Source organism: Leptopilina heterotoma, unplaced genomic scaffold, assembly GCF_015476425.1.
Source record: "Leptopilina heterotoma isolate Lh14 unplaced genomic scaffold, ASM1547642v1 Lhet_131, whole genome shotgun sequence".
NCBI lineage: Eukaryota > Metazoa > Arthropoda > Insecta > Hymenoptera > Figitidae > Leptopilina > Leptopilina heterotoma.
This window is the reverse complement of record NW_025110850.1, coordinates 32,144-608,859: the sequence shown is the minus strand read 5'-3', so window position 1 is coordinate 608,859 and position 576,716 is coordinate 32,144. Positions and strand designations below refer to the sequence as shown.

Here is a 576,716-nt window from a genome sequence, read left to right as displayed (position 1 = left end):
GCGAATGCTAATGTGTACGTTGATAATAATGGCGTTTTCTTAAATTTTGTCCAAATTTTCCCCTCTTCTGTTAAATTATTCATTTTTTCAAGTACTGGCATATTAGAAAGAGCTGTATAATTTGGAAAATGTTGAATATTAATTTCGAATTTTGCTTTCAATGCCGGCTCATCCCAACATGGAAACACTTGACGAGCAAAAGTCGGTTCAAAATGTGTTAAAGCGTAAAATCTGTAAATTTTAAGAAGCATTTAAATTATTTCCTTTAATTTAATTTTTCTTGATTTAAATATTAATGACTTACATTTTTTGTTTTCTTTCATCATTATACGAACTTCTAAAAAATCCATATAATTGATGATCATGTATATATCCTTTAAATTTTAAATTAAGTTCATAAGCTCCTGGATTCAAATCGTCTATAAAATTAATTATTAAAAATTCAGTAGATAGAACCATTCGTTGACTTATTGGTAAAAACTCATCTATTCCATTTTTTAGAGTTGTATGTGCAATGTCAACTGTCAAATTTGATGCGTGAAGTGTAATATTGTTAGTTGTACTTAAAACATCTATTTTAATAGACACATTTCCATTAAATGTTCCAACTTTAGCAGTTATATCAGGATTTAAAAATAATTTATAACTTTGAGGTATTACATTGTCAGGCAAACGATATCTATTTGCTTGTGCAAATATTATTAAATTGAAAGTCAGAAATAAATAGAAAGTATAAAAATTTCTTGGCAACATATTTCAAAAATAATTAAAAAAATTCTCGTTGCTTTTGACTATCGAAATCTTTTAAATATAATATATAGCCAAATTTACAGTTTACTTAAAAATGTGTTATCACTGTAACATAATTTTACACTAAGACTTTATAATTAAAATGATCTTCAATAGTTGAAGCCTAGGCGAAACTAATAGAAATACCAATTTTCCAAAGTATTTAAATTTCTTAAGTTAAATGTAGTCTGAGTTATGAGCAACATGTTAGGTAAATAAAAATGTGACCTTCAATTTATTCGGCGCGTGCAGTATAAATTTTGAATCTACCAAATGCTCAAAATTTATTATCACTTGTGACAACAAATTATTATTTAGATTACATTGACATAAAAAAAATTATTTTACTCTGAAATGGATGAATGCCCTTAATTTACTTCAATGATAAAAAATGTAGTACATATTGTTCAAAAATTGTTATTTAAAGTATCAACGTTGATATTTTTCCGTCCAACTTATATTTATTTAAGACTGACGAATTTAAAAACTTTACACTCTTTTTACTCACGGTGCAAAAGTTTTGTGTTCTTGATGATGAATTTGATGTCTGATTTTAAACTTGATATTGTCGAGTAACAAAATTTATGGAGATTTTTATTACCGTTTGTTTCTATCATTAGATATTAATTTATTGTTAAATATGTCAGTTACCATATTTTTGTCCCAAGAAAGCAGAAATGAAAATGGTAAAAAGTCAAGAAAAGTCAGGGAATTTTTTTCTCAATCCTTTTAAGACATCCTAAAAAACCCAAAATGATTTTGCATGAACTACGTACACGGAAAGAAATATGTTACGAATAACGCTAGAGACATTTTGGTTCGCTTTTCGCATAGACGTCCGCACCTAATTTTGCAAAGGCCGGTGCTAACTTTGCACAGCTTTTTTCCACTTGTGCCACATTTGCTCAAATCCATGAAAAATCAGCATGGATTTCTTGCAACTTACGCATGGTGGTGTGTATGCACTTTTAGTACGGCCTGCTCATGCGCTAAGAGCAACAGATTTCTCTCCGTGTAGTTATAGTGAACTACGTAGGATTTTTAAGAAATATCAATTAAAAAAACTGGCGTCAATATTAAAAAGAAATACGATAAAAAAATTGCTTGAAAATTAATCACATAATTGGAAAATTTTAATTTATCTAAAAAATCCTACGTAGTTGACTAGCTTTAGCATCTTCATTTAAAATCATTTTGGTTTTTTGTTCCAGATTTTAAATTACGACTTGTAGTAAATCGCCCATGCAAGATCCTCGGAGAATAGTATATTAAGTAACAAGAGGATAAAGCCAGCCATTTTTATAAAAAAGAAATGTTTAAATATATTGTTACACACTTTAAGATATGGATTTTTATATGTAAATACCCAAACATTATTAAATTTTATTTCTCTTTTACAAAAAATTAAAATTACTCTACTTTTATTGCACACACTTAAAAAAATTAAAAAATATGGAGCACAGCGAAAAGCTTGAATTTTAGCAAAAAGAAAATAATATTTGCGACTAAATGAGTTTTGGGCTACTATAAAATATTTTTGGATGAAATTGAAAATGGAGAGAAAGTAAAGCTCACTTGAGAAAAAATGTCTTTTATAATTTTAAAAATTTTTCATTATGCTTTCTGAGATTAATATTTAGAAAATAAAAATGTCATAAATAATAAGAAACTCGCACATGTTCAATCATTCTAAAAATTGATAAACATTTTTTTTAATTTTTTAAAATCAATTGACACGTGGATAGCTCTATTTTATTAAATCAAAATTATCGCAGAGTCGATTAAACGAACGGTTGTCTAGATATTAAATTTTATTTGACAAACATTACACAACTGAACAAAGCTAAATGTTCTAGAGTATGAAGTTTAGTCATTCTGAGATATTTGATTTGGATTACTTTTATTACTAAAGCAGAAAACTGCGTCCACAAATCAAGTTACGCTTAAGTAACTTAAGTTTCACTTAAGGCGACTCGTGATACCGAAAAATCTAATAAAATAAATTTGGGTCTTTCTGAAGAATCATAGGGTGAGCTAATTAACTGAACTCGACTTCATATCTAGTGAGTCGCGGAATAGACCTCCTGTTCTAAATGGGTGAGTCAAATTTGCGAAAAAATGAAATAAAGGTAAGTAACTAATTTCCAGCTTCTTTCCAGGTAGGTTGCGGCATGGGTAAGTTCGCGGCGTAAAAACTAAAAAGGTAATTAACTAAACTTGGTATCATTACAGGTAAGTCGCGGAGTGGTGGTCCAGTTTCTTTAACAGGTAAGTTCACTTCGCGGAAAATGGGAAAAGGCGTGTGACTAAATCCCTGCTTTTCATCCAGGTAAGTCACAGCGTAAAAAATAAAAATATAATTAACAAAACTTTGAATTATTTCAGGTAAGTCGCGGAGTGAAACTTCAGTTTCTTAACAGATAAGCTCACTGTGCGAAAAATGGTGAGAAGTTGAGTATCGGTCCGAATATGTCAAAGATCGCGAAAATTTAGGCTGTAGGCAATTTGTCGTTTTGAAGGTGCTTATACCGACGGATGTGAAGAAAGCGATCGTCGGGGGATTCTTTTTCACCGACGGTCACGTTAATTGTACGCGTGGGAAAACATTTGAGAAATAAACGAGGGGCTTCTCACTCATGAAATTGCGCAATATTCTGATTCAGATCTTGTCGGATTTTGTGAGAGTCTGTCAGAGTCTGTCGAATTTTGTCACTGAACGCATGCGCAATGAACTAAGTAAAAACGCTCAACTTCGCAAGATTTTGTAAGAATCTATCAGAATCTGTCAAGCAATGTTTAAATAAATCTAACGGAATCTTAAGTGAGAAGCCATTAAGAAATAAATTCTCTTCTATCTCGGATTCTCACGCTTAAAAAAAACTTTACTTAGTTACACTTTGTAAAACTTAGTTAAAGTACTTTTTTTACACTTTTTTTTAGTTACACTTTACTTAGTTTTTTTACATTAGACTTTACTCTTTTTCTTTTAAGAACATGGTAAACAACCATCAATTTTAACACTGTGGGAATTATCGTTCTACTATCTACGCAAAAATTTAAAAATCTCCCGGTTCACTCTTTCTGCCACGTTGATCTAGGGGCGTTGGATTAAGGTTAAAATATAGACAATATTCTCCTTAGCCAGTTTTTTTTCTTTTACACATTCGAATTGATCATTTTAATAAAAGTTTTTTGGTTTCCCGTGCTCATCCCCTTGAGTGTCCCGACGGATGGCACGGGCGTGTTTTTATTTTTCCGGTCTTTGTGTTGATTGCTGATTCGGTGGCTCTTCGACTTTCTCTTCGTCCATTCCATCAGACACAGCTAGCGTCCTTATAGTCATGGTATTAGACTAGGAGTGCTTGTCTTTTGTTCCACAGTTTTCCTCTCTCTTTTGGCCACCTGATCTCTCGTTCTCCGTCTTGTTTTGGCGACTACGCCAGTTCTTAATTTTCGCTTCCTCTAAGGCAGCTTCCTATTAAGTAAGCGGTTTCTTCCTGGCTCGGGATCACTGCATTCCAATAATCCTTCAGCTCATTCACGAACTTCATCGGCGAGTGATTCTCTCCGAAAGAAGCGCCTTTGGACACATTCTCGATGCCACACTCCTAGTAGGAGGTTCGACCCCCTGCCTCCTTCAATTGGCTATCTTCTCATCTGTTTCCGCTTGTTGCGCCCGTAGGTTTTTCATTTCTTGTAGGTTCTTTTCTGTTGCTTTTTCACATAAATTCACCGCTCGAACGTTTGAATGAATCATCTCCTCGGTCGCCTGGTTTAACCTGGTTTCCAGACTCTTATGATTTTTGTTGTTCAAGTCTCTGAAGCTTTTTATCACGTGCGTAATTTCAGATCTTAACTTAATCTCCGTATCCTCCAAGTTCTCCTCGACATCTACTACCTGCTGTTCTAGGTGAATCAGGTCTGCTTTAACCTCTCTATATTCCCGTCGCATCCTTTCACAATCACTCCGTACCTGCGCAAACTGAGCCAACAGTTTACTTGAATCTTTTTCCCAGTCTGCCTCTAACGCCTTTGGATCTGCGCGGCTCACCGGTGCCGCCTGTTTCTAAATGGGTCCCTCTGATGCGACGTCCAGGAACTCTCCAAACTCTCGCGATTTCTCCATTAGGCTCTTCCGATGATTATTTCTTGCAGTTTCACGAGCAGTACCAACGTTAAAAAACCCTTGAGGCAAGTTATAATCTTCCTGATGTCTACGTGGGGTTAAGGACTCTTCTCTGAATTTGCTAGACCGATCATGCAAGGACCCATGGCTTTGGTCCATTCTTATATTCTTCTTAGGTCTGACTCGTCTACGCGACATTTCTGTAGATCTTTCGACACTTCGGGCCCCACGTTGGGCGCCAATGTAACGGTTCGTAACTGTTTTTAATCCTTATTGGAAGGAAGTAATAATCAGGATAACCCGGGGTGAAGAATGACACAGTTGATTAATCAAATTAATAATGTTTTTATTAATTAATCTTTTTGGCGACGATCCTAGCACTTATAAAAATAAACATAAAACGACAGTTTTGGTGAATCACTTGGTACGCGTGGGGAAAAACTTGAAAAATAAATACTCTTCTATCACGGATTCTCACGCTTAAAAAAAAAACACTCGCGGTTCGTAACACTCGCACACTAATTAAAGAGTTCGTTCGCGGTTAACTAGGGTCAATTCGCGATTTAGTTTTAAGGAATGGCGGCCGAAGTGGCGCTGACCATGGTAAAGAGGATTTCTTCCCAACAGACGAGGCGGCGTTCGCTGAGAGTAGATCGAAAGGATGCTAGGTTGGGATGAGAGTGGAGAGAGTAACTGGACAGCTTTCCCAACGCCAAGGCGGCGGACTTGAGAGAGACTGTTCTACGTACCAACTGCTTCTACAGGAACACCTGGGATAACAACCTGGCGGCGACCTTCAACCGTGGAGCACCACTAACGATGGTCTCTGATAGTTTTAACAGCACCGCGTTGTCGCTTGTGCAAAAGCATTCCACCTATGTGCCACGTTCGCACCACTTGGCCAACTACTGGCCCGGTACAATACTGACTTTTACTAGTGACATTACCGACTAAGGGTCACTTATTATGTAAAATGCGAAAAAATAAATAAACCTTTGATTTCTGATTTTGATAATTTATTTACATCCTATATCCTTGGTTTAGACCATTACAACATGTTATGCCTGTGATAGCATAAACCACCAAGACCATTTAATTTATTTATTTTTATTTATTTTTTTAAGAATAACAAAGTTCCTAAGGCTAATAAGCCCTTCAAGGAACAGATACATCGAAATTAAATTTGGTTACTTATTCAAGTTAAATGTTTACAATAATTATAAAAACAATACTGAGAAGCAAAATACAAAAAGAAGATAACAATATTAAAAAAAAATTAAATATAAAGAATGTAACAACTTTACTAAATATATGAAAACCAACTAAAAGATTTAGAAAATAAATGCCAATAAAAAGAAATCCTACCAATATGTAATAATAAATGTTCCATGGTTTTCTCTAAATAATAATTCAAAAAACAGTTTTTTAAACGCTAATAGATTAGGTGCATCTCTTAACGCTGGATCCAATTTATTCCACAGTCTTGCACCCCTAACAATAAAAGAGCGTTGCATTAAGCAAGTTCGATGCGGAGAAATTATTAATATCGATTTCCTTTCTCTAAGCCTGTAGTAATTTTCTTCAGAAATTTTATTAAACTCAAAGAAATCAAATAAATAAAGCGGAACTTTAGTTTCAAATAATAAAAAAATTAAATTACCCATAAAAAATTTACGTCGCGTAGCAACATTTAATAAGCCAGACCTAACTCTATACTGCGTAATATGTTCAAACTTAGGAATATCATAAATGAAACGAATGCAAGTATTTAAGGATCTTTCAAGTTTTTGATTTAATTCATTGCTGATATCATCATAAACAATGCAACAATAATCAAACAAAGGAAGAATCAAAGATTTAACCAGCACCAAATGAGTTGATGTGGGAAGCGAGTCTTTATTTCTATTTAGCTGTTGTAATGTACTAAATGTTTTGCGCGATATGTCGGATACTTGCTCCTTCCAAGACAATGTTCTATTTATTATCAACCCAAGATCCTTCACTGTCTCCTTGAATACAATAGGTTTACCCCCCAGCAAAAGTGAAGGCAAAGTTGACAACGCCACATACGAAGGTTGTCCCGATGCCGAAATTATAATTGCCTGAGTCTTATCTGAATTAAGAACAAGTCCATTATCACTTGCTCATTGCTCAACGTAATTAATATCTACTTGTATCATTCGAAGTAAGTCTGGTAAAGATGATAATGGACTTGAAAGATAAAATTTGAAATCATCAGCATACTTATGATACTTACAATGCCTCAGATGACTTCCCAGGTCCAAAATAAATAAATTAAAGAGAACAGAAGACAGTGAAGCACCTTGAGGAACACCGCATTCAAGCCTATTCCATTCTGATTCGATGCCATTTCCATCAATAACCCTTTGAAACCTAAAATTAATGTATGATTCGAACCAATCACACACAGATTTCGACAATTGAAATGAAGAAAGTTTACGTATTAAAAGATTGTGATAAACTGATGGAAATGCCCTCGGAAAGTAAAAAAAACTACAATGGTAATGAGTTTCATATCCATTGTAAGTTTAACATTACTAGTAAATTTTAAAGATGCCGTACATGTACTGTGATTACCGCGAAAACCAGACTATAGAGGCTCAAGGAAATTATTATCCCTTAGAAAACTTGTAAGCTGTTTACACGCAATTTTCTCCAAAGGTTTAGATAGAGTACAAATTAATGAAATTTCTCTAAAATCTGTAATTTTTTTCGGATTACACACCTTTGGAATAGGCTTAATATTGCTCATCTTCTATATTTCAGGAAAGACTCCCGTCTGAAGAGAGAAATTAAAAATGTGCAGCAAAACCGGAAATATAATAGGTAAAGCCAATTTAATCATTTTAATAGATATACAATCGGGTCCCGCTGCATTCGAATGCATTTATTAAAGGTAAGTGAAATAACAGGATACTGCTCAAAAGTGAAAGAGGGCACAGGTGGAGGAGCGTGCGTAACAATGTCAAGAAACTCATGTGCCCGAAAAGCGGAATCATTAGCTTTCTTCTTTTGGGGCAGAATATTCAAATTTCTCAAAATATGCCAAACATTTGCTGATTTACTTTTATTTCGGATAATGTTAAAGTTATATTTATTACGAGCATCTCTAATTTTAGTCTTTACTAAATTGCAAATTTTTTTGAATTTATCATGATCAGCAATCGGTTTAGTTCGTTTAGCAATTCGACAAAGTGTGTTTCTCTGTTTAATAAGTGACCTCAATTCACCAGTCATCCATGGAGCGAATCTTTTTCTAATATTAGGTACATGAAGAGGTGCAAACTGATCAAAAGCTGATGTCAAATAAGCTGTAAGCTTATATACTTTAATATTTATATCAGATGCAGAGTATACACTTGCCCAATCATAAGTTGAAAGATGAGCAAGAAAATCAGTCTCATGAATATTATGTAAATTACGTATATAAAAAGAATTATTAGCAGTTTGGGACCAATCTTCTCCAAACTCAAATTTAATATTAATCAAATCATGATTTGGCAAAAATGAAACTGGATGCTGACCAATGGAGAGCACTTTATCCAAATCATCAACCAACATCACATCAATCCTAGTACTAGAATTGTTTATGTGATGGGTAGAATCGTGAAGTACTACTGATAGTCCAGCCGAATATACCATAGAAACCAAATAATTAGTATGAGGTGAAGAAGTATTTAAATTACAATTAAAATCGCCTATTATTAAAATATTATTAAAAAATTGAACTAAAGAAAAAATTTGATTCTCTAAGTCATTGCCAAATGAAGAATTTGGCGGTTTATAGACTACCCCAAGCAAAGCACTATCATGTTCAGAATGGATTTTCAAAAACAAAAATTCAGCAGATGGATGAGAACTTTCAACACTCATAGATACTAAGAAACATCTATTGTAAGATTCCTGTGTACATATAAACACCATTTAAGAGCCCTGTTATGACGTTCGTTGCCTTTCTACTAAAATTGCTGAATTACACTTTTCTCCTGCGATTTATATTAGTTTGTCTACAGACCCTCGTCTCCTGCCAATCCTTTTGGTGCTCTGCTGTCAGCCACTGTTTGAATTCCAGGTCCAAGCATTTGTCAGAAACCCCAATTTCTCACCCAGGCTTAATGAATTGAACCCTAGCACCTACCTTGGCCAGTTCATCGTCTCTATCATTTCTTATGAATCCACTGTTAGCTGGTCTTCTGGAGGCTCTCGAGAGAGACTTCTCGTCAAGTCGTGTCGTTTACGGTTTACGTGAACTATTTAACGGTGGTTGTGTCAGGAGATTCCAGAAGGGAACTACAGGATAGTGTACAGGAGGTAGTCGAGACAGTCTTCCGAAGATGTCAAATTAATGGCCTTCATGGCAGACTAGCTCTGACGGATAAATGCCTCGCTCGGCGGACGCTGTAGGCCAAGGGTACTTGGTTCGCGCCCGTTAGCCTGGAATTTTTCCGGCACGTGAGGTAATCTGAGCAGGCTACGGACCGCAAATAGAGGGAATGTGGGGAAATTTGGAGAATGTACAAGAGGTTTTCAAATATGTAAAAACCAGAACAGGTTATATATGAAGAACAATAAAGAAAAAAATAATTTACATTATAATATTTTTTTATTAATGTCTTTTAAACTTACAAAAAATATTTCTACATAAATCTTGTTTTGTCAAACAATATTCTAGAAAAAGTACATTTGATGCACCCTTTATGACATCATAAGTATCTATATCGTGTTTTACATTCTTCAATGCTATCCTTACAAGATTTTTGTATATATCCTAAAATGTAAATTTATTTTTAAAATCATATAATTTATTGGAAAGTAATATTGGTAAATTCGAATTTATACATGTTGCAAAACAAAAATGTTATTGATAACTTACTAGTATATTATGATCCGTATAAAGTACAATACTGAGAATAATATCCATTAAATTTCTCCAAATAAAAAGATCCCTTTCTCGTTTGACATACGAAAGAAAATTACAAAACGTTTGAATTGACATTATTCCTTTAATTGTAAAAAACCTAGCATCCTCCAAAAGCTTCAATCTATTTCTCACATGAATATTCGTAAACTTTTCTGAATTCATGTAGTCTGATATTTGTTGCCAAGTCACATTGTCATAGTTAACTCTATAATAGCCTGCAAAAATTTTAATTTAAAATTAGAAGTGATTACTAAATACTTGTAAAGAGTTTAGTAAAAAATTTAATTATGTTTAGGAACAAAATGCTTTATACGTATATTTATAGTTACCGATTGATTGTATATTTAAAATAACCCAATCCTTTGGTTTGACCTTTATAATTAATTCTCTATTCGAAGGAAGAAGAAAATTTATAGTTTGTTGTAATTGAAAATTAAGAGACGATTGTGTTGTAAACGTTATTGGAACTGTCCATTTAAGATTAGTAGAATTTTTGTCCTTGCATACAACACATTCTTGAGTTAATTTTACTCTTTTAGTTTCATTATTTCGGATAACATTGATAACTGGATAGCCGACTTGAGTAAGGTAAGGCATCAAGAATGCTTTTACATCAAATTCTCCGTACATTTCAGGAAAAATGGAAATATCTATTGACTGTTGGATTAATTCTAAGAACTGATCCATTGTTATCGTTTGGTATTGACTGTAACGAAGAAATTAATTATTTATGATAAAATAATTTTGTCTCTTAAATGTTTAATACTTTAAATCATAACTGAATTTTTAATAAACATTGCAGGAGGCATAGGTTATTTTTGTAAAGGTTATCTAACAGAACAAAAACTTTTAGACATTCTTGTTAATGAAACATATATATATTTAAAATCAATTGTGTTCAAACATATTCTTTTGACGGTTTAAGAAAATTGTTGATGTTGAACGCATGAAGTCGCCATCACAATTAGTAACTCTCTTGGGTCAGACTGTATTAGGACTTTCAGTTTAATTTTTTCTTCGGTAATTATTCTAATGTTGTCAATATTAGTAAGATGTTATAGACCTCTTAGGTAAAGAAGAATCTTAGTGAATAGGGGGGCGTCCTACCGGTATTTCAACATAATAATTTGGGATTGACTAAGGTGTTTAACAACCTTCACCCCAGGAAGGAAGAAGAAGTAGAGAAGGAAGGCTATGAGAGATCCTAACAAGAGGAAATAATTTCCCTCCACAAATGATAGTATAAGTAAGATAGACTCTGTCCAGAATGCAAGAAGACTGGTCCCCGATGAAACGAAGAAGCAGTTAGTAGTACTCGGATTAACTATTTTTTACCGATTAAAAACAGTCCGGCAGTTAATAAGTCTCATTCAAATCGACGACATTATAAGCAGACGTTCAAATTTGGGTACTTCTGGATCGTTAGGTCCGTCGTATGAACACACGTTCAATCGACTGAGGAGTTAAATTAATAGTAGACTCTCTAAAGCGAGTCCAGACGAAAGATAAAAAGTACCCAGAATGCAAGAAGACTGGTGCCCAATGAAATGGAAAATCAGTAAGTTGAATTCGTATCGAATCGACGACACCAAAAGCAGGCGTTCAAACTCAGGTACCCCAGGTTCGTTAGGCTTGTCGGATGAAATCACGTTCACCTACCTGAGTAGTCAAATCAATCTTAGACTTGCAGGACCAACACAATGCCTTGCCTTCCAGCAAGGCTACTATAAGCAACCTCCAGGAGAATGAACGTTATCTTCCTACGAACCTAAAACACCCGTGGTACCTGAGCTTGAACGCCTGCCTTCGTGTCGCTTAGTTCAAACACTTTGTGTAATTAATTATTCCATCGCTTTCCATAAAAGACATGTGTGAAATAAATAATAATAATAGAAATTAATTCAGTTTCTCTAAAACATATAACATAACTTACAAATTTTTCACCATGTTCTTGACTGCTCTGTGAAGAACCTGTTTAGTTAGAATGTTAGACAACATATTGATAATAACAGGTGCTGTAAAACAATTGAAATTTAGCAAAATGGGTAATTTTTTCTCCTCCACATGTTAATGAATTGATAAATAATTATTCTATTTTATAATGTTAAAGTTAATGCGATTAAATAAATATAATTAGTTACTTACATTTCATATATAATTGTGTAACGCTATCAAATACATTAGATGCATCACTTATGTTTCGATAAATAGGTAGATCTGTTAAAAGGTCTTCTTCATTGAAACTTTTCCACATGTTTGAGTACAGAGACTGTGACAAAGCGTTAGAACTTCCATCTACAGAAATCTGATAATAAAAATATTTTTTTGATTATTTTTAGTAGAATATTATAATTACTAACAATACTATTTTCGTCCCCACTTACCTTTCTATTTATAGAACTTTCAAAATAGGACGGTAAACCTTCGGTTATCCATACATCAGACCACCATGCAGGAGAAACTAGGTTTCCTATCCATTGATGAATTATTTCATGACATACAATTCTACCAACTTTATCTAAAATTTCTTGTCGTGTCGTATTGTACGTCAAAAAACTTCTTTGTCTACAAAAAAAATTTCTCAGTTAGCTGAATTTATTTAAATATTTAATTACATAAGCACAATAATATGAAAAGAAAATTATTCTACTTTATAATAATTAATCCATAATTTTCCATTCCATTCACTTCGAATTCCAGTGCAAGGAAGATATCTATTTTTGGAAGGGAATACGGAATACCGAAATCTGTTTCCATAGCATTAAATGCTTTCAAGCCAACATTAAAACCATATTCAATACTTTTGTCAGGAACAGTTCGACTTGCCCAAACCGTATAGTTTCCAAATTTGTTTGTAACATTTTTAAAATCAGAAATTGCGAATGCTAATGTATACGTTGATAATAATGGCGTTTTCTTAAATTTTGTCCAAATTTTTCCCTCTTCTGTTAAATTATTCATTCTTTCAAGTACTGGCATATTAGAAAGAGCTGTATAATTTGGAAAATGTTGAATATTAATTTCGAACTTTGCTTTAAATGCCGGCTCGTCCCAACATGGAAACACTTGACGAGCAAAAGTCGGTTCAAAATGTGTTAAAGCGTAAAATCTGTAAATTTTATGAAGCATTTGAATTATTCCCCTTAATTTAATTTCTCTTGACATTAATGACTTACATTTTTAGATCTCGTTCATTAGTATATGAACTTCTAAACAATCCATATAATTGATGATCATGTATATATCCTTTAAATTTTAAATTTAGTTCATAAACTCCTGGAAGCAAATCGTCTATAAAATTAATTATTAAAAATTCAGTAGATAGAACCATTCGTTGACTTATTGGTAAAAACTCATCTATTCCATTTTTTAGAGTTGTATGTGCAATGTCAACTATCAAATTTGATGCGTGAAGTGTAATATTGTTAGTTGTACTTAAAACATCTATTCTAATAGACACATTTCCATTAAATGTTCCAACTTTAGCAGTTATATCAGGATTTAAAAATAATTTATAACTTTTAGGTATTACATTTTCAGGCAAACGATATCTATCAGCTTGTGCAAATATTATTAAATTGAAAATAATAAATAAATAAAAAGTATAAAAATTTCTTCTCAACATATTTCAAAAATGATTTAAAAATTATTCGTTGCTTTTGAGTATCAAAATCTTTTAAATATAATACATAGTCAAATTTACAGTTTACTTTAAAATGTGTTATTACTGTAACTATAATTTTACGCTAAGACTTAATAATTAAGATGAACTTCAATAGTTGAAGCCTAAGCGAAACTAATATAATTATCAATTTTTTAAAGTATTTATATTTTTTAAGTTAAATGTAGTGTGCATTATGAGCAACATGTTAGGTAAATAAAAATGTGACCTTCTATTTAAACGGCTCGTACAGTATAAATTCAGTACCTACTAAGTGCTCAAAATTTAGTATCACTTGTGACAATAATTTATCATTTGAATTATATTGACATAAAAAAATTATTTTACTCTGAAATAGAAGAATACCCTCGAAATTTTCTTCAATGATAAAAAATTTAGTACATATTGTTCAAAAATTGATATTTAAAATATTAACGTTGATATTTTTCCTTCTAACTCATATTTATTTAAGAACCGATGGTAAATTACGGTGGCGAGACTCCGTTGGCTTTCGATCATCGAGGTTAAGCAACGTCCAGTGCGGATAATACTTGGATGGGTACTTGCGCTTCGACTTTCGCTATAGCCCGGTATTTTCTCACTACTTTCGTAATTTATCAAGCGGCCAAGTCTCATGACAACCTTTGCCGTTACTGCTTTAATTGTAATGTGCAAGGATTCTAGCCCCAGAAGGGCACCAAGTTGCAACAGTGGGCGTTGTGGGCACCGCACCCGTAATAATTCTCAGTACCATCCCTCTTAGTGTTTTCAATTCTGTTCTTAATAATTTTAATTCGACTCTACCCCGACAGACCACACAAGCAAAGATCAACCTATAGAGCAGAATCGCTTTAAAGATCAACAATAGTGTATCCGGTTTAAAACCCCAGTTGTCCCCTCTATGGCTCTTCTACATTGACAAAGAGCAACAGCTCTTCTATGTTCATAAAAATACCTACTGCGAAACCATGGTTTTACACTTGTCCATCAATGAGATTAACCACATTAGCCAAGATTGTTAACGTAGATCATTCCGCTCGATAGGTATATTGATCTATGTGTAGGTAGAGCGTGCCCGCTTTAAGATCTCAGTGTGAATATATCTATCCACTAGTCTTTCTACTTATTTTATAATAAAAGATGTGATGCTAATAGGACGAGAATAATTTGGTGAATTGTATCCTTTTGTCCGCCTTTGTACAACCTTTGTACGCCTCTATACTTTTGAACCATATCCCAGAGTTGGACTCGCCCTAGCATTTATCACTAACGGACCCACTGCATCATCTAACGTCCTTTCTAAAAGGACAGGAAAGACGACGTCTGAACTTGGAAACTTATAAGGTCTAAAATATTCCACGGTCTATCTGACCTTATCAGCCTTTACGATCCTGTTTGCCAATTGACTTTGAGACCGACAATCGGCCTGCAGAAGGTTAATCAGAGGTCCAGGATTGGGACTGACCCTCACTGACTTCGAGAAGCCTGGGAAGTGTGTCTGAACCAGATAAGCCAAGGGCTCATCGTCCAACTCACAATCAGCAAAGCTCCTAACAAGTAACCTCATGGTGCCCAAAATTGCAGCAGGGTTCTTAGCTATCAACTTATCTAATCTAGCTTCTTCCTTTCGTTTTTCGATGCTGGAACAGAAAACATTCTTAATATTTTGTTTTACTTTCCTTAATTTATTTCTATAGCTGTCCCTCATTTTAGTAAAATCAGTCCAACCACTAGTCGTGCGTCGCTGCTTATCACACTTAAATACCCTCCTGGTTTATTTTCCCGAAAATACTTTTGATGGTTTATAAAGATATTGCCATAGGCTGTTATGATGGTCCAATCCGTTTTCCTGGGATTGTGAATCCACTTGGCTTCCAAACATACCGCAATCTCCAGTTCAAAGACTATATGTGAATGATCAGAATGGGAAGGTTTAATAGAAACTTTCCATCTTCTTACCTTATTTACAATGCTCTCAGAACACAGAGTGATATCAATCACTTCCTGCTTGATTGTACTGATAAAAATAGGGGTCGGGCACGTATTAAGAATATCCAACTCCGTTCCAATTAGATATTCAATTTGTCCTCTCTGGGTTGTTCTTTGAGCTTCCCCATACTGTATGTTGTGAGTTTGCATCACAGCCAAGCAACAGAGGAAGCCCATTTTCCATGCTGTACTCCACCAACCTGCAAACGTCAATTGGCGGATTATTCTTACTATCACTTACACTCGAGATCCGCGACCTTGATTGACTTACTCAAGAAGCAGAGGTCCAACTTTGTCAATTCCACTTTTAACTATTGACGTAGGATAATCCCAGGGATTAGAGAAAATTGTATTTGTGACAAAGATGGAGCGCCGCTCTTGACGCTAAAAGTCTTGTGACAGTTCTAAGGGTAGGTAAAGGGCTTCCAAAAAAGAGTTACGGGTTTTAGTGAGTCGGAGTTGGCAGTAAGTTGCCAGCTATTTAAGTTGAAATGTTTATTTATGTGACGGACGCACTTAAAAATAATAGACATTAATTAATAATGACGACTACTTCTTGTTTAAACATACTTTGATTATAGAAATGACTAAAATCGACGGACATTATTAGACCTTACTGTGCCCACCTAGACTCAACTACACGACTTTTGGTCCTTACAGTACCTACGTAGAGACTAGAAGATGTACCGAAAATACGCAGGTATTGACAACACCACGACTGCGGGGGGCTTAACCTCGATGATCGCAAGCCACGGAGTCTCACCACCGTAATATACCATCGGTTAATTTCAAGATTAATGCGATTCGATTGAAATTCGTGTCTAGGAATTTTGGGGTAGCTGAATTCGAATTTGATGTTCCTTTTTCAATAAAATAAAATTGGCAGATCCAGTATGGCGACCTATTTTTTTAAAAGTAGATGAATTTGTCTAAAAATAGTCTGAGAAAAGGGACCTTATGACCAAAAAAATCGATTTTCAGATTTAGGTGGTTTATTACACTTTATGGTCCTTAAAATGTAATGCAATTAGTCCCATGTTAAAAAAAAATTTTTGTAATTGTTAAACTTATTTAAAAAAAAAACTTTTTTTAGTTCAACAAAATTTTTCAATTAAAATATACTTCTTTTTACACCGAAAAAAAATATTCTTGTTTTAAAAGGACAATTCCTCTTCTAAAATCCTCTTACATTTTATTCTTGAATTAAGAATATTACTCTTCATTAGAGACTATTCCTCTACTTTTAAGAGGAATTACTCTTAAGTGGAGAATAATCCTCTTAAAATAAGAGGACGTTTTTTGAGCCATATACAAGAGGAAAATATGCATTGAATTAAGAGGAATCCTTTTAAAACAAGAATATTTTTTTCAGTGTATGACGAAAATTATTATAGGTATTTTAACTTAAAATCAGAAATTTGAATGAAAAACTTGAAACGCAACGAAAAGTTGAGTTTGGGCATAAGGTTCCTTTTCTCAGACGCGGTCACATACGGCCGCAGACGGAAAGGTGACACGACTTTTTGTGGTCATTTATGGGCCATGGACTGTCAAGAAGTTAATTATTAAAATTATTTTTTTTTCAGATCCTTCTCATTTGATCGTTAATAGTTTTGAAGACAAATTGAACTTGAATGAAGAAAAATTCTTCTAAGATTGTCTTAAACTTAAACGAAAAATATCAAGAGTTAAAAATATATTTATTCATATTATTTTCTTAACAGTAATTAAAATTTTAAATACAGTATCAATAAATTTGGAAATAATCTTGTGTATATACACATACCAATTGGGACATGTAAATACATGTGCAATGTACGCGTAAAACATAAAAAAATTATCACACGTGTAAAAATTTTTCTCCTGTATTTACACATAATGTATATTTACATGTGTAATCTATACGTGTAAATATGTGTGATTATTTTGACTAGAGATTTAAATAAACTATCTCTTATGTATAATTTATATTTATTATTTAATGTTGAAAATATTTTTATATATTATTTAAGAAAATATGTTATTACAAAAATTTTAACGAATAAAATAAACCAACTATTTTTACTACAGTTATGTAATTAACAAAAAAGTCTGTCTTTTATTTACGACACATTTTTTCTAATATTATTAAAATGTATGTATGTTAATGTTATTCAAACATAAGAGCGAAATTGATTATGAAAATTTTTTACTATTACGCTGTATACTTAATATTTAATATAATAATATATTAACCCAAAAAGAAATTTTTTTGAGTAAACTGTGATATACTTTAATTTTAAGTAACAATTTAAATGAGAAATATAGAAGATGTGTAAACCATTGTATTTGTTTAATTAAAAATTTTTAAAATACAATCATAATGGAAAAATGTACAAAATAATATATTGAATATAACAATTATTTACATCGGATTTCAACAGTTTCTTAATGGTGACAAAGTTCAGAACGATTTTTTGGTTTCAAAGAAACGGAAATTTTTCTATTTGGAAAAAATATTCCGTCTCCATGACCCTTAGTACGATAAGCGAGCATACTTTGCAAAAGGTTAAATAACCCGAATAATAAATCATATTCTTGACTGTCGAAATAGCCTCTTTTGATTAATTGGATACTGCAAAAACAGAGAACGTAACTCATACTTCAAAGCTTCCAGGCGAACGCATAATGGCAAAAAAAGAAGAAGATCACTGTTCAAGTAACCAAACACTGTATCCATCATAAGGAGAATTCTAATTGAATAAGAAGAATTGAACAGGCGTTAGTTACGAGTGGTCATCTACCCTTTCGTGAATCCCTTTAAAACATTACATTTCAGATTTATTACTTTCTTCTGTTCTTCTTCTTTATTTAATTGATCTTTTTCTAATAGATGCAAAAAATTAATTTGCAATTTTACTCAGTTATTATTGTATTTAAAAAAACAAAGAATTGTATCCTCCTGCGCATAGAGCCGAATATATTCGTTTAAAATAAACTGTTACCATATGCACGAGGACAAATATATTCGTCCAAACATTTTTATTAATAACTTTTCTTCAAATTAACATAAATACATCGGTTAAATAACAAATTGTAACTGCCGATTCAAAAATTATGAATCAATTACTTAAAATTTTGGAAATTTTTTATTTATTAATAAATAGTGTCTTTAACCCTTTCACGCATGGGACATATACAACTCACCTACAAAAACCTCAATATCTTTGAAGAAAATTAATATTTTTGAGTCAAATTTAGTGCATTCTCTTCAATTGGCGGATCCAATATGGCGGACGATTTTTTTAAAATTGTTTAGTTTCACCTGAAACTTGTCACTCGGGGTTTTTTTGGATCGCTGATGACGAATCTGATGTTAGTTTTTAAAAATTCGAAATGGTGGATCTAATATGGTAGATTATAAATGTAAAAATTTATTGAATTGTCACGAAACTTGTTACTCCGAAGTTCTTGTAGTCGCTGATTACAAATATTAAGTCTATTTTTAAATTTAGATTGTGGATTTTCAAAAAATTGTCTGCCATAATGAAACCGCCATTTTGAATTTTTAAAAACTAATATCATATTCGTAATCAGCGACCACAAATACCCCTAAATAACAAGCTTCATGATAATCCGATTATTTTTTACATTTGTCGTCAGCCATCTTGGATCCGCCATTTTGAATTTTGAAATTTTGACACCGGATTCGTAATCATCGACCCCGAAAACCTCCGAGTAACGAATTTCAGGTAAAACTAAACGATTTAAAAATATTTTCCGCCATCTTGGATCCGCCATTTTGAATTTTTAAAATTTTGAAAATCTGACGTTAGATTCGTAATCATCGACCCCGAAAACTATGAAAAACGTTACACATATGTTTTTTTAGCCGGACTGTTTAGCCTGGGTGTGAAAGGGTTAAAATATTATAAAAAAGGTAAAAAGTGTTATAAAAATCGTTACCTCTCGGGCAAATAAATTCTTTTAAAATTATTTAATATTTTTCCAAATTGGTATGTAAAAGTTTTTGGAGTCGCTGATTGCGAATCTTAAGTCAGTTTTTGAAAACTCAAAATGGCGGATGATTTTTTTTTAGAAATTGTTGGATTTTTATAAAACTTGGTATCTAGGGGTTTTTGGGGTCGATGATTAAGAATCTGAAGTCATTTTTTAAATATTCAAAATAGCGGATCCAATATGGCGTACGATTTTTAAAAAATTGTTGGATTTTCATAAAATTTAGTATTTAAGGGTTTTTGGGGTAGCTGATTATGAATCTAAAATTTAGTATTTATTTTTTCTCCACTTTTCTGCATTTTTTAAGCACTATTTCATTTGTTTCAATGACAAAAAGCATGCTACTTGTATTTGAGGATCATGTCTATAGACAGTTTTTAGGGTTTTTGTTTTGAATTACAGTGCCGCTCCGGGTTTGGTAGCGTCCAAGTATTTTTTTAACCATCTAGAGTAGGATCCTCTCTGTTTTGAAACACATGAATAGAATGCTTGCTTATGACTAATAAATTCGAAAACAATTGTGAAATAGTGTTCATTCATAAAAAGTGAAGAATCTTTGGTTTAAAAAGAGGGGCACAAGGGATAATATGAGTTTGTATATAATAGAAAAGTCAACTGTTTTCTGAGCATCAACAAAACATTGAGGTTGATTCGATCCGCATTTGTGTCCATCCTTCTATATCATTGTTAGAATAATTTTTTTCTCCTGCCTTTCCAACTCTCTTTCTGTGGAACCGCGACTTTCAAGTCAGTGACTTCAATTTACGATAGTTTCTTAGGAACGACCGTGAAAACAACAGCGTTTCGCAGACTAAGGACCTGATTTCCGTGCAGCGGTTTCCTTCAAGAATAAAAACAGTCAATTCGATAATGCATCGTTCCCTCTCACTTCATTTTTTTCTAATCGACGATTTACTCTCACACAATGATCAAACTCGATTTCAATATCACGTTGTTGACAGAATTTTTTTCAAAAATTTTTTATTTTATGTTGCTCATGAACTGTTGGATATTGTTGAAGGACGAGATGTCCTTTTTCAAAAATTCAAAATGGCGGATTCAATATGGCTGCCGGAAATCAATTATTTAATCAGATTTGCTTAAAAACTATGGCCTTTTTGATCTTATTCATCAAACCATAGACAACAAGAAAAATAATTTAAGACCTTTTAAATAAATTTTAATAAAAAATGATTAACTTTTCCTTTCTTGAAATAAAATAATGAACATTCAATAAATATTTTGGTACTTTATTTCATACTTTTCTAACTAGAATGAGAGATTGTGACCTTGACGATATTTCCAGACCTTAAACAATTCTTCGAGTAATTGACCTCCATTAGTCTGTACTATTAACGTAACCTTGCTTGCTGGACTCTAAACGACTTATCTGACAATATATTCCTCTTGCTGTCTCGTTTCAGGTTTTATATCTTTCGAAAAATATATGTATATTGAAAGTAAAATGCCTATCTTGCGATTAATAACTCGCCAACTGAAGATAATTATTCTTAATTAGTGATTAAGAAACTTTAATTTAACGTACAGAAAATTTTAAGAGAGTTGCAGTAATAAAAAATTTTTTTATTGATAAATCCTCCATTACATTAATTTGCGTCTTTGCAAAAATTTTTTTTTATTTTATTCTTTTTTTTGAACTTGTATATAATGTTTTGTAGAACTGTATCGTTATACTGTTCTGTAAACTGTATTTTTATTTCATTGCAATGTAGCATTACAGTAACGAACTGAAATTTTACTATTTTATTAGTGGAATTTTTATTTTTTCAAACGGAAGTTGAAATATTTTATTTGTACTCTTTTTTGTTTGTGGAAAAAAATAAATATTAGTGAAACCTTCTTTGATGACTTTTCATCATTTCAAACGAATTCGATCAATTTAAAATAAATCTTCTGCCATATTGAATCCGCCATTTTGAATTTTGAAAAACTGACATTGGATTGTCACCAACGACCCCAAAAACCCCTAAAGTAACAAGTTTCAAGTGATTCCGATCAATTTTTTAGAAATTCGTCCACGATATTAGATCCATCATTTTGAATTTTGAAAAACTGACATCGGATTTGTAATCAGCGACCCCAAAAACCCCCGAGTAACAATTTTCAAATGAATCCGATCAGTTTTTAAAAATTTGGCCGCCATATTGGATCCGACATTTTGAATTTTTAAAATGAACTTCAGATTTGCCAACTTTTTGTGTATTTGGGACAATTGTGGCGATTTTCGCTGGACTGACCGTTTTACATAATTGTAATTTTTTATTTACAAAAAAAAAACAGTGTGATTATAAAAGTCCCTTGGCTTAGGGCAATCTCAGAACTACTATTATCGTCTACTTTTATTTTCTTGATTCAGGTATTTAATTTTACCTAGGGGGTTTCTTTTTGTTTCTTCTATTTTTTTCAATTGCTCCGATACAATCGCTTCCGCGCAATGTCGTGACCCTTGAGGCAGAACCGTTTTCACCCGACTTTTCAAGAAATCGCGTCTCCACAAGGATCAATTCATAAAAAGTTAATATTTCGCTTCAAGCTCACTTGTTAACATTGTACAAAAAAAAATGTTTTTCCATGACAAAAAAATCCTTTACTTTATATGCAAAAAATCATTTTAATTACTGTTTGTTTTATTTTTATATTGTTAAAAAAAATATTATTATGTTTTTTGCGAAAAATATTTTTTTTTTAAATTTAAAATTCATATTTTTTATAACTTCTTGTGGTTATTGAGTAAGAGTTTTTTTGAAAATGTCAACTCGAAAGACAAGAGGGATTTATTTAATAATTGCAATTTTTCGATATATTGAGGTCTGAGAAAACGTGATGTGATCTTTCACTGACACGCATACTTTACGACCATCGATCAATATCGATAATTTTTGCACATGATATTATATTCTGAACACGATTGAATCGTGACTTGAACGCGAATCAAGAACTTTTAAAGTATACCACATTCGGTGAAAACATTTTAAATTGTAATTTTTTTTATTTATTATTTATTATGAATTACAATTATGAAAATTATTTTTTATCATGAAGAATTTTTCGTCTGCAGGATATGACATTAAAACAATGATTTTATTACGATCGGAAAAAATTATCTTTTCAAAAATTTATTATACAAGTTAAGTTCTAATATAAAATTGAAAGCATTATAGTGTTTTATACATTCATTTTGTTAAGGGTATTTAAAGTTACCTTGTCAAAAAATATTTCACTATTTAAATTAAATAGTCAAATATTTTTTGATTTTTTATCTTCGCGATTTAAAGGTGATTCATTTAGAAATATATATTTATTGGTGATTTATGAAGTGTGGAGCTAAACGTAGTCGAATTTTTTATGAAGACGAGAGACAAAAATAAAAATGAAGTGTCACGTACGTGCAATTTATAAACAGCTTGGTATGAGCAAATGTCCAAAAACATTCAAGCATTCAAGTTTTCATCAGTCTCTTGAGAATCGTGGGTTGAATTAATAAGCTACCGAATAACTTACGGTTTATTGTTAAAGCACAAGACAACGAATATAATAAGCCGGTTTTTACAAATTATCTGCATATGTGCACAAAATTCAACTGTAACAATAAATTTTCTGTTTCTTTACAGTATCCGAATTATTAAGGTTCTGTACTTTTAAGGTACCAGTTCCGTAAAATTATAATCTGTAATTGTTACCGTTACTTTATCGTCATTATTGTATTATTTTCGCACCTATAACAATTTTTTCTTGTAATTCAATATTTCCTTAAAAAATAATGTTCCATTAGCTTTACGTCCCAAATATTATAAACAAGTATTATTTACATAAGTTTTTGAACATTAATCAGGAATTCACTTTTTTTTCTAAATCAGTATATCCATTAACTCGCTGGCAAGCTATTGATTTCAATTGTATATTTATGTACGAAAAGCGACTCGCTACTTTATTACACATAAATTTTCAATGTAGAAACTTTAAGTGTTGTCAGGTGAAATCACAAACCTTGAGAGATATTCTTTTCAGTAAATTGTTTCTAAATTACAATCCTGCAACTACTATTTTCATGCTTTTACGTATTTAATATTATATGACCAGAAAACGTTTAATGCATGTTAAGGTGTTGAATGACATATTATTAAAATAAGTCAAACGGTTAGAAAACATACGTTTTCTTTAATAAAAGAAAAGTCGTAAAATACACTTTTAGGTGATTTTCGTAGAATATTATAGTAATTTAACCCATTAAGTCCCATGAAGAAACCAGCCATTGTATTAAAAAACTAACAATTGGATTCATAGGCAAATAAAAAAAAAGATATACCTGTTTTTTTGTTTTTAATTTCTAATTGTTTAACAACAATTGTTTAAACAAATTAATAAAAATAATTTTTTTTTTGAAAACTGTTAACGCCAATCGATTCTACGTGAAAAATTAAGAAAGTTTTGTATAGGTTATTTTCTTTTCCAAGTCGTATTTTGTTTATAAAATTGTTATAAACAAATTAAGCTCGGTAATGGGTGTTTCATCCCAAGCATAAACAAATGGATTTTAAGTAAAACTAACAATTGGATTCATAGGCAAATGGAAGAAATGATATAATCATCACAAAACATTCTTATTTTTCAAAGTAGAATCGATTGGCGTTAACAGTTTTCAAAAATTTAAAATTTTTATTAATTTGTTTAAACAATTGTTGTTAAAAAATTAGAAATTAAAAACAAAAAACAGGTATATCTTTTTTCTCCATTTGCCTATGAATCCAATTGTTAGTTTTACTTAAAATGCATTTGTTTATGCTTGGGATGAAACACCCTTTACCCAGCTTAATTTGTTTATAACAATTTTGTAAACAAAATACGACTTGGAGATAAAAAATGACTTTTACAAAACATTCTTATGTTTTCACATAGAATCGATTGGCGTTAACAGTTTTCAAAAAATTTTAAATTTTTATTAATTTGTTTAAACAATTGTTGTTAAACAATTGAAAATTAAAAACAGAAAAAACAGGTATTTTCTTCCATTTGCCTATGAATCCAATTGTTAATTTTTTAATACAATGGCTGGTTTCTTCATGGGACTTAATGGGTTAAAGATACTTTTAATTTTTAATATTTAATATAAACTGAACATTACATTGCATGTGTCAGTACTGCAATAAAACACTACTGCGCATATGTAACTATAAAAAAAAACTTCTGCGCATGTGTACATATGATAAAACACTAATGCGCATGTGTGATTGCAATAAAACACTACTGCGCATGTGTAAGTACTAAAAAACACTTCTGCGCATGTATAGATACGATACAATTCTAATGCGCATGTGTAACCACTACTTGACGCTACTGCGCATGTGTAAGTACTAAAAAACACTTCTGCGCATGTATAGATATGATAGAATTCTAATGCGCATGTGTAACCACTATTTGATACTAATGCGCATGTACAAATATGATAGAACACTAATGCGCATGTGTGACTACAATAAAACACTATTGTTGATCAATAGTACCTAGCACTTATTTTAAGACTAATTTTCAATTTTAAGGATTGAACCAAATCGATATTGTTGCATTACTAGTATAGAGAGTTGAAAAGTTTTACAGTGTCTTCAAAACAAATGTCATAGAGAGTATAGCATTAATCGAGGGCTGAACAAAAAACATCTAAAGGACGAGGTCAAAGGCTATACTAGTCTTTATTTGGTGGTACTAACTTTCACCTTAGTTCTGGATGCTGGTAGTCGTGCTTGAGGGAATGTGCACGCCATGGTGCTTAACCTATGACTGTAGTGGAGGAGAATCTTCTCTCTTCCTTCTGTGAAGATTGCTCGTGTGCGACGACTTTGACGATAACAATGACGACAACGACGATGCCCGTGAAGTAACGCTATCAGTCTTGTATGCACCACGACTATATGGAAGGAAGGCGTATTTTACATGCTCACGCGATCTTTCACCTTACGGTGTGAATTAGATGCCCATGAATGTGCTGCCGTATGCTCTTTTCACGTCTCCCTAACACAAGGAATTTGCGTCAAGTGCATTTTGTTGCAATACAACGAATGATGGTATCCGTTTACTTTTCCCGAGGAAAGCAAAATGACCTTTCACCCTATCATATTGTAGTTGCTGTGTATACCGCGTGAAAACTTCACGTTCCATCGTAGCCATCTTTGTCTGCTAGCGGGACCAGTTCGCGTATACTGACCTCAGACACCTGAGCTGATTCCTGAATCGACAAAAGTCATGCACGGGACTTACGCAGCGGATGCAAATGTTCCCGCGGTATTACATGGTGAATGTAGAAAATATTGTCTATAGAAATTGAGAAAAAATTAATTTGATGACACAAAATAATAACTCATTAATTGCGCATCCTAAAATACGCTGTTGATATTATTTCACTAGGACCTAATGACTCTTAGTACCATCTCCCTTACCTTTTCCATTTCTGTTCTTGATGTTTTTAATTCGACTCTACCCCATTAGACCACACAAACATGGGTCAGTTTAGGGAGCAGAATCGCTTCATAGATCCACAATAGTGTATCCTGTTAAAGACCCCAGCTGACACCTATGTCCCTTATACATTGTCAGAGATCAGCTGTAAGTTTCTTGCATTTCTCCTCAAATTGATTTTTCCAAAGCAGCTACTATCCAGGATAACCTCTAGATATTTTGCCTGTTCTGTCCAGACAGCTTAAGTTGCTATGGACCACAGTCGTTAGGAAAATCGTCCTTAAAGTCACTGTTAGCCCAATATTGTTGCTCTATTTATTGAAACCCTATTGGACCGACTTTTGTCTCTTATCATCACCCTAGAAATTCAAAGATTATTTCCGGCTTTTTGATGTTCCCTTCTCAACCGTTTATTTTCAGAATCGATGACCCAGGTCCCAGGACCATGACACCATCAGCCCCCGAAGGGACCGACGGGACAGCCGCTGGAAGAGACTGACCTAATGTCTCGGGATTTGAGGTCGTCGCACGATCCACGAACTTTAGGGAATTGAAAAGTAAGGTCGACAGGGTCCTGGATCCGCCGTTCAAGGCACCTTCATTCCCGCCGCGCCGAACATTCCGTCCGTTCGATAATCGGAACACTAGACCGCTCCCCAGAGCTTTACAAGTTTGCTGATCGACCAGTGATTTGGTAACTCTAGATCCACTCATCCGTCGTCACAGCAGAAACATCTTGGATTAGGGGCCGTTTCTAGATCGAAGCCTCACAGACAGACACTCCTCCGCTTCCAGTGGTTGTCATTTCATCACACCAAAGTTTGCTTCCTTACCATTCCCACACCTTTATTCCGTACGGAGCTGATATTCCAAGACGTGGGACTGGGTCCAGAGTTACTTTCCAGTTGGGCCCCTAAGTAACCCCAGCAATGGCAGGGTCCTACGATCCCTAGGGGTAGGTCTATGCCAATTGTTAATAAAAATCTTAAATCAATTGTAAAATTGGACAAAGACGAAACCAAAAAATGTCAAGAAACGAATGTTGTTTACAAATTCTATTGTAAGAGTTACCCTGCAAATTATATTGGAGTCAGACAAAGGTCAGACAAAGCGCTTATTGAACACACGTATCAATGAACATAAAAACAATAAAATCTATAAATCTGTAGTACGTGTACATCAACTAAATTTCAAACATGACTTTGATTGGAAGAATACCATTATACTTGATCGTGAACCAAATTATAAAAAACGTTTCACTTTAGAAATAATTCATATTTTGAGTAACGATTCTACAATTAAGGAAGATATTCGTTTTCTTAATAAAACGTATCTGTGCTATTATTAAAGCTGCGCAATAAATGTAAATTGTTTCTGAAAATTCTCAATTCAGATAGAATGTACTTAAAATTAATCAATAAAAAAAGTTTTTAAAAACAAAAAATATTTATTTTCTCGTCACATTTTGAAATGGCGAATATATTGCTTTTAGTTTACGCGCACGACCTTGGTCGATTTGTAAGTAACGAGACGACAGAAAACTTGCAATTTGGAAACTCTTATGGATATACCATTCCGTGAATGTCTGATGGTGAATTTAATAAATGTAAAATGTATTTATAGATGCAATCGAACAGTCTCCATATTGCAGACGCTCATGGACGTTCATTGTCAATCGCAAAAGAAAGTCGAGGAAGTTGTCATTGTGTGGAAATGATTAGCTTGAAGCAGAGCGATCACTTTGTACGTCTTTCGACTGTCATATATTTTCTCTGTACCTTCGTATTCTATATAATATAAATGCATTCAAGAGGTGGAGTCAATCCACATGTCCTTCGCAATCCCCAACGCGAAGGATTAGTGGTTCACGGTTAATTGACCGTCGTGCCTAATTAATTAAGTGCTATCGTTCGCGATACGATATTTGCTTAATTGCACCAGATATATCGGTTAATGAATTCTTTGAATTTTAATACACTTCGCAACATTGATACATAAATCATAAATTATCATTTTCTTGACTACAGATTACAATGTACGGATGCGCATCAATTATTATTATTCATTTTAATGACTTTAATTTTTTTTTTACATTAGCATTTTATTAGAAATAATGATCATTTAATTGTGGTGATAAATTTCAGAAATCCATTACTTGAAAATCGAATAAATTTAATTTTTTTAAATTACACAATAAATGTTTTAAAGTTTTCAAATATATTACCACAAAGTTTCTGTGCGGATATATAGTAGATTACTGACTTCTGTAAAGTAGCGAAATATTTTTCAGATAACTGCAAAGCGTGACTGAGTTTCATAAATAAAATGCGTAATAGGTCTTTAAATTCTTTGAAACGATATAAGAAATAGAAGATATTTTGTTTATAAAACTGTAAAGTAAATTTATCTTCTCTATAGTTGCGCAATGGATGTTTGACTTCTATAAAGTTGAGCAGTATGTAGCGTCCAGCGACTTTCTTATCATCAAAATCTAATTAACTATTTGGATATTTCTATAATTAACAAAAATAATAAAATTACTTATAACTGGTACCAAAAACCATCTTCCTGTGGACTAGGCACAAGGACCTAGATTAAATCAATAGAAAAAACTGACCCAGAAAATAATTAAAGTGGGTGGCGTTAACATTTTGTTCCATTGGATGGAATTGTATAAAAGGTGACATCCTCGCCAAATTCGACAGTCTAGGAAACAACTTCAAGTTAACTAGTGCAGAAATCGCCGTCTGATCAGATACCTGTGTTCTTTGTGTCAGTCTAGCAACCGCCACCAAGTTGACTAGTTGTGTACTGTCATCAAGTTTTTTCTTCGATTCCAGTCTGGAAATCCTCTTCAAGTACCAACTGCTTTCCTCGAGTCTCGTCTTAGTCAAATTCATTCAAGGAGATAAATTCTAATACGAGAAATATTTCTATTTCTCTACGGACTGCATTACCTCGACATCAACGTCAAATAAATAATTCGGTCACTCCAAGGCTGAGGGGTGATAAAATTAATTTACATCGACATCTAGACTCCGTACCTTTAACTTTGGCTGGCCCGAAAACAATTTGAGGGAAATCTACTGCATTCTCTGTTTCTGCTAGTCAAAGTGTTTTTCTCGACCTCATATTCTAGGAGGTATTGTTTCAGTCTGCCTGAAGACATCTGGATCTACTCTTTCTCTCTGATTCTAATTGTAAAGGATTCAAATAAAAACTTTGATAAAAAAAACCTGTCCCTTAAGATCAGAGCGGATCAGAGCCTTCTGCTTTGTGAATAAATCAGGTTTGGATGACCGAACAATTTAAATATATAATTTGGGATATGTTTAGTTTCCTTCTAAGCAATAACACATATAATCTTTCTAATATTTACAATAAATGTTCATCTTCAAAGTTCTGCGATAAAACCCAAATTTTTCTCTACTTACTGAATACAATTCCAACATTCAAAGAGCTATGCTATAGATCATTCAAGTTACAGTATAATTATACTTTTTGAATACCTATATCTTTTCAATAAATCGAAAAGAGTTTTGTTTGTTGGCATTCTTGATCGTTTTCTTGATGATTCGCAAAACATGATCTTTGCATGGTCACAGTTACTTGGCATATCGTTTTAAGAGCGAGGGATCCCATATTTCATCGATTTCACGGTTAAATACACTGAAGCGTGTACTCAACGTTACGATCATGCTTACTACCGATCGACCAGTGAGAATGAACAGGATGGAATGTGGTAGAAAGCAAATAAGAGACGCGATCAGACAGGGAGTTGGAACAAGTAAAAGAAAATGACCAAGGTCATAGAAGTTAAGATCAAAGTTAATTACCGTCGTCGAACTACCGCAGTTAGCCACGGTCGCATTTTCAGGTCTCAGCGTTGTTACACGGCTTTCAATAATCTCACCATGATACTCGACACTAATAATAATAAAAATAATAATCATCATTATCATCATCATCGTCTTCATCATCATCATCATCATTATCATCATCATCATCATTATCATCATTATCATTATCATTCAATCCATTGTCTTTCTTAAAACTCACATTTATTTGCAAAAGAAAATAATTAAAATATTTCCAGTAAAAAAAATGATTGAAAATATAATATCTTATTCGCGAGTTTCTGAATCTGCATTCTGTGACCGTGTATCGTGATCTCTTATTACGTAACATCTCTTGTAAATAGTCCCACTTTCAGCAGTCATACAACTTTCTCCATTTTCTATATCCTCAACGATACACACGACATAACGAGATCAATAAACGATGTGGATCATGTTACAAATTATCGTTTTGTTTCCAATATCAATATTAAGCTACTGTCGATATATCAGTGACTATCATTGTATATAACTGTCATTAACACATGTCAAGGTAGATTTTCAGAAAGATATTAAGCACTTGAACTAATATTTGACTCTTTTATACTCCCAAGTAACAAGTTTCAAGTGAATCCGATAAATTTTTAGAAATTCGTCCGCCATATTGGATCCGCCATTTTGAATTTTGAAAAACTGATTTTGTATTATCGTAATCAGCGGCCGATCAGTTTTTAAACAATTCGTCCGCCATTTTGAATTTTTGAACACCGACATCGGATTTGAAATCAGTGACACAAAAAATCGCGAAATATAAAAGATGACTAATATTGCAATTTTCGAAAAAAAAGTCGGGGGTTAAAGGGTTAAAGAAATTAATATTGTTTATTTGCAACTTTTTATCTAATAGAGCCTACTAATAGGTCTGTGGAAAATGAATTACAATTTCGTCTAGAGTTAGTCAGAAATTTTAACTAAATAACGAATGAAAGTACTAATACATTTTAAAACAGAATGGTGAAATAAATTATAGTTTTTCAAAACTCAGCTTCAAGACATAATGTGTAAACTTTCAACAAAATTCCCATCTCACCGCACTAGTACCTTTATTCAACCGTTTATAACAAACATTCTAATTACAAGAACTCTCATTTTTTACATCTGTCATTATTCTATTCATTCGGTTCATTGTGTTCATAAATACATTGTATATCTATTCATAAAATAATACTTATAATTCAAATACGTATTTCACATTGTATATCTATGTTCTATAATCTCGTTGTGAAATTTTACGCATCTTTTAATTGCGAAGAATATTTTTAACGTATATATCTATATAAAAGAAAAAGGATATGATAGAAAAAAATTGTTTTGTCAAATTATATACATTTATTGTTATTTGATCTTTATTATTGAATATCCCAAAATGATTAAGTACATTCTTCATTTTCTATAATGATGTTATGTAATTTCGTGTTTATAATATTGACGAGAGAAAGAGAGACAGTGAGAGAGAAAGATGGGGGGAAACAAATTGCGAAGAAAATTAGTAATTAGACATGGTAATCGAACGATTACATTATATTATATACCAAGAGCGTGATCATTGGTAACAGTAAAATTCTCTTCCTCGATGTAACCTTTATATTAACTACATATATAGAGTTACTTACGCTTGTCCAAAGTGCGAGGTACCAATGATTTACATTCTTTCAATGATATCCATGTCCTTTCTCTCCAGTTTTATCTATGGTCATCAAACTTGATCGATTTTATTATCAACTGAAATGAAAGTAAAAAAAAAAATAAATTAAAATAATAATAAAAACAACAAAAATAATTATTACAATAAAGATACTGATGGGTAATCGATTTTCCTATTTTTAAAGTTCATGAAAACTTTAACTGCGCATAGTATCTTTTTAATTCTAAAAATACTCAGTAGATCCTTATGATTACTTTAGCTGCGCACTAGATCTTAGATTAAAATAAAATTGTCAATTGTTCAACTTTTTAGGATAAAATTATATTATTACCGCGGTAATAAACCGCGGTTCTAGTTCAGTAATTTTTTTTGCGATAATTGAGAATTTTTAAAATCATTTTTGCAATTTTTTAAGAACAATAGATCTACTGCGCAGCTTTAAAGAGTTTATATGTAGGTCCAAAACGCAATTCTTTAAAAGCCAAATATTTTCTAAACCACCAGAATGTCTTGAAATTTATTGCGCACCTTTACAAACATAAATGTTTTAATACGAATGATTAAAGATCTACTGCGCGCCTTGCTTAAATCTCAAAAATCTTTTGAAAATGTGAAACAATCTGGAATTGTGTTGCGCAGCTTTACAAAAATTAAATTTAAGGCTAAGCAAACTTCACGAAAAATTAGAAAATTCTAGTAAACCTGGGGGTCGATTGCGCAATTTCATTTTCACTTTCGCTTTGACAAATTTTCATTTTCACTTTTATTTTCTATTTCATTTTCGCTTTCACGTTAACATATTTTTATTTTCACTTTCATATTCACTTTAATAGGATATTATTCTTACTTTTATTTACACTTTCGAATTGAGTTTGAGAGATATTTATTTTCAATGTCATTTTCACAATTTTAAATTTTTTTTTCACTCTTACAATGATAGATTTTTTTAAACTTTCATCTTAGTTTGACAGATTTTCGTTTTATTCTCAGGGGGTCGATTGTGAAATTTTATTTCTTTTTCACTTTGATAGATTTACATGTATTTTCACTTTCTATCAAAATGAAAGTGAAAATAAAAATCTATTTAAGTGACAGTGAAAATAAAAGGAAAAAAATCTATGAAAGTGAAAGTAAAAATAAAAGTAAAACTAAAAATGAAAATTTGTCAAAGTGAGAGTAAAAGTGAAATTAAAAGTGAAAATAAAAAAGCGTCAAAGTGAAAGTGAAAATTAAAGTGAAAAAAAAATCTGTCAAAGTGCATTTATATGAAAATGAAAATAAAAATCGATTAAAGTAAAAGTGAAAATTTGTGTACTGAAAAGTCGAAGTAAAAATAAATGTGAAAGTAAGAGAGATAATAAAATCTGTGAAAGTGAAAATAATAGTGAAGATGAAAATCTGTCATAGTGACAGTGAAAGTGAAAATAAAATGAAAATAAAAATCTGTGAAAGTAAAAGTGGAGTCTTTTAAAGGAGGCGCATGAAAACTCTCCAGTTTTAATTTTCCGAATCTTTATTTTATCGAAATTCTTTTTATCTAATAAGAATTAATAATAATTTCTTTTAATCGAAAGAATAATTGTGAAAAACATTATTTTTTTGAATGAATAATTAACACAATGTTTAATACTGCAAAAGAAAATTTTTAATAATATTCAAATAACCGAATTCTCATTTCTAAAAATTATTATTTTTTGTATTTCTTATTTAAATTCTCTAATTTATTATTTTCCTAACCTATAAATGTCATAATAAGAATTGCACCGAATAGTTATTTCACCTACAAAATATACGGTTTCGACGTTTCCCATCTCTGAAGAATATGGCGCCAAATTTGAAGAAAGTATATTATTTTATTATTTAAAAATTATTAATTATTACAAACATTGTTTAAACCAATTAACTACGCTAAATATCATTAGGGAAATTGTTTTAAACAATATTTGTAATAATTAATAATTGTTATATAATAAAATAATAAACTTTTTTCAAATTTGGCGCCATATTCTTCAGAGATGGGAAACGTCGAAACCGTATATTCTGTAGGTGAAATAACTATTCGGTGCAATTCTTATTATGACTTTATAGATTAGGAAAATAATAAATCAGAAAATTTAAATCTTAGCAAAAATGTATGTTATGTAAAATACGAATTAGGAAATATAAAATTTATGAAAAAGAATTATTTGGAAAAATGAATATTAGGAAAAATAAAAAATCGATTAAAAAAAATTATTTAAAATAATTATAATTTCGGTAAGAAAAAAATTATACGAAATAATTATTCGAATAAAATAAAATTATAAAAACTGGTTATTATACAATAAAAAAATTTGTATAAAAAATTATTAGATATTATAAAAATTTTGAAAAATAATATTTCGATGTAATAATAATTATGAGAAGTGACAATTCGGTAAAGTTATAGTTAGAAGAAATACATGTTAGAAAATATAGTAATTATATAGAAGAATGATTAGGAGTAAAAAAAATTATGAGTAATGTTAATTCGAAAAAGTTAAAATTATTTTGAAAAACATTTATAAGAAAAAAGTTTTATAACAAATGATATTTCGATAAAATAAAATATAGAGACTTTAGAATTTAGAACATTTACACATTATAAAAAAATATTATTAGGAACAATAAATTTTTTAAGAATTGGTAATTCGGTAATATTTGAATTATATTGAATAATAATTCAGGAATATAATTATTATAATTAGTAAGAAATCTATAAAATAATATTTATCAAAATTGACATTTCGAAAATGAAAACATTAGTGTAAATAAGAAATATAAAAAATAATAATTTTTAGAAATGATAATTCAGTTATTTGAAGATTATAAAAAATTTTCTTTCGCAGTATTAAACATTCTGTTAATTAGTCATTCAAAAAAATAATGTTTTTGACAATTATTTTTTCGATTAAAAGAAATTATAATTAATTCTTATTAGATAAAGAGAATTTCGATAAAATATAAAGATTCGGAAAATAAAAATTGGAGAGTTTTCATGCGTCTCTTTTAAAGTCTTTTAAAATTAAATCAGTGCGAACGGATTGGAAAAAGATTTCTTATATTGTGGAGGAAAGCTATACAGATTTTCTTACACAAGATTATGAGAATATGACTCCTAGTAACAAGTATGAATTTTTTATCCACAAAATAACTAATTCTCAAAAGTAGCACACCAAAAAAAATATATTTAAAAAAAGTAAATTTAAAAATCCAGTTTTATAGTGGGATGAGGAATGCAATAAAGTTCAAAGACTATAATTGAAGGAAGTGAATTTATCATTCGGTGATTAAATATTAAATTTGAAGAAGTTAACAGTTTTCCCGAATCAATCTACACAAATAAATTAAATATCTTAAATAAATCTCTTTAAGCAGGTTTCTGCATTAGGGCAGCTGTGCTGTCGTTACATATGAAGCCCATGAGCTTATCGAGATTTATTTAAGATATTTAATTTATTTGTGTAGATTGATTCGGGAAAATTGTTAACTTCTTTAAATTTAATTTTTAAAAGACTATAGTTATAAGAAATAGGAAATATCACAAGATATGTACGATCTTATAGAATATAAAAAAATGTCTGCACTTGCCAAGAAAATTTTCAAACAAAAATGGTTTTAGGGATTTTGCAGCAAGTATTAATTTACGGACAGATTCTAAACCTGTGTGAAACAGATGTAAAATTTTTAAAAATAAATGGGTTAATATTGTTCCTTTACATACTTCGTAAAATTTGCAAATGAAAAGTAAAGTCCTTTTTTGAAAATTAAAAATCTTCTACTGGCTATTTGTTAATACAAAAGGCCATTTAAACAGAAGAAGAAGAAAAATCTTTAAGAATATTTGGATCTACTGCGCAATAAAACTATTTATGGATAAAACGCTATAACATTGCGTTATGGCATAAAATTAAAAAATAATTCTTTACCTGAACATTGACCAATAAGCCATAAATTAAAGTAAACATTCGAACAAAATTCGAAGAGAAAGATAAACCGACAATCACACTAGTACCTCAATTAGTTAAATATTAAAGAATTGAATAATTTTCATTAGTCAATTAAAATCTTTTTTTGTCGGTCACACACAAAACAATATATAATTTCTTTTTAATTATAAATCTCTTAATTGGATCGTGACGAAATAAAACGAAGACAGATGAACGATAATGATAAGAGGTGAAAATGGAAATTATCAGAAGCGATTCTTTGCATAAATGACCATTAGTATTATATAATCGTGTCGATCGCGATTAGTTTAAAAGGGAGTTTGAATATCCCGCCGCGTTGATGTTTTCTTAGGATCTGCGCGGACCTGCATGCGCGCTCTCACGTCCAGGTGGTCTTTTATATAAATAAAATACAGTACAACAATTAATACCAAACGACTTCTCGTCGTAATATCGTGAACTTGTATACACGCAAAGACTATATCTAGATTCTAGGTGTATATATACACGTGTATATATGTATATATAGATGCGAATACTGTAACACGATAACGAGCTCTTCTCTATTTAAAATAATTACAATATATTAAAATACCGCACACATTATCTTCAGTCGTTTAATTTAATTATGAAATGAAACTCTTGTTTCTTGTTTCATAATTTTAATGCTAACATATCGAATTTATATTTGATTTTTGTTCTCTTTGTAAAATATGGTTATAAAAGTAAGATATTTTTTTCTGAATATTGGGAATAAATATTTTTTGAAGGAAATATTGTTGAACATTCCGAAACATTTTTTTTAGAAATAATTTATGTTTCTTGTTAGTCTTTCCTATTTATGTTCACTTCTGGTTCTTCTTTCTTCGGTGTTCTTCTCTCTAATTATTATTTTTTGCTTCGTATTACTCTATTATTTTTACTTTTCTCATCTCTCCGTTTCCTTTTTTTATATATATATGTCTTCCTCTATTTTTTAACACAACTAATATTCATTCCCCTAACTCGAAATATTGAATAACTTTTACTTCCCCTTTCTTTCCGGCTTGGTCCCGTTCATTAAAAAATAAATAAATTTTCAATATCATCAAAACATTCTTCACATTCACGCAAAAATTTTCACTTTTACTCAGAAAATTTTCACTTTAACCCACAAAATTTCCACCTACATTTAAAAAATTTTCAATTTCATCCAAACTGTTTTTATTTTCACCAAAAAAACTGTTAACTATTAGTAATATTTACAAAATTTTCAATTACAATTTCACCCAAAGAATTTTCGCTTCTAAAAGATTTTTACTTTCATTTTTGCAAACAAATTTTCAATTTCAATTTCACAAAAATTATTTTTTTCTTTCAGTTTCAGAAAACACATTTTTTACTTTGAATCAAAAATCAATTTCACCAAAAATGTTTTCGATTTCACTCAAAAAGTTTTAACCTTCAATTTCACGCAAAATATTTTCATTCTCCCTCAAAATATTTTAACTTTTATTTCTATAAAAAAATTTCCACTTACAATTTCACCCAAAATATTTTTATTGAAAGTGAAAATTTTTTTTTAAACTAAAAATATTTAGGGTGTAATACAATGTAAAAATTCTGTTGGAGAAATTAAAAGTGGAAATTTTGTTAGTGAAATTTAGAGTGAAAATTTTTTGGGTAAAATTAAAATTTACACTTCCATTTCGACTTTTGATTTCACTTTAATTTTCACTTTCTTTTCCACTTTTAATACCAATTTTTTTACCACTTTAATTAATTTTCATTTTCTTTTAAAATTATACTGAAATTACAGAATAGCACCCCAAAGCGAAAGTGAATTTTACTTTGGATAAAAGTTTAAATAATTATCACTTTCCTTACCAATTTAATTAATTTACACTTCTAGTTGAAATTCTACTTTAAATAATTTTCACATTAATTGCCAATTGAATTTTCACTTCTCCTTCACTTTGATTAGACTTTTATTAATTTTCACATATATGTAAATCCATTTTCACCCATTTTTAGGTTTTCAAAAATTTCAAGAGTAGAAATGAAAGTGAAAAAGAAAGTGTAAATTATTTAAAGTGAAAGCAAAAGTGAAAGTGAAAATAGAAAGAAATAAGGAAACTAATTGACAGGGTCGCTGATTAAGAATCTGAAATCGGATTTTTCATATTTTCAAAATTCAAAATGGCGGATCTAATATGGCGGAAATTTTTTTAAATAATGAACGAAATAGCTTGAAACTTGTTATTCAGGGGTTTTTGGGGTCGTTGATAACGGATATGAAGTTAGATTTACAAAATTCAAAATATATTAATATACATATAAGAATTTGCAATTAGAGGTACCAAAAAATCCACTGATACCAAGATTCATATAAATCAAATAAATTTTGAAGAATATGTCGTCTAAAATGCATCAGACATTTTATGTTTTTAAAAACTGACTTATTTTTTAAAATTGCTCAAATTCACTTGAAAATTGTTATTCGGGAGTTTTTGGGGTCGCTAAATACAAGTCTGGAATCAGATTTTTAAATTTCAAAATTGCCATTTCGAATTTTGAAAATTGGACTCCAGATTCGTGATCAGCGACACCTAAAAACCCCCGAGTAACAAATTTTAAGCTAATCTAATAAGTTCTTAAAAATTAGTCGGCCATATTGGATCTGACATTTTGAATTTTTAAAAACTGACCCCAGATTCATAATAAGCGACCTCAAAAACTGTCCAGACATGATCCTTGAAGTATTTTACATTGTTGGTTAGACACAATTACATTTATTGTAAAAAAACGCTTTTTTAAGTTTATTTATTAATAACATATTTACTTTATCAACAAAAACAATAAATAACATAATTTAAAGTGTAAATTTTTTAATTTTTTAAAAATTATGAGTTTTGACTTAGAATTGACAATCTTAAAACAATTTTAGGTCGTTAGAAAATATAAAATTTTTAATTTTTTATAAATAATTAATTGGATGTTATTAGTTTAACATTTCTTAGAGAAAGTAGATCTATTTGACAGTAAATTTACGAAAAAGTTTTTTCTCATACAAAATACTTGTTAAAATTCATGACCTTGCACAAAAGGGTCGATTTACAAATTTTATAAAAATATTTGGTTCGGAGGGTTTTCGGGTCTGATTATAAATGTAAACTCTATTTTTCGAAATTCAAAATGGAGGCTACAATATGGCGGATTTTTGTGAAGTTTACAATTCTTGCTTAAAACTCAACGCTCGTGGGGTTTTCGAGGTCGCTGACTACAAATCCGTTCTCAAATATAAAAAATTTTAAATATAGATTCAAAATGTGACTTGCCGGAAGTGAATTATTTTCAGTAAAAATTTTAAAAATTAGTTAGTAATTATGAAAATCATAATAAATTATAAATTAAATACTATAATTAATTAATTGATAAAACCAATTAATGTTTCCATACGACGGCAATTAATTTAATAATTTAATTGAACAATTTATTCAATTAATAAATTGTCAATATTATTGGCATTTTTTATATTTGCACATCAATATAATTTAAATTGATTGCTGAAAATGGAAAAAGAAGCAAATAGACAAGTATAAAACCTTGTCGCAGTTGTACATGTATAGTGTTTGTGTATGTGTGCTTCGTCTCAACGCTTTTCACGTTCGTGCAGGTAATGATCATTGACTGCTATAGAGAGAGATTCACTTACGCTGTAATGCCACTCTCGTTACATAATTTGTGCCTCCTATATAACGACAAATTATTATCCTTTTTCCAATGTTAGATAAACAAAGAATCCAGGACGAATCTCCACGACTCGTCTCTCTCGATGATGTAAACGTAATTAATGTCGACTATTGCTCAATATTCTCCTTCCATTTTTTTTTCTCAAGTGTAGAAAATTTATCACATACGAAGCATAGCAATTAACATCAAACTCTTATAAGTACTTTACATCGTCTTTCATATATGTGCGTTTTCGTTCAGATAAAATTATTTCAGAAAAAATTAAAAAAAAAATTTTTTTAATGTATTTTTTATTTTCTATAAAAAATACCTATATTTATGTTTATTTTGTTTTTGTATTTATTTTTCTCTTGACGAATAAAGAAAGAGGAAAACAAATAAAAATAATACAAAAACCAAAGAACATAATCACTTTTCGTTACCAGAATTCGAAACCATTTATCTGCCAAGGATTAATTGTTACTTGACGCCTCCTCGAGAGACAAGATCAAAGATCTGAATACGATCTCCCGATGCAAATCAGTTTCAGCAATTGCCCAATCGAGGGACTTGTCAGCTCAGACACATTCGAAACATTATCCCCATATGCTTAACGTAGCAGTCACACACACGGGCACCTACATCAGTTGTCCCATGAAACGATTCCCCAATGTCTTTTGGCGCCAGCACGATTTCACTTTAAATTTAAACTTGACAGACCTGGCGCTTAATCGTCAAGTGTATGAAAAAAAAGACTAACAAACTCACAGTCTGCAAGAAGGATTAAAATATTTCATTATACTTCTTTGGTCTTGATTTTTAAATGGCAAGTTTTGGAATGACAACTTGCAGGACATACATAATCAAAGAGAAGTTCCAACTGCCTTACATATTGTTTTTATATTCTACATTACAATATTTTTCGAGTTATAAAAGATATTTTGTAAGATTTAGGATCTATTGCGCAGCTTTAGAAAATTTAAGGATCTACTGCGCATCTTTGTAAAATTAAAGGATCTACTGCGCATCTTTGGGAAATTAAAAAGTCTACTGCGCATCTTTAGATAATTAAAGGATCTACTGCGCATCTTTGCAAAATTAAAGGATCTACTGTGCATCTTTGGGAAATTAAAAAATCTACTGCGCAGCTTTAGAGAATTAAAGGATCTACTGCGCATCTTTAGGAAATTAAAAAATCTACTGTGCAGCTTTAGATAATTAAAAGATCTACTGCGCATCATTGCAAAATTAAAGGATCTACTGCGTATCTTTGCAAAAGTAAAGGATCTACTGCGTAGCTTTAGATAATTAAAGGATCTACTGCGCATCATTGCAAAATTGAAGGATCTCTTGCGCAGCTTTAGAAAATTATAGGATCTACTGCGTATCTTTGCAAAAGTAAATGATCTACTGGGCAGCTTTAGAAAAATAAAGGATCTACTGCGCAGTTTTAGATAATTAATGGATCTACTGCGCATCATTGCAAAACTAAAGGATCTCTTGCGCAGCTTTAGAAAATTAAAGGATCTACTGCGCAGCTTTGGGAAATTAAAAAATCTACTGAGCAGATTTAAAGAATTAAAGGATCTACTGTGTATCTTTGCAAAAGTAAAGGATCTACTGCGCAGTTTTAGATAATTAATGGATCTACTGCGCATCATTGCAAAACTAAAGGATCTCTTGCGCAGCTTTAGAAAATTAAAGGATCTACTGCGCAGTTTTGGGAAATTAAAAAATCTACTGAGCAGATTTAGAGAATTAAAGGATCTACTGCGTATCTTTGCAAAAGTAAAGGATCTACTGCGCATCTTTGGAAAATTAAAAGATCTAATGCGCATCTTTGGGAAATTAAAAAATCTACTGCGCATCTTTGCAAAATTAAAGGATCTACTGCGCAGCTTTGGGGAATTAAAAAAATCTACTGCGCATCTTTAGAGAATTAAAGGATCTACTGCGTATCTTTGCAAAAGTAAAGGATCTTCTGCGCAGCTTTAGAATAATAAAGGATCTATTGCGTATATTTGGAAAATTAAAGGATCTACTGCGCATCTTTGCAAAATTAAAGGATCTACTGCGCATCTTTGGGAAATTAAAAATTCTACTGTGCACCTTTAGATAATTAAAGGATCTACTGTGCATCTTTGGGAAATTAAAGGATCCACTGCGCAGCTTTAGTAAATTATAGGATCTATTGCGTACTCCACGAAAAATCATCAAACTGTTGCATGGATCTATTTGATATTTTTACTCTACTGCACTATTTTGAACCAAAAAAAGATCTACTGAGCAGTTTTAATATGTTGTACAATCAAATGCACCCTTCTAGGAAATACTCCGCAGCATTTAAACATTTGACATTTAAATATTTAATTTTTTTAATAAAAATACTAAAAGTGGGGCTCTAAATATAAATCACTGACTTTTATGCGTAAATCTTCTTTGCATCTAAAATATTTAATAAAAACTAAGTTCAGTTTTACAAAATTAAACAGAACCTTTTAATTAAGGTAAAAATAATGGAAACATAACCTTAAAATTATATGCTTCTTAGGTAACTTTCTTTGGTTAGTGAATTTTGATTGAATATTGAATTACTTATAGACATTAAACTGTAATTTTTTCTTTGAATAAACAGGTCTATAAGTAATTCTTATTCTGCAGAAAATGACCTTTAAAATAAGCATAAGATGATTAAAAAGCGTTCATTATTATAAAGGTTATTCAAATTTTTGTAAAATATTCTAAATATTGAATTCGACAATTTGAATTTTTAAAATTGGACTTCAGATTCATAACCAAGTTTTATACAAATCCATATTATAATATTTTAAAAAGTTGTCCGCCATTTTGAATTTTTTAAATCGGACTTTAGATTTTTATTACGCACATTTCAAAAATTAAAAAATATTTCGCAAATCATTAGAAAATAGTTAATTCTACAGCGCAACTTTTAAAAAATAAAAATAACTTTCACTCAATTATAAAAAGTTTAATGTTGCATTATTTATTGCGTTTCGTCCCCTTTTAAAAAATAATAATTCTCAAGAAAGTAACGGAGCATTGGATGCTTACCGAAAACCATAAATGGATAAATTTTCAACGTACTTTCAAATCGACTTTAATGCCCCCCACCCCCTCGTATATATCTCTTTACAGATCAACATGATCATCAAAATAATTATTATTCAACTAAAACCACTTAATTTGCAATTCTGACAAGTTTCTTTTTTTGGAAAAGGATGTTACGAGTGAAAAATTTTTATTGCTTCCAATAAAGGGTAGCGGAGTAATCAAAATGGAGAATTCAATGAAGAAGTTGATTTTGGCGTTGCAGTTGTAAAAATAGCAGTTCGATAACCTTGTCACAATCGCATCCCAATCAGGATTATATACGAATCTCTTATTTGATTGTATTGGTTAGTGCTGAGGTCATTGGACCAAGGCCGGTTCTATACCTGGCGCGTGTAGTATACCTGTCGCATGTACACAGGTAGATCACTAAAACCTTGTCATCACCTATCATTGTGAAAGGAAATCCCTTTGTTGTTGCGAGCACAATAGTTTTAAAGACCGATTTGGGGTCGTATTGAATCAGTCTCTTATTCTACAGGTGGCTGAATGACACTGAAATGTGTATCAAAACATTTATATTTATTTTCTTTAACGATAATCTGACGATTTCACCGCAGAAGTCCGTTTTTTCTCCTTTACACTGAAAAAAAAATTTTATGATTCAAATAACCGATTAATTGACTATTATCAAGTAAATATTTACTTGAATCAAATAATATTTATTAGAGTCAATTGAATGTTATTTGAACCAATAATTTCAGTATTTGAAACAATTACCATTTAATTGATTCTTATAAATATTATTTTATTAAATTAAACATTTAATTTCATAATAGTCAATTAATCGGTTATTTGAATCAAATAAATTTTTTTTCAGTGTACATTTGTACTTACCATTTTCAAATATTAGACGATGGGCTAAAAAAATTTACACATAGTGTTTCTTATGTATTTTTTGTCCTCTTTCAAAATTTGCAAGAAATTTTCACTTTTGACTTAAGGATTAACAGTTATGATTATTTAAACAAAAATAACACAAAATTTTTTGGTTTTTTTCATTAAAACTATATTTTTGATTGGAAATCACTTCAGGAAAATTTTAGAATAAAAAAATATCGCGTCCAAATGTATGACCTTTCACTTAGGCGTTATTAGAAATTTTAATTGTTTCGAAATTCAAAATGGTGGCCAAAATATTAAAAATTTCAAATAGGTAGAAAAACAAAGTGCAATACATTTTTTCATCACACATAACTCAAATGAGTATAAAACTGACATCTATGACTAAAACAATATTTTTAACAATTTTTATAAACAAATTGTATTGTGTGTTGTTATAAACATATTATTAATAAAAACATTTGTTTTTTGAAAGACACAAATATTGAACAAAAATGTTTGTTTCCATATGGCTCTTATTTTTATAGTTGCAATGAACGTTGAGAATAAGAATTGTTTCACATTATTATTTAACAATGTTATTAACAATTTTATAAACAAATTTAGAATTTACAACAATTGAAGCTGAAAAATAGTATAAATATACCGACTTTTTTACTATTCTCTTAATAAATCTTTGAGATAAAAATTATTGACCACAATTATTCAACAACTTTATAAACAATTGTTATGAACAAATTCTAAATTAGCAACAATTGAAATATCGTATCGAGTTTAATACACCCTTAATTGTTTATAAAATTTTTTTTTTAAATCACCCATATTTAAAAATAAAATATACAATTTCTTTCTCAAAAATTGAAATTTTTTCGGGACTCTTACACCCTAAATTCTAGGGTAATTCTATTTTAGAATTTATATTTTATTATTTATATTATATTATATTATATTTTATTATTTATATTTTATATTTTATTTCTATTATTATAATTCTATTTCGATTGGTATATACAAAGTATAAATTGTATAAGAATTTATAGAGTTAATCACAATTAAAGCTGAAAAATTCGCATTTTTATCAAAAAATGAGTTGTTTCCGCAAAATTATGTTGCTGTATAAGAAAATCTTACTCATTTATTTCTAAAATCTTATTCTTTGCACCAAGACGGATCGATTGGTATATATAAATTATATATTGTATTTAAATTAATAGAATTAAAACCAATTATAGGCAAAATATTGCACTTTTAAAAAAAAATTTTTTTTTTTTAATCTTGTTTCTGTACAATAAAATTTTATTATTTATTGAAAAATAATTTATTTATTTATTCGAAGAATAATTTTTAAAAATTTCAAAATTATGAAAAATACAGGTTTCTTTGTACAATCTGTAAAAAGTTAGTTATTAAAATACAATAATTTGTTTAAAATTTATTTAAAAATTATTATTCAATTTATTTGTTTAAAAATAATTTTCTGAGACGAAATATTTCATAAATTGTTAGTAAACAATGAACAATTACTAAAAAATTCATTAAATTCATGAATTTATTTTTCTCAGAAATATAATATTTTGAAAATTAAAAAAAAAATTAAACCTCTTAAGAGAGATTGGGGAATTGTGGGACTCAATAACTTAGCTCAATAAATAACATTAAAAAAATGTTTCATTCAGAATAGAGTCGAAGAAGTATTTTTATTTTCACATTCATTCTCACTTTCATTTTCGCTTTCATTTTGACACATTTTTGTTTTCACTTTCAGATTTTTTTATCACTTTCATTTTTACTTTGACAGATTTATATTTTCCCATTTACTATGACAAATTTTAATTTTCAACTTTTAATATCATTTTCATTTTCACAGATTTTTATAATTTCTCTTATTTTTACTTTCATTTTCACTTTAACATCCAATAGACCGATTTTCACTTTCAGTTTGGCAGATTTTTATTTTCACTTTCATTTTCACTTTGACAGATTATTCTCACTTTAATTTTCACTTTTACTTTAAAAGATTTTTATTTTCATTTTCACATTCACTTTAATAATATAATTTTCTTCTTACTTTTATTTTCACTTTGCTTTGAGTTTGACAGATATTTTTTTTCATTATCATTTCCATTTCATTAAATTTTTTTCACTTTCACTCTGATTTTATTTTTTTTATTTTGATAGACTTTTATTTTTACTTGCATTTTTACTTGCACCTGAATAATTTTTTTCCTTTTATTTTAATTTTGACAGATTTCTATTTTCACTTTCATTTTCACATTCATTTTGACATATTTTTATTTGCACTTTCACTTTGATAGATTTTTATTTTCACTCTCACTATGACAGATCTATATTATCAATTTCATTGTCACTTTCATTTTAGCAGATTTTTATTTTTACTTTACTTCCACTTTGATAAATTTTTATTCTCATTTCTAATTTTACTATGACAGATTTATATTTTCCCTTTCATTTTCACTGTCACTTTCAGATATTTATATTCTTACTTTCATTTTCACTTTTACTTTGACAGACATCTGTTAAAGGCGAAATACTTTAGTGAAAATGAAAGTGAGAATAAAAGTGAAAATAAGTTTATTATTAGAAAAATCAAAGTAAAAGTAAAAATTTGACAAAGATGAGTAGTATGAGTATGAAAATAAATATCTATCAAATTGAAAGTAAAAAAGAAAATGCAAAATAAAATCTGTTAAATGGAAAGTGAAAATATAAATTATAAGTATAAATATAAATATCATAGTGGAAATGAAAGTGAAAATGAAAGTTAAAATAGAAATCTTCCAAAGTGGAAGTGAAAATAAATATTTGTCAAAGTGAAAGTGAAAATAGAAATGTTTCAAAGTGAAAGTGAAAATGACGGTTAGAATGAATGTGAAAGTGAATTTGACGCTTTGATTTAATGTGAAAGTAAAAATGAATTTACGTAAGATACAACTTTAATTTTTGGGCATGGATTGACCTAAATATAAGATTTATTTTATGCAGAATTCATTTGTGTACTGTACTAATTAATATTTTGTATCAAAAGAAGTAACAAATATCCTCATTCATTTGAATGTTTATAACTTTAGAAACATTGATTCATATTAGAAATCAGTGAGTCCGAATTCCATATGTTTACTTGTCAGTTGTTTTACGTATATATAAATAATAAAAGAAAATTCGTGAAAAACATCTTTTTAGTCGAAATGAACCTTCTGAAGAATGTTTTCTAAATATTTTTAAATGAAAAAATCTTTTTATTTTCACTGGAAAGTCCTACTGTACTTAAAGTCCTACAGAAGACTTGTTTCTATAGAAATCGCGTTTTACACGCGATCATTCATTACGGTATTTTTATTCAAATAAAGCACGAAGTAGAGAAGAAATTGAGATTATAAAAATACAAGAAATCAATTGTTAAAGTGATTATCCGAAAATTGTAAATCGACATCAATTGTTCACGAAACAATGATTTATTTAAAATCCCTTTGAGAAAAATTTCATGAATTGCATTTATTTTACTAAGCGTTGCGCATTCCTTATATAGGATCATCAACATATCTCACTCACAATGTAAAATATACGTTTTAATGGAGAAAGAAACCGTACCTACTCGACTTTAAAAGCCGCATTTATTAATTGATTCTTCTTGTTTTTGTTTGTCTTCTCGATATAAACGGTTGATTTTTTTTTTATTTTGAAAATTCGGCTGCAACATACGCGCGCGCGTCGATAATAGAAGTTTGTTCGAATCCTCACTCTCTCTGTGGCATTGCTTAATTGGTCCTGGAGGTTTAGCATAACTCTCAACTTAAGCCGACCTAGGCATCGCGTGTTCGAAAAAAGAGAAGTTTAAAAAGACATGAATCCTTTCACCGAGACATGCCTCTATTTCAAGATTATCCCTGATTCACTGCTCTTCGAGGATTCTTAATTCACAGATCATAGTTGAGATAAGGCGTGGCTCGTATTCCTAATTGGGAGCACAATTACTAGTCTTAAAATTGAAATTCTTTGCTGATCTTGCGAGTGGAAAATAAGACACTATAGCTTTTTATCGTCACCCGTATTACCATCATCAGAGTTATATTTAAAATCGTCTTCCACAATATTACTTTTGCTGCGCACACGATTAATGTGTTGTTAAAATGCAAGTCTGCATATATATAGGAACATTTAAAAGATTTATAAAAATAGCTCCAATGATCCATTACATAACTTTAATATCAGATCAAGAGAATTTTTAAAGTTTCTAAGATCTAAAGAGAGCCATAGCTCTAATGTATTTAAAAATCTATTGCAAATTTATTTAAAAGTCACAAATCTTTTGCAAAACTAAAAACATTTTATTACTGCGCAATTTTTTAACAATAAAATGTTAGAAATTTTGTGAGCCCAATAAAAAATTTCTTACATCTTGTTTATTCTACATTCAAATTTTGAACCACTATTTTATTTTATTTTATTCAGATTTATCAAAAAAATTACGTTGATCACGCAATTTTGTTTTTACTTTCACATTCATTCGCACTTTTATTGTTAGCTTCACTTTGACACATTTCTATTTTCATTTTCATTTTCACAGATTTTTATTATCTTTCTTATTCTCACTTACACTTTCACTTTGACATTCAAAATATATATTTTTACTTTTACTTTCACGTTGACAGATTTATATTTTCACTTTCTATCAAAATGAAAGTGAAGAAAAATCTATTTAAGTGACAGTGAAAATAAAAAGGAAAGAATTTATCAAAGTAAAAATGAAAATAAAATGAAAAAAAAATTATTACAGTAAAAGTAGAAATGAAAGTAAAAATAAAAATCTGTTAAAGTGAAAGTGACAGTGAAAATCTGTGTATTAAAAGTCAAAGTTAAAATAAAAGATAATGAAAATCTGTGAGAGTGAAAATGAACGTAGAAATTTACCATAGTGAAAGATTTCTAGTTTCACTTTCATTTTCACTTTTACTTTAACCGATTTTTTATTTTCTTTTATTTTTACATTCACTCTCACTATGACGGATTTTCATTTTCACTTTTACTTTCACAGATTTTTATTATCTCTCTTTTTTTCACTTTCAGATTCACTTTGAGAAATTCTAATTTTCACTTTTAATTTTTATTTTATTTTTGCTTTCATATTAACAGATTTTTATTTTCACTTTCACATTCACATCAATAGATTTTTATTCTTACTTTTATTTCCACTTTCGATTTGAGTTTTAAAGATACTTATTCTCAATTTCATTTTCACTTTGTTAAATTTTTTTCACTTTCACTATGAGACATTTCCATTTTCATTTTTACTTTTACATGGACATATTTTTATTTTCACTTTCGTCGAATATGAAATTTCATTTTCACTTTCACATACATTCTCACTTTAATTTTCACATTAACTTTGACTCATTAGGTACTATTTTCACATTCATTTTCACTTTCACAATCATGGATTTTCATTTTCACTTTTAATTTCTCTTTCACAGATTTTTATTATCTTTCTTATCTTTACTTTCATTTTCACTTTGACATTTAAAAGACAGAGTTTCACTTTAACTTTGTCAGATTGCTATTTTCACTTTCATTTCTCTTTGCAAGATTTTTATTCTCACATTTATTTTCACTTTCACTTTGACACTTTTTCATTTTCACTTATATTTTTATTTTTACTTTAACTTTGACAGATTTTTACTATCTCTTTTATTTTCACATTCTGTTTCACTTCGACAGATTTTTATTTTCACTTTCACTTTGACAGATTTTTACTATCTCTTTTATTTTCTATTTCTCTTTTGCTTTCACATTGACATATTTCTATTTTCACATTCACATTCATTGGAATAGATTTTTATTTCATTTTCGAGAAATCAATTATATATTTTTATTTTACTTTCATTTTCACTTTCAGTTTTGCTTTCATTTTGAGTTTTTTATTTTCGCTTCTACTTTCACTGTAATAGATTTTTATTTTCACTTTTCACTTTTACTTTGACAGAATGTCATTTTCATTTTTACTTTGACGTATATTTTTATTTACATTTACTATCACCGTAATAAATCTTTAAATTAAATTAAATTTTATTTTTATCTTTAAAAAGAAAATGAATCTAAAAAAATTATCAAGGTGAAAATAAAAATGTTTAAAGTGTAAATGTAAGTAATAAAAAGAATTCATCAGAGTCATAGTAAAAATAAAAGTAAAAATGAAAGTGAAAGTACAAATAAAATTGCGTTATCGACCCCCGGGGGGGATGATTTTTTCTTCACTTTCATTTTCATTTTAACAAATTTACAATTTCACTTTCTATCGAAGTGAAAGTAAAAATAAAAATCTTTCAAAGTGAAAATAAAAGTGGAAATCAAAATAAAATTCTATCAAAGTGAAAATGAAAATGTAAATCTGTCAAAGTAAAAATAAAATTGTATCAAAGTAAAAATGAAAATATAAATCTGTCAAAGTGAAAATGAAAGTGAAAATAAAAGAGATATTAAAAATCTGTGAAAGTGATAATAAAAATGAAAATAGAAATTTATCAATGTGAAAATGAAAGTGTTAGTGAAAATATAAATCTTTTAAAGTGAAAGAGAAAATAGAAATTCGTCAAAGTGAAAGTGAAAATAAAAGTGAGAATGAATGTGAAAGTGAACTTATTTCGATTTTTATAGTCTTAAAAACAACTATAGACAAATCTTTGAAAATTATATTTTTGAATTATTTTCATTACGATAATTAAATTTTGAAAATATACGTATATAATTAAAATTTTAGAAAAAAATTAGAATAATTAAAATGTTGTAAAATTTAATTGAAAATAATTTATTTTTTTAAGAATTATTTTATGTTACAACTTTGGTTACAGTTACAATTTTATTATAGAAAATAAATTTTTATATTCCAATAATTGAATTCTCGAAAAACTTTTGTAAAATTATTAAAAATAATTGATTTCGAGATGAAGTTTAGTTCAAAATTGGAGAATATAATTGAATTTTGAATCGGTTGTATTTTTAATTTTTAAAAATTATTAAATTTCAGAAAGGTTTTAAATTAAAATTATTTTATAATGAAAAAACAAATAAGAAGCATTTAAATATTTATTCAACAAAGTTATTAAAGTTTTGAATAATTGCATTTGTAAATCGGAGAAAAGTCAGGGAAATAAAAAATAAAATTTTGTGACAACACTGAATTAAATAAACGACTTTTTCGACTCTTCTTTATTTTTAATCTACTAAAGATACTTTTTTTGCACCTTAAAGACGATCCAAGGCTTGTAGTACGAAACATTAAGATATTTTGAAATATCGTATATATTTTTTTATTAATTTATTTACCTACATAAAATAAAAAACCTTTTTTACAGTTAAAAGTTTTCAAATTCTATCAAAAATACAAATTATTCTTACCAAAAAATATTCACGTGAACAGTTTCTTGAAAATATGCATACATTTTTATCTACAAGATAGTCTAGAGAGGAAAAAAATTTACTCTGCAACTATAAAACATTTAATATTCAATTAAGTTCAAATCTCGACTTTTAGCGAATCGCTTTTAAAAGAATTCGTTTTCTTCTCGAGTGTACTTAACCTAAATTTCGAAAGCAATTCCTCGCAATATCAAGATCACTAGAAACTAGAGTTCGTGATGATACTGATGTCATCATCATCACCATCATTAGTAAGTTGTTTAGAATTAATTTCAACTTTCACCAAACTTTAATGCTAAAAATATACCTACTTTAAAAGCATCAGCAATGCTTGAAAAAAAATATTGAAGCAGAAATTTTTCAAATTTCTAATGAACATCTGGATCAGTGCGATGAAGAAAAATTACCTATTTTCTTTCTGGTCCAGTATTTATTGATCAATTAACGCTAATGGAAATTGTAATTAATGTAAATTACTCTATACGAAATAGTGTAATTTCATGAGAATGCTTTAGCAGTCGCCGCATAACTTTAACTAAAGAAAACAAAAAATAAAATGTACTTATTCTGAATCATATATCTTATTTTAATTTTTCATCGTATCTTTTTAAATATGAATACAATATCTGAGGATCTAGGGAATACTTTTTGAGAATTCTTCGTAGAATTTTGAATTTTTAGAAAATTTGTCAGAACTAGTGCGTAGTATTTGAAAAATAAATGATCAAGTTCCCAGCTTGACACTACTTTACAATTTACTGCTCACTTCTTGAAAATTAAGAAGACTGTTGCAAATGTATAGAAAATGTATAGATATTATAAGCAGCTTTTAAGCAATAAAATATATACTGCGCAGGTTTAGAACATTTTAGGATCTACTGCGGAACATTCGAAAAGTAACAGATCTGCTATATACAGTATTACATTACAGGATCTATTGCGCACTATTCGAAAATTCAGATAAGTTTTAAAATTGTGAATCTAAAAAAGTTTTCTGATCTACTGCGCAGCATTTTAACAGTAACAGATCAACTATCCAACTTTGGATTACTTTATGATCTACTGTGCATTTTTCCAAAAAATAGATAACTATAAAATCTTTGGTCTTAAAAGAGTTGCCAGATCTACTGCGCAGCTTTTAAACCAAAACAGATCTACTACACAGTTTTAGATTACTTTAGGATCTACTGCGCACATTTCACAAATTCAGATAACTTTCAAAATTTTTTATCTTAAAAAAGTTGCCAGATCTACTGCGCAGCTTTTAACCTTCGTGCTACTAAATATTTTTGTATACGCGGACTACCGATTTGCCGAACGCAGTTTTTATTTTTATGTTCCAAAAACGATTAAAATTCATCAAAGTTGTTCTATATAAAAATATATTGCATTTGTTTAAACAATTTATTATTGCAAAAGCATATAATTTTCAAATAAACAAAGAGATTAGAAAATTTTTGACAACTTTTCGTTTTTAGCTTTACTTAGTATTAAATCAATAAATTTAAGACAATATTTACTTAAACGAGTCATAAGTATTATTAAAAAATTATTTAAACAAATGATTGTCGTTATTTACCAACTTTTTACAGAATGCACCTAGAAAGATGCAGTTTTTTCCTAATTTTGCAATTTACTAAACCTTATATGAATATAGATAAAGAGTAAAAATTGAATTATTATTATTTAAACAATTTTTAAACAAATTATTGTTACTACTAGCAACAATTCACGAGCTAAAGCGCGCGGCTAACTTCTTACTACCTTTTTTAAAATAAAATGAGCAATTTTAAAAATTATAGAATTTAAAAATTTTCTAATAATATTTTTTGTTGAAAACACTAAAAAAATTAAATTTTGAAGAAATTACAAATAATTGCAGAAATTCAATTATTTTCAAAAAAAAAAATTCTTTTTATAAAATTCAACTATGTTCAAAACTTGAAAAAAATTCTCGTAAAAATCCCAATTATCTTTATAAATAAAAAAATTCTTCTCCAAAGTTCAATTATTTTATTTATTTATTTATTTAATTAGATCAAGTTCCTAGGGCTCGGAGCCCACTAAGGAACTATGTACACAAATTTACAACTAAGTAAATATTTACAAAATTCTTAAAATTATATAACAAAAATGTAGAACTTAAAACTAAAATATATATTAAAAGAAAATAACAATTCTAAAGCAATTATAACTTTTTTCATAAATGTAAAAAAAATTCTTGTCCTAATTTTAATTATTTTCAAAAATAAAATGCATTTTTCTAATTTCAATGATTTTCCATTCTACTATTTTAATAAAATTTTCCAAAAAGAAATCAATTATTTAAAAAAAATTTTAATAAAACTATGCAAACAATTAATTATTTTCATAAATAATAAAAATTTCACAGGAATTTAATTATTTTTATAAATAATACAATTTTTTTTAAGGAATTCAATCATTATTTTTATAAAAAATAATTTAAAATTCTAGAAAATAATAATTGAATTAAAATGAAGAAAATAATTTTGAAGAAGTTACAGTAACAATATTCTTATATAATATAAAATAATGATTTTATCTCTCGGTCATCTTTAATTATTATAAAAACATTAAGAAATCGATCACTCCGAGTCTTCGGCTCGGAGCAATCGATATCTTCATGTTTTAAAACAATACTTTTTTAAATTGTTTAAAAAATTTAAAAAAGCGTTGAATTTGAAATTTTTGAATTTCTTAATTCCTGTGGAAAATCCTGTTCCAACAATAAGATTAAAACTAGAAATTGTGCAAATATTTTTCTTCTTTTTCTAAAACAAAATACTAATTTTGTTAAAAAAATTGTGATTCATAAACAAAATAAATAAATTTTCTATTTCTTAATCACAGTTGTCTAACAATTTTTTAGTTTTGTTTAGAAATAAAGAACAAAAATCTGCATAATTTCAATTTCGACAAAACATAATATTTATCAAAATTTTAGTCTTTTATTGAAAAAAAGTGAAAAAAATTCTGATGATTTCTATTTATCATTACAATTTTGAATTAATTATAAAATAAAACTAATTTTAACATAATAATATAATATACGCAATTTATCTAAAATTAACAAAAAACAAAAGTATAAACAAAAGGCAACTTCAGAGTGTGAGGGACAAAAAAAGTGAATGAATGAAAGAACATTTATAATTATTATTATATGTAATTAATTTACCAACTTTTTACAGAATACACCTATAGAAAGTTGCAGTTTTTTTCCTAATTTTGCAATTTACTAAACTCCATATGATTACAGATAAACAATAAAAGTTGAATTATTATTATTTAAACAATTCTTAAATTAATTAATAATTTGTTTATAAATTGTAATCTGTAATCATATAAGGTTTAGTAAATTGCAAAAAAATTAGGAAAAAACTGCAACTTTCTAGGTGCATTCTGTAAAAATATGGTAAATAACAACCATAATTTGTTTAAAAATTGTTTAAACAATAGTTCAATTTTTATTCTTTATCTGTAATCATATAAGATTTAGTCAATTGCAAAATTAGGAAAAAACTGCAACTTTCTAGGTGCATTCTGTAAAAAGTTGGTAAATAACAACAATAATTTGTTTAAACAAATAAAAAATGTATTGTAACATCAAAATATATTGTATTTATTGATATAAAATAATTTTACTGTATAAGTTTAATGATTTTATTTTTCTGCAATATACAATTTTCACTCAGTACTCTCGTACATACCTTTATAATTGTTATAAATAAACAAGGAGAAATGTAAAAAAAAATTTTTTTTAATTTTTCGAAAGTAGACAAAATTTTGTTCAGTGACTTAAAATCGCAATTCGATTGATGCAAAAGTCAAAAATTGTTTAAAAAATAATTTGTTTATAAAAATTGTTATAAACAAATGGAGAAAATTTATAAAATTCTAAAAACTAATAGCGCCATTCAATTATACGGGAAATATTACTAAAGGAACATGTATGACTTTTTAAAATTTTTTTTTCTATTTGTTGTAAATAAATAATTTATAAACAAATAATGCACTCTCATGAACCTATTGAAGCCCATCATTTGAAAAATGAAAATTTCAACAAAATTATTATTGAAAACAGGACTTTAGTATAATTTTTCCCGTAGAATCAAATAGCGGTATTAGTTTTAAAAATATTAATTTTCTCAATTTGTTTATAACAATTTTTATAAACAAATTATTTTTTAAACAAATTTTTGACGTTAAAAGTCATCATTTGATCCGCAGTTCTGTTTACAATAATAATTTTGTTGAAATTTTCATTTTTCAAATGATGGGCTTTAATAGGTTCATGAGAGTGCATTATTTGTTTATAAATTATTTATTTACAACAAATAGAGAAATTTTTTTTAAAAAGTCATACAGGTTCCTTTAGTAATTTTTCCCGTAGAATCAAATAGCGGTATTAGTTTTAAAAATATTAATTTTCTCAATTTGTCTATAACAATTTTTATAAACAAATTATTTTTTAAACAAATGTTTGACGTTAAAAGTCATCATTTGATCCGCAGTCCTGTTTTCAATAATGATTTTGATGAAAGGGCTTAGGGGGTTAAGTGTGCAAAAACTGCCCCCGCATCTATTTTTCTCAAATTTGGCCCATATATTACTATCCATATGACTATAACTTTCTGCAATTTTGAACTCAAAATTCGCTTTTTTGGGGGAGTTATGGAGGGGGAAAGCAAAATCAAAAAACTAATTTTTCTCGAAAACTACTGAACCGATTTTAATGAAATTTTAAGAAGTTGTAAATATAAATAAGACGATTTTAGAAAAAAAAAATCAAAATTTTTTTTTCAAAAAAAATTATTGAAAAAAATTTTTGAAATTTTCAAAATTTTTTTTTAGGGTTATTTTTTTAAGTGACCACTTTCTATTTTGTTGTAAAAAGTTCCTTATAATGTCCCCTTTAACATATATTTTTTCCAAATTTTTTAAAAATATAGTTTTTGAGTAAAATGTCAAAAACCATGGTCATGCTATTTGCCACGTACGGTAATGCACATATATGGGCAATTTCATGTGATAGGGTATAGCCAAATAAGTATGGAAAAAGTGACCCGAATATATTTTTCCCATTCATTCCTACCCACTTAAAAATAACTTTTTGAAATTTTTAACTCAAAATTTTGAGTTTTTTGGAACTTATGGAGAGGAAAAAAATCGAAAAACGCATTATTCTCAAAAACTACTGTATGCATTTTAATCAGCTTTGAATATGTTGAAAAGACAATTAAAGAGATTCCAAAAAAAAATTTCAAATTTTTTTTCAGATAATTTTAAAAATCTTTTTTTTTTGAAAATTTTAAAATGAAAATTTTTTGAAATTTTCAAAAAAAAATTTTCTAGTTCTATTAAAGTGACATTTTTATGTATTTTCTCATTTCATTCTCTTATGTGATCTACTTAATAAAAAAATTTTGTCCGACATGATTTTAGGGTGTGTCACGGTAAATAACTCAAAAACATACCCGGTACATTTTTATATTGTATGTAAATGGTTAATTAATTAATTATTTATTTAATTACAAATTAATACTTAGGGGTTTTCTGAATACAAATCTGTAATCGATGTTAAAAAAAATTATTTCCAAAGAAAAATCCAAAAAATTTTATTTTGATTGGGCATTTAAAATTTTTTTTCTTTTTGACCGTTGAAGCGGTAGATCACACTTTTTTATTTAACTTTTTTAACAGTCTTACTTTTTAAAAAATAATGGCGATATTGAGATATTTAGAGTGTAACACGGTAAAAAAAACTCAAAAAATCCTAAAATTTGATTTTAAAATTTTCCAAATTTTTTTGTTTGTCTAAAAATATTTTTTTATATCAACTTCAGATTTGTATTTAGCAACCTCAATAACCCACTAGTAATAAGTTGCAAAAATATTTGACAGGTTTTTTAAAATTAATCATTTACATACAACATAAAAATGTACCGGGTATGTTTTTGAGTTATTTACCGTGACACCCTGAAATCATGTCGGACAAAATTTTTTTATTAAGTAGATCACATAAGAGAATGAAATGAGAAAATACATAAAAATGTCACTTTAATAGAACTAGAAAATTTTTTTTTGAAAATTTCAAAAAATTTTCATTTTAAAATTTTCAAAAAAAAAAGATTTTTAAAATTATCTGAAAAAAAATTTGAAATTTTTTTTTGGAATCTCTTTAATTGTCTTTTCAACATATTCAAAGCTGATTAAAATGCATACAGTAGTTTTTGAGAATAATGCGTTTTTCGATTTTTTTCCTCTCCATAAGTTCCAAAAAACTCAAAATTTTGAGTTAAAAATTTCAAAAAGTTATTTTTAAGTGGGTAGGAATGAATGGGAAAAATATATTCGGGTCACTTTTTCCATACTTATTTGGCTATACCCTATCACATGAAATTGCCCATATATGTGCATTACCGTACGTGGCAAATAGCATGACCATGGTTTTTGACATTTTACTCAAAAACTATATTTTTAAAAAATTTGGAAAAAATATATGTTAAAGGGGACATTATAAGGAACTTTTTACAACAAAATAGAAAGTGGTCACTTAAAAAAATAACCCTAAAAAAAAATTTTGAAAATTTCAAAAATTTTTTTCAATAATTTTTTTTGAAAAAAAAATTTTGATTTTTTTTTTCTAAAATCGTCTTATTTATATTTACAACTTCTTAAAATTTCATTAAAATCGGTTCAGTAGTTTTCGAGAAAAATTAGTTTTTTGATTTTGCTTTCCCCCTCCATAACTCCCCCAAAAAAGCGAATTTTGAGTTCAAAATTGCAGAAAGTTATAGTCATATGGATAGTAATATATGGGCCAAATTTGAGAAAAATAGATGCGGGGGCAGTTTTTGCACACTTAACCCCCTAAGCCCTTTATGTTTTTCTTATGATGGGCTCTAATAGGTATACATGAGAGTGTATTATTTGTTTATAAATTATTTATTTGCAACAAATGGAGAAAAAAATTTTAAAAAGTGATACATGTTCCGTTAGTAATTTTTCGCGTAGAGTCGAATGGCGCTATTAGTTTTTTAAATTTTATCAATTTTCTCTATTTTGTTTATAACAATTTTTATAATTAAATTATTTTTTAAAAAATTTTTCACGTTACAAGTTATTTGATCCGCAGTCCTGTTTCCAATAATAATTATTTGATGATATTTTAATTTGTCTAATCTACTGCCCCCTTCTTAAAAATTAAGATAACTTTTAAAGTTTTAAACTGTAAGTTGGATCTACTGGGCAGTTTTTAAACTGTAAAAATACTACTTACTTTTAAATTGTATAAAAAATCTCCTTCGTTTTTATGGATTGCGCAATGGATCTAAACTGATATCTTGACTGTAAGAAAGCAATTGATAGTTTTTGTTTTCAAGATTGTCCAATGGATCACTGTTTACATTAAGGATGCGCAGTAGATCTCTATTGTCTTTAAAATACTATTCTTTGGCTGATTCTTTCTTCGAATGCTGCGCAATAGATCACTATTTACTGTTAACTTCTGGATAACGCCGGGAATTTTAAAAACGCACAATAGTTTTTTTATTACTAAAGTATAATAGTCCCATATTTATTTTACGTATAGTATAGTAAAAAAAATTTACAAATGAACTCCATTCATTTTAAAATACAAATTTGCGGATCTTAGAATAATTAGAATAAAAATAATTAATAATATTAATAATAATAATAATAAATAATAATAATAATAATAATAATAATAATAATAATAATAATAATAATAATAATAATTAGAATAATTCTAAAGATGCTTAATAGATCTCAAAGTCCGTTTCGAGCATTAAAATTCTATTGCTTTCTGAAAAGTTTTCCTATAAAAGATTTTTGGAAAATAAGTCGCGTATGAAATATTATTCAAGCAGACATAGGTTTAAAAAAAAATTGTTTCTGAATGTTTCAATTTGCAATCATAAATGTATATATTGTACTTTATATCTTGTTAAGTTTCTATAATAATAATACAGCTGTTGCAGCTTCTTCTTCTTCTTGAATCTAAATGATTTGTATTATAAATATAAATTTATTGCTTCTTCGTTTCTTGTTTCTATATATGCGCAGTGTATAGTGTTGATAATATAATATATATATATGAAGATCTAAAAGAAATTTTTCATCAGTTAAGAATCGACGATTCGCGCAGAGTTTTCATATTTGCACTACGGAAATGTATTTTCAGATATGAGATGACGATGAGCGTGCGCGTTCCGTTTTATTCTCTTCCTGGTGTGTGTCGATAAGACCTGCGGTTGTTTTCTATTTTAAAACCATTACGCCATCTCAGGCGACACCTTAACGTGGCACTCCTTGCTCACCTGCTTCTGCATCAACAGTCCAAAGGTACGCAAAACGTGCCTACTTATCGCGATTTCAGATCTTAAGAACCTTTCCTCTCTTGATCCAGATCGCAAATCCTATACTGGTATTTTAGTTTCATAATGTATTCGACATTACTTCCAATGTACATATTAGATCTCAATCCATTAACGTCGTTTTCTTTTATAAAATAAGCAATTCGTAAGCCTTTTGCAAATTAGTTTATCGTAAATTATAGAATTTCATATATACAGATGTTGAAAACATATACATTTATCTCAGGATTCTGAAGAGAACAAATTTAAAAAAAAAAATTTTTTAATTAGTTTCAAATTGATAGAAATTCACAGAAGCTAAATAGTATATAAGTTTTTAAATATAATATAAATGGATTGTGGATCTTCAGAATTTATATAACTTATTTGTAACTATTTTCTAAATTTTAAAGAAGTAGGCAAACAAATCGTACATCGACCCAAGGGGTCATTCATATACCACGCGGACAATTTTTTTGTCAATTTTTTACCCCCCCCCAATAGTGGACTTTTGACAACTCCCCCTCCCCCTAACTTTCCATGTGGACATTTTTTTATGAGAAATTAATATTTTTGGTAGAATATGAAAACTTATAACTATAAAGATGGTTTCTTATTTTATGATAGTAAAAAAATTGATAATATTCCAGTTCAAAATGTCAAAAAAATCGATTTTTTTTATTTTCGGATTTCCTATACTGTCCAGAATACTTTCCTAAAATATTATTGCAAAATTCGAAGTAAAACAAAAGTTATACATCCTTATTCTTCGTCATGTCAAAGATGTTTTTGTATGCGGATAAGCAATCGAATAATTTAAATGTTTTCTCATTTGAATTTTTTAAAAAAGATAAACAAAAATGTATTTGGTGTTGCTAATCACAAATTAGATATCAAATTTTCAAAATTCAAAATGGCGGATCCAATATGGCGGAAAAGAAAATTCAAAATCAAGTGGATTTGCTTGAAAATTGTTACTCGGGAGTTTTTGGGGTCGCTGATTACGAATATGGTATCAGATTTTTAAAATTCAAAATGGCGGATCCAATATGGAGGACATTTTTTTTAAATCATCGGATTTGTTTAAAAATTGTTACTGGGGGGTTTTTAGGGTCGCTGATTACGAAACTGACATCAGTTTTCCAAAATTCAAAATGGCGAATGCAATATAGCGGACGACAAAATTTTTTTATTTTAATATACTTTTTTGAGGTTCCACACCTAAAGAAATATCTAACGAAGAGAATGTCACTTCGTTTTTGGTTTTATCTGTTTTAGAAAGTTTGGAATCGATCTTACCACTGAAAATGGACATTTTCGAAAATGGCGTATATCGCCGCCATTTTGAAGTAAAGATGAAAAAAAATTTTTTACAAATTCTTAAATAAGTTATTTATTACTTGTAAAAGAAATTTTTTAAATAAATGTCATAGTTATTTTAATAATATATACTAAAAAAGCCTTATTTTTTCCTGTTTTAAACTGGAATGTCCCCTTAATGAAAAAGATGTTCACGATATTTCAAAATATCTTAGTTTTATATTATACAGGTCTCGAATCGACAGCACAAACAAAGTATCTTTAGTCGAATAAAAATAAAGAGTCGAAAATGTCGTTTATTTAATTCAGTGTTGTTACAAAAATTCTCGTAAAAATTTTACAGTATATTTCTCTGATCTTTCAATGATTTCTTAATTCAATTTATTTAGAACTGGAATAATTTTGTTAAATAATTTAAATAATTCTTATTTGTTTTTCCATTAAAAGAATTTTAATTTAAAACGTAAAGAATTTAATAATTTTTAAAAATTACAACATAACCCTTCTAAAATTCAATTATTTTCTACAATTTTTAATTAAACTTCATCTCTAAACCTGTTTTTTTAAAAATAATTTTCCGAAAGTTCTTTGAGAATTTAATTATTTAAATACAAAAATTCAATTTTTTATAATAATTGCAACCGTAACTGTCCTTTTTTAAAGATATTAAAGTATAATATTTTCAAAAAATTATAATAAAGAAAATCTTAAAATAATTTTTTAAAAATATTTTCAAACAATTTTTGAAAGATAATAGTTTTCCGTTTATATTACAATTAAAAAATTTTCCAAATAATTAAAATTTTGGTAAAACCTTTTACAAATGATTGAATTTTTGAAAAATTGTAAAATATAAAAGAAAATATTAAATTTTTTTGAAAAATTTTAAACATGATTGTTTTCTCCAAAATGTTAAAAATGATTCTCAAAAATTGTAATGTTATTATTTTTTGTATGTATATTTGAATTTTCGGAAATATACATTATATGTCATTGAAAATATTAATGATAATTCAATTTAAAAAAATTAAAATGAATTCAATAATTTTCAAAATTTCCAATTAAAATTGTTCAATAGTTGATTTTCAAAACTAGAAATAAAATTTAAAAAAAAATATTTTTAATTATATTTTACAAAATTTTAATCACTCTACAATTTTTTAATTATACGTATCTATATTTTTAAAATTAAATTATCGTAAAAAAATTATTTAAAAATATAATTCTAAAGATTTGTCACTATAGTTATTTTTAACACTATAAAAATTGAAATAAGTAGCATTTTGTACTAAAAATGTGGTATTTTGTTGCAATATTTCTAAAAAAATCGAAAAAGTCGTAATTTTTAAAAATGAGTCGAAAAAATTTGCATTTTTTGAAAAATGTCGATTAAGTCATAGTATTCGAGGCCTTCTTACTTTTATTTTCACCAAAAAAATTTCACTTTTACCTTTACCCAAAAAATTTACACTCTCACTTTCATCAAAAAGATTTTCACTTTCACTCAACAAATTTTCATTTTCACTCTCTATTTAATCAAAAAAATGTCCACTCTCGCTCAAAAAATTTTTACTTTCAATTTCACCCAAAAATTTCTTGTAAATAATAAGTCGTTGATTACGAATATGAAATCCAATTTGTAAAATTCAAAATGGCGGATCCAATATGTCGGACAAAAATATTTGAAAATTAATAAAATTGCATGAAATTACTTACTTGGGTGTTTCTGGGGTAATTACGAATATAAAGTCGAATTTGAAGAATTCAAAATGGCGCATCCAATATGGCGGAAGTAAAAATTTGAAAATCGATAAAATATGCATGAAATTACTGACTGAGGGGTTTTTTGGGTCGTTGATTAAAATTACTATATTTATATAAATATGTAAAAAATTACAATTCTATTAAATTTAATAATAAATATGATAATATCTTTTCGCAATTTACGTGTGTTGGAAAAATATTGAAATATTGAAAATTTTTTATTGATCATATAATGCAAAAAATAATGGTCTAAGTTTAGATTCTTCTAATGGATAAAGGTCATTGACCCTCATCGCTTGAATTAACATCAGTATGAATTCCCGCGAGATCTCAGTGCCTATCGGCATTGCCTCAGCAAGAATAAATCTGCAGCGCTATAAAACAGTCAACAGGCTGTCCCTGCGTCATGGATTTGTTATCTTTATTCACCAATTCATGTCGGCGATAGAAAATATGAAAGAATATTTTCATCGAGACTCTCTAGCGCCGTGCGTTAATTGCCTTTTGAAATGAAAGCTTCGCGTAGACATTTTAAAATGTCACGATCTATGTTAATTCTTGTGTCCCACTAATGTTGAAGCTTGAAGGAATCTTGCACTTTAATGGTCACTAAAATAATTTCAAAGTGAATAATAGTTTTGAATACTTGTGAAATGGAAAATAATTGGAAAATATTTGTTTTGTTGTGAAAAAGTTTTGAGAAAAATTGATCTCATTTCGATTTTTAAAAATACAACATGTCTACTGCGTAGCTTGAAATTATTTTAAGATCTACTGCACACTGTTCTAAGAGTTTAGATTCTTTTACAAAACTTTAAAAGAATTATAAGATCGACTGCGAGGCTTTTTACCAATAAAAGGAAATTTCATGCAGTTTTATAGATTTTTAAGTTTTTCTTCCGCCATTTTAAATTTTGAAAAATTCAACTTCTCTTTCCTAATCAGCAATTTCGAAAAACCCCGAGTATGTAATTTCATGAGTTTTTATTAATTTTCAAATATTTTTGTCCGGCATATTGGATACGCCATTTTGAATTTTGAAAATTAGATTACATATTCGTAATCAGCGATCCCTAAAACTTCCAAGAAATCATTTTCAGATAATTTTAATCAATTTTGAAGATTGTTGATGAATTTGCTACTTATAAATTAATTAGCACTGACTTTTCTGCCATTTTGGATCCGCCATCTTGAATTCTTAAGTTCTTAAGTACAACATTTCAATTATCTTTATAAATAGCAAAATTCTTTGCTGAAATTCAATTATATTTAGGAATTTTTACAAAATTCATTGTAAAATTCAATTATTTTCACAAATCACAATATTCATCACACGAATTCAATTATTTTCAAAATTACTAAAATTCTTCGCAGAAATTCAATTATTTTCAAAAAATCTTTAAAAAATTGTCGTCAACACTTTACTTACCTTTATAAATGAATAGCAAAATTCTTCGACAAAATTAAATTATTTTCAGGAATTTTTATAAAATTCATTGAAAAATTCAATTATTTTTAAAAATTTTAATAAAATTCATGACAAAATTTCAATTATTTTGGAAAATTTTTTGTTATTCAATGACTTTTAATATTCTACTATTTTAATAAAATATCCCAAAAGAATTCAATTAATTAACTAAACAAAATTTTTTATAATATTCTACACGACCATTCAATTATTTTTCAAAGAAATAAAAATTTTCCAGGAATTCAATTATTTAAAAATAGAGTTTGCATAAATTTTTTAGAAAAAATCAAATGTTTTGAAATTTTTGCATTAAATTCATAGCAATAATTCAATTCTTTTCATAAATAATCAAATTTATCGGAGAATTTATTTCAATTATTTTTAATACAATTTTAATCGAATTCCTCAAAAAATGTAACTATTCTTAAAAATTTTATTAAAATTCGTCAAAAGAATTTAATTATTTAAAAATTTGTTAAAAAAATTCTTTATAAGAATTAAATTTCAAGAAACATTCAATTATTTAATAAATAATTTATTTTTCTATCCAAATAATTGAATTCTCGTAAAATTTTCTAATAAAAATTGATTTAAAAATGAATTTTAGTTGAAATTTTAGATAATAATTTATTTATTTATTAATATACATTCCCGCAGTCCAATAATTGAATATGAAAATAATTTTGAAGAAGTTACAGTAACAATATCCTTATAGTATAAAATAATTATTTTATCTCTCGAACATCTTTAATTATTATAAAAAAATAAAGAAATTTCGATCATCTTCATGTTTTTTATAAATATTTTTAAAGTTGTAGAATTTTATAAAGGTTTGAATTTGAAATTTTTGAAAATCCTAATTCCTATGGAAAAATAATAATAATTAAATATTTATTTAAAAGAAAAGTTATTGTTGTTTTCGAATAATTTTAAAGAAATTTGTAAATAAATGTAAGAGAACATTTCTTTGAGTAAAATTTTTTTCTTTATTTTCTAAAAATTCAAAAATTTTCAAATTCATTTTCAATTATAATTTGTAATTGACAAATGGTTATATTTTTTATTTGTTAATCATAATTTTTTTTAATTTTCTAATTTCTAATACTATTTTATTATGAATCGTGAAAAAGTACCTGTACATTTTCGATTTGTCAAACAATATTTAAAAAAAAAACAAAAAAACAAAAGCATAAACAAAAACTGACTTTAAACTGCGGACAGAATAAATGAAAGAATATGAAGATTAATATAATTATATATAAATAATTATGCTACATAATTTTTCTATTCTACTATTTTCTGTGTTGTTATCTCGGAAATTTAGAAAATTGATGAAATTCCAAAGTCGATGTTGAAAAACAATTTGAAAGTAAATAAATTCAAATTTTTGGCTGGAAAACAATTTTTTGTTTTATTTTCAAAAAAGTTTTGAAAACAAATTAATCTCACATTCTTTTTTTCTGCAGAAAATATAAAAGGAAAAGAATAAGTTTCGTGTGGAATTTTTTGTCTGGAAAATATTTTTGAATTTTTAAGGACGGACCAGTGTCATAATTCAAGCTAAAAGGTTAATGTGAATCGGGCAATTAAATTAGATCCGGATTTATGTCTAAGTGGTCACATGAATGCAGTAATTTTTGCATAATCTAAATGTCACTGAAGCTTGACCGAGGATCTTGATTATGTGGAGAGTTTTATATATATATATATATATATATATATATATATAGAATCGTGTGCGATTGAGCACGGTCCTTGATCCTGGTGGATCGAGATCTTAGTCGACTAGGGAGGCATTTGCATTTTCACCGTGTGCATTCTAGACGCCGAGCTCTTGCATCTGGCACGTGGTTGCATAACACGCCAGGCATATGATGGATTATGCAACTCTGGTGTTGTATGTTCTGTACGCGATGTACCTACATGTGAATAACGCTAGTGTCACAGTCAATAACCATCGTTACTTCCATTTCCTGGCAAAAAAAAAACCATTACGGAAAGTTTCTTTCGTTTGGGGACAAGGAAAAAAAAATTACACGTCCCCTTGTTACAAACGTAGAAACAATTCATCGGTCCATAATAAATTCGTAATTTCTTACGTTCAACAACAGGTTCATTAATAATTTATGAGTTAAACATCTCTCTTGTTTTCTCTCCCAAGAGTACATGGCCAAGTACGCAGCAGTTGATTTTTTCCCCTCGCGTATGTATTAGAAAATAGAGAATTTAATTTTCAACACGCGCTTTTAATGTTATTTTTGTTCTTTCACTTCTTTGTTGATTTTTCATACTTTTTCTTCATAGAAAATATTTTCTTTTCAGAGAGAGAGCAGCTTTGCATACATCATAGATTTATTGCGCAGCTTTAAAATAATTGGAGATCTATTGCGAAGCTTTCTATCAGGGATCTACTGCGCAGCTTTAATATGTTCAGTGATCTATTGCGCAACTTTAATATACTTAGAGATCCATTGCGCAGCTTTTTTATTTATCATAGATCTATTGCGCAGCTTTAATATATTCAAAGATCTATTATGCAGCTTATTATTTATCAGAGATCTATTGCGCAACTTTAATATAATTATAAATCTATTGCGAAGCTTTCTATCTATCAGAGATCTACAGCGCAGCTTTAATATATTCAGAGATCTATTGCGCAGCTCTTTATCTGTTTTCATAAGAAAATTCTGAATTTTTGTGTCTTTTTCTTTGCCTTACAAACTATAAAATTACTACGAGTTCTAAAAAAAATTCAATTTTTTCTATTTCTGACAATTTATTTTTAATAACTAAGTTAATAATAATTCTATTGAAAAACTGCCATAAAGTTGTTTTTTAAAAATATTTAATGAAGTATTTTTTAGAATAATTTTAATTTCAATTTTGTTGAAATTAGTTTTAATTTTAAAAATTTTAACGTAATTCTTTGATATGAAAGAATTCAATTATCTTAATAAATATTAAAATTCTTTCCTTAAATTCAATTATTTTCAAAATTTTTTTTTAAATTCTCGTTCAATTATCTTTATAAATATAGCAAAATTCTTTGCCAAAATTCAATTATATTTAGGAATTTTTACAAAATTCAATTATTTTCACAAATAACAATATTCATCACAAGATTATCTTCGATAAAATTCAATTATTTTTAGGAATTTTTATAAAATTCATTGAAAAATTCAATTATTTTCATAAATACAAATAGTATTCATCACAAAAATGCAATTATTTTCAAAAATTTTAATGAAATTCATGACAAAATTTCAATTATTTTTGGAAATTTTTTTTTATTCAATGACTTTTAATATCAAAGAATTCAATTATTAAACAAAAAATTTTATAATATTTTACACTCCCATTCAATTATTTTTCAAAGAAATAAAAATTTCCCAGGAATTCAATTATTTAAAATAGAATTTGCATAAATTTTTTCGAAAAAATCAAGTGTTTTAAAAATTCCTCGCAGTTATTCAATTATTCTCATAAATTTTAAAATAATTTTCAGGGATTTAATTATTTTTAAAAATAAGAAAATCATTCGGAGGGAGTCAATTATTTTCATAAATAACAATATTTATCACAAGAATTCAATTATTTTTAAAAGTTTTCTTAATTCAATAATTTGCATATCTATTATTTTAATAAAATTTTCCAAAAGAATTTAATTAGGTATTTAAAAACAATTTTGACAAAGTTCTACACGAATATTCAATTATTTTCTGAAATATTAAAAATTTCACAGGAATTCAATTATTAAAAATAGAATTCGCATAAATTTCTTCGAAAAGAATCAATTGTTTGAAACTTTTTATAAAATTCTTCGCAATGCAATAATTCAATTATTTTCATAAATAATAAAATTGAATTTTGTAAAGGTTTCAAATTGAAATTTTTTGAAAATCTGAGTTTCTCATACTTTTAATTAAAAATTCTATATGGAACTAATTTTTTTCAAAAAGCTTGATGGAAATTTTTTAAAATACATTATTTCAAGTTTTTATTTTCTAATGTATGTTTAATTAAAGAATTTACGAATAATCGAAATTTCACGTTAAATTGAATTGTAAATAACAAATGGATTTAAAAATTTTCAAAGATGAACTTTTTCAAAAATTAATAAAAATAATTGATTTAAAGAAGAATTTTATTTAAAAATTGTACAAAATAATATTTGAATTGAAATGATGAAAATAAAAAAAATTTTAAAATGAAGTAATTGGTGTTTTTGAATAATTTTACAATTGACAATTGAGGAAATTCGTTAATAATAAGTGTAATAGAATATTTTTTTGATTTCTAATTATTTTTAGTGTGAATCAGAATATTCTTTAGGGTCAGGGAAAAGGTCAAATTTTTGTCTGGAAATTAGTGAATAGTAAAGGAAAAACAAAATTAAATTTTTGTGGCAACCCTGGTTATGCTGCGCAATGGATCTCTAACTTTTCTTAAGCTGCGCAATAAATTCTGACTGTTTCAGAAGTTACCTCACACTATTTTTTTTAAGTTATGCAATAATTAACTGATGACTTTAAGTTTAAAGTGCATAATAGCTAAGTTGATTAAAAATGCGCAATAGATCCTTAATTTTTTTGTTGGTTTTCTGTCATTTACTGGTCTAAATTCTTTAGACCTATAGATCTCGTTAAAAATTTCGAAACTACAACTATTCAGTTGTGCAGTAAGTCTCTGATTTTTAGCAATCTTTTTCAAAGAGGCAGAATTCTGTGATGTATCTAAAGCTGCGCAATAGATCAAAAAAAAAATTCTCGTAAATTGGGCAAGGAGTGAAATTGGAATTTTGCAATTTATTATGGACAAGCGATGAAGTGCAGCTCATAGCTGCGCAATAGATCCTTCAGTTTTCAATACATGATCAGTAGATCCCAATGTGTCCAATACCTGCGCAGTAGATCCTACAGTTTTCAATATATGCGCAGTAGATCCTAATGTTTTGAATACCTGCGCAGTAAATCTTCGAGGAGACTTGATATATTTTCGCATAATTTTATTTTCTTTATAAGACATAAAATTTTTAATGGACTTGAGAACTATTTAAAATGTCAAAAGTTCATCGTTGGCAATTAAGAAAATTGTAGCTGTAGCTGGAAGATAAAAGCCTCTTGTAGGATGATTGTTCTTTGAGCATGATCATCGAGTGAAATAGAGCGCTACCGCACAATGTAATACGCCACTGACCCTGATAGAAGAATTCGAGGTCCACGAAGACGGAAGTCGGGTGCGCGCGACCAAGATCGGGATAATGTTTATCGTCGTGTATAGGGACGCGTGTACACGAGTGTTATCGCGGCAGGATCTTCTTGGTGCATTACGTACGTGCAATGCACCTCTCGGATAAAGCGTTACGTCAGAATGCATTCAGGAAGAGTTCGCCAAGTGTTGCGCAACCGAGCGTTGCAGAACGCTTCATGCGTTACGAGCTGGGAAACGCGCGTGAGCTGTACGAAAGGGGATAAATATAAAATAAATGCGTGTGTCTGCGCGCGGCGTGAACCAAACTATTGCGGCACATATATATATGCATACACGCATATGCACGCACGCACCGTTCACCGTTAAAACCCTCCGATGTATGTGCGCAAGCATGCCGAGGGTATTATGTTTACCAACAAACCTGGGTCAAGTGCGACGACACGTGCTATGATTGAGTAACGTGAGAATTTATTATTTTTACCCCAAAAAATTTTCTCGCCTCCAAGGTATAAATGAAGAAAACGCTTCTTTGACGATTCATATATATATACACAAGCGCGAACAGACCACGTCATTTTGTATAAACTATTGCCGGATAATAATTATCGTTCGTTTGAATTTATTCGAAAATATCTTTGCGTATATTTCCAATCTTATAGCAAGAAAGAAAGAGAGGAAGAGGGAGGGAGAAGGAGAACTGTTCGTGGGAAATGCTATGAATCAATGCTGCGAAAGATGCACTCTCAGATATAGTATAACGTCAGGTAATATACACTAGACTATTTCTTTAGCTTAATTACTGTTTCAAGAATTTAAAAAGAAAACTCTTCTGGTATTCGCCACGTGTTACCGCTTGAAGTGAATCTATTTTCGCAACTTAAGTATCATTAAACATTTTTTTTAAAATCTTGTTTAATAATAAACAAGCAGGAACTACTGCGCAGACTAAAAAATAAAATGAGATCTACTGCGCATCTTAGCAATAATGGTCAATTTATATATATTTGGAATAAAATTTCATTGCATTCGTTCTCCATTGGTTCTAAATGATTATTATTATTACCAATCACTGGAATTAATACGAGATCTATTGCGCAGATTTGCAAGAAAGATCATTTTAATAAATAAAGATCTATTGCGCAGATTTGCAATAAAGATCATTTTAATAAATAAGGATCTATTGCAAAAGCTTGGAACTAATGGATATTTATTGCATAGTATTTGTGTAAACGTATATAATTAGAAGTAACTATGGTCTACTGGTGAATTTTAGAAGCAATGTAGATCTACTGCGCATCAATAAGACACATTCTGCAAATATAGAAAAATAGAGAATTAATTCGACAACATTGGAAGTGATAAAGTTGTATTTTGCAGAATTAGAAGAATTAAAAATCATTCCACTAAACTAGAATCTTTTTGTGCTGGCTTGGTGCAAATGAACAATTTCAGACCAGAATTTAGGGCAAAAGAGATCTATAATAAGATAATAAGAGATCTATAATTGAAATCAAGAAAAAAGTTGGAATTTTAAAATCAATGAAGATCTTTTACACACCTCTAGGAATAATAGATGACTTATTGCGCAGACTTGGAAAAATAAAAGAACTATTACGCAGTATTGAAAATAATAAAAGTCTTCAGTGACTATGGAATCGGAAATGATCTACTGCGCATACATTATTATTTTACATAATTGTTATTGCTTAGAGATCCATTGCACAGATTTGTAATAAAAATCGCTTAAGATAAATAAGGATCTATTGCGCAAGCTTGAAATTTATGGATATTTATTTCAAAATATTAGTGTAAACATTTATAATTAGAAATTATCAAAATCTATGTTGGTAAGTTTTAGATGCGCAGATTTAAAATAATCGAGGACTATTGCGCAGCTTTCGAGGTAATAAAATAAATTAGAGATGTATTGAGCAGCATTTGGGAATAAATGAATTAAAAAATCAATAAAGCTCTACTGCGCACCTCTAGGAATAATAGAAGACATATTGCACAGACTCGAAAAAGTAAAAGATCTATTGCGCAGCTTTCGAGGTAATAAAATAAATTAGAGATGTATTGAGCAGCATTTGGGAATAAATGAATTAAAAAATCAATAAAGCTCTACTGCGCACCTCTAGGAATAATAGAAGACATATTGCACAGACTCGAAAAAGTAAAAGATCTATTGCGCAGCTTTCAAAGTAATAAACAATTATAGTCTATAGAAACAATGAGGATCTACTGCGCATATATTTTACTATAAAACGTTATTGCAATTACTTAGAGATCTATTAAGAGCATTCGAGAATGAATTAATTTTAAAATCAGTAAAGATCTATTACACACCACTAGAAATAATAGAAGAAATAATGCGCAGATTTGGAAAATTAAAGGATCTATTGCGCATCTTTCAAAGTAATAAAATCATTCGGAGATCTACTGGGCATCATTTGGGAATAACTGAATTATAAAATCAATAAAGAACTACTGCGCACCTCTAGAAATAATAGAAGACATAATGCACAGACTTGAAAAAGTAAAAGATCTACTGCGCAGCTTTCGAAGTAATAAAAAATTATAGTCTATAGAACCAATGAGGATCTACTGCGCATATATTTTACTATAAAACGTTATTGCAAGCACTTAGAAATCTATTAAGAGCATTGGTTAATGAATGAGTTACTAAATCAGTAAAGATCTATTACGCACTTCTAGAAATAATAGTATAGGTACATTACATAGACTTGGAAAAGTAAAGAATCTATTGCGCATCTTTCGAAGTAATAAGTACTTGAAAATCTACTGGGTAGCATTTGGGAATGACTGAATTATAAAATCAATAATGATCTATTGCGCATCTCTAGGAATAATTGAATATGCATTACGTAGAATTGGACAAGTAAAGGATCTATTGCGCATCTTTCGAAGTAATAAAATCATTTAAAGATCTACTGGGCAGCATTTAGGAATAAATAAATTATAAAATCAATAAAGATCTATTGCGCACTTCTAGAAATAATTGTAATAATATCATATCGAAGTAATAATATCACTTAGAGATCTACTGCGCAGAATTTGAGAATAAATGTATTATAAAATCAACAAAGATCTATTGCGCATCTTTAGGAATAATAGAAGAAACATTGTGTAGACTTGGAAAAATTAAAGATCTATTGCGCAGCTTTCGAAGTAATAATAAAAAATTGTAGACTATGGAACCAATGAGTAATTACTGCGCATATATATTACTATATTTAACTCCATTGCAATCACTTGAAGATCTATTGAGCAGCATTGGAGAATAAATAAATTATAAAATTAATAAAGATCTATTGCGCATCTCTAAAAACAGTGCAATTGTGCAGCTTTTAAAGTTATAATTCCAACCAATTAGGATCTACTGTGCAGCATTTATACAACAGAAGTTTAATTACAATCAATAAAATAAAGAACTATCAAGCATTTTTAAAATTGTTTAGGAAATACTTAAAACTTTTTTAAAAAATTTATATTCATAAAGCTAATTTATCTTTTTTAAATTCTTGCTTTTTTTGTAAAGATAGCAAACTAAGAAAGTGGTCAAATTCATGTCTATACCGTAACAAAAAACCGTTTTGTATTACCAGGTCTGAATACAATTTACAAAGTTGTAAGAAACTATCTAATATTTTTTTTTCTAAAACAGTTATATCACATTGTAATTCAACTTCTAATATACAATGTTGAATAATAATTTTGCTGATGTAAGTGAGAGGGCACGTAATTGTCATTACAATGTCTTTTATGTTCATAATATGTTTGCATGACAATATTTACATTCTTAGCATTGTTAACTAAATATCGCACTCATGACAATAGAATACCTGCTCCTCCTCTGTCTTCCTTCTATTTTTTTTCTCTCACGCCGCAGTGTGTTTCCATCAATACAAAACGTTTTATTATTTAATAATCATCATTTTCAACGCAGTGAGCATCAAGAAGCACCAAACAATGGCTAAATTTTTGGGCAGTTTTTTTTATCCATTATATGCTAAGTATGAAAGCAAGGTTCGCTTAACCGGAAATGTATAACGTTCAACCTATTCATAGTTACGTCATTTAACATGGATATACCTGAATCTTATCTAACAGGATCTAATTGAATTCAGAGAATCTTTACAATACAGAATGAATACAACTTTATCTGACGAGTCATAGTCAATCTTGTGAGATCTGGATTAATGTGTAAAAATTATACATTTTTTTTTATAAAGAATCAAGTTTAGAAAGTCGTTGTTTCTGCATCTAGTAACGGAAATAATTTTTATAATTTACTTTTCAAGGAATATAATTCTAAAGTATTGGTTAGTAAAAATCTTTCCGCTCCAATAACCAATAGCCATCAATTGCGCATATTTAGAACCAAATGAGACTAACTGCGCATAGCTTTAATCCCATACATGCTTAGAAGATCTACTGCGCACATTTAGCTTTTAAAGCATGCGCAGTAGATCTAAATGACTATTTTTCTGCGCAGTAGATCCTAATTGGTTTCTCTGTTCAAAAAATCATATATAGCTATTTTAAATCATCTCACAGTGAATTCAAATTAATTAAATCTTCATTTTTACAATTTTCAGTGCCCAGGGGTAGTAAAATGACCAAAAAAAAATAGTTTCTTTTCATGCAAAGATAATTCGTCACACTTGTCGATCGTTGAAATTGCAACCTTATAGTTTCTCTCTGCTGGAAAACGAAGCGAGAATAAGAGACTTGAAATAAAGCCCTGAAAGATTATTATTAGGGTGGAATCGATTTTTTGAAAAATTGAGTTTGAAAAGTGATGTTGCGCATGCGGGTTTTGCATACCGACATTATAAGGGGCACGCATGTGGGCGTTATCGATCGAGCCCTCAGGTACTTTCTTGACTCAGGTTACTTTTTCCATCTCGGCCATTACTCGATGCACATATATATTCCTCGACATATTTAGACTGTCGTTGATAAACGATACAGTTATTTTAATGTCACACCTCTTAAAGATGACTACAATGAAATAAATCGAGTTTTCTTTTATTTTACAGTTAAATCATAATGGTGAAAAAAAATTAACTTCGTAAGAATTAAAAGAAAACTTAACGTGTAAAGAAAAAAAAAACATTACATCAGGTGACATCAATCTTTATTTGTGAGAGATGAGGCGTCTTGCTAGAGAAGTCATAAGTGTGCGAACTCTTACATAATTATAATAGAGAGGTGTGGAATGTTTAAGAATAGATCGTTGGAGATTATTCATTCCCATAATACTTCCTTTTAACTTTTATAAATCGTATCGATTAAAGCTTGATGTCTTCATTAAGTTAAATTATTTAATTATCTCTAGTCATTTTCTATTAATTTTTTCCTTCTTTTTTTAACTTATCTGAAGAAACCTTTAATTTTGTCTCGATTTTAGATGTTTCCTATCAAAACGATATATTTTGAATTTTAATAAAAAATAATAATAATAATGACATTTACTGTAGTAAAATATTTGTCGAGATAACAGTCATCTTTGGTTACGCTTATTTTCTTTAACATTAACATATCTGAGTTAGCATACTCTCTCTCTCTCTTTCTCTCTCTCGCTTTCGATATGAAACTAACCGCAGTACGTAACACCGAAGAGCGATTAGTTTACTTAGCACTTGTAGTCTCCTGGCAGTCGTTACGATCCACGCGTAAAACTGCTCAATGCAATCTAATCGCACTTGAGGTTAACTCACCAAGTGCTCAGTACATATAAATCCCAGGATACGTAAATGGTTTATGCGGGCGAAGATGTTTTCAAGTGAACTTCAATATAGCACACAGTTCACTAAAGACAACATCAAAGTCGCGCGTCCTTATAATGATTTTTCAAAATAAAGAACAAAAAATTACTCTTCAACAAATGTTAAACTTAGAAAAGTTATAAATATGTGGAGAATTATCTTGCTGTTATCAATTTTCAGTAAACATTATTTTTCTTATTTCTAAAACTGCGAAATAGATCATCCTAAACTCTAAAATATGCGCAGTTGATCAACATTTATGATAAAGATGCTTAATAGATTACTGTTTGCCTTTAAATCGACGTCTTTCCCAAAGCTGCGCAATAGATCACCATTTTTCTCTTACATTGCGCAGTAGTTCAGTGGCAGCTATGAAGCATTTCAAGAAATCATTATTAATTCAAAAGGTGCGTAACAAGTCGTCATTAAAACTAGAACTGCGCAATAGATCGCTGTGTACTTTAAAATCTCCGTTTTCCCCAAAACTGTGCAATAGATCATCACTAACTCTGAAGCTGCGCAGTATATCAATATTTGTAAATTAAGCTGAGTAATAAACTGCTGTGTACATTAAAACCGCCATCATCTTTAAACCTGCGCAATGGATCATCCTTAACTCTGAAGCTGCGCAGTAGATCACCATTTATGATAAAGTTCACTAAAACTGCACAATAGATCACAGTGGCTTATGGTTCTTTTTAATTGCGCAGTAGTCCAGTGGTAACTTTAAGGCTTTTTAAGAAATCATTATTAATTCAAAAAGGGTGCAACAAATGATATTTAACAATAAATATGCGCAGTAGATCGTTATGTACTTTAAAATCTCCGTCTTGTCAAAAAATGGCTAATACATCATCACTAACTCTGAAACTGCGCAGTAGATCATCATTTATGAATAAGCTGAGTAATAAACTGCTGTATACTTTAAAATCGTTATCATTTTTAAACCTGCGCAATGGATCACCATTTATGATAAAGCTGCGCTGTAGATCACTATCTATGATAAAGTTCACTGAAACACTTCAAAACTGCGCAATAGATCGCAGTGCATTTTAAAACTGCCGTCATATTTAAACCTGCGCCGTAGATCACCAATAAATTAAATATTGCGCAGTAGATCACCATTTATGATAAAGTTGCGCAGTAGATCACTGTATACTTTAAAATTAATTAATAGATCCGTGGTAATATTAAAGTTTTTTAATGAACCGTTATTGATTTAAAAGGAGCGTAACAAAACTGCGCAATAGATCCTGTTTACTTTTAAATCGCCGTCTTCTTCAATACTGCGGCATAGATCACCATTTTTTAAAATGCTAAGTAGTTCAGTGGTAACTTCAAAGCTTTTTAAGAAATTATTATTAATTCCAAAGGTGCGTACCAAGTGATCTTCAACAATAAAACTGCGCAATAGATCGCTGTGCACTTTAACATCTCCGTCGTCTTCAGAAATATACAATAGGTCATCAGTAATTCTAAAACTGCGTAGTAAATCACCATTTATGATTAAGCTGAATAATAGACTGCTGTAAACTTTAAAACCGCCTTCATCTCTAAACCTGCACTGTAGATCACCACTAACTTTAAAATTGAGCAGTTGATCACCATTTATGATAAAGCTGCGCAGTAGATCACTGTATACTTTAAAATTGATAAATAAATATGTGGTAAGTTAAAAGATTTTTAAGGAACGATTATTGATTTAAAAGGTCCGTAATAAAACTGCGCAATAGATCCCGTGTACTTTTAAACCGCCGTCATCTTCAAAATTGCGCAAAAGATAAATAACTCTAAAACTACGCAGTAGATCATCATTTATGATTAAGCTGAGAAATATACTGCTGTGTACTTTAAAACCGTATTGGTAAGTTCAAAGTTCTTTAAGAAACCGTAATTGATTTAAAAGTCCGTATGAAAGGTGCGCAATAGATCGCATTGTATTTGAAAATCTCCGTCATCTCTAAACCTGCGCCATAGATGGCTATTAACTTTAAAATTGCGCAGTAGATCACAATTGACGATAAAGCTGTGCAGTAGTTCACTATTTATTTTTAAATTTCTTAATAGATCCGTGGTAAGTTCAAAGTTTTTCAAGGAACCCTTATTAATTTAAAAGGTGCGTAATAAAACTGCGCAATAGATCCTGTATAACTTTTAACCACCGTTTTCTCCAAAACGGCGCAACAAATCACAATTTTTCTCTTTATTTGCGTAGTAGTCCAGTGGTAACTTTAAGGCTTTTTAAGAAATCATTATTAATTCAAAAAGGGCGTAACAAATGATATTTAACAATAAATCTGCGCAGTAGATCGCTATCTTGTCAAAAACTGTCCGATAGATCATCACTAACTCTGAAACTGCGCAGTGGATCATCATTTATGACTGAGCTGAGTAATAGACTGCTGTGTTCTTTAAAACTGCCGTCATCTTTAAATCTGCGCAATGGATCACTATTTATGATAAAGCTGCGCAATAGATCGCTGTAGGTATATTTTAAAATTGCTTAATAGATCGGTGATAACTTCAAAGTTTTTCAAGGAACCGATATTGATTTAAAAGGTGAGTAACAAATTACCTTTAACACTGAAATTGCGCAATAGATCACAGTGCACTTTAAAATCTTGCTTCTTCTCCTAAACTGTTCAATAGATCAATACGAACTCTAAAATTGCGCAGTAGATCACGATTTATGATTAGACTGAGTAATAGACGGTTGTGTAGTACTTTAAAAATCACCGTCACTCTAAAACCGCTCAATAGATCACCATTAACGCTAAAACTGCGCAGTAGATCACTGTCAATTTTAAAGCTGCGCTTAAAAGACTACTATTTACTAAAAAATTGCGCAATAAAACGGAGTATACTTTAAATTCACTAATCGATAATAATTGATAACTTTAAAATTCAGCAATAACTCGTTATTAAAAAAGATGCTACGTAATAGATCTCTTTTAATTTAAAAATCGCTTTTAATTTTATAGTTAAACTAAATCTTTACTAAATTCTCGTTATTCTTAATTCTTGTTAATTGTGCGATAGATTGTCAATATATATATATAATTATATAAAGCTGTGCAGTAAATTATTCCTAATATCTAATTTCGCAAAAGATCAGATTCATTCTAAAGCTGCGCAGTAAATCATAGTTAACCTTGAAGTTGCGCATTTGATTATTATTAATTATAAAGCTGCGCAGTAGACCCTTTTTTAAATCACATTATTTTTACAGAAACAAACTTTAAACATCTGTTACTCTTTCAACTATTCCTTTAGTCTTGTCTACTATCACATTTCACCTAATTTATTCTCATTAAAAAGAAGTATAATTTTTTAGATTTTTATCACTCTAATCATTGTGTGCTTTAAACATATTAAGGTTTGTAAATTGAATTTATAAACGCGGGAATTGGGTTTTAGGTCAAACTAAATAATACAGCAGTTAATACGGCATACATTACTCACGTTCAAATATACTTTTAAAATTTGTAAAGAATAAATTGTCAGAAAAAAAGATAAAAAATGTGAGATTTTATTGTAACAAGTATCATATAATATATAATGTGGATGGTAAAAATTTTGCCCTCATTGACTCACTTATTAACCAAGTTATTGTTTGTCCATTAAGATTATATCGGTTGACAATAAACTTTCGCCAATATGTTTAATGTATAAATGACAAAAGTCACGTAAACTATTCATTGGAAATTCATGTCCTCATTTAAATATGATTAACAATAATAATTTAGAATTGATAAAAAAATTTTTAGACAACTTGTCTCATTATTATTTGATATTTGCTTTTAATGTCACTGGAATTTTTGTAGTGACATATTTCTGGAATATTTTTCGAACTTATTTTTATGTGTCAAATACATACAAAATTTAAGAAGCGGATTGTTTTTAAATATGAGCAATATGTATATAATTTTTGACTCTATAAAGTTACGTAGTTTTAGGGCTTCAAACATTTTGTTACTTTTCCAGTCATTTCATTTCAATTTTATGAAACTTGGTACCTAGGGGTTTTCGGGGCCGCTAATTACGAATCTGATGCCAGATTTTCAAATTTCAAAATGGCGGATCCAATATGGCGGTTCAAAATTTTTAAATTTGTTGGATTTTTATACAACTTGGTGTCTAGAGATTTTCGGGGTCGATGATTATGAATCTAAGACTAGATTTTCAAATTTCAAAATGGCGGATCCAATATGGCGGACCGAAATTTTTAATAAAATTTTTATAAAACCTAATATCTAGATTACGAATCTGATGTTAGATTTTTATTATGCAAAATGGACCTAGATATTAAGTTTTATAAAAATATAACAAGTTTAAAAATTTCGGTCCGCCATATTGGATCCACCATTTTGAAATTTAAAAATCTTGCCTTAGATTCGTAATCATCGACCTCGAAAATCCCTTGGCACCAAGTTGTATAAAAATCCAACAAATTCAAAATTTTTGAACCGCCATATTGGATCCGCCATTTTGGAATTTGAAAATATGGCATCAGATGGCCGCTAATTACGAATCTGATGCCAGATTTTCAAATTTCAAAATGGCGGATCCAATATGGCGGTTCAAAATTTTTAAATTTGTTGGATTTTTATACAACTTGGTGCCTAGAGATTTTCGGGGTCGATGATTATGAATCTAAGACTAGATTTTCAAATTTCAAAATGGCGGATCCAATATGGCGGACCGAAATTTTTAATAAAATTTTTATAAAACCTAATATCTAGATTACGAATCTGATGTTAGATTTTTATTATGCAAAATGGACCTAGATATTAAGTTTTATAAAAATATAACAAGTTTAAAAATTTCGGTCCGCCATATTGGATCCACCATTTTGAAATTTAAAAATCTTGCCTTAGATTCGTAATCATCGACCTCGAAAATCCCTTGGCACCAAGTTGTATAAAAATCCAACAAATTCAAAATTTTTGAACCGCCATATTGGATCCGCCATTTTGGAATTTGAAAATATGGCATCAGATTCGTAATTATCCACTCTGGATTGCAAATTTTTTTTTTAAATTGAAGCTGAGATGTTACAGCAATAAGCAATAAGGATTTAAAAAAAGCAAAAATGTTTAAGTTGAACAAAAATGAGTGAAAAGTGACCCAAGTAAACCCGGTCTTCCCTATGCGCAATAGATCATTACAAACACTAAAGATGCGCAGTAAGATAGCTATTAAATTGAAAGCTGTAAACAAACAATTTTAGATTCCCCAGCAAATTTTCTCTTCATTTTTTAATCACTATATTTTATTTTTAAAAAAAATTTCCTTTATGCAAAAATCTCTGTTACTTTCGTTAATGGGTTAATTTCCTCGTGGAAAAATGATTGAAAGAATGACTTGTAGCACGAAGCGTGACCCTTTGCGTGATGGGATAATGAGTGTTTCCAACTGAACGAACTTTTCGTGATGACGTTCGTGAGAAGTCTGATACTGACACAGTGGCTAGGCAAGCGTCAAAATAAAAGAAAGAAAAATAGAAATGAAAGAAAAAACCATTATTATATGGGTATAGCACATGAAATAATATTCCCGCTAATGTTTCATGAAATAAGCATGTTCGTAACCTAGAGTCAAGGTCATTTACTAACGTGCGTGCACTTCTTTTATATATATGCGTGTGTTTGCACTCGGTATCTATAAGTTCAAAGCACCTGTTTTGCCGGCAGTCCTTCTAAGAAGTCACTTAGCAATAAGACTCGATTGTATTTGCCCTCATTGTACACAACATTCTTTGCGCTCCAACTCGCAGAGTACAATTATGGGGTTTTCTATTTGTCGCCCTCGACTTAGGTCGAAGGAAGAGTGCACTTAACCTTTTAAAGTTAAAGTCAGTTTTAGCGCGTGTCCCTGATTACGGTTTTACTCTATCGACGTTCCCCTTGTGTGCCCCGATTGGCTCACGGTCGCGTTCCACTACGAGGGGAATGTTTCTACCTGTCCAGGAAGTGCTTGTTTGTATGCTTTCTAGTCGTGAAAGCAAACCCTTATTATTATCCTTGTCCTTGTCTTTATTCCTCACTCGTTCACAAGAAACAACGTGTTCTTATCCAAGTCCTGTTATATTTCTTTTCAAGGTCCCTTTCTCCCCACTACTTTCTGTATTCCACAATGGAATTTTATTGCACGTTGATCTCAATTCTCGAAAATCTCCCTATGATTGACTTGTTTCTATTTGTTGTCCTACCCCTTTTAGGGCTGTTTGCCCTCACTCACTTACTCTTTCTAAACAGAGAAATTATATTGTTATTCATAGTTCATGATTTATTCATAGTTCTAAATGATCATCTACTACCTCCGTTTTCAGAAGGGGTAATTCAATTGTTTGATGAAAGTCGGTCATTGACATAAGAGATTAAATGACATGGTTTTAACTTCTTGGTGCTCGGTGAACCTTTAATTATATAATAAATTAATTAAAACGTATAGCATATCCGATCTACTGCGCATGCTTGGAAGCATATAGGATCTATTGCGCATGTTTAGAACCATACAAGATCTATTGCGCATGCTTGCAAGCATTTATGATCTACTGCACATGCTTGGAATCACTTAGGATCTACCGCGCATTTTTCGAATTTTTTAGAATCCCCTGACTAAAACTTTGTCATTTAGAATACATTGCGCATGATTAGAAGCATTTAGGATCTACTGCGCATGTTTGGAAGCATATAGGATCTATTGCGCGATATTCCATACCTGGAAGCATATAAATCTATTGTGCATTCCTAGAAACATATCGGATCTACTGCGCATGCTTGGAAGCATATACGATCTATTGCGCATGGTTAGAAGCATATAGGATTTATTGCGCATGTTTGGAACCATATGGGATCTATTGCACATGTTTAGAACCATATAAGATCTATTGCGCATGCTTGGAATCATTTAGGATCGAATGCGCATTTTTCGAATTTGTTTAGAATCCCCTGACTAAAACTTTGTCATTTAGAATACATTGCGCATGATTAGAAGCATTTAAGATCTACTGCGCAATTCTAGAACTATTAGAATACTTTGAGTACAGTTTAATTTATTTAGAACACATCGAACAATTCTAAAAATCTTCGTATCGAACAATTTTCCACAAAAGTTAAGAATTTTTTTTTTGAAATTTCAAATTTCCCAGAAATCCTTCTGAATGGGAAATTAAAAATTATTTCATAAAAATTTCTCATGTTCATAGAAACATGTGTGATTGACTGCATGTTATTGAGGATCCACTGCGCATGTATAGAAGCATTTAATATCTACTACACATTTCTAGAATTATTTAGAATCCTTTGACAGTACTTAGAAATATTAAGTATTCTGCATGCGTAGAAGCATTTAGGATCTATTGCGCATTTCTAGAATTAATTAGATCCATTGCGCATTCTTACAAGTATTTAGAATCTATTGCGCATGTGTAAAATCATTTAGAACTCATTGAATGTATTTAGAAACATTTAGTACTCATTGGGCTTAGAATCTGATTAGAAGCATTTAGGATCTACTGCGCATTTCCAGAATTATTCAGAATCTGTCAAGCATTCGCCATGTATTTGTGATAAATTGCGCATGCTTAGAAACAATTTGGATCTACTGCGCATTTCTAGAATTATTCCATATCCGTTGAGAATTCGCCATATATTTAGGATAAACTGCGCATGCTGAGAAAAAGTTAGATCTACTGCGCATTTCCAGAATTATTCAGAATTCTTTTAGAGTTTAGCAGAATTATTTAAGATCCATTATGCATTCTTACAAACATTAAGAATTTTTCGCGCATGCTTGGAATCGTTTAAAATCGTTTAAATATACTTAGAATCAGTAAATACTCATTGGGCGTACTTAGAAGAATTTAGGATCTACTGCGCATCTTTGGAAATATTAAGGATTTATATCTTAGAAGCATTTAAAATCTTCTGTCCAACAGTAAATTTATTCATAAAATCATCTGCGTACAACGTCTTCTGAACTAAATCAAGAAATCCGAATTTACTTTAAAGTAAAATAAATATTTTAGAAACGCTTTAAAAAAATAAGTAAGTGTGTTTTATATATTTTTATCATTCATCGAGTCCTCTAAAATCTTTTGTCAGCTTTCAGAATAAAATATGATCTTCTTGGCTATTGTCGGTGTTTTGTGATCTAAAAGGTATCTTTATAATCACTTGAGATCTATTGCGCATCTTTATCTATTTCGTTCTTTTAAGAGTCTGTTAAGATCTAGTTTGCATGTTAAAAACCATTTATGATCTATTGAGATTCGCCGAAATTATTTATTACTTCTTCTTGGAATGAAATAAGATTAATTGCTTATTGCTAGTGTCTCATATGATCTTCTGCGCATCTTTAAAATCATTTAGGATCTATTGCGCATTTTTAAGAGTATTGTCATATAAAGGCTAAAAAAATATTTTTACCTTCTATCTATTTCTATTTTGACAAAGAAATTTACTCATTCACTAAATACCATCTGGTCTATATCTAATTATTCATAATTACCAAAATTCAACCTTCAATCTCTATTATTATAAATCATCTGCTTCAAGTGCGCACACATGTTTCTAAACTTAAATTAAATTTGTCAATTGTTTCAGATCTTTGAAATTTTCGTTATACTTCCAATTCATTAACAAATAAATTATCTTTTGTTTACTATTCCTAAAGAAAAACAGTGTATAATTGGGATCGTAGTTTTTGAAGTTAATTGGATAAATAACAGGTTAAAAGAGTTAAAAGTTTCCTGAAACGAAGAACGAGGAAGACGAAACGTCGCCTGAAGGTTCGTATTTTATTAATGATTGAATCGATCATCACCTCCATTTTGTATGAGGATATTAACTTGAACGGATAATTATTTAGTTCTCTACGCCAATTAACGTCAATACTTTTCCTTGTTATTATAGTATCATAAAAGTGATTCATATCCTGTTCTTGTAGATTTATTTCCATGGAAAAGTCCCAAGACTGTCTAAATCAACTTGCATTTGAATTGAATTCTCTTTTTCCTCAATGTTGAGCACTTTCTGATGAGAAATTGCGAATAAGGAAGCGAGGGAGGCATCTAGTTTGTGCAAATCTCCTTAACGGGACAGGGAGACATGGTTGGAGCGAGAATGAAAGGTGCTCATTTAAACGACTGTTTCTGTCTAAAAAAAAAACAATCCCTAATTACATGTCTCGTTAACCGCGTTAAATTGTAATAATTACACACAACCTCCTTGTAACTACAGCCGCTGTACTTTTACGCTCAAAAAGGACAATTAAAGTAAAGTCGTGAACTTTCAAAACTTTCCTAAACAAACCTTTTGGCTTTTAAATGTTAATTTTCCCTGAATTGCGCAACAGGAAATTACTGTTTATTTTTCATTAAATTTTAACTGCTTTTTTGTTAATAAAAATTAAAAGAAAAAATTATTTTACTTTACGTAACTACATACAATCACTGTACTATAGTGAAATTGACTAATAGACATTGATAGAGTCTGTTATCCTTTATTAGGTTTAAATTTCGATTCAAAATCATAAACTTTTGTTATAAACTTCGAAATTTGCCAAAAAAGTATAATTATTTAACCCTTTTGTATCCCTGTGAAACACAGCTATTGGATTTTGTTGGAAATTATTACTGGGAGGCTTGTGGAATCGCTGATTACGAATCTGAAGCCAGATTTTCATAATTCAAAATGGCGGTTCCAATATGGCAGACATTTTTTTTAAATTGCTTAAATTAGCTTGAAACTTGTTACTCGAGGGTTTTCAGAGCCGCTGATTACGAATCTGAAGTCAGATTTTCAAAATTCAAAATGTCGATAGCAAAACCTCTGAGTAACAAGTTTGAAGCGAATTTAAGCAATTTAAAAAAAATGTCTGACATATTGGACCCACCATTTTAAATTTTGAAAATTTATCTTTAGATTTGCGTGATCAGCAATCCTGAAAACTTTTGAGTAAGAAGTTTGAAGCGAATTGAGCAAATTTTAAAAAATTAATTAATTTTATTTTTTTTTATCAATATTCTACTTATTCATCAAAATTTGTTAGCAATATTGTACTTTAAAAATTTTTTAACTTTCTTGTGATTTTATTTTCACTGCCATTTTTACTGACACTTTCACTTTGACATTTTATATTCATTATCGATTTCACTTTCATTTTTTCATTTATTTTGATATATTTTTGTTCTCACTTTTAATTTCACTTTCATTTTCATAGAATTTCATTTACACTTTCACATTCATTTTCACATTCACTTTAATAGAATGTTATTTTCACTCTTATTTTCATTTTAATTTATTTTTAACTCCACTCTAGTTTTAACTTTGATAAATTTTCATTCTTTCCTTCATTTACACTTTGACATTTTACTTTTACTATCAATTTCACTTTCATTTTTTCACTTATTTTGATAGATTTTTATTTTTGCATTCATTTTTACTTTCACTTTGACAGGAATTGAAAATAAAAATCTGTCAAAGTGAAAATGAAAGTAAACAATGAAAATATAATTAAGTGAAAATAAAACTTTATTAAATGGAATGTAAAAATATAATATTGCCAATTCAAAGTGTTTGTAAAAAAGGAAAAAATAAAATTCCATCAAAATAAATGAAAGTGTAAATAAATTTTCCTCAAAGTGAAAGTGAAAATAAAAAATTTTGACTTGGATATTTACTTTTTGACTTTGACTTTCAGAGTCAAAGTGAAAATAAGATGTTATAGTTAGAGCTAAAGCGAGGATAATGTTGAATCAAAATTCAAAGTCAAAAACAAAATTACGTCGATTATACGTAATATCATTTCTATTTTCACTTTCATTATCACTTTCATTCTCACTTTCATTTTTACTTTTATTTTCACTTTCGCTTTGATAGATTATTACATTCATTTTCATTTTGCCAGAATTTTATTTTTACTTGCATTTTTACTTTCACTTTAATAAATTTTTTTGCTTTTATTTTTATTTTCATTTTCACTTTGATATAAATTTATTTTTAACTTTTATTTCTACTTTCACTTTGATAAATTTTTATTCCTTATATTTTCTTTTTTACTTTGATAGGATTTTATTTTTACTTTCACTTTGATACATTTCATAACTTTCATTTACACTTTGAGAAATTTTCATTTTCACCTTGATGATTTTCTTCAGACTCTCATTTTCTTTTTGAAAATGAAAATAAAATTTAATTAAAAGTCTTCACTTTTAATTTATCACAGTGAAAGTAAACGTAAATAAAAATATACGTCAAAGTAAAAATGAAAGTGAAAGTGAAATAAAAATTCTGTCAATTAAAAATGAACATGAAAAAATGAAATTCTGTTAAAGTAAAAGTGAAAATGAAAATAAAAATCTATCAAAGTGAAAATGAAAATATGTCAAAATGAAAGTGAAATGTAAAAATGTAAAAGTGAAAATGAAAACCCGTCAAAGTGAGAGTAAAAGTGAAAATAAAAGTGTAAATGTGTCAAAGTGTCAGGAAAATTTAAGTGAGAATAAAAATTTTTTAAAGTGAAAATAAGAGAAATAATAAAAATCTGTGAAAGTGAAAATGAAAATCCATCATAGTGAGAATGAAAGAGAAAATAAATTGAAAATAAAAATCTGTCAAGGTGAAAGTGAAAATACAAATATGTCAAGGTGAAAGTGAAAATGAAAGTAAGAATGAATGTGAAAGTGAAAATGAAATTACGTAATCGACTCCTTGCACTTGCCTTTTAATGTCAAGAATTAAATTTTAAAATTATCGAATCTGACGACTGCAGTTGATTTTTGTAATTTAATAGCCACAGGCAGTTACTTTATCACATCTAGTCACAATTGTTACCTGCAGGCGAAATTTGACATTAGAACTTATTTTATCACCTGCAATCACATTTCTAGTCACGACAGTATTTCCACAACCGTTTTCTTATCACCAATACAGTTAATTTTCTTTCTTTAAAAAATTACACATTTCCTTTGGCGAAATCTATTCCTAAAACATATTTAACAGGAAACTAAGAAGAAAATTATTACTGAAAATGGTGATTTTACCAGCATCGTAAATTAAAATTGTTTTTTTAATATTAAATGCAAAACCCGCTCTAAAGATGGTCTATTTATGATAATTTCTCCTCGTTCCAGATATTATCATCGTCCCCCGAAGGCAAACTACATTGACTCATAAATTGAACAGTGCTATAAATCATTTGCAGTTTTGGTGAGATTTACTGATTTAGCAGGCTGATACTTAAGAGGATTAAATTCGTCAGAGATGCGGCCGCGTGATTATTCAGATCAATTTGTGCCATTATGAATAGGTCGAAACCTCATATTCACTTTCGCAGACAACATAAAAAAAGTAGACCCCTGGTTCTATAATAAAATTAAATAAAAACAGCAAATAATGCTAAAAAACAGAATTTTTTTTCTTTCTTTTTTTGATTTTTTTATTCTTTGCACCCATATCGTTTCACTTGTCTTTTTATACAGCTCGATACATCGTCTTTTGTGAATAGGATTCCATTGCAAAATATGTGATTTTAATCTTTAGGATGACAAAAAATCAGAAGGAATAAATAAATAAAAAATACCTCTGAATATTAAATTCTACATTGAAGATTTTAAATAATTTTTCAAGGATTTTCTATTCATGAGAATTTTTTTTTAAATTCCTTCATTTATATTTCTCAGTTTGTTTTTATTTTTTAAAATAATGTTTTGGTTTAAAGAAAGTGACGATTGAGAATCACGGTTTAGTGTTGAGCAAAAATTCCTCTTTAAGGGCCAGGATCAGCCTTCTTTTTAGTTGAAAGGCGGCGGTGTCTGGCCCTTCAGGCTATTCTACCCTAGTTAGACCCTTGAAAATATCCTATGGACTCATGAATTCTTCCATCTTCGATGTAACAGGGACGAACTATTCTTATGTATATATAGTTTTTCGAGCCTCGAGGATTTTTCTCTTGAGGCAGAAAAACATGGTAGGTGATCGGACGATTATAAAATTACTTACGCTCATAAATAGGCATACCCACTGAGGAATTCTAATAAAATTATTCTCTACTTCAAATAATAACGGGAAGTAATTGTTTTATTGCCTTTAATCTTTATTCATTACTATCGATGAATATATTTTTTTTTATTAAATTTTCATTATTTATGCTATTTTTATTATATAATAATAAAATAATCGGCAATAATTTTTTCATTTACAAAAATATTGTTCAGTCGGAAGATACTTTATAAATCGATAACAAATAATTATTTTATATTAAATTATAAAGATTAAATCTACTGCGAATTTCTAGAAGCAATAGAGATCTATTTTAGACTTTGAAAGCTAATTAAAGATCTATTGCATATCCTTAGATATATTTAGGTTCTTTTGATCTTTTTCTTCTTCTTTCTTTTTTTAAGAAATTAATTATGGAATTTCAATGTCAATTTGTATAAAGAATTAAAATAGATCTACTGCGCATTCATTTAATAATTAAGGATCTATTGCGCAGGTCTAAAATCAATTTATATATTCTGCGCATGCTTAGATGCATAAAGGATCTTTTGCGCATGCCTAGAAGCATATCGGATCTATTGCGCAAGCTAATTAAAGATCTATTGCCTACCTTTAGAGATAATTAAGATCTTTTCAGCTTTTTCTTTCTGTTTTAAGAAGTCAATTATAAAATTCCAATGTCAATTTGTATAAAGAATTAAAATTGATCTACTGCGCATTTATTTAATCATTAAGGATCTATTGCGCAGCTCTAAAATCAATTTATATCTACTGCACATGTTTAGATGCATAAATGATCTATTGCGCATGTCTAGAAGCATATCGGATCTATTGCGCATGCTTAGATGCATAAAGGATCTATTGCGCAAGCTAATTAAATATCTATTGCCTACCTTTAAAGATAATTAAGATCTTTTAACCTTTTTTTTCTGTTTTAAGAAGTCAATTATGGAATTCCAATGTCAATTTGTATCACAAGTTAAGACAGACCTACTGCACATTCATTTAATCATTATGGATCTATTGCGCAGAACGAAAATCAATATAGATCTACTGCGCACTCTTAAAATTATTTATCTATTACTCGTAGTTTTAAAGCAAACGAGAATAATATGCTTCCCAAGAATCAAAGAAAACCTTAACGCAGATTTAGCATCTAGAAATTTATTGTCTATTTGTAGTCATTTTGGATCTATTGCGCAGTTACAAAAGTATAGAGATCTGCTGCACATGTTACATTCATTTTACGTTAACGTATTTCCAAAGTCATTTAGGATTGATTGTGTCATGTCATTTCGACGTATTTATATTTGGATCCTCCTCTTCTTGTAACAGAAACAACATTGATCAAATAGTCTTACACTTTGGGAATAGATTTCAAATATGGTTGTCAACGTTTTGTCACCCTCCTATAGGGTCACTCACCTACCAAATACAGAATCTTATTATACACGCCTAAATTAAATCAATAGAAAAAAACTGACCCAGAGAGCAATAAAAGTGGGTGGTATGAAGCTGTCGGTTGTGGTCACCAACCCAGAAGAAGCGGACAGTCTAGAGAAATTGGAACACATGAAAATTGATTTTATCTATTGCCCAATTAAGAAAAGAATAATACTCGTCCGGTGTCATCGATGCCAGGGATAGGGCCATATTGGAACGAATTATGTTCCATACCAACTGCACATAAATATGGATTTTGGAATCCAAGGTATCTTTAAGCAGATTTCCCAAAAGGTTGGTCATCTCTTTCGCCATTGCCTCCGGAAAGATCATGGATTTCAAGTCCACAAAGATGACATTTGTGAACAACTGGTGAATCTTTATCGTTGTCAATGACGTTGTCATATTTTACATTTTCTAATTCCTGATCTTCAATGTTTTCAGTGTTAAGTAACAGCTCAAGCTCTTCTTCGGTTTCAATAGAAGTGTAAACTTCTTCTGACAATGGCGAATCTCCTAATCCAATTTTTTGTGGACAACCACTTATATATTTGTCATTTTATAGTGATTGATACAACTGCTGAATATCTACTAATTAAAATAAATAATAGATGCGTATTACAAAGACAAAGTCTTTGAATCATAAAGCTATGAAACGACAGAGAAAGAAAAGAGGGAGATGACGTGCTGCACCAAACCAAATATTTAATACAACGGGTTTTGTCCTGGTCAAAAATGCTACACTTATAGTTTTGGTCAGTGCAGTATGCTAATTCTACTTTTGAGCATTTTAAAACCCAATGGTCGAAATGGACCGGCTAAAACTAGTTTTGGTTGAACAGCAGTTGCCAAAACTAGGTTTGGCTTATTTTTCCGTCCATTGTCCGTTTTCGGCTTTTGAACCTAACATTGAGCCTAACATATACATTGACAGGTGTGCATTATAATCATTAGTTTTAGTAACATTAAACGAATCTTTGACTGAATGTCTTCGTTTTTCTGTCATATTATTAAAACCACTCGGACTTTAAAGACTTTTACTATAATAAAACTATCAATTTTTTTTTCAAAAAACATCAATATTGACAAGTTGAAATGACAACAACATGTCGTTTAACAAATCTGTTATTGACATCCGGAAACTAATTTCGATTCATGTGACATGCCTTCTACAAATTTTATAGGCAAGACTTTGCACTCTGGCGTGCTTAGAAAATTAGCGTGGATACCGGTCTCGTAAGGACGCGATTCGTTATACTACGTTGGCTCCGAGGACACATCTCATACCGCTCGCATTAACATACGCAAAATTACATGGGAAGAGACACGGATGTCCATTCTACAACACGACAGCGCTAAGGCATTTCAGACGCGACTAATTTCCGCAGTTAACCGACAAACGGTAATATTCATAGGACGTTGAATGCGTCTAGTATTAATCACAGCTGGATTACAAATATTATATGTATGAGCTAGAAAATCAGTGTGTATAGAACGATAAAGAAATGCTTCATTTGCTGTGACAATAATTTATGTTTAATAAATAATATTAAAGCTGTGTTGACTTGTTGATTAGATTGGAACTAATTCTTTTTTAACACATATCAAAATAAATTTATTAGATTATCATTGATGTTAAAGTTACAGTATAAATCTTCATTTATTTCAGCACTCTTGGATTTAGCTAAAGATTTATAGTGCTAGTAATAAAGCTGCGCAGTAGATCCTAATTTGTTATAAGCCTGCGCACTAGATCCTAACTCTTAAACAACGCAAGTAATAATTTCCATTATAAAAGCTGCGCAAGGAACGCAAATCTTTTTATAAAATTGCGCAGTAGATCCGCATTATAATACAACGGAATAATTTGCATTTCGGAAATTGAGAAATAGATCTTTTATTATAAAATTGCGCGTTAGATCCTGACTCTAATAACGAAACGAGGAAATTTCAAAAGCTGCGCAATAGATCTCAGATCATTACAAAGAGTATTAAGGTTGTATTCATAGTTTCTAAAAATTCAAAAAGTGAGAAATAGAAATTGAATTATTTCTTATCTGCAAATTAAAACCCGATTGTTATTAAAGCTGCACAATAAATCCCAATTCATTTTAATCATGCGCAATTATATGCACATTGTAAGAAATATTAACAATAAAAATGATCTAAAATCCCCATGGATTATAATTTTGAGCAGTAGGTCCTTATTGTTGCAGAGGATGCGCAGTAGATCTCAACTACGGGACAGTGTCACTAATCATTTTTATACTAAACCTACGCAATAGATCTCAAATTATGTAAAAGTTGTAGATGAACATTGATTCCAAAAATGCGCAGTAGATCTAAATTCATTAGAAGAGCAGTATTTTTTACACTAAAGCTGCGCAATCGATTTTAATTAATTTTGATGATAAATAACTATGATTATAGAATTGCGCAGTAAATGAAAACGTAAATGAAATTTCCGTAAGGGATTCTGACTAATTTTGGTCATGAGAAACTGTAATTTGGCGATGCGCAGTAGATCAAAACGTATTTGAAATCGTGCGCTAATGATTCTAAACTCATATTTAAATAAAACTAAATAAAAATTATCTCATTAACGCCCAAGCGGACGAAAAATTACCATTGACTTTGATCATTCTGCTTGATACGAAAATACTATCAGAAAAAAATTGCATATAACATTTCTAAATGTGTATCGCTCTTTCAGATACTGTGGTTATAATTTGTTTGTTATAAACATGAAAAAAGTTATAAACAATTTTTTTCAAAAAAACACGAATTGGCGGCTAATTTTCAAAAAATGTATATAATGTGGTACCAAAATTTTTGAAAAGTGCTAAAATCGGTTTGAAATCATTACTTGGAGGTTTTCGAGGTCGATGATTACGAATTTAATGTTAGTTTTTCAAAATTCAAAATGGCGGATCCAATATGGCGGACGAATTTTTAAAAAATCTTCGAATTAACTTAAAACTCATTATTGGGGGGTTTTCAGGGTCCCTGATTACGAATCTGGGGTCAGTTTTTAAAGATTCAAAATGGTGGATCCAATATGGTGGACATGAAAATTAAAAATCGACTGAATTCATTTGAAAATAGTTACTCGGGGGTTTTTGGGGTCGCTGAAAACGAATCTGAGGTCAGTTTTAAAAAATTCAAAATGGCGGATCCAATATGGCGACCATGAAAATTTAAAATTCACTGAATTCACTTGAAAATAGTTACTCGGGGGTTTTTGGGGTCGCTGATTACGAATTTGATGTTAGTTTTTGAAAATTCAAAATGGCGGATCCAATATGGCGAACGAATTTTTCAAATATCGTCGTACTAACTTAAAACTCATTACTCGAGGGTTTTCAGGGTCGCTGATTACAAATTTGATGTAAGTTTTTGAAAATTTAAAATGCAGGACGATACAATATTTGTCCGTTAGCCGCCAATTTAGTTGTAAAACTCATAAAAATTTTTACCTATCAGCTAGGCATCAACATGGAACATTATTAGCAATAATTTGAAAATAACTTGTAATAATTAACTGCAACTGAAGAGTTGTAAGTTTAAGTTAGAGACGAATACATTCAACAAGGAAGTGTTAATTTATATTTTTTTCTGCAACTAGTGAAGAAAAGACGTTAATTTTTGCAAACTGTGAATCTATTGAAATGTTCTGTTGTCTGTGGCGTGACTTGGCTTATTTCTTTCTATTGTGCGTACGGTCATTCGTGACCTTGACTCAATGTCGCATATGCTCGAAGAATGATTTATGCGGGGAGACTTTCTGTGTTACACGATTGTGACCTTTGTGTATACGCACGTCCAAGTTCACGCAACACGTCTTCCATAAATATTATGTATATGTTTATATATACCTATATATATTTATATATTAAAGCGTCACTGAACGGTTTCAAGACCACTTGAAAGTAGAAAGAGATACGATTGCTTGTCTGATACCAATCGGAATGGCATTGAGAAAGTACGGAAATGAAGAGAAATATCAAGAATTGAATGTTTTTACTGTTGTTGCCAATAAATGCAGCATTCAACGAGACTTGGAGGCAACTCAATACAAGTTTAATCGACTTTCCAATAGTCCAATCAGACTTAAGTAAATGTCAATGAAAATTTTTTTTTATTGAACTAGACCTTCGTGAACTTTGAAAGCTATTCCTTTTTTTTAGTTAATTTTTTACGATTGTTGTCTCTTAGGTGATTCTTCAGAACCGGAAAAGTCTACTCATTGTAATTAAGAATAGCATTCGTGTACATGCAAACTTTTTTTAGGGAGGTGGAGGGAAAAATTGTTATTAGTATTTATTTTGCACTTTATATGTTTTGTTAAGTTTAAAACTAATTGTAATTTAAGAGACGTGCACTGTATCTATTTGCCAATGACATTGGCAATCGATAGATATAGTCTCATTTGTTGTCCTCTGGAGGTGGGAGCCATTGTTCTATGGCTGTACTTTTATTACATCCGCCTGAATGAGTATCAGGTGTCGCTTCTCCGTTAGCATGTGATCGGCATATTACAATCCTTTGTTTCTTAAATGAATGGACCCCATTGTTCTTTTCTACTTGGGCATTAAAGTTCTAATTACTTCTCCTCCCATTGTCCTACTATCATATTGCCCTTTGCCATCTCACCTGAATTTTCCAATATTTATAATAGTGATAGTGATAATAATAGTTGGAAGATATTTTTAACTATTTTTAGATAATTGAAAAAAATTTATGTTTCCTTTAACTGCACCATAGATCATTATACACGGAGAGAGATTTTGTATTAATATTTGTTAAAATTGGCAATAGAATTTAATATATTCTTTTTCAATTTAGGGAAATCGTGTTTTATATTAAAAATTAATATTGTGCATATTAGTAGGCAGCCCTTGATATATTTTACAAAAATTAATAAAATTGTAATACAATTTAATAAAAGAATTATAATTTTTAAAAATGACTATATTAAAATCGCAGTCCGTGAAAGTATCGAAAGAATAAGAAAAATTGAAATAGTTCTTTTAAATTTTAGAATAAAATACATATTTCAATCTTTAATATAGTCAATACTAAAAATTATGAGTGAGTCGAAAAGGACAGGAAATAAAAAGACGTAGGAAGGAGGAGGATAGAATTATCGTTTCGAAAGTATTTCGCACACACACCAATGAGCTAACGCAAGCATCATACTATACATCATACTATACAAACACAAACTATATACAATTTCGGAGATCTATGTTAAAACCTATAAACGCATACATATAAACTTAACTTAAATACAAATAAACGCAATAACGCACGCACGCTGTACATTGGGAGATACAGTTCTCAACTTCCTTATATACTAAACTCGAGAAATTTTCTGAACTTGTGAGAAAGTGATATTTTCTCCATATTTTGTTTAAAAAAGTTCTTAATTTATTTTACATTATAAATACATACTTTTGTATGCTGGGTCAAAATTTTATTCAGAAATGTTTATCATAATACTGTTTTTAAAATTGTTTGTTTCTGGAAAATGATTTCTATTGAAATTATATCCAATTTTTCGTTATATAAAAAAACCCATCATTTAATTTATTGGCATAAGAAAATGCAGCATATCTTAAATCATTTTTTTTAAATACCTTCCAATGTCCTAATTCATTTTCGTACACGGAAAAAAATTAATATCTAAACTTGAAATAATATTAATTTGAAATCCAATGGAATGTAAGTATGTCTAAAATAGACATTATAGTCACAATTAAATTCACATCTCTGATTTAGAGATTTGTTAATTTCACAACTTATCTGATGTGAATTACATTGCGTTTTAAGTTCATCATTGTCAAAGAATATTTAAACCATTTTAATTATTTAAGTATTAATTTTATATTTTAAATGCAGTTTCATTCCCAGTTTTCACTTTCCATATTTTACGAATGTTTTTCGCGTTATCACGTGTGGGACATATTTTTATTTATTAGTATTTTCAGGTTAAACTTTCGTTTGACACTTGAAAACCTAACCTATATTGAAAGTTGTACCAAACCATGTTTTTTTATTAAGAAATAGAAAAAGAATGTTTATATTGTGTGATGTTGAGATAATTTGATTCAAATAAAGAAATGAAATAATAAAAAATTCATATTATCTTCAAAAAATGTCCAATTTTTTATAATTGTCAATGGATTTGTTTATAAGTTCATACTAAAAGAAAAATATACATTCTTTGAATAATTCTCACTCTAAATTGTGATAAATCATAAAATTTGAGATTTCTAATATCATTTTCAGGCATAAAAATACGGATTCTTCACACTGATAATATATGCGGATTAGATATAACTCTAAATTTAAGTTTTAGAGATCTGTTCAAATCACACATCCGATTCCAGTGATAGTTTATGCCTAAATCTCATATTAAATCTCTAATTTAGAGATTAATTTTTTTCCGTGTAAATTTTGAATGCTCTCAAATGCTCATTTAAAAGACAATGGACTATGCCTTTTACTACAGTTAGGAAATCTTCATTGTCGATTAAAATTATTGAATGAACAAAATAAAATTGTTCACCCAATTCCGACACATTTTGACACATCAAATTAAAATATTTTGGGGTAAACACAACGTGCACATGTTGCCACGAGGTTTGACTCGGATAATTTCGGAACTGCTCGACTGAAATATTCGGCTAATCTCGGACAGCTTCGTAACCGCTCTACGTCATCCTGACGTCAGCCCATAGCCTGCTATGGCCTGCTACTAGGCTGGTCATAATTTTTATTATAGTCGATAATACTATTCATAACTAAATTAACAACTTATGTAATTCTTCGATAGTATTTAGTATAATCATCTGGTAATACTTTTTACTATTGCATACTTTCTTACTTATAATATTACAACTTCTTATTGACTATTTCAATTTCTATTACTTCAGAATAATACAAAGTAATAATTTGATTATAAACTTTCTTAAAAATGGTAATATTAATTCATAAATGTACATGATTTCCCCAAATTGCAATCGGTTTTACTAAATACTAATATAATAATACGAAATATTAAAACAGAATCTCTCTCCGTGTAACATTAATAATAATTAATCACAACATTTTTATGGACACTATAGCTGCGCAATAGATCCTTTTAATTTCAAACATATTTGGTAGAACCAAATGATTTTCATTTATCTGCGCAATTTATTTGCAGTTTATTTATCTTCATCTGCGCAATAGATCATTTTTTGAACCAATAATCAGCCATACATTTCTTATCGATACTAGAGCTGCGCAATATATCTTTATAAAACCAATAATCAGCCATAACTTTATTATTAATATTACAGCTGCGCAATAGATCTTTTTAATTCTACAAATAATGCGTAATAGATCACTAAAAATCCGTTAATCAGTCACAACTTTCTTACGCGTACTAAAGCTGCGCAATAGATCCTTTAATTCCAAATATACTTGGTAGAACAGCATGATCACTTTATCTGCGCAATAGATCGTTTTAAAAACCAATATTCAGCCACAACTATCTTGAGAATACTACAGCTGCGCAATGGATCATTTAATTTTATAAACACTCAGTAGACCCTTATTATTACTTTATTTGCGCAATAGATCATTTTAATTCTTAAAATATTCAATAGATCTTTATGGTTACTTTATTTGCGCAGTAGATCATTCTGAAAGAATGAATCTGTCACAATTTTCTTGTTTGTACTAGAGTTGCGCAATAGATCCTTTTCCTTCTAAAATGTATGTATATAAAGCTGCGCAGTAGATTCTTATTATTATAGAAGAATTGAATAATTGTCTCCTTACAATAATACCAAAGAATTTTTGTAGAAAATTCAGAGTGTTATAAAATCTGCGCTGAAGATCCTTTTAATAATGATGAGTAGAATTTTCCTGAAAGTTGCTAAATCTGCGCAGTAGATCCTTTTGATATAAAAATTAGAGGTTCGTTCTTAATAAATGATTATTTGTAAACTATTAGAAAATCTATGAAATTATTGCCCTGATTTTTAAGAATAAAAGTTTTAATACACATCATTAAAAATCTACTGTGTTCGTTAATTTTTTCTAACCTCAAAAAACTTATTTTTTAGGTTCTTTTTAAGATATAATGTAAGAATGCGAGCTATTTTCAAAGTACAACTGTAAATTCTACTTCAAAAGGTGAAATGAAATGGCATTTGACAACATTTTTCAAAATGAAAATTTCTAATTGAATATAACAGATCAAAAATGGCCGATATTTTAAAAGTTGAATTAATTTACTTGAAACTTGGTACTCAGAGGTTTTCAGGATTTTCTGATTTGCAAATATATTGTTAGTTTTTAAAAATTAAAAATGGAAGACCCAATATGTTGGCCCAAGTTTAAAATCTAATTAGATTTGCTTGAAATTTACTACTTAAGGTAAAGTGAGATAGCTGATTACAAAAAAGGCAGATTTTTATTTTTAATTTTTATTTTTCATTTTATTTATTTTTTTTATTTTCCTTTTTACATTGACAAATTTTTATTTTCAATTTCAGATTCACTTTATAGATTTTTATTTTATTTTATTTTATTTAAACTTTTGCTTTGAGTTTGGAAGATATTTTTTCTCAATTTCATTTTCACTTTGTTAAATTTTTTTTCACATTCACTCTGATAGATTTTTTAACTTTCATTTCAATTTGACAAATTGAAATTATTATTATTTTCACTTTCACATTCACTTTAATAGACTTTTATTTTCATTTTCACTTTTACTTTGCCAGAATTTCAATTTTTCATGTTCATTTTCAATTGACAGGATTTTTATTTCACTTACACATTCATTCTCACTGTCATATTCACTTTCATTCTAATGCATTTCTAATTTCACCTTCATTTTCACTTTTAATTTTACTTTCAAAGATTTTTATTATCTCTGTTATTTTAACTTTCACTTTGACATTCAATAGAAAGATTTTCACTTTCACTTTGACAGGCTTCTATTTTTATTTTCACTTTCATTTTGTCATATTTTCAATTTCACTTTTGTTTTCACTTTCACTTTGACAGATTTTCATTTCCACTTTTATTTTCACATTCATTTTCATTTTCACTTTGACAGAATTTTTATTATCTCTTTCATTCTCACTTTCTGTTTTACTTTGACAGTTTTTATTTACAATTTTATGTTCACTTTCACATTCACTTTAATAGATTTTTATTTTCATTGTCACTTTTACTTTAACATTAAACGTCAAAGTGAAAATGAAAGTGAAAATCTGTCTTAGTGAGAGCGAAAGTAAAATGAAAAAAATTTGTCAAAATGAAAATGAAAGAGAAAATAGACATTTCTTAAAATGAAGGTAAGAGTAAATGTGGAAGTGAAAATGAAAGTGAATGTGATAGTGAAAATGAAATTGCGGAATCGATTCCCAGAGGATTGATTACGTTATTTCATTTTTACAAATCTAGTGTGAGTTTTTAAAAATCCAAAATGGCAGATCCAATATAGCGAACAAAAGTGTATTTTTTGATGTTAGAATAAAAAATAAATAACGAACCAACTTTTGAATTCTGTCACCGAATTCGGATTCAGCGATCCAAAAATACGTGAAAAAATGACGATTCTGGTTCGTCGGACAAAAAATTTTTGTTTTTTTGTGGTGCTGTGTAATTAAAGAATAAATTGTTTTTTCTACAAATAAAGAAGAAGATAAAAACATTTTAAATAATTTATTTTGAATTTTTACTCAAAATTAACAAAAAATTTATTTCAGGTTTTTAAATGTATTTACATAAGATTTGTTTTCTTAGAGTAAAGATGAAAGGAGTTTGGGAAAAAGAATTGAGAGATGAAACAAGATGTTCCTATAGAAGAAATAATTAGCTAGTTCCTCTCTATAATGGCGTTTTTGACCTTGGCTTACCCATTGTGAACTTAGATGCTTCCTAATTGGTCACCAATGATCTATAGTTTTTAAGTTGTGGTATCGGAATCTTGCGAATGTCTAATGAAGGACCAAAGCTAGCCAATTTAAGGTTTCCGAACCCCTAACCCTATTTAGGGTTTTTGGCAATTTATAGCTCCCTAGTTCTCTTATTGTTACGGGCGCGTAATGTTGGACTCTGCGAGAGAGAAGCTGGGGACTATTATCTTCGAAATCGTGCGAGGACTCCCGTAAAAAAAACCTTTAATGTATGCTCACGACTAATGATGTATTGTTTGCAGAAGAGCGCGGGCATAAACTGACAGAATTATTTAGTGAGCAAATAAAGAATTTCAAATCTTATTAAATTGCCCCACAATTTTTTTTCTCTTTCTCATTCCTTAATTTTATATATCAGAAAACAAGTTTTTATTATAACACTATACTCTTTTTCTTGGAAATATATATTTAGAAAGGGATAAAAATGGGAAATTGATCAGAAAAAAGGGAATGTAGAAAATAATTAGTAATTAAATGATTAGATGAATTAGAAGATAAGTGAAAAATTTGCAGTTTCGTTGAAAATTGATGGGGGTTAAGGAATGTTATCAGTTTGAAATTATGAAGGAAAAATGAACCTGAGGTGAATAATTCATTTTCATTTGAAAAGCCCGCTGATTGTGCATTTAACAAAAGATATTTCTTGGTACGAAATTTATCAAATCGTGAGAACCTGGTTGTCGATAAGTTCACGAGGAGACTACGAATCATATTAATAGGTGGTATCTATAGTCAATCTCAACAGCAGCCCACGCAATTCTGTCTCGCATCAAGAGTCGAACATTAACGCTTCCAGAATCAGATTTCAGAGTTTACTTCCAATTTACGATCGATTGCGCCTGTTTATTATGATTCTCTCTCCCACAAGAGCCCGAAACAAAGGAAACAAAGTTCAATTTTTATTTCGAGCAGTTTATACAAATTGAAAATTATCATTATATATTGAAATCTATTTAAGAAAAAATGAAAATTCATATTTCGGACTGAGCATAAAATAATAATTTGTTTAATTTCCATTGTCGTTGGAAAAACTGTTAAATTTTAGGATTTCTATCCCTCTGTTCGACAACTGTTCCGATGTCCATCAGATGCTATATTTCTATGATTCATAAGATATTCTGGAGATACACTTTTTCTACTAGTTTTTCTGTAAATCGTTAGCTATACGAATAAAGTTTATGAAACAACCTGAGAGCAAAAATTTTTATCCGCAGTATATAAATATATTTAAATAAAAATTAAAAGCATAGGGGTCGGGCTGGACCCAAGTGTCCGATGGAGGGTTAAAATTACCATCTTATGTCAAATTAATTCCTATTAAATTAATTTATTATTTGTGACAGGAAAAATTAAAAGGGAAAAAAAGATTTCGAGAAAAACGACTTTGAAGTTTACCAAGTTGATTTTTATACTTCTGAACGTTTTAATGGATTGAAACTTGTTACTCGGGGATTTTCGGTGTCGCTAATTACGAATCTGCTATCAGATTATCAAACTTCAAAATGGCGGATCCAATATGGCGGATGACTTTTTTGAATGATGCCGGATGACTGATTATGAATCCGATATTAGTTTTTTAAAATTCAAAATGGCGGAAGCGAATCAGAACAATTGTTTAATTTCGTCCGCCATATTAGATCCGCTTTTTTGAATTTTGAAAAACTTATATCAAATTCGTAATCAGCGACCCCAAAAACCCCCGAGTAACGAATTTCAAGCGAATCCAATGAATTTTAATAAAATTTATCCGACATATTGGATCCGACATTTTGAATTTTGGAAATCTGATAGCAGATCCAGCTCTTGGGTTCATCAGACGCTTTTTCCAAATTTTTCAAAGTTCTCTTTTCCTTTTTTTATTTGAACTTTTAACATAGTTTTAATTTTTTTTAGTGTGAGTTTTTGCCATCTCACTGTGCAGATTTTTTCTCCTGTCGAGTATTGTAAGTCTAAAAATTGTAACTTAAAAATGTTTTATTGAAATATAAAATTTAAATTTTGATTCAGCCGGCCTTGTGGCTGAACAAGAGACCTATATTTAGTTTACCTCGTTTTCTAATATTTTATTTTAAGTCCTTATTATGGTTAAAATAATTTTCCTTTTGAATTTTATTAATTATTTATTTTATTTAATATAACATAATTACTTTTTTACAATGTCTCTTGTTCAACCACATATTGCCTTTTGTTACCTGTTTCCCCCTTTTGAATTCTAAATTTTTATAATAAATTCTTTCTTAAAGGCCGTAGCAGTATAAGCATGTAAAAAGTGCCCCCTCTTGGATTGGGTCCATATTTAGGGAATAATTTTAACCTATTATGAGACTTATTTTCACCAAGTTTCAACTCGAAAAAAAATTTTGTTTTTGAGTTATACAATTTTTTTGAAAAATTCAAAAAAATTCAAAAATTTTTTTTCCCTCCAAAATGGTTAAACCGATTTTCATGAAAAAAATTTTTTTGTACAATACAATATTAACAGTTAATAAAAAAAAAATTTTCGACCAAATTCTAACAAAGAAAGTCAGTAAAAAGTCAGTAAAAAAAAATTTTTTTTTTATTTTTTTTTAAAAAACATTTTTTTTTATTGAAATTTTTTTTGAACCACCGCCATTTTTTTTTCTATAAAATAATAGTCATTTCAAGAGTAACATATATTTTTTGCAAGATGATTGAAAGGGTACTTCATACTTTAAAAAATAAAAAACCGATTTTTTGCCCCTAAATAGTACAGTTTTCTATATAAACGAGGGGCCAACATTTTTTAAAATTACATTAAAAATTAATTAATACTTAAATTAAATTTCTAAAAAAGTTAATAATATATGCCTGTTTATTGTAAATATTGATTTTTTAGTATGTACAAGGTTAATTAAAAAAGTAAATGTACGTACATTACCGTCGGGAATTACCGGTACGGCTGCACGCGCACGGCCCAAAAACATGTCAATCACTTAGAAAACGATTTATTTGATTCAAAAAATTTTTTTTTAAATCAAACTTAAAATATCTTTGCTATACAGTCAAACAAATTTCAGTTTAATTCAAACATATTTTTTGGTTCATTTATAGAAATAATATATTCAATTCAAACAAAATTTATGGTTGATTTTAAATTATTTTTAATCTACATTTAAGTTTGGATCAAACATAACATTTTTAAACATATTCTTTGTTTAAACCAAAACAGAAAATATATTTGAATTAAACACAATTATTCAAACAAATATTATTTTTGAATCAAAGCAGTAGATATTTTCTATATATATTGGGATCTCACAAACCGATTAAGATTTTAAAACTCTTTTGGTCTTAAGTTAAGGATAAAACTTAAACCTATGTAAATTTCAAATTTTTTCTACAATTATTAAAAAATATGCCAAAGTTGAAAAAACTTCAAAAAAATTTTTTTTTTTGTAAATTTTTTTGAAAAGTTGACTAACAAATCAATATTTACAATAAACAGGCATATATTATTAACTTTTTTAGAAATTTAATTTAAGTATTAATTAATTTTTAATGTAATTTTAAAAAATGTTGGCCCCTCGTTTATATAGAAAACTGTACTATTTAGGGGCCAAAAATCGGTTTTTTATTTTTTAAAGTATGAAGTACCCTTTCAATCATCTTGCAAAAAATATATGTTACTCTTGAAATGACTATTATTTTATAGAAAAAAAATGGCGGTGGTGCAAAAAAAATTTCAATAAAAAAAAAATGTTTTTTAAAAAAAATAAAAAAAAAATTTTTTTTTACTGACTTTTTACTGACTTTCTTTGTTAGAATTTGGTCGAAAATTTTTTTTTATTAACTGTTCATATTGTATTGTACAAAAAAATTTTTTTCATGAAAATCGGTTCAACCATTTTGGAGGGAAAAAAAATTTTTGAATTTTTTTGAATTTTTCAAAAAAATTGTATAACTCAAAAACAAAATTTTTTTTCGAGTTGAAACTTGGTAAAAATAAGTCTCATAATAGGTCAAAATTATTCCCTAAATATGGACCCAATCCAAGAGGGGGCACTTTTTACATGCTTATACTGCTACGGCCTTTCTGGGATTGATAATTACGAATATGATGTCAATTTATCAAAATTCAAAATGGAGGATCCAATATATAGAAAAAGTAGACTAGTTTAGGAATGTCATCTAAATTACTTATACTAAAATCAAAAATTTTAATCGAATTCCTCTACGATTATGTGAAAAAGAATCTGTATTTTTTTTACAAATGGGTAAATTTTTACTTTTGGAATGTTCATAGATATTTCTTCACATGATTGAATCTAAGTTTTATGTGTATTTCTAAAAAGAATTCAAAATGGCATCTCATCGCTCGGGACTTAATCTTTAAAAAAAAATGATTTCCACGGAATGGAATTGCAGATTGAGAGGAGGATGAGTAAATCCTTAACGTTTGCGCCGGTTGTTCGTTTGCCATTCTCCGAAACCAATAAACGCTTTTATTGAGCTCTTTATGCATTCAATACGAGTATCGCTCATGGGTCTTGGCGAAGTCAATTGCAAAGGCTGAAACGCTTCCTCGATTATCCAAGGAAGAGTCATTGCGATTAAATCGGATTGCAACAATTAATTGCCCTCTCGCACTATGTATCGAGTACTTTAGGGTTGAATGCTGTCAGTGTATCCATTATCGATCTTCTGCCGCGCCCGTCCATTTGCATGGTGGAGAAATAATTGCATTGTTGAAGAAAAGGAAAAAATGCAAAAGATTCAATTGTTTTTTTTGTAAAAAATATATTCAAAAATTATTGAAATAATTTTTCTAGAAGCACAAAAAGAAATATGCTGATGTGGTTCGTTTGTTTCTTTTAAATCTCGACTGGATTCTTTAATTACTATTGTTCCTGGGGTTCAATTATGTAAATCGTAAACGTCTTCTATTTCGTCTTCTATTGTTTTCACCCAGAAACTTCAAAAATGTCAATTTGTCGTTTCTTACGTTTAATTTTTTAGGTACATATCCAATTCACTGACATGAGAACTGACCATTTAAAACATTGGAAAATATAATTAAATATGTAAACAATTGCTAAGAAATTGGAAATTAAAAGATATGGGTAAAAACTAAAAATTAGTTGTGGGAATACAACAAGTGAAATAGGAAAATTAGGATATAATATAAGTTTATTTACTCTCCCTGCAATAGGCAGGGTTCGAGATTCCCAGATACATTTACAAGTCAACTTATTCTATATGTACAAAATTTCTTAACCTATAACGTCGCTCCTATTCCACATCAACAACTTAACCAACACGCAACTTAACCTATTCTCATCACACTCATCCACTCAAAATTCGCCAGTGCCAGGGCTTCCGTTTCCAGTTCCCTTTGTCCATACTGACTGATTCCCCATTAACGCCCCACCCCTTTAAATCCTTAACCTCCATCTTCATTTCTCCCCATTCACCCGATCATCTATTCCAACCTCAAGCACTCGTCCATTACATTCTCTCACGCACCATTTTATCCCATCCACCCACACACATTCCCTACCCATTCTTACTTCTCTTCCATTCCTTCTTTCGATCCACGCCTTCTCTCCCAGTAACCATCTTATTCTTCTTTCCCTCCACGTTCTATCCTCATCTATTCTCTCAACACATCCTTTCAACCTTCCTTTCATCCTCATAACCTCCTCTCTCTCCTCCTCACTTCCCAGTTCTACTAACCACAACCTCGGAATTCCATTCGCATCCATACTCATCGCTTTCATCTGCCTAATATTAATTTTCACCCCTATCCTTTCAGCCAGTCTCCCCACCTCTCTTCTTCCTTCACTTAAACCTGCAGTCATACCCCTAATCATTATATTTCTTTTTCTTTTATCCTTTTCCATCCATTCCACTCTTCTTTCCAGCTCATTCACCTTTTGTTCATAAAATACACTTTCACTCTCCTCACTACACATTTTCACCCCCTTTTTTAACATAACCTCCATTTTCTTATCCTCATCCTTCTTCTCTAATATAAATTTCTCCAAATCATCCACTCTTTCTCTCATACCTTCCAACTCACTCGCCCACCTTTTCCACTTTTCCTGCATCCTTTCCATTTCCTCATCTAATTCATCAATCTCTTTACCCCTCTCATCACCTAATTCACATACCGTTACAAAATTCTTCCTCACTCTCACCAAACGCTCTTCCATTGCCTCATTCAACATTTCCACTAACTCCATCAAGTCCATACAGTCTTCACACGTCATCACCTTTCCATTCTTCCCAATCCCTCTTTTAAATATTCGCGCCTTTTTCTCACTCTCTCGCACACTACTTGAATCAAATTCAGCCATTCCAGAAATCTACCTTATCCTTCAATATTTCCCACTGTCTCTCTCTCTTTTCTCTCACTTCAAGCAACCTAACCTCACAACATTCACTTCTCTTTTTTACCTTTTTTATCACTCACACTTACCCACTCGCACACATACACTCTTTCTACTTTCACCACCACTATTTCCTTTGTTATCTCAAACACTACACTACCCACCCTTCAATAAAATACTCAAAATTTTGCCAAAAACTCTTAACCCTTTACAAACGCGTGCACAACTCAACGGTACCGGAAACGGAAGCCGAAAATTAGGATATAATTATGGATAATAAGATAAAGAAAGTAAAATATAGAAAATAGGGAGAAGGATGTGAATAATAGAATACGGGAAGTAAATTGTACAAAGTTGAAAGTGAGAAGGGACAAAAGTGAAACGAAGTTAACTGGAAATAGACGGCGGATAATAAAAAGTAGAATGCGGAATGTGAAAAGTGAAAAAATTTACGCAACCGATTATTCCGTAGAAGAAATAAAATACATAGCGGAATAAGATTATAAATATATAATTTTAAAATAGTAATGTGAACACTGTGCTTCCGTCTAATGAATAAATTCATTTCTAAATTCTATTTTTCTAGCCTCAGTCGACATATAATTTTAGAAGTAGAGATGCAATGTTAAATTCGAAAAAAGTACACAAATATTCACCAAAATTGTTTTTTATATACAAAAAGGATCGTTTAGTATATTTAGTTATAAGGTAATGTCACCTTGAATGGACCCCCTAAGCTTTCTTTTCGAAAAAAATTCTTTATGAAAACAAAAAATTTACTAAAAAAAATCTAATTTTTAAGGAATGAAAAAAATGTAACCTTGATTGAATGTGCAATCCGGAATATGAAATGTGGAATTCAGAATGTAGAATCCGGAATAAGATATGTAATCGACCGACTGGTTACGAATAACCACCGAATTAATAAGAACCAGTTCGCGAATAACCACCGAATAAACAAGTAAGAACTAGTCTGTGAACAACTACTGAATTAAGAAGAACGTAATTCGTGTACAGCCAAGGAGTCACCAATGTCACGTCATCGCGACGTATTTGATATTTATAAAATAATATTTTGTGAAGTTAGAATCTGAATCCTCCCTTTTTCTTGTACCCTAAACACATCAATTCAAATATGTATCATCTTGGACAGACTTTTCTATATATGTATATGGTCATCCACGATTGTCACCCTTCTATATAAGGTTACTGAATTATCTAAAACAGTGAGCAATCAACGCAATATTGATCCGAAGAAGTCTTTCTCTGATTAGCGAATGCCAAATATGGTCATGTCTATCTTGTCATTTTTCCTATTGGTTCCCCACTTACACCTGATACAATTTTTATCACTTTAACCCTAAGGTAATAAAAATTAGTGGTAAAACATAAAATTCCCCTTGTGGAAGGAAACTATATAAGGAGCCACCTTCGCCGAATTCAGCAGTCCAGAAATCGCCACCAAGTTAACAAGTCGTGTATCACCCCCCAAGTATATTCGTCCAGAAGTCACCCTTGAATCAGAAACACGCGTTCTTCGTATAAGTCCGGGAAGAGTCTTCAACTTAACTAGACACAAGTCACCACTTCGCGTCTTCTTCGTATCAGTCCAGAAATCGCCACCAAGTTAACAATTCGTGTACTACCCCTAAGCGTATTCTTCGTGTCAGTCCAAAATCTCTTCAAGTACCAACTGGATTCTTCAAGTCTCAGTCAAGCTCATTCAAGAAGAATTTAATCAAGGAGATAATTTCTAATACGAGCCACATTTCTATTTGCTAAGGACTGCATTATTTCGACTTCAACATCAAATCAATAATTCGACACCTGGACTCCGGACCTTCCACTTTGGCTGGCCCGAAAACAATTTGAGGGAAATCTACTACATTCTCTGTTTCCGCTAGACAACGTCATTGCTTCGACCTCACACTGAAGGAGGTATCGTCTGTTGGGTCTACGACTCTAAAAATAATATTAAAAAGTAAGTAACATTAGTTAAAATTAGTCCCCATCTAAATTCTCGATTGATTCTACAAAGTCCGTATTTGTTTCAGTATCCCTGAAGACATGACATTTAGATCTACTCTTTCTCTCTTACTCTAATTGTAAAGGATTTAAATAAAAACTTTAGTTATTTAACTTTAATTAAACAGTCACTCTTTCTTAAAACCTCTCCCTTGAAATCAAAGTGTTCGACTCTGTGAATAAATCAGGTATGAATCACCGATTCCGGACAAGTTAAATATATAAATTATTATTATGTTTAGTTTCATTTCTGAGACATAACACCAAGAACTAGTTCACGAACAACTGCCAAATAGTAGTCTACGACAATCTATTTAGCTGAAAAGTTCAGTCTAAGAATCTTCATCAAATCAAGAACTTAAGTCTGTAAACAATCAGTAGATTGAGTGCAACTTAGTTCGTGAACCTAACAAGCATTTTATCACTCGTGAAACTTCCTCTATCCAAAAAGAACATAGTTTGCAAATCAATGAAGCTAAGAACTCATTATCATCACCGACCCTATTAGAAATCATCCTGCAAAATTTCTACCTGAGTTCCATCGAGAGTTACGCCAGTTGTCGGTGTCATCCTTTAATTTAAACGCGGACTCCGGACCTTCCACAACGTTTGTCCCTTCAACCTTCAAATACACCCACGTGAAAAAGTTCCTGGAAATGAGACCGAGAAATTCCCGGCAGTCACTCCAGAGAAATTGGCCGGAATCTCCCGGCAGTGGAAAAACTAATGAATACAAAATTTTTTTTTCCACTCTCGGGAATTTCTCGGTTTAATTCTCGGAAACTTTTCCACATGGTAAAGGTCACTCGCCATTAACTTATTAATTCTACCTCTCAACTAACGAGGAATTCCTATGAATTTTTGGGGTGCATCTAAACTCACTTTCCTTAATTAAAAGGTAAAAACTATTCTTAATTTAATATTTCCTTTGTCATCAACTTTCTATAAATGAACTATACCTTTTGTTGCAGAAGGATTAGTTTTAGTCAATCCAGATTTTTGGAACATCCTCAACTTATGTAAAGAGTTCAAATAAATATCTTAATAAGCTCTGAGTCTTCGGTCCCGTAATTAAAACAGGACAATACCGTCGATGCAGACAACAAAAAATATAATTATTGTATGGAGCAAAAGCATATGGACTTCCAAAAATACACAAAGAAAATGTTCCACTTCGTCCAATTGTATGTCTAATAAACAGTCCAACACATTTTCTTGCAAAAATATTGTATAATTCATTAAAAAAATGTATTACTCTATCTCGTTCACATATTAATAATAGTTTAGAACTTAAAAATAAACTAAGCAATCTTATTATGGACGATAACTATACTTTTATTTCTCTCGACGTAAGTTCTATGTTCACAAACGTTTCTTGTGAACTGATCATTCAGAGTTTAGATCGACGTATTCATTCTATAAGACAGAAATGTAAGATTCCTTTCTTAGATATTATCGACTGTACTAAATTTGTATTTAACAACACCTATTTTTCTCTTGGTGAAAAATTTTATCGAAAAATTTATGGTACACCGATGGGTTCCCAATTTCAGCTTTCGTCTCAGACATTGTCATGGATGATCTGGAAACTGATTGTTTAACAAAATTAAAGGAGGAGTACAATTGTGTTCCCCTTTTTTATTTTAGATATGTTGATGACACAATATTAGCTGTAAAAGAAGAACATGTCAACTTAGTCATCAATACTTTTAATGTCTACAATCAAAAATTACAATTTACAATAGAGAAAGAAAAGGATAACCCAATTAATTTTCTTGACTTAAAACTTACTAGAAAAAACAACAAAATTGTCACAAATTGGTATCAAAAGCCGACTTCATCGGATGGACTCATTAATTATTTTTTCGGCTCATCCAATCCAACAAAAAAAGAATATTGTATACAATCTGGTTGATAGAGCGATTTCATTGTCCAACAAAGAGTTTCATTTTGATAACTTGAAGAAGATAAGATCCATCTTAAAAAATAATAACTATCCTTTGAATTTTATTGATAAACATATAAAAATTTGTACAAACCATATAAAATTTTTTCATGTTAATAATAATAATAATAACAATAATCCAAATAAAATTAGTATTTACAGTCAAATCCCGAAGGTTTGTTTACCTTTCAATGAAAAATGTTTCTTTAAGTTGTCAAATATTCTCAAAGAATTTTATTGTACTGCAATTCCACTTATTAATAAAAACTCCAATTCTATAATTAGACTTGGTAAAGATGCATCTAAAAAATGGGACAGAACAAATGTTGTATACAAGTTTGACTGTAAAGATTGTCCTGCAACATACATAGGTGAAACAAAACGGTCATTGATAACTCGCATAAATGAACATAAAAAAGTAAATGATAACTCTGTAGTTTACCGCCATCGAATTAATTATAATCATGACTTCGATTGGGAAAATGCAAAAATTTTGGACAATGAACCAAATTTTATAAAACGACGAATATCTGAAACGATCAATACAAAAAGAAATCACTCTAAAAGTCTAAACAGAACTTTCTTTCCTCTTCTCAGATGTTTAGACTCTTGTCTATAATGACATAACAATAACACAACTTGCCCCCTCTATGATAAAACTGTGTTTACATTCCAGTTCATTGACTTTTCCTATATCTTGATTCTTTTGACTTTCTCGAAAAAGCAAATTTTAATTTATTTCAGTTGACACTGAACTAGTGTGCTGAAATGTCTTCCTTTTATATAAAAAAAATTTTATTTCCAATTTTGATGTATGTGGAAAGTGTTACAATTTTTTCAATGAAATCTTCTTTATATTGACGAGTTAGAACGCAATTTTTATGTTTTAACGAATCTGGTAGGATGTTCTTAAACATATTTTCAGTATAGTGTATAATATTGTTTTCAGACCTTTATAAATATTAAAGTGTTATTCTGTTTAAATAAATTTAGCCTGATGAGGTTGGCAAACATTAGCCAACGAAACGTCACAATTTTGACGATACATTAAATTTTTCATTTCATTACCTTCCCATGATCATTTATTTTACTACTAACATAATTATTGTAAGTTTAGTTTTTTTTGAGACATAATAAATGCCTGGACAATCTGCCTAATTTCTTTTTAAATATTTCCTCAAATATTTTCATGGGGTTTGGAATTAGAAAACTTCGTTTCATAAACTTGAAATACATGAGTATTTTAATCTACTTCCTAATAATAATTTATTATAAATAGCTTTAATCATTAAATAAATTTCTTATAAAATTATATTTGAAATAAATAGAACTTGTTACAAGTTACATGTTTGCTTTTCATTTGAATAATATTTATATGGACATGTCTTTCTCTTTCTGGCGTCATATATACCGACCTCGCCCGAGTTTCACGTCTGTGACTCGTTTTCTGCCTTTCAATAGCAATTTACTGTTAATGGAGAAAAAGCCAATCTGGATTTATATATATATATATATAGATTGGATAACTTATTGTTAATTGAAATGCAGGCAATCAATTCGCGCGAGTGTAACTGGTATCCCGATTATAATAAGGCACCCTGCAAATTGGCAATTTATAAGCAGTTCGACCTTTGCTCCTGTATTAAATAAATCCCAAGGACGCATGAAATCACGTTTACTTTGAAAATATACTGAGGTGCCTAGACTTGACTTGCCTCGTTTATTTCAGTACGTCAACTATATGCTAATGTCGCGTCCAAATATGGCAATTTACACACAGACACCAAAAATCGAAATGATGTACGACCTCTTGAGAAAACATGATTTCACGATTTAGTGTAAATTCACACGCAAACATTGAAACAACACTTCATTGAAAATCACTCTCAGCAGGGAATATAATTTTGTTTAAAATAAACAATTTTTATTATTACTTAAATTAAAAAACTTAAATCATTCGTTCAAATACATTCCCCGTATTAACTTTTATTTACAATTGTAATTTAGTTTTCTATTATGTTTTCACTTTCTCCCTTTTCTCAAAATTATTTTCAACTAGTTTACAATTCATGTAAATGACGATCATTGAATTTTAAAATTCCGTGGGAAAATATTGGACATTGTCAATTGTTTGTAATTTGTGTGTTAATTGAGAACTGTGCAAATGAAAACGATTATATGATGACTTTACATGAAAATTCAATGAGAGAGTCAATGAAATAAAAAGTGAAAAGACCTCGAGGCTTTTTTTTCATTCTTTTTCAAGTCTCGGGAAGTCATAAAAAGTGAGAAAAGCTGGATGTCACGAGCAGCTGGTGGAAGTTAGATAACAAGTTGATTATTGCTGGAGTCACTCGAGATGACGTCTATACTCTCACGATTGGCATCCAACAAAGTGAAAGTTCCCGATTCCACGTCTCTTCTCTCATCTTTTCCTCATGGCAGCGAATCACAAACAGAGTCACGTGGATATAGTCATAAGATTTATCGAGATAAAACTTTATATGTGAAAGGATGAGGTTTCCCATCAAATTTATCATGATAATTTAATTGAATGCAAAGTACAGGAAGTATAGATACAGGAACAATGTTAACTTTCCCATTCCAAATTTGGAAATTCCTCTATTATTTTAAAATAAATATTTACAATTTTTAGTTCTAGACAAGGGGGACCAACATTATTTATTGCTGGAAGTGACTAATTTTAATAGAAGAAAGTTCATTCTCTCCAGAATTGAAGAGAAATATAAGTAAACGATAAAAAACAAAATGGCGGATTCAATATGTCGGACAAAATGTCAATTTAAAAATCCATTATATATGCCAGTGCAGGTGAGAGGCAAGAAAAAAAATTAAATAAAAATAAATAATTTACACAAGCAAATTTGTCTAAAATTTCCATTAAATACAAAGGTGTCAGAATGCTTTAGGGGGCAGAGATGGTAGCTGACGTTTCGAGAGAATTATAATTGATTCTCATCTGAAATCAAATTTATGTTGGTGTGCAATTTCTGTGGTTGCCTCCGGGATAAACGATTTACACCCATGCCTGGGTGCTTCCTTCTTGTTAAGCTCTCGCGAGTACTTAACTTGAACCGACGACGATTATTTTGCGACAAAGCAGCAACGCACAACTGTGTGAATGGTGCGTATTCACGCAGTTATTTTATTGGACACAGTTTGTTTCCACTCTACATATTAAAAAGACCAGTTTGCAACAAACTAATATGCCGGTCAGTGCGCGCAGTAAAATTGTAATTATACCAAACGGTGCACCGCGTGGGTAGAATGTATATGACCTTTACTGGCCCTTGAATGATCGTTAGACTCTAATAATAGGCGTATTATCTTTAAACTCACCACTGTCTGTAGGTTTCTATTCACATGATGAAGCAATTGCAGGATATTTTATTTGTTTGGTCAGATTAAGGGCTGCAATAGTGGTTTTTCAAATTGGCCTGTTAGTGAATCATTAATGGGCATGGTTTAAAAATGTTTTCTTATGAGGGAAAAAAATATATGTTAACAACTATTTTTGGGAGTCGAAGTTGCACTTGTGTTACGCCTTGAAATTAGGACATTAAACGCCTTAATTAGGACAATTAACAAAGACGTTCAAAATTGAACATTCAAGAGAAAAAAAAATACTTAAATTTTAATCTGCTATTCCAACACCATACAGCAACTTCTGAAAAGTTTTTCCATCATCTCCATAATACTGTTATGTCTCAGAAATGAAACTAAACATAATCATAATTCATATATTTAATTTGTACGGCATCGGTGATTCATACCTGATTTATTCACAGAGTTGAACACTCTGATTTCAAGGAACAGGTTTTAAGAGAGAGTAACTGTTTAATTTAAGAAATATTATTAAAGTTTTTATTTGAATCCTTTACAATTGGAATGAGAGAGAAAGAGTAGATCCAAATGTCATGTCTTCAGGGATACTGGAACAAATAAGGACTTTGTAGAATCAATCGAAAATTTAGATGCGGACTAATCTTAAAAGTATTAGTTACTTACTTTTAAAAATTATTATTAGAGTCGTAGACCCAACAGGCGATACATCCTTCAGTGTGAGGTCGAAGCAATGACGTTGTCTAGCGGAAACAGAGAATGCAGTAGATTTCCCTCAAATTGTTTTCGGGCTAGCCAAAGTGGAAGGTCCGGAGTCCAGGTGTCGAATTATTGATTTGATGTTGAAGTCGAATTAATGCAGTCCTCGGAAAAATAGAGATGTGCGTCGTATTAGAAATTATCTCCTTGATTAAATTCTTCTTGAATGCACTTGACTGAGACTTGAAGAATGCACTTGGTACTTGAAGAGATTTCCTTCCACAAGGGGAATTTTATGTTTTAACACCCAGTTTTATTACAAATAAGTGGGGGACGAATAGGAAAAATGACAAGATAGACATGACCATATTTGGCGTTCGGTAATCAGAGAAAGACTTTTTTGGATCAATACTGCGTTGATACCTTATAGAAGGGTGACAATCGTGGATGACCATATATAGAGAAGTCTGTCCAAGATGATACACATTTGAATTGATGTGTTTAGGGTACAAGAAAAAGGGAGGATTCAGATTCTAACTTCACAAAATATTATTTTATAAATATCAAATACGTCGCGATGACGTGACAATACCAGTAGAACGTGACAATTACAGTTGAAAAATAGGAATTTTTTTAACGGACTCACAAGTGTGACGATAATGAATACTTGCTCAATATTTAGAACAACGAGTAAACTTCATTCTGTTCGAAAATGAATGATTTATGGTAAAAAATATGATTACCGAAGGATCTAGCTTAATGACGGTACTGTCACTAACGCGAACGCATTTATGACTTAGTATAGAAGAAAACTTACCAATGACAAGAAATTTTCATTGGGTTTTATAGTAGCAAGAATCTTCTCTAGTAGGTGAGAAAATCCCCCATCTCTAAGTTTGACTCCTAGGTCATCCCAAGAATTGAAGCACTTCTTGGAGCTTAATGAACATCTGCATCACATATAGTATATCGTGAGTATCACTGTTCCAATGGATTGTATAGTAAACATTCCCATCAGCAAAACTAAGCTGGCGCCTCACAACATAATTGTATGAATCAACTTAACTCATAATATGTATGAAATATTATTTATAATTCTATGATAGGGTATCAGCCACTTTTTGAATTCTAAGGCTGAGAATTTATTAGAAACACGAATATTGGAGGTTTAGGTCCGGAAAATTTTTCCCTAGATTCTGTTGTAGCTAATTCGATCACTATATCGCTAGAATGAATTTACAATGACCAGGGGGTCGATTTTGTAACATTCCCACCCCCACTTTCCACCATCCACTTTCCACTCTTACTTCCCACCTTCAACTCTGACTTCCCACTTTCCACTATCACTTCCTACCTTCTACTCCCACTTTTCACTCTCACTTCCCACCTTCCACTCTTACTACCACTCCCACTTCCCACCTTCCACATTCCACTCTCACTTCCCACTTTCCAACCTCACTATCCATTTTTAACTTTTCACTCTCACTTCCCACCTTCTACTCTCACTTTCCCACCTCCTACTTCCACTCTCACTTCAACCTTCCACTTTTCACTCTCACTTTCTACTTTCACTACCCATCACTACTTCCCACTCTCACCTTCCACTGTCCACTTTCGACTCTCACTTCACACTTTCCACTCTCACTACCCACTCCCACATCTACTTCCTACTTTCCAATCTCACTTCCCACCTTCAACTTCCTACACCCTCTTCCCACCTTCCACTTTCTACTCTTACTACCCATCCCTACTTCCGACCTTCCACTCTCACTTCTATTTCCCACTTCAACTTCCCACCTTCCACTCTCACATATTATCTTCCACTTTCACTTCCTAACTTCTATTTTTTACATCTTCTTTTCACTTTTACGCTTCATCTTCCATTTTTCACTTTTCTTTGCACTCCCACTTACTTCTCTCACTTTCTACATGTAATCTTAATCGTTAATCAGGTAGTTTTATTTAAAAGTGGGAGTGGTGTGTGAGAGTGGAAGGGGGAATTGAAAGTGTAAAATTTGGAGTGAAAAGTGAGAGTAGATGAGTGTGAAAGTTAAAAGTAGAAAGTGGAATGTGGGTAGTCAAAGTGGGAGTAGAAAGTGGAATGTGGTAAGTGGGAGTTGAAAGTGGAATGTGAGAAGTAAAAGGTGGGAAGCAGAAGTGGGAAATAGAAGTAAGAGTGGAAGGTTGGAAGTGGAAAGTAGGGATGAGTAGTAAAAGTAGGAAGTGGAAAGTGGGAGTGGAAGGTAGAAAGTGAGAGTGGAAGTGAAAGGTGGGAAGTGAGAGTGGAAAGTGGGAGTTGAAGGTGGGAAGTAAGTGGAAAATGTTTGGTGAGAGTGGAAAGTGGGAAAGTTCAGAATCGATCCCTACACTTTTCCACATCTCACTCTCACTTCCCTCTTTCCACTCCCACTCTCCAATCTCACATCCAACCTTCTACTTTCTACTTGCGCTTCCCACTTACCACTCTCACTTCCACTCCCAATTTCTATTTCTAATTTATCACTTTCTACCTTTCAATCCTATTTTCCACTCCCAATTGTAAGAAAGTGGGAATGGGAAGTGGAAGGAAGGAAGGAAGGAAGTGAGAGTGGAAAGTAAAAGGTGTGAAGTGGGTGTGGAAATTGGTAAATGAAAAATGGAAGTAGAATGTTAAGGGTGGAAGTGGGAAATGAGAGTGAAAAGTAGGATTAGAAAGTGAGTGTGGAAAGTAGGGTGTGAGATCGGAAAGTAGGAATGGGAAGTGAATGCGGGAAGAGAGAGTGGGAGTGGAAAGTGAGAGTCGGAAGTGCGAGTGGGAAGTTGTAGGTGGGAAGTGGAAAAATTCAAGAGTCGACTCTCACTTTCCACTCCCACTTCCCACCGTCATTTTTCCAACGTCTACTTTGCACTGCTCACATTCACTTCCCACTTTCCCCTCCTAATGGTGAGAAAGTGATAAGTAGGAAGTAAGAGTGAATAGTTGAAGGTGGGAAGTGAATATAGGAGTAAAAGGTGGGAAAAGAGAGTGGAAGGTGGGAAGGGAGAGTGGAAAGTGGGAGTACAAATTGGAAGGTTGGAAGTGAATGTGGGCAGTAAAAGTGAATGTGGAAAGTGGGAAGTGGAAGATAGGAAGTCAAAGTGGAAGTAGGAAGTGAGAGTGGAAAGTGGAAGGTAGGAAGGGAGAGTGGAAAGTAGGAGTAGAAAGTAGAAGGTGGGAAGTGAACGTAGGCAGTGGAAAGTGAAAGGGAAGTGAGTATAGAAGGTGGGAAGTGAACGTAGGCAGTGGAAAGTGATAGGGAAGTGAGTATGGAATGTGAGAGCATAAAGTGGAAGGTGGGAAGTGAATGTGGGAGTAGAAGGTGGGAAGGGATAGTGGAAAGTGGGAGTAGAAAGTAGAAGGTGGGAAGTAAATGTGGGCAGTGGAAAGTAGAAAGTGAATGTGGGAAGTGGAAGATAGGATGTGGGAATGGAAAGTGGGAATGGGAAATAGGAAATGGAATAGTTACAGAATCAACTCCCAGGGATCCAAAGAAGACTAACGTGGTAAATTCCAGCTAGTCCATTGAGAGCCTTATGACATTCAGCTGTGATATTGTTACAAACCGTTCTAGGGCAATATCGCTGCCTCGTTGTCTCTATACCTCGGCAAATTTCTAGGGTCTCAACAGCATCATAGAATATCGCCATGATTTCGAATTGTAACACAGTAAAAGTGGAACCTAACTTATACGAGTGGCCTACTTGAAACGTTACGTGATACACTGTTGCACCGGATCCACTTTCGCTTTTTAATCCGTCTGTATTCCAGACATCACTATATACGGGTTGGTTCATTTTGACAGTCCTTTCTGGTAGATATATTAATATTATACTTTTTATCAAAGAGGTCGAATGGGACAGTTCTATGTCTGATCATATTGAGAAGAGATCTCCTCAATAAGTTCTTAGGAAGTCATTATCTGTCCACTTTGAAACCTTGGCCAACAACTAATACAATATTGCTTATGGCCGTTTCCGAAACTACAAATTAATATGTACCGCTGCTAAAATCTAGCAACCATGGTTGAAGACAAAATAGATATTTTTTTAAAGTCTGGCATATGGAATTCACTATTTTAAATTTTTGTTTTCACTTTAGAACTATGTTTCAGTAATTCAAAAATAATTTATTATACTTACAAGAACTAAATTAAATTTCACGTAATTGTAGTTATTTCTTCTACTTTATTTTTAGAATACCACTATTGAATCTTTTAATATCATCTTTTCTCAACTTAGTTCTTTTATCTCTATTTCTCATTTATGCTCATTATATTTTTAATGCTCATTTTTATTCTATTTCTTTCATGATGACTACATCTTTCTGTTCCTGTTTAGGTTTTTTTTTCTTCTGTGTACGCTTGTGTGGTCGCGTAAGAATATTACTTTTTTTCTTGCTCTCATGGTTGTCAAGTGTTTAATCAACGCTCTCACATGATGATGTTTTCAATTATTCCCATACAATAGAACCCACAACAGTGTAATTTTGACCAACTCAGAAAATTCACCAGACAGATTATAGGTAGATTAGAAAACTCTCTGTCATAATTGGCAACAAAATAATAATAATAATAACTACCGACTAGTAAGCATCTTATAGAAACATAGTCTGCGGGATGCCATTGGCAAAATTGACCGCTCTCCATTCTTCTCTTCAAATCACAAACCAGAAACCGCATTAATAATTCCCTCTAACAATGTAATCACACCCTTCATATCGAATTCAAAGACATTCGTATCGAAATTAATCGATCATCCTTTAAATAGATTTAGTGAATGAGGCGATAAATATTTTTTTTACTCGAAAAACAGATTACCGTTGTTTAATCTATTCTTGTTAATCACATATTGGAAACTATTATTTTCTATTGACCATTGTTGTGATTCTTCCATTCACACGTCTTTATTATTAATTCCAATATGTACTTGAGGAAGTTTACGATTGTATTTATTTTTAAAAGGAATGGAAAAAATATTGTTTTAATTTCAAGACACTTTTAAAGTGGATACAATAAATTATGGAATGCTAAGGTGATCTCTAAAACTCGTAAAAGCAAAAACAGGTTTTCAAGTCTTACAATGTATGTTGTACATTTTTATAAGAAAAAAAGAGGAAACAAACAGAACGAAGGAGGAAAAAAAATGTTTGCCCCTGCCACCCCAAAGGCCATTAACTCGGTCGGACTCATAATAATTTTCATTTGACTTTACGCACGCGCGTGCGCAGAACTTGAAAATGAAGTTTGCGCAGGCGTGTGTGTTTAAATATGGTTTGTGTGCGTGTACTGTGGGAGCTCGTTAATGGAATGCCCATTAGTTCTGGATAACTGGGTTAATTGCAAGCGAGGTTCGAGGTATGGCAGCATTTTACGCTTCTTGACTACCGAAAGGGAAAGGTATCGTACTGGCGGGTATAGTTGGGGGCATTAGGCTCTCTTCCATCACTCTCGCTTATCGTGTCGAGTAATTCATTAATATTTTCACGCGTACTTGACACTTGGATTAGTTGATGTCACTCCACTGCTAATTCACGTTTAATTTAATTTTCACATGTGGTGAATTTTATTTCATTTTATTTTCCACTCCCTCTGTATAATTAACATTTAAACTTTCAACTTTGCCTTCAGTTTTGATTGCGAAAATTTATTCTCATCTCGACATTTATTCCTTTACGGTCATAAACTTTGTCACGTCATCGCGACATATTTTATATTTATAGAATAATATTTTGTCAAGTTAGAATCTGAATAATTATTTTCTTGTTATCAAAGCAATATTGATCCGAAGTCTTTGTCTGGATTGACCAAAAGGTGATGAAAGTGGGTGCTATGACGTAGTTCCCTTTCGCGTCTTCTTCGTGTCAGTCCATCAATCGCCACCAAGTTAACTAGTTGTGTACTGTCATCGAGTTTGTTTTTCGACTCCAGTCCAGAAAATCTTTTCAAGAACAAAGTGCTTTCTTCGACTCTCGTCCTAGTCAAATTCATTCAAGGAGATAATTTCTACTGCGAGGCACATTTCAGTTTTTCTAAGGACTGCATTACCTTGACATCAACGTCAAATCAATAATTCTGTCACTGATAGGCTAAGGGGTGTTTTATTTAATTTACATCGACACCTGGACTCTGGACCTTTCACTTTGGCTGGCCCGAAAACAATTTGAGGAAAATCTACTGCATTCTCTGTTTCCGCTAGGAGGTATCGCTTGTTGGGTCTACAACTCTAAGAATAATTTTTAACTAATACATTTAAATTTTGTTCCCATTTAAATTCTAGATTGATTCCACAAAGTTCTAATTTTGTTTCAGCGTCCCTGAATGGATCTACTTTTTCTTTCTGATTCTAATTGTAAAGGATTCAAATAAAAACTTTACTAATTTAATTTCAATTTTAACAGTTCCTCTTTCTTAAAACCTGTCCCTTAATATCAGAGCCTTCCACTCTGTGAATAAATCAGGTTTGAAACACCAATGCCGGACAATTTAAATAAATAATTTGGAATATGTTGGTTTTGTTCTGAGACATAACAACTTAATTACAAACAAAATTGTGTTACAAATGAAAGAAGCGATAACAATTGAAAAGTTCCATCAAATCCAGTTTTAATTGACAAAGTCTTCCCAGAAGCGCTCGTAGATTATCGGAGAAACTTAACCTGTCTAGAACTGGATACCTTTATTTTCAAACTGTTTCCACTATCGCAGTGTCTGCGGTTAAGTTAGTCATTTAAAAGATCGATTTGCATTTCTTGGTAAGTTTCGTCGGGCTCTCTTTAGCGCGCAACTCGTTCATATATTGGAATTTGTCCAGCAATGAGCAAAAAAGAAAAAATTCTCTTGCAATCAAATTGATTCAAACGTTCGAAAGGAAGTCTTGAGGCTCTCTTTCGATTTACCATTAAAGATGAATGTATGAGATAAATACCTTAGAGTGAGGAATAACAGATTAAGGATTCTCGCTAAGAGTTCGTTTCCAATTACTTTATTTGTATAAGCAAATGATTAATGAAAAGGTGAAGTTAATCGATCCCATCAACCAATCACAATATTTTCCCCTTGAAACCAAGTGTGAGATTGTCTATGAATATTCACAGTTATTAAACTTTTGCTAAATGAAGCAATAAAATTTGAAATCAGAGATTATCACGAGAGTTGTCAGTGATAGAGTTGATCACTATATTTCCTTGGTCGGCCGTGGCCACTGTCACTTTCAATTCAAAACTCGTAATTGAGCACCTCGTGGAATCAAGTCCTGTTATTTGCATAAGCGCAACCGCAGGATTTAAAACGAAAAAAAAATTATTTCACTTCCACTCACTTTACGCAATTTTTCTCTTTCATAATTTCCTGACGAGGAAGAAAAAAAAAGAATCTTAACTACCAAACGTCGATTATATTCATGCAAAGGAATTTATTTTCAAAAGTGACTGTAACAAAAAAAATTTGTTTCGAGAGGAAAAAAAATGTTTCAAAATTAGCAGATCCATCGTATTATTTCAAAAGAGAAGGACGTGTAAAAATCAAGAAAGATATTTCAGTCCGATCGTAAGCGTCTGGCAGACAGAACTCTTGCATCTCGAGAGTCAATTCGATTTACATGGAAATTGGTCCGACCTCTCTTTGCCATCTTGAGAGATGAGATAAAAATCTCTCGACTCACATCGTTACGTAACTTTAATCACAGGACACAAATTAATATCCCAACTAAAGTATCAAAAGAAGGAACACTCAAAGTGTTGCAAAAACCATAACAATGAATTTTATCTCAAAAAATCAAATCCTTATTTGAACAATGACAACAGATAAAAAAAATACTCTCTAGATAAGTGTTAAGATTAAATTTCAAATAACTCTTGTTTTCTAATTTGTTTCCTTATTCTTTTTTTTTGTTAAATTAACGGACTAGAACATGGAGAAATTTTTAAAACGATTCTCTTCCCATAGATAAACAGTTTCACTGAAAAAGAAAATAGTTTTCGCGCACACGTTCCGGAGCAATAATCACACATCTGCATTTAAGACAAAATGGTTTTTTGTTGCCCTGTCTTATCTCCTTTGGTGTGGGAAAATTGAAGTGAAAATTGTACATTTCGATTGGTGGAATTTCAAATAAGCATTTCGGTAGAATAGGAACGATACAGTAAATAAGCCGTCAAGTCAGGCGTGAAGATTAAAACAACGTTTCCCACTTTCCGAAACTAATTTAAGTTCGATGATAAAAACTATTAGCCAATGTTGTGTTCTATAATTCTATAGCATCAGCACGTATGAATAACATGGATTTTTAAATAGACCTTGAACGTACATTAACTGGACACTTACCATAAAGAAGACGATGAGAAATACCGACTATAGTCGGAAATAGAAATTCTCACCTAGAGACCTTAATTTTTGTGTTTAGTCATTAGATTAAGTATTATAGAGGGATATTTTACAGGGCAATAATTGCCGACGAACGGCGGAAATTTATAATCACGGACACTTTAATTAGAAGGATTTTGCATAGACATTTTAATTAACGTCGTGTCAACTTAGAGTGAATGATGTTGGATAATCTGTGCTTCTAACACAAATGTACGGGAGATTTGTTCTTCATTGTGAAAGGGAAACATTTTTCTTGGAAATTACTCTTGAAATTATTGCGGGATCTCAAAAGACACATTTATTTCTTTATTAATTCTAATTTTACATATCTTGTACCATCTTCCAAACCTTATCATTTTTCAAAAAAATTGGTTTCTCCTTCTTTCTAACTAAGTACTTTACATAATATTAAGAAACATTTTCTTGGAGTTAAACTCATACACAGGGGGGTATTCTCTCATGTAGAGAGAATCTAAATAAAAACCCGAGAGCGAAAAGATATTCCTACAAAGAAATAAACAAACAGGATGAGAGAAGAGCAAAAGAAAAATTAAATTGCAAGTACAAACAAAAAGAAATTTTCAATATACAAAATGCAGACGAATAAGAATTTGATATACTTGACGGATATTTAAAAAAAGGGCAAAGGCCTGCATAACGAACGAAAAAGAAAAACGGTATTTGCTGCCATTGGCGCGATAGGATGCGCAAGTTCAGGAACAATACGAGACCAATAAAAATGTGAATACCCCATGTCCAGCGGCAGTGATTCATGATCCTTAAAAAACGCTACTTCCTCGTGCACCGTGTGCATGAATATATACAGTATATGAGGCTATGATGGTTTTTTGCAATAAGGACGAGAGCGCGCCAATTAAGGGCCGCGGAAGAGGTTTCTCGTTCAAGAGTTATCTTGAAGGCAACTTATGGCATGTAAACACCCTCTATGAATGTATTTAGATCGACGTCGATCTCTTAACGTGGCGTCCCCTGCAGTCCAGATTTATTATCTGCCGTGGTAGGCAGATCGCCCACCAGACCTGCGAGCCTTCCCACGCATCCCTCATTCCCCGATACCTACTTAGTCGCGTAGGTTATGTTGGGTAAGGTATGACTAGCGTAAACCCAGCCTGTTTCTAAATCGCAATGTATATATATATATATATAAATATATATATATAGAAACGTGTTTTTGTCGGGAGGGTTCATACAAAGTCGCGCATCAAGGCGTGTGGCGATTGTGAATCTCGAATAATATCGGGAATAAGTTCCAACGTCTGAGTCATTGCACGATAACTAAATGGATGAATCGGTTTTCGTGAGTTATTTATCCTGACTGGAAACTTTAACTGTATCTTTCGATTCAAGAACCATTGCCACAAGGGAAATGATTTATCGACAACATTTAATCCGTACGATTTTATTTTCAGTTTGATCGAATTTCCAACTGTAATGTCTCTTCCGTTTCCCACTGCTGAACAGAAATTTTTCTCTCTCAGAATTTTGTGCATATTGTTTTCATTGTAAAATAGAACATGATCTCTGGACAATTAAAATGAGTTCAGAAAGATGACTCAAACAGATGGTCCAACAACAATGGTTTTCAAAAAACAAATGGTTTGATACACAGATCAAAATTTTTTCATCATGGCTTATGTAATACATAGTGCGCTAGTCATTCAGAGTTTAGATCGACGCATTCATCCTATAAATCAGAAATGTAAAATTCCTTTCGCTGATATTATTGATGATACTAAATTTGTTTTTAATAACACATATTTTTCATTTGATGGAAAATTCTACAGACAAGTTTATGGCACACCGGTTCTCTAATCTCAGCTTTCGTCTCGGATATTGTTATGGATGATCTGGAAACTGAATGTTTAAAAAATTATAAGATAAATACAATTGTGTTCCTATGTTCTATTTTAGATATGTGGATGACACAATATTAGCTGTACTTAATCAATCTCACGATTAAATTAAATCGTGAAAAGTAGGGAAGTAAAATGTGGTTAGTTAAGGTGAACAAAACAATGAAATGCAGACAATAAAAAAATTAGAGGTTAATAGGAAACAAAGAGCAAAGTTTAAAGACGGATTAGAAATAAACATGTGGGACCTCCAGTATTGCTAAACATCTTCAATTGTTCTAAAAATAAAGCACAGACTACAAAAAACAGATCATGAATATTATTCGACTAGTTACAATAAATAATCATTCCAAGAAGTTATAAATTGGTACGATCTTCAAGATAGAAGAAATTGCATGAAAAGGGAGTAAATAACGAAAGATTAATATAAGGTACTCGTCTGGTAATTGTTGCACTATCTTATGATTAATTACGATCATCTCTCGTGCATCACCTCTTCTAAATACAAGACGTCTCCTATGAATAAAATTAAAATTATCCTTAACCGGATAGAGTAGAAAAAGATGGATGGGGGAGGAAGAAGAGGAACAGAGAAAGAAGAAGAAGAACTACTTGGAGGGGAATAGTTAACGCACTGTGACTTGAAACGTTGCTGTGGGTCTAGTTGATTTAAATCGTCAGTAGCGGAGGGTTATTGCGATCGTTAATCGGCGTTTGGAAATTTTATGCAATTAAATTGGAAGGGGCGACCAATCTGGGCGAGGGACGCATTAACTCACACGATGTGCATCGCATAATCGTAATAATTATCAATGATGACGGATAGCTCGGTCGCCTCGCTAATTACTGGCAATGCAAGTCAAGCCGCGATGTATTTACTTACAACAACCGTGTCCCGTGCGTGTAAATGGATTTTTGTCGGGTCGTCGAGCACGTAATGTAGCGTTACCTTGCATTGGCATGGCAAGTTAAGCCAGCGGCTGTATTTAGAACTGCCTACCGTTTAGCACACACAAGAACGTTCCTTGCTTGTCAGCTACCATCTTTACTACATACACACGCTAATTCTACATATATACATCGTTTATATGTATATAACACTTGACAACTAATCCAATATTTTTTCAAGACCGATGACAGCATCGCCCACTGCTGTCGCAGAATCCTGTAACGCGTCTCTTCTCCCAGGCGTAATGTGAGTATATCTTTTCAGCTTCTTATTAAGAGCCTGAAAACAAACCCACATATGTCGAGACGGTGTCAGGCAATGGGCGTTATCTAGAAACTTCTTCACAAATATTTCCACTTAACTTGAGTGAGAAAAAAATTCACATTTTTAGCAGCAGCACTCTGAATATAGTTTTTCAAATTACAAAAATAAAATTTCGAGCAATAATTACTTTTATATTCGAAACCTTTATCAACATACAGACATATTTTTCTTTTGATGGAAAATTCTATAGGCAAATTTGTGGTACACCGAGGGGTTTCGCCAATCTGTCTTCTCAAATATTGTTATGGATTATTTGAAAACTGATTGTTTAAAAAAATTAAAAGCTAATTTAGCTGTTCAGTATTGTGAACCTCACAGATTAAAGTTTATTACTGTTTTTTAGGATTTTTGTAAATTGTTATAATCTTTTTTCCAGACACAAGTAGGACCTCAAGGTTTAATGAATCAGATATCAGTGGAACACTCATGGGTTGTGGTCGTGGCAGACTTTATGGTAGTTAGCTTAAACCTACCACATTTGCTGTTGGCAAGTCCATAGCAAAGGCTTTTGAGGAACCGGTTGTATTCTGAAGAGGCACTTCTCATTTTCTGTTAACGGATAAGAGAAAAGAATTCAATGACAAGAAACTTAAACCAGGTATAAAGGAAAATGGTATCAAACATTTGACAACGCCGCCATACCACCCCCTAATGAACCCAGTGGAATGGAACAATTCATTCCAGTTTATGAATTGGGTTCGGAAAACCCTTAGATAAATTTTTAATTGAGTGCAATCACATTGAACAGTTTAAACCTAGTTTACATTAATCAAACTGCTGCTAAAAAGTTGGTTAGGTCAAGGAATAAGAATAAGATTAGGAATGATAAGGAAGTGAAAAGCTTAATGTTCGTTGAGGAATGGGAAGGGTAAATTGAAATGTCGGGAGTTAGTTGCAGGAAATTCAAATGAAAAGTTCAAGTGGTACATGGGAAATGGGATATGGAATATTTACAAGTTCAAAAGACGGAATTGTAAGCTGCAAATCAGGAAATGAAGACGTACAAAAATACAGTTACATGATCAAGGAATCGTAATACATGTAAAGAGTAAGAATCTATAAGTAGTGCAAGCAAATAATGTCGAATGAGTTCCGACATGTAGAACAAGGCTAAAACGATTAAAGTTTATACCAAGAAACCAAGAAGAGTCTAAGGATTGTATAATACTTGATGACGCACATATTTCCACAAGGCAAAGAAATGCCCTTATGGTCAGATAAATTTTCTTAAAATTGATTGAAAAATATTATTATTCAAAGTTTATATGTATAAAGAGAGCACGTGATCGATTATATAGTGAATAATAATTGGCTCTGAGTTTAGAAGAGGAAGGGAGGGAAAGACGCGTTCGGAATAGACGTGTTTAGTAGATTGAAAAAGTACGATAAAGCCATTACCCGAGTGGTCGATGCGATCGGTGAGCAAATATTACATGCAAGCGTATACTAAGTAAGAATAATTCCCCTGAGAAAACTCTTCTCCTAGATGAGAGGAAAAGAGAGATAGAGAGAGGAGAGGAAAGAGTTAGGCATAGGCATACGAAGCATCTGGCCTTAAAGCGTTAACGATTCCCTCAGTATTATATGCCCTTATACACCATTGAACGGGGCAATTACGATCTTAAGGTACCCTATAGGTTGATCCCGCGATCAGCGATGGTAGAAAAGTTACGCAAGCACGCCGATAGCGTCCGAGAAGAATGTAAATCACTGTCGTTGATTAAACGATTTGTTTTATCCGGCTTCTAATTGGATCGATGCGTTATAACGTCAGCCAATTAAAGGTAAATGTTTGATTATATCTAACAAATGCTCAGCATATCAAAACACATCAAAATACGTTTTGCAACATTGCTCGACAACATCAAACGAAAATTAAGGTATCTAAATGGTTGGTGAACCTGACTATGTCAAAATAGATGGATTAACGTTACATATTCATTTATATATTTATGACATAACTTCAGTGTTGGGTAGTAACTTGTTACAAGCATGGAAGTATGAAGTTGTAACTTCTAACTCCACATTTATTTTCCCAATTCCCTCCGCTTTAAATTTCGACTGAATCTGTTCACCATCGGGATCGAGAGTGGTAGTTAGGTCGTCAGATATATAAATTGTAAAGTTTTACTTATTTTCTTGATTTAGCCTTTGAAAATACTTTTATTGATCTTTATGTCCAGGGCCCTTCATTTATCCCTGAAATTTTCCAATCTATACTTTTCTCTCTATTTTCCAATTCTTTATTCACATATCAAATTGCATCATTATATTTTTTCCCACAACCTAATTCCATTTTTTAGAATAAATCAGAAATAACAAGAATCCAAAGGATTAAAATAAAATAGTCTTAGTATAGTAAATGATCTAGGAAGAATATAAATTCAATTATACGAGAAGAAAACATTAGCGATTGATTATTGGGATATATTAAGTAATAGTGTCGTATATTCCATTGAAATTGATATATTTATAATCAAAATAGAATGATAAATACAATATCCAAAGAAAAAAACGACTTATCGCAAAATTGAATCCAAATCACAATAAGAATTTTCCCTCAACCACAAATGGAATCAAGAAACTGTTATAAAGACTTGATAGGATCGTATCAAAGTATTTTAAGATCGTGTGGCATTAAATATAAACTTTAAAGTAATAAATGAATGACTTTTAATGTTTAATTTTATGGAAAATTCCATTGGCTATGGGTTTTTCAAGTTCACATTCTTAAAAGTATTGCCGGCTGGTAACTGCGCGAGAGCATATAAAACTAATCTACATTCCAATCTTGGCTTAGTGGGAACTAAGGAACACATCAGTAGATTTATTTAAATTTTTTTTTCCCTCCTCTTCCACCAAGATCTAGCTTTGGAGTGGAAAAAAAAAGAATTATATGGAAAATTACATGATGCGTGTCGGATGGAAAAGGAGTAAAAGCAAAACAGTTCCTGCTTTTAATTATGCGCGGAGGCTTGGCTTCCGTCGATAGAGAAATTAATGATGTTGCTCGTCGGAAGGAATTGAGTGCGGACTCTTGTTAATTAGGGATAAAATCTCAATGTTTTTCATGAATGAATCAACCTTTTGCGCTTGACCGTGGTGGTGTGGTGATTCCACGGCCGGTGAAGAATGAATCGCGTGAGTTCTCTGAAATGAAAACCGCTGCTCGCCCACGCTCCTCTACATTCATTCAACTTCTGCCATCTCCTCTTGTCTTTCTCTCTCTCTCTCTCTTTCTTTCTCTCATATCCCAACCCTCCTCTCGTCTCCCGTATTCTCACTCCTTTTATCTTTCTTTCTCGCGCACTCTTGAAACAAACCCCCTCACCCATCTTCTCGAAGTCGTTTGCCGTCGTCCAAGTGTACAGTGAGTCCAAACAGGTGACGTCATCTCGATTCCAACATTTATCCGCGAGCGTTCGTACTTCTCAGCCTCTGGCATAAAAGAGGCGGCCATTAATAAAGTTTATTACGCCGAGGCATCGCGTTTCAAGTCGCGATGCGGGTCCTTGTTTTGTAACAATGTGACCCTTGGCTGTGCTTCAGGAAGCGTCGACATTTTTCACGAGCTCTCGTTCACATTTGTTATGGTAGCGAGGAATAACAAGTGTGTTTTGACAGCTTGTGGATGTGCGTCTCGCCACCATAAAAACGTACAATATGTGTTTTTGTTGTTTCCGAATGTTTTTGTATGAAGAAAATCCACTACATGGTTTACATTAATGTACAATTCCTCTATTTTCTGATATTAGATATGATAATAAATTATCTTTGGCAAAGATCTATTGTCAATATTTATGCAAATTGTATGTTGTGCAAGAAGGAATTAGAAATTATTTTCTTACATGAAAGGTCAAAATTAACAGGAGCCACTACTTTTAAAACATATACCAATTTCAAAATACACAGTCCCAAGTGCTAAATGTCAGAGACTATCAAAATAACTCACTAGAGGTAATGTAATGTAATTACTAGAGTAATGTCTGAGCGACCCTTCTGAATTAATTAAATACAGTGAAGAATGCAGCATTTCAGAAACAATTCCAAGACAAAGACATTTTTATTCCCACTTGATATTGAAGAGGACAAAGATAAATGCCCACACCTCTTGATAGGAATAATAAAAAAATCACTAATTAAGAATCTGCATTCAGTTATTACCATGCAAAGCAGGACTAGCAATAAAAAATAATAAAGGCACTAGTCTTGAGTAGACGCGTCGGATTCTGGTTTCAGAGGAAGTAATTGGAAGATATCAGCTCGTATGTAGTTGGCTCGCAACTCATGCCTTCCTCTCCTTTTCTCTCTTTCTCCCTCTCGTTCTCTCTTTCGTAAAATAACTCCAATTCCAGGGTTGGACATTGACGAATCATCGATTCCCGGGCATCATTAACTAGTAGACTACCTATGTGGAGGGACCTTCCCAACCGCGACGGTTTATTGCTGTCCGACTAATATTTTTTTTTCTATTTCTTCCTATCTAGCCAGTGTTTCAAGACACCTAAGTAATGCACACTAATGTCTGTAGTTTATATTATCAGTATTCAGAACATGGGATTCTAACAAATTACACAGCGGGAAATTATTTAGAATCATGATGCTTTTTATCACTTGCATTAGAATCCACTTTCACAATTAAAAATTCAAATTCTCATTTAAAGATGAAGAATTTGCAAAAAAAAATGAACAATTCCGGATGGAATGGATTCGGAGAAATTAGAAATTCTTTACCGTCTGTAATTACAGATGTGCTGTACATCATTTTTAGCAGTGTGGAGTAATAAATTTTTTGTTCAATTTCTCAACTACATTAAGTTACGAGGTTTTTTCTTTTCTATTAGTTTCTTATCTCGGATTATTTCTGAAAGTTGGAATTGAATAAGATTTCCTGTTCTCGTCATTTGCGTTATTTTTAACGAACTAATCGATTTGAGTGATCTTAGTAAAAGAACGGAGAGAACCGACATTGTTCTCGGAAATTGCTAATTAATATTTGATATTGTCACCGAAGCAATATTGATCCAGTAGTCTTTACCTAGATAGCAGATAGCAAATATGGTCACCCCTCTATTGGTTCCACACTTGTCTGATACAGGAGTTAGAAATTTAATCAATAGAAGGAAACTGGCCCAAAAAACAATAAAAGTGGGTGGCCTGACGCAGTATTCCCTTGCAAAAGGAACCTATAAAAGTGCTTTCAAGTTTCAAGTGCTTTCAAGTTAATTAGTCCAGAAGTCAGCACCGAATCAACTTCGCGTCTTCTTCGTGTTAGTCCAGCAACAGCCACCAAGTTAACTAGTTGTGTTCTGACATCGAGTTTGTTCTTCGACTCCAGTCCAGAAAATCTCTTCAAGTACCAAGTGCCTTCTTCGACTCTCGTCTTAATCAAATTCATTCCAGAAGATAAATTCTACTACGAGACACTTTTCTATTTTTCTGAGGACTGCATTTACCTTGACAGCAACGTCAAATAAATAATTCGATCACTCCTAGGCTGAGGGGTGTTTAAACTAATTTACATCGACATCTGGACTCCGGACCTTTCACTTTGGCTGGCCCGAAAACAATTTAAGGGAAATCTACTGTATTCTCCGTTTTTGCTAGAAAAGGTAGTTACTTTGACCCAACATTGAAGGAGGTATCGCTTGCTGAGTTTACGATTCTAACAATAATTAGAAATAACTGATACACTTAAATTTTGTCCCCATGTAAATCTTTTTTGATTCCATATAGTTCTAATTTTGTTTCAGTGTCCCTGAAGACATCTGGATCTACTCTTTGTCTCTCATTCTAATTGTAAAGAATTCAAATAAAAACTTTCATAATTTAATTTCAATTTGAACAGTTTCTCTTTCTTAAAACCTGTCCCTTAAGATCAGAACCTTCCCTGATGGGCACGGAAACTTCTTAGTTCTAGAAACGTTCCTAAATTGTTTGTAGAACGTTTCACATCCTCCACATAACGTCTTAAAAACGTTATATGTTCTAAAAACGTTTTTATAACATTGGACGTTCTTAAGCCGTTATATAGCGAACATAAAACGTTCTAAAAAAGTTTTAGGAACGTTTCTAGGACAAAGACGTTTCCGTACTCCGAGAGATTCCGTTCTGTGAATAAATCATAGGTATGAAACCACCGTTGCCGGACAATTTAATTAACTATATTAATTTGAATGTTCTTTCATTCAATTTTTCTGTCCCTCACACTCTGAAGTTGTCTTTTGTTTATACTTTTGTTTTTTGTTAACTTAAGATAGAAAATAGAAATCATCAGAATTTTTTCACTTCTTTTCATTAAAAGACTAAAATTTTGTTAAATATTATGTTTTTTGTCAAATTGAAATTATTTTTGTTCTTTACATCTAAAAAAAATGAGAAAATTATTAAACAACTGTGATTAAGAAATAGAAAATTTATTTATTTTCCATTATTTTCTTTTTGAATCACAATTTTTTTAAGAAAATTATTATTTTGTTTTAGAAAAAGAAGAAAAATATTTGCACATTTTATATTTTAATCTTATCTTTAGAACAGGATTTTCGACAGGCATTAAGACATTCAAAAATTCAAACCTTTTTTAAATTAAACAACTTATAAAAGTATTGTTTATAAAACATGAAGATATCAATTGCTCCGAGTCGAAGACTTGGAGTGATCGATTTCTTCATGTTTTATAATAAATTAAAGATGACCGAGAGATAAAATCATTATTTTACATTACTAGCTCCTCCGACGGCCGTAAGCGGCCGTCTACGGTGCTAGTTTTTATATGTCCATTGTCCAAGTCCATTATTTCATTAATAATAATATTCAAATTTTTTCAGTTAATAATTTGCTTATTTATATTTAAAATGTTGACGTTTTTTTTGACAATGCAAAATAAGATTTATTATGAGTACTTTCTCTTAACAAAAATAAAATTTATATATTCGCGCTCTTTTTAAATAACATACGACTGCAGCGCCACCTCCACATGTACAAACAATTTTAAAAACACCCTTCTATTAAGATTTTACATTCTCATTGCCCATTCTTTACTTCGATACTTTTCGATACATTCGACCTTTCCACTCCATGTCTTTTTTAAGAAAGGATAAGAATATTGTTACTGTAACTTCATCAAAATTATTTTTATCATTTTAATTAAATTATTATTTTCTAGAATTTTAAATTATTTTTTATGAAAATAATAATTCAATTCCTTAAAAAATTTTATTATTTATGAAAATAATTGAATTCCTTGTGAAATTTTAATTATTTTATGAATATAATTAAATGTTTGCGCAGAATTTCAATAAAATTTTTTATAATTAAATTCTTTTGAAAAATTTTAGTAGATATTATAAAAATCATTGAATTGAGGAAAATGTTTGAAAATAATTGAAATTTTTGCCGAGAATTTTTTCAAAATTTTTTAAAATCATTGAATTGATTCGAAGAATTTTATCAAACTTTTTTAAAATAATTGAATTATTGCGAAAAAATTTATAAAACATTTGCAAATGATTGAATTCTTGCAACAAATTTTATCAAAAAATTTGATAATAATTGAATTTCTTCGAAGAATTTTATTGTTTATGAAAATAATTGAATTTAGGAAGAATTTTATTAAAATTTTACATATTCTTAATTAAATTCGTTTGAAGAATTTCTTTAAGTTTCTTTAAAATAATGGACTTTCTTTAATCATTTTAATTACAAGTTTTCAAAGTATTTGAATTCTATATGAATAATTTCTTTCAAGTTTTTATAATAATCCTCTTTCTTAATAATTAAAATTAAGCATTTAATTCTTGAATTTTATTTAAAATTTTTGGAAAATAATTGAATTTTTTTGAAAAATTTCTTTAATTTATTGAATACAATCGAATTTTTTATTAATTGTATTGAAAATAATTGAATACCTCAGAAGAATTTTATTATTTATGAAAAATACTTTAATTCTTGCGATGAATTTTAATAATATTAAATAATATTAATAAATAATTGAATTCTTTTGTGAATTTTTATTGAAAAATTGAATTTTGATATTATTGAAATTAATTTAATTCTACGAAGAATTTAATTCAAATTATTTTGAAAAAAAATCAAATTGTTAAAAATTATTTCATTAAAATCTTTGAAAATTAATTTTAATAAAAATTTTAAGAATAATTACATTTTTCGAGAAATTCTATTAACATTGTACCAAAAATAATTGAAATTCTGCGATGATTTTTATTATTTATGAAAATAATTGAAAACCTACATTTCTATAGAATTTTATTATTTATGAAAATAATTGAATTCCTGGTTGAAAAAATGTTATTCTTCCTGAAAATAATTGAATTATTGCGAAAAAATTTATAAAAAATTTGTAAATAATAGAATTCCTCTGAAATTTTTATTATTTAATTCATTCATTTAAAATTGTCATTTTCTAAAATTTCAAATTAAAATTTTTTTGAAATAATTAAATTCGTTTTGGGAAATATTTTATTATAATCATAGATATTGAAAATCATTAAAATTAGAAAAATTTCTGAAAATAATTGAACTTTGGAGAAGAATTTTGTTATTTATAAAGATAATTGGGATTTTTACGAGAATTTTTTTCAAGATTTGAACATAGTTGAATTTAATAAGAAGAATTTTATTTTTTTTTTTAAAGAATTTTTGCAATTATTTTTAAATTCTACAAAATTGAATTTTTTTTAGTATTTTCAACAAAAATTTAAATTAGAAAATTTTCAAATTTTATTATTTTTTAAATTTGCTAATTTTATTTAAAAAAGGTAGTAAGAAGTTAGCCGCGCGATTTGTTATATTTAATTTGGGATATGTTTAGTTTCCTTCTGAGACATAACAATATTGCGTAAAGTGTAATAATTGTGTAGATTGATTGGGAGTTAATTAATAAAGTGTTGAATACGAAAACCGAGTTGTAGTTCCTATGAGAGAATTATGTTTTCAGTAACCTCTTGGGTAATTTGATTCATAATTATTATTCTCTCTGTCTCATCGTCGCGTCGTAGCATCAACGGTTGTCTTGGGGGAAAGTTTCCCCACCTCAATGATTCTAGTTTTAGTTATGAATTAAATAAAAATACGGTCGCAAATTTGAGAAAATAAAAAAATCGTTTTTTGTAAAGTTGCAAATGTACTTCTTCTAAGAGTGAGGGTATACGAAAAATATTTCCTGTTAAGTGCGTGCAATTGTCAAGCATAGCTACGCAGTAGCGTTTACGAGAATATTCAGCTGCGCTGTGATTTTCTCAACTAAAATAAAGACTATCGATGTTACTCAGAGATATAGACAGCACCATAAAATTGACTTATGTAACATCATATTGTATAATTCAACGTAACTCCGGATAAAGTCGTGTATCGGAAGTTGATTTTTCTCCCAACACCTGTCTTATCGATCGGACACGAATCTATCGCACAAGTCCTAACGTTGCTGAGAGATGATCTCTATGATCTATGGTCTCGCTAGTGAAATGCATGTGTCCCTGGGGGTATAACTGTTTACTATAGAGATTAGATGCACCGTTGCACGGTTGCATCAGTGAACAATGCAACTTAATAGCACACTATTTTCCATGCAAGTGTAGTACTTGACTCACTTGTCTATCACACAATATAAGCATAGGATACGCACGACGCAATCACGCAAACGTAGTAGACAATCTAACGCAACGTGAGTCCCGTTCTCATAATAAGGGGGCTTCCCAAACCGTTGGAATGTCTGCCTCTTGACTGATAGTAGAACGCAAAGTACAAATTTTATCCGCATACAAACTTATAATTTTCCTTTTGGGAATTACAGAAAATTATCACTGTTGTAATATCCCCATTTATATACATACTCAATTTGCCAACTTTCATTTCTTATACGCGGGTGAATCTCTCAAAGAGAACAAATGCAGAATTCAGATTAAATAAAAAAAGGTTTCCAAAATCACTTCTATGACTTGTATGTGTAAAATTAAGGACTTAAATAAATAGCATCAATTATAGAATTTGCTTAAAACTTGTCACTCAGGATTTTTTGGAATTAATATTTACAAATCTGGCATTACATAATATTGAACAACGTTCTCTCTTGTATTCTTAAATCTTTAGGAGAAATTTTTAAATAAAAAATAATGTTATTTTCCATTTAGATGATAATTAAAAGTAATTACATACCTACCAGTTATAAGACTATAAATACAGGTAATTACAACAATAGCATTGTACATCCCCATTTTTATTTTAACTTAGATACATTCTGATTGTAATAAAAAAATTTGGCATTATATACCAGTGCGAATTTTATATTTAGACTAGAATATATTCTAGTTAACAACTTCAGAAGAGAATAAACATAATTTTATTTAAATATTTTTTATTATATTTATCTATTATATTTTAATAATACTAAAAATTAAACTATGTTAAATATTTACGTTCTCGTTTCTTTGTATGGATGTGGCTTATCTATTAAAATTTACTTGTGGGTCAGTTCATTGACTTTTGTCTGAAAGTCGTTGCGATCATATTTAATAAAATTCTTTTCAGGAATTCAATTATTTTTGAAAATTTTAATATATATATAGTTTATTTACTCTCCCTACAATAGGTAGGGTTCGAGACTCCCAAGTACATACATAACAATCTTAACCTATATTTACAAAAATCCTTACAACTAAACATTCTCTTCATACAACTTAACCTAAAAAACGCAACTCTCTCCACGCTCTCTACCTTACGCTCTTAACCTATCGCCAGTGCCGGGCTTCCGTTTCCAGTTCCTTCTATGCCCATGCTGGCTTCAACCCAATTCGCCCACCCTTTTTTCAAAAACCTGCTTTCTCACCTCCCTTACACGCTCCAGTCATCCACTTTTATCCATCCATCCATCCATCCAAGCAAAATCTTCTCACCTTGAAAATTTTAATAAAATTCTTTTCAGGAATTTAATTATTTTTGAAAATTTTAATAAAATTCTTAGCAACTATTCAATTATTTTCATAAATAATGAGATTCATCGCAGAATTTAAATTATTTTTAATACAATTTTACAGAAATTGCTCAAAAAATGTAATTTATTCTTAAAAATTTAATTTCAATTCCACGAAAAAATCAATTGGGTAAAAAAATATTTTTTAAAATTTTTTGAAAGAATTCATTTATTTACAAAAATATTAGAATTTTTCACAGAAATTTAATTATTTTCAAATATTTTAATAAAATTGTTCAAAAAAATTTATTATTTTAAATACAATATTAATTAAATTTTTTTCAAATATTCAATTATTCTACATACAAGATTTTAATAAAATACTTTCCAAGAATTCATTTATTTACATAATTAATTGAATTCATGAGAATTCAATTATTTCGATAAATAACAAAATTATTCCCGAAAAGTCAATTATTTTGAGATATTTTAATAAAAATTTTTGCAAAATTCAATTATTTCCATAAATAACAAGAATTCAATTATTTTTAAAACTAATAAATCTCTTCTTGAAAATTTAATTATTTTAGAAAATTTTAATAAAATCGTTCGTAAGAATTCAATTATTTTCATAAATAATAAAATACTTTTTAAGAATTCAATTATTTTTGAAAATTTAAAAAAAATTCTTAGCAACTATTCAATTATTATCAAAAATAATAAGATTATTTGCAGGATTTCAATTATTACTTTAATACAATTTTATAGGAATTGATAAAAAAAAATGTAACTACACTTAAAAATTTAATTTCAATTCCTCGAAAAAATAAATTATTTAAAAAAATGTATTTTAAAATTATTTGAAAGAATTTAATTATTTACAATAATATTAGAATTTTTCACAGAAATTCAATTATTTTTAAATATTCAATTATTCTATAAGATTTTAATAAAATAATTCCCAAGAATTCAATTATTTACATAAATAATTCTTCGAAAGAATTTAATTATGACGATAAATAACAAAATTATTTCCAAAAATTCAATTATTTTGAGGCATTTTAATAAAATTCTTTGCAAAATTCAATTATTTTCATGAATATCAAGAATTCAATTATTTTCGTTAATAATAAAATACTTTTTAGGAATTCAATTATTTTCAAAAAAAAAAATTAATAAAATACCACACAGATATTCAACTATTGGCAAAAATTTTAATAAAATTCTTTGTAAAATTTGATTATTTTTAAAAACGCAATTCAATGATTTTCAATATTTATCTATTTTTAAAAAATTTCCAAACAGAATTCAATTATTTAAAAAATTTTTTGTAAAAATCTTCGTAGGAATTCAATTTTTTTCATGAATAAAAATTTCTCAGGAATTCAATTATTTATAATTGAATTGTTGTATTAGAATTTGCATAAAATTAGTCGAAAGAAATCAATTATTTAAAAAAGTTTTATAAAATTCTTGTCAAGAATTCAATTATTTTGATAAATATTTAAATTCTTTCATGAGCTATAAAATTCGTTGCAGGAATTCAATTTATTAGCAGGATAAGAAGGAAGTAAATATTTTTGATGAAAATTAGGAAAAAGTCAGGAAAATAAAATAAAGAATGGAATTTTTGTCAGTTTTGTGAAGTTTCTAAAACGATTTTTTTTGTCAAGTTTAATTTTTCGATTGTTACTATTTTACTACTTTTTTTAGTTTGAAAGCTATACTTTTTTAAAATTAATTATCGAGTGCGAAGTCTGAAATTGTTTAATTTCTAATGAAATAAATTTTTTTGACGATAATGCCATAAGGTTCACAGCATCATTGCGTAACATTGTATTAAATAAAAACTGATATTTCTCACTTACAACAAAGTGTCATTTTAGATTTAAGTCAACTAAATTTATTGTTTTTATTAGATTTAGGAGTACTTTTGTACAAAAGGGCATGTTCCGTTATGTTCTTAAATAAATAAATAAATTATATTATGTTACTGTTTGGGATAAAAAATTTCAAAATTCGAGGTACAAAAAAGGGGAATTTTTTTGGAAACTCTTTTAGAATTCAGTTTTTTTATTTTCTTTTATTCGGAAAAGTTTGATTTCGAAATTTAATAATTTCTAAAAGGTTTAGAAGCAATTTTTTCGTAAAAATTACTGGTACTCTTTCAGATAATATTCACATAATTTAAAATTATAATAATATAATTTTTACAAAATTTGATAAAAATGATGTTTACCCGTCAAAAAAAAAGAAGAATCTTGATTTTAGATGTATCAACAGTCACTTTTTATGTATTTGAAATATCTTACTTTAAAATGTTGGAAATATCTTCGTATAACTTTACTTTATATATTTTCATGCTATTTTTGAGAGAAAAAGTTTTCAGGTTAATTATGGGAAAATATGTCAAGCACTTTATGCATTTAATATTTTAGTAACTTTGCATTTTGACACATCTTACGATTCACAAGTATCTTATCACTAAACATCTTATGATGCTAGAAACATCTCAATCTATGATACTTTAAAACACTTGCTAAAGTATCTTACATTTCTAGAATGGAGGAAACATTTTAATCTCTGTTTAAATACCTAAAGTATTTTAGATATCAAGAAGATGCTTTATAAAACATTTTATACTATTTTTTAAATATTTTTCTGTCTAGCAATTTTATTATAAGATACCAAATAAATCACATATTTTTGCATAATACTATCGTATGGGGCCGGAATAATTTTTATTAAATTTAAATATTTTATAAGAAAAAATAGAATCACTTTTCCTTTTTTAGAGAATAACCCAAACATAAGAACTATAAGATGAAATTAATTAAAAATTCCCGATGAAATTATAAATTAAAATATCGAGAAAAAATAAAATTATTCGAAATAAATATTTAGTCAGTTATGTGTTACCAGTTTCTCGTACCTGTTTATAAAAAAAATATTGGGAAAAAAAGACAAATTCAGTGGTTGACTTGAAGATAGAAATATTCTCTATCTGCCATCTTCGAAACCACTACTTTATTATGGAGAAATTCATTGGAATATCTTCACAACCTTTTTATAAACATTTATCTTCAATAGAAACATGTTTGCCAATTTATCATAACCAGGAAAATTTTTTCTTTTTCAATTTGAAAAACATAAAGTATATAGTTTCATGAATCGAATTAATTACAGGTTGACACTTTAGACTAATTTATTCTCTATATAGAAAGAGTTTGAAAATTATTGCAATATATACAATTAAGAGAGGCAATTTTAAAAAAATTAAAATATTGATTTGAATCGATATTGATTTGAAAAGTGTGAATTAATAATTCTTCTTTTTCACCATTCGCGTTTGGAATTTGTTGTACATTATTCGATATTGTAGAAATCGACTTTAAAGAAATAAACTGGTTGATGTCACTCATTATCCTTTAAATAGTTATTATATGAGATGTTAGCGCCACGCTGATCGTTCGCGTTAGATAATGCCCTCTCGCTTGTAACTTATTTGCAATCATGTCTCCAGGATTTTCTTAACCTGGAGTTGTGGGCATCCCTAGATGTTGTGTAGCCTGTGCGTATCTCAACCAATCATTGTACATATGTATATATATATATATATTGAAAGCGGTCCAACGTTGGTAATAGTTACACTAAATTATTCCAGTTCCCGTGCAGGAGCGTGTTGCGCATTTCCAAGTGGGGCGCGCGAGAGTAACATTGCATAGATGGAAAAAAAGGGGGGGGGGCCCGCTGAGTAATGGCGGGGCCCGTGACTCGGTCCATTATCGACTATTATCATCGATCAACCGCGAAGAAATTAATACAGCCAACTTCCTACGAGACCGGTTGCCAACGACTCTCTGTATCCGGTACCTCATAATTAATTCCGATTTTTAAAATTCAATCTTTATCTAAACATCGAATGACATTCTTCAAGGGCTTCGCTATATTTTTGTCATTTTATCACTACGTTATTTTTGCGCAGTTGTATTAGGTTAAAAATGCTTCTGCGCATCACTCGATAATAACTTAGAAAGAGGCAATTGCGCAGCTTTTGATGTTCACTGAAATCAGTGCGCAGCTACAATTCTTCTGCGCATATGGTAGAGTGATCTACTGCGCAATTACAAAAATAATTTAAACCCTCGTCACTACGTAACCATTGTATCAAAAACGTTCAAAATTTTTTTAAATTCTTAATCTGAAGTCAGATTTTTCATATTTTCAAAATTCAAAATGGCGGACTTATTCTTAAAAATTGTTCAAATTCACTTGAAACTTGTTACTCGGGGGTTTTTTGGGGTCGCTGATTACGAATATGAAGTCAGATTTTCAAAATTCAAAATAGCGGATTTATTTTTTAAAATTGACCAAATTCACTTAAAACTTGTTACTTAGGGGTTATTTTGGGTTCGTTGATTACTTAATAAATTAAATATTTGATTACATTTATTGGATTTATTACTGAAGAAAAAATTAATTTCTACTCCTCTGTATCTTATTCTTAAAAACAGAATATAGAATTTTAACCTTATAAAATTTCAAAAAAAAAAAATTTACTGTTAAACTATTTGCAGGTTGAGAATTTTTTTTAAAAATGCAGTGCCAATTAACGTGAATGGTTATTTAGAAGAATAAAAGGGGGTTGTGCTTGTCGCCGGAGGGAGGGAGGGGGGAACGATGGTTCCCGAATGGGCAAAATTTATCCATCCATAAAAAATTGTTAGGTCGTCAAAAGCTGACCATTCGCTGCGGAGACTCTGTCAAATAAATTTCTGGCACCGGCAACGATAAAATTCTCAAAGGCGTTACGTATCTTCCCCCACTCCTCCCTTAATTGCCTTCCACAATAAAACCCAAAAACCGACCCTTAAAGGACCGGTCCTGACGGAGGCGTTTTAATCGACACAATAACATATTCTGAGACAGCTAAACCCCTTGTAAATGAGGGAAACTAATAAAAAAAAATCCCATTACCTTTAACATTAATGACCCAATAAATATCGCTTTTATATTTCTTTCTTTTTTTAAAATAAGAAGAAATTCTCGACAATTCCCTCTTATTTCCTATCGGATTTTCCTCAATTAAAATGTTTTGGAATCAAGAAATGTTTGAATATCAGCAGCCTTGACGCTCTCAGGCATATCCATTAGAATCATGGTTCTGCGTATATATATATATATAGAGGTGAAGAGAACAGAGAAGAGACAAGGAACGGAGTATAAAAAAAAATTTTTTTGACGTGGTGTTTCGCTTGCCTCTGGTTGGTTTTGCCTAGACGTTCATAAATACGCAACCGCGTTCTTTCATCTCGCGTATTCGTAACCCATAGAGTTACCTGTCCAGAATTTTAACTAGTACCTTAAGGCCAACCATGCGATCTTATCTTGTACGCTAACCTTCTCGACGGCGGCTTATGTCATATTGTATTTTAACTTGACTGCATTCTTCATCAACTAGCTTAGAATTCATTTTCTGAATTTTTTTAATGCAAAATTATATTTATAATTTCAATATTTCAGTTTTCTTCAGTTGATAAATTTTTTTCTCCCGATAAGACAATTCACTAATTAAAATATAGAAAATTTACTAAAAAAAATCCAACGTTCTGAATGCAATAGATTTGAAGAAAACAGGATTTAAATATATTCATTATGCCTTGATTAGTGATGCGCAGTAGATCATTTTCAGTATGCGCAGATGTACTGGAATGCGTAATTGCGATTACTAACTTCTTTTTGACATTAAAGTGTGTCTTAAATTTTAAAGATGCGCCTTGTATTAGATAATATGACTTTGTAATGATTAATTTCAAAATATTTCAATTTCCTTTAGTTAAGAAATTTTTTTCTCCTGATAAGACAATTCACTAATTAAAATAGAGAATTTAGCAAAAAAAAATCTAACATTCTAGATGCAGTAGATTTGGAGAAAAAAGGATTTAAAGATATTCATTGTACCTTGACTAGTGATGCGCAGTAGATCATTTTCAGCATGCGCAGAAGCACTGGAATGGGTAATTGATTACTAACTTCTTTTTGGCATTAAAGTATGTCTTTGAATTAAAAGATGCGCCTTGTATTCAATAATATGACTTTGTAATGAATAATTTCAAAATATTTCAGTTTCCTTCAGTTAAGAAATTTTTTTCTCCTAATAATACAATCAACTATATATTATTCATCATATTCTTTCATTCATTCTTCATTCTTTAAAAAATTTTTAAATTCTTTAAAAAATATTATTTGAGAAATCGAAAATATGCAGGTATTTTTTCATGATTTATAATAAAATAATATTACAAATTAACGAATTAGAATTTCATTTGACTGATCTAAATTATTATGCAAATTATTCTTCTTTTCATTTATAAAAATACTAGGAAATTGTAAATTGTAAAAAAAAATTTTGATTAAGAAGTAAGAAATATACTAATAACAATATTGTTTACAAACTCATTTTTTTAGGGAAAAAACATTAGATATTCCCATGTCTTAATATTTAATTAAAAACGAAACTGAAAATTTCTGAATTTTTAGAAAATAAAGGAAAAAATTGTTCTGTTAAATTTATTTACGAATATTTTTAATTGTAGAATTATTCGAAAACAATAATTTCTTTTTTTAAATATTTTAAATATTTTAAATATTTAATTACACAGGGCCACAACATTTTTTTTTGAAGGAAGTATTGACCGGACCATGTTTTTTAAATGTTTTTTGGATCATTGAATTCGAATCCAAACTCAGTTTCTTACCATCATGTCAAGTTTTCAAGAACTTACTTGAAATTTGTCACTTGGGGGGTTTTGGGGTCGCTGAATACGTATTTCACTTTAGTTTTTCAAAATTCAAAATGGCGGATCCAATATGGCTAACGGATTTTTTAAAAATTTATTAGACTTTGAATTTTTGAAAACTATGGTGAAATTCGTATTCAGCGACCCCAAAAACCCCCGAGTAACAACTTTCAGGCGAATTTGGTGAATTTTAAAAAAATTGACGCCATATTGGATTCGCCATCTTAAATTTTGAATATTTACGAGTATTTTTGATTATTTAACATTATATAATATTTTTCAAGTGCGTTAAAGTTGTTTTTTATAGATTCTTCTGCTTATTTTTATTTATATTTTGTTTACAGTCAGTTTCTAGGGAATTTTATTAATTTGTGAAGAAACTTGACGTGATATGGCGGTGATTATTATTTTTAAAAATAATTAAATTTTTAAGAAGAATTTTTATTTATTTATAAAGATAATAATTGGGATTTTGTCGAAATTTTTTTGTAAATTTTGAACATAGGTAATTGAATTTTGTAATAAGAATTTTATTACAACTTTTGAAAATAATTGAATTTCTGCAATCATTTGTAACTTCTTCCAAATTCAATTTTTTTTGTGTTTTTAACTAAAATTCTTCTATAAATCCCTTATTTTTAATTTTAATTAAATATATATTAACAAATTTAACTAATTTAAGAAGATTTTTATTAAAGTTTTTTAAAAATATAAATTAAAAATTAAAGTTCATTAAAATTTCTAATTAAATTAAGTCTACATTGAAATTTTATACAAATTGAAACCGTTTGAAGTTCATTTAATTATGAAAATTGTAACCGCAACTCTTTTAAAATTGAATTAATTTAGAAATATTTAAGTAAAATTATTAATTAAATAATTTATTTATTTTATGATAGTTGTTCAAGGTTTAAGTTCTTTGAAAAGAGATTTTTGTCAGAAATTGAAAAAATCGAAGGTTTTGTATTAGAATTCGTGGTAATTTTATAGTTTATGAGTCAAACAAAAAAGACACAAAAATTCAGAATTTTTTTCTTATGAATTCTAAAAATTTAATTTTTTTCAGTACTTTTAATAAAAATTCCTGACTTTTTCCTGAATTCCCTATGTCAGAATATATGTGACACGGACAGTTAAAAGGGACTTGGGGGTTTTCGGGGTCGCTGATTACGAATATGATGTTAGTTTTAAAAAATTCAAAATGGCGGATCCAATATGGCGGATTACTTTTTTAAAAATTGATCGGATTCGTTTGAAATTCGTTACTCGGGGGTTTTTGGGGTTGCTGATTACGAATCCGATGTTAGTTTTTAAAAATTCAAAATGGCGGATCTAATATGGCGGACGAGTTATTTACAAATTATACGGATTTGCTTTTCAGAATTTTTAAATGTATGATTTTAATACAAATATGTATATGGTCTTTTAAATGAACAAACAGAATATTCATAACTTTATTATTTATTTTACAAATTTACTTTAATAAAGAACACAATAACTAAAAAGACGTGAGACAAAGAAAAACACCATAAAGAACTTAAGATTAAGGCTATGTCCAAGTTGTGAAATGTAAACAAACCATAAGGTCACTACACCAGCACTAAAAACGCAATTTTGTGACATCCAATTCTCCCACAAAAAATAACATTTTTACACTTTCTTTACGAAAATGGTAAATTAGAGTATCAAAGTTTCCAAAAAAATTATTTTTGACTATGAGCAATAAAAAGCAATTAGTAAAATAACTAATTAAAATTACCTGTAAAAGAGCATTTTTGACGCGTCGCGAAAAATAAACTGTTTGAGTATATCAACCGCACGGATGATGAAGAAGTTCCATGTCAGCGATTGGACCTTCAACATGTGGAAGGGTAAATTTTTCCCTTTCCTCCTTGAAATTACAAGAGAAAGGGTAAAAACTTCTTCATCGTCCGTGCGGTTGATATAGTCAAACAGTTTAATTTTTCGCGACGTGAACTCTGTTGCTCGCTGCGCGTGCGCAGACCGTACCAAGGTCGCAATGACATTGCCATGCAAAAAGGCACATTTTTTTTTTTGACTGAATTTCAGTGGTTTTCTTATTTTTTCAGTTATTCAAAGTTTAGTTATCAAATTCGATACTTTAGTTCACCATTTCTATAAAGAAAATGTGAATTTATCTTTATTTACGCAAATGGGAACCGCGAAAAAATGCTTCACTATTCGGTCTATAATGGGGCATTTTTTCGCTGTTCGCATTTGCGTAAATCAATATAAATTCACATTTTCTTTATGGAAATGGCGAACTAAAGTATCGAATTTGGTAACTACACCTTGCATAGCTGAAAAAATGAGAAAACCACTGAGTATCATTCAAAACCAAAACTAAGAATGCATTGACAGCACCATGCGAAAATGCACATTTTGTTTTCTACTGAAACTGAGTTATTTTCTCATTTTTTTCAGCTATGCAAGGTGTAGTTACCAAATTCGATACTTTATTTCGCCATTTCCATAAAGAAAATGTGAATTTATATTGATTTACACATATGCGAACAGCGAAAAAATGCCCCATTATAGACCGAATAGTGAAGCATTTTTTCGCTGTTCCCATTTGCGTAAATAAAGATAAATTCACATTTTCTTTATAGAAATGGTGAACTAACGTATCGAATTTGGTTACTAAACTTTGAATAACCGAAAAAATTAGAATACCACTGAGTTTCAGTCAAAAAGAGAATGTGCCTTTTTGCATGGTGATGTCATTGCGACCTTGGTACGGTCTGCGCACGCGCAGCGAGCAACAGAGTTCACGTCGCGAAAAATTAAACTGTTTGACTATATCAACCGCACGGACGATGAAGAAGTTTTTACCCTTTCTCTTGTAATTTTAAGGAGGAAAGGGAAAAATTTCCCTTTCCACATGTTGAAGGTCCAATCGCTGACATGGAACTTCTTCATCGTCAGTGCGGTTGATATACTCAAACAGTTTATTTTTCGCGACGCGTCAAAAATGCTGTTTTACAGGTAATTTTAATTAGTTATTTTACTAATTGCTTTTTATTGCTCATAGTCAAAAATGATTTTTTTGGAAACTTTGATACTCTAATTTACCATTTTCGTAAAGAAAGTGTAAAAATGTTATTTTTTGTGGGAGAATTGGATGTCACAAAATTGCGTTTTTAGTGCTGGTGTAGTGACCTTTTGGTTTGTTTACATTTCACAACTTGGACATAGCCTTAAGAATTTAAAAGATTATAATCTTAAAAAATTCACAAATTTAGAATGATTAAAAACTTTGTTTTTTAAAATTAATTCTGCTTCTTACATATTTTTTTCTTGGATTTAACTTTTGTATCTGATATATCAGTTTTTCTTTTCTTTGTCACGGTAACCAAACTCTTTTCTTTTATTTACGCGCAGTAAACATAAGCTAATACTTCAGTTCTGACACTTATGACAAAATGTTAACTTTGTCCCACCACCGATGGGGTTTTGTTACATAATAAATTAATAAATGCATCCTTTGAAGCTACTGCATTAAGAAAAATGCTTGGAATAAAATAACTACAAGAACAAAATAACTATGACATTGGTAAGAACAATTAAACACATCATTAATACAAATAAATACTAATTTACATAGAGATCCAGAAACCCATCTGTTTCCTAATCATCGACCCCAAAGTACCCCTAAAGTATAAATTAATATGTGAATCCAAACATTTTTTTAAACTACGTCCACTATATTAAATCCGACATTTTGAATTTCGAAAAACGAACATCGGGTTCTTAATCAGTGACCTCGTTTTCGGTGTCAACGAAATTTTTTAGTTTTACACGAATTTGAACAAATTTTAAATATTGTCCTCCATATTGGAACCGACATTTTGAATTTTGAAAAACGAACATCGGATTTATAATCAGCGACCCCAAAAACCCCCGAGTAATGATTTTCAAGCGAATCCGATCAATCTTTAAAAAAGTCATCCGCCATATTGGATCCGCCATTTTGAATTTTTAAAAACTAACATCGGATTCGTAATCAGCGACCCCAAAAACCCCCGAGTAACGATTTTCAAGCGAATCCGATCAATCTTTAAAAAAGTCATTCGCCATATTGGATCCGCCATTTTGAATTTTTAAAAACTAACATCGGATTCGTAATCAGCGACCTCAATAACCCCCGAGTAACGAGTTTCAATTCATTAATACGTTCACAAGTATCAAAATCAACTTGCTAAACTTCAAAGTAGTTTTTCTCGAAATCTGTTTTTCGGATCGTAGGTCCCTTTTAACTGTCCGTGTCACTTATGATTATTATAAATTTAATAATATTAAAGTGTATATATATATATATATATATATATATATATAATTAATAATTAAAAACAATTGATTCATAGAAAATTTTAGTTAAAAACACTTAAAAAATTCATTTTTGAAGAAGTTACATTAGTAATTTCAGAAATTTAATTATTTTCAAAAGTAATAAAATTCTTCGCAGAAATTCAATTATTATGTTCAAAAATGTTAAAAAACTTTTCAAAATTTCAAATATCTTTCTAAATAATAGAATTCTTTCTCGAAATTCAATCATTTTCAAAAGTTTTCCTCAATTCAATGATTTTCATTATCTACTGTTTTAATAAAATTTTCCAAAAGTTCAATTATTTACAAACTTTTTATAAATTTCTTTGCAATAATTTTGTTATTTTCATGAATAATAATTCTTTTTTTTTAAATGAATTTTAATCAAACTTTTAGATAATAATTGAATATTAGAAGCATTATATAGCATAAATTTTTAGAAATAATAATTGAATTATGAAAGGGCTTCAAATTAAAATCTTTGAAAACTTGAATTTTTCTATCTTTTAACTAACATTTTTGTAGAATTCACCTTTTAAAAAAGTTTAATTAAATTTTTTAATATTATTTAAAGTTTTTATTTTTTAATATTATTTAATTGAAAAATTTACGAATATTCAAAAATTTCATAAAATTGAATTGTAAAGAAATGAATATGAAAATTTTTAAAGAACCTTTTTAAAAATTATTTAAAATAATGTGATTAAAGATGAATTTTAATTAAACTTTTAAAAAAATTACAGTCAAAATATTTTTATAAGTTTATGTATTTCAAAAGTTTTTAATTAGAAATATTTAAAAATCCTAATTCTACTTGAAAATAATACAATTTTTTTTATAAATATCAAAATTCTTCCCAGAAATTCAATTATTTTCAAGAATTTTAATAAAATTCTTTGCAAAATTGAATTATTTTTATAAATAACAATATTAATTACAAAAATTCAATTATTTTCAAAACTAATAAAATTCTTTGCTGAAATTCAATTATTTTGAAAAGTTTAGTTTTAAATCCTCAAGATTTCAATTATCTTTGTAAATAGCGAAATTGTAGACAAAATTTAATTATTTTCAAAAATTTAATTACAATAATTGAATAAATTTTTACGTCCTAGTTGTTTTTTATAATTGAAATAATAGGTATAAAATAGTAGATATTCGTGTAAAAAACTTTTTACCTACTATTCCAATTAATTACAATTCTTGTCAAAATTTCAATTCTTATTATCAAACAATCTTCTCAATTAAATGATTTTCAATATCTACTATTTTAAAAAATTTCCCTAACGAATTCAATTATTTAAAATAGAATATTTTTAATACAATTTCAATTCATATTGTGCTGTCATTTTGTTTGGATTTATAATTTCAATTTAATTCCTCGAAAAATGTAATTGTTATTAAATTTTTTTATTAAAATTCGTCAAAAGAATTTAATTATTTAAAAATTTGTTAATAAAATTCTTTATAAGAAATTAATTTTAAGAAACATTTAATTATTTACTAAAATATTTAATTTTTAAAAATAAACAAATGGATTTGAAAATTAACAAAGAACTTTTTCAAAAATTATTAAAAATAATTGATTTAAAGAAGTATTTAGTTAAAAATACTAAAAAATAATAATTGAATTGAAATGATGAAATAATTTTAAAGAAGTTACAGTAACAATATTCGAATGTTAGAATTTTATATACGAATATTCATATAAGTTGTTAATTTCAAAAGGTTTGAATTTGAAATTTTTGAAAATCTTAATTCCTATTAAAAAGTAATAATGATTAAATATTTATTTTAAAAAAAAGTTACTTATGCTTTGGAATAATTTTGTAATTAAAGATATTCGTAAATAAATGTAATAGAACTTTTTTTTGAGTATCTAATCATTTTTAGAGTGAATCAAAAATATTTCTTAGGGTTAGGGAGAAATTTTAAATTTTGTCTGCAATTCAGGGAAAAGATAGTAAAAATTAAAATTAAATTTTCGTGGCAACCCTGCTTTCTGCGCATATATTTATTATGCGCGGAAAAATACTGCGCATACATTTAAGATCTATTGCGCATGTAAAATGCATAAATTGATATACCCCGCATATTTAACAAATTTAGTCGAATTTTCAAAAATTATCACTCTCCATTTGCATGTTCAGTTTTAACACAAATAATAAAGATCTACAGCGCAATATTTATTTTTAAAAACTCTAAATTCACTTTTCTCCGAAGCGACCAGTTCTTCAAAAGACTTAAAATTTTTCTTTCTTTTTGCAATATTTTGAAAGAAAAAAATTGTCCACAGGATTCATATGTAAATTTTTTCTGTTCATTGTCACCTACTATAAGATTATGAGCAGTGTATTTGTTTGAAATTTTTTGAATACGATACGGTATAAATTTTTAATTCCAGTTTTAAGGTCATTAATCCTTCGCAGAAGATTCCACCTACTCTTAAATCGCAAAGTAAACTTTTATGCATGTATACGTTTATATATTTATAATATCGTCTGGACTAGCGAAATAAAAATTGGCACAATACACCCACGCGCTCAAGTGATTGAAGAACACTTTATATATATATGTACATTGATCGATTAACGTGACTGGACTCTTGTCATCGAACTTAATTCTGCAATGACAATCACTTTTTTAAAAATGCGTCTAGGAATAATTTTAATCTATTATTTGAATTCAAGAAGAATTTTGATGAATTTAATTAATTTAATTATTTTTATTTTAGAATTACCGCGTAGGTAAATAAACCTAAGCAGATAATTTATAAAATGTTGAAGGCCATTTAAGATTTAGTTTTTTTAGGGAAAAGAATTTTTTAAATTACATTCTATTAAGTTCCTGTGTAAAAAAAAATGTTTTTTAAGTTAATTTGTGGATTTTAAAGGCGAACTGAAATGGTCATCAACATTTTATGCGTGGTTATTCTACCCAGAGGGTCTACTGCGCACACGTTAAATGATCTACTGCGCATCAATCATTTATCGACTGTAAAAATTGTCATTTCTTCTTTATATGTTTATTTTATATTCTAGTTTATAAATTAATAAAAAATGCAATTTCTACTTTCTATATTCCGTAACTTTAGAGTTAGTTTAGAATTGAATATACGTAGTCCGGTTTTTTTTGGAAAAATCAGGTCTGATTCATTCGGCCTACCTGTTTCCTTAAGAAACTAGCTTACAATTTCTGCGAGTAAACTCACGTTTATAAATAGAACATTTATTTTATATTTAAAACGATTAAGAGGAAAACGAAAATGTACTCACAGAATTCCCCATTTGAACACTCGAAACGGTTAACAATATTTAATAATTTCATTACGAATTTGTATTATCCAATTCAATGGTACATTTTTTTATTCTAAGAAACTTTTTACTACCTGAAACAATCTTTGGTATCGATTGAGCATTAATATTTTTATTTCAGTACTTCTGCGCATCTAGTGAACAACTGCGCATATTGAAAATGATCTACTGCGCATCACTAGGCTAGGTACAATGAAAATCTTTAAATCCTGTCTTCTCCGAATCTATTGCAGTTAGAAAGTTGGATTTTTTTTGGTAAATTCATTATTTTAATTAGTGAACTAGCAACAATTCGAGCGCGGCTGACTTCTCACTCACTTTTTTAAATAAAATTAGCAATTTTAAAAATAAAAGAAAGTAAAAATTTTTAATTCAAAGTTTTTTTTATAAAATTAAAATATGAATTGGAATATATATATATATATATTTAAAAATTTAACTAAGTTCATGGGAATTGGAATTATTAGAAGTTTTCAAAAATCTAAGTTCTTTTTTTAATGAAATTCGATCATTATTATTCATTATCATTATTATTATTATTATTTATTATTTTCGATCATATAGAATATAAAATTAAAACCTTTTGAAGTTAATCTATTTATGAAAATGGTAAATGCAACTCCTTTAAAATTCAATTAACTTTGAAATATTTTAGTAAAATTATTCATTAAATAATTTATAAGTTATAATTTTATGATAGTTCAACTTCAAGAATTAAGTTTTTTAACCACTTGGCTGTCAACCAGATTTCCACTGTTTGGGCCAAAAGTGTGTTAAAAAAATTTTTAATGGATTTTTATGAAACTTGATTCCCTAAGGTTTCTGGGGTCGCTGATTACCAATCTGACATCAGTTTTTTGAAATTCAAAATGGCGGATCCAAGATGGCGAAAATTTTTTCAAAATTTGTCGAATTTGCTTGAAACTTAATTACTCGGGGTTTTAAGATTCGCTGATTACGAATCTAACATTAGTTTTCTGTTTCGATTTGCATTTAGTTTAATACAAAATTATTTAAAGTGAAAGAAGAAATTGGTAATGAAAAATAAATAAACACTTGAATTTATATTTTCATTATAATAGTAAATATTAATACGTTTATTAAAAAGACGTAGAATTATAAGTTGTTACATAGAATTTTTGTTTTTTGCTAGTTGGAGGGTTAGACAGTAACTGACTCTAGATTTTTGCAACACACAAGAAATGGATTTTGTAGTTAGTTAGTGGGGATGGTTTACAATAATGAGGGCGGAGATAGTTTTTAGAAAATATGGAAGGGGAAAAGGTACTAATTTTCAATATATTGAAGAGGCTGAAGCAAGGTAAGAGTCATAAAAGACTTAGGACAGCAGTTTTCAATATGTATAGATGTGCTATTAAAAAAGGTCGAGATTTACAATGTTGTTTTTTGCAGCATTCAATTTAAAGATAATAACTAAGGATCAGAATTGTAAAATGTTGTAAAACGTGTCACAACTCGAAAATTCTCAATACACAATATATCCTTTTTTTGTTATATGAAAGAGAATGTTTTTGAACTTGGATTTTTCCCATTTTATGTTAAAACAAATTTTATAATTTAATAAAACATTGCGATTGTTAATACAAACGCAACATTTTCCAAAATTCAAAATGGCGGATCCAATATGGCGGACAACGAAATAAAAAATTGATCAGATTGGCGTGAAACTGAATAGTTGGAGATTTTCAGGGTCGCTGATTACAAATATGAAATCAGTTTTTCAAAATTCAAAATATCTGGTTCAATATGGCGGAAAATTTTTTCAAATTTATTGAATTTGTTTGAAACTGGTTAATCTGACATCAGTATGATAATTTTTGGTAAAATCAAATTTCGTTAAATACCCGGAAAAACTAATGTCAGATTCGTAATCAGCGACCCTAAAAACGCCCGAGTATTTAGTTTCAAGCCATCATAATTAATTTTTTATTTTGTCGTCCGCCATATTGGATCCGCCATATTGAATTTTGGAAAACTAATGTCAGATTCGTAATCAGCGACCCTTAAAACCCCCGAGTAACAAGTTTCAAGCAAATTCGACGAATTCTGAAAAAATTTCCGCCATCTTGGATCCGCCATTTTGAATTTCGAAAAACTGATGTCAAATTCGTAATCAGCGACCTCGAAAACCGCCGAGTAACTGGTTTCAGAAACATTTAAGAAGTTTTTAATCACCTTTTTTGAATTGCGCCAAAATGCGTCATGAACACTTTTGGTCACTTTAGTTTTGCGCATATATGCGTCAGCGACAGTCAACTGGTTAAAAAGAAATTATTGTCAGAAATAGAAAAAGTTGAACGTTTTGTATTAGGATTCGTGGTAATTTCATAGTTTATGAGGCAAACAGAAAAATCACAAAAATTCAGAATTTTCTTAGAAATTCTAAAAATTTAATTTTTTCCAGTACTTTTAATAAAAATTTTCCACTTTTCCCTGACCAATTCTATTTACCGTGACTTTACCCAGAATTACCTGACTTGTGGTAACTCTGAGAAAGTGTCTGCTTATTATACAAATGCGCAGTAGATCTTAGAGTGTCTTGAACAAGCGCAATAGATCTTAAATATGCGCAGAGTGTGTCTGCTTATTATACAAATGCGCAGTAGATCTTAGAGTGTTTTGAACATGCGCAGTAGATCTTGGTATGCGTTGGACATGCGCAGTCAAAGTGTATACATGCGCAGTCGAAATTTAAACATGCGCAGTAGATCCTGGTATACCTTGGACATGCGCAGTAGATCTTAGTATGTGTTGGACATGCGCAGTCGAAGTTTATACCTGCGCAGTAGATCTTGGCATGTCTTGAACATACGCAGTCGATGTTTAATCATCATGAAGAAGCGTAATGTTACAAAATAACAAGAAAAATGCCAAAAAATGTTGATAGACAACTAATCAAGAGTGAAAGCAAACAAATATATGGTGGAAAATTTTTTTATCACATAATGACCCAGCCTTCCATTAAGATTTTTAGTCCTCGATTGTGTTTTTAACTATAAAGAAACGACTATTTGAAATTGTCGCTGCCTGATATTTGAAGAATGTTCATTATGAAGTTGGTATTCGAATCAATGGTGGGGGCAAGTAGTTTGCGGAATCTTGGAATTCCCGCCATTTCAAAAGATTCCATAGTGTGTGCATTGATCGGATGGTGTAACGTTGGGCTCTCGATCCCAGTGAGAGAGAGGAAAAGAGAGAGAGAGAGAGAGAGAGATAGAGAGTAAACTTGAACTGGAGGAAAACGACTTCCACGAGGATCGGATCGTTTGCGGACCGCTTACACCGACAGATGGGATTATCTGATCTTGAATCTAGCCGGGATGGCTCCACGCGTATAATTACCATCGCCAAGAAGCGAACCGGCGCGCGGAGAGCCTAGTGAGGCTAGAACGGAGGAGAGACCCCTTTGGTTCGTTCCATCGGTGAAGAGTCAAGGCTGTGAACTGGGAATGTGCGTGCAACTATGCACTACTGGTCAGCGTGCGCAGCGCAAACGTTGTCCCCTCTCTCTCTCAGTTCCTGTGTAGCTTCACCATTGCCATCTAGTAGTGCATCCATATGAATCTACGCGCTGTGGTGATAACGATCACCACTGAACGATTCGCACTTTTAAAGAACCCCCTTGGCATCTGTCCACCCAAGTAGATAATAACGCCGCGGCGAATCCTGCTTGCTTGCCTGCCTGACTGCCACCAACGTTCCTCTACTGCCTTCCCCTTCCTCCCTCTCAAACTCCCCATTTCACAGGGAGTTCTTGATGCTACTTCCAAGAACCTTGTTTCTTTCGCTTTTCCACTGCCTAGATTATCTGAAATCAATTTCAACATTTCTTCAACGGCGGCATTTCTTCTTCTTCTTCTTTTTATTTCATCCTCCTTCTCTTCTTCTTCTTCTTTTTTTTTCCTTTTTCTCTATCTTCTTCTTTTTCTATTAAAAATCTCCAAGTTTTCTGTTTACAGTCTTCAATCAAGAGTCCGAAATAATTTTTCTATTCAAACCCCCTTTTTTTTCTTCTTCCTTATGGGATGAAGGAGGATAATGTGTGGAGAGAAAATTTCTCTTCGTGCTGAAGGAATGCACGCATCGACAGTGAAATTATTTGTGTATTTGTACACACGCAGCCTTCAGCAAGTCGAACAGCTATTAGCTGCCGTTTATGCCTATGCAGTCGTAACGCACTGGCGCCGTGAAAATTTTTTTTTTTCTCCTTTCTCGAGAAGTATTAATTGGTCGGCATTATGTAACTGGGTACCGAAATCCCATAAACCAGCTCGTAATTCCGTAACTTCAGCACTTTTTTCACTTATGCTTTTAGCTCTACTTCGAATTTCTTTGAGTTTCATTTTTTTTTCTTATCCTTCCCGAGTATAATTGAAATTATTTATTTTAAGAGAAATTAATTTTTTAAATTATAATTTAAATTCAAATCTATAATTTTCCTGTAGTTATTTTTTGAATAAAGATTTTCTTCTTTTGCAAAAGTTTTTAAAAATGCGTATTATTATAATTCTAAGTTATTTTTTAAAACTGCACAATAGATCCGAATTCTTTTAATACTGATGGGCAGTAGATCAATACGATTTCTAAATACGCGAAATTAATCTATCACTTAATTTTAATGGATAGATTGTACACCACTTCTTAATTCGAAAGCTGTACATTAACTGCAGATTATTTTTAAGTATGCGCAGTAGATCCAAATTATTTGTATGAATGCGCAGTAGATCCGAAATATTTGTATAAATGCGCAATAGATCCAAATTATTTAAATGAATGCGCAGTAGATCCAAATTATTCACATGAATGCGCAGTAGATCCCAATTATTTAAATGAATGCGCAGTAGATCCAAATTATTTATATGAATGCGCAGTAGATCCCGATTATTTGTATGAATGCGCAGTAGATCCAAATTATTTGTATCAATGCGCAATAAATCTTGATGATTCTGTGACTACGAAATTAATATTTATTATTTCTAATACTCTGATAGTAGATTTTATATTGATCCTCCAGGCGTGCAATAGACCTCCATTTATTGCAAGGATGCGCACTAGATCTCTCTTAATTTTAACTGAAATATTAAAAATTATATAATTATTTTAAAAGTGCGCTATAGATTTTGAATATTGAAAACTTGTCTTTTAATAATAAATAGAAAATTTTACTTGATATTTCAAAATCTGCACAATAAATCCGAACATAATTTATAGTTGCGCAGTAAATCCTTTTGAATTCTAATATTTTAAAAAATCTTTCTATTCATTCTTTAACATCGATTTTAAATCTCATATGAATCTTGAAATTCCGTGATATACCTAAATTATTTTTATGGATAAACTACTGTGTTTCCATAAAAGTAATTAGTTTCAATTAATTCTGTAATGTAGAGCACATTTCCAATATAAATTCTAAAATTGAGCAAAAGATCCGAATTACTTTTTAAGAATGAGCACTAGATCTGTATTAAATCTGACAGATTAATAGTAATTATTACATTGATTTAAAAGTTGCACTATAGTTTTAAAAAATAAATGTTTTATGGATGCGCAGTAGATCCAAATCTACTGATCTAATTATAAAACGTTCAAGTTCTAAAAAATTAATTTTAAAACACAGATTCAACAATAATCTTAAAGTTGCGCAGTAGATATGAAATATTTTATAGATGCGCAGTAGATCCCAATCGGTTCCAAGGCTGCGCAATAAATTATTATCAATTCTAACACAAGACTGTTACAGCAAATTTAATAAATTGCAAAGGAACTTAAAGATGCGCAGTAGATCCGGTTTGGTTTTCCTAATGCGCAGTAGAGCAATACAATTTTTAATCATCCGAAATTAATTAAAATTATTAGATAGTAGAACATTGCTGTTGATATTCATTTTAATTCTAAATAATTTAAATCCTAATAAATTAATTTTAAAACACAGATCCAATGTTAATCTTAAAGCTGCGCAGTAGATCTGAAACATTTTAAGGATGCGCAGTAGATCCTTATTTGCTTTTGAGTCTGTCAATTGATATTCATTTTAATTCTAAATAATTTAAATCCTAATAAATTAATTTTAAAACACAGATCCAATATTAATCTTAAAGCTGCGCAGTAGATCTGAAACATTTTAAAATTCTAAGAAATTTATTCTAAAACACAGATCCAATATTAATCTTAAAGCTGCGCAGTAGATCTGAAACAGTTTAAAGATGTGCAGTAGATCCTTATATGATTTGAAGACTTTGCAATTGAAATTCACTTTAATTCTAAATCATTCAAATTCTAAGAAATTTATTCTAAAACACAGATCCAATATTAATCTTAAAGCTGCGCAGTAGATCCTTATATTCTTTTAAGACTTTGTAACTGAAATTAATTTAATTTTTGAAGCATTCAAATTCTAAAAAATCAATTCTCAAACACAGATCCAACATTAAAAAAAAAAAAAAAAAAAAATATTATAGTAAATATGAAATATTTTTAAGGATGCGCAGTAGATCTGAAATATGTTAAGGATGCGCAGTTGGTCCTTGTTTGCTTTTAAGACTTTGCAATTGATATTGGTTTTAATTCTAAGACGTTCAGATTCTAAAAAATAATTCTAAAACACAAATTCAACATTATAATTTTAAAGGTGCGCAATAGATCTGAATTTTCTTTAAGAATGCGCAGTAGATCCCTATTTGCTTTTAAGATTTCGCAATCAATCTTTATCAATTCTACAACATCGATCACAAGATTAACAGTAATTTAAACTCTGCAAAAACACAAATTATTTTTGAAATTGCAAACTAGATCTACGAGATATACATTATGGACAATAATGTACGTTTTGCTGACGATTCAAGAAAATTTTTTAAATCCACTAGATAGTTGGTTTATTGCGAAGAATGTTGCTGGGACATCAGCAATTTCTTGAAATAACTTCCTCGATGACGGTGTTTCCTGTGTTGTTTTTCAGGTCGGAGCATAACATGAATCATTCAAAAGGGTAAGAACTGAGAAGCGCATTGTCACTGTATGTCAAATCGAAATTAGTTTTTATATACAATATATATGCGAGACCAATGCTATATATATGCGTATACATATGGTGGAAGATTTATTAAGGTTAGTTATACAACGGTCATTTTCAAGGCAGTAATGTAGATGTGGCCTCCATTTCTACAGTACATATAAAATTCATCACGACGTTGTAACGTCGAGCAAAATGATCGACATCTGACCTTCTTTTATTTGTGCTCGTCCATTAGACCATGAAGATTCACTTTCATGTACTATGCACAATAATTAAGTCTCGCCAAACCGTTAATAAATAGAACACATCAAAAAAATGCTCATTTCATTTGCGTACTGCTAAAATGGATCATGGGAAATTTAATACATTTAAAAAAATTAATTGACATCGATTATAATTGAACCATATGTTTAATATGTAATTTGTGACTTAAAAATAATTATTCTTTGCTGTTATAAAGAAAAAAGGTCTGAAGTTATTTGCAAAATGCTTCTGCGCATCGTAAATATGCGCAGTAGATCTCTTCATACCACACATGCACAGTAGGTCCCTAGAGATTTTCAGGGTTGCCACAGGTCAGGAAAATAAGCGAAAAGTCAGAGATTTTTATTAAAAGTATTAAAAAAAATTAAATGTTTAGAATTTATATGAAAATTAAGAATTTTTGTGTTTTTTGGTTTGCCTCATAAACTATGAAATTACCACAAATTCTAAAAAAAGGTCATGTTATTCAGTATTGTGTATTCTTATAGTAAAATATATGGGGCACGAGACCACTGAATAACATGACATTAAATTTCTATTTCAGACCGTAATTTATTTTAAATAACTTAATTCTATTGAAGAAGTGCCATAAAGTTATTACTTATAAATCATTAGAAATATAAAATAATGAACTGAACGATAATTTAATGAATTATTTTTTTTTAATTTTAATTTCAATTCTGTTGAAATTAGTTTCAATTTTAAAAATTTTAACGCAATTATTTGAAAGAATTCAACTATATCTATAACAATATTCATCATAAGAATTCAATTATTTGCAAAAGTAATAAAATTCTTTGCTGAAATTCAATTATTTAAAAATTTTTTTAATTGAATTCAATCTGTAAAATTCAATTCTTGCAAAATTCATAGACAAAATTCAATTATTTTCAGGAATTTTAATAAAATTCATTGCAAAATTCAATTATTTTCATAAATAATTTAGTATTCATCACAAGGATGCAATTATTTTCAAAAGTAATAAAATTCAATTATTTTCAAAAAAATTTAATAAATTTCATAACCAAATTTCAATCATTTTCAAAAAAATTTTTAAATGCAATGATTTTTAAAATTCTACTCTTTTAGTAAAATTTTCAAAAAAAGAATTCAATTATTAAACAAAAATTTTGATAATATTCTACGTGAATCTTCAATTATTTTCAAATATTTAAAAAAAATTCTCGTCAACATTTTAATTATTTTTATAAATAGCAAAATTCTTTGCCGAAATTCAATTATATTTAGGAATTTTTATAAAATTCAATTATTTTCATAAATAACAATATTCATCACAAGAATTCAATTATTTTCAAAATTAATAAAATTCTTCGCAGAAATTCAATTATTTTCAAAAATTTTTTTAAAAAATGGTTAAAATTTCATTATCTTTATAAAAATATAAATGAATAGCAAAATTCATCGACAAAAATCAATTATTTTCAGGAATTTTTATAAAATTCATTACAAAATTCAATTATTTTCCTAAATAATAGTATTTCTCATAAGAATTCAATTATTTTCAAAAGTAATAAAATTCAATTATTTTTAAAAATTTGTCTTCAATGATTTTCAAAATTCTACTATTTTAATAAAATTTCCTAAAAGAATTTAATTACTAAACAAAAATTTTGATATTATCCTACACAAACACTGAATTATTTCCAAAAAAATAAAAAATTTCACGGAAATTCGAAAAAATCAAATGTTTTATAATGCAATTATTTTCATAATTTAAAAATTTTTTTCGGTTATTTAATTATTTTTATAAATAATAAAATTATTCAGAGAAAGATTATTATTTTTATAAATAACAATATTTATTACAAGAATTCAATTATTTCAAAAATAATAAATTTTAATTTTTTTCAAAAATTTTTCTTTTTTGGAACTTGCATATTTTATTTCGAAAAATATCAATTCTTTGAAAGTTTTTTTAATACAATTTTAATCGAATTCCTCGAAAAATGTAATTATTCTTAAAAATATTATTAACAGTTGACAAAAAAATTCAATTATTTAAAAATTTATTCATAAAATTATGTATAAGAATTGAATTTTAAGAAACATTCATAATTATTCAATTAATTATCCATATTTGCATTTAAATAGTTGAATTCTCGTAGAATTTTTCAATAAAAATTGAATTAAAAACCGCTGTCAAGTTGTATATTTTTTTATAATTTTGGTGCTAATTTCATGAACACTTTACTTCCTCATGGAGATAAAAATAATAGAAATATATGAATAACTTTTTATAAATATGGTAAAAGTGATTGAATTTTGAGTCAATCAATGTATTTTTAAATACCCTACAAGATAGTTACAATAATTTAATAGTTAAATAAAAATTTTCAAACAAAAAAGTTGAGAAAATGTCATTTTTCACAATGTTTGGTTTTTAAAATACCAATAATTTCGAAATTCATTATCGAATTAGGTTCAAAAATAGGTTAATCGAAGCGTTTTTCAATGCTTTACAAGTTGATAACGATAATTTTAAAGTTACTTCTACGTTTTTCAACAAAATTTTCAAAAAAGTCTTATTTTCCAAAATTTTTTATTTTTAAAAGTTTAATAACTCCGGTTAATATAAACGAAAAATGTTCAATTAGGGCTCAAAAGATGCGTCTAAAAAAACGCTACAAAATTATGGAAAAACATTTATAGGTGTCCTAATATTTTTTTAAAGTTATGGGCAAAAAACGTTTTTTTGCAAAATTAATAATCAAAAAAAAATTTAGTTAAACTTTATTAATATATCAGAAAGTACTCTCACTTTATGTCCGCAGGTGAGATCTACAATTTAAAAAAAAATTCAACCCAAAATCTCTTCATGATTTTGAGATATTTATGAAAATGTGATGTTTACACACACATACACACACACATACGGAATGACATTTTTTAAAAATGTCATTTTTGAACTCCTGAGGTCAAATAACATAAAGATATGTCAAAAAATCGAACTCAAAAAATTTTTGTATTACAATACTTCTTCTATGAGGAAGTAAAATTAATTTCAGTTAAAGTTTTAGTTAAGAATTTAATTTTAGAGAAGTTGTTAATAATTGTAATTTTTAGAAATAATTGAATTTTGTAAAATTGAATTACAAACAAATGGATTTAAAAATTCTCAAAGAAGAACTTTTTCAAAAATTATTAAAGATAATTGATTTAAAGAAGAATTTTATTTTGAAATTGTAGCAAATAATAATTGAATTGAAATGATGAAAATAATTTTGAAGAAGTTACAGTAACAATATTCTTATAATATAATATAAAATATTTGATTTTATCACTCGGTCTCCTTTAAGTACACAGGACCACAAAATTTTTTTTAAAGTAAGTATTGACCGGACCGTATTTTTTATTTATTTTTTAGGTCGCTGAATTCGAATCCGAACTGAGTTTTCCGCCATCACGTCAAGTTTCTTCAAAATGACGGATCCAATATGGCTGACGAATTTAAAAAAAATTTATCAGATTTACTTGAAACTTGTTATTTGGGGGTTTTTGGGGTCGCTGAAAACGAATTTCACATTAGTTTAAAAAATACAAAAAGGCGGATTCAATATGGCTAAAGAATTTTTAAAAAATTTATCAGATTTTGAATTTTTGAAAGCTAAGAAGAAATTCGTATTCAGCGACCCCAAAAACCCCCGAGTGACAAGTTACAGACGAATTGGGTGCATTTAAAAAAATTGACGCCATATTGGATCCGCCATCTTAAATTTTGAATATTTACGAGTTTTTTTTTATTTTTTAACATTATATAATATTTTTTCAGTAAATAAATGTAATAGAACATTGTTTTGAGTATCTAATAATTTTTAGAGTGAATCAGAATATTCTTTAGGGTCAGGGAAAAAGTCAAAATTTTGTCTGTAAATCGGAAAAAAAGTACAAAATTAAATTTTTGTGGCAACCCTGATTTTATTCATATGCACCATATTCGAAAAAATTTATTTAATTTTTACTAATAATTGAGAATATTTTAAATGATTGATAATATTAGAGTTAAAAAAATGAAAGACACTTGACGAGTTCAATGGATAAATGTGTGAATGTTGTTTTACGTCATTCTAGCGCCGATTACGACGACCTGTTTCTCCATTGCGAACTGCTTTGTCCATCTGCCATCCGAGGTGCCAGCTGAGTTGAGAGAAAGGTCTCACCAGTTGAAGACTAAAAGGAAATGGAAAGGAAACAGAGACGATGGAAGTAAAAACAATAAAACAAACAAGTGCGATGCTCGACAGAAAAGAAAGAAAGAAAAAAAAAAGTGGAGAGAAAAAATCACCTCACCTTCTTGGGGTACGTGTGGACAAGGTTCGATGCCAGGGTAGAGCTTTCCCTTATCTCTTCATTAGCCGCGTACTCGTCGACCTTGTGCTCCACTTTCGAACCTCAAGAAACGCCTCTCGAATTTTTATAAATGTGAAATACAGCATTTCGAACTCGAAACCAGAAAATGAAAGGAAAAGGAGAATATATACATACATCGATGAGAGAAAAAGCGAAATAAGTAAGAATCCAAAGGAAAAAAAAAGAGAAACAAAAAAAAAAGAAAAAAGAAAAAGTTGTCAAAAGTACAGATCAATGCTACATAAAATAGTCACGACAATTATTTTCCCCTTAAAATGATTTTATCAATTTTGCTTATTACTTCTTCAAAGTTGAAAACTAATTTTATTCCCAAGGGAATTTAGCTTTAAAGCTGATCATATTTTCATAAAGTGCTTTGCTACTTCTCGTGATTATAATGTGCGTAGTAGGGATAAGATGAAGCAATCAAAAAATAAACAAAAAAAAAACTTAAAGAATTTATCATCCGGTATTAAAACCTGAAAATCAATTTTTCTTTGTTTTTTTAAATTCACAGCAATAAAGATAAACAGTAAGTTAATGGCGAAAATAAGAACAAAATTAAATGACAATTTAATATTATGTCATTCTTTTATGAAAATCATAAATAAACGCAATAAAGCAACAAGACAAAGTTGTATTAATATCGTAAATTTAGCAAGTTTACAAAATAAATTTCAAACTATCGTCTGCGTGTGTTTGTATATGTATGAGAGAGTGAAACAAACGATTTTTAACCTGTATATATAAGAGCTCCCCAGGACCACTTTCGTTTTTCATCCCAGTCTGCTTTTATGTATCTCGATTGGAATATTATCATTCCCGACAACCCTGAATTGCTTTTCGTAAATTTATGTGGATTTTAAAGGAAGGAAGGAGATCGAGAAAGTGTCATATATATATATATATATATATATATATATATATATATATATATATATATATATATATATAGTGGTATAAGTGACTCCAGTGAAAGTGAACATACACAACTTGAATCACCTTCCGGGTCTGATTATCACGTTACATTGATGACAGGCAAAATCAAAATGAACGAAAAAAAATTAAGATATACTTTTTTCAGGGTTTCTTTTTCTATACGGAATAGATCGAAACTATTTCTATGATAGCGAATAAACTACGAAATTTTAATTTAATTTAATTTTTAATCTATTATTTCTAATATAAAGATCGCAGTTTTCATAACTATCCCCAAGTTGCGCAATAGATCTTTATTAATTGTCCAGATGCGCAGTAGATCTATAAGAGGAAAATCTAAAATATCACAAATATTATAAATCTGTGCTTCATGTCCTAAAAGTTAATTCCTCTGCATTAATTTCATTAAATATTCATACTTTAGTTTTTTTATTTTTCAGTTTAATTTTTAGATTTTATCCGCCATATTGAATCTACCATTTTAAATTTTAAAAATATTATGCCAGATTCATAATCACCAATCCCAAAAATCCTCGAGGAACAAGTATCAAATAAATCTGATAAGCTTGTAAAATGTTTCATGCAAATCTATTTATTTCTTAGATGTTTTTTGGCGCCATATTGGATCCGCCATTTTGAATTTTGGAAATCTGATGTCAAATTCGTAATCAGCGACTACAAAAACTCCCGTGTAAGGAGTTTCAAGCCATTTTAATGTGCAGAAGCATGAATGTTGACTTGTTAACTTTAAGAACGTTTTTCTCGAAAACTTGATTTTGTGCGTAAGGACCTTTTTAACTCACCAGATCACATATTACTCCCGAATAGCACAAATTTTTATAATTTTTTGATCAAATTTGAAAAATTCAGAATTACGGTTCCAATATGGCGACTATTTTTAAAAAATCTCAAAAATTAATTGGATTCAATTAAAACATGTTACTCGGGGGTTTTTGAGGTCACTGAATCCGAATTTAATATTAGATTTCAAAAATTCAAATATGGCAGATCCAATATGACGACTACTTTATCGAAAATTGGCAAAAATTAATTTGATTTAATTAAAACCATTTACGCAGGGGTTTTTGAGATCGCTAATTACGAATTTGAAGTGAAATTTATAAATAAAGGTTAAAATGACGGTTCCAGTGTGGCAACTAATGTTTGAGAAATTGTCAAAAATTAATTGTAATTAATTAAAACCTATTAGGTACTTAGGGGAATTTTGAAATATTAGGCTATCATATTGGATCATTCATTATACTTTTTCTACTATCAAAATTTGGATCCAATCTTCGTGCTTTTTATAAATTTGACATCAAATTTGTCTTCAATGACACGTAAAACCTCCAAAAAATATTTCTCAAGCGAATCTGTTAAATTTTAAAAAATTTTCGTCACCATATTGGATCCATATTGCTCATGACTCAAGACTCAAGACTCAAGGCTTGGTTATGGCTCAAGTCTTTCTTTTAACTCAAAGCTCAATTATGGCTCAAGGCTTAGTTATGGCTCCAGGCTCGACTATGGCTCAAGCTTAATTATGACTCAAGGCTCGACTATGTCTCTAGGCTTAATTATTGCTCATGGCTCGATTATCGCTCTAAACTTGATTATGGCTCAATGCTGGATTATGAGTCTGCTTGATTATTGCTGCAGGCTTGATTATGGCGCAAACCTTGATTGTGACCAGAAGGTATGTAAAGTTATGCGTAACTCAAGGTTTTCAACGTAATGTTATATGTATGTTTTATATTATAATTTACGTATAATACCCACACTATCGAGAAATGCATACACGGAAAAACCTTTGAGAAGTCTGCCTTCCCACTGTCACAAAATTTCGCTTCTCACTGCATGGAAAGTCTGATCGCCCGCCACTGGGTGCGTAGCATTACCGTTTTCGATAGACAAACTTCCCAAAAAGTTTAGAAAATTACAACTGGGTACGTTGGTCACCCAGTTTGGAAGTGCAGATGAACAAGTTTAGTGGTGGCGCTGACGCATAAGTTTCGGGTGAGCGCAGACTGCTTAAAGGTTTTTCCGTGTAGATGCAACGTAACATATAGTAAAAAACCCTAGAAAAATACTCCAGATATGTTAGCAGCCAACTCTTTCTGAGTGCTCTATTAACTACTGAGCCATCAAGCAGACATGAGCTATAATTGAGCCTTCAGCTATAATAAAGCCTTGAGTCATGATCAAAGTTTGAGCCATCATTAAACCTTAAGCCATAATCAAGCCAGGAACCTTAATCAAGCCTTGAATGATAATTAAGCCTTAAGCCATAATCAAGCAATGAGCTATGATCAAGCCTTGAGCCATAACCAAGCTTTGAGCCATAGTCGAGCCTGGAGCCATAACCAAGCCTTGAGCCATAACCGAGCCTTGATCCATAACTAAGCTTTGAGACACAGTCGAGCCTGGAGCCATAACTAAGCTTTGAGCCATAACCAATCCATGGTCCATAACTAAGCTTTGAGCTCTAATCAAGGTTGGAGTCATAACCAAGCTTTGATCCATAATCAAGCTTTGAGCCATAGTCGTGCCTGGAGCCATGATCAAGCCTTGAGCCATAACCAAGCCTTGAGCCATAGTCGAGCCTGGAGCCATTACCAAACCTTGATCCATAATCAAGCTTTGAGCCATAGTCGAGCCTGGAGCCATAACCAAACCTTGAGCCATAATCAAGCATTGAGCTATGACCAAGCCTTGAGTCCTAACCAAACCTTGAGCCATAGTCGAGCCTTAAGCCATAGTCGAACTAGGAGACATAACCAATCCTTGATCCATAATTAAGCTTTGAGCTATGATCAAGACTTGAGACACAGTCAAGCCTTGAGCCATAGTCGAGCCTGGATCCATAATTAAGCCTTGAGCCATAATCAAGCAATGAGCTATGATCAAGCCTTAAGCCATAACCAAGCTTTAAGCCATAGTCGAGCCTGGAGCCACAACCAAGCCTTGAGCCATAACCGAGCCTTGATCCATAACTAAGCTTTGAGCCATAGTCGAGCCTGGAGCCATAACCAAGCTTTGAGCCATAGTCGAGCCTGGAGCCATAATTAAGCTTTGAGCTATGATCAAGCCTTGAGCCATAACCAATCCTTGATCCATATCCAAGCCTTGACCCATAATCGAGCCTTGAGACACAGTCGAGCCTTAAGCAATAGTCGAGCCTGGAGCCATAACTAAGCTTTGAGCCATAACCAATCCTTGGTCCATAATTAAGCTTTGAGCTATGATCAAGGTTTGAGTCATAACCAAGCTTTGATCCATAATCAAGCTTTGAGCTATGATTAAGGTTTGAGTCATAACCAAGCTTTGATCCATAATCAAGCTTTGAGCCATAGTCGTGCCTGGAGCCATAACCAAGCCTTGAGCCATAATCGAGCCTTGAGACACAGCCGAGTCTTGGGCCATAACTAAGCTTTGAGCCATAACCAATCCTGGATCCATAATTAAGCCTTGAGCCATAATCAAGCCATGAGCTATAATCAAGCCTTGAGGCTTGAGCAAACTTTGGTATTTTGGACCCATTTTTTAAGGCTCAACAGGATGTAGCTAAAAAAATATTGATTTTTGGGAGTTTTGCCATTAGCATTTTTAATTCAGGAGATTATCAGATACAAAACTACGAAGTGTAAACAAATTTGACCGAAACTTTAATGAAAAAATGAAAATTTTTTTGTGTTTTGTGAAATTTTTTTGTTTTTTGTGAAATTGAAACCGCTATATTTAATTTTCGGTTGAACAAAATTCCTTCTTCATACCGAAATCAAAAAGAGCACACTCAAAACATATAATAATTGAATTTAAAAAAATTAGAATAAACATTTTTTTAAAAATTTGCAAATAAAATTATTATTTGTACAAATACAATTTCTTTGAATTAAGTAAAAACTATTTCACGTAGGTAAATACTATTTTGATAATTTACAACTAAATTTTAACAATAGATCAGCATTATTGTTCGAATGCGCAATAGATCTCTCTTAATTCTAATTGATTTATGGATGCGCAGTAGATGTTTATTGATTTTAAAATAGCAAAATAGACATTTAGTAAATAAATTATAAAAGTAAACATATTATGTATTATTCCTATAAAGTTGCACTCAGGTTCACAATATTCTCAAGAAAGCGCAGTAGATGAATTTTTTATCGTAATAGACAAATAGCTAATTTCACATTAATCCTAAAGATACGCAGTAGTAAATATTATCCATTTTAAAACTTAATTATAATTATATTAAATCTTTCCACTCATGTACAAGACGTAGATTAATTTTGTAACTTCGAACACGACTTGTTTTTTCTTCTCTCCGTTTTGGTTTATATTTTTATATTCTTTTTTTTCTTTAATAAAAGGTAAATTTTTTGTAAACCCGTTTATATTAACTAAATAAATAAATAACAAAAATACGATAATAATAAAATAATTTTAAAACTTCCGTTATTTTCCATTTATATTACAGTAAATTTACATAATTATATATTACAGTAATTAAAAGAGAATATTCCTTAATGATTAATTGATTTTAAAATTTTGTCCATTCCAAAATGTCCCATATGCGATTATAAACTGAAATGGAGAATCAGGTATATTATTCAAATTAAGTGTAGATTGTTATCTCGAGATGTAATTCTAGTGTGAACATGTATTTCAGTCCTGTTGTCCAAGCAACACTTAATTTGTTCAGGTATACTTAAACTCTCTACGGGATTCCTGGATTTATACCTATTTATGTGTGATCTTCCTCATATTAACAGGTGCAAAATTATGCTGTTAATTTGACCACAAATTAATAAATCAAAATTAATAATACATTTGTATAATATTTTGACACTTTCGAATTAGAAATATCAAATTAGTTTTCTTCTATTTGCTTCAAAAGATTATGAAAAAGAAATTTAGCACAATTATGTTGCGCATGTTTCTGGTGCGTATAAATATACTGCGCATAATTAAGAGAAATAGAGATCTACTGCGCATTTCTATGATGCGCAGAAACTTATCGCGCATGACTAAAATACACAGAGATCTACTGCGCATTTTTATGATTCGCAGAAGCTTACTACGATTATATCTAAGTTACTTTAATATTTATAATCGATATTTTTGCCTAAAAATGTATTTAAATAATGGGGTCGTTAATATACCAAGTGAATATTTTTGGGGGAAGGTGGGGAGTTCGTCAAAAATCCACAATTGTTAATTTTTTTATTAACTTTTTTAGACTTTAATTTATCTAACATTCCAAAGAAAATATATGAAAAATTCCATGGAAATACCCCCTGGAAATTATGCAAGTTTTATATTTTAAAAATATTTTAATATTTCCAGGGTTGTCATAGGTCAGAGAAATTAGGAAAAAGTCAGAAATTTTTATTAAAGTACTGGGAAAAATTAAATTTACAAGAAGTTACAAATGATTTCAGAAATTTAATTTATTTTCAAAAGTAATAAAATTTCACGCAGAAATTCAATGTTAAAAAATTTTTAAAAATGACACTTCAAAATTTCAATTATCTTTAACAATGATAAAATTCTTCTCCAAAATTCAATTATTTTTTAAAAAATTTTAATAAAATTCTTGGACACAGTTTCAATTATTTTCAAAAATTTTCCTCAATTCAATTATTTTTAATATCTATTATTTTATAATAAAATTTTTTAAAAGATTTCAATTATTTGAAAAAAGTGTTGATAAAATTTAAAACAAAACATTAAATTATTTTCATAAATAATAAATTTTTGACTGAGATTCAATTATTTTCGTGAATAATAAAATTCATCAATAGAATTTCAATTATTTTTAATACAATTTTAATCGTATTCCTCGAAAAATGTAATTATTCTTGGAAAATTTTATTAAAATTCGTCGAAAAAATTCAATTATTTAAAACTTTTTTAATAAAATTCTTTATGAGGGTACAATTTTAAAAAACATTCATTTATTTAATAAATTATTTATTTTTGTAATTAAATAATTGAATTCTCGTAGAATTTTCAAATAAAAATGAATTTAAAAATGAATTTCAGTTAACATTTTTGCACAATAATTGAATATTAAAAGCATAATAGCATGAATTTTCAAAAATTATTGAATTTTGAATATTTTTAAAAATAATTCCTTTTTTCGAAGAATTTACTTAAAATTATATTAAAAATAATTGAAATCCTGTGAAGAATTTTATTACTTAAGAGAATAAGTGAATTCTTTTAAAGAATTTTTATTGATAAGAGTATTTTATTAAATTTTTATTAAATTTTTATTTAAATAATTGAAATCCTGTAAAGATTTGAATAATTTATGAAAATAATTAAACTCCTACAAAATAAAATGTTATTACATTTTTTTAAAAGTAATTGAATTCTTTTGAGAAATTTTATTAAAATAGTAGATTTTGAAAATATTTGAATTTTAGCTGAAAATTTCATTATTTGTGAAATGTAATTGCATTCTTGCAAAAAAAATTTTGAAAATAATTACATTTCTCGTGGGATTTATTTAAAATTATATTTAAAAATAATTCAAATCCTATGAAAAATTTTATTATTTATAAAAACAATTGAATTCTTAAAACGAATTCTATTACATTTTTTTAAATAATTGAATTCATGTGAAATATTTTATTACTTGTGAATATAATTGCATCTTGAATTTCGAAAAGGGGTCAACTCGGATTTTTTTCAAATTTCACTTTTTGTATTTTTTGCATTATTATACATATTTAGAGTAAAAGAGGTATTAAAGTGATTTTTCATTTGACTTATAACCTAAGGATGTTTGTTTTCTAACCTAATGTTGAATTGTTTTTAAGTTAAAAAAAAATTTAATATCTACACTTTAAAATTAAATAAATAAATAAATTGTCTCTCGATAGTAAAACATTTTGTTAATGTAGTTTTATGATTAAAACGATTAACATTTTTTCATGAATTTCGAAAAGGGCTCAACTCTGAAAACTATAATATCAAATTTTCTCCGACTCACTGTTATTAAGGACAATTCTTTTATCATTTTCTCATATAAAATAGCATCTAAATACTATGAAAAGAAGCTCTACTCTTTTAATTAAAGCTGTTTGAAATAAACATTTTTTTTCTTTCCTGTAAAATTTCAAAAAACCGAATTGAACCCTTTTCGAAATTCACGATTCAATTGAATTCTTGGGAAGGATTTTATTAAAATTTTTGTAAATAATTTAATTTTTTTACAATTAAAAAAATTCGTAATTAAATGTAATAGTTTTTGAGTATCTAATCATTTTTAGAGTGAATCGCAGAATATTCTTTAGGGTCAGGGAAAAATTTAAAATTTTGTCTGGAAATCAGTGAAAAATCAGGGATATTCTGTAAGTTTAATAATATTTTACCATTTCTATTATATGATTAGGGTCTAATAATAAGCTTTGTTGCAATTTATTTGCCAAATGCGTATTTCATTTAAGTTTTGCAAATAAATTGAAACAACAATTATTAGACTCTAGTCCCTAATAGAAATGTTAAAATAATATTAAAATATAAAACTTGCAGAACTTCTAAGGAAATTCCATGGAATTTTTCGACGTCGGAAATAGTACGGAGATAAAATTGTAATAGTTTAATGAGTATAATTATGAATATTCGTATTATTATTTTCATTATTTTATTTGTTGAAAAGTCAGGCAAAGACATTATTAGAAATTATCGAAACAATTTGATCTATAAAACGAAGTGTATTCCATGAAAATTGAACAATATCTCGAGATGTTACAAGTTAAATATCAAAAGAGAAATGTTGGAAGAGAAATTGAACGATTCAGTTAGATCTTGATGATGCAAAGTAGGCTTTGATGGGTTTGCGATGTGAATATCCTGAGTTAGGATGATGGGTTAGGAAGAAGAGGTTTCATGTTGTTATGTACATGGAATACCTTTTCTCTTATATATAGATAGCTCTTTAAAGGTCTTCTGACTCGGATTCTCCTTTCTCCTCTGATACACGTCACGATTTCTTACCGGTTTTGTTATACTCCGTCCTACTCCCGCACTAATTTTTCTTGTCTTCATTATTTTTTCGCAAAAGTAAGTTTTGAATCCAACCCAACAGAGAAAGAAGAATATAATTTGAAAAAAACGAATCTCCTCTCATCATCAAGTGGACAATTTTGCCTTTAATTGTCCCCCCAAGCTTTATACAATATAAAATTCCTCGCTAACAATTAAACGTTCCCGGCCGTGTTTACAGTGTTTTCCTCACATTATTGTAAGTTTTGAGTGCCAAGGACGCAATTCTCTCTTCCCATTTTCCACGTAATGCATCATCTATTTTATTAATGGACATTCCTCGCTTCCTTTTTCAATCCATCTTCGGTCTTGATTTCTTCCACACACTTGAATGTTTGAAAATCGCGTTCAATGGGAAGAAGCTACTCATTGAAGAAATGAGTTTTCATTCACTCACTTGCAGAAGCAAGATACATTAAATTACTTGCTTTGTAAAAGAAATTATCTGCACAACTTGAAGAGATGGAGAGTATATGAGGACCAAATATGGATCTATCACTTCCTCTCCTCTTGCAATGAGAATCGTGAGAAACTTCTTTCAATAAAAGAAGCATACCATTTTTTTATTTCTAAATAATTTTTCTAATTATAAAAAAAATAATTTTTATTTTTGATAATTCGATATTAGAAATTTGTTGATGAATAAAATATGAATTATTTACCAGCTTGGAAACGAAAAAATGGCAAATTCTAGCTAAATATGGGGACAAAGACTTTAGCCAAAGTAAACAAGCTCTGAGCCATACTTTAAACCATTGGCCAACAACTAAAACATCGTTTCTTATGAACGTTCCCCAAACTACATAATAATATATTTCATTGCTAAACTAACTCTAACTTTGAAGTGCTCCCATTTACGTAAAAAAAATTTTTTTCAAAACGGCTATGTCACTCTGTTCAAAATTTATCACTTTGTAGAAAAAAATGCTTTTTACTTGTTTCAGATCAAAATTGAAATGACAATCATGCCCACCATCAAGGAATTTTGCATAAACCAAGATAATTTTTTTTCACATTTATTCCATTCAAGTGGATATGACATGAATATGATACATTTACATGTTAATATAGCAGTGTTTCCTTGAAATTCGACAAATCCATGTAAGGGCAATATTACGCTTTAGCCGTGTAAAAAAGTCATCGCCTGGTCTCACTTTCAATCCAGTTTGTTCAAGCAGTGGTTCAATCAAACGTAAAATAAATTTCTAAAAAATTTTTAAATTACCAGTTTATAATGTGAAATTATTAGTTCTTAGTTATTTTCTAACAGCAAATAATAGTTGACCGTTTTTACCTTATTTTCGGGAGTTCTTCCTTGAAACCGAAAAATAAAGAAAAATATTATTTCAGCTTTCTTCCATGGAATAAGGTCATCTTCTCGAACTAAGTATGATGTTAAATTGAATAACAAATTTTTATCAAGTTTTTCATTCTTCGCAAAGTAATAGGCATCGTCTAATAGCTTTGCACGATTTAGAACGTGAATATTCTTGAAATTTGGCGTATTCATATAATCTATTATTCTCTTCCAATTCTCTGTGTCGTAGTTAACTCTATAGAAACCTGGTAATTTTTTTTAAGATCATAAATTATTGATAGTTTTTTTTTTGTTTTAAAATTTTATTTAATTTCTTAAAGTCTTTTTTTAATTGTCCATAAAAGTATTTTGCTACTCTCATTTTTTGCGTGCGCTGTTCGTCAAGAGTGGGGGAAAGACATTTCTCAGAAGTCGCTTCTCCCACTCTACACATTGTGCGCGCGCAACGAGCAAAGAGTGGGGGGAAGACATTTCCTAGAAATCGCTTCTCTCACTGTACACATTGTAAGCGCGCAACACGCAAAGAGTGGGGACAGTCAAGCGGTCAAACTAACATTACTAATTATTTATCATACTTGTTAATATTATTTGAATAATATATTCTAAGAAAATAATTACCAACGCTCTTTTTATTAATAATGTACCAATCAAGAGAGTCTACTCCATCAATAATTAATTCCTTTTCTTCAGGGCCCATCCAATAGGTGGCAGCGCTTGACGAAAAGTTTTGAAGTGACATTGTTGCCAAATTTATTGGAACCCACCATCTCTGTGATTCAATCTGTTTGCAATCGAAATAATCACAATCTTTTTCTATCGACGTCTGTATCAATTTTATTGCTCCACTTTCGTAATTTCTCTCAACATTAATTATGGGATAACCAACTTGTGATATATAACAATCCAGACGTGATTTTATGTTAAAATTATTATATGGCAGTTTTGATTCTTCCATTGCTTCTTGCATTGAATTCCAAAAGTTGTCGGTTGATATTATTCCATATTTACTAAAATTAAAATTTTTTGTTTTTAAATTATTTTAACTATTAGAATTATTAGTCAAAATTTAGATTTATTTTTACTTATAATGTAAGTAAATCAAAATTTTGACTGAAGAATAAATTTGTAGTATTATTCTCACTATGTTTGCAGCATCTTCTTAATTCCTGCATGAAACACTTCTTTTGACAATAAACCGCTTATCATGTGCATTACTGTTGCGGCTATAAAAGTAATTGGAAAATTTATTTAAAAATTTTTTATGAAAAACTAGGGGTCAATTACGGATTTTTATTTGTACTTTCACTTTGATAGATTTTTATTTTTACTTTCCTTTTCATTTTCACCTTTAATTTTACTTAGATTATTATTTTAATTTTTATTTTCATAGATCTTTGTTTTCAGTTTTACTTTTTAGTGAAAATTTTAGTGAAAGTGAGAATGAAAGTTAAAATGAAAGTAAAAATCTATCAAAGTGTGAAATTATTTAATAATAATCCAAATAATCTGTTCTCACGTGAAGTTAGTGTTTTTTGATTCCAATTTTTTGTTTTATAGTTCGAATTGTTTTGTCAAAAGTTTGACAGTTAATTTGTAAATAAGTATTTAATATTTAATTAAGTATTTAATTTATTTAATAATAAAATAAGAGAAGAAAGAAAATTTAACCCAAATTTGTAAAACTCAATAAAAAGGAGCAGTTGCAATTTGTAAAATTAATTAATAATAATTTAATTCTCTTGAAATAAATAAATTTCAAAAATTTTTTAAATTGAAATCTTCGAAATTCTTATTGCCGTAAAAGTATAATAATATTTAAATATAAAAAATTATTAATTTGTTAGCTTCTTTAAAAATTATTAATAATATTATTTAAAAATTCTAAAAAATAAATGAATTTTAAAAGACTTGCAGTTCAAATTTTTATAGAATATTTTCAAATGGTTTTAAATTGAAAGTATTTTGTAATTTTAAGCAAATAAAGAAAACAATAAGTATTTAAATCCTTATTTTACAAAAATGATTGAAATATGAAAGATTTAATTTGGAAATTCTGAAAAAATTAGGTTTTTAAAAAATAGGTATTAAATTTTTTTTAAGATTATACTTGACTTCCCGACAATAATTTCGAAAAAATTGAAACAATTCCAATTATTTCAATTTTTTTGAAATTATTATCAGATACAAATTATTTAACTTTCTAAAATTTTATTAAAATAAATTTTATTTTTTCAACTTTAAAAATGATTTATAAATATAATTGTATTTTTGAAAACCTATTTCATGAATTTACAAAAATTATTCTATTTAATTAATTTAATTTTCGCAGTTAAATTCTGATAAGAATTGATTTAAAACGAATTTCAATTAAAATTTTAGAAAATTGAATTTTGAATTGAATTGAAATGAATTTTACAAAACTATAAAATATTTAAATTTTTACTTAAAAAAATTATTAATTACATTATTTTTCTTGAAAAATTCTTAAAGTTTTGAATAATTTTATTTTAAAGTTCTGAAAAAATAATTGAATTTTGAAAGAATTACAGTTGCAATTTTTAGATACCTATAATTAAATTTCAAAATGTTTTTAATTATTTGAAATTGTAATTCCTGCGAAAAAATAGATAAGAATAAGTTTTAAAATTTTTGAACTTTTGAATAATTTAATTTAGAAATTCCGAAAAAATTTTCTTCTTGAAAAAGTGTAATTAAAATTTTTTAAAAATAATTTTATTTCCAAAAATAATTTTAAATAATTGAAACAATTGAAAATTTTGTCAAATTTCATTGAAATTTTATATTTTAATGAATTTTTTTTCTTTTCATTTAGAAATAATATTAAATGTAATCTTATTATCAGGATTGTTCCAGTGGTACTCTCGAAAATTCAATTATTTTATCAAAAATATGTTACATTCAAGTTGTTTTTAGAACTATCTAGGCGATTTCTACAAGAGTTCGAATAATATTTAACTTTTTCTTCAATTTAAAGAAAAACTGTTAGAGAAATTATATTTTTTAAAAAATAAAGAATTTTCATTGAATTTCAAAAAGAAAATCTTTTAAAGTAACAACGGCAATGAAAATTTAAGAATGGCTAGTTAGAATTTAAAGTGGAAACGAAAGTGAAAATGAAAAGTTTTCAAAATTAAAGTTAAACTGAAAACGAAAGTGAAAATAAAAATTTATCAAAATGAAAGTTAAACTGAAAACAAATGTAAAGATAAAAATTTTTCAAATGGAGTTAAAAAGAAAGGCTATCAAAGTAAATGTAAAAATAAAAGACAAAGTAGAAACTAAACTAACTATAGTCGACAATTTACAGAATCTTTAATAGTTTAATAAAAAGCAATACAATCATACCTTTATCATGAACCGTCGACAAATGTGCAATAGATTCCTTTGGACTGGTAATATTTCGATAGATCGCTTTTTTTCCATAATAAGTCTCAAAGGAGTAAACTCTAAAATTATTAGTCACCACAAAAAAATCCATAATCCTTGGATAGTTCATCACCTTTTTAACAGAGGATTATTATTATGTTAACAATAATTGTAAAATTATTATTTTTTTAATAAAAATGTTGCCAATAGATCATACAAACTGTTACAAATTTACTGTAATTATTTTTTAATTTCAGAAGTGAATTTTGTTGTAAAATTATTATCTATCAATTTTTGGTAAATGGAAAAGATTTCTAAAAAAGTGCTTCCTGAAAATTCCATTCAAAGTTCTGATTCCCACTGGAGTTTTATCGGAACTCTAATGACGGAATTCAAAGGGAATCTTCAGAGACCACTTTTTGAGGAATCATTTTATGTAGGCAATACTTTGGAGAGTATGAAATAGTGCATATAGGTTGCAAGTCCTTCGGTAATCCAAACATCCTCCCACCAAGCTGGCGATACTATATTTCCAAACCATTGATGTGCTATTTCATGAACTATTATTGTAGATGTGGTGAATTTATCCATGTCCGTGGAATGATTGTAAGTTAGAAGATGATATTCCCTGAAAATAAAATTTTACTTCACATCCTGCATTCCCTAGGTTAAAAAAAGTCAGAATGAAATTGAAATTCTGTCTAATTGTAAGTAAAAATGAAAGTGAACATAAAGTACAATGATAATGAAATGAGTAAAAATGAAAGTACCTAAATGAAATTGAAAATCAAAATCTATCAAAGTGAAAGTAAAAATTATAAATTGATAATGAAAGTGAAAATAAAAGTGAAAAAAATTCTATCAAAATCAAAATGAAAGAGAAAATGAAAATCTATCAAAGTGAAAATCAAAGTAAATTATTATAACTCTTTTGTGCTTTTCGCTTAAAACTTCTTATTCAGGGGTTTCCATGATCGCTGATTACGAATCTAAAGTCAGATTTTCAAAATTTTTAAAATTCAAAATGGCGGACATTTTTTTTAAATAAAATAAAATAATTATAAATCATCATTTTCTTTGAAAAATAATGATAAATTATTATTTTCTGCAAAACATTACAAGGTCCCATTCTGATTTTTACATGGCTCATAGGAAAAAAGGTAAGCTTTCCATTGGGAAAGGTTAGAAAAAAATAAAAAAAAAACGATTTTGAGATATATTGAAATTAAGAATTTGACCTTGAATTTCAAGGTCAAATTGAAAGAAAATAATTATTTTTTATTACCAGCTTGTAGCTCGTGAAAAACCCTTTAAAAATCACTATTCACATTTTGAATTTGATTAATTTTACTTATCAATATATTACATCGAAAAAACTCCAAAAATATTTTATCAAATTCAATAATGACGGTAAAAAATATTAAAATGATTGTATCTTTCATGCAACTGCCTATATATAATATAATGATTCTTTTTGTCCCCAATTCCGGATTAAATGTTCTTTGAAATATGAAATAATTTAAATTCTCTGAAAGGTGAAAATGTCAGTTGTAATAAATATTTACTTAATTTTTCAAGACCAACGTTTTTTCTTTGTAAAATTTTGTTGTATATTGTAAAGAAAAACAAACAATAATTTTAATACTCTTTAAAACGCGGGACCCCGATAAATTCTGTTGGAAAATAATTGTTAGACTTCTAGAAAGTAACAGAAAAAAATCGAGAGGAAAAAAAACGCTGGTGTTTTTGATTAGAGTGGTATTTTAATAGTATGTGATATCAATAACATACATTACGATAATTAATCCCCAATTTTCCATAGCGCCAAATGAAAGTCCAGGTACGCCAATAACGTCCATTTTCGGCATATTGTATCCAATTCCCGTGTATTCTTCTAAAATGGGAAAAGTCTTCATTCCTATTTCATAGGAATGTGATAAATATTGTAATGTCTCTTTATGAGACCAAAGAGAAAAATTTCCATAAGAATTGGAAACATTTTCAAAATTCGAAATTGTAAATGACACCAAATATGACGAGATTTGAGGTGTTCTTTCAAATGTTGACCACACCATCCCATCAATATCCGTGTCTTTAACAATTTCTTTAATTGGCATATTCGATAATGCTGTATAATTTGCCAAATGTTTAATCGAAATATCAAATGTTGCCTTTATTGCCGGCTCATCCCAACAGGGAAATGCCAGTCTTGCAAATGTCGTTTCAAACTGTGTCGCCGCCAACAAACTGAAATATTTTTTAAAAAAAATTTTTTATTATACAAAATTTCGAAAGAAACAAATTTTGCAAAATTTAAATTATTTTTAAAATTAACTTACATTTGTTTATTATTGTCATCAACATAATAGTCCCTGAAGAATCCCATTGGTTTGCTATTTAATTCTCCTTCATATTTTAAATAAAGAAAGTAGAGACCCGGTTCGATGTGTTCGTGAAAATTAAGAATCAAAAATTCTGATTCATCGTCCAAAATGTGTCGACTAGGTTTAAAAACTTCATCGCCAATTAATTTTGTACTTTCCTCGTAATATTGGAGTTTTAGAGAATTTAACGTTATATTAATAGTGGGTTTAAAAACTTCGAGAAAAATTTTCGATTCTCCATCAAATGATAAGTCTTCTGTTGTCATGTGTGGCATTAATTGTATCTGATAACGATATGGCAACGAATCGTTTGGTAGTCGATAATTATTAATTGACTGATAAGAAAAGGGCACAAGAATAAGGACTAAAATTAAACTGTAGCACCACATCCTAAATAAATTTACAAATAAAAAAAGATATTTATTTGATGAAGGAAAATAATGAGAAAATAATATTTTTTTATCTAAAATCTGAAAACAAACTAACCTGAATAGTTCCGACTTCATCCTATTAATTATAATTAGAAAAGTGATTGAAAATAAGTAAAGAATTTTGACTGAACGATTCAATTCCGTATTGAGATATTTAAATAGGAAAATTCATATCAAGTGCTTCCTTTTCATTTTACAATCAATAGATTCTAGTTTACAGGCGATAAAAAGTTAACTTGGTTACATTGTGGGAATAGATTATTAATCATAAGGGAAGTAGCAATAGTGAAATCAAGTTGAAGGATGTTTATAGATTGAAACACAAATATAAATTTCACATTGATATTTTCATTGGTTCTCTCATATTATTTGAAATTTTATTAAGAGATTTTTGTATAAAGAATCATTTTTAGAATATTGTATTACTTCATCATAAAAATATTATTTTATTCGAAAATTTTTTAATTTATATTTTTCCTTATATTAGGAAGGTAGACTTATAGAAACTTTTCAAATTTTCACATAAGGAAATAATTACTTATAAATAATCTGTAAAAAATATATTGAAAGTGATTGAATATAGGGTAAACCAGATAGTAGTCGGTTTTTGAAAGCTTTTTTGAGTGGCGGATTACTGTCGATTTAGGTAACCGATTACTTTTGCATTCTTATTTGCTTTTTTAATGAATAAAAACTTTTTTTTCATAAACATGATTGGTTTAATAGCTTTGTGAGACTATAAGGAACAATCACACGTGGTAGGAATTTTAAAGAAATATTAATTGCAATTTTTAAACAGTATTCATTAAAAAGATTTTCTTAAGTGGCCAACAACTGTCTGGTTTACCCTACTTGTGGTCATGGATTGCTTGATTTTCGCAGTGGTACATATTAGTTTGTAGTATGGGAATCGGTCATTGGCCTTATTAAAAATTTTTAATAAAAAAACAATAAATTTAACATAATTGAAGAATTTTTATTTTCTTTATTTGTTTTCTAAATTGCCTGCAGTTTATAAAATGTAAAAATTTGTATTAAAAAGATCAAAAATACTTCATGAAAGTAAAAAATTTATTTTTTCCATTATTCAAGTGTCTTTGTACACCTGCAATTTGCAATGAGAAAAAAGGCTTTTTTAAATTATTAAATATTTAAAATTTAATGTCTATAAATCTTTTCGGCTGTTTGCACCTTATTTTATGATTAATTATAACTTAAAAACTTAATTTGAAAAGTGATAAAAAGTTAAAATGCAAAATGAAATTGTGAAAAATAAAAAATTAAAAGCAAAGCAAACTGTGAATAAATAAATTTTATTATACATAAACCAAGATTTTTTTTCATATTTATTCCCTTCAAGTGGATATGTCATGATCCACATGATACATTCACATGTCAATAAGATCGCAATATTTCCTTGAAATTTTACAAAACCATGAAATGGCAATATTTCGCTTTAGCCTTGTAAAAAAGTCATCGCCTGGTCTCACTTTCAATCCAGTTTGTTCAATCAGTGGTTGAATCAAACGTAAAATAAATTCCTAAAAAATTTTGAAATTAAAATTTTATGTAAAAGAGAATTATTATTTCTTTATTATTCTCGAACAGCAAATAATATTTCACCATTTTTACCTTATTTTCGGCAGTTCTTCCTTGAGTTCGAATGAGGTAGAAAAATATTGCTCCAGCTCTCTTCCATGGTATAAGATCATCTTCTCGAACTAAGTATGATGTTAAATTAAATAACAAATTTGGATCTAATTTACTATTCATTGTAAAGTAATAGGCATCGTCTAAAAGTTTAACACGATTTAGAACGTGAATATTCTTGAAATTTGGCGTATTCATATAATCTATTATTCTCTTCCAATTCTCCGTGTCGTAGTTCACTCTATAGAAACCTGGTAATTTTTTTAAGATTATAAATTATTGATAGTTTTTTTATTAAAAATTTTTTTTAATTTCTTAAAGTCTTTTTTAATTGTCCATAAAAGTATTTTGCTTTTCTCACTTTTTGCGTGCGCTGTTCGTCAAGAGTGGGAGAAAGACATTTCTTAGAAGTCGCTTCTCCCACTCTACACATTGTGCGCGCGCAACGAGCAAAGAGTGGGGGGAAGATATTTCCTAGAAATCGCTTCTCCCACTTTACACATTGTGCGCGCGCAACACGCAAAGAGTGGGGAAAGTCAAGCGGTCAAACTAACATTACCAATTATTTATCATACTTGTTAATATTATTTAAATAATATATTCTAAGAAAATAATTACCAACGCTCTTTTTATTAATAATGTACCAATCAAGAGAGTCTACTCCATCAATAATTAATTCATTTTCTTCAGGGCCTATCCAATAGGTGGCAGCGCTTGACGAAAAGTTTTGAAGTGACATTGTTGCCAAATTTATTGGAACCCACCATCTCTGTGATTCAAACTGTTTGCAATCGAAATATTTACAATCTTTTTCTATCGACGTCTGTATCAATTTTATTGCTCCACTTTCGTAATTTCTCTCAACATTAATTATGGGATAACCAGCTTGCGATATATAACAATCCAGACGTGATTTTATGTTAAAATTATTATATGGCAGTTTTGATTCTTCCATTGCTTCTTGCATTGAATTCCAAAAGTTGTCGGTTGTTATTGTTCCATATTTACTGAAATTAAAATTTTTTGTATTTAAATTACTTTAACTATTAGAATTATTATTAGTCAAAATTTTCATTTATTTGTACTTATAATGTAAGTAAATCAAAATTTTGACTGAAGAATAATTTATAGAATTAATCTCACTATGTTTGCAGCATCTTCTTAATTCCTGCATGAAACACTTCTTCTGACAATAGACCGCTTATCATGTGCATTATTGTTGCGGCTATAAAAGTAATTGAAAATTTTTTTTTGAAAAAATGGGGGTCAATTCATTTCTACTTCCACTTTGATAGATTTTTATTTTTACTTTCATTTTCACCTTTAATTTTACTTAGATTATTATTTTAACTTTCATTTTCATAGATTTTTGTTTTTAGTTATACTATTTAATTAAAGTTTTAGTGAAAGTGAGAATGAAAGTTAAAATGAAAGTAAAAATCTATCAAAGTGTGAAATTATTTAATGATAATCCAAATAATCTGTCTTCACGAGAAGATAATGTTTTTTGATTCCAATTTTTTGTTTTATAGTTCGAATTGTTTTGTCAAAAGTTTGACAGTTAATTTGTAAATAAGTATTTAATATTTAATTAAGAATTTAATTTATTTAATAATAAAATAAGTGAAGTAAGAAAATTTAACCCAAATTTAAAAAACTTCAAAAAGAGGAACAGTTGCAATTTTTAAAACTAATTAATTATTTTATCAATTATTTATGTTCGTATTTAAATAGATGAATTCACGTAGTTGAATTCTAACATGAATTGATTTTAAAAAAATTTCAGTTAAAATTTTAGAAAATAATTAAATATTTAAATCCCTATAAGAGAGGTTTCAGGAATTAATTAAATTTTAAAATATTTTTAAATTAAATTCTTTTGAAAATTTAAAGGAAGTTGTTGTTAGAATCATCTTGGTGATTTCTACACGAGTCGTTCAAATAATTTCAAATTTTTTCTTAACTTTAAAGAAAAACTGTTATAACAGTTTTTTGAAAAGTATCAAATTGATAGTATATTGCAGATCAAATTGTAGCAACGTTTTGATACTGTATAATGTATCAAGTTGATACGAATATAAGTATCGTTTTTAAGAATGATAGTCAATACAGTATCATTTTTTAATACGTGTATTTGTATCAATGTAAGGGTACGGTCCCATGTTGAGCAGAAAACACAATGCTTTGCATTCTGTTTTCTGCTCAGCATATGGGACTGCACCCTTACACTGTCATGGCCGGTTCGCATTAACTGGAAATTTAACTAATCAATTTATTTAGTTTTATATGCCTACTCTTTAAGTATTAAAAATTGTTTTATTTTACATATTAACAGTGAGAAATGTGAGAAATTATATAAAATGAGCACATTATTTAGAAAAAACTTGTATTGAAATACACTAACCTCAATTCACGTGGTTATGACATTTCGATTAAAGGTAACTTTACAATTTCTGGAGATTTTTGGCTCAAGGTATAGTGAAATATTTAAGGGTGCGTTCATTCCGTTTTTAATAGTAAGTATTTAGAATTTGATTATTACTATTGTTGATGAATTCGATGTTATTTAATATCAAATGGTAAATAATTATAATTTATGTTATATATGTATATAATAATAGTGGTTTTCGTTATTTAATGTTTAATAATTTTTTAAATATTTTACTATGTAGGTCGATATTTTTAGAAAAAATATCAGTAAAAGTGACAAAATATAGTTTCCAGTGAATATAGGGTGTTTTATAAATGGAATATTTAGTGAATAAAAAAAGGAAAAATTAGGAAAACTTATTATATTTGACAAAAGTAATCATTAAAGCATTTATTTATTACATATTTAGGGCAAATTAATGTTTACTTATTGAATAATTTATGTTTAAAGTTGGAGATGTCAGTTCTACTGTGAGATGTATGCATGTGTGTGTAAAGCGATAATAATATACTACTGATATATCGCCGCGCATTTGTCACGACAGATGGCGGGCCTAGCATTCGAACTGCTTTCTGTTTTATCACATTCCCCAGTAAAAAAAAAACTAATTCAAATGAATTGAAACGAATTAACATTTTTGGTAGGCTCCAATTCGTATTTGTCACAAAGCGGGATTCACTCAAGCTCTTTGTATATTCAATTGAATTTAATTCAATATGTACTAATTTGTCCAAACGAATTCGCATTCGAAAGAAATGGCCAAGGAATGCATTGAATTCGTGCTAACGAATTGAAAAAAATTAAAGGCTCAAAACTTGTCCAGTGAATTGGTACGGATAGAAGGTTCGGAAGTTCAATACAGTTTCACGAATTCAGGAAAATTGCAACATAGCTCCAATTCGGATTTGTCACAAAGCGGGATTCACGAAAGCTCCTTGTGAATTCTTTTTAATTCATTTCAATTAGTTTTCGTTTACTGGGTCAAAACAAGAAATAGGAAAACCAACTTTTCAAGATGAATGTTATTTAAATCAATTGTAGAAATTGATATTGAAATTAACCTTTTTTTAATTTAATCGTTTACAAAGACAATTATTAGTATATTTAATAAAATATGATAAATAAAAACGCAGAAATAAATGAATAATTATACTAAGAAAGATAAAATAGGCAATTTTTTCCCGTTTTTTTAAAGTTATTAGAAAATCTACTTTTTAGACCAATTAAAATAAGATTCTAACTCCTCCTACTTGAAAGCAATTTTTTTATTCGTTGGTTCAATATTACAAAAAGGGAGTGAATATTTAATTTTTAAAAAGTTACATTTGGTCTTGACCCATTAAGAAAAAAAGACTTCTGGCCAATAAAAATAAACTCCTCCTATTTTCAAAATGCAATTTTTTATTTGTTACTTGAGTAAAACAAAATGGAAAAAATAATTAATATTTAAAAAATAAAACATATAATACCAACCCCCAAAGAAAAAATAAATGATTTAGACCAATAAGAATTATAAACAAATTCCTCCCATTTTCAAAATCAATTTTTCTATTTGTTGGTTGAGTTAAACAAAATGGAAAAAAAATTAATATTTAAAAAATAAATGATATTATTCCAATCGCCAAAAGGAAAAATGGATGATTTAGACCAATTAAATAAAATTTAAACTCCTCCTTCTTAAAAAAACCTTTTTTATTTGTTGCTTCAATAGAACAAAATGGAGAAAATATTAATATTTAAAAATATAAAGTTTAGTCCCAACCCCTAAAAGATAAAATGGATGTTTAAGACCAATTAAATTAACATTTAAACTCCTCCCTCTTAATAAAAGCTTTTTTTTATTCGTGGGTTCAATAGAACAAAATGGAGAAAATATTAAACTTCAAAAAATATAAAATTAAGTCTCAAACCCTCAGAAAAAAATGACTGCTATTAGCCAATAAAAAAAGATTCAAACTCCTCCTATTTTCAAAATCAACTTTTCTATTACACTGAAAAAAAAAGTTCATTGAATGAAGTAAATGCATTTTCTTGACCTGATTTACTTGAAACAAACCCATATTTTCTTATTGGAAGAAATTTATTTTCTTGTGTCAAGTAATTTTGAGCATTGATCAAAGTTATTGGAATAAGAAAATATGGGTTTGACATAAGTAAATATCTTACTGTTTCAAACGAACTGTTTTACATGCGCCAAGTCTCGAAAAAGTATTGAATCAAGAATATCATGTTCTCACGTCAAGTAATTTACCTTGAGTCATTTGGTATCTTGAGTCAAATAATTTTTTTATTTCCTTTAAAGCAACTATTTATTTCATCCAACACCCATAGTCTTGAGCCAAGAAAATGGGAAGATTAATACAAGTTAATAATTGTTTCAACTCAATTAAAAATTATTTTGTTTCAAAGAAATATTAATTAATCTAAGCATTTCTTTTACTTGAAGCATTTCTATATTCTCATGTTTCAAAATCATTAATTTCTTGCGAGAATGTTATATTTTCTGGAATGAAATATTTTATTTATTCAATTCAATTAAGTGTAAGATCTTAATATAAGTAAATATTTGTTTCAAGTCGATTAAAAATTATATTCAATTAATCCCATATTTATTTGAAGAAAGAAATTCATTTTCTTGTGTCAAGTAATTATTAGCATTGAACAGAATTCTTGAATTAAGAATGTAGTATTTGGCGGAACTAAATATGTAATTATTTCAACCAAATATTTTACTTTTCCGAAGTACCAAAAAGTATTGAATCTAGAATATATGTTCTTAAGCGAAATAATAAAGTATTGTCTGGAGAATTCATGTTTCTTGAATCGAATCATTTTATTTATTTGCTTTGAAACTTTTTTTTACTTAACACAATGCCGGTGTTCTTGATCCAAGAAAATATTTTTCTTCAAATGTATATGCAACTTAAATATCAGTTTTTGAAAACTGTCCATTGAGGCTAGGATGGCATAGTGGTAGCGTGACGGCTTCTGGTGCGTGCAACCCGAGTTCAATTCCTCCGACCGTGGAAAATTTTCTTTCAAGGTATATTTGTTGTATTTGTGTTAAGTAATAATTAAATGTAAATATATGTGTAAAATAATAATTATTTAATTATTTAAATAAAAAATATAAATGTTAATTAATTAAATAATAAAAATGTTTGACCTAAGTATTAGAAAAGATGGGATGGAGGTAAGGGGGGGGGGGTAATTTAAGTAAATAATTTACTTGTATTGAGAAAGTATTTTTTTGATTGAAAACTATAAATTTTCTCAAATCAAGAAAATATTTTCTCGGACAGAGAACATACTTTCTTGATTTGATACATAAATGATTTTGAATTAATATATTCTGCATTTCTTACATGCTACTTAATTTCTTGGTAGAATTCCATATTTTCTTGGATCAAGAATATCTGTTCTTCTCACAAAATAAATGTTTTCTTCATTTAATCTTGAATTACTTGAACGAACGTTACAAAACATTGAATGAATCGAATAAAATAATTCAATCATCTATATATATTCTTAGAACAAGAAAATATTTTATTCATTTAATACATTTTATATTTCGTATAAGAAGATTAACTTCTTGGTCGAATTCCATATTTTCTTGGATCAAGAATATATGTTCTTCTCCCAAATATCCTATGTCAAGAAAATCGTTTTCTTGAATCAATACTTTAATAGTCTTGGCCGTATTCAATCCCACGATTTGCTTCAACCAAGAAAAATTTTCTTGGTTCAATACTTTTTTTTTTTCTATTTGTTGGTTGAGTTAAACAAAATGGAGAAAAAATTAATATTTGAAAAATAAAACGTATAATTCCAACCTCCAAAAGAAAAATAAAGTCTACTGAACAATAAAAAATTAAATTAAAACTCCTCCTATTTTTTCGGAAAGGTTTGTGGTTAAATTTTATGTTTTTAAAATTATAAATATTCTTCCATATTTTCAACTGAACCAACAAATAAAAAATAGCTTTCTTTAAGAAGGAGGAGCTTAAATAATTTTTTTTGTTCTAAAACATCCATTTTTTCTTTTAGGGGGTTGGAATTATATGTTCTATTTCTTAAAATATTAATTTTTTCTCCATTTTGTTTAACTTAACCAACAAATAGAAAAGTTGATTTTGAAAATAAGAGGAGTTTAAGGCTATGTCCAAGTTGTGAAATGTAAACAATAGTAATAATCAAATTCTAAATACTTACTATTAAGAACGGAATGAGCGCACCCTTAAATATTTCACTATACCTTAAGCCAAAAATCTCCAGAAATTGTAAAGTTACCTTTAATCGAAATGTCATAACAACGTGAATTGAGGTTAGTGTATTTCAATACAAGTTTTTTCTAAATAATGTGCTCATTTTATATAATTTCTCACATTTCTCACTGTTAATATGTAAAATAAAACAATTTTTAATACTTAAGAGTATATAAAACTAAATAAATTGATTAGTTTCCCGGCCATGACAGTGTTACATTGATACAAATATGTACACGTATTAAAAAATGATACTGTATTGACTATCATTCTTAAAAAAGATACTAATATTCGTGTCAACTTGATACATTATACAGTATCAAAACGTTGCCAAATAAAATGATACTTTCCAGAAAACTGTGTAGATTCTTAAAATTTTTAGAAATTTTTTTAAAAATGTAGAATTTTTATTAAATTTTAAAAATAAAATCTTTTAAAGTAGCAACGACAATGCAAATTGAACAACGGCTACTTAAAAGTTAAAATGAAAACGAAAGTGAAAATAAAAATTTGTCAAAATAAAAGTTAAAGTGAAATCAACAGTTTAATAAAAAAACAACGTTTTTCTTACCTTTATCATGAACCGTCGACAAATGTTCAACAGATTCCTTTGGACTGCTAATATTTCGATAGATTGCTGTTGTTCCATAATGATTCTCCCAGGAGTAAACTCTATAATTATTAGTCACCACAAAAAAATCCATAATCCTTGGATAGTTCATCACCTTTTTAACAGAGGATTATTATTATGTTAACAATAATTGTAAAATTATTATTTTTTTAATAAAAATGTTGCCAATAGATCATACAAACTGTTACAAATTTACTGTAATTATTTTTTAATTTCAGAAGTGAATTTTGTTGTAAAATTATTATCTATCAATTTTTGGTAAATGGAAAAGATTTCTAAAAAAGTGCTTCCTGAAAATTCCATTCAAAGTTTGTAACGATTGTTAATTTCATGGGTGCGGATTAGCTCGTCGAACCAGAGTTCGTTAAAAATATAGGAAGTTAAATAAGTAGTGCAATTCGGGAATTTAAATTTGACTATGGTTTATTAAGTGATAAAAAGACGTGAAAAATACATATTGTACGGAAAACGAAAGATACGGAACGTGGACGTAAAATTACGGGCGAAAACTAATAAACAGCGTTCGAAAAACGGATTACGGTACATTACGGGCGACGATTACGACGAAAAACGTAGCGTGTGAAACACGTACTTTGAGAGGTTAATTCCATCTCATGGCGGTTATTCCGACCGTTGTCTCCGGGTAATACCTCGGAGAGAGAGAGTCTTGGTGGTGATTCCAACCATCTCCGGGTGATCCCTCAGAGAGTGACTCCAGGCGGTAATACCGGCCGTCGTCTCCGCTGGCTCGCTGCCGCGCGCCAGCTTATATACCTGTACGAGGTGCGGCGACGCGTGCGCACTTCGTAGAGGACGAACTACAGTGCCGTAACAAAAATATTTCACCCCTGCTCTTAAAATAAATTTCTAAATTCAAAATAAATACGGTGATCGTCACAAGTTCTGATTCCCACTGGAGTTTTATCGGAACTCTAATGACGGAATTCAAAGGGAATCTTCAGAGACCACTTTTTGAGGAATCATTTTATGTAGGCAATACTTTGGAGAGTATGAAATAGTGCATATAGGTTGCAAGTCCTTCGGTAATCCAAACATCCTCCCACCAAGCTGGCGATACTATATTTCCAAACCATTGATGTGCTATTTCATGAACCATTATTGTAGATGTGGTGAATTTTTCGGCGTCTGTAGTATGATTGTAAGTCAGAAGATGATATTCCCTGAAAATAAAATTTTATTTCACACTTTAGATTCGTAAATAGCGTCATTAAAAACCCCCGAGTGACAAGTTTCAAGCGTATTTGAGCAATTTTAAAAAAAATCGGCCATTTAGGATCCGACATTTTGAATTTTGCAAATCTGACTTTAAATTCGTAATCAGTGACACCAAAAACTCTCGTGTAACAATCATCAACAAAAATTACTGTAATAAAATTAAATCACTAACATATAGAATTCAATTGGATTTCCGATTAGAATTTTGAAAAAATTATATTTGGAACGGAATTCCAAAGAAAATTACTAATAGCACTTATTTTTAGGGATTACAGTGGTTTATTAAACGTCGAACATCAATATCATACATTACGATAATTAGTCCCCAATTTTCCATGGCGCCAAATGAAAGTCCCGGTACGCCAATAACGTCCATTTTCGGCATATTGTATCCAATTCCCGTGTATTCTTCCAAAATAGGAAAAGTCTTAATTCCAATTTCATAGGAATGTGATAAATATTGTAATGTCTCTTTATGAGACCAAAGAGAAAAATTTCCATAAGAGTTGGAAACATTTTCAAAATTCGAAATTGTGAATGACACCAAATATGACGACATTTGAGGTGTTCTTTCAAATGTTGACCACACCATCCCATCAATATCCGTGTCTTTAACAATTTCTTTAATTGGCATATTCGATAATGCTGTATAATTTGCCAAATGTTTAATCGAAATATCAAATGTTGCCTTTATTGCCGGCTCATCCCAACAGGGAAATGCCAGTCTTGCAAATGTCGTTTCAAACTGTGTCGCCGCCAACAAACTGAAATATTTTTTTAAAAAAAATTTTTATTATGCAAAATTTCTAATGAAACTAGTTTTTTAATAAATTTAAATTATTCTTAAAATTAACTTACATTTGTTTATTATTGTCATCAACATAATAGTCCTTGAAGAATCCCATTGGTCTTCTATTTAATTCTCCTTTATATTTTAAATAAAGAAAGTAGAGACCCGGTTCGATGTGTTCGTGAAAATTAAGAATCAAAAATTCTGATTCATCGTCCAAAATGTGTCGACGAGGTTTAAAAACTTCATCGCCAATTAATTTTGTACTTTCCTCATGATATTTAAGTTTTAGAGAATTTAACGTTATATTAATAATAGGTTTGAAGACTTCGAGAAAAATTTTCGATTCTCCATCAAATGATAAGTCTTCTGTTGTCATGTGTGGCATTAATTGTATCTGATAACGATATGGCAACGAATCGTTTGGTAGTCGATAATTATTAACAGACTGATGGGAAAAGGGCACAAGAATAAGGACTAAAATTAAACTGTAGCACCACATCCTAAATAAATTTACAAATAAAAAAAGATATTTATTTGATGAAGGAAAAATGATGAGAAAATAAAATTTTTTTTTATCTAAAATCTGAAAACAAACTAACCTGAATAGTTTCGACTTCATCCTATTAAATATAATTAGAAAAATGATTGAAAATAAGTTAAGAATTTTGACTGAACGATTCAATTCCGTATTGAGATATTTAAATAGGAAAATTCATATCAAGTGCTTCCTTTTTCATTTTACAATCAATAGATTCTATTTTATAGGCGATAAAAAGTTAACTTGGTTACATTGTGAGAATAGATTATGAACCATAAGGGAAGTAGCGATAATGAAATCAAGTAACCAGTTAAAGGATGTTTATAGATAGAAACGCAAATATAAATTCCACATTAATATTTTCATTAGTTCTCTCATATTATTTGAAATTTTATTAAGAGATTTTTATATAAAGAATCATTTTTACAATATTGTATTTCTTCATCATAAAAATATTATTTTATCGAAACATTTTTTCATTTATATTTTTCCCTATATTAGGAAGCTACATTTATACAAACTTTTTAAATTTTCACATAAGGAAATAATTACAAATAATGTTTAAAAAATTATTTAAAGTGATTCAATATATTAATTTCCCGTAATACTCCCCCAAAAAATTGATATTTAACCTAATTGATGAATTAAATATTTTTCAGCTCCTATCCTATCCTATAAGCATTTCCTGGTTGTTTTAAAATTGAAGACGATGATCAATAACCCCTTGAAAATCATACCAAATAACCACCCCTTTACGGTGAAAGTTTTTGTAAATGATTAAAAAAATCTATATATTAAAATTGCTTCTAAATTATAAACAATTTTTAAAAAAATTAGTCAAATATGGATAATAATAAACTCACCCCCTGTCCTTGAAACCCACCCCTAATTCATAACTTTTCTGAGTTTCGAGCAAATCAAAAAAATAATTTTCACTGATTCTATATTTTTTAAAAATATGAAAATCTATTTCTATAATAATTTTCTAAGTATTGATATTAAATATAAAAACAACCCTGAAGTCAAATAACCACTCCTTAATGATAAAAGTTTTTGTGTATGAATAAAAAAAATTAAATGGATTCTAAGTGCTTCTGAATTGTAAAATAGTATTTCAAAGTTTCACAGACATGGATAATTATATAATAATAAAATCATCTACCTTTAAAACCCAGCCCTAATTTATAACTTATTAGATACTGACTTTAGTTTTCAACAATGAAAAAAATATTTTTCACTAATTATTATCATATTATCATCTACTCAATGCACTCCCACCCACAACGTCGTGGAGGGGATCTTTTTAACTACCATCAGCGCTAAGTAGGCACACAGATGTCACCTAGGTAGAAAATATATTACTCTATCCTAAAAGTTCTTAAAAAAAATTGTAATTTTCATTTTCCTATTAATTTACTAACAGGCACAAAAAGCTAAAAAAGTAATGGGTAATATTGACCCCAACATTTCAAAATTTTGAAAAATGACATCATATTCGTAATCAGAGACCCCGAAAACCCCCGTGTGACAAGTTTCACGCGAATTTAGTGAATTTTTATCATTCTCTGTCGCCATACTGGATTCGCCATTTTGAATTTTTAAAAACTGGCATTATGTTCATAATCAGCGACCCCAAAAACCCCTGAGAAAGAAGTTTCACGCGAATCTGGTGAATTTTTATAATTGTAGGTCGCCATATTGGATCCGCCATTTTGAATTTTTTAAAACTGACATCGGATTCGTACTCAACGACCTTGACAACCCCCGAGTAAAAAGTTTCAGGCAAATCTGATAAATTTTCAATTTATCGTCCGCCATATTGGATCCGACATTTTAAATTTTTGAAAACTGACATCGGATTCGTAATCAACGACCCCGAAAATACCCGAGTAACAAATTTTAGGCGAATTTGGTAGATTTTAAATTGTTTGGTTTTTTGGGGGATAGTTTAAATTAATTATTTTTACTCTGTGGTAAATTTTTGTTATTAATTTTGTTTACAAAGTTTACAATATTTTCAAATATAATTATGTTACTGTGAAAGCCGAAAAATAATTTTTTTCTTAAATTTATACATGTTTTTTAACCCTTTAATGGCCAGTGTTACACATACGTACCACCTACTATTGACAGTATGTAAGAATAATTATGAAATAGGGGTGGGTTCCAAGGGGGTGACCTATATTTGTGTCACTTAGAAACATTTTTTTATAATTTAGATGCATTTAGGACATATATTTTTTTTAAATATTCACAAAAACTATTATCGTCAAGGGGTGGCTATTTGACTTTAAGGGTGGTGTTCAAGTAGTTATTTATAATTATTTTTGAACAGCCAGAGAATATTTATAAATAATTATAAAGCAGACAGGAGCTAAAAACTATTTAATTTATCACTTAGATTAATTATCAATTTTTTTGGGTAGTAATATACGTTAAGGGTGGTTTTAAGGGTTGGAACATATTAAAAAAAATGTTTTTCTTATATTGAATAATAGAATAATCGAATTTACTAAACATTATACATTTATAATAACGGCAAAAAACTCGGCTATTAAAGGGTTAATTTTTGTCATTTTTTGCGTTTTCTTGAAGGGGTGTATTTCAAAAAGGGTAGTTTTTTGGAAAATGACATGAATATGTATTTGTTACTGTTGCTCATTCCTTCAAAATAAGACCTTAGCGGAGTTGATCCGTTAAATTTTAAGAAAGTTATGATTTTTTGAAGTAAGTGGTACGTATGTGTACCACTGGCCATTAAAGGGTTAGTTTTCTATGTCATTTTATAGCAAAAGTCCTGTACAATAAAATAAAAAAATTATATTAAAGCCCCAAAGTCTCACATTAACAATAGTTTTGACCTCATCAAAAAACATCATTATCTAACTATGATGATTACATTCTGATGTCTCTTGATGTGCAGTCACTGCGTTTACTGAAGGCCTTGAGGGGAGATTCACAACTTTATCAAATTGTAAAATGCCTTTCCACAAAATTGAAAAATGTACTAAATTTATTTTTAATAACACCTTAACTTTGTTTTTAATGGAAAATATTATAAACAAATTGATGGCACACTGATGAGTTCCCCATTCCACAATGTTTCCCTGACATTCTGATGGATGATTTCGAATGTGTTTGTCCGAAACACTTTAAAAAATAAACACAATTGTCTTCCATTGTTTTACTATGGATATGTTGTCGACACGATCATTTGCGAAAATAAGGATCATGTTGATTTAGCTATGAACACTTCTAGCTAATAGTAATTTACAATTTGCAACGAACTTCAAATAGACAATGAAATTAATTTCTTAAACGTCACCTTACTTGTTAATGTTATATGTCTCAGAAGGAAACTAAACATAACCCAAATTAAATATATTTAAATTGTCCGGAATTGATGATTCAAACCTGATTTATTCACAGAGCAGAAGGTTCTGATAGTAAGGGACATGTTTTAAGAAAGAGTAACTGTTAAATTGAAGTTAAATTATTAAAGTTTTTATTTGAATCCTATACAATTAGAATCAGAGAGAAAGAGTAGATCCAGGTGTCTTCAGGGACGCTGAAACAGAATTAGAACTTCGTGGGATCAATCGTGAATTTAAATGGGGACAAATTTTTATAGTATTAGTAACTTACCTTTTAAAATTATTTTCAGAGTTGCAGACCCAACAAGCGATATTTCCTTCAGTGTGAGGTCGAAGAAATGACGTTGTCTAGCGAAAACAGAGAGTGCAGTAGATGTCCCTCAAATTGTTTTTGGGCCAGCCAAAGTTCAGGCCCGGAGTCCAGGTGTTGATGTAAATTAGATAAAACACCCCTTAGCCTAGGAGTGACCGAATTATTGATTTCAGGTTGAAGTCGAAGTAATGCAGTCCTTAAAAAATAGAAATATGCCTCGCAGTAGAAATTATCTCCTTGAATGAAGTTGACTAAGACGAGACTCGAAGAATGCACTTGGTGCTTGAAGAGATTTTTTGGACTGGAGTCGAAGAATAAATTCGATGACAGTGCACAACTAGTTAACTTGATCGCGGTTTCTGGACTGACACGAAGAAGACGCGAAGTTGATTCGGTGGTGACTTATGGACTAGTTAAGTTGAAGGCGTTTCCTAGACTGACTAATTCGGCAAGGGTGGCACCTTTCAATGGGTTCCTTTTGCCACTCACTACGTGGGAACCTTTTGCCACTTTGTCATACCACCCACTTCCATCAACTTTAGGTCGATGTAATGAAAATCTTATTACATGTAAGTGGGGAACCAATAGAAGAATTATAAAATACAGATGACCATATTTGGCATCTGCTATCCAGACAAAAAATCCAGAATGAAGATGAGGAATCTCCGCCCCAAAATTATGTAGTAGCTTAAAGCATATTCTACGATAGCTTAATAAAATCCAGTAGCTCTAGACTTCTCACCATTTCACCAACTTCTTAAAAAAAGAAGATAAATCATACCCACTTGTTATCGATTTCGTTTTTGGAATATTCAGTCAAAATTGAGTTAGTAATGGTTCCACACTGGTTAGTGTAATGACATTGATGATAATGACCATAATGATAAGTTAAAGCCCCGAGAAGAAATTCGAACATCTAAATCTAAGATTTCGTGTCGCAAAATCAAAGAAAATTAGTAAGTGTTGACGTGTGCGTGTTTTGAGTAATATGCCTGAAGGGGAATTCAAGTAGGTATATTTGTGGTTGGCGAAGTAGACGAAATTGCAGATTTGGATGGTCTTCAGGAGAGAAGCAATTTTTTGCCACTTTGAATACATCCTTTGGGTGTATATAACTGACGCGAATAGTGAGAGTTCGTGGAGGGCCCCGCCAACTAAGAGTGAGAGTGAAATAGGGGGAGAGAGGGCATATAGTCTCAATATTACCAGAGAAGCATGCTGAGTGAGATATTATACCGGCCGTCACAACCTCTAATAACCACAACCAAGAGAGCCCTTTATAACAGCTCTAGTATCTTATTGTAAGCTCCCTTGTCTTATAGTAATCCGCATATTACAAGTAAGATCTTTACTTGCGTAAAAGGTGCGAGGGCAAATCGAGCCCCTCGGAAATCGGCGTGAAATCGATTCAAGAATCTGGTGGATGAAAGGATTTAATTAGGCCCTAATGTCTAGTTGTAAGAGGTGTTTCGACCGCACATTTTAGTACCACGCATCTTATAATTTATATTTAGTGATCGTGCTTGGGGTTTCACTGTCTTTTTTTTCTTTCGTTTGTGTTTTTTCTCCTTCTCATGTTTTGCATTCTGCAACAGGTTTCCGAGCCACTTTTCTCATGTGCGATGCCTAATAAGCTCTTCTGGCCTCGTAGCCTACATTCCATATCATATCGAGTCGTTTCCAACCTTCTTTCATTTAAAACTTATTGTTTTTTTTAAATGTATCAATTTAAATTAACGTCTCGCATCTGCCAGAATATTCCTCGAAGAGTTACTTAAAGCTCGCAATGGATGATAACAACTAACACGATAAGGAGGTTTCTGAATAAGATAAAAGCCACATCTGTTCTACCAGAGTAGTCTTTACCAGAGTAGTCTATTTAGCTTCAATTATTATTTTTCTGCAAATTCATCAACCAGTAATCGTCGGTTGGTCTGAAGCGGATATTTATTTTTGTTTTTGGTGTATCATTGAACGGTCGATACAATTAATTAATTAGGTTAAAGCTAGCTGAACCGCTCATGATTCGTCCGTTACTAAGTTGACACCTAAAAATGGTCTAACATCTAAAGTGTCCATGAACTTGATTATCAGTATTAGCAATTTTTATTAAGTACTATACGTAAATTTAATGAAGACCTAAATATTCCTTGGAATTCACTTCACCATGTTAAAAATGTTTCTTAGGCCATATACTAGAGTCAAATGAAGATACCTTCGGATTCCTGGATAATTAATCTCAAAGTTTTCGCATGTGAGTGTTTAATGGCGGTAAAGGGGAACATTCGAAAAAAGAAGTCATAAAATGTGAATAACGCTGGATTTCTATATACTGTTTTACCTCCTGATGATGTGAGTTTCTTCGACATTAGGTTGAAGACAACAATGACGTGTCTCATCATCATTGGGCGAAGAAGATTTCCGAACGCCTTCTCCACAAGTAGGAGAAATTAACTCTTGATTGTCGTTCCGGCGTGGATTCCGTAACCAGTCTTTTTAATTATCCATCTCTAAGAAGGTGAAATACTCGCACTGATGCCTGTATAACAAACCCTTTCTCTCTCTCTCTCTTTCTTTGTTTCCGAGACTCATATATGCTTTGGACGATGAACATAGATAGTGACATTCGTCGGCTCGTTTGAAATGAATCCTTGTGGGGAGTTTCGATCTAGTCAAACCCTTCTGAATATAAAAGTCATGACTACAAATGGCAGCTGCAGATGTATTTGTGAGAACGACCACGTGAAAGACATGATAGCTAGCGAGGAAAACGGAATGCGTACACATGGGGTTCACAAGTAGAAAAGGTATGCCATGAGCTCGACATGTAACTGCTGAACTTTTTGTTTTACATGCGAGTTACTGCTACAAGAAAATAACATCATTACACCAATAAGACTAGGGACTCACCTGTTCTACAAACATTTCCAAGACGAACTTTGTTCTTTGATAGTAGTTTTTTTTCGGAGGGAAATTTTATTACGCTGTGATTCGTAGCTAAGAGTAGATTTACACTTTCATGGGTTATTGATTGTAGCTCCTCAATTCTTGGGTGTTTTGCAATTCATTACATGGCAAACATTCAACATAGGTCAAATGTTAATTGGTGTGCCTACTACCCAGGAACAAAAAATATTGCCCGAAAAATTAGTATTTAGTTCAATACTGATTGCAAGCATCGTTTATACAAGTTTATAATAATGGTAAGTAATTTTAAAGTACACATTTCTATCCAAATGTTTCTTGTATACAAACCGTACTGTTTTCAGATTTATCCGGACTAATTCCGGATGCCAAGAACATAATTCTTAAAAAAAAGAAGTTATAACTGTATTTTTAAATATCTTAAATTTTCAACTCCACATGTCATTTATAGTAAAAATGAATTCCATGTTTTCAATTAATCAATTATTATTGATTTCGTTATTTATTCGCGCACGTCAAGTTAATACAGTCATCGAGAGAAATGATAAAAATCTCTCTCGCATAACAAACATTCTTTTAGGAACCTTAAATTTTTATCTTCTCAATCGACAATATTGACACCTCTTTATTTTAATGTGGCATAATTTTATCTTTATCAAAATTATGTTCATTATGATTTATTGCTCTTCAAGTTTGCTTCGACATATTTCATATGGACATTCCTATTTTTCTAACACGTCACGTACTCGTCGTTTAAAGTCTTCATACTGTTATACGTGTTCTTTTCATTTCTTTTTTTTATTGACGTACATCCATTTTAAAAGGGCAAACCTTATGTTAAATTTTCAACACGGGTCAAGTCATTTTAGTTTTATGACTGGTAGTCGCAACATATTCTGGATATATTTACAACTGTTCCGTTAGATTTTACCAATATATATAATGTTTTTAACCCAGTTTCAAAAATTTTTTTTTTTAATTTTTATAAAAACTTTATAAACTTTTATAACTTTTATTTTTATACAAAGCTACTTTTTGCGAGAAGTTTTTTAATTTTAAGAAAACATCGAATTTTGCTAAATAATGATTATAAATAAATAATATGTTTAATGATATCTTGAAGTTTAAAAAAAATAATGTTTGAATACTCTCGACTTTAATATATCGTATAGTTTTGATAAAAGTTTAGAAGTGATTTATAAAGATCAGATTTGAATCTATAGAAAAAAAATCTCAAGACATTATATTTTACATCTATTTTATCTCCATCTGGTTAATTATCATGTTTAAAAATAAATTTGTCATAAAGCAGAGAATCGACTTGCAGGTATTGGATAAAAAAATCACAGGATCAAGTTTCCAAACACCTTTATCTTCAAGAGATGAATAAAAAAAATTAAAATTCCAGTGACCGTTTAATCGAATACCTAACACGAAAATAACGATTCGCCAACACTTAATTATGCGAAACCGAAATTGAATTCGTATTTATGGTTTAATATAATATACATATAATATTCCGGTTTTGGGTATTTTGAAAGTCCACACACGCGGCTATCGAGCGGTGACTATATCCATGTCCAGTCCCAAAGAGGCGATCTTCAGAAATCCATTAAGACCTTTAAAATAGAACAAAAACAAATTTTTGTTTGTATAGGATCATCCATCACTTTTATAGGAGTCAAGAAATAAAAAAAGGAGAAATTCTTCTCTAAATTTGTTTTTAATATCTTTTGGGATTGAAAAGATTTTTTGAACGACTAAATTTAACAAGCTATTCCTCTTATCTAAAATGGTCAATTTGTATACACAAATTTGATCATTAGGTGTGAAATGTTATCATATGGTAATGGAATTATTAAAGAATATTTTTAGACCGCTATCATTTTAATAATCATCAGTAGCATATAATATAATATAATATCTTTAGACGTGGAAGAGAAAAATACATATTAGAAAGTAATTATTATTCTCGGCGTCTAACTTTAATCTTTTGTATAGTATACACTTTGTATAGCTGTTTAATAACAACTCAATTAATTAGTTACGTCAAAACATTTTAGGTTTTAAATGATATTTCTATAATTAAAAATTATGCCTTCAGGTTTCGTATATATGTGGAACCCTAATTTTTAAAGAAAATCTTAATTAGAGTTACTTCAATTTCTTTCACTTCTATATAATCAGAATTTCCTTCAAAATTGCTATTAAAAAAATTATGCTAATTAAAATTTTTTTTAACTATTTGAAAATTTTAAAAATAATTTTCAAATTTTTTTTTGAAGTAAAAAATCCTGGCGTTTGTAATCACACTTTCACTAGTGAGAGTGAGTGTTTAGTATCTCACTTACACTTTCACTTTTTCCGAAACTAAACTTAATTTTCACTTACACTCTTACATGCACTTTCACTTTAACTTTTTCCGAAACTAAATTTAATTTTCACTTACTCTCACTAGCATTTTCTGTTTTCCAAAATTTTAATTAATTTTTAATTTAATTTTCTCACTTTTACACTTTTACCAAAACTAAATTTAAGATTCGTTTACACTACCACTTTTACTTTCACTAAATTAAAATTTTTTCACTTCCACTTTTTCTAAAACTAAAATTAATTTTCACTTACACTCTTACATGCACTTTCACTTTAACTTTTTCTGAAACTAAATTTAATTTTCACTGACTCTCACTATCATTTTCTGTTTTCCACAATTTTAATTAATGTTTAATTTAATTTTCTCACTTTTACACTTTTACCAAAACTAAATTTAAGATTCGTTTACACTACCACTTTTACTTTCACTAAATTAAAATTTTTTCACTTCCACTTTTTCTAAAACTAAAATTAATTTTCACTTACACTCTAGCTTTCACTTTCACTTTAACTTTTTCCGAAACTATATTTAATTTTTACTTACATCTTACTAGCATTTTCACTTTTACAAAATTTAAATTAATTTATACTCACACTCTTACTTATACTTTCACCAAAACTTAATTTAATTTTCACTAACACTCTTAGTGTCACTTTCACTTTTTCCGAAACTAAATTTAATTTTCACTTACACTTTCAACAAAACAAAATTTAATTTTCATTTACACTCTCACTTTTACCAAATTAATATTTTTTTCTTCTACTTTTTCCAAAACTAAATTTTATTTTCACTTACGCTCTAACTTTTACTTTCACTTTCACTTTTTCCGAAACTAAATTTAATTTTCACTTACCCTCTCTCACCAAAACTAAATTTAATTTTTATTTACACTCGCACTTTCACTTTTACTTCTATCAAATTAAAATTTTTTTATTTCCTCAAAAAATTCTCACTTTTAAATCAAAAGATTTAGGGTTGAAATGGTCAGTTGAAATTTCTTCAGAGAAAATGAAAGTAAAAATAATTTGAGTGAAAATGAAAATATTTTGCGTGAAATTCAGAGTGAATATTTTTTCGGTGAAAGCAATAATATTTTCGGTGAAATTAAAATTAAAAACTTTTTATTGAAAGTAAAAGTGTTCTTCGTAAAATTGAAACTGAAAATATTTTGGGTGAAATTGTAATAGAAAATTTGTTTGCAAAATCAAAATTGAGAATCTTTTAGAAGTGAACATTTTTTTCATGAAATTATAAGTGAAAATTTATTGATTGAAAGAGAATTTTTTATGTGAAGATGAAAATTTTTTGCGTTAAAGTGAAAATTTTCTGAGCTAAAGTGTAAATTTTTGCGTTAAAGTAAAAAATTTTTTGATGAAATTAAAAGTGAAAATTTTTTGAGTGAAAGTGAAAGATACGTGAACGCACTCCTGGGTCTAGCTTTTAGGGATCTGAAATCATGACGTCACTAACAAACATGGCGGTCGACAACGGGGTCAAATTTTAACAAACACACATGTTTCAGACTTCTTTTTAATTATTTTTTATATAAAAAGTTGAATAAAGTTAATTGGGGGGCTAAAAATTGTTTCAGTTTGTTTATACGCAAGTTTTAAAAAATTATAAAATGCAATTCGCTCCAAATATTTAATATATTCAGTAAAATAAATCACATAAGTAAATGCAACTGTCAATAAAAGAATTGTTTTCATATCGAAAAACATTATTTACTTCATTAAAATGTTAAAAAATATCTACTCTAAATATTTAATTAAAATTTGAAGTGGAAATACAGTTTCCTTTTCAAGAAAAGTTAGGAGTTAATCGAGTTAAAAAATAGTTCGAATAGTTTTAAGGTTATGTTTTAAGTTATGTTGTGTTTCTTGTTTACCAATCTGAAAATGTTAAATAAATATGTTGTAGGAGACACACTGCAACGTAAAAATAATATTTATAAACTACTTTTAATTTCAAATCTTGATTAACTGAAAATACAATTAATTAAACATGTTTTAATTAAATATTTAGTGTGACAAAATAGAGTTAGATTATTGCTTTCACACTTTGCTTTTGAATATTTCATAATATTAATCAATATTATTTATTGTACTGAATGTGACTGGTTTGTAGTATTTTCTTTTTTACAAATTAATTTAATTATTAATTATCAAGCTATATTTTAGGATTTTTAATTATAAAACTTGCGAGTTTAGAAATTATTCCATGTAAAATGTCAAAATCGACCCCGTTGTATTAGTTAAATTTTCTGCCACCAGAATGCGTATCGCAGTATTTCAGATCCCTTTAGCTTTTATTTCATTTATTAATTTTAGTTTTGATGTGATTGAAATTGTAAGTATAAAAGTAATTAAGTTTTGGTAAAAGTGAAAGTGTCATTGCAAGTGTAAAGTAATTATAGTTTTAGTAAAAGTGAATTACGAATCCAGTGTTAGTTAAACAAAATTTTTAAAATTCAAAATGGCGGATGTAATATGGCGAATGATTTTTTAAAAATTGTTCGTTTTTTGTTTGAAACTTTTTACTCGAAGTTTTTTGGGGATTTCTGATTACAAATCCGATGTCAGTTTTTTAAAATTCAAAATGGCAAATCCAATATGGTGGACGATTCTTTTTAGTTAATAGGATTTGCTTGAAACTCGTAACAAAGGAGTTTTTTTAAACTTAGCTCAACTTTTTAAAATTTTCGTCCGCCATATTGGATCCGCCATTTTGAATTTTTAAAAACTGACATTTGTTAAATTATATTAGTTTTTTTTTATATTTTTCTATGTTTTGCGAATCCAACAAAAACATACTTGTATTTATATTGTTATAAAATAAATGTTTACTAATTTATTAATCTATAAAATTTATTTCATTAAGTTAAATAAATTTGCAGGTCACTCAAGTTTAAAAAACAAGAATTTTTTGATTTTTGACAAAGTTATGGATTTTTGAATTCAAAGATGGTTTCGATTAAGGCGTTAAAGGGATAAAGGGGATCCTACTGTGCTTGGTCAAAAACATCATTTCTTTTTTTTTACTTAAATATTTAGGTAATAGATCAGAGTATGTGTGTACCTAAAGTTTTAGAGTCAATCTGAAATATTTTTTTAGTTACGAGCCTAAGCACAGCTAGGGGTCAGGCACGTGTTCTAGCGCCTGCGGTTAGGCTCGAAAGCGCCACACTCTCTTTTATTGTTTACTCCGAATTTTTTACCTGCAAAGGGGCCCTTGCGAAGATATTGAAGTAGCAGAAGGTGTGCTTTGTGGAGCAGGGATTGATGAATAAAAAAATATTGATTTTAGTCGTTTGAAATGTGGTTTCGAAATGTTGAATGTGAAATCAGAATATTGAATGTAGAATCGGAACGTTGGTTCGCAATAATGTCGGAATGTTGAAAGTGGAATCGGAAAAAGATACATAATCGATGCCCAGGTCGCATTTTTTGAATGCGGAATCGGAATATTGCAAGTGGAATCGGAAAAGTTACGTAATCGACAAGTTTTAAAAAACTTTGCAGCCATTTTTAATCAACCTTTATGAATTTTAAGAAATTAACACCAAATTCGTAATCAACAAACCCAAAAGACCCTAAGTGTCAAGTTTCAAGTAAATCCGTTAATTTTGTTAAGAAATTAACCGCCGTATTGGATCCGCCATTTTGAATTTTGAAAAATTGAAACCGAATTCGTAGTCAACATTCTCGAAAACCCCTGACAATGAGTAATAAGTTTCAAGTAAATAATTAATATTCTTAAATTAAGTAGTGCTAGTTTAAGATCTAAAAATGTTAGGAATAAAATACCTATAAACGCAAAATATTTTAGTGTGTTATTCTAGTTTTTCTTTGTCAACAATCAAGTATTTCTTTCAGTCTGAATTGCAAAATTCAATATGGCCGATCCAACATGGCTGCCGAATTGTCAATAAATCAATAAATTCGCTTGAAACTTGATAGTCGGAGAATTTTCTAGGACGGTCATTACGAATCTGGTATCAACTTTTAAAAATTCAAAATTTTGGCTCAAATATGGCGGACGAATTTTTAAAAACTTAACCAATTCGTTTGAAATTTAAATTTTTCAATTTTCAAAATTGTGGATTCTATATATGTCGGACGATTTCTTAAAAAAAATTAACAGATTTGCTTGAAACTGGCAAGTTCCAAGCAAATCCGTTTAATTTTTTTTGGGGTTGCTGATTACGAATCTAGTGTTAATTTCTTAAAATTAAAAATGGCGGATCCAATAGGAGGGCCTATTTTTTTTAAACTCAATAAATTCGATGGAAATTTATTACTAAAGAGTTTTAAGTGTGGCTTATTTCGAATTTGGTGTCAATTTTTGATAACAAATATAAGTGTCTATAAGGGTGGCAACATGAGTTAGGGGTTGTTTTTAAGGGACTGCAAACTATTATATTGCAAATTTTGAAATGTAAAATAAATATTCTTGTACAATTGTGAAGCATTTAGGATGTCATAAATTTTTTATGTAAATAAATAATGTAAACTTTTACAAATATTTTTGTAATTTAGTGGTTATTTTTAAAGGTTTATTTATTTTTGTTATAAATTTTAAAGCAATGAAATATTATTTATAAATCATGTTGGAGTTAGCAGAATCTTTAAATATTTTTTCAAACCCTTTGAACAAAATTTAAGGGTGTTTTAATAGGTGATGGATGGTTTATAAGGGGTCGATCATTCTCATTATTAATATTATGTGTAAGAATGTTTTTTCTGAATGTTAAAATGAAATAAAAATTTTCTCCAATAAGTACTGCTATTATTTATATATTTATATTATACACTCATAGGGGTTGTTTTTTGAAATAAGGGTAGTTTTAAGGGGTAGGGAGTATTAATAATTTTTGTTTCTTTATTCTAGAATCTTAATTAATTAAAACCAATAACAAATCCGTTTATTGAACTGCGAGAAAAAAAAATTTACTATTGTCCTTAAAATTATAAATAAACAAAAAAATTGTTTAAACAAATTTAAAAAAATATTTTAAATGTGTTTCTTTACGTTTTTGACCTAATGTCCTAATTCCAATAGTTGGTTTGCGTCAGTGTTCATTAGTATGCCCAAGGGCATTAATGGGTTAATTTTTGTAAAAAAAAATTAAAGCAATAAGATGCATAAAAAATTTTATAAGTCTATTAAAAAATAAAAACGCATTAATAACTAAATAAATGTATTATTTTTTGTCTATGTTACAAATATAATGTTTATTTATTTATTAAAAAGAAGAAGTAAGAATTTATTCAGGAATGGAAAAAAATTGAAAATAGAATTTTTTTAAATTTTTATTGGTCAGAGGTTAGGATGGTTTGGTGTTATTAATTTACTGTTTTCTAGTGAGTGCCCATCAACTATTGACAGTACTGTTGTGAATCGAGGAAAGTGCAATAAATCAGTCCGCGATTTAGAAACCCAGGGTCTTAGAGCGGCGCGGTGACTTATGGAAATCGTGAGTAGTTGGTCTTGATGCCGTGCGCAGGAAACGCTACATGGTGACTTATGGTTTACCCAGACCCTGCGGCAAGGTAAGACAGTCATTGCTTTCGTGATGCACTCTTTTTCTTCATTTTTTTTAATTAAAGCCTATTATTCTTGTGACTCGATTAGAAAAATTTACTATTTTCCCTTGGAATTATCTATTCACTAGTTTGTATATATATATATATATATATATATATATTTATTTATATACAATGTAGCCTCGTTTGCCACTTCCATGAAATCCATTTCAATCGTGTAATAAGTTTTTGCGAAATCGACAGGACGCTTCATATGATCAATCATGAATTCATTTTATACATATAAATATATAAAGCTAAGTTTCTCTTTACACGCACTTTCTTTGACATATTCGTTACACTCTAAACGTAACCGGGATTTATGACAAACCGACAACCAATCATTTTGATTAATATTTATTTGATTAATTGACGTGTCAATTTCTCCTTTAAAGGGTCATTAGCTGTTGTTCGATTACACGAGTTTCATCTAAATATTGAGTGAAAAGAGAATTTGTATTTCCGATACAACGATCAATTTTTTTTAAGATTTAACAGATTTGTCTTACTTTTACATAGAAACTAAGATTTTAAAAATTTCAATTCAATTATTATTTTCTACAATTTTTAAATAAAATTCTTTCATAAATCGAATTATTTTAAATAATTTTTGAAAAAGTTCTTTTTTGAGAATAATTTTCAAAATCATTTGTTTACAATTCAATTTTAAATGAAATTTCGATTATTCGGAAATTCTTCAATTAAATATTAACATTAGAAAATAAAAATTTGAAATAATTTCAAAAAAATTCGATTAAGTTTTTTTAAACTCCTGACTCGGAGTGATCGATTTTTTTCATCATCTTAATAATTTATCGACCGAGTGATAGCATCATTACTATATATATTTTTTTAAACAAATTAGTCCATAGAATTTTTAATTAAAAGTATAAAAATTTCAGATTTTCAAAGATTTTAATTTGAAGCCTTTACAAAATTGAATTATTTTCAAAAATTGCAATTATTAGTATAACTTTTCAAAAATTTGATTATTATTTAATACATTAAAATTTACTTTTAAATCAATTTTTAATAAAAAATTCTACGAGCATTCAATTATTAAAATGAAAAAATAAATAATTTATTGAATAATAGAATGTTTCTAAAAATTGAATTTTTTTGACGAATTTTAATAAAATTTTTAAGTAATTTCATTTTTCGAGAAATTTGATTAAAATTATATTAACGTTCTCATTTTTTATGAAAATATAATAATTGGAATTCTGTTTTATTATTATTTATGAAAATAATTGAATCCCTAAAAAGAATTTTAATATTTATAAAAATATTTAAATTATTGTTAAGAATTTTATAAAAAATTTTTAGATAATTGAATTCTTTTGACGAATTTTAATAAAATTTTTAAGAATAATACATTTTTCGAGGAATTCGATTAAAATTGTATTAAAAATAATTGAAATTTAGCGAAGAATTTCATTTATAGAAAAAATAATTAAATTCCTTTAAAAAAATTTATTAATGAAAATCATTGAATTGAGGCAAATTTTTTGAAAATAATTTAAACGCCAAGAATTTTAATTTTTATAAAGATAATTAGCATATAGTCTTCTATAAATCTATTAGGGAGCGTTCATAAATGATATCACATAATTTTATCAACAAATTTTTGAATAATTGAATTCTTTCGACGAATTTTAATTACATTTTCAAAAATAATTGAAATTCTGCAATGAGTTTTATTATTTATGAAAATAATTGAATTCTTGCGAAGAATTTTATAAAAAAATTTTAAACAATTGATTTTTTTCGAAAAAATTTATACAAATTCTATTTTTAATAATTGAATTCCTGTGAAATTTTCATTGTTTTAAAAAATAATTGAATATTCATGAAGAACTTGGTAAAAATTGTATTTAACAATTTAATACTTTTGGAAAATTTTATTAAAATAATAGATATACAAATTATTATTGAATTAAGAAAAATTTTTGAAAATAATTGAATTTTATTAATTTTGAAAATAATTGAATTCTTGTGATGAATATTGTTATTTATCAAAATAATTGACTTTATTTATAAAAATAATTATATCCCTGAAAAATAATTATTTTCGTAAATTTAAAAATTTATGAAAATAATTGAATTACTGCGAAGAATTGAATGCTAAATTTTGAAACATTTGATTTTTCGAAAAAATTTATGCAAATTCTATTTTAAATAATTGAATTCTTGAGAAATTTTTTTTTTTTGGAAAGTAATATTAGAATATTATTAAAATTTTTGTTCTATAATTGAATTTTTTTTGAAACTTTATTAAAATTGTAGAATATTGAATAGCATTGAATTAAGAAACATTTTTGAAAATAATTGAAAATTTGCCATGAATTTTATTAAAATTTTTGAAAATTGTATTCTTCTGATGAATACTATTATTTATGAAATAATTGAATTTTGCATTGAATTTTATTAAAACTCCTGAAAATAATTGTATTTTGTCGAAGAATTTTGCTATTTATTTATAAAGATAATTGAAATGTTGACGACAATTATAAATTTTTTGAAAATGATTGAATCTCTGCGAAAAATTTTATTAATTTTGAAAATAATTGAATTCTTTTGATGAATATATTCTGGAAAGAATTTTAATATTTATTAAGATAGTTGAATTCTTTTAAAGAATTGCGTTAAAATTTAAATAATTTAAACTAATTTCAACAGAATTGAAATTAAAATTTTTCAAAAAATTACTTCATTAAATGATTTATAAATAATAACTGTATGGCAGTTCTTCAATAGAATTAAGTTATTTAAAATAAATTATTGTCAGAAATGGAAAAAATTATTAAAATTATTAAAAGTTAACAAATTATTTTAAAGTTAACAATTATCATTGTTTTTTCGAATTCGTGGTAATTTTATTTTTTTTATCTATAATGCTGATGATAATTGTCAAGAGAAAATGATAACAGTTTCAAGAAGATGGCATTAAAAATAAAAGTATTACTAACAGTTAACGATTTGCTCTAAATTATTATCAACACAAGGCAGAGAAAGCTGTAGGCACTTATGCGCCATAATTATCTTAAATGTACAGAACACTTTCAACAGTGCGTCCTGACAGGTAATCCTGAATGAGTTAACAAGTAGAGGCGTTGACGAGACACTAATATGCCTAATAAGATCTTATCTCTTCAAGAGGACAATAGAGTCTGAAGCTGAAGACATAAAACTGACATAGCTGGTAAACAACCGAGTTCCGCAGGTTTCTTTTTTGAATCCACCTCATGCTGACGCTGAATATATATAGTTTCAAGAATTATCAAAAAACAATATCTTATACTGATGACTATCGAAATTCCGATTAAAAATCTATCGGAAATTTTATAGTATTCCAAGTGATGAACAAGTTTCCATTTTAATATTTCAATAATAATAATATTTCAATATCTTATTAAAATATTAAAATTAAAACCAAAAAATTGCGCATGAAAACAAATCTGAAATTGCTTTAAAGTAACTACTTTTACTTCCTAAATGCAAAAAAATGAGTAACGATTCTTCATCTTGGAAAAATCGTCTACAATTTCTACCCAAGTACTTTCAAGACACGGATGTTTTTGTAAATTTTCTCTTAAACAGGAAAAGATCTATCACAGAAAAATTTATATTTATTTTCATCACATTGACGATGTGGAATACAAACTTTTCAAATGTCCCCATTGAATGAGTGTGCAAGAGAATTAGAGTTGGAGACTTCACGCCTTCTATGATGACATATCTTCTTAAAATCATCTTACGCATGAAGATTATTGCCAGACATAATCAACACACTAACATCGAGAAGAGAATGCGAAAGAATTTACAGAATGAAAGAAAAGTAGACAATATAAGATTCTTAACCAAAAGTAATGCTGACGTGATTTCCGGTATAAGAAGTGAGCAAAAGAGGAAATTATAGATTTTTTCATCAATGGGTAAAAACAATATGATACAAACTTCTCTAACTATGATTAAATTACCCCTAATATCTACAAAAGAACATCATCATTAGCAGGACTCGAACCAGTGAAAGTATTTAAAAATAACGGACTTTACGGACCAAAAATGAAAAAAACGGACCATTTACGGGCCTAGTTTGAGTCCTGTTATTAGAAGAATGGTAATTGTTCATCATTTACTAACAATTTAAAAAGATATTTCGTAAAGAAAACTTTATTTTAAAACAATGTTTGAAGCTTTTAAACCATTAGACTTTTTGCGGACTGCTGCTACTTAACAGACTAAATGTGCTTTCTCGTCGCTCCAGTTGTAAAAAAATAAAAGGATCCTACACTTGTGTTTTACCATCAGAAATGCAGGACATTTTACTGCAATTTGGAATTCACAACAAAGTATTTAGAATTAGTATTAGTTTATAATTTTTGTGAAAAGTAATGAATAATCTTCAGGAATAAACTGGATGAATAAATTTATTAAATCGTTACATATAACGGTAAGATACCAATTATTTCTAAAAGTTGAAAAACACAAAAAATTTGATAAGAAAGCCAGTATGTGCTTTTAGTAAGTAGTAATTTTGCAACTGAACCTTCCTGGTCCACCTACCGTAGCTGCACTATAAAAACGAACTTTAATATTGTCTTCAACTGTAACGTCGCTAAATGACCCTTTTCCACAGTATGTCGTAGGTGGATATAATATGTTGCCAGGAGATAGATAAACTTCAATACCTTGATTCGTACACATTGGCTAGAATTAAAGGAATAAAAAGAAATTATTCATGTTTTTAAATAAAAATTAAAACAATACATCTGACCTGGACAGTTAGTAAGGGCCCAACTGTTTCGGACGCAATTAAAAAATTTAACAGATTTGATTGAAACACGTTTGTACACTTTCAATTATCCAAGTCATACACTACCGTCGGGAATTATCGGTACGGCTGCACGCGCACGGCCCAAAAACATACCAATCTTTAAATCACGATTTTTTTGTAAATACAAATGTCAGAAAATTAACAAATATACCATTCGAAAGATTATTAAATTCTACGATTAATGGTACAGAACTGAAAATTTTAATAATTTATACAAAGATTGCAGCAATCGACAAATTTGACAAAAAAATTTTTTAAAATACAATTTTTTTGGAAATTTTTTCAACCCCTGCACATTTTTTAAAAATTGCAGAAAAAATTTGAAACCTACATAAGTGTGATCATTAAAGTCTCATCTTTCATTTAAGACCAAAAGAGTTTAAAAATCTTATTCGGTTCGTGAGATATCATTATAAACGTCCGAGAATGTTTTTTGACAAATGCATTGAATTAGTCGATTTTGAACGGTTTTTGGCTGAAAATGCTCGTCCGTTTATAATGATATCTCGCTAACCGATTGAGATTTTTGAATTCTTTTGGTCTTAAATTAAAGATGAGACTTAAATGATCACACCTATATAAGTTTCAAATTTTTTCTGCAATTTTTAAAAAATGTGCAGGGGTTGAAAAAATTTCCAAAAAAATTGTATTTTTAAATTTTTTTGTCAAATTTGTCAATTGCTGCAATCTTTGTATAAATTATTAAAATTTTCAGTTATGTACCATTAATCGTAGAATTTAATAATCTTTCGAATGGTATATTTGTTAATTTTCTGACATTTGTATTTACAAAAAAATCGTGATTTAAAGATTGGTAAATGTTTTTGGGCCATGCGCGTGCAGCCGTACCGATAATTCCCGACGGTAGTGTATATTAATAAAAATTTTATTTGTTTGTTACCGATGTTGTTAAATCCATATTATTACAAGTCAGGACAAGTCTTGTTGTATTACATGACGCGCTATAGACGCAATTTGCAAATCCTGAAGTACGGTTAGGATACTGTGGATTTGAGATGATAATGACAGACCCTGGGCTTATCGCGTGATGTCCAGAGCATTTCAATTCATAAACTTTTGCATTTATTAAATAAATAAATGAAAGCAGAAAATAGATAATTGTCCCAATTCCTGAAAATATAAAAAAAATGTGATATGTATATAATATTTTGGTTATTGTATGTAGTGTGTTTAATGGAATCTAAATAAATATATTAAAAACATTATTATATTACCAAAAAGACAAAAAATTCTAGATGATTGGTTAATAAACATTTTAACAAAGTTCTGTCTTTTGTTACTTCTGCGTCAAATTGATATTTTCACCTCTTTTAGAAAACAATGGAAAGCTTGTACTTATTATATATATATTTTCTGTTTGACTTATATTTTATTTTCAACGTTTTTGTATAGTCTTCTAAGGCTTCTTTGCATTTTGAAGCATGTAAAAAAGTGGGGTATGGTAAACATTAAGCGTGGCAAATTATAAAATTTATTTTAGTAAAAATAGAAAGTTCAACACACTAAAAAAAAAGTTTTACTTTTAGCCTGTTTTCGAGGCTGAATTTAAGGTGTAAACGGAGTCAGCCCCATTAAACAAGGACAGACTTATGTGAAATACATGGGCTGAATTTAAGGTGTAAACGGAGTCAGACTTTTTTTTTCTTGTGAAGAAACCTACTATTTACTTAAAATGGAAAGAAAATAAAGAAATAATAAATTGTGTAAATTTTTCTTAAAGATAACAAAAAAAACTCGATTAAATTCATATAGCACGACATTTTAGAGCAAACTGTAGATATATAATGATGTTGAAAATAAACCTAAAATATATAATTTTACCATCGATTACATTAACACAAAAGGCAAGATTGTAGAATTGAAGATTGCTACATTTGTTGCTGGACATTTAGTAGGATTAAAAGTTATGATTGTTTAAACAAAAAAACAGAAAATTTTTGTGGTTTTTGTTTCATTAAAATTATATTTTCGATTGGAAATCGCTTCGGAAAAAATTGTGACTCACAAAATATCACATCCAAAATGTATGACCTTTCAATTAGGCATTGCTAGAAATTTTTATTTTTTCGAAATTAAAAATGGCGGCTCAAAAATGGCAGACAAAATATCTAAACTTTTAAATAGTCAGAAAAATAAATTCTAGACACATTTTCTTAACACAAATGACTAAAATTATTATAAAAATAACATCTATGATAAAATTTTATCACTATGACTAATTTAACAATATTTTAAACAATTTTTATAAACAAATTTGTTTTTTTTTAAAGTCACCAATATTGAAAAAAACTTGTTTGTTTACATATCGCTCTTATTTTGATAGTTGCAATGAATGTTGAGGATAAAAATTGTTTAGAATTATTATTTACAATATTACAATGTTATAAACAATTTTATAAACAAATTAAGAATTGACAAAATTGAAGTTGAAAAATAGTGTCTTCTTCCACCGACTTTTTTTACTGTTTTCCTATGAATCTTGGAGGTGAAAATTATTGACCACAATTATTTAACAACTTTATAAACAATTGTTGTAAACAAAATTCAAATTAACAACAAGTAAACATGTAAAAATTTCGTTTTTTCCTTTACTATTTTTTTCTATAGGATTAATGTATCTTGAAACTTTAATTTACCTACTAATATTTTTCAATTAAGTTATAAACAATTGTTGTAAACAAATTACATTTTAACAACAATTGAATTTAAGAAAATAGTTTTTTTTAAATCCTTTTTTCTATGTTATTTCTATGTTAAAGTAATGCCAATACCAGCACTTTACCTTCAATTATTGTAAATAAATAATTTGTTTACAAGAATTGTTTATAACTTTGTTAAATATATTTAGAATTAAATTTAGGTTTTAAGATATGTGAACCATATAGAAAAAAGGATATTAAAAGAAAAAACTGTTTTTTTATATTCAATTGTTGTTAAAATGTAATTTGTTTACAACAATTGTTTATGACTTAATTGTAAAATATTAGTAGGTAAATTGGCTCTTATTTTGATAATTGCAATGAATTATTGTCAATTCTTAATTTGTTTATAAAATTGTTTATAACATTGTTAAATAATAATGTTAAATAATTTTTCTCGCAATTTTTATTCTCAACATTCATTGTAACTATCAAATAAGAGCGATATGTAAACAAATGTTTTTCAATATTTGTGACATAAAAAAAAACAATTTGTTTATACAAATTGTAAAGAATATTGTTAAATTAGTCATAGTGATAAAATTTTATCATAGATGTTATTTGTAAACTAATTTTAGTCATTTGTGATGAGAAAATGTGAATTGTTAGTTAAAAATATGAAAAATTCAGACTTTTAAAGATTTTAATATGAAGAAACCTCTTTAAAATTCAATTATTTTTAAAAATTCACATTATAATGCTTTTAACATTTAATAATCATTATCCGAATTGTTATCTGAAATTTGAACTAAAATTCATTTTTAAATCAATTTTATTAGAAAATTCTACGATAATTTCATTATTCTCCTAATTATTAAAAACAAATAATTTATTGAATAATTCAATGTTTCTTAAAATTTAATTCTTGTAAAGAATTTTATCATCAAATTAAAAAAAAATGAATTATCTTGACGCATTTTAATTTAATTTTTAAGAATAATTATACATTTTTCAAAGAATTCGATTAAAATTATATTAAAAATAATGGAAATTCTGCTATGAAATTTTATAAAATTTCAAATTAAAACTTTTCGAAGTTAATATATTACTGAAAATTATAAACTCACATCCTTTAAAATTCAATTAATTTTGAAATATTTAAGTAAAATTATTTATTAAATAATTTCTGAGTAATAATTTTATTATATAATTCTTCAAGAATTAACTAATTAAAGAAAATTATTGTCAGAAATAGAGAAAAAATTTAAGCTTTACACCTCGCTTGTTAGGTCCCAGGGCAGTTATATTTCTTCTTCCTGCTGGCATTGCCGAAACTCTATCCAAGGCCTCCTGGACAACTGTTTGTAAGGCAATCCAGATCGCGGATCTCCAAAGTAGTTGGCCGATCCACAATCTGCACCCTACCCATGTCACCAATCACCCTAGTCACCTCATTGGTGAAGGTCTCCTTATCAGAAGAACCTCTAAGTTTGATAAAGTACCCCTTTTTGGTGGGTACAGCTTCCATACAAATTGTATTGCTTTTTCCTGGGTTCACCTCCATACGAATCTTCCCCAGAACTGCTGCGAATGTCGAATCTTCATCCACCTTAACGATCATTGATGTCCTCTTTTGTGGCCTTCCTTCTTTCTGTGTTTTGTCCTTCGGCTTTTTTGGAGGTCCTTCATTCTTCGTTTTCTTTGAGTTTTTATTCAACTCAGGACTGTTCCTCTTCCGCTTCTGACCTTCCAAGACGACATTTCTTAACAATACAGCGTTTAAACGGTCGCGTCTAACTCTTCGATCTTGTCTTGATTCCTCTGACCTAATTGTTGGTAGAACCTCTTATCTACTTTTTTGCAGCTGCGTGCTTTTCCTTAATCTCCTATATGAGCGTTGTTATGCTTTTCTGTCCTTAATCGTCATATTGACGTTTTTCTGGACATCACAGGACTTCAGCATCTTACTGGCCTCTTCCTCCTTTCTTTGAATGCAAGCTGCTTCCTCCTCGCGCAGCCTTATAGCTTGATCTCGGTCTTTATTGCAGCAAGCAATGTCATTAGCCGAAGCATTACTGAAGACAGAAATGCAGCTGGCTTGACTTTTAACGCTGCTCGTACTTCCTCGTCTATCTACTCTTTACAAGACAATTCTTGGTATCACCAACGCGTTGTTGCCCTCCTGCATCCTTGAGCAACTGGCCACCGTCCCCACACCAGGCGCTTGACGTTCGGAACCAGTGAGGGATTTAGCCGAAGCATTACCCCGCAGGTACTCTTTCATGTTTTTACAATCGCTCATACTTGATGTTTGTCCCGAATCGATAGACTATCGGGCCTTAACAGGGTACTACCATCTGGCCATGATAGTAGGAAGTTTCCGCGGAAGGAATGTATCCTGGTATCTCTTAACAGAGTTTACCCTCTTTATATTTTGTTTTGGAAAGAGAAATAAATCCATGGTTAAATTTGAAGAAAGATAGTCTTATGTCAGTTTTACTGAAAGGCGAAGTAAAGAACAGTAAGATTTTCAGACAAAGATATTCTTATGGCAGTTGCAATTGTGTAGTAAAAGATAAATTTTGGAAAAAATATTCCAAAATTATTACCTGAGTCCTCAAAGTTTTCCTCAATAACAAAGGCCGTTTTTTACAAAGGGTTTGTTTGTCCATATTGTATACTTCGATTACATTATATATAATACCTACACCCTCTAAATGAGAACGAAATTTTAAGTTCATCATATCGTAGAATATTTTCGATGCGACACGTTCTACGGTGAATTAAAACATTTTTAATTCACTGGTAAATTGACTCACTTGAAAGATATTGTATATAGGTGTGTGTGTGCTTAGATTTTGAGTAAGTGGGGACTGCGATTAAAAGGACGAATGATTAAACGAACAGTTCCTAATTAGACACGATATGTTATTTTTGTTTAATATTAATTGATAAATGTTCAAAGTATTTCTTAAAATATAAATAATACGTTGCTTTGTGAAATATAAATCATATTGTTTTATTTGTTGGCCCTAAAAGTACCTTACACACTGAATGTGAGTGCCTATAGTTAAGTAAGTAAAATAGTGAATAGTAAGTACCCTGGTAAAAATTTTGGATTAAATACGGACAGATTAGTACGGATTAGTCGGATAATTGTACGAAAATGATCCGTGTTAATCTAACATCAATCCGAGTGAATTGTGAATCCTAAATCAGTCTGGAGTAATCTTAAATGTCTATGAATTAAGTCCGTAATTATTACACAACAATCCAAAATCATGTCCGTGAAAATCAATATGTAAAGAATACGAAATCATTCCGCAATAATCCGAATTTAATCCAGTTAAAAGATTTAATCCGAAACAAGTATGGTACAATAAGTCTTATCATTATAAGAATTATAAGAATTTGTAAATATATACAATTCACAGACAGTTCAAAACAATCCATATTTAATCCAATTCAAAGACTTAATCCGGAATGATTTTGGTGTAATATTGAATTTGTATATTAAAAACAATTTGTATTAAATGCAGATAAATTCAAACTATAATTATAATTTCGTATGATAAAAACCTGACCAAAACCAGATTAATTCCGGATTTAATAATTTCACATTTGCAAGTTGCGTATTATCAGACTAACTTCGGACTAGATCGGACTAGTTCCGGATTTACTGGTTATACACAAACCGCATTGAGTTTAAATTTATCCGGACAATTTCCGAGCGACAAAAACCTGTCCATAAGCAGACTGTTTTGGATTAGCTGCGGATTCACTGGTTAAACCAACCGGATTACTTCTGCATTTACTAGTCGCATATGATCTGACTAACTGCAGACTAAATCGGACTAATTACGGATTCAATAGTTATAAAAAACGGTATTGATTTCAAACTTAATTTATGGTGAAAAAACTTCACACTAAACCGTACTGTTGCGGAAAAATTTCGGATTAGTCCGAAATCGGTCCCACTTTTTATTCAGGGTATTTACTTATGGTAAATAAAATATTTAATTCTGCAGTCAATCTGTTTTTACAAATTTACTAGTATTATTAGTTATCTTGTTTCAATATTTAAATTAACACTGATGTGTTCGTTTCTTGTCATTTCTTTTCGTGGCACTTGATAAATTCTATTATGAATTTGAACTCCCATGCGAGCCTGGTATAGTGGTTAGTGTATTCGATTTCGGTGCGATATAATGTTAGATAGGTGCAGGTTCGAATCCCCAAGTGTTAGAAATTTTAAGTTAATGTAAATAAAATTGCGATAGGTGAATCGAAAAATATATTGAATGTACCATAAAGTAATAATAATAATTAATGTGTAACTTGTATAATTATTTTTTTATTAACATTCACTAAATTGGCCGGACTAACTTTTGACTATTCCAGACTCCGGATTCACTAGTTAAAATTAACTGATTAATTTCGGACTTCATTGGACCAATTCCGGTTTCACTAGTTGTTCACAAACCGTATAGAATTCGAATTTTTCCGCATTAATTTCGGGTGACAAAAACCTGACCATAAACCGCATTGTTTCAGACAAATTTCGGATTAGTCCGAAATCTGTCCGGTTTTTTAACCAGGGAGAGAACATTCATTATTAAGACAAAACACTTTGTACGATGTAAGTTTAGATTTTGGAGAATTTCGCTTTTTTTATCTAAACTTTTTATTACATCTCACAGTGGCCTGAAGGACTCGAAAAACTGCCAAAATCTGTCAAAGTTACAAGGCGACTATATTTTCTACTATGATTCTGTCTGTAATTCTTGTAATCTTTGTTTCACGACTCTGATGCTTCCTCTCCAAGCATTTCCACAGGTACCACACTGTTCTTTATTATGTCACCTATTTTATGAGCTGACATTCGAAACCACAAATAACACTTGATGTATACTTTGGCTGTAGGTCTGCATACTCTTTGAATCAGTTATTATATTCAAAACCTTACCATCAATCAGAATTAAACATAAGAAATAATGAACTTGAATTCTAACATCAGACAAAATTACTTCATCAGATTACAATTCGTTATTATTATTATTATTATTTTAATTATTATTATTTTCCAGTTTCCAAATTAGTTCAGCAGATTCCTTCATGTACATCAAATTAATAGGTCGTGAAAATGACGCAGATTGTCTAAATACAAATTTCAGATTGTATCGGACCCATAGAGGAATCATAACATGATTCGGATTGTTAAAGACAATTTTCGGATTGTTTTTATTTACTATACTAATTCCAAATTGAAGCTGACTAATATTGGAGTCTTTGTATACAGATTTCTGTTTGTAACTTATAAAAATAGGAATTAAATCAGAAGATTGAAAGTTTTAAAGATTGAAATGCAAAGATTTCTTTGCATATAGTACAACTTTTTATGAAGAGTTTGCCATGATTGTTATGAATTGGTTATTACTTTTGAATTTTCGTATACATTCTTTTTTTCGTACATTCTTACTGGGATCTTTTTTGCTGTTCTTGGTCCTTATTTAAAGCTTATGTTACAAAGAATAGTCTGTGAAAGTAACAATTTTTTTCATCAACTTTTCTAAATTTTGCCAGGAGTCAAAGTCAAGGTAAGAAATTCCGAAAAAAATAGAATTATTTTTTTGTCTTCATAACATGATATCGCGCTTCCTATTTATGCAATACGACTTAAAATACTGGCATTTCATTGGAAATTTAATAAGCTTTCCAATGCAATTTAAAAAAAGCATCTTGCTTCATTTTTAACGGAGTTATCACTCCTTTTGTGCGGGTGTATTTTTAATAGCTCGAGAAGTTAGCGTTCGCACAATTTCGGACGGCAGTGTAATATTTACTTAAAATGGAAAGAAAATAGAGAAATAATAAATTGTGTAAATTTTTCTTAAAGATAACAAAAAAAACTCGATTGAATGCATAAAGCACGATATTTTATAGCAAACTGTAGATATAATGATACTGAAAATACACATAAAATAAATTAACATTAACACAAAATGAAAAATTGCAAAATTTTGCAGCATTCGTTTCTGAACACTGCAGCATTAATGCTGTAGATCATTTGTGCATTTTAATCACAGTCTCCACTTACTCATAAGTCTAAGCACACACACAAATACACAACATACACACACACCTATATACAATATCTTACAAGTGAGTCAATTTCCCAGTGAATTAAAAATGTTTTAATTCACCGTAGAACGTGTCGCATCGAAAATATTCTACGATATGATGAACTTAAAATTTCGTTCTTATTTAGAGGGTGTAGGTATTATATATAATGTAATCGAAGTATACAATATGGACAAACAAACCCTTTGTAAAATAGGGCCTTTGTTATTGAGGAATACTTTGAAGACTCAGGTAATAATTTTGAAATATTTTTTCAAAAATTAATCTTTTACTACACAATTGCAACTGCCATAAGAATATCTTCGTCTGAAAATCTTACTGTTCTTTACTTCGCCTTTCAGTAAAACTGACATATGACTATCTTTCTTCAAATTTAACCATGAATTTATTTCTCTTTCCAAAACAAAAATCATAAGAAAGTCTTTCTTTACCTAATTTGCATATCTACTCGTTTCTAAATAAGGAATTCTTGTAAACGGCAATAAATAATCTTCAAGAATAAACTGGATAAATATAAATTTATTAAATCGCTACATACAATGGTATGATACCAATTATTTCTAAAAGTTGAAAAACACAAAAAAATTTGATAAAAAAGCCAGTATGTGCTTTTAGTAAGTAGTAATTTTGCAACTGAACCTTGCTGGTCCACCTACATATATCATACTACGAAAACGAACTTTAATATTATCCCCAGCTGTAACTACGCTAAATGACCCTTTTCCACAGTATGTCGTAGGTGGATACATTATGTTCCCAGGAGCTAAATAAACTTCAATAGCTTGATTCATACACATTAACTAGAATTAAAGGATTAAAAAGAAATTATTCATGTTTTTAAATAAAATTAAAACAACACATCTGACCTGGACAGTTAGTAAGGGCCTTACTGTTTCAGACGCAATTAAAAAATTTAACAGATTTGATTGAAACACGTTCGAACACTTTCAACTATCCAAGTCATATATTAATAAAAATTTTATTTGTTTCTTACCGATGTTGTTAAATTCACATTATTACAACTCAGGAGAAGTCTTGTTGTATTACCTGACGCGTTATAATCGCAATATGCATATCCGGAAGTACCCAATGGGAAATTTACAACTGGCGTAGTACTGCGTCAGCACTGGCAGCACTGGCGGCAAGGCTGAGAGCCAGCACTGGCATGGCACTGGGATGATAACGCCGTCTGGCGCTGCCGAAGTACTGTCTGTCAGTGCTGCCAGACAGCGCAGGCGCAGCACTGGACCAGTGCTGGCTGAGAATATTGCCGCAATAAATGCCGTATTGTTATTAATAAGTCGTAAATTCATAATTATAAATAATTTAACAACAAAATGGTAAATAATATTAATAAATAGTTATTATTCATAAAATATTTCTCTTCTTAAAGAAATTGTATTAAAGATGGAGACTAACAATATGGATATAGTAAATGAAGTAGAAAAAAATTGTTTATAACATTTAAAAATTAAATAATAAACATTACAGTAAGTGTGCATTAGATTTTCATATTTTAGTGCCTAACGATTGGAATCTAGAAATATCGCAAACCCATGAAAATAAACAAAATTGCTGACGAGGGGAATCGAACCTACGACCTACGGACTAACAGACTAACGCTCTAACCACTATGCTAACGACACATGTGTACAGTAAAGTATTAACATCTCAGTATCATTCAGACATACAATTATTGAGTCAAAGATGAGAAAAAAATAGGGATACGTTAGAAATAATAAATTGAAATAAAATAAATTAAACTAAATTTTTAAAAATTAAATTAAATTACTTTACTTATTGCATTTAACATTTTACGTAATTCTTAAATTACGTGGTAATTTTTTAATAATTTTTTATTCATAGTAAGAAGTATAATAGTATTTTAATAGGAACCAAATTATTATTGAGATTAAAGTTTAAATTTTGTTTATAATTTTAATTTGTTGAAATAATTTATTATTCACAAAATTAGACAATTGTGTTAAATTGTTATTATTAAATTTTATAAGAATAAAACATGAACAACTGAAAAGTAAAATATTAATTTTTTTCAATAAATGTATATTTATAAACATTCATAAACTTTTTTTATAATTTTTTTCAAGTTATTTATGTCAAAAAAGCAATGTTGGCAAAGAGCGTTGTGAACAATTTTTCTATACTCAGCCAGCACTTGCCGCCGTGGCTTGTCCAAGCTTTGGCGAAACAAAACTTCTGTACTGCGCCAGCACTAATTGTCGAGGCTCGGCTAGACTACGCCGAACAATCGTCTGAGTACTAAGCCAGTGGTGAACATCGGCACTACACTGGCATTTCCCATTGGGTAAGGGCTGGATATTCTGGATTTGTGATGGTAACGACAGACCCTGGGCTTAACGCCTGATATCCAGAGCATTTCATTTCAGAAGCATTTATTAGATAAATAAATGAAAGTAGAAAATAGATAATTGTCCAAATTCCTGAAAATATGAAAAAATAATGTGATATGTAGAGTAGAACGGGGTGAAATAGACACATAGACACATAGACACAAGTTAAAAGAGTTTTACGAAAGCTCTGCAAATGGCTTTTTTGTATCACCTGGTGGGGGGAGAAAGCCACCTCGCGATTTTAGCAAAATATGTTATTAAATTTGATATTTTGATAGATTTCCTCTATTTACATGACAACTTATCTTATTTTCAAAATATTTTAATAAATTTTAAAGAGCTTTTATCAAGGAAAATTGAATATTATATTAAGTTTACCTGTTTTCGATTTACACTACCAATAGAAAACAAATGAATTTCACATAATATTCAATGGATTTTTGTCCCTGGCTTTTTCACTCCCAAGACCAGTTTTTCTAAAAGCTAATATAAAATTTAAATTCAGTTCAATTTCCAAAAATTAACATTGTATACGTTTTGAGTATAGTTTTCTCCTTATGTACAAAACATTTATTTTTATTACCTGTTCATTTAAACAGGTTGTAATATGTTCGAAAAGTTCATCGAAATATTATACGCAGAGCGACTCAAAAATTAAAATTACAATAAAAACTATATTACTATAGGTACAACATCCAAACTAGTATCAAAAGTTGCGTATTAACTAATAGTATTTATATTCTAAATAGCTGATAAATCGATTTAATAGTTTTCAAATAAAAGTCAAATGGCTTTTTTGCACCCTGGCTATTTCACCCCGGATTTATATTTATATTACCAATTATTATTAACATTTATATTACCAAAAAAACCAAAATTTCTAGATGATTGGTAAATAAACATTTTAACAAAGATCTGTCTTTCGTTACTTCTGCGTCAAATTGATACCCAGGCGCGAAAGACCAATGCTGACGATAGATTAAAGGTTGATTGAGTCTTGAACGCTCAGTGTGGGTAACTCACAGTAGAAGCAGTCTTTACATCACTGTCAATCAATATTAGTTCAATATTGGTTCAACATTGGACCCAATGCTCGTCCCATGCTTGATTCAAGACTCGGTCAGTCTTTATGAGTGAAGCTCGAACATCTAATCTTGATTCAAGCTTGAATCAATCTTTACTCAATATTCAGTTTATCTTTATTTATTACCGTGTTCACTTAATTAAATAATATTATAATAATTATAATTATAATAATTGTTTCAAATAATAATAATAATAATTAACATTAAGTTATCAATTGATAAATAAATATATTATTAATTGTAACATTCATATTTAAAGAAAGTTAAATGGAAAATTTTTTTTTATAAATGTTTTCAAAATTATTATAGATAATTATTAAATAATAATTAAAATGTGCAATAAATATTCCTGACACTGCATCATATTTAATCATTTTATTAATTATGTTAACTTTTAATATTAATTTAATTAATTATTATTTATTTATTTATTAATTATTATAATTTTAATAATTATTATTCAATTAATAAATATTATTATAATTAATAATAATTATAATATTTAACATTATAATTCATTATTATTCCAAATTATATTTATTTACATAATATATTATTAATATATCTAATAATAAATGTTAATAATTTTGTTACTGAATAATAAAAAATATCAATTATTTATCGATGTTTATTAAATTATCCATTAAATATTTTTAATTGTAAAATGTTTTAAAAGTTGAATTTTGTAATGATTACAATTTTATTATGAATTATTTAATATTCATTTTTAATAATTAAAATAATTCAGGATTAGTATGTGTAAAATTTTTAGTCATAGTTTTCACTTTGCCCTTATAAGTAACAAAGTATACGGCACTGGCATTAATATATTACATTAGCCCGAGGTCTCATCGAGACTCAGTGGCCGTGCGGATTAAGTGGTTGCGTCTAGGACTTCCGGAATGCGTTTGGGGCGGGGGGACGTGAGTTCGATCCCACATGAGTAGATAGACAGGGAGCGTTCTGGACCAAGATTCCTGCACCGACATGTTACCGACATTTTTAGCCCAGACTCAAACCACTTAGCCAAGACTCAATTTATTGGGGGGGGGGATATTCTGACTGTTATGCTGAGCCGGATATGACGTCATACTTCCTAGAATTTTTGGAGTGGGGGGATATTGAGATCATGATGCAAATGTGATTCTTGGAATTTATCTAATTTCTTGGAATTATAAAACAATCCTAGAATTTTCCATAGGGGTTGATGACTCAGAATTTTGCAATTTTTTATTGGAATTTACCGTTTTTGTTTTTTTACAGGGTGCATTCTTTAACGATGACACATAATTTCTTTGTTTCTCGCAAAATGGGGTTGATGACTCATTATCATTGGTATTTCCTGTTTTTGTTTTTTACAGGGTGCATTCTTTAACGATGACACATAATTTCTTTGTTTCTCGCAAAATGGGGTTGATGACTCATTATCATTGGTATTTCCTGTTTTTGTTTTTTGCAGGGTGCATTCTTTAACGATGACACATAATTTCTTTGTTTTTCGCAAAATGGGGTTGATGACTCATTATCATTGGAATTTCCTGTTTTTGTTTTTTACATGGTGCATTCTTTAACGATGACACATAATTTCTTTGTTTTTCGCAAAATAGGGTTGATGACTCAGAGTTTTGGAATTTTTTATTGATGACTCATTATCATTGGTATTTCCTGTTTTTGTTTTTACTTATTTTATTCTTGGAATTATTATTTTCGTCTAAATATTGCAAATCACTGTTTATTAGATTCTTATCTAAGGAATTTTTACAAACATTTTTGGTTCTTTTCATAAGAATGCTTTTGATCTTACCGAAATTCCAAGAAATCTATAATTAACTTGAAGGTCAAATAGGTCATATCTCATGTATATAAAGAGGGCAATTTTTATAAACGAAATCATTCCTGCAGTTTAAGTTGGTTAATGAACATATTAGCAGAACAACGTCGTGAAATTCAAGTGCGCTTGAACAAATTAATTCAAGAAATACATAAAGTTAAAAGTTTAATTGAAGCAAGGTCGCAGTTAAATATTTTAATAAAAAAATTGAAGTGATGAAAATGAATTTCGATAAATTAAACAAAGCAAGCAAAGTCTTGGTCACCAAAACAACAAAGGAGTTAACCATCGATGCATTCTATAAAGTAACAGACATTCGAAAAATTGATACGAAATTTGGTCCGAAAATTGTTGCTGAAATAAATAATGAATTTAACATTTTCCTACCACCAAGAATGCTAAAAATATTTGAAGAGGATGCAAATCTTTTCAACAGTCTAAAAGCTGAAGCTGTCAGAGGTGGTGTATATTTAAGAAATCGTGGAGGACCTTACAATCAGATAGAGTTTGTTCCTGAGGGAGTTGACCAGTAGAAGACATAAAATGTCATATTTACCATGCAGAGAAATGTTATTATCAAAAATTTACAACTTGAATCCATCATTTACAAAGCAAGTTGTCGTTGGAGCAGAACTAGACATAAATGGGAAAATAATACCTAAAATTCAACTAAGAAGCAGCCATCCACGAGTATCATTGTCTTTGGAGCTTCAAGAATGGCGCCTATTGTGTGATGCAGTAAAACATATAATGCGATTTTTCAACGGAGATTGTGATGCATCAGTGCTGGATTGTGAAACGTTTACAATACGTTTTAGTGTTACATATCGTTTAATATCAATTGAGCGTTTAGATCAATCATTTACATTTAGTGAAACTTCATTTGCAATATTTAATGAACTTATTCCTTGTGTTGAACAAAAACATGTAGAACTATCAAAATTCAATTTGCAGTATAGTAAAGATATAATTGTAAAGTCTATTGCAGAATTAATCTTTAAAAATAATGTAAAGTCTACAAAACATGCCACGGATTTTATTAAAAAACATTACAGTAGAATACTTCAAAAAGTGATGGGAAGAACTAATGTTTTAAATTTAGAGACATTATTGCTGGAACTTGTCACATTTCACTGTAAACAAATATCAAATGAAGCTATTCAACAAATGTCAAATATTCAATATATCAATGGTAAATTATTGTAAAGAGAGGATAAATAAATACAAAAATGCATACAATTCAATTTATTTTTATTTTAACCTTTCTTAAATACATTATAATTCAGATTCGTTTATCCAACTGTTATGAGAATTATCAAAACCCAACCATTTTACAAATACATTAGATCCTCGTTTTTTTAATACTTTTTCAACTAAATATACATCTGGATATTTAACTTTAGAAAGTTCTTGCTCGTAAAAGCATCCACTTATTAGATTTTCCTGATAATCCTTTAAGACATATGTTATTGGATTAGTATTTTTTACATCGCTTATAGTAAATATTTCTGTAGTCCAATTTGGTGTATAACCTTTCTCAAAAACATGTTTAACTTTACTTATACGTACTCTATCTCCAACTTTAAATTTCTTATTATATTGCCTGTTTACTGCAACTTTTTTAAATACATTAAACAACAAATTATTTTCATTTTCAGCATTTACATCTATTGGTTTCATTTTTATTGTTCGATGTTTACTATTATTATACGCATTTACTAAATCACTTAATATATCTATCCATTTGTAATTACCGCGTAAACTAAATTGCATCCACATTTTATTCTTCAAAGTACGATTAAATCGTTCACAAATTGACGCTTTCAAATTACTATGAGTAGAATACAAATTAATGTTATAATTTTTAATAAGATTTTCAAAATGTGAATTATAAAATTCTTTTCCTTTATCTACTTGCAAATTTTTCGGTATGCGTTTTTTAATTAAAATAGATTTCATTGCCGCAGTCACATCTTCACCTTTTTTAGACTTTACTGGAACAGCCCAGGCAAACTTTGAAAATGTATCAATGACGGTTAACAGGTACTTGTAACCTTTATTTTCTCTCGCATAAGGTTGCATTTCAACAAGATCAGCTTGCCAAGTCTCGTCAAAACCTCGAATGTCAACACTTCTTCGCTTATAATTTTTTCTCGCTGGTTTATGTAACTCTTTCACCAACTGTAGTTTTTGATCCTCCATTGCTAATTACCTTCAAGTGTGCGCAGTCTGCTGTCTAATTGTAAAATAATGTCTTTGTTGGTAGACATCATCTCTATATTTCTTTCAATACTGATTCTTAGATTTTCAAAATATTTTTTTATCAAATCTTCTAAATCTAAAATCTTTACTACATTGTCATTTACATCATTTCTCACGGAACCGATTACATCATAGATGGCGTTCGCTTTAGATTCAATAACTTTGTTTACAGTATTCAAGTTTACTGCATCACCGTTGCTCTCGGCATCAGCTACGTTACAAAGTTTCTTATTTTCAATAGTAAAATCTCCTTCAGCAGTCAACTTAAAACCAAGTCCTGGTGGACCTCGATTTGAAGTTTCTGTGCTTTTAAACTGACGTCCGAATATGTCGATACTCATCATGAAAATGATAAAAATTTCTACAACTGTTAATTAATAAACAATTCCAGCTTCTCTCAACTCTTCAATAATTGATATAATCTCATTATTATGACTGGGATTTCCAGCTGCTTGAGATGCCAAGAGCAATCTTAAACGATCAACCAATTCATTAGGATCATCCCAATAAACATAATCAATTTTTGCATCTTCTTGTTGAGTCATATATTCTGGAATTAAACCTTCACCATAATGTACTGCTATATAGTTTAGATATTTTAAACTCTTTTTATCTCTAACAGCGCCATCTGCTTTGTAATATTTTCTATGAGCATTAGTTGATATTACAATATTTTTATAATTTTCCCGATCAACTACACTTAAAACAGCTTCTTCTGGAACTTTTTTGAATAAAAGCTCAAGTAAACCTTTCGTTGCAGGATATGTTTTATTAGCTACACTAATATTATTTTGTTCAAAATTTATTCCTGAATTACCAATCATTAATTGGCCTTTAGATAATTTACGAACTCCATATGAAGGATCTAAATCTTTTCCCTTTTCATCCAACATTTGAAGATATAAAATAGCACCATCTTTCTCTGATTTATCTCCATCTCCATTATCATCTCCATCATCATCATCATAATCATCACCGTTATCGTCATCATCAGCAGCTGTTGCAAATGATAAGTCATCTCTTAAAAATGAATCATTCTCTCTCTTAACTTCTTGATCTTCTTCAAACTCTAAAGGAAGGACTCCCTCTCTTTCAATTTTTACTGGTCGAATTTGTTTGACAATTTCAATGTCGTCAACTAATTTCTGAATTGGTGTCACTATAGGTTTAAAGGTATTATTTAAAGTCTGTTCAATTTCTTCCTTGCCCAATTTCATCAGTCTATGCTTTCGTCGAATAGCATCACTGGCTTTTGCAATTTGACCAAGAATATCTTTTTGTTTTCGCAAATGTTTCAAGTGTGTAGAAGACATGTTGATTGACCAATGTCTTGAATGAAACTGTTTATAAAGAATATCATTTCTCTAATTTTATAAAACAATCAAAACACTTTCTATATCTGCCTTCATTGATATCACGATCTTTATCAATCACTATAAAATCATGCTTATTTTTCCAACAAGAGTTGCAAAGTTTTTTAAATTCCATAAATGTCATATCAGTATTTACATGATCATCATAAATATGTCTAAGATTCATTTCATCTTGTTTGAATAAAACTAGTAAATTAACATTGTCACGTATTAAATGTTTTGGAATGCGCGCATATGTTTGACATAAATAAAAGCAATCCACCGCTTTGTGTCTTCCCATAGCAAAAAAAGCTTTAATATTATCTTGTTTTTCACATGCTACGTCATCAAATATAAATATTGAGTTTGGTAACGCATTGTTTGGTTCTACAACATCCACATGTTCATTAAATGGAAAGTAGCCAACACCCTCTACTGGTTGCAAAATGTTTTCTAAAAATTTGTATTTTGGTTGATATAACGATTTTGAGTACACATAAACATTCTCAAATCGTAATCCATTGGGATGTATTAAAAGAGCAAGTAAAGCATTTGTCTTTCCACAATTTGACGGTCCACAAAATATTGCTCGCACACTATTTGGCAATAAATTTCCATGACGATTATCTGTTTTTTTATTACAATCTTGAACAAGAGTGTCAAAATTGTAAACTGGTAATTTAATCGATTGTGCTTCGAACTCCATTCTTACGATAACTGAGGTTAAAACTATAAATACAAGGTTTTTAATAGTTTCAATGTCAGTTTACTGTAGTCGCTTGTAACGTTTACATGCAAGTCCAATAATAAGGTCCATGCTACTTTACAGCATCTGATTGCTAGGTCTAGTTTTTTAGGAGAGGTTTGCGATTTGGTGTCGATCGTCAACTCTTTCATGCTTTGGGCAAGGTCCACGTTTCCTACTGTCGGAGGCAATTGGGATAATTGACTATTACTGTGATAATTGACTATTGCTGTCATAATTTTTTTGTTAGATCATTAAAGGTCGACTGTTTGTAGTCAAATGGCAAAAAACTATAAATACATTGGTTATATAGATTTCCCCTTTAGTCTTGAAAAAGTTTTCTAACCGTAAAGAATATAAATATGGGTGTAAATAAAAAACAAATTAGTTTAAAGAAAACTTCGAAAAGAGTAAGACGAGGTAGAGGTATTTTGAATAAAATTATCAATAAATTACCTTTCGAACTTCATATACCTGGCTATCAATACTGTGGTCCAGGAACAAAATTAGCAAAGAGATTAGCACGAGGTGATCCAGGAATCAACCCTCTCGACGCTGCTTGTAAACAGCACGATATTTCTTATTAAAAAAATAGGGAAAGTGTAGAAGCGAGAAACGCAGCTGATAGAGTACTTGCTGATAAAGCTTGGCATCGTGTGTTTGCTCCTGACGCAAATTATAGTGAAAGAGCTGCAGCTTACGCAATAACAAATGCAATGAAGGTCAAATCAAAATTGGGTATGGGAATCAAGTCAAAAGAAAATATGAAGAAAAAGAGGGAAAATAAAAAATCAACGTTGAGGAAGATTGTAACCGCAGCTAAAAAATCTATGAAATTGGATACAAATGCCCAGTCTACTATTAAATCAGCACTTGAAGGTGCACGTTTGGCAGTTAAAATTGCTGGTGGCAGGCGAAAAATTAATAAACCTCGAGTTTTACCGATACCTTCTAAAGTGGGAGGAATTTTACCTTTTCTTATTCCTTTGTTTGCGGGTTTAAGTGCAACAGGGGCTCTAGCAGGGGGAGCAGCTGGCATAGCTAAAGCTGTAAATGATGCAAATTCTGCAAAACGTCAACTAGAGGAAAGCAAGCGACACAATCAAACAATGGAGTCTATTGCCTTAGGAAAAGGGCTCTATTTAAAACCATATAGGACAGGTCTAGGGTTACACCTTAAACCTTATAAAGCAGGACAAGGATGCAAGTCAAAAAACTTGAAGTAAAGCTACCTCACCGAGCCCTAACCGACTTAGATTTACTTAAATTTGCAAAGCTTTTAAAAATTCCATATTTTCGAGGAGTTTTTATGCGAAATGAACTACCTATGCGTGGTCCTAAAGAAACTGAATTTGCAATTATTAATCTAGATGATAAAAATGGTCCCGGTACACATTGGTGTGCATATAAAAAGAATAAAGATAAAATCGTATATTTTGATAGTTTCGGTAATCTTCAACCACCTTCGGATCTTGTTAAATATTTTGGTGTTGGTAGCATAAAATATAATCATAAACGATATCAAAACTATAATACATATGTATGCGGACATTTATGTCTTAAATTTTTATGTAAACAATTGAATATTCCTGATTTGTATACTCTGCATATAAATAAATGATATTCTTAGTTTAAACGTTAGTTATTACTTTGACCTCATCATGGACGATTCACTTATTTTAACGTTGTCTGGAAATTCTTCCATCTTAGAATCTCAATTTTTTCCACCAATAGAGTTGTCTAATTTTAAAAATTATGCTCTTGGTCTTGTTGAATTTTTAACTTTTAATTCTATTCCTAATATAGATGTTGGAAAGAATAAATTTTACGTAGGAAATGAAGAAATTATTATACCCACAGGAAGTTATGAAGTTAGTGATATTGATCAAGTTTTGCATTTAATTTTAAAAAATAAAGGAATTAATTTTAGAATCAAACCAAACAATAATACATTGAAATGTACAGTTTATTGTGATGAAGAAATTAATTTTAAACCCAATGATTCTATAGGTAGTTTGTTAGGATTTTCTCCTCGCAAATTAAAAGCTCAAGAATACCATGAGTCTGATCAACCAGTATCAATCATTAAAATAAATTCATTAAGAGTAGAATGTAATATAACAACGGGAGCATACATTAATGGTGAAAAAGTGCATACAATTCATGAATTTTTTCCTATTGTTCCACCAGGATATAAAATAGTGGAAGTACCAAATCACGTCATTTACTTGCCAGTCGCTGTCAAGACAATAGACTATATTCAATTGCGAATTGTAGACCAAGACGGAAATTTAGTTAATTTTCGAGGGGAAACTTTAACAATAAGGCTTCATATTAAATCCTTAAAATAATGGGTATTGTTTTTAATAATAGAAAAAGGATTGGTTTTGGTTATAAAATTAAGACACCATGCCAGAAGCAAATCAGTCGTCGGCGAATCTTGAAGAGATTAACACCTCAGAACCTGCAACTACTGAAAAATCTCGGTCTAAGGATTGTAAAAAAAGGAAGAGAGTAAAAAAGAGATTTAAGGTTATTTTTACTTGTATTTGTGCCTTTGTATTTCAACGTATTATTTTTTGCTATGGAAGGGGAAATTTTAAATATTGATTCACCAGTAATTTTTGATGAATCTATTGCTCATTATGAAGTTCATGCGCAACAACCATACACATCATCAACATACAACAATAGTGACGAAATCCGCATCACGGTACAGAATCAGGATCATTGCTTATTTCCAAGCAAAAGCTCGATTCACATCACTGGAAAACTTGTGAAACCTGATGGAACAGCTCTAGAGCGTACAAATTTAATTTCTAATGGCATATGTCATTTATTTGAAGAAGCAAAGTATGAACTTAATGGTGTAGAAATTGATAAAAATAAAAATGTTGGTCTTACAAGTTTAATGAAAAATTATATTTCTCTCGATTCTAGTCAAAATAAATTTCTTGAAAATGTTGGCTGGTTAGAATTTACGAATGAACCAACCTTAACAAATGCACAAGGTTATTTTGATGTTTGTATTCCTCTCAGTATGATTTTTGGTTTTGCTGAAGATTACCAAAAAGTTATTATTAACGCAAAACATGAGCTTATTTTAATCAGATCAAGAACTGATGCTAACGCAGTGTTGCAAGTAGCACCTTTAGAAGAGTTTAAAATTGTCATTGAAAAAATTGAATGGTTATTACCATACATAAAATTATCAGATGCTCGAAAATTTAAATTATTAAAATATATTGAAAAAGATCCATCTATTCCAATAAGTTTTAGAACTTGGGAATTGTATGAATATCCTTTATTACCAATTACTCCTAAGCATATTTGGAGTGTAAAAACTTCAAGTCAATTAGAGAAACCTAGATTTATTGTATTAGGGTTTCAGAGAAACAGAAAAAATAATACAGTTCAAAACTCTAGTTATTTTGATCATTGTGATTTATCTGATGTAAAATTATTTTTAAATTCACAATGTTATCCTTATGGTAATATGAATCTCAATATTAATAGAAATCAGTACTCTACTTTATATGAAATGTTTACAAATTTTCAAGCATCTTATTATAGTAAAGAGTCTCAACCAATTTTATCAAAAAAAGAATTTTTACAATATGCTCCTTTAGTTGTAGTGGATTGTTCAAAACAAAATGAGTCTTTAAAAAGTGGACCAGTTGATATTCGCCTAGAATTTGAATCAAAAGAAAATTTTCCCGCCAATACTTCAGCTTATTGCTTAGTTTTGCATGACCGCATCGTTGAATATAAACCAATCAGTGGAATTGTCAAAAAAATTGTTTAACTTTAAGCTTATATATATTTAACTCTTTACGCGTAATGAGATTAGTTGATTTAAAAATGCAGTACTTGATAGATGTGCAAGGATTCAAATTGCCAATTAATGAATTTGTTTTAAAAGAATTAGCTATAGTTTCTGTAAATAATGATTCAATACCAATAAATATGGTTTTCCAACCTCCTTGTCCATGGAATTGCGTCACAAACAAATATAAATGTATCAATCGTTGGTTAGAAAATAATTTCCATGGTATTCGTTGGAATGCTGGTAATGTACCGTACGTTTATTTAAAAGAAATTTTAGAAAATGTGTTTAAAAAAGCAAAGACAATTTATGTTAAAGGTTTAGAGAAGAAAAAATGGTTAAAAAGCTTAATCGATGAAAAATATTGTACTGAAATTATCGACATGAATGATTTAAATTGTCCTTCTTTAAAAAAGTTAAACATTGAAACATGTACTGGAACTTTTTCAAAACATTTAATCAACAATAAAACTTTTACTTGTGCTCTTCAGAATGTTATAAACTTAAAAACTTGGTTCTGCAAAAACTGTAATATTTGAGTATTTTAGTTGAAAATGTATTCTATTTTTTTCCTCAATAAAATTATAAAATATCAATTGCACTGTAATTATTATTTCTAACCTAACCTTATTGTTTTCAGGAATAAGAAACGACATTTATTTTAAATACATTTATTTATTATAATAAATTACAATATTTTTTAAGTATAATTTATTGTAAAAATTGTATAAAGCGAATAGTAGAGAACTAATACAAACTACATTTTAAATAAATATTTACATTTTATACATCAATTTCATCTATTTCCATTGGCTCATGCTGTTGGTAACCCCAAGGAAAGGTGTCAGTTTTCCCTGGTATCAAAATTCTTTTATCATCCTGCCAACTTAGAGCAATTTTATTTTGTTTGACAGTAAATACTTCATGTTTTTTGCTGCGTATAAAGTGCTGAGATCGGATCAGGTTTTCATTTTCATTGAGAGTATGCTTAAAATCATCGAAACCTATTTTTTTAAAGTTGAATATTTTACCCCTTTTGCTTTCTTTTTAGCTTCCTCATCACCCCATAACTTGAATGCATAGAGTTTTGATCTTAAACCTATAAATTCGTCTACAATTTTACCGTTATTTTCGTCTTTCATAAGACCCAGGATTTTTTTATTTGCAAGTGGTATATTATAAATGTTGTTTTCAGGATAATCGGATGTATCGAATTTATGTAAATCTCTTTTAATATAATCATAAAAAATTGGGTACTGTAATATGATAAACAAGACTGTCAGTATCTGTGTAGAGTAATTTTGCAGAATCACTGAAAGTCTCTTTAATGTAATTGTAATGAAAGTCATATGTTATTATCTTTGATATGTCCAAAATAGTGAATCCTATGTAAATTGGTTTGTTAAAGTATACCTTTGTTTTATTCATCTCAATAATGACCATATCTTTATCGAATATGGTGCAACTATGAAAGTTTGGTTGAGCAATTAAATTTTTCGCGCAATACCTTCCCTCCCATTTTGTTATTAATCTAACATCTTTGTGTTTTCTAACATTTTCCATTGTCTTGCCAAATACGGAATTGTTCATTAGCTTGTAAAAATTCTTCTCAAATTCATTACTCGATTTTTTTCTAAGCTCGGTATTTAAATCAATGTAGGGTTTTAACCACTGCTTTTGCTTAAATTTTAAAACTCTATGTATTTTAGTTAATTTCATTCCCAAAGATAAATATAGCTTTAAATTTCTATAGTGAATTGTATAGTTCTTCTTTGGTAATAAATTTGGAATTAATTTGGGAATTGTACATTTTGGGAGAGGAGGTATGAAATGTTCAGGGCATAACGGCAAGTCTTTATGTGAATCATGAAGTTGAGTTGGATAATCTAAATCTACTTCAAGAATGTATCCTTCTTCTGAATCATCTGGAATATTCAAGAAAAAGTCATTGCTATAATTTTCAAACCATTCAAAATCTGTATAAGGCAAGCTTTCGCTCATAGAAGCACCATACTGATTATTTATATCGAAATACATAATGTAAGATTCTGGTATTAGGGGATTAAAATCTTTTTCCATAAATCTATTATTAGCTTTCGCGTATCTGTTTGAGCATTGTGAAACTCCACCTTTTATTCCCTTTTCAATAAAAAGCAACATTTCTACATCTGTCAACAAATCAAGCTTTACGTCTGTGTACTTGAGCATAGCGTCAAATGCCAGTCCTGGGGCAGTATAGTAATGTAACGCGTCCAAGTTATAAGTTGTAAAGCATGTTTTTCTAAAATTTTCAAAAATGTCGGCAAGTAGTAGAACGTCAGTCTGTAAATACAAGTCAGAGTATTCTCCTATTGTTTTTAAATTAAACGTTTTCCATACGTTACAAGCATGTTCATAGTCTTCGTCTGAAATATGAGCGTCATTTAATTTAGAGTAGAAAGAGTCTTTTACTGGCAATTGACCTTCTTCTAATTTTTCCCAGCTACTAACATATTCGTAAGGAAATATTCCTTTTCTTGTCAATAAATTAAACTCGTTCATATTTTTACAATACTTTTTAGTAATTTTTTTCTCATCATTTTCAAGATAGGAGGATAATTTGTCTAAACTGCTGGGCATAAATCTAAATGAATCAAGAAATCTTAATACTACTTTGGTACCCTTCACATATTTTGAAAATGAAATGTACTTTTCTTTGTTTATTGGTAACAGTTTCATTTCACCCTCAAAAGACGTTGCTAAAGCTTTAATAATGAAATGTGCATCATATCCTGACAAGTTGTGAAAAATTATGGGAACAACATGCGAATCTTTATAATTTACATTGCAACCTTGATGTGCTGGACCACGATATTTTCCCGTGAAATGACAATGATCGCGGTGTTTAATGTCATCATTTTCAAAAGGTTTTTCACAAATATGACAAATTGTTGCTGTGTCAAATTGAATTTGTTGTAAAATAGTTAAATTTTCCATTGGAATAATATTTGTAAAATAAGTATTTGCTTTTTCAGCCAATTGTTCTAATTCAGCCATGAACCAATCAACACAATCTGGACCTCGATATGATTTAAATTCTGAAAGAGATTCATTAAAATTGCAATGTACATAGAAAGCAAAACTTGTCGGGATATGTTTTTGGTATGTTGATGTGTTTGTGTGTGTACTTGCTATAGGTTCTAAGAGACTTTCAGTGTCAGCATACACGACAAAGGGAACACTTTCTTTATTTCTGTAATTTTTAAATTTTAAAATTTTATCCTCTTCATTAGGCAAAATTACTCGACACATGTTTATTTTATCACAATCAATTTTATGATTATTAAATGATTTTTCATATTTAAAATGGCATAAACATCTATCACAAAGTATGGTTCGATTATGATCTTTTGTTATTTGAGATTTTACTAAACGAGATAAATTATTGATTAATGCAAAATGATAAACTTTGTTATTTTGAAAATTATTATTATCATCATCATCGTCTAAATCAAGTTCTGTATTTTCAATCATTAATAAGTGATAAGTACGTTCATTTGATTTGTTTTTACTTAAATAAAGTGGAATAATTTCATTCTTTTTATTACTGCTTTTATCAATTCCGTACACATTAATATTTAAATTGTTTAATTTTTCAAATTTTGGAATATCGCTGAGAGAAATGGGGAATTCAAAATCATCAAACTTTAAATCAGTATCTTTAAAGTGGGGATATGAACTTGTACGATCAACGTGACTATTAGCTGGATAACGTTGTGCAATTATTGACCATAAAAAACAGAATTTGTCATTATTTATAACATTAATAACAGCTTTTTTATCAATTATAAATTTTGGCATTCTTATAAAAGTTGAGTATCCAGCCGCAAGAGGCACATATTTATTTATATTAACACTTAAATTTATAATTTCATTTAAAGACCAACCTGACTTTTTTTGTTGAAAATCATCAATCTTAACAAAAAGTTTTTCACGAATTTTATGATCAAACCATTCATCAAAGTTCGTTGATTCTAAAATTTTTGAATTTCTAGTATTGAAATATTTAATATCATCAATTTCCTCACCTTCTTCTAAAACAGTATAATTTGCCGCAAGAACAACATTAACTTTCATGTTTCCCACCTTTTTAAATGCATTTTTTAATCGAGAAATAATCATTTTCTTTGCATCACTGAGAAAACTGTCCATATTTTTATGTTTTAAATTAATAACCACACCTGTTCTAATTCTATTCTCGAAAGCATTCTCTAATTCTTCCCACCTGATCCATCTCTCATCCTTTTTAAATAAACCAGTTCCTGTTCTTCTTAGTTTCTTAAACTTTCTGCTATTTGCTTTCAATAGTCCAATAGTTGACAAAATCTTTTTTTTCTCTCCACATGACACAGATCTATTTCTTAACAATTTATTCAGTAATCTAATGTTTTTTACACTATTATTTATCCAAAAATTTAATTCCTCTGTTGTAGTTTTTTTACTTAATGTTTTAAAAGCATTGTTCATAATTTTCACAAAATCTTTACAATAGTTAGAGGTTTTATCAGTTTCCATAACTTTAATTGCTGCATTTAATTTATCCAAATTCATTTTTATCACTTGTATTGAAACTGTCAATTTTTTTCACTACAATGATTAACTCCGATCAGACTAAAATTGAACTTTTAACTATAGCGATTTTTTTAAAACGAGATTTTTTAAGCGCACTTGAATTTCACGATGTTTTTCTGATATGTTGATTGAACAACTTAAACTGCAGGAATGATTTTGTTAAGAAAAATTGCCTTCTTTATATACACAAATTATGACTAATTTTATTTCAAGTTAATTATGGTTTTCTTAGAATTGTGGTAAAAAACAAAAACAGGAAATACCAATGATAATGAGTCATCAATAAAAAATTCCAAAACTCTGAGTCATCAACCCCTATTTTGCGAGAAACAAAGAAATTATGTCATCGATAAAGAATGCACCATGTAAAAAACAAAAACAGGAAATTCCAATGATAATGAGTCATCAACCCCTATTTTGCGAGAAACAAAGAAATTATGTCATCGTTAAAGAATGCACCCTGCAAAAAACAAAAACAGGAAATACCAATGATAATGAGTCATCAACCCCATTTTGCGAGAAACAAAGAAATTATGTGTCATCGTTAAAGAATGCACCCTGTAAAAAACAAAAACAGGAAATACCAATGATAATGAGTCATCAACCCCATTTTGCGAGAAACAAAGAAATTATGTGTCATCGTTAAAGAATGCACCCTGTAAAAAAACAAAAACGGTAAATTCCAATAAAAAATTGCAAAATTCTGAGTCATCAACCCCTATGGAAAATTCTAGGATTGTTTTATAATTCCAAGAAATTAGATAAATTCCAAGAATCACATTTGCATCATGATCTCAATATCCCCCCACTCCAAAAATTCTAGGAAGTATGACGTCATATCCGGCTCAGCATAACAGTCAGAATATCCCCCCCCCCAATGGATTGAGTCTTGGCTAAGTGGTTTGAGTCTGGGCTAAAAATGTCGGTAACATGTCGGTGCAGGAATCTTGGTCCAGAACGCTCCCTGTCTATCTACTCACATGCGAGCGGATTTTTTCATTATAAGCGGTTACATAAAATAATAAAATTACTATTTAATCTGTATAATTAATAAGTGTTGTGAATAAAAACTTGTGAACTTGTTTGTAAATAATATTAAAAGTCTGTCAAAAATGAAGTTAAAAAATGTACAAATTATCACAAATTGTGTTTTTTTTTTGCTAAAATTATTTTTCAATATTATTATGTTAAATGACATTTATTGTTAGTCATATAATATTTATATGAAAATAATATAATTATTATAATAATAACTTATTGTCATTAAATATGTAAATACATATATATTAATAACAATACTGTTTATTATTAATAATAATAATTAATATATTCACGTTATATTGAATGAACGCGTGAGAAGCGTGTAAATTTGGGAACAGTGGAAGCAGTCTTGTTCAGTCCTGCTTTCGGTTTTCGCAGCATTGATTGAAGATTGAACGCCAGTCTTCAACAAAGACTGAGCGTCAGGTTTACATCGATGTTACTATTCCGGACTCAAGTAGCCTTGCTTTCGCTGTCCCACCAATCTTCAACCAATACTGACCAAGTCTCAATCAAGCTTCGTAAAGCCTGAACTCACTGTCAGCTCGCGCCTGGGATATTTTCACCTCTTTCAGAAAACAATGGAAAGCTTGTACTTATTATATATGTTTCTGTTTGACTTATATTTTATTTTAAACGTTTTTATATAGTCTTCTAAGGCTACTTTGCATTTTGAAGTATGTAAAAAAGTGGGGTATGGTAAACATGAAGCGTGGCAAATGAGAAAATTATTTTAGTAAATATGGAAAGTTCAAGAAACCTACTATTTACTTAAAATGGAAAGAAAATAAAGAAATAATAAATTGTGTAAATTTTTCTTAAAGATAACAAAAAAACTCGATTAAATTCATATAGCACGACATTTTAGAGCAAACTGTAGATATAATGATATTGAAAATAAACCTAAAATATATAAATTTACTATCGATTACATTAACACAAAATGCAAGATTGTAGAATTGAAGATTGATACATTTGTTGCTGGACACTGCAGCATTAATTCATTTAGTTCCAAAAGTCTGTATTTTTCTCTTCACATTTGCACTTACCATTTTCAAAGATGGTGGACTAAAAAAAATTTGCACGTCGTGTTTCTTATGTATTTTTTCGTCCTCTTTCAGAATCTGCAAGACAATTTAACTTTTAACTTAAGAATTAAAAGTTATGATTGTTCAAACAAAAAAAAGCAGAACATTTTTTTGGTTTTTGTTTCATTAAAATTATATTTTCGATTGGAAATCGCGTCAGGAAAAATTGTGACTCACAAAATATCACGTCCAAAATGTATGACCTTTCAATTAGGCATTGCTAGAAATTTTAATTTTTTCGAAATTCAAAATGGCGGCTCAAAAATGGCAGACAAAATATCTAAACTTTTAAATAGACAGAAAAATAAATTCTAGACACTTTTTCTTATCAGAAATAACTAAAATTATTATACAAATAACATCCATGATAAAATTTTATCACTATGACTAATTTAACAATATTTTAAACAATTTTTATAAACAAATTTCTTTTTTTTAAAGTCACCAATATTGAAAAAAACTTGTTTGTTTACATATCGCTCTTATTTTGATAGTTGCAATTAATGATGAGGATAAAAATTGTTTAGCATTATTATTTACAATATTACAATGTTATAAATAACTTGTATAAACAAATTAAGAATTGAAAAAATTAAAGCTGAAAAATAGTGTCTTCTTCCACCGACTTTTTTACTGTTTTCCTATGAATCTTGGAGGTAAAAATTATTGACCACAATTATTTAACAACTTTATAAACAATTTATTGTTGTAAACAAATTTCAAATTAACAACAAGTAAACATGTAAAAATTTCGTTTTTTCCTTTATTATTTTTTCTATAGGATTAATGTATCTTGAAACTTTAATTTACTTACTACTATTTTTCAATTAAGTTATATACAATTGTTGTAAACAAATTACATTTTAAGGGGTTACGCCACCCTGAACGCATGAAAATCGGATGGTTTTTTAGGAATTTTTTTGATAAAACTGTTTCAGGTAGGACTTCTTTACATTTATTGATGCTTTAGTACATATATTGAGCTTTATAAATATTTAAAAAAAAATTGTTTTTAATTAAAAATGGCGGAGATATAACTATTGGCGTGGATCAATTTTTCCGGAGCACTCCTTGATGGTGTACATGATTGGCAGTTCAATTTTTGTCAGAAACAAGTAAAACAATATTTTTCTTAAAAAGTGATAAATTTTGAACAGAGTGACGAAGCCATTTTAAAAAAAAAATTTTTTACGCAAATGGAAGCACTTCAAAAATTGACATTTTTTTTTTGGCTAAAATTACCGTATAAAAAATTGGATAAAAAATTTTCAAATTATTCAATCAAAAAAATCCCACGTCACTCTGTGGAAAATCTATTTAGGAAGATGTATATTAATTTTCAAGTCAATTGATTGAATAGTTTTTGAGTTATCGTGTACACCGTCTCGAAAATTGTGGTTTCGAGAAAAACGCAAAAGAAGAAAAAAATGAACTTTAGTGTATTATAACTTGAAAATTTTTCAATTTACTATTTAATCAGCAATTCCTGGGCCATAATTTTTTTTATTTAAGAATGGAAGGGATACAATGAAAAGGACCCTTCCTAAATCATGAAAGGGCCCCCTAGACCATTCGAAAATAGAAAGTCGCTGCTTCCAGCAGCTCTCGGCGCGTCCCCACCGCGCTGACTTCTAATGACCATAACTTTTGTAATTAGTGAGACATTGTCTTCGGCGACATCTCAAAATATTCGTTAGAATATAAACTTTGAAATTAAGCAAAAAAAATAAATAAATTTTTTTTAAAATTTCAGGGTGGCGTAACCCCTTAAGAACAATTGAATTTAAGAAAATAGTTTTTTTTAATATCCTTTTTTCTATGTTATTTCTATGTGAGAGTAATGCTAATACTAGCACTTTACCTTCAGTTATTGTAAATAAATAATTTGTTTACAAGAATTGTTTATAACTTTGTTAAATATATTTAGAATTAAATTTAAATTTTAAGATATGTGAACTCTATAGAAAAAAGGATATTAAAAGAAAAAACTGTTTTATTATATTTTTTATATTAACAATGTTATAAACAATTTTATAAACAAATTAAGAATGTCGGTGGAAGAAGACACTATTTTTTATCTTCAATTATTGTCAATTCTTAATTTGTTTATAAAATTGTTTATAACATTGTTAAATAATAATGTTAAACAAATTTTCTCGCAATTTTTATTCTCAACATTCATTGCAACTAACAAAATAAGAGTGATATGTAAACAAACAAATTTTTTTCAATATTTGTGACTTAAAAAAACAATTTGTTTATAAAAATTGTTATAATGCTTTTAATATTTAATAATTATTATCCCAGTTATTATCTAAAATTTAAACTAAAATTCATTTTTAAATCAATTTCATTAGAAAATTCTATGATAATTTCATTATTCTTCTAAATATTTAGGGGAGGGTAGGCTACATTGAACCGGGTATTTTATAAAGTCCAAGAACTGATTAAATTTTACTAATTTCGATCAGGTTTTTGTATCAAAATTAAGCTGAAGTACTCCTTTAGTTAATACACACGTTACAAACACAAATTATTATGATTAAATAATTAAATTTAATTTTTTTCTAACAAGTCACACTTTTCTTATTTTGAAGGATGTGTGTCTACATTGAACCACCTCTAATAAAACACTACAATTTACTTCAAAAATAATATTTCCACTTACACATTGAAAAAAATCTTATTTTTCACTCAAAAAAATAGAAAATTGTTGTTAAAGAGTTATTATTTGTTAATATAGGAGATTAATATATTTTGATGTCAGGTTAGGTAGGTAAAGTGACAGTTTGAGTTTATCTCGTTCACAATTGTGATGAAAGCATGTCTTCCAGTATTTTTCTTACTAATTAGTAGAGCAGATAACTTTACAACTCTTAAAATTGAAAATTCTTTGCTTTTTCGGGTGGTTCAATGATGCCGCACTCACTGTATTCACATGACATTCACAAAAAAAATTGTTTATAAAAAATTTATGTAAGAGTTAAAATTCTTTATCACATCGGAATATTGAAGTTGACACCCTAAGCGAAATAAATCACAAGTTTACTAATTTTTAAAACTTCCTATTTCAAAAAAAACTTGATTATATTTCCACAAAATTTTTTGTTTTGTACGTGAAAAACAGTTTTTTTAGTTTTTCTTCATAAATAATAAACCTACGTGCCCGAAATTTTTGGATATAGTTTGTTTCCGTAAAACTCACTTATATATTAAATAAGAAAAAATTTCACGCAGTCATTTCTTAGAAAATTGAAGTGGTTGACTGTTGACGCTGGTTCAATGTAGCCTACTCTCCCCTAAAACAAATAATTTATTGAATAATTCAATATTTCTTAAAATTTAATTCTTATAAGAAATTTTATCATCAAATTTTAAAGTCTTTTCGCGCATTTTAATTTAATTTTTAAGAATAATTACATTTTTCTAAGAATTCGATTAAAATTATAGTTAAAAATAATGGAAATTCTGCTATGAAATTTTATAAAATTTAAAATTAAAACTTTTCGAAGTTAATATATTTCTGAAAATTATAAACTTACATTCTTAAAAATTCAATTAATTTTAAAATATTTAAATAAAATTATTTATTAAATAATTTCTGAGTAATAATTTTATTACAATTCTTCAAGAATTAAGTAATTAATAAAAATTATTGTCAGAAATAGAGAAAAAATTGAAGGTTTTGTATTAAAATTCGCGGTAATTTCATAGTTTATGAGACAAACAAAAAAAGACACAAAAATTCAGAATTTTCTTATGAATTCTAAAAATTTAATTTTTTTCATTACTTTTAATATAAATCCCTGATTTTTCCCTGAATTCCCATGTCAGAATATATGATTATTATATTTGTAACAGTATTAAAACTATATTCCAATTCATATTTTAATTTTATGAAAAAAATTTGAATTATTAAATTGTATATTATTTTTTAAGTTGATAATTTTATTTAAAAAAGTGAGTAAGAAGTTAGCCGCGCGCGAATTGTTGCTGGTAATCTCATTATTATTTATTGGGAATTTCGTAATGATATTGACTGACATAATTAATACTATTTTTTGTTTGTACCGAAATATTTAAATCTAAAATTTGTATATAATATATATGTAACTATCGTACCATCACCCTATATTCTGACACGTGTATGTTAATAAATTGATATTCTTTCATGATTGTTTACTTTATTTTTATTCCAAAGATAAATATAATATTTAAAAATTGCAAAGAGGCAAAAATTCATTAATCATTTTTTCTTTTATATAAATTATAAAATTTATTTATATATATTAATTATATATTATATATAATTAAATTGTAAATATAAATGACTTTTAACACAGCGGAGACTAAATGAGGCCTTGGATCCAATAACTCGCCCGACGCTCGGAGACACGCGCTAATGCCAGTCGGGTAGCAGTGAGTGGCCCAGAGGCGCTCACTGCTCACTGACTGGCAGTTGCGCGTTCCTCCGAGCGTCGGGCGAGTTATTGGATCCAAGGCCTCAAATGTTAAATTGTAAAATCTGTTAATTTGCATTATCTTCTAAAGGGAAATATTTGCAGAGTAAACATTTAATCTCAATTAAAAGACTGTCCTACATTAACCCTAAATTTTTGACACGTGTATGTAAATAAGTAGATATTTTTATAATCTTAATTCTTTATTTTAATTTTAATCCAAATATTAAAATAATATTTCATAATACCTTTTAGAAATAAAAGTAGATTATAATTTTTTCCCTATTTAAAATATATATTTATGAACTGTCGACCATTTTGAATTTTAAAAATATTATTTTAATTTTTATTTGAAAATCAATAAGATTTTATTTGTGTTGAACCTATTTTTAAATTAAGTCAAATTTTTCTTTTATGATAATAATTTTTAATGGAAATATTTTTTCGCTTCGCAAACAACAAATATTGATACTGAGCTAATAAGAAACCGATTATTTTACTAATAAGACCAGGGGATTAGACTATAAAAGGTTAGAAAAAAATTTCAAAGTACAAACAGACAACAGTCATATATACGCATAGTAATTGTAATTTATTGAAAAAAGTTTTTTTCTTTTAATCAAAATGTTTCTAAAACAATCAGGAAAAACATCTATCTCTGGTAATATAATTTTCCATTAATTTTCTATTTTTAAAAACTAATTGTAAACAATTACGCATTTTAAATTTAATATTCAAATATTAAATTGTTTTTCAACATAGAAGCTGAATTGCTTAAATATATTTATAAATTGAATTTTTCATAACAAAAGCTATTAATATGGGTCAAACCAGCTCAAGTATGTTAACAAAATTTCATTGATTTTCTAAAATGTTAACACTTTTATGAAAATCGGTAGTTCACAACAAAATAAAAAAACACTTTTTTAACCGTTTTTTGAAATTTTAAATTTTTGTTATTGTTTTTGCATTAACATAATAATACAACATTTTTAAAAAAAAATTAATAACTCAAAAGCCGTTTACAATAAATTAATGAAACTTACACTGATTACACAAAATTGTTTATTCTTTCAAAAGAAAATATTTGCAAGATTGTAAATTTAAAAATTGCATATTTTTAATAACAATTTTATAAACAATTTGAATTATTTATGTGTTCTAACCCTCCAATTGCAATGAAACTCATAGGAAGTGTACTCAGTAGTCTCTTCTTGAAGCCCCAAAAAAAAAATTTTATAATTTTAATTTGGAATGTAGGTACATTACGAATTTTTTATTAAAAACGGGCGCCAACTCCACAGTAGGAAATATATTATAAACTTTCATTTAAAAAAAATTATTAAAAACAAATAATATTTGTATCCTGAAACCTATGAGTTTCATTACAATTGGAGGGTTAGAACACATAAATAATTCAAATTGTTGTTAAAAATATGCAATTTTTAAATTTACAATCTTGCAAATATTTTCTTTTAAAAGAGTGAACAATTTTGTGTAATCTATATAAGTTTAATTAATTTATTGTAAACGGCTTTTGAGTTATTAATTTTTTTTTAAAATGTTGTATTATTTTGTTAATGCAAAAACAATAACAAAAATTTCAAAAAACGGTTAAAAGTGTTTTTTTGTTTTGTTGTGAAGGACCGATTTTCATAAAAGTTTTAACATTTTAGAAAATCAATGAAATTTTTTTAACACAGTTGAGCTGGTCTGACCCATATGTTTCATTTATTTAATAAAATCTTTTTCAAAATTATTAATCGAAACAAATTTTCCATTCCAGCAGGAATTTTGTCTCTTCCCTACTGTTTGCTTATAATTTTTCTCATAAATGAAGCAAATTCATTTATAGTTTGTCATGGAGGTGTTAATTTAGAAGTTGGAGAAAAAAAGATATTGTTTAATGAGGGTTACAATGAATTAGACACGGAAAGTACTAGATGTACTTGGGATTTTAATTCTCCTGAAAAGTCTCATTTTGAACTAAATTGCACAGTGAATTTACCATCAGTGAGTTATTCATTATTACTTTCTATTTAAATAAATAAAATTAATTATTTAATGTTTTTTTTAAACATTTTCTAGGAAACTTGTACCAGTCACAGTCTTGATGTGTACACAAATTTTATACAAGGAGTAGCAAGTTTGCCTGATATGTATTGTGGTTTTAAAACATTTACCACAAAGTCAAGTGGAAATAGCTTGAGAATCGTTCATCGACGTGAGCTCCAAAATTTAAGTGGAAATTTTACATGCAACATTGAAGCAGTTTGAGCATGAATTTTTATATTATTAAAGAAAGTAATACAGTTACTAAACAAATAATATTGTAATAATAATAAAATTTTTCATTTTAAACAAAAATGGCAAGGATACGAAGTTTTTACATTCACAAAAGTCTAAATAGTATATTTGTTAACTAAAAATTGTTTAAATAATTATTAGATTGGTATTAATTAATCAATGTTGCAAAACATTATAAAATAAGGTCTTACATACACGTAACACTGAAGAAACGAACTTTTTAAGTTAATAAATGTCGAAACAGTGAATTTGTTAATTAAGATTTGTTTAAACAATTATGAAGCACCCTTAGAAAGTAAGTATATAAATTCAGGCTTATAATACTATAATTAGCAATTTATTCTGCTTAGAAAATAAAATTTTTGTTAATCTCAAAGTCAATAACGTCATAATTGTTTATTAATTGTTATTAATTTTATAAATAACAAATAGATTTTTTAAAAAATACTTTATAGGCTTGATCTTCAGTCAATTTGGTCAAATTATGTTCAAAAAATTTCAAACAATGTTTATAAAAACGATGAAACTATAATCTTCCATTTATTTGTTTATAACAAAATAAAAAATTTTATTTTAATAACAATGTTGCTAAAAATATTTTTTGATATCTTCTTCAGTAATTTAAACGATTTTAGAACAAAGTCTAATCATTTAAAACAAATGGTACTCCTTAATAGAAAAAAAATTATTTTTTCTATTTGTTTATTAAATATTTCAATAAATAATTTTTTTTCAAAAATTCGAGATGAACGTTCGATGCAAAATTTATCTAGCTTTATTTTTTTGTATAGATTTGAAGATCGCAAACAAAATAATTGTTTTTATTTTTTTCATAAAATTTTCTTGTTTTTTTTTAATTGTGCAATTTGTCATGATAAAAAATTAATTGTTTAAAAAATGTTTAAAGAATAGTTTAAATTGTTGTTATTTTTTTTATAAACTGTAGAAATTCATAGTTTTTTCTCAATTGTGTAATTTTTTATAACTTACACCCTTAAGTATAATAGAAAACCTAACAATTTATTATTTAACCATTATTTAAACAATTAATTTTGTTCCTGTTTTTTTCTCAATAATAATTTGAAATGATTGGGATCAAGTTAAAAGTTCGCACAAACAGTAGTCCTATTGGATACAATAGAACTATGCTTATAAACAGTTTGTCATAAGTAGTTCAATTGAAAATTAATTGTGGGCCTAAAACAGTAAAAAAAAAAAAATTTTCCATTAAAAAAAATTTCGGACAAACAATAAATAAAGAATTGAAAATCATTGTGTGACAGTAAGAATTATGTTTCCGGAGACAAAAATGTCGAGGAAAAAAATATTATTATCGATCAGGAAGGGCATTGCATTGAAGTGTTTCAGTTATTGGCATGTCGTTTTTTTGAAGGTTATATTCAATGTAGAAGCACAGTGGAGATTCACCTACAGCTTATTATTGCTCACGGTGACGAGGAGTACGGAAACGTTCCCTCATGATTTATAGGCCAGGTGCTCGAAACGATGAAGCACCTCTGAAGGTCAGAGATTCATTTCGCGTTGATACAAGCATGTTGTCGCTCTTGTTCACCTGAAGATCGAAAGAGAGATAAATTTAAGAGAAAAAATGAAGAAAAAAGGAAAATTGCAATAAATTAATCATTACCTGTCTAAAGCAGTTTCAGGTACTGTACATATTGTATTTAATTTATGAAAGTGGAGAAATTGTTTTAATATCCAAAGAATAAGAAACTATTCTGAAAGTATACATTTCTTAGTGTATATTTGTTTTCAGAACAATATACTGGTTTCTGTAAATATTAATTTATTAAAGGACAAAAGTTTTATTTTACAGATGAAAATTACTAATTAGAATTTCAAAGATTTCAATTTAAAAACTTGTTTTAAATAAATTAAATTTTAATTTAATTATTTCCAAAGAATCCTTCTTTAACACTTCTAACTATTTTCTAAAGTTTTAATTAAAAATATTTTTTAAATCAATTCTTATCAGAAATCAAATAGAAGAATTCAATTATTTAAATACAAAAATAAATAATTCATAAAATGATTTTTAAAAATTGCAACTTTACCCCTTTATTAACCTTCGGAGAACATACCTCTTTTTTAGATTATTTTTCAAAGCTCAACCAATTTTAAACTGTTCATCTGATCAAACTGAAGAACTTTTTTAAATATAGTTTAAACTCTGTAAAATAAGTCTGTATACTTTAAAATCCTTATAAAAAATATTAAACAATAGATAATAAGCTTTTCGTAAAAAAACGTGGAGTCACAATGACCCCATGGGTTCTCCGAGGGTTAAGTTTTTGAAATTTGGGTTAAATTTTTTATTTTACTATTTACAAATGAATTGTTAAACTTTTGACATAAAAATTCGCCACAATTTTATGATTTAATACTTTCCTTCTAAGCGAAATTATATAGGTGAGGCGAATGATTATTCCCCAAATGTCATTTTATTGAACTGTCATTTTAACGAATTGCATTTATTCGAACTGTTATTTTAACAAAATGTCGCTTTTGCGAATCGCCATTTTTACGAATTGACACATTTGCGAAAAGTCAGTTTTGCGAAATATCATTTTTACGAATTGTCATTTTTACGAATAGTTATTGTTCCGAAACGTCATTTTTTCGAATTGTCATATTTACGAAATATCATTTTTGAGAAATTGCCATTTTTACGAATTGTCACTTTCGCAAAAAGTCATTTCTACGAATTTTCATTTTTGCAAATTGTCATTTATGCGAACTGCAATATTTTCGAATTGTTTTTTTTTACGAAATGTCACATTTGCGAATTGCCATTTTTACGAATTGTCACTTTTGCGAAAAGTCATTTTAACGAATTGCATTTATTCAAACTGTTATTTTAACGAAATGTCACTTTTGCGAATCAGCATTTTTTACGAATTGTCACATTTGTTAAAAGTCAGTTTTGTGAAATATTATTTTTACTAATTGTCATTTTTACGAATCGTTATTGTTCCGAAACGTCATTTTTTCGAATTGTCATTTTTACGAAATATCATTTTTACGAATTGTCATTTTTGCGAAATCATTTTTGCGAATTGTCATTTTTGTGAATTGGCATTTATGCGAACTGCAATTTTTTCGAATTGTCATTTTTACGAAATGTCACTTTTGTGAATCGACATTTTTACGAATTGTCACTTTTGCGAAATATCATTTTTACGAATTGTAATTTTTACGAATCGTTATTGTTCCGAAACGTCATTTTTACGAAATATCATTTTTGTAAATTGCCATTTTTACGAATTGTCACTTTTGTGAATTGTCATTTATGCGAACTGCAATTTTTTCGAATTGTCATTTTTACGAATTGTCATTTTTACGAATTGTCACTTTTGTGAAAAGTCATTTTTTGCGAAATAACATTTTTAAGAATTGTCATTTATGCGAACTGTCATTTTTTCGAATTGTCATTTTTACGAAATGTCACTGTTGCGAATTGTCATTTTTGCGAAAATTGCTATTGTAAATCTATATATATTTATATGCATACAAGTTTACTATACCAATTTTCGCAAAAATGACAATTCGCAACAGTGACATTTCGTTATAAAATGACAATTCGAAAAAATGTCCGTTCGCATAAATGTCAATTCGAAAAAATGACTTTTTGCAAAAGTGACAATTCGTAAAAATAGCGATTCGCAAAAATGACAATTTGAAAAAATGCCAATTCGAAAAAATGGCAGTTCGTAAAAATGCCAATTTGTAAAAATTATATTTCGCAAAAATGACATTTCGCAAAAGTGTCAATTCGTAAAAATGGCGATTCGCGAGGGACGCATGATTATTTCCCAAATGTCATTTTTCCGAAATGTCATTTTACCGAATTGCTCTTTTGCGAATTGTCATTTTAGCGAAAGGTCATTTTTGCGAATTGTCATTTTTACGAATCGTTATTGTTCCGAAACGTCATTTTTTCGAATTGTAATATTTACGAAATATCATTTTTGCGAATTGCCATTTTTGCGAAAAAGCCAATTTTTCGAATTGTCATTTTTGCGAAAAGCTATTTTTTTGCGAAAGGTCATTTTTGCGAATCGCCATTTTTACGAAAAGACATTTTTGTGAAATGTCATTTTTTCGAAAAGCCGTTTTTGTGAAATATAATTTTTACGAATTGTCATTTTTGCTAACTAATTTTTGCGAATTGTCACTTTTGCGAATCGACATTTTTACAAATTGTCAATTTTGCAAAAAGTCATTTTTGCGAAAATTACTATAGTAAACTTGTATGCATATATAGATTCACTTTAGGAATTTTCGCAATAATGACAATTCGTAAAAATGGGAATTTGCAAAAGTGACAATTCGTAAAAATGACATTTCTCAAAAATGACCTTTCGCAAAAATGACTATTCGCAAAAGTGCAGTTCGGTAAAATGAGATTTCGGAAAAATTACATTTGGGGAATAATCATGCGTCCCCGTGATTAATAAGCGTAATTTTTTTTGAAATTCTGGATGTGTAAGGTAACAGGTGCATTAATTTGTCTAGAGAAGACTAAAGATTTATTTACACACATATACATATAGTGGTTGACCCACGCGTGTCATCGCATTTATTCATGCCAAATGAAACACGACAAGGGGCACTATGAGTCGGGGAGGCGGAAGGTAAATTTTCGCTTGGATTTGTGACAAGAAGCTGTGTAAGGACCTCAGCGTTGAGAAGATACGGGATTTTGGGTTCAATGGTCTCACTGTCGTTTGAAGAGAGGGGATATATCCTTGAACTTGCTTCTTCGCGCTTATGAAGAGTAGAAGGAGTCTTTTTCTTCCCCAGTGATATTTCATCCGACTCGGGTTGGAATGTTCCTTGAAATTCCTCGCTGTTTGCGCTATAAAAGTCAGATACTGCTAATACACAACTCGATGACGAGAGAGAGAGAGCAAAGGGAGCGAGTGAGTGAGAAGCACGCGCGCGTTCTCCATCACGCATATAATCGAGAAGAGAATTTTAGAATCGTGAACTTTCTCCTATTAAGATGTGACACGGTGGTGACCCCAAACGATATGAACCATCGATACGATTCAATAAAGAATCGCACGAATGTGTACGTGTACGAATTTACATTTATCTCAACACGAAACACGACGATGCACCGCTATATATATACGTACATGTATCTCTTTGACGTCTCGATTCGATTCTCTATATTTTGGCCTGATTTTAATGTTCTAGAAAGCTGAAAACTATTTCTAAGGAGTAAAGGTTTCATGGATTCGAGTAACTTGAGCAGATTACGTATATATTCGACCTCTGGGTATACTCGCGTGGAAATGAAGGTATGGGTAGAAAATGGGAAACTATGGTCAAAGGATGGCGAAATATGGCACTACGTTTCACTAACAATAAGTATGGCCAAGGATTCCCAACACAGGCACACAAAAAAATAAAAGTGGTCTGTTTATTGAACCAGATTTACATGTCTTATAGTATTTCTGCCCGCTAAAATCGAATATGAAGTCAGAATTGCTCCATCACCCTCTGTTTTTTTAAATCGAAAAAACTACCCTTAAATGTATAAATTCAAAGTTTAAAGTAAAAAAGAATTAAATAACAGATTGTGTTGCAAAATAGAACAATAAATGTATGTACTTCTCTTTCAATAATTCAAAAACAATGTCAGAAGTGAAACATCAGCCTTTTTTTAAGAGGAGAAACCAGATTAGGTGGCTCATTTTTATGGATTTTTAAAGATTTTTTTTTGGGGGAGAAATATTAATTAAAATTCAATGACATTTGGTATGCTGTCGTAACCACTGATGGTCCTGATATTGTTTCTCGACTTGCGTGACGTGTAACAATTTTTATTTTTAAATCAAATTAAAAAATTTTTTGTCTCACACTCTTAACTTATTTTCTAAGAATATGAACCTCAATCCAGGTAAAAATAATAAAAATTTTAAATTTTGAAGGTGTTTGAAATTTTTTCTTCAATTTTCACAATTTTTTTTTACACTAATTACACAAAAAAACACCCTTAAAATCGTGATATCACCTCAAATGTTGGTTCATATTCTTCGTAACTTTATAAAGAATAAAACTACCAAATCTCAATATGATCGGTAAATATTTGTTTAACCCTTTAACGTCCAGCGGTACATATGCTGTACCATAAAGAATAAAAAAACCTATCTTCAAATAGGGTTAATATATTTAATTACAAAATGATATCTAGGGGTTTTCGGGGTCGCTGATTACGAATCTGATGTCAGATTTTGAAAATTCAAAATGGCGGATCCAATATGGCGTACCGAAAAATTTAAAATTTGATGGATTTTCATGAAACTTGGTATGTAGGGGTTTTCGAGGTCCCTGATTACGAATCTGATGTCAAATTTTAAAAATTCAAAATGGCGGATCCAATATGGCGGACGAAAATTTACAATTCGATGAATTTTCATGGAACTTGGTATCTAGGCGTTTTCGAGGTCGCTGATTGCGAATCTGATGTCGGATTTTGAAATTTTAAAATGGTAAATCCAATATGGCGGATAGAAAAATTTAAAATTTGATGGATTTTTATGAAACTTAGTATGTAGAGGTTTTCGAGGTCGCTGATTATGAATCTAATGTAAGATTTTTAAAATTCAAAATGGCGGATCCAATACGGCGGACGAAAATTTAAAATTAGATGGATTTTCATGGAACTTGGTATCTAGGGGTTTTCGAGGTCGCTGATTACGAATCTGATGTAGGATTTTGAAAATTAAAAACGGCAAATCCAATATGGCGGACCGAGAATTTTTAATTCATGAATTTATATGGAGCTTTGAATCTAGGGGTTTTCGATGTCACTGATTACGAATTAGATGTCATATTTTCAATATTCAAAATGTCGCATTTAAAGATAATGGATAAATTTTAGAAACTGTATTAGGTCTTTAATAATTTTTAAATACGAAACCAACTTACACTTTGCGTGACCCAGAACTAACGACGTGGACTTAGTAAGCCACTAGTTCCAAGCTACATTGGATTTATAATCAGCTACCACAAAAACCCCTACATACCAAGTTTCATAGTAATCCAACGAATTTTAAATTTTAGGTCCGCCATATTAGATCCGCCATTTTAAATTTTTAAAATCTGACTTAAAATTCGTAATCAGCGAACCCGAAAACCCCTAGATACCAAGTTCCATGAAAATCCATCAAATTTTAAATTTTCGGTCTGCCATATTGGATCCGCCATTTTGAATTTTTAAAATCTGACTTAAAATTCGTAATCAGCGACCCCGAAAACCCCTAGATACCAAGTTTCATAAAAATTCACCAAATTTTAATATTCCGGTCCGCCATATTGGATCCGCCATTTTGAATTTTTGAAATCTGACATCAGATTCGTAATCAGGGACCCCGAAAACCCCTAGGTACCAAGTGTCATGAATTTTGAATGGAAAAAAAAATTTGGACGTTAAAGGGTTAACCCTTTTAGTCCCAGTGGTCGATATATCGACCACCTTTTAAGCCACCGATTTTTTTAACATAACTTAAAGGAAAACTTTAAATAATTGCATATTTCTTATTTTTATGCTTCTACAAATAGGGCTTAGTAGTTTTTTAACAAATTAATCTATATTATTTATGTTTTTTGTTATTAACAAACTTATACACGGAAACGCATTACTTCAGGTTAAACTTGACTGCAATCAAATTAAATCTGTAACACATATACTTTAAAATATGTTTGTTTTCTAAATTCTCGAAGTTTCCTGAATATTAATCTAAAATCAGATATATGCAAATTAAAAATGATGGATCCAATATGTCGGAGAAAAATTAAAAATTAAACAAATTTGCTTGAAAATGGTCTCTCGGGGGTTTTTGGGGTCGCTGATTACAAATCTAAAGTCAGTTTTTCAACATTCAAAATAGTGGATCCAGAAATCCATATGACGGACATAAAAAGATACGAATTTGGAAACACCCTCCTCTTTTTAAAAGTTAGAAAAACTAAATTCAGATTTGTAATCAGTGATCTAGAAAAAACCTAAGCGGTAATTTTCAAACAAATTTGATGGATTTTTATTTCTTTGCCCAACATATTGTATCCTTCATTTTGAATTTTGATAAACTGACTTCAGATTCAGAATCAGCGACTTCAAAAACCTCCAAATGCCAATTTCTAAGCAAATTTGTTTAATTTTTAAATTTTTCCCGACATATTGGATCCGCCATTTTGAATTTTGACAAACAGACTCCAGATTTGTAATCAGCGACCCCAAAAACCTTCAAGAGACAATTTTCAAGCAAATTTGTTTAATTTTTAAATTTTGTCCGCCATATTCCATCTGCCATTTTGAATTTTAAAAAAATCTGACTCCACATTCGTAATCAACGACCCCAAAAACCCCCTAGAGAAAATTTTCAAGCAAATTTGTTTAATTTTTAAATTTTGTCCGCCATATTGGATCCGCCATTTTGAATTTTAAAAAACTGACTCCAGATTTGTAATCAGCGACCCCATGAAACCCCCGAGTGACAACTTTCAAGTAAAATTAAATAATTTTTAATTTTATAGTCCGCCATATTGACTCAGCCATTTTGAATTTTAAAAATTTTGAAAATCTGATTTCAGATTCGTAATCAGCGACCCCAAAAACCATAGGTACTATACCTATTGTAGATATTTTTCAATTGCCCTAATTATGGGACTGAAAGGGTTAATCCTCATTGGAGCGAGTAGAAAATTTTAAGTGGAGAATATTAATTAACAAAGGCCAAAGTCCCAGAATGTTGATGACACATAGTAGTTCATCAAGGTCCAAGATAAAGTCCTGATTTACTGCCAAAAATTTAAAAAAACTCGATCAGTTAATTCCTCACCTTGCAGGAGTTCCTTATGCGGATTCGTAGCTAACTTGTCCTTTCTTTCAGTTTACTTAATTTTAACTTCTGGTAATTCTATCACCATTAGGTAATTATCTTCACTGTTATCTTCTGGTAATTCTATTGCCAGAATTTTTTATCATCCAAAACAATTATGAGGGTTTCTTATGGATTCGAAGCTAACTTGTCCTTTCTTTCAGTTTACTTAATTTTTAATTCTGGTCATTCAATCACAATTTGGTAATTATCGTCTGGTAATTCTATTGCCAGAATTTGTTATCATCCAAAACAATTAGGTACCAGAAGATAACAGAAGATAATTATCTTCTGTTATCTTCTGGTAATTATTTTGGGTGATGAATAGTTCGGAAAGAAAAATATGATTTAATTGAAATGAACTTTAATTTTTAATCATCCAAAACATTTACCAGAAGATAACAGAAGATCCAAAAGAATTACAGGGATTCCTTATGGATTCGAAGCTAACTTGTCTTTTCTTTCAGTTTACTTAATTTTAACTTCTGGTAATTAATAATTCTATCACCATTTGGTAATTACCATCTGTTATCTTCTAGTAATTCTATAACCCAAATTTTTATCATCCAAAACAATTACCAGAAGATAACAGAATATAATTATCTTCTGTTGTCTTCTGCTAATTATTTTGGATGATGTATTCGGAAAGAAAAACATGATTTAATTGTAGTGAACTTTAATTTTTTATCATCCAAAACAATTACCAGAAGATAATTATCTTCTGTTATCATCTGGTAATTGTTTTAGATGATAAAAAATCCAGAAAGAAAAACACGATTCCTTTGAATTTCAATGAATGCACTATCACATTTTTGGGGTCAGTTCCAAATAAAGGAGTCGAAGGTCATGTATTTCGAATTTGGAACATGGTCTTCTGATGACGCCTGCTTTTGATGTTTTATGTGTGTAGAAAAGCGCAACAGGTCGTGACCACCCTCGCACTGCCAGTATTACGCCTGGGACGCACCAAGTATAGAGTTGTCCATGGACCGAGTTCTTGTGTACATACATACATGTGTACTCTTTGCACTGCAGGTTTTTGGTGGGGGACCTTGACCGAGTGACGTTCACCACTGGTCCCATCAGCCGCACTTCTACCTGTTTATCTCTCGGTTTGTCTGTCTTCAACTGTCTCACTCTCTTTCTCTCTCTCCTCTCTCCTTTCTCCTCTCATGATGCTTTGACGAGAAACCGTCTATCCGTCCGTCGATCCGCGAGTCTGCCGCGCCGGTGGGATGGGATTGAGCCGAGGTGGAAGGAGCAGTAAGCGGCCTACGCAGTTTCGAGCTCGGGCCCAGCTTTTATTAGTTCTTCGGCGCTCGGCGGAGAACGTGCGTGCAAACCTCGAGCGATTGGTTGCTGCTGCAACTCGTGTTACCGCAGTGCCACCGGCACCTAAAGTCTCGCGATCGGTCACCGACCGAACCATTACCGATCGGTGGTTCAAATTTTTTTCTCCGCTTCCTTCCTGTTTTCCAATCAATAAGAAGAAGAACGTGAAATTGCATCGAAGGTGATCATCCAATCAAGATCTTCCGGTGTCAAAGTGTCGCGGGTGACGTTTGATAATCGGTGAATTTCGTTCCGGGTCGGATAGTGGCAACAAGTGAACACACGAGGGGATCTATCTGGTTAAGGGTGACCGGTTTCGTTACCTTTGATCCCCCCAACGGTTCAGCATGGCGCTTCGATTCCACGAGATCTCGGCCGACCGGCTTGTTTGGCGAGGATAGTGACAGTTGTTGAACGCGAGTGCACCATTTCTTCTTTTTTTTTTCATTCTGCTGTGTTGCTACTACTCCTCTTCTTCTTCTTCTTCTACTTCTTCTTCTTCATCTAGTGTTGCTGCTGCTGTTACTGCTGTTGGCCTCCTCTTCTTCTATTTCTACTTCTTCCGTTTCTTTGCGCAGAGACACGAGAAGACCACCAGCGATCGAAATGCCACGATACCAGTGAAGGTAAATTCCCTGATTGAAGTAGATCGATTCCGAGTTTCGATTCCTAGAAAGGAATCTTAGCCGCAAAGTCCTTTTGCCAACCCCCCCCCCCCTCCTTCAAGTCATTGCCAATAATAATGAACCTTACACAAATATATCCGGTACACTTTAACAGAAGCTAAAAAGTGCTACTACTAAAAACCTAGTGGGTAACTACCCAACCTCCTAATTTTGCCAAATTAAATCCAGGTTTTTTCAAATAAAAACCTTTCAAAAAAACCCTAATTTTAAATCCTGCTCTTTAATTAAAATAAAAGGCAACATCACAATAATCAAGGAAGATGGATATTTTACCAAAATCAGTTAAAGCATTCTTGAAAGTGCAGCCAGAGGATTATAAATATCAATCGTTGTTCTGAAATGGAAAGGTTATCAGGTGAAACCTATAGTACTCAACAGAAGTATAGTTTGTAAAGTGAATATAATTGTAAAAACAGTGTCATTGAAGATGGGGTTTTTTATTGTGTGTATGTTATACATTCGAGGGTGAAATTTTTTTTTAAATTGTGCGACAAAAAATATAGCAAAAGTGCCAAAGAAAATTGCAGGTACTTACCAAGGATAACGAAAAATTAGTTCCAAAACCACTTTCACAGTGTAAATGTATGTTATATATGCAGTTCGTTAAAAGTGTTGCTTTACTAACATTAGTAAATAGTAAGTAGAAATATTAGAACTTGCCGTTCTAATGGTGCTGTTGTAGGTACTGAAAAGAATATTCAGTGTTAATTACTATGGTACCTAATTCAACAAGTGCTAAGTGTTTTAATAGGTACCTAGGTACCTGTGATTTGTATCTTTTAACCTGGTACAAGAACCTTGGGATATTAATCCTTCTGTCTGGAATATTATCCCAATTTTTCTGGAATGTAGGACCACCAGGTCTATACTTCTCTGCATAGGACTAGTAGGTTCCCCATTTTATAGGTACCTAACTCTGTATTTTTCTGGAAACTCTGGAAACTTTTAGTTCCCTATTTTATAGGTACCTAACTCTGTATTTTTCTGGAATATAGGACCACCAGGTCTATACTTCTCAGTATAGGATCAGCAGGTTCCCTATTTTATAGGTACCTAACTCTGTAAGAGCTATAAGAAAAGACATGGAACCATTCAAGTATTTAAGTGCAAGTTCGAGTTCAAACACTCTAGTACTATTTGGTACTACAGAATATACTCTAATATACCTAAAATAGGTACAAATTTACTCTATTATAGGTACTTTATTATTATTATCTAAAACAGGTACTGTTCGAAAAAGAAAAATGTTTCCTAGATTTTTCATATCACGACACTAAAATCGATTTCAAATTCAAAGGCAAAATTTTGCTAGTGCCTGAATCAGGTACTTCAGCCCCTAACGATATAAGCACTGAATATCATAAATTATAATATAATATTTATTATATTATCTATTATCTAGGTACATTTTTGAATATAAATACCATAAAAAGCTACCTGATATTTTTCTCATAGTGTCTATCAGCGTAGATCAGCGTAGTACCTGAATTAGGTTCTTTAGTCCCTCATGGTAGAAGCACTGAATATCTATTATGAAACTTTCACTGTAAGAAGAAAGGTACTAATTTAGTTCCAATTTTGGTACTAAATTGTAATTTGGTTCTATTTTAATACCGAAATCAGTTCTAATTTAGAACCTTTTTTTACAGTGTTAGGTACATTATTAGTATATACACTTACTTCAAAAAACTACCTGATATATATTTCGTAGTTACTAACATAGACCTGAGTACCTAACGCAAGTAAATGTGCACGATGCCTAACAAGTAAAGTGCATAAAGTCCCAAAAATAGGGTCAAATGGTACCTAAAATATGCACAATGGCTAACAAGTAAATGACATAAAGTCCCAAAAATAGGGTCAAACGGTACCTAAAATTATACTGTAGGGTCTTAATAATCACATATAAAGTATACAATGAAGTGTACAAGTATTAACCTAAGTACCTAATAAACTTATTGATTAATTATTTTTGTACGAAGTATCCAATATTAGGTACCTCTCAAACTTATTTTGTAAATTCATTCATGTTTAGAGTACATCAATATTAATATATTTCATTCCCTGCTAAAGGTGCATTGCTTTATGGCATAAGTACTAAGTACCTAATAGTATTTTACTGTAAAAGTACTAAATTAGAATTCTCTTATTTCTTTTGACCTAAATTCAAACAGATTGATACCTAATATTAAAAACACTATTTGGTCAATTAAGTACGTTTCTCATGTGCACCTAAATTCCTAATAAAAATGTATTAGTGTTGAAAGTCCTTTGGCACCTAATATTATTATTTTAAGTAGCTACTTAAAAATGTAATAATAAGTGCTAATATAGAAAATAATATAGGTACTAAAATGATTACTAATAAATCTATTAACATAGATATACTTCTAGGTACTAATGTAGGTACTAATATAAGTACTAATATAGGTAGTATTATAGATAGAAATATTGATAGAAATATAGGTCTAAATATAGATACAATTATAGGTTCTGATATAGATACAAATATAGGTTCTGATATAGGTAATAATATTAATTACTAATTAAGGTATTAATAAAGATACCAATTTAAGTAATATAATAATCTTTACTTTAGTACTAATGTAGGTACTTTATCATTTTTAATAAAAGGATGTACCTAAAAACTATTACCTTCATTGTAAAAAGTACCTTAAATATATTTACTTTAGGTACTGTTTATATATAAATTGTACTTAAAAATAGTTCATAAAGTAAAAAATGCTTAAAATAGTATCTCAAATATGAAAGATACCTAAAGAACCTAAACCATAAGTAGTACTTAGAATAGATCCTAAAATATTAAAAATGCCCTAGATGCCAAAAATATAAGTATACTTATACTCCCTAAATCTGAATTAATTAAAAATAACTTACTATTAGTAAAATATTGTCTGATTTTTTGCTTCAGAAATTAGTGCAAAATTTATAATTATTACACACTAAAAAAAAAGTCTTACTTTCAGCCTCTTTTTGAGGCTGAATTTAAGGTGTAAACGGAGTCAGCCCCGTTAGACAAGGACAGACTTATGTGAAATACATGGGCTGAATTTAAGGTGTAAACGGAGTCAGACTTTTTTTTTCCTGTGTAGTAGAAAATAACTTATTATTATTATTATTATTATTATTATTATTATTATTATTATTATTATTATTATTATTAATTTTATTATTATATACATTATTATTATAACTAATTGAATTAATTTTATAGAATCACTCTTGTAAGCCAATTCTGTACATCGACAAATTTAGTGACAGGGTAATCAGTGAAAAAATACAGTTTTAGTCAGACAGAGTTTTAATTCTTGAAAAAAGAGTATAATATGAGTTGATGCAAGACTTTGAAATTTTCTAAGTAGTAAAGGTCCTTTTTAGTCAGACAAACGTTTTCCAAATATTTTAGTCGATTTGTAGTTAAAATCAGTTTCTAATCTTACTGACATCTTCAACAAATATTTTTTTTACTTTCAGTTAACAAAGATTTTTGCTATCAGTGAAAAAAGAATTTTTAGATTTTTTGGTATATCTTAAAAGTCAATTTAACTAATAATTTAGTTGGTATTAAAAAAATTTATTATTAGTATTATTAATAATAGTATTATTATTAGTTATTATTAGTAAAATATTACTATTTGAATTAGTGACTGACTTTTTACCTTATTTAATTTCTCATTTAGAGGCTAGTACCTAAAATAGCACATGAAATAAAAATACCAAAGTATTAACTTAAATGAAAAAAGATCAAATGTGCCTAGAACGTTAATATTACTTAAAATAGTATCTAGAAAAAACCTAGAATCAAAAGAACCTAAAATAGTTCCTAAACCACCTTAAATGTAAAAACTACCCAAAGTATATCAATCATGTCTAACGACAAAAATATTTTAAAACATTAAAATTTTTATATTTTGACAATGGTGAAAATCTAGTCATTCATGGCCAACGACAAAAATATTTTAAACCCTCAAAATATCCATATTTTTACCATGTCCAAAATCAAGCAAAGTTATAAAACTTTTTTCTTATAAATGTTTTTCAAAATAATTTTAACTTTTTCGAATTAACATTACTCATAATTTTCTCTACTCCTAATCATTCTTCTTTATAATTACTACATTTTCTAACTTGTATTTCTTCTAACTATAATTTTACCGAATTGTCACTTCTCATAATTATTATTATATCGAAATATTATTTTTCAAAATTTTTGCAATATCTAATAATTTTTTATACAAATTTCTTTATTGTATAATAACCAGTTTTTATAATTTTATTTTATTCGAATAATTATTTCGTATAATTTTTTTCTTACCGAAATTATATTTTAAATAATTTTTTATTAATCGATTTTTTATTTTTCCTAATATTCATTTTTCCAAATAATTCTTTTTCATAATTTTTATATTTCCTAATTCGTATTTTACATAACATACATTTTTTCTAAGATTTAAATTCTCTAATTTATTATTTTCCTAACCTATAAATGTCATAATAAGAATTGCTCCGAATAGTTATTTCACCCACAGAATATCCGCTTTCGATGTTTTCCTTCTCTGAAGAATATGGCGCCAAATTTGAAAAAAGTTTATTATTTTATTATTTAAAAATTATTCATTATTACAAATATTGTTTATAAGAAAAAAGTTATAGTTATAAGAAAAAAGTTTTATAACAAATCATGTTTCGAAAAAATAAAATTTAGAAACTTTAAAATATAGAACATTTACACATTATAAAAAAATATTATTAGGAACAATAAATTTTCGGGAATATAATTATTATAATTATTAACAAATTTATAAAATAATATTTATCAAAATTGACATTTCGAAAATAAAAATATTAGTGTAAGTAATTTCGATAAAATAAAGATTCGGAAAATAAAAATTGGAGAGTTTTCATGCGCCTAAAATTTTAAGAATAATATTTTGAATTACAAAATGAAAGAATCCGTATATGAACTAAATTGTATCCTCGACTGTTGAATGGTGAATTGAAGTTGTTCGCGAAGGCTGTTGAAACAATTATCTTATAATTTAAGCTTGATCTGCCTTCTGTGACGGGTGATTAATTCGTTTGGTCGAGAGACGAATGATAATCAAGAGCAAAAGCGTGCGACGACGATGCGTTTACGGCTGATTACAGCACTCAAGTTGGGGGATTAAGCGGGCCGCCGCCGTAGCCACGTCGCCGCCGCCGCCGGAACCAGAATTCCCTTTGAAAGCCTCTTATTAAACTGAGAGATCAATTAACTCATGTTAACGGACACTTTAATCATTCTCGAGACTCTTCCTCCTCGCACTCGAAAGTTAACGTTTAATTTTACTCGACGGCCGTGAGACCATTCGCACCTAACACGTCTCATCCCCAATCGCCTCATAATCTGCCAAGTACTACCTGAAAAAAAACCACTTATCCACATCTTCCTCTCAATTAGTCTGCGCACCAAAAAAAAAAAAATAATAATTTTGTCCCAATCCTCCAATCCTTTGAAAATATAAAACAAAAGGAGGAAAAGAAAAAAAGGATATTGGATGTAGACAAAAAAACACCGAAAAAAAGACAAGGAAAATAAAAAAGAACTATTGGGTACAGTTAGTAAACGAAATGGAGTTGCTGTTTTTAATTGATGAAAGGTAATTACTCTTGTGATGACGTCCTGCCTTCGTGACTTTAGAAGACATTAACAGTTTGTGTGGCTTTTTTTGGTGAGGTTGAGTGAATACGCGATTAACAGTGCTTTTATAGTTTTGAGAGTGCCTTCCAACATTAAATGTGACTTCAATCACTTCAAGGGACTCATTGGAATTACTTTGAACTGGACTTGAAAAACCTCGCAAATATTTGATTTACTATATTGGAAGCACTTCTTGATATTTTTAGAGTTATTTAACTTTGCACAGTAGAAAGAAATAATGAATTTTCTCTTCGACTTGTATATTCAATTTTCACTTCACTTTATCAGAAGAAACTGAATAAATTTAAGGTTTAAATTAATTTAACTAAATAAATTTAAGTATTTAGTACTGTCTTAGTTACTGTCTCTTGTTTTATTTAGTTACTGTCTCTAAATTGTCTTAGGTACTAAATTGACAATTACGTCCTGAATAGTTTTGTAGGTACTAAAGTTTTGGTTCTAAACATTTAGGTACCAATTAGTGTTTCGCTTACTAACACCTACTGTTTTGAGGCTTTACCTCCACTTTTCTCAAAATCCTGACGTACAAATTGTAAGAAATTATAGGTATCGGAATCATGCACAGAGGACGAAACCATTCCAATATCAGAAATAAAAAAAAAACTTGCAGGTCTGTGTAATTAGCGTTAAGTACTAAATACTTTTTTAAAGTATTAATTAGCAGTTTAGGTACTAACTAAAATTTAGGCACCAGCTAGTTTTTCAGGTACTAATTAGTGTTTTAGGCACTAATTAGGATTTATGTATGTACTCATTAAAATTTTCATTATTAATTAGCGTCTGGGTACTGAACAGTAGTTTAGGTATTAATTATTCCTGAAGATATAATAATTAGCGTTAGGTACTGAATAGTTTTTTAGGTACAAGTAGTTTATAGGTACAATTTAATATTTTACGTACCAACTTGAGTTTATAGCTAGTAACTAATTAATTTACTTTATTATTATTAAAATAAATTTAGTAGTTCCTTTCTGTCAAACAATATTTTAGGTTCTTGGTAATGTTTCGGATAATAAGTATTAATTACGTTTCTAAACAAAGTTTAGTTACTAAATAGTGTTTTAGAAATTAAACAGGTTTGGTTCTAAATAGAGTTTAGGTACTAATTAGTGTTTAGGTACTAATTAGTGTTTAGGTACTAATTAGTGTTTAGGTACCAATTAGTATTTAGGTACCAATTAGTGTTTAGGTAATAATTAGTGTTTTTAGTAGTAATTAGTGTTTTGGGTACTAATTAATGTTTTCAGTAGTAATTAGTTTTCCAGGTACTAATTAGTATTTTAGGAACTTATTAGCGTTTATTTACTGAATAGTGTGTTATGTATTAAATCGTGTTTAGGTACTTATTAGTGTATATTTATTGAATAGTGTTTAATGTATTGATTAATGTTTTGGTACTAATTAGTTTTCAGGTTCTAACTTGAGTTTAGGGACTCAATAGTGTTTTCAGTAGTAATAAAATATTATTGTTACTAATCATGTACTATTCAGTATTTGAAATATTAATTATTGCCATAGTTACTTAGTAGTGTTTATTTACTAAATAGTGTTTTATGTATTAATTAGTCTTTAGTTATTAATTAGTGTTTATAAACTGAATAGTGTTGTATGTATTAATTAGTGTTTCGGTTTACTTAATAGTGTAGTGGTAATAAACTATACATAGTGTTTTATATATTAATTAGAGTTTAGGGACTAATTAGTTTTCAGGTGCTAATTAAAGTTTAAGTACTAAATATTGTTTTAGGGCCTGAACAGTAATTTGAATATTAATTAATGTTATAGGTACTAATTAGTATCTTAGGTAATTATTAGTATTTATTAACTGAATAGTGTTTTATGTATTAATTAGTGTTTAGGACCTGAACGTTATTTTAAGTATTAATGATTGTTTTAGGTACTTATTTGTTTTTTATTGAATAGTGTTGTATGTATTAATGAGTTTTTAGGTATTAATTAGTGATTAAGTACATATTAGTGTTCTATATATTAATTAGAGTTTAGGTACTTATTAGTGTTTATAAACTGAATCACTATTAATTAGTGTTTAGGAAAACTTAAAAGTGTATACATAGTGTTTTATGAATGAATTAGTGTTTAGGTACTAATTAGTTTTCAGATGCTAACTAGAGCTGTTTAAGTACTAAATAGTGTTTTTGGACCTGAACAGTAATTTAAATATTAATTATTGTTCTAGGTACTAATTAGTGTTTTAGGTACTTGTTAGTATTTATTAACTGAATAGTGTTTTATGTATTAATTAGTGTTAAGGTATTTATTACTTTTTATTTACTGAATTAGTGTTTTATGTATTAATTAGGGTTTTTATCCTAATTAGTTTTCAGGTTCTAACTAAAATTTAGGTACTAAATAGTGTTTTCTGTAGTAAGTAGTCTTGTTACTAATCAGGTATTATATATTATTATAGGACTATATATTATTATATATATACTATATATATACTATATATATATACTATATATACACTAATATACTAATATATACTATATATATATATACTATATATTATTATATTATTATAGTATTTTAAATATTAATTATTGTTTTAGGTACTTATTTGGTTTTTTATTGAATAGCGTTTTATGTATTAATTAGTATTTAGGTATTATTTAGTCTGTAGGTAATAATAAGTTTTTAGGTACTAATTAGTTTTTAGGTGCTAAATAGAGTTCAACTGATAAATAAAGTTTAAGTACTAATTAGTGCTTTAGGTACTTATTAGTATTTATTAACTGAATAGTGTTTTATGTATTAATTAGTGTTTAGGTACTTATTAGTGTTTATTTACTAAATTAGTGTTTTATGTATTAATTAGGGTTTGGATCCTAATTAGTTTTCAGGTTCTAACTAGAGTTTAGGTACTAAATAGTGTTTTCAGTAGTAATTAGTCTTGTTACTAATTATACATTATTTTAGGACCTGAACGTTATTTTAAGTATTTATTATTGTTTTAGGTACTTATTTGTTAAATTACTGAATAGTGTTTTATGTATTAATTAGTATTTAGGTATTATTTAGTCTGTAGGTAATAATAAGTGTTTAGGTACTAATTATTATTTAAGTACTAATTAGTGTTTAGGTACTAATTAGTGGTTAAGTACTAATTAGTGTTTAGGTACTAATTAGTGTTTAGGTACTAATTAGTTTTTCAAATATTATTTATTATTTAGGTACTGTACAATGTTTAAGAAATCAATTCCTGTTTCAGGTACTAATTAGTGTTTTAAACCGTATTTAGAGTTTAGGTACCAATTAATGCTTTGAGTTACTGATTATTATTTCAGGTTCTTCTTAGTAACAATTATTTCAGGAATTAAAAGAGTGTTTTTACTTATAAAGAGGAATTTAGGTTCCATATACTGTTTTACTTATACAAGATTGTTCCGAGACAAAGATAGTCTTTCAGATTCTAGAAAAAGTTCCAAGTAATATACTTTCTTTGTCCCCTTAATGACTCTCCGAACGTAATTACTTCAAAAATTATCAAAGAATGAAAAAAGAAACATTAATAACATTTTATTTTCATAATCTGACATTTCTAATTTTAATAATCAAGAATTTAAAATCAATGACTATTTTTCAATTATGGAATTTCATTATTTCAATATTGGAATTATTAATTAATACCTATATTTATTGATTTTCATAATATTACAGAATAATTTGATGAAAAATGACTCTTAAAATTGCTAATTGATGATAATAGACGTAATTAATATAACTAATGACTGTTAATTCCTTAATATTTAAAAAAAAAATTTTTTTTGAAACGAAAAATATTTTTTGTAAATTTACTGTGACGTTTCCTCTCTGGGTCTTTATGTATACGTATATTCGTATATGTAGCATAGCGGTGATTTAAATGCCTGGAAGTTTATAGTATAGTAAGTTGTGTAACTGATTTTAACGGTCGCACAATTTTCAATGTTAGATATTATTCATGAAACGAATTTTTCTCCTTATGTGAAATAATTTTCATATATCATCAATAAATCACTAAATCACATAAATTTCTAAATGAAAAATAAAAGAATTATAAACTTCCTGCATATTTTAGAGAAAATGAAAAATATCGTCATTTTTTTATCAATGGTATGTGGAATATTTTCAAAATTATGAATTTGACAAAAAAGATAAAAATTAAAAAATAATAGTTAGATTTTTAACTAAATATTATTCGTATTTATTTCATCATATATTGCTAATTAAAATGTTTCTTTTTATAACTAGGTATTACTACTGCTGACTGAACACAGTTATATAAGTCTATATACAACATTCGACAGTATAAGAACACTTGTAGGTTTTTTTTCTCTTTCTCTCTCTCTCCCTCCCTCCAATCAGGAAACTGCAATTTATACCTATATATACATACTTGTTTTGTATGCAGCGTAACAGTTCATTGAAAACAAGTTATTCATATAGAAAATAGACCGTGTTTTATTTCAACTTTTTATGAGTGAATATAACGAAAATTATCATTTTAAAAGTAAACTGATTTTCACTCGGTAATCAATTTTTAAGTTTATACTTTGTAATTTAATTTAATTTATTTATTTATTTCAATCCACTGTCTCTATTGGATACGTTAGTCAACTATAAACTTGCATTATTCTTCAACTAGTTCGTGGAATAATTCATAGAAGTTGGTTTATGCAATTTTTACGATTGTGTATATTATATAAAAGAAACAATTTGATTTACAGCAAAAAAGAATTTTTCTTAGGCAAACAAAATATAAACGTATCTTGCAAAAATTATTGTGCAAAAATATTATTATTGATCTTTGTGTATAGAAATTTTTTTTTAAATAACTGTCATTTTTAAAATTACTGTCATACATTGTTGTGAAATTAGGGCTTACAATATGGTTAGTTCAAATACAATTTATTTGATGCAAGTAAAGATTTATTATAAGTCGAGAGGCTTTAAAGTTGCTAAATTGAAAAATAATGACGGATTTTAAAAATCCAAAATGGCGGATCCAATATGGCGACCAAAAATATTTAATATTAACGAATTTTTTTTTAATGATTTAATTCGTTTTGACCAATTTCAAAATGGCCAAAGCGAAAATAGTTTAGGACTAAAAAATGTGGATATAGTCGAAACATATAAATTTTCGGGTTATAAACTATTTTTGTCGTTAGCCATATTTTTCTATACTTTAACCAATCTTAAAATATATAAATTTTCAGATTTTTAAATATTTTTGTCGTTCGCCATGATTTCCTAAATTGTGATCATAGTCGAAATATAGAAATTTTTAGAATTAAAAAAGTTTTCCTGTTGACCATGATTTGCTAGAGTTTTGCAAATCGTTGAAATATGGATATTTTGAGGGTTTAAAAGATTTTTGACATTGACCATATGATTAACTAGTTTATAACCATAGAAGACTTGGCACTCGATAATTAATTTAAAAAAAATATCAAAAAGTATCTTTCAAACTAAAAAAAAGAATAATTGAATTATTTTTCAGAATAATTGAATGTTTGTGTGGCATTTTATTAAATTTTTTTGAAAATAATTGAATTCCTAAAAAGCATTTTACTATTTATGAAAATATAGTTGAATTCTTGTGAGCGATTTTATTAGAATTTTTTAAAATAATTGAATTTCAAAGAAAAAATTCATTACTTAAAAAAAAATTGAATTCTTGTGATGAATATTGTTATTTATAATAATACTTTGATTTTGCAAAGAATTTGATTAAAATGCCTCAAAATAATTAAATTTCAGGAATAATTTTGTTATTTATCGACATAATTAAATTCTTTCGAAGAATTATTTATGTAAATATTTGAATTCATGGGAAGAATTTTATTAAAATCTAAAAGAATAATTGAATTATTTCAAAAAAATATAAATAAAATTGCACTTCAAAAAATTAATTTCTTTCGTCCAATTTTATTAAAATGTTTGAAATTAATTGAATTCCTGAAAAAAATTCTATAATATTTTTGTAAATAATTGAATTCTTCCAAAGAATTTAAAAATAAACATTTTTTTACATAATTAATTTTTTCGAGGAATTGAAATTAAATTTTTAAGAATAATTACATTTTTTGAGCAATTCTTGTATTATAAAAATAATTGAAATCTTGCGATGAATTTTATTATTTATGAAAATAATTGAATAGTTGTAAAGAATTTTATTAAAATTTTCAAAAATAATTGAATTCCTGAGAAGAATTTTATTATTTATAAAAATAATTGAATTATTGCGAAAAATTTTATTAAAATGTTTAAAAAGAATTAAATTTCTATGAAAAATTTTATTATTTCTAAAAATAATTGAATTCTTCATAAGAATTTTATAAACATTGTTTCAAATAATTAATTTTTTTGAAACCTAATAAATATTATGAAAACTTTATTTTAAATAATTGAATTCTTGTGGAAAACTTTATTTGAAAAAGTAATGGAATTTTTCGATTAATTAATTAAAAATAGTATTAAAAATAATTGAAATTCTTCGATGAGTTTTATTATTTAGTAAAATGATTGAATTCTTACTCAGAATTTCATCAAAAATTTTTTTTAAAAATAAAATTTCCATGGAAAATGTTATTATTAATAATTGAATTATTGTGAAGAATTGTGTAAAAAAATTTGTTAAATAATTGATTTTTTTGAAAAAGATATTCTAAATAAATTGAATTCCTGTGGAAATTTTACTACGTATTTATGAAAAGAATTGAATTTTGTATGAGTTTTATCAATTTTTTTTCTAAATAATTGAATTCTTTTGCAAAATTTTATGAAAATGCTAGATATAGAAAATAATAGAATTTCGAATATTTTTTTAAAATAATTGAATAGTTTCAAAGAATTTTATTAAAATTTTCAAAAATAATTGAATTCCTGAGAAGAATTTTATTATTTATGAAAATAATTGAATTATTGAGAAAATTTTTTTTAAATGTTTAAAAAAAATTGAATTTAAGTGACAAATTTTGTTATTATTGAAAATAATTGAATTCTTTATAAGGATTTTGTAAACATTGTTTTAAATAATTAATTTTTTTGAAATATACCTAATAAATTATTATGAAAATTAAATTTTAAATAATTGAATTCTTGTGGAAAACTTTATTTGTGTAAATAATTGAATTTTTCAATTAATTCATTTAAAATAGTACCTTATAAAAATAATTGAAATTCTTTCATGAGTTTTATTATTTATGAAAATACTTGAATTTCTACTTAGAATTTTATCAAAAATTTGTTTCAAAAATTGAATTTCCATGAAAAAATATTATTATTAGTGAAAGTAATTGAATTATTGCGAAGAATTGTATAAAAATTTTGTTAAATAATTGATTTTTTCGCAATTTTTTTGAAAATGCTATTCTAAATTAATTGAATTCCTGTGGAAATTTTATTATTTTATGAAAATAATTGAATTTTTGATGAATTTTATCAATTTTTTTTTTAAATAATTGAATTGTTTTGCAAAATTTTATGAAAACACTAGATATTAAAATTAATTGAATTTCGAATATTTTTTGAATATATTTAAATCGTTTTAAAGAATTTTATTATAATTTTTGAGAATAGTTTTTTGATTTCAGGTATTAGCGAATTTAAAGTTGCGGAAATTCTAAAAAAAACAGAAATATTAGCTTTTAGTGGTTGAAATCTAAAAAAAAGTACCCAAATAGTAGCATAACGTGAAAAAGTAGTAAATAGTAGGTTTTAGTAGATGAGTGCGAAGCCTGCCGTAGTCAAAATTCAGTAATTATGAAGGTTTAAAATATTTTTGACATTGGACACGGTTCAATATATTTTGAATTTACATATAGCTAAGAATTAAAAAAAAATTTTGTTTAAAAATATTCTTGTTTTTTCCCATGATCTCTAGATTTTGTCCATAGTTAAAAATTGTAAATTTTGTCATAGTCAAGGTTGGACCACCTTTAATGTTTGTTTATAACTTTTTAAAGGAAATATAGACGAAATTGGACTTTATAGTCAGGGTTGAAATTATGCTTCTAACTGTGATGTAATCATAAAAAAAATTTAAATAAATAAATTCTATTATTAATTCATTTGAATTTCAAAACAAAAAAAAACTTTTCAATTATAAAATGCTGTAACAGTTACAAAACACATTCACCAGTCAAACGGAGGCTATGCTATGCGCATAAAGCGAAAGTCTTACAAAAAGTGAAAATCATAAACAAGAAAAAATATTCTCATAATACAAGTTTATATAGGAGCAAATAAAGTGAAATATGAAAAGATTTCATTGTGAAAAAATGCACGTGTGAAAATATCAATAAATATGCAATATACTTGCAAAGAATACACCGCATGCATTATTATGTGTATAGAATATATCCACACAGTAGAAAGAGAGACAGAGAGAGAAAGAAAGGAACAGAGAGAGAGAGAACTTTTATGATTGGACATAAAATATCCAAATGAATTAACCTTCTTGCCCTAAAAGTCTCAAGCTATTATTTTCCTATATATATGTAACTCGAATATAACATTAATTCCTTCTGGGAATCTAAAGTTTTTACAACATACAATATCAAATATTTATTGTTCGAAAAATGACAAGTCGATGTGGCTATGAATAAACGATCGTTTTATTAAAAAAACATGTGTATAAAGAAGAAAGTTTTTTCTAAACCCAAAGAGCAATAAATTATGGAATACAAAATAAAAAGAAACAATAAAAATTAGTCACCCTTTTTTTTGATTTTTGAAAGAATTCAATTATGTGAACAGAATTTTATTAGATACAGTTGTTATTAACCACCAAAAAGATTGGAAACTGTCAAGTGAAAGGGAAGGAGGCAGCGATAAAAATTGGTTGGACAAAAAAAGAAAGACTATCAATTTAATCCTCACCGGATTTGGACCGCCACTTGAGATACTTGAGAATTTGACATTTAAAAACAAGTCTACAAGGTTGTGTGCTTTTTTTTTACCCCCTCACATTTTTCCTTGGAGACACTATATTCGTATATATATAAACAGGTCGTTTTTGTTTATGATACCCATAAAGCCATTTTTAGTTATATTGACGATTCGAAATTCGCCTTGGCACGGTGAGAAGATTGTGCGGGAAAAAAAAATTTTTATTTTTTTTTTTTAGCGATTGTGGTCAATTTGTGTATAATTATTTATATTTAAATAAAAGAAATTAACTTTTAAACGTTACTTAGTTTCTTTCTTGTTTTGCTTTTACTTTTTATTCTGAAAGTGTTACATAAATTTTGTTTTAAATGGATTGAAGTGGAATTCATTTGGTTTGAATGAATTTTTGAGGATGTTGTGCGTATAATAAAGATTTGGAGGCTCACATATATTTTAACTCGAGAAGCTTTACACGAAAAGTTGTTTTGATATTTCAAGATTAAAAAATTTCAATACTTTAACTTAGTTTTAACTTTAACTTTTCTTGTTGTATTTAGTTTTTGATACTAAGTTTTGTTTCTTTATGGTTTAGGTCTTGAAATGGTTTGAGATTTACGGTTACTAAGATGTACTAATTGCTTGTCTTACGATTTAAGTATAAAATATGCTTTATATTAAAGGATTCGATCTACGTATTAAGTATTTAAGTCTTGAGACTTACGGTTTACGAATACAAAGTTGTCTTAACACCTTAGGTCTTAACTTATTCCTTTAAGACTTGCAGAATCTGTATATTAAAACTTAAGCCTAAAGTAGTGTCTTAGATCTTAATGTTTACGGTTTACTTACAAAGTATAGAAGTCTTAATTATTATTAAGCTTATATTTTAATTTAATTGTTATACTTACGCCTTAAATATATTAACACTTAAATCTTAAGATTCACGGTTTACGTAAAATAAATCTTTCATCTTAATTATTACCCCCTAAGTCACAAATTTTCTTTATTTTATAACATAATTTATATAATTATATTTTATAATTTTATATAATTTATTATAATTTTATAGTCAAAGGCAAAAATAGTTTGGTCCGAAGAATTGTCAAAATGTATAAATTTTCAGGTTTTAAACTATTTTTTTTTTGTTGGACATGTTTTACTAGATTTTAACCATATCAGGGTAGCCACGAAACCTGGAAAATCTGAAAATGTCAGGGAATTTTATAAACCTTGAAAAAACCTGGAAAAGTCAGGGAATTTTGATTGGATTCCTGAAAAATTGTTGTTTTCTAAAGTTATTAGGTTTTTTTTGGTATTTAGAAAATATTAAATTTCTAGAATTCATAAGAAAGCTATGAATTTTTGTATTTATAAATTATTAAATTACCACAAATATTAATACAAAACCTTCAATTTTTTCTCTACTTCCGATAATAATTTCTTTTCAAATAACCTAATTCTTGAAGAACTATCATATGAAATTATATTACTCAAAAATTATTTAATAAATAATTTAACTTAAATATTTCAAAATTAATTGGATTTTAAAAGAGTTGCTAATTGTTATTTGTTAATTGTTTTTTTTTTTTTATTTTTTTTTTTATTTTTTTTTTAATTCAATTTTTTTATTTCTATTGAATTAGTTATTAAAAATAATGGATTTATAGAAGAATTTTAGTTAAATCACTAAAACAAATTAAATTTTGGAGAAGTTACGAACGATTTGCAGAAATTCAATTATGATCTAAAATTTTTTTTAATTTTAATTATCTTTATAAATAATAAAATTATTTTTAGAAATTCATAATTATGTTCAAAAATTCTAATAAAATTCTTGGCAAAAGAGGAACCGCAAAAAATGCCTGTTTTTTGCCCGTTTTTTGTACATCGACAATTATCACAAAACGTAAGTAAAAAAATTCGACCAAAAATCTTCTTAATCTGCGTGAAAATTGTAGTTGATCATAATTTTTGGTTTTTATTTAAGGGTAGCCAAACTCGTAATTCAACCCTCTAAAAATTGACAAATTATGAAATTCATACCACCATAAATTCAACAAAAATAATTAATTATTAACGGTAAAACTGATAAATAACGAAAATAAAAAATCCATTTCATAAAAAAACATTCTAAATTACCTAAACATCCTCAAAATGCTTTTCAACCCCCAAAAAACTACCCCTATTTGAAAAATTGACCAAAATAAACACAAAAAAATTATTACTCCGCAAAATCTTCACGAAAATTATAAATAAAATCAACTAACTAGTCAGACTTTAATTCCATGCTAGAGTTAATCAATCAACCCCAAAAAACTACCCCTTATTAAAAATTTTATTATATTCCACATTTAAAAAATTATTACTCCGCAAAATCTTGACGAAAATTATAAATAAAATCAACTAACCAGCAAGACTTTAATTCCATGGTAGAATTAATCAATCAACCCCCAAAAACTACCCCTAATTGAAAATTTTACTATATTATACATTTAAAAAATTTTTACTTCGCAAAATCTTAACAAAAATTATAAATAAAATCAACTAACTAGCCAGACTTTTATTCCATGGTAGAATTAATCAATCAACCCCCAAAAACTACCCCTAATTGAAATTTTACCATATAACACATTAAAAAAATTATTACTGCGCAAAATCTTGACGAAAATTATAAATAAAATCAACTGATCAGCCAGACTTTAATTCCATGGTACAATTAATCAATCAACCCCCAAAAACTACCCTTAATTGAAATTTTACCATATTACACATTTTAAAAATTATTACTGCGCAAGATCTTCACGAAAATTAGGAATAAAATCAACTAACTAGCCAAACTTTAATTCCATGCTACAGTTAATTAATCAACATCCAAAAACTACCCCTAATTGAAAATTTTACCATATTACACATTTAAAAAAATTTTACTCCGTAAAATCTTCACAAAAATAATAAATAAAATCAACTAACTAGCCAGAATTTAATTCCATGCTATAGAAGATCAATCAACCCCCAAAAACTACCCCTAATTGATAAATTGACCAAAATAAACAAAAAAAAATTATTACTTTCCAAAATCTTCATCAAAAATATAAATAAAATCAATTAACTAGTGAGACTTAATTTTCTTGCTAAAGTAGATAAATCCACCCCTTAAAAACTACCCCTAATTGAAAAAAATACCACAATACATATTAAAAAAATTATTACTCCGCAAAATCTTTACCAAAATTATAAATAAAATCAACTAACTAGCCAGACTTTAATTCCATGCTACAGTTAATCAATCAACCCCCAGAAACTACCCCTAATTGAAAATTTTACCATATTACACATATAAAAATCTTTATTCCGCTAAATCTTCACGAATATCATAAATAAAATCTATAACTAGCCATACTTAATTAACTTGGAAAAGTAGATTAAGCAACTCTTTAAAAACTACCCCTAATTAAAAAATTTACCATATTACACATTTAAAAAAATTTTACTCCGCAAAATCTTCACGAGAATTATAAAGAAAATCAACTAATTCGCCAGACTTAAATTACTTGCTAAAGTAGATTAATCAACCCTCCAAAAACTACCACTAATTGAAATTTTACCATATTACACATTTAAAAAATCATTACTCATCAATCTTTTCACAAAAATTATAAATTTTATCGACTAACTAGTGAATATTTTTCAGAGTAATTATTTTTTAAATGTGAAGATTTTGCGGAGTAAAATTTTTTAAATGTGTAATATGGTAAAATTTCAATTAGGGGTAGTTTTTGGGGGGTTGATTAATTCACTTTAGCAAGTAAATCAAGTCAGGCTAGTTAGTTGATTTTATTCATAATTTTCGTGAAGATTTTGCGGAGTAAAAAGTTTCTAAATGTGTAATATGGTAGAATTTTTAATAAGGGGTAGTTTTTTGGGGTTGATTGATTAACTCTAGCAGGGAATTAAAGTCTGGCTAGTTACTTGATTCTATTTATAATTTTCGTGAAGATTTTGTGTAAAAGAAATTTTTTAAATGTGTAATATGGTGAATTATTTAATTAGGGGTAGTTTTTGAGGGGCTGATTAATCTACTTTAGCAAGTAAATCAAGTCAGGCTAGTTAGTTGATTTTATTCATAATTTTTGTGAACATTTTGCGGAGGAAAAAGTTTTTAAATGTGTGATATGGTAAAATTTTTAATAAGGGGTAGTTTTTTGGGGTTGATTGATTAACTCTAACATGGAATTAAAGTCTGGCTAGTTAGTTAATTTTATTTATAATTTTCGTGAAGATTTTGAAGAGTAAAATTTTTCTTAATGTGTAAAATGGTTAAATTTCAATTAGGGGTAGTTTTTAGAGGATGATTGATTAATTCTACCATAGAATTAAAGTCTGGCTTTCCAGTTGATTTTATTTATAATTTTTGTGAAGATTTTGAGAAGTAAAATTTTTTTAAATGTGTAATATGGTAAATTTTTTAATTAAGGGTAGTTTTTAAGGGGTTAATTAATATACTTTAGCAAGTAAATTAAGTCTGGCTAGTTAGTTGATTCTATTCTTAATTTTCGTGAAGATTTTGCGCATTAATAATTTTTTAAATGTGTAATATGGTAAAATTTTCAATTAGGGGTAGTTTTTGGGGGTTTATTGCTTAATTCTACAATGGAATTAAAGTCTGGCTTGTCAGTTGATTTTATTTATAATTTTAGTGAAGATTTTGCGCATTAATAATTTTTTAAATGTGTTATATGATAAAATTTCAATTAGGGGTAGTTTTTGGGGGGTTGATTAATCTTCTATAGCATGGAATTAAATTCTGGCTAGTTAGTTGATTTTATTCTTAATTTTCGTCAAGATTTTGCGCATTAATAATTTTTTAAATGTGTATTATGGTAAAATTTCAATTAGGGGTAGTTTTTGGGGGTTGATTGATTAATTCTACCATGGAATAAAAGTCTGGCTGATCAGTTGATTTTATTTATAATTTTCGTCAAGATTTTGCGGAGTATTAATTTTTTAAATGTGGAATATAATAAAATTTTCAATAAGGGGTAGTTTTTTGGGGTTGATTGATTAACTCTAGCCTGGAATTAAAGTCTGACTAGTTAGTTGATTTTATTTATAATTTTCGTGAAGATTTTGCGGAGTAATAATTTTTTAAATGTGTAATGTGGTAAATTTTTTTAATTAGGGGTAGTTTTTGAAGGGTGGATTAATCTACATTAGCAAGGAAATTAAGTCTCACTAGTTAATTAATTTTATTTATAATTTTGATGAAGATTTTGGAGAGTAATAATTTTTTTTGTGTTTATTTTGGTCAATTTTTCAAATAGGGGTAGTTTTTTGGGGGTTGAAAAGCATTTTGAGGATCTTAAGGTAATTGAGATTGTTTTTTTATAAAATGGATTTTTTATTTTAGTTATTTATCAGTTTTACCGTTGATAATTAATTATTTTTGTTGAATTTATGGTGGTATGAATTTCATAATTTGTAAATATTTAGAGGGTTGAATTAGGAGTTTGGCTACCCTTAAATAAAAACCAAGAATTATGATCAACTACAATTTTCACGCAGATTAAGAAGATTTTTGGCCGAATTTTTTTACTTACGTTTTGTGATAATTGTCGATGTACAAAAAACGGGCACTTTTTGCGGTCCCTCTTTCAATTATTTTCAAAAATTTACCTTAATTTAATGATTTTCAATATCTACTATTTTAATAAAGTTTTACTTAGTAAACTAAAGTTTATTAAGTTTTAATAAAGTCCTTGAAAAAAATACCGAAATAAAGTTTTACAAAACAACTCAATTATTTAAAAAAAAATTTAATAACATTTTACGCAAAAATTTAATTATTTTCATAAAATAATAACAATTTCACAGATATTTATATAGCGTGAATTTTTAGAAATAATTGATTTTTGAAAAGTATTCAAATTAAAATATTTGAAAATTTGAATTTTTCATAATTTGAATTGTTAATTTTATATAGAACTAATTTTTATTGAAGAATTTTAATTTCAATTCTGTTAAAATTAGTTAAATTCTTTTAATATATATTTAACTATAGTTATTGGAAATAATGGATTTATAGAAGAATTTTAGTTAAAAGCACTACAACAAATTGAATTTTGGAGAAGTTACAAATGATTGCAGAAAATCAATTATTTTCAAAAGTAATAAAATTCTACGAAAACGTTTACTTATTTTCATAAACTGACTTACAAATAATAAAAATTTCACAGACATTCAATTCTTTACAAATTTTTTATAAGTTTATTTTCAATAATTCAAGTACTTAAGAAAAATCAAATTTTTTTACAGGATTCAATTATTTTTAATACAATTTTAATCGAATTTCTAGAAAAATGAAATTATTCTTAAAAATTGTTTTAAAGTTCGTGAAAAGAATTTAATATTTAAAAAATTGTTTAATAAAATTCTTGATCAAAATTCAATTTTTTGAGAAACATTCAATTATTCAATAAATTATTTATTTTTAAAATTTAAATAATTGAACTCTAGTAGAATTTTCTAATAATAAATTCATATAAAATAGAATTTCAGTTAAAATGTTATATACCTAATAATTGAATATTAAAAGCCTTATAGCGTAAATTTTTAGAAACAATTGAATGTTGAAAATGGTTAAAATATGGATATTTTAAGGGTTTAAAATATTTTTGATATTGACCATGGTTCACTAGTTTTTTACTATAATCAAAATTTAGAAATTTTGTGTGTTTAAATTTTTTTAAATATTTTTATAATTTTTTATTTTGTTGAATGGTTCACTAGATTTTTCCCATAGTCAAAATATAAAAATTTTAAGGTTTTAAATTATTTTTGCCTTTGACCATATAGTCAAAATATAAAAATTTTAAGGTTTTTAACTATTTTGCCTTATATTTGTCCAAGGTTCGATATATTTTGGACTTATAGCTAAAAAATTAAAAAAATGTTGTGTTCAAAAATATGTTCTCGTTTTTTCCTAAGATTTTCTAGATTTTAGATTTGGCCGCATAGTTGAAAGTTGTAAATTTTCGAATACTTAATAGTATTTTTACTAATATTTTTTCCATATTTCACGCGTCAATAAAATAGAATCTATATAAATTTCTCTTTCAATAAAGTATAAAAAAAAAACTTTCAAAAAAATGTACCTACTAATTTCAATTTTATAAATTCTCCACTGAAAAGTGAAAGGGACAGATTCAAAATACAAATTAGTTTTGTTCCACGTATATAAACTAACATAAAAATAAACTAAACGATCATCTTCTAAATAGAACTGTACACCATAATTCATTTCACAGTTCTTTGAACATTCGAACGATTGATGGAGAAACATTCCTAATTTAAATATGGTGGAAGACACATGTAACTCGATCAGGCAATAAAAGACATCAGAGGAAAGGGGTTACGAGGGAAGTCAAATACGGAGAATTCCGACGCATTGTAATAAAGTTCAGAAAGGCGTGTAAAATATCTTAATGTCACTTTCAATGTCCCCCGGGACCGGGCTGGGTGCAACTTATTCTTTCTCAAGTAGGCCACCACTTCTTTTCATATATTTTTAAATCTGAACCAAAAGTATTTTATAATATCTCAAATTCAATCCAAAAACTTGACGAAATATGTGTCATTTCACAAATTTTAAAATGGCGGATCCAATATGGCGGCCAGAGTAAAATTTTAGGCGTTTAAATGAATTCAATGAATCAATGCATGAGTCAATGTTATATAAAGCAATATAGGAATTATTACCATACAATATTAACACAATATTGTCAATATTACAGTGCAATATTGTTACCATAGCTATACTCGAGTGCTTTTATATATATATTTAGCGAGAGGGGGGAGAGTGTCTATATATGCGCGGATCAATTCCAAATATGGGTTTTCACAGCGCAGAATCTTAATCCCCGCCCATGATCGCAAACTATGTGTATTGTCTCATTTAAATCTGGCGTGTTCGAAGGGGGCTACGGACAAATAAAGAGCTTGAATTACAGTCTCACGCGCATGTGCCGCGAACCCGTGTCGTAGGAAGATGGCCTTGTGAGATGACCCCCATTGTCTTCAAGGGCGAGATGCCTGGCCCTCAAATGAAAAAAATGTCTGATGCATCTTAATTCGTAGACTCAATGCAAATTCCCCTTGCGCGCCCACTCTTATCTCCCCTGCAAAAAAATAACTTTCAATCATAAAAAAATTTTAATCAGGGTCAAACCATTATAATTCGAATATAAAATCGTTGCGGTCTAATTTTTTTTAAATAAATTGATACTTTTTAGAAATGAATCTGTATGATCTCTGGAGAACGAAATGAAAAGAAATATGTTAAAATATTTATTAGTTTTCTTAAAATATGAGTGTAAAGTGGTCAGTGGAGAAGGTGCGAAAAAATGCGGCACTTTTTTAGTAATTAGAAAATATTTAAAAAAGGATAGAAAAATACTTAAAACTGCAAAAAGATTTATTGATTCATGTTTAAAATTAGTTGATTTATTATTATATTCTCATTTTTAATAATAAAACTACAGTGAAAATATAAAAATAATTGATAAAATATGTTTTTAAAGTCGATCCGCCAAATAACCTATAATTTTGATGTTTTTATCATAATTAATTACGAGAAAGTGGAATTATTGAATTAAATCAAAACTCACCTAATGTAGAGTATTTTTGATGAACTTTCAGGATTTCTTATCACTTTTTTAATTTTTCCTTTAAATATATACAAGAAATATTAAGTTAAAGGTATACGCGATTTCTGAATTATTTTCAAAAATTGTAACTTTTTTGACTTTTTTTCCAAACATTGGAACAATTAGTTTTTTTAATATATTATACTAATGATTAGGAGTAAAGAAAATTATGAGTAATGTTAATTCGAAAAAGTTAAAATTATTTTGAAAAACATTTATAAGAAAAAAGTTTTATAACAAATGATATTTCGAAAAAAATAAAATTTAGAAACTTTAAAATATAGAACATTTACACATTATAAAAAAATATTATTAGGAACAATAAATTTTTTAAGAATTGGTAATTCGGTAATATTTGAATTATATTGAATAATAATTCGTGAATATAATTATTATAATTATTAACAAATCTATAAAATAATATTTATCAAAATTGACATTTCGAAAATAAAAATATTAGTGTAAATAAGAAATATAAAAAATAATAGTTTTTAGAAATGATAATTCAGTTATTTGAAGATAATAAAAAATTTTCTTTCGCAGTATTAAACATTCTGTTAATTAGTCATTCAAGAAAATAATGTTTTTGACAATTATTCTTTCGATTAAAAGAAATTATAATTAATTCTTTATTTGATAAAAAGAATTTCGATAAAATAAAGATTCGGAAAATAAAAATTGGGGAGTTTTCATGCGTCTCCTAAAAGTACCTATAAATTATTTTTTAAAATTAGACCGCAACGACTTTATTTGAAATATAATTGTCTTGACCCTCTTATAAATTTATTTTTCCAATTTATAATTTTTAAGATTATTTTTTTTTCTAAATTTCTTCGTGAAAACAATTTTTTACAATAGTTAAATTTTCCAGGTTTTGGAGAAACGAGGATAAAATTGTGAGTACAAATAGAAAAAGAGAGAAGGAAGTGAGGAAAGAAAGAAAGAAAGAGATAGGAAGAAAATTTAAAAGCGAGGGTGGCAAATTGAGATATAAGCTTGGCGGATCTTGAGTGGGGGCAAAAAGGAGAAAGAGAGATAGAGAGAGAGAGAAAGGCCACCTGTTATGAGTGGACGTAAACATATAAAGAGACGGAAAAGATGCCCGAGGTCCAGCGTACGGACTCACTGAGATCCGCCATTGAGGGAGAGGCGTCCCATCCAACCGAAAAAATTGATTCGCTACACGACGCTACTTACCCTTCCGGTTGGAAGCCCACTGAGAGGAGTGTCTCCTTCAATCGAGACGTCCACGTCAAGAGGATTGGTGAGTCCATATGCAAAAATCGCACTACAAAAAAAAAAAAAATGTATTGTGAACCAAAAAAAAAATTTTTTTTTTTTAAAATACGCTGCTTGACTAATGAACCAAATCCATTGTTTTTCACCTGTTTTCCGCTTTTCAAATTTTTCAATGATCAAAATTACGAAAAATTCGTTTCAAATCATTTGAAGTGCAATTTTGTAATTACTTTTAAAAAATTAATTAAATTTGTATTTTCACTTTCATTTTTTAACTTTGATACATTTTTTGTTTACTTTTACATCCACCTTGATAGATTTCCACTTTCATATATCTTTTTTTCATTTTAACTTTTATCTCCTTTTTCGTTTTGATAGTTTTTTATTTTCACTTTTTTATTTTCATATTTTTTAGGTGAAAATGAAAGTGAAAATAAAAGTCTTCATTTAAACTATGCCAAAAAAAAAGAAGAAGCGCGTGAAATTTAAAATAAAAATTCGATGTGAACCTAATAAGAGAAGGAATCAAAAAATAAATAATATAATAAGAAAAAAAAATAACGAAATTAATTGTAAAATTACAAAAATAATATAGAATAAAATTACAAAATTGCACTTCCAAATGTCGTTGATGGACTTTTCCGAGAAATCTGACCTAACCTTGTGACCTACTTCCAACTATTGTTTGTTTGTTTGTTTGTTTTTTTCCTGTGTGACTTGAAGCTTTGTAATGCCAAACTAAACAAGATCTTTTGGATCAAAGTTCGTGTGTTAAGCAGCGTCACGCTACCAGCTCCACGCGAACTTGAACCTAACTTCTAACTTGTCTTTTAAAAAAAAAACTCGACAACGAGTCAATTTATTCATTTAACACAAAATAATAATATTAATAATAATAATATTAATCAAAATAATGATAATAATAAATAATAATAATAATCAAAAGCCTAACGCCACTAATGGCACGATTTTAATATTTTTTAAATTCTGATGCTGTTAGAAATATTTCACTTTTTTCTTATCATAAATTCAACCCAATAACACGGAATATTCTATTAATATTTCTGGAATATATCATTCGAACATTGGGAATATTCTATTGAAATATTAAAAATCTTCCATTGGAATATTAGGAATCTTTTATTGCAACATTAGGAATATCCATTAGAACATTAGAATATTAAGAATAATCCATTATAACGATAGGAATATTCCATTGGAATGTTAGGAATATTTCATTGCTTTAGAACTATTCCATTAGAACATTAGACAATTTTTTACACAATTTTTACAAATTTTTTTATTTTTTTTTATTTATTTATTTATTTTTTTTTTGAATTACACCCAAAATTTATTCTATCATCCTGAAAAATAAATTTTAAATCTAACTTTTTATATCATTAATACATTCGCATTCTGTAAGGGGAAAAAGTTCAAAAAGTTTTAATTAAAACCTCAAGGGAAACAACAAGAAAAAAAAGAAATTTGAAAAAAAATCGTTTCAACTCCTATTAAAAACAATTATTGCTAAAAGTATAAAAGGACTTATTATAAATTGACTATTATTATTTTTATTTAAGGGAAACTAAAAGATATATCTAACGATGCATCAGTAAGTTTAAAAGATCATTGACCTTTTTGTATGTTCAGCTCAGTAATATCATTAATCAGTCTTTCGTTCTAATGATTTGTGAATGTCTGCCTTCTTGGCTGTTGACTATTAAATTGTTTCTTGTTTCATTCGTTTTGTTTCACATGGGGCTCGTGCTGGTATTGTAGTGTGTTTATGTGCAGGACTCAGCAATTCTTCTGTTGCTAATTGCTAATTTTTATTAACTCCTTTAAAAAAAATCCATATTTTCATTCACAAAATTATATCATTGTCATTTTAATTGCGTCTCATTCATACTTTTTTTTATTTATCTTAGTTTCTAAATGTATTACCTCATGTCTTGTCAAAATATAATCGATAATATTTTACGTGTTATACTATTAATGCAACTATATAATTAAATTTTTATTTTGACTTTAATTTTCACTTTGATTTTGACTTTGACAAACATTTTCATTTTCACTTTGGGTTTGAAATTGATTTTGACTTTGACTTTGACTTTCACTTCGACTTTCACTTTCAATTTGAGTTCAATTCTCACTTTGATTTTGACATTGATTTTCACTTTGACTTTGACTTTAATTTTGAGTTCAAATTTCACTTTAATTTTCACTTTGATTTTCACTTTCATTATAAATTCAATTTTACGACTGAGTTCGGCTACATTTTTAACTATATCAAGAAATAATGATTTAAATCTCCAATAAAATTATTTTTACGGTAATTTTTGAGAGGAATTCAATGGTCATAAAATAAAATCGGTAAGAAAATATTTTCACCCTATTTGAATTTTTCTTAAAAATTGATAGATTTTATAATCCATTCGTAATTTTATAGATAATGTTTTTGTTAGCCAGAAAAAAAATTAACGAATAAAAAATTTGATTTACACTACTTTTAAAGCAGTTTTTCGAAAAAAATATTTGTTTTTAGGTTAAAAATGATAAAATACACCTTTTATTCAATTTTTTTATATGGAAATTCACTTGTTTATTATTCAAATTAATTTCAAATCATAATTTTATCATAAGACTTATGATAAAATTATTATATAAACAAAAAAATTTCCATATAAAAAAATTGAGTAACAATGGAATTTTTTAGCATTTTCGACCTAAAAACAATATTTATTTTTAAAAAAATACTTCAAAAATAGTAAATATGATTTTTTTTCATTCGGAAATTTTTTTGTGGATATTCAAAAAAATTTTCTAAAAAATTGCAGATGGATTTTAAATTCTATCAATTTTTGAGTGAAAAAAAATTCAAAAAGAGGTAAAATATTTTGTGACTGATTTTTTTTATGACCATTGCAATTTCTAACTATATAACTACTATATATATTTAAATCTTCCATAAAATTACTTTTGTTAATTTTTTCAGAGGAATTCAGTGGTCAGAAAATAAAATCGGACAGAAAATATTCTCACCTTATTTGGATTTTTATTTTCCTTAAAAATTGTAAGATTTTAAAGTCCATCCAACATTTTTTAACATTTTTTTTTTTAAAACATTGTTTTTAGGTTGAAAATGCTAAAAAATACCAATTTTATTCAATTTTTTATGTGGAAATTCTCTTGTTTATTTTTCAAACTAAAAATTTGAAATCATAATTTTATCATCATTTCTCTATACTTATTTTCTACTTTTTATTTTAAAAAATTATGATTTGGAAATTAGTTAGAAAAAAAAACAAATTGAATTTCCATATAAAAAAATTCAATAAATTATGATTTGGAAATTAGTTAGAAAAAAAACTAATTGAATTTCCATATATGAAAAAATTCAATAACAAATAACAATTGTATTTTTTTAGCATTTTCGACCTAAAAAAAATATTTTTTTTTTAAAAATGCTTAAAAAACAGTAAATATGAATTTTTTCCTTCGGAAATTGTTTTTGTGGATATTCTAAAAAATTACAGATAGATTTTAAATTCTATCAATTTTTGAGTAAAAAAAATTCAAAATGACGCAAAATATTTTCTGACCGATTTTATTTTGTGACCGTTGAAATTTCTAACTATATCAGAAAAATCATTTAAATCTTCCATAAAATTACTTTTGTTGCAATTTTTTCAGAGGAATTCTATGGTCAGAAAATAAATTAGGGCAGAAAATATTCTGACCCCATTTGGATTTTTATTTCTCATAAAAATTGAAAGATTTAAAAATCCATCCATAGTTTTGTAGAAAATAAGTTTTTGTATCCACAAAAAAAAATTGCCGAATGAAAAAATTGATTTTTACAATTTTTGAAGTATTTTTTTTTAATGAAAACATTGTTTTTAGGTTGAAAATACTAAAAAATATCATTGTTATTGAATTTTTTTATATTGAAATTCACTTGTCTTTTTTTCTAACTAATAATTTCAAATCATAATTTTATTTTTATTTTTTTATTTTATTTATTTATTTATTTTTTTTTTATTTTTTTTTTATTTTTGTATATTTTCTATTCTTTATTTTTAAAAAATTATGATTTGAAGTTAGTTAAAAAAAGCAAGTGAATTTCCATATTAAAAAATTGAATAACTATGGTATTTTTTAGTAATTTCAAGTTTTCAACCTAAAAACAATGTTTTCTTTAAAAAAAAAGCTTCAAAAATTGTAAAAATCTATTTTTCATTTGTTAACTTTTTTTTGTAGATACAAAAACATTTTGTACAAAATTATGGATGAATTTTAAAATCTATCAATTTTTAAGAAAAATAAAAACTCAAAAAGTGACAGAACACATCTTCTGACCGATTTTATTTTCAGACCATTGATTTCTTCTAAAAAAATTACTACAAAAATAATTTTAATGCATATTTAAATCAATTTCTTGATATAATCTTTAAATTTAAATTAGTAAAAATGTTTACTAATTTGAATTAGTGGCTGACTTTTTGCTTTTGAATTAGCAAAGTTTACTAATAAATATAGTAATTTCTACTAAATTGTTAGTAAACTTTACTAATTCAATAGCTAAAAGTCAGTCACTAAGTTCAATTAGTAAACATTTTTAATATTTAAAATTTAGGGAGCAGTTAAAAATCGAAATCTTTTCTTAAATGTTGATTTGAAACATTTTTTTTACGATTTTGTCTTTTATTTCTACTCTAACTTTCACTGTGTCTCCTTTCATACAAAGTCAAAATTAAAATAATTAAAGTATAGTTAAACGTCCTTAAAATTTCAAGAGAAAAAAATCGAAATTTAATTATAGAGTTGTATACCAAAAATATGAATCTTATGTATGTTTTCTTCTTTTATAGTTTAGTTCTCTAAATTTTTATATTCATTTTCCGAAAATTTAAAGAAAAATCGGATCAGCTTACACAATTTTTTTCACATATAACATTAAAAAAATCTTATATTATACTTTATTCGTTACCAAATATCAAAAAATCCAATTTCTAGTTGAGTAACGCGGAAACATGTTCTTTTTTTGTTTTTAGTAATTACGCGGAAAAAAAGTACTAATCGTCTTTAAATTATATATAATAAGAGTGTAAGGGAACCCGTTTATTAGCGAATTCCTGACATTTGTACCCATATTTGTATCCCGTTTTCTTATACTTATGACTTAGTGCCTACGAAAAAGTCAGACCGACTATATATATATTGCTAACAAGTAGAGCAACGTAAATGACAGGTTGTCATGAGTTATCATTTCAAAAGAGATATTTATCAAACTCAAATTCAGAAACGGAATATATTACGGTCTTTTAAAACAGAAAACGAATTAACATTGTGTCTCATTCTCATTATACATATATACATATACAAATATACACGAAAAGAGTCGATTTTCAAAGACCGACAAATTGACTTTTAATCGACGATTTCCTGATCTTTCTTTTTACAGATTTACAACCGACAATTTATCCTATATATGTATATATATACCAACACAATATATAAACAGAAAATGTTTACGTAACAAAATGAGTGAAAACCAAAGTGAACATCCTGTAGTGGCAATTTCTACCTTATTCCGCCAGTGGAAAATTAATGGGCACTAAATTCAAGTAACTATCGCGAAACTGGCATTTGTATTACTTTATAGTGACATACATGGAGTTTACGAGCACTCTGGACACACGCGGTAGGTACGTCCTTGATTTGTCCATTCGCGATAACTCAATTTGAAAAAAAAATAAATATATGTTTATACATACACTCAAAAAAAAAACTAGTAGATTTGACTACTTTTTAACTACCCTGAGTGATTCAATAGGTCCTCAACTGAATTTAAAAATTTATATTTACTACCGAAAGTAGTAAAAAGAACTAAGAATTTAGTTGATGTAATTAGATTTTGTAGTTGTTTTTGCAATTTAACTACTTTTTTTAGTTATATAAACTATTATTCTTCAACTATATTCAAAGTAGTAAAATCAACTACACAAAAATTGTTAGTAAAACTAAAAAAGTAATTAATTTGACAACTTTCAACTCAACTAGGTAATAGTAGTTAAAGATTTCGACCGAATTTTTTTCAGTGTAGAGAAACAATAAAGGATGCGGTTAAATGGATGACAATGGGAAATTAGGCACCTGGAAAAATCACGAGTTGTTTATGTATATCTTTTTTTCTTTCACGCTGACAAAGCAGAATGTAAATATTTTGACTTTTGTCGTGTGATGACTTTTTTTTATAAATAGATACGTTTCAGTCAAGAAGCTTGTATAGTTGAATGACAAATGAATTCAACGTATATTATTGTACTCTAATTTTATTTTTATTTTCGACTTAATGGTCCTTAAGAGACCTTCAAATTTAAATAATCATGAGTCACTATGTATGTTCACTGGTGAAAAAAAGGAATAAGTTGTCTTTACTGCGTGTTTCTAAGGTCAAAGGAAGGAGCAAAAAAAACAATCTCTCTATACCCCTCAGTATTTAGTTATCTTCATTTATTGCTTTTTCCAGTTTGTTTCAAGATGTAAAATAATCTTGTAATTTTAAAAATTACTCTCGATATCTTACTACGTTTTTGTATTTAGTGGAAATGGTAAAGTAAAGTATGGGTAAAGAATGGCTAAATATGGTAGTTTGTCAAAGTTTGACAAAATATTGCTAATGAGCGAAAAAAAGAAGTGTTATTTTAACATTAAAAGTAGAGTGAAAGCATAACGCGCAACATTTTTAACTGATACTGTGTGATTTTAACACTTCATTGGTGTTAAAATAACCCTAGAGTGTGTTAAATTAATATACATTTTAAATGGGGTTAAAATAACACTAAAATTGTGTTAAAACAACACCATCTGAAAACTACACGCAACAAATTTAACACATATTTTTTTTCATATGGTTAAAGAGTAGCGACAATTAAAATTAATTTTCTATTAAATCAACTGATATATTATCAACAAAGCTTTCAAATTTTTCCATTTTTATAAACCATAAGCAAAGTATGACAAATGGAGAAGAAAAAAGGATTTTTTTTATATTTCTTGACTGGGTTGACACAGGTCAGGGAAATCAGGGAAAAGTTAGGGATTTTTATTAAAAGGACTGGAAAAAATTAAATGTTCAGAATTTAAAAGGAAATTCTAGATTTTTGAATTTTTGTTGACCTTATCAATAAAATTACTATGAATTAAAAAAAACCTTAAATTTTTTCTATTTCTGACAATAATTTATTTTAAATAACTCAATTCTATTGAAGAACTGCCATAAAGTGATTATTACTTATAAATCATTTAATGAAGTATTTTTTGAGAAATTTTAATTTCAATTCTGTTGCAATTAATTTCAATTTTAAAAATTTTAACGCAATTCTTCAAAAGAAATCAACTATCTTCATAAATATTAAAATTCATTCCAAAAATTCAATAACTTTCAAAATCTTTTTAAAAATTTTTGTCAATATATTTCAATTATCTTCCATATAAATAGCAAAATTCTTCGCCGAAATTCAATTACATTCAGGGATTTTTATAAAATTCAATTATTTTCATAAATAATAATATTCATGGCAAGAATTCAATTATTTTCAAAACTAATAAAATTCTTCGCAAAAATGCAATTATTTTCATAAAAATCTAAAAAAAAAATTGTCAACATTTCTGTTAAGAATTGCAAAGACTTTAGCAAAGACATTAATTTTCCGTTATTAATTTTTATTATAATTAATTTTATTATTACGTTTTACTTTTAAGAAACTTTTTACTATTTGATGTTTGATTCTTTATACGCAATCTAAGTTTATGTATTCTGATTCTATCTAAATAATCTGTTTTTAAAGTATCGTGCTTCGTTCTTCGAAATTAGTATGCGACGATTTTGTTTAAAGTTTATTTTCTTAGAAGGCTGATAATGAATCCTCACTTTTGATAGAACAAAGAATCATCGATTCTCCAATAGAATTTTGTTTATTTTATCCCTTCTGCGATGAAAACTCCTCCTTAAGTGGAGCTCTTGAAGCACAAAGGTTTTCTACATATTCATTAGCTAAAAAACTGTATTACGATTCGCACGTAATTCTATAATCTTTCCCAAAAATCATTTTTGTCATAACTTTTATGTATAATCAAAAAATGTAAAATTTTTATGTGAACAATAAATAACACGATTATAAATTAAATATACGAAATTACTTTCTTATTGGAGTAAAATTCAATAAGAAGACACTTTATAGTGTCACTTTAAAACAATTTCTATTATCTTTATAAATGAATAGCAAAATTCTACTACGAAATTCAATTATTTTCAGGAATTTTAATAAAATTCATTGTAAAATTCATTTATTTTCATAAATAACAATATTCATGACATGAATTCAATTATTTTCAAAATTAATAAAATTTTTCGTAAAAATTCAATTATTTTCAAAAAATGTAAAAAAAATTGTCAAAATTTCTATTATTTTTTATAAATAAATAGCACAATTCTTTGACAAAATTCAATTATTTTCAGGAAATTTAATAAAATTCATTGTAAAATAAATTTATTTTCATAAATAACAATATTCATGACAAGAATTCAATTATTTTCAAAATTAATAAAATTCTTCGCAGACATTCAATTATTTTCAAAAAAATCTAAAAAAAATTGTCAACATTTTTATTACCTTATAAATGAATAGCAAAATTCTACGACAAAATTCAATTATTTTCAAGAATTTTAATAAAATTAATTGTAAAATTCAATTAATTTCATAAATAACAATATTCATCACAAGAATTCAATTACTTTCAAAATTAATAAAATTTTTCTCAAAAATTCAGTTATTTTCAAAAAATCTAAAAAAACATTGTCAATAATTCTGTTATCTATATAAATGAATAGCAAAATTCTTCGACAAAATTCAATTATTTTCAGAAATAATCAAATTAATTGTAAAATTCAATTATTTTCATAAATAACAATATTTATGACAAGAATTCAATTATTTTCAAAATTAATAAAATTCTTCGCAGAAATTTAATTATTTTCAAAAAAATCAAAAAAAAACCATTGTCAGCATTTCTATTATCATTATAAATGAATAGCAAAATTCTTCTACAAAATAACAATTATTTTCAAAAATTTTAATAAAATTCATAACAAATTTTCAATTACATATTTTCAAGAATTTTTCTTAACTCAATGATTTTAAATATTTCTACTATTTTATTAAAATTTCCCAAAGGAATTCAATTATTAAACAAAAATTTTGATAATATTCTACACGAACATTCAATTATTTTCGAAAAAATTGAAAATTTCACAGGAATTCAATTATTTAGAATAGAATTTGTATACATTTTTCGGAAAAAATCGAATGTTTTAAAATTTCCCATTAAATTTTTCGCAGTAATTCAATTATTTTCATAAATTTTCAAATTCTCTTTATAAATGACAATATTCATCAACAGAATTCAATTATTTTCAAAAGTAATAATATTCAATTATATTATCAAAAATTTTTCTTAAATCAATAATTTGTAATTATTTTAATAAAATTTCCCAAAAGAATTCAATTATTTAAAAACAATTTTGAGAAAGTTTTACAGGAATATTCAATTATTTTCTAAAATAATCAAAATTTCACAGGAATTCAATTATTAAAAATAGAATTTGTATAAATTTTTATGAAAAAAAACTAAATTGAGATAAATAAAGTTAAATTTACTAAAAAAAACTAAAATTTTTGAAGCTTTTTTATAAAAGTCTTCGCAATAATTTAATTATTTTCAAAAATAATAAAACTCACTGCAGAATTACAATTATTTTAATCAAATTTCTTGAAAAATGTAATTATTCTTAAAAATTTTATTAAAGTTCGTCGAAAGAATTCAATTTATTAAAAATTTGTTGATAAAATTGTGCATAAGAATTGAATTTTAAGGAAAGATTCAATAAATTATTTGTGTTTGTATTTAAATAATTGAATTCTCGTAGAATTTTCTTATAAAAATTGATTTAAAAATTAATTTCAGTTAAAGTTTTAGATAATAATTGAATTTTGGAGAAGTTACTAATAATTGCAATTTTTAAATAATTGAATTTAGTACAGCTTTCAAATTAAAATCTTTGAAAATTTGAATTTTTCATACTTTTAATTAAAAATTCCATACAACTAATTTTTTCAATAAGCTTAATCAAAATTAAAAAAAATTATTTAAAGTTTTTATTTTCTAATGTATTTTTAATTGAAGAATTTCCGAATAATTAAAATTTCATTCTAAAATTGAGTTGTAAACAAATGGATTTAAAAATTCTCAAAGAAGAACTTTTTCAAAAATTATTAAAAATAATTGATTTAAAGAAGAATTTTATTTCAAAATTGTAGAAAATAATAATTGAATTGAATTGTTGAAAAAAATTTTGCAGAAGTTACAAGAACAATATTCTCATATTATAATATAAAAGTAATGATTTTATCACCACGGTCACTCCGAGTCTTCGACTCTGTGTGATTGATATCTTCATGTTTTATAATAATATTCTTATAAGTAATTGAATTTCAAAACGTTTGATTTAGAAATTTTAAAAATCTTAGTTCCCATGAAAAAATAATAATGATTAAATATTTATTTAAAAATTAAGTTATTAGTGTTTTTGAATATTTTGACAATTTATTAAGGAAATTTGTAAAAAAATTTTTGTATGTAACTAATCATTTTTAGAGTGAATCAGAATATTCTGATTTTTGCCATGGAAAAGAGAAAAACTATTTTTTTTTATATTTTTGAACTATGGGTAAAGTTTGGCAAACCATGGGGAGAAGAAAAAAAGATTTTTTTATTTTTTTAAAGTTTACTGTAAAAATTTTAAACTGTGGGCAAAGTATGGGGAATCATGGGAAGGAGCGCAAAACTATTTTTTCATATTTTTGAACAATGGGCAAAGTATGACGAACCATGGGAAGAAGCAAAATTTTTTTTTTAATTTTTTAAACTATGGGCAAAGTATCCCGAACTGTGAGGAAAAAAAAAATTTTTTTTTAACTAATATTATCCTAAAGATAGTAGTTAGCTTTTCATCAATCCTGATGCATGAGAAGAATGTAAGGGAAAAAAAATTGCAAAATTAATTACAGAAAGGCACCCAACAAGAAAATGTAACTAATCATTTTTAGAGTGAATCAGAATATTCTGATTTTCGCCATGGAAAAGAGAAAAACTATTTTTTTTTATATTTTTGAACTATGGGTAAAGTTTGGCAAACCATGGAGAGAAAAAAAAAGATTTTTTTATTTTTTTAAAGTTTACTGTAAAAATTTTAAACTGTGGGCAAAGTATGGGGAATCATGGGAAGGAGCGCAAAACTATTTTTTTCATATTTTTGAACAATGGGCAAAGTATGACGAACCATGGGAAGGAGCAAAATTATTTTTTTTAATTTTTTAAACTATGGGCAAAGTATGCCGAACTGTGAGGGAAAAAAAAATTTTTTTTTTCTATATTTTTAAACTATGGGCAAACAATGGCAAAAGCAAGGAACGCGTAATTCAAGCACAATAAATAATTTTTGATGAAACACTAATATTATCCTAAAGATAGTAGTTAGCTTTTCTGAAATTTCATCAATCCTGATGCATGAGAAGAATGTAAGAGAAAAAAAATTGCAAAATTAATTACAGAAAGGCACCCAACAAGAAAATTTTTTTTGTTGTGAGAAAAAAGAAAAAAACATCAACTATGGAAAATAAATTTCTATATGAGTTAATGTCTCCAGGCTTGTGATGAGTAATGGAAATGGTTTTCTATTACTGGTAAAGAAGCGTGCAGGCGTTCATTAATAATTGTCAGATTTCCAGAGTCCTCATCAGTGTGCGCGCGAAACGGGTGGCTTTCTAGTTAGGGATCTGGCCACACATTCCAATTAAAGATGCATAAATAATTCCCGGCCTCACATATATAGAAGAAGAAGGGTTGGAGAGGGGGGATGAGGGTTTTTCTACGTTTGCATGCGCGGCTTGCACTCGTTACCAAGATGGTACGTGCAAATATGCGTTCGCAACTCCGCCTCTTGCGCGCGGACTTTGTTCGCGAACACATGAATGTGTACCACCGTCTCCTCGATGCATGCCTGTCCCTCATTGCCCTCCCACTTTGAGAGATCGTGGTGCTCCAAGGGCTGGTTGAAGAATAAATGGCCACCCCGTGGTTCTCAGTTATTATTATCAGATCTCGAGCGTTTAACAACGCTGAATTAAATAAAATTGCGAACACACGAGTTCAATCCTTCTCTTATACTTTTTTTTTTCTTATTCCATAAACGCTTTAATAACTATTCTCGACCTACGCAATGCAAACGATGCAGAGAACTCACTTGACGATTCCAAGAATACAAGATTGAGTAATTCAGAGTCGCTTTCAATCAGAAATTATTGCACTCCACTCTGTAAAACCAGAAGGAGTTATTATGAAAGATTTCACATTTTTTTTTATGACAAACAGAATTTGTAATTTTTTTTTATGTTAAATAGAAATTGTATAGAAGAACATAGTCAGGGTTGGACCCCCCGATATTTAAAAAAAACACTAGTGCCACCTAAGTGCGGGAATCATTTAGGGTCGATCCTACAACAATTTTTTTATCACTTTTTGACCCCTCCCTCCCTCCTTCTTGGTAAGAAATTAATAATTTTCGTAGAAAAAAAAAAAGTTCTGAAAAAAAAGTTATGAAAACTTATAACAATTAGGGTAACGGGTACAGTGACCGACACCCCCAACTAAAAATCGCAATAAACATAAAACGAAACATTATTAATGTATATTTAAAAAATGTTAATATTAAAAATAAAATGCAATTTTTTGAAGCTGTTAACCCATTAATGCCCATGGGCACAGGAACGCAGATATAAAAAAAACAACAACATTGGGATCCTGGCATGGGGTCTAATAATAATTTTTAACGTTAAACATTTTTTTAAAAAAATTTAAAAAAAAAATTTTTTTTAAACAATTTGTTATAAACAAATTAAGAAAAATTGATTTTCATAAAAAACTGTGAGCGCCATTCGATTCTACGCGAAAAACTACTACGAGAGTATATGTTACAACATTTTTTAAAAAAAGACCTATTATTGTTTTTTCGATATCTGCTTTTCTGTGCCCATAGGCTGGAACGAGTATATAAGCAGGCTAATTGTTTATAACATTTTTATAACGATAGGTCCTTTTTTTAAATTTTGCAATATACGTTTTCGTAGTAGTTTTTCGCGTAGAATCAAATCGTGCTATCAGTTTTTTATGAAAATCAATTTTTCTTAATTTGTTTATAACAAATTGTTTAAACAAAATTTTTTAAACAAAATTTTTAACGTCAAAAACTATTATTAGACCCCATGCCAGGATCCCAATTGTTGTTTTTTTATATCTGCGTTTTGTTTTATATTTATTGCGATTTTTAATTGGGGTGTCGTTCACTGTCTGGGTGTCGGTGTCACTGTATACCTGTTACCCTAATAAGGTTTTTTATTTTATGATGGTAAATAAATTGATATTTAATAAAGTTTTCTAAAAGAATTCAGTTATTTAAAAAAAAATTTATTAAAATTCTACGCAAGCACTTAATTCTTTTCATAAATAATAAAAATTTCCCAGGAATTCAATTATTTATTTATTTCATTTAAATGATTAAAATACATTTTCCACCAAAGAAAAATGATAATTTTGATGATGAAAAGTTAAATGAGGGTGTTTGGAGCATATTAACCCCTAAATAATGAGGGTTTTGTATAAAAAATGGGTCAAAAATAAGGGTAAAAAAAATTTTCAATTGTGAATTAATTTGGGTTAAAAATCGTTACTCGAGGGTTTTTTGGGGTCACTGATTACGAATCTGAAGGTTATTTTCCTAAATTCAGAATGGCGGATCCAAAATGGCGGACGACATTTTAAAAAATTAATTAATTGGCTTGAAAATCGTTACTCGGGGGGGTTTTGGGGGTCGCTGATTATGAATCCGATGTCAGGTTTTCAAAATTCAAAATAGCGGATCCAATATGGCGACAAAATTTAAAAAGCACTTGAATTTCTTTGAAACTTGTTACTCGGGGGTTTTTGTGGTCGCTGATTACGAATCTAGCACCAGATTTTAGAAATTTAAATTAATTAATTAAATTTAAAAATTTGAAATGAGTTTCAAGCTAATCTGAACAACTTTTAATTTTTTTGTCCGCCATATTGAATCTGTCATTTTGAATTTTAAAGAACTGATGCCAGATTCGTAATCAGCGACCACAAAAATCCCTGAGTAACGAATTTCAAATTGAAATTTTTTTTACCCTTATTTTTGACCCATTTTTTATACAGAACCCTTACTATTTTAATACAATTTTATTTAAACTTCTCGAAAAATATAATTATCCTTAAAAATGTTATTCAAATTCAAAAAAATAATTCTATTATTTAAAAATTTATCGATAAAATTCTTTATGAGAATTTAATTTTAAGAAATATTCAATTATTAAATAAATTATTTATTTTTGTTTATTTAAATAATTGAATTCTTGTAGAATATTGTAATAAAAATTGATTTAAAATCTAATTTTGTTTAATAAATATTTTAATACTTCTTATTTGTTTTTTCATTAATTCAATTTAAAATCATTTGAAATTTAATAATCTCTAAAAATTACAACACAACCCTTTTGAAATTTAATTATTTTCTACAATTTTTAACTATACTTCATCTCTAAATCAATTATTTTCAATAATTTTCCGAAAATTTTTCGAGAATTCAATTATTTAATTACAAAAATTCAATTTTTCATAACAATTGTAACTGTAACTGTCCACGTTTTTTTAAAAAAGTTATTCAGATATAATATTTTTAAAAAATTATAATAAAAATATTCTTAAAAATAATATTTTAAAAATATTTTTTAATAATTTTTTTAAAGATAATTTTAGTTTATTAATTGCAATTTCGAGAACGAGTGTTTTTTCCGAAATGTTAAAAACGATTCTAAAAAAATGTTAATATTATTGTTTATTGTTATTTGAATTATAAAAAGTTATAATAATATGTCAATTACTTTCAAAATTTGAAATTCAAATTCTTCAAAAGTTGATTTTAAAAACTTGCAATAAAAACTTAAGGGGAGACTGTGACACAATTTTCAGCTATACAAAGACATTAACTTACAAAACTACCAAAACAGTTCTTATAGTAATTTTTCGCGAGGAATTAAATGCGGTTATAAAAAAAATTGGGTCCAAAAAGAATTTACAGCTCTCAAAATGTTAATATTTACTATTTTTGAAGCATTTTTTTCGGAAAAAAATTCATTTTTTTAATGAAAATCAAATGTTCCGATTTCTGTCCATGGTCAAAATATAGATATTTTGAGTGTTTAAAACATTTTTGACATTGACCATGGTTCGCCAGTTTATGATCATAGTGAAAATTTGTAAATTTTAAAGGTTTAAAGTATTCTTGTCATCGACTATGATTAGCTAATTTTTGACCATAGACAGAATATACAAAAATTGTGGATTTAAAATATTTTTGTCCTAAGCCATAATTCACTAGATTTTTATAGTCAAAATATAAAAATTTTAAGGTTTTAAACTGTTTTTCCCTTTGCCCCTGGATAATTTTTAATTTTATAATCTGCCATATTGGATCCGACATTTTGAATTTTGAAAAGCTGTTGTTAAATTCATAATCAGCGACACCGGAATCCTGCGAGTAATCAACTTTATGAATATTTATAGGTAGTTTTTTAAAAATTTTTGAAGCACCATCGGACAGTTTTAGTTTTGCGCATCAGCCAACGGGTTAGATATATGTTTATAAATTTTTTTGATTTTATACCAATCAATTTATCAATGTTTAGCCAAAGTGTGTTCCTCTTTCGTAGATCTTTCCAACAATATAATCTCGATTGTCTAAAAAATTTTTTTTTTAAAGTTATAAACTTGAAAAAGCGGTCCAACCATGACTATGTTCCGCAAATTTTTTCTATCCTTTGAAGAATGGTAATATTTTATTCACATCGATGAGAGGACATGTGTGAATATATAGCTGCGGCCCTGGATGAGTTAGTCGAGATTGGAAAAATGTGTAAAGGGATTTTTTTTTCAGTATTACCCACCCTCGAGGCTTTTACCGACTACAATGCAAGTGATAGGGATGTCCGATAGTCTCATGAGAAAAACCTCTTGGAACCGGTGAGTCTAGAGAGACGGTGGACACAAAGTTTTAACTATATACACATATAAGAAAAGTCTGTCGCTTTCCCTTTTCTTGTTTCCCCGCCTCTCAACCCACCCATCCCCTATCGCCATCAAACGATAACTTTTACACACGATCATGTGGTAATAAACAAGCACCGCACGCGGGGAGCCTGGGAACCAGCTTCACGAGCTTTGGATTTTAGATCCGCGCAACAAGATTCTTTCCCGATAATGTCGGATGTCTGGCTCATAACTTTCCCCGTTCGTCGCGACCAACATTCCCGACATCGTTCATTCAACATGAGGACATTCTTTTTTTCCCCCTTTTTTTTTGTCTTTTTGAGAACAAGCTCTCAAGTAGTCTGATGTCAGTCTCGACGGGGATACCATAATATCATTTTGCGTGGGGAAATTTTCCTCTCTCTCTCTCTCTTCTCTTGAAAAAGAAAGATTAATAATAATTTCCAAAAGGAAAGATAAATAAGAAACGTGTAATTCAGAGGCGATGCAAAATAGAGGTTTGTGGAACTGAATATGATTAAGCGGTAAGGGCGCGTCTCGCGTGACAAAATTTGCGTAAACTAATTAACAACCGGTGATGAAAATTATTGTAATCAAAAGCGTTTCTCATGGGGCAAAACTGGTTGTTCATATAAAATTACCGTTTTTCATTCAATTACAAGGATATTAGTGTGAGGTGCGTGCAGAATGAATTCACAATTCTAGGGGAGTGTTTGCGGGGAGGTTGACTTGAACGTATCATTAACTCAGATCGTACCGGTCGATTAGCAATCCAACATACGTCTTGATAGATTAATGTTGTTATTACTGGAAAAATTCGAATTTCAATTAAAAAGATAAGAGTTTTACCTAATTGACAATCAATTATTGTCGTCGCCGGAATACAATGTACGATAAAATTAGGATAGATTTCGGTCCGCGGTTCGGTTAGACTAAAAAAAAATGATACTATGAAATAAAGTAAAAATTCTATTTTTTAGAAACAATAAACTATGAGAGAAAGAAAAAATCTTGCTCTTCATTTTTTATAAAATTGCAGTTTCATGATAAGAGCATTTTTTCTTTGATATATCAAAAAAACCCTAACTGACATGTTAAACAAACAACTGCAGTTGGTTGTTTAGTTTGTCGGTTAGGGTTTTTTGTTAGAATAAAATAAATTTTCGGCAATCTAACCACAATATTGCTGCGCAAACTTACCATGTGGGACATTTTATGCTTGCAGCAAGATTATACGCCCTATCCGGGATTTAATTTTTGAATTAATTTTTTTCATGACAAGAAGTGTCTTTAAATCAAAACGACATCATTCCTAAGGATTTTGAAAAATTCATCAATTAATTAATCATTTCAATCCTTAATAAATCAAAGTCTTGCAGATTATTTTAATCAATTTTGGTGTGTAAATAATACCCCCAAAATTTAATATGATAATTAAGAATGATTACATTTTTTTCAAAGTAAGGGAAAAGAGGTTGGTATAAATTTTACTCAATAATAAAAATTTGAAAACATCTTCTTAGTTTATTTTAAATAAAAAGAGACTTTCATATCAAATTTGTATTGTAGAGTAGAAGTTAATATTACTTTTTTCTTTATTTCTGAAAAATCTTTAAATTTCTAAAAATTTGTTTAAATATTATGTATAGTAGAACTTAATGTTTTTATTTATTTTGAAAAAACAGAATTTCTTAAAAATTGTCTGTAAAAAGTAATAGACAAATATTATGTTTTTTGGGTCACTGAATTCGAATCCGAACTCAGTTTTCCGCCATCACGTCAAGTTTCTTCACAAATTAATAAAATTCGAAAGAAACTGACTGTAAATAAGATTTAAATAAAAATAAACAGAAGATTCTAATAAAAAACAACTTTAGAACACTGAAAAAATATTATATAATGTTAAACAATCAAAGAAACTCGTAAATATTCCAAATTTAAGATGGCGGATCCAATATGGCGTCGATTTTTTTTAAATTCATCCAATTCGCCTGAATCTTGTTACTCGGGGGTTTTTGGGGTTTCTGAATACGAATTTCACCTTAGTTTTCAAAAATTCAAAATGGCGGATCCAATATGGATGACCAATTTTTAAAAAACTTATTGGTTTGACAGTTAATTTGTAAATAACAAAATAAGTAAAAAAAATTTAACCCAAATTTCAAAAACTCAAAATAAAGGTAAAGTTGCAATTTGTTAGCTTTCATAAAAATTAAGAGTTTTGAATAATATTATTCAAAAATTCTAAAAAAATAATTGAATTTTGAAAGACTTGCAGTTCAAATTTTGATAAAAAATTTTTCCAATGATTTTACATTAAAAGTACCTATGTTAAAATTTTAAGCAAAAAAAGAACAATAAGTATTTAAATATTTGTTTTACAAATATTATTGAAATTTGAAAGATTTAATTTTTATCTTTTGAAAAAATTAGGTTTTTAAAAATAGAAATTAAAGTTTTTTGGAAATGTACTTGAATTCCCGAAAATAATTTTTAAAAAATCGAAACAATTGGAAATTTTGTAAAATTCTATTAAAATAAATTTTATATTTTAAAGAATTTTGTTTTTTCAAACTTTAAAATTTATCTACAAATTATTGTATTTTTGAAAATACATTATTTTATGAATTTGCAGAAAATAATAATTGTATTTAAATAATTCAATTCTCGTAGTTAAATTATGATAGGAAGTGATTTAAAAAAATTCAGTTAAAATTTTAGAAAATAATGGAATTATTAAAGCGTTATAACAGAAATTTTAGGAATTAATTAAATTTTTAATGGTTTTTAAATTAAATTCTTTAAAAATTTCATGGAAGCAAAAGTATAAAATATTAAAATTTTTATTTAAAAAAAATATTAATTACATTCTTTTTAAATTCTTAAAGTTTTGAATAATTTTATTTCAAAATTCTAAAAAATATAATAATTGAATTTTGGAAAATTTACTGTTGCAAGTTTTAGAAATAATTAAATTTCAAAAGATTTTTCATTGAAATTATTTGAAATTTTAATTCCTGGGGAAAAATAAATAACAATAACTTTTTAAATTTCTGTTTACAAAAAGTATTAAAGTTTTGTATTACATATATATATTTAATTTAGAAATTCCGAAAAAATTTGTGTTGTGAAGAAAATTAATTAAAATATTTAATAATAATTGTATTTCCGAAATAATTTTAAAAAATTAAAATAATTGAAAGTTTTGTCAAATTTCATTGAAATAAATTTTATGTTTCAGTGAACTTTATTTGTTTACGCTTTTAAAAATCATTTTGAAATAAAATCGTATTTTTGAAGAATTCTGATTGAAAATTTGAAAAATAATTGAATTTTTTTAAAATTTTAGGTACTTGAAAGTTCAATTTATTTAATCAAAAATATCTTACATTTAAGTTGTTAGAAATATCTTGGCGATTTCTAAACGAGTTATTTAAATAATACCTAATTTTTTTTTAATTTAAAGAAAAACTGTTAGAAAAATTATATTTTTTTTAAAAATGAAGAATTTTCATTAAATTTTAAACAGAGAATCTGTTAAAGTCCTAACAATGTCAATGAAAATTTAGTTAGTAGTTATCCTAGTTTCAGTAAATAAGCGAAATTCATCCTAATTCGGTTAGTTTTCGGCTCAAAAAATTGCTAAAATATTTAATGAATTAAATATAAATTTTTAATTTAATTTATATTTAATTTATTAAATATTAACAATTTTTTTTTGACTATCTGAAACTAACCGAAATATAACTTTATTCGGTTAGTGGAAACCGATCTAATTCGGTTAGTTACCGAAAACTGACCGAATGAGGGTGAACTTCGGTTAGTTTCAGTTAGGCTAAAAAATTTCTAATATTATTAATGTTAGTTACCGAAAACTGACTGAATTAGGGTGAATTTCAGTTAAGCTTAAAAAATTGTTAATATTTAATGTTAGTTACCGAAAACTGACCGAATGAGGGTGAATTTCGGTTAATTTCAGTTAAGCTTAAAAAATTGTTAATATTTAATGTTAGTTACCGAAAACTGACCGAATGAGGGTGAATTTCGGTTAGTTTCAGTTAGGCTTAATAATATTAAATTAATTAAATATAAATTTTTCGAGCCTAACTGAACCTAATCCAAATTCACCCTAATTCGGTCAGCTTTCATTTAACTCAATTCGCCAGGGCGTTTTCGCGATTCGAACAATTTCCACGGGGTTTATGGATTGTCCCTGTTGTCGGAGGGCAGTATTCCCACGTCCCGTGGTGCATTGGCACGTCAGTTAATAATTAACTGGCTGCGAATAGAGAACCGACGTTCAACCAATCCCGCAAGTCCGGGGGTATCTCTCTCCCCCCTCTCTTTCTCTCTCTCACACGATAGGGACCCGATATTGGTAGATAGTGCAGGAGCAAACTATACATGTATATATAGTATCCTAAGTATATAGCAGCTGAAGCCAGAATGGCGGAGAGATACTTCATAAGATAGTCGTTTTAAAATCACGGTCCGTGCGCGAGAGCTTATGAACGATTTATGTTCAATTAAACCGCCTTGCAATCTGACTCTGATGTTCGCTTTGTGAGCTACAAGGTGGTAGCTGCTTGGCTATAGAGAGCTGGCCGGTGCGACCGCGGCAGCAGGTGCGCGTTTGTGAATCTGAGGTCGTGTTAGAGATATCGAAGCCGGGATAAACAAAGTCCAATGAAGTACCGGAAGTGTCCATGACGATTGAAAATCCCCCCCGGTGAAGGAAGGAGAAGACAAAACGTCCTATCTGCCTCAATGGTTTATTGAAACACGTGTTTCCATTCATGCATGAGAATTTCAGTTAATGATCATTTTATATATAGTTGCCCTTAAAAAAAGATAGACAAAAAAAGTTTTTTTTTTCAAAGAAACCGTATCCTTTGTTCTTGAAATTAGGTAATTCTTTTTTACTATTGCCGAAGGAATAAATTTCAAAATTGCATTATAGAAACCATTGTCATTTGAATTTTTGGAAAAATATCCATACGTTCGTGAATTGTATCATTTTGTATCCTTTTACTGAATGTTCACTTTGCGTTTACAAAAAAGTGAAAGGATGCAAAAAGTATCAATTTTTCTCTCTCCCGGGATTTTTAAATTCTTCGAAACATGTTTTGAAAATGACCATAGTAATGGTCTTCTTCTTCTGCTCTCTACCTACTCGATGAACGAGCTTTCGATAAACTCTGACTGATAGCAGCAGCAAGCACACACCTCACCGGTATAAATAATGCTAGATATGGTCGATACTTTACGAGTCGATAATTGCTGCAAGATGAATGGCACACCACGGAGTTCTTCTCGACAGCGACGGTACTAATGTTTTAACCTAACGTCCCCATCAGAAAACAGCGAGAGCATCAATTCACCTTCTCGCTTACGTGCATCACATGCTAATCCGATAGGCCCCCTTCGCTTACTGCAATGTACGTACAGAGTCTCCTGATCGTAATTAGCCTCCTCTCTCTCTCTTTCTCTCTCTCTCTCTCTCTCTCTTAAACAGCATGAATTTACTCATCTAAAACAGACTGCGCGTGCCTTTTGATGAATGAATTTTAAATCCCCCTCCTAGCATTCATTTTATTTCTCAATTTCCATTTTTAACGGAAATTTCCCCTTATTAGGTGATTCCATTTTATTCTTATATTATGTTACCTGATTGGAATAATTTTCACACTTGACGCACTACAACAGGAAGAAATTGATTTTATACCCCTAAAGTAAAACATTGTTTTGCTTTTTTTAAATTTTAAAAAATTAAAAAAAAATTTTTTTAACTTAAATTTTAAACACATTTTTAAACATTTTTTACAACAGGCTTGCCACGGGTCAAGTAGGGAAAAAGAGAAAGTAGAATTAGTCAGGGAAATCAGGGAAAAGTCAGGGATTTTTTTATTGAAAATAATGGAAAAAATTAAATGTTTAGAATTAACAAGAAAATTCTGAATTTTTTTCAACTTTTTGTTTGACTCATAAATTATGAACTTGCTCCGAATTCTAAAAAACGCCTTCAATTTTTTCAATTTCTGACAATAATTTATTTTAAATAACTTAATTCTATTGAAGAACTGCCATAAAGTTATTGCCTATAAATCATTTAATGAAGTATTTTTTTGAAACATTTTAATTTCAATTCTGTTGAAATTAGTTTCAATTTCAAAAATTTTAATGCGATTCATTAAAAGAATACAATTATCTTTAAATATTAAAATAATTTTAATAGAGAATTATTCTTTCCAGAAATTCAATATTATTTTCACAAATTTAACAAAAAATTTCTTCAACATTTCCATTATCTTTATAAGTATAGAAAAATTCTTCTCCAAAATTCAATTATATTCAGAAATTTTAATAAAATTCATTGCAAAATTTAATTATTTTCATAAATAGTAGTATTTATCACAAGAATTGAATTATTTTCAAAAGTAATAAAATTCAATTATTTTCAAATTTTTTTTTTAAATTCTTGTCAACATTACAATTATCTTTATAAAAAGCATAATTATTATCGCACAAACGACAATATTTATCATAAGAATTCAATTATTTTCAAAATTAATAAAATTCTTTGCAAAAATTCAATTATTTTCAAAAAATGTAAACAAAATTTCAATTATCTTTATAAATAAAACACAAAATTCTTCGACAAAATTCAATTATTTTCAGAAATTTTTAAAAAATTTATTGCAAAATTCAATTATTTCCAAATATAATACTATTCATCACAAGAATTCAATTATTTTCAAAAATTTTAATAAAATTCATGGCAAAATTTCAATTATTTTCAAAATTTTTTTTCAATTCAATGATTTTGAATATTCTACTATTGTAATAAAATTTCCCAAAAAAATTCAATTTTTTAAGAAAAATTTTGATAATGTTCTTATTACTAACATTCAATTGTTTAAAAAAAAATTGCACAGAAATTCTATTATTTAAAATACAATTTCCATTAATTTTTTCGAAAAAATTAAATGTTTTAAAATTCGGCATTAAATTTTTCGAAGTAATTCAATTACTGTTTTCATAAATTTAAAAATTCTTTTCGGGCTTTTAATTATTTTCATATAAATAAATAAAATCATTCGGAGGAAGTTAATTATTTTCATAAATATAACAACATTATTCAGAAGAATTCAATTATTTTCAAAAAGTTTAATAAAATTGATTGCAAAATTTCAATTATTTTCCAAAAGTTTTCTTAAATCAATAATAATTTGTAAATATTTAATTTTAACAAAATTTCCCAAATGAATTCAATTATTTAAAAACAGTTTTGACAAAGTTCTACACGAATATTCAATTGTTTTCTAAAATAATGAAAATTGCAAAGAATTTCATGATTAAAAATAGAATTTGCATAAATTTTTTCGAAAAAACCAGTTGTTTAAAACTTTTTTATAAAATTCTGAACAATAATTCAATTATTTTTATAAATAATAAAACTTATAACAGAATTTCAATTATTTTTAATACAAATATAGTTCAAATTACTCGAAAAATGTAATTATTCTTAAAAATGTTACTAAAATTCGTCAAGAGTTCAATTATTTAAAATTTGTTGATAAAATTATGTATATAAGAATTCAATTTTAAGAAACATTCAATTATTTAATAAATTATCTATATTTGTATTTAATGATAGATCGTCCAACGTCCTTCCGGCAGGACGAAAAAGACTCAGGTGAGTCCCTCCGAAATCACTAAAGAAAACTTACATGGATTCAGATAAATAAAAAATGAAATATATCATTAGAAAGGTAACGAATCAAGCTTTCAGCGCATATAAATATCGAGCTTGTAAGTTCAAAACTAAGGGCTGGGTAGTTTGAAGAAGTTACATGTTCCAAAAATTCACATAATTTTTAGTCGCAGAATGACGAAGCCCGGTCCTGCCGGCAGGACGCTTTTCGCTTTATTTAAGAGGCTACCTAGCCCAGGTTTATAAATTTAAAGACTCGATATTTACATCATTTGAAAGCTTGTTTCATTACCTTTCCAACGATATATTTAGTTTTATATTTATCTGCTTCCATATTAATTTTATAGAGCAATTTCGAAGGGACTCGCGCCTGAGTATTACTCAGATATACTGAACAATATGAAAAATGATTTTTTTTTTAATTGAACAATTAGGTTTCATTCTTTGAACGTTTCTGAAGAGAAAGAGACTTGTCCGGTCAAAAAATATTGATTTTTAGGGATTTTACATTAAATTTACGAAAAAATGTTTTTTTCACTGTTTAAAAACATAGCAAGTTTGAAGGCTTTGAAAAATGGTATAAATTATTATTTTAAAAAGTCAAAAATATGTATTTTTTCGTCTTTTCGTCTACTTTAACCCCAAAGAGTGCCAGAAAAGAAAAGTTGAATTCCCTTTTTTTAAAAGCCTTTTTTTCGGAACGTCCTTCCGGCAGGATGGGCGCTTGGACGATTTATCATTAAATAATTGAATTCTCGTAGAATTTTCTAATAAAAATTGATTTAAAAATTAATTGCAGTTAAAGTTTTAGATAATAATTGAATTTTGTAGAAGTTACTAATTATTGCAATTTTTTTAAATAATTAAATTTTGTAAAAGTTTCAAATAAAAATCTTTGAAAAATTTTTTTTTTTTTAAATTTTTCATACTTTTAAATAAAAATTCTATGGAACTAATTTTTTTCAAAAAGCTTGATCGAAATTTTTTTTTATTTAATCCTTTCGTGCCCCCGGAAAACCCATCGATTGGATTTTGTTGAAACTATTGTTACGCAAAAGTTTTTTGGATCGCTGATTACGAATCTAAAGTCAGATTTTCAAAATTTTCAAAATTTAAAATGGCGGATCCAATATGTCGGATATTTTTTTTCAAAATTGATCAAATTTGCATTAAAACTTGTTACTCGGGGGTTTTCGGGGTCGCTGATAACGAATCTAAAGTCATATTTAAAAAATTTCAAATAGCGACCCCGAAAACTCCCGAATAACAAATTTCAAGCAAATTTGAGTAGATTTGAAAAAAATGTCTACCACTTTGAATTAAAAATTTTTTTTTTTAAATCTGACTTTAGATTCGTAATCAGCGACCCCGAAAACCTCCTGAGTAAGAAGTTTTAAGCGAATTTGAGAAAAATTGTAAAAATTAGCTTTCGCTTTTTTTTAATAAATATAATTTTACCCATTGTTTATAATAATTATAATTGTACTATGTAATTTTTTATATTTTTAGGTGAAAATTGTAGAAAATAACAATTGAAGTGAAATGATGAAAATAATGTTAAAGAAGTTACAGTAACAATATTCTTATATTATAATATAAAAAATGATTTTATTACTCGGGGATTAGGTTTAGGGAAGAAGTCAAAATTTTGTCTGGAAATCAGGGAAAAGCAAAATTAAATTTTTCTGTCAATCCTGAACAAGAAAATATTTTCATCCCTGGCGGAATAGAATTCCTTGGATTATTTCTTTTTTTTCATCTCCACTTGCTGAAAAATTGCGAAATAATTCTCTCTCCCTCTTTCTCAACAGGTGGTAAAAGAAAATCATTTTGTCTAGCTGTTATTTCTCTGCCCAAGAAATATAATGTTTATTGCAAGCATTAAAAAGTAGAACAGTGTATTAGCAGATACAAAGCACGCTAATCGCGCAACGACCTCTTTCCTCGGGATCTTGTCGATGACCTCGACAAGATGTTCGCCATGGGTTTCGCAGTCTCTCTCTTTCTCTCTCCTTCTCTCTTTCAAGTTCTCTCCAGCTGCGACTATGACGCTATAAATCCATCAAAAGCCTTGCAGGAAACCTTTAACTCATCTACACCTCGTTACAACACGCGACTATTCAGCTAATTACTGTTAACTTACACGTGCTGACGTTCCAAACGAGACTAAAACGCTTCTCATAATAAATACCAAAGCTGAATCAATAGACCACAACCTTTCTTTCAACGCACTCATCATCATCATTATCATCATCAGCCATGATTTATGCGAATCAACTTCCAATGGGGAGCAAATTAGATTTTCCAAGAAATATCGAAACAATAAATTAATAAATCATTTTGCTCTTGAAAGGGGATATAAATCAAGGATGTATTTAATTATCGCTTTTATTTTCTTTTCTTTTTTTGATGAAATTCTAAATTTAATATTGCTATCGTTAATGAACTTTCAATGGATTGGAAATAATTTATTACTTGCAGATTCATTGTTACTGATAAATATTTCGCTTTGGCATTGTGTAAGAGAGGAAAGATGTAATAGGCGTCTCGTTTATGACGGATGACGTGTAAGTGGAAAAGTTCCTTTCGAGAAAATAATACATCAATTGTGGAAGTGCATTTACAAGTCGAGAATGAGATTGCAATCTTTACCTGGTGAAACTACTCTGGTTTGTGTGCCTTTGCCGTTGTGTATACACACCCGTTGACCTTTGACTTCGTATACCTTCCATCTGTTTCTCTGCTTCTAACTCTAGTTCCTGCTCCTCCGGCGGTAGTGCCCGTTCCATTCCTATCGAGGTCAAAGATGTTACACGTCAACTCAGGCATAATGTATAATATAAAGTTCTCATTCCACTCAACAGTTACTCATATATGTGAATTAGAAACATTATTCAAGTCTGTCAAGAACGAAAAAATTATAATCAGATTTCAAATTTTCAATTCTTTTCCCAAAAAAAAAAATTATCTAAAAGAAAACTTTTTTTTTGTTTGCAGGACGTGGAGCACCACGTGTGACCGCGGCATTTGTTGGCGATGGAGAAGGTCGGTTGATCACCACTCCAATTCACAAGGAGAGTATCACCTCCCGCAGTAAGGAAGATTTAGCACAGGAGGCAGCTCTCGTGCTCCAACAGGCCGACAGTGTGCATTGCGTGGCACACGATAATCGTCGCCTGCCGGGCAGGTTCAGCACACTTCCGGTTCGTCGAAAAGAAAAACACTCCGAACATCCGCCACTTGAATCACGACGTAAAAGTGAGGATCTCGTTATCGGAACACCAAAGGCAAAGAAAAAGCCACTCGAACGCAGTCACAGCGATGCGAGTGCGAAGAAATTCAAAAATCCAATCGCCAAACTCTTCTCCCCGAAATTAGAGAGAAAAACCCCCAAACCAGTCAGTAGGAGTTCGAGTGACGCGGGTAGTATTAAATCGCACCGGAAGCGAAGTGAAAGTGAAAGTGACGGTTCACATTTACAAGCGAGGGTGAAGAAGCAACTCTCGCCGATAATTGAAGCATCGCCATATTATGATCAACAGCAACAACCTTTCCACTTTGGTACGAAATCAAATTCGCCCGACAAAGTGAACAAAGTAGACAAAGTAAACAAAGTAGACAAACCTCCAAAATCCCCAACGGAGAAAATAATTCCCATTTCCGTTGAAGAAAAAGAAAATATCGACGAGGTCGATCAGGTACATACCAAATACAATCAAGAGTCAACAATTCACAAAATGATACACCGATTGTCGAATGACCGTTCACCACCCCCTCAACTGACAAGAACGATGGTTTCCCCAAGTCCGGGTTTTGGCCACAACAACAATCGTCCCTTCTCCTACACCAGACCCAATGAGTCTAGTCCTCCGCCACTTCAAAACGGTGTGATTTACGCCCAAGTGCAACTGGATAAGAAGAAAGCTCAACGCAGTCATTCGGACAGTGACGAAGGTCTCGGTCTCGATCGAAAGGATTCCTCCCGTGAAAATAGTCCCGCCGAGAAGGAATACCGACGAGCGGACTATTACATCTCCGATTTGCGTCGTAACAACGAACTAAACGATTTCAAATCCCGCTATGAAGAGGATCGCACCAAAACCACCCATTTCGGTGACTTTCGCACCAATGAACCAAAAAGGACCCAACAACACGAATTCGATGAAATCGATCGTAATTTATTCGACAAGGGAGAAAAGTACACATCCACGATATTTGTCGACACTTCAAATCGTGGAAGAGCCGATGGAATGGACGCGAGACGCAGGGATAGCAATGAGTTCACAAGATCCAAGACTTCCGAGCTAAGTGCAAGGCGTGACCTTCTGGAATCGAGAATAAAATCCCGACTCCTAGCCGACGAGATGTTCGCCACAAAGAACAACATCAATGTTCCCAAGAAGACCGAACATGAAATCATCGATAAACCGATCGTTCCCTCACCTGTGACCCCGAATCGGGTCGCTTCACCGAAGCGCTACGCTGATACCTACATCACCGAGACGCGAACGAGTAGCAATGGAGAGAAATATATTTTCGAAAAGGAGATTCATGAGGACAATGGCAAAGTCTATGGGTATGAGAAAAAAATAAATAAAGTCACTGATGCATTCATAGATCCGAAGCCTAGGGAGGGTTATACTGTCGAGACAAGAACTGATAAGTACGGCGACAAGTATGTTGTCGAAACAATGACACACGAGGGATTCGTGCCTGAATTCAAACCCTTTTTGAGCGATCGATCGAGAAATGCTCCCAACTATCAGAATGAGGATACCTCACCGATTGTTGTGAATAAATTCAGTGAGAGGAAATTCTCGAAAAGTGAGGATGTATTGAATCGACATCCAAAACCACTGAGGGAGTATGTTCCGAAATCGAAACGTACTTTCGAGGCGATCAAAGGACGGAGTAAGTCGACCCAACGATTAGATGAGATCGGGGAGAATAATAGGGTGAAATCCCTGAGGAACGAGTACATGACTAGATCGCACGAAAATTTGAGTAGTGATTACACAAACAGGGATCGTTCGGCCTATAGAACGCATTTCGTCAAACGGAATCTAGACGATCTTCGCGAAGGTCCGAACGACGATTACGATACAGACATCTCTCAGGTGACTAACAGTCAACTCGAGTCAAAATACTATAAGGAGACACGCACAACGCAGAGGTATCTAAAGAAACAGGCTCTACATGACGATTACGATAGTTCGCCCCCACGGATAAGAGTCGATCGTGTCGGATACAATTCCAGTCGATATGATTCCGATACGACGGCGCGCGATTCAATCAGGTGTGAAACTCGATTCACTGATTCGTCCCGTGGGATCAGAAAGGATTATAGAAGCGTTGAGGATGATCCAAAGAAGCCACTGCGGAGGTCTCGGAATCGACTCGACTATCTTGATGACTCGGATGCGAGAGAAAGTTCACGAGGCAAGATATCCAAGGGCAGATTGGAGACGTTTGATGAACCGCCATCACGACCGCCGCGAATTCATCACGAGAGTAAAACGCGACATATGCGTCATGAGACGAGGGGTCACGTTGAACGTCGACATCGTGAGACGCGGCTCAGTGATCCCGATCGTAAGGATCGTCTAGCCGATTCGGGAATTGAGAATGATTATCGTCGTGATTCACATGAAGCGGATAGACGTGAACAACTCGAGTCTGAGGACGAGGGGTTTGCAACTTTGCAATTCATCAAGCACGAAAGACGACACACTGATAGAAATATGAATTTGACACCTGCGGAGAAGCGGAAATATGATAAGTACGTGATCGAGAAATCGATTGTCACAACGAAACCACCATCGGGCGCGGACAAGAAATACGAGAAGAAGACAGTGAAAAAAAGTGGCACTATGAGTAAAGTGAAACAACTGTTCAGCAAGAAGGAGAAGAAAGCGAAGGAGGAGCAGAATAAAAAGAATTATCGGATCGGTAGCAGTGGAGCACTCACTGACGACGAAGTGACGATAAGGTACAGGGAATATCGAGGGGATCAACTTCGAAATGCGAGGAGTGTTCGTGACCTTGGAAGCAACTTCAATCAGGTAGGATAGAAATATTCTCAACTCAATTACTAATTTTAATGGACTGAGATTTTATTTTCAACCGACTGTTCAACCCCTAACATTTTTTTCACTTCTTCATCATATTTATTCTTTTTTTCCAGTCTTCTGAATTTGCCAAACAAAGTTTCTTCGTTTTTTGTATTCCTTATTCTTTAATGCACCTTATCCAGGTAAAAATGATTCGTACGAAATTCGTACGGTTTTCGTGCGAATTTCGTTCAGAAATCCGTCCAGATTCGTACAGAATTCCTATCGAATTCGTATGAAATTACTAGCGAAATTCGTGTGGCGTTTTGAAACGTTTTTTCGCACGAATATTCGTGCGAATAATACCCGAATTTTTTTAAATGGATTATCAAGAAATATTTTCGTTCGGAAATCCGTATGGAAATTCGCAGGGAATAATTTTTGACAATTTCTTCAAAAATTTTCGGTCAAATTTCCATACGAAATTCGAGCGAATTACGAACGAATTTATTTTGAAAATTTTTTATAAAATTCTGCTCGGAAATTCGAATGAAATTCCGCACGAAATATCAGCCAAAAATTTCTTAAAAAATTTTCGGCCAAATTTCCATATGAAATTCGTACGAAATTCGAGCGAATAACGAACGAATTTATTTTGAAAAATTTTTATAAAATTCTGCTCGGAAATTCGTACGGAATTCCGCACGAAATGTCACCTAAAAATTCCCTCAAAAATTTTCATCGAAATTTCCATACGAAATTCTTACGAAATTCGAGCGAATAACGAACGAATTTATTTTGGAAAATTTTTATAAAATTCTGCTCGGAAATTCGTACGGAATTCCGCACGAAATGTCAGCCAAAAATTTTTTCAAAAATTTTCAACGAATTTTCCAAAATAAATTCGTACAAAATTCGAGCGAATTACAAACGAATTTATTTTGGAAATGTGGCCGAAAATTTTTGAAGAAATTTTTGGCTGACATTTCGTGCGTAATTCCATAATTAAAAATTCAAATTTTTATCAGTTGTAGCTGAAATTGTTTACTTGGAGGTTTTTTGGGACGTTTTATTACAAACCCAAGGTCAGTTTTTTAAAATTAAAAATGGTGGATCCAATATGGCGGAATAAATATCTTAAAAGTTATTTAATTTCAACAAAAATCCTCTCCTGAGTTTTTGAGGTTAGGCATTAAAATTCCTAAGTTTGATTTTCACAATTCGAAATGGCGAATCGAATATGGCTCGAAGTCAGTATTTCTAAAAAAATGTCCGTAATTTGAATGAGAAAGGACGAAAAGTTCATAAATTGTACGATATAGTTTGGAGAATTTTAGAGAAATTATAAATGTTTGCAAAAAATCAATGATCTTCAGAAGTAATAATAATTCTTCTCAGAAATTTAATTATGTTAAAAAATTTTTTTAAATTCTTGTCAAAATTTCAATTATCTTTAGAAATAATAAAATTCTTTTTCGAAATTTTCAATTATTTTTTGAAAATTTGAATAAAATTCTTGACAAAATTTCAATTATTTTCAAAAATTTTCCTTAATTCATTAATTTTTAATATCTACTATTTTAATAAGAATTATTTTTAAATATTTTTAAAAATTTTAATAAAATTCTACGCAAACATTTAATTATTTACATAAAATAATAAAAATTTCACAAGAATTCAATTATATAAAATTATTTTTACATCATTTTCTTCACAATAATTCAATTAATTTTATAAATAATAAAATTTTTACATGCATTCAATTATTTTAGAAAATAATAAAATTCTTTTTAGGGATTCTATATTATTTTCATAAAAAATAAAAATCATCGCAGAATGTCAATTATTTTTAGTACAGTTTTAATAAAATTTCTCGAAAAATGTAATTGGTTCTTAAAAATTTTATTAAAATTCGTTAAAAGAATTCAATTATTTAAAAATTTGTTGATAAAATTCTTTATGAGGTTTCAATTTCAAGAAACATTCAATTATTCAATAAATTATTGTTTTTTGAATTTAAATAATTAAATTTTCAAATAAAAATCGATTTAAAAATGAATTTCAGTTAAAATTTTAGATTATAATTGAATATAAAAATTATTATAACGTAAAAATTTTAGAAATTATTTGATTTTGAAAAGGATTTAAATTAAAATCTTTGAAAATCTGAATTTTTCCTATTTTCAACTAACAATTCTGTGGAATTAATTTTTTTCAAAAAACTTAATCGAAATGTTTTAAAAATTTTACAAGTTTTTTTTAAATGGATATTTAATTGAAGAATTTACGAATAATTGAAATTTCACGTAAAATTGAATTGTAAACAAATGAATTTGAAAATTCTCAAAATACTTTATCAAAATTATTAAAAATAATGGTTCATTGAAGAATTTTAGTTAAAAAGACTAAAAAAGAATTTAATTTTGGAGAAGTTACAAATTTTATTGCAAAAATTCAATTATTTTCAAAAGTAATACAATTTTTCGCAGAAATTGAATTATCTTTAAAAATAATATAATTCTCCTTGGGGATTCAATTATTTTCTCAAATAATAAAACTCATCGCTGAATTTCAATTATTTTTAAATACAATTTTAGTCGTTTTTCTCAAAAAATGTTGTTATTCTTAAAAATTTGTTGATTAAATTCTTTATGAGAATTGAATTTCAAGAAATATTTAATTATTCAATAAATTATTTATTGAATTCTGTAGAATTTTGTAAAAAAATTAATTAAAAAAATGAATTTCTGTTAAAATTCTAGATACCTTATAATTGAATATTAAAAGCAATGTAGCGTGAATTTTTTGGAAATAATTGAATTTTGAAATTAATTTTTTTGAAAAAGTTTAATTGAATTTTTTTCTCGATTTTTTTTCATATTATTTAAAGTTATTATTTTCTAATATACTTGTATTTAATTGAAGAATCTATGAATAATTGAAATTTCGTAAAATTGAATAAAAGAAGAAGAATTTCAGTTAAAAATTCTTGAAAATAATAATTGAATTGAAATAATAACTCCAAAATTGAGAATTTTCTTATGAATTTTAAAAAATTTAATTTTTTCCAGTACTTTTAATAAAAATCCCTGACTTTTCCCTGAATTCCCTGTCTCAGAATATATTATTATAGTTATTAAAACTACATTCCAATTCATATTTTATTTTTGTGAAAAAAAAAATTAAATTAAAAATTTTCGCATTCTATTATTATCAAAAAATTTTATTTAATTTAGTCGAAAAACAGAAATTTTCTAAATATATAATAATTTACTTGTATTCCTTGATATCGTTACTGAAATCGATTGTTGAATTCGTGTGTTGGAGATAAAATAAAAGCGGTTCAATAAATCATTCCCGTGGGTGTTAAAGTCAGGGAGCAAAATCAGCGGGAAGTAAATACGAATTTCACTAAAATGTTTCTCTCTCGAAGTAAATTCACATCTGAAGAAAGAAGTTTTACGAGAATTTTGTTATTAATTACGATCTAAAAAGAGTTAATCGGCTTTTTTTTCTCATTTTTCTGATACTTATTTTTTTCCCCCTTAACCGGACATTATGAAAGTCTTATTTTTGCATCTATGGGTGCGGGCGTGTGATATTATTGTTTATGTGTGTGCAGCATTTAACACTGTCGAACGGAAAATGCACTAAAAATTTAAATGCCACTTGACCAATTCGTTGCGAGAGTATATAAACCACCTGTTATTCTGAACTCAGCGTTGTGCAATCAGATAATAGCTAACCGTGAGACTTCACAAGCTTGCCAATGCTTTCATACTTTATTGTTCGCATATTTGGTTGATTCTCAAGTTGTTTCACTTGAAATGTTACAAAGCTTGATTCTTATCTTGATAGGGAGATATTTTTATATTTTCCAGTAATCATTATTATCCTTTTTAGAAATATATATTTGTTGTGTTTGTGTGTGTAGGTATTAAATAGTACATTTATACACACACTGCATGTGCATGGGGGGACATAAGGAAAAAGTTCTCTGGGTAATTGCGGTTACGTAAATCAATATTTTCTTATATCCGTAAAAGCGAAATTTATTTTGATATTTATCTGAATCATTTCAAAGTAAAGTCTTGAAGACAAAGAAAATAGAAATAGGCGATGTTGTTGTTGTTTCTGGTGAAGAGGCAGCAGGCAAAGGATTCGCAATCGCGAGTCAGGCGAGCGTGTCGCACAGTCATTTTTCCACGTTTTGTAACACAGGAAGTTCTTCTTCAAACGATATAAAAGTTCCGTTACAAAATTCCATTTAAGGTCTTTCGTACCTAGAGTGCATATTCAATGAAGAGACCCATGTGACAGCTCTCGCGAAATGCCTCATGGGTCAAATTGTGAACTTGTTTTTATTCTTTTAATTCCATTTTGTTTGCCTTGCATTTCAGGAAAGGGAATTCTTAAATTTAAATAAAATCTGAATCACGTATTTTGTTCCACCAATAGACACGTGACACGGTTTTATTTTTAATGTACAGTTTCGATAAATCTACGTCAAACTGAATATTAGGCAAAAAAAAAAGAATAAAAGTGTTTTAAAAAAAAAAAAAAAGTTAAAAAGATAACAAAGAGCGTTGAAAAGAATACTAACATCGTGGATTTATGCGTCAGTGATTGAGTGCGAAAAAAGAGTTGAGGAGCGTTTGTTTTATTCTCTCTTTATTACTTCTACTCAGTTTTCTACACTCCCCACAAGAGGGTGGATTACGTAAATTATTTCACAATCACTTCCCATTTTTCATTTCTCATATATATAACTTTATTTACATCCAATTTCCTGTTTATTTCTCACAATATTTCATATCCTACTTTTCCTTTCGTTTTCTACATCCTTACTTTTTACTTTTACCATTTCCTCTTCGACTTTCTACTAAGGTTCTACTTTGATTGTATTGTATTTATTAAAATTCAAAAAAAGAATTCTATTATTCAAAAATTTATTGATGAAATTCTTCAAAATTTTAATTATATTTAAAAAATGCAAAATTTATTCTTTTCCAAAATTCAATTATATTCAGGAATTTTTATAAAATTCATAGTAAAATTCAATTATTTTTTTCAAAATTAGTAAAATTCATTGCAAAATTTCAATTATTTTCAACAATGATTTTCAATATTCTACTGTTCTAATAAAATTTCCCAAAAGAATTTAATTACTAAACAAAAATTAAACAAACATTCAATTATTTTTTTAAAAAAATTTTTTTTCCACAAGAATTCAATTATTTAAAAAAGAATTTGCATAAAATTTTTTTGACAAAATCAAAATGTTTTATAATTTTTGCATTAAATTCTTCGCAGTAATTCAATTATTTTCATAAATATTAAAATTATTTCCAAAGATTTAATTATTTTCGTAAATAATAAAATCATTCCGTTTCAAGGGAAGTCAATTATTATTTTTATAAATAACAATATTCATCACAAGAATTCAATTATTTTCACAAGTAATAAAATTCAATTATTTTCAAAAATTTACATAAAATTCATTATAAAATTTCAATTATTTCAAAATAATTTTTCTTTATTCAATAATTTATATTATTTTAATAAAACGTCCCAAAAGAATTCAATTATTTAAAAACAATTTTGACAAAGTTCTACACGAATATTCAATTATTTTCTAAAATAATGAAAATTTCACAGGAATTCAATTATTAAAAATAGAGTTTTGTAAAAATATTTTCAAATTGGGGAAAAAGTGTGACAAAGCGAAATTTTGATATAAAAAATACTAAACTTTAAAAAAACTTATGTGAAATTTAGTATAATTATATCAAATATCAAGAATATTAATTAAATTCTAATATAACTTTAATAAATTTCACAAAACTTTTTTTTAAGTTTAGTATTTTCTATATCAAAATTTCGCTTTGTTGCACTTTTTCCCCAATTTGTAAAATACTTTTACAAAATTTAATATATATTCTCTCTACGTGTAGAAATTCAATTACTTGAAACTTGCATAAATTTTTTTTGAAAAAATTAAATGTTTTAAAATTTGGGATTAAAAATTCATCGCCGAAATTCAATTATATTCAGAAATTTCTATTAAATTCTTTACAAAATTCATGTCAAAATTTCAATTATTTTCAAAAATTTTTCTTAATTCAATGATTTTTCAATATTCTACTATTTTTTTTTAAATTTCCCAAAAGAATTCAATGATTTAAAAACAATTTTGACAAACTTCTATACGACTATTTAATTATTTTCTAAAATAATGAAAATTTCACAGGAATTCAATTATTAAAAATAGAGTTTCCATAAATTTTTTTAAAAAAAATTAATTGTTTGAAACTTTTTTTATAAAATTCTTAATTCAATTATTTTCATAAATAATAAATCTTATTGCAGAATTTCAAATATTCTTATAATACAATTTTAATCGAATTCTTCCAAAAATGTAATTATTCTTAAAAATTTTATTAAAATTCGAAAAAAAGAATTCTATTATTTAAAAATTTATTGATAAAATTCTTTATGAAAATTCAATTTTAAGAAATATTCAATAAGTAATTTATTTTTGTATTTAAATAATTGAATTCTCGTAGAATTTTCTAATAAAAATTAATTTAAAAATAAATATTAGTTGAAAGTTTAAATAACAATAGAATGTTAAAAACATTACAGGGTGAATTTTTAAAAATAATTGAATTTTGAAAAGCTTTCAATTTAAAATCTTTGAAAATATTTAAAAATATTTTTTTAAAAAAATATTTGAAGCTTTTATTTTCTAATATTTGAGGCGCATGAAAAGTCTCCAATTTTTATTTTCCGAATCTCTTTATTTTATCGAAATTCTTTTTATCTAATAAGAATTAATTATAATTTCTTTTAATCGAAAGAATGATTGTCAAAAACATTATTTTTTTGAATGACTAATTAACAGAATGTTTAATACTGCCAAAGAAAATTTTTTATAATCTTCAAATAACTGAATTATCATTTCTAAAAATTATTATTTTTTATATTTCTTATTTACACTAATATTTTTATTTTCGAAATGTCAATTTTGATAAATATTATTTTATAGATTTGTTAATAATTATAATAATTATGTTCCCAAATTATTATTCAATATAATTCAAATATTACCGAATTACCAATTCTTAAAAAATTTATTGTTCCTAATAATATTTTTTTAATATGTGTAAATGTTCTAAATTCTAAAGTCTCTAAATTTTATTTTTTCGAAATATCATTTGTTATAAAACTTTTTTCTTATAAATGTTTTTCAAAATAATTTTAACTTTTCCGAATTAACATTACTCATAATTTTCTTTACTTCTAATCATTCTTCTTTATAATTACTAGATTTTCTAACTTGTATTTCTTCTAACTATAACTTTACCGCATTATCACTTCTCATAATTATTATTATTATATATCGAAATATTATTTTTCAAAATTTTTGCAATATCTAATAATTTTTTATACAAATTTCTTTATTGTATAATAACCAGTTTTTATAATTTTATTTTATTCGAATAATTATTTCGTATAATTTTTTTCTTACCGAAATTATATTTCGACGTTTCCATCTCTGAAAAATATGGCGTCAAATTTGAAAAAAGTTTATTATTTTATTATTTAAAAATATTAAAATTAAAAAATTATTACAAATATTGTTTAAAACAATTTTCCCAATGATATTTAACGTAGTTAATTGTTATTATTTTATTATAATTCATAAAAAAGTACCTTCATAGTTTCGATTTGTCAAACAATTTTTTGTATGAAGAAAAAAAACAAGAGCATACACAAAAACTTGACAGAGAAAAAATGAAAGAACACGAAGATTATTATAGTTAATAATAATTATTTATAGAAATTTAAATACGATGATTTTTGGAATGTTGAGAATTCACACCCACACACAAGTTGTTGACCTATACCTGGCAAAATAAGGGGGAAACGCTTAAATAGAATCTATTGAAAGTTCACACTAATGGCATTTGCTCTACGAAGCGTCTGATGTATTGCTCTCAGGTCGGGGCATTAGAATTTATTAGCTCGCTTCGTTCGGGCGTGTTCGTGGCTCTGTTAGACGACGTGGATACCGGATTGAGTTGGCCGATATTGACTTTCCAGATCGCTACCGATAAAACTGTTTACATGCACCACGGAAACGATCGCGTCTGTCCGCCTACCACCCTCGCCACGATCGACCAATTTCCCAATTTTTTTTTTGTTTTTTTTTCTTTTGATTCTTTTTCTCTTGCCTTGAAACTATACGAGAGAACAACAAGACGGTCTCTCTCGAACGATCCGTTAACACGATTGCCCGAGAAATGGAGCACCATCAGCGTCCCTCAGTTAATTTTTTTTTTGCCTCCGGCTCTACTGGAATGTCTTCCTAGAAATCGATTTTAGATTGGTTTTTTTTCCTTCCTCCTTAAGACATTTTAAGCGACATGTCAAATTTAAATTCTACAAAGTGTAAAATCTGTTTTTAAGCGGAGAAAAAGGTCTCGTTTTCCGTATTCCACATTTAATTGCCCTTATCATTGAGTTGTTTTTTTTTTAATTCTAATATTCTTGTTCTCTTACTGTTTTCTTCCTGTATTTTTGATTCCTTATTTCACTTCCTTTTTTGAGGTCTTTTAAATATTTTTGTCATTGGACATGGTGTTTGAAATTTTGACCATAGTCAAAATGAAGAAATTTTCAAATTTGAAATAGTTTTACCGTTGGTCATGGTTCGCTAGTTTTTAACCACGACAGTATAGTCACCTTCTGAGGAATCTTTTTCAACTCGAATTAAAATTTTAATGTGAGAAAAAAAATGTTAATTGTGAGAAGTGAAAACAAGAAAAGTGAAAAATGAAACAATGGGAAATTGTCAGTGGGATGTGGAAAGGAGGATATGGAAACGAATGAAATTTATAGATTTCGATTTTAGCATGATGCATTCTCATGATTATCGAGATAGTAAATCGAGAGTTAGTCCTTGCGATCGTAGCGAAGGACAAGAAGGCTGCAAAGTCTGACTCTCGCATACTTGTCAAGTTAGATGCACTTTGCTTTATGGTAGGCGGACCATTCACACCTCCACTCGCGCATAGGAAAGCTAGGTCGCTATAGGTTGTGCTAGCTTAAGATGTAGATGAGAGAGAGAGAGAGAGAGAGAGACTATACCTTGGAACTGGACCGCATTCCCGCTCCGTGGGGCATAAAACCATTGAGATAATATTTCCAGATAGGTTATTTATTGATATCTTACAGCTTATGGTGCATAAGTTTCATGTTGCTGTACCGCTCGCTCCATCGTTGCCTGACGATCGCATAATATCTCCTCAATTCGTGTCGCTCAAAAACTTCACCCAGATGATCTTTTTTTCCTTCCTTTTAAAATAAATGGAAAAAAAAATTGAAATAAATAACTGTTTCAATATTATGTGAATTTAGTAGTGGGTAAGTTAGTACTTACAGAAGTTACTTTCTAGAATCATTACAGTTATCCCTCACGGCAATGGGTATTCCAGAATATTATCCTAGGGTCATGTAAGGAAATAAAAAAGAATCCACATGATATTCTGAAGATATTCCTAGGTTATCTCTAGGATATCCTTAGGTTATATCCAAAAATATGCATATAAAATAACTCTTTTATGCTCTTTAATTTTCTATGCTCTTTGAAAATGTTAGCAATTTTGTTCTATGACAAAAACCTGGGCAAAGACACCATTGTATCTACCCAGGCCAAACTATGGTAAAAGTAGTTGTATACTTCTTCAAAATTTTAGGATTCCTGTTCAATGTCAAAAGCCTGGGCAAAAACATTAAACTCTGTGAGCGCACGAAAACGTTTTTGTTCAGGAAACGTTTCTAAAACGTTTTTAAAACGTTTCATGATCGCTACAGAACGGCTTAAAAACGTCTAATGTTCTAAAAACGTTTTTGAAACTCCTTTGATTCCCTTGGTTCTCTATTGATTCTCATTTGATTCTTTCGGTTCTCTATTGATTCTCTTTCATTCTCTTGATCTTCTTTTTATACTCTTTTGCTTCTTTTGCTTCTCTTTTGATACCCTTTTGCTTCTCATCTTCAACAAAGAACCAATTTTTAGGATTATGAGACAATCAAATCAGTTTGAAAGTCGGCTATTATTATGGCGTTATTAACGATTACAATTTAAGAGTTAGTCATACTTGATCCCTTGTATTGTACGCTTATTCAAATGAATTTCGAATAGAGAATTTCGAGGATCAATCGCGAATCAATACCTTTTTGACCACAAAAAAGAGTGATTTTCATCATTATTTTTAGACTTTTCAAAACTTTATTTAAATAATGTACATTGTGTCAGATTGTACATTGTTTTATTAACTTTTAGCAACTTTGAAACTTAAAAAATATTAATATTTGTGCAAACTGTAGCTGTTGCCCCAAAAAACTTTTTTTAAAAGCGGCATGCGGTGTGCGCGATAAAACAAGAATATAACTAAACTGAAATCAAAATCAATGAAAAGTTTGATACTCTACTATATGTCATCTCGTTCGAAGGGTTTTGAGAAAAATTTTTTCTAAAAATAGCAATGGTGTTCTTCGAAAATCGAATTTTTCTGTTTTTTGACGGAAAAAAATATAAATGCTGGTACAAATTAAAATTATTTCGTTCACGAACGAGGTGACATAGTAAACTATAACAAACTTTCCATTGATTTTAATTTCAGTTAAGTTGTTAACGTTTTATCGTGCACACCGCAAGCCGCTTTTAAAAATAAGTTTTTTTAGGCAACAGCTACAGTTTGAGCCAATATTAATATTTTTTAAGTTTCAAAGCTACCAGAAATTCATAAAACCATGTACTATTTGATGCAATGTACATTATGTTAATAAAGTTTTAATGAAAAGTCTAAAAATAATTATGAAAATCACTCTTTTATTTTGAGGTCAAAAAAGTTGCCCATGACCTGCTAGATTTTGTCCATGGTTAAAAATATAAAAATTTTGAGGGTTTTAAATATTTTTGTTATTGTCCATGGTTCGCCAAATTTTGACCATGTTAAAATATATAAATTTTCAGATTTTTAAATATTGCTTTCTTAGAAGAAAGTATTGTAATACCAAAATTTTTCAAGTTCAATTTTTTGACATATCTTTATGTTATTTGACCTCGGGAATTCCAAAATCATATTTTTAAAAAATGTCATTTCGTGTGTGTGTGTGTGTGGGTGAACATTAGATTTTCATAAATATTTCGAGATTATGAAAAGCTTTAGGGATGAATTTTTCTTTTAAATTGTAAGTTGTAGATCTTACGTGAGGACATAAGATGAGAGTATATACTTTGAGATAGAGATTAACTATATTTTTTTAAATTTTGAATTTTTCAAAAAATCGTTTTTTGCCCGTAACTTAAAAAAAATGTTGGGACACCTACAAATGTTTTTCTCCAATTTTGCAGAATTCTTTTTAGACGCATCTTTTGAGCCCTTGTTGAACATTTTTCGTCCATATTAGCCGGAGATATTAAACTTTTAAAAATCTAAAATTTTGTAAAATAAGACTTTTTTAAAAATTTGATTACGAAATGTAGAAGTAAATTTAAAAGTTGCATAACCGCAACTAGTAGAGCATTAAAAAAATGCTTCGATTGATTTATTTTTGAACCTTATTCGATTAGAAATTACAAAATTATTTGTATTTTAAAAACCAAAAATTTGTAAAAAAAAGTCTTATTTTTGAAATTTTTTTTAAAAGTGTGGAAGTAATTTTAAAAGTCTTATAAATAAGTTGCAGAGCATTAAAAAACGCTTCGATTGACCTATTTTTGAACTTAATTCGATTAGTAATTACGAAATTATTGGCACTTTAAAAACCAAAAGTTGTAAAACAAAAGTCTTATTTTTGAATTTTTTTTTTGAAAAGTGTGAAAGTAAGGTTTAAAGTTTTATAAATAACTTGTAGAACTTTAAAAATCATTTTAATTCACTTATTTTCTTATTTAACTCAATCAGAAATACGAAATTATTGTTATTTTAAAAACAAATATAAATAAATGTTGTCGTTCGCCATGGGTTGTTAAATTATAACCATTTTTAAAATATATAAATTTGCAGGTTTTTAAATATTTTTGTCGTTCGACATAGTTTTTTAAATTGTGACCATAGTCAAAATAAACAAATATAACCCAGATGTTTAATAAAGTGTCCATTATTGCCCTAGGGTAATAATGGGTACTTTATTGCCCTAGGACAATAATGGTCACTTTATTGATCTAGGACAATAATGGGCACTTTATTGACTGCTGGGTTATAAGGGGGAACCTAATATGCTAGAATTTGTCATGATTTCGTTTCCAAGCGGAATGGCAAAAAAAATTTGTACTCTTTGAAAATATTAGCAATTCTGTTCCATGGAAAGAGCTTGGGCATAGACACCAACTTCTATTAGCCAAGCCAAACCATGGTAAAAGGAATTATAATCTATTTAAATATTTTAGGAATCTTGTTCCTTGAAAAAACCTAGAGTAAAGACACCAACCTCTCTACCAATTATTAGTTAATAAAATTCATGATTAAACATTTGTAGCAACTAATTCTCAAATAGTCCAAACTATTCATTTCTTCGTTTAGATCTTCGAGTGTCAACCGAAGATTCACTGTTCAAAAACACCATTATGTTTGACCTTTTTAATTTAAAAATACACAAACAAAATGAAATGCTGGAAAAAATTCCACGAAACTCTAATGCAAATGCAATTCCAATTATTTGACATCTAATGGAAAATTCAAGAAAATTCTCATTACACATTGAAATCGATTTTGAAAGAAAAAAAAAAATCTTGGAATCGTGACACAAAAAAAGGAACAAGACTTTCCACACATTTTTAGCTCTACAAGAATGGTAAAATTTAACATTAGATGGAAAAGGTAGTAGCACACACGACCTATTCCCATCACGTGTCTGGAAGGAATTAGATAAACAGTGAAACGCTCTCTATAATTGTTGCAAATTCCGTGCAGGTTCGACATTTGTTTCACAGGTGTAGATCGAGATCTGCCTCATCGAATTTGTCCTCGCGTGTTGTTATTCGAAAGAGTTTTGCCCAACTTTCCCTTGAAGATGTAGGTTTTGGATGTAGGCGCCTTCAATAAATTAAAATCTTTTTTATTTTTTTTTTTTTTGCACGATTTGCATAAATAAACTCTCCTGAATGTTGTCTTTTTTAAGTATCTTTTTCTTTTGGAGAAAAGTAAAAATAAAATGAAAAAAATGAAAAACATTTCTCCATTGTTGAATCATAACAGACAATGACAACCAAATGGTCATTAAGAAGTCCACTACTTGCTAAGGAGAAAATGAAAGAAAAGAATGATTTACACCTTCTGAAATTAGTTTGCAATGACTGTGAGATCCAGAAATGGTTGGTTGGGCGGCATCGTGCACAAGTGGCTTTGAGGCTGATCGTTTAAACCATATTTGGAAAGTGTGTTACGTCTCGCGATTCTTTTTCGCCTTGTACGCGCGCGTCGCCATCGGGCATTTACATAGACGAATGTACCTGTCGGACCGATTAAGGCTCGCGAATAGATATATATACATACACCGACCGCTGGCAATCGAGTCACGAGAAAAATTCATTGCGAAAGTGGGTCCGATTGGGAATATCATATATGGCGAGGTTGGATGACTTTTCTTTATACAGTCAAACATGGCCAGATTGAGGATCATTAATTCTCGGGCACACAATTAAATGTATAAAGCCATGGCGCTTGCACTATTTACATATATCAAACATTAATAAAATAAGTAACAGAGAGATTAAAACTGGCCTTTTACTTTATGGGCAATGTTTAATTGTGACAGTTTGCTTTATTTAGAATTCTTTCTATTTCTTTATCTGCTCTATTATATCTCTGGAAGTTCCAGGTTCTAAATATGGATAGGAAAGATTAAATTGTCGTTTAGAATATATTAGTAGATTTATCAATGGTTTTTGATGAATGATCTTTTTTCTTTTATTTAGTTTTTTTCAAATGATTTTATTTAGTTTCATCTTTTCTTTTTAATTTCTTGTATTGTTAATTCCGCTTTTAACTATTAACGCAAAATATCCTTATAGGGATTGGATTTTAATTCATCTAATAATACACTGTTTTGTAAACCAACCCCACATTTTTTTCATTTTCAAACCATAGGCAAAGTATATGGCAAAGAATGCGGGAGCAGCAAAACTATTTTTTTTTAAATGGGCAGAGTAAGTCGAAATATGGGAAGAAGCAAACATAATGTTTTTTTTATATTTTTAAACTATGGGCAAAGTATGTCGAATCATGGGAAGAAGCAATACAATTTTTAAAAAATTTTTTTAACAGTGGCAGTCTTTGCACTCATCTACTAAAACCTACTATTTACTACTTTTATTACGTTACGCTACTATTTGGGTACTTTTTTACCAAAATTTTAAATTTAAATTTAAATTTAAATTTAAACTTAAAATTTTTTTAAAAATTTTTTTACTTTTTTTAGACACTAAAAGCTACTATTTCTTTTTTTTTAATTTCCGCTACTTTAAATTCGCTAATACTAGAAATAAAAGAACTATTCTTAAAAATTATAATCAAATTCTTTAAAACGATTCAATTATTTAAAAAAAATATCCGAAATTCAATTATTTTCAATATCTAGTATTTTCATAAAAATTCGCAAAAGAATTTAATTATTTAAAAAAAAATTGGTAAAATTCATCCAAAATTCAATTATTTTCATAAATAATAAAATTTCCACAGGAATTCAATTAATTTAGAATAGCATTTTCAAAAAAATTTCGAAAAAATCAATTATTTAACCAAATTTTTATACAATTCTTCACAATAATTCAATTACTTTCATTAATATAATAACATTTTTCATGGAAATACAATTATTTAAAAAATTTGTTGATAAAATTCTAAGCAAGAATTAAATTATTTTCATAACTAATAAAACTCGTCGAAGTATTTCAATTATTTTTAAAACTATTTTTAATTGATTCATCTAAAAATTCAACTAATTTTACAAATTAAGTTTTCCACAAGAATTCAATTATTCAAAATAAAATTTTTATAATAATTATTATATTTCGAAAAAATGAATTCTTTAAAACAATGGTTATAAAACTCTGGTGAAAAATTCAATTATTTTCAAACATAACAAAATTTTTCTCTGAAATTCAATTCTTTTTAAACATTTTCGTAAAATTTTTCGCAATAAATCAGTTATTTTTATAGATATAAAATTCTCCTCTGGAATTTAATTATTTTTCAAAATTTTAATAAAATTATTTGCAACTATTCAATGATTTTCATAAATAATAAAATTCTTCGCAGGATTTCAATTATTTTTAATACAAGTTTACTGGAATTATTGCTCAAAAATGTAATAATTATTCTTAAAAGTTTGATTTAAATCATGGAAAAAATTAATTTTAAAGTTTTTTAAAATTCTTTCAAAGAATTCAATTATTTACAAAAATATTAAAATTTTCCACAGAAATTCAATTATTTTTAAATATTTTAATAAAATTCTTTGAAAGAAATCAATTATTTTAAATACAATCGTGATTAGTTTTTTTTTTAAATGGTTCAATTATTATTATTCTAGATTTTAATAAAATTCTTCCCAAGAATTTAATTATTTACATAAATAATTCATCGAAAGAATTCAATTATGTCGATAAATAACAAAATTATTTCCGAAAATTTAATTATTTTGAGGGATTTTAATAAAATTCTTTGCAAAATTCAATTATCATCATAAATAACAATATTCATTACAAGAATTCAATTATTTTTGTAAGGAATTCATTTTTTCGTGAAAATTCAATTATTTTCAAAAATTCTAATAAAATCGTTCCCAAAAATTCAATTATTTTCATAAATAATAAAATTTATCATAGGATTTCAATTATTTTTAATACAATTTTACAGGAATTGCTCATAAAATGTAATTATTCTTAAAAATTTTATTATAATGTCTCGAAAAAATCAATTACCTATTTAAAAAAATGTTTTTTTTAAATTCTTCGGAAGAATTCAATTATTTACAAAAATATAAAAATTTTTCACAGGAATTCAATTATTTTTAAATATTTTAATAAAATTGTTCGAAAGTAATCAATTTTTTTTAAAATTTAAATACAATTTTAATTAAATTATTTTAAAAATTGAAATTATTTTGTGTCATTTTAATAAAATTCTTTGCAAGATTCAATTATCTTCATAAATAACAATATTTATTACAAGAATTCAAATATTTTTTAAAAGTCATTATTTTTTTTTTAAATTCAATTCTTTTTCAAAATTTTAATAAAATCGTTCGCAAGAATTAAATTATTTTCATAAATAATAAAATGCTATTTAGGAATTCAATTTGAATTTTTGAAAACTAAGGTAAATTCGTTTTCAGTGACCCCAAAAACCCCCGAGTATAACATTTCAGGTAAATCCAAAAAAATTTTTTAAAATTGATCAGCCATATTAGATCCGCCATTTTGAATTTGAGAAAACTAAGGTGAAATTCGTATTTAGCAACTCCAAAAACCCCCGAGTAACAAGTTTCAGGCGAATTGGGTGAATTTAAAAAAAATTGACGCCATATTGGATCCGCCATCTTAAATTTTGAATATTTACGAGTTTTTTTGATTGTTTAACATTATATAATATTTTTTTAGTGTGTTATAGTTGTTTTTTAATAGATTCTTCTGCTTATTTTTATTTATATCTTGTTTACAATCAATTTTTTGCGAATTTTATTAATTTTTGAAGAAACTTGTCGTGATGGCGGAAAACTGAGTTCGGATTCGAATTCAGCGACCCAAAAAACATATAAAAAAACAGTCCAATCAATGCTTCCTTTAAAAAAATTTTGTGGTCCTGTGTTATTTAAAATTTTTTTTATAAAATTCTTCGCAAGAATTAAATTATTTTTATAAATATATAAATTCTTTCATGAATTATAAAATTCGTTTGCAGGAATTAAATTTATTAGCAGCATAAGAAAGAAGTAAATATTTTTGATGAAAATTGGGAAAAAGTCAAGAAAATAAAATGTGGAATTGAATTTTTGTTAGTTTTGTGAAGTGTCTAAAACGAGTTTTTTTTAGTCATCAAGTTTAATTTTTCTATAGATAGTTTTTTTAGTTTTAAAGCTACTTTTTGCTATACTTTTTTACAATTAATTATCAATTGCAAAATCTGCAGTGGGCAAAATATGTCAAACCATGGAAAGAAGAAAACTATTTTTTTTATATTTTTAAAATATGGGCAAAGTATGACGAACCATGGGAAGAAGCAAAACAATTTTTTTTTAATTTTTTAAACAGTGGGCAAATTATGGCAAATCATTAGAAGAAGCAAAACTATTTTATTCATATTTTTAAACTGTGGACAAAGCACGGCGAACCATGCGAAGAATCAAAACTATTTTTTCATATTTTTAAACTATGATCAAAGTATATCGAACCATGAGAAGAATCAAAACAATTTTTAAAAATTTTTTAAACAGTGGGCAAAGTATTGTAAACCATAGGAAGAAGCAAAACTATTGTTTTTTGAAATAGGCAAAGTTTGGCGAACTATGAGGAGAGGAAAAACTATTTTTCGTATATTTTTAAACTACGGGGGCAAAAAATGTCGGGAAAAAAAATGTTTGTTTTCTTCTTTCTATGGTTCTGAAATGAAGAATTCTTGCTTCCATATAGTGACATAACACCAGTAGCTTACATTATGCTTCAATAACATATTGATCTCTCGCTATATTATAGTGTAAGTTGCCTTTTACTTGCAATGAGACCTTCAATAGGCCAGACTTTACTATAGTCCACACGATAAGGTTGTGCATATGGTGTTGGATTCTTGCAAGCAACTGAATCAAGATCCGTCATTATTCTCCCTGTCTTTTATATTATATATATACAAACGTATATATAAACATATACACGAACGGCGGCACGGTCTCGACTCGATGACGAGGCATTCGCAAGGCCGTTGCGAAAGCTGCTTTTAATCTATCGGCAAAGAGACGGGTGTGGCCACTTTATTTTATCTTGATTTAGCAAAATTCCTTCGGGAATGAAAAACAATATTTAACGTTCAACGAACCTTTTTGCGTCCTCCGCTGCTGTTTATCCGATGAATGTCGGAGATTTTATAATTAGAGGAAAAAGTGTTTTCCATTTTTTTTCTTCTTCTTTTGAAACTTAAAAAAGTAGCAAATTTGTTGTTCCTTTGTGTCGAGATAATTGACAGGAATTAAAAATAGAAGTTTCTCATGTGGCGCAAAAAAAAAAAAGAATAAAATGAGTGTGCAAGAATTTTCGGACATTAGCCTTGGCAAAAAGGTCAAAATGATATCCTTTGTGTTATGAACTATATCTAATGCTCATGTTCAGACATCGAGTATAATTCTTCGATGACCTACTTGACAAGGTCATGTAATCCAAGTATCTCTCCAGGGAACAAATCAATTCGTTACGTTCTCGAAGGATAAATTCTTTTCTATTTCAATAATTATTGTCAAAACTGATTAAAATAGGCGGTTATATAATTGTCCTCAATACCTAAATTTCGATTCGCTAAAACGATTTGGAAATGTCGAAAAAAATAATTAATTGCGATCAGAGAGAAAGAAAAATGGAAATTGCAACAAAATGCTTCATTGTTATTTGTCCAGTTTTGTCTTTTACTTTCTCAGATTGTTATCCTGGAGAAGATTGGAACCAATCGATTTAGTCTCGTGACTTAATGAATCCCCATTAGGAATTTACATCATTCCTGAGCCGGCAAACAAAAGTCATGATTTGGAAATACAAATTCTGCATGAGCAGGGTTGCCACAAACATTTAATTTTATTTTTTTCTGAATTCCAGAAAAAAAATTTGACTTTTTCCCTGAACCTAAAGAATATTCTGATTCACTCTAAAAATTATTAGACACTCAAAAAAGTGTTCTATTGCATTCGATTAAGAATCTCTTTAATTGTAAAATTATTCGAAAACAACAATAACTTAGTTGTTTTAAATAAATATTTAATCATTATTATTTTTCCATGGGAATTAAGATTTTCAAAATTTCAAATTCACACCTTTTGAAATTCAAAAACCGGACAAGTGCGAGTAAAACTCGTACTAAAACCTAGGGTTCCGTACCCTCCATAAAAACTTCTAATTTTCTTTCTTATAAAAATAAATATATATCAATTCCAATTCAATTTGAAGTTACTCTGTTTTGAAAATATAAACAAAATCATATTTAATGATTGTATTAATAAAAAAACAAATTTAATTTTTAAATATTTTTTTAAAAGATTATTTTTTAAAAATAGTGAATTAATAATGATTACTAAATATAAAACGCGTAATCTACGCGTAAAAATACATAAGTGTACCAATTTTCATCTCTTCAGGTAAAAAACTGTGGGCGCTATAGTAAATAACACGCATTTTTGACGAAATTTTTAAAAACTTTGACTTTTTCACTGAAAAAAATATGAAGATAAAATTCAATCATGTTCGGTGTATTTTTCCTGAAATCTACATATGAAAATTCATAAAATAAGCAAAAATATAGTCCAATAGGCCAAGAATTGTGAAAACCAAAGGGGGAGTACACACTTTTTTTTCTAAAACGAAAAAAAATTTTAGTTTTTCGAAAAAAAAAATATGAAGATGAACTCCAATAATTTTCTCTGTATGTTTGTTGAAATCTACACGAAAAAATAAATAAAAATGTATAACGCCAGTCCACTAGACTAAGAATTGAGAGAACTAGCATAGGTATAATTATTATCAAAAATTGAAAAAAAAAATTTAGGTTTTCGCTCAAAACGCAATGAAGATCAATTCTAATCATTTCCACTATATTTTACCTGTAATCTACACGTGAAAATACAAAAGTGTACCAATTTTCAGCTCTTTAGGTAAAAAACTGTGAGTGCTAGGGTGAAATAAACGCTTTTTTGACGAAATTTTTAAAAACTTTAAGTTTTTCGATGAAAAAAATATGAAGATCAAATCCAATCAGGTTCGCTATATTTTTCCTGAAATCTACTGACGAAAATACATAAAATAAGCAAAACTGCAGTCCAATAGGCAAAGAATTGTGAAAACCAAGGGGGGGGTACACACTTTTTTTTTTAAAACGAAAAATTTTTTTAGTTTTTCGCAAAAAAAAATATGAAGATGAATTCCAATAATTTTTTCTGTATGTTTTTTGAAATCTACACGAAAAAATAAATAAAAATGTATAGCGACAGTCCACTAGATTAAGAATTGAGAGAACCAGCAACGGTTAAAGAATTTTCGAGCTTTCAAAAAGAGATTTTAGTTTTTCGATGAAAACATCATGAAGATCAATTCTAATCACTTCCGCTATATTTTTCCTGTAATCTATGTGTAAAAACGAATAAGTATGCCAATTTTCAGCTCTTCAGATAAAAAACTGTGGGCGCCAGGGGGGGGGTACATGCATTTTTTTCGAAATTTTCAAAATTTTTGACTTTTTCGATAAAAACAGAATGAAGATCAATACTAAATGTGTTCGCTATATTTTTCCTTTAATCCATTTTTGAAAATACATATGCATACCAATTTTCAACTTTCTAGGTAAAAAACTGTGAGCGTTAGGGGGGGGGTACATGCCTTTTTTTGCGAAAAATGGACAAAATTTGATGTTTTTCGACGAAAACTCTATGAAGATCAATCCCAATAACGTTCGCTATATTTTTCCTGTAATCTACGCGTGAAAATACATACGTGTACCAATTTTTAGCTCTCTAGGTGTAAAACTGTGAGTTCTAGGGGGGGGGGGGGTACATGGTCATTTTTGTAACCGTTCCAATAGGGTTCCTACCGGGTACGGAACCCTAATAACTTATAAGAATTATATTATTATAAAACAGGAAGATACCGATCGCTTTCTTCATGTTTTATAATCTTTAAAGATGATCGAGTGATAAAATCATTATTTTATATTATAATATAAGAATAATGTTACTGTATGTAATTTCTTTAAAATTATTTTCATCATTTCAGTTCAATTATTATTTTCTAGAATTTTAAACTAAAATTTTTCTTTAAATCAATTATTTTCAATAAATTTCTTTAGAAAATTTTATAATTCATTTGATTACAATTCAATTTTTAAAATTTCGATTAAGCTTTTTGAAACATAGATAATTTAGTGAATAATTGAATTGTTTCTTGAAATTAAATTCTTATACAAAATTTTATCAACAAAATAAATAATTGATTTTCTTCCGACGAATTTTAATAACATTCATTTTTCGAGGAATTCGATTAAAATTGTATTAAAAATAACTAAAATTCTGCAATGAATTTTATTTATTATTTATTATATTTAATATATTTATATTATTTTATTATTATATTATTATATTTATTATTTATTATATTTATATTTTATATTTATTTTCTTTATTTGATTTTTCTAGTAAAAATTTATACAAATTCTATTTTTAATAATTAAATTCCTGTAAAATTTTACATTATTTTAAAAAATAATTGCATATTTGTGTAGAACTTTGTCAAAATTGTTTTTAAATGATTTTTTTAAATGATTTTTTGAAAAATTTTATTAGAATATTAGAATATTGAAAAATCATTTAATTAAGAAAAAATTTTCAAAATAATTGAAATTTTGCCATAAATTTTATTAAAATTTATAAAAATAATTCAATTTTTTTAAATAATTGAATTTTATTACTTTTGAAAATAATTGAATTCTTGTGATGAATATTATTATTTATAAAAATAATTGAATTTTGCAATGAATTTTAATTAAATTCCTGAATGAAATTGAATTTCGATGAATTTAATGACAAATTTTAAAACATTTGATTTTTCGAAAAAATTTGAAGAAATTCTTTTTTAAATAATTGAATTCATGTGAAATTTTTATTATGTTGAAAAATAATTGAATGTTTGTGTAGAATATTATCAAAATTTTTGTTTAATAATTAAATTCCTGAATGTATAATTGAATTTCAGCGAAGAACTTAATGACAAATTTAAAAACATTTGATTTTTATAAAACATTTATGTAAATTCCTTTTTAAATAATTAAATTCCTGTAAAATTTTTATTTGTTTGAAAAATAATTGAATGTTTGTGTAGAATATTATCAAACTTGTTGTTTAATAGTTTAATTCTTTTGGGAAATTTTATTAAAATAGTAGAATATTGAAGACCATTTAATTAAGAAAAATTGTTAAAAATAATTGAAATTTTGCTATTAAATTTTCTTAAAAGTTATGAAAATAATTGAATTCTTGTGATGAATATTGTTATTTATAAAAATAATTGAATTCTTGTAATGAATACTTTTATTTATGAAAATAATTAAATTTTGCAATGAAGTTTAATTAAATTCCTGAATGTAATTGAATTTCGGCGAGCAATTTAATGCCAAATTTTAAAACATTTAATTTTTTGAAAAAATGTATGCATAAATTCTATTTTAAGTAATTGAATATCTATGAAATTTTTATTTTGTTGGAAAGTTCCCGTAGAGGTTTATCAAAATTTTTGTTTAATAATTGAATTGTTTTGGAAAATATTATGAAAATAACAGAATTTTGAAAAATCATTTTTGAAAATAATTGAAATTTTGCCATGAGTTTTATTAAAACTTTTGAAAATAATTGAATTTCATAAAAATTTCTAAATATAATTGAATTTCGGCGAGAAATTTTGCTATATTTATAAGGACAATTGAAATGTTGACAATTTTTTTTTATTTTTTTATCCGAAAATAATTGAATTTCTGCGAAGAATTTTCTTAATTTTGAAAATAATTGAATTCTTCTGATGAATATTGTTATTTATAAAAATAATTGAATTTTATATTGAATTTCATCAAATTTCCTGAATATAATTGAATTTCGGCGTGGAATTGTACTATTTATAAAGATAATTGAAAAGTTTAAGACAGTTTTTTAAAAATTTTTTTGAAAATAATTGAATTTCTAGAAAAAATTTTGATATTTATTAAGATAGTTGAATTCTTTCATAGAATTGCGTTAAAATTTAAAAAATTGAAACTAATTGCAACAGAATTGAAAAGAAATTATTGTCGGAAATAATAAAAATTGGAGGTTCTTTTAGAATTCGTGGTAATTTCATAGTTTATAAGTCAAACAAAAAAAACACAAAAATTCAGAATTCTCTTATAAATTCTAAACATTAAATTTTTTCCAGTACTTTTAAATAAAAATCCCTGACTTTTTCCTGATTTCTCTAACCTATGGAAACCCTCATGAGAAATGATTCACATTTTGCTCATTATTTAAAGAAAAAATTTTTATGGCACCTTGTCGCAATTGTATATATGTGGGTTGATTTTTTTTTTTTTTTTTTTGAAATCTGGTTTGACGTTTTCCTTGAAAGGACAAGAAACATGAGGGAGGTTGGTGAGGACCATTCGAATAAGATTATTGCGCCATCAAGTTCTCCATATTGGTGAACTGTACTGAATAAACTCCCAGGAGCGGCGGTATTGCGAAAGGCAAACAATCGCGCCGGTCGTATAGAGGGAAAAGACTGAAGGTGCCACGAAGGAAGGAAAGAACGACTAGTGAGCGCGCAAGGTGTCTATATAGTGAAATAAAATAAAGGTCGACTATACGGTTTACCGTTTACACCGTGCGGAACAATATATATATATATATATATACGTATAAACCAATACAAACAAAGCGGCGCGCGGTTTCGCTGCGGCTATCGATACTTATCGAATTTCACGGCTCGTACGAACGAATCGTACTGCACGATCTGCCAATACAGACACACCGAACGGTATATCGCCGGAAAAATATTGAGCCAAAAACGTTTTGCACGTTTTGCATTCTTGTATATTATTAAATCGACTCACGAGATCATCGACTTGAAATGTCTCCTTGAAACATTTTCTCCAAGTGTTCTTTATATTGTGCACACATACACACACATATATATGTAATGCCCGATTTCCCATTACTTTTTTTTTGGCCTATGTAATAATGGTGCGATTTATTCACAATCACCAATCTTTTTGGTACACGAGTTCATTAAAAATCACATAAGGAACAATGCTAAACGAATTTTTATTTAAATTATTTCTTTTTGTATAAATTTTTAAAGGGTAGGAATTTATTCCATTTTTTCGTGATAGAGTGTGCTAAATATTCTAATTGTATGATCGTAGATACTCCCTATTTATCAGGTTGTAATTTTAATTTCAGTATTATACTTTACTCCTTAAGGTGTGCTAAAATCCAAGTACATCGTTCAGCATGTTTCATTTGAATTTTTTTCATTATCATATCATTTCATTTGGAAGAAATCTTCATAAATCGAGGGTTGTGAAATCTGATTAATTTTTAAAAAATCGTCCGCCATATTGGATCCGCCCTTTTAAATTTTGAAAAACTAATTTCATATTCGTAATCAGCGACCTATAAAACCCCCGAGTAACATGTTTCAAACGAATTGGATCAATTTTTAGAAATTCATCTGCCATATTGGATCCGCCATTTTGAATTTTAAAAACAAACATCGTATTCGTAATCAGCGACCCCGAAAACCCCCGAGTAACAAGTTTTAAACGAATCGGATCAATTTTTGAAATTCGTCCGCCATATTGGATCCGCCATTTTGATTTTAAAAAAACGAACATCGTATTCGTAATCAGCGACCCCGAAAACCCCCGAGTAACAAGTTTCAAACGAATCCGATCAATTTTTAAAAATTCGTTCGCCATGTTGGATCCGCCATTTAAAATTTTTAAAAATTGACATCGGATTTGTAATTAGCAACTGCAGAAACCCCCGAGTAACAAGTTTCAAACGAATCCGATCAATTTTTAAAAATTCGTCTGCCATATTGGATCCGCCATTTTTAATTTTTAAAAACTGACATCATATTTGTAATCAGCGACCCCGAAAACCCCCGAGTAACGAATTTGAGACGAATTTGGTCGATTTTTAAAAACTTTTCCGCCATATTGGATCCGCCATTTTGATATTTTAATATCTGACATTGGATTCGAAATCAACGACTGCAGAAACTCTTGATTAATGATTTAGTAACTTTAGGGCTTAACTCAATTTTACTGTTTGAATTTTTGCTGCAAATGTCAAAGAGATACTAAAAATGAAAAAAGTAGTTTCGGTCACTAAATCTAGTATAGAATTTTGATTTTTAATCCAATCGAAGTCCACCAGAGACTTTGAATTTTGAAAAACTGATTTCAAATTTGTAATCAGCAACCCCAAAAACCCACAAGTAACAAGTTTCAAACGAATCCGATCAATTTTAAAAAATTGGTCCGACATATTGAATCCGGCAAAGACAATTTATTTTTATTACTTAGTAATTTTATGTTGCAAACAATGTTAATGAACAAAACGGAAAGTAAAAAAAATTAATTTTGTTTAACATCAAGATTATTATAGATAAAAAAAGCATAAAAATGCCTATTCTGAAGTAAAAATTCATTTTCTACATTAAAATACAATAAGAAATAATAAAATTATGATTCTGGGGGTTTTTTTACCGCTGACTACGAATCCAACGCCAGTTTTTCAAAATTAAAAATGGCGGATCCAATATGGCGGATGAGTTTTTCAAATTCATCGGATTCACTCGAAATTTGTTACTCGGGGGTTTTTGGGGTCACTGATTACGAATCTGATCATAACGACGAGGACGTAGCAAAATTCTAGCGATCCGATCCGATGAATTTTAGAAATTTTAGTACAATTTAAGTGAAATGCGTATATCATATTTATTTTCTTCAAATTAATCAGTGTAAAGAAAGGTTAATTAAATTGTCATCCAAGTGTAAATTTACATTTAAAGACTTAAAAGCAATATTTGTATAGTTTATTAACTTTAATTTTCATATTGGGACAAGCCAGAAGACTAAAAATTTAGCATTACAATGTTTGTTCTTTGCAAAAATTATTTTTTCGAAATCTGGTTACGTTTTGTGATATAGAATAAAAATCATTAAGCTTTACAACTTTCATTGAAAATATTTTTCTTTTTTTTTGCAAAATTAAAGTAAAAGCAACCTTGGATAATATAGTTAAAAGTAAAATATTTAATCTCTTGTCCCGAAAGATTCCTAAAAGTTGAAATTAACTTGACTGCAACCTTTGAAATCTTTATTTGCAAATTCCATGATTTTTGAAGTAATGCTTTAAATATCCAATGTTTTTTAATATTTGACGTAAAAATTGACCGAACGTTGCATGTAAGAGAATTAAATTTCTTAAATTTAGGTTTTAAAATTCTTCCTACAAAGTTCGGTTAATTTTTGTGTCAAAAAATATTAAGCAGAACTAGCTGCTTCCCAGTAGCAATTCTTTTTGGAACCATACCATCATCTATTGGATTTTTCAATTATTGAAATTATTTCAATTATTTCACTTTTATCAAAATAATCTAATTTTCCCGTTCACCTATTCATTAATTCAGTTTAGGTAGTTCTTCAACTTTCAGTTCTGTCTATACTTTTCGTTTTGTTTTACAAATGTGGTATAACTTGTGATATCATAATCAATTTTATCAATTCGCCTTTCATTTCGCTCGATACTTTTAAAAGTCGACCATAATAATTATAAACAACTGCTTTCATAATTCCATATAAATCTTTTATTTACTATAAATAAAGTATTAAAACACTGCAAGTTTCTTTGTATAGCAGGTTTCCTAAGAGTTAGGTAAAGCAAAATGAATTGATACTTGGACCTAAATATATACATAATTTACTAAAAGGATTTATTCAAACTCTGGACTAAATTATAAATTAAAAGACCTCAAATTATGCAAATTACTTTCCACATTATAAAATAAGTATTAATTAATTAGTAACGAGGACATTATCTTGTGGTTCTAATGAAGACGAAAAAAATTTTTTACAACATGGCATTTATAGGCATTACTGCAACTTTACTTCCTAGCGGTAAAACTGTTCATAAAGTTTTAAACTTACCTGTTCTCCACTGTATAGTGATTTATCTTCAAATATAAAAGTCCAGCATGGAGAAGAACTGGATTTGCAAACAGTTTGATGTTCTTATTTAGGACACGGCAAAAGTTTATGAAGTGTTGACCTATTATTGAGAGATCTATAGTCGACTTTTAAATTTTCTCTTTAAAACTTAATTTGATTTTAGATAAATTTTAGCAATTATAGAACTGCGAACCGTTATCTTTTACAATGTAAATCAAATCACAGCGATTTAGAGTCGAAAATTTAATTTTAAACAAAAACAACAAGAAAGAGGCTTTTAAATTTTCTTGCAGATTCTGAAAAAGGACACCAAATGAATTCAATTAGTTTAAAAAATTTTTAATAAAATTCTACGCAAGCATTTCATTATTTTCGTAAATAATAAAAATTTCACAGAAATTCAATTATCTACAAATTATTTTCATAAATTATTATTCATTTATTTTCATAAATACTTAATAAAAATTATTGCAGACTTTCAATTATTTTTAATATAATTTTAATGAAATTCCTCGAAAAATGTAATTATATTCTTAAAAATTTTATTAAAATTTATCAAAGAAATTCAATTATTTTAAAAACTTTTGCTTCAATTTATTTATTACAATTTAAGTATTATTTTCAATACAATCTTTAATTAAATTTCTTCAAAGTATTAAATTAATTTCAAAAATTTTAATGAAATTCTTTGTAACAATTCAATTTCTTTCAAACTAATTTTAATAAAATTCTTCGTAGAAATTTAATTAATTTTAAAAAAATAAAAATATGCCAAAATTCAATTATTTTCCATGTCTACTATTTCAATAAAATTTCACAAAAGAATTCAATTATTTAAAATGAAATAATTTTAATAAAATTCGGCTCAAGAATTCAATTATTTTCTTCGCAGAAATCCAATTATCTTCAAACATTTACAAAAATTCTCGTAAACATTTAAACTATATTTATGAATAATAAAAGTTTTCTCCGAAATTCAATTATTTTCAAAAATTTTAATAAAATTCTTTGCAGAATTTCAATTAATTTTAATAACTACAATTTTCATCAAATTTCTCGAAAAATGAAATTATTCTTAAAAATTGAATTTAAAATTCGTCAAGAGAATTCAATTGTTTAAAAATTTGTTGATTTTTATTAACAATACGTTCTTTATGAAAATTCAATTTTAAGAAACATTTAATTACTTAACAGGATATTTATTTTTGTAGTTAAATAATTGAATTGTCGTAGAATTTTCTAATAAATTTAATATTGATTCAAAAATAAATTTCAGTTAAAATTTTAGAATATAATTGAAAATTGAAAGCATTATAGCGTGGGTTTTTAGAAATAATTGAATTTTCAAAAGGTTTCAAATTAAAATCTTTAATAATTTGAACTTTCCATACTTTTAATTAAGAATTTTGAAGAATTAATTTTTTTCAAAAAAGAAGATTTTTTAAAATTCTGTTATTTTCATAATATTTCCTAAAATAATTCAATCATAAAACAAAAATTTTTATAAAATTCTACTCAAACATTCAATTATTTTCCAAAAAAATAAAAATTTCGTGCAAATTCAATTACTTAAAATTCTTCGCCGAAATTCAATTACATTCAGGAATTAAATTTCATTTTAAAATTAAATTTATTGCAAAATTCAATTATTTTCACAAATAATAGTATTTATCACAAGAATGAAATTATTTTTATAAACAACAATATTCATCACAAAAATTCAATTATTTTTGAAATTTAATAAAATTCCACACAGTAATTCAATTATTTTCTAAATTTTAATAAAATTCATTGCAAAATTCAATTATTTTCATAAATAACTAATTCATCACAGGAATTCAATTATTTACAAAAATTTCAAATAATTTTATGAATTTTAATAAAATTTATGGCCAAATTTAAAGTATTTTCAAAAAATTTTCTTAATTCAATGATTTTTCAATATTCTACTATTTTGTTAAAATTTCCCAAAAGAATTCAATTATTTAAAAACAATTTTAACAAAGTTCTACATGAATATTCAATTTATTTTCTAAAATAATGAAAATTATAATTTTAATTGAATTATAATTGAATTATAATTGAAAAATGTCAAAATAATCGAAAGTTCGCATAAAATTAAATTGTAAATAAAAAAATTGGAAAATTCTCAAAAAACTTTTTCAAAAATTATTTTTAATAAAATTGACTTAATGATGAAAATAATTTTTAAAGAAGTTACAGTAATAAAGTAGCAAGTTTTAATTATTATAAAACTTAATTAATATAAATAATTTAATTATTATAAAATCGAAGACTCGGAGTGATCGCTTTCTTCATGTTTTATAATAATATTCTTCTATGTTATTGAATTGAAAATTTTTGAAAATCTTAATTTCTATATGAAAAGATAATAATGATTAAATATTTATTTAAAAATGAAGTTATTGATGTTTTCGAATAATTTTCGTTTTAAAAACCTGGAAAAGTCAGGAAATTTAAAAAGAGCAAAAGCGTGGCAACCTTGTATTATTTCTAAAACTGCCCATACTCAGCAAGATTCATCAAATATTAAAAAAAAATTAATAATATTGAACAGAAAAGTAAAAGAATTGAAAGTAAGAAATTTCCCAAAAATTGATTAATTTGTCCCACAATTAATTTATTTGGAGGTGTTAAAATGAAGATCAACAAAAATAACTATTATTTTCTGTGTGAGGTTAATAATTAGCTTGATGCGTGAAATTAAAAAAAGAACTTCAACAAAATGTCTTGTTTAAAAGCATTTCCAATAAAAATTATCGTGAAATCATCAAAAAGTTGCAATTTGCAAATTACAATGTCGCTCGCCATTCACAGCTACGTCATTAGGCACGAGGCATAATGTAGACAGACACCTGTGCCGTCCACAATTGCCCGAGGCGTCACCAGTCCCTACCTACCAAGGCACGAGAGCACACAGTACATTAAGGTACATGAGTGCTCGACCACTCGTGAATACTAGTGCCAACTTCCACACTTGTAAACACACTCACACACTCGCCCTCCCAGACAACGTATCCCAAGAGAGTCGCACTTTCAGTTTCATTCTTATAAGTGCGCTGCGAGAGACGTTCAATTCGTTTTCCTCTCCGCAATGCTTTCCATCGTAAACAAACAAGATCAGAAATTGCAATATTTCTCCCAACTCTTATCACTTCCGCTTTTCTACAAATTTATTCCAAACTTCTGTAATTATTCATTTTTCAACATACTTTCCCATACGCGAAAGTAAAATAATTTAGAAAATTAAAATATCTTTAAATTAGTACTATTTTAAATATATTATTTTTGGGACCGATTTTTTTCAATTACAATTAAGTTGATAATATTATCGAAATCCATTAAATGTAATTCTTATCCAAACGGCAAGAAACCATTCATCTGAAAGAATGTTGCCCAAGTATCGAATAGTTATTTTCTGACAAGCTGATAACACATCCCAATGGTCTTCTCGTTTATAGAACGTTAAACGGCACGATATTGTTAGGATAAGAATGAAATATTACATCTTTAAAAGTCTACTTTGTAGGCAAAGTATTACAGGAACGCTTTGGACTCGATGATAGCTCCGCTTCTTCTTCTTCTTCTTTCTTATTCTTCGTATCTGTTATATAGGTATAATTAGAAAGAGAATTTATTATTTGTATAAAGGACGAAATTTCTCGGTTAGTACAAAGTGAGAAATTTTACGAGTATTCTCTCTTTCATTCTTGGGGAAATTCTTTTGGCCTGTGTGCGCGTGTGTTTTGCAAAAGTGTATATATACGTTCCCAGGAATATTAACGAGAATGTTTTCTCGGCTATTTTTCGTTGGGAATTTGCACATTGCTGCACAGAAAGAGAGAGAGAGAGAGAGAGAGAGAGAGAGTGGTGGGTATACTCATTATAGTCCGCTCGTCGGATCGCGTTGCCCCGAGCCCTTTGATTATACGCGCTCGCGCATCTGTGCGCGCCTTGTAAACACGAACCTCGCTTATGGTCGCCGGGATTTTATATAGAGAGGCTGCCGGTAGAAATCGAAAGTGGATTCTTGAGATTCGCCATACAGGGGGAACAACGCCAGTTTGCATGGGCACCCGACTCCGGATCCTCTACATATATGGAATCCGTGAATCCGCGGAACTATTGCTCTAGTCTTCCTCTATACAATTATTGATTCATTTCGACTATTATTCTTAGAAATTTTTATTTCATTTCATTTCAAATTTCCGAATTCAAAAAAAATTTTAGTCTTACATTGAATTCTCAGGAAATAAGTCACATTGACTATTTTAAATGACTGCTAGATATCATTGCGTATTCATTTATGCCTTTCAGATCTAGTGCGCATCCGTTTATGATTTCCAGATCTACTGCGCATTCATTTATGTCTTTGAGATCTATTGCGCATTCATTTACGACTTCTAGATTTACTGCGCATTAATTTATGCCTTCCAGATTTACTGCGCATCCGTTTTATATTTCCAGATCTACTGCGCATTCATTTATGTCTTTGAGATTTATTGAGCATTCGTTTACGACTTCTAGATTTACTGCGCATTCGTTTATTTCTTTGAGATCTACTGCGCATGTGTTTATGGTTTCTATATCTTCTGCATATTAATTTACACTTGTCAGATCTACTGCGCATTCATTTATGACTTAAAGATCTACTGCGCATTCATTTATGCCGTACAGATTTACTGCGCATCCGTTTTTTATTTCCCAATCTACTGCGCATTCATTTATGTCTTTGAGATTTATTGAGCATTTGTTTACGACTTCTAGATTTACTGCGCATTCGTTTATATCTTTGAGATCAACTGCGCATTAATGTATGCCTTTGAGATTGACTGCTCATTCGTTTACTACTTTTAGATCTACTGCGCATTTGTTTATGGTTTCTAGATCTTCTGCGCATTCATTTATTTATTCCAGATTTACTGCGCATCCATTTTTTTATTTCCAGATCTACTGCGCATTCACTTATACCTTTGAGCTCTATTGCGCATTCGTTTACGACTTCTAGATCTACTGCGCATTAATTTATGTTTTCCAGATCTAATGCGCATTTTTTACGACTTCTAGATCTACTGATCATTTATTTTCGAATTGTAGATCCACTGCACATTAATTTATACTTTCCAGATCGATTGCTCGGATAGTATTAAGACTTATTTCATTTTTTATAGTTAGAAAAATAACTGTAGTCAAATATTTCAAAAATTATATTTTAAATACATTTCTTTAGGATGTCTCAAATTATTCGTTAAGTTCTTATATATAATTAAACAGTTTCTAAATAAAATAGAAGCTTTGTTAATTTTTTTTCATTATTTATATTTTAAAAGTTATTTCATTAAAACTTTTGTAGGTAACTGAAATTTTGGTGAATTTAAAGGGGAAATTTTGAAAATAATTAAATTCTCAAAAATCTTAATGCAAAATCTGTAAATAAATGTGAAAATGAAAATTTGAAAATTGTCTTCAAAAAATTATATTAAAATATTTATTTAAAACTGTTATTCTTAGATTTCTTTCATTATAATTTGTTAAAATTCATCAAAAACCAAATTATTTTCTTAATATTTTCCAAAAATTATTTTTAAATATTCAATTATTTCAAAAGATCTATTATTTTTGTAAAATTATTTGAAAATATTTTCCAAAAACTAATTCAGCAATTTTTTTACTATAATTTTTTAAAAATCAATTATTATTTTTACAATATTATTTTTGTAAAATTGAATTTTTTCAATTAAATAATTGAATTTTCGTAGAACTTTCTGAAAATTGAAAATGTTCATTAACTTGTGCATTAGACGATTAGACTGTCTGTCCCAAACGCAATATCTACTTAGATTTTCTCGATGGTGACAAAATCTGACCCATAAGGCTACTATAGGTTCAACTTTCCTCTATGTAACTCGAAGTAGATATTTCTTTCGTGACAGACAGTCTGAGCGCCTATTACTTTACTGCACGGGTGCCCTCAATTATTAAAAATATTTGTTGTAAAGAATTACTTTTGTACAAAATTCTATAGAAAATGATTTAATTTTATAAATTACAATTGCAGTTAGAATTTTTCATTTTTTTTGTAACTTTTAGAAATTATTGAATGGTCAGGGAAATACAAAATAAAATTTTTGTAAGAACGTTGAATAATATAAACGACTTTTTAATATGTTTTTTAGACAAAAGTGACATTTTTGAGCCTTAAAGTTGATCCGAGGCGCGATTACGCGATTATTTATGCTTCAGAGATCTGCTGCGCATTTATTTACGCTTTATAGATCTACTGCGCATTTATATACACTTTATATATTCACTGCGCATTCGCATATGTTCTGTAGATCTACTGCGCATTTTATTACGCTTTACAGATCTACTGCGCATTAATATACGCTTTATAGATTTACTGCGCATTTGTACACGCTCTATACATCTATTACGCATTTATTTACGTTTTATAGATCTACTGCGCATTTATTTACACTTTAGAGATCTACTGCGCATTTATTTACGTGTCATAGATATTAGACGCATTTATTTGTAAAGTTGGATCAATTGATTTAATTTCAAAATAAAATAATTTTGTTTTGCACAAATTTTAGAAGTATGAATGGATTATTTTGTAGATTTTTCAAACTATAGACAATGCCCAAAATTAGTAAATAATTATTAATACTTATACAATTATTCATTTTTGGCTATTATTTATTTTTTTCTCAACATTGGTAGAATTGCTTTTTTATAAAATGGATTGTAAAAGAGAATGAAAAGAAAAATGTTTAAAAGAAACTTTCTTGCATAAGTTATTTACATTATCAGATCAGGTTTTATTGAGAGAAGCAGCCAAACTCGAGTTATTGAGCAATGAAATTTTATTAGCACAATCGAACTTCGAAGAGTTGCATTGAGGTAACATTGAGCAACATTGTGGAAGAATTTAATAATAATGATACCATTGAACAGATCGATAATAATCTGATATTAGTTTGCGAAATGATATATTTTGTTTCTTATTTGGATTGTTTGTCAATGCGAGCGGAAGCTAATTCTAGTCATCAAATTGAAAACTTGACTCTATTAATATTCATTAGTTATTGGAATATAATTTGGAGATTCGATGATAATCAAGTCTTTCTCCTTTCCCTTCTTTTTTTTCTTTCTCTTTTATTTTTAAATCCCATGAGAAGGATTAGAGCCCAGGAACTAATCTAATAATTTTTGTATATAGAACCACCGGTTGAGAATTATATAATTAGCCACCGAACCGGGTTTCAAAGTTTCAACATGGTTAGAGTTTGAACACCTACAAACGCGCGCGCACGCTTTACCAGGTGAGAGAGGAAATACACGCTTTCACGTCAGTTTTAATTAATCAAGTGCTAATGAATTTTTCCATTATAATTTTTTTTAATTCTTCCTCTATCTTATGCAATAAAACTATATATTCTAAAACTATTTTATGATTAAAAAGTTCTATTAGTTTATCATATTCACGTTTCGAATGAAATGATGGTCTGGATAATCAACCGGTTTATTGTGTAAATGGAATTTCTCTTACGTAATACAATTAAATTCGTGTTACTCTAATTAGTTGCGTAATTATGTATATGTAACTTGCGTAGCCATTTATGACTTTTAGATCAAATTGCGCATCTATTTATACTTTTTTAAAACTACTGTACATATATGATATGATTTGCAAATAAACTGTACAATATTTTATGATTTTTAGATCTTCTGCGCATATGTTTTAATCTTTATGAATCTTCTGCGCATTCATTTATAGTATTAGAATCCACTGCGCAGGTATTTAAAATTCGAAAATCCTCTATTTTGTTCATTTTTGTATATTAAGTGTACTGAATGACTATTTATTTTGGAACAACTATGCAATCGATTATGTTATTTATTTTAATTGACAAACTATTTTAAGGTTCAGATCTACTGCGCAACTATTTACACTGGAAAAGTCGTTTAGTTATTTATTCTTGTCTGTTAAATAAAAATTATTTCTTTATTTTTAGAACAATTTATTCATTCTAGATCCACAGTGCAATCGTTTATGTTTTTATAATATCTGCGCAACTATTTTTGATGATTAGATCTACTGCGCATTCATTTATCGTATTGGAATGTACTGCGCATTTATTTTTTATATTAGAATCTACTGCGCAACTATTTACACTGCAAAGATTTTCTACATATCTATTCTTGTTTGATCCACTGCACCTATTTTTATATGTTTAAGATCTACTGCGCAGGAATTCGATTTTTTTAGATCTACTGCGCATTATTTAATATTTTGAAAATCTGTTGCTCAAGAATTTTCTCCGATTAGATCCACTGCACCTTTTTTATATGTTTGAGATCTATTGCGCAGTAATTTAAGTCTTTTTTTAGATCTATTGCGCATAAATTTGAGAATTTCAGATCCAATGCACGTTTTCTAATATGTATAATGTCTATTGCATAGAAATTATTTTTTGTTAGATCTACAGCGCATTCTTTAATACTTTAGTGATCCATTACTCAGGAAATTATGCTTTTTAGATCTACTGCATACTGTTTAATATTTAGGAGATTTATTGCGCAGCTATTGTTGTTTTTTAAATCTACTACGTATTCTTTATTATTTTGAGGATCTACTGCGCATTATTTAATATTTTGAACATCTATTGCGCAGGAATTATCATTCGTTAGATCTACTGCGCATTCTTTAATTTTATGGAGATCTATTGCGCAGGAATTTGCGCTTTTTAAATCTAATGCACCTATTTTTATATGTTTGAGATCTATAGCGCAAGAATTCATATTATTTTAGATCTACTGCGCAGGTATTATTGTTTTTTTAGATCTACTGCGTATTGTTTAATATTTTGGAGATTTATTGCTCAGAAATTGTTGTTTTTTAGATCTACAGCGTATTATTTAATATTTTGAAAATTCACTGCGCATTTTTTAATATTTTGAAGATCTATTGAGCAGGAATTATTGTTTGTTAGATCTACTGCGTATTGTTTAATATTTTTAAGATTTATTGCTCAGGTATTTGTGCTTCCTAAATGTAATACACCAATTTTTATATGTTTGAGACATATTGCGCATGAATTGGATTTTTTTAGATCTACTGCGCCTTTTTTATTATTTTGAAGATCTATTGCGCAGGAATTATTGTTTTTTTAGATCTACTGCGTACTGTTTAATATTTTGGAGATTTATTGTGCAGGAATTGTTGTTTTTTAGATCTATTCCGCAGGAATTATCGTTCGTTAGATCTACTGCGCATTCTTTAATTTTATGGAGATCTATTGCGCAGGTATTATTGTTTTTTTAGATATACTGCGTATTGTTTAAAATATTGGAGATTTATTGCTCAGAAATTGTTGTTATTTGAATCTACTGCACCTATTTTTATATGTTTGAGATCTACTGCGCAGGAATTATCGTTCGTTGGATCTACTGCGTATTATTTAATATTTTGAAGATCTATTGTGTAGGTATTATTGTTTTTTTAGATCTACTGCGTATTGTTTAATATATTGAAGATTTATTGCTCAGAAATTGTTGTTTTTTAGATCTACTGCGAATTATTTAATATTTTGAAGATCTATTGAGCAGGAATTATTGTTTGTTAGATCTACTGCGTATTGTTTTAATATTTTTAAGATTTATTGCTCAGAAATTGTTATTTTTTAGATCTACTGCGCATTCTTTAATATCTTGAAGATCTATTGCGCAGGAATTCGAGTTTTATTTAGATCTACTGCGCATTCTTTAATTTTTTGAAGATCTATTGCTCAGGAATTTGTACATTAAATATTTTCCGTGTACTACACATACCACCTTTTTTAGAATAAATTTTCCCCCCTTATTATTACTTTCCATTTTATCTTAATTTAGAGTTCTCATTTGAAAAATTGTGTCGAAAGTTTTCATCACTATTTTAAATAACTTCCTGGTTAATTTACCATTTTGATATGACTTGTTTCACGTTTGAAAACCATGATTGAAGACAATTTCCGTACGAATGAAGTTAATTTTCTTGGAAAATGTCCTCACTATGTGGTCAAGTTCGTATTTTCATCTTATTTTCTAGACAATTATGTGTGTAACTAAAGCATTACATAATATCTCGTTTCACCAATTTTTCCTTTTCTTTTGCGTAACAATCTCACAGCTCAGCAAAATTGTCAAGTGTCATTATAAATAATAATAATAATATATATATACATTAATTTTTATTTATGTTAAATGGCGAAACGTGAAGCGAAAAAAATCTATTTTTATTTAATTGGCCGCTTAATTAATTAATTTAACTTTATTAAATGCTAATGAAAAAAAATATTTTCTAATGAGTCATTGACTTATTGATAGAAGAACTTTTTTGTATTATTTTTTTAGAACATTAATATTTTATCGCTAGAATTCGATTTTTCGAAATATTATATATTTGAATGACTTTCACTTTTCATTATATGTACATGATCGAGATTTAAAAAAATTGCAAACAACTGTCACGCTGTCGGGGGATTAAGTTTAATTAAAGACAGGTTTAAATCATACGAGTTCGCATCTCTTACCGTTGTATACGCAGACCATATATGGTGCATCGAGGTAGTGGTCACTTCGTGTGGGTAACTTGCCACCATGTTTATCTCGGTCACGGTGACTCCGTGAAAGTGAGAGCCGTCCCTCCAATACACAAATTCTCTCTATGTCTGGATTACACGTGCGCATACACACAAACCTGTATACATATATATGTATACACACATGGCAACATTATAAGTGAGCCCTGCGTAATCTATGGGGTCGTACGCAGAGACCGTGGTCAGGTGAACAAGTCGCTTGAACTATTCCTGTACAAAAATTATTTACCGTTCCAGTAAGACGAGTTCCAATCCAATGCCAGTGAAACTCTTATTATTTCGTTAAAGAATATCCATATCATTAAAAGGGTCATTGAACCGAAATGAAAAAAAAAAATTTTTTTTCACTCTTGGCAATTTTACTTCTTTTGGAAATTATTTTAACTTTTTCTTAAATCTATTACACATGGAGATAAATTTAATGGTGGGTAATTTAAGTTTCCAATGCTGAAGTTATACTTTTTAGATTTAATGGTCAATCATTAATAATTCTCGGACAGGGTTGCCGCAGGTCAGGGAAATCAGGGAATTCAGGAAAAAGTTAGGGAAAGTAGAATTGGTCAGAGAAAAGTTAAGAATTTTTATATTAAAAGTAATGTAAAAAATTAAATATTTAAAATTTATAAGAAAATTCTGAATTTTCAAATTCAGAAATTAAAACTAATTAAAACTATTAAATTACCACGAATTCTAAAAAAACCTTAAATTTTTTCTTTTTATGACAATACTTTAATTTAAATAACTTCATTCTATTGAAGAACTGCAATAAAGTTATTACTTATAAATCATTTAATGAAGTATTTTTTGAAAAATTTTAATTTCATTTCTGTTAAAATTAATTTCAATTTCTAAAATTTTAAAGCAATTCTTTGAAAGAATTCAACCATCTTAATAAATATTAAAATTCTTTCTAAAAATTCAATTAATTTCAAAAATTGAAAAAAAATTCTCATCAACATTTAAATAATCTTTATAAATGAATAGAAAAATTCTTCGCCAAAATTCAATTATATTCAGGAATTTTATAAAATTCATTGTAAAATCCAATTATTTTCATAAATAACAATCTAAAATAATCACAAGAATTCAATTATTTACAAAAGTAATAAAATTCTACGCAGAAATTCAATTATTTTCAAAAAATCTAAAAAGACTGTCTTCAACATTTCAATTATTTTCATAAATAATAGTATCTATTTATCACAAGAATTCAATTATTTACAAAAGTAATAAAATTCAATTATTTTCAAAAAATTGAATAGAATTCATGTCAAAATTTTAATTATTTTCAAAAAAAATTTTGTATTTAATGATTATTAATGTTCTATTACATATTTTAATAAAATTTCCCAAAAGAATTGAATTATTAAAGAAAAATTTTAATAATCTTCTACACAAATGTTCAATTATTTAAAAAAAGAATAAAAATTAGGTATTTAAAATAGAATTTGTATGAATTTTTTCGAAAAAATTAAATGTTTTAAAATTTGGCATTAAATTCTTTGTAGTAATTTAATTATTTTCATAAATAATAAAATCATTTGGAGGAAGTAAATTATTTTCATAAATAACAATATTTATCACAAGAATTCAATTAATTTTAAAAGTAATAAATTTTTTCCTAAAGATTCAAATATTTAAAAAAATTCTAAAAAAATCGTTCGCAAGAATTCAATTATTTTCATAAATAAAATAAAATGCTTTCCTAAAAATTCAATTGGTTTTAATACAATTTTACAGGAATTGCTCAAAAAAATTAATTATTCTCAAAAATTTGATTTCAATTCCTCGAAAAAATCAATTATTAAAAAAAAATATTTTTTTTTAAATTCTTTGGACAAATTCAATTATTTACAAAAATATTTAAATTTCCACATGCATTCAATTATTTTCAAATATTTTAATAAAATTGTTCAAAAGAAATAAATTATTTTAAAAACAATTTTAAATAAATTTTTTTGAAATAATTCAATTATTTTTTTTAGATTTTAATAAAATTCTTCCCCTAGAATTCAATTATGTCCATAAATAACAAAATTATTTCCGAAAATTCAATTGTTTTGATGCATTTTAATAAAATTCTTCGCAAAATTCAATTATCTTTAAATAAATAACAATATTCATCACAGCAATTCAATTATTTTTAAAAGTAATAAATCTTTTCTTGGAAATTCAATTATTTAAAATAATTTAAATAAAATCGTTCGCAAGAATTCAATTATTTTCATAAATAATAAAAATGTTTTTTAGGAATTCAAAAGTAAAAAAATTTTGAATTTTTGTGTCTTTTTGTTTGCCTTATAAACTATGAAATTAACACAAATTCTAAAAAAAACCTTTTCTTTTCAATTCTGTTAAAAATTTGTTTTAATTTTAAAAAACTTAACGCATTTCTTTAAAAAAATCCAACTATCTTAAAATATTTCCAAAAATTTAATTTAAAAAATTTTTTTTAAAAATTCTTGCAAACATTTTAATTATTTTTTTTAAATAAATATCAAAATTCTTCGCCGAAATTCAATAATGTTCAGAAATTTTTATGAAATTCATTTTAAAATTAAATTATTGTTATAAATAACAATATTCATCACAAAAATTTAATTATTTTCAAAATTAATAAAATTCTTCCCATAAATTCAATTATTTTCAAAAAATCTAAAAAAAAACTGTCTTCAACATTTCAATTATATTTATAAATAAATATCAAAATTCTTCTACAAAATTGAATTATTTTCTGGAATTTTTAATAAAATTCATTTGAGAAATTCAATTATTTGTATAAATAACAGTATTCATCACAAGAAATCAATTATTTTCAAAAGTTTTAATAAAATTCATGGCAAAATTTCAATTATTTTCAAAAATGATTTTTTAAAATTCTGTTATTTTCATAATATTTTTCAAAACAATTCAATTATTATTAATCAAAAATTTTGATAAAACTCTACGCGAACATTCAATTATTTTTTAACAAAATAAAAATTTCATTGAAATTCAATTACTTAAAATAGAATTTGCATAAATTTTTTCAAAAAATTAAATGCTTCACACCCTGTAGCATTGCAAGAGGTCGTTTTATTTCCTAGTATCGAAAAAAGACATTTTACTCCCTAGCGTTTGAAAAAATCATTTTTTTTCTCACAGGAAATATTTATTCTACATTCTTAAGAATTTAAATAATTAACCATTACTTTTAAAATAATAATATCATACGCATATATTACAGGTTATTAGAAGAATTTATTGCGCAACAAAAATTAATCAACTGCGCATTATGAAATACTTAAAATGATTTTCAACGCATCTTGTTATACATTGTAACGGAAATTGAAAATTAAAAAGAAATTAAAAGTAAACGATAAATGTATCAGTCCATGAAAGTATAGTCAATAAAGTAAAAGTCCCGATATAAAGTGTAAGTAAACGAGTCAAAGAATGTGGAAAGATCAGGAATCAAGAATGTCGTTCTATTTACATTAAGTAACATTTAAAATCACAAATGTTAAACTTTCAATATTTTTCGTTATTCAAAATTTTCACATTCACTACAGGTTTGAACATAATGGTTTAATTTAGAGGAAAATTACTAATTACTAATTTGAAATAGACGATTCACTTCTTTATTCTATGAAATTTAATTATTTTTTAAAGAATATTTGAAACAAATAATGTCATTTATTTTTTAAAATGTAAAATAGATTATTTGAAAAAAAGGTTACAGAACAAGGTAAAAATTTTAGTGTTGTTACCTGCGCAATAGATCATTTTGTTACATGCGCAATTGATTATTTTATTATATGCGCAATAGATCATTTTATTACATGCCCAATAGATAATTTTATTATATGCGCAATAGATCATGTTGTTACATGCGCAATAGATCATTTTGTTAAATGCGCAGTAGATCATTATCAGTTGTGGAGACAATTTATTATTAAAAAATATTCTAGGAGCTTTTATAAATTTTATTTTATTTAGAAAAAGTGAATCTCTTCAAATAATTTACATGCGCAGAAGATCTTTTTTTTATATTAAAATGCGCAGTAGATCATTATTATAGTTGCAGTGACGATATATTGTTAAAGAATATTCTAGGAACTTTTTCTAAGTGCCCAGTATTTTATTCGAAAGAAGTAAATCTCTTTAGAGTCATTAACTGCGCAATAGATCATTTTGTGGGTCATTAGACCCATTGCGCATTTAACAAAATGATCTATTGCGCAGTTACAGTGATGATCTATTAATAAAAAATTAGATGAGCTTTTCTAACTGCGCAGTATTTTAATAGAAAAAAATGAATCTCTAGAGTACTTACCTGCGCAATAGATCATTTTATTTCATTAAATGCGCAGTAGATCATTATTACAGTTGCGGTGAACAAAATATTATAGTATATGTTACAGGATATTTTGTAAGTGCACAATAGATCGTTTGAAAATAAGTGAATTAACTTCAAAGTTCATACCTGCGCAATGAATCTCTTTGGATTACGAATATGCGCAATAGATCTTTTTCCACTTGCGCAGTAGATCACTGTGTAACTGCGTCGAATCTGTAGTAGATTGTCAGCTTTAGCTAAGCTTCTCCCTTATTTTTCGGAACTAAATTCATTTACAAATTTTTGTGTTACAATATTGCCCCATGCGCAATAGATCATTGAGTAAGTTTCGTATGCGCAGTAAGTTATAGCAGATAATTTTTAAACTTTTCGGGCAAATTAACCTTTCTTATTGATATTTTCAACCATAAAGTGGATTTATTTTCACGAACAGCTCTGGCACGTAAAGAAATTACTTGAATACATAAAAATTTCGTAGTAGATTGTTACATGTATATGTGTAACTTTTTTGCAATAAAAAATTATCAACCATCAACACTCATTTTAAACAGTGTAAAGAAATCTTGAGAGATCCAAGTTCTGAATATTCAAACGAATTGCTCCAAAAAAAACTCTCATCTTCTAACAAAGGAAAATCCTTGTCCCATCTATGTTACATGACATTATATACATAACCTCGCTTCTTCCGCGTTATTGTCAAGGAACTGCATAATCTACGATAAGGTAATTACAGAAATTTACGCTCCAGAGGAAAGAGCACAGAACTCTTTGTGTGTGAATTTCAATTTTACAATTAAGCAAATTTTATTTGACATTTTCATAAAGAATTCCTTTTACTTTCACGAATTTTTTTTTTTTTTTCTTTTGTAAAACTAACAATTTAAAAAGTGTTAGAGAGTAAATTACCCTCTAAACAAATGCATTATTGGTTTAAACAAAAGTTTTGTTTTTAAAGATGAGAGAGAGAAAAATTGAACAATGCGCATCAGTATAGCGAAAGCGTTCAAATAGCTATAGGACACTTTCCAACTTGTTTTCGAGTTGGAGTGAGATGATCCAAGCCTGTCGTTGGGATTCTCTCTTTGTTTTATTTATTCTCATGACTTGAGACTCTAGCTGGAGACATCTCTCACAATAATTGGAGCCTTCAGTGAGGAACTTGGAGCTGCTACTGGTGACTCTTTGTTCTCTCTGTGTTCATGCCCAGTGAGCCGTGTAACCGGCACGTGATATGCCACTGACAGAAGTGTCTCACTGTGCACTCCGGTGTGAATCTCGTTTGGCTCTCAACAGTATAATATTTTTCAACCTGATTCAATGCAAGAATTTTCTGCAGAGTTCCCTTTGTAGTACGACAACAGCAACAACAACAACAAAAAATGCAAACAGAAAAAAAGTTTAATAAACTATCTTCATAGTTTATTAAAAAAAATTAGCAAGAAAACTGTACAATTATTTTCGAGCTTTTTTATTGAAATTCATCAAATTTGATCATATGCGCAGTAGATCTACAAGGTGTATCAAAATCAGTCAATTAGAAGTTGAATTGAAATTGAAAAATAGGCCCAAAAATGTATTTTCAAATTGGTTTCTATAAGCTAAACTATTTGGACATTTGAAAACTAGAATCAGTGAAAGCAGTTGCGCATTAGATCTATAAAATAAAAAACTATGCGCAGTAGATCCTTAAAACGTAAATGGTTGACTGTAAATTTCTGAAGTATTTTAACAAACATATGTAATAGATTTGCAGTAGACATTCAAAAGCGTATTAGGTCTAAAACGCATAAGTATATGCGCAGCAGATCTTTAATTTATAAATAGATGCGCAGTAGATCTTGAATGCATAAATAGATGCACAGTAGATCTTGAATGCATAAATTTATGCGCAGTAGATCTTGAATACATAAATAGATGCGCAGTAGATCTCCATGACACAAATAGATTCGCAATAGATCTTGAAAGCATAAATGAATGCGCAATGTAGCAGAAAACCAGAAATAGGTTGATACTAAATCTGGCACTTGACATTTTCCATGACTCTGAAAAATATTTTGATTCACTCCGGAAATAAATTAAATACTTGAAAAAAAGTTCTATTAAAATTATTTACGGATTTTTTTAATTTTAAAATAATTCAAAAACACTAAAAACTTTATTTTTAAATAAAAAACTGTCGAAACAATGTATTGTTGGCATTTTTTCATGAACTGCACTTAGGGCTAAAAATTTCTAGTTGTTTCTAAATACAATCTATTGAAAAATTAAAAACTATAAATTATTTAAACAATGGTTCAATAAATAAATAAACTAGGAATTTCTAGTTTTAAATACAGTAAAATGAAAAATTAACAAATTAAATTGTTTAAACAATTAAATAAATAAATTATTTTTTATCATTAGTAGACGTTTTTCTCCTGAAAAATTGCACAATTTAGAAAAAACTACATATTTCTAATTGAAATAAAAAAAGTGCAGTTTATGAAAAAATAACAACAATTAATTGTTTAAATAATGTTTACTTAATTAATTTTTATTTTTTATCATTTAGTAGATGTTTTACTCATGACAAATTGCACAATTGAGAACAAACTAGAAATTTCTAGTCCTAAGTACTGTTTATGAAAAGAATAACAACAATTAATTGTTTAAACAATAAAAAATAAATTAATTAAACAATGTTTAATTAATTTATTTTTTATTTTTTATCATTAGTAAATGTTTTTCTCCTGAAAAAATGCTCAATTGAGAAAAAACTAGAAGTTTCAACTCTAAGTACAGTTTATGAAAAAAATAACAACAATTAATTGTTTAAACAATTTAATAAATAAATTATTTTTATTATTTATCATAAGTAGATGTGTCTCTCCTAAAAAAATCACAATTGAGAAAAAACTAGAAATTTGAAGTCCAAAGTACAGTTCATGACAAAAAATAACAACAATTAATTGTTTAAACAATGTTTAATTAATTTATTTTTTATTTTTTATCAATAGTAGATGTTTTTCTACTGAAAACTGCACAATTGAGAATAAACTTAAATTTTCTAGTCCTAAGTACAGTTAATGAAAAAAATAACAACAATTAATTGTTTAAACAATGTAATAAATTGTTATAATTTTTTCATACACCAAAAACCCTCGAACATTATTTTAATAAGTTGAATAATTAATTTTCTTAATTAATGAAGCTAGAAAAAATAATTTTTGCGATTTTATGATTTTTTTAATACTTATTGTTATTAAAAAAGTGTTTAAAAACATAAATTTAAAAATCGGGCTCAAGAGAAGTTAATTACGAAGATTTAGAAAAATAAAATCGTTTTGGTAAAAAATTGTGACCTGTTTGTGATCTTTTTCAACTCTAGGGAGTAAAACGTCTTTTTTTGATCCTAGGGAATAAAACGACTTTTTTAGGGAGTAAAATGGTTCTTCTCGGTTCTAGGAAACAAAGCAATTTTTTGCAACACTAGGCAGTAAAGCGTCTCTTTTTGATCCTAGGGAATAAAACGACTTCTTTTAATGTTAGAGAGTAAAATGGTTGTTTTTGGTCCTAGGGAACAAAGCGATCTTTTGCAACTCTAGTGAGTAAAATGTCTGTTTTTGATCCCAGGAAATAAAACGACCTTTTGCAACGCAAAAAAATAAAATTTCTCTGTTCACTCCTAGGGAATAAAATGACTTCTTGAAATGTTAGAGAATAAAATATCTTTTTTTGATCCTGGGGAATAAAGTTACTGTTTCCAACGCTAGGGAGTAAAGTGCTATTTTTTAATCCTAGGGAATAAAACGACTTCTTGTAATACTAGGGAGTAAAGTGTCTGTAAATATGTAGAGATTTTTTCGAAATTACATATTTTTAAATAGAAAAAAAAAATTAATTAGTAAAAGAAGAAAAAATGTTTAAAAAAATTTTCTGTTGAAAATTTTTTTTTTTAAATACACACGTGGCGTAAGAACGATGCAGTGTACGCACGTGGATCCGTTACACAAATTCTGTGTACGTTACATGTTCCAATGAACGCGCACGTAATTCTCACTGATTTTGCAATAGCTCTCTACGAAAAAGCCGGTTTTGCGAATTGAGTTGCTTATTAATGCCGCTGGCCAGACTTGAAAACCAATATTAATAATAAGAATAATAATAATTGATAAAGTTAAACCTGAGCTATACACGTTACGCTATATGGTATATATATATACATCTCAAAAAGAAAGAAAAAGAAAAAAAAATATTCATGGAAAGTTTCTACTGATTTACATGCAACGACTTCACCGGTTCCGTGTTTCTTGCGGTCTTGTAAACGATAAATTGCGGATTTCTTGGCGAGAGACCGTCTCTCACACACAGGATATGGACTTGCTTCACCTCTTTATCTCTCCCACACTTCCTATCCAATGACTGGAACCTTTTTCTAGATCATGCTTCATTATAAACCAGAGAGAACCATTTACACATTACCGTCAACAATCAATTTCCATTTTCATAATAATGTTTGTTTTTATGATTTTTTTTCTCCTTTTCTACCTTTTTTCAATATAGAAACTTTGAAATTGCACTTAAAGTTTTCACTTAACAATGACGGGAAATGAAAAATTGAAATAAAAATGTATTTTATGGTCTAAGATGTTCATTCTTCTCTTAGTGAGCGATAGTTGACTTGGAAGGGAAAAAAAAAATCATGAAACATTTTTACGATTTAAGTGTATTGTGAATGAGAACTTACGGGTTCAAGAAAATCTCGCTGTATTTCTGCGTTATATCTATATATACATAAAAAGCTATAAAGTAATTTTCCCTTCACTGCAGTTTTGACCTTTATACTATAATTTTGTCCTTCAGTTTAGAATGAAGAACAACGATAGCATACGTATTCGAGTTATTGATATTGTAATAAATAACAATGTTATACAATTGAAACAATCGATGCTGTACTTTTCTTTTATTCTACAATCGCTCACTAGTGTTCATTGAAATATGAGAATGTAATTTTATTTTTATTTAAAGATTTAGTTCACAGGTAGAATTATTTGCCAATTGTGAGTGTTGATTATCTATAGTGACCTAGTGCGCAGCCAAATTTTGTAGAGTGATCTACTGCGCATATGATGCAGAGTTGCAAATTGCATTGGACAAATTTTTCACTAAATCTATAAACATAATGTACTATTCGTATTCTTTCTAGAAATTTAATATCCGTCTAAGTTTCAGACGATATAGATAGTCTCATATTTATAATGTGATCTACAGCATAACCGAAATTTTTGAAATGATCTACTGCGCAATTATTCAGTGACAACTTCTATTGTGATTTATTAGGCAAAAAAAATCTATTTTCTAATTGTACATGCGCCTTAGACTTATTATATTGTTCCCTGGAGATTAGAATACCACGAATTTCGCACATCTGCGCAGTAGATCACATACTAACGTAATTATGCGCAGTAAATCACTATGGAATATACTTTTTTATAAATACGTTTACATCTATTTGTATCCTAATACTTTATTTCTATTTAATTCTTAATTGATTGGCTATTTGGTTCCATATTCCACTCGCACAGAAATCAAAGAAAAATCAAATTGCACATGTGATGAGGTGCGCAGTAGATCACTGATAAAATTAAATCTTGATAAAATAGAAAATTTCGAAGGATATAATGTTTATTTTTGAATAATTTCTTGAATAAATACATAGTATTTATCAAACTGAGGAATAATTCAAAATAAAATGAAGGATGCGCAGTAAATCATCGTATAAATTATACCTGCGCTGTAGATCCTTTTTTTGTTTTATTTATAGATCTACTGCACACTAAATTCTGTTTTAGAAATAGATTAAAAATCTAATTTTTCTTTAAATTTTTATTATTATAGTTTGTAGATCTACTGCGCATCTATTTAAACTTTAGAGCTCTATTGCCGATTATTTTACAATATTTTAAATCTGTCGCCAAATATAAACTACTTTAATCTATCTATAATTAATTATATATACCGATCAGTTGATATTTAGTTGATTCCATGCGCACCTTTTGGTGATTAAGAGATCTACTGCGCACTCATTAATAAACTATAAACTCAGAGAATTTATTAAAATATTTTACATTAAAAATTAGGTATTGTTTTTTATTCGTTAGGAGTCAAGTCATATTTTTATTCCTAAGAAGTAAAATAATATTTTTCAACGCTAAAAACTGAAATATCAGATTTTAAATATTTACCTCAAGTCATACACTGAAAAAAATTTATTTGATTCAAATAAACGATTGCTTGTCTATTATCAAATAAATATTTACTTAAATCAAGTAAACTGTATTTGAACCAATAAATTTATTATTAGAAGCAAATACCATTTAATTGATTGAAGTCGATTAAAAGTATAAAAAAAAGTCGTTTATTTTAATCAGAGTTGTCACAAAAATGTTATTTTGCATTTTCTTGACATTTCCCTGATTTTCAAAAAAAAATGTTTATCTCTTTCCATTATCTCGATAATAATGACTTCAATTCAAAGTTTTGATAAAATTCAATTATTTTCAAATCATTTATTCATATTTGTCTCATATAATATAATAAATTAAATATAAAATAACATTTTAATAAAATTTGACAAAATGTTCAATAGTTTGCAAATTGTTTAATTAATTTTTCCCTGAAATCAATAATCTTTAACAAAAAATATTAACTACAAAAATAAAGTTTTTCAAAAATCTTTTTTTCAGAATTTCAAAATTAAATTATTCAAAACTTCAACAATTTCCTAAATAAATATTTAAATAGATATTTATTATTTATTTTTAAATTTTATAAATTAAAATGTTTAAATTGCAATATTTTTAACCTTTTCAAATTTAATTATTTCTAGAAATTATAACTTTGATTCTTTTTCAATTTGATTAAATGTTTGTTTGTAAATTTTTTAATTAAAATTGTTTTTTTAAATGAATTATTTTTTATTTATGATTTTAAAAAAGTTTTTTGTGACTTCAATTAATTTGAAGAAAAAAAGAAAGTACACTAAAAATATAAATCTATAAAAATCAATTGTTTTCAATTCTATTTTACGAAATTTCGATTATTTCGAATTTTTTCTATTAAAAGATATTAAAAAATATGAATAATTTTAACAACATTTGAATTAAAAAATTTTCAAAAAACTAAATTTTTTCAGAATTTTTGATTAAAATTCTTTTCTAATTTTTTTCTTTTTTTAATAATTTTGAAACCATTTTTTGCGAATTCAATTATTTAAATACAAAAATTCATTTTTTTATACTAATTGCAAGTGTAACTTTCAATAATTTTTTTAAAGTTTTTAATGGGGTGAGAAAAAAATTTAAGGATACTTTTAATTTTTCAATATATTTTCAAAGGACACCAATGAATTTTTAAAGCATTTCTTGAAATTTGATATTTTTTCTCTACTTTGGAGAAAATTGCCTGATTCTCCTGATCTATGGCAACTTTGTTATTGTCAAAATTTAAAAAAAAAACATTTTAAATAAAAAACGTTTTTATCAAAAATCAATTTTAAAAAATATTAGTACTATATTTTTAAAATTTATTTTAATGAAAAGTAGAAAAATTTGCATTAGATTGAAGTAGCATTTTTTAAATAGTCGAAAAAAGTCAAAAAAAGTCAGACCATTTGAATCCTGAAATATTTGCTTTGATTCTAGAAAATAACACACCTTAGAATACGAGATTTATAAAAATGTAAATTTAATTTAATTTTACCAAATTTTTGATCAAAATCGTCATTTTATGAATTGATGATAAAAATAAGAAATTTTTTTTGACAAAATCAATAAATAATTGTTTCACGCTGGCTATCAACTTAGGTGAGGGATAAGAATAATCTATGCATTTCGTGAAAGAATCTCAGAAGTAAATGCATTATATTGAAAGTTAGTTTTATTTTATTTTAACCACACGAATTTGTACCGTGTGAACGCTTAAACTTGTCTCAACCATATATCAACAACAATATTTTAAAAACAGATCTAAAAATTTTTATAAACCTAATATTTCATTTTAACTTATGTACAATCACAAGTCTCCTGGAAACTATAAGCTAAAAAAGGAATTATTAATTTTTACAAGATTCTTTGATTTCCTTTTAAGTTTTCCTCCAAACACTATATATACTGTCACGTGTTCATTTCTCCAGCGCTCTCCTTAACGTAATTACAGTTCACAACCAGTCTAACAGTTTAAACTCGATTTTAAACCAAAACAAAAAAAAAATGTAAGAAAATAAAAATTCTTATCTCGATTGAGCAGAAAATGTATATTGAAAATGCAAGCATTCACAAATAAGATATTATCGAAATAAATAGGTTCGACGAGATTCAAAACTTTGCCTTACATAATTTCTTTAAACTTCATGTGTGTTGCATGCACACATTTCTCTATATGGAATTTTATGATGTCTTGAGGCCGATTTCTCCTTGGGAGAAAATTTCGCTGGAGGTCTTTATAATCCAGAAGTTAGGAAATAATCAAGTTTTGATCTGATTTGTAAAATAATTTTTCGTACACATCATTCAATTTCTTTTTTTAATTCTAACATAGTATAGGACATTTTTTTTTATAAATATAAAACGTGTATGATAAGGATCGCAAAAATTTTTGAACACCGTTACAAGCAGAAATTTTTGGGCGAATAATGAGAATCACTTTGTAATTATATTACGGTACCAGGCCAAAAAAAAATTATATCCCAATGGATCGTCATTCCTTTAAAGGGAACATAGCGTGTATACGAAAGCCAATTAACATTTGCAAGTATAATTTGAATAATGTAATTTTAATTTATAAGCAATTCCTATCAATCCGTTTAATTATCATGGGTGACATTTAAATTATTGCACGAAGAGAGAGAGAGAGAGAGAGAGAGAGAGAGAGAGAGAATTAATTATCTCCTGAGATGCATAAAATCTTTACCAAAAGACACATACAGAAATATTGTAGACATTAATTTGTACATGTCCGTTAAAAAAAATTAACATTGAATTACGATACAAGCGGTAAATTTTACGAGGAACAAAAATTGGTTATTGCAATATGTAAACCTTGCAATTGGAAGTCAAACATGAAATTGAAAATTAAAAAAAGGGTAGCATGTGAATTGGAATGTAAACAGTATTTAATATAAGTTTATGTACAGTTTTCAATATATATATATATATATATATATATATATATATATATATATATGTATATATATATATATATATATATATATATATATATATATATATATATATATATATATATATATATATATATATATATATATATATATATATATATATATATATACATATATATATATATATATATATATATATATATATATATATATATTGTAGAAGGAAGTTTGACAAAGACAAGAAAAATAATTATTTTCAAAGCAATATAATATGTGGCTTGAGATGTACTTTCGAAGGCCTGTTGTTTTTAATACCGTGTAGCCAGTCGTTAACCCAGTGAACTCAAACAAGATACGTGCGAAATGAAAAGACAATGAAATCTGCTTTCAGCTAACAATTCTACTCGCAAATCCTCCTTTATATGCAAGATAACATCGAATAACTCCTACAATAAAGAACGAATCACGTGGGTGCGCACTTGAAAATTACGATTATCTACCAAGTATATTAAACTCCGCGGATTGTTTCATATTATATCCTAAACACTGTGGGAGAAAAGCAAGTTGTAAATGCTTTTAAAATGGTCTCATAGTCAGGAAATACATTAGGGATCTACTGCGCAGCATGGAATTGCGCCCAAATGTAGTGCTCAGTCGAAAAAACAATGCTAATAGATCTAGTGCGCAATCGGATATTAATATTTTTGCTGCAAAATCGTAAGAGATGCGCTTTGATATATTGCGGGACTAAAATTATTTAGTAGTCTTACTAGTCATCTTCACTATTCATAGAAATCTACTGCGCATTTGTAAATGCCGAGGAGATCTACTGCGCATCTAAAACAGTTTGGCTGCGCAGTAGATCACTATCAGAAAACTACAGAAATCGATAGTTCTATAGTTATCTATACTTTGCTTACAAATAGTTATAATTAATGACTAATGAAAACAAATAATATAGTGAACTACTGCGCAGACAAACTGTTCAAAATGCGCATAGTAGATCTTTTTGGCATTTACAGATGCGTAATAGATTTCTTATGAATAGCACAGATGACTTCTTCAAAATAGCAACTTCATTTCTCCAATTTATTGTACATAAATATATGATTATGCAAAATTCGAGAATTAGTTTTGCAATTTTTAATAGTACAACAGTTTTTCATAAATTTTCGCTTTAGAAATTTACTGTACATGTATTATATCTATAAGTGCGCAGTAGATCCCAAAGATCTATAACGTTGTGTATTAGATATTATCGCTATTTTTAATAGTTCTAGAGTTTTGCATCAATTTTAGTTTTCGAGATCTACTGCGCATTCATTATGTATATAAGTGCGCAATAGATCACTAATAATAAAATCAGTTTTCTATGAACAAGTAGATCACTGGTAACGTAATCTGCGCAATAGATCCCAAAGATCTATAACGTTGCGCATTAGATTATTATAAAATATTTTAGTATTATTCAACAATTAGTTTCGCTATTTTTAATATAGTTCTAGAGTTCTACAGCAAATTTAGCTTTAGAGATCTACTGCGCATTCATTATGTAGACAAGTGCGCATTAGATCACTAATAATAGAATCAATACATGATTTTCTATGAACAAATAAAGAAATTTTGTAATATTAATATTATTAATATTATTATATATAAACTAAAATATTATTATAAACTACATTATATATACAGGTCTGCAGTAGATCACTGATAATATAATCTGCGCAGTAGATCCCAACATTCTATAACGTTGCGCACTAGATAATTAAATTATGCTACAATATGAAATATTGTAGTATTATTAAATACTGCAATGTTATTACATACTATGACTAGCAGCGATTGGCAAGCAGCTAACTTCGCACTTTTTTAAAATAAAATTAACAATTTTAAAAATAATATAATTTTCAAAATTTTAATTCAAATTTTGTTTCATAAAAATAAAATATAAATTGGAATATAGTCTTGATACTATTATAACTATTACAATCATAAATTTTGAAACAGGTAATTCAGAATAAGTCAGGGATTTTTATTAAAAGTACTGGAAAAAATTAAATTTTTTAGAATTCATAAAAATATTCAGAATTTTGGTACCTCTTTTGAATGCCTCAAAAACTATGAAATTACAACGAATTCCAATATAAAACCTTCAAATTTTTTTACTCCTGACAATAATTTCTTTTCAAATAACTTTAATTCTTTAAGAACCATCATAAAATTATTACTTAAATCATTTAATGAGTAATTTTACTTAAACATTTCAAAATTAAATATATAATTAATTAAAAATTTTATAAAATTTCAATTATGAATGAATTTAAGTAAAAAAAAAAAGAATTAAAATTTTTAAAATATTTTAATGATTCAAATTCTTCTGAAATTAGTTAAAATTTTTAATATATATTTAATTATTTATTAAAAAACAATGGATTTCCAGAATAATTTTAGTTAAAAAAACTAAAAAAAATTTAATTTTGGAGAAGTTGCAAATAATTAGAAAAATTTAATTAATTTTAAAAGTAATAAAATTCTTCGCACAAATTCAATTTTGTTCAAAAATTAAAAAAAAAATTCTCGTCAAAATTTCAATTATTTTTATAAATAATAAAATTCTTCTCTGAAATTCAATTATTTTTAAAAATTTTAATAAAATTCATTGTCAAAATTTCAATTATTTTCAATATCTACCTACTATTTTAAAAAAAACTTAATATTATTTAAACAAAATTATTATTATTATTAACAATTTTTGACAAAAATTATTATTTTCATAAATAATAATAATAATTTTAAAGGAATTAAATTATTTACAAATTACCATAAATTTCTTCGCAATAATTCAATTATTTTTATAAATAATAAAATTCGTCTTTTAAATTCAATTATTTTTAAAACAATTTTCATGGAATTTCTCGAAAAAAAATAATTATTCAATAAGTTGTTTATTTTTGTATAATTATAATTGAATTCTCGTAAAAATTTCTATTAAAAATTGATTTTAAAAAATGAATTTCGAGTCCAAGACTCGAAATAGTGATATCGATCTTCATGTTTTATAGTAATATTCTTATAAGATGTTGAATTTTATTTAGGTTTGATTTTGAAATTTTTGAAAATCTTAATTCCTATAGAAAAAAAATAATAATTGAATATATATTTAAAAAAGAAGTTATTGATGTTTTCAAATAATTTTACAATTGAAGAAATTTGTAAATAAATGTAACCGAACCTTTTTCAGTAAAATTTTTTCTTCTTTTTCTAAAAATTTAAAAACTTTCAATTAAAATTTGTCCTATTTTAATTCCCAATGGGAAATTTACAACTGGCGTAGTACTGCGCCAGCACTGGCAGCACTGGCGGCAAGGCTGAGAGCCAGCACTGGCATGGCACTGGGATGATAACGCCGTCCGGCGCTGCCGAAGTACTGTCTGTCAGTGCTGCCAGACAGCGCTGGCGCAGCACTGGACCAGTGCTGGCTGAGAATATTGCCGCAATAAATGCCGTATTGTTATTAATTAGTCGTAAATTCATAATTATAAATAATTTAACAACAAAATGGTAAATAATATTAATAAATAGTTATTATTCATAAAATATTTCTCTTCTTAAAGAAATTGTATTAAAGATGGAGACTAACAATGGATATAGTAAATGAAGTAGAAAAAAATTGTTTATAACATTTAAAAATTAAATAATAAACAATTACAGTAAGTGTGCATTAGATTTTCATATTTTAGTACATATTTTAGATATTTTTAGATTGGAATCTAGAAATATCGCAAACCTATGAAAATAAACAAAATTGCTGACGAGGGGAATCGAACCTACGACCTACGGACTAACAGACTAACGCTCTAACCACTATGCTAACGACACATGTGTACAGTAAAGTATTAATATCTCAGTATCATTCAGACATACAATTATTGAGTCAAAGATGAGAAAAAAATAGGGATACGTTAGAAATAATAAATTTAAATAAAATAAATTAAACTAAATTTTTAAAAATTAAATTACTTTACTTATTGCATTTAACATTTTACGTAATTCTTAAATCACGTGGTAATTTTTTAATAATTTTTTATTCATAGTAAGAAGTATAATAGTATTTTAATAGGAACCAAATTATTATTGAGATTAAAGTTTAAATTTTGTTTATAATTTTAATTTGTTTAAATAATTTATTATTTACAAAATTAGACAATTGTGTTAAATTGTTATTATTAAATTTATTAAGAATAAAAAATGAACAACTGAAAAGTAAAATATTATTTTTTTTTAATAAATTTATATTTATAAACATTTATAAACTTTTTTTATAATTTTTTTCAAGTTTATGTCAAAAAATCAGTGTTGGCAAAGAGCGTTGTGAACAATTTTTCTATACTCAGCCAGCACTTGCCGCCGTGGCTTGTCCAAGCTTTGGCGAAACAAAAATTCTGTACTGCGCCAGCACTAATTGTCGAGGCTCGGCTAGACTACGCCGAACAATCGTCTGAGTACTAAGCCAGTGGTGAACATCGGCACTACACTGGCATTTCCCATTGGGTTCAATTAAAAAAGGAATTAAGAAATTTCCTATTTCTTATAACGACTTAAGTGTTTTTGAGGCATTTTAAAAAATCTTAAAATTAACATTCATTTGTACATTAAAAGTCATTTAAAGCATTATTATTTAATTTAATAGGTTTTGCTTTAAACAATTTCAAGTAAATATTATAATATTATAAACATATAAACGACTTAAATCAACTTAAGCCGTTTTTCGAACGAACGGTTCAAATGTACACTACAAGGATCTTAATGGATCATTAATATTAAACAATAACCTTGTGGATCTTTCTATTTAAAAATATTTTCAATGTATTTAAAAATTTTTTTATAACATACAAAAATACTTCTTTTTTGAATCCCATGCATGTAGATTTAATTAATTAATTGTATGCGGAAAAAATCTCCATGGAGATCTATTGCGCATACAATTGTTATACTAATGCGCAGTAGATCACTGACATACATACGCGTGCGCAGTTGATCCTAACGATTAATAACTGTGCACAGTAAATTATTATGAACTGTCTTAGTACTCCACATGTCATTCAAGTCCACAAAAAAAATAATAAAATTTTTTTTTGGAAAGAAAAATGAAAAATTTAACATTGATAAATAATCGACCCATATATTAAGGCAGAATCAAGGCTGACGATAAATTCTTCGTAGGATTCGAAGATATGTTGTAAAAACGCGAGGCAATAAATAAAACATGAGCAGTGCGCAGTGAGACCCAAGAATATATATATATATATATATATATATATATATATATATATATATATATATATATATATATATAAAATATGAAAAAGAGGTTTATGAAATTAACGCATTACCCCATACCATATCGTGGTGCACCTTGCTTGAATCCAGCGCGTGGGCGTGTACACTTAACTGTGGTGTCTTAACTCGAAACGCAATTCAGAGTTGGGTGAGGTTAGGGTAGGTCGTTGGATTCTTCCTTGTGTGGTGTGTGAGTTGGATTTCGAAAGAGGCAAGGGAGAAAGAACTCTCGATGAAATAAGAAATAATATTCTTTCCCATGTACCATTATTACAATATCAGTCCTTTTATTGTTATTGATACGCTCGCCTTTAATGCAACAAATATATATATATATACATATTATATGTTTTGTATGTATATGCTCCCGACATTTGTAATTTGCAGTAAAACTAGGATTTACAATTTGTCTTCGTTTAAACCTTTCAGATTTCATTTAATAGAAACACATAAATAAACATTTTCAATTTTCCACTTTGATAATATTTTATACTTGGGCAAATTGTTGTTGGCAATTTCTATTTTTTTCAACGTCATAAAATAATTATTGTTTTGCAATTTTTCTTTAACTACTTTTTCAATAGTAATTATAAATGATTTTTAAAAAAAGCTTAAAATCTATTGCGTATTGGCAAAAGTTTCCCAATGATCTAATGCACATGTGAAAAATGTTCTGTTTTCTTATCAATATATTTATTGTAAAACTATTCATTGAACAGGTAAAATTAAATTAGTTCTAAATGATCTAATGCGCATACAGTATGTTTTACAGTGATCTATTGCGCAGAAATAGATTATAATTAACTTTATAGTTATGATCTACTGCGCATTTTTTATCTGTTTTGCATGCAAAGAAAACATTAATAACTAAAAATGGTAAATAGATCTAGTGCGCAGAATCTTAAAAATTTGTTGCTTTGGAAGGATCTACTGCGCATGTGAATAGATTATATTGAATAACTTATAATAATTAAAGGTGACGGAGTGATAAAATTATTATTTTATATTACAATATAAGAATATTGTTAATGTAACTGTTTCAAAATTATTTTCATCATTTCAATTCAATTAATATTTTCAACAATTTTTAAATAAAATTCTTCCTTAAATCAATTATTTTTAATAATTTTTGAAAAAGTTCTTCTTTGAGAATTTTTAAATTCATTTGTTTACAATTCAATTTTAAGTGAAATTTCAATTATTCGAAAATTCTTCAATTAAATAATTAGAAAATAAAAACTTGAAATACTTTTTAAAAATTTCGAATAAGCTTTTTAAAAAAAAAGTTTCATAGAATTTTTAATTAAAAGTATGAAAAATTCAGATTTTCAAGGATTTTAACTTGCAACTATCGCAAAATTCAATTATTTCTATAAATTGCAATTATTAGTAACTTCTCCACAATTCATTTGTTATCTAAACTAAAATTACTTTTTAAATCAATTTTTATTAGAAAATTCTACGAGAATTTAATTATTTAAATACAAACTTAGATTATTTATTATTGAATAATTGAATGTTTATCTTAATATTAAATTCTTATATATAATTTTATTGTCAGAAGTAGAAAAAATTTAAGGTTTTTTTTTAGAATTCGTGGTATTTTCACAGTTTATGAGGCAAACAAAAAAGACACAAAAATTCAGAATTTTCTTATAAATTCTAAACATTTAATTTATTCTTATACTTTAATAAGAATCCCTGACTTTTTTCTGAATTCCCTGAGGATTACAATATTAATAAAATTTTTTCCGTACTAATTTTTTTTGGTCCAAGAAAAAATCTTTTATTTCTCTATTTTCCTTTTTCGAAGAATTAATCCATCAGAATAAATATATTAAATTGTCAAAACTGCTTTATTAGCAATGTTAAAAGGATTTATATGGTGAAGGCACCAATGCCCCGTTTTTAGATTCAATGACCACGAACCGTAAAGAAAAAGTAACAATACTTAGAAAATAAGAATACAATTTATACAATGCCAGTGTGTTAAAACAATACTAAACAATGAACAAGATGGAAATGGAAAGTTTTGGAGAACAAAGAAAACCAATAACCGTAGACTTAGATGCGACAATGAATAATGTTACAATAAGCCAAGTATTATGATATCTTTAGTGCAATTTCAATAAATTTTCGGATCAAGTAGTCAATATGTGTGTCCCTTCTTCCTTCTGTTTTTTTTTTCTAGTTTATTTTTTCTATTTTCTATTTTTTTTTTTTTTTTTTTTGAAAATTCTTTTCCCTTTATTCTGCGCTTGCTTAGAGTTGTCGAAGAAAAACATTAAATCATTTTGTGAAAAGACATTGTTAGTGCAGCGGTAATAAACTCGGTGTACAAGGAAGAAGATGAAAACGAAGAATTTTAAAACAAAGAACAACAATAATCTTAGTCTTAGACACAATGATGAATAGGGCCACAATGGGGGTATTATGATGATGCAATTTAGCCCTTCCTTGTGGAATTGAACTTTATTTTGCTGTTCAAGATCGTGACTTTCCTTTACAACTTCTTTGGTGTCACTTTTTTTATCATTATCTTTTTCATTATCTTCCCTTGTAGCTTCTTTCTCATTATGAAATTCCGGTTTCAAAGAATTTCTTAAAACTTATTCTTCCATGTTTTTAAGATAAATTGAGAAATATAATAATAAATTTTCTTTTTTAATTAAAACTTTACTGAGAAAATTTGTAATTTAGTGCGCAACTTTTTAATTTATAAAAAAGAAATTAACATTGCGCAGAAAAGTAAAAATCTTATATAATTTACTGCGCATTAAATTACTTTAAATCTCTTCGTAAATTATTTATGAAATATTGTTGACATACGCAGTAGATCTTAGTACTACCATTTGGATACTTTTTTTTAGATTTGTGACACTAAAAGCAACTTTTTTCTATGTTTGAAAATCTGAATTAATTTAAATTCGCTAACAATTGGAATGAAAAAAATTATTCTTATAAATTTTAATATAATTCTTAGAAACAATTCAAAAAATTTTAATCTTACATTTCTTTCAAACGATTCAATTATTATTTTTATAAGTTTTAAAAAAATTCAATTATTTTCATTATCTACTATTTTAATAAAAAAATTTCCCAAAAGAATTCAATTATGTATTTAAAATCAATTTTTATAAAATTCTTTGTAAACATTCAATTATTTTCATAAATAATAAAATTTTCACAGGAATTAAACAAAATTTTTATAAAATTTTCAGAAAAAATAAATTATTTAAAAAAATGTTTATAAAATTCTTCTCATTCAATTCTTCGCATTTCAATTCTTTTTATAAATAATAAAATTCTTCTCAGAAATTCAAGTATTTTTAAAATATTTAATAAAATTCAATGCAAGAATTGAATTATTTTCATAAATATTAAAACTTTTCGCTGCATCTCAATTATTTTTAATACAATTTTAAATAAATTCCTCTGAAAATGCAATTATTTTTAAAAATTTTATTAAAATTCTTTGAAGGAATTGAATTATTTTTAAAAAATATTGATATAATTTGTTTTTTAGAAATTAATAATTATTTTCAACACATTTTTAATTAAATTTATTGAAAGAATTTAATAATTTTTAAAAATTTTAATGAAATTTTTCGTAGCAATTCAATTATTTTCAAAAAAATTATAATACCTACAATTCTTTGAAGAAATTTAATTAATCTTATGTTGTAAATAAATAATTGAATAAAAATTAAAAAAAAATTTTGAAAATTGAATTATTATTTTCAATATTTAGTATTTAAATGAAATTTTCTAAAAGAATTCAATTATTTAAAAAAATTTTCTAGTAAAATTCGTCCTAAAATTCAATTATTTTCATAAAGTCATAAAATTCTTCGGAAAAATTCAATTATTTTCAATAGAATTTGAATAAAATTTCTTGATGAATCTTAATCATTTCTAAAGAGTTTAACAAAATTTGTTGATAGAATTTACTTATTTTTAAAAATTGTAAAAAAAACTCTTTAGAAAAATTTAATCATTTTTTAAACAAATTTTAATGAAATTCCTCGTAAAAACTTAAATATTCTTTGAAAAAATTGAATTTGTATTTTTACAGTTTCTATTTTTTATTATTTTTATTTATTATTAATATAAATAATCAAATTTTTACACGAATTCAATTTAAACTTAATTTAATTTTAGATAATAATTGAATATTGGAAGCGTCAAAGTGTGAATTTTTAGAAATAATTAAATTTCAAAAGATTTTTAAATTAAATTCTTTGAAAATTTCAATTGTTCTAAAACTGTAATAATTTCAATAAAAAATTATTGAATTTTGTCAGAATTACAGAATTTGTAATTTTTAGAAATAGTTAAATTTCAAAAAGGCTTTAAGGATTGAAATCATTTAAAATATTTTTATTCCTGTGGAAAAATAAATAGGTAGGTATTTAAATATTTATTTAAAAAAAATTTTCTATTTTAAAATATAATTTAATTTAGAAATTATGGAGAAATTGAGTCATCTAATTTTTGGATTGATATTTTTTAATTACTTTTTTCAGTCTTAAAACTACTTTTTAAAATTAATTATTATCCAGTACGAAGCCTGGATTAAATTAAATTGAGGCCTTGGATCCAATAACTCGCCCGACGCTCGAAGGCACGCGCTAATACCAGTCGGGTAGCAGTGAGTGGCCCAGAGGCGCTCACTGCTCACTGACTGGCAGTTGCGCGTTCCTCCGAGCGTCGGGCGAGTTATTGGATCCAAGGCCTCAATTCTACTTGTCACTACGATAGTTAAATTAAATTTCCTGAATAGATCATCTGTGGTTACGTAATTGATCGCAAATGTCCCATTACTTAAAACATGCGCAGTAGATCATCGAGATTTATTATTTAACAAATAGTATAAAGGTATGCGCAGTAGATCCTGTAATAATTTTCATATCCCAAATAGATAAAAATATGCGCAGAAGATCTTTTCTATAAATTATTTTTTTTTTTAAATTTAATTAATATATAAATATATTAATAAATAAATTTACTTCTATAAATGCGCACTTGCTATTTTGTAAATATACAGCAAAGAACCATTAAATCACTATTATTTCTTAGCTATGCATTAGAATTTATTTGATAAATGGAACCTATAAAAAAAATTGTTTTATATTTATACGAAAATGGCAAATAAATGATTTTCAATCATTAAATATAATTTATACCTCTAAAATGTATCAATTATTGTGAAATATTTTTCCATTTATGAATAACCCTGGCATTTTAAGTTTTCTCAATGGAACACACTCTTTAATGCAGAACAGAATCCAGAATGGCCCTTCAGTATATAACAACGTGTGCAGTATCTCTCCATATATTATATATATCTCGGTACACCTCTCTGTCTCAAAGATTAAAATCTCAGCAACGCCTCCAGAAAATAAATCTATTAGTCTTTTTTAACCTCAAGCATTCTGAGTAAGCAAAGAAGTTCTTTCTCCTATTCTTTCATCATTTATATATATATATATATATATATATATATAGATGATGTTTGACAGCAAATAGACTAGAAAATAAGTTAATTAGAATTGCGTTTATTGTTCTAGTTATTATTTTATTTTTATTTATAATAATAGTTAATTATCTTTTTTATCTACTGTTGTATATTTTTTTCATTTTTCTTCTTTTTCCTTGAATTTGTTCACTATTATTAAAGTCGAGGTCACTTGCTGTTAAAAAAAATCAGTTTAAGTGCGATAAAAGAAAAGATTTCTTAAATTAATTACTAGTTTCTCGTTGTAAAATAAGATTTTAATTATGATTAAGATTAATTTGATTATATCAAGGATATTAATCTCAGTGAATTGTTTTCTAATATTCTAAATATTTTGCAAGTTGTAGAGTCCTTCTGCGCATCGATAACTCTTACAGAGATCTACTGCGCAGCTGAACTGTTTTAAATGCGCAGTAGATCTTCATGCGTTCTCTATTTATTTATCGATGCGCAGAAGATTACTACAGACGCTCAAAGGGATCTTCTGCGCATCGATAAATATTGTAGAGATCTACTGCGCAGCTAAACTATTTTAAATGCGCAGTAGATCTTCATACGTTCTCTATATATTTATCGATGCGCAGAAGATTCAGGGTTGCCACAAATATTTAATTTTATTTTTCCCTGAATTTTCCCTGATTTCCAGACAAAATTTTCACTTTTTCCCTGACCATAAAGAATATTCTGATTCACTCTAAAAATTATTAGATACTCAAAAAACATTCTATTACATTTACTTACGAATTTCTTAAATTGTAAAATTATTCGCAAACATCAATAACACTGTAAAAGAGAGCGTCTTGGTTTAAGACGTTTACGTGGTCACATTTTAGACGTTTATAAGCGTCTTATTTGCCTTCTAAAATGCATGTATTTGGAGGTTATGTTTTTTATTTAAGACGCTCAAATAAGACGCTTATTTACATATAAGACGTTTATAAACGTTTAAACGTCTTATTTTTAGACGCCATTTTTTGCAGTGATCTTGCACGAAGATCTATTGCGCATTTAAAACAGTTAAGCTGCGCAATAGATCTCTAGGAGATTTATCGATACGCAGAAAATCCCTTTGGGGATCTATAGTAATCTTCTGCGCATCGATAAATAGATAGAGAGTACTTGAAGATCTACTGCGCATTTAAAACAGTTTAGCTGCGCAGTAGATCTCTATAAGGTTTATCGATGCGCAGAAGATCCGTATGACATGGAGACAGACAGTAAAGCTATACGAACTTTTATTTTCACCAATATATTCTAATTTTTACAGGTATAGATACTTTATTAATTTATCTGTATATCTACAGCCTGACTTTTGCAGCAGTAGATCAAGCAAATTTCATGTCAAAGAAAAGTAATTTTTCCCCCGAGAAATTACTACTTCTTTAATGATTTATATTAGAGGGAAGTTTTGATTTGTCACTGTGAAATCGATAAAGTTCTTTTGTAAAAAAATGTTATGGTTTGACAATTTTAACTGTGTTTGAAATTCAGTACTTTGGCGGTCTCTTTGATCTGCTAACATCAATTATTCGAGACTTGCTGAGAGAGAAAGAAAGATATAGAGAGAAATTATGAAATGCACGCGGTCTCGAGTCGATTTGCATCAAGACGATAAGAAGCTCTGGAATCTGAGAATGTTTTATCTGCGGAAGTGTCAATGCTCGCCGATTAATTACTACGATTATTAATAATTAATAGGTGTGCGCAGCAAGCGTGAGTTTGTGCCGTTCTGGTTCAGGAAATTCCCTTTTTTTTAACTATCCTCTTAAATTAACGCTAAGCACAACCTCGCGTGCAACAAGTTCGCAGCCTAAGCAAAGAAATCCATAGACCTCTTTACAGTATTATATGTATGTATAGGGAGAATTTTTACAATTTCAATTCGAAAATCTTAGAAGAACTTTTAAAAAAAAATGCAAAAACTAACGGAAAGTTTATCATTCTCCGTTGCAGTTGGTTTTCAAATAAAACTTATTGTTACAAATTTATTTTCACTTATTAAAAAAAAATATTTTTTAATGTTTCTCGATATTCTTTTCAAAGAGCAGGAAAAGAATGCTACTTTAGATTCGAATGATAAATTTTGTAATTTGAGAAATATAAAATAAAAATCAGCTCATTTTGTGACAGGCCCTTATTCATTATCCAGGCAGTAGGATTTATCTAATTTATGTTTAGTAAAGTGTCACCATGTAGAGAGTACACACTACTAATAATGTTTCGCTGATACTAAATATAACGATATATCGAGCTATCGGAATATTGCTCCATTCATCTTTGCAGAATTTTAATCTATACAAATGGTCGAGAGTCCATTACCATATGACATCACTAGAGAAGCTTTAAAGTTGTCTCCGACAAAAACGGTTGTAATCCGATTTTCTTATTTTGCAAAAAAAAAAGTTGATAGATTGCAATAAAAAGACTATTTTTTGTAATCAGATGCATTACAAAGATCTACTGCGCCTGCGCAGTCGTAGATTTCCATGGATTCTACAGTACATTCAAAAAACTTAATGAAATCTATTGCGTATTCAAAATTATTATTGAAATTTATTTCTAAATTTAAATCTAGATTAAAACCAGATTTATTCGAATCACTAGAATAATTGAATATTTAAAAACAATTGTAAAAAAAAGAAAATATTTTTTTAACAATTAACTAGGATTTATAGCACAATTAGAAAATATTAGTGCACAGTAAATCACTGTAATATTTTTTAATCTACATTAAATATTGAATCAGGGTTGCCACAAGTCAGGGACTTCAGGAAAAAGAAATAACCACAAATTCTAATACAAAACCTTCAATTTTTTTTATTTCTGACAATAATTTCTTTTTTAATAACTTCATTCTTGAAGAACTATCATAAAGTTATTACTTATTAATTATTTAATGCATAATTCAACTTATATATTTCAAAATTAATTGAATTTTATAAAAGAGTTGAGTTTACAATTTTCATAAAATAGATGAACTTCAAAAGGTCTTAATTTGAAATTATATAAAATTTCAATTTTGAAAGAATTTTAGAAGAAATTTTAAAGTCGTTAGATTTTTAAATAATTTTAATAATTTAAATTCTTCTGAATTGAAGTCAATTATTTAATTTTATTTAATTAATTAATAAAAATAACAATGGATTTATAGAAGAATTTTAGTTAAAAAAAACTTTAAAAAAAGGAAATTTTTGAAAAGTTGCAAATAATTATAGAGAAATTCAATTATATTAAAAATTTTTAAAAATTCTCGTCAAAATTTCAATTATCTTTATAAATAATAAAATTCTTCTCTGAAATTTAATTATTTTCAAAAATTTTAATAAAATTCTTGTTAAAATTTCAATTATTTTTACAAATCCTCAATTCAATGATTTACAATTTTAACTATTTAAGTAGAATTTTCCCAAAGAATTCAAATATTTGAAAAAAAAATTTAATAAAATTCTACGCAAACATTTAATTATTTTCATAAATAATAAAATTCTATTTAGGAATACAATTATTTTCATAAATAATAAAACTCGTCACAGAATGTTAATTATTTTTAATACAATTTTAATCGAATTCTTCGAAAAATGTAATTATCCTTAAAAAATGTCATTAAAATTCGTCAAAAGAATTCAATTATTATTTAAAAATTTGTTGATAAGAGAATTCAACTTTAAGAAATATTGAATTATTTAATAAATTACTTATTTTTTCTCGTAAAATATTTTCTAATAAATGTTGATTTAAAAATGAATTTTAGTTAAAATTTTAGATAATAATTGAATATTAAAAGCCTTATAGCTTAATTTTTAGAAATGATTGATTTATCAAATTGCTTCAATTTAAAATCATTGAAAATTTGAATTTTTTCATACTTTCAACTAACAATTCGGCAGAATTAATTTTTTTGAAAAAGTTTAATTCAATTTAATTTGAAATTATTTGAAGTTTTTCTTTTCTAAAATATATTTAATTGAAGAATTTCCGAAAAATCGAAATTTCGTAAAATTGAATTCGAAATTCGAATTTTAAAATTCGATTTCAAAATTTCCAAAGAGCTTTTTCAACAATTCATAAGTAAAAAATAATTAATTTATAGTAAAATTTTCGTTAAAAACACTGAAAAAATTGAATTTTTTAAAAGTTAGAAATAATTGCAAAAATTTTAATAAACTTCTTGTAAATATTTTAATTATTTCACAAATTTTCCTCAATTCAATGATTTTCAATACTATTTTAATAGAATTTTCTAAAATATTTTAGTCATTTAAAAAATTTTTAATAAAATTTAACGAAAAAATGTAATTATTTTCATAAATAATAAAAATTTCTCGGGAAATTCAATTATTTACAAATATTTTTTTTAATTTCTTCGCAATAATTTAATTATTATCATAGATCATAAAACTCATCACATAATTTCAATTATTTTTAATACAATTTTAATCGAATTCCTCGAAAAATGTAATTATCATTAAAAAAATTGCATTAGAAATCGTTAAAAAAAATTCATGTACTGAAAAATTTGTAAATAAAATTCTTAATAAAAATTCAGTTACAAGAAACATTCAATTATTATTCAGTAAATTATTATTTTTTGCATTTAAATAATTGAATTCTCGTAGAATTTTTTAATAAAAATTGATTTAAAAATGAATTTTAGTTACAATTTAAAATAATAATTGATTTTTAAAAGAATTATAGCATTAATTGTTAGAAATAATTGAATTTTCAAAAGGTTTCAATTTAAAATCTTTAAAAATTGGAATTTTTCATACTTTTAATTGACAATTCGGTAGAATTAATTTTTATGAAAAAGTTTAATTCAATTTTTTTTTAATTATTATTGAAGTTTTTATTTTCTAATATATGTATAATTGGAGAATTTTCAAATAATTGAAATTTCACGTAAAATTGAAATGTAAACAAATGATTTTGAAAATTTAAAAAAAAACTTTTTCTAAAATTATTAAAAATAATTGATTTAATGAAGAATTTTAGTTAAATTTTAGTAAAAACTTTTAGAAAGTATAGTGATATAGTGATCTACAGCACACTTTGAAATACTATTAAAATTTACTAGGTAAAATTTACAAATGCGCAGTAGATCTCTATTCTGCTTTTATATGTGCAGTAGATCCTATTTATTGCTACAAAATTTTTAATACACTGAATATTAATATATTTAATTTATTGGTTAAAAGGACAATTTATGAAGTAAACATGTCAAAGACACATAATAGATTAAGCCTATTTGAAACATGCGCAGTAGATCATTTGCGGATTATTCGATTTCATTTTCGTTAATTTAAACATGCGCAGAAGATCTCTTTTATAGATTTAATTTACATTGAATATTTTAAAGATGTGTAGAAACTTATATATAATAAATATGTCAATAGGACATAATAATCTACTGCGCACTTGGTAACAATGATAAGATTTAAAATTAGTAAAAATTGCGCAATTTTTCTAGATTTTTGAGTACTGGTCAATATTTTCGATTTTATAGGTATCAATATTTTTGATTTATAGGTATCGATATTTTACCTTTGTACATGCGCAGTAAATCTGCATAAATACTCTCATATGCGCAATAGATCCTATAGTATTTCATCATTTTAAATTATTTCCAAACATATATTGCGCACTAGAAAAATAATTTTTTGTTATCTTATTGCGCATCTAGAAGAGTTTACGTATTAAAAAAAAATTGTTTAATATTTTCTTTTCTGTCTGTCTCTCATTATGAGATATATCGCGCCTTGGGAATTTTTTTTCGTCAAGGAAACAGAATTAGGCCACGAAATCTGTTGATTCAAACGTGCTGAAGTACTCTTCAGTCGGCTTCCGGGTTCTTTGGTCCTGAATAAATATATATAAAATCCCACGTCTTTTTTTTCTGTTCCAAATGGATTAATATTTGTCAACCTTCACTTGTTTTTTTCTCAATCTTTATTGACATTTTTAAATTGATTTTGTTATTTTTCTTTAATTTTTTTACAACTTTGAATATATTTCAGTATTTAAAAAAAAGCAATTAATTACGTGCTTTATTGTTCCTGATATGTAATCCGGCTAATTAAAAATAAAATTATTCGGTGCGAACTTACTCACGAGTTTCACTAAATCATGCGAGACAAGATCGTCAACAAGAAGTTATATTCACATGATGTTGATCACTCACCTTTGTCTTCTTTCTTGAATTTTTTTTCCTTCGCCGAGAGAAACCAACCTTAAAAAGGAAGAATTTAAATTATTATAACCTCAGCCACTATGGTTGAGCGAGCTGATCACGTGATTTGATAAAAAGTAACGACCAAGATCAGGGATGCTGCTTGATTTCCAAGAGAACAATAGGAGTATATATATTTTATTACAAATTTTATTATTTTTTTCACTTGAATTTTAAAACAAATTCTTTAATTTTTATTTATTTCTTTAATTAAAAATTGAAAATAATAAAATAGTTATATAATTAACGGGAGATTTTTTTTTTGATGACCTTTTTTTGGCAAACAATTTTTTTCTCAGGTCCACAGGAAAAATGCCGTTTCGTGAGATAATGACCACGCGTAAATGTTACATTTAACGTTCAAGTTAAATTGTTCTTCCATGAAATGCGTAACGCAATCTCTGCTTCTTGTTAACTTTTTTTTGTTACTTTTGCCGCTTTTATAAAGTCATCTAAACTCGAGAATCATTTTTCTTTGAAGTTGTGAATTAATGGAATTATAACAGAATTTTTCGTGCCAAATAGTATAATGATTGTAAACGGAATCGAAAAATAATTGAAAATCGATAATTTCCCACGTTCACTACTATACTAGCTTCTTGTTCATGACTCATCTCGTTCCGCGGTTTAATTCTCGTAACAACATCCTGCTAAATTCAGGTACGATGATAGACGATGCACCGGATGTGAGTTATTGTAATTACATTAACTTTGCAAATCAAGGTACTTTTGAAAATTGGGCCAAGAAAAATTATTGACTCCCCACTTCGAATTTTTTTTTAATTATCAAATTTGATAAAATGGTTATTTTTATTTTAAATCTTTTGTAAAATGATAATTAACCTGGCATCATTTTACCACCAAATTGATTTTTACCTTTATGATAATATTTCAATGTTATTTTTAGAAATTTTGAATAATCTAACCTAGAAATTTTAATGTTTTTGTTTCAGGTGAGTTTGACGCTCTTGGATGACGGTTTTTTTTCTCTTTCTCTCTCTCTCTGTGTGATTACGTAAGTGGAAAAAAAATATAATGAACGAAAGAAATTCATTGTTCCCTTTAAAAAAATACACTGTAGGCATCAACTTGTTCGAATTGACCATAGGAGAGCGAATTTATTCCAAGTGGAATGTCGTTCGCGAACACGCGTGGGTCTAAAGGCGAAATATATCAAACCTTCGTGGTTGTGCCCACGCTTCCATGGTCGTATCAAAGCCTCGACATTCTATCTCTAATTCTTACGAAATTCCATTCGATTATTGTGCAATTGCCACCTTTCTGTTTCTGTAAAATTGCAAAATATGAAAATGACGTCAATTTGAAAATAAGCACTTTTTTTGGACAACTAAAAATAACATTTCTTTTCGATAATGCAACATTCTAATTTGTGAATATTTATGAAACGTGCGCAATAGATCTGTTTTTTGGTCTCCAGAAATTTTAATTTTCTTTTTATGATGCGCAGTAGATCTTTTTTTAAATATTTATTATCGAGAATTTTGTTATGTGTTTAGTAGATCCCTACAGTGTTTTTCAGAAATTAATTTTTTAGATATAGCTGCTAAATCTTTATAAATGCGCAGTAAATCGAAAAAAATTATATCTGCGCAGTAGATCTCTTTAATTGAAATGCATTTCGATCAGAAATTTTAGTAATTTTTAATGATGAGCAGGAAATCACTTATAATACATTCTAATCTACGAATATTTATTAAATGTGCGCAATAGATCTGTTTTTTGGTCCCCAGAAATATTAATTTTCTTTTTATGATTCGCAGTAGATCTTTTTTTAAATATTTATCAGCGAGGATTTTTTATGTGCTTATAGTAGATCCCTACAGTGTTTTTCATATAAGTATTTTTCAGAAATTTCTTCTAAATCTTGATAGATGCGCAGTAAATCGAAAAAGTCAATATCTGCGCAGTAGATCTCTCTTTAAATGGAATGAATTTCGATTAGTATTTTTAATAATCTTTAATGATGAGCAGCAAATCACTTACAATATATTCGAATTTATGAATATTTATAAAGTGTGCGCAATAGATCTTCTTTTGTCCTAAGAAATTTTAATTTTCTTTTCGTGATGCGTTTTAAAGATCTTTATTTAAATATTTCTCAGCGAGGATTATTTTATTTATGTACTTAATAAATCCCTACAGTGTTTTTCAATAAAAATTTTTCAGAAATAGCTGCTAAATCTTGATAGATGCGCAGTAAATCCAAAAAAATGATATCTGCGCAGTAGATCTTTTTTATTGGAATGAATTTCGATCAGAAATTTTAGTTATCTTTAATGAGCAGCAAATCACTTACTATTGTAAGTATATAACTATAAAAAAATAACGTAAATAAAAAAAATAACGTAAATAAATAAAAATAAAAAACGTAAATAAATAAAAATAACGTAAATAACGTTTTATAAACGTTATAAAGTATATAACTATTTAACTATTGTAATTTTACATTCTAAATTACGAATATTTATGAAATGTGCGCAATAGATCTTTTTTTGGGTCCTCAGAAATTTTAAGTTTCTCTTTGTGATGCGCAGTAGATCTCTACAGTGTTTTTCCGAAATAGCTGCTAAATCTTGATAGATGCGCAGTAAATCTAAATAACGATATGCGCAGTAGATCTCTTTAATTGGAATGAATTTTGATTAGAAATTTTAATAATCTTTAATGGTCTCTTTAAATGAAATGAATTGAAATAATTTCTAGGAATCTTAACAGACACACATTAAATCTGAAAAAAATCGATGCGTGGATATAATAGAACTCTACAAATTAAATAAATTGGATAGAAATAGATGAGCAATAGATCCAAGGGAGCAAGTTATCTGCGCAGTAGATCTCTTTAATTAAAGTGCATTTTAATTAGAAGTATTAGTAATCTTTAATGATGCGCAGTAGATCTTCTAATTGCATTAAATTGAATCAAATTTAGAAATCTTAATAGATGCGCAGTAGATCTAAAGAAAATAGAGAAGCAATAAATGTTTTTAAAGAGGAAAAATTGTTGAAATCTTAATGATGCGCAATAGATCTCCTTAATTGCATTAAATTTGATTAAATTCAGCAATATTAATAGATGCGCAGTAGATCTAAAGGAAATCCCAGAGCAATAAATGTTTCTAAAGAGAAAAATATTTCTAATCTTAATGATGCGCAGTAGATCTTAATAGCGTGAAATTAGAAAAAAGCAATATTGATAGATGCGTAGTACATCCAAGACTCGACGATACCTGCGCAGTAGATCTCTTTAATTGGAATTAATTTCGATCAGAAATTTTAGTATCATTTTATGATTAGTAGCAAATCTCTCTACTTACAATAAATTGAATTTAAATTAATAATCTTGATAGGAGCGCTGTAGATCTAATCTAAGGTGATATCTGCGCAGTAGATTTATTTAAGTGGAACAAATTGGACAAGTTTCTAGTAATCTTAACAGATACACATTAAATAAGAAAGATATTGATGTCTGTATATAGATCTCTATAATTTAAATAAATTCGAAAAATTAACAGATGCGCAATAGATCCATGGAAAGACGTTATTTGCTCAGTAGATCTCTTTAATGGAAATCGGTTTAAATTAGGTATATTAAGTTTAAAAAATTAGCAATTTAGTTAGATGCGCAGTAGATCCACGAAAAGATGGTATCAGCGCAGCAGATCTCTTTACTAGCATAAAATTTTTAAAAAATGTAGCAACCTTGACATATGCGCAGTAGATCTATAGAAAGAAAAAAGCTGCGCAATAAATCTTTTTAAGTGGAAAAATTAGAGAATATTTAGTATTCTTGTTAGATGCGCATTAAATCCGAAATCTCTTGAATTAAAGTGAATTTTAATTAGAAATATTATTAATCTCTATTGATGCGCAGTAGATCTCCTTAATTGCATTAAATTGAATCAAAAGCAATCTTAATAGATGCGCATTAAATCTGAAAGAAATATCAGAGCAATAAATGATCCTAAAGGGGAAAAATTGTAGGTATAATCTTAACGATGCGCAGTAGATCTCCTTAATTGGATTAAATTCAGCAATCTAAATAGATGCGCAGTAGATCTAAAAGAAATAGCAGAGTAATAAATGTTTCTAAAGAGGAAAAATTGAAAAATTATTGTAATCTTAATGATGCGCAGTAGATCTCCTTAATGTAACTAAATTAGAAAAACAACAATTTTGATAGATGCGCAGTAGATCCAAGAGTCGACGATACCTGCGCAGTAGATCTCTTTAATTGGAATAAATAGAAAAATCTGTAGCAGTGTTAAGAAATGCGCAGTAGATTCAAAAACAAGTTAAAAACTGCACTCTAATTTGATTAAATTTGAAAAAAAATTGGTGTATAGATCCTACTGAACTTGACTACTTTTCTGTCTTTAACCTCTTTAGAAGTGAAATAAATCTTTTTAACCTTTTCTAAAACACATTAGACCCCAGCGGCTATTTTACATGCGCAGTAGATCGCCGAGCAATAAAATGCTGCGCAGTAAATCTCAAAAGTATTTTTAACCAAAAAATAATCTTTACAATCCCAATACATAAATTTTACATCAAAGATTTTCTGAATATCAAAAGAAATAATCTATTGCAGCATTAATAGTGTTATAATTGCAAAGCTAACAGATTTATACTTGAGTATAAAATAAAATGTCAAAAAAAAATGTTACTATCAATTGGAAAACTTAAATTTCAACTGTGAAGATAAATGTTGTGAAATATTAGAATATGCAAAATAGTAAATTTTCTCTGAAAAAAAGAGATTTGAAATTGATGTGGTAAAACATACAACCAGATTAGGATTCACCTACGATCGGCGCCAAATCAACACGCTCGGATGATTAGAGATCGTTAAACGAGGTCTGCGTGGTCGTCATTCATGGTTCGCCTGCATTACCGCAGCAAATTACATAACCTATCTATTAAGCAACGATCAATCATTTACTACGCCGACGTACAATAGCAAAAATTCCGTTATATCAAACTCCTTCTACACAGGATGCTAAATATCATCAAATTCTATGTAGTTCCATGATAAGAGAATCCAATCACAAATTTCTTATTTAAATTCAAATTCTAGAATTTTATACTTTCATTTTTAGAATAGAGACCATGCTATACTAGATTTATTAAAAAAAAATTTCTATAAAAAAATTTTTTTGTTTTTTTCTAAGTGTAACATTCTCAGTGTGCAATATATAGTAGTTTGACCACAATTGCAATTCCTGAACGTTGTTTGGAATTAAAATCACTTCACTTGGCGAGTGAAAAATAAAAGCACAAGGACGTTGGTAAATTTTTTTTCGCTGCGGTTGTTTTTTTTTTGCGTCCCACACTTTCGGAAACTGGCCTTTTACCAAGGCAGCAATAGAATTAGACTGGTATACACCCGGCAGCGATTGTGTTCACCAGGTAGTGGCGATGGCGAACAGGTCATGTAAAAACAGACAAGGACATTCATTTTCCAAGTCAACGACACCTTCAAAGCCACAGTGAGAATGCTACCTTGTGAAATCAACTATGAAGGCTTGAAAACCATAATTCCTTGGCCTCTACTCGTAAAATAATCTCTTTTCGTAAAATTCGATTTTCATTCTTTTAGAAGATTTTTTTATTTATTTTTTTTTTAATTTCGTTTCAATTTTACTTCACTGAAAATATATACACATATATATATATGTATAGTGAGGGAAAAAATCTGATCTAAAAACAACTTTCCCAACGTATTTTCTAAGCATACACATTAGACTTTCGATTTTTTGCAGAGCGTTAATTGGCCGAGATTGTTATCGTTTTTACGATCCCATCGGCCTTATTAACGATTTCAATTTAAACTTTATACGGCAATCTGATCTTTATTCAAACCTTTATTTGCTCTCATTGGCTTAATTGTCTTTCGGCACCCGGAAGCAGCAATTAGCAAATATTATCCCAACATTGCAATAATTTTTCTATATAATCGTTTATATACAAAGTATTGCTAACAATTCAAATGGAGAAAAATACTCAATTCTGAATTTGCGATGAAAAAAAATTTCTTCTGTATGAACGACAAGAAAAATATTCTAACTTGTAAATTTATAATTAAAAATATTTAAACACAATTTGTTTATTTTACTTATTAAAAAAATTTTCTTTTTAATTTTTTTTTCTTGATAATTTATAAAAAATATATTGGTTACATTTTCAAATGTATTAAGATCTATTTACAAGTAAAGACGATTTAAGGGTGAAAAACTACCGCTTTTGTTGGTAAAAAAACGCCTAAAATTACAAAAAAGGTTAAAGCTCTTTCAGTTTAATATGATTTTTAAAAATTTGGTACAAAACGATTTTTGTGGTTACATTTGCAAAATTCAAAATGTCGGATTCAATATTGCGGTGGTATTATTAAAATTTACTTGAAATCGCTTGAAACTTGCTACTCAGGGCTTTTTGAGGTCGCTGATTATGAATTTGAGGTGAGATTTACAAAATTCAAAATGGCAGATCTAACATGACGATTGAAAATTTTGAAAAATCATTAAATTTGCAACGAAAGGAGCGGTTTAAACCCTTAAATGGTCTTCTTTGCATATAAAAGAATATGTTTCTTTTATTTTTCCGAGTTATAAGTATATGCGTCACTGACACTTGAGTAGATTTACTTATATTAGAAAAAATTGACAAAATAATTTTTATAGTAATTTTTCAAAAAGAATTGAATAGTCATAAAAATAAAATTATCTTCATGTACGCATAGGACACTCAATATCGGTAAATAAATAAATATAATTAAAAAAATTATTAACAAAATTTTTTATTAGCAATTCAAAATTTTTATTTTGTCAATTGTTGGCGCATTTTTTTCAAAAAAAATCATTTTTTACTTCAAAATTTTATTATAACTGCCATTACTATTAACAATTTGTTAAAAAAAATTTTTTTGATGGTTTTTTGAAAATTTATTCTGTATAAAATTATTAAAAACTTGTGAATTTAGAAATTTCAAAATTTATAGTTATAATAAAAAAAATTCCTAAATTTAAAAATTCTCAAAATTCATTCATAATAGCAATTTACAATTTCAACAATTAAATTTTATTTTATGACATTAAATCATGAAATTTCTGAAATTCACAAGTTTTTAATATTTTCCTTCAGAGTAAATTTTCAAAAATATAGCAAACATATTGTAGTTCCAGTTTTAAATGTAATTGTAATTATATTGTTAATCGAAAATTTTATTTTATTTAAATAAAACACTTTAAAAATAGTAAATTAAATAATATATTTAAAAATGTAGCCAAACACGGTGGGCTTGAAACTGATTCAACCCAAAAGTCTTTGCACCTGGGATTTTCTTGTGGATTTTGATTCTAGAGAGTAAACAGATGATTTTACAACAAAAATTAAAATAATCGCCGGAGCCCTTTTTGAGAAACTTCGATTTTTCTTTTTAAAATAACGAAAATTCAATTTTACTACAAAAATTTTAATTTTCTGAATAAAACTCTTTATAAAGAAGTTATAGATATTAATAAAGGAACAATATATTTTATAAAACCCTTTTTTATATAAAAAATAGTTTCCATGAAAATAAAAAAACAGATTTTTTACATGTTTTTAAATCACTTCAACTCAAAGGTGCTGGTATATGGATAATTCTAGTCGATTCTGCATATACAATATGAATAAATGATTACACAACAAAAAGATAAATATTTGCCCAAAAATTTTATTTTGATAAAAGTAATTTTTTGAATAAACTGTAAGAATAAATTTGGACAAAATGTTATAATAAGCAATTCATATATTTGGGCAAAATTCCTCAATTGTCCTAACTTAAAATCGAAAGTCTTCAAATCGGGCTGATTTTTGCACAAACTTTAATACTATGGGAGAGAACTTTACCCATAAAATATTAAGATATTTTATTAAAAATTGTAGGGGGGAGAGGGGGTTAAAGTTTTTGGTAACGTGTGGACAGTGGATTCTTTTAGCTAATATAGCTAAAATACAGTAGAGTGGACAAAATTTTGACCTATATGTTTTCGAAAGGTTTTTTCCTCCTCTTTCGAATGGTGTAAAAATTTTTTTTTTTAATTAACAATTTAACTAATTTTTTTCAAAATTAAAAATATTTTTCACTTTTTTTTAAAAAACGGCATTTTTTTCTCTTTTTTTTGCTTTAAAATAAAGCTTTATATGTGTACTTTCCATAACTGATTCTGAAAAAATGACGTTTTTTTTTTGTTTTCGAATTATTAATTAATTAATTAATCAAAATCAGTAAAAAATTACTAAAAAATGAAATATTTTTTAAGCAAGTAAACTTTTCTGAATTATGAGATTATCATCGTAAAGCTTACCTAATTCCGCATCCAACAAGTATAATTACACCTATTTTTACAAATAATTGTTAAATAAATGAATAATTGAAAATTAATTTATTAATTTTTTGAAATTGTTTATAAAAAATAGTTAAAAATAAACTTGTTGGGTGTGGAAGTTGGTAAGCTTTACGTTTGCAAGCGCAAAATTAAGAAAAGTTTATTTCTTTGAAAAATAATAATTTTTTAAAATAATTTTTATTAATTAATTAATAAATAATACGAAAAGAAAAATGTCATTTTTTCCTAATCGGGCATTAAAAGTACACATATTAAGCTTTGCTTGAAATAAGAATAAAAATAAAAAATGTCATTTTTCCAGAAATGAATATAAATAAATAATCAATTATTTATTTATTTAACAATTATTTATAAAAAACAGTTTAGTTTATGCTTGCTGGATGCAGAATTTTGTAAGCTTTACGATGATAAGCTCATAATTAAGAAAAGTTTATTTGCTTGAAAAATATTTAATTTTTTAGTAATTTCTTACTATTATTAATTAGTTAATTAATTAATTAATTAATTAATTAATTAATTATTCGAAACACAAAAGAAAACGGCACTTTTTCCTAATCGAGTATTGAAAGTACACATATTGAGCTTTATTTTAAAGCAAGAAAGAAGAAAAAAATGTCCTTTTTTCAAAAAATTAATAAATGAATTTTCAATTATTTATTTATTTAACAATTATTTGTAAAAATAGTGTAATTATACTCGTTGGATGCGGAATTAGGTAAGCTTTACGATGATAATCTCATAATTCAGAAAAGTTTACTTGCTTAAAAAATATTTCATTTTTTAGTAATTTTTTACTGATTTTTATTAATTAATTAATTAATAATTCGAAAACAAAAAAAACGTCATTTTTCAGAATCAGTTATGGAAAGTACACACATTAAGCTTTATTTTAAAGCAAAAAAAAGAGAAAAAAAAATGCCGTTTTTTAAAAAAAAGTGAAAAATATTTTTAATTTTGAAAAAAATGAGTTAAATTGTTAATTAAAAAAAAAAATTTTACACCATTCGAAAGAGGAGGAAAAAACCTTTCGAAAACATATAGGTCAAAATTTTGTCCACTCTACTGTATTTTAGCTATATTAGCTAAAAGAATCCACTATCCACACGTTACCAAAAACTTTAATCCCCTCTCCCCCCTACAATTTTTAATAAAATATCTTAATATTTTATGGGTAAAGTTCTCTCCCATAGTATTAAAGTTTGTGCAAAAATCAGCCCGATTTGAAGACTTTCGATTTTAAGTTAGGACAATTGAGGAGTTTTGCCCCATATAATTATTATATATTTATATTATATTTTATAAAATATATTTTTTCTTTAATACCTACAACTTCTATATAAAGTTTTTTTCGGAAAATTAAAATTTTTAGAGTAAAATTGAAATTTCGATATTTTAAAAAGAAAAATCGAAGTTTCTCAAAAAGGGCTTCGGCGATTATTTTAATTTTTGTTGTAAACTCATCTGTTTACTCTCTAGAATCAAAATCCACAAGAAAATCCCAGGTGCGAAGACTTTTGGGTTGAATCAGTTTCAAGCCCACCGTGCAAACCTTCCGCTTAATTGTTATTATTTATCAACATATTTTTATTTCATTTTTATAGTTGTTTATTGATTATTTTGTTTATTGATTTTATTTGTTCTTGTTTGTTATTTTTCTTATTGTTGTTTATTAATTTTTTGTTGTTTATTGATTTTTTGTTTTTATTGTTTTTGTTTATTGCTTTTATTCCCTGTTCTGTTGTTATTGTTGTTTTTTTCGTTGTTGTTGATATTTATAAACAACAAAAAATTTAACGTTTCCAAGGCAAATAAAAAACTGATTTTCTGGCATATTTTTGCAAGCTTAAAAATCGAATAAGCTATGTTTAAAAAATTCAAAATGGCTGATTTAATATGGCGAAAAAATTTAGAGCAAAAATTACGGATAGAAAATAATTTTTTAAAAATAAAAAAAATTAAAAGTAGTTCAGCAGCTTTTGTTTTTAAATAAATTTTTTCCCTATAAGGAAGTAAAGAATTTAAGAAAGAATTCAACAAAAAAATATACGAATCAAAATAAATACAGAGATACTTCAACTTGGTAACGTTTTTCTTTAAATTTCGAAAAGAAAATATTTCTATACTCGTTTTATTCAATATTTATTCATTATTTTGCAATTAAAAAATATGAAACTATTGTGCAAGTATGTTTTATTATTTTTTAAAAGACACATTACCAAATATTATTCTCTTTGCGTGAAAAAATACTGGACAGTCTCTTGCAAGATATTTAAGTGTTCGGTTATCTTAAAAGAATTTCTTTTATTTTCTTTCTATTCTTAACTCAAAAAGAAATTTGAATTAAAAAACCCAGTTTAATTTTACACATCAATTTTTTTTAAAAACATACTAAAATTAAAATTTTCGTTTCTTTTTTTGTAAGAAAAGGGGATAAAATGTGTAAGATAAAGGAGAAAAAATTTATTTTCATCATTGCAATGATGATGATGTTGCCATTGGCATCAAATAATCTATTGCCAAACAATGTAAAACCTCATCATTATATATTGAAAATTGAGCCGTTCATGATTTTTGAGAATTCAACATTTGAAGGGAATGTCGAGATATTAGTTGAAATTGTAATTCCCACGTGGAATTTAACGTTACATTCCGCAAAATTGACAATACGTGACGAGGCAACGGTGCTTATTGGTGCAATGGGAAAAATACAACCGAATCAACATATTTTCGAAGAAAATGATTTTCTTGTTTTACGTTTTAAATCCATTTTACAAATGGGCATTTACATTCTACAATTGAGATTCACCGGTTTGATAAATTATTATTTAACATACGATTTTTATGGTGCAACGGGACTATGTTGGTATAAAAATAACAATGGAAATCAAACGCAGCAAGTATTTTTCTCATATTTTGCCAAAAATAAATCACTTCGTAACATAAATTTTTTTTTTCAGAATCATAAAAATATTTAGTTTTTGTAATAAAATATTTAGAGAAGAATTTAAATTATTTTCATAAATTTCATTTTAGACACTTTTTAACGACAAATTTACAACCAACGTATGCACGTCAAGTTTTCCCCTGTTGGGATGAGCCGTCATATAAAGCGACTTTCGAAATTTCAATAAAACATTATGAAAATTATACAGTACACTCAAATATGCCAGTGAAAAAAATTAGTACACCAAATGGAAATGAAAATAATAGAAAAGTATGGACACATTTTAAAACCACGCCTCTGATGTCCGTGTATCATGTTACTTTTGCCATGTCGGATTTTGTCAGTGTACATCAACATCAACATAATAATGGAAAATTATTATCCATATGGAGTGATAATTCAAGTGTAAAATCAATATTCAATGAATCATTAGAAATGACTTCCCAAGTTTTAAGGATATTTGAAGAGTACACTAAAATTGCCTATATGTTACCGAAAATTGATATCGTTACATTTCCCTCATTGGACAAAACTGAAAATTGGGGATTAATTTATTTTTGGTAAATAGAAAATAAAAATTATAAAATAATACAGAAATTTTTTAAAATTTTTAACTAAGTACATTTTTTGGTTCTAAGTTACTTTTGCCTTTGTCCATGATTTGCTAGAAATTTTGAAAATGGTCGAAATAATGAAATATAAAAATTTGAAGGTTTTCAGGGCTCGAAGCAGTGAAAGTATTTAAAAATACGGACTTTACGGATCAAAAATTAAAAATTACGGACCATTTACGGACCAACTGAAAAAAATAGAATCAGTCCGAATCAAATAAGAGAACATTTTACTTAAAAGTAGAAATTCAATTTTTCATAACTATAAAACATGAAGAAATCGATAACTCCGAGTCTTCGACTCGAAGTCATCGATTTCTTCATGTTTTATAATAATTAATAAAATTAATAATAATTATTAATAAAAATAATTTATAATAATTAAAATCATTATCAATTAAATTATTATTTTTAAAAATTTTTATCTAAAATTCTTCTTTATATCGATAATTTTTAATAATTTTCGAAAAAGTTCTTTGACAATTTCCAAATTCATTTCTTTACAATATTCAATATTACGAAATTTCAATTATTCGTAAATTCTTTAATTAAATAAATATTAGAAAATAGAAACTGAAAATAATATTAAAAATACTCAATTAAACTTTTTCAAAAAAATTAAATACAAAATTCAATTATTTTTTAAAATTCACGCTATAATGCATTTAATATTCAATTATTATCTAAAATTTTAACTGAAATTCATTTTTATGAAATGAAAATAAATTTTTATTAGAAAATTCTACTAGAATTCAATTATTTAAATACAAATTTAAATGTAAAAATGCAAATAAATAATTTATTGAATAATTGAACGTTTCTTAAAATTCAATTCCCATAAAAAATCGTTATCAACCAATTTTCAAATAATTGAATTCTATCAACGAATTTTAATAAAATTATTAAGAATAATTACATTTTTCGAGAAATTCGATTAAAATTGTATTAAAAATAAATAATAATAAGAATTTTATTAAAATTTTCAAAAATAATTAAATTCTTGTAAAAAATTAACAGGAATTCAATTATTTAAAAAAATTTTTGATAAAATTCTTGGCATAAATTAAAAATAACAAAATTCTTAGCAGATCTTCAATTACTTTAAGAAATTTTAATAAAATTTTCCGCAAGAATTTAAATATTTTCGAAAAATAATAAAAATCTTTGCAGAGATTCAATTATTTTCAAAAAGTCTAATAAAATTCTTCGCAAGAATTCAATTATTTTCAAAAATATCAGAAATTCAAACATTTTAAAAAAGTTTTAATAAAACTTTTTTTGGTAGAAATTTAATTATTTTTAAGACAATTTTAAGAAATTCAATTATTTTTAAAATTTTAATGAAATTCTTCGAAAGAATTCAATTATTATAATCTAAGATTTTAATTGAAATCTATTTTTAAATCAATGTTTATGAGAAAATTCTACCAGAATTCAATTATTTAAATACAAAAATAAATAATTTATTGAATAATTGAATGTTTCTTGGAATTCAAAGTTTTATCAACAAATTTTTAAATAATTATATTCTTTGGACGAATTTTAATAAAATTTTTAAGAATTTTTTCGATTGAAATTCTATTGAAAATAATTGAATTCTCATAAAAAGAATTTTATTACTTTTGAAAATAATTGAAATTTTGCAATGGATTTTATTAAAATTTTTAAAAATAATTGAATTTTATTACTTCAGAAAATAATTGAATTCGTGTGATAAATATTGTTAATTATGAAAATAATTGAAATTTTTTAATGAATTTTAAATTTTTGAAAATAATTGAATTTTGTCGAAGAATTTTGCTATTTATTTATAAAGATAATTGAGATGTTGACCATTTTTTTTTAGATTTTTTTGAAAATAATTGAATTTCGGAGAAGAATTTTAATATTTCTAAAGATAATTGAAATTTTGACGAGAATTGTTAAAAGGTTTTGAACATAATTGAATTTCTGCAAAGAATTTTATTACTTTTGAAAATAATTGAAATTTTGCAATGGATTTTATTAAAATTTTTAAAAATAATTGAATTTTATTACTTCAGAAAATAATTGAATTCGTGTGATAAATATTGTTTATTATGAAAATAATTGAAATTTTTTAATGAATTTTATTAAAATTTTTGAAAATAATTCAATTTTGTCGAAGAGTATTTCTATTTATTTATAAAGATAATTGAGATGTTGACCATTTTTTTTTTGATTTTTTGAAAATAATTAAATTTCGGAGAAGAATTTTATTATTTTCTAAAGATAATTAAAATTTTGACGAGAATTAAAACGGACTTTAACGGACAGCAAAGTTACGGACTTTTTCAGAATTTACTGACCTACTTCGAGCCCTGGGGTTTAAACAATTTTTGCCTTTGGCCATGGTTTGCTAGATTTTGCAAATATTAATTTCTTGTGAATCTCTCTACGACAATAGCGTTAAAAAATATTTTCAATTTTAGGAAAGAATGTATTTTGCAAAAAACCGAATTTCTATTGGAGGATAAAGTAGAGATGTCATCAGTTATTGTTCCGGCCATTGCCCAACAATGGTTTGGCAATTTAGTCACTCCACATTGGTGGTCAGATCTTTGGATAACTTCCGGTTTATCAAAATATTTGGAATATTTTGTGACAGCAAAAGTATTTTTGAAAAAACTTAAAGAAATTAAATTTTTTGAATTAATTTTTATTAATAAATAAGACATTATTAATATAGATACTTAAAAAACTTTAAATTTAGAAAACAATTAAAAAATTTTACTTTTCTTTTTTATTGCATTAACTTTCTGATAACTACTCTTTATAATTATCAGGTGTTAAATATTCCCAGTCTTGTGGATTACTTTTTAATTAAAAGAATTCAAGAAAGTCCTAGTAATCGAGATATAAACAATTTTGATGAATACCTCATGGAAGATGTCACGTTATCCAACAAGCGTTAGTATTCATTTCTTTTTCAATCGTGAAATAAATATTAAACCTTGTTTATTTAATTTATTTAATTTCTTATCTACTATATTTTTTTCTATTAATTTCGAAAATAATTCTTTATGTTTAGCTGCCAAAGTAATGCACATGTTAAGCAGTTTAATTTCCAAAGAAGTTTTTCAAACAGGTGTGAGAAATGTATTGCAAAAATTGTGAGTTGAAAACATTTTTTTTGACCTTCCGTTCACACACTCGGTCATTTTGACCTGGGGGTCGATTGTGTAATTCAATTTTCATTTTCATTTTCATTTTCATTTTCATTTTCATTTTCATTTTCATTTTCATTTTCATTTTCATTTTCATTTTCATTTTCATTTTCATTTTCATTTTCATTTTCATTTCATTTTCATTTTCATTTTATTTTCATTTTCATTTTTCATTTTCATTTCATTTTATTTCATTTTCATTTTCATTTTCATTTTCATTTTCATTTTCATTTTCATTTTCATTTTCATTTTCATTTTCATTTTCATTTTCATTTTCATTTTCATTTTCATTTTCATTTTCATTTTCATTTTCATTTTCATTTTCATTTTCATTTTCATTTTCATTTTCATTTTCATTTTCATTTTCATTTTCATTTTCATTTTCATTTTCATTTTCATTTTCATTTTATTATAGCAAGTGAAAAAATATCTTTCAAAGTGAAAGCGAAAAACAAAGTCAAAATGGAAATGAAATTACAAAATCGACCTCCTATTAAAAATTAATTCAATTTAAATTGAAAGAAAAAATATTTTTTTATTTATTGACTATAAAAGTTTTTTCAATTAAAAAGAATTTTTCCATTTATTCTATTGAAAATTGAGTAATTAAGTAATTTAGTATTTTCAATTAATTAATTTTCATCTGATGAATTAATTTATAGAATTGAATTTAAAGATATTATTTTAATTTAAACTTTTTTTTCAATTTTAAAATAGTTTCATTTTAATTGAATTTTTGGCATTAAATTCATTAAAATTTTTTAAAATAGGTAAACAATAAAATTCTAAATATTTAAATATTTTAAATATTGGACGAAACAATATATTGTGCAATGAGTTTTAAATAATTTTTAGCAAATTTAAAACGATAAAAACTGACGACTTCTGGTGTATTATGCAAGAAACTTTAAACAAATCGAGCTTGGGTAATAAAATTAATATCAAAATGGTGATGGAGCCTTATGTATCACAAACCGGATACCCTGTAATTAACGTATATCGAAATTACACAACTGGAACAATAAAATTGACTCAAGAATGTCCATTGGGTTTAGAAAATATTAATAACAACAGCAATGTGAAAAAATGGTGGATTCCAATTAATTTTGCAACAAGTGAATCATTTAATTTTACTTCAACTTTCGCAACGCATTGGTTAACACCTCACGAAAATGAATTAACTATTGAGGGCATTAGACTTGATAATTTTTTAATTTTTAATAAACAAGTCACTGGTAAGAATTGTAAATTTTACTAAAATCAAAATTCAAATATCTTTTTTAATTTATTTCAGTTAAATATTTCTTGAATATTTAACAATATTCAAGAAAATCTAAAGAATATTGTCATTGAATATTGATAATATCTGACGATATTAAAATTATTGCTTATAACTATTTATTAAGTTTCTTATATTATAATATTTTTCCATATCGTTTTAATATTTTTCCAATATTTGATAATAAAAAATATTCTTTCAGGATATTATCGAGTGAATTACGATAAAATAAGTTGGAATAAAATATCAGATTATCTAAATTCAGAAAAATTTGATAATATCCACTATTTAAATCGTGCAAAACTTTTACAAGATATTAGTTGGTTTTGGTATAATAAAAATATTGACACAGATTTTTTTCTAAAATTCATAACATATTTGAAACATGAAAATAATGTTATTCCTTGGCTTCAACTTCATGACATTCTTCCATTAACGTTTTCTATTGATGTCGACACTTTTCAGGTATTTTCTTAAATTTTTCTACTTTAAAAATAAGTTTTCTCATTTTTCAAATTAAATTTTTTTTTAATTTGAATTTTAAATTTTTCCTTTAATAGTACATAAAGTATAATAAAAGTAATTAAAATATAATAGTCCAATAAAGTAATTCAATATTATAGAGATCTACAAAATTTTAGCGAAACTTTTCGTAAAGTTTTTCACTTACTGAATCCGAATCTGACCGGAGAGATATTTTAACCTAAAAGTGTAAAAATTCAGATTTTGTCCATAATTGATCAGCCATTTTGAATTTTGAAAATCTGACGTCAGATTCGTAATCAGTGACTCCAAAAACTGCCGAGTAGCAAGTTTCAAGCGAATTCGTTGATTTCTTTAAAATTCGTCCGCCATATTAGATTCGCCATTTTGAATTTTGAAAATCTGACGTCAGATTCGTAATCAGCTACTAAAAAAACCGGCGAGTAACATGTTTCAAGCGAATCCCTTGAGTTCTTTAAAATTCGGCCGCCATATTGGATCCGCCATTTTGATTTTTGTAATTTTGAGTTCGAATACGTATTACTAAGTCGATATAGAAAATCTAAAATACCACATCAGATGCCTTTAGAAAAGAATTGTCCGGTTCTAAGATTCGCCAAAGTATTGTCTACCTTTCTTATTTTTAATATTTTTATTTCAAATATTGTTATAATAATTATATTTACAAATGGTATTAAAAACTAAATTACGTAATTAATATTTTATTATCGCTTGTAGAAATTGGCGACACTTCTATTTAATTCTGTTCTCGATGGAAATCTGTTTGACAACGAAAAAAATGATGAATACTTAGTGAAGAAATTGATGCTTATGGCAAAAACTTGGCAAGAGAATCGCAAATTTTTTGTTTCTCCGAAGAATAATTAATTTTTGTGTATTGTAGTAAATTTTTATTTCTTGTTGGTTTTAAAATAAACGAAATTTTTATTAATTTTTTAAAATTTTTATTACTAGTATTATTACAAGTACCTATACTTATTTATCCGATCATACCTCTTCTAAATGAAAATAAGTAGGGGACACACTCCCCTATTAAATAGTTTTTTATTTATTAACAATAAAATAAGTTTTTGGTTTTAAATTGTTTATCGATAGCCAATTTCATTTCGACCATGGTTGGATAAAGCATGAGAATTCTATACTATAGATTTAGTAAACAAAAATACTTTTTTTATATTTAAGTACCTACCCCTTTAAGATTTGCAGGAAAAATACAATCTGTAAGAGGGTGTCATTTGTATATTAATTAGAAAATTAAACTCATGACCAAGTCTTTCGCCTTACATGTCACATTGTTTACATTTCAGTCTATTTACTCTGTAATTACCTCCAACTGCGTGAAACTAAAATTTACCTTCATTTAGTCATCTCAAGTCGCTTGTAAAAGAAAGATATAATTTAATATTTAAAATTTTGTAAGGTAATTTTATTTCAAAATTTAGTGCACTTTATTAGTTCAAATGTATATGTAGTTTTTCCATGTAGTTTTATAGTATTTGATAAGTGTAACTCTTTTTTGATCATGCAGAGGATGAATGCCCTAAGCATTCAATTTTTTGCTAAGTTGAAGCAGGAATTATCAATTCCTCTGCAATAATTTTTCCTTTTACATTAAAAAGATTATGTAACTTGAAGATACAAGAAATGTGCTAATGAAACGAACTATTTTTCTCATTGAACATATAAATTATTGTTTTTTAAAACTAGTTCCACTACAAGAGACGACAAAAATAAATTATAATAGTGATTGTAAGCAAAATTTATCAATTTTTTGAATGCATGAAAGTCTAGAGTTGGCTACCTAAAATTACCACGTGTGATTCTTGTGTAACAATAATTTTTTAATCGTATTTACCAAGAAGGGGTTAATGTAACTGACATAAGGAAAAATACCAAAAATTTGTTATAACAGTTGCTGTTCTTTAACTTCTATCAAATAATGATATACGGGTCATTTCATTTAAATTGTCATAATCGTGTCCTTCGGCAATAAAAACTTTTTGTTATAGTTTTTGATAAAATTTATTTTCCAATGTCGTGAATGCAATCTTTTTTAATATTTTTTCAACTTACAAACATGTAAAAATGTTATGTATAATAATGTCAGAACGAAACGCAGGCAAAATGTCATAAGTGTCCCATATGTTCAGGAGTGAATTATTAGTTTTCAAGTGAACGTATTTTCGCTATATTAATTTATCACAAGTAAACCAAAATTTTACAGTGAACTATAACTTACATATTTAAGGAAAATTAACTGCTGATAACTTTATTTAATTGTTTGACCTTTCTAAAAAAATAAGAATAACGTGTCCCTCACTTTTACATTATTTTACTTTGAATGCAAAATTTTGTATTTATGCGTGTTTAAAGATTTATCCAGTGAGCAAAAAAGCTGTTTTACTGACGAATCCGCAGCAGAAGATAACGACGAATCAACTTCAAAAAAATTGAATGTCGTGTTTCCAAATGTGAAAGTTTTACGTTGTGGCAGAAAAGAAAAGATTTTATTGTAATTAGAAAACTGTAATGAGTGTCCTGTCTTAAAATTGGTAAATTAATATTTTATATTCAATATCAAAATGAAATTAATAATAGTTTTGGATTCTCTTTCGAATGAGACCAGAATTGTCGATATAAATATAACATGTTCATAGATATAAGCAAAAACGATCAAAATGTCATGAGTGTCCCACAAAGTAACGAGTTTCAACTGAATTCTATGAGTTTTACAAAATTCGTTCGTCATGTTGGATTCGCCATTTTGAATTTTTGAAATTCGACTTCAGTTTCATAATCAGTTACCCCAAGAAACCGCCGAGTAACAAGTTTTATGTTAATTTCATAAGAATTAAAATTTTTTTTGTTTATGTATGAATGTCCCTAAAGTTTAGTTTAGATTCTTGCTTTGCATAAAAATAAAAATGCACACAAACATGTATAAAAAATTTCCACCACATAAACTTTGTTGAAGAATCAATGTAAACAATTTAATTGAAATGGGTTGAATATATTTTTTTCCAACGAATGTAATGAGTGTTGTATTATGTCATGAGTGTCCTAAACCTTTAGCCCAAGTTTCACCTTCGAACAATTTTAAAATGATAAATAAATAGGCATAAAACTATTTTTCCAAACTTTACCAATGCATTAACTGTTAGAACAGAGTCATAAAATAATATATTTAATAGCAAATTTTTATTTTCTTGGCGATATGAAAATGTCATTTTTTTATTTTAACTCACTTTTCTCTGTATTTTGCTTAATTTAAAAAAATTTTTCTTTATCAAACGTGACCTTATTTCTGACGAAAAGCGTCTTTTATGTGAAATATATCACTTTAATTGCGCGACCACTATGAATTTCGTTAATGTAATATATATAACGGTTTAAAAAATTTGGTTTAAATTACAGAATCAGAACTTGCTACTTCAACTTTTGTTGAGGCTGAAAATGACAATTTAAATGAAATGAACCATAATATGTACATAAATTATATTTCCTGATGATAATAATTGGTTACATTACGTTAAATATTTAATTGATAATAAACCAACTATATAAATAGTTTGCAGATGTAAAAAGAAGCCCTGTTGATTTAAATAATATTTTATTTAAACAAAACCTCGATATATATCTACATTTGACATTGGGTGTAAGCAGTTCCTATTAATCATTTTAAGAGTTCATTTAATTAGTGTAACAAAAAGTATCCATTTCTGCTTTACGTTATATTTATTATTTTTTCTTTTAATTAATCTTTTAATTCTACTTAAATAACTTTACTGTAATTCAAAGTATTTGGTTCTATTTATTAAGAGGTAATTAAACTGACACATTTATAATTTTTTTTGCCAACATTACGCTTAGAAATTTAATTTGTTCACTTTTTGCAGAATATCATTAATAACAAAGCTCTAGTGATAATTCAAAAATGAGATACATTTACTTCATCGTTTTATTGTGTATCTTTATCCAATTTACACAACAGTTGAAAAACTATCGACTACCAAATGTTACCATACCACTGAATTATAAATTAAAATTTGAACCACACCTGTCTCCGAATAATTTCACATTTCACGGCGAAGCAGAAATTCTCATTGTACTTTTATCTAATACAAACAATATAACATTACATTCAGTGGATTTGACGATATTTGAAAATGAAACACTTCTCACTGGGGCAGAAAACACTTTTACACCAACTGAACATATTTATGAAAAAGAGAGCGAATTTCTGATTTTGAAGTTTATCGGTGATTTAAAACCAGGAATTTTCAAAATAAATTTCAAATTTCTTGGTGAATTGAGAGCTAATTTTTTGGGATTTTTTTGGGACTCTTATCACGATGAAAATGGCGATACTAAGTAAGTTTTAAATCTACAGATACTTCATTAATGTTTGGAACTAATGTGTCCTTAACAACTCCATTTTTAGATATTTGGCAGCAACTCAGTTTGAGGCAAATTACGCTCGCATGGCTTTCCCCTGTTGGGATGAACCCGCTCTAAAAGCGAGCTTTGATATTTCAATTAAACATTTCTCAAATTATACAGCTCTCTCGAATATGCCGATAAAAACAATGATTTCTAATACCACTGATGATAAAATTTGGACAGTGTTCAAGCAAACTCCTCTTATGTCAACATATCTAGTTAGTTTTGCAGTTGTGGATTTTAGCAGTATTACCAAAACTGGGGGTAACATTACAATTTGGTCTCGGGCTAGTAACATTGACTCAATGAACCTTGGATTAAATGTTGCGTCACAAGCTTTGACCATTTTAGAAGAATTCACTGATATGCGTTATCAATTACCGAAAATGGATATTTTGGCTGTTCCAAATTATCCGCATGGAGCAATGGAAAATTGGGGACTGATTGTAATTAAGTAAGATTTTTACTATTTTCTTTTGATATACTTTGTAAAACTCATGCTTTTTTCTGGGAATACTGCGAAAGTCTCCTGAAATAGCACTTAATGTTTCTTGAATATTTGTGATTCCCCGAATGAACTATATAAACGGAGAATGCAGTAGATTTCCCTCAAATTATTTTCAAGACAGCCATAGTGAAAGGCTTGGAGTCCAGGTGTCGATGCAAATTAGATAAAACACCCCTCAGCCTAGAAGTGACCGAATTATTATTGATTTAACGTTGAAGTCAAAATAAATGCAGTCCTTAGAAAAATAGAAATGTGCCTCGCAGTAAAAATTATCTTCTTGAATGAAGTTGACTAAGATGCATTTTAGCGTCAAAGCTAGTCCGATTTGAATTCGAAATTAAAATTAATTTGACGTAGAAGTAAATTCCAATTCAAAATTTTCCTAAATGCAGTAATATTTCAAGGACTTTGCATTAAAATATTTCAAATCTTTCAGTGACATATTCATAAAATAGTTTATTCTCTGTAGGTCATTTAATTGATAATAATTGTTTAATTTTTACAGTGAGATGTGCATTTTAAACAATAAGAACTCTTCAGCAGTTCAAAAATTAAAACTTCACCAATATATGGTTCATGAATATGCTCATCAATGGTTTGGGAATTTAATTACTCCGGCTTGGTGGAATGATATATGGATAACAGAAGGACTTTCTACTTATCTTGATTATTTTCTGTCAGACAAGGTTTAAATTTGTTTTCGTCAAATATAAATTACAGATTAAATTTTTACAGCTACATAAAATTTAAAAATCTTATAATTTTTTTTACAAATTTGTCGAAAAAAAATAAAAATCACATCTTTCTTTTTTGAAGATCTATAATTTTCCAAGAATGATGGATCTCTTCGCTAAACATGTCGTTGGAGTAATTGGAAGAGAAGACTATTTTTCTAATAAATTGTTTCGAAATGTGACATCATCAACTGAAGCATTAAATCTTTTACGTGTAGTTCATGAAAAGGGTTAGTTTTCAATATGTTCATACTTTAATGTAATGAAAACAATTTTATTTTATTATCTTTAATATCGTTATTTCAAATTAATACCTAACAATAGAAAAAAATTACATTATATTTTTACATTTAAGCTGCAACAATTATGCATATGTTAAGTAATTTAATGTCGAAGGAAGCTTTCCAAAATGGAGTTAGAAAAATTTTGAAAAAATAGTAAGTTTAATCTTAATGAAGAAGATAATATCTATTTATTTTTTAAATAAGTGAAAAATAATAATTTCACTAAAATTTATCAACAACTAGTAATTATACAGAATATAACAAATTTTTAGTAAATTGGAAACAATAAATACTGCCAACTTTTTACAAACAATGCAAGAATCCCTGGATGAAGGGAAAATAGTGAATAAGTATTTTAAAATAGAAGAAGTAATTATGTCTTACATATCGCAAGTAGGATATCCTGTGATAGTTATGTCGAGAAATTACACAACGGGAACAATAACATTGACTCAGGAGTGTACAGTTTGTCCAAGGAATAAACCACAATCAAAATTCTTCATTCCAATTAATTTTGTGACAAGTTCGTCTTTGAATTTTTCCTCAACATTAGCGACTCATTGGTTGAAACCAGACGATAAGGAATTAATTATAGAAGGAATTCATCCCGATGATTGGATTATTTTTAATATTAAAAATACTGGTAAACATCAAGACTTTACTTTATACTTTTTTTTACTTAGTATACACTTAAATGTTAAAATTAGTTTTAAATTAAAATCTTCTTTACATATTATACAAATTAAATAATTGAATCATTAAAATAATTTCCTAAGATTTAAAAATTCTTTTTACAGCCTATTATCGTGTGATTTATGATAATGAAAATTGGGAGCGTTTAAAGAATTATTTGCATTCGGATGATTTTGTACGAATTCATGCTTTAAATCGAGCTCAATTATTGGAGAACGCATTTTGGCTTTATAAACAAAGAAAAGTTGACAAGGAATTTTTCCTTACTTTCACATTGTACATGACTCGTGAAGTTGACTATGTTCCATGGGCTGTTTGTGATAACATTTTAACTTATTTAAATAACAACGATTTTACACTTACTATGAAGGTACAAGTTTTATTGAGTAAAATAAAATTAAAATTGATTTGCAATTTTTTTTTCATTTTTTACTGGTATGAAAAAAATTTCTTTGGATAACATAAAGGAGAATGTTAATTATTATGTTGCTTAATAACTATTATTTATTTTAGAATTACATCTTAAATCTTGTGAAGCCTCTTATAGAACATTTGGAAGTCAAACCAAAAGAAAATGAAGATATTTTTACATCGGAAAAAAGATATTTTGCCATGTATTGGAATTCTAAATTTGACACAAAACGTAGGATGAACAGGAATTATGAGAGGGCTAAAAGGGACTTAATACCTGAGCATCATGTTTTCACATCTACTGTTAATTATTTTGATTAGGGTGTCTCAACTAATATTAAACATTGACGAAATCACAAAACCTTCCACTTTTTATTTTTTAACATAGTATGCATAGTATGAGAAGAAGAAAGAAAAGTTTTTTAATACTTTTAAAGTTTATTGTCAAAATTTTAAACTTTGGGTAAAGTATGACAAAACTTTTGACTCCAGACAAAATTTTGACTTTTACCCTGACACTAAAGAATATTCTGATTCATTCTAAAAATCATTACAAATTCAAAAAAATGTTCTATTACATTTACTTACGCATTTTCTTAATTGTAAAATTATTAGAAACATCAATAAATTATTTTTTAAACAAATATTTAATTATTATTATTATTATTCCATAGGAATTAAGATTTTCAAAAAATTTCAAATTCAAACCTTTATAAAATTCAACAACCTAATAAGAATATTATTATATAAAACATGAAGATATCGATGAGTTATTAATGTCTTCATGTTTTATAATAATTAAAATATCCATAAAATTTATTAAAAAAAATTAAATTATTATTTACAAAATTTTTAATAAAATCCTTAGCAATTATTCCATTATTTTTACAAGTAATAAAATTTTTCACATAAGTTTTATTATTTTTAAAAAATGTAATAAAATTCGTTGTAAGTATTCAATTATTTTAATAAATAATAAAAAATTTCATAGAATTTCAATTATCTTTAACCCCTTGGCTGTCAACGAGATTTTCACTGTTTGGGCCAAAAGTGTGTTGAAAAAATTTTTAATGGATTTTTATGAAACTTGGTACCCTAAGGTTTCTGGGGTCGCTGATTACGAATCTGACATCAGATTTTCGAAATTCAAAATGGCAGATCCAAGATGGCGGAAATTTTTTTAAAATTCGTCGAATTTGCTTGAAACTTGTTACTCGGGGGTTTCAAGGGTCGCTGATTACGAATCTAACATTAGTTTTCCAAAATTCAAAATGGCGGATCCAATATGGCGGACAACGAAATAAAAAATTGATCAGATTGTCTTGAAACTGAATACTTGGAGATTTTTAGGGTCGCTGATTACGAATCTGAAATCAATTTTTCGAAATTCAAAATATCTGGTTCAATATGGCGGAAATTTTTTAAAAATTTATTGAATTTGTTTGAAACTGGTTAATCTGACATCAGTATGATAATTTTTGGTGAAATCAAATTTCGATAAATACCCTGAAAAAATAATGACAGATTCGTAGTCAGCGACCCTAAAAACCCCCGAGTATTCAGTTTCAAGACATTATAATTAATTTTTTATTTTGTCGTCCGCCATATTGGATCCGCCATTTTGAATTTTGGAAAACTAATGTTAGATTCGTAATCAGCGACCCTTAAAACCCCCGAGTAACAAGTTTCAAGCAAATTCGACCAATTTTGGAAAAATTCCGCCATCTTGGATCCGCCATTTTGAATTTCGAAAAACTGATGTCAGATTCGTAATCAGCGACCCCAAAAACCCACGAGTACTACGTTTCAAGTCAATTTGATCAATTTTTTATTTTGTTGTCCGCCATATTGGATCCGCCATTTTGAATTTTGGAAAACGAATGTCATATTCGTAATCAGCGACCTCGAAAATCCCCGAGTAACCGGAGTAGATAAGCAGTGCCGGTTCTATATACAGATCCCTGCACCGACATGTTACCGACACTTTTAGCCCAGACTCAAACCATTTATCCAAGACTCAAACCCTTGGGTGGGGGTAAGATCTTGATGATTAGGCGGAAATGACGTCATACACATTCCTGCACCGACACTTTTAGCCCAGACTCAAACCATTTGGGGGAGGGTGCGATTCAGAGGCGGATATGACATCACGGGGGAGGGTGTGATTCAGACCATGATGCTGAGATGGATATGACGTCACACTTCCTAGAATTTTTGCTTGTGTAATTTGATATATTCTTATCTAAGGAATTTTTACCATTTACTTGTTGTTTATAATGTCTTTGATTTATTGCTTCCGGTTTGGGATTTATCTAAGGAATTTTCCCCACGTGTAATTTGATGCCTATTTATTTTTTGGAATTATAGTCTTTATTTAAGCTATTGTTTTACATGTAATTTGATATCTTGTTTATTAGATTCTTATCTAAGGAATTCTTCCCATGTACTTGTTGTTTATAATATCTTTGATTTATTGCTTCCGGTCAACATTTTTAGTACTTTTCATAAGAATGCTTTTGATCTTACCGCAATTCTAAGAAAACTATAATTAACTTCAAGGTTAAATAGGTCATATCTTGTGTATATAAAGAGAGCAATTTTTCTAAACGAAATCATTCCTGCAGTTTAAGTTGGCTGATGAACATATTATTAGCAAAGCATAGTGAAATTCAAGTGCGATTAAACAAATTAATACAAGAAATTGATAAAGTTAAAAGTTTAATTGAAGAAAGGTCACAGTTAAATATTTTAGTGAAAAAATTTGAAAATTTAAATTTAAGTGATAAAAATGAATTTCGATAAATTAAACAAGGCAAGCAAAGTCTTTGTCACCAAGACAACAAAGGAATTAACCATCGATGCATTCTATAAAGTAACAGACATTCGAAAAATTGATACGAAATTTGGTCCGAAAATTGTTGCTGAAATAAGTAATGAATTTAACATTTTCCTACCACCAAGAATGCTAAAAATATTTGAAGAGGATGCAAATCTTTTCAACAGTCTGAAAGCAGAAGCTGTAAGAGGTGGTGTATATTTGAGAAATCGTGGAGGACCTTACAATCAAATAGAGTTTGTTCCTGAGGGAGTTGACCAGTAGAAGACAAAAAAATGTCATATTTACCATGTGGAGAAATGTTATTATCTAAAATTTACAACTTAAATCCATCATTTACTAAGCAAGTTGTCGTTGGAGCAGAACTGGACACAAATGGGAAAATAATACCAAAAATTCAACTAAGAAGCAGCCATCCACGAGTATCATTGTCTTTGAAGCTTCAAGAATGGCGTCTATTGTGTGATGCAGTAAAACATATCATACGATTTTTCAACGGATATTGTGATGCAACAGTGCTGGATTGTGAAACGTTTACAATACGTTTTAGTGTTACATATCGTTTAATATCAATTGAGCGTTTAGATCAATCATTTACATTTAGTGAAACTTCATTTGCAATATTTAATGAAGTTATTCCTTGTGTTGAACAAAAATATGTAGAACTATCAAAATTCAATTTGCAGTATAGTAAAGATATAATTGTAAAGTTTATTGCAGAATTAATCTTTAAAAATAATGTAAAGTCTACAAAACATGCCACAGAGTTTATTAAAAAACATTACAGTAGAATACTTCAAAAAATGATGGGAAGAACTAATGTTTTAAATTTAGAGACATTATTGCTGGAACTTGTTACATTTCACTGTAAACAAATATCAAATGAAGCTATTCAACAAATGTCAAATATTCAATGTATAAATGGTAAATTATTGTAAAGAGAGGATAAATAAATACAAGAATGCATACAATTCAATTTATTTTTATTTTAACCTTCCTTAAATATATTATAATTCAGATTCGTTTATCCAACTGTTATGAGAGTTATCAAAACCTAACCATTTTACAAATACATTAGATCCTCGTTTTTTTAATACTTTTTCAACTAAATATACATCTGGATATTTAACTTTAGAAAGTTCTTGCTCGTAAAAACATCCACTTATTAGATTTTCCTGATAATCCTTCAAGATATATGTTATTGGATTAGTATTTTTTACATCGCTTATAGTAAATATTTCTGTAGTCCAATTTGGTGTATAACCTTTCTCAAAAACATGCTTAACTTTACTTATACGTACTTTATCTCCAACTTTAAATTTCTTATTATATTTCCTGTTTACTGCAACTTTTTTAAATACATCAAACAACAAATTATTTTAATTTTCAGCATTTACATCTATTGGTTTCATTTTTATTGTTCGATGTTTACTATTATTATACGCATTTACTAAATCACTTAGTATGTCTATCCATTTGTAATTACCGCGTAAACTAAATTGCATCCACATTTTATTCTTCAAAGTACGATTAAATCGCTCACAAATTGACGCTTTCAAATTACTATGAGTAGAATACAAATTAATGTTATAATTTTTAATAAGATTTTCAAAATGTGAATTATAAAATTCTTTTCCTTTATCTACTTGCAAATTTTTCGGTATGCGTTTTTTAATTAAAATAGATTTCATTGCCGCAGTCACATCTTCACCTTTTTTGGACTTTACTGGAACAGCCCAGGCAAACTTTGAAAATGTATCAATGACAGTTAACAGGTACTTGTAACCTTTATTTTCTCTCGCATAAGGTTGCATTTCAACAAGATCAGCTTGCCAAGTCTCGTCAAAACCTCGAATGTCAACATTTCTTCGCTTATAATTTTTTCTCGCTGGTTTATGTAACTCTTTCACCAACTGTAGTTTTTGATCCTCCATTGCTAATTACCTTCAAGTGTGCGCAGTCTGCTGTCTAATTGTAAAATAATGTCTTTGTTGGTAGACATCATCTCTATATTTCTTTCAATACTGATTCTTAGATTTTCAAAATATTTTTTTATCAAATCTTCTAAATCTAAAATCTTTACTACATTGTCATTTACATCATTTCTCACGGAACCGATTACATCATAGATGGCGTTCGCTTTAGATTCAATAACTTTGTTTACAATATTCAAGTTTACTGCATCACCGTTGCTCTCGGCATCAGCTACGTTACAAAGTTTCTTATTTTTAATAGTAAAATCTCCTTCAGCAGTCAACTTAAAACCAAGTCCTGGTGGACCTCGATTTGAAGTTTCTGTGCTTTTAAACTGACGTCCGAATATGTCGATACTCATAATGAAAATGATAAAAATTTCTACAACTGTTAATTAATAAACAATTCCAGCTTCTCTCAACTCTTCAATAATTGATATAATCTCATTATTATGACTGGGATTTTCAGCTGCTTGAGATGCCAAGAGCAATCTTAAACGATCAACCAATTCATTAGGATCATCCCAATAAACATAATCAATTTTTGCATCTTCTTGTTGAGTCATATATTCTGGAATTAAACCTTCACCAGAATGTACTGCTATATAGTTTAGATATTTTAAACTCTTTTTATCTCTAACAGCGCCATCTGCTTTGTAATATTTTCTATGAGCATTAGTTGATATTACAATATTTTTATAATTTTCCCGATCAACTACACTTAAAACAGCTTCTTCTGGAACTTTTTTGAATAAAAGCTCAAGTAAACCTTTCGTTGCAGGATATGTTTTATTACCTACACTAATATTATTTTGTTCAAAATTTATTCCTGAATTACCAATCATTAATTGCCCTTTAGATAATTTACGAACTCCATATGAAGGATCTAAATCTTTTCCCTTTTCATCCAACATTTGAAGATATAAAATAGCACCATCTTTCTCTGATTTATCTCCATCTCCATTATCATCTCCATCATCATCATCATAATCATCACCGTTATCGTCATCATCAGCAGCTGTTGCAAATGATAAGTCATCTCTTAAAAATGAATCATTCTCTCTCTTAACTTCTTGATCTTCTTCAAACTCTAAAGGAAGGTCTCCCTCTCTTTCAATTTTTACTGATCGAATTTGTTTAACAATTTCAATGTCATCAACTAATTTCTGAATTGGTGTCACTATAGGTTTAAAGGTATTATTTAAAGTCTGTTCAATTTCTTCCTTCCCCAATTTCATCAGTCTATGCTTTCGTCGAATAGCATCACTGGCTTTTGCAATTTGACCAAGAATATCTTTTTGTTTTCGCAAATGTTTCAAGTGTGTAGAAGACATGTTGATTGACCAATGTCTTGAATGAAACTGTTTATAAAGAATATCATTTCTCTAATTTTATAAAACAATCAAAACACTTTCTATATCTGCCTTCATTGATATCACGATCTTTATCAATCACTATAAAATCATGCTTATTTTTCCAACAAGAGTTGCACAGTTTTTTAAATTCCATAATTGTCATATCAGTATTTACATGATCATCATAAATATGTCTAAGATTCATTTCATCTTGTTTGAATAAAACTAGTAAATTAACATTGTCACGTATTAAATGTTTTGGAATGCGCGCATATGTTTGACATAAATAAAAGCAATCCACCGCTTTGTGTCTTCCCATAGCAAAAAAAGCTTTAATATTATCTTGTTTTTCACATGCTACGTCATCAAATATAAATATTGAGTTTGGTAACGCATTGTTTGGTTCTACAACATCCACATGTTCATTAAATGGAAAGTAGCCAACACCCTCTACTGGTTGCAAAATGTTTTCTAAAAATTTGTATTTTGGTTGATATAACGATTTTGAGTACACATAAACATTTTCAAATCGTAATCCATTGGGATGTATTAAAAGAGCAAGTAAAGCATTTGTCTTTCCACAATTTGACGGTCCACAAAATATTGCTCGCACACTATTTGGCAATAAATTTCCATGACGATTATCTGTTTTTTTATTACAATCTTGAACAAGAGTGTCAAAATTGTAAACTGGTAATTTAATCGATTGTGCTTCGAACTCCATTCTTACGATAACTGAGGTTAAAACTATAAATACAAGGTTTTTAATAGTTTCAATGTCAGTTTACTGTAGTCGCTTGTAACGTTTGCATGCAAGTCCAATAATAAGGTCCATGCTACTTTACAGCATCTGATTGCTAGGTCTAGTTTTTAGGAGAGGTTTGCGATTTGGTGTCGATCGTCAACTCTTTCATGCTTTGGACAAGGTCCACGTTTCCTACTGTCGGAGGCAATTGGGATAATTGACTATTACTGTGATAATTGACTATTGCTGTCATAATTTTTTTGTTAGATCATTAAAGGTCGACTGTTTGTAGTCAAATGGCAAAAAACTATAAATACATTGGTTATATAGATTTCCCCTTTAGTTTTGAAAAAGTTTTCTAACCGTAAAGAATATAAATATGGGTGTAAATAAAAAACAAATTAGTTTAAAGAAAACTTCGAAAAGAGTAAGACGAGGTAGAGGTATTTTGAATAAAATTATCAATAAATTACCTTTCGAACTTCATATACCTGGCTATCAATACTGTGGTCCAGGAACAAAATTAGCAAAGAGATTAGCACGAGGTGATCCAGGAATCAACCCTCTCGACGCTGCTTGTAAACAGCACGATATTTCTTATTCAAAAAATAGGGAAAGTGTAGAAGCGAGAAACGCAGCTGATAGAGTACTTGCTGATAAAGCTTGGCATCGTGTGTTTGCTCCTGACGCAAATTATAGTGAAAGAGCTGCAGCTTACGCAATAACAAATGCAATGAAGGTCAAATCAAAATTGGGTATGGGAATCAAGTCAAAAGAAAATATGAAGAAAAAGAGGGAAAATAAAAAATCAACGTTGAGGAAGATTGTAACCGCAGCTAAAAAATCTATGAAATTGGATACAAATGCCCAGTCTACTATTAAATCAGCACTTGAAGGTGCACGTGTGGCAGTTAAAATTGCTGGTGGCAGGCGAAAAATTAATAAACCTCGAGTTTTACCGATACCTTCTAAAGTGGGAGGAATTTTACCTTTTCTTATTCCTTTGTTTGCGGGTTTAAGTGCAACAGGGGCTCTAGCAGGGGGAGCAGCTGGCATAGCTAAAGCTGTAAATGATGCAAATTCTGCAAAACGTCAACTAGAGGAAAGCAAGCGACACAATCAAACAATGGAGTCTATTGCCTTAGGAAAAGGGCTCTATTTAAAACCATATAGGACAGGTCTAGGGTTACACCTTAAACCTTATAAAGCAGGACAAGGATGCAAGTCAAAAAACTTGAAGTAAAGCTACCTCACCGGGCCCTAACCGACTTAGATTTACTTAAATTTGCAAAGCTTTTAAAAATTCCATATTTTCGAGGAGTTTTTATGCGAAATGAACTACCTATGCGTGGTCCTAAAGAAACTGAATTTGCAATTATTAATCTAGATGATAAAAATGGTCCCGGTACACATTGGTGTGCATATAAAAAGAATAAAGATAAAATCGTATATTTTGATAGTTTCGGTAATCTTCAACCACCTTCGGATCTTGTTAAATATTTTGGTGTTGGTAGCATAAAATATAATCATAAACGATATCAAAACTATAATACATATGTATGCGGACATTTATGTCTTAAATTTTTATGTAAACAATTGAATATTCCTGATTTGTATACTCTGCATATAAATAAATGATATTCTTAGTTTAAACGTTAGTTATTACTTTGACCTCATCATGGACGATTCACTTATTTTAACGTTGTCTGGAAATTCTTCCATCTTAGAATCTCAATTTTTTCCACCAATAGAGTTGTCTAATTTTAAAAATTATGCTCTTGGTCTTGTTGAATTTTTAACTTTTAATTCTATTCCTAATATAGATGTTGGAAAGAATAAATTTTACGTAGGAAATGAAGAAATTATTATACCCACAGGAAGTTATGAAGTTAGTGATATTGATCAAGTTTTGCATTTAATTTTAAAAAATAAAGGAATTAATTTTAGAATCAAACCAAACAATAATACATTGAAATGTACAGTTTATTGTGATGAAGAAATTAATTTTAAACCCAATGATTCTATAGGTAGTTTGTTAGGATTTTCTCCTCGCAAATTAAAAGCTCAAGAATACCATGAGTCTGATCAACCAGTATCAATCATTAAAATAAATTCATTAAGAGTAGAATGTAATATAACAACGGGAGCATACATTAATGGTGAAAAAGTGCATACAATTCATGAATTTTTTCCTATTGTTCCACCAGGATATAAAATAGTGGAAGTACCAAATCACGTCATTTACTTGCCAGTCGCTGTCAAGACAATAGACTATATTCAGTTGCGAATTGTAGACCAAGACGGAAATTTAGTTAATTTTCGAGGGGAAACTTTAACAATAAGGCTTCATATTAAATCCTTAAAATAATGGGTATTGTTTTTAATAATAGAAAAAGGATTGGTTTTGGTTATAAAATTAAGACACCATGCCAGAAGCAAATCAGTCGTCGGCGAATCTTGAAGAGATTAACACCTCAGAACCTGCAACTACTGAAAAATCTCGGTCTAAAGATTGTAAAAAAAGGAAAAGAGTAAAAAAGAGATTTAAGGTTATTTTTACTTGTATTTGTGCCTTTGTATTTCAACGTATTATTATTTGCTATGGAAGGGGAAATTTTAAATATTGATTCACCAGTAATTTTTGATGAATCTATTGCTCATTATGAAGTTCATGCGCAACAACCATACACATCATCAACATACAACAATAGTGACGAAATCCGCATCACGGTACAGAATCAGGATCATTGCTTATTTCCAAGCAAAAGCTCGATTCACATCACTGGAAAACTTGTGAAACCTGATGGAACAGCTCTAGAGCGTACAAATTTAATTTCTAATGGCATATGTCATTTATTTGAAGAAGCAAAGTATGAACTTAATGGTGTAGAAATTGATAAAAATAAAAATGTTGGTCTTACAAGTTTAATGAAAAATTATATTTCTCTGGATGCTAGTCAAAATAAATTTCTTGAAAATGTTGGCTGGTTAGAATTTACCAATGAACCAACCTTAACAAATGCACAAGGTTATTTTGATGTTTGTATTCCTCTGAGTATGATTTTTGGTTTTGCTGAAGATTACCAAAAAGTTATTATTAACGCTAAACATGAGCTTATTTTAATCAGATCAAGAACTGATGCTAACGCAGTGTTGCAAGTAGCACCTTTAGAAGAGTTTAAAATTGTCATTGAAAAAATTGAATGGTTATTACCATACATAAAATTATCAGATGCTCGAAAGTTTAAATTATTAAAATATATTGAAAAAGATCCATCTATTCCAATAAGTTTTAGAACTTGGGAATTGTATGAATATCCTTTATTACCAATTACTCCTAAGCATATTTGGAGTGTAAAAACTTCAAGTCAATTAGAGAAACCTAGATTTATTGTATTAGGGTTTCAGAGAAACAGAAAAAATAATACAGTTCAAAACTCTAGTTGTTTCGATCATTGTGATTTATCTGATGTAAAATTATTTTTAAATTCACAATGTTATCCTTATGGTAACATGAATCTGAATATTGGTAGAAATCAGTACTCTACTTTATATGAAATGTTTACAAATTTTCAAGCATCTTATTATAGTAAAGAGTCTCAACCAATTTTATCAAAAAAAGAATTTTTACAATATGCTCCTTTAGTTGTAGTAGATTGTTCAAAACAAAATGAGTCTTTAAAAAGTGGACCAGTTGATATCCGCTTAGAATTTGAATCAAAAGAAAATTTTCCCGCCAATACTTCAGCTTATTGCTTAGTTTTGCATGACCGCATCGTTGAATATAAACCAATCAGTGGAATTGTCAAAAAAATTGTTTAACTTTAAGCTTATATATATTTAACTCTTTACGCGTAATGAGATTAGTTGATTTAAAAATGCAGTACTTGATAGATGTGCAAGGATTCAAATTGCCAATTAATAAATTTGTTTTAAAAGAATTAGCTATAGTTTCTGTAAATAATGATTCAATACCAATAAATATGGTTTTCCAACCTCCTTGTCCATGGAATTGCGTCACAAACAAATATAAATATATCAATCGTTGGTTAGAAAATAATTTCCATGGTATTCGTTGGAATGCTGGTGATGTACCGTACGTTTATTTAAAAGAAATTTTAGAAAATGTGTTTAAAGAAGCAAAGACAATTTATGTTAAAGGTTTAGAGAAGAAAAAATGGTTAAAAAGCTTAATCGATGAAAAATATTGTATAGAAATTATCGATATGAATGATTTAAATTGTCCTTCATTAAAAAAATTAAACATTGAAACATGTATTGGAACTTGTTCAAAACATTTAATCAACAAGAAAACTTTTACTTGTGCTCTTCAGAATGTTATAAACTTAAAAACTTGGTTCTGCAAAAACTGTAATATTTGAGTATTTTAGTTGAAAATGTATTCTATTTTTTTCCTCAATAAAATTATAAAATATCAATTGCACTGTAATTATTATTTCTAACCTAACCTTATTGTTTTCAGGAATAAGAAACGACATTTATTTTAAATACATTTATTTATTATAATAAATTACAATATTTTTTAAGTATAATTTATTGTAAAAATTGTATAAATCGAATAGCAGAGAACTAATACAAACTACATTTTAAATAAATATTTACATTTTATACATCAATTTCATCTATTTCCATTGGATCATGCTGTTGGTAACCCCAAGGAAAGGTGTCAGTTTTCCCTGGTATCAAAATTCTTTTATCATCCTGCCAACTGAGAGCAATTTTATTTTGTTTGACAGTAAATACTTCATGTTTTTTGCTGCGTATAAAGTGCTGAGATCGGATCAGGTTTTCATTTTCATTGAGAGTATGCTTAAAATCATCGAAACCTATTTTTTTTAAAGTTGAATATTTTACCCCTTTTGCTTTCTTTTTAGCTTCCTCATCACCCCATAACTTGAATGCATATAGTTTTGATCTTAAACCTATAAATTCGTCTACAATTTTACCGTTATTTTCGTCTTTCATAAGACCCAGGATTTTTTTATTTGCAAGTGGTATATTATAAATGTTGTTTTCAGGATAATCGGATGTATCGAATTTATGTAAATCTCTTTTAATATAATCATAAAAATTTGGTACTGTAATGTGATAAACAAGACTGTCAGTATCTGTGTAGAGTAATTTTGCAGAATCACTGAAAGTTTCGTTAATGTAATTGTAATGAAAATCATATGTTATTATTTTTGATATGTCTAGAATAGTGAATCCTATGTAAATTGGTTTGTTAAAGTATACCTTTGTTTTATTCATCTCAATAATGACCATATCTTTATCGAATATGGTGCAACTATGAAAGTTTGGTTGAGCAATTAAATTTTTCGCGCAATACCTTCCCTCCCATTTTGTTATTAATCTAACATCTTTGTGTTTTCTAACATTTTCCATTGTCTTGCCAAATACGGAATTGTTCATTAGCTTGTAAAAATTCTTCTCAAATTCATTACTCGATTTTTTTCGAAGCTCGGTATTTAAATCAATGTAGGGTTTTAACCATTGCTTTTGCTTAAATTTTAAAACTCTATGTATTTTAGTTAATTTCATTCCCAAAGATAAATATAGCTTTAAATTTCTATAGTGAATTGTATAGTTCTTCTTTGGTAATAAATTTGGAATCAATTTAGGAATTGTACATTTTGCGAGAGGAGGTATGAAATGTTCAGGGCATAAGGGCAAGTCTTTATGTGAATCATGAAGTTGAGTTGGATAATCTAAATCTACTTCAAGAATATATCCTTCAGGAGAATCATCTGGAATATTTAGGAAAAAGTCATTACTATAATTTTCTAACCATTCAAAATCTGTATATGGCAAGCTCTCGCTCATAGAAGCACCATACTGATTATTTATATCGAAATACATGATATAAGATTCTGGTATTAAGGGATTAAAATCTTTTTCCATAAATCTATTATTAGCTTTCGCGTATCTGTTTGAGCATTGTGAAACACCACCTCTAATTCCCTTTTCAATAAAAAGCAACATTTCTACATCTGTCAACAAATCAAGTTTTATGTCTGTGTACTTGAGCATAGCGTCAAATGCCAGTCCTGGGGCAGTATAGTAATGTAACGCGTCCAAGTTATAAGTTGTAAAACAGGTTTTTCTAAAATTTTCAAAAATGTCGGCAAGTAGTAGAACGTCAGTCTGTAAATACAAGTCAGAGTATTCTCCTATTGTTTTTAAATTAAACGTTTTCCATACGTTACAAGCATGTTCATAGTCTTCGTCTGAAATATAAGCGTCATTTAATTTAGAGTAGAAAGAGTCTTTTACTGGCAATTGTCCTTCTTCTAATTTTTCCCAGCTACTAACATATTCGTAAGGAAATATTCCTTTTCTTGTCAATAAATTAAACTCGTCCATATTTTTACAATACTTTTTAGTAATTTTTTTCTCATCATTTTCAAGATAGGAGGATAATTTGTCTAAACTGCTGGGCATAAATCTAAATGAATCCAGAAATCTTAATACTACTTTTGTGCCTTTGACATACTTTGAAAATGAAATGTACTTTTCCTTGTTTATTGGTAACAGTTTCATTTCACCCTCAAAAGACGTTGCTAAAGCTTTAATAATGAAATGTGCATCATATCCTGACAAGTTGTGAAAAATTATGGGAACAACATGCGAATCTTTATAATTTACATTGCAACCTTGATGTGCTGGACCACGATATTTTCCCGTGAAATGACAATGGTCGCGGTGTTTAATGTCATCATTTTCAAAAGGTTTTTCACAAATATGACAAACTGTTGCTGTATCAAATTGAATTTGTTGTAAAATAGTTAAATTTTCCATTGGAATAATATTTGTAAAATAAGTATTTGCTTTTTCAGCCAATTGTTTTAATTCAGCCATGAACCAATCAACACAATCTGGACCCCGATATGATTTAAATTCTGAAAGTGATTCGTCGAAATTGCAATGTACATAGAAAGCAAAACTTGTCGGGATATGTTTTTGGTATGTTGATGTGTTTGTGTGTGTACTTGCTATAGGTTCTAAGAGGCTTTCAGTGTCAGCATACACGACAAAGGGAACACTTTCTTTATTTCTATAGTTTTTAAATTTTAAAATTTTATCCTCTTCTTTAGGCAAAATTACTCGACACTTGTTTATTTTATCACAATCCAATTTATGATTATTAAATGATTTTTCGTGTACAAAATGGCATAAACACCTATCACAAAGTAACATTCTATGACTGTTTTTTGAGATCTGTGAATTTACTAATCGAGATAAATTATTGATTAATGCAAAATGATAAATTTTGTTATTTTGAAAATTATTATCATCATCATCATCGTCTAAATCAATTTCAGTATTTTCAATCATTAACAAATGATAAGTAGGTTCATTTGATTTGTTTTTACTTAAATAAAGTGGAACAATTTCATTCTTTTTATTACTGCTTTTATCAATTCCATAAACATTAATACTCAGGTTGTTTAATTTTTCAAATTTTGGTATATCCTTCAGAGAAATGGGGAATTCAAAATCATCAAACTTTAAATCAGTATCTTTAAAGTGAGGATATGAACTTGTAAGATTCTGGTTCGTTTCAGCTGGATATCGTTGTGCAATGATAGACCATAAAAAACAGTATTCATCAAAATTTTTAACATTAATCACAGCTCTTTTATCAATTATAAACTTTGGCATTCTAATAAAAGTTGAGTATCCAGCCGCAAGAGGGACATATTTATTTATATTAACACTTAAATTTATAATTTCATTTAAAGACCAACCTGACTTTTTTTGTTGAAAATCATCAATCTTAACTAGAAGCTTTTCACGAATTTTATGATCAAACCATTCATCAAAGTTTGTTGATTCTAAAATTTTTGAATTTTTAGTATTGAAATATTTAATATCTTCAATTTCCCTACCCTCTTCTAGAGCACTAAAATTTGCTGCAAGAATAACATTAACTTTCATGTTTCCCGTCTTTTTAAATGCATTTTTTAATCGAGAAATAATCATTTTCTTTGCATCACTTAGAAAACTATCTATATTTTTATGTTTTAAATTTATAACTACACCTGTTCTAATTCGATTCTCAAAAGCATTCTCTAATTCTTCCCACCTGATCCATCTCTCATCCTTTTTAAATAAGCCCGTTCCTGTTCTTCTTAATTTCTTAAACTTTCTGCTGTTTGCTTTCAGTAGTCCAATAGTTGACAAAATCTTTCTTTTCTCTCCACATGACACGGATCCATTTCTTAACAATTTGTTCAGCAATCTAATGTTCTTTACACTATTATTTATCCAAAAATTTAATTCCTCTGTTGTAGTTTTTTTACTTAATGTTTTAAAAGCATCGTTCATAATTTTCACAAAATCTTTACAATAACTGGAGCTTTTATCAGTTTCCATAACTTTGCTTGCTTTGTTTAATTTATCGAAATTCATTTTTATCACTTGAATTGAAACTTTTAGTTTTTTGCTAAAATGATTAACTCTGATCAGACTATAATAAAACTTTTAACTTTATCAATTTCTTGTATTAATTTGTTTAATCGCACTTGAATTTCACTATGCTTTGCTAATAATATGTTTATCAGCCGATTTAAACTGAAGGAATGATTTCGTTTAGAAAAATTGCTCTCTTTATATACACAAGATATGACTTATTTGACCTTGAAGTTAATTATATATTTCATAGAATTGAGGTATGATTAAAAGCTTATGAAAAGTACCGAAAATGTTTGTAAAAAAATTCCTTAGATAAAACTTAGTCAAAACAAAATAAATAAACTGTATAATAAGACCTGAAGCAATAAACAACAAGTACATGGGAAGAATTCCTTAGATAAGAATCTAATAAACAAGATATCAAATTACATGTAAAACAATAGCTTAAATAAAGACTATAATTCCAAGAAATAAATAGGTATCAAATTACATGTGGGAAAAATTCTTTAGATAAATCAAAGACATTATAAACAACAAGTAAATGGTAAAAATAGAATTGCGGTAAGATCAAAAGCATTCTTATGAAAAGTACTAAAAATGTTGACCGGAAGCAATAAATCAAAGATATTATAAACAACAAGTACATGGGAAGAATTCCTTAGATAAGAATCTAATAAACAAGATATCAAATTACATGTAAAACAATAGCTTAAATAAAGACTATAATTCCAAGAAATAAATAGGCATCAAATTACACGTGGGGAAAATTCCTTAGATAAATCCCAAACCGGAAGCAATAAATCAAAGACATTATAAACAACAAGTAAATGGTAAAAATTCCTTAGATAAGAATATATCAAATTACACAAGCAAAAATTCTAGGAAGTGTGACGTCATATCCATCTCAGCATCATGGTCTGAATCACACCCTCCCCCGTGATGTCATATCCGCCTCTGAATCGCACCCTCCCCCAAATGGTTTGAGTCTGGGCTAAAAGTGTCGGTGCAGGAATGTGTATGACGTCATTTCCGCCTAATCATCAAGATCTTACCCCCACCCAAGGGTTTGAGTCTTGGATAAATGGTTTGAGTCTGGGCTAAAAGTGTCGGTAACATGTCGGTGCAGGGATCTGTATATAGAACCGGCACTGCTTATCTACTAACCGGTTTCAGGAACATTTAAGAAGTTTTTAATCACCTTTTTTAAGTTGCGCATATATGCGTCATGAACCACTTTTGGCCAGTTTAGTTTTGCGCATATATGCGTCAGCGACAGTCAACGGGTTAATACAATTTTAAATAAATTTCTCCAAAAATTTAACTATTTCAAAAAATTTTTTGCATGAATTCAATTACATTTCAGAAATAATGAAATTCTGCTCTAAAATTCAAATATTTTCAAAATCTACTATTTTAATAAAAATATCTCAAAATAATTTAATTATTTAAAAAAATTTAATAAAATTCGATGCAGGAATTCACTTATTTTTATAAATAATAATACACTTTACAAGATTTCAATTATTTAAAAAAATTTAATAAAATTTATTGCAAAAGTTCAATTATTTCCATAAAAAATAACATTTTTCATAAGATTTCAATTATTTTTAATACAATTTTAAATAAATTCCACGAAAAATGTAATTATTTTGAAAATTTTTTGTCAAGAATTCAATTACATTTCACAAATAATAAAATTCTCCGCTGAAATTCAAATATTTTGAAAATATCTAAAAAAATACGTAATAAACATTGCAGTAATTTAATTATTCTTCTAAATAATAAAATTCTTTACAGGATTTCAATTATTTTTAATACAATTTTAAGAAAATTCTTTGAAAAATGTAATTATTTTAAAAAATTTAATTAAAATTCTTCGAAAGAATTCAATTATGAATTATTTTTAATAATTTTTGTAAATTCATCTGTTTACAATTCAATTTTACGAAATAGTTTTAATATTCAAATTATTATCTGAAATTTTAACTGAAATTTATTTTTAAATCAATTGGTAATGAAAAATTTTACGATAATTCAATTACTTAAATAAAAAAAATTAATTATTAATTAAATAAATAAATAATTTATTGAATATATATACGAATGTTTGTCAAAATTGAATTACCTATCATAAAGAATTTTATCAACAAATTTTTAAATTATTGAATTTTTTCGATGAATTTTAATAAAATTATCAAGAATAATTATATTTTTCGAGGATTTCGGTTAAAATTATATTAAAAATAATTGAAATTCTATGATGTATTTTATTATTCATATGAAAATAATTGAATATTGCGAAGAAATTTATAAAAAATTTGGAAATAATTGAATTCTTGTGAAATTTTTATTATTTATAAAAATAATTTAATGTTTGCTTAGAATTTGACCAAAATTTTTCTAAAATAATTAAATTCTTTTGAAAAATTTTATTAAATTAGTAGATATTGAAAATCATTGAATTGAGGGGAATTTTTTGAAATAATTGAAATTTTGCCAATAATTTTATTAAAATATTTGAAAATAATTGAATTTTGGAGAAGAATTTTATTATTTATAAAAAATAAATTAAAATTTTTATGAAAATTGTTTGCAATTTTTTAATATAATAATTGAATTTCTGCGAAGAATTTTATTACTTTTAAAAATAATTGAGCTTCTTTAATCATTTGTGACTTCTTCAAAATTCACTTTTTGTTATGGGTCCGTGAGTCTGATATACTCAAACAGTTTAATTTTTGCAACGCGTAAAAAATGCTATTTTAGTCGTCATTTTATTTTTTTATTTTAACCTCTTCACAGTCCAGTGAAAATAAAGTTTTTGTACCATAAATGTTCAAAAAAAAAATTTTTTTTTTTAAAACATGACATTGTCATATTTTATGTTGTCGGGTTTGCTAAATAAAAATCCGTGGTCGAAAATTCAAAATGACGACCAAAAAAAGTTTTAAAGCGAATGAATTCGTTAACTTTAACATTTTTTTTTATTGCTATTTTGAAGCCGCGATTCTGAATTTGGAATTTTTGACCACGGATTTTGATTCAGCGACCCCGAAAACCCCCGAGTAGTCATTTTCAGACAGATTGGTTAACTTTAAAATTTTCTTGGTCGCCATTTTGAAGCCGCCATTTTGAATTTTGATATTTTGACACCGGATTTCATTGTAAACTATTGACACTCTAATTTACGATTTTCGTAAAGAAAGTGTAAAAATATTAATTTTTATGGGAAAAAAGGCTGCGTCACAAAATTGCGATTTTAGTGTTTGGTTTGTTTACCTTTTTGTTTGTTTACATTTCACAATTTGGATATGCCCTTAAAATATAAAAGCAATGTTGCCAACATTGCCGCGAGTTTTAACTAAGAACATTCATTCACACTGGCTGAAGAATTTGAGCCTTTTGTAGAATTATGCTCGCGGTGGAGAGGCACCGATAAGCATCACAAGTATAAGCGCCAAGCCATCGGCCTACAACGTTTAAATGGGAGAGATTAGACGAACGACCATTGTGAATGCAAAGTCGATATTATCACGGGGGTAATAGCCAAGACGTAAGGAATTGACTCGAGATTGCGATCATCGGCGACTATACAGGTATATCTCGTTGCACGCTTGTTTACAATGGAGGACATACTGATTTAGCCTTGAGCGCTTCACTTTTTATAAGCATTAATATATATAAATATATATATGTATACACATTCATTGGGATTTAGAAATACTTCCGCTCTCGACAGTCAATGTTTACTGTCGTCGTTTCTCGTTATATTATGCTGTTTTCCAGAGAGTGAGAGAGAGAAAAGAGATTATGTAACTGTTTTGTAATTGGCAAGTGTGTATATCAACATTTACATGGCTAACATAACCTTACTTTATTGACAATACTTTGACAAAGTTTAAACAGAATTAATAAAAATGTATTTCAATGTAAAAAAAATAATTTCAGGATTTTAATATATTTTGGTACATCTATTATTATCTTTTAAATCAAATGTCCCCATTAATTATTAATTAATTAATGTCCCAATAATTATATTTTTATTTTCTCCTTCCCTTGGACAGTTTTTTTATTTTCACTTACACTTTGATAAAAACTTTTATTTTTACTTTCATTTTCTGAAATTTAAGTAACACATTCAATTTCACTCACATTTTCATCTTGATATAATTAAATTTGATCTTTCACTTTCACTTTAATACATTTAGGACCGTTCACATAACTTTCACTCAAAAATTTTTCACTTTTAATTTCACCCAAAAAATTTTCACTTTCACTTTCATTGAAAAAATTTTCATTTTTGAAAAGAAAATTTACACTTTATCACAAAAAATTATTACTTTTAACACACAAAATTTTCACGTCCACGTCAAAAAATTCACTTTTAATCATAAAACTAAAAAAAAAATTTTAAACAAAATCAGTAAAATAGAAACATGATTTTCTCATTTAATTAAATTTCTATTATTTCAGCCAGTATTGCAATCCATTTCTTTTGTAATTTCCTTTAGATTATAAGATTTCTCTTGTTTAAGACATTTTTGTCCATCTAAATTTAAATAAATAAATAAAAAAATAAAATTCTCAACTTCAACCAAAATATTTTCACTTTCATGAAAAAAAATTTTTATTCTTACTATCAATTAAAAAATCTTCACTTTTAACTTCACTCAAAATGCTTTCACTTTCTATTGAAAAATTTTTTACTTTTCTCTAAAAGGTTCTTATATAATTTCAATTTCACCAACAAATTTTCAAGTTCAATTTTATACCCAAAATATTTTGACTTTTAATTTCACAAAAAATATTTTCACTTTCAATCAAAAACTTTTTACTCTCAATAATTTAATCGAAAATATTTTCACATTCACTCAAAAAGTTTTCACTTTGAATTTCAAGTAAAATATTTTCACTTTCACTTTCTATGAAAAAATTTCCACTTACACTTTCACTTATCATTTTTTTAATAAAAGTGCATGATATTAATTTTTCATTATTAAATTTTAATGTTTTAGGCTTTGTGGAAGTTTAAGAATCAGTTTTTTCTCCACTTTTCATTAAAAACTAAAATTGGAAATAATTAGGAATAAAAATTTTCTTTTTTTAAAAATTACAAAAAATAAAAATAATATTTACAAATAAAATATGACTGAATCATTTCAAATTTTTCTATAAAATATTTTTAAAACATTATTATATGTTATTGTGTGGGAATCAAATTAAATTAAATTCTAGTCGTAGGAGAAGAAAATAAAAAAAATATTAACCTTAATCTCTTTTATGTTACAGGTGAGTCACACACATATTAGCCGAAAAAGAAGTTTACCTTTAGAAAGAGAGAGAGAGAGAGAGAGACAAGACTCGTGAGTAATGTTTTTCTAATTATTATTCTTTCACAAATGAATTACGTAAGTGGATATTTTTCCACACCTGTGTGTCACAGGTAAATATTAATAACATGTATTCAAAAGAGCTGTTTTTTCAAAAAAAAAAAAAAAAAAAAAAAGAACTATAATTCATAAAAGAACTTGGAAAACAAAAGTAATTGTATAAATTGAGTCTATTTATAATTTTCATTTATTATTTTAGACTTTTAGAGTAAAGAAATCATTGCTTTTTGAATTTTTACTTTTTTGAATTAATTATATGGTTCCATTCAAATATAGAATGTAGATCAGAATTTACGAAAAAATTATTTTTAAATTAATATTTTTAGAACTCAAAAAACTGTTCTATTACACTTATTTACAAATTTCTTTAATTGTAAAATTATTCGATAACATCAATAGTTTAATTTAAAATAAATATTTAATCCATTATTATTTTTCCATTTGTTTATAATTCAATTTTACCTGAAATTTCGATTATTCGGAAATTCTTTAATTAAATTTATACTAGAAAATAAAAAATTCAAATAATTTCAACAAAAATTCAATTAAACTTTATTAAAAAAAAATTAATTCTGCAGATTTGTTAGTTAAAAGTATGAAAAATTTAGATTTTCAAAGATTTAGATTTTTTTAATTTGGAATCTTTTCAAAATCTAATTATTTTTTAAAAATTTCATATCTATAATGACTTTAATATTCAATTATTATCTAAAATTTTAATTGAAATTCATTTTTAAATCAATTTTTATTAGAAAATTCTACGAAAATTCGATTATTTAAATACAAAAATAAATAATTTATTTCGAATAATTGAATGTTTTTTAAAATTCCATTCTCATAAAAAATTTCAATCAAATTTTTAAGAATAATTACATATTTTAAGAAATTCGATTAAAATTGCATTAAAAATAATTGAAATTCTGCGATGAGTTTTGTTATTTATGAAAATAATTTAATTCCAAAAAAATTTATTATTTACGGAAATTAATTGAATTATTGCGAAGAAATTTATAATAATTTTATAAATAATTGAATTCCTGAGAAATTTTTATTATTTATGAAAATAATTTAATGTTTGCGTAGAATTTTATTAAAAATTTTTTTTAAATAATTGAATTCTTTTGGAAAATTTTATTAAAATAATTGATATTGAAAATCACTAAATTGAAGAAAATTTCGAGAAAGTATCAAAAATTTTGGAAAATTTGCTAAAAATTTTGTTTAAATTTTCGAACATACTTGATTTTTGAAGGAGAATTTTATTATTTATAATGATAATTAAAATTTGAACCAGAATTTTTTAAAAACTTTTTAACATAAATAAACTTTTACGAAGAATGCGATTACTTTTGTCAGATTTAAAAAATTCAAAATGTCGAATCCAATATGGCGGATAGTTTCAAGATTGATGCAGTTTGATTGAAATTTATTTCATTTTTTTGGGAAATTTTTTTTCAGATCGTTTTAGGCCCTCAAGCGACTTTTAACAGGACTGCGAAGGGATTAAAATAGTAGATATTAAAAATAATTGAATTGAAGAACATTTTTGAAAATAATTGAAATTTTGTCAAGAATTTTATTCAAGTTTTTGAAAATAATTGAATTTTGGAGAAGAAGTTTATTATTCATAAATATAATTGAAATTTTCGAAGAATTTTATTACTTTTAAAAATAATTGAATTTTGTGCATTCACTTGTAACTTCTTCAAAATTAAATTTTTTTTAGTGTTTTAAACTAAAAGTTATTTAAAAAGAAATTATTTTCAGAAATATAATAAATTAAAGGTTTCAGAATTTTCCTATGAATTCAAAAAATTTAATAAAAATCCTTGACTTTTCCCTGATTTTCCTGACAAATTCTACTTTTCCTGTCATTTCCCTGGCCTGTGGCAACCCTGAGAATGCATAAATGTATGAAATGTAGAAAAGAGTTATTAGGTCAAAAAAAAGAAAATATTTATTATTTTTGAATTTGAGAATTTCAGTATTCGAATTTATTGTCAGCCTTTCAATAAAATCCGGTATTAAAATCATCAATGTAATCAGCTTTTACTTTGACTCCTATCTTCCTACCGGCGTTTACAATACATTGAATTAAGATTACATGGATTAACATTGCTTCAAATGTTCTATCGTGTGGGCGGATCGAAAACTCGTTCCTACGGGTAGCAATATTACGAGATAAGGCCAGCAGTACTTGTCGTTTGCTTCCGCTTTTACCATGTAACCCAATGCGAAGTCAATGAATACCCTATTTATATTGTTCAATGAAAATCGATTCTCTATATGACGAAATATTTCTTTTTTTTATCTTTATAATTGTACATATATTATAATTAAAATCAATTTAAAAATATTACTATCTGGTACATTCTTTTGAAAATCGCTTAAAAATACACCAAAATTTTTTTTTATTTTTCACATAGAAAAAAATTTTCTTTTTTACAAATAACCGACGACTTGCGTTTTATCAAATATTTTGTTAAATAATTTTTATTAAAAATTGAAAAATCCACGATCAATTTTGGATTTTTTAAAATTAAAATTTGACCCAAGTGTTAAAAAAGACACAGATTGTGTATAATGCATATGTGTGAGAGAAAGAGTAGAGGGGTAGAGGGGAGCTTGATCAAAGGGCAAATTGGTTCTGAATTTACGAGAAACATGAATCTCTGATTTTACGTTTAATAAAGTTTCTTAAAACATTGGAGTTTGACCTCTAATAAAAGGACCACCTTGCAATAATCGTTTTGCAAAAGTTCCACAACGCGAATAATTGATATTTTTCCATATAGGTGGTGGTTTGCAATTATAAAATACCAATGAGCCCGCGCGCCGGATCCCTTTGTCCTATACGTGCGCTCTCAACTCTATAAGCAAAGATAGGACCTAGAGCGCGGAGAAAAACGAGTGACAGCAGCTTGTTAATTGGCAGTCTCTAGATGGCAATTAAGATTAATAACAAGCCAACGATCGCCGCGTCTCTCTTTATAAAAGTCGCGGATGCTGAATACAGTATATATACATATACTTACGGCCGTAAACCTTTTCCCAGAAAATTACGTAATTTCACATTCAGAGCTATGGAGGAATGTTTGGATTTTTAACTAATTGATTTAAATTAATTAGAGATGTGTATTATACTGTATTTTCAACCGGAAGGTTCAAAACACAACAATTCAAATTGTGCAATTGTTTACCTTTTGTTGCCATTTGTGTGAGTCTATATATAATATTCAATTTCCCTCCAAACGGAACATTTTTTTAACATTTCAATTTTCATTTTATTCACTAATACTTATTGAAGGATTTCCGGAAGTTGTTTCTAGATATTTTATGAAAAACTCCCCGGAACCAAGATCGCAAATCCAGAATTGCCACAGGTCAGAGAAAAGTCGGAAAATACCAAAATTACTGGAAAGATATTCAATTTCTAGAAATCGTAAGAAAATTCTTAATTTCGTTATTGTTTATATTATATTTAAATAGTCAAGGTTGGCCCATTGGCAAAGTAGGCCCATCGCGATTTAAAAAACAAAATTTATTTAGGATTATTTCATTAAGTTAGTTTGAACTGTTACGCGTTAGTTTTTTGTAACAATAACGTATTACTTTTTTGTTTTTTGTATTTGTAACCATTTACAAGTTGTAAACAATAAAGGATAAATTTTTCGTAACGCTAAAACTATTATTTTATTTTTTAACGATAATACCCTTTGAATTTCAAACGTGGGCCAACCTTAACTACATATTTTTTTTGCTTCCTCGTCAGGAAGCTTTGTAGTGTCGTTTAATTTACAAAATTTTTAAAAATCCTTTAAACAAATTTTCTTCTATATAGGACTATGTTATATAAGACCCTGAACAATATACTTCAATTGACCAAAATCATTTTTAAAAAAAAAAGTTATAAACAAAAGTTAACAGGTGGGTGCCGACCTTGACTATGTTTTCCTATAAATTAAATTTTTTATTTTCAAAAATCATCATCATTTTTTGAATAATTTCAGGGTACAAAATTTAAAAAAATTTAACTGTAATAAAATTTTTAAAAACAATTTAATTATTTTCAACAAAAATTTAATAAAATTCTTCACACGAGATTTAATTATTTTCAATACAATGTTAAGAACGAATAAAATAACAAAATAACAAAAAAATTAAAGCAAAAAAATAACTAATAACTAGAAATGAATTTGAATTTAGAATCAAGAGCCGAACATGATCTACAAAATTGAGGTCTCAATTTATACTTACAACAAAGAAAATGTTTTTTTTTATTTTTCAAGACTATTGAGTAATTGAGCCTTTGTTTTTCTTTAAAATTTTTTAGATGAAATTTTTGTAGAAATTAAAAGCACTTTTGAAAGAGAGAAATAAGATCACATAAATTTATTTGTTTGAAGTTAAACGAACATTGAGATGGTTTATTGCAGGGAATGATCAGAGCCGATGTACATCTTTGCAGCGTGTACATTATAGTGTTGAGTAGTACTGAATGGCAGTAGGAGAGAAAGAATGAGAGAGAGAGAGAGTGAGAGTGAGTGAGAAAGACAAAGATTAGCAGCTGATGAAAAGGTGGAACCTCACGAGATGACGTTTTAAGTGCCGATGAAATTGTACAACGATAAATGCTGTATTCTCTCTCCTTGCGTCGAATGAAAGGGTGGTTATAAAGAGTCGGTTATTTTCCTTCTTGCAAAAAGGTGGCTCGTGATAATGCAATGCACACGTGTCCAGAATTATTTTCCACGACAAATAGAGACATTGATTTGATTATAAAAAGAATGTGCATTATATCATGAATTCTTATGAGAATAACAGTCGCGTCGTGCGAGAGTGATTTCATATAATGCGAAGAAGATTTCAAAGAATTTAAATATCCGATTATTGCCACAATTTTCTACCCACACCTTTCACACTATTTCTATATGAATATACTATAAACTTTTTATACAAATATATTATATAAAAATTATATTAAAACAAAAATTATTATCTTATTACAAAATGAATATGGATTTAAAATATTTAATTAAAATCAAAGTGTTTGAATTTTAATTTTTCTTTCATTTTTCCAAACAATTGCTGCATTGATAAATTTCATTCAGTGTTTGAATTAACAAACGATATTGCCGCGAATTGATTTTTTCTAATCCTAATTGAAACAAAAGCACTATTTTCTAAAAATTTCCTAAAATTTTTACTTTGTAAAAAAATTATAGTGGAAAAAAATTTACAACAGCCTTATAATTATAACAATATAAAAAAAATGTTTTTGCTAAGGGTTGTTAAAAATTTTGTAAATTATTAAATTACTTCAAGCAAAGCTCATGAAAATTACTACTAGGGGATTTTCAGAGTCGCTGATTTCGAATCTGATATTTGTTTTTCAAAATTCAAAATGGTGAATCCAAAATGGCGGACGAAAAAATTTAAAAATTGAGCTAGGCTTATGAAAATTAGTACTCGGGGGTTTTTTGGGTTCGCTGATTATGAATGTGATGTTAGTTTTTCAAAATCCAATCGAGAGTGGTCGATATCATCATGTTTTATATTAATTAAAGATGTCAATTTGATAAAATATTTATTTTATATTATAAGAATATTTTACTTCTTCAAAATTATTTTCTGCATTTCAATACATAATTATTATTTTTAAGAATTTTTCATTAAACTTTTTCTTTAAATCAATTAATTTTCTAAAAAGTTCTTCGACAATTTTTAAAATCCATTTATTTACAATATTAAATTTTCAAAATTTCAATTATTCGTAAATTCTTCAATTAAAATTAAATATATATTAGAAAATAAAAAATTCAAATAATATAAAAAATTCAATTATACACTTTATCAAAAAAATGTCAAAATTCAATTAAATTCTAAAAATTCACGCTATATATATTGCTTTTAATATTCAATTATTATCTAAAATATTAATTGAAATTCATTTTTAAATCAATTTTTATTAGAAAATTCTACTAGAATTCAATTATTTAACTACAAAAATAAATAATTTATAGAATAATTGAATGATTCTCAAAATTGAACTCTTATAAAGAATTTTATTAACAAATTTTTAAATAATTTTAATTCTTTCGACGAATTTTAATAAAATTTTTAAGAATCATTACATTTTTTAAAGAATTCGATTTAAATTGTATTAAAAATAATTGAAATTCTGCGATGAGTTTTATTATTTATGAAAATAATTGAATTCCTATAAACAAATTTTATTGTTTATAAAAGTAATGGAATTATTGCAAAGAAATTATAAAATTTTTTTAAATAATTGAATTCTTTTGGAAAATTTTATTAAAATAATAGATTTTTAAAATCACTAAATTGGGGAAATTTTTTGAAAATAATTTTGAAATTTTGACAAGAATTTTATTAAAATCTTTGAACATATTTGAATTTCCAAGAAGAATTTTATTGTTTATAATAATAATTGAAATTTTGAGGAGAAGTTTTCAAAATTTTTTTTGCATTATTGAATTTTTGCGACGAATTTTATTACTTTTGAAAATAATTAAATTCCTAAAAAGAATTTTATTGTTTATAAAATTAGTTGAATCCCTGTAAAATTTTTATTATTTATGAAAATATTTAGATGTTTATTTAGAATTTTATCAAAAATTGTTTTAAATAATTGAATTCTTTAGGAAAATGTTATTATAATCTATTGAAAATCATTTAATTATTGAGGAAAATTTTTGAAAATAATTGATATTTTGACTGAAATGTTATTATAATTTTTGAAAATAAATGAATTTCGGAGAAGAATTTTATTTTTTTATCAATTATTATCTAAAATTTGAACTGAAATTTATTTTTAAATAAATTTTTATTAGAAAATTCTACGAGAATTCAATTATTTTAATGCAAACATAGATAATTTATTGAATAATTGAATGTTTCTTAAAATTCAATTCTTATAAAGAATAATATCATCATATTTTTAAATAATTGAATTCTTTCGACGATTTTTAATAAAATTTTTAAGAATAATTACATTTTCCTATATATTTTATTGAAATTGTATTAAAAATAACACAGCCACACAAAAAAAAAAAAAGTTCTGATCTGGGGGTCTCACTATGTAGACTTTATGTTTTTTGGGTCGCTGAATCCGAATCCGAGGTCCATTTAACCCCATCAGATCAGGATTTTGACATAACCTCAAAAAACCAATATGGCGGACACATTTTTGAAAAGTTCATTGGATTCGCTTCAAATTCGTTACTCGGGGGTTTTTGGGGTCGCTGATTACGAATTTGAAGTCTGATTTCAAAAATTCAAAATGGCGGATCCAATATGGCGGACACGTTTTTGAAAAATTCATCGGATTCGCTTGAAATTCGTTACTCTGGGGTTTTTGGGGTCGCTGATTACGAATTTGAAATCTGACTTCAAATTCGTAATCAGCGACCCCAAAAACCCCAGAGTAACGAATTTCAAGCGAATCCGATGAATTTTTCAAAAACGTGTCCGCCATATTGGATCCGCCATTTTGAATTTTTGAAATCAGACTTCAAATTCGTAATCAGCGACCCCAAAAACCCCCGAGTAACGAATTTGAAGCGAATCCAATGAACTTTTCAAAAATGTGTCCGCCATATTGGTTTTTTAAGGTTATGTCAAAATCCTGATCTGATGAGGTTAAATGGACCTCGGATTCAGATTCAGCGACCCAAAAAACATAAAGTCTACATAGTGAGACCCCCAGATCAGAACTTTTTTTTTTTTTTGTGTGGCTGTGTAATTGAAATTCTGCATTGAGTTTTAAAATTTATGAAAATAATTGAATCCCTAAGAAGAATTTTATTATTTAGAAAAATAATTAAATTTCTGCGAAGGATTTTATTATTCTTGAAAACAATTGAATTTCTGCAATAATTTGTAACTTCTCCAAAATTAAATTTTTTTTAGTGTTAACTAAAATTTTTCTATAAATCTATTATGTTTAATAATTTAAAAAAAAGATTTTTGTGAATTTTCAAATCCCTTTGTTTTTAACTGACATTCATTTTTAAATCAATTTTTATTAGTAAATTCTACGAGAATTGAATTATTTAAATACAAAAATAAATAATTTATTGAATTTATTTTTTTTTCAAAATTGAATCCTCATAAAGAATTTTATTAACAAATTTTTATATAATTGAATTTTTTCGATGAATTTTAATAGAATTTTCAAGAATATTTACATTTATCGAGGAATTCAGTTAAAATTTTATTAAAAATAATTGAAATTCTGCGATGAGTTTTACTATTTATGAAAATAATTAAATTCCTAAAAAGAATGTTATTATTTAGAAAAATAATTGAAGTCCTGTAAAAGATTTATTATTTATAAAAATAATTAAATTATATTGCAAAGAAATTTATAGAAAACTTGTAAATATAATTGAATTTATGTGAAATTTTTATTATTTTATGAATATAATTAAATGTTTGCGTAGAATTTTATTAAAGTTTTTTTAAATACTTGAATTCTTTTAGAAAATTTTATTAAAATATAAGATATTGAAAATCATTAAATTGAGTAAAATTTCTGAAAATAATTGAAATTTTGCCGAGAATTTTATTAAAATTTTTTGAAAATAATTGAATTTCGGAGAAGAATTTTATTATTTATAAAGATAATTGAAACTTTGATGAGAATTTTGAAAAATTCTTAAACATAATTGTATTTTTGCGAAGCATTTTATTACTTTTGAAAATAATTGAATTTCTGCAATAATCATTTGTAAATTTCTCTAATATTCGCCAAATTATATCGTACAATTTACGAACTTTTCGTCCTTTTTTTAATCAAATTACGGACTTTACGGACCTTTTTTTAATAAAAAACTGACATACGTAGTTTAAAAAAATTTACACTATAAATTTATAATGTTAAAAAAATTATTTTAAGAAATTTATATTCTTTCTAATTAAAAATCACTAAAATTTAGTAGAATTCATGTAGAATGATTCTAGTGAAATTCTATAGAGATTTTTTTCAGCTGGAGAGCCGAAATATTATTAACTTGATTTTGGCTCAAAAAGTTTTTCTCAAAGAAAAATGATCTTATTATTTTGCATCGAAAAAATCCAGCCTCAAATTGTAGCAACAAAAATATTACCACAATTTTTTTTTCCAAATAAATAAAAAAAATCTCTTTCTTTAAAACTCATCCAAATTTAAGATAAGGAATGCATTGAACATCTTAAACTATATATATATATGTCACACACTTGTTCTTTTCTTTAAAAAAAAACCCGGTCATAAAATCATGACAGTATCATATTTCTCTTTTGTTGAATACATTCTTAGAAAGGATATTTATATATATGACTATGAATTACTTGGCTTTGAAGATTCTCACAAAGAATGAGATTACAAGTGTGGGTTCTTTTTTTCAGGTGGAATTATTTATATAGAGATATAAGAATCATTTTTTTCTTTTTTTTTGTCATGCTTATATCTGTATCTCTCCTTAAGAATGACAAATAAGGTTACACGAACTGAAATGCTGGATTTTGTTCTCTCCATTTCCAACCTTCTCTCCACTTGTGGAGAAGGTGACATCATTCGAAATGTTGAGATTGTGCTAAACATTCTTTCTAAAACGGCGAAATTGCGTGGGGGCGGACTTTTGCTGGACAAGTTTCTTTAATCTGTTCCCTTTTCTTTAATAGGCATTTCACCATTAAATTAACATTTTCAGTGTTCACCTTGATAAATGACGTACATATTTTAAATATATTTTTAAAAAATCAAGTATTTTAGTCAAACCTGAATTTTTCAAAAGGACAAAAAAATTTGTCAGGGTTGTGACAAAAATTTAATTTTGTTTTTCCCTGATATCCAGATAAAATTTTAACATTTTCCCTAACACGAAAAATATTCTGATTGACTCTAAAAATGATTAGACACTCAAAAAAAATGTTCTATTACATTTATTTACGAATTTCCTTAATTGTAAAATTATTCAAAAACACCAATAACTTCATTTTTAGAAAAAATATTTCATAATTATTATTATTCCACGGGAATTAAGATTTTTAAAATTTCTAATTCAAACCTTTTATAATTAAAAAACTTATAAGGATATTAAAATTTTGCAATGAGTTTTATTATTTATGAAAATAATTAAAAATTTTGCGAAGATAAAAGTTGGAAAATAATTGAATTTCTGCAAAATTTTTATAATTTATGAAAGTAATTAAATGTTTGCGTAGAATTTTATCAGAATTTTTTTCAAATAGTTGAATTCTTTTGGAAAATTCTTGAAAATAATTGAAATTTTGCCAAGAATTTTAATAATATTTTTGAAAATAATTGAATTTCGGAGAAGAGTTTTATTATTTATAAAGATAATTGAAATTTTGGAGAGAATTTTTCTTAAATTTTGAACATAATCTAAAATTTTAACTGAAATTAATTTTCAAATCAATTTTTATTAGAAAATTTCTTCGAGACATACATAAATAATTGAAATTTTACAATGAGTTTTATTATTTTTGAAAATAATTAAATTCCTAAAAAGAATTTCATTATTTATTTTATTTATTTTATTAAATCTCTGTAAAAAAAGTTTATTATTTATGAAAACAATGGAATCGTTGCTAAGAAATTTATAAATAATTGAATTCCTATGAAATTTTTATTAATTATGAAAATAATTGAATTATTATGAAAAATTTTTAAAAAAAGTTTCAAATGATTGATTTTTTTCGAAAAAATGTATTCAAATTCTATTTTTAACAGCATGTGATTGTTAGGCTCTCAATGGTAATTTTTTCGACCACTTTTCTCTTCAAATATTTAATAAATTGAGCTGAAATTTTGTGCAAAAGTCTAAAATACAATAAAGAAGGGCAGTGATGTGCAAAAGTTTCAATATTTTTAAAATCAATTATTACAAATTACTTTAAAATTATCAGTTGTCACGGTCACTTCTAATCAATTTCTCGTCTTTACCGATTTCAAAGTGTTTTGTTATAATTTATTTTTTAATTATTAAAACTTTTGCACATTACTGCCCTTCTTTATTATATTTTAGACTTTCTTACAAAATTTTAGCTCAATTTATTAAATATTTAAAGAAAAATGTGGTCGAAAAAATTACCATTGAATGTCTAACAGTCACATGCTGTTAAGGTAGTACGCTCGTGATCGCACTTTTCTATAGAATTTCATGAAATTTGAAATCAGAATAGTTAATAACAAGATCTATGTATTTGCAAAATATTAAAAAAATTGACCGTTTCTAAAACAAGATATTTAAGTTCAAAGTTTGTTATTTAACATGGTTAACCTATGAAAAGTGCATGTAAACGGCACATTTCTTCTAATAACTTCTAAAATTTTCTATAGATTGTTTTAAAAAACTAATATATTATAAATGAATGTTTGAGAAATTTATAACAAAAAGATTTAACAATATTAACCGTTTCAGTTAAAAGATATAATATAATATAATATTCTAACCTGACTAGTATACTTGTGTGTGAGTGTGTATCTACATAGGGCTGACTATGTATTCAGTACAGTTCAAGCAAAAATATGCTACAGTAACTGCACCATACTATAGCATTTTATTAAAATTTACTTTTGAGAGTGACTGTCGCGAGCGTACTACCTTAATAATTGAATTCCAGTAAAATGTTAATTATTTTAGAAAATAATGGATTATTCGTGTGGAACTTTGTTAAAATTGTTTTTAAACAATTGCATTTTTTTTGGAAATTTTATTAAAATAATAGATATTATAGATACAAATTATCGAATTAAGAAAATTCTTTGAAAATAATTGAAATTTTGCAATTAATTTTATTAAAGTTTTTGAAAATAATTGAATTCTTTTGATGAATATTGTTATTCATAAAAATATTTAACTACCTCCGAATGGTTTTATTATTTATGAAAATAATTAAATCCCTGAAAAAAATTTCAAAATTTATGAAAATAATTGAATTTCTGCAAAGAATTTAATGCCAAATTTTAAAACATTTGATTTTTTCGAAAAAATTTACACAAATTCTATTTTAAATATTTGAATTGTTGTGAAATTTTTAATTTTTTGGAAAATAATTTAATGTTTCTGTAAAATATTATCAAAATTCTTGTATAATAATTTAATTCTTTTGGGAAATTTTATTAAAACAGCAGAATATTGAAAATCATTGAATATACAATGAATATTGTTATTCATGAAAGCATTTAACTACCTCGGAATGATTTTATTATTTATGATAATAATTAAATCCCTGAAAAGAATTTTAAAATTTATGAAAATAATTGAATTTCTGCAAAGTATTGAATAATGAAAAATTTTTGAAAATAATTGAGATTTTGGCATGAATTTTACTAAAACTTTTGAAAATAATTGAATTTTATTTTTTTTTTTTGGAAAATAATTGAATTTCAAATTAATTTTGAGAATAATTGAATTCTTGTGGTGAATATTATTATTTATGAAGATAACTAGCTGTCGTACCCGTCTTCGACGGGTTTTAGTTTCTACCAATACATTTAAGTTTCTACCAATCTGGAAAATCAGGAAATAGCTAGGGAATTTAATTTGACCGGAAAAAAATAATAATTAGTTACCATTATAGCTATTTTAGTAGGAAAATATTACTATTTGAATCAGTGATTGACTTTTTGTTATCAAATTAGTTATTTTAACCAATTCAAATGCAGAGAACAATATTTATCAATTTGTAGTACTTTAATTAATGTATTAAAAAAATTAAATTTTCCATACAGTTTTTGGACTCGGGTCTGTTTTCATAAATATTATACATCAATAAAAATTGAAGTAAAAAGCAATTTTTTAAAAGCGAATTAATATAATGAAACTTTTTCTTAATTTGATAGGAAAATTCCCGGTTCGGCATATTCCCAGCTTTTTACAGTTTTTCCCGTTTGGTAGATACCCAGTTAAATGTATTAGTATAAACAGAAAACTGTACGACAGCAAGTAATACAATCTATATTTATATGAACTTAAGAAACAGTATTTTCATAAAATAAGTAAATTTTTATAGCCATTTGTAGATTTATTTATGGATAAAATCAAGTAAATTTAAATTTGACAAAAAAGAGATAAACCGTGAAAAGTTTGGACAAAGCAGGGAATTTTGTTAAACAAAAATAGACACCGTGTTAACTTTTGTCTTTACATTGCTCAAAACATCTCTTAAAGTTAAATCTAGAGTTAAAATGAAAAAACGTTTTAACATGTAAGTTTTTGCCTAGTGGCATAATATGCTTGTATTGTATCACAGGTGACTTACAATTCTTGACATCCTGCGAAATCATTTTAATCATAAAAAATTTCCATTTTCAATATTTCTGAACTTCTTGAAAATATTAGATTGATTTGATAAATAATTTTGAATTGCACTATTTTGACATCAAAATATTAATCAGAGACTCCAAAAATACTAGGGGAATGTAGTCAAGGTTGGCCTACTGTCTAGGTAGGCCACTCGCGTTTTTTTGTCAAGTTCACTAGCGCCACCCACGCGCATTTTTGTCGAAGCTTGTCTTAGTGAAACCTAACTTTTTGTTCAATTACATTTTCGGAAAATCGAAAATTGTGTTTTCTGTGACGTCGGTACAAAAAAAGCTCAAAAAAAGTTTTGTGCATAATGTGAAAAACCATTAATAAAAGATAAAAAACAAATTGAATCGTCAAGGCAAGTATGCAGAAAATTTGTGGGACTCATGGTTGAAAGGAAAACAAAGTAAAAAATCGAATTCCGAAACGTATTTCTTTATGGTTACAACAATTCGGTAATGTTACTTACTGTCAAGGTCGGCCACTATGTGTTTAAAATGCGCAAAGTTGAGGACGAGCTACTTCATTTGCAAAAACTGCAATTCTGTATAACTCATAATATAATTGATCATCTTATTAATATTTTTATTTAATTTTATTAATATTTTAGTGCAAAACTTTTTTTTATTTATATTTATTTTTTTATATTGTTTATTGTTATTATTTTGTTATTTCATTAAGTTACAAACTGTAAACAATAAAGAATCAATTTTCCGTAACTCCAAACATGTTATTTTATTTTTTAACGATTAATGCCCTTTGAATTTTAAACATGGCCGACCTTGACTGTAATGGCCAACCTGGACTACAAATTTTTTTTTTTTTAAATCTTTATAACTTTTTCATTTTTAAACCTGTCAATTTACTTTGTACAGAAAAAATGTTCCTATTAAACAGGACTTTCCAACCATATACTTCAATTGTCCAAATTCATTTTTAAAAAAAAGTTATAAACAAAAGTCAAAAAGGTGGCCGACCTAGACTATGTTCCCCTACTGAATTATACTTCATATAGTAATTAGTATCGATTTTTTGATATATTGAAAATTTTTTTATATTTCTTGTAGGATAGTATTTTTTGCAAAATTATGATAAAATCTGACTAAATAACATATAATATTCATTTTTAGAAAGTTTAAAAGCTATCCATTAAAAATTGTGAAATTTGGAAATTTTCCATTTTTCAAGTTTTTGAAAATATTTTTATATTTACATCTTAGTTGTAGAATAGTATTTTTTGAAAAATTATGCTAAAATGTGACCAAATAACATGTAATACTCAAATATAGAAAGTTTAAAAGCAATCCATAAAAAAATGTAAAATTTTGAAATTTTCGATTTTTTGAAAACATTTTTATACTTACATATTAGTTATAGGACTTTATTTTTTGCAAAGTTATGCTATAATGTGACTAAATAACATATAATACTCAAGTATATAAACTTCAAAAGCAATCCATGAAAAATAAAAAATTTTGAAATTTTCGATTTTTTGAATTTTTTGAAAAAATTGAATATCTCCCGTTCTAATTAATATTTTTTAAATCTGTAAATTTATAAACCTTCCTTGGGTCAATACCTAATAACCTACCAAGTTGGACTTAAATCGATTCACATGTTTTTGTGTGATTGGGGTACAAAGTTTTTGTGACAGACAAACATACATACATACATACATACATACATACATACATACATACATACATACATACATTAAATTTTTTAAGAACATTTTTGGAATCTCTGATGTCCATAATAACTAATCATGTTAACATTTTGAAGTTTTAAGCAATGTACAGACAGACATCTGATTTTATTAATAAGGATTGAATTTCGCAATGACTTTTATTGAAATTCCTGAAAATAAATGAATTTTGCTAATTATTTATAGGGATAATTGAAATGTTTACGACAATTTTTTTTATAGATTTTTTAAAAATAATTGACTTTCTACGAAGAATTTTATTAATTTTGAAAATAATTGAATTTTTGAGATAAATATTGCTATTTATTAAAATAATTGAATTTTATAAAAATACCTGAATATAATTTAATTTCGGAGAATAATTTTGTTATTTATAAAGCATTGTAAATAATTGTAATTTTGCCATGAATTTTATTAAAATTTTTGCAAATAATTGAATTTTATTACTTTTGAGAATAATCGAATTCTTTTGATGAATATTATTATTTATGAAAATAATTGAATTTTGCAATGAATTTTATTGATATTCCTGAAAATATAATTGAATTTCGTCAAAGAATTTTGCTATTTAGATAATTGAAATGTTGACAAAAATTTTGTTTGAATTTTTGAAAATAATTGAATTTCAGGAAAGAATTTTAATGTTTATTAAGATAATTAAATTGTTTCAAAGAATCGCGTTAAAATTTTTAAAAGAGAATCTAATTTCAACAGAATTGAAATTAAAGTTTAAAAAAAAATATTTCATTGAATGATTTATAAATAATAACTTTATGTCAGTTCTTCAATAGAATTAAATTATCTAAAAAAAATTATTTTCAGAAATAGAAAAAATTAAAAGGTTTTTTAGAATTCGTGGTAATTTCATAGTTTATGAGCCAAACAAAAAGACACAAAAATTTAGAATTTTCTTATAAATTCAAAAAATTTAATTTTTTCCAGTACTTTTGATGAAAATCACCGACTTTTCCCTGATTTCCCTGACCAATTCTACTTTCCCTGTCTTTTCTCTAAATTCCCCGATTTTCCTGACCTGTGACAACCCTATTATTTAAATGGAGGGAATAGCCTTTAAGTTGAATGATATCTTATTTGTTATATATTCATATCTTCGATTGAAAAGAAAAAAAAATCAATAGAAAACTCTGGGATTAGAGATTGATTGTAAATTAATACGTCACTTTTTAATAATATGGATTATAATAGATGTCGTTTTGTCTCTCATAATCATGTTTGTTAATGCCTAGGTGCTTGGTAACTTTGTGGCTATTGTTCTCTAATTAATTGCCACTTATGATAGACCTCTGAGCGTACGTAGTGTGCCCTTTCGATATGATCACTTTCGAGTAAGTGGTATTCAACACAATTCTCCTTATGAGGGGTTAGACGAAGGCCTTTGCAATTGGAAACCTGCGCCGATGATCAAAGATAATCTAGGACAAGTATATTCTCTATGGTGAAACTATTCTAAAATAGTTTCTGAATAATAATTATCATACAAAGGTAATAGTATTCAATTTTACGAAAAAAGAAATCTTTTTGTCAACAAAAAGTGGTTTTAAAAACGGATCTGCAAACACTATGAGCACTAATAGATTATTAAAAATTAGCAATAAATCCGCTCTTCAAAGTATAAATTTTCATATAATGGTAATTCTCGTTAAAGAGAAAAGGAAACATTGTTAATGTTTTGTCAAATATGCAAAGAAAAAAAAACGATGGGGAAAATAAATAATGATGGAACCCAACAGCGAAATTTCATTTTTACATTAAAGATTCTTGTGAAAGTCTTTTACTGAAGTCTCTTGCGTTAGTGTAGGTTTCATAAATCCGTAGTGCATCCAGATGCAATCAGCATTCATTTTTTTTTATTTCATTTTTTTTCTTTTCAGCAGGATCTCTTGCTCGCATGACTCGGCCGTCAAACCATGGTACATTGGGCCTTAAATAATATTAAAAAGTGAGTTCGTTCCCTCTCGCGATGTGGTTACAGCCTCTTTAATCAAAGAATAAAGAGTACCGAAGAAAAACACGACAAGAAGGAATAAGAACAACATCGGCTTGAGGAACCTCTTGTATGTATATAAGCCAAGTATATGGAGAAGCGCAAATACGATAAGTAATCCTGGGCCTTAAAAGCGTTTTACATCGCGTCGACGCGACCACAAGCGTTTCAGATCCCCTCGTAGTTCCCTCCGTTTCAATGCTCTTGGAAAACGAGCTATATGGTGGAAAGAGAGAGAGAGAGAAGAGGGAAAAGGGAAGGGGATAGATAAATATGTACCATGGCTTTAAAGGTGTACTATATAAACACACACATTCGTTCCAATGTGCCCATGAGAGATATAAAGGTGCCGCGACCATATGGCCAGACACCAAAGAGTTGCATAATCTCGACAGAGGCTCAAGGCGTGTCACGCGTTCGTCCGTCCGACCGTCCTTGTTTGCATACTTTCCTACCCTACATGTATCTTGATGTTGGTTTGCGGTTGGTATTTGAGAAATGGAAAAAAAAATTAAAGAAAAATCCGAAGATCGTGATCCCGGTTCCTGGCGTCAACCTGCTTCCATAAATGGTACTAGATTTCGCACCAAAAAAAAAGAGGCAAAAAAAATTAAAGGAACTCCGCAAAGGCGAGATTACCAGGCGGACCTATCAACTTCACTGGTATGTGAAGTGTTGAATTTATTTATTGTAGTTGGTTATTGAACATTTGTATATGTTGTATAGTAAACTCTGATGTGATCGCAGAATCCTTTATACTTGCAGAAGGTTAATTTTAACGTTTTGGGGTCATAAAGATATAAGACCGTTTATTGGACTTCTTAAACTTTGTTAAAATAGCCTTTAGGTCTAGATTTTAGGAGACATGTAGATTCTAAGTCTGATTAAAATTTTCTAATGATTTAACTTCAGTTCCTGTTTCTTAATTACCATTTGTAATGAAGCAAATTGTCACATGAACCTTGAGTGGTTCCTGTCATTTGGAATATATAATTGGCAGAAGCTGGACAAAATTAGACAAACCGTCCTACTCCAAATGGTTACAAAAAATTCAACAGATTCTCCTTGTACTCATCTTTCTGAACTGTAAGAATGGATGTGGGTTTCTGAGGAGAAATTTTAATTGCAGTAGGGATTTCATTGGTACATTTATATTTCTCCATCTAATCGACCTGCTCCTGGTAGCCGACTGAAGCTAGTGTCACGTCATCGCAACGCACTTATATTAAAAACATTTTGTAAAAGTTAAAAATAACTGAATCCTTGATCCTTTGAAAATTAAAATCTAAGACCATATTGATCCAAGTGCGTGCCCGCATCAAAAGTTAGCGTATGCGATCATCAAAAATGAGCGTATACGGTCGTTAAAATTTTACTACCCTTGTGTGACGTCAATTCTCTTTTCAAAGGAATAGTATAAAAGGAGGCACCCTTGCCGAATTCGCTAGTCCAGGAAGAGCCTTCAACTTAACTAGACACAAGTCACCACTTCGCGTCTTCTTCGCATCAGTCCAGAATAGTCATCCTTGAATCAGAAACCGCGACCAAGTTAACAAGTCGTGTACTACCCCTAAGCGTATTCTTCGTGTCAGTCCAAAATCTCTTCAAGTACCAAGTGCATTCTTCAAGTCCCAGTCCAGTTCATTCAAGAGGAATTTAATCAAGGAGATAATTTCTAATACGAGCCACAATTTCTATTTGCTAAGAACTGGATTATTTCGACTTCAACATCAAATCAATAATTAGACACCTGGACTCCGGATCATATCTTGATTGGCCCGAAAACGCTTCGCCTGAGGTTCCCCTTCACTTTTCTTGTCAACAGAACTATTTTCCTGGGTCATCGATCCCAGGTTAAAATTAAGGTATAAAATATTGTAACCGCTCATAAATAATCTCTTTTTTGTATAGTTCCCTTACGAATTTTAATTTTGTTCCACTTAACGCATCTGGATCTATTCTCTCTCTCTCTCTATCCATTGAATGAGGATTCAAATAAACAAACAAGAACAATTTAAAATAATAGTTTCTTCTAATAATAGTTTCCTTTCTTAAAACCTGTCCCTTAAGATCAGACTTCGACTCCGTGAATAAATCAGGTATTGAATCACCGATGCCGGACAAATTAAATATGTAATTTGGAATATATTTTGTTGCTAAGACATAACACTAGTAATCGTACTCAGCACCAATCTTTAGGCATCAACTACTAATATGCCTTTCCATCAAATTTAGTAATACTTAATGATGAATCAGGCTGCTCCTGGTTCTTCCTTCACTCTTCGAATCTCCTCCCTCTGCGTTACGGTCTTATCGTTTTGGACATCAAAAAATTCTCCAGTCCCTGGTCACAGTGAATTCATTGGTAATGACATAGCTGATGAACTACCCAAAACAGGTGCTAGGGAACAATTTATTGTGCCTGACCCTCCAATTGGTATTCCTGACAAATCTAATCTAATTAACCGAACTCAAACTGGATTTCCCTTACTAAAAGTAGGCATTCAGGTTAGTACCCATTGTACCAAACTCCAGTTTAACTTCTATCGTCAAGTTTCCAACTTGCTCAGGATCAATGATTGCTTGGCTGCAGCTAGAATGTCTAATCCTATCCAACATTCAGATAATGTTTAAGCTGTTGTTTCACACAATCTCCACATAAGTGATACTTGTCTGTCTATTTTGTGCTGATGATCAGTTTCTGACAATTTATTGGCTCTGGAATTCAAACAGTGGCTAACAGCAGTGCACCTAAAGAAATGGCAGTCGATTAGGGGCTGCAGGCAAGCTAAAACTCTTATGCGGTCAGAACCTAATGACTTGATAATAAGTGTTTCGTTACTTACTCTTCCTAATTTGCCATGTGTGGGAAAAGCATTTTCAGAGTTTAGATAGTCGTTTGTTTGTCTCTTTCTTATCATAGATCTGTCTCGTCTGTTATCATGTCTCTTGTATCTTTCTTTTGCATCAGTGTGTGAGGAGCTGTGGTTTTCGTGAAATCAGAATTTGAATGATTTTGCGCATGATTAATTGTCAGCGAACGTCACATGGTCAACGATCCTTTTCTAGTCTCTTTCAGATGCCGTTTCGTGGGGATAAGAAGAAGGGTTCTTCCAAAAATTGCGAAGGAAAAACAAAAAAACGATTTGATAATGAGGCAGCCTACTGGGGACAATCAGATGGTTCGACACCTACTTGCGGGTTTCCGAGAAGTCTTGACGCGGATTTTGACGAGTATCACAATCGAGAATAATTTGAGTTTATTAATTATTTTGTAAAGTTTTTTTTTGTTAATTAATTTGAGTTTTATTAATAAATTGTGGTGTTCATTAAATTTGTGTTTTAATGATCTGTGTTCTTTATCGAGTACCGAAGGAACGTACCTATAAACAATGTGAATTCCGTTTGAATATGTACAAGTGTGCGAATTTTATTTCTTGCTTTGAAGGACAGCTTCTACTTTTATCCGTTTGTTTTCTTCAGTCCCCGACTGACCTTCCCTAGTGGATATGCTTAAATTAAATAACAAGCGTATTGTACGTAAATATTCACTTTTTCTTTCACGCACCCCTTTACACTATTCAAGGAATAGAGTTTCACGGAATAGAGGTTTGTCTGTATTATTTCTAAATTTACCGACAGTGCTTGCGTGTCTTCTCCTCATCTCGTCAGACGTCTTCATAGACCAGGGATTTTTTTTATGGATTCGCAGAAACAGAAATGCTGAAGACTTGATTCCATAGAATTGTGGTTGGTTAACACTTTAACTGGTTGCACTCTATCTGTTAATCGTGAGTCAAAATGGAAAGAAGGGAGGATTTTAAATTAAGAATTAAATCATTTTCCCCATTTTTGAAATTTATTATTTCAGTTTTCTTATAACTTTATCTATTTTTTGTTTCAGGTGAGTGAGCTTATCAATCGATAGTTATACCAAATCTTCGCCTCGGTGAGTAAGATATAAAATTTCTAAAATCTCAAGATCCGATTAGCGCGTTAAAAATAAATATTGAATATTTACATCTTCTGTAATCTGAACATTTACGAATCTGTATAACAAGATATATCTAAACGATAAAAGGAAGAGCTCAAGAAGAAGCATTTGATTGAAACAACTTTCCACAGTGGAATCCGGTTAAGTCATGAAAACGACATGAGAAAATATGACGATTAGTCTCCTAACTACTGGATCGGTAAAATTGTTACTGATATAGGTTGGAGAATGTCGACAGTGTTGCCGTTTAGGATTTCTATATAAATATAAATGACATATGTGCTAAAAGTGCACCAACTCCACGTGCATAAGTGCGGGACTTTCCGTTCTTGCATGCAGGTGCGGTTGTATTTCGTCAAATCCGTAAGATTAGATTTCCTAGTAATCCGTGGAATTACCTTTTTAGTGTCTACTTTGCCATTTACAATAGATATAATCATGACGGACGCGAGCATGCTCTTACAAAGTACCGTAACAGAATTAACATTATGGAGACCGCACCTGATATCTGACGACGGTTGTTTTTTTCCCAACTCTGATACACTTATACGATTGGACAAAATAGTTTTCTTCACTTTTTGGATAACAAATTGTCATTGGTGATTATCCAACAACGGTTGTTCGTCGAAATCTTCTTCAAATTTACATAAAAAAGGAAATTTGTTTTAGTACGACTCCAATCGGATTTTCAACCTTTTCTTCTTACGATTCTATTGAAAGGACAGTTTCTTCACTCTTTGGATCTCAGGATAAGTTTTGTGTAACTAATACCGTTTGTGAGTGAACGGCAAGAGCCCATAAACGTGTTCGCAGATTCGTTCAAGCGGGAAATAAACCCACCGCGAGATGACGAGCATCGCAAATGACCACCTCCACCATCTGTACGGCACCAAGGGTGGAATGTCACCCATTAACATTCCCATAAAACCACCGCAACCGCGTGTAAACACTGCGGATCGTGTAAACCACACTAAAGGGGGGTTATCAAAAAAAAAGGATGAAAAAAAAGATTATATATATATATATATGAAGAAAGAAGAAACTGTGTGAGAAATCCAATCCGTTTCTATGGGGGTTATTACGGTGATAATTTACTACTCTTCCTCAGACGGTAACAGCAAAACGTGCCGACCGTTTATTTTATGCATGGTCGTGGAATGCCGCGCCATGGGAAAAAGGCTTGGCACCTTCACTTTTAAAAACGTCACTTCGCGAATCGTCCTTCTCTTCACGAACCCTGTAATCAAGGACACTTATTGTCCTCGGAATAGGAGAGACACTGAGAGACAATTTCTTGGAATGAGGTAGCTTAGAAAGCGGAGGAGAAACATCTTTCATTGAATGGTAAAGCAGAATTACATCCTTAATGGTCAAGTTATTTAATTTATTTCCTTAAATTGAAACTGTCATTAGGCTCCTATTCCCTTTAATGTGAAACTCCAGCTGAACTCCAGCCCATTCCATAATGGGACTAGTAACACTTTTGTATTTACAAATCTGTCAACATATTTTTGTGAAATAACAAAGATTATTTTTGGAATTAGAAGATTTATTTAGGGGTCTACTATCTATTGACGACCCAATATGACTGGAAATTATTTAAACTTAACGTGTTTTGATCAAAAACTCCTAAAAAACTAATTTCTTAACATGAAAAGTTCTCTATTTTATTATTTCTTCAAATGTTACCTAACGTCTAGCATTGACATTAGGTAAATCATTAGATGACATTAGGTGACATTAGGTCCATAATGAAAAACATTTTTCTCAAAATTTGTTTTTAACAGAATATTTGTTTTAACAGAATATTTTAGAAACCACGCTTCCTTTAGAAAATTTTTTTATCATATCATCAGTTGCCTGAAGCTTTCTCCGAGTGAGAAGAAGAAAGAAAAAGCGATAGTTAATGATGTCTGTTTTGCTGCCAGGGGCCCAACCTTGAGCCTTTTCTGATCAAGGTCAGCCCGCTCTCGAGGAATCAGCTGCGAGAGGTGATAAACTCCAATTACGCTATTCGCGCGAACACATGTCTGCGGTTAAACACGTCTTTCTGCCTTCAGTCCGAGCAGGACAACATATAAGCAAAGCTGATTGGGGGATGCTGAGTATATTCATGACATCAAGAATTGTCCACCATTAAGCAATTATATACGGTTCCGCGAATTCAACATGGAACGTTTTCTGATTTTGCAGTTCTTGTCAGGTGGGGAGAAAAAATTCACTTGTCATAGGGAGATAATCGCAAGATTGAATAAATTAAAGATTAAATTATCAGGGTTTGACATAGGTCAGGAAATTCAGGGAAAAGTCAGAGATTTTTAATAAAAGTACTGGAAAAAAATGTTTAAAATTTATAAAAAAAAATTCTGAATTTTTGTTTCTTTTTGTTTGCGTCATAATTCAACTAACTTAATAAATATTAACATTCTTTCCAAATATTCAATTATTTTTAAAAATTAAAAAAAATCTCGTCAACATTTCAATTATCTTTATAAATAGCTAAGTTCTTCGTCGAAATTCAATTACATTCAGGAATTTTTAGAAAATTCATTGTAAAATTTAATTATTTTCTTAAATAACAATATTCATCACAAGAATTCAATTATTTTCAAAATTAATAAAATTCTTCGCTGAATTTCAATTATTTAAAAAAATTGTGCTCAACATTTCAATTATCTTTATAAATAATAAAATTCTTCACCAAAATTCAATTATATTCAAGAATTTTTATAAAATTCATTGTAAAATTCAATTATTTTCAAAATTAACAAAATTCTTCGCAAAAATTCAATTATTTAAAAAAATTGTGGTCAACATTTCAATTATCTTTATAAATAATAAAATTCTTAGCCGAAATTCAATTATATTTAAGAATTTTTATAAAATTGATTGTAAAATTCAATTATTTTCATTAATAACAATATTCATCACAAGAATTCAATTATTTTCAAAAATAGTTTAAATAATTCTCGTAAACATTTAAATTATCTTTATAAATAGCAAAATTCTTCTCCGAAATTCAATTATATTCAGGTATTTTTATAAAATTCATTGTAAAATTAAATTATTTCTATTAATAACAATATTCATCACAAGAATTCAATTATTTTCAAAATTAACAAAATTCTTCACAGAAATTCAATTATTTAAAAAAAAATTATAGTCAACATTTCAATTATCTTTATAAATGAATAACAAAATTCTTCTACAAAATTCTATTATTTTTAGAAATAAGAATATTCAACACAAAAATTCAATTATTTTCAAAATCAAAGAAATTCTTCGCAAAAAGTCAATTATTTTCAAAATTATTATTCAATTATTTTCAAAATCAAAGAAATTCTTCGCAAAAAGTCAATTATTTTCAAAATTATTATTCAATTATTATTCAATTATTATTATTATTAAAATTCAATTATTTTTAGAAATTTTAATAAAATTCATAACAAACTTTCAGTTATTCTCAAAAATTTTTCTTAATTCAATGATTTTCAATATTCTGCTGTTTTAATAAAATTTCGCAAAAGAATTAAATTATTATACAAGAATTATGATAATATTCTACACAAACATTCAATTATTTTCCAAAAAATTAAAATTTTCACAACAATTCAATTATTTAAAATAGAATTTGCATAAATTTTTTGGAAAAAATTAAATGTTTTAAAATTTGGCATTAAATTTTTTGCAGTAATTCAATTATTTTCATAAATTTGAAAATTATTTTCTTGGATTAAATTGTTTTTATAAATAATAAAATCAATCGGAGGAAGTCATTTATTTTCATTAATAACAATATTTATCACAAGAATTCAATTATTTTTAAAAATTTTAACAAAATACATTGCAAAATTTCAATTATTTAAAGACAATTTTGACAAAGTTCTACACGAATATTCAACTATTTTCTAAATTAATGAAAATTTCACAGGAATTTAATTATTAAAAATAGAATTTGCATAAATTTTTTGGAAAAAAATCAATTGTTTGGAACTTTTTTATAAAATTCTTCGCAATAATTTTAATTATTTTTATAAATAATAAAATCATTCGAAGGAAGTCAATTATTTTCATAATTAACAATATTCATCACAAGAGTTCAATTCTTTTCAAAAATTTTTCTTAATTCAATAATTTGTAGCTATTATTTTAATAAAATTTTCCAAAAGAATTCAATTATTTAAAAAATTATTTTACAAAGTTCTATAAGAATATTCAATTATTTTCTAAAAAAATGTTATTAAAATTCGTCTAAAGAATTCAATTATTTAAAAATTTGTTGATTCTTGTACAATTTTTAATAAAAATTGATTTGAAAATTAATTACAGTTAAAGTTTTAAATAATAATTGAATTTTTGAGAAGTTACAAATAATTGAAATTTTTACAAATAATTGAATTTTATAAAGATTTCAAATTAAAATCTGTGAAAATCTGAATTTTTCATACTTTTATTCTAACGTATATTTTATTGAAAAATTTCCGAATAATTGAAATTTCACGTAAAATTGAATTGTAAATAAATGGATTTAAAAATTCTCAAAGAAGAACTGTCTTAAAAATGATTAAAAATAATTGATTTAAAGAAGAATTTTATTTTGAAATTGTAGAAAATAATAATTGAATTGAAATGATGAGAATAATTTTGAAAAAGTTACAGTAACAATATTTGGATTTTCCCAGATTCCCAGATTCTTATATTATAAAATAATGATTTTATCAATTGGTCATCTTCTAATTTATTATAAAACATGAAGTTATCGATTGCTCCGAGTCGAAGACTCAGAGTGATCGATATCTTCATGTTTTGCAATAAGTTTCTTATAAGTTATTGAATTTCAAAAGGTTTGAATTAGAAATTTTGAAAATCTTTGTTTCTATGGAAGAATAATAGTGGTGAAATATTTATTTAAAATTTAAGTTATTGGTGTTTTTGACTAATTTTAGAATTAAAGTTTGTAAATAAATGTAATAGAACTTTTTTTGAATATCTAATAATTTTTGGAGCGAATAAGAATATTTTTTTGGGTTAAGGAAAAAGTCAAAATTTTGTCTGGAAATCAGGGAAAAGTCAGGGTAAAACAAAATTAAATTTTTGTGGCAACAATGTGAATGGATCTGAATAATTTATTTATTCCTATGTACATACTTGGGATTTTTGTTTTTCTATTAGAAAATTAAAAAGAACGACTCAATTTCATAACTACTGTCCACTAGGAGGATAATGAAAGATTTAAAGTAACAATTGGAGAATGTAGAGAAATTGATCTTGCTGAGCAACATCTTATTTTGCCATTAAGACAAAAGCTTAGGAGAAGAAACAAGAAACTGTAACAGCCTCAGTATCATCATCATCATTATCGTCTTGCTTGATACCATCATTATTATCATCATCATTATCATCATCATCATCGTGACCAGAATCATATCAAACTCCCCATTCCATTGATGAAGGTTTTTCTAGGGAATAATTAACTGATTGATTATCGAGACAAGTGGACGATTTCTACTGCAAATTCATGGTTCGTGGCATCATTTTCTCGACAATCGCCACCATCGTCGCTTCCAGAGTTGCTCAACCTCGCATCTTCTATATACTATCTTGTTTCTTCCGTCGTTGTAATTGCGGGCTCGGCGCTTGCCACGCCGGCGATGAGTTATATCGTTAGGAGGCTCGCATGGTGGGTCGTTGGAAGGGTCCATGTAGGCGAGAGTGCCTCAACTCGTACTGACACTCAATGGCCAAAGGCCAGAAGTGCAAAACGACACGATGACCTCTGCTTAGAATAAATCTATCCACCTTTTGCTCACTGCTTCTTATTGGCTTCTTATATACCACTTTCAATTACAGTTGCTTCATCATCATTCAAAACTTCTTTCTTTTTTGTGCTTCCTTCAAGGTGCAGTGTACTTAATCATTGCTGTACGTTATTTGTCATGTGGTCAAAATAGAGCAATTAATTGTTGCTTGCTAAAACAATATTACCATATTATTAGACATTTTTAGACAGATCCCCCATAGCACCGAAATTTTCCTAAAAATTTAATCAATATTTACTTGCAATATTCGGAATATTTAATTGCAATGTTTATTGAAAGTTGTGTAAAGATTTAAATGTCCCGATTAAATAAAAGTTTTGCGCTAAACATATTTATTTAATCGGGACATTTAAATCTTTACACAATTTTCAATAAACATTGCAATTAAATATTCCGAATATTGCAAGTAAATATTTAATAAATTTTTAGGAATACTAAGGTATACTAAGTTCCTCCATATAACCCAGATGGTCAATAAAGTGGCCATTATTGCCCTAGGGTAATAATAATTAGTACCCAGCTTAAAAAGTTCTATAGAATTTAACTAGAATTAATCTATATGAATTCTAGTGAATATTCTATAGAATTTCACTAGAACGATTCAATAGAATTTCTACATAAATTCTACTAAATTTTAGTAATTTTTAATTAGAAAGAATATAAATTTCGTGAAATAATATTGTTTTCAAAACTAATAAAGTTCTTCGCAAAAATTCAATTATGTTTAAAAATTCAATTCTCGTCAAAATTTAAAAAAAAACAAAAACAAAAAAAATTTTGACGAGAATTGAATTTTTAAACATAATTGAATTTTTGCGAAGAACTTTATTACTTTTGAAAACAATTAAATTCTTGTGATGAATATTGTTATTAATGAAAATAATTAAATTTTACAACGAATTTTATGAAAATTCTTGAATATAATTGAATTTCGGGGAAGAATTTTATTATTTATAAAGATAATTCAAATGTTGACCACAATTCTTTTAAATAATTGAATTTTTGCGAAAAATTTTGTTAATTTTGAAAATAATTGAATTCTTGTGATGTATATTGTTATTAATGACAATAATTTAATTTTACAATGAATTTTATAAAAATTCTTGAATATAATTCAATTATTTAAAAAAATTGTGGTCAACATTTCAATTATCTTTATAAATAATAAATTTCTTCCCCGAAAATCAATTATATTCAAGAATTTTTATAAAATTCATCTTGTAAAATTCAATTATTGTCATTAATAACAATATACATCATAAGAATTCAATTATTTTCAAAATTAACCAAATTCTTCGCAAAAATTCAATTATTTAAAAAAATTGTGGTCAACATTTCAATTATCTTTATAAATAATAAAATTCTTCACCAAAATTCAATTATATTAAAGAATTTTTATAAAATTGATTGTAAAATTCAATTATTTTAATTAATAACAATATTCATCACAAGAATTCAATTATTTTCAAAAAATCTAAAAAAATGTCAACATTTCATTTATCTTTATAAATGAATAGCAAAATTCTTTGACAAAATTCAATTATTCTCAAGAATTTTTATAAAATTCATTACAAAATTCTATTATTTTCATATATAATAGTACACTCATCACACACTGAGAGACCTTTGGGTCAGCAGCAGACTTTCGATAGGCTGCTACTGACCATTTTGGTGGTACGCTACAGGACTATACTTTTGGGTTGCTGTGGTACAATTTTGGGCGCGTGGCAGTCCAAAAGTTAATTAGCTGCAAACCAATGACGGCATCCCCACTACTTCGGTGAGCTTCTCACCAACATGTTGGACTGTCACGCGCCCAAAATTGTATCGCAGCGCACTAAAACCATAGTGGAGCTGCTATCTCATACGTTGTTCCGCTGCAGTCCAAAAGGTCTCTCAGTGCAAGAATTCAATTATTTTCGAAAATTTTGATAAAATTCATGGCTAAATTTCAATTATTTTCAAAATTTTTGTTAATTTAATGATTTTCAATATTCTACTATTCTAATAAAATTTCTCAAAAAAATTCAATTATTAAACGAAATTTTTCATAATATTTTACACGAACATTCAATTATTTTCCAAAAAAAAAAATAAAAGTTTCACCCTTCATTCAATTATTTAAAATAGAATTTGCATGAATTTTTTCGGAAAAATCGAATGTTTTAAAATTTGGCATAAATTTCTTCGCAGTAATTCAATTATTTTCATAAATTTTAAAATTACTTTCAGGGTTTTAATTACTATCATAAATATTAATGTCATTCGGAGATAGTCAATTTTGTTTATCAATTACAATATTCATCACAAGAATACAATTATTTTCAATAATTTTATTTTCATAAAATTCATTCCAAAATTTCAATCATTTTCAAAAATTTTTCTTATTTAAACGATTTTCAATATACTACCTACTATTTTTAATAAAATTTCCCAAAAGAATTCAATTGTTAAAAAAAATTTTTTAGATAATTCTACACGAACATTCGATTACTTTCCAAAAAATGAAAATTTCAAAGGAATTCAATTATTCACGTCATAATAGAATTTGCAAAAACATTTTTTCGTAAAAATCAAATGTTGAAAATTTTGCCATTAAATTCTTCGCAATAATTCAGTTATTTTCATAAATAATAGTATATATATATATATATATATATATGTATTCATTACAAGAATTTAATTATTTTCAAAAATAATAAAAATTTCACAGAAATTCAATTATTTACAAATTTTTTCGCAATATAATTCAATTATATTTCTAAATAATAAAATTTTTTTCAGGAATTGAATTATTTTGATAAACATAGTAAAATTCATCGCAGAATTTCAATTATTTTTAATCAAATTTTAATCAAATTCCTTCTATGAATGTAATTATTATTAAAAATTTTATTGAAATTCGTCAAACCAATTCAATTATTTAAAAATTTGTTAATGAAATTCTTTATGAGAATTCAATTTTAAGAAACAGTCAAATATGCAATAAATTATTTTTTTGCATTTAAATAATTGAATTCTAGTGGAATTTTCTAATAAAAATTGATTTAAAAATAAATTTCAGTTAAAAACAAATGAATTTGAAAATTCTCAACAAACTTTTTCAAAAATAATTAAAAATAATGGATTTATAGAAAAATTTTAGTTAATACTAAAAAAAAAAAATTTAATTTTGAAGAAGTTACAAATTATTGCAGAAATTCAATTGTTTTCAAGAGTAATAAAATCCTTTGCAGAAACTTAATTATGTTAAAAAATAGTAAAATTCTTTTTAGAAATTTAATTATTTTCATAAATAATAACAGTCAATGCAGAATTTCAATTATTTTCAATTTCAATACAGTTTTAATTGAATTCCTCGAAGAATGTAATTATTCTTAAAAATGTTATTAAAAATCTTCGAAAGAATTCAATTATTTAAAAATATGATGATAAAATTCTTTATGAGAATTGAGCTTTGAAAAAATATACAATTGTTCTATAAATTATTTATTTTTGTATTTAAATAATTGAATTCTAGTAGAATTTCCTAATAGAAATTGATATAAAAATTAATTTCAGTTAAAATTTAAGATCATAAAAATTTAAAAATTTTTTTGAAAAAGTAATTGAATTTTTTTATATTATTTCATATTTTTATTTTCTGATATATATTTAATTGAATAATTTACGAATAATTGAAATTTTGTAAAATTGAATGTTGTAAATAAATGGATTTAAAAATTGTCGAAGAACTTATTCGAAGAATTTTAGTGAAAATTTTTTTAAATTAACAATAGAATTGAAATGGTGAATATAATTTTGAAGAAGTACAATATTCTTATAATATAAAATAAAGATTTTATCAATTTACCATTTTTAATTATTATAAAACATGAAGAAATCGATCACTCCGAGTCAAAGACTCGGAGTTACCGATTTCTTCATGTTTTATAGTTATAAAAAATTTAACTTATAGTTTTAAGTAAAATGTTCTCTCATTTGATTCGGATTGTTTATATTTTTTGTCAGGAATTGGTCCGTAATTTTTCATTTTTGTTTCGTAAAGTCTGTATTTTTAAATACTTTCACTGTTTCAAGATCTGTTACTAAGTTAAATGAATTATTTTTTTTTATTTTATTTTTTTAATGATTGTTTTGATTTTAATGATTTTTTTTAGATTGTTAACTTCTTCCTTTAAAAAAGAAAAAAAAATTAAATGAATTACATTTATTTAAATTATATAAACAATTTTTGCCTAAAATTTGTCATAGAAATCAAATATATGCAAAATTTAATTACACAATAATATAAAGTTGAAAAATATTATTTTACGTATTCTATAGAATATTCACTATAGAATTCATATATAGAATGTTTCTACTGAAATTCTATAGAACTTTTTCAACTGACTTTCTTGACCTGTGAGCAGCGGTCAATAAAGTACACTTTATTGCCCTAGGGCAATTAATTAACAAAATGCAGAATGAGCTAAATTTGCAAAATTACAAATCTTCTATCTCAAAATATTTATTATTTACTTTCTCAAAATTTGACATCAATCAACAAACAAAAAGAAGAAAGAGAAATTGTCTCTAGGAAAAGATAATAAAGAAACTGAAAAGGTTGACACTAATGAGAGAATTTTTGCAAATTTTACAATCATAGAAAATGTTCATTATTATAAAAAAAAGTTCGCGTATGATGCGATTGAACAAATGCAATAATAATAAACAAATAGTAAATAAAAGCAAAAGTCTCATTAAATGTTTAATCTATCGGTATTTCGAAGAAATATCGTTGACATGCAATTCAGAAGGATTCTATATCTTAAATTTCGATTAAAATTATCTAATTGACAACAGCGTTACATGGATATTCCTTATGATAAAACAAAGTTTTGTGCTTCCTAACAAACGTGACCTTTCCAATAATCGAAAATGTGTCGAAAAATGTTGATTTATCGCCATTTCATTTTGCTATCTAGTCATTATACGATAATTTACTGTCCAAACTATAATACACGTCGATAAATATATAAACGTCCGACTTTATATTCTGGTGAAAGTTCACTGTCCTTATTTATGTTTATTCAGTGCGGAAAATAGGTTCCTTTGAAAAAAAACAATATAAATAAAATAGTTCTCCAATAAAAATGTTAACTCAATTCTCAAAATTTTAACTATATTAATTTGAATGTTCTTTCATTCTTTCATTCACTTTTTCTGTCTCTCACACTCTGAAGTTGTCTTTTGTTTATACTTTTGTTTTTTTTAACTTCAGATAGAAAATAGAAATCATCAGAATTTTTTTTACTTCTTTTCATTAAAAGACTCAAATTTTGTTAAATATTATGTTTTGTCAAATTGAAATTATTTTTGTTCTTTATTTCTAAAAAAATTAGAAAATTATTAAACAACTGTGATTAAGAAATAGAAAATTTATTTATTTTCCATTATTTTCTTTTTGAATCACAATTTTTTTAAGAAAATTATTATTTTGTTTTAGAAAAAGAAGAAAAATATTTGCACAATTTATATTTTAATCTTATCTTTGGAACAGGATTTTCCACAGGAATTAAGACATTCAAAAATTCAAAATTTAAACCTTTTTTAAATTAAACAACTTATAAAAGCATTGTTTATAAAACATGAAGATATTAATCGATTTCTTCATGTTTTCTAATAAATTAAAGATGACCGAGAGATCAAATCATTATTTTACATTATAAGAATATTGTTACTGTAACTTCATCAAAATTATTTTTATGATTTTAATTAAATTATTATTTTCTAGAATTTTAAATTATTTTTTATGAAAATAATAATTCAATTCCTTAAAAAATTTTATTATTTATGAAAATAGGTAATTGAATTCCTTGTGAAATTTTAATTATTTTATGAATATAATTAAATGTTTGCGCAGAATTTCAATAAAATTTTTTATAATTGAATTCTTTTGAAAAATTTTAGTAGATATTATAAAAATCATTGAATTGAGGAAAATTTTTAAAAATAATTGAAATTTTTGCCGAGAATTTTTTCAAAATTTTTTTAAATAATTGAAGTGATTCGAAGAATTTTATCAAACTTTTTTAAAATAATTGAATTTTTCCAACGAGTTTTATTAAAATTTTCAAAAATAATTGAATTCTTATGAAGAACTTTTATTAATTTTTTTGTTAAATAATTTAATTATTGCGAAAAAATTTATAAAACATTTGCAAATGATTGAATTCTTGCAAAGAATTTTATCAAAAAATTTGATAATAATTTAATTTCTTCGAAGAATTTTTTTGTTTATGAAAATAATTGAATTTAGGAAGAATTTTATTAAAATTTTACATAATCTTAATTAAATTTGTTTGGAGAATTTCTTTGAGTTTCTTCAAAATAATGGACTTTCTTTAATCATTTTAATTACAAGTTTTCAAAGTATTTGAATTCTATGTGAATAATTTCTTTCAAGTTTTTATAATAATCCTCTTTCTTAATAATTAAAATTAAGCATTTAATTCTTGAATTTTATTTAAAATTTTTGGAAAATAATTGAATTTTTTTGAAAAATTTCTTTAATTTATTGAATACAATCGAATTTTTTAATAATTGTATTGAAAATAATTCAATACCTGAGAAGAATTTTATTATTTATGAAAAATACTTTAATTCTTGTGATGAATTTTAAAAAATATATTTCTTTTTAAATAATTGAATTCTTTTGTGAATTTTTATTGAAATAGTAGATATTAAAAATAATTGAATTTTGATATTATTGAAATTAATTTAATTCTACGAAGAATTTAATTCAAATTGTTTAAAAAAATCGAATTGTTAAAAATTATTTCATGAAAATCTTTGAAAATTAATTTTAATAAAAATTTTAAGAATAATCACATTTTTCGAGAAATTCCATTAACATTGTGCCAAAAATAATTGAAATTCTGCGATGATTTTTATTATTTATAAAAATAATTGAAAACCTACATACCTATAGAATTTTATTATTTATGAAAATAATTGAATTCCTGGTTAAAAAAATGTTATTCTTCCTGAAAATAATTGAATTATTGCGAAGAAATTTATAAAAAATTTGTAAATAATAGAATTCGTCTGAAATTTTTATTATTTAATTCATTCATTCAAAATTGTCATTTTCTAAAATTTCAAATTAAAATTTTTTTTAAATAATTGAATTCGTTTTGGGAAATATTTTATTAAAATCGTAGATATTGAAAATCATTAAAATTAGAAAAATTTATGAAAATAATTGAACTTTGGAGAAGAATTTTGTTATTTATAAAGATAATTGGGATTTTTATGAGAATTTTTTTCAAGATTTGAATATAGTTGAATTTAATAAGAAGAATTTTATTTTTTTTTAAATTCTACAAAATCGAATTTTTTTAGTATTTTCAACAAAAATTTAAATTAGAAAATTTTCAAATTTTATTAATTTTTAAATTGATAATTTTATTTAAAAAAGGTGGTAAGAAGTTAGTCGCGCGATTTGTTGCTAGTTTAGTCAAATAATTTGATAATAAAGAAACGGATAAAATATACTTGCAGTTAAAATATTGAGTACAAGGATTCGTGAGGAAAAAAATTATGGGACACTTCAGGAGAATTTATATAGACGAACTTGATTATAAGATTTTTTTTAACCATTTTTTTCATATTGTTCTTTTTTTAAAATTTGTGAATTCGTCCTTGGCATATAGTTGTGTATATATAATAAAAGTGTCTGGTGTTGAGAAGAGACGACGGTATGAATATTCATAACTACGAGGAACATAGTGACACATAAGAGTGCTTGGACAAACTCGAACCGGCAGGCGCATTAAGTTTCGCTGATAATCTCGACAGACGTGCTAAAATCGACGAGTCGATTTCAAAAAGATGTTCTTTTTTCCATTTTACAAGGTGCTAAATTACCACAGTCGTCGATTGTTTGCTCTTTTGTTATTTGAGATCCTGTTTCTTTAGATTAACATATAAAATCACGATCCCTTTTCTTTTTTTTTTTTTTTTTTTGACTATTATAATATAAATATATATCATTTCACCAGAATTTCATTTCTCTTTCTGAAAAATAATGTATACACAAGTTTAACAGCTTCCGTTGTTGGCAGGTATAATTTCTCATATTTTTGATAAAAATCTTTTTCGCACATATATGTTGTTTGCAATTTGTTATAAAAAAATACAGGAAAATCATAAAAAAAAACAATTTTAATAAAATTTCTCGACATAATACAATAATTACAGACTTTGCACTCGATAAATAATTTTAAAAATCTATCAAAAAGTAGCTTTCAAGCTGAAAAAAGTAGTAAAAAAGTAGTTATCGAAAAAACGACCAAAAAAACTCGTCTTAGAAAATTTACAAAAATAACAAAAATTCCATTCTCTATTTTATTTTCCTAACTTTTTCCTAATTTTCATAAAAAATATTTACTTCTAACTAATCCTGCTAATAAATTGAATCCCTGTAATGAAATTTTATTAGTCATGAAATAATTTAAATATTTATAAAAATAATTTAAATATTTATAAAAATAATTTAAATATTTATAAAAATAATTTAATTCTTGCAAAGAATTTTACAAAAATTTTCAAATAATTGATTTCTTTCGACTAATTTTATGCAAATTCCGGCAAATTCTAATTTAAATAATATTGAAATCCTGAGAAATTTTTATTATTCACGAAAAGAATTGAATTCTTACAAAGATTTTTACAAAAAATTTATTAAATAATTAAATTCTGTTTGTAATTTTTATGAAAATACTATATATATATATATATATATATTAAAAAACATTGAATTGCGAAAAGTTTTTTAAAATATTTAAATTTTACAAAGAATTCTTTAAAAATTTTTGAGAATAATTGAATGTCTGTGTGGCATTTTATGAACTTTTTTTGAAAATAATTGAATTCCTGAAAAGCATTTTATTATTTATGAATATAATTAAATTCATGCGAACAATTTTATTAGAATTTTTTAAAAGAATTGAATTTGCAACAAAAAATTTTTTAATATTCAAAAATAATTGAATTCTTGCGATGTATATTGTTATTTATGAAAATAATTGAATTTTGCAAAGAATTTTATTAAAATGTTAAAAAGAAATGAATTTCTGTGAAAAATTTTGTTATTTTTGAAAATAATTGAGGTCTTTATAAGAATTTTATAAACATTGTTTTAAATAATTCATTTTTTTGAAATATAATAAATATTATGAAAAGTATATTTTTAAAAATTTAATTCTTGCATACAATTTTATCAAATTTTTTTTTTAAATATTGAATTTCCAAGAAAAATGTTATTATTAGTGAAAGTAATTAAATTGAACCTGCAATTATTTTTAAAATTATTAAATAAATTCGATTATTTTTAAGAATTTTTATATAAATTCAATTATTTTCGACAATTTTGATAAAATTCTTTTAAAAAAATCATTATTTTCAAAATTTTTAATAAAATTCCTTCAAAAACTTCAGATAAAATCCTTCAAAGCAATTCAATTATTTTTATGAATATTGTAAAATCCTCCCCAAAAATTTAATTTTTTTTATAAATAAGAAAATTCTTTCCAAGCATTAAAATATTTTCATAAATAATAAAATTCTTCTGAGAAATTAAATTATTTTCAGAAACAATTATTTTAATAAAATTTCTAGAAAAAAATCAATTATATTCAAAATTTTTAATTTAAATTTTTAAAAAAAAAAAATTATATTATTTTTACGATTTAATTTTCTATGAATAATTTTAATATAATTTAATAGGAAAATTAATTACAATTAATAATAAACAAAATTATTTTAAAAACATAAAAGAAAATTTTCATGAAATTAAATTACTTTAAAAATTTTCAGTAAAAATTATTTTTAAAGAACTCCTTTATTTCCAAGAAAATTGAAATAAATTCTTCAAAACAATTCAATTATTTTAAAGAGTTTTAATAAAATTCTTTGCCAAGAATTAAATTATTTTCAATTCAATTTTAATTACATTTCCTCGAAAAAATTTAATTATTGAAAGGAATTTTGATAAAATTCTTCGAAATGAATTCAATTATTTTCAAATTTTTTTATAAATACTTTAAAGAATTCAATGATTTAGATTATATCGACAATTTAATTATTTCTGAAAATAATTCAATTCTTGGGTAAACTTTAATTAAAACTTTTTTAAATAATTGAATCTCTGCGAAAATATTTACTATTTCTAAACAAATAATTGAATTTTTGCAAAATTTTACAAAATAAGTGAATTTCTAAGAAGAATTTTATAAAAATTAAATTTAGAATAATAATTGAATTCCTGTGAAAAATTTTCTATTTAATAATATTATTGAATTTTTACGAAGAATTAAAAAAAAATGTTTAAAAATAATTTAATTTTCCTCGGAATTCAATTAAAATTGTATTTAAAATAATTGAATTACAGCGAAAATTTCATTATTTTGAAAAATAATTGAATTCTTGAATTAGATTTTATTACAAGTTTTTTAAATAATTTATAATTGAAGAACTCCAGAGAAAAATTCAATTATCTGAAGTCCCCAAAGACCCCCTAGAATCAAGTTTCAAGCGAATTTTTATATTTTCGTTAAATATATTTTTTTATATTTTTTTATATTTTCGATTTTTTATATTTTCGTGCGCCATATTGGATCTACCATTTTGATTTTTAAAAATCTAAGTTCATATTCGTAATCAGTGACACCGAAAACCATCGAGTAACATGTTTCAAGCAAATGCTACTGATTTTTTATATTTCCGCCATATTGGATCCGCCATTTTGAATTTTTGAAATCTGACAACTTGTGAAGTTTGTTATCAGTAATTATTGTATACAGAAATGTTTATAAAACATTTTAATCAGCAATACATTACTACGCAATAATGAGAAAAGTAAACAAGAATTTTTATTAGCGAAGAAAATTTATCAATTTTCAATCTATTTTCATGGGGGGCGTTGTGAAAAATATTATTACATCGATTCATATAAAGAATATATGTTTGTATATTATACACGAGACCAATAAATCATTCTTGACACGTATAAATAGATTTGCTTCTGCTACCTTATAGTGTATATCCTTGACTTTTTCTCGCTCACATCCTCGTAATAAGCTTCTATATACGTATAAATATTGAAATTCATATATGTAAAAATAAATGAAAGTAAATTTAAGGAAATCAAGCAGTGAAATATAAAAAAAATAAAGATTATCTTTTTATAATTGAATTCTCCAAATGGGGAAGTAAAACGATGAAATTGGGGTAAGGTCAATTATTTGACCTATGAATGCATGTCGAGTTTGTTCGAGGACGTCCTCCAGCACACCGCATATGGTCAGAAGTTGTCCCAGTTACATTGAACATTATCCTTCGCCAGACTCCTTTAGTACTACTCACACAAACGCACGATCTTTCTTTCATTCTCTTTCTCTTTCTCGGGATCTTTGTGTCCTTTCACGAAACACATAAATCAACTTGCTGTCGAACATTATTTAATGTATTGTTTTGCAAGGAAAAAGAATTTAAACAATGAAAGAAACGCGCAAATATTTTCAGAGGAATTTTGCAATTTTTCTTTTCTCAAAAACATATACACGTACCTATATAAATATGATTTAAACGCAGCTGCAGTTTTCTTAAGGTGTCATTTATCGTTTATCGGGAATAATATAATTATATGCTTTGCGTCATGCACGACACATTTATTAATTCTGTCATTTATTATATACTGGTCTATAGACTTTGACTCTCGGTTAGAAAATATTCCAATAATTGGTGTATTTTTTTTTAAATGGTGGAAAATTTTATATCCGCCTAGAAAAAAGATATATTTGAGTCAGAGCCAACTAAACTTTTCATTTGTTTCAAATTTTTAATTTTATTTCTTTTAAATGAATTTTATTTACTTCAAATGATAATTGTACTTGTGTTGAATAAAATTTTTGTTTAAAACAAATAAAATCAGTAAGTAGGATATAAGACAAATATACTTTTATTTAATTTAACTAACTATATACTTATTTTAACTTATTTTACTAAAACCTCCTATATTTACGACTTTTTTGGACGTTATGCTATGTTTTAGGTACTTTTTTTAGATTTCAGTCACTAAAAGCTACTATTTCTGTTTTTCTTCAATTTCCACTACTTTAATGTCCCTATAATACCAGAAATCAAAACATTATTCTAAAAAATTATAATCAAATTTTTTAAAACGATTAAATTATTTTCAAAAAATATTCGAAATTCAATTATTTTCAATATCTAGTATTTTCATAAAATTTCGCAAAACAATTCAATTTTTAAAAGAAAAATTGATAAAATTTATCCAAAATTCCATTATTTTCATATATAAATAATAAAATTTCCACATCAGGAATTCAATGAATTAAGAATAGCATTTTAAAAAAAATTCTAAAAAATCAATTTTATTATTTAACAAAAGATTTTATACAATTCTTCACAATTAATCAATTACTTTCACTAATAATAACGCATTTTTCATGGAAATTCAATTATATAAATTTTTTTTTTTTTACATTCTAACCAAGCGAATTCAATTATTGTCATAAATAATAAAACTCATCGAAGAATTTCAATAATTTTTAAATATTATTTTAAATTCATTAATTGAAGAATTCAATTATTTTCACAAATAAAGTTTTCCACAAGAATTCAATTATTTAAAATAAAATTTTCATAATATTTATTATATTCCGAAAAAATTAATGATTTAAATCAATGTTTATAAAATTCTTATGAAGAATTCAATTATACTTTCAAAAATAACAAAATTTTTCACAGAAATTTAATTAATTTTAAAAGTAATTAATTTTTTCTTGAAAATTCAATTATTTTAAAAAATTATAATAAAATAATAATAAAGGAATAATAACAAAATCGTTGGCAAGGATTCAATTATTTTATATTCAATTATTCTCAAAAATTTTAATAGAATTCTTTGTAAAATTTAATTATTTTTAAAAACTTTTTAAATATGTCGATAAATAACAAAATTATTCCCGAAAATTGAATTATTTTGAGGCATTTTAATAAAATTCGTTGAAAAATTCAATTATTTTTATTAATTATTTTTATAAATATTTCAATTCTTTCATGAATAATAAGATACGTTGCAGAAATTTAATTTATTAGCTGGATAAGAAAGAAGTAAATATTTTTGATGAAAATTAGGAAAAAGTCAGGAAAAGAAAATATAGAACGGAATTTTTTATCAGTTTTGTGAAAGGTCTAAAACGAGTTTTTTTTTGTTGTCAAGTTCAATTTTTCGATAGTTACTTTTTTTACTACTTTTTTTAGTTTGAAAGCTACTTTTTTAAAATTAATTATCGAGTGCAAAGCCTGCTGTGGTCAAAAGTATATATATTAAAATATTTTTTGTTTTTTATTGGCCCTGATTCGCTAGTTTTTTACCATAGTCAAAAAATAAAAATTTTATAGGTTTAAAACATTTTCGTCATTAGCCAAGATTCGTCAGAGTTTGACCACAGTTAAAATATAGTTTTAAATACATCAAGTTTTAAATACTTTTGATGTTTGCCATGGTTTCCTAAATTGTGACCATAGTCAAAAACCATAGAAATTTTCAGATTCAAACTAGTTTTTCCGTTGGCCATAGACTTTGCTTGATTTTTGGACATGGTCAAAATGAGGATATTTTGAGGGTTTAATGATCATTAGATTTTGACCATAGTCAAAATATAAATTTTTAAGGTATATAGATTTTGATCATAAGTTGAAAATTATAAATTTTAAATGCTTAAAAGTATTTTTATCTTCGGCCACGGTATGCTAGAATTTAGAAGTGATATACCTATTATTTTCTATTATGAACAACGGTCATAGTTCAATTATGGTAATTCTACAATGGGATGTATGTTGTAATAATTATAAGCATAACCTTAAAATTACTATTATATAATTATATTATATATATATAATTAGACGATATAATTATATAATTAAATTTAATAGCTTTATTTATTTTTATTACAAATATTGAAGCAACAGTTTGTTTTCTATTTTTATTATAAGGGATTTTGCAGGATCGAATTTACAATAATAAAGAAAAATTTGCGGATTAAATAACCGTATCGAGTTTTCAGTGTCGAGAGAAACTGTTCACGTTATGTCACTTCTTTGCTTTATGTAGTGATCTAAAAATTAACACACAACATTAATAAAAATTCGACTTTTACACAAAAATAAGTTAATTGTATCTTATTAAAGACAATTGAATCAGTTCCCATTATTTTTCAAAATAAACTTTCTCTTCTTTCTCTTTAATTTTAAATTAAACCGTTTATCTAATTATATCAACTGTTGAGCAAACCGCATTAAATAAATACTTTATATCATTAAATAATATCAAATATCATTACTTAATATGAAACAAATAAATAATGTGTAATTAAGAATATTGAGTAAAAAGTCTGCAAAAAATTGGGTAAATTGTAAATAATTTAAAAATTTTTAAAGTGAAAAGAAAAAGAATATCAATAGTTAAAGATGCTAAATCGTTTTGTTAAGAAGCAAATGCTGATCGTTAGGAAAAGATGAGGGTATAGGAAATTAGGGAAATAAATTTAATTATTAGTTAAATTAAAAAGGGTTGAAAAAATTAGTTCTCTCGTAAAAATGTCGAGAGAGGCACAAGATGAAGTGAGTAGTGAAGGTGATTAGGTTTGCTTAACCGGCAATCAGTATCAAGTTTTTAATGTTCTCAACTATATCTTGATATTTCGCACTTGCAAAAATCAGTTACGACCGATAATTCGTTAACCGGTCGATCTAGTCAGAAGTCGATCGACTTGCTTCTTACTTCACTTTTCACGATTTTTTTTTTGGTCTTTATTTATTTACAATTTTTTTCTATTTTTTTTTTTTTTTAGTTGAACGAAAGAAATGGAATTTGATCTCTCTTATTATAAATAGCGCCATGCCATCGAGAGTGAAGGTTTAACTATACGCACTCTTTACCTTTTTCCAAGATAGTACCGGGCAATTCTTTAACAACCAGGTCAGCTGTTTTCGCTCTAGTTACGTTGATATGTATAATCTTTGTAATTATACACTCTACTAAGAGGACCAGAGTTGAAATACATATTCTCCTCAACGAACCAATCAATGCCGACTCTTTACTTATCGGAACGATCGAAAAATTATTTTCCGCCCAAAGGGAGGAGAAGAGTGCGAGGGAGATATCTTATCTTCCCTCAGCTACGAAAAAGAAAATGAGAGTTGTTCTCATAAATCGTAAATGGTTCTCTTATTAAGAACCTTGTGATGAAGAAAAAAATCTATTTACCTGAAGAATTACAGAAAAAAGAATAAATAAAAAATGAAATGTAAGCCAATTAGTGAGTTGATCAAACTAATTGGACTCAATTTGCAAATCGTTTCATTTTTGAAGGTCACAATGTTGATGGAAAATTATTTTATCCTTTGAATTTTTTGCCGATGTGTATTTTATATATTACTTTCCTTGCATATAAAGAAAGTTTACTCTATTCACAGGGTTGCCACAAAAATTTAATTTCAAAATGTAATTTTGTTTTTCCCAGACTTATTTTCCCTCATTTCTGGATAAAATTTTGACTTTTTCCCTGATCCCAAAGAATATTCTGATTCACTATAAAAATTATTAGATACTGCAAAAAAAATGTTCTATATTACATTCATTTGCAAATTTCTTCAAAAGTAAAATTATTCGAAAACATCAATAACTTCCTTTTTAAATAAATATTTAATCATTATTATATTTCCATAGGAATTAAGATTTTCAAAAATTTTAAATTCAAACCTTTTTGAAAATCAACAAACTTATAAGAAAACTTAAAGATGACCGAGCGGTCATCATTTCCATTCAATTATTATATTTTCTAGAATTTTTTATTAAAATTCTTCATTAAATCTTTAAATCATGAAATAAAAACATCAAATAATTTCAAAAAAAATTCTATTATCAAACTTTTTCAAAGAACATTAATTTTACAGAAATGTAAGTCAAAAAGTATGAAGAATCCAGAATTTCAAAGGTTTAAATTAGAAAACCTATTCAAAAGTCGATTATTTTTAAAGTTCCCGCTTTAATGCTTTTAATATTCAATTATTATCTATAAAATTTTAACTCAAATTCAATTTCAAAGTAATTTTTATTAGAAAATTCTATCAACAAATTTTTAAATAATTGAATTCTTTACACGAATTTTAATAAATTTTTGAAGAATAATTACATTTTTTGAGGAATTTGATTAAAATTTTATTAAAAATAATTGAAATTCTGCGATGAGTTTCTATTATTTATGAAAATAATTGAATTCCGAAAAAGAATTTTATTATTTATAAAAATAATTTAATCCCTTTAAAAAAATGTTATTATTTATAAATATAATAAAATTATTGCGAGAAATTTTTAAATAATTTGTAAATAATTAAATACCTGTTAAATTTCTATTATTTGTGAAAAAAATAAAATGTTTGCGTAGAATATAATAAATTTTTTTTTTTAAATAATTAAATTCTTTTGAAAAAATTTATTAAAATAATAAATATTAAAAATCACTGCATTGAGGAAATTTTTTTAAAATAATTCGAAATTTGCCAAAAATTGAAAAAATTTTTTTTTGAAAATGATTGAATTTCTGATAAAATTCAATTGCTTATAATAATAATTGAAATTTTGACTAGAATTTTAAACAAATTTTGAAAATTATAGATTTTTTACAAAAGATTTCATTACTTTTGAAAATAATTGTATCTATTCTTAAAAAGAATTTCATTATTTATGAAAATAATGAAATTATTGCGTAGAATTTTATCAAAATTTTTTTTAAATAATTGAATTCTTTTAGAAAATTTTATTAAAATAATAATAAATAATAGATATTGGAAATCACTGAATTGAGAAAATTTTTTTAAAATAATTGAAATTTTGCCAAGAATATATAATTTATAAAATAAAATTTTTGAAAATAATTTAATTTTCAAAAAGAATTTTATTATTTATAACGACTATTTGAAATTTTGTCGAGAATTTTTTAAAAGTTTTTTATCATAATTGAATTTTTGCGAAGAATTTTTTTACTTTTGAAAATAATTAAATTTTTGCAATTATTTGTAACTTCTCCAAAATTCAATTATTTTAAAAATTTTTAACTAAAATTCTTTTATAAATCCATTACTTTTAATAATTAATTAAATACACATTAAAAAAATTAACTAATTTCAGAAGAATTTGAATTATTATAATTTTTCAGAAATCTAAGTTAAAATCTTTTATTCTATTAATTATTTTTAATAAAATATTAATTTTTTTAATATTTATAATATTAATAATAATAATATTAATAATAATAATATTAATAATAATAATATTAATAATAATTTTTTTTTTTTAATTTAATTAATTTTTTATTCTATTAATCTAAGTTAAAATTTCTAATTAAATTTATTCAAAATTGAAATTTTATAAAATTTCGAATTAAAACCTTTTAAAGTTCACCTATTTTTGAAAGTTATAAACGAAACTCTTTTAAAATTCAATTATTTTTGAAATTGTTTACAAGTCTTAATTTTATGATAGTTCTTCGCAAGAATTAAGTTATTTAAAAAGAAATTATTGTCAGAAATGAAAAAAATTGAAGGTTTTGTATTAGAATTCGTATTTATTTCATAGTTTATGAGTAAATTAAAAAAGACAGCAAAATTTAGAATTTTCTGATGAATTATAAAAATTTAATTTTGTCCAGTATTTTTAATAAAAATCTTTGACTTTTACTTGAATTCCCTGACCTGTGGCAACCCTGATTCAAGTTTAATAATGAAAAATAAAATTACCTCATATTTTAACAAAATTATAGGTATTAAACTAGAGATAATCTTGACCTAATTATAAAAAATATTTCAAACCATATGGGTACTCTTATTGGAACACAGGAAAAAAGAAGTGTTGTTTTAACACTAAAAGTAGTAATTAATTAGAGCGGGTTAAATTAATATACATTTTTATAAACTACACGCATGGGTTCTTGTACGGGAACCTATATTGATTCCCATTGAAAGCCATATGGTTTCCCAGGTAAAAATGATTCGTACGAAATTCGTACGATTTTCGTATGAATTTCGTTCAGAAATCCGGCCAAATTCGTACGGAATTCCTATCGAATTCGTATGAAATTACTAGTGAAATTCGTGTGGCCGTTTTGAAACGTTTTTTCGCACGAATATTCGTGCGAATAATACCCGAATTTTTCAAAAAAATGTTTCGTTTGGAAATCCGTATGGAAATTCACACGGAAATTCTTTTGACAATTTCTTAAAAAATTTTCGGCCAAATTTCCTTACGAAATTCATATGAAGTTCGAGCGAATTATCACCGGATTTCTTTTGGTAAATTTTTAAAATATTCTGCTCGGAAATTCGTACGGAATTTCGCACGAAATGTCAGTAAAAATTTATTCAAAAATTTTCGTCGGAATTTCCATATACGAAATTCCTATGAAATTCGAGCGAATTATACGAACGGATTTATTTTAGAAAATTTTTATAAAATCTTCTCGGAAATTCGTATGGAATTCCGCACGAAATGTCAACTAAAAATTCCTTTAAAAATTTTCTGCGAAATTTTCATACGAATTTCCGAGCAGAATTTTATAAAAATTTTCCAAAATAAATCCGTTCGCAATTCGCTCGAACTTTGTACGAAATTCGTATGGAAATTTCGCCGAAAAATTTTGAGGAAATTTTTAGCTTTCATTTCGTGTGGAAATCCATCACCAATGTTGAGTAATATGGAATCCTATGTTTCTCGATATTTTCCATATGGATTCCTATATATAGTTTCATATACAGATTCCTATATGGGTTCTTATGGGACCACATAGGTAAATTTTCAATAGGGTTGAATTTCAACAAAAAATATCCTTGTAATTTCAATATTAAAATCACCACGGGTTACTTTTCCGGGAATCCTATTCAAAGTGAATACAATCGGGTCTCGTAATTGCAAGAATCGTAGTAATTCACTCTTTATTTGAAAGTGCAAAATCTTTATACCACGCCTACTTTCTTTTTATTTCCAAAAATTTATAGCATGACGTCAGTATGTACTGTCGTGAAATATCTTGCAGTTACAAATCTTTCATTTACGAGAGACTACGATTGTAAATTTAGGAGAAGAAAATATACAAGACAAAGTCTGCTTTGTATATACATACGTATATATAGACAATTAGGGAATATATGGTTCGGGTGTTTTAGAAGAGAAAAAAGATTATAGAAATAAAGAAAGAGAAAAATAATTATTGATGGCTTCAGAAAGAAACAGGGCTTCGGTAGCGCTTGTATTATACAGTTCGTGGGAAAATAATTTCTCTCTTTATAGACACGGGCTTGAAAACAGTGCGGATTAAGTTCCAGTCTACGGACCTCTTGGAGTCACATTGATTTATCGAGTCTTTTTTCACCTCTGACATCTCCCGCTGAGTTTGATAAAATTTCAATAGACGCCTACGTTACGCGTACACCTTACGCTTATGACGTAACACACACGCGATCAGTTTCGTTTTTCTCACCTTAGGATTCCTTCGATTCAAGATAGATCGCTGCTAATTTGCTAATTCTTAATTTTTTATGAGAATTTTTATTCATTTATGAAATTTTTTTTTTTGATTAATTTTTCAGGAACTATTCTTAAACGTAAAGACCAGCCCCTAGAGATTTTCAAGTGGATTTTTATAAAACTCGATCACCATATTGGATCCACCATTTTGAATTTTTGAGAACCGACATAATATAGATTAGTAATAGACCCCAAAAACCCCTTAGTGACGGTTTTCAAGTAAATTTAATGTTTTTTTTATTAAACTCGTCCGCCTTATTATATCCGACATTTTGAATTTTTGAGAACCGACATAAGATTCGTAATCATCCACCATACAAATCTTCAAGTGGTAATTTTCAATTAAATCTAATAATTTTTTAAAAAATTCGTCCGCCATATTGGATCCGCCATTTTGAATTTTTGAGAACCGACATAAGATTCGTAATTAATAATTAGTGACCCTAAAAACCCCCAAGTGACTATTTTCAAGTAAATCTAATAATTTTTTATAAAATTTGTCCGCCATATTGGATCCACCATTTTTAATTTTTAATATCCAACATCAGATATGAATTAAGCGACCCCAAAAACCCCTGAGTGATGATTTTCAAGTGAATTCAATGATTTTTTACAAAACTTGTCCGCCATATTGGACCCACCATTTTGAATTTTTAATATCTGACATTAAATTCGTAATTAGTGACCCCAAAAACTCTCGAGTGACGAATTCCAAATGAATTCAAAGAATTTTTAAACAATTTGTCCCAGGCAACCCGGAGGACTTGTGCAGTAATGTCTATACTTTGATCTAACTTTTTATTTATTTATAACAATAAAAAAAAATTTTCTTTCATTCTTTTTTACTATTTTTTTGTTATTCTTTTTTTTATTTAATATAAATAACGAGGATCTAGGGTGCATTCACGTAAATTTTTACTTTCACTCGAAAAATCCTTAATTTCACTATCACTCAGAAAATTGTCACTTTCACTTTCACTCAAACAATTTTCACATTCATTAAAAAATTCTCAACTTTACTAAAAAAAATTTTTACCCTTACTAGAAAAATGTTGACTTTACTCAAAAATGTTTAGTTCCACTTGAAAAATTTCTCTTTCGCGAAACAAATTCTTATTTTCACTAACACTCGAAAAATTGTCACTTTCACATTCAGTCAAAAAATTTTTACATTCAATAAAAAAGTTCTTATTTTCACTAAAAAAATATGGACATTATTCAAAAAGTATTGACATTCACTCAAAAAAGTTTACTTTCCTAAAAAAAGTTCTCACTTTTCCTCAAATAATTTTCACATCCTTTAAAAAATTCTTACGTTTACTTAAAAAAATTGACTTTCATTCAATAAATTGTCACTTTTACTTAAAAAATTTTCACATACCTTAAAATCTCAAGTTCTCACATTCATTAAAAAATTGTTTACCTACACTTAAAATATTTTGACTTCTCTAAAAAAAATGGTCACTTTCATTGAAAATATTCCACTTTCTCTAAGAAATTTTCATTTTCACTTTGATTAAAATATTTTTATTTTCACTCAAAAGATTCTGACTATCACTCGAAAAATCACTTTGACTCATAATTTTCACTTTCACTTGAAAAATTTTGAGATGAAAGTGAAAATTTATTGAGTGAAAGTGAGAGATTTTAAGAAAAATTAAAAATAAAAATTTTTGAGTGAAAGTGAAGGTTACATAAACGCACCCGTGTTTATTATTATAAATCAATTAACTAATTAATTAATTAAATTAACAATCAATTAACAGTTCATTATTTAATTTCTTTTAAAATAGAACTTGAAATTTTCGAAAACTTAAAATTTGTGCTTCTTTTGTAATTTTGATTATTTTTCATTTCCGATTCTTCTTATCAATATTGTATGTGTTTTTAAAATTTTTCTATAAATAATTCCAGGAAAATTCAAAAATTTAATAAAATTAATTTTGTCCAAGAAGTCCGTTTTTTCGCTTTATATTTGTACCTGCCATTTTCAAAGACGGTGGGCTAAAAAAAATTTACACATGGTGTTTCTTATGTACTTTTTAGTCCACTTTCAAAATTTGCAAGAAAATTTAACTTGTGACTTAAGGATTAAAAGTTATAATTGTTTATACAAAAAAAAACCCAAAATTTTGATTTTTTTTTCATGAAAACTATAATATTTTTGATTGGAAATCGCTGCAGCAAAAATTTGGAATGACAAAATATCACGTCTAAAATGTATGACCTTCTATTTAGACATAATTAGAAATTTTAATTTTTTCAAAATTCAAAATGTTATAAACAATTTTATAAACAAATTAAGAATTAACAATAATTGAAGCTGAAAAATAGTTTCTTCTTCCACCGACTTTTTTACTGTTCTCTTAATAAATCTTAGAGATAAAAATTATTGACCACAATTATTTAACAATATTATAAACAATTGTTATAAACAAATTCGAAATTAGCAACAAGGGTAGTAATTTAAAAAATTATTTTCTGGAAACTTGAGATATTTTGAATTAGACCCAAATATTATAAAGAAGTTCTGTTAAAAAATTTACTTTATAAAGAAGGCGATTTTTTTTTTAATAATTAAGGGTTGATCTCAAAGTAAAGGGTCAATTTTTGGTAGTTCAATAAGTTGGCAAGTTTTTGAAAGTTCTACTACATTTTCTTAACATTTCTTCTCATTTTCAGCAATTATAGTTTTTTGTTATCTTTTTGATTTTGTCTTTAAAATATTTTACACACATTTTTTCATTTTAATTTATTTTCTTTATATTCACTAAACCCATAGATTATATATTTAGAAAAAATTAATTTACCCCTTTAAATTTATAGCTCTTTTATATTCATTGAAAAATTTAATCTTAACTGTCAAACAAACCGCTATTAGGTCACAATTAAAATTCCCACTCGATTTTTTTTTCTTGCAATTATTTTAAACAATCTCCAGGCCCCATTGAAGACCAATTTTCTTCAATTCTTTCTTCGCGTTTCTAAACTCTCAAGAGTAATAAAGAACAAAAAAAAAAAAAAAGAAAAAATGTTGCGTAAATATTTTACGATTCACACGAATTGAATGCACAGTGATTTTAATGTTTTATAAAATACAAAATAGTGGTTTTCAAATGTAAAAACCGGTCTTGGTCCAGTTATCAACTCGCGCGCGCACATTGGAAAACTAAATTTTGAAACTATGCAACTGTAATGAACAAAAAAAGCGAATAGCGATTACATAGCAGTAGTAGGTCCCTAAGAGCAATTAAATCTACCAACCAGAAGCAAATGAACCACTTTTTTTTGTTCTATATCTTGTTACCCATTGTTTTTTTTGTGGCATAAATTATTTAGCTTTAATCTTTAGTTTCTTATACACGTAGGATGCAAAATATAGTTGTTTTCTGATGCAAAAACTGGTCTCGACTTTATGTGCGGATAGAGTTGAAAAATTTCTCCTACTATATCATATGTCTATATTGAATTTTTAGTATCGATGAAGAAATAAGAGAAACATAAAAATTGTTATATAATTTTTTTTTAATATAATGATCTAGAAAATCAATTGTAGAATTTGTACAATTGATATCATAAATAATTTTCGTCATTTTTTTTTTATTTTTTAGAAAATTAATGATATCTCATCGAAATTTCGATGAGATATCTTTAATTTTCTAAAAAATAAAAAAAAAATGACGAAAATTGTTTATTATCTTTAATTTTTAAGAAAAGAAAATTTTTAAATGTGTCTATTTTGTTTACACATGCTCGAATTTAATTGCCCTTGGCCTTGAATGACTGAAAACAAATTTCCGTTTCATTTTTTTTTTGTGGAGGGGGGGGGGCTTGTTACGCTTTCCGGTTGGACGAATCTGCGACACAGAAGCAGTAGCCGCAAAACGATGCTTATCCACGAGTGAATTGTAGGTAGGGAGAGAGATAGAGAGCTCCACTTTGTGCCTAGGGAAGAATTATGAACTGGAAAATTACCTTAAAGCCTTCATAATAAAACCATCATGTCTTCCTTAACGTGTGACTTTGCGTGCTCACTTCAAGAAATGACGTCATTTATTTTTCAACACTTTGGAAAAAATATTGCCTTCTTTTTTTTTCTTTTTCTTCTTCTTTTTTCAATGAATCATAATTGGATTTTTAGAGAAAATGACGTGATTCCTTAAACACGAGAAAAAATAAATGATTCAAATATCTCGTATTTTTTAAAAATTCTAGATAATAAAATAATACTAACACGTTTTTTCTCTTTTCCTGTTATTTTTCGTTTCTTCTTTAATAATGATTTTAAAAATGTAACAAATTATAACTTTTTGGTATAAAAATAACATAATTATTTTGATTTTCATAGTGTGAAAAATAACTAAAGTCAAATTTTTTTTGTAAAGTGTTTTTTTGTAAGAGTTTTAGCCCATAAAACAAACTTTTTATCTAAAAAAAATATTTTCATCATTGGTTAAAATAAATTTTAGGAATTTAATTTTAAATCTTTTTCAAATTTTGAAAACTATTGAAAACTTTAAATTTTTTCCACTTTATAAAAACTTTTAAAAATACCATGAACATAATAAACACTTGACATCATTAAAAAAAATTAAATTTTTATATTTAACAGCAGTGACTGTTTGATATCCAATGTTATTTTTTCGATCATTTTTCTCTTATAATATAAAATAAAATAAGATAATTTTTTGTAATAATAATAATAATAATTCTAAAATATGATGAGGAAGAAAAAAGAGGTGCAGAAGGTTTAATACTTTTAAAATTAATTATTATAAAACACTTTAAAATTCTCAGTTTAGACGGTCACTATATATATTAAGCCTCACTTTTTTTACCAATTTAAAATGCGTATTATAATAATTAATTTTTAAAATTTCAGAAATTTTTTTCCCTTACAAAATAAGAAGAAATAATTCTCAAAAAACTTTCTGAAAATTATTATAAAAATATAGATATTATATTTAAAAAAGAATTTTATGTTAAAATTCCAGAAAATAATTGATTCTCAATAAATCTTTAAATAATTGAATTCTAACGACGAATTTTGATAAAATTTTTTAAAATAATTACATTTTTCGAGGAATTTGATTAAAATTGTATTGAGAATAATAATTGAATTCTGGCAAAGAATTTTATTATTTATGAAAATAATTAAATCCTAATAAAAAACTTCATTATTTATGAAAATAATTGAATCCCTATAAAAAAAACTTCATTATTTATGAAAATAATTGAATTATTGCGAAGAGATTTATAAAAAATTTGTAAATAATTGAATTCCTGTGAAATTTTTATTAGTTCTGAAAATAATTAAATGTTTTCGTAGAATTTTATCAAATTTTTTTTAAATAATTGAATTCTTTTGGAAAATATTTAATTAAAATTATATATTAAAAATCACTGAATTTAAAAATTTTTTGAAAATAATTTAAATTCTGTCAAGAATTTTATTAAAATTTAAAAAATTTTCATTTCAAAATTCAGAACAAATTAGTTTTTTTAATTGCAATTAAAATTTTTTTTATATTAGATTAAATTTTTAAAAATATATTCAATTGAATCCAATAATCGAAATGTCATAAAATTTAATTGAAGAAAATTGAAGTTTTAAAGTATTAAGTATACTTTATTTTTTTAAACTGGATTTTCAAAAAACTGTCTTAAAATTATTAAAAATAGATAATTAATTAAAAAAAAATATTTATTAAAAAATAGAAAAAATAATTACACTTTAGAATCACGATTGTAATTTTTAAAAATAATTGAATTGAGAAAATAAATAACAATAAGTATAATTAAATATTGGTTTCTATATATTTGTGCTTTGTATAATAATCGAATTTAAATATTGTAAACAAATTTGACTTTTGGAAATATTTAATCACTTGAAGATAATTGAATTCTCCTAAGTATAATTAAAAAAATTTGCAAATTATTTAAAATATTGTCCAATTTTTAAAAAATTTCATTTATACATTATGTAATATATATTCTATTTAAAATTCATTTAATTATAATTTAAACCCCTTTGCAGTTTGTTGAAAGAAAAGTTTCGAAAAAAATTTGACAAAGTTATATTTACGGTTTTTGAGGTCCTATAATCCTATAATTTAATGTCAAATTTAAAAAATTCAAAATGGCTAATCAAATATGGCGGCCATTTTTTAAAATTAACATATTTGTCTAAAATTGTTTTCTCTTCGTTTTTTGGCGTCATTAAATTCAAATTTAATGTAAGATTTAAAAAATCCAATATAATTTGATCTACTATGTCGAACAAAAAGTTTAAAAAAATTTTTTTAAGTTCAAAATCTCGAGTCTAAAATGGCGGTCAATATTTTTTCAATTTAGTTTAACTATAAAAATTCCCGACCAACGAGTTTCACTCTCAAAATCTAAATAAGTTCTTTTTTTTAAAAAGAAAAAGAAAAGTCTTGAAAAAAAGATATACACTTAAAATAAGTTAAATTCAATTTATTCATAAGGGAAATTTTACTTATTTTAAGTGTATAACTTATTTTTTACGTAAAAGACTTTTAAAGCATAAATAATTGAATCTTAATTTTGATTGACAGATTTTAAGCAACTCTGGATTATTTTTAACATTTTTGGTCGCCATATTGGATCCGCCATTTTAAATTTTTCAAATCTGTCATCAGTTTCGTAATCAAAGACCCTAAGAACCGAAGAATACTCAGTGATATCCATATCGGACTAGGTTGTTCAAACAAAAGAAATACCTCAATTTTTCATGTTTTTTTATTTTTATTTAAAAATTTTGTTTTTATTTTTATTCTTTAAAATTAATTTCTTTTTTAATTTTTGAGACGTTTAACATTTATTTATCTTAGGCATATATTTATAAATTAACAGTTTAAAAAAGAGATTTACGATAAATGTTACAAATTTTCGTTCAGTAAGAGGAAAGCAATGACTATGTAAAATTACAAGCTTTACGAGTATGATATAATCAAAGGACTTTGGAAAAAAAAATTAAATGGAAAAGTTACGCAGTATATATGTGAAAGAAGGGACACGCCGGCAGGAAAAAAGAAAAATGGTTAAGCAATCGTCCTCAATTTTCATTATATCATGCCCAGCACGTCATATTTCGTAAGCGCATACATCCTTGCATAGTATGCTCACTGCATTCTCTCTTTTTCTTTTCAAATGAAATCAAGAGAATGAAAGGAAAAAAAAAGTGCGCGAGAAGTCGAAAAGTGATCTCTGAAAAGACATTCCTTTCGCAATATAACCCTCTTCTTCATTAACAGATGATTATTTACTCCCATGCATGGAGCGAAAGTTTGACAAATGCATATATATATATATATAGTACCTACACCACACGTTCATTGACTGAAACCTTAATCTGAGCCTCCAGCATCCCTGAGGCACTCCTGCTTTTACTCTCCAATCGTGAATATAACAAAACTCTTCTGAATCCTTCTGCAAAGCATCTTAAAGTTTTCTACTGCATATAAGAGAAAGAGAAAAGAGAGAGATGGAGAGAAAGAAGGTATTCACCATTTGAGCTCGTAAATTCGAGACCAGTTTTTGCACCACGAACCACTATTTTGCATTCTATACAAGACACTAAATATTGTAAGCCAACTAAATTGAGAGAAAGAAACAACAAGAATTGTCGAAAAAAAAGGTGAAACATTTACTTCTGTTCAGTAGATTTAATTGCCCTCCTACGGGAGTAATGTATGCATTTATTCTAATTTTATTTTAATGCTAAATTACTAAACAGCCATTTCAACTATTAATAAAAAGTTACATTAGAACAAATTTACATATTCTCTCTATAAAATGGCAAATTTTGCAAAATACTAAGAAAATTGTAAGTAAAAAAAAAAATTTGCATATATCGTAAATTTAGATGCTTGATTTTCGAATAATTGCAATGTCCCACAGCGTCAAAATCGTAAATTAACTCTTTGCTGTACAGGTACACAGTAGTAGAAACTTTGTAAGCATCAATAAATTACCTATAGATTCTGTACATTTCTACAAACAGTATATTTTCTACAAGTCAAAAATTTAGGTGTATGAAAGAATTCATAAACATTGTTTCATTCTTTTAATTTTATTGCTTCTTTTCGTTTGAATAAATTACTATTTTTACTTTTTTAACAATAAAAATTGTATTTATGCACTGTGGGGACAAAATTTTCAAAAACTGATTCATTCCCGCTATAGTCTTGATATCTGAGGGTTTTATGAGTCGCTGATTATAAATCTGAAGTCAGATTTTAAAAATTCAAAATGGCGGATTCAATATGGTGGCTAAAATATTCAAAAACTGATTCTACTGAAAGTTGATTACTAAAAATGAGAATTTGGGAACATTTTAGTCGAATATAGATTATGCGGATTTTTATTTTTAAATTGGATTTTTATATTCACTTTCGTTTCCACTTTGATAGAATGTATTTTCACTTTAATAAAATTTTATTTTGAAATTTTTGTTTATTTTTGATGGATTATTATTTTTGTTTTTACTTTAATAGATTTTTATTTTCATTTCTGCTTTGACAGATTTTTTTATTCAGTTTCACTTTTATTTTTATAGAATTATATTTTCAATTTCATTGTCATTTTGATAGATTTTTATTTTCAGTTTTATTTCTAGAAATTATTTTAATTTTTACTATGGATTTTTATATTCACTATCATTTCCACTTTGATTGAATTTTATTTTCAATTTCATTTTTCACTTTCACAGAATTTTATTTTTGAATTAATATTAATTTTGATAGATTTTAATTTTTAAATTCACAATTTATTTTGACTAGATTTTTATTTTTAATTTCCTTTTTACTTTTATAGATTACTGTCATTTTTACTTTTATACTCTCTTCATCTGAATCAGGTGAAAAACATGATTTTAACTGAAAATCAGTGACTGACTTATTTTTGCTTCTAATTCAGTTAAAAATAATTGATTTTCAGTGAAAAAATAACTGATTTTCAGTAAAAAAAAAATAACTGAAAAATTAGTTAAATTTTACTAAAAGAATCAGTAAAAAAAAATTTACTGAAACATTAGTTATGTTTAACTAAAAATCAGGTATTTTTAACTATTTGTCAGTAGAAAAATTACTGTTTGAATTAGTGACTGACTTTTAGCTTCTAAATCAGTTATTTTTAACTGATTCATATTTAGAGAGCAGAATTTTATTTTTATATAAATAATTATATTCACTTTCATTTTCACCTACATTGATTGCTATCTTCATTATTATTTTCACTTTAATAAATTTTTATTTTCATTTTTACTTCTATAGATTTTTATTTTCTCTTTTATTTCCAACTTTAAGAGATTTTTAGTGAAAGTAAAAACCTAACAAGGTGTTAATAATAGTAAAAGTAAAGATTTGTTAAAGTGAAAGTGAAAATAGAAGTGAAAATGAAAAAAAATCACAGTGAAAGTTAAAGTGAAATTGAAAACCCAAAAATCGATTAAAATTATGAGGGAAAGTACAGACCCTACAAAAAAAAGAAATTTTTCAAATGCAATTATTTTACAGAATAAAAAGCATAATTTTTGGCCACTGCAGATTTTTGAAAAAAAAATCAAAATATCGCGGTGGGTGTCATTTTGGCTCACTAAAACACCTAAAGAAGTCGTTTTTAATCAGCATTGAAACCACTATAGACTAAACAAAAAAAACCTTTTTTGTCAAAAAATAACAAAATTGGGTCGTTTTTTTTTAATTTTAACGATTTTTAGGGCCAAAAAACCCTTGTGAATCAAAATATTTATTAACGAACATTCGCCTATATAAATTTTTAGGTTTTAAACTATTTTTATCGTTGGCTATGATTTAATAGATTTTGACCGCAGTTAAAATATATAAATTTTCAGGTTTTTTAAATATTTTTGTCATTAGCCATGGTTTGCTAGATTTTAATCATTTTTTTAAAATATATATAAATTTTTAGGTTTATAAATATTTTTGTCATTGGCAATGGTCAAAAGTATATATAAATTTTGAGGTTTTAAACTATTTTTATCGTTGGCTATGATTTAATAGATTTTGACCACAGTTGAAATATACAAATTTTCAAGTTTTTAAATTCTTTAGTCGTTAGTCTTGATTTGCTAGATTTTAACCATATGTTTAAAATATAAAATTTTTCAACATTTACAGAAATTCGCTTATTTAAACTTCTCACAAAGGGGTTTTCGGGGTCACTGATTAAGAATCTTAAATCAGATTTTCAAAATTGTTAAAATTCAAGTTGGTGGACATTTAAGTTCAAAATTGCTCATATTCGCTTAAAACTTGTTCCTCGGGGTTTTTCACGGTTGCCATTTTGAATTTCGAAAATCTGACTTCAGATTCGTAATCAGCGACCCTAAAAACCCCCGAGTAACAAATTTTATACAAATTTGAGGAATTTTGAAAAAAATGTCCGCCATATTGGATCCGCCATTTTGAATTTTGAAAATTTTGAAAATCTGACTTTAGATTCATAATCAGCGACCCCAAAAGGCCCCCGAGTAACAAGCTTCAATAAAATTCACTGGCTGGATTTCCCTGGGGCACGAATATGGGTTAAATACTTTTGTCGTTAGCCATGGTTTGCTAGATTTGAACCACGTTTAAATTATATAAATTTTCAAATTAATAAATATTTTTGTTGTTCGACATGGTTTCATAAATTGTGACCATAGTCAAAATATGAAAATTTTCATATTTAAACTAAGTTTTCCCCGTGTATATGGTTGGTTTGAGTTTCAAACATGGTCAAAATATGGATATTTGAGGGTTTAAACGTTTCCTGTTGTCCATCGTTCGGTAGATTTTGACCATAGTCAAAATATAATAATTTTAAGGTTTATAGATTTTAGCTACAGTTGAAAATTGTAAATTTTGAATGCTTAAAATTATTTTTGTCTTCGACCATGATTTGCTAGAGTTTAGCAGTGTTACAAATTATTTTACTTTCGCTAAAGTCTTTGGCCATAGTTAGCTAGAATTTACCATTTTTATTGTTTCCACGCGGGAGGTATTTAACAAATATATTTATGAATTTTTAGTTTTATCATTGTAAGTGTAATTTAAAATTTTTTTCATTGCATGAATTTTAAAGATAAAAGTTGATTTTCAGTTTCGAAACGTTAAAATTGTTTCAAATTATTAAAATTTGCTGTTCTTGATGGTTCCTAATTCGTTGTTCACTTAAAAAAAACGAGCAGAATTCCGATAGATTTTAAGGTTTTTAAAAATATTTCATGAATCGTATTAAATAGTACGAATTAAGAATTTTCATAATGCTTCATTTGAGCATTAATGAAGATATAATTTTCGTTATCAGATGAAGACACACATGTGTGATGGTAGAAGTCAGCATAAACTTCTTCCTGAATTTTTTACTTAGACGTAGTTTAGCAGATAATACTATTAGCACTCCGTTTCTGGAGATCTTATTTCCAAAATGCAAATGAAAATCTTAGGCAGGTCAACTTATAGTAGAAAATATCTTACCTTCTCAGATTTAACAACAATTTAACGTTCACAGCAATATTAGTTTTTTTTTTTTCCTCCTTATTTTGTTGTATGTAAAGGAAGACTAAAGTTCCAACTTTAGTCTTCCTTTACATACGACAAAATAAGGAGGGAAAAAGAATGAACTAATATTGCAGTGAAAACATTAAATTGTTGTTCAGCAACCAGTCAAAACATTAACAACTATTCAAAAAGCATAATCCATCACAAGCTATGCAGCAGTTAATTCACAACCTGTCGAAGTGCAAGAGGACGTAAAACAACACAAACAGCCCTGTTTAAACTTAATTGCAATTGATTAATTTCTACTCTGAAGGTCGTGAGCAATCAGATGTATTTTCCTTCGGATGTACAAACAAAATAAAACAGCCTCGAGTGAATATTAGACATCGGCATCCCCTGGTGGCAATGTTAGATTAGAGAGTAGGATGCATTTGATTGATAATGCCCGCAGAGGCGTTCTGCACCATCGCTTTCTTATCCAATCGAGGGCGAGAAGGTAAAAAGCAAAGGGACAAAGCCCGTAAGAGATGGAACGATCAGTTTCGTCTTCAAGACGATGAGAATTGTGTGTAGCATTAGAGAGAAGAGATTACACAGTGAAAAAAGAGTAAACGCTGAAAAAAAAAGAAAGAGTGCATTGTCACTACTCTCGTTTCCTTCTCTTTCTTCAACTCAACACGCACGCAAGCACGCACGCACGCACTCTCTCTCTCTTTCTCTAGCAGACAATTATCGCTAATGCGGAGGTTTTGTTCGGTTTATAATTAGCTACGAAAGTGACAGGCACCGACAAAGAATCTGCTATGGGGTATATGTATGAGAATGAACAACTCAAGTGCATTCGAGCGCTCCTCGCCATACTTAGAGAGCTCGGACGCGGAATGACAATGCACCTGTGCGTGAATACCGACCCTTGGTTAGTTATCTGCTATATACGATTAACGAGATATATGGCCGACAAAATTTGCTGAGAACTTGATAAGTGTCGCCACCTTGAGAAGATTTAAAAGCATCTCATCAGCAACAAGCACTACCTTTGATCTCTCAATTAGCGATGCACCTGGTGATACAGATGTTCCTCTCCTATAGCTGATAGGAATGTAGATGTTGCTCTGTAGCTCTTCCTTTGATACAGATACCTGGCCTCTCTTTAACTGCTGAAACAGATGTTCCTGTATAGCTAAAAACGCACGAGAGTTGTTTCCCCTGGCAAAGAATCTAGATGTTTCTTCACTCAAGAATGTCGAGGTTTCTTTCGTTAGGAATGTAGATATCCCCGTAGCTGGGAATGTAGTTCAGTCTTCACCTGCCGATAAGCCGAGTCTACTATTAATATATTCCCCCGAGGGTTTTTCCCTTTCACTAAAGTTTCTTCTTGACAAAATCTCTTACTTCTATGTTACGCCTCAATAAACGTAAACATATTAAGGACCAGTTTCATTAATTACGATTAAAAGTTAATCAATGATTAAATCCTTTATCAACCAATCTGTTAAACTGACTTTAATCATTAACATTTAATTGAGGATGCTGAAATTTCCCCTAATAATTACAGGTACAGGTTAAAGAAAAGAAACTGTATTAAAATTTAGAGTCAGTAGCTTAGTCAGTATTAAAATTTAGATATTAAAACTTCTTGAACCCTTTAAAATTAATAGTAGATAGATCCAGAAGTCTTATTGGAAACACTAAAAAAACAAAACTAGAATTTGTAAGGAATCATTTTAAATGAAGTTCGTTATGAGAGTGTTAGATCCTTACGTTTTAAATTATTTTTAAAGTCGTTGACCCAGAAATGTCCAGGTGTCGACGAAGAATATAGATTCGATGTTGGTGTTGCACTAAACAGCTCGATGAGGCTTCCGTGTCAGAAAAATAGAAAGGTGACTTGATGTAGAAATTAACTTCTTGTATAAACTAGTTGATTTGCTGGATATTTCCGGACAGGAGTCGAAGAAGACACTTGGTGACAATACACAACTAATTAACTCGGTGTCGGTTCCTGGACTATAGGCTCGAAGACGACACTTAGTGACAGTTCACACCATTATTCAAATAACTTACAGTACCGTCCGCAATTGTCAGTCCACCCATTTTTAAAGGAATGACAAAAATTTTTTAACATAAAATTCATGAAAACTAAAATTTTTTTTGGTTTATATTTTGAAAGACGATAAAATTTTGAAAAGAATAAGACCTTACAGAAGTCATTTGGCCAAAATTTGTAGAAGATATTCCTAAAAATCGTCATTTTCAATGTTTTACAAAAATTTAAATAACTTCTAAAATAATGAACGCTTTTTAATAATCTTAGGCTTATTTTAAAGGTCTTTTTCTACGGAATAAGAATTACTTATAGGCATTAACCTGTCATTTTTAACTTGGAATAAGCATGACGTCAAAATTAGACAAAAAAATTGGAAAAATTTGAAATCAATTTTTTGTACTAAAAACTATTCTAGAACATATATAAAACATGATATGGTGTAGATTTTTCAAGAAAATTTAATAAAAATATATGTTTGAGTTTCAAAAATTATTTTTCTTTTAATAATATTATTTCAAATTTTTTGAATTTTTTTGTCCAACTTTGACGTCATGCTTACTCCAAGTTAAAAATTACAGGTTAATGCCTATAAGTAATTCTTATTCTGTAGAAAATGGTCTTTAAAATAAGCCTAAGATTATTAAAAAGCGTTCATTATTTTAGAAGTTATTCAAATTTTTGTAAAACATTGAAAATGACGATTTTTAAGAATATCTTCTACAAATTTTGGCCAAATGACTTCTGTAAGGTCTTATTCTTTTTAAAATTTTATCGTCTTTCAAAATAAAAACCAAAAAAAATTTTACTTTTTATGAATTTTATGTTAAAAAATTTTTGTCATTCCTTTGAAAATGGGTGGACTGACAATTTCGGACGGTACTGTAATTTTCAAATAAATATTTAATCATTATTATTTTTCTATGGGAACTAAGATTTTCAAAATTTCTAATTCAAACCTTTTGAAATTCAATAAATTATAAGAATATTATTATCAAACGTGAAGATATCGATCACTCCGAGTCTTCGACTCAGAGTAATCGCTTTCTTCACGTTTTAAAATAATTAAAGGTGACCGGGTGATAAAATCATTATTTTATTTTATAATATAAGAATATTGTTACTGTAACTTCTTCAAAATTATTTTCATCATTTCAATTCCATTATTATTTTCTGTAATTTTTATTTAAATTCTTCTTTAAATCAATTATTTTTAATAATTTTTGATAAAGTTGTCTCGAGAATTTTTAAATCTGCATTTGTTAACAATTCAATTTTACGTGCAACTTTAATTAATCGAAAATTCTTCAATTAAATATACATTAGAAAATAAAAACTTGAAATAATTTTAAAAAATCTCGATTAAGCTTTTTGAAAAAATTTTTTCCATAGAATTTTTAATTAACAGTATGAAAAATTCAGTTTTTTAAAGAGTTTAATTTGAAATCTTTAAAAAATTCAATTATTTCTGAAAATTGCAATTATTAGTAACTTCTTCAAAATTCAATTATTAGCTAAAACTTTAACATAAATTAATTTTTAAATCAATTTTTATTAGAAAATTCTACGAGAATTCGATTTTTTATATACAAAAGTAAATAATTTATTGAATAATTGAATCTTTCTTAAAATTGAATTCTTTTACATAATTTTATTAACAAATTTTTAAATAATTGAATTCTTTCGACGAATTTTAATAACATTTTTAAGAATAATTACATTTTTCGAGAAAGTCAAATAAAATTTTATTAATAAAAATAAGTGAATTCTGCAATGAGTTTTATTATTTATGAAAATATAAATGAATTATTACGAAGAATTTTATAAAAAAGTTTCAAACAATTGAATTTTTAATGCAAATTTTATTCTATTCTGTAAATGAATTTTATAAAAATTTCTGAATATAATTAAATTTTTGTCGAAGAATTTTGCTATTCATTTGTAAAGATAATTGAAATGTTTACAATTTATTTTAGATTTATTGAAATTAATTGAATTTTTGCGATGAATATTGTTATTTATGAAAATAAATGAATTTTATAAAAATTCCTGAAGATAATTGAATTTTGTCAAAAAATTTTGCTATTCATTTATAAATATAATTGAAATGTTTACAATTTATTTTAGGTTTATTGAAATTAATTGAATTTTTGCGATGAATATTGTTATTTATGAAAATAAATGAATTTTATAAAAATTCCTGAAGATAATTGAATTTTGTCAAAAAATTTTGCTATTCATTTATAAAGATAATTGAAATGTTTACAATTTATTTTAGATTTTTTGAAAATAATTGAATTTCTACGAAGAATTTTATTAATTTTCAAAATAATTTAATTCTTCTGATGAATATAGTTATTTTTTAAAATAATTGAATTTTACAATGAATTTTATAAAAATTCCTCAATACAATTGAATTTCGGCGAAGAATTTTGCTATTTACAAAGGTAATTGAAATGTTGACGAGAATTTATTAAAAAATTTTTGAAAATAATTGAATTTCTGTAAAGAATTTTAATATTTATTAAGATGATTGAATTCTTGCGAAGAATTGTGTTAAAATTTTTAAAATTAAAAGATTAAAACTAATTTTAACAGAATTGAAGTTAAAATTTTTCAAAAAAATACTTCATTGCAAATGATTTATGTATAAGTACTTAAGTAACTTTATGTCAGTTCATCAATAGAATTAAGTTATTTAAAATAAATTATTGTCAGAGATAGAAAGAATTTGAAGTATTTCTCAGAATTCGTGTTAATTTCATAGTTTATGAGTCAAACAAAAAATGCACCAAAATTCAGAATTTACTTATGAATTCTAAAAATTTAATTTTTTCCAGTACTTTTAATAAATTTTCCTGACTTTTTCCTGACCAATTCTACTTTTCCTGAATTTTATGACCTGTGGTAATTCTGCTATAGGAGGATAAAGAAATACTGATTAGCAAATTTAGTTTCTGATGTCCAATAGTTTTACACATTCAGATACTTTGGAAAATATTATTTTATAAATATAAAATATAAATGCAATATTCAATTAATAGCTTAATATTGCAATATGCTAGAAAAAAATGTTTTTATCACGAGATGCTTTTTGTAGCATATTACAAAAAATATAAAATAGTGTTTTGATTGATATAATGTAATTCGACAAAAGAATGGTCATTTAAATAAAACGTTGCTCTTTCTTCTGTCGACTCGTCTCGATTACTAAACTCTTGCATAACGGAATATTTTGCTAACGTCTTGCACGATCTGAGATACTTATCCCCCTGACGATTGAGGAATGATAGTCTCTTTAATTTAACGTTTATATTGTATCTTTTTCCCTTTCAAGATTTCTAAAATGCGAAAATCAAATTGATTTCTCAGTAAGAAAATAGCTGCAGGACTGCTTCTTGGATTGTGAGAAAGATCACTTTCATCACACTTCTTCTTCCGCAGATATGTATACTCTTTGAGTTTGTATGCTAGCCGCTCAATTTACGCTTGTGGCTTTAATGCTTCCTCAGCATTATGCTAATTCCTCCTCTACTCAATCGTTTAAATTTGCACTCTTATGCAATCAAATCAAGATCATTTGATTACTTACTTTTATTAAGTACCAAAAAATCCTTTGTTCAGTACACAAACAATTTTTTGCAATTTTTATTGTTTTTGACATGGCGAAGAGTTCTAAAATTTTCACCACATGTAAAGTGTACATAACGAAACATTTCCTCAGAATTTGAAGAAAATTTTTGAATTTTTTCATGAGTAGTAGCCAGAGAGCCTCGTTAAAGCTACTTTCTGATAATTTTTTAAAATTAATTATCGAGGAGGTACAAAGTTTGAAAGTATTTACTGGATGAAAAATTGATGAGACACCTATCAATCCAAATCGAGTCTATAATCATCAAGATGCAAAAAGATAGAAACAGGAAGATATTTCTCTGGAATGGAGTCATCGAGTTCAGTTTCTAACACTATACCTGTCGACGCGTGGTAATCCACCTGCCAACACCTTTAGATTAACTGACTGACTCCACCGATTATTTCAATCAAAAGAAAACATCTTCAATTTAGAAAAAAAAACAAATTTTTTCCACTTGAAAGCAAAATTCTGAAAGAATTCTTCTTAAAACAGATATTGGTTCATAATAGAATTTCGCCCATAAAGAAGATAGTACCTAGCATTCAATCCAATTCCTGTGGTTCGAACCAATATTAAAGGACATGTTTTCGACACGTAACTGACCTGCCTGAAAGAAACTAGTTTCACCGCACTCACCACAATTCATTTTTTTCCGCTAGTAAAAATCAAATATCAATTCACAAGAAAGGAAATAAAATTTTATAAATGTTGAACGTTTGAACACATTTTTTCCCCTAATTTTCTTGTCGCGCGGAAAGAGAAATTATCAATTCAAGGCTGTTTCTTTATAACATCCGGTGGAGACATGGAGAAAAAAATTCTTATTTTAATTAGCTATTTTCACGCCTAGGAGTAAAATTTATCACGAACAGATGCATGTCTAATTACAGCTAAGCAATTACTTAGCGACTCTTCTCCTTTTTACGCATTGTCCTTCTAATTACCGCTACAACCGTTATGAGCGTCGTTTAAATAATTAGCTTTCATAGAAAGTTTCCTCTTCCTTTTATATTCTTTATTCCTCTCCTCATATCAAGACATGAAATCTCATGTCGAGATTTAGAAAAGAGTAAAAATATAATGCATAGACGTATTTTTTTTATAAAGTATTTCAGGAAGAAGAAATGACATCATAGATATAAAAACCAAAAACAAAGAAGATTAAAAGCTAAATAGCAGGAAATATCAAGTCTATCGATTTTTAATCATAAAACAAACTAAAAAAGAGTTTCAATAGTGGTCTTTGCAATCTTCTAAGCCAGGTTCATTGTTTGTCACAAGTATCAGAAAAAACTAGATAAAAGATTGGTAATCAAGTTCGATGACCCTAAACGTCAATATGTTCACAAGGCACGTTTCACCTCCGAGCCAATTCCATCAAAATGCTCACCACATTTGATATTGGACTTGTATATATACAAAATGTACAAAATAAGAATATTGCGCTGCTAATTCTGAGCCCAAGGAAAGTTTATCCTGTTCTCACAATCTGTTTAAGGCCACGATCCGAAAGCACAAGATAAAGTAAACAACCCAATTCAATCTAATTTGCTATACACCTTGAGATTAGTATCGGGGTCATTCAAGGACCAATTTGCCACCGACGCTCAAAGAGAGTTTATAATTCAAAATTCCCCATACAAAGTAGAGAATTGTTGCTTTTACAATGTCCACTGATCGAAATTACAATATTTTCTGTACAATTTGCAATCCTTTAATCTTTGTTAAGATTAAAAGCTTGTTAAGCTCCTTTGTTCAATGAAATTTTTGAAAAGAGACATTATGCGCGACTGATGGAGTAATTTTGCTGTCAATATTCGAAGTTAAAAGAAAAAAAAAAATATTTATCCTCTTCTCTCACAGTCTGCTTGAAAGTCTCACGATAATGTAAACAACCCAATTCAATCTAATTTACTACACATTAGATTGGTATCGCCGATCGTTGAAGGACCAATTTGCCACCGAGACTGGAAACTAAAAGAATTGTATAATCGAGGATTATTACCTCTTTACATAATCTCCGGCTGAGAGAGACGATGATCATTCCGAGCCAAATTTCTCTGAAATTATTGAGGGAATCCCAAGATCTAATCGACTAATTCTACAAATTAAGCGGAGAGGTAGATTTTTGACAAAGCTATTCTCTTAATAAACCAACATCGAGGTTTTACGTGATTAAAAAATGAAAGCTTGTCATATTTGATCGACAATTTTGAATTTTAAAAACTAATACCAGATTCGTTAGCTGCAACCCCAAAAATCAACAAGTTACAATTTTTAAGTGAATTATTAAAAAATCGTCCGCCATATTTGATCCGCCATTTTGAATTTTACAAAACTACCACCGGATTCGTAATTAGAGACCCTAAAAATCTATAAGTGAAATACTTCAAGTCAATCGGAGTGATTTTTAAATTTTTTCATCCTCCATGTTGTAGCCGCCATTTTGAATTTTGCAAATCTGACCCCGGTTTGTCATACCTACAAAAAGTTCAATATCTATAAACAAAATTAACATTTTTCATTCAAATTTAGTATTTTCTTTATTAACAAAAAGAGGGTTTCAAAAATATGTAGATCAAAAAGTATCTAAAATTATAAACAATTTTTAAAAATTTTGAAAAAGTAACAAGATTTGTAATAAGCAACTTTAAAAGTCCCCCGAGTATCAAGTTTCAAGCTAATTCAATGAATTTAAAAAAAATTGTCCGCCATATTTGATCCACCATTTTGAATTTTGAAAAACTGACTTGGAATTCGTAATTAACGTCCCCAACAACAAACAATATGGACAAAATTTCAAAAAACGTCCCAAAAACGCAAATTGTGTCCGAAAAGTCAATTTGCTTCAATTTGCATTGTTAATAAACTTTGTTGTTTAATTAAAAAAAACCAATAATATTGTTAATAAACTTATAACGAAAAATAAAAATTTTACTAAAAAGCATTGAGTACTTTCGGGCCAAACATTAATAAAAATCCCATGTAGCTTGAAGTTTTTTCCAAAAAAAATTTCTGAAGTTACTTTTAGAAAAAGACCAAAATTTTTTGCGGAAATTTTCTATAAAATTTCTAAAAATCAAGATTTTTAGTAGATTTTCGATAGTATTGAGCAAAATGGAAAAGTATTTTTGGAAAAAGAAAAATGATAAAAATAAAAAGATAAAATAAGGCAAATAAAACAAAAACATTCGGACAATGTGAATCAAAAATAATATTTATTTACTCCAACGTTTCGAAATCTAAATGATTTCCTCTTCAGGGAGTCTATCCAAAAATATATTATATATACAAAATTAAAATAATAAAAAATAATTTAACAATAAATAAATAAAATAAAAATTGATGAATTATTATTTTACCAAAAATTAATAATTAAAATAGACGAAGACTAAAAAAAAAAATTTTTTTAAATTTAAAAATTTTTTTTAATTTTTTTTTTTTTTTAATTTTTTTTAAATTTTATGCCATGACGATGGAGTAGAGTCTGGAGTCAGAAAATTATAAAGGAACTTAATATTTATAAAATACATTAAAAAATAAAAATTAAAAAATATTTTTTTTTTCATAATTAGTAATTAATAATAAAAGAATGGAAATTAGTAAAAAATTAGTAAAAAAAAATTGAAAATTAATAAAGAATCACTATATAAAAAATACATAAAGTTATGAAAAATTAATTAAAAATGGAAAAAAATTATGAATATTTATTGAAATAACCTATTTTTACCTCTGAACAAAAGTTCAAGCAAAAAATTAAATTTTCCGGAACTTAAAGTTTCTTTAATATTTGTAACGTTAGCACAATTCAGCAAAATACTTTACTTCTCAAATATTTCGAAAAATTGTTCGAAATGACAGATTTTTTTTTGTTTCATAATATTCACAATTTTGAATTATGGAAAAAGTCTATGAAACCATGGGAAAAAGGAAAGATATTTCGAAATTTTTTTTGACTATTTCCAAAATCAAATAGTTTAGCAAAAAATAGTTTACGACCATGGAATGTGGCAATTGTAAAAATATATAAATTTTCATGTTTTTAAATATTTTTTGTCGTTCGCCATGGTTTTCTAAAATTATGACCATTGTCAAAATATAAAAATTTTCAGAATTAAACTAGTTTGCTGGATTTTGACCATGGTAAAAATTATAGAAATTTTGAGGGTTTAAAATATTTTTGTTATTGTCCATACTTAGCTATAGTCACCGTAGTCAAAATATACAAACTTTGTAGGATTAAAATATTTTTGTCATTGGCCATGGTTCTCTAGATTTTGTCCATAGTTAAAAATTAAAATATATTAATTTTTCTGATTTTAAAAATATTTTGGTTGTTAGTCATGATTCGATAGATGTTACCCATGTTTAAAATATATAAATTTTTAGGTGTTTAAATATTTTTATCGTTTTTCTATGGGTTTTTAAATTGTGACCATATAGTCAAAATATAGAAATTTTTAATTAATTAATTAATTTTTTTTTAGTCATTGTTTATTAGATTTTGTGCATTGTCAAAATATGGATATTTTGAGGGTTTAAAATATTTTTGTCATTGACCATGGTTAACTAGATTTTTCCCATTGTTATATTTCAGAATATAAAAATTTTTAGGTTTTAAACTATTTTTGCCTTTGCCCATGGTTGGCTATATTTTGGACTTACCTAGCTAAAAATTTAAAATATTCTTGTTTTTTCTTATGATTTTTTAGGTTTTGGTCATAATTGAAAATTTTAAATACTTAAAAGCTTTTTTGTCTTCGGCTATAGTTTGCTAGATTTTAGCAGTGATGCATATTATTTTGTAGTATGGGAAACGGCCATAAGCAATGGTGTTTCAGTAGATGGCCATAGTTAGAATTTGCAATTTTTATTGTTTTCCACAAGGGCTACCAAAAGCAATACTTCTATATAAGAATGAAATTGAAAAACGAAGATTGAAAGGTGTGGGAACGAAGGTCGAAGACTTGCGTACGAAAGCCACGTATCGCTATCTCGATAATAGAATGATCCATTTACAAGCGGCGGTAACAATAAGCGAGCAAGATATTATTCCAAGTCTTGGCCGTATCTCAGACATGCGGGTACTTGATCTGGGAGCAGGGAGTACCTAACCCAACAAATAACAATACGGTATTGCCCTCACGTACAGCGAGAGCTCAGTATCAGCGCCATTATACCGCCAGTGGAGTGGTATCCGACAAACAGACAGACTTCTTCTTCTTCTTCTTCATTCTTCTCCTCTTCTCATTCCGTTCTCAATAGTTAATGCGGCTTCAGATGAAGCCCGTTCAATTACTCGCAACACGATACCGAGGCTATTTACTGTGGTCTGCCGATGCAAAAGTCCTCTTCCTGTGGCTGAATCAAGCAACCTCTGCCATTAGGAAGAGAAAATCCCCCATTGTCCATCGATCCCTCAACCCTCTCTTGTGATCGACTTGCCATACTCACTACGATCTATCCGTAAAGATTCTGACATTCACTATGTCTTCTTTCTCGACATTTCCTTTCTGCCACTGAGCATTGAAAGCAAATCAAGCGAAACCTTTTCTTGGGTAACAATTTGACAACGGGATATATAAATTGTAGGGAAAACGACCTGACACTCTTCTTTTTTCCATCAAACATATTGATTTGCATCATTAATAAAAACATATTCAAGAATGTTTACCTCATGATTATCTCCGAGTCATCCTCATCGATGACGATGCATTGATCGCCCACTGTGATTTTCTTCAATACCATATAGGAGTCATATATATAAAAATTACTGTCCCAGGAATAAGTGTACTGTCATTCGGTAAATAAACGATTGCGTTCCTCGTGATCGCTGAGGTGCCTCGAACAGCCTGACGGTAACATCTATTGCAAAGATCACCTATAACTCACGCGGGTACAATTTCATTGTAATGATCGTGATCTTGATTTTCAGCCACCAAGAAGCAATATTGTAAGTCGTCCGTCCAGTTTGTGACTCAATTAAAAACATAACTAACCTGATTGAAGTGATTATAATTTCTCTTTCGACTCCAAGAAACATAAAGGTCTTCTTCTTTTTATTACAAAAATAATAAATAATAAAGGTATTATAAAATGTCGAATCCACTTCACTTCCCAGAATCAAATTATACATTTCTGGACCAAGCGAAATATCAGGTAAAGTTTCCCTCGATAGGTTTGCGTGCGTCAGGCCAAAGTGGATGGTTAGAGTGAAGAAAAAATGAAAACAAAAAGAAGAATACTAAAATTAGCTTCCTAATGAGATGACGTAAAAAAGACTTTGCCGAACGCACGATACCATTTTCGCGGTAAGAAATCCAAAAAAATAAAGCAACACACTCCCCCCTAGCTCATTCGTCCAATTTCACAAATGATGCTTCATTTTCTCTCGTAAATTGACCGTGCACTAATGAAGCGATCCGTGCTGATTGTCTTTAGTGGTTGATTTCAACTCTCAATCCATCCGCAACTGGGATACTCATGCCTTCTGAGAAAATGATAGAGAGCTGTGAATCACTAACTGCCTTCCGGTGGGTGGGTTTGAAAACGTCGATTAACAGCAAAAGGATAGACACATAACATGCAGGAGTAATTTTGGTTTCCCTTTTTTTTCGACTGTATAGTAAAATATTGTTATGTCTCTGAAGGAAACTAAACATATCTTAAATTATATATATTTAAATTGTTTGGCATCGGTGATTCATACCTGATTTATTCACGGAGCGAAAGGGACAGGTTTTAAGAAAGAGGGACTTTTGAAATTAAATTATTAAAGTTTTTATTTGAATCCTTTACAATTAGAATCAGAGAGAAAGAGTAGATCCAGATGTCTTCAGACTCACTGAAACAAAATTGGAACTTTGTAGAATCAATCGAGAATTTAAATGGGGACATCATTCAAAAGGATTAGTTATTAACCTTCTAAAATTATTTTCAGAGTCATAGACTCAGCAAGCAATACCTCCTTTAGTGTGAGGTCCAGGGAATTACCTATAGACTAGTGGAAACGGAGAATGCAGTAGATTTCCCTCAAATTGCTTTCGGGACAGCCAAAGTGAATGGTTTGGAGTCCAGGTGTCGATGCAAATTAGATTGAACACCTCTCAGTCTTGGAGTAACCGAATTATATATTTAATGTTGATGTCGTGGTAATACAGTCCTTAGAAAAATAGAAATGTGTCTCGTAGTAGAAATTATCTCCCTATACTGAAAATTTAATTTATTAAATGTGTCGTTAAATTTGGATAGTGTTGGTGATACTAATTAGTTCGTCCTCAGGTTATCATGACGGGGACAAAGACACACCCTAAGGATTTTTGGGATAAAGCAACAGGTCGTTGTCGGATCGACGATTATTATTAAGTGGTGCATCAATACGACAACAATTGTCTACTACGAAAGTGTGAGGGATCATATACGTAATATGATTCCTTCAGAGACATATGTCTCTGAAGGAAACTAAACATACCCTAAATTTTATATATTTAAATTGTCTGGCATCGGTGATTCAAACCTGATTTATTCACAAAACGGAAAGCTGTTACCTGAAGGGACAGGTGTTAAAAAATATAAACTGTTAAAATTGAGATTCAATTATTAAAGTTTTATTTGAATCCTTAATAATGAAAATCAGAAAGAAAGAGTAGATCCAAATGTCTTCAGACACACTGAAACAAAATTAGAACTTTGTGGAATCAACTGATAATTTAAATGGGGACAAAATGTAAAGTATTAATTGTTTACAATTATTGTTACATTCGACCAAAGTGAAAGGTCCGGGGTCCAGATGTTAATGCAGATTAGATTGAACACCCCACAGATTTAGAGTAACCGAATTATTTATTTAATGTTAATGTCGTGGTAATGCAGTCCTTAGAAAAACAGAAATGTCCCTCGTAGTAGAAATTATCTCCTTGAATGAATTTGACTAAGACGAGAGTCGAAGAAGGCACTTGATACTTAAAGAGGTTTTCTGGACTGGAGTCGAAGATGACATTTGATGACAGTACACAACTAGTTAACTTGGTAGCGGTTGCTGGACTGACACAAAGAACACAGGTATCTAATTTGACGAATTCGAAGAAGACAAGCAGTTGATTCGGTGGTTACTTCTAGGCTGACGAATCCGGCAAGGGTGACACCTTTTATAGGTTCCTTCTGCAAGGGGATAGTACGTCATGATTTCCGGTAATTTACCCGAATTTGACATTCGGAAAAATCTCCGGGAACGGTACGTCACACCACCACTTTTATTACTTTCTGGGTCAGTTTTTTCCTATTGATTTAATTTGGACGCGTATGCTTTGTTTCTGTATTAGGTAGGTGACTGACCCTATAGAAGAGTAACAAAACGTTGATGACCATATTTGGTATCTGTTCCCCAGGTGTAAGACTATTGGATCAATATTACTTCCGTTACAAGAAAAGGAGGATTCAGATTTTAACTTCATAAAATATTATTTTACAAAAGTTAAATATAAATTCGTCGCGATGACGTGACAATACATATATGTCTGTGTAAGTCCACTTGTCATTTTTCTGGCAATGTTTCTCACAGTTTGCTTCGGCTGGCAATCAGTTCCTACGAATATAAGTACGGCAATAACAATAACAGCGAGTCTAGCATAAACGAGTAAAACGAGATACAGTCGTGAAATAACCACAAAGCGTTCACCGAGCTGCTGGAGCAGTTGGTACGAGACAGATAAGAGGTTAGAAGAGTTCAACTCTGGAGATTGCAAGATTCTCAAAATAGTTATACCATTAACGAATCCGCACCTGACTTAGAAATCACGTGTAAAACAATTCGTGCCCGTCTCTACGTGATGGAATTTATTATATTTTAATTTTGTTTTCTTTGTTCACTGCAATGAAGAACCCGTTGAGTTTAAATTTTCATAGAAAGAAAATCAAAATTCACCGTTTTTAGATTTTTATAAAAGTTTGGTGTAAATACCAGAAAATTGAAAAAAAGGATGTGTACGATTTTGTTATTTTCTATGTCGAAACATAATATCTCTATAAATGGACATGGATCTTTACATATATCCTTAATAAATATCTAAATAAATACATATTTAATACTATTAAATAAATGCTATTTTGTACAAAACTTAGTCGTATTCCTAATTTATTAACTAAACAAAGTTAAGAAGCTAGAATTTTATTTGGGAACTACAGAGGGTGAATTACACAAAAATTATTACGTTGAACAAAATGTAAAAATTATAACGTTTACGTTTAAATTGAAAAATATAAGACTTTGGTCCTAAAAGGAGGTAATTGAGTTGGAATGCTAATAGCTTTTCTGTCAGGAAGGTCTGAAAAATTTGACAATAGGGTTTGTTTTGGTTTGGTGATAATAGGGCATTGTTGGTAAAAATTGCTCTGAGGTGAAGAAAAGGATGATGTAGATCCTCGATGTTGATGCCTGACGGGAACACAGTATGAGTTCAGTGAACAAGGAGATGAAGAATTGGGTCCAGAGGCCCAATTATGTAATAATACTGGTGTGAAATTTAGTGAATGGTCCCAGAAGAAACGAAGACCATCACAAGTCAATTCAACAGGTTACGTAAGAGAAATAACTTGCATGACATATTATACTGACGATCCCTTTTTGCAAATGTTCTTTGTAACATTTGTAACACAACATCTAAAGAAGTCTTTAGATTTTATTTCAGATTCTAAAGAATTTTTTATCTATTTCATTTCTATATTTTCTTTATCTATTTCTATAAGTTTGTATGAACTAGAGGCGTAAATAGTTGTAGTTTACTACTGCATATGTGTAACTACGACAGTTCACTATTTTGCGTACACAACTACCACAATTTACTACCTCTCATGTCATTTACCGAATGACTGAACGATGTACTTCGAAATTTTCCGAAGGACGAAAGTGAATAATTTATTATAATAGAGGAAGAGGATACGACAGAAATAAAAAAGTCAAGATTTACAGTACGTAGTTGCATAGTTCTAAATTCAATTGAATAGCTCTTTAAAAGACAAACTCTTTCCATTTCCACTTTCCGTTATACAGATTTTTTTTAATTCCCATAGACAATCTAAATTCATTGCCTTGGCATTGATAGGAATCAAGTATTCCGTCGTTAATTTCACTTTAAGTACCTTTTAAAGAGAAAAGAATGTTATTAATTGTCGGCTGACAAATGTTCGAGACCATCTAATTGATCTTCGATAGGGTGAATCGACGAATCTTTCATCAATCATTAGACAACAGTAATTTTATTCTCTGTAAACGAACAATGCTTAGATATTAGTCTTCCTTATTCCGTTCGTTGGCCTGCACCGGTATTTGCCGACAAGGCAGTCACCGATTGCAATTTGCCGATAGGATTCTTGCCTTGCGCATTGCCCTGTTGAGGATCATAGACATTGGTCTGCGAGTTGGATTCGAATTTTGTTAAGACTAGACTAGGAACTTGTGGAGAGTGCAGATTCATCTCGCACGATTACTTCGCCATAGAAGAGAGAATCTATGCAGCGGCATTTCAGTACCCAGTGATCAATATGTTCATGTAGTATAACCAAGGTCCCCCCTTGTTGCTGTATAAGGTCTCGTCGAATGTAGATACCAGTTGGATAGAGTCCCCCGCAACTACCTGCAGCTCTATTATCTATTCGTTTCGTATCTGTATGGCATGATATTTGCACCAGTGCTCGTGCAGAGCGGAAGTCACTTCGGCGACAGGGAATATGCTCCACAGAAACTGTTCTTTGAGATAATTCAATAAATTTCCAATGAATTAGGCATGAGTGCATTTTTAACTGTTGGTGGGAAAAAAATAAGAATTGAGATTGAGAGTTGTCTCCGGGTATCATCAACTTTTTAGGTGCAACGTCCTTTCTAAAGATTAGGGGAAGATGGTTGTGGGCAATCTTTTTTTTTATTCAAAACCTGTGTACTGGCGAAACAACTAAACTGATTCTGTGGATGAAAAAAAATTCTTCGAGTTTGTCAAATTAGTCTTCGTGTCAGTCCAGCAACCGCTACCAAGTTAACTACTTGTGTACTATCATCAAGTGTCTTCTTCGACTACAGTCCAGAAAACCTCTTCAAGTACCAAGTGCCTTCTTCGACTCTCGTCTTAGTCAAATTCATTCAAGGAGATGATTTCTACTACGAGGCACATTTCTGTTTTTCTAAGGACTGCATTACCACGACATCAACATCAAATAAATAATTCGGTTAGTCCAAGGCTGAGGGGTATTCAATCTAATTTGCATCGACACTTAGACTCAGGACCTTTCACTTTGGTTGTCCCGAAAGTAATTTGAGGGAAATCTACTGCATTTTTTGTTTCCGCTAGTCAAGGTCATTTCTTCAACCTCACACTGAAGGAGGTATTGCTTGCTGGATCTACGACTACAAAAATAATTTTAAAAGTTCAACAACTTATCCTTTTGCATTATCATATCATAGCTTTTTCCCCAGGTGCATCAGAACCTTCTTTTTGAATTATGTCCCTATTTAAATTATCAATTGATTCCACAGAGTTCTAATTTTGTTTCAATTTACCACTTAATAATTCTTGTCAACTTTATAATAATTATTAAAGAACATATTTAATGACATGCTAAGTAGACGTACGATCCAAAAGTGAACGGACAACAATCTGTTGCTTCTTTCCAAAATCTTTAGGGTACGTCCCTGTTCCCGTTATGATAACCTCGGGACCGAACTAATTAATATCACCGAGACTATCCAAATTTATCGACATTTAATAAATTATAATTTTTCAGTGTAGGGAGACACTTCCTGTTTACAATTCATAATATACGAAGAATTGCGCTATGAAAATTTGAGGTGTTTCAGAATTCAAGTTATTTTAAACTTTTTAAAGAAAGTAAACCACACCCACTTTGCCCTCTGTTATTAATGGTGATGGTAGCTCGTCCGTGGATCATTGCTCATCCGGTTTTCCATCGGTGGCTCTTGATGCTCCTAGAAATTCTGTGGTATTGCCACCGCGGAAAGTGGACGACCTTGTACAGTAAGAAGCAGATCGAGCAAGTCAATCTTTTTATTCTTTTTCCTACATTCATCTTTTTGCGATTTGTGCCTATTTAGAATTGGGCCAAACAAGATTAATTTTGAATATTGCATTTTTTTGCTATTATTTAATTAGAATAATTAGATAAAGAAAAGAGAACGAGATTTAAAAAAACAAGAGATGCACACTGATCAGAAATTGAATGCACACGGTTGGAGGTCCGCACGCGTGTACTTAAAGGTATGTAAGCGACCTAGCCCAATATTTCAACCCACGCCAAGAGGCTGGTGAGTGAGTAGCCGCATAAAATGCATTCCCTGTGTGGAGCAGAAGGAGAAAAGGAAGACAGAAGGAAGGCCACAGTCGCAAGAGTTAGCAGGGCGGTGCGTGGGTCACAATGCCTTCGGGGTACACCATACCTCGACTCGTTATGGAAGGCACACGCGATATTGTTGCTCGTATATATGGAGAGGACGAGGGAAGTGCGCTGGCTTGTACTATGCAGATGATTCCGCGATATGGGCTATTCATTGTAAGTCACTTAAGACTGCATTGCGTACTCTCTGGACGTGATATGTTATTATATTGCCTATCGAAAACCACGTCGGTAACCCATCTGTGTCCTCTAATATTTATATTGCGACTTGGTTTCAAACCAATAAAACCGTTTCATCTCTGATCTTGAATTCAAATTACCACACTTATTCAATGGTAAATTGAAACATTTTTCTTTCCTCTTAAAATACTTTCATTCTTTGTTCAATAGAAATAATTGTTATCTAGTTGAAGTTTGATAATAAATATCTCTATTAGAGAGGGAAGACGAAGAATTCAAACTCGATTGCCTCCAGTTTACTTTTGTTCTACCGAGATGAGACTGCGAGTCGTATATAAAAAATGAAGATTGTTCACAGTGAGTGGCGCAGATGAACGACAAGACGCCGACGATGATGAGAATGATAATGACGATGATGAAGATGATGATAATGATGATGATGTTGGCGATGACGATAATGATGATCATGGTCACGGACTGTGCATGAGTGTCGCCCTGACAATTTCCAAGTTCTTTTTTTTCTCCCCCTTGGGGAATATAACTCTCAAAGTCCTAGATTACGAGATGAAAGGCTGCCGGATCATTATTGGTGGCGAGTAATGCGAGGGCATTTAGCGAATACGAACCATCATTACCTTTAGGCGACTACTTCTTCTTATTGGCCACCATTTTAACGAGAGGAAGACATAAGAAGTAACCTTTCGGGGTCTGCCGGACGCTACCACCCACGTGGCTGGACGTCGAGTTCCACTCACTTCTCCTTTTCACAAGACTCCAGAATCGGAAGCTCTAATGATATATGTATACACTCCATGCTAAGTACCCATGTTTACACTCCAATGTCTATTGTACAGTCATTTTCAGCGTCAGCACGCGATTACACAATGAGACTTAGGAAGCGGAGGAACTTACTTCCTTTGATTCACTCTTAATTTCTGTTTCAAAAAAACTTCCATTAGTAAGAAAATCGAATTAAGTCTTTTATTATAGCAAATAAATTAATAACTACGAAAATATGCTTTTTTATTTTTGCATACATGGTGATTTACATAATTATTTAAAATTAATAATTGGAATAAGTATAATTAAATTTGGTTTTTCTGGATTTGTTACAGGAGGACTATAGTCAGCGAAGGCGACTATCGACCCCTAGCGGAAGTCCCAGCCCCCCTCAGCCCTCAAGATTGTCCAGGTCAACTGGAACTCTCACGAGAGGGGAAGAACCTTATAAGAGTACCCTTACCAGAGACAATCAAGGTCAGGAGGCAGAAAGAAAGGGTTGGTTCAAATCCCTTTCTAGGAAAACAAAATCAAACTCAAAGGTAATTTTAGCAAATTGTACTAATTGTAATAGAAAGAATTTTGAAATACAGCGACAATCCGAGGCTGTGTAAATTTTTTGTCACTTATTTTACGTCTCAGAAGGAGACAAGTACTTGTATTTTAATTGTTTGCCTGATTTATTTACAAAGCGCTAGGTTTTGAGCTAAGGGAACAGGCTAAGGAAACTAATACTTTATATATAAGTTTGCCCTTTATTTATTTTTACAAATACAATTCTCATCGAAATTAAAAGGTGAGCAGTTCCCTTTCTCCGATATTATTGATTTTACTAAATTCGTATTTAACAACACGTATTTTTCGTTCGATGGAAAATTCTACAGACAGGTTTATGGCACACCGATGGGTTCGCGAATATCAGCTTTCGTCTCAGACATTTTCATGAATGATCTGGAAACTGAATGTTTAAAAGAAAAGCATGATTGTGTCCCCCTGTTCTGTTTTAGGTGTGTGGATGATACAATCTTAGCAGTTAAAAAAGAAAATGTTAATTTGGTCATTGATATCTTTAACTCTTATAATCAAATACTACAAGTCACAGTAGAAAAAGAAAATTCTATTAATTTTCTAGATTTAAAGCTTGTTAGAGATAACATTGAAATTATTACAAATTGGTATCAAAAACCGACTTCATCGGATAGACACATTCGAACGCAAATACATTTATATCATTTATACAATGAATTTATACATCATTTATATCAATGAAAAGCTTCGTTCAGCTGATGCAGCAGAAACAGGCTTTATTAACAAAATTTAATTATCTTTCATCATATTGATAATATTTAGGCGAAACAAAATTGAATTTCGAAATGGAATTTGTAAACTTAGGAGAATTTAAGTGATATCATCGAATAAATTTGATCTCGTGATTGTGGGGGAGAATGTATACCAAGCTCTCTCACCAAAAGCATGTGTGGGCGATCTGCTCTGTGATGAATAACGGTTCTTTTTGACGTTCATAAACAACTCTCAGATCATGCAAAACTTTACTCAGTACCGCAAAGTTTCCTCTACCTTCAATCTTCCCTAAGATCCAGGCATGCTTGCACGTTCTTTTCAAAACGTGAAGAAAGGTCGATATTAATTTTTTTTTTCCACCAAGACGGACATATAACATCGTGTTTAATACACTCTATCGAGATTTATATGATTCAGTACCATATTGACCGAATGTCAAAGGCAGGTTAAGAGCCTCTCTTGTTGCATAAAGACGGAAAACATGTTTCGATGATTAAATAAATTATTGAGTATCGTTTGGATAAAATTTTGAATATTAATCACTCACTTTGGAAAGCTTTTCAAATTGAATTGATTTTGACAAAGAGTGCCGATTGATGATTCGCTGTGTGAACGATAAATAGTAAAGGGGGTCAGGTTTATCGAGACATAGTGGGTGAAGCGAATGCATTCATCAGTCAATGGTTTTCAAAGCCGTTGCGAGGGCCATTAGACTAGAACAACCTCCAATTACCAGTTTGATTAAATGCTTAACTAACTCCGCGCTCTGTGGTTTAATTTAATCGCAAGATTAAGTGCCGAGTCTGCCTAGCTAACCATCGTTCCCGGAATAATCTCTCTGCACAGATATACTGATTCCAATCCTAGGCGGTAGACTCTCTCGCAGCTACATGATAGCCATTTGAGTTGATTGCGTGCGCGTGAATCTCGCCATGCTTGGTGATCTATCGAATAAGCCAACCCATGGAGTCATGACTCATCAAGACGCGCCGCGCGGTGTGGAGTTGCCATTTTTTGATTCCTGTCAGGAATCGATGAGAGAGGATTCGTGCTTTTGTATTTGGAAAAAAATATTCTTAAACCTCTTTTGCGCCCTCTCTCACTACATCGGCGTAAAGTTTATCGACTAAAATCATCTCTCCTTATTCAGAGGTGGATTATCAGAAGTATGCATTCCGTGATGCTTTACTGTTTACTATTTTCGGTTACGTAGTTAAAAAAAATTATAACCATTACTAACGAAAGTCCTCTTAACGATGTTTGGGAAACTTTCGGCTAATAAATCAGCTGCAAGCGTCCCAAACGGAGATCTGACATCAGTAACAAAAATTTAATTATTTTTTTTTTTAACAGCCTGTTGATAAGAAGCCAAGGATACCAGAAAGTGAAATACTGACAACAGGCACTGAGGACGAGGAAGCATCATCAGCCCCCGAGCGAGCTTCTGTGCAGAAGAATTTAAGATTTTTCGGCGATACGGATCAGGAATCTATATCATCGAATCTTGATCGAAGGTTGGTGTTCATTGCATAATAATCAAAGTAAGGAAATTATTATAACTTAATAATTAATAATGACTTGTTTCTTTATAGAAATAAACGAAATGACGACCACGTTTCCACGAGACGTGATGTAACGAATTCATCTCGACGCACTTTAGGAATCATAACGAGTCCTAGGAAACCATCGAGGCTCAATGAGAGCGCATTGTCGTCTGGGGAAAGTACCACAGGCGACAGCAGTCAACAAAGCCAGAATTCCCAAAGATCACAACGATCCGTTGTTTACCTTCACGCAGCTACAGGTGAGTTGTGAATACACAAATTGAATACAAAATACAACTTTTCTACTTCCTTATTCATCCATTCAAATTTATCTTTAGTCTGAAGTAAATTTGCGCTAAAATTGAAAGTCAAAGTGAAAAACATATTTTAAGAGTGAAAATAAAATTGAAGGATCCTGCGAAACATGAATATCGCATTTATTTTCAAATTAATTCACGTCATTCTTTAAAATTTAGAAAAAACTGAAATATGGACTCACGGGGCAAATATAGTTAGAGCTATTACGGCTGGATAAAATTCTGCTAATGCAACTGCAAATTATAAACAAATGTTTAATTGTAAAAATATTGTTATAAAACATGAGGATATCGATTGCTCCGAGTCGAAGACTCGGAGTGATCGGTGTCTTCGTGTTTTATAATAATTTAAAATGATCCAGTGATAAAATCATTATTTTATATTATTAAAATATTGTTACAGTAACTTCTTCAAACTTATTTTCATCATTTCAATTCAATTATAATTTTCTACAATTTTTAAATAAAAACCTTCTTTAAATCAATTATTTTTAATAATTTTTGATAAATTTGTCTTGAGAATTTTTAAATCCATTAATTTACAATTCAATTTTACGTACAACTTAAATTATTTGAAAATTCTTCAATTAAAAGCTTTTTGAAAAAAAATTGTTCCATAGAATTTTCAATTAAAAGTATAAAAAATTCAGTTTTTTAAAGAGTTTAATTTGAAAACTTTTACAAAATTCAATTATTTCTAAAAATTTGAATTATTAGTAACTTCTCCAAAATTCAATTATTAGCTAAAACTTTAACTAAAATTAATTTTTAAATCAATTTTTATTAGAAAATTCTACGAGAATTCGATTTTTTATATACAAAAGTAAATAATTTATTGAATAATTGAATCTTTCTTAAAATTGAATTCTTTTACATAATTTTATTAACAATTTTTTTAAATAATTAAATTCTATCGACGAATTTTAATAACATTTCTAAGAATAATTACATTTTTCGAGGAAATAGATTAAAATTGTATTAAAAATAATTGAAATTCTGCAATGAGATTTATTATTTATGAAAATAATTGAAAATTATTCATGTAGAATTTTGTCAAAATCATTGAATTAAGAAAAATGTTGGAAAATAATTGAAATTTTGCCATGAATTTTATTAAAATTTTTGAAAATAATTGAATTCTTGTGATGAATACTATATTATTTATGAAAATAATTGAATTTTGCAATGAATTTGATTAAAATTCATGAAAATAATTGAATTTTGTCGAAGAACTTTGCTATTCATTTATAAAGAAATTGAAATGTTGATTTCAATTTTTTAAGATTTGTTAAAAATAATTGAATTTCTTCGAAAAATTTTATTAATTTTGAAAATAATTGAAATTTTGTGATGAATATTGTTATTTATGAAAATAATTGAATTTTACAATGAATTTTATAAAATTTCCTGAATGTAATTGAATTTTGGCGAAAAATTTTGCTACTTATAAAGATAATAATTGATATGTTGATGAGAATTTAAAAAAAAATTTGAAAATAATTGAATTTTATTACTTTTGAAAATAATTGAATTCTTGTGATGAATACTATTATTTATTAATATCATTGAATTTTACAATCAATTTTATAAAAATTCTTGAAAATAATTTAGTTTTGTCGAAGAATTTTGATATTCAATTAGAAATATAATTGAAATGTTGACAATTCTTTTTAGATTTTTTAAAAATAATTGAATTTTTGCAAAGAATTTTATTAATTTTGAAATGAATTGAATTTTTGCAATTATTGCACTATTATTTATTAATACAATTGAATTTTGCAATGCATCTTATTAAAATTCTTTACACCAATTATTTTTAATAATTTTTGAAAAACTTCTTCTTTAAGAATTTTTAAATCCATTTGTTTACAATTTAATTTTACGTGAAATTTCAATTATTCGGAAATTCTTCAATTAAATATACATTAAAAAATAAACACTTAAATTAATTTTAAAAAATTTCGATTAATCTTTTTGAAAAAAATTAGCTCCATAGAATTTTTAATTAAAAGTATGAAAATTTCAAATTTTCAAAGATTTTAATTTGAAACTTTTACAAAATTCAATTATTTCTAAAAATTGCAATTATTAGTAACTTCTCAAAAATTCAATTATTATCTAAAACTTTAACTGAAATTAATTTTTAAATCAATTTATATTGGAAAATTCTACGAGAATTCAATTATTTAAATACAAACATAAATAATTTATTAAATAATTGAATATTTCTTAAAATTGAATTCTTATGCATAATTTTATCAACAAATTTTTTAAATAATTAAATTCTATCGACGAATTTTAATAACATTTCTAAGAATAATTACATTTTTCGAGGAAATAGATTAAAATTGTATTAAAAATAATTGAAATTCTGCAATGAGATTCATTATTTATGAAAATAATTAAATATGTGAAAAGAACTTTAAAATTTATAAAAATAATTGAATTACTTCGAAAAATTTAAAGCCAAATTTTCAAATATTTTATTTTTTTGAAAAAATTTATGCAAATTCTATTTTAAATAATTGAATTCCTATGAAATTTTTATTTATGTAAAAACTAATTGTAGTGTAGAATATTATAAAAAATTTTTGTTTAATAATTTAAGACTTAAGTTATTTCCCTTAATTTCCTGTCTCAGAATATATGATTATTTATATAGTTAGAATAGTATTAAAACTATATTATAATAATATAATATAATATAATATATTATAATACTATATTATATTATTATTATTATAACTATATTCCAATTCCGTATTTTATTTTTATGAAACAAAATTTTAATTAAAAATTTTTAAATTCTATTATTTTTCAAATTGCTAATTTTATTTTAAAAAAGTAAGAAGTTAGCCGTTATTTTATATTCATTAAATAAAATGAAAAATAAAATGAAAATGTTTGAAAATTTTTTCATTCTTTTCCAAAAGTCGGCGAGATTCCTGGACCAAACGAAAGACGTCGAGCAGCAAGTCGTGAGGAATTGAATCGTCCTCTTCAGGCACACACGAGGACTGTGTCAAGAAGCGTTAGTGTTCTGGCACCATGGAGACCAAGAAACTATCGCGAACCTTTTGAAATCAATTACGATCAGCAGCAACATCAGAAACCAATGATAACAATGAAGAGAAGACAAAGAAGCCGCGAGACTTTAAGTCGTCGTGGCAAAGACGCTCGCCGAAGCAAGGACAACTTGTCTAAAACAGGCAAGTTTAATTTTTTTCCTAAACTCTTCCTTAAAATTTTTTAAATTAATTTTTTTTTATTTAATTGTTCAAACAACAAAATGTGAATATAAATTTTGATTAATATATAAAATTTTCACTCCTTATAGCAAAAAAAGGACTAATTTAAAAAATAATTTAAAATCTAACTGAAAATATTAATTTTCCTAATCCTCTTGTTACAGGAACAATGAATCGTAGCACGCTGAAGTCAAAGGACAAGCAAAAAGTAGATAGAACAGTTTCCACTGAGTCGTTGGCCAGCAAATCTCGCAGCGTGAGTTCTAGGCCGGAACTAAACAGATCCACTTCCGTTCCACGCGACCCCAACAAAAGTGCAGGATGGTTCAAGTTGAAAAGCAAGAAATCTCGGTCCTGAACGAAAGGCCATTGACCAATGCTAGTCTCGAGTTTCTTTATTTAAAAACTCTATTGCAAATAAGACATATAAATATATATAAATATAAATAAATAAAAATTTATATATTATAAATTTCCAGATTAAAAAAAAATTATATATATAAATATATATACAGTATAATCAAAAATTTTTCGTTTGAATACAATCCTGATTATGGTAAAACTACGTAGTATTTATAACTATTCTTGCAAACAATATTTTTTTTAATACTTTCTTTATTTTTGTAAAAGTTGTCTCAACTGGAGTATGAATACAATTTTTTTAAGAAAATCGCGATCGTAAATGAACGAAAAATTTTTTTGGTTGTACTGTATGCATGCATTAATGCGATAATCTTCTATAAAACTGTGCAATAGAAGAAAATCGGCAATTTTTAATCCACTAAAACGTTTCTGCGTACTAACGAAAGAGTAGCAAAAATTTTATAAAAATCAAAAATTCAGAGGAAAAAAAATATTTTTGACCAAGCGCTAGTAACGGTATTACTATATTTTTGTACAGAACAAATTAAAAAACGATAATTTAGAGTAAATTTTCTGATTATTAATTAATATTAAGTTAACGGCTTGAAAAAAAAACATTTTAAATAGCAGGTTTATTTTTTCATAGAAGGAAATAAATATCTTTACACTGTATTTTAAGTTCACATCATAAAATTTTGAGGCAAAAATATTTATTTTGAAATAAATTACATGCACATTTACTGCTTTGTGGAAACAAAAAAATCGAGTTTCTGAAAATCTTAACTGCCTTTAATCACTTAATCAGTGTTGCCACACGTCAGGGAATTCGGGGAAAAGTCAGGGATTTTTATTAAAAGTACTGGAAAATATTAAATGTTTAAAATTTATTTATTAATATCTTAATAAAATATTAAAATTCTTTCCAGAAATTCAATTGTTTTCGAAAATTTGAAAAAAATTCTACTCAACATTTCAATTATCTTTTAAATAGCAAAATTCTTCGCCGAAATTCAATTATATTCAAAAATTTTAATAAAATTCATTGCAAAATTTCAATTACTTTAAAAAATAACAATATTTATTAGCAGAATTCAATTATTTTGAAAATTAATAAAATTCTTCGACAAAATTCAATTATTTTCATGAATTTTTATAAAATTCTTCGACAAAATTCATTTATTTTCATAAATAACAATATTCATTGCAAAAATTCAATAAATTTCAAAATTAATAAAATACTTGGCAAAAATTCAATTATTTTCAAAAAATCTAAAAAAAATTGCAAACATTTCAATTATCTTTATAAATGAATAGCAAAATTCTTCGACAAAATTTAATTATTTTCAAGAATTTTAATGAAATGCATTGCAAAATTCCAATTATTTTAAAAAATAACAATATTTATTAGCAGAATTCAATTATTTTGCAAATTAATAAAATTCTTCGACAAAATTCAATTATTTTCATGAATTTTTATAAAATTCTTGGACAAAATTCGTTTATTTTCATAAATAACAATATTCATGGCAAAAATTCAATAAATTTCAAAATTAATAAAAAAATACTTGGTAACAATTCATTTATTTCTAAAAAATCTAAAAAAAAATTGTAAACATTTCAATTATCTTTATAAATGAATAGCAAAATTCTTCGACAAAATTCAATTATTTTCATAAATAAATATTCATCGAAAAAATTCAATTATTTTAAAAATTAATAAAATTCTTCACAGAAATTCAATTATTTTCCAAAAAATTAAAAATTTCACAGGTATTCAATTATTTAAAATATAATTTGCATAAATTTTTTCGACAATGTTTTAAAATTTGTCAATATTCTTCGAAGTAATTCAATTCTTTTCATAAAATTTAAAGTTCATTTCACATATTTAATTATTTTCATAAATAATAAAATCATTCGAAAGTAGTCAATTTTTTTCACATATAACAATATTCATCACAAAAATTCAATTATTTTCATAAATAACAATATTGATTACAAGAATTCAATTATTTTCAAAATTATTAAAATTCAATTATTTTCAGAAAATTTTCTTAATTCAATAATTTGTATATATCTATTCTTTTAATAAAATTTCCCAAAAGAATTCAATTATTTAGAAACAATTGTTACAAAGTTCTACAGATTTTCAAAAATAATGAAAATTTCACAAGAATTCAATTATTAAAAATATAGAATTTGAATAAAATTTTTCGAAAAAACTAATTGTTTGAAACTTTTTCATAAAATTCTTTGCAATAATTGAATTATTTTCATAAATAATAAATCTCATTGCAGAATTTCAATTATTTTTTATGCAATTTTCATCGATTTCCTCGAAAAATGTAATTAATTCTTAAAAATGTTATTAAAATTCGTCGATAGAATTGAATTCTCGTAGAATTTTCTAATAAAAATTGATTTAAAAATTAATTTCAGTTAAAGTTTTAGCTAATAATTGAATTTTGGAGAAGTTACTAATGAACATGAAGAAAGCGATTACTCCGAATCGAAGACTCGGAGTGATCGATATTTTCATGTTTTATATTAATATTCTTATAAGTTATTGAATTTTAAAAGGTTTGAATTAGAAATTTAAAAAATTTTAATTTCCATGAAAAAATAACAATGATTAAATATTTATTTAAAAAAGAAGTTATTAATGTTTTCGAATAATTTTACTTTTGAAGAAATTTGTAAATAAATGTAATAGAACATTTTTTTTAGTTTATAATAATTTTTAGAGTGAATTAGAATATTATTTGGGTCAGGGAAAATGTTAAAATTTTGTCTGAAAATCAGAGAAAAGTCAGGGAAAAACAAAATTAAATTTTTGTGGCAACTCTGTTAATGCAATAGAATTTTAGGCGTAATTTAAAAATATACACGACGTTAAGACGCATGTCAAAAACTGTAATTATCACTATTGCGCTTGTCTGAAGTAATTATCAAAAATTTTATTGAATTTATATGAATTAATAAAAATAGAAAATTTACCATAGATTATTGTGTCATGTGGTACTGTTACAAACGTAAGTGTTACCGAAATATAATTAGTGTCATTGTTATGTTTATGTTACAAAATCGTTAACAAAACATAATAATGACATTATTTCAATTGTGGTAAATATTTTCTTAATATTTACAAAAAAAGAAATATATTCTGGTAAAAAATATTTTTTTTTGTAAAATCAAAGTTGTCATTTCTTTTGTAAAGAAAAATATTCGCCGGTGATATAGCGTAACCTTCTCTCTACGAAATTTATTTAATTAAATTTTTTGCGTTAGACGAGAAAAATTATTTTGAGGCTTGAAAAATTAGTCTTTTTTATAGCTTCTTATTTTGTGATTGAGAATAAAATGAAAAAAAAGTATATTATATATTTAACTCACCGTGAATCAGTGCCATTTTCACTTAGGATCTTAAAGACAAACACTCGCTGCAATTTCGAGAAAAATCAAAATATGACAGTGAATGAAAGCATATTATTATAATTACAATAATTATTACTATTTTCTTTTATTTACTGTAAAAATAAAATTTAAGTTATGAAACATATAAAATAAGGTCAAAATATCACGGAATAAAGAAAAAATGACCAAAAGATATTGCGAGCGAGTGAAAATTTTCAATATTCTAGAGAATGAAGGTGAAAGCTATCACTTGCGATCAATTTTCAGTGGATAAAATTCAAAAAAAAAAAATTAAAATTTTCAATTTTTGTTACTAAATGAAAATAATTTTCAACCTTTAGATTGCATTAACAATTGATACAATATTTAAGTTTTTTTTAAACTACATCGTTTTGTAATTTTTTTTTTATTAGAAATTTTCTCTAATTCTATAAGGAAAATTAAAAATGAATGGAAAGAAAAATATGTGTATGAATGTAAAAGAGTGCAATATGAAAAACTTAACGAAACTTTCTTTCTTAACTAAAATGTATTATTATGTAAAATCAACGAAAAATTGTAACAATTATTGAAAAAAAGAAAAAAAAATATGAAAACTGACGCTTGCATTACCTTTGACTAATTTACACTTTTTTGGTGCTAATTGTATGTGTGTACATATACATACCATTAAACTAGAGCTAATTGTAAATACCTTATAAGCTTTAACGATAAATTCGACGATAATTAATTAAATTTGAATTTTCTCCATTAACATAGTTTTACCGTTCGATAAGCTATAAACGGAACATGTCGAACTGTGTTTCAGATCGAATTGTTTTCTGTAACACGATTAAAATCATTCGAAATAATAAATAAACTTAATTCGCAATTAATTCCATGTATTTTTTATTCCTTAAAAATTCCTTTAAATTGAATTTTATCACAATGGGTCATTTTGACCAAATGATCTAAGACAAATTTTTCTTTTATAAACAAAAATTACTTTATAAGATTTTTTGATATTGAATTACAATAATGTGTGGCAATAATGTAATTTACTTTATTTAACAAATGAAAATTTCCATGAGAAAGCAAAGTATTCATATAATTAACACAAAAATATCAGTTACAAATTTTGAAATGATTGTGAATTTGTTTTACTGAAATTGTACTGTACTTTGCAGATTTGTGATATTTTGCGATTTATGAAATATTTTATATTTTCTAGAGGCAAACTTCGATAAAATTCGTACTTTTTATGCAAAGATTCTAATAATAAAGAGTAATATTAATTTTTAAATAAGAAAAATGTAGGAAGATTATATTTTATGGAGGTTACAACAGTTGTAACACCAAAAAATACCTTTTTCCTTATTTTTTATTTAATAGATTAGTAAATTGAAAAAATACTATTTTTTACTTAAGAGTACATAATAATGTTGTACAAATATGTAACATATGTTACATATTTGTTAAAAAAAATTCTATGGCACATGTCAATAGTAATGAGCAATTTAAGTGACGCCTCCAGACAAAACACGATGTGCGGTGACCTACATTCTGCAAATATAGTTTGACTTGTATCCAAAATTAAATTGATTTACATTTATTAGAAGATTATCTAGTTTTTAATAAAAAGCGTTAAAAAATACAGAAATGGTTAATCGCATTCAGTTCAGACATTTTGATTATTAGATCGTCTTTCAGCATTAAAAACTCCCGAAAAAGGTTTCTGTTTCAATTGAAAGTCGTCTACATCACCAATTAACATACCGATTATCATGTAAAACCCTTTTTGCAATACAGGGATCTTTAAATTGAGGTAACAATTTTTTATTATTTCCTATGTCGGCGACAACGTTGGTAATGATAACAAAGCATCCTTCTCTTTATTTTTTTGTCGAACAATCTTTAATTCGCTTATTATGTTTTTACAATTGTTAGGCTGGCAATTTCTCGCAATTCGCATCGAATTTCCAAAAAAAATTTTCCCCCAAAAAAGGTCGGTTTCGTGACATAAATCCTATCCAATAGGAAAAAATGCTATTTGATAGATTAGTGGTGTAGAAACAGAGCCCAAAAGTTTGCACCAACTTAGACCAAGCTCATTTATTGTTATAAAACGACAAAATCATTTTTTTGAAGTTTTTTGAGGATTGCTGTTTTTAGTGAATTTTTTGACAAAAAAGTTGTTATTAAAAGTTGTAGAGTTTAAGGCTATGTGGAAGCAGCTAACTTCAATGAGTACATGTAATAATTCTCACGAGTTTTCTAAAAAAAATACACTGAAAAATTTTTGGGGCAGTATATGTACCTTATGGTACATCAGTTATCCTTTTTTAAAAATTTTACTATTCAATTCATTTCACACATATTATTTCCTATTGTTTTTATATGAAGTATCGGAGCATGAATTTGAATGTGAAAATGGGACTTGTAAAGATAAAATGATAAAAATATCAAGAAACGTTCGGTGATTTATGCAGATGCTGAAGAGCTCCTCGACGCTATAATTCAAGAAAGAAATTTGGAAGGCAATGTTCTAATCAAGGTCATGGCAGATGGAGGTCAGGGGTTTCTCAAGATTTGTATGACCGTCTTACCCGAAAATTACTCTCCGAAATTAGACAAAGTTATTAATGAATCTGACGACGAATTGATCCTCGAAGATGAGAAAGAAACCACTCAGAAAAGAAGCTCTACTCTGAAGGCGGTACAATTAGTAAAGAAAACAAGCTTACTAGTGTTAATAAATTAATACTTTTGTGCATCGTTCTCAAAGTAAAAGGAACTTATAACATCATAAATTGTTATTTGACATAACGAATATCAACAACATTCCCTTCAAATTCATTGCAGATTATAAGCTTCTTCTTATAATTAACGGTCAACAAACAGCTACTGGCACATTTCCCTGTCCGTATTGTCATATTTCATTGCGAGAATTGAGGACAACGTCTCAAACTAAGAAAATTTCAAGTTCTTCCAACAAACCTTCTTGCAAAAATCCGGTGCTAAAGACATATAAAGACTTGAGATGTGACTATTATTAATTTTGTCTTCTTGGTAAAAATAAGAAGCGAGCCATGGAATGTCACAGCGTAGTAAATCCTCCGCTATTTACTGAAAACGACAGCGTTACCGTTTTGCAAAAATGTATCATTCCTGAACTCCATTACCTCCAAGGTTTTGTGAACCATTTGTTCTGGACGGGATTAGTTCCGCTTTTGGGAAGAGATACCGCTCTGATTTGTCCGAAGAAGATTAACGTAATTTCAAAAAACTATCATGGTGACGTCTTCGAAGGAAATGCAGGTAGGAAGCTTTTAAAAGAAGCAGATCAACTCGACGATGCAAAAATTTATGGCGAAGTTGTCCCATTCATTGCTGCATTCAAAGCCATGAACAAATTAGTGAATTCTTCCTTTACGTCGGGAAAAGTAAAACCTTTATGGGCTCTTCCTGCAATCTGCCACCTTATGGCCGTCATCTTCGCACTTAAAGCAAGCAGCCGACCTATCTACTGCTTGACAGTTTCGACCTATATGACCATAATCAAGATACCTATGATATCTTGTGACCATAATTCTCTTCTTCTGATCTTGCCGGACACAAAACCAATCTTAACGTGCCCAACTTTCTCCAGCTTAACGTGCCCTCCTGCATCCTTGGGTCACTGTTCACCGCCCCCGCGCTAGGCGCTTGACGGTCGGAACCAGTGAGGGATTTAGCCGAAGCATTACCCCGCAAGTACTCGCTTTTACAATCGCTCATTTTGGTCTTTCTGTTTGGTTGTCCTTAAGTGAAAAGCCCCGCCACCGCGGGAAGGTCTACCAAACATATCCATCATGTCAGTCATGTCTGGAAGTGGATAAGCATCCACTAAACCCAGCACATCGATGACATCGACGATGTTCTGTAGTGGACAACCATCGGCGGGGTGAAAACTGGCTGTTAACATTTGGAAGAAGCTTTTCATTCACAATCAGTTGCATTCATTTCATTCTCCCGCCATTCTTGTAACTGTTGGTACAGTCTATACTATTGTTGTGCAGCAGCACCTTCTGTAGGTGGTACACTTTCAAGTTTTAAACTGCTTTTTATTGTGGATTTTTGAAATTGTAAAGAGCGCATTTCCTGCAGCAATTTCAGCACGACTTGTGCTGCAAAAAGAAGACAAAATTATTTTGAGAATATACTTTTATAGTTACATCAGTGGAAATTAAATTCTTTACATTTTTTACAACAGCGATTTCTACAATTCCATGTGCAAATTCCGATTGAAAACCTTTTTTCGTAATTTATCACATAAAAGTTCTGCCAATTTCTTTTTATTTTTAATATTTGCCAACCCTACTAAAAATAAAATCATAAAACGACAGAAATTTAGTCAGAATCTCTGATGATTTTAGGCTGCATTTGTTACGATTGCAGCCACAGAACGTCAGGCTTGAGTCATGTTTAATCAAAAAGCTTCAAAAGTGATCAGGTTTTTTATACAAAGTCGACACCCTTTTTACCTGTAAAAAGGTCAACTGACCGTCATAAAATTGAAGGGAAATCTTTTTATTTGTTTATATTCATATTTATTTAAACATTATACTTATTGTTCATCGACTTAGAATCCCTTTATTTTGCAATCCATCAAAAACAAAGTGAGAATTTATCGGAAAATTGATTTTAATGTCATTGACGTAATGATTTTAAATTTTCTTTACATTATGATTATGATGCTATTGCACTCTGTTTAAAAAGAAATTACCGCCAATTACATTAATAACATTGCCTAACGAAGGAACTTCTTCTAAGCGATCAAAGTTATCGAAGAAATTGTTGTGCTGACCTTTTCGCATTCCCGCTTCTTCGAAAATAAGAAGAGGATAAGGAGCAAGTTCATACTATAAGTAGTCTTTCATATCATCTTTTTTTCAAGATTCAAAGATATCCTTTGAAATAACAACAAGGGATTGACTGTTACAATTCTTTCTTTAACTTTGATCGACGAAGTTACTGACTTTTAGGACAAGACTTAATTCTGCCCTTGGAATTTTATACATCCAAAATCCTTACCCATAGCATTTTTTTGCAAAATCTCCCTACTTCTAATGCTTTATAGCAATTGCTTGTTTCATCACCTACAATACCAGAAAAAATTTGTTATGATATCATCAATAGTAGGAAAAAGATTGTAATTGTGAAAGAATGAGCGCAACTTTTGCTGATCTAATTCATCACGAGAAATTCGCGTAATCCTCCACTACTTTTCATTAAGATCTATTCTATCATCATGTCTGTTCAAATTCATGACCAAAATTTGTCAGTTCTTCTAATCGCAAACTGTCCAGATTTGTAAAATTTATCATACTTGAATAGATTATTGTCACGTTAGGTTTTAATTAACGCATATCTTGTAGGTATAATTTACTTGACTTTGCATACAAATGATTACTACTTGCATAGAAATATGGTATCATTTTTTGTATGCAAAGCAAGTGAAGTGTACAATTTCCAGAGCGTTGGGCTTCAATAAATTTCTTAACTAACGTTACTATATCAAAATGTTAAAGCCAAAGCTAACTTGTTTTGAGCCAACCATTTTTTTAAATTCTCTAAACACTTGACAAATCTAATTTTTTGCATATCACAATTTTTTTCAAATTCAACTCGAACATTAGAAATGATCAAGTCGGACATAAAAGTCTAGCAGGAAGACATCTAACAGATCGATTGGCAGTATTATTTATTAAAAACTGCAATTCGTCGATTTTTCTTCCCCAATCGGTATTAAATTTGGGTTATGCGTTGAATAAGTATGTCTTGCGATCTGATATTGAGAAAATAGCAACGGAATTTTATGTTTAAATGGTGGATCTTGGGAATGAATGGCTGACCTCAAAAAAGTTTTTCATATTTTATAAAAGTTAGTGGTAGCACTGATTTTGCCTGGCCCTAACTTCATTAAGTCGTTTATCATGCAAGGGATTCAGCGATTAGCGTTAAGTTCTGACTCTAGAGTCTGAATTTGACATTTACCATTCAGTTCAAGTTTGAAAGTGTCTGTAACTTTACCACTAATTACTATGATAATTTCTAATAAGGAAATATAACAATATATAAGATGTTTTTATTTTTTGGATTGTAATCAATTATAATTTACAATTTTATTACAATAATCAATTTCACCTGATGAGGTCCATCGTTGATGGACGAAAAGCTTTGTGCTTGAAAATAATTTTAATATGGATTAAAAAATAATAAACAAATCAACATCTAACTAAGGAAATATAACTCCAAATACTAACAAATGTTTTTAAATTAAAATAAAATGAATAATAAATAAAGTTTAGTCATTTATTTAATATCAGTACTTCTGTATAACTATGTATATATATATCTGAGTTTACTTTATTAAAACTAAAAAAATAATTCAAATAAAAGTACAAACAAAGTAATATACTATTTAAATATTACCTTTTTATTAAAAATTCGTGAACATTTAAATGTTTGCTAGAATGTATTATTCGTTTACTTTTAGATAACAAAAATTCAATAAATTCTTTTCTATATACTGTTTTCATTGCAGTATATTGTTTTAACATATAACAATAGTTAAATAAGCTTAAAGTTGGAAATATAAATCTAAAAAATAAATTTCTCTTTTCATATCCTCTGTTGTTACCAAGATTGCAATTCATTCTTTCGGTAAGAGAAAATTATTAATAAGAAATCTTAATATTTATTAATCTGAATTTCAATTTATCACTGCAGTATTTTAATAATATAATATATATTATCTTTCAATTAGTTAATTAATAATAATAATAATAATAATAATAATAATAATTTATAACTGTACTGAAATTACATATTAATATTATTTTGAGTCGTTCACAAACTACGTCACACTCCTAGGGCCAGGGGCTGAAGCTGTGTATGCCAAAAATGTGATGAAGGAGGGGGCATAAAAATTAAAATTAGTCAGAAAAAGCGTGATGTAGTTTGTGAATACCCCTGTGTTTTTAGTAAATTTTTCTAAATACTTGGTTTTTCCTGATTAAAAGTACCAATTTGCCAATATACCACTGAATGTTTTCATAATATTTGAAATTAACTTGTAAAACTTTAGTTTACGTTATCAAATATTATATCAGAAAAGCTACAAAACATAGGGTAATGTCACCTTGAGTGGACCGCCTAAGCTTTTTCCAAAAAATTCTCTATGAAAGCAAATTAATCGGAGGTTTCTATTCCAAGCTTTAGTTTAGATCCCTAGATAAGTGTTTATACCATAATAGCTTTGATTTTTTTATTTGGAAAAAACAATTGACTTTAAAAAAATAGCTAATTTTTAAGGAATGAAAAAAGTGTAACCTTGAGTGGACCACTCCTAAAAATTGTAAAAGTTATTCTAATTTCTTTAATTTATTTAATACTTCTGATATATTGAAACAAAATTTATGCTTATGCAGCTTCAGACCATGATTGTGTCGAAATGTTTCCAAGTGAAACCATTTTTAATAATTTTGGCACATATCACATTAAAATCACAAAAAAAATTAATAACGAACATAAAACATAGTTTTAAACCAATTTATTGTCAATTAATTTCCATAAAAATGTTAAACTGACATTAAAAATATAAAAAACAGGCAGTTCACTCGTGGTTATAAACAGTGGTCCACTCATGGTGACATGCAACTTTTTATGGCAGACACCACAATCTTTTTTTGATTCAAAATTATCACTTAATTAAACTAAGGCAATCAATTTCAATGTCCAAAGTAGTAGGAAAAAAATAAGTTACCTTTTAAAACTTAAATTTTACACTACTTTTACACTTTCGAATCAATTTACTCATTGTAAGAGCGACTTCTTTTTTAGTTTGTGTTCTTAAAAATGCGTTACATCAAACAATAACGTATATGATTATCGCGGAACATAATTTTTTACGGTTTCAAGGTGCGGTGCTGCTACTCGTTTTATTTATTTCACGTTTCCGCTGTCAGATAACTTAAAAGCTCAGGTGGTCCACTCAAAGTGGCGGTCCACTCAATGTGACATTACCCTATTTAACAATTTTGAAGAGAACATTAAAACACATGAAAATAAAATTTTACTATTATAAATTGTGCACGAGTTATTTTTAGTAGTAGTTGAATACACGTATAAAAGATCACGCTATGGTTGTCGTGCCTAAATCTTAATAATTCAATTCTTAATAAACTTTTGCCCTAATAAATTATTTAAAATTAACAAAAAGTTATTTGTTTAATAAGGCGACCCATAAATTAACAAAATTTGTTTTTAAACTTACTGATCCATTCAAGCTCATGTTTCCCTTTATCTGATAAGGAAATGTACATAAAAGTGTACATGATCATATTTAAATTTCCCATGAGGGACTTGTACATGTCCAAGTAAAATTTCTTGAACCATTTTTTCTTCACTTGAAACAGCATTTTCTTATAACTTTAAAGACTGCGCAATAGTTTTACTAAGCATTTTCGAATGCATAGTTGATTTCTGAATGTATGGAAAATGCGATGTTATAATATTAGTTTACAGTTTTATTTTCTTGATTAATAATTACCTCGAAAGATGACTCTAATTCTCGTCTTTATAAATTTATCCACAAATCATGCTTGGCACTCGCTTTGGCTGGTGTTCTGGCTCCTTCGGATCTGTCAGAGGTTGGTCTGGCCTCCTTACTAGTGGACGATGTTGACTGTACGATTTTCTCGAAAAAAACTACTGTCATTAATTTCTTCACATTTGCCTTGTTGCTGGATTGATGAGGAAGGGCTATTTCTTTTTCCTTCGCTGCAAATGCTTCGAGGCGTTTGTCAACCTTCGCGTTACAAACTCTTTTCCGGCACTCGTAGCAACAGATGTCCGGGGAATTGCGAGGTGTCAAAACAGATTTTGCATCACTCGTCCTCCAGAACCTTCTATGTAGTTCATCATGGAATAGTGTGCCCATGGGTAATCAGCAGTAAAAAAATCTTGTGTTCCATACTTCTGGAAAACGCGGCCAGAATACGATTTCGGGCAGTGGCGGTAGGGGTGACCGTCGGTTTCGCAATTAAGGCAGCCCTCTGCTACCTTGGGGCGAAGACCATCCTTATCGAGAAGACAACCAAGATACTCGACAGAAGATTTGGCGAAAGATGTTTTTTTCATATATCCTAATACTTTTCTTTCAGCTTGATGGCGTTTTAAAAATTCGTGACATATCTATCAAAATTTAATTACGTTCTGAAGTATAAACGAACTTATACGTCACGAACTAACATTTTGATAGAAGTTTCACGACTTTTTAAAAACCGTCAAACCGACCAGAAAGAAGCAGGGCGTATAATTAGTTTTTGACAATTGAACTCTTTTTCAGAATCAAATAAAGTAAAAATCACGTTTCATTAAAAATTAAAAAATGAAATGCATTTACTTACTTATTACAACATTGATTTTTCTTCGATTTACGCAACAACTAGAAAACTATAAATTACCAACGGTTACGAAGCCACTTCATTATGAAATACAACTTGAACCACACCTGTCTCCGGATAATTTAAGATTTGATGGTGAAGAAGAAATTACAATAAAGATTTTACACAAAACAAATAATTTGACATTACACTCATTGAATTTGTTTATATTTGAAAATAAAACATTGCTCTCTGATGAAAAATATAACTTTAAGCCCAGTAAACATATTTACGAAACAGAAAATGAATTTCTCATTTTAAAATTTATAAATGATCTGCAACCTGGAATTTACAAAATAAAATTCAAGTTTTCTGGCAAATTGAAAGATGAACCTGAAGGATTTTTTTGGGATTCTTATGTAGATGATAAAAACAATACTATGTGAGTTTTAATCAAATTTATAAGAGCATAAAAATTAATAATATATTAAATAATCAAAAATAAGCTCGCTTGCTTTAATATTTAACTAAAAAACGACCCCCGAAATCCAAAAATTAACTTACCATTTTTTTGAATTACTTCCTTACAGAAATTTAATTAAATGTATTTTAAACATTTTTTAAAGTTTATTTATGGATGTCAAGGGACAACTAAAACTGATAACGAAATTTTAATCCTGATTCTTCTATCTAGTGGCTCACTTTTAAAATACTTTACTTTTAATTTTTAAAATGTATCTATATTTTCAGATATTTAGCAGCAACTGAATTTGAACCAAGTTTTGCTCGAAGGACTTTTCCCTGCTGGGATGAACCCGCCTTGAAAGCAACTTTTGATATTTCAATCAAACATTTCTCAAATTACACAGCACTGTCTAATATGCCAATAAAAAAAACAATTTTCCATTTAAATAATGAGAAAATATGGACAATTTTTCAAACAACTCCTTTGATATCTACGTATTTAGTTTGTTTCACGCTTTCAGATTTTGTTAATCTTACTAACACTCAGAGTAACATTACAATTTGGTCTCAAAAAAATAATTATGCATCAATGATCTTGGGATTAGACGTTACAACGCGAGCTTTGAATATTTTAGAAACATACACGGACGTACCATATGCATTACCAAAACTAGAAATTTTTACTGTTCCAAATGCACTTCTAGGAGGGATGGAAAATTGGGGGTTGATTATTCTGAAGTAAGATTTTATAAAATGTTTTCTACATAAGTTCTTTTGTATATAAAATAGACTATGGTATAGAAAATAGGAAATAATTAGTCTTTGGAATTTATACCTAGGATAAATTTTGAAAAGTTAATAATCATTATGTTTCTTTACATATTAATCCATATTTTACTTGTTTGTTATAAAACAATATTTTTTGTCAGAATTTACAATTTATAAAGGAGATTAAATTTTTATAGAGAAGTACACCTTGTTGGGAATACAGGATTTTCAACAGTAGGTAAATTTGACACTAACATGCTTTTATTTCATGAAGTTGCCCATCAGTGGTTTGGAAATCTGGTTTCTCCGGCTTGGTGGAATGATTTGTGGATAATGGAAGGTCTCTGCAGTTATCTTCAATATTTTCTTTTAAATAAGGTATGTCAATTTTAAAATCAAATTGTTGGGTTGTTTCTATAAATAAATACACAGGTTAATTATTAGAGATATTAAGTTTATTAATATAAAAGAATACAAATGTGATTGAAGTACTGAACTGATTACTGTTAAGTGCTCGCTTCACTTAAAATTCAAATATTTCTGTGAAAATAGATGTAAGAGCTATCAAAGTAGGATGATTTTAAAGTTCAATAAATTTAGAGTCAAATAGGGTAAGATATAACCCATTTAATAGTGTAAATATTAAAAATATAATTCTTTAAAGTTAGAGATTTTTTGTGAAAATTGCGATTTTGAAATCTGGTATTCAAGCGTACGCCAATTGAAGAAAATTTTTTTTTAAGTTTTGATAGTTGCACAATAAAAAGAACAAATTTCATTCTTTAATTCTAGATTAAAATCATTCACATATATTAAGTATTTTCTTCAAATTCTATAAAAATAATATCTCTTGCTTTAAATTTTTCGAAGAATATAAATTGCAAATTCGTCGTTTTCATTCACTTGTTCTATCTAATAATCACACTTTTTAAAAATATAGAACCTCTTCATCTTAGGAAATTTAAGTTATTTACATGAAATGTATCCCTCTTCTTATAATTTTACAAATTTTAACTCTATCATTATTCCTTATTTTCATTCTAGGTGTCTATTTTTTATTTTTCAATAAAAAAGGTGCATATTTTTCAAAAGTGTGGTTAATTGAAAAAATAAGTGAACGAAAACGACGAATTTGCAATTAATATTCTTTGAAAAATTTCGAGAGCAAGGAAAGTTATTTTTAAAGAATTTGAAGAAAATGCTTAATATATGTGAATTATTTTGGTCTAGAATTAAAGAATGGAATTTGTACTTAATATTGTGCAACTATCAAATCTTAAAAAAATTTTTTCTTCAATTGGCGTGCGCTTGAGTTCTAGATTTCAAAATCGCATTTTTTACGAAAAATCTCTAACTTTAAATAATTATATTTTCAATATATACACTATTAAATTGGTTATATCTTAGCCTACTTGACTCTAAATTTATTGACCTTTAAAATGATCCTACTTTGATAGCTCTTACATCCATTTTTACAGAAATATTTTAATTTTAAGTGCAGCGAGCACTTAATAGTAATCAGTACAAATGTACTGAAACTTTTTGACCCCAGTGTAGGTACAGTCAATGTGAACCAAATTTACATTTTATTTTTTTTCTCTAAAACTACTGGCGGTCCCACGGTGAAACTTGCAGGACTTTTAAATTACACTTATAGCTTCTTTTGACAAAAAGATTAAGAAAAGTAAAAGTGACGTATTATCAAAAACGAAAATAAAAAATTTAAAAAAAAAATTTTTAATAGTATATCTAGAAAAAAAACATTAGCGACTTTGAAAATAAAAATCGAATAATTGGAACTCGAGTTATAGCGTTTCAAAAAAAATGTTGCTTAAAATTAAAAAGTCCCGTATCTCCGCCATTTTTAAAAATTTTGAAAAAATATTTGGTGTTAATTTATGTTACTATAGTAGTATTATTTAAACCAATTTATAGCCAAATCCCATTCGATGAAAAAAATCTTGATTTACTTTACCCGCTATAAAAATTCCAAAAATATATCAATCCCCTCATATGACTCTCATTGAATTAAACAATAAATACTTATAATTTCTACCCCGATAGGGAGGTGCATGAATTTGAGTTAGACGCGAAACTCGCATTTACGGTAAGTGCTCTTAAGGGGAGGTTCTCATTGCGGAGGCCAAAATAAACACAAACTTTGACAATTTTTTGCGAGGAACGGCTATGACTTAACGATGTAATTTTTTTTTCTAAATAAAGATACTTTCTTGAACTTTTAAAATATATATTTCATTTTAAAAAAAAATGCAAAATGGCGGCCAATATGGCGCATCTAGAAAATAATGTTTTATTAAATAGGGAAAACGGTGGGCATTCTATACTGCGCAATTTTTAGTCTAAAACAAAAACTCAAAAATTTTTATAAAGGTGACATCCTAAAGAATAGGTTATACCTAAAAAATAGTTAAAAAGTTAATAAAATGTCAAATGGCGAACACATTTTTAAAAAAACTGCGTTTTTGCATTATTTTTCCATATTTGACCTCTTGTAAAAATCTCTATTGTTAACAATTTTATCATATTATAGGTATAACCCCAGTAGAATTTAGTTACCTTTAATTAGCCGCAAACCCGAAGTTGATTGATTAAATAGTTTAGACGCTACGATGCCCACCAGTTTGAAAAATCTTGTTTCGAGAAAACCGCGTTTAAAGTTTGAGAAACATTTTTGTGCAATAATTTTATTCTTTGCAATTCTTTGTTCAATTTGCGTATATGATAAATATCTATAGGTATTTAGGGTCGCTCTTTACGATTCTGAGGTCAGATTTGCAAAATTTTTAAAAATTGATTCGATTTGCCTGACATTTGTTACTCAGTGCTCGGGACGGCGGTGAGTTCAAGACTCCATAAAAACGAAAATATTCTTCGGATCAAAAAATCGCTATACACACATATTCTACATATATATAGCTTTAAAAAAATACAATAAAAAAGAAATCAATTTTTTTGACTCCCGCAATGGGAACCTCCCCTTAAGATCTTTGTCACGAGGTAGCTCTCTGACCACTGAAACGCTTTACAATATTTCGGAGACTCAATCTATCGAAATTCATATTCTCGCCCCACTCCTATCCATCATAATACAAATTTCTACAAGATGATTCTCGACAAATCAGTTGATTCTTACAATACGCATGAAAACAAAAGTTATTGTTGCTAATTGTTCCTATAGAAAACAAATGTTTTTTTAAACCTGGAACTAAGAATACATTTTTAAGTTCGCGTTGATGTAACATACCATGTAATTCTTTCTGGATAACAATGGTGCCCTTACCAATCGCTGCTTCACTTCGACTTCTTGTCTATCACCTTGCTTACAGACAATATAAGGAGTTCTTGTTTTCTGTGATCAAACCCTGATATTTTTATTTTTTTTTGTTTATATACCTGTCTTTAGCCTTAAATACTTGGCTATACAAGTGTTTTTACATTTTCGTAATTTCTCTTTACAAATTTTCCTTATTAAACTCAAATACTAAATTTTTCGTCTACAGAACGGCTTGAAATTAGGAGTACTCGCATTTGCCTGGACCACCCGTCTAATGGTTTTTCTCGCCAGTGGAGAGGGAAACTGAAGAAAACCTCTCCTGAGTACAACCTCCTTAGCAGGAGCTTCTTTAATCAAAATATAAAGGATATTAGTTAGCATTCTTCGGAAACTCTTATAGTAGAAGATGTTTTTATTTCGAGTGTGTCCTAACTTACGTTGTTGGTTAAATGCAGCGGTAGATAATGTTGCTGTTGTTCGTCTGCGAGAGCGAAGTGCTCCAGCTGCCGCTACAGTTGCGGTAGATCGCGCAGCGGATATTACTGTGACTTATCGTCTTCTAGAGCGACATGTGGATTCCCTGACAGGAGATTCTGTAATTAAAATAAAGGATATTAGTTTTATCTTTTAAACACTTGAGGTAGAATTGTCTTCTAGTATTATAGTTTGTTACTGTGGCATTTTTTCTCTTTGCCCTGTCTCCGACGATCTGTAGAATGTTCAAAGCGTTGTTACCCTCCTGCATCTTAGGGCCACTGACTATCGATGCATGCAAAGCACTAATCGATCGATACCAATAAGCAATTCAGCTGTAGCATTACGTTACAGGCATTCCTCAGATTTTTTTACAATTGATCATCTTGATGATTTGTTCCACATCGATTATTTGATTCCACCGGTGCTACCCTTAAATACAGTTTTTCGATCCATCATCTGTGTATTGAGAGTACTTTAACGTTTACAAAGCGAGTTATACAATTTTATTAAATATAATACTATATAAGGTCACAGCAGTACTGTAAGAGATTGGGGATTATAGTGTTTTAAAATTATAGGTTTCAGTGCGGTAAAAAATTTGGTAGTTAGCAGGATATTTTTTATTTAAAATTATAATAATGTAATGCATTTTTTAAGGTCTATAATAATTCAAGAATAATGGACCTTTTTGTCATACAAATGTTTCAAGTATATAAAGATGATGAGAAGTTTCATCTGCCTTTGTTTCCTAATATCACATCATCAAGTGAATCAAATAGGTTATTACGTTCAGTTCACAAAAAATGTAAGTTCAGCGTATGTTTTCGGCACACAGAGTTAACACTGAGATAACGATTATACAATCATCAATAACATTCTGTTGGATTTAACCAATCGCCATTAACCCGGAGTTAACTCTGGGCGATTGCCGAAAACAGCCTTAAAATACGTCAAAATTGTACATCCACTTTTTTTTGACAAATCAAAATCAACTTAAAACGTTAAAGTACAAAAATTGAAAAGTTTCTTAATGTCCACTTACTAATTACCAAACATTTATTATGACCTATATTTAAAATTAATCAAAATTAATTATTTAAAAAATTTACATTTCTTTTTAGCTGCTATAATGATGTATATGTTGAGTAATATAATATCAAAAGAAGCTTTGCAAAATGGAGTCAAAAAAGTTTTGGAAGAGTAGTAAGCTACATTATAATTTTTTTTATAAAATTACTAAAAAATAGGGATTGTACAAAAATTAATACACTTTTAGTAGGTACGGAACTGTAACGACCAATGAATTTTTAGAAGCAATGCAAGAGTCCATGCATGAATTAAACATACTCCATAATAATTTTGAAATAAAAGAAGTTATGATGTCTTACATATCCCAAGTAGGATATCCTTTAATAAATATATCTCGAAATTATACAACTGGAAGTATAACTTTAACTCAGGAGTGCCCAATTTGTTCAAGGAATAAACCACAATCAAAATTCTTCATTCCGATTAATTTTGTAACAAGTTCGTCTTTGAATTTTTCCTCAACATTTGCCACTCATTGGCTGAGACCCAAAGACAAGGAATTAGTTATAGAAGGAATACACCCCGAAGATTGGGTTATTTTTAATATTAAAAATAGTGGTAATTCATCATTTTTACCTTAAATTAATAGTTTTTTTAAATTATATTAACTTACTTTACATTATAAATTAAGGTAATTTCTCAAAGAAAAATGATTTTTAGCCTATTATCGTGTAAATTATGATGAAACAAATTGGGAGCGCATAAAAAATTATTTAAATTCTGAGAATTTTTCACAAATTCATGTTTTAAATAGAGCTCAATTATTGGATAATGTATTTTGGCTCTACCAGCAAAAACTAATTGCCAAAGAATTTTTCCTAAATTTCATATTGTACTTGACTCGAGAAGTAGATTATATTCCGTGGGAAAATTCTGCTAATGTTTTATATTATTTATTTATACAAGCTGTCAAACCTGAATTTAAGGTAAAGGTATTATAAAATAAAATTAACATGTTATGGAATTTGAAAAACCACAATTATTAATGTTAATTTTTTTAGGAATGTGCTCTGAAGCTTGTCAAAGCTCTTTCAAATAATTTTATTAACAGCCGAAATCAAAATACTGACATTTTTACTGCGGAAAAACGATCTTTAAGTAAATTTTGGAATACAATGTTTAAAAACCTTCGTTAATAATTACCAATGTCATAATTCAATAGTATGTCTATGCAAGTGTGAGTTATTATTAATTTTATATATGTTAATATATCCATAATGAATATTAAAAATTTCATTATTACCATACAATATTGTATTTTAACATAATCTTAATTATATGTATCATAAAATATTGTTTTTGTTTTATAAATATTATTATATTATTTTTTCAAAATTCAAAATGGCGGATCCAATATGACGGACAAAGAGTTTTTAAGGACGCTGAATTTAAATCTTTTTTACTATTTCAAACATCTTTAGCAATCATATTACAGAGTTGAATAATTATATATATTTTGCAGTAAATAAATTTTTTTTGATTTTATTGGGAAAAAATCAATATTAATAAATAAAATAACATATTTTAGCACTATAAAGTAAAATGTTTATTCGAAATATGTAAAAATTTGAAAAAATTTTATTCTAATAATGGTTTTATAATTATTCCTAATGATTATGATAATAATAATAATTATTATTATATTTTATTATATTTATTTTTAATATTAACAAAATATTTAAATTATAAAATAAATAATAAAAAAATGATAAAATTAATATAATAATAATTATTATTATTTATTATTATTATTATTATTATTATTAATTATACTTAATTAATAATAACATTTTATTAATATTAATAACGACAAATTAATTATTTGATATTAATTAAATTTATTTTTACACTCTTTTACATGTAAAGTTTTTATCATATTTTGAAAAATTCGCGCGATTTTCGTTAGGGGAGACTGGGGTAAACCCGCTCACTAGCGATTTGACGCTATGAACTCAACTTAAGATGGAGATATTGGTACTGTGAATAGTAATTAACATTTAACTTATTTAAACAAACTTTCGTTTAGTTTTATGAATTCAACCTAGAATCAGAAGCGATCAAATGTTTTTAGAGGTGTCAGAAAAAAAACGTTAATATTTTAAAATAATTTCACGTACTATATTTTAACAATAACAAAATATATGACTTATTAAAACCAAAATTGTAACTACAGTTGACTTTCTCATAATAAAATATAACACTATTTAAATCCATAGTTGTAATTCATGAAATCTATGTTCATTATTTATTAAACCAATTTGTTGTTTATAGAATTGTTTATAGAACTCATAGTTTATTAATAATAAATCATACTTAAGACGGGAATAAGACGAATTTTAAAATGTAAAAAGTAAAACTGTTTCGTCTTGAAAAGATTAAGTGAGCAGATTTACTTTGGAAAATTGTGATTTCGAAATTTGGTATATGTGTGTTAAAAAGTTTCTCTAAGTAAAACTAAAAAAGATAGATCAAAAACTCTTTTTTATTTTTTTAGTAGAAATCATAAGCTTTCAAATGATATAAAGTAACTTGGATTTAGAGAATAATTTCCTAGATTTTAACCGATCTGAACAAAAGTGAGCGGGTTTACCCCAGTCTCCCCTATAGTTCCCTTTTTGTCCGCTAGGTGGTAAAATCGTATTTCTCAAGCTATGTAAGCGCGTTATGAAATATATAAGAGCAGGAAACTTTCTTTATTCAAATATTACTAATTTTTCGTTTTTTCAAAGGTAAGTGTAATTTTTTTCTTATTTCTTTCAGTTTTTTCCGTTCTTTTTTTATTTTTTTTCATTATACTTTTTGACTTTAAAGCTTTTTCCTAGCATTATATAAATTTTTTGTCAACGTGTATTTTGCACGTCATATAATGTCAAAAAGAAAAAGAGGTGTATCCTTAGATAATTCAACATTACCGTTGCAAGAAACAAGACGCTCGATGCGAAATGTAGTAGCATCTATTGAATTTGAAGAAGCTGAAGATCATTTTGACGCGTTTTTGATTCCTGATTCAGATGATTCTAATGAATCTGAAAATGAATTCAGTGAAGAAGACGGCTTAAGTGATACTGACAGTTGAGAAGACGAAATATTAATTCCTAAAGAATCTTATTTTCAAAAATACGAAAATTATTCTGTTTCACAAAAGAAACTTGAAATTAATCATGTTTATGATTAGGTAAAGGGTGAGAATAAATATAATGAATCTTTAGAAAATGATGTACTTTTATCAGCTTAATAATAAAAAAAGATATTAAAAAGTACACATAAATATATTTGAATTTTTTTTCTCTAAAGAGTTAAAAAAATATATAATAGAAAGTACAAGTGCCAATAAACTAGACATATCTTCAGTAGAATTTGATAAATTTTTAGGAATTATTATCTTCACAACTTTTAATAAAAGATTATCTCAAAGAGATTATTGGTCCAAGGATTCACTTTTGGGGACTGATATTATTCTATCAGCAATAAGCAGAGATCATTTTGAAAAAATCAAATCAAAAATATAATTTTACAAGCCCGAAGATGCTAATTGTAAAAATGATAGAATTTGGCGAGTTCGTTCAATATTGAACATATTTCGCCAAAACCTTGTACAATTTGGAATTTTTTCCACAGCTGTATCAATTGATGAAATTATTATAAAATACTTCGGCAGAAATATTCTGAAACAATTCATCAAAATAAAGCCCATTAGATTTGGAATTAAGATGTGGGGTTTATGTAGTGCATCTGGTTTCTTATTTAATTGTGACATATACTGTGGAAAAAATTCCAGTAATAATGAGGTTTTGGCAAATTAAAGCTCTGGGAAGTCGCGTAGTTCTTCAGATGCTTAAACCTCTTTTATTTAAAATCTCTTCAAAAAACTGTTGAAATATCATGTGTACTTTGACAACTTATTCTGTTGTCCTGACTTACTGGTGCACTTCAAAAATGCGGGTCTTCGTGCAACTGGTACCCTCCGAGACAACAGAAAAAATGATATTTCGAAAAATGCTTCCAGGGGACGCACTCTGTAAAAGATGACAACAATAGTAGGATTAACTTCATTACCGATCAAGATTCGAAGCAAGTATCAATTTTATCAACAGCGGCAGGTGTGACCCCTTTAACCTCTGTAAAACGTTACAATTAAAGAGGTTAAAGAAAAGGTTGACATCCCTTTTTCTAATGCTTTTGGTAACTACAATAAGTTCATGGGCGGTGTTGATGTTCATGACCAGTATTGTAGTCGCGTGTTGACAATCATCAGATCGGAAAAACGGACTTGGGTGATATTTGAGGGATTAATTCAATCAGCAATAACGAATGCGGTAATTTTACACAACACTGTAAACAGCGAATCGAAAAAAATTGGGATAAAAGAGTTTTCTATAAGCATTAGCAAAAGTTATCTGATAAACAAAAAAGTGAAAAAATCCTGTTGTGGAAAGAAGCGAATCACAAAAATATTGCTCAACAAATAAATGTTCTATAAGAACACGAAAATTTTGCCACACCTGTACAGTGGGCCAGGAACCTTGTTTGCGTGGCCAAAATTCATAACTTCAAGAAAAATAGAAATGTAAAATAACTCATAACTATTTTTATAGTTTTTGGGGTCGCTGATTACGAATCTGAAGTCAGTTTTCAAAAATTGAAAATGGCGGATCCAATATGGCGAACAACAAAATTAAAAGTTGATTCGATTGACCTGAAAATTGATATTCAGTGGTTTTTTGGGTCGCTGATTACGAATTTAAAGTCTGTTTTTAAAGATTGAAATATTTTTAGAAAGTAAAAAAGTCAATATGTAATTTTTTTCTAATTTCTATTTCAATTAACGGCTAGAATAAGCTGTAATTAAACACCCAGGATGTACCACGAGGAGGTTTCTAGTCCAATTTATAATCCCATTTTTAAAAATTTTTTTAAATTAAAATTTTTTTTCTTGAGTTTTTTTGATATTTTTTTGTTTTTTAATTTGTTTTTATAAATTTTGTACGATGGTTGGATATGTTATAACATTGACTATCAATAAAATTAATAAATTCTTGTGATTTTAATACTAAACTTGTTTTACGATCTTCACTTACCGTTAAAAACAACTACAAAGATGAGCAGAGCTGTTTGTGAATTAAAAAGCCACATGTTGATATTCACTCTTCAAATCTAACTATAATCAATACTCAATAAATTGTTATTATATACCCGATTGATAATGACAGAAACACTACGTAATAAATATATATTTAGAGTAGAGGGGGGTAATGTAGTGCACTGGCTTTACTGACTAAACGAATGAATTGAATTACTTGCCGTTGGTATGGTAGGGTTAAGGTATCAAAGTATAGTAATGTATATAATTTTGGCTTTATTGTGCTTCTTCTAAAAGAAGTTGTGGCGTCACTTCAGAAACACTAGATTTCGGAACCATATTTCCGTTTTTTTAATGACTTGAAGAAAATGTAAGGCTCGTTAAAAAAAGTATCAGGTAAGTGCATTTTCCATGTAAAATTTACTTCTGAACACAAATTTAGTATTGTTTTGACGTTTAGTTTTGTTTTTATGGAGATATTGAAGTCAACGTGAAAAAAGTGCTTGGGGGCATTGCAGTGCACGGGGTTGGGGGCAATGTAGTGCAATTATACAGAGTACCGTAAATATGTATTATTTAACCATGTTTGCTTTTTGCAAATTTTTGCAGTTTTCTTTCAGTTTCATCCAACACAGGACCAAATAAATCTCTAGTTTATAGTGCTGTCCACGAGATGAGATGATACCATGCAAAGTCTAGATCTCGTCTCGGTTTTTACATGCAAAGTCTCGTCTCGTGGGCATGACTACTAGTTTATAGTTTTTTAAGTTTCTTATGTTCCTAATATTATATCTAATAAAATAAAATCGTTTATAATATATTCTCTGCTTTTTATTTTACTAATAAAGTGGTGCACTACATTGCCCCACAAATTTTAGAATGTCGAAAAAAAGTGCCTTCAGTTTTTTGGATATAGAAAAGCTCCATCTACATCTACAAAAAAATAATATACACCATAAATGTAGCTAGAAGCATTGTCTTTCCAACGAGTCCTTATTGATCAAAATTGGTTGAAAATTGCGACCACAGGAGTCTTCGAAAGAAAACTGCACTACATTACCCCCTTCTACTCTACTTTTACTATTTACAATTATTTACGAATTTTTAAAAATTCGTCTGACTCGTCTGCTTTGTAAATATAATATACTATATTTACAAAGCAGACGCGTTAGTTAAAATTCAACAAGCTGTAACAAATATTATTAGGGTCCGATGCACCTGGAAAAAAAACTATGATATGAGCCATGATATGTTTGAATGACAATAAGCTATTCTACTTCGGTTGTAAATCAACAAATATTATTAAAATGTTTTCAAGTATTAAGAGTCTACAAAAAATTATAAATTTGCGTCATATATTTCCGAGTTAAACTTATCCAAATAGCACAGCATACAACAATATTATTGCCTTAATTTTTGTAATTTAATATTGAGAATATAATTAATTGCAATATATCCGACTGAAAATGCCCACATGGGATCCTAAGTGTGTTCTTATACAAAAACCAATTAAAAATCCCATAACCCACGTAAGAATATATATGGGACTCCATATACATGCGAATTTGAGACACGATTTCAAGTGAACATTCTTTATATTTTAAAAATTTTATTATTTATACTGTGACGTTATTTTTACGATTTACGTCACAAAAGCACTAATCTGAGAACATTTTTTCTAGTATTTGAATTTTGGTAATATTAATTGTGTTTGTTAAAGTAAATTTGTTACAGTGTCTGTTTTAGTATTTGTTTAAGTAATTATTCTACACTTAGCAGAAGTCCAATTGAAACATTGGCGCTCCATACTAAGGAATTTTGATAAATTAGTTTAGTTTTAGTGAGTTGGCAGGCTTTGTCAAACGAAAGCGACTTCGTTTGGCAAAGAAGCTCTCCTTTTGGGTTAATTGACAGGTTCCTATGGTCAAGAAGGTCGCAATCTTGCCATAGGAAAAGTCGTTTTAGTTTAAGTATCATAGTATTAGTAATTCAGAATTCTGGGAGAAGCAAGGTAGGAGAAAACCCCCTTTTTGTATGAAAATATCGAGAATACCGATAAGTCACCTAACGCCAAAATTCAGTACTAATTTCAAATTAAAATAATTCTGCAAAACCTTTTGAATCTCTCTCTTGTCATCGATCCCTTGTTCTGTTAACATCGTTAGTTAATTTCACCGGTTTTAGTAAAAATATAATAGATTTAGAATCAGTTCTAGTTTAGTTACAGTTTAATTCTTTTATGGTTTCGAATTGTTAAATAATATGTTACAGTGAGTTTAATATTCCAATTAATTATTAGTTTAATGTTTTCTTTAATAAATAATAAATTAAAAGTGTAAAATGAAATCATGATCCCTATCACGAGTCAACTTATCATCGATACAAAATCTGTAAGTTATTTATATTATTTATGGTTCTTTGTTATAACCCAGAATACTCAAGTAATTCTGCTTATGGTTTTTTATTATTTTAATTATTAATTATAAACGACAAAATGATCATCACTATTTATTGTAACTTGTTAATTGAATTTCGTTGGTACAATATACTTAATTATTTTTATCTAATCGATTGTTAATTTATTTATAATTCCGTCACTGTGTTCTAAACTACCTTCTCTTTCTTAAATACAAAACTCACCCCTCTCTCCACGACCAGCATAGCTGACTAGTACCGGCACGTGCAAAGGATCTAGTTAATATTAATGTTTGTTTAGTCGGTCTTAATTAAGTATTGAGTAATGTTTGATTTAATGATTTTTGATTAATTATGTTTTAGTCCGGTTGACAATACCGGCAATACGAAAATTGTCTGGCGCCCTACCGGGGAACGCCTAGACAAACTATAAAGAACTAGATTGCACAAGTAACGTTTTCTTTAGTTAAATATTGAAATTCGGTTGAAATCAGATTTTGAGTATGTAAAGTTGTCTTAGAATTCAGTTACAGTAACTTTAAAATTATAGTTTCAGAACTATTTTGGATTTATAAATGATTGTTTGTTATTAATGTTCCGTTTAGTTTCCTTATAATAGTAGTGTAGAAAAAAGCGTTACAATTTGGCGCCCAACGTGAAGCGCACAAGTCAATATTTTTGAGAAATTTTTTTAGAAAAAAAAATTATTTTCAGTCATGTTGTTAAAGTGTGTTACAGATAATTAAAATATGTAAAGTGACTGATTCATTTTTTAAATGTATTATCATAAGAATCGGCCAATTTATCTATTTTCATGTATAAATCTCATATTTTTTAATTTACAAAAAAGAAAAAAGATGAAGAGAATATTGTAATTGACTAATATTAATTTTCATAACAGAAAATTAAAATTTGAAAAATTCAGTGTCTTTAATCTCTGTTTTCTTCTTTTTTTTGAAAGAATTTTTAATTAGGAAATTTTATTTCGAAAGGAATGATGATTATTTTGTTGTTGACAATAAATTGATGCAAAGTATTATACATGCTTTATTGTCCAATTTCATTTTGTCTTGATGATTTGTTTCGGAAAATTGTTTATTTTTAGAATTTTAATATTTTAGCCATTGTTACAGTAACCTTTACTTGGCTTATAATTATTGAAAGTCAATAATAATGAACCAAGTTTGTAAGCATCTGTTGTTAATTATATTTTATCTCTTTTGAATCGACGAAATTAATTAACTTCTTATTTACGAAGTTATTATAATCTCTTATTTTTAATTTAAATTTGTCCTCTGTAAGGGCGAATATGGAAAAAACTGAGTGATCACATGACTTGCCCTACCTCTGAAAATTGAAAATTTTGGGGGAAATTTGCAAGTGGGGACACCCCCCTCACCCGAGGAAAGACCATGGAGCAATTCCACGGGAAGTGATCTCAAGAATTTTCGATGATTTTAGCAATATTAATAATACTTACCGAATTTGTTTCCTTATATACATGGAATAAAAATGTAAAAAAGTTTTTTCAAAATTTTCAAAATTTTTTGAGTTACCGCTTACTCAAAATTTTGGTCGGTTTTTCAAAAAAGGAACATAACTATTTTCTTTGTTAACTGATAAAGATAATTTTTTTGGAAAATACTCATAATAAGAAGCAGTTTAAAGAAAAAAATAAAAAAAAAAATTTTTTTTGCCCGAAAAATGTTTAAAAAAATTTTTTGAATCAAAATTTTGAAAAAAATACCTCTTCGATTTGAAATTTTTTTTTTGTAGTTATTGTCTATAAAGTCAAGAATACTTCCTATAAATTTAATTATGGGACAACAGTAACTTTACGAGAAAAAAAATAAAATGTCCAGCGCGGCATGCCGGGACTCGTGCATGTAATTGCTTATGGCGGCGCAAGTATAGTTCCAAATCACTCTACAAGTCACAATTTGTTGCCAAAACGATTTTTCTTTTTTTCTAAATCTTCGTAATTAAGTTTTTTATCGATCTCTCGAGCCCGGTTTTAAAATTTTGTTTTTAAACATTTTTTTAATAACAATAAATTTTAAAAAAATCATAAAATCGTAAAATATATTTTTTCCAGCTTCAATCATTCAGAAAATTAATCAAAAAACCTATTAAAAGAATGTTTAAATGTTTCTGATGTATAACAAAAGTATACCAATTTATTAAATTGTTTAAACAATTAATTGTTATTTCTTTCCTAAACTGTACTTAAGGTTAGAAATTTCTAGTTTTTTCTCAATTGTTCAATTTTTCAGGAGTAAAACATCTACATTTGAAAAAAACCAAATTATTTATTTATTACATTGTTTGAACAATTAATTGTTGTTACTTTTTCATAAAATATACTTAGGGTTTGAAAATTCTAGTTTTTTCTTAATTGTTACAATTTTTCATGAGTAAAACATCTACTGATGATAAGAAATAAAAAATTATTTATTATAAAACTGTTTAGCCAATGAATTGTTGCCATTTTTTCATAAATTGCACTTAGGGCTAAAGTTTCTAGTCTTTTCAAAGTACAATTCATTAAAAAATAAAAAACTATAAATTAAATAATAAGTTTCTAGTTTTAAGTTCAGTAAATTGAAAACTTTACAAAAAATAAATTGTTTAAACAATGTTTAAATAATTAATTTTTAGTTTTTCTTTTATTCTTGAATGTTTTAGTTACAAAAAATGCACAATTAAAAAAAACTAGAAGTTTCTAACCCTAAGTACAGTTTAGGAAAGAAATAACAATTAATTGTTTAAACAATTTAATAAATTGGTATACTTTTGTTATACATCAGAAACACTCAAACATTCTTTTAATAGGTTTTTTGATTAATTTTCTGAATGATTGAAGCTGAAAAAAATATATTTTACGATTTTATGATTTTTTTAAAACTTATTGTTATTAAAAAAATGTTTAAAAACAAAATTTTAAAACCGGGCTCGAAAGATCGATAGAAAACTTAATTACGACGATTTAGAAAAAAAGAAAAATCGTTTTGGCAAAAAATTGTGACTTGTAGAGTGATTTGGAACGAAACTTGCGCTGCCATAAGCGAATACATGCACGAGTCCCGGCATGCCGCGCTGGACATTTTATTTTTTTTCTCGTAAAGTTATTGTTGTCCCATAATTAAATTTATAGGAAGTATTCTTGACTTTATAGACAATAACTACAAAAAAAAATTTTCAAATCGAAGAGGTATTTTTTTCAAAATTTTGATTCAATAAATTTTTTTAAAATTTTTTCGGGCAAAAAAAATTTTTTTTTTCTTTTTATTTTTTTCTTTAAAGTGCTTCTTATTATGAGTATTTTCCAGAAAAAATTATCTGAATCGGTTAACAAAGAAAAAAGTTATGTGCCTTTTTTGAAAAACCGACCAAAATTTTGAGTAAGCGGAAACTCAAAAAATTTTGAAAAAACTTTTATACATTTTTATTCCATGTATATGAGGGTACAAATTCAGTAAGTATTATTAATATTGCTAAAATCATCGAAAATTCTTCAGATCACTTCCCGTGGAATTGCTCCATGTCCCTAACAAGTGGTCGACGCCATGCTCATTAGTTTTCCGGATTCGAAATTGAATAGTCGTGTTTTCGCCATTTAAATAAGTTTCCTGAAAATTCTCGTGCTACAGTTTCAATTAATTAGTTATTAATTAACTTACTTGACACAGTGGTATTATTCTTTTTTCTTATTTTTCATTTTTATTAAAAGCTACAGTTTTGTTAAGAGTTATTTTTGGGTTCTTTTTATTTAATAATTTTAGTTCTTTTTTTGAGTTGGTTATAAAACCAGAACTCTTGTGTGTGGTGCATTGTGCCATCCACTTACACCTCAACCCCGTGTGGATAGTTCCTGTCGTGTCATCCACCGAGTAAGTAACTATAAAATCAATTCGATTCAGTGTAAAAGAAAAATTTTGTGTATAAATTTTCCTTTTCTCGCCATGTGCTAGCATCCTACCGGCGTCTATTTGGTGTGCGTGAGTATTACTCATGGTGTCGGGTTAGTAGTAGTGTGTAAAGCGCGCGAGCACAGAAACGTGCTTCCCTTCTGTTCCTTTCGCGCTAGTGATATACTCGCTCTCGCTCACTCCTATAGTGTGTTCTCCGTTCTATCGAGTCTCTGCTTTGTGCGATCGTTCGTACTGTCAAGCAGCCAAGACCAGTGCATATGCACTATAGCGTTCTCCGTCTGACTTATTGATACGTACCTTACACACTTAACTCCTTGTGAATATCGTACCTCTTCGTTCAACTAATTGCTGAATTTTCTATCTTCTGCCATTTTTCTCATATAATATCTTAGTACAGAAAGTTACAGAAAATAAATTTCGAATATTTCACGAGAAATAATTACGGAAATATTCTTGTAAAATTTGAAATAATCACCAAAGGTAGAATTTGATTATTTTCGCGTGAAATAAATGTAAAATTAAAATATTTCATGAGATAGCCAATCCCAGAAATTAAATTTAAATATTTCGGTGACGTTAAATTAATTAAAGATTTATATCTCGAAAATATTAGTTACAGAAATCGAATTTATAAAGTGACATTAATTATAAAATTTCGATTTTCGAGTATCTCGAGCGAATTAGTTACAGAAATCGAATTTATAAAGTGAAATTAATTAATTAATTTCGATTTTCGAGTGTCTCGTGAAAATTGGTTACGGAAGTTGAATTTATAAAATAAAATTAATTATACAATTTTGATTTTTGAGCATCTCGTGAAAATTAATTACACAAAGTGAATTTAAAATATTTTGTAAAGTGAAATTAAATATAAAACTTTGAGTTCCAAGTAATTCGTGAAAATTAATCAAGAAAATTAATTTTAAAATATTTTTAGGAACAAAATAAATTACAAAAATTAATCTAAAATTATTTGAGGAACAAAATCAGTTGCAAAATTTACATTTTTAAAACATTTTTGTATAAAATAGTTACAGATATTGAATTTTCGATATTTTCACGAAAGAAAATAGTTACAGAAATTAAAATTTCGAGAACATCATTGTAAAGAAACAGTTACAGAAATTTGATTTTTAAATAATTTTCAAAAAAAAAATATATATAGTTACAGAAATTTATTAAAAAGTAAAAAGAAAATGGACGACAGACAGTCTATAAAATCAGACACCTCCGAACCGTCACAACTACAACCATTGCTGCACGACCTATATTTTGATCACGATGATTATAATGCAAGAAATGATGGTGATCAAATGCGTCAAAATCAAGTGTTACAAGAACCCAACACTCAACCTGGTCCGAATGCGGAATTTAATTTTGGTAATGTTAATACCACTCGCGGTCGTTACTCTCGTTCCAACAATTTTAGGGAATCACGTAACTTTAATAGACATCGAGTCTTTCCAAACCCCCAAGACTACCAATTTGACGATTATGAAAACTCAGAAAAAAGAACAAACAATCAACAACCTATGAGTCCACACTCACTGTTACAGACAATACATCTCTGGAATTTACAATTCAGTGGTGCGCGTGGTGAAGACGTCGAGAATTATATAAATCGAATCGATGAGGGTCGTGAATTATTGGTTATGCGTGAATCAGATTTACTAAAAGCCATTCCTTTTACGTTAAAAGATGCAGCGTTAACATGGTACAGAGGTCGCGTCGATTCTTTTAGAACATGGCAAGACGTTAAGATTGCTCTTCGCTCCAGATATGCAGATCCAAATTATCAGTTAGCTTTGCGTGAAGAAATTGCTAATCGTACGCAGGCAAACAACGAACCAGTTTGTGATTACCTTGCATGTATGAATGGTCTTTTCGCCCGAACAGACCCACTATGGTCAGAATGGGAATGCATCCGCTATGCTCACAGAAATATGTTACCGTCATTCAAATTAGTGATCCCATTGTACAGAAACCTAACTATGGACGATTTAGAAGCGTACGCGTCACGCCAAGAAAGAACACTTCAAAGTGTAAACCAATATCGCCCCCCACCACTACCAGAAAACTCTATGTGTCCAGCGTATGCGTACTCAGGACCTCGTAAGGCACACTACCAACCACCCCGACCATTACAGCACTTTTCGAAAACTGATCAATTACATGCGGCAGTTGATCATAGCGTACCGTTACAGAACAATGCCGAAGGTTACAGTGACATATTAGACTCCCTGTTACTACAACGACATAATCAGCAACGAACAAGCGATTTTTCTAAGTCACCTGCAACAAGATCCGGTGTCAAAGATAAATCTAGTGAATCTAAAACATCCAATTTAGTAAATCAAGCGTCACCCGCGGTAAATACTAATAGAAATGAAACAAGTGACACTGAATTTAGATGTTGGAATTGCGACAAAACTGGTCACGGTCACAGATTATGCCCAGAACCTAAACGCAGATTTTGTTACCGTTGTCGAGCCTCAGGTGTTACTAAACGAGATTGTCCCCATTGTAATAAGGGAAACTTTCAATAGTGAACACTATCCCGACAAGTGTATCGCTTCCAGAATTAACGTCGGAAGATCAGTTACAGTTAGAATTAGATGTTACCGAAATTAAAAAGCTACAGGATACGGGAAGCCTATTTCCAGACCAGTGTTTAAAGTTACAGAATAATGTAGAAATAATCGATTTTGCGAATTCGGTCTCAAACAAAAGACAAGTAGCATTCTGTGTTGACTTCACCCTTGCAGGACGTGAGATTAGGGCCCTACTCGATTCTGGGGCTAGTAAATCATTCCTTGGTCAAACAGGGATTGAATTAATAAAAAATATGGGATTAACCGCGAAAAAAATTCCTGCTCGTAGAGTTACAGTCGCGAACGGTAATAACCTCCGTATCGAATATGCAATCGACACCGAAATAAAATTGAAAAACCGAAATTTTCAAGTTAATCTTTTAATAATGCCAGTCCTATCACATCCGTGTATACTAGGGTTAGATTTTCTTATACAAGCCGGTTTGATAGTCGATTTTGCCGCAAAAAGTTGGTACTATAGAGACGACCCGAACTCTACATTCACATTTATTCCAGAAAATTCTACAGATCGTGTTACAGTTTGCAATGGGTTACAGATATTAAGTGACGAACAGTCTGAAATTTTAAAAAAGTTTCTCGATGAAAGGATACCGCCGCAACCGGATAAACTACTAATTACACCAATGGCTAAACATGATATTGACATCGGCGACCATCCACCAATTCGACAAAAGGCTTATGAGATGACACCAATAAAACTAGAAGCATTGTGGAAAGAAACAGATGAATGGTTAAGACAAGACATCATAGATCCTTCACAAGCAGATTGGGCGAGCCCTCCAGTATTGACAAAAAAGGCAGATGGGAAATGGCGACCTTGCATAGACTACCGTAAAGTAAGCTCCTGTACAAAAAAAGATGCATATCCAATTCCAAACATGATCGGGATTTTAGATCAGTTAAAGCAATGTAATTTCATCACAACTTTGGACCTAACATCAGCATACCTCCATGTTCCACTGACAGAAAGAGCTAAGCCGATAACTGCATTTATTGTACCAGGCAGAGGCTTATTTCAATTCAAAAGGATGTCCTTCGGTCTAAGCAACGCACCAGAAACATTCCAGAGGCTCATGGACCGTGTTATTGGTCCAGCATTGTTCCCTCACGTGTTTTGTTATTTGGATGACATCGTAGTCGTAACAGAGACTTTCGAGGAGCATTTGCATTGGCTTGACAAGGTCCTTGCAAACATCAAAAAGGCCAACATGGTAATCAACAGAAACAAGAGTCATTTCTGCTGTGCTGAACTACGATATCTTGGATTCCGAGTCAATTACGAAGGATTACAAACTGACCCTGAGAAAACTTCGGCGGTCCTGGAATACCCACAACCACGAACAGTGAAACAACTACACCGTTTCCTTGGAATGGCATCTTGGTACAGAAGGTTCAATCCTGAATACGCAACAAAAGCCGCTCCACTGTACAAATTGGTCAAGAAAAATCAACCCTGGGAATGGAAAGAAGATCAGGAGAGTGCCTTCAACACATTAAAATCACTGTTGACAACCACTCCTACATTAGCATGTCCTAACTTCAAACTACCATTCACCTTACAAACCGACGCAAGTTCTGTCGGATTAGGAGCAGTGTTGACCCAAAATATTGAAGGTCAAGAGCGAGTGATTGCTTACGCTAGTCGCGCCCTTTCAAATGCCGAGAAGAACTACATGGTTACAGAACTGGAATGTTTAGCCGTAGTTTGGTCCGTTAAAAAGTTACGTTGTTACTTAGAAGGCTACTCATTCACAGTAATAACGGATCACAGTAGTTTACGCTGGTTACACAATTTGAAAAACCCAACTGGTCGACTCGCAAGATGGGCTCTAGAACTCATGGAATATGACCTGACGATCATCCACCGGAAAGGAGCACTTCACCACGTTCCAGACGCTTTATCGCGCATACCTGAACAAATGTCGGATCAGGTTAACCAAATTGAAGTGATAGAAGACCGATGGTACTTGAAGCGTCTACAGGAAGTCGAACAACATCCTGACAGGTTTCCAAACTGGAAAATCGAAGATAATCGACTTTACTACCACAAACCAGCTGATTTTCCAGAAACCGAAGTTACAGACCTAAACGCCTGGAAGTTACTACTCTACAGGGAACGTCGCCTAAAAGCCCTACAGGAAAACCACTCAACTCCACAATCAGGACACCTTGGTGTAGAAAAGACTCACCGCAGAATCGCCACACAGTACTATTGGCCAAGTATGTTCAAGGATGTAGTTTCTTTTGTCCGAAACTGTGAAATTTGTCAACGCACCAAAGTCGAACAAATCCGTCCTGCTGGTTTTATGGGAAAAAAGACTGTTGAGGAGCCTTGGACAATAGTAGCTACAGACATTATGGGACCTTTAACTCCGAGCTCCAGAGGTAACGTGTACATCCTCATCATTCAAGATTTGTATACTAAATGGATAAAGATACAGCCCTTAAGAAAAGCTACAGGTTTAACAATATCGACAGCGCTACAGGATTTAGTCATAAACCGTTGGGGATCACCGAAAGTTTTGCTTACAGATAACGGTACCGAATTCATTAACAATAGCATGAAAGCCCTAGCGACAAAAATAGGATTTCGTCATATGACCACCCCACCTTATCGACCTCAGGCCGATCCTGTAGAGCGAGTAAATCGCGTAGTACGAACCATGATAATTGCGTTTATAGGGAGAAGTCACCGGGAATGGGACCTACACCTCCCAGAATTTCGTTTTGCACACAACACAGCGTACCATTTCTCGATTCAAAGTACACCAGCTTTCCTTAACTTCGGACGCGAACCTACAGCCGCGATATCCCTACGCCGAGAATTAGAAAGAGATATGGACATTGTCCATCAATCAATCTTCTTTAGTTTGGTCAAAACGGATGCAACAGTTGAACGAATTGCGTAATAGTATAGTCCACGCTCTAGACAGTGCTTTCCAGAAACAATCACACTACTACAATCGCAAGCGACGCGATCAGCGATATGAAATCGGCGACTTAGTATGGAAAAAACAACGCGTATTATCGTCCGCAGACAGACATTTTATGGCAAAATTAGCAGATGCGTTTCACGGTCCATTTATTGTTACCAAACGCATATCAAATGTAGTTTATGTTCTAGAGGACCTACAAGGGCAATCAATGGGAAAGTTTTCAGTACAAAACCTAAAACCTTACCACGCACCACTCCAAGATGATCCAGATTAACCTAAAGTAATAAAGTAGTTACAGTACTTAACAAAGATCGTTACAGAATTTAAAATGTCTTACATAATTAATAATTAATGTTACAGTATTCCTTACGACTCAGTATGTTCAACATCGAGTTTCAACTTTTGTCTTTGTATTTGTCTATATTTGTATTTCTTGTGTTTCTGTACACTGACTCCGAATGTTGTATTTTGGTATAATATTCATGTCCAGAATAAGTTACAGTATAATCTAGTGTTCCAGTATTTTCAATAAAGTTAGTTTTTCAATAAATGATACAGTGAAATTGTCTTGTTACCGTCCAGGTGGTGGATATTTTATCCTTATTCGATTATTACAATAAAAGAATGTTACAGAATCGATGGAGTATCCTACGCCTGACACCACGTGTCCAGTAGACGAAATGGAGATCCTTCAGATCTCCGACTCGGAGGGTGACCAATCAATGGTGGGTAGTCTCGATAACTACCTGATAGAAGACGAGGAGGGCGAAGAGCATCGACCATCCTCACCAAACTCATCCAGTGAGTCCACAGGACGTGGAGGTAAGGCTAGAGGAGGATCCATTCTGGGATCCAATCAGACCGTTCCTGCCCGCCCTAGCATGGTTGGAACAATACAGGCCAGGACTGTTTCAATCGCTACAGGAGATGGTACTGCGGTGCAGTCATCGGGATAACGAGGAGTGTCCAATCCGATGGAGGACAAACCTAGCAGGAAGGACAGCTCTCCCGAGCGAAGTGCAGAATTGGCCACTGTCAGCTCCGGAAAAATTGACCAGGCGAGCCAAACGGGGCCCATAATGAAGGAGAATGGAACCCAGACGACAGAGCCCATACCACCCATGCCGGTGAAACCTACTCCCGGACCTTCCCATGAAAGGATGGATCTGGACGAGGTTTCCTCGGACTCAGACACGGGTCCATTTGACCCTTTTAAGAAACCTCGTCAACCCGCCGAAAAACCTGATTGGTGGACCAAAGAAGACTCTTCAAGTCACCAATCAGAGAGGTACATTCGACCCAGGAGGCGCAAATGCTGGAGAAAGCCGTATGCGAAGCCAAGGGAAACGGGCTACAGTCGACCTCCCGAACCTACGTGTTTCCTGAACGCCAGAGGGGAACCAGTTCCAGGCCCATCCCGAGAACCAGCTCCAAGCCGAGCACGAAGCCCGGAACCAGTTCCAGGCCCATCCCGAGAACCAGCTCCAAGCCGAGCACGAAGCCCAGAACCAGTTCCAGGCCCATTCCGAGAACCAGCTCCAAACCGAGAACGAGGCCCAGAACCAGCTATAGGCCAAGCACCAGGTCCACCACCAGTCCAAGCACCGGTTCCAGCCCCTCGACGCCTCTGTTGGAATTGCCAGAGACCAGGGCACAACTTCAGCGCGTGCCCCGAACCAAGGACCGTCTTCTGCCAGATGTGTGGCCGACGAGGGTACACCGCCAGAACCTGCCCGAAATGCGGCAAACGATGGGCGTCAATGGGACCGCATGTTCCGAAATACGGGAGGAACATCCCAAGGGACCACCAACACCCATACAGACGACACCGTTGAGGCCAGTGTCAGATTTATTATATAAGAATAATTTTTCACTCATTCTCACTCATTGTTCACCCACTTTAACTAATTTATATTCACTCATGATAATTCACGTATTATTCACTTAATGTCACTTACAATTTACTTGAATTTTTTCACTCATAATTCACTCGAATTGTTTATTAATTGTCCACATAAAATTCACTTGAATTTTTCATTCATTTTTCACCTACAATTCACTTGAATTTTTTCACTCATAATTCACTCGAATTGTTCATTAATTGTCCACTTAAAATTCACTTAAATTTTTCATTCATTTTTCACTTACAATTCACTTGAATCGAGAGTAGTCCCTTTTTTTTGAACCTCCAGAGCGTTAGCTCGGTATCGGGAGTGCACCTTGTGAAATTTAGTTTTATCGTAATAGAGTTTCGTTTATATTTATTGTAATGTCAATAACCGTTTAGAGTTCAGAATAGTTGGTGTCCCGATTTTAAAGGATATTTATTCACGTATATTTTTCCCTTCCACAATCTTTCCGTTGAGAGGCGAGTTATGACGTTATTTTTACGATTTACGTCACAAAAGCACTAATCTGAGAACATTTTTTCTAGTATTTGAATTTTGGTAATATTAATTGTCTTTGTTAAAGTAAATTTGTTACAGTGTCTGTTTTAGTATTTGTTTAAGTAATTATTCTACACTTAGCAGAAGTCCAATTGAAACATTGGCGCTCCATACTAAGGAATTTTGATAAATTAGTTAAGTTTTAGTGAGTTGGCAGGCTTTGTCAAACGAAAGCGACTTCGTTTGGCAAAGAAGCTCTCCTTTTGGGTTAATTGACAGGTTCCTATGGTCAAGAAGGTCGCAATCTTGCCATAGGAAAAGTCGTTTTAGTTTAAGTATCATAGTATTAGTAATTCAGAATTCTGGGAGAAGCAAGGTAGGAGAAAACCCCCTTTTTGTATGAAAATATCGAGAATACCGATAAGTCACCTAACGCCAAAATTCAGTACTAATTTCAAATTAAAATAATTCTGCAAAACCTTTTGAATCTCTCTCTTGTCATCGATCCCTTGTTCTGTTAACATCGTTAGTTAATTTCACCGGTTTTAGTAAAAATATAATAGATTTAGAATCAGTTCTAGTTTAGTTACAGTTTAATTCTTTTATGGTTTCGAATTGTTAAATAATATGTTACAGTGAGTTTAATATTCCAATTAATTATTAGTTTAATGTTTTCTTTAATAAATAATAAATTAAAAGTGTAAAATGAAATCATGATCCCTATCACGAGTCAACTTATCATCGATACAAAATCTGTAAGTTATTTATATTATTTATGGTTCTTTGTTATAACCCAGAATACTCAAGTAATTCTGCTTATGGTTTTTTATTATTTTAATTATTAATTATAAACGACAAAATGATCATCACTATTTATTGTAACTTGTTAATTGAATTTCGTTGGTACAATATACTTAATTATTTTTATCTAATCGATTGTTAATTTATTTATAATTCCGTCACTGTGTTCTAAACTACCTTCTCTTTCTTAAATACAAAACTCACCCCTCTCTCCACGACCAGCATAGCTGACTAGTACCGGCACGTGCAAAGGATCTAGTTAATATTAATGTTTGTTTAGTCGGTCTTAATTAAGTATTGAGTAATGTTTGATTTAATGATTTTTGATTAATTATGTTTTAGTCCGGTTGACAATACCGGCAATACGAAAATTGTCTGGCGCCCTACCGGGGAACGCCTAGACAAACTATAAAGAACTAGATTGCACAAGTAACGTTTTCTTTAGTTAAATATTGAAATTCGGTTGAAATCAGATTTTGAGTATGTAAAGTTGTCTTAGAATTCAGTTACAGTAACTTTAAAATTATAGTTTCAGAACTATTTTGGATTTATAAATGATTGTTTGTTATTAATGTTCCGTTTAGTTTCCTTATAATAGTAGTGTAGAAAAAAGCGTTACAATACTCATAAATTGTTTATAAATAACCTAAAATAATCATAAACAAACGATGACATATGGTATTCTATGCTTTAAAACTTTTTCTTTCTAAAGTTTTTAAAATTCCATCAAAGAAGATTTGGTTATATGAAATTTGCGCGAAAATATTTACAAAAATATAATTGAAAAAAAATTTAAATTGATCGGATTTACTTGAATCGTGTCACTCGGTAGTTTCTGGGGCCGCTGATAAAGAATCTGTACTGCCGTCCAAAAGAAAAAGATACATAAGCAACATTACCATCAATCCGAGAAAATCAAAAAAAACTTTTTGCCTCTTAAACTTTAATTCAAATTAACTTTTTTAAAAAATTTTTTGATCAATATTTAATAAAAAATATTCTGCTTCTCATTATGTAAAAAAAATTATTTTTTTAAACAATTTCTATTGTAAAATGGACATAGTAGTGATAAATACAGACGAATAAAGGCACAAAGTCGCTTATGTTTTATTTCTCAGTAAACTTACTAGAGCTCAACCCTGCCGTCCAGAGGAAAAAGATACATAAGCGACATTACATAAAAGAACTGTATAATTATCGCTTTTCTTCTTCTGTAAACTCGACTCACTCTCAGACTATTTTACAGAGGAAAAACATACATAAAGATACAGTCGCTTTCTTTAGTCTGTAAAGTCAGCTTACTCTCAGACTCCTTTACCGAGTAAGAAGATACATAAGCGACTTTGTGTATCATTTTGTCCTGTAAGTTGGTAACGTATGCAGCGTTGATTATCAAAATATGAACCCACAAAGTGTTTTATGTATCTTTGAACTCTGTATTTCGTCACTTTCTCCATTTTTGTAATTTTTAAACAATCTTTTTTTGCAATAAATAATTTAATTTTTTTACATAGTTAAATGCAGCTTTTTTTATGAATCCAATGATACTAAAAAGCCAATTTTTTCAAAAATGTCGCTTATGTATCTTTTTCCTCTGGACGGCAGTGTAATACATCTGTTTTATAGTAAACCCAAGAATTCTTTTTGATAAATTTGAATAGTTTTACACCTATCACACTTCTGTTTTCCGATAATATTTTTTATTCTTTTTGTAGACAAATAATTAAAATATAATTTTTCACTTTATATAATTTAAATGCAAGAAAATTAAATTAAAGAAAACTGAATTTTTTTTTTAAAAATGAGAAAGTTTATGAATAGTAATTCGCCTTGGAGCGTGTCAGAAATGCTAGACGGTGAGTGACATTGGGGTGACGATCCAATATCCCCATCATCGCAGTCCACCCGGCCAGGCGCAGATGGATCATGTAGTGTGTTGCGTTGTTCTCTTAGTAGTCCGCCTGACCTTGTACTTGCGGAATTTTGATCTTTTCCTCCTGTAATAATGTTATTATTGTTATTATAACGTGAGATGTTACCTTGTTAGTAAGCTGAAGTAGAGTTTTTCCTTTTCTTTCTGTCCCTGCTCGCAGGTGAAGGAAGATTTTTACTAGTTTCCAGTGAGCCTGAGTGATCTCTTTTATTACTTTTGTTGACTCGCGAGAATTCCCTCTCAGGCATCCCCGTTTTATGCCGGTGATTGTTCTGGAGATTTAGTTTTTCAGTCAACCTTGTGGTTACTTCTTTGAGTCTCTCTATAGCAGACTTTAGTGAAGACGTAGACATGGCCGACCCCGGCCGCGAAAAGGATAAATCCATGTTTTGAGATTGTTGGGATGTTAATCTTCTGAAGCCTCTTCCTCTCGGAACATAAATAGGATTGCTAGAGTTAAGCTGATGTAGGTCTTGTTGATTATCCTTCATAGATTGCTCCATATTCCTCTCGATGGCCTCTTTATTGATGTCGCTCATTTTGAGATTTTGTGATACTTAAACTCTATACCTTTTTGTAAAGTGCCTAGCTGAAAAATAATTATACAATGTACATACTGATTTGAACTACAAATACTTTAAACCTAAGCTTTCAATTATCTATTATTACTATTCTTATTTCGATTCTCTTCCTCTCTTACTCTATTCAAACTTTAATTCAAGAATTCAATTACCAATTTATTAAAGTTTACTCAAACATAATTAATTAAACTTCTGGGAGTCTCTTCACAATAGCACTCCCCCAATAGTCGTGATATTTATATATTTAAACGATGAAAAATAATAAAGTGAAACAAAATAGAAACCAATAAAAGAGAAAAATAAAAAAGAAAAAGCAAATAAACAAAATAAATAATTAATAATAGTTCTCTTTTTCCCTTTCCTCCCCCTCTCTTTCCCCAACCCTTCCCTATTCTGGTTGTTTAATTTTAATTAAATACAAGTTTTCCCCTTTTTTCCTCTCTCCTTCTTTACTTCCTTTAGGCTCAAAATTTCTGAAGCGTGCCACTAATTTTTCGATAGAAATATTTTTATATTTCATATCAATAATTTTATAGTATTTTCGTACCATAATATGACCCCAAAGTTGTTTTTGCAAAATTTTAATTTTTTTAAGAGTTATTGTTTAAACAATTTTTAAGCATTAAATTATTTAAACATTTTTTTCTAGCGTTCTATTTGATCGATTTTAATAAAATTTGAAATGAGTAATATACAATAACCCTGCTTTCCAACAAAAAAAATTTGTTAAATTTTGTTCATAATTTGTTTAAAATAGCAACAATTGTTATAAACAAATAGAAATAAAATATACTTCTCCGCCTAATTTCGTATTTTTTCTTGTCAATTATGATACCCTGTTTTATCACGAGTATTTCCCAAAAAAAAAAGTTAGTATATTGCATTAGGTCAAAAGTTATTAATATTTTAGTGGCCGCGCGCGCTGCGATATTGACGCGCCACACAGTGAGATTTTCTTACAATTTACTGTTCAAAAATTTCTACAGCTTACAATTTTTGAACGATTTGAGTGTTCTTGGATTTAAATTAAAGGGAATTAAATTCTTTAGACATCCCTCGAGTCCGATTTTTAAAATTTTAATTGTTTATAATTTTTTAGTTTAATCAAAGTTAACAAATTAATACAATTTTGTAAAAAAGGACGTTTATTTCTTATTCCGTTACTGAACATGATCCAAATCAGTTTAAGTTGATCCAATATGATCACTAGGCAATTAATAAAATATAAAATAATTTATTTTAATTGTTGTAAACAATATTAATTAACAAATAGATAACTTTAATTCTTATTCATTAAAAAAGTTTTTTTTTGCGTGTAGTTTTTTATTAAGGTTCATGTAAAGAATATATATCCTCCTTGTTTAAAAAATAACTTATTTAAATTGTTATAAACATTACTAATTAACAAATAGTTAACTTTTGTTCCTCTTCACCAAAAAAATTTTTTTTTCATGTGTGGTTTTTTATATAGCTTCATTTAGAAAATGTTAGAAGGTAAGTATAAGTCATTATTTTAAATAGTCTGTAAACTTATAATAAGTTTTTATACTTACATTTTAATTTTCTTTAAATGAACCTTAACTTAATTTTGCAGTAACAACGTCGGAACACTTATGCGACAGCAATGCAGATGCATTTTGTTACATATGTGGACAATTCGATGTCCTCAAAAATCGTAAATCAATAAATAAAAATATCAAACAGATCTACAAAGATTATTTTGATCTTGAGATAACCAATCAGGATAAAAATTTTGTTTCACACAAAATTTGCAGTTCCTGTTACACAATGTTAACTCGTTGGAATCATAAAAAAGAGGATAAACTAAAGTTTATAAAGCCAACTTTGTGGGAAAAACCATTAAATCAAAAAGATTGTTATTTTTGCAACACCAATGTGCAAGGATATAATAACAAAAATAAAAAGAACATATTGTATGCTAATGTCCCCACTGTAAAAAATAACCAGAAATTTCATGCAATCCACCTTCTTCTCCCAAAACCTTGGAAATTGACAGTTTAACTGAAGATGTTCTAGATTTTAAAAATAAAGACATGAGAACCGATGATGAGGACGACTATTACCTTCCGTATAATGAACAGGAGATAAAGATTCGACAAACGTTTAACCAAGAAGAACTTAGCAATCTCATTAGAGATTTTAAATTGCCGAAGGATTGTGCAGAACACCTAGCATCAGTGTTGAAGAAGAAAAACTTGTTATCAAAAGGCACAACAGCTAGCTTTTATCGAGACAGAGAAAAAGAATTCCGACAATATTTTACAAAAGATGAAAATCCGTCGTTGGTATATTGCTCAGATGTTGTCGGACTCATGAATAAATTAAAAACAAATATATACAAAGATGAAAATTGGAGACTATTTATTGACTCTTCGAAAAGAAGTTTAAAAGTAGTACTACTACATAATACTAATATTTATGCTCCAATTCCAATAGCGCATTCAACGGAAATGAAAGAAAACTATGAATATATGAAACTAGTTTTGGATAAAATTAGATACCGAGAACACAACTGGCAAATTTGTGGAGATTTTAAGATTTTAAGCATACTACTTGGACAACAATTAGGTTTTACAAAAACACCATGTTTCCTGTGTTTGTGGGACAGTAGAGATCGAGTAAATCACTACATTAAAAAACAATGGCCAAAAAGAAATTCTTTCGAACCAGGTTCAAAAAATATAATAGAAAATCCCCTAATCGACCCTTCAAAGGTGATAATTCCATCCTTATACACGAAACTAGGAGGAATGAAACAATTTGTCAAAGCCTTAGATAAAGAAGGAAACTGTTTTAAATACCTGGAACAAAAGTTTCTAGAAAAATCTGATGCGAAACTAAAAGAAGGGGTTTGCGACGGACCACAAATTCGCAAATTGTTAAAAGATGAGCAATTTATCACCAAGATAAATAAAAAGGAGAAAGCCGCATGGCTTAGTTTCAAAGCAGTTGTCGAAAATTTTTTGGGTAATCACAAGAGTGAAAATTGGGAGCAAATAGTTAGTGATATGATTAAAAATTTTGGTAAGTTAGGATGCTTAATGAGCATAAAGATGCATTACTTAGACTCGCATCGGGATCGATTCCCTGAAAATTCAAGAGATTACAGTGAAGAACAAGGAGAACGATTCCATCAAGATCCTAAAGAATTTGAGCGTCGTTATCAAGGAAGATGGGATGTAAATATGATGTCCGACTACTGTTGGATGCTGAAAAGGGATATTGTACCTTGAGGCACCAATTTGAAACGAAAACCATTACACAGATCCTTTGAGGACAAAAGAGTGCGCTACCATAAAAGGACGTGAATACCTTACTTATGTATATAAGAATTTCCATTTCGAGTTTTTAAAAACCTAACTTCAAATTCGTAATCAGCGACCCAAAAAAACCCTAGATACCAAGTTTGAAGCAAATCTATCAATTTTTAAAAAATTCGTCCGCCATATTGGATCCGCCATTTTGAATTTTGAAAATCTAACTTCAAATTCGTCATCAGCGACCCAAAAACCCCTAGTTATCAAGTTTGAAGTAAATCCATTAACTTTTAAAAAATTTGTCCGCCATATTGGATCCGCCATTTTGAATTTTGAAAATCTAACTTCAAATTCGTCATCAGCGACCCAAAAAACCCCTAGTTACCAAGTTTGAAGTAAATCCATTAATTTAAGAAAAAATAGCCTACCTCTCAAAATCCGACAGATTTTTTGAGGTTAGAAAAAAATCCTGACGTAATGGAGCAAAACGGACTTCGGATTCGTGTTCAGCGCGTCAAAATACATAGGAAATGACTAGTCTGGTCTGCCGCGCACGACACTTTTTTTTGTGGGGCTGTGATTATGGTAGAGAAAAATGGGGATTAATATTATATTAAAAAGAAACTAAAGATTAATATATAAAATTGAAAATAAATAAAGAGCATTAATGAATAGAGATAAAATTGTTTTTAATATTTGAGGTTATAAAGGAGAAAATAAATAAAAAGCATTATACATACACAGAGAGAAACTGAGAATTAATATAAAATTGAAAACAAAAAGAGATAATTGTTTAAAATGTTAGATTATAATAGAGAAAAAAGTACACTTACCACGTTTTGTCCATTCTTCCGAATTTGTAAGTCAGGTTTTTACTGCAGAAAACTTTAAATCCTATTATTGAAAATTGAGAAATAAGTTTATTAAATTTAAATATTAAGTAATAAAATAAAAAATATATTGATTAATTATTATATACTTTTCTTTTTTTTCTTAGGGATTCTTGGGAAATCTGCATTCAGATACCTTGGACTCCTGGGCCGTCCTGAAGACTCCGCATCCTCAGCTGCCTGCAATATTGGTGGTTGACACCTTATGCCAAACTTTTCAGAGCACCAAAAACAACTTGGGCTCTTTTTACAGTTGGTAAACTTGTCACTGGCTTCACCGCACTTAAAGCACGCAGTCGATAAGCCCTCCTTCTGGCATTTCGCTCCAATATGGCCTAATCCCAAGCATCGCTGCCACCGGACGACCATTACTCTTTTTTCAATTGGGCAACACATAAAACCAATTTTTACGTGTCCCAATTTCTCCAGCCTGTTCGCCTCTTCCGGGTTGGTCACTACAACTGCGAATTTTATCCCTCGGCGGTTGGGTCCTAAGACCGTCACTCTCCTGCTTCCTAGCTTTCCCATCGCTTCAGACAACTTGTTGCACCTCGGCTTCTTGGGTAAGACAATCCAAATCACGGATCTCGAGTGTAGCTCTTCGATCCAACGACTGCACCTTACCCATGCTTCCAACCGCCTTGGTGGCGGTTGACGCTTTTGAGATTACGTCTATAGAAACGCTCTCTCTCTTCATTACCGTCTTTGCGGTTACACTTCGCACTGCTAAGAACGCATGCCAAATCGAAGTCCGACTCATGGGACACGGCAAGCTTTACTTTTGCCTCTTTCAGCAGGACTTCGATGACTTTGAGTCCATCTTTTACCGACCTGTTGATGTTCGTCTGAATGTCGCAAGACTTCATCATCTTAGCAACCTCCAACTCCATTTTGTCGAGACAAGTCGCCTCCTCCTTTCTGAGCCTCAAGCATATCTCGCGAGACTTTTCTATCTATTTAATCGTCCGAAGTCATCAGGGGAAGTGCTTCCTGGTGTATATATTTGGACGTGATTCCCGAATATTCAAGAGCAGCAGGAAGACGAAGATACTTTGTTTGCGTCCTGTCAAAACACTGACTGTGGCCATATTGGATTAAAGGGCGACGCGGAGTAAACGACAGCGACTAATAAGTGAGCGCTCTGCAATACCAGCGGCAAATATCTTACCTCGCGCAGATGAGAGTAGAGAGCAAAATTGTAAAATAGTACGCCGGGAACTCACCTTAGAAAACTAAAAAGAAACGCGTGTATAGCGACGCTCTTGTAGCCAGACACACGGCCATTTTGATTCATTCTCGTTTTGATCGTGTAGTAAGAAGCATCACGCCATTCTAAAATTATTGAAAACTGTTTTTTAAAAAATGTAATTAAGTGTCATGTCTGAAAGAGATGCCATGCGGGGTCTTAGGCGCATCGATGGTGAGTCCCAGTAATCTCAAATTGTCATTTTCTTGACAGATTTGCAATAATTAAAATATTTCAAAAATTGTGAAAAATAATGCTTCTCACCACCTGTGTCATGCGGTAAATTAATTTAAAAATTCGGCCTTTTGCCAAATATAATAATTGTTAAAAGAAACAATAATAATAATATAATAATAATATAATAATATAATAATAATAATAATAATAATAATAATATTATTGTTTAAACCACTCGGACGTTAAAGAATATATTATTGTTATATGAAAAATTTAAAGTAAAATTTATTGAATAAAAATTATTTTGTGTAAAATCTAAATTCAGTGACAGTGTAATTATTTTGTTGATCTCCTTACTCCTCCCCTCCGCTGTTTATTAGGAATTTTTCTAATAATTTCTGAACTAGTCAAAATATTATTTTTTTTTGGTTAAATAAAGTTAAAAACTGGAGTAACATTTCAAAATGAATATCCTAAATTTTCAAAAGTCATTAAAAAATTATTAAAATAATAATTAAAAAATAAGCAAAACGTTATAAATGGCACCCTACGTAAAGCCCGAGAAAAACACAATAATTAATATTAAAACAAGCATCGATTTTCGAAAAATAAAATGAAATAAAAATATTTGATTGAAAAATATAGTGAGAATTCCTGTTCAAACATGCTTAAAAATTAATAAAAATTATTTCTTATTAATAATAATTAATCTTATGTAGACTAGCAATATTTAGTATGAATCAAATATAGTAAAATAATGTTTAAATTATGAAACTTACCTTAAATATAAAGTGTAATGTATGAATTAGAAATAATTAAATTATTTGTTAATGAAACAATATGCCGCCATTTTTACCCGCGAAATTTAAAATCCTAATAAAATTTTTTATTACCAATTAGTAGTTAAACTCTGCCGGTAAAAACAAGATAGCTTCTAGCCCACTTAAAACTATAGAAATAAATTTTAAAATCTCCTGCCACGGGGGTTTGAATTCGCTGGTGGCGCCATCTAACAAAACAATATTCAACCTATACCAAGACTCAGTCGGTAAACCAGATTCATACCTGACAAACCATATTTGAATTCATGGTCGATACCTACCTTACCAGCTGATGTTAATGTAGGAATCTGCATTGCCGACCGATGGTAACTTAGCCGAGATCAGAACCTGTCCCAGAACCCCCCTATCTATACTACTAACGTAATACATTAGATTTGTAGGGTTGGATCCTACACCAGTCAGGAATGTGCTTTTGTTTTTTGGGAACTGACTCTCTTAACACACACTATTTTTACCACAAAGGTAGGAATTTTGCGTTGAAAGGAAAAGCCTCACAGATATTTATTCACATACTAGTGTACCGATATACATTCAAACGCACGCCTCTGTTAGGTCGCGAGAGCAGGGTGGGGTTCGGGGGGTCTCCCCCGACGGGGCCCAGGGGCAGCGTCCCGTTCGGGGGCTTCGGGGGGCGAATCCCCCCACCCACATAAAAAATAAATAAAAAGAGAAAAAACTTAATGTTTTGACTGATTTCTCTATGTAACATCATTTTTACTCCCTAGGGAGTAAAAAAATTTTTACTCCTGCTACTATCAACCAATCAGAAATCAGAAATTCGAGCGAGTTACGAATGAATTTCTTTTGGAAAATTTCTGCCCGGTAATTTGTATGGAATGCCGCACGAAATTTCCATACAAAATTCGGAAGGAAATTTCGCCAAAAATGTTTGAAGAAATTTTTAGCTGACATTTCGTGTGGAATTCCATACGAATTTCCGAGCAGAATTTTCTGAAAATTTTTTAAAAGAAAGCCGTTAGTAATTCGCTCGAATTTCGTAAGGAAATTTGGCAGAAAATTTTTGAAGAAATTGCCAAAAGAATTTCCGTGCGAATTTTCATACGGATTTACGCTTCAGTGTCGCCAAATCAATGGCTTGGCAGTGCATGCTGGATGTAGCAACTTTTCTCTGTGCGAGTACAGGAGAATATATAAAATAGCCTACGGGAGAAGCAGTAGAAAGAAACAAGCAAGAGTTTTTAGCAATGTTTCCAGGCGTGATTGACTATGGACAGTTGTTAAGAGTGCAAACATTCTACAATCTCCTACATGCCAGAACACGCAAAATAATAGAGAGGACTTTTGCGCTACTTACGAGTCGTTTTCGTAAATTAAAATATTTATATCTGCAAAACGTGGAGTACGCGTCTGTTATCATATTTGTTTGTTGCTGACTTCACAACATTTGGATAAATTTCAATGATTTACTGGACGGAATTTTAAATAGTGGAGAGGATTATTTTGATCAGCAGTTCGACGATAAAAATGATAATCCGGTACCAGAAGTAGAGGAGAACGGGGCGAGGCAGCCAAGATGGCACATTTTGGTTAGCGAAGCAGTTATTTAAATAAGTTTTTTCAATTTTAATATCGCGTTAGAAAGCTTGTCTTATTGGCCAATGAAATTTATATTTTAATATAATAATTTTAAATGTTGGTAAATATAGTTCATTAATTCGCTTCTGATACTTTTGAATATCCTTAATCCTAAATTCTATCGATTTGGTAGTTCGAAAGGTTTTTATTTTGAATTCCGATTCTGGAACAAAACGATGATTTGCTCGGCAGCGTTTAATTGTTTTAGCTTTAGAAAATCGTCCTGATAATTGGGGTGATATTTTAAAATTTTAATTTTCATCAACTTTTAGAAAGCTTATTCCTCCTATATGAGTTTAACACTTTTTATTGTATTTTAACCATTAATGATATGTGATGACACTTATCGTACCAATCGTTTAACTGTCCCCCCTATCCCATACAAGCAGCATATGGCTTTTTGGATCGTCAACCTCTTGTGGTATCGCAACGAGATAAGGTCAATTAGTATACTATATCAACTGACCTTTTCTTTAAGATGGTACTACTTATCCCCAGGAGAGCTCATATCAGGAGCTTTGTAAATAACTTTGATGAGGAGACATGGAGAGTACAACTCTAGAAGAGAACTCGATATGCTGTACAGCAACATGCAACCAGTGTTTCGTTTGCACATTAGGAAAGAAGTAATCGATTGTGTAACCACCCTAATACAGCGTGCTGAGAAGATCTCGGAGACTCTGAAGGCACTGTAGTAGCTAGTTCTTTTATCGACATGCATAATGCAAAAAATAATGTCTGCCCTAGAAGATATCATAGTTGCCCTAGCTAATAAAAAACAGTACGAGGCCAAAAATAGCTTTCAAATAAAAATATCGGGAGGAAAAACAAAAATAAAACATACATTTTTTGTTTTACCGAATTCGTCCCATCCTATGCTTATCGGCATTAATCTTCTTCATAAATTAAATTTTTTTTTTAAATTTAAACAATAAGAACATTAAGTTTATTTATTTATTTAAGAATATACAGGCTGATGCCCTTACATTAAAATTATAATTAGAACAATTGTCTAATACATTTAATCAATTAGGTTTATATCATTGTAACGACCTGGCTAGCAATAACACAGTGCAACACATAAAATGTGTACTAAGTTTTGACTTCAGTTTCTGAAAGTACTTATCGAAACTAGCAAAAACCTATTTCAGTTTTGCTAGATTAGCTCGGATTTGAATTTTATCGACATTTGAATTTTTTTTGAATTTTCACATTTTATTGCAATTCACATTTTTCAGTTTTCTGATACGGGTGGATGGGAACACTGGCTACTAGAAGTTTATTAAAAAAATTCGCAATGGTCACAATTTGAAGAGCAATAATCCCTCTTTAATTACACGGAAAGAAAAAAAATTTGGTCGAAAATTATTCCAGTTACGATTTTTTTGTCTTTTTTACATTTTTCGGTTTTCTGAAACGGGCGGATGAGAAAGCTGGCTATTAAAAGATTATAAAAAAAATTCGCAGTTGTCACCATTTGAAGAGCAATAATCCTTCTTTAATTTCTGATAAAGGAAAAAAAATTGGTAGAAAATTATTCGTGTTATTTATTTATTTCTGTAGGTACATTTGTATACCCGTGGTTCTGTCGAACCGCAGGTTTTGATTTTTTTTTACTTTTTTCGAAAACAAATATTTCGAATCAAATATTTTTTCTTGGGCAGAAATTAAATAGGGATTATTGCTCTTTAAATTGTGCCCATTACGAATTCTATTTATAAATTTTTAATAGTCAGTATTCCCACTTCCGTTATCAGAAAACCGAAAATTCAAAAAAAAGTACAAAACATTCATAACTTGAACAATTTTTGACCAAATTTTTTTTCTTGGGCAGAAATTAAAGACGGATTAATGCTCTTCAAATTGTGATGATAGGAAATATTTTTATAAATTTTTAATAGCCTGCGTTCCCACCCGCCTGATCAAAAAATTAAAAAATGTGAAAAAGTCAAAACAAAATCCATAACTGGAACAATTTTTGACCAAATTTTTTTTCCTTTGTCAGAAATTGAAGAGAAAGTATTGCTCTCCAAAATATGACCATTACGATTTTAAAAAAGAAAAATTTAATAAGCAGCGTTCTCACCCGCCCGAATCAAAAACAAGAAAAATTTGAAAAAGTACGAAAAAAATTCATAACTCGAACAATTTTCGACCAAATTTTTTTTCAACGTTAGAAATTAGGAAGGAATTACTGCTCTTCAAATGGTGACCATTGGGAATTTTTTTATAAACTTTTAATAGCCAGCGTTTCCACCTGCTTTATCAAAAAACCGAAAAATGTGAAAAAGTCAAACAAAAATTCATAACTCGAACAATTTTCGATCAAATTTTTTTTCTTTCTCTGTAATTAAAGAGGGATTATTGCTCTTCAAATTGTGACCACTGCGAATTTTTTTAATAAACTTTTAATAGCCAGTGTTCCCATCCGCCCGTATAAAAAAACTGAAAAATGTGAAAATTCAAACAATAATTCAAATGTCGATAAAATTCAAATCCGAGCTAATCTAGCAAAACTGAAATAGGTTTTTGCTAGTTTCGATAAGTACTTTTAGAATCTGAAGTCAAACCTTAGTGCACATTCGATGACCTCAAAAATGTTGCACTGTATAATTTGAGAAGAGAATTTTCCGCAACTGTAACTTAAAGCTAATTTCGAAAGTATTAAAAAAGTCAATATCATAATTTTTTACAACATCATTTCCCTCTTTACACAGCCTATAAAACAGCATTTAGGCCATAATTGGTTATATGAAATTTTAAGTTAAAAAAAGAGCAATTTCTTGTAGACCTAATTGGAACTGCGAAATTAATGCTTGATAAAATCGAAGGACAATAAATTTTACCATTAAGAATATTATATAAAAACAATAAGTCAATGTATAAGAATCTGGATTTAATTGCTCGAACTGATTAGGCTTTGCTCGGCTCAAAAAATTAAAAGCTCGAATTTTCTAAACACGAATTCACGAAATTTTAAATGAAGCAGTAGATTTGACCAGAACCAAATTTTATGGAAATGTATATACTGTGGTCACAAATGAAATGTCACTTCTGAATCCTAACTCAGACCTGTGGATTATACCATGCAATATTGAAATTGCAAATTTAATAGCAATATCGCTAATAAATAATATGGCTTTGGAACAAATTCAGTCAATTTTAAATATATATTGGAAAAATCACTTTTACACTTATTTGACTTACTTAGAAAACTTAATGGTGTTAAGACAAAAAATTACAGAGGGGAGCATAAACTGTAATCTTTCAAACACAACACTCTTAAACAGCCAGTGTCTATAACTGCTAACTTATTGCACCCCTTATATAAAGGTCAAAGCTTGTTCCAAGCAGACATGACAATAGCAAACGGTATTTTAATTGATAATCTCGAATAAGATGGATTATGTCAATTTACAGATTACATGAATAATAAAGGAGTTTTATCAAAACTTTTTCAGAAGAAAATAAAATCTCTAATAGTATTTTGGAAAATTGCTGAACAAGAAGCTTCATGTTTATCACAATTTGCACTTAAAATATCTTTGATTCCAGCTTCTTCTATTAAAATAAAAGATAATTGTCTTGAAAGAGAAAATTTATCGGATGAAAATTTAGAGAAGCTGTGAAATTTATATTACAACTTAAAAATTCAAGAAACGAAAGTGTAAAAAAGTATTTCTTACTTTTTAAGATATCAAATTATTGTTATTTTTTTTTTAAATACATTCTCGATGTTTTTATAATATTTATATATTTTTTGTGTACTTTACATAAGAAAAACAGTTGATAAATACGTTAAGCTTGTGCTTATTACTTCTATAAAAATTTTTTTTCAAAACAGTAATATAAGCGCAAAAAAGTTGTAAATTATATTTTACGTATGTTAAAAACAATGTTTATTCTATGGTACAGATTTTTTGTGAATTAAAAATCACGGCTGTCATTGGGATCAGCAATTCTTAAACAGTAATAAATATAAATTAATTTCTTTGACGTCTCGTATAGTTTAATCTAGTCCTCAATTTGTTGTGTACAAAGGACCATTGAGAAAATAATCTTTCCAATGCCGCAGACGAACTTGGTATATTTAGCAGTTGTTTACAAAATTTAGCTAGCGTAGGATCTTTTTCAAAAATCTAGAAAAATTTAGATAACGTTTTTTTAAAACACAGAAATCTTCGTTAGAATTTCAGCTTTAAAATAAGCCTTAGAAAATTAAAAAAGGTTAATCCGTCTTTGATATATCATTAAAAATGTGAAGCCGTGTTTCGACGATTGGTGCATTGGAATTTAACTGTGACGACTCGATTCTAGCTTCGCGTGGCTGCAATTGGGAATAATGTTTCACGAGTAATATAAAGAAAGTCGAAAGTTCATCGTTCTCCCGCAATAATTCGTCCCTGCTTTATCTCTCATTCGTTGCCGCGCGAAGCCAGAATCGATTTGTCACAGTTGAATTTCAATGCACCAATCAGTCGAAACACGGCTTCACATTTTTAATGATATATCGTAGATGATGCATTTTGAAAAGAAAGAGATTATAGAGCTCAAAATATAATGCTTTGCAATATGATCGGTATTAAGGGCGTTGGAGAAGAACCAAAAAATCTAAAAATCAAGAAGTGGGAGTATTTTTTTCTCGACAATATAATGGAAATCCTGGCACAGTAACTTGTCAAAGCTTTTTATGTAAGATCTTAAATATAACAAGATCAAGATTTATAACAATCCAACAAAAAATGAAAAACCAGGAGACCATGGCCAAAGAATTTGATTTTGGCCAAAACATGCCATTGCCTAGACTTCCTGTTTCTTCTCAATTTTATTTTAGATTAATTTGGTTGCACATATATAATGTACATGTGCATAGAAGTGACATGTTTCCTTTTATGAAAGGATATGTAAAAAAGGCGGAAATACGGTCTGCAACTTGGTTTTTCATACAATTTTAGAAGAATACAAGTAATGCTCCTTTTATCGCTACTGGCTCAAAAATTACAGGTTGAAATTCAGCACATTTACCCTGTACGTGGGCACTCATACAGTCAGTGCGATAGAAATTTTGGCCTTTACGGTAAAAAAAAGAAAATGATGGAAACTATCGAGTCTGAAAAGGAATACCTTAAAATTATCAAAGAAATCAGAAATCCTCCGTTTACAATCGTCAAACGAAAAGATTGCGAAATCAAAAATTTTCATTTCAAAATTGAACCGAAGGTGATATGAATCAGTAAGTACGTCAAAATTCAGTACTTCCAAGACAGAACTCTTCATGTTTTCGAAAAATACAACGGTCAGGCGAAAATTTTTTTTATTGAAAGCGACGTTAATTTTGAAGATTTAGAATCTGCACAGACTGCAGAGACGTCGGGTATAACCAAGGAAAAAGTAAAAGACCTGAAAGACCTACTTCGTTATTTATCTACAAAAGGAAACAATTTTTTAATGATTATTTAAAAGAAATTCGCATCAAATCCTCAAAAAAGTCGTAAGTAAATTGTTACTTCGATTTCCAATTTAAGTTATAAATGGATTTATATTTTTATTGTAATTTTATTTTCAAATTAAAATTATTTTTGTCTTCAATAAAAATTATTAATCATTATTATCGTAAATTTACTACAATCTATTTTTTTATTTTAGTTTTATTTTGTAAATTTATTTATTAATTTAACCAATAGGGTTCCGCCGATACACCGTAGGTGTACGGAACTCTAAAAACGAGGTAAATTATTCTGTAATTCATTCTTTTACAGTTTTTATGGTCCCCAATTCTAAATCTAAAGTTTTTTTTTTAAATCAAAATGGCGGATTATTAAATCCGCCATTTTGATCCGACATTTTTATCGTCACATTTATGCGGACGACTTTTAAAAAAAATGATCCAAATCACTTGAAAATTGTTACTCGGGGGTTTTTGGGGGTCGCTGATTATGAATCTGCTGTTAGGTTTCAAAAATTCAAAATGACGGATCCAATATGGCGGACGACTTTTTCAAAAAAAGATCCACATCACTTGAAACTTGTTACTCGGGGGTTTTTGGGGTCGCTGATTACGAATCTGCTTTTAGTTTTCAAAAATTTAAAATGACGGATCCAATATAGCGGACGACTTTTTCAAAAAATGATCCAAATCACTACATGGGATCCTACATGGAATCTTACGTGGGTTCTTATAAAAAACCTGTATAAAATCCCAGTGCCCACGTAAGAATCTACATGGGTTGCCATGTAAAAGCACATGTATATTTGGGACACGATTTGCAACAGGAATTCATGTGGGAATTTGAGTTTGTGTATCTTCATAAAGATCCACATGGATTCCTATGTGAGAATACATATACGATTCCATAAAGGATTTCATATGGGATTTCATATGGGTTTTCATGTTACATATATAAGATTTCACATAGGATTTCACAATAGATTTGATATGTGATTACATTAGGGATACATTGTGAGAATTTTCAAAGGATTAAAAATTAAATAATAAATTGTATTAGCATTTCAAATCATCAGTAAGAAAAAAATTCGATAATTTGAAACACTTCTTCTGAGCTATAAACTCTCAGTTAGTGTTCAAAAATCATGTTAACTGGAGGAGAAGTCGCTCTCGCCACCTATCGGTGAAAGTATATGAACTGTGTTATTCTGTATCATTAATAAAAAAAACAACGTGAGATCCTATGTAAGATCCCATGTAGAAAATTACATGGGAAATAACATACGATCTCACCTGGGAATTCATATAATTTTCATTCCTATGTTACATCCTACGTAAGATACTATATTTTTGAAAACTAATAGCAGATTCGTAATCAGCAACCCTAAAAACCCCCGAGTAAAAAGTTTCAAGTGATTTGGATCATTTTTTAAAAAGTATTCCGCCAAATTGGATCCGCCATTTTGAATTTTTAAAAACTAATAGCAGATTCGTAAACAGCGACCCCAAAAACCCCCGAGTAAAAAGTTTTAAGTGATTTGGATCATTTTTTTAAAAAGTCGTCCGCTATATTGGATCCGCCATTTTGAATTTTTAATATTTTGCAAATCTGACCCCGGATTCGTATTCAGCGACCCCAGAAACCCTATTTTCAATAGCGATTATAATGTTTTGTGTATTGTCCTAATTGCGTGACTAAAAGGGTTAAAACTTGTTAATTGGGGGTTTTTAGGGTCGCTGATTACGAATCTGAAGTCACTTTTAAAAAATTCAAAATGGCGGATCCAATATGGCGGAAAATATTTTCAAATTTGATCTGATTTCCTTAAAACGTGTCACTCGGGGGCCTTTGGGGTCACAGATTACGAATATGAAGTTATTATTTATTAATTATTAATATTATTATTATTTAATACGCTATGGTCATCATTATACACATCAAGTTCTCTATATTTTTCCTGTAAAAAAAATTTCTCGTGGGTTTTTAGGGTATCTTATTGTGAATCTCAAGTCACTTTTAAGAAATTATAACTTCTTACTGTTCTATAATGTAAACAATTTGTTATTATTACAAGCTTTAAGAGAATGGTATCAAATTTTACAATTTTTTTAGTCATAATAGATTTGCTATTTTGAATTTTTTAAAAGTGATTAAAAATTTTTCGGGCTGCAAAGTGAGGTTAGCTTTATCAAGACGATTGAAAAAATTTAATAATTTTCGTGTATGGTCTCCGAGAGATTTAGCATATATAACAACATCGTCCATATATACAAAAAGTTCGTCATTTTGTAATCCCAACAACGCTTTGTCTACTAATGCTTATAAGGTTGAGGGAGCATTTTTTAGACCGTAGGGCATTCTAATAAAATTATAGTGCTCAAAGGGTGCTGAAAATGCTGTTTTGCTTTTCGATCCCGGTTCCACAGGTATTTGATGAATGCCCATTGCTAAATCTAGAATCGAAAAATATTAAGGCTATGCCCAAGTTGTGAAATGTAAACAAACCATAAGGTTACTAAACCAGCACTAAAATTGCAATTTTTCGACAGCCAATTCTCCCACAAAAAATAACATTATTACACTTTCTTTACGAAAATGGAAAATTAGAGTATTAAAGTTTTCAATAAAATTGTTTTTGACTATGAGCAATAAAAAGCAATTAGTAAAATAACTAATTAAAATGACCTGTAAAAGAGCATTTTTGACGCGTCGCGAAAAATAAACTGTTTGAGTATATCAACCGCACGGATGATGAAGAAGTCTTATGTCAGCGATTGGACCTTCAACATGTGGAAGGGTAAATTTTTCCCTTTCCTCCTTGAAATTACAAGAGAAAGGGTAAAAACTTCTTCATCGTCCGTGCGGTTGATATAGTCAAACAGTTTAATTTTCCGCGACGTGAACTCTGTTGCTCGCTGCGCGTGCGCAGACCGCACCAAGGTCGCAATGACATCACCATGCAAAAAGACAAATTTTGTTTTTGACTGAAACTCAGTGGTTTTCTTATTTTTTCAGTTATTCAAAGTTTAGTAACCAAATTCGATACTTTAGTTCACCATTTCCATAAAGAAAATGTGAATTTATATTTATTCACGCAAATGGGAACCGCGAAAAAATGCTTCACTATAGACCGAATAGTGAAGCATTTTTTCGCTGTTCGCAATTGCGTAAATCAATATAAATCACATTTTCTTTATGGAAATGGCGAACTAAAGTATCGAATTTGGTTACTACACCTTGCATAGCTGAAAAAATGAGAAAATAACTAAGTTTCAGTCGAAAACAAAATGTGCATTTTTGCATAGACATAAGACTTCTTCATCATCCGTGCGGTTTATATACTCAAACAGTTTATTTTTCGCGACGCGTCAAAAATTCTCTTTTACAGGTCATTTTAATTAGTTATTTTACTAATTGCTTTTTATTGCTCATAGCCAAACATGATATTTTTGGAGATTTTGAAACTCTAATTTTCCATTTTTGTAGAGAAAGTGTAAAAATGTTATTTTTTGTGGGAGAATTGGATGTCGCAAAATTGCGATTTTAGTGCTGGTATAGTAACCTTTTGGTTTATTTACATTTCACAACTTGGACATAGCCTTAAGCACCGCCTAATTGATCTAAGATGTAATTAATGTTCGGTAAAGAATAAGAGTTTTTTATAGTCTTATCATTCAGTCTTTATAGTCTTCGATCATGTCATGTTTTAAAGGTTCTCGTGTCTGATCAAGAACTGCATTGTTTAATGTCTCAGGATGTCTATATTATTTCTAGAAGGTAGGGATATCGTCAGTAGTAACTATTTTGTGTTTTACCAAATTTGTTGCCCCAAGAACGTCACCTTTCAGGAAAAATAAATGTGAGAAATCGGAAATTGGGTTAAGAAGACTATTTCTTTCTTCCTCTAATAGACTAGAGAAATTAATAATTTTTTATCCCACATGCACAAAAATGGAGCTTTCTGATAGCAGACGACAGGGAGGCCGTATTCTCCCATGGGCAAGAAAATTAGCTGTTCACATGCATTTTTCTTGCCCATGGGAGAAAACGGCCGCCATTTTCATACAAGTCGAACAAGTGAATGACTTTTACTCCCTGTCGTCTGCTATCTGAAAACGCCACTTTTGTGCATTAAAAATAAAAAATATATCGTAAGTAACACAAGAATAAAGGTAGCCAATTTCTTTACGGTGATTTTTGTGACGCTAGTGGAGGTCGAGGGCGCCGTAATAAAAGCAACATTTTAATTAATTTTTAAAACAAAGAAGATACTTACCCATTATTGTCGTCTCCGTTGTTGTTGATATTTTCCGTTTTTAATGAAAAATGCTCATCTCCCGATTTGCGCCTACGTTGACACTAAAAGAATATCTAGAGCTAACCGCCGAAGAAGACAGGATTGTACAGGATTCACGGGATTTACTCAGCGCTTTTTTTCTTGTATGCTTCTAGAAGTGAATGCTCGAGTAACTTTCTGCGTCTCTTCTCTTGCAAGCTAATATACGCACATTTGACAACGTTGCAAACACTTTCAAAATAACGGACCTGTTTCCACAATTACCTTTTTTTTACATTTAATTTATAGCTTACAAAATAATTGTGAATCAATGGGATAATGCACTTATCTTTTTTGGCTGATAGGCCATGTGGGCAAAACCCACGTGACCTTGTATGGTAAAACAAACCTTCCTGGTTTTCAAAATTTTTCTTAACATAATTAATATTTTTGGACGAAACTTGGGGAAATGATAGTTTAGGATGAGAGAATTTCCGCTCAACCATTCTTTTTTTTTTTATTGTTACAAATTGTTTAAAACAATTTTTTTTAAATGTTGTAACTTTACAGGAAAGTGGTATAGAATATATAAGCCAAGTTTAATTTGTGGATAGCTGCAAAAAACAAGTAGGTGATTAAAACTATAAAAAATAAAACAATCCCACTGCAAATTGTCAATAAAAAATTATTATGTAATCAATTGTTCTAAACAATTTATTGTTTATATTAACCAACTTCTATCAAAAAATATCTAGAAAGATGCAGTTTTTTATAATTTTGCAACTGTGTTTCCAGCATATAAAGGAATTATATTTTCAACAAAATAATAATTTTATCAATTGTTATAAACAATTTATTGTTTATATTAACCAACTTCTGTAAAAAAATACACAAAAAGCTGTAGTTTTTTTATAATTTGGCAACTATCCTTCCAGCATATAGAGGAATTATATTTTCCACAAAATAGCAATTTTATCAATTGTTATAAATAATTTATTGTTTATATAAAAAGCTTCTGAAAAAAAGTATGTAGGAAGCTGCTGTTTCTTTTAATTTTGCAACTATCCTCCCAGCTGACAGGAAATTTAATTCGTTCCTAGAAAATTAAAAATAATTATAATTTTTGTCTCTTTACATAAAGTATACACAAGATTTTTATTTTTTATAAAATTATTATTTTACAAGATGTTCTAGACAATTTATTTTTTGTAATTATCATCTTTCATAAACTACCACCCAGAAGCATGCTGTTTTTTCCTATTTGTTGCAACTTTACTCTTAGTTTACAAAACATTTTTATTTTTCACAAATTTGTTATTTTATAAGTAATTATAAGGGACCGTGTACAAATTAAGTAATAAAAAAGTTTAATTATAATGTAAATAATTTCTACAATGGTTTATGGGACACACCGTTAATTATTTATTGTTAATTTATGATAGGCATTGTAAAGAGATTGAAAAGTTATTAAATAGTAAAAATTTGATTCAAAGTACTATATATCAATTATTCTAAAAATATTTGGACTATAATATTGTAAATAAGGAATTACATTGATAATTAATTTTATTTAATAAATTTTACTTAGTTATGATTTATTAATTCATTGTACTATACATTTAATACATAAAACATTGGATTACAAATTTTCGGATGTATTCAACGATACAACCAGATTGTATGTTAAAATTTTACATTCCACGTGTACAAAAAATTAATATACTAAATAAAAAATATCACGGTTATAAAAAATAATGTTATAAGAAAAAGAACATGTCTTACAATAATACTAGTTAGTAATTTTTATTATTTAAGAATCTGTATCAAGCTTAAATTATACAAAGAAAAATAATTATACACATATGACGGGTTCCACGTCAAGTGACCCAGGTCAAAAATTTACATGGAATATTTGAAAAATTTGTAGTTTCTGTAAAACAAAACGAAAATACGTTTTCTATTTTGGGTTTTGCTGCTGTTTTTCAACACTTTCTAATAGTGTGAACAAATGTAGAGAAAAAAAATTGTTTGACCTTGAAAAATTAAATTAAAAAATAAAATTTCATTTTTTTATCAAATGGGCAGTTTTTAATTTTTTTAAAAAAATTTTATCAGAAAGGTGAGGTTTTTTCCTAAAAAAAATGTATAGGTCAAGACGTGGGACAAGAACTTTTAACTGGTCAAATTAAGCATTTACTTCTGCCGTGCACCGTCCCACAGTGGAATTTTTTTTACAATTTACTATTAAAAAATGTCTATAGCTTACAATTTTTAACCGATTTGAGTGTTCTTTGTCTTAAATTAAAGAGGAATAAATTCTTAAGACATCCTTCGAGGCCGATTTTGGAGATTTTAATTATTTATAATTTTTTTTAAATCAAAGTTAACAAATTAATACACTTTTTTAAAAAAGGAGGTTTATTTTCTTATTCCGTTGATGCACATGATCTAAATAAATTTAAATTCATCCAATATGACCACCAGATAATTAATAAAGCATAAAATAATCTATTTCAATTGTTATAAACAATATATAGCCCAACAACGAGCAGGGGCGGTGGATTGCAGAAGTAAATGTTTATTTTGACCAGTTAAAAGTTCTTGTCCCACGTTTTGACCTATACATTTTTTTTAGGAAAAAGCCTCACCTTTATGATAAAATTTTTTTTTTTAAATAAAAACTGTCCATTTGATGAAAAAATGAAATTTTATTTTTTAATTTAATTTTTCAAGGTCAAACATTTTTTTTCTCTACATTTGTTTACACCATTAGAAAGTGTTGAAAAACAGCAGAAAAACCCAAAATAGAAAACGTATTTTCGTTTTGTTTTAAAGAAACTACAAATTTTTCAAATATTCCATGTTAGACCAAAAATTTAAACTTTGACCCCCTCCAGTTTTTATATTTGTTTAAATAAATTAATAATATTTGGTATTTTTAATTGTATCTAATAGGACTACTGTTTCTGCAAAATTTTTACCCGATCCCAAACATTTAAAATTTTGACCTGGGTCACTTAACGTGGAACCCGTCATATATGCATGTGTTTTATATCAATTCAGGATGAATATAGAAAAATTTGTTTTACATATAAAATCTTTATAAAACGCCATAAAATCTAAGATAACAAAACATATTTTTTTAAGATTTCAAGAATAGAAGCAATGATACTTATTTTTGATAACAATTACAGTGATTACATTTCGATAAATATTGACAATTATTCGAATCGTGGACACTGTTATGTCGCCCTTTGTAACTGCCTCTGTAACCATGTCTAGTGTTTCCTCGTTCAAAACCATTGTTATTACATCCACGATTTCTGTCATGTGAAATGTATTGCTGCCTTGATTTATAATTTTTATTTAAATTTTTAGGCTTTTGCGTTCCACATGAACTACAGATGTCGCGATTGCAATTTGATTTTGATTGCTGGTTTTCAATATCAGCTGACGTAGTAGTACTTTTAGTTAATTTTGAAGAAACTCTAGAAGGAGCAGGAGGAAGATGTGCTCTAGGTGGTAAAGTAGTGACTAGAGATGGGGGATGATGAGTTGTTGGTGGATTTAGAGATACTTTAGAAGTATGAGCAGAAGATGAAAAATCCAATGGTTGTGTATTCAATACTGCTTCGTTTTTTTCAGCCTCTAACAGCTCTTGCTCTTTTTTATTCAATATTTTCTCTTTCTCCAACAGTTGTTTTTCTTTTTCAACTACTTTCGCCTCTCTGGCAAGTAGAGATTTCTCCTTTTCTAAGACGAAATTCATTTGCTTCTGTAAAAAGGAGCTCTGTTGTGCTATAGCGTTCTCGAATTCCTGCTGTCCAGCAAATGAGCCCAACAACAAACGTTTCTGCTCAGCTGCACGTAACTGCAACAAGTTATCAGGCACATTCATCAACATTTGTTGCTGAATGAGTAATTGTTGCTGCTCGGCAAATCGTTGTTGCTCTGCAAATCGTTGTTGCTCGGCAAATCTTTGCTGCATCAACATCTGCTGTTCAGCTACCTGCTGTTGATACAGCAGATGTTGATTTGCTGCTTGTTGCTGCATAAGTAGTCCATCATTTGAACGCGTTGAAAGTTGTGGTTCCTCAAGAGGATTAATTATAATTCCTTGATTCAGTAGACGTTTATATTGGTTGTCAGCAACTGTTAATTGTGTCCTCACTAGATCGATTTGATGACCATGGTTTTGAAGATCTCTTTCTCTTTTTTTGCGTTCCTCTTCTTTATTTATTTCCTGTCTTCTTGTTTCCTCTGTATTTCTTTCTATTTCCATTCTACGTTCTTCATCTTTTCTCTGTTTTTCTAGTTCCATTTTTCTTATCTCTTCCTCTTTCCTCTGTCTTTCTAGTTCCATTATTTTTTCTTGTTCCTCTTTATTTCTTTCTATTTCTACTCTACGTTCTTCATCTTTCCTCTTTCTTTCTAGTTCCATTCTTCTTTTTTGTTCTTCTTTGTTTCTTTCTATTTCTATTCTACGTTCTTCATCTTTTCTCTGTTTTTCTAGTTTCATTTTTCTTATCTCTTCTTCTTTTTTCTGTCTTTGTAGTTCCATTCTTCTTTCCTTTTCATCTTTTTTTCCATTCTTCTTCTAATCTTCGTTCTTCTTCTTGCATTCTTCTCTTCTCTTCCATTTTTTCCTTTTGTACTTTCTTTCGTTTTCTTTCTTCTTCTTGATTTTTTTCAACTTCTTGTCTTCTTTTTTCTGCTGACAACCTGGAGCTTTTTCTTATTTGCGATTGACTTTGATTGAATGGAGAGCCACTGTTAGTTTCAGAAGGCGTAGGAAGAGTCGATATTTTAAATCCCTATAAAAATTTGGAATATTAAAAGTTTGTTTTGTACATGCGTGACGTTCAATAGTGAAAAGTACTTATCATCCAAAATTTTATAATTTGAGGTTGTAAATTTTAAATTGATAATACAAGAAAAATGAACTCTCAGTGTAAACCCTCACGAAAATGTATAACATAAAAAATGTCTTGTGTGCGTGACGTTATTTTCGGGACGTTTTTTCACAACGTCACAAAGGTTAAGTCATCAAGTTGTTGTATTTTAAAATTATTGTGTTTATTCTTCAAATCTAATTAAAGTAATTACAAATAATTGCAGAAATTCAATTATTTTTAGTCTTTAAATTCTTCTAAGAAATTCAATTAATTTCAAAAATTTTAATAAAATTCTTGGTAAAATGTTAATTATTTTCAAATTGACTTAAAATTATTAAATTGAATTTTTATCTTCAATTCGACGATTTTTAATATCTACTACTTTTAAAAAAATTCTTAAAAGAATTCAATTCGTTAAAAAAAAATTAATAAAATTTTACGCAAGCATTTCATTATTTCCATAAATAACAAAAATTTCCCAGAAATTCAGTTATTTAAAAATTATTTTTATAAATAATAACATTTTTTACAGCGATTCAATTATTTTCAAAAGTAATAAAATAAATAGTATAGATTTTAGTAGATGAGTGCGAAGCCTGCTTTTTTTATATATTACGTTTCCAAAAAAAATTATTTTTTAAAATATTACTGTTTTTAATATAAATACCATTAATTATAAAATAAAAATTGGAATAATTTTTCTAAACTTCCGTAATATTTGAAACTTTATAAGAAGTCTTATCATTTCTAAAAGTATGAACGTGAATTCAGAAAAACTTTTACGTTAGCTAATTTAAAAAATTAATTAAATGAAATTCAAATTAGAAAATAGAATTATATTCAATATTACAATTCTTAATAAATTATATTTTATTTGTCTTCAAGAAAATTTAAGTACTTTCTAAGTTTAAAATAAATGCAATTAATTTATATTTATGAAAGTAAAATTAAGTATAATACAATAAAGAATTCTTAATCTCGTTATTTAATTAAAATACAAACTAATTCTATAAAAATAAAGAGCTTTTGAAAATATCAAAAAATCTTATTATTAAAGGAATTATTAAATTATTCCAAAGAAAAAATATAAATAAAAACGATTTAAAAATAAAATGTTTCATAAATTAGTTATTAAAAAAAATTTCCACATTTCTTTAAACAATAATAATAATATTTATTATTATTATTATTATTATTATTAATATAAAATAAAAACAGCAACTTACCTCAAAAATGTTATCCGCAATTGACGAGACATGTAGTAACAGGGATGACCTTCTTGGGAAAGAATGGCACCTAATCCAACATTTGAAGCGTCCGCCGTGAGCACGAATTCTTTTTTGAAGTCGGGGTATTTTAAAACCGGTGCACTACATAAAGTTGTTTTCAATTTATCAAAAGCATCTTGACAATTCTGAGTCCAAATAAATTCATTTTTACTCTTTGTTAATTCGGTAAGAGGTTTAGCGATAGTCGAATAACATTTTATAAATTTACGGTAGTATCCTGAAAGCCCTAAAAATGATTTAACGTTAGTAACGCTTTTAGGTTTTGGGAAATCTAAAACAGCATCGATCTTTTTGGGATTAGGTTAGACCCCATCGGCAGTGATAACATGACCTAAATATTCTAATCCAGGTCTTAGGTATTCACACTTATCAGGTTGAAGCTTAAGACCGGTTTGACGTAATCTTTCAAAAACAGTTGTTAAATTTTTATTGTGCTCTTCTATAGTTGATCCAAAAACTACAATATAGTCAAGATAAACAACGCAAATTTTATTGATCAATCCATTTAAGGCGTTGTTGATCATTCTCTAAAATGTCGCGGGTGCATTCTTTAGTCCGAAAGGCATTCGTTCGAATTCGAAGTGTCCTTCGGGTGTGGAAAAAGCTGTGAATTTTTTCGAATTTTCTTCCATAGGAATTTGATGAAATCCAGCGCTGAGGTCAAAAGCAGAAAAGAATTTTGCTTTTCCGAGGGTATCGAGGATGTCCTCTATAACCGGAAGCGGATACGAGTCTTGATCCGTGATTTCGTTGATTTTTCTAAAGTCAATGACGACTCTCCATTTCTTTTGCCCTGAGGCGCCAGATTTTTTGGGGACTATCCATACTGGGGCATTATAAGGAGAATCTGAATGCCTTAGGGTCAAAATAAGTGAAGCCGGCCACTTGAAAAATTTTTATCTCCAATTTTCAAGTTATCTATGATTTTTAGTAGATATATGAGTACACTTTTTCCCCCTAAAATATTTTTCAAAAAAAAATTTTATTTTTGAAGTAATCAGGTATTGAAGTTTTAGGTCATTTTATTTTCATTTTATTATTACTTTGAAACAAATAAAGATAATTAAGTAATTTTTTTTTAAATTAAAGCTTAAAGTCTATACTTTAAAGATGAAATAAAGCGATTGCTAAAAAATGAAAATTTATAATTGTTATTAACAATTCTTTTAAACAATTGCAAATTGAAGAATGTTCTCAATGTTTTTGAAAGATTAAATTACGATATATTGATGCGCAAAACTATAAGGATTCATTTAAAAAAAAGAAAAATGAGTAACCTCCAAAATTATAGAAATTGTGTAGATTTTTCTGCCAAAATGCAGGCCAAAATCGATTTTTAATCTTAAAAATCCGCTTGAAAGCGTGAAGTTTCTAACAAAACAAAAGAAGATCTTATTTATTCGTTTGCAATTTTATCTTTTTCCAGGAACTTGAGTCAATTTTTGCTTGCATTTTGTCAGCAAAATTTACATAATTTCTATAATATTGGAAGTTACTCATTTTTCTTTTTTTTAAATGAATCCTTATAGTTTTGCGCATCAATATATCGTAATTTAATCTTTCAAAAACATTGAGAACATTCTTCAATTTGCAATTGCTTAAAAGAATTGTTAATAACAATTATAAATTTTCATTTTTTAGCAATCGCTTTATTTCATCTTTAAAGTATAGACTTTAAGCTTTAATTTAAAAAAAAAATTACTTAATTATCTTTATTTGTTTCAAAGTAATAATAAAATGAAAATAAAATGACCTAAAACTTCAATACCTAATTACTTCAAAAATAAAATTTTTTTTTGAAAAATATTTTAGGGGGAAAAAGTGTACTCATATATCTACTAAAAATCATAGATAACTTGAAAATTGGAGATAAAAATTTTTCAAGTGGCCGGTTTCACTTATTTTGACCCCTTATAATGAATTGTTTTCAGAAATCTTGAATTTGACTGGTCAGTTCTTGTTTGTGACACTCTGGAGGTTTGTAGGACTGATTATTAATGATTTTATCTTCTTTTAGGATTATTTTGTGAGAGGCAAGAGAAAAGGGTTGTTCCTGGAAGAGGGTCTCCAGGTAGTCTGAATATGGAGACGCATGAAAAATGCCCAAATCTTATAAGACATAAGTCTTATTTAACATAAAATCATTTAATATAATTAACATGAGTCAGAAATCTTACTGGACATAACACACATTAGTTATAATTTCCATTTGAAATACTTTGTAGTTAACATAAAATATACTTGACATAAATTCTTTTTGACATAAAATTAATTTTACATAAAGTTTACATACCATAAACTTAATTTAACATAAATCATATTTGACGTAAAAATCAGTTGTCAAAAATTTTGTTTTAACTAAATTTTATATTACAGAAATGTTACTTTATATAAAATATAATTGACATATGTTTTATTTAAAATAACAAAAATTTGACATCAATTCTAATAAAAATAATTTATATTTGACATAAGTTTCATGAAAAATAAATAGCATTTGACATAATTTGTTCTTGGCATAAAACTTACTAGAAATACTTCTAATTTACTAGATTTCATACTTAATATAATTTTAGTATAACATAAATGTTACTGAATATAAGTTTCATTTAGTATAAAATTTATTTGTCATAATTTTCAAATGAAATAAGTTTTATTTGACATAAGTTTTATAAATGATAATTTTCACTTTATATAATTCTCACTTATAATAGAATTTATTTGACATAAATCTTATTTGTCACAAAACTTACTTCTTATAATTTTAATTTCAAATAATTTTCACTCGATATAGCTTCCATTTAGTCTAAAACATATTTGACATAAATTTTAATTGAAATAATTGTTATTAGGTATAAGTTTGATTAAAGATAAATTTCATTTGACATAAATCATACTTAACATAGAACGCGCTAGACATATGTCTCATTTGTCATAATACATACTTTTTATAATTTTAATTTAAAATAATTGTTACCGAACATAAGTTTCATTTAGTATAAAACTTATTTACCATACATTTTATTTAATATTAAATTTTCTAGTCATAGTTTTTACTTAACATATAACACATTTTATATAAAGTTCATATTACATAAAAATCACCTGTAATATATTCTACTTTACAGAAATTTGGTTTCACATAAGTCTCAATAAATATAAATATAATTTGTCATAATTCCTAATTGACATAAATTTCTTTCTATATAATTCTTATTTGACATAAAATTCAATTAATATAATTGTTATTAAACATAAAACTCAATTAACATAATTCTAATTAGACATATATTTTTGTAAACATAAAAGTTAGTTGTCTTAAATTTAACTTAACCTAAATTGCATTTAATATAATATTTACTTACCATAAATATAATTTGTCATAAATCTAAAATGCCATATTTTTCACTTGACATAAAAGTTTATTGGCCTAAATTAAATTTGTTATAAAATTCTATTGTTATAATTTTTATTTAACATAAAAATTATATAATATAAGGTGTATTTGGCATAAATTTTACTAGGTATAATTCTTATTTGACATAAACACATTTTACAGAATTCTCACTTGATGTAAAACTCATCTGTCATAAGTCTCATTTGACATAAAATTTATCAAATATAATTTTCATCTGTCAAAA

At 28.3% G+C, this 576,716-nt stretch overlaps 10 protein-coding genes and 1 long non-coding RNA gene across 13 annotated transcripts in view; 6 read left to right on the top strand and 5 right to left on the bottom strand.

Moving 5' to 3' along the window:
* Positions 1-880, bottom strand: part of LOC122513049 (aminopeptidase Q-like) — a 4,279-nt gene extending 3,399 nt beyond the window's left edge. Inside the window, exons 1-2 of the mRNA XM_043629282.1 lie at positions 305-880; positions 1-231 (exon numbers count right to left, since the gene is read on the bottom strand). The exon at positions 1-231 is cut by the window's left edge and continues 228 nt beyond it. Coding sequence (XP_043485217.1) covers positions 1-231; positions 305-753 — 680 coding nt within the window. The 5' untranslated portion in view covers positions 754-880. The remainder of the gene's footprint in view (positions 232-304) is intronic.
* Positions 881-9,520: 8,640 nt separating this feature from the next.
* LOC122513045 (aminopeptidase Q-like) lies at positions 9,521-13,496 on the bottom strand. The gene is made up of 8 exons (XM_043629277.1): positions 13,034-13,496; positions 12,508-12,966; positions 12,242-12,422; positions 12,003-12,162; positions 11,791-11,872; positions 10,187-10,563; positions 9,810-10,072; positions 9,521-9,704 (listed from the first exon to the last, which is right to left on the bottom strand). The coding sequence occupies exons 1-8, from the start codon at positions 13,480-13,482 to the stop codon at positions 9,543-9,545; spliced, it is 2,133 nt and encodes a 710-aa protein (XP_043485212.1). The 5' UTR covers positions 13,483-13,496; the 3' UTR covers positions 9,521-9,542.
* Positions 13,497-83,137: 69,641 nt separating this feature from the next.
* Positions 83,138-86,879, top strand: LOC122513036. The gene is made up of 3 exons (XR_006302682.1): positions 83,138-83,345; positions 83,504-83,686; positions 86,691-86,879. It is a non-coding gene; the product is annotated as an uncharacterized LOC122513036 (long non-coding RNA).
* An 85,062-nt stretch (positions 86,880-171,941) lies between these two features.
* On the bottom strand, positions 171,942-178,577 carry LOC122513033 (aminopeptidase N-like). The gene is made up of 9 exons (XM_043629263.1): positions 178,517-178,577; positions 177,986-178,420; positions 177,438-177,893; positions 176,094-176,274; positions 175,626-175,779; positions 173,401-173,482; positions 172,878-173,266; positions 172,236-172,504; positions 171,942-172,146 (listed from the first exon to the last, which is right to left on the bottom strand). The coding sequence occupies exons 1-9, from the start codon at positions 178,534-178,536 to the stop codon at positions 171,997-171,999; spliced, it is 2,136 nt and encodes a 711-aa protein (XP_043485198.1). The 5' UTR covers positions 178,537-178,577; the 3' UTR covers positions 171,942-171,996.
* Positions 178,578-179,754: 1,177 nt separating this feature from the next.
* Positions 179,755-190,129, bottom strand: LOC122513032 (aminopeptidase N-like). The gene is made up of 9 exons (XM_043629262.1): positions 190,067-190,129; positions 189,533-189,967; positions 188,983-189,438; positions 188,439-188,619; positions 187,379-187,532; positions 181,255-181,336; positions 180,730-181,118; positions 180,094-180,362; positions 179,755-180,002 (listed from the first exon to the last, which is right to left on the bottom strand). Exons 1-9 carry the CDS (start codon positions 190,084-190,086, stop codon positions 179,850-179,852), a joined length of 2,139 nt encoding a protein of 712 aa, XP_043485197.1. The 5' UTR covers positions 190,087-190,129; the 3' UTR covers positions 179,755-179,849.
* A 53,321-nt stretch (positions 190,130-243,450) lies between these two features.
* On the top strand, positions 243,451-245,205 carry LOC122513034. 2 transcript variants are annotated; one of them, XM_043629264.1, is made up of 3 exons: positions 243,451-243,548; positions 244,674-244,900; positions 244,976-245,202. In XM_043629264.1, exons 1-3 carry the CDS (start codon positions 243,512-243,514, stop codon positions 245,162-245,164), a joined length of 453 nt encoding a protein of 150 aa, XP_043485199.1. In that variant the 5' UTR covers positions 243,451-243,511; the 3' UTR covers positions 245,165-245,202. The 2 variants fall into 2 exon arrangements, with proteins under 2 accessions (XP_043485199.1, XP_043485200.1); XM_043629265.1 differs by having other exon boundaries at positions 243,455-243,548; positions 244,677-244,900; positions 244,976-245,205.
* Positions 245,206-255,358: 10,153 nt separating this feature from the next.
* On the top strand, positions 255,359-508,500 carry LOC122513052. The gene is made up of 8 exons (XM_043629285.1): positions 255,359-256,064; positions 280,315-280,707; positions 307,639-310,703; positions 501,109-501,315; positions 503,429-503,589; positions 503,668-503,879; positions 506,870-507,145; positions 507,349-508,500. The coding sequence occupies exons 2-8, from the start codon at positions 280,542-280,544 to the stop codon at positions 507,540-507,542; spliced, it is 4,281 nt and encodes a 1,426-aa protein (XP_043485220.1). The 5' UTR covers positions 255,359-256,064; positions 280,315-280,541; the 3' UTR covers positions 507,543-508,500.
* Positions 397,961-403,556, top strand: LOC122513053 (aminopeptidase N-like). 2 transcript variants are annotated; one of them, XM_043629287.1, is made up of 11 exons: positions 397,961-398,438; positions 399,301-399,370; positions 399,455-399,541; positions 399,783-400,257; positions 400,328-400,780; positions 401,340-401,520; positions 401,651-401,798; positions 401,924-402,005; positions 402,125-402,495; positions 402,650-402,915; positions 403,059-403,556. In XM_043629287.1, exons 4-11 carry the CDS (start codon positions 399,821-399,823, stop codon positions 403,275-403,277), a joined length of 2,157 nt encoding a protein of 718 aa, XP_043485222.1. In that variant the 5' UTR covers positions 397,961-398,438; positions 399,301-399,370; positions 399,455-399,541; positions 399,783-399,820; the 3' UTR covers positions 403,278-403,556. The 2 variants fall into 2 exon arrangements, with proteins under 2 accessions (XP_043485222.1, XP_043485221.1); XM_043629286.1 differs by lacking the exon at positions 399,301-399,370.
* Positions 508,501-517,497: 8,997 nt separating the features above from the next.
* On the top strand, positions 517,498-527,757 carry LOC122513050 (aminopeptidase N-like). The gene is made up of 9 exons (XM_043629283.1): positions 517,498-517,645; positions 520,332-520,810; positions 521,119-521,571; positions 521,799-521,979; positions 526,031-526,178; positions 526,495-526,576; positions 526,650-527,020; positions 527,123-527,388; positions 527,464-527,757. Exons 2-9 carry the CDS (start codon positions 520,374-520,376, stop codon positions 527,596-527,598), a joined length of 2,073 nt encoding a protein of 690 aa, XP_043485218.1. The 5' UTR covers positions 517,498-517,645; positions 520,332-520,373; the 3' UTR covers positions 527,599-527,757.
* A 16,654-nt stretch (positions 527,758-544,411) lies between these two features.
* On the top strand, positions 544,412-545,272 carry LOC122513056 (keratinocyte proline-rich protein-like). Its single transcript, XM_043629289.1, has one exon. It carries the CDS (start codon positions 544,412-544,414, stop codon positions 545,270-545,272), a length of 861 nt encoding a protein of 286 aa, XP_043485224.1.
* A 3,275-nt stretch (positions 545,273-548,547) lies between these two features.
* On the bottom strand, positions 548,548-553,575 carry LOC122513051. Its single transcript, XM_043629284.1, has 3 exons — positions 553,444-553,575; positions 553,251-553,311; positions 548,548-549,147 (listed from the first exon to the last, which is right to left on the bottom strand). The coding sequence occupies exon 3, from the start codon at positions 549,095-549,097 to the stop codon at positions 548,669-548,671; it is 429 nt and encodes a 142-aa protein (XP_043485219.1). The 5' UTR covers positions 549,098-549,147; positions 553,251-553,311; positions 553,444-553,575; the 3' UTR covers positions 548,548-548,668.
* Between the last annotated feature and the right edge of the window lie 23,141 nt (positions 553,576-576,716).

Excerpts from the sequence above, each read along its gene's own strand:
- LOC122513045 (XM_043629277.1), bottom strand. The coding sequence starts at position 13,482 with ATGTTGAGAAGAAATTTTTATACTTTTTATTTATTTATTATTTTCAAT. Across the intron at positions 12,967-13,033 it reads AATGAACGAGATCTAAAAAT|ATTTTACGCTTTAACACATT; the intron begins GTAAGTCATTAA and ends TAAAATTTACAG. Across the intron at positions 11,873-12,002 it reads TACACAATTATATATGAAAT|CACCTGTTATTATCAATATG; the intron begins GTAAGTAACTAA and ends ATTGTTTTACAG.
- LOC122513033 (XM_043629263.1), bottom strand. The coding sequence starts at position 178,536 with ATGAAGTCGGAACTATTCAG. Across the intron at positions 178,421-178,516 it reads ATGAAGTCGGAACTATTCAG|GATGTGGTGCTACAGTTTAA; the intron begins GTTAGTTTGTTT and ends AAATTTATTTAG. Across the intron at positions 176,275-177,437 it reads TGGGGATTAATTATCGTAAT|GGAATATCATCTTCTAACTT; the intron begins GTATGTTATTGA and ends TTTTATTTTCAG.
- LOC122513032 (XM_043629262.1), bottom strand. The coding sequence starts at position 190,086 with ATGAAGTCGAAACTATTCAG. Across the intron at positions 189,968-190,066 it reads ATGAAGTCGAAACTATTCAG|GATGTGGTGCTACAGTTTAA; the intron begins GTTAGTTTGTTT and ends AAATTTATTTAG. Across the intron at positions 181,119-181,254 it reads AAGAAGATGCTGCAAACATA|TAAATATGGAACAATAACAA; the intron begins GTGAGATTAATT and ends TTTTAATTTCAG.
- LOC122513034 (XM_043629264.1), top strand. The coding sequence starts at position 243,512 with ATGTTTCTAAAACAATCAGGAAAAACATCTATCTCTG. Across the intron at positions 243,549-244,673 it reads AGGAAAAACATCTATCTCTG|CAGGAATTTTGTCTCTTCCC; the intron begins GTAATATAATTT and ends TTTCCATTCCAG. Across the intron at positions 244,901-244,975 it reads GCACAGTGAATTTACCATCA|GAAACTTGTACCAGTCACAG; the intron begins GTGAGTTATTCA and ends AACATTTTCTAG.
- LOC122513052 (XM_043629285.1), top strand. The coding sequence starts at position 280,542 with ATGCCCGAGGTCCAGCGTACGGACTCACTGAGATCCGCCATTGAGGGA. Across the intron at positions 503,590-503,667 it reads TCATCGAATCTTGATCGAAG|AAATAAACGAAATGACGACC; the intron begins GTTGGTGTTCAT and ends GTTTCTTTATAG. Across the intron at positions 507,146-507,348 it reads GGACAACTTGTCTAAAACAG|GAACAATGAATCGTAGCACG; the intron begins GCAAGTTTAATT and ends CTCTTGTTACAG.
- LOC122513053 (XM_043629286.1), top strand. The coding sequence starts at position 399,821 with ATGAGATACATTTACTTCATCGTTTTATTGTGTATCTTTATCCAATTT. Across the intron at positions 400,258-400,327 it reads GATGAAAATGGCGATACTAA|ATATTTGGCAGCAACTCAGT; the intron begins GTAAGTTTTAAA and ends CTCCATTTTTAG. Across the intron at positions 402,916-403,058 it reads ATTTTACACTTACTATGAAG|AATTACATCTTAAATCTTGT; the intron begins GTACAAGTTTTA and ends TATTTATTTTAG.
- LOC122513050 (XM_043629283.1), top strand. The coding sequence starts at position 520,374 with ATGAAATGCATTTACTTACTTATTACAACATTGATTTTTCTTCGATTT. Across the intron at positions 526,179-526,494 it reads ACGTTCAGTTCACAAAAAAT|CTGCTATAATGATGTATATG; the intron begins GTAAGTTCAGCG and ends ATTTCTTTTTAG. Across the intron at positions 526,577-526,649 it reads AAAAAAGTTTTGGAAGAGTA|TAGGTACGGAACTGTAACGA; the intron begins GTAAGCTACATT and ends ATACACTTTTAG.
- LOC122513056 (XM_043629289.1), top strand. The coding sequence starts at position 544,412 with ATGGAGGACAAACCTAGCAGGAAGGACAGCTCTCCCGAGCGAAGTGCA.
- LOC122513051 (XM_043629284.1), bottom strand. The coding sequence starts at position 549,097 with ATGAGCGACATCAATAAAGAGGCCATCGAGAGGAATATGGAGCAATCT.